We start from the raw sequence: 487,587 nt of genomic DNA on the forward strand, positions 1-487,587 counted from the left end.
TTTGTCTTATTATCTGTAACGCTCTGTCCAGGAGTGGATCCACGGGACCATGCACCGGACTCCCCCAGGGAGGACACTAGGAGCGAACCCCTATACAGGGACTGTCTGGCGACCACCCCAGAGGGCCTAGATGCACAGCAGCCGGAACACAGGTGGGATATGGAGAGTATCCTTGGAAAGATCGGGCACAGAATACGGGGGCCGATCCCACGGTGACTTTGGACCAGAGGGAATCTATTCGGATGACCAGAGGCGGGCGAAGATAGCAGGTGAAGTCCGGAACCAGTGATGAATGCAGGCTGGAGATGTCGGAGGTAATCCAGAGCCGGTGGCGGAGTGAAGCAGAGGGAAGATGGTGAGGTCCACTACTAACGGACACCGGTAAATCTCCAGGGAACCGGAAGAGCTGGGGCACACGCCGGGCGTCCGGATCTAAGGGCAGAGACAGGGTTAATCCAGGAACAGACCACAGAGGGCTTGAACACTAGCACAAGAGACTAAGCTGCAAGAACTCGTTGAACAAGCACCGCCCGTAAGCAAAAGGAAGTCTTATATATCCTGCAGCTGTAATTAGCCATAACCTGTTCCAGTGCTGCTGGCCCTTTAAGAAAAGGTGAATGAGCGTGCCCGCGTCCTAATGCGCATGCGCGAAGCTCGGGAGACGGAGACAAGCACAGGAGGCCGGGGACAGGATGCAGGGGAGCCGGGGGCAGAGTCTCAAGCCGCAGCAAGCCGCGGGACCGCCGAGCAAGGAGTACGAGAGACGCAGGGGAGCAGGAGCGGGAGCAGCAGCCGCGGTCAGGATGCACGTGGACCGGGTCAGTGGGTAAGAAGTGGTGCTGTGATCCTGGGACTGGGTCAGTGGGTATGGAGCGGCGCCGTTCTCCCGGGACCGGGTCAGTGGGTAAAGAGCGGCGCCGGGGCCCCAGGAGCGTGACATTATACTTTGTTACTTTGTACCGTCTTATTTATCCATAATGGTTTGGTTTTATTCTTGGACATTTTATTACCAGAGGGTATAAGTTTTTTGTAGGACTCTAGTAGTATATCCTTAAAACGTACCCCATTGGGGATCGGTACCTCAGTTACCATGACATGGACCTAGTCTACACAATTAAGCTCTTTCCTTAATTTGTTGAAACCAGCTTTCCTAAAGTTCCAGGCTTTTGCATTTCCCCTTTGAAATGTTCTATTGACTATTACATTGAAATTTATTATATTATGGTCACTGCTGTCATAGTGCTCTCAGAGATGCAGATCTAAAATTGTATCTGGTCTTTGACAGGACCATATCTAGTAAATTATCTCCACAGGTTGGTTCTTCTACCAACTGAATTGTGGCTTTAATGTTTTATTTGTTTTGTAGATGTTTAATGCCACTCTGGTTAGTTGCCTGGAGTTCAGAGTGCTGACCAAGTGGTCACAGTGATAGATTTCAGAATGGAGAAATCTACGTCATTAGTGATCTGTGCTGATCTCAGTCTAACCTAGAGACATTAAAAAGGATTTAGGTTTAATCTTTCTTTATTAAAGTAAACAAGATAATTTACAGGAAGAAAAAAAAGAAGATTCAAATACGTGTTTACTTCATGTCAACTTACAGAGAAGAGTATAAGCCACATCCTAACTAACACCTCTTTTCTTACGGCATAATTCATAAGGCATTTTCATAAGGCACGCATATGACATGTAACCACCTTTTATAATACAGACAATCTCCTTCCAATTGAGAACTACACCTCAAGCAAAGTGAGGCTACTGCCGAAAACAAAAAAGAAAAGGAAAAAATTTGAAGATTTAACGAGAACTAGAGAGAAAGGAAAGTAGCAAGGGGGAAAGATAAGGAAAACAAGAGAAGGAAAAGGGGGAGAGAAGAGCAACAGAAAGAGAGGGAGGGAAGGCATGGTAGGGATTACTTCCCCAGTACTCGGGCCGCTACATTGGACTAACGTAACACGCGTCATGCGTTACCAATAAGGTTCTGAAATGGTAGAGAATCAAGAGCCAGGGTCCAGGGGGTCCAGATCCTAAGAAATTTATCCACTGAGTCATTGTTTTCTGCCATTAGGGACTCCATCCTGTGGATGATGGCCATCTCCGCAAACCACTCCCTCACAGATGGCACCCCAGTTGATTTCCAGTATCTCGGGATCACCATGCGTGCTGCCGTAAGACAGTATCTCAGAAGGCCCGCTTTCTGTGATTTAAGCGATCCCGGGAGAATTGAAAGCAGCGCCATCTGAGGGGAACCCACCAAATGCTCTCCGCAAATCACAGCGTATGCTTTGAACACAGACCTCCAGAAAGGTTGTATCAATGGGCAGTCCCACCAGATATGCAGCATTGTCCCCCTTCCCCTTCCGCACCTCCAGCAGCTATCTGAGACCCTGGGAAATATTGCGTGTAGAGTATCCGGGCACCTGTACCAATGGGTCAGAATCTTATATTTTTTTTTCCTGTGCTGCACAGGCGATGGAAAATTTATGAGTGAGGATAAAGGACTTTTTCCAGTCCTCCTCAGGAATGAAAGTCCCCAAATCTCTATTCCACTTCTCGATATATTTAAGGTCTCCCATGTCCGCCTCTGTAATCAGGAAGGAGTAAACCAGAGACAAGAGATGCCTGGGAGAATCCCCCCGCAAAAACAATTGTTCAAATTTTGTGGGCTGAGCCGCAAAAAGCCCAAGTCTGTTGTCAACCATCAAGAAGGACCTAAGTTGAAGGTATTCCATCCAAGCCATTGGATGCCGACCCTCTGGGAGCAAAAGGGCCGAAAAGGGGGGTACTTCCAAACCGTGCAAAGTCTGGGCTATCTGTGTGTCCTCACCCCTCCTCCAACCTAAGAAACGCTCGACTCCCATCCCTGGGGGGAACTCCGGGTTAGAGAAAAGCGGTGAGAGTGGACCAGGACCCCTTGAGAGAGATCCCCGCCTGCACTCAACGTCCCAGACCCTCAGTAAAAAGGATTTATAAGGGTCTTTTTCAATTAATCATACCTGTGGGGAGTCATAGGTCCAAGCTTCTCATTTGCATGTAAACAAATGTGGAATAGATTTCTAGTTTCTTCTTGGAGTTTGTATTAGTGTGGTCTGACGTGTATCATGGCAGGCTGCTAGAAAATGACAAATCTCCAATTGGTTCCTGCAATAATTTTTGGTGTAGTGTAGACCTCTACTGATGTGATGAACATTTCTTAACTTGAGTGATGTACTTTTAATTGTGGCAGACCATACATCCATTATGGGACTCTTGGTCCTAGATGCAGATATAGTTGAAGTTGATGATAGTGGTATATCAGGAGCTGCCAGTTTCCTGTTAAACCATTGAGCCTGTGTGTCTAAATCTCAGTGGAGCAGGCATGGTGACATTAGTAGATCATGCCTGTGTAAGGAGCCTCAGTTCATACACTACACAAAGCAGTGCAAGAAGGGAACGGGGCTAGGTGAGAAATTATTTTTTTTTTATCTCTCAGCACTTGTAGAGAGCTGTGGGGGCCATCATACTGTATGGGTGGACTGTGGGGACATTATACAATATAGGTGGGCGCTATGAAGTTATTGCATCCAAGGAACATTCTGTGTGTATTTTTTGGGTAGCTGTAAGGACATAACACTGTGTGAGACTTGAGGCATAATACTGTGTTGGAGGTCACTTGGTGCCTCATAATGTGTGTGGAAGAACTGTGGGGGTGTCATACTGAGGGGTGTGATTCATTGCTGGGATCCAATTATGTGTGTGCAGTAACTATGGGGACATCATACTATGTGGAAGGAACTGTAGGGGCATCATATTTTGAGGAGACGCTCTAACACTATAGGGGAATAATACTGTGTTGCTTGTATTTTTTGTAAATCATAATCTTATGTGGGTGTCTGTGAGGGCATTATACCGTTGTAGGGGCAGTATGGTAGCATTTCACTCATTATAATTTTGGGAGGCATCATATTTTGCTTGAGGCCCAATTAGGACTTTTGCTATTGGGCCTCATGATTATTATGTTTGCCCATGGCTGTCTAGCAATTTTCTTGTTTGTTGTTTGACTTTCTAACCAAGAAGCTAACAACTCAAATTGTTTTGGGATAGTTAAAGTGTATATATATCTCGTGAAACAACAGGGATGCCATTCCTTATTAGAGGATACAAAATGAATTCAAAAAGTGGAAGGTAAAAAGGGGTATGGGGTCCCACAATGGGGTTACACTCACCCTATTATCGATCTATATCTCATTCCTTCCTAACAACGGAGGTATACCGCCTTAACGTACCTGGGCGCCCCCGTTCCACGGCGGCTATCTCTAACTCACCCTGATGAATTTCCTACCATATAAGGACAAATGCAGGACTGCCCATATAATTATGCTACTAAATATTGGTTGGCCTTATCATGTCCTCAATATATCTCCAGGGAGGAAAAAATGCATAAATAATGCAGAGGTCAATAAGCCTGTATCATATAATATAACCCTCCCAAGGACAAAAATACAAAGTTTATATACTGGTCCAAGACCATTAAACAAGTGCCAACCTGCATATGGCAGTCACAGTACCCTGGAACAATGCCAGCATACAGTTTCAATTACAATGACTGAATATCATATTCAAAAGAAAAAAGATGATAACTTCCCTTATTATAGCACTGCTACCATATAAGACACATCATCATAGAATGGTTCCCTTGTCTCCCTGGGCCTCCTGATGAACCAGACTAGGGGCGGAGAAACGTGTCGAGGCTGTGCAGATGCACTTTAATAAGGGAAGTTATCATCTTTTTTCTTTTGAATATGATATTCAGTCATTGTAATTGAAACTGTATGCTGGCATTGTTCCAGGGTACTGTGACTGCCATATGCAGGTTGGCACTTGTTTAATGGGCTTGGACCAGTATATAAACTTTGTATTCTTGTCCTTGGGAGGGTTATATTATATGATACAGGCTTATTGACCTCTGCATTATTTATGCATTTTTTCCTCCCTGGAGATATATTGAGGACATGATAAGGCCAACCAATATTTAGTAGCATATTTATATGGGCAGTCCTGCATTTGTCCTTATATGGTAGGAAATTCATCAGGGTGAGTTAGGGATAGCCGCCGTGGAACGGGGGCGCCCAGGTACGTTAAGGCGGTATACTTTCGTTGTTAGGAAGGAATGGGTTATAGATCGATAATAGGGTGAGTGTAACCCCATTGTGGGACCCCATACCCCTTTTTACCTTCCACTTTTTGAATTCCTTTTGTATCCTCTAATAAGGAATGGCATCCCTGTTGTATATCTATACCACCCTGTGATATTTTTCGCACAGGTGAATCACTTGGGAAAATAATTTTAATAAGTATTTAATAAAAAAGTAATTTTTAAGGGATTGTTGTTTGACTTTCTAACCAAACCAAAAGATCCAACACACAGGTAAAAAGAACTTTTATGAATATTTTCTCAGAGAGAGGCGGTTGTACTGTAAGTACGTGGGGCTGCTGATAAGTCTTTAGCTTTGTGTTCTTTTTTTGCTTCTGTTGTAACAAATGTTACATCACATAAAAGCCTTGTGTTTAATATGTTTTCAAAATGTTGTGTTTGTTGCTTATGGCAACAGTGTTCTTCACACACGGGAAAAAAAATGGTGGCGTCTAATGCGATATTCACAGCAACTGAGAGCAGAGGAGTGATAAAATTCTTGTTTCTGCAAGGAAAGTCCATGAAGGATAGTCATGGTGATATGTCACAGACATTGGAGGATCAATGTCCTTCATATTCCACAGTTAAGAACTGGGTTGACAAATTTAAAACAGGCCACTTCAGCACCAATGATGAAGAACGTCCTGGACGACCGAGAGTGGTTGTTGTTCCGGAGATTGTCGATGCTGTGCACAACCTCATACTGGAGAATCGTCAAATTTCAGCTAAAGCAATAGCACACATAATGGGGATTTTCCGTGAACGTGTTTGTGTCATTATCCATGAACATTTGGACATGAGGAAGCGATCTGCAAAGTGGGTCCCCAAAAGTTTGACAACAGATCAGAGAAGCATGTGAGTGAAAACTTCCCGGTCCATTTGTCAGCATTTCCGGGCTGATAAGAACTTCCTGGATCAACTAGTCACTATGGATGAGACCTGGATTTATTTGTATGACCCTGAAAACAAGGCACAGTCAAAAGAGTGGAGGAACAGTGGTTCTCCTCTTCCAAAGAAGTTCAGGATGCAAAAGTCAGCCACTAAGGTGAAGGCGTCTGTGTTCTGGGATAATGAGGGCATGCGGCTAATGGACTACCTTCAAAAGGGTTCCACCATTAATCAAAGGTATTACACTGAACTTTTGGACCAATTGAAGGCAGCTCTGAAGGTCAAAAGGCGCTGCAAGCTGTCCAAAGAATCTTGTTCCTGCGAAATAGCACCTCCGCTCACACTGCACAAGCGACCATGGCAAAGGTGGCAGAGCTGGGCTTCCAGCTGGTTGACCACCCACCTTATTCACCAGATCTAGCTCCTTTCAACTATCATCTGTTTCCAAACCTGAATAAACACCTCAAAGGTACCAAATTTCACACCATTTCTGATGGCATGGCTGCTACGGATGCCTGGTTTGAGGCACAACCAGCCTTTTTGCTAGGCTTACAGAACTTGGAATACCGATCTAAGAAGTGTGTTAACACCAGTGGAGAGAATCCGGAATTAATGTAAGGTTTCATCATCCTACCTCGTTTCTTTCTAGGTAAAGGCAAAGACTTATCAGCAGGCCCTCGTATATCCTGACACTGACTGATTGATAGCCAGCTCAGAACTGTATCAGTCATCAAGATCCACTGTTGACAGCTTCCTTTAAACTGTCGACCAATGATGTCCCAAATGTTTTAAATGGGAGGCAGATCGGGAACTGCTGCAGCTCATGCTAACATGTTTACCCCAGCCTTTCAACAAAGCTTATTAGCATACAAATGTGGCGCCCTGGACAAGCCAGGTCGTCACAAAACAACACCAACACACCCCACACAAAACGTTGTTTAAGAGTTTGTGAATGATAAGTAAAAATGATTATCTGAGAAGTTCACCTGATTAGCAACTTGATTGAACCGGTCGTTGCCGGCAACTGGTCCCAGTTGGAACCTCTTGAAACCAATGCGTAGAAACTGCTACGGACAAGCCCGAGAACTAGCAGGGCAACCACGAACTTGTGGTATGTAAATAAAAATGTTGGCTTGAAACTGTGACCGCCTCCGGAGAGGCAGATTTGGGAGGATGGGCCTGGAGGAAAGTGATGGCCCAGGCCCACCACTACCGGAACCGGTGGCGATCCTCCGGGGGGGGGTTCAGGGGTCCCCAAGGATGTGGGTCCCCTGAAAGGGACAGAACCTGCTCGGGCAACTTGGTGCTGGACTGGGGTGAAGGGGTGCTGCCCATTTGCTTAGGGGCAGCATCAGGGCCAGGTTGCTTGGGTGGGAGAGAGCGGAAGCCGTAACCGTTATTTATTAAAATGTTGGTAACGTTTAAGAAATGTGCCTCCCGTTATGGGAAGATTGAAAATGCTTGTTTTACCTGTTCTTATCTTTTTACAGTTAAAATAAAACCGGTGATGGACGGGCAGCCCGCGGACGGTCTGCATTTTACTAAGGGGGAATGTGGCACCCTGGACAAGCCAGGTCATCACAAAACAACACCAACACACCCCACACCCCGGTTAGGCACACCAAAGCCAAACACAAAATCCTTGTTGCCTTCCTCCAGGGGCTGATGTCCACACCAGGAGGTGGGCCAGGCGGTTGGTCCCGCCCACCGAGGAGTTCACAAGTCCTGGAGGCGGGAAAAGGAAGGAGTTGAGACGAGAGTTTGAAGTGAGAGGAGTGAAGTGGCAAGAGAGCAACTGTCTGACGGCGCCCAGGTGTGTGGCCCGGACGGTACAGCAAGGTTGGCAGACGTTGGTGACCGTCTGCAGGAGAGGCCGATTGGAGTGAACCGAAAGGACTGTGGACGGGCGGTGGCCCGGCGGTACCGGACCGGCGAGCAAAGAGAAGCCAGCACCATCCGGCAGGGCTTACGGACCCCGACAAGGCTAGGAGTCACCGTCCAATTTGTCAAATCCGTTAGCGAAGGGAACCTCCTGGGTTTCCCAGCAGTCAAGTCCTGATAGAAGGCGACAGCTCAAACCATGAAGGGAAACACAGTCACCGCCAAGGCTAAAGTTCCCAGGGCCAGAGCCTGCGGGCAAAAGGGGCTCCTTCAGCACCTATCCAAGCTGGGGAGCGTGTTACCGGTGGGAACCCATTGGAACCGTACACACTACACAGGTGCAGGGAAAGGCAGTCACCATCAACCTAACGGGAGCAGAAATCACCGCAGCCGTCAGTGGGCCCCATCCATCCAGCCGTGTGTTTTACCAAGGACTGTCTCTTCGTGATTTGCTGAGTGAGTACTACCGTGCCGTGTGGCACAGCGCTGCCCCCGTGACCCTGCACCTCGCCAGGCCCCGTAACCCGCCTGCCATCCATCCCTACCTCCTTCACCGGGTCCCGGGACAACCAACCCCCTGCCCACGGAGGGGAGAACCAACATCCAAGCTGCTCCCAGTCATCGCTCCCGGGATCTCCGTCCAGAGCAGCGGTGGTGTCACAACCTCACCCCAACCGTGAGTGGCGTCACGGACAATAAATCCCCAAAACCATTCCCCTTTTCACTCACGGGCGAGGACCACCGCTCGAGTCCCCGGGATCCGGCCCACCGCTCGAGCCACCACCGAGCAGCAGCAGTAGTAGCCAGACCCGAGCAGTGGGTGAGCGCAGCGTCCCCTCCTCCGCCCGCGACACAAACAGTACCCGAGCTCCGACCTAGGCAACAGACAGAGTCAGAGTTCAAGTTCAAGCCCTGGACGGTATGAACCCTTAACTTCATCGTTCAGGTTCAGCCATTTCATTTAGGCTTTAAAATAAGCAACAGCAAAGGAAAGAAATTAGCGTACTGTGTGTTTAATATTAAAAACTGGAGTGTTTTAGCATGAAAGAGATCCGTTGAAAATAGAAAGTCTCTAAAGCATTTGGTTTCCATAGGAACATTACAAGTATAAAGAACAGTATTTATAAATAATACGCATTAATTTTCCTCAAACCATGCAATATCACATTTGATCTTCAAAACTTACTGTAGCAAAGCACGAGAACTGGTATAAATAAAACGTCTCCTGTCATAAATACAGATTTTTATTAACAAAGTCCTTTCATGCATGTTTATTTCATGCAACTGGCATATACGATGGAATTATCATATTGATATGCTACATGGCTTTTTACTCTGTACACTGGCTACCCTCTGGTATGCTTCATGTACTAAGTAAACTTGCTTCAAATTAGTTGCATCAAAAAAAGGAAAATCAGCTGGATTTATTAATATTTAGGGTTCACTCGGACTAATGTAAAGCAATGATGCAGGTCAGATCAGCAATTTATTTCTCATGCCGATTCAACGTGAGAAAAAAAATCAGAGCATAACTACGATTGGCAGAATGGCTTTGATCATGCGCACCCATGGGGTGTTAAACATGGGACTGCACTTGCATGACATCCAAGTGCAGTCCGATGGATATAGAGACAGGAAATGGAGTCTTCCTCTCCATCTTCTTCTCACCTGTGCTTCAATTGTCTCATGCTAGAGAATCGGAGCACAGTAATGACATTCGGCTCACGCTCGCAGCAGAGATTGAGCCCAGTATCATTAGAACAATGCATCTGATTCTCTCTCATTTGATGCTATACGCTAGTGTGACCTCAGCCTTAAAGAAATTATCCAAAACCAAGTTGACAATTTATCACTATTCACTAGAATAAATCTTTAAATTGTCTCAAAAAAAATGAGAATTTTGGTAAATTATTCCAGTATTTTGGAAATAAGAGATGAGATTAGCCAGGAGAGGTTGTGACCAAGCATGGCCAACTAATTCAACATAATTTACATTCCATAAAATGGTGAAAATTATGACAAATGTACTCCTACGCTCAACTAGAGTCAATTCCTTATTGCTCAAAGATCTACCAAATTAATTTTGAAGCAAACACCTCTCTCTGAATTTTGAGAGTGTACTCCAGGGCACTCTACTTAAAAAACTGTTTATGTCTTAAAAATTGCTTATACACTTTTTATTGTCAAATCCCTTGATGTTCTATTCATTTCCTATTTATGTACTAGTGAAGATAAACTCACAAGCCCGAGGGCACAGTTGCATGGTCGGTTCCCCTTTTAAATGGTATTGGAGATACATGTCAATATTGGCTGAGATACATGCCAAATGGCAATGCAACTGCCAAGGTCTTGTAACCACAACTAGCAAGTAGTAAAAAATCAAATTGTATCTTTCTTGTCTTTCTACCTTGCAGGTTTAAATGGCACCCCTTCATGCTGCAATGTAGTAGCGTCGATCAATTTTTGGCCATGTGAGCTGTGTAGCAATCAAAATGCCGTGTATCCCAGCCAAATTTTCTTCTTATTGTGCCAGCTAAAAGAACAAGAGCACCTTGGATTGCATCTATTCAGAAGTACTGAAAACATTAGATAGATCTTGTGGGTAAGGAATCAAATGAACATGAGGGGCGTCATAACAACTAGCAACAATATCTATACAAAGGAGCTGTTTTCAATGATTAAAATTAAAACAGTTTGTATTACACACTCCTTAACATTGAAATTGCATTGCTAAGAAGGAAAAGTCACAATGGTCCTATTCCTGGGATCATGGTGTGGGGTGGCTTAATGTATGGTAGCGAGACTCCTCTAGTCAGGTACAATAACAGGTCGGCGTTACATTGATTTGGTCATGGAACCAGAGATACGTGTTCAAATTGTCCCAGGACCCATTTTTCAACATTACAATGTAAGGCCACATATTCCTTGTGTTACTGTGAGCACTAATATGGGGCAAACAAGCTGGCATGACCTGCAGCATTCCCCAATCTGCTTCCCATTGAGAACGTGGGGATGTCATTGGTCAACTATTGCAAAGGGAGCTGTCAACAGTGGACCTTGATGATTTACTTGCCCTAATGCATTCAGCGTGTCAGAAAATTTCTCAGACAACCATTAATTAAGTTGCATAAATCCATGCATTTTTGCACTTAAACATAATACTGAAAAACAATCAAGATGTTTTGAACATTTTTTTCCATTTTTCATCATTTGAATAGTATAAACATGTCTATCGATCCTGTGATTTCCATAACTTCATGACTTTTCCCTTCTCGGTGTTGAAATTTCAATGTTGTGGAATTTAATATGTAATTAGGGGACAGCCCCTTTAAAGGCCCCGTCACACTAAGCAACATCGCTAGCAACATCGCTGGTAACGAACAACTTTTGTGACGTTGCTAGCGATGTTGCTGTGTGTGACATCCAGCAACAACCTGGCCCCTGCTGTGAGGTCGTTGGTTGTTGCTGAATGTCCTGGGCCATTTTTTAGTTGTTGCTGTCCCGCTGTGAAGCACAGATCGCTGTGTGTGACAGCGAGACAGCAACAACTAATGTGCAGGCAGCAGGAGCCGGCTTTTGCGGAGGCTGGTATCCACAGTAAACATCGGGTAACCAAGAAGCCCTGTCCTTGGTTACCCGATATTTACCTTTGTTATCAGCCTCCGCTGCTCTCACTGTCAGTGCCGGCTCCTGCTCTGTGCACATGTAGCTGCAGGACACATCGGGTTAATTAACCCGATGTGTGCTGTAGCTTGGAGAGCATGGAGCCAGCGCTAAGCAGTGTGCGCTGCTCCCTGCTCTGTGCACATGTAGCTGCAGGACACATCGGGTTAATTAACCCGATGTGTGCTGTAGCTTGGAGAGCAGGGAGCCAGCGCTAAGCGGTGTGCGCTGCTCCCTGCTCTGTGCACATTTAGCTGCAGCACACATCGGGTAATTAACCCCATGTGTCCTGTAACTAGGAGAGCAAGGAGCCAGCGCTAAGCAGTGTGCGCTGCTCCCTGCTCTGTGCACATTTAGCTGCAGCACACATCGGGTAATTAACCCGATGTGTGCTGTAACTAGGAGAGCAGGGAGCCAGCGCTCAGTGTGCGCTGCTCCCTGCTCTCTGCACGTGTAGCTCCGTGCAGTGGTAACCAAGGTAAATATCGGGTTGGTTACCCGATATTTACCTTAGTTACCAAGCGCAGCATCTTCCACGCGGCGCTGGGGGCTGGTCACTGGTTGCTGGTGAGCTCACCAGCAACTCGTGTAGCCACGCTCCAGCGATCCCTGCCAGGTCAGGTTGCTGGTGGGATCGCTGGAGCGTCGCTAGTGTGACATCTCACCAGCAACCTCCTAGCAACTTACCAGCGATCCCTATCGTTGTTGGGATCGCTGGTAAGTTGCTTAGTGTGACGGTACCTTAGGGGTGCTTCACACACAGCGAGCTCGCTGCCGAGATCGCTGCTGAGTCACGCTTTTTGTGACGCAGCAGTGACCTCATTAGCGATCTCGCTGTGTGTGACACTGAGCAGCGATCTGGCCCCTGCTGCGAGATCGCTGCTCGTTACACACAGCCCTGGTTCGTTTTCTTCAAAGCCGCTCTCCTGCTGTGACACACAGATCGCTGTGTGTGACAGCAAGAGAGCGACAAATGAAGCGAGCAGGGAGCAGGAGCCGGCGTCTGACAGCTGAGGTAAGCTGTATCCAAGATAAACATCGGGTAACCAAGGTGGTTACCCGATATTTACCTTAGTTACCAGCCTCTGCAGCTCTCACGCTGCCTGTGCTGCCGGCTCCGGCTCTCTGCACATGTAGCTGCTGTACACATCGGGTTAATTAACCCGATGTGTACAGCAGCTAGGAGAGCAAGGAGCCAGCGCTTAGTGTGCGCGGCTCCCTGCTCCCTGCTCACACTGGTAACTAATGTAAACATCGGGTAACCATACCCGATGTTTACCTTAGTTACCAGTCTCCGCAGCTTCCAGACGGCGGCTCCGTGCAAGCGCAACGTCGCTTGCACGTCGCTGCTGGCTGGGGGCTGGTCACTGGTCGCTGGTGAGATCTGCCTGTTTGACAGCTCACCAGCGACCATGTAGCGATGCAGCAGCGATCCTGACCAGGTCAGATCGCTGGTCGGATCGCTGCTGCATCGCTAAGTGTGAAGGTACCCTTAAGGAGCAGGCTGATAATTATTAAGTGTATTTAGACTGTCTGGAGACAATTCTCTTGATTTACGATCAATAATCTACGGTATATGTCCTTAAATTAATCATACATTTTGCCATCGCTAAAATAAAAAGGCACTTGAGTTGCAAATACAGCAGTTCTTACTAATGATAATCACATTTCACTAAAAACAAACAAATAAACTATTCATTTTAAATGACTGTTTCTATTTGTCCTCCTTAATGCTATGCATGGCAGCACAAGTTAAGTCACTCAAGGGAGGGAAGATAACATTGTTAATCCTAGTCTTCTAAATTCATGCATATAAAATGAAGCCTGACATACACACTGACAGAGCAATGGGAGAGATGGTGCAAAGAAATCTCTGTGTATATCATATACCCATATAAATGTAGATTTAGCCGTATACAGGACTGTATTTTGCATTCATAATGCCCTAAGTAAGCACTTTAAATGATCATGACCCCCAATAGAAAGTCAGACTGAAAGCGTCCATACCCTTTACATCAGGGGTGCACAACATCTATTGTTGCAAGGATCACATTGCCGTACTGAACCCATACCAAGGGCTGCAAAAAATTTAAAGGGATATTTATATGCATGCACAGCACCAGAACCACCATCAGTACATAAAACATCAAAAGAACAACGTTTTGAGTATTTGAGGAGATTATGCTCAGTTTCTGCTCTCGAAAAATTAGTAAGAGCATATGCTAACCAAACTTCTCCAAATCTCAAAATTCTAAGTTTTGAGGAAATTTAAGTTTTAACATAGAAGTGAAGTACGTTTTGGATTGTTACACTTGTACAAGATTAGAATTATGGAAGCACATGAATGCAGCACCAGAACCACCATCTGTACAAAAATGCAGCATTAGAATCACCGTCAGTACATGAATGCAGCATCAGAACCACAGTCAGTACATGAATGCAGCATCAGAATCACCACAAGTATATGAATGTGTTGCGGGCGGGGGCCGCTGCTGCTTCTCTCTCGAGGGCCTGGTCGGATCCGGGTTATTGCTACGGCTTGAGTGGTGACCAGACCCGGGCTCGCACGGCCGCCCGTCCTCACATCCGTTGGAAAGGGGATATTTACAGGGGAGTTGTTGTGTCTGTGATGCCACCCGTGGGTTGAGGTGAGGGATGGTGGCACCGCCACTGCCTGGTGATGGGGCGCCCGGGGCTGATGGAGCGGGGCAGCAAGATGGGATCCCCTCCACGGGTAGGGGAGGTGTAGTCCTGGGCCCCTGGGATTGAACACGGGAGTGATAGCTGCTGGAGGTGGTGCGCCAGGCTGGACCGGGGGACAATGGTGTACTCACAGGTCAGTAATTTCACACAAGTCCAGTAGTAAACCAAGTTGCCAGTGGCCGGCTGCCTTTGGAGGGTGCATTTGGGTCCCACACCCAGGTTAATGAACAGGTATCCCTTCCTCCTGCAATTTGTGTTTGTCTTTCCTTTTTGGACGACTTTGCATGGAACGGAGAAGTCCACTCCCGGGTCTGTGTATGTTGGGAGCTGTGGCCCGTGAAAACTGACCCTTGGGATCTCAGTGGGTTCTTGCGGACACCCTATCCCCCGCGTTGGGCTTCCGTTTCGCTCTATCTGGGCATTTAATGGGACAACGTCTGGAACCTTGTCCCCGACTGGTTAATTGGAGAGGGGCTTGCAACCTTCCTCGCCCTAGGGTCCAGGCACCCTGACTGTGAACGGCCTCCGGACCGGATTCCTGCTGTTGGCACCGGTGGGCTACAACCCTGCCCCGGTCCACTTTAGGTCTCCCGCGACCGGATCTCCGTCGCCTGTGACCCTGCTCACTGTCTGCCACCTAGCCGAATAGTCCAAGGGCCACTATCCCGGACTACCGCTGCCACTGTCAGCTTCCTCTGATGGCACTTCACTCCTACTTCAACTTCAACTTCCACTTAACTCAGCCTCCAACTTAAAACTCCTGTGTTCCCACCTCTGACACCTCAGGACCTCTAGGTGGGCATTCTCATCCGCCTGATCCCGCCCACTGGTGTGTCCCTATTATCATGAGAAGGTGGCTAGGGTTTAATGGCTGTGTGTTATGCCTAAGTGTGGGTTTCTGGTGGTAACAAGGAGGATGTACACTTTTGTGACTACCTGGTTTTGCCAGGGCGTCAGAACTACCGCCAGTGTATGAATGCAGCGCCAGAACCACCGCCAGTATCTGAATGCAGTGCCAGAACCACTGAAAGTACATGAATGCAGCGCCAGAACCACTGAAATTACATGAATGCAGCCCCAGAACAACCCACAGTACATGAATAAATCTCCAAGCTTAGTACAGAGAGCAATTACAACATCAGGTCAGCCCCATTTACAATTGTATAACATTAACCTAAAATTTCTAGTATGCCTTTAACAATGGTAAGGAGATACTGAGAGTTGTCAACAGTCATCATCAGACTGCAGATTGTGCAGGAACCACAGTACTGATGAGATACAGGAAAAATTACAAATAAACATTTAAATCCAGGTACCTTATAGATGACATCTTCTCTGATTGGAGTTGTTCCCATGAATTTTGTATCCATGAGAATTCACGCCCATAGCTCGTCTCTGCAGGTTTCCCTTTTCTTCATCTTCAGCAGCCCTTCCTGACACAGAGCACTTATAAATAAAAGTAACTCCCCTAGTGTGCCTCTGAATAAATAATTTCTGTCCTTCCCACACTAAATATCCCCCACACGGCCCTTTTCCCATAATATTTCTCCACACTGCCCCTCTGTAAAATATCCCCACACACACACACACTGCCCTATTCCATAATACACCCTACATTCCCACTTTTCAAAATATACACATGCGGCGCCATGGCCTAGCCAGGTCGTCACAGATAACATACAAACCCCCCCTTCCCCACTAGACAGGGACAACAGCCAAACAAAAATCCTTGTTGCCTCCCTCCAGTGACTGATGTCCACACCAGGTGGGGAGGAGCTAAGCAGTTGGCTCCACCCACCGAGGAGTTCACAGGCCTAGAGGCGGGAAAAGTGTCAGGAGTTAGAGTTTGAAGTGTGAGGAGTGAACACTTGGGTGTCTGGGTTTGTGGCCCAGGCACTAACAGCAAGTTTGGCAGACGGTGGTGGCCGTCTGCAGGAGTGGTGGAGCAACGCGGAACCGTAGGACTGGGGACGGGTGACAATATTCAGATCCGAATGTGACTGGAACCCCAGGGGTTTCACAACAGCAAAAGTCCCGATTGAAGGCAACCGCCCAGACCGTGAGGGTATACAGGTACCGCCTAAGGCTAGAGACCCAATGGCCAGCGTCTGCGGGCAAACAGGCTCCTCCGGTACCCATACACCGGGGAGCGGACTACCGTTGGGGATCCACAGTAGTCAAAGGAGAACATCAAGGTGCAGGGAAAGACAGCCGCCATCACCTGTCCAGGGAGAGACACTGCGGGACCCGTCCATCCAGCCGTTTGGTTTACCGAGGACTTTGTACCTTTCTTGCTGAGTGAGTACACCCGTGCCATCCGGCACCGCGCCGCGCTGTCCCTGCAACCCTGCACCTCCCCAACCCTGCCTCCCCGTCACATCAATGGGCCCCGGGACCACCGACCCCTACCCATGGAGGGGGAAAACAACATCCCTGCTGCTCCCTACCATCGCTCCCGGGATCCCCGTCACCAGCAGCGGTGGTGCCCATCTTCACCATGACCCGTGGGTGGCGTCACAGACTAAATCCGCCAAACCAACCACCCCTTTCACTCACGGGCGAGGAGCGCCGCTCGAGTCCCCGGATCCGGCCCACCGCTCGAGCCACCGAGCAGCCGCAGCAGCGCCGGACCCGAGCGTTAGCGAGAGCACAGCAGCGACGGTGTCCTCCCCGCCCGCAACACACACACACACACACACATAATTTCCCACAAGCAGCACATACACACACAGTACCATGCACTTGCAACACGAACACAGTACCTCCACAGGCAACTATGTCTCCATTACGTGTCCTCACAGTAACATTGCGCTCCTGCCCCTATCTGTTGCTCTCGACGTATCCGCCATCTGAAAGACTCGAATATATTTGAGCGTAAAAAGCAGGGTGCAGCATCTGCCAGACAGGTCTGTGGGCTGCAGCAAACCCATTTGCGGACTGCATGCGGCCTGGGGCCGTATGTTGTGCAAGCCTGCTTTAGATACTTAGGGTCCCCATACACATTAGATTAACATTGACTAAACTAGCCCATGAACATCATGTTTGGTGGACAGTCTAATGTGTATAGGGTCCCTGACAGATGATTTTTGGCTAATAAAAATACAACATTTCAGACAGCAGATCCTTTTGTTCCCTAAAGGTGAAGCTGGAAGCTGGTGCAAACGATGTCTGGCAGTGTCTCTCTCATAAAGAACACAGGAGTGCTTGGCAGAGTGAATGCTCTTGTGTATGGGAGAGTTTTTCTAGATAGCAGATAGCTTCCGGCAGAACAATTGGCTGACTGATGGCTAATGTTTGGGCTGACAGCTATGTAAGTGTATGGGGGCTTTAGGCAAACACTTGTTTGACTGAAATATATTGCCTCGTTCAAATGGCTGTATTTCAAATTTTGTGTTGTACTTGTGAGCAAGTGACCATGATCTATTATACAGTCTAACAAATGAAGGATTACTACATTAAATTAGTATCTGATCAGAACCACTATCAGCACATGCTTGCAGAACCAGAAATACCATTTGTACAGGAATACATCCCCAGAACCACTATCAGTACATGATTATATCATCAATACCATAATGAGTACATGAATACAGCACTAGAAACATAAGTAGATTAATATAGCACCAAAACCACCATCACTACAGGAATACATCACAAGAAACACCATCAGTACATGAATAAAGACCTAGCACCATCATTATTACATGAATACAGTAGCAGAACCAACATCAGTATAGGAATACAGAATGAGAATCATCATTAATATAGGAATATTGCACCAGATCCACCATCAGTACGGATATACGGCGCAAAGTTTAGTACAGCAATCAAATAGAATGTCAGGTCAGGCCCCAGCGTATACAATCCTATTGTATAATCCTGGAATTGTGAGTATGTCCTTAACAATGAAAGGCGATGATAGAAGTTGTTGTTGTCACCTTCAGACCATACAGGAACCATAGTACGGATTACACACATGCAGTAGTACTTTTAAACATTTAATGAGTAACATACTGTACCTTTTGTGAGGCGTATTATATTTAATATGCTCTTTAATGCTGACCAAATTGGTGTGTGTCTGGATCTTGAAACCCCACAGATTGCTCTCTGCAGCTCAGGAGAAAGGAGTGCACAGAAAGTCTACTGCATCTGTAGTCCACTGTGTGTGTACATACCTTTAAATCATGAGGTGCTTACCTCTAAGAGGTTTTTTGAGCTATTGGCGGCGTCTCATGACACGAAACTCCACTGATCTTCCCAAAATTAAAAAGCCTAAAAGATAAAACATCTCCGATAAAGTTGAATTACTCTTTAGGTGTATCTACATTGGCTGATACTTAGAAACTGATCATCCTATCTAAACAAGCTGACAATCATCAGATGCATGAGCAAAATCTGTATCTTGTCGTTGTGTGAAACGATTTTTAAGCTTGCTTAAATATCATAATTCCTGGCAGCAGATTGCCTTGCGTAAACAGGACATGTGATACCAAGATCAATGTTATTTTATTTGCACAGCATAATCATGTTAATGATCGTTCAGTGCTGATGAAAGTGTGTTTGGTCTATGTAAACAGGCTATTACATGACTGCCAATTGGCTTAATATAACAAGTCGGCGGTTGCTTGAAGGCTGCAGTTTTCCAGTGTAAATGCAGTCTCAGGGTAATTTCACGCTTGCGTTTTTTTCCTTCCGTCACAATCCGCCCTTTTTGAAAACAGCGGAATCCGTTAACGTTCCGCTGTTTCCCATAGACTTGTATGGAGGACAGATTGTGCCAAAAGTACCTGCGTTGCTTCCACTGGCCGACGCTTCGTTGCTTCCGCCGGGTGACCGGGTGACCTGCCGCCACTACTGCCAGCACAGACCTACCATCGCCTCCAGCACTGACCCACCGCCGCCAGCACTTACCCATCGCCACTGCCAGCACAGATTCGCCACCGCTGCCAGCACAGCCTCTGCCTTCTGTGATCCCACTCCATCACGACTGCCGCCCCCATCCGGTAAGACAACACCGGAGTATAAGACGGACCCCATTTTTTTTTTTTTTACCTTTTTTATCTCTAAATTTGGGGTGCATCTTATAATCCGGTGCATCTTATAAAACTAAAAATATTGTGATTAGCAGGAAATTACCATTGGAGGTAGAGATGAGTAAACCCGTGCAAGTTTGGTTCAGCGAGTGCAGCCAAACTGTACCTCCATTGGTTCGGACTTGGCCTGAACCCAAATGGAAATCCTTGATTGGCAGTTCAAGTCTCTGCCACATACAGCCAGATATAAGCAGAATATTTCCAGGGGAGGGTGAGTGGGATTTTTCCTTTTTTTAAAATTTTTGGTTGCACACTACATCCAATCATGCTGTTCTTACCCCCAGTGCGAGCTGTTCAAACACTGCAAGCAGCTCGCACTGGGCTGACACTGAGTGTTCCTGTCCACAGTGATGCTCATGTGAGTGGTCGACATATATAAAGCACCCGAACTCGGAACCCCAACTCTGTTTTTTTAAAAAAAAGTTGATGTTCGGCCTAAAACCAAACACCGAACCTCTGGTTCACTCATCTCCAATTAGAGGACTACTTGGTGTGTTGCAAAATGTCCAGCAGATGCATGAGCTCTGTATAACCCTGATCTACATTCAAATAACTCCTAGATCTGCAGTAGAAAAAACATTGATTTTGGCAAAATGACAGCAAACAGCCCTGTAAGTGACACATCGCTATAATCAGAGTCTGTGTCTCTACATTATGCTACTCTCAGATCGGATAGCAAAAACCTGATGACAGATTACCTTTAAGATCGTGAACTGTTGACAATTTTGTGTCATCATCATAGACCTCTTGAGACAGTAATTGCCATTCCCCACCATCATCTTTTTCTGACCGTGACTGCTGAGACATTTGGGCACCACTGCACACAATCTCCTCATGTTTCTCTTGAAACATGAAAGGCGACAGGTTAGAATCAATACATAGAAATGTAAAGAGCTCCTTGGAGTGTCCTGGTTTGAAAAAATGTGTCTCCTGGGACTCGCCATAGTGGAGTAAAGAGGTTCAGAGTAAGGATTATGTGGTCCAGACTCTTGGCTAGTGAGACTGCACCATGTGGAAGATAGGGTGATGCTTGGAAACAGACTGGAAGCATTGTCTGTCACCCAACCGATCACCTGTTCACACTATTCTGGCTTCAACAATGGTGTCCCGAGCCCCCCTGCAAAGTGGGACAGGAAGATAGGTTTCTTGGAAAAGCATGTTTGTTGTACTCATGCAGTAGTCCCAGTTTCACCTGACCCATGGCCTCAGCCTCTGCGTGCACCATCAGCAACACATCCACTTCCCCGTCCCTTACTGCTTGTTATACGCATATTAAATTAGGTATGCAGGTAACAGCTGTATTAATAGGGACTAGAATAGAATGATGTAGGACTGAAAAAGAATTTTGGTTTTACGTTGCAGCAGCAAGGACTGTAAGGCAATAATCACTACCCCTATGACTTTAGTTGCAAACTAATACACTATCCCTTCTCCAGTAACTCTCCCTACACTAAATGCAGATACAAGCAGAATTATAGGGGGACGTGAATTTAATTGATGTAGAACTGAAAAGGACTTTTGGTTTTATGTTGGAGCAGCAAGGACTGTAAGGAAATAATCGATGTCTACATTGCTCAATTAAACTAATACTCTATCCCTTCTCCAACAGCTCTCACTACACTGTTTCCGGGAAAGAGTGTGCTTGGCTTATATAGATCCATTAACACAATGCAGTTAGCCAAACACAGTAATGCCAGTAGCTAACGTGGCTACGGCATTGCTGTGATTGACAGCAACAAAGGGCAATAGTGTTTATGTGTCACCTAGGGAATTGGGTACTCGGTCCAGGGCGGTTTACTACTGGGGAATGTCACTTTGGTGGCCGTTGCCCGGTCCCGTGTATTTACAGGGGAGATTAAAGTCATTGGTTTGACGCCACCTGCGGGTTGCGGTTAATATGGGGAAACCGCTGCTGCTGAGTTGGTTACTCCTAGGGCTGATGGTAATGGCAACTACGGTAGTAGGCCCTTCGCAGGTAGGGCTGAGCCCGGGGAGGTGTATGATGGAGACTTTCGCTGTTAATAAGGGAGGCCACACCGTGGGTTGTAATTAACAGTCTCTACTCACTCTTGACCCTTGGACGCCTGGTTCAGGTCCCTGTAGTTCCAGTGCCAGTTAATGACTCAGTTGCTCTGTCCCCGACACCCTCAGTGTGGTTCGGTCCCTGTAGCATGGAGCAGTTTGGGGCCCAACTGTCCCTTTTTGTGTCAGTCTCCTTGTCCGTACGGCGGGCAGTGTGGATCCTGTAGGGATGGTCTGTGTCCCGAACCCTGATCCTTGCTTTACTGCTGTTGCCCCCAGATCTGTGGGTCAGTGAGGTCTGTGAAGGTTCCCTCACTGTGCAGGTATTTACCAGACCGCATGAAACTGACGTCTGACCTAGGGCCCTGTGCCCCGTCGGTGCTCTGGTCCCAGCGGTACTTGGGTGGACCTGCCCTGGCAACCACTCTCCTGTGCCCCCGGGTCACCATTACATGACCCAGCTAGGCACGTCTTTACTTCTTCCTCTCTACTACTTGTCTTCTCCTGACTAACTGCTGTCCCCTCCCACCAGGTTGTCTAGTCCCCCGGTCTGGTGCCGCCCTCTAGGTAGCCATCCCGTTGTGTCCGACTAGCCAATTACCCCTGGTGTGGAGTGGGAACTTGGATTTTGGTGTGTGTGGGTGTTGCTGGTGTGCCACCCCCATGCCAGCAGCCGGGCTGCTCGGATCCGGATCTGCGGTGGCTCGAGGGGTCTCCGGACCCGGGGGTTGTGCGGCCACTCAGAAAAAGGGGGATATTTACAGGGGGATTGAAAGTTTGTGACACCACCCACTGTGTGTGATAATGTAGGAGAAGACCGCTGCTGTTGGGGGAGCCCAGTGGCGATGGTGTAGCAGCAGGATGTTTAACCCCTCCGTGGGTAGGGGGTTTGTGCCCCGAGGCCTGTTGGGTGTTGGTGTTTGGGGTGCCGTTGGGTAGAGGAAAAGGGGCTTTTCAGCGTACTCACTCAGTCCATGAATAATGACACCGACAGCTTGTAAACCAGAATTCTGAGCACCTCTGCACTCTGGAAGGAGCACGCTAGGATCCGTGCCCTTGATGTTGCTGTTAGCCTGTGGTCTTCTCCGTGGCACATTCTTACTAGTTGGACCCTAAAGCTTGAAACTTTTTGGGTCCCGCTCACCTGTATGGTTAACGGAGTGAGCTTTCTTTCAGAGTTCACGCGTAGGATTTCTTTGGACTGTATTTGGGAAAGTCCTATTCCATCAGTGCGCTAGTACCCCGATTTTGGAGCAGGTTGGGGATGAATCTTGAAGTCTTTACCCCATCGGGTAAATTAACGGGACGCGTGAAGCTACGTCCCGGCCCAGGGTCCACGTACCCAGTCGTGCCCTGGCCCCTGCCCGGTGATGGCTCAAGGCCGCCGGCTGCCCTCCTTGGCAGTCCGTGCCCTTTGACACGATCCCCTGCGACCGGGGTTCCAGCTCCTACCAGGCCCAGGCCGTCTGCCACCTAGTAACTCCAGGAGCCCTGCTCTGGACCAGTGACCTCTCTCTCTCAGAGAGTCACTTTTCACCTCCTCCTCCTTTCACTCCTATTTCACTTTTCTCTCACTTTCACACTTCTCCCTTCCAACTCCCCATATGGGCGGCCCTATTCCCTTCAGGCCCCCCAATGGTGTGTCTGGTGGGTTCGGTGTAAAGTGTTTCTAGTATTTTTACTGGCTAAGCTGTTAGCAACACCAAAGGACCAGGATCCATACGTAACCAAGGAGGAGTGGATACTGTGCAGAAAGGCAGATTGCACAATACCCTGTGATGACCTGATAGGTCAGGGCATCACACTGGCACTGGTGTTCCAGATCCCTGGGGGTAGGCCCTGCATCATGGTGAGGATGCAGTACCTAGTAGTGCCCTGAGTGGCTCAGGGGCACTATATTTACCTGTCTAGGCCACAGAATCAAATGCTCTAACAGGATGCAGCAAAACCTCTTAATAAAGATGGAGGCAACAGGTGCAAAACACTGATAGAGCAACCACTCACACACTATAAATATGTAGAGGGAGTGATTGTTTAGTATTAAAATTGCACACAAATGGCTTGTATGGAGCGCCGTTCACACATGTAGATGCACAGTGTCTGGCTTACAGCCTATTGATGAGGACTCGACGTTAGGTTGTGAGCATCCATATTTTGGCCAAAATATTAACTAATACCTCATATACAGTGGGTATGGAAAGTATTCAGACCCCCTTAAATTTTTCACTTTATTTCATTGCAGCCATTTGGTAAATTCAAAAAAGTTCATTTTTTTCTCATTAATGTACACACTGCACCTCAATTTGTCAGAAAAAAAACCCAGAAATGTAAACATTTTTTCAAATTTATTAAACAAGAAAAGCCAAAATATCACATGGTCATAAGTATTCAGACCCTTTGCTCAGACACTCATATTTAAGTCACATGCTGTCCATTTCCTTGTGATCCTCCTTGAGATGGTTCTACTCCTTCATTGGAGTCCAGCTGTGTTTAATTAAACTGATAGGACTTGATTTGGAAAGGCACACACCTGTCTATATAAGACACAGTGCATGTCAGACCAAATGAGAATCATGAGGCCAAAGGAACTGCCCAAGGAGCTCAGAGACAGAATTGTGGCAACGCACAGATCTGGCCAATACAAAATAATTTCTGCAGGAGTGACTCACAGAGACTGGAGCCAACTGATGTCAGGTCAACAGGAAGTTGACGTGACATCACTGGACATCAGAGGCCATGGAGCCCTGGGGGTCACGCCAAGGGGGTGAGTGGACTGCAATAGCACTGCTCAGAGACAGAATTGGCAACACAAGGTATTTGAGAGAAACCTTGTTTCTCAACATAATTTCCATATGGCCAATAATGAAAACGGGTGTACGGCCCCTATCAGTATGATCCTGGTTGGCATGGTGGCTCAGTGGTTAGCACTGCAGTCTTGCAGCGCTGGGGTCCTGGGTTCAAATCCCACGAAGGACACCATCTGTGAGGAGTTTGTATGTTCTCCCCGTGTTTGTGTGGGTTTCCTCCCACACTCCAAAGACAATTAGATTGTGCACCCCAATGGGGACAGTGTTGCCAATGTATGTAAAGCGCTGTTGAATTAATAGCGCTATATAAATTAATAAATATTATTATTATTATCATCCTGGGCACAGTGCATGTGTACAAGTATCTAGTGATGCCACTGTTGTTGCTAGTGTTCTTGCCTTCTTCAATGGATATTTTATGTTGCTTTGATTTTTAAGAAATATCCCACGAGGTTGATGTATTTGACAAGCAATTTTCATGCATTTTTTTAGTTTATATTTTGTAACAAAAATGCATTTTTTGGCTTTTGTCTCAAGGTTCCATAGAAAAACCTGTGGAAAGACTGTCAGAAAAAAATATATGGCCAGAGCGATGAAGAAAAAAAAGTGCTACAAATGCCAAAAACATGCTAAAATGTCAAAAATAAAATGCTGTGTATGTGTAAATTTTAGTAATTTTCTATAGACCTTAAAATAACCTCTGGCTGCAGCGTTTAGATCTAAAGAAATGAAATAAAAATCTCCACTCCCCCTAAAAAAAATCCTGCTAAACCCTGTGTATGAATCTGGTAAGTATTGGGATTTATGCCTTTGCTCTCTGCAGTTTCTCCATCTACAAAACATTTTCAGGAGAGGTGAAAGTCTTTGAAAGCACCAAAAAAAAAAATATTAGGCAATTTTAGCAGCGGACGGATTGCTACCTCCTGGGAAACCCTTTCATTCTTGACATCGTTAGTCTACCCCTACGACACACAATTACGCTCCGCAGCGCTTGCGAATGCCTCATCCTACAGCACCACTCCGCAGAGTGACATGTCATTGTCGTCGCCGGCACGGCGTCAGCTTACGAAGGGTTAACGAGTGCAGCAGGTTACTCCATGGCCAGAGAGGGACCATATGTGAGTGATGCTGGTGCATCCCTAAGAAAATCAATGAGAGTTCTAGAATAAAGCAGCCCAAAAAGTGACTGGATTTCTCTGTATAGGAACTAATGAGTGAGGTGGGAGCTGTGCTCCTAAATATTACAGCAAAATAGGAAACAATGTGCCTTAGGCAAACACAGCGCAGCTCAGGGATGCCCAGCTCTGCCCATACACTCCAGTGCCCACCCCCTGTCAATCATTAGAGGACACAACCTGTAAGCACCCTGCCAGCATGCAGTGTGCTCTGATCAGCTGCTGCAAGGACCAATTGTTCATACCCTGAGAGAAAAGGGACACATCATCCTGTCCCTGCTCCCCTCCTCCAAATCCCAGGAGTAGCAATTAGAGTGCCCTGCTTCATGTGGACTGATCCATTGTCTGTGCCAGGTTCAGGCTGACAGCAGTGCCTGCTGCTGATTCCGCTGTGGATGTGTGGGTGAGGGCACCTAGTGGGTTAAGCCAGCGGTCCTCCTCTCTGCTGGGTCTGCCTGCTCAGGAATGATGCGAGCTTTGGGGAATCCAAGTTGCTGGCTCATCTGCTGGCTCACTGTGTAATGTTAGGAGGGAGCATCTTCACTGAGATCTCAGACAGAAGACACTATGGACTGATTGCATGCCCATCACCATGGAGTTTGTAGTGGGCATCCTCTGCATTATTGTCTGCCTGCAGCCAGGTAAGAGGACCATTCCCTGATTCTGGGGAGCTGGGGAGGGGGATTGGACTCATTTCTGTCTATACAACAGTGCCATGTTAGCGCAGTGATGTGGGCATAAGGGAAGCACAAGTTTTAAACCCTGACAAAGTAGGTCAGTGACATGGCGTGTTTTCCCTTTTCTATAAAAAGCCTCTCCTAGCACATAGTGTGTGAGATTGCACAGTCTTCACATTCCCCATACAATGTATACAGTGTACTGTGTAGTTACATCTCTGGCTTTGTTGGGTCAGTTGCAGGGTTTGGTGTGGACCCCTCCCTACAGATTGACATCCTTGAGGAGCTCCAGCTGGGGGAGCCCACTCCTGGAGTACAGCAGGTCCAAGGACTCCACAACAGAAGCAAAGCCTTCCTTTTCAAAGGTATTTCCTAATGTGTAACACTGCAGTTGGGGCCTCTGTGTCCTTGTGCTCATGGCTTGAGCTGTCCTTTGTCTGTCCCCTCAGCACATACTAATGCCATGCTTTATTAATGCTCATTAAGCAGCAGGAGATGGGGTCCTCCTTTTTCTCAGGGTTATCCTTTCATCTGGCACAATACAACTAATACAATGTGCTTCTGGACAATATATGCAACATATGTGCTTATATCACAAATCAACTTGTATCATCAAAGTTGGGATAATGCTCAGAAAACAACAATTCTCGCCTCTGACACATAATATTGAGCAGTATGTATGATATATGGGTCTAACATGACCAAATACATTCAGCTGAAATACTTGGGACTTTTAAAAGAGGCATTCAACACAATTTCAATGTGATTTTATATATATATATATATATATAAAAATTTATATATATATATATATATATATACATGTGTGTGTATGCATGTGTGTCCATATACAATATATATATATATATATATATATACTGTATATATGCATACACACACACACATATATATATATATATATATATATATATATATATATATATATATATATATATATATTTTTATATATATATATATATATATATATATATATACTGTATATATGCATAAACACACACATATATATATATATATATATATATATATATATATATATTTTTATATATATATATATATATATATATATACATAAAAGGGTCCTCTCTCCTCCTATACCAATCTGTTTTGTACTGTTAATGATTGTTGTACGTATACTCTTTTTCACTTGTAAAGCGCCATGGAATAAATGGCGCTATAGTATTAAATAATAATATTATATATATATATATATATATATATATATATATATATATATATATATATATATATTGGCAATCTTATGGTACATGATCAATTATTTCCTCTGATGGTACACTGACATAGTTTAGGATGAACATTTATGCGTATCAATCGGATTTATTACTTTAGTTAATTTGATGAAGAATCTATTGAATGGTCTATCGCTTTTAGCACAAAATGGCCCTCTATGTCTATCCCAAATGATAGTAATACATTTCCATGTATTAAATTGTCCAGTAATGACAGCCCCATATCCTCCGACAACTGATTTCCAGCGACTCTCCAATTAGACGATGCGCGATTCTCTGCTGAGCTGTGCTGTACAGATCATCCGCCTTAACTACAAGCTTTTCCCACTCAAGTGTCAGTGCTCTTTTGCAACCGCTCGCTTTTTTACTGATTGATGGCCCCTTAATTAATGTACAGCAGGACCTAGTCTGGCAGATGGTTGATTTGAGTCTAGGGAAGCAATGAATAATAAGGCACACTAGCCTGATCAGGGAGATTAATGCTGCTGGGAACCTGTGACTTATGGTAAAAACAAAATTGGTTTGTGAAAGTTGGATGGCTCTATTTTATGTGCATGAGAGATGGGGCGCCCAGGGACCACTGCAGCTCCAGCTCCAGGATGGTCGACGATTCACGTTCCCAAAAAAAATCTAATTAACATCAAGCAGAAAGCAGCAGCAATGTGCATGAAATACTAAAAAAAGCGGTATTCTGGTGTTCTACAAAGGTCCATCCAAAAATAAGCCCTATTCTCATCATTTATATAGTTCCATTCTTCCAACGACACTCCTCATCGCTCATCGTCACCTGCCTGAATGCTGAAGAGAAAGTATATACATATACAGTATATATATATATATATATATATATATATATATATATATATATATATATATATATATATATATCTCAGTTTCACTGGTGTCTTCCTGACAGTGGTATATTAAACCTGAAAAACTGAGCTGTTTAGATATTATTACATCAGTTAAAATTCTAGCCATGGTCAATATCCATATCATTTATTGGTTAGGCTTCACGCTAAATTATAAGATGTGTATTGTTTCAGGGACAAGGTAAAACATGACATTTGCTATTACTATCCTGTCTTTGACAGTAAGAAAAATGTGCCATCACAAAATTACCTGTAGTAGGAAATTTAGGTTTTTTTGTTACATTTATTTATTTTTAGCTATATTTTCCCCCATATCACAATTTTTATTAAAAAAAAATAAAAATGAGAAATCTTGCAATTCTTACACTGGTCACTGGGGCTTTTTACACTCTAACTTCCTGTTATTTATGGAAATGCACATGTACATTAGCAGCAATAGCTTGAGTCTGACCTAATCTTTTATATTGAAGCATCTAATGAGTGTGTGCAAAGGTCATTCTGATACCACCTTTTGTAAAATATGGACCTAGCATTATCAGCTGTGTGTAGAGGTACTAGACCACGTGCACACGTTGAGTATTTTTTGAGGGTTTTTTTTTTACCTCAGTATTTGTAGCCAAAATCAGGAGTGGAACAATTAGGAAAAGTATAATAGAAACATGGGCTCCACTTCTGTATATTTTACTCATTCCTGATCTTGGTGTATAAATACTGAGATACAAAACTCACCAAATACTCAACATGTGCACATGGCCTTACATGTCACTACAATCCTGCGTCTGTTGATAAGGAGTGTGCTGCAAAATCTTCCTGAAAAGACAGGAAGTGTGAAAATTGCAATATTACTGTTTTTTTGTGTATAAAGATTGTGATAGGGGAAAAAATAACTGCCCTCCCCCTAAAATTGCATGTAAAACAAAAGCCTAATTTAAACAATAAGTCACATTCTGTTGACACATTACCTTTTAAATGGAATCTGTTAGCAGGTTTTTGCTATGTAATCTGAGGACAGCATGAGTTTGGGGCTGAGACACAGATTTCAGCCATGTGTCACTTACTATGCAGTGTACTGTTGTTTGCTTTATCTCCAGGAGGTAATCACTGCTGGGACTACAACTCATGTGTCTGCTAAACAGAAAACGTCCCCTTCTCTGATAAGTAGCTCACTGTCAATAGACAGTGTACATAGAAGGCTCTGATGTGGGTGGGGTTAACTACATGAGCTTTGCTACGTCTAGGAACTGTGATTGTGTGACAACTTCTCAACCCAGTAAACTAAGTGATACATCTTTGGAATTAGGGTCTCTTGCCTACATTATCCTGCTCACAGATGAGGTAGAAAAAACCTGACAATAGATTCCCTAGGTTTCAAATGGGATAGGCTTCAAAAAGTTATCACATTCTAAGACGTGATGTAAAGCATTTATTGGCTTAATTATCAAAGCTTATATACTTGGATGTAAACAGTCTTTATGAGACAATACAATTGTTGAATTGATTTTCTCTGTTTTGGAGCCACATCTACAAATTACTATAACAGATAATGTTCAGAATGTAGTTAACTCCATAAAAATGTGACATCAGTTGGGCACTATTTCTTAACCCCTTCAGCCCCCGGGCACTTTCCGTTTTTGCGTTTTTGTTTTTTGCTCCCCTTCTTCCGAGAGGCGTAACTTTTTTATTTTTCCATCAATCTTGCCATATGAGGGCTTGTTTTTTGCGGGACGAGTTGTACTTTTAAATGAAACCATAAGGTTTACCATATAGTGTACTGGAGAACAGCAGCAAAATTCCAAGTGTGGAAAAATTGCAAAAAAAGTGGGATTGTACAATAGTTTTTGGGATATTTTATTCACCGTGTTCACTATATGGTAAAACTGATGTGTGGGTATGATGCCTCAGGTCGGTGCGAGTTTATAGACACCAAACATGTATAGGTTTACTTGTATCTAAGGGGTTAAAAAAAATTCACAAGCTTGTCCGAAAAACGTGGCGCACGTTTTGCGCCATTTTCCAAAACCCGTAGCGTTCTCATTTTTCAGGATCTGAGGCTCAGTGATGGCTTATTTTTTGCGTCTCGACCTGACGTTCTTAACGGTACCATTTTTGCACAGATGCTACGTTTTGATCGCCTGTTATTGCATTTTGCGCAAAATTTGCGGCGACCAAAAAACGTAATTTTGGCGTTTGGATTTTTTTTGCCGCTACGCCGTTTACTGATCAGATTCATTGATTTTATATTTTGATAGATCGGGCATTTCTGAACGTGGCGATACCAAATGTGTGTATTTTTTATTTTTTTAACCCTTTAATTTTCAATGGGGTGAAAGGGGGGTGATTTGAACTTTTAGGTTTTTTTATTTTTTTTTAATTTTTTAAAACTTTTTTTTTTACTTTTTTTTTTTATTTTACTAGTCCCCCTAGGGGGCTATTGCGATCAGCAATCCGATCGCTCTGCACTATCTGCAGATCTCAGCTACAGAGCTGAGAACTGCAGATTTGCTGCTTCACTTTCAATGCCGGCTGTATTCCGGCATTGAGAGGAAGTGACTCATGTTAGCCACAGGCGTCATCACATGACCCTGTGCTACCATGGCAACCGCCAAAAGTCACGTGATCATGTCACGTGACTTCCGGCGGGGGCGGGGTAAGTCACTGTCATGGCGGCGCCCATATACATATCGCTGCCAAGACTTTGGCAACGAAATGTAAGGGGTTAATGGCCGCGGGTGGAAGCGATTCCACCCGCGGCTAGCAGGCACACATATCAGCTGTTGATAACAGCTGATATGTGCGCGTCTCGCCGCCGCCGACCGGCGGCAGGGGGCGGGGCTTACCGGCACACGATCCATGACGTATTCAGTACGTCATGGGTCGTTAAGGGGTTAAGGGTATTTTCACATGTTTATGAAATGCTTTGGAAAATTTTTGTAGCAATTTTGACAGAAGCCGCCGGTCATCTGCAGTGGAAAATCTGCACAAAACAAGATTGTTTTTTGCCAATTTTTGTGGCCATGGTACTTTTTATAGGGTAAAATAAAGATAAAATCTTTATTTACCATCGTTTCTGTAGCATGATTTCTTGGTTGCGTGCTTGTTTCTATACATCCTGATTTCCTTTGATGATTTCTCTTCCTATGTAACTATTGCAGGCTTTAATTGGCCATAGCGGTCATTTGGGGTGAGACATCATCACAGGTGGTAGCACCAAATTTTGCCCCAAATGGGTTTGTTGGTGAATTTAACTCCCTATTTAAAAGGAATCTGTCAACAGGTTTTTGCTACCTTATCTAAGTGCAGCATGACGTAGGCAAGAAGATTCTGAATCCAATGATGTATAACTTAGATTACTAGCCACAGCCGTTCTGACACAATCAGAATCTTTAGATTTAGCCACCTGACAGAGCGGAGAGCTGTCTCACCCACACCCGGCTGTGAAGAGATTGTACATTAACAGTGAATTATCAACCAGAGGAGGGGGCGTGCCAAAACGGACAGCCGTGAGATCGTAGTCTGAGCAATGAAAAGGGTCCTGCTGCTTAAACAAATGTGGCAAATAAACAGCAGATTGGACCTTGAAAAAACAGGCATCCCAGAATTCTCTGTGTTAACTCTTGCAACATGCTGTGTTGAAATTACATAGCAAAAATGGGCTGACAGATTCCCTTTAACTTGGGGGGACAAAACCTGAAGTAAATCTACAGCTAATCTATAGCATAAAATGAAATGTTGTATATTTAATATCCATACTGCATGGTCTCTGTTGCTTCTAGACACATTGTTTTCACTATTTGTGAATGTAATTTGTTAAATCTATATTGTTGCTACATGAATGTGGATTTTCCTCCTACAAATCAAAATTAGACCCCCTAAAGGATTTGTTCCTTGACATTTATTCAGGAGCACGCCTCTCCCATGCCTCCTGACTTCCTGTTTGCTGGGGGCGGTACTCCTGCTTGATAGACAGTTCAGACCCATGACATCATCACTGTATCCTTAGTGCAATCTGTGTGCACCCGATGCTCCTATGTAAAGCAACTTTCCCTCTGCAGTATCAGTGGAGTACAGTAGCACTGAATCTGGCTGGGATTGGGAGCTAATAATGTGCTGCAGTAAATCTGGCAACTTCACTGCATTACTTTATAAACTGCATTGCAAACACTATGAATGCTCAAGTACCACTGCTATACTGCAGTTCTGGCCAGTCTCATAGCGGTCTTTTTTTATTAACAAGTAGGTTACAACTTTTCAGGTTTTCACTGGCACTTTGCAATTTTGCTTATATGACTTTGGAAATAATAATAATAATAGTGATGAGCAAGCACTACCATGCTCGGGTGCTCGGGTCTTGTAACTAAGGATGAGGGAACCTGTGGAGGTTCGGTTCGTTGGCAGCAAACAAACCGGATCTCTACGTGACTGAACCTTGCCCAAGGAAGTTCGGAAACTATTATTTTCAGTTTGAGTCATTGCCTACCATAAACAGATCACTACTGGGGGAGGCATTTTTAATTTTTTTTGGGGGGTGATGCACACTACATCTAATCACACGTTTGTTACCCCCAGTGTGTGCCGTTCAAACACTAGAAGCGGCTCACACAGGGCTGGGCACCGAGCATACCTAGGCACAGCGTTGCTCATGTGAGTTAAGTTCACATGTAAAGCATCCGAACCCCGAACCCCCCTTTTTTTTTTTTTAGTTGGTGTTCGGTTCGAAAACTGAACCTCAGGTTCGCTCATCTCTACTTGTAACAAGCAGTTTGATGCTTGGACGGACTCGATCTTCCGGGAAAATGCTTGAGTTCCCTATTGAGTGCCATTATACTCGGTAAATGACTCGAGCCTGTCTGACCGCCAAACTGCTCGTTATGAGTACCGAACACCAAAGCATGGTAGACCTCACTCATCACTTGTGACAATATATTCCGCAGCACTGTACAAGTTAGAGGGGACAGGTACAGACAATATCAGACATTGCAGAATAACACAATCCAGCTGACACCAAGAGAAGTGAGGGTCCTGCTCCAAACTTACAGTCTGTGAGGAAATAGGGGAAATACAAACGGTATTTGCGTATGTGAAAATGATAGATTCCTAATGATATTGAGCTTTGTTCATTTTCTAACCAATAACAATGTGCCCAAAAGGGCCAATAACAGAATCCAATGTTAGATTGACCTTTACTCCAACTTAGAAGTTTCTGAGATTCAGGTTACGGCCAGTGACAGCAGAAGACATACAAAGGGACGTGATTCCCAGCAATCTCTAGGGGCTTCTCGTTATGTTCATATATTTATAGGCTTCGTGAACCATATATAATGTAGTTGTTTCTTACATGATAGCAAAATTCATTGCTGCATAATAAGTAAAAGATGCCCATTGTGTCCACTGAGTCACACCCCTCAGCAGCTCCTTTGTTCTTGCTTTCTGAATAAACTGACACACCTTATAGGATTTGTCAGGACTGAAGATATTAATATTATTAATATTACTTGCTATAAGGCTCATTCAGACGAGTGCTTAATATGTGTGCTGTGTGACAGCACACTGATCAATGTACATTGATCAAGTCTATGGGTGTGCACAATAAATATTGGATCCCACACAGAACATCTATGTGGCATCAGATTTTACGTTCCCATTATTACTCTAGGAAGCTGTATTTCTTGCACCTGTTTTATTCTGTTCCTTTTTTCCACTGAAGTAGATAGTATCTGAATTTTTTTTAGACATCGACTCTTTCAGTTAAAAATGGATGAAACCAGAATTGAAATAAGAAGTACAAAGTATGTCTTCTGTGTCTCATTCGGATCCCCATAGACTTCACATTGAACCTGTCACCAGGCTTTTGCTACCTCATCTGAGAGCATCTGAGAGCAGCATAATTTAGGAAAAGAGACCCTGATTGCAATGATGTATCACTTAGTTTACTGGGTGCAGCTGTTGTGTCACAATCAGAGATTCTAAATGTAACATGTAGTACAGCTCAGAAAGTTAACCCCTCCCACAGCACAGGTTTCTGTGTACATTGTCAATTGACAGTGAGCTGCTTATTAGAGAAAGAGCTGTGATCAGACTAGGGCTCACATGCTGCATAATCCAGGCAGTGATAATCTCCTGGTGATAAAACCTTTATTCTAGGGAAAAAAAAGCACTCCACCCAGTAAGTTTTTACATCTCTGAATTTTCTGGTTTAGCCCCTACATCATGCTTTCCTCAGATTACATACCAAAAACTTGCTGACATCTTCGCTTTAATTGTCAGGTCTGATCCACAAGATGACTGAGGATAAGACATGCACTGAGTCTACCAGAGTCGAGACACAAACTTGTTTTTAAAACTGATGTGTGTATAGAACAAGGAAACCGTATGGCTTTGTTCCCACGATGAGCATTTTGTGCATTTTTTAATGTTGCAGATTTTATAAAGTATTTCTACATCTATTAGTTAAAATACATTACTTGCGTTTTTTTAACTGCATTTTTGAGTCATGTTTAGAGTTGAGCGAGTACCTAACTATTCGTCTTCACTATACTCATAACGAGTACTGTCTAATACTTGCTTATTCATTCTGTATAGCATGTGCAATGCAAGTCAATTGGGAAAAACTTGCAAAGTAACGAGTAATCCGAATTCCACACGAATTGCTACTCGCATTAATAGTATGGCAATCGAGTTACTCGTTACTTTGCGGGTTTTTCCCAATTGACTTGCATTGCACATGCTATTCGGAATTAATACGCGAGTATTAGGCCTCTTTCACACGTCAGTGATTCTGGTACGTTTGTGCTTTTTTTTAAACGTACCAGAATCACTGACATACGCAGACCCATTATAATGAATGGGTCTGCTCACACATCAGTGATTTTTCACTGCACGTGTCTCCGTGCGGCGTACCCGCGTGTGCGTGATTGCCACACGGAGACATGTCCATTTTTTTTTCTGGCATCACTAATGTTCCATGGACCACGCAGTGGTGTGGTCCGTGAAACACGTGCCAGAAAAAAACGTGCTTTTAAAATAAAAAACATTTTAACTCACCCGGCGTCCAGCGATGTCCTCTGCAGCCCGTTCTCCCTGCTGCTTCTGAGCCGGCTCATTATTGTCGCGCATATTCATGATGCGCGACACAGCTGACCCGGAAGCAGCTGCTGCGGGGGTCAGCGCCGGCCGGATGCTGCACTGCGGGAGTGATCAGCACCATGGACAGCGGGAGCGGGCGCAGGTGAGTTGATTACTGAGTGCAATCACGGGCCACGGAGAACGGAGCCCGGATTGCACTTAGACAACCCACGTGTGCTGTGATTCACGGCACACGCAGGGACATGTGCGTGTTTTACACGCCAGTGAAAAACGTCTGTGTTTTTCACTGACGTGTGAAACGGGCCTTAGACAGTACTTGTTATGAGTATAGCGACTACGAATAGTTAGGTACTCGCTCAACTTTAGAAAGCTTCTTTGTTTATGTTACCTCCTGGTATTTAGCTTTGCACAAACCTTATTAATACAGTCATGTGCAGATTACAGGCATTTTTAGTTCTTTTTTTCAGAGGTAAATCTACACATAAAACCACACAGTGGTGAAAATCCACATATAAAACTCAGTATATTAACTAGTAAAATTAATGTATTGAGGATTACAAACACACATCGCAAGTCAGTTTATGCTATGAAAAAAACTAGGTGGGCATGAGATTTCTATAAATCCCAGCCACTTTGCTGTAACTGTAAAACGCTGTGTTTTTGGTGCAGCAAAAATACGCAGCATTAAAAAGTCACCAAAGACTTGTCGTGAGAAATTACCATACGGGTCAGTGTTCAGTCTCATGGAGAGCACTAGAAAATACCATACGGATGTGTGAATGTATCACGGCACAAGCAAGGTGGATTAACAGGACCCATGCTAGAACTTTTATATGGGCAGTATATTAAACAAACTAGTACATTTAGACAACTCTTCCACTTCATACGATTTCAGAGTAATATAAATGTATAGAATAGAGATGCAAGAATTTCAGCGTAAAAGAGATTTTGTCATCATATAAAAGGCGTGTTGTATTTTGAGATATTCTTCTCTAAGAAAAAGTACTGTATGAGTGGTGGGTAGTGTTGGTGTGAATCAATTCTTAGGACCTTGGTCCATGAGCCATGTCAGCAATCAGTAGTAGCTGGACTAGAGCCCTGAGAAGTGCCTCCTACCTCCTTGTATCTGCGGCTCTTTCCTTGATTAGCTGGCCTAAAGTGATGTCATATATCATCCAAGAATGTATGTAATTGCATGGAAAATAGTTGTATACATCTACCCGGACTTTCATTGTGAAAAAATCTTTATGGCAAATTACAATGTATATGAAAAAACATATTCAGATGTTTAAAAGTCAAACCTCCACATATTTAGCTGTTCACAGAAATCATTGGGACTCCCATCGAATTTGAGAATTGAAGTCCCAAAGTTCTGTATGAAGGAAGAATTAGCATGCATCAGCTATAAGCCTCATCCACACATCGGTATTTTTCATCAGTTTTTGGATACCAAAACCATGAGTGCCTCCGAAATACAGAAGAAGTGTCAGTCTTGTAATTATAGTTTTTCTCTGTAAGTTTCACTCCTGGGTTTGGTATACAAACACTGATGAAAATATATTGATGTGTGAATGAGGCCTTACTGTGGTTAATTGTTGGGTAATCCCTTTTAAGTAACCCATAAATGTTATTTTGGAGAGGAATTAATATTCCCCAAACACCAAGTTGATGGAATTCCTTCTCTCCTTACACAGCTTTCGCTTTAATGTTATCACTGTTCTATGTTACTAATGTTGGAATTGGGCATAGGAATCTGGTAGTGGGAGGTTCCTGTTCCAGATTTCCATTCAATAGCATAGAACGAAGATATTCTGCCAAGATGAGAGAAATAATAAGATGTGTGCTTCCATACCTTTTCTGTTATCTTGTTATATCCCAATTCGAGTGACCAGCTTTAAGAAAACAAAAATAAAAATGCTCTGTGCATCTCATCGGCATGGCTGCGTATAGATGGAGTGAATTGCTGGAGTCCATAGCTGAATTTGTGGAAAGGTTAGGACAAACGCTTCAGTTCTGCATAGTCATCTATTATTTTTTGCGTAATGATAGATTTCCTCTAAAGTGATATGCCAAGGTGTAAGCAGTTGTGGCATTTCATTTATGGCTGTCCTTAGCTGACCCCTGGCATTGCTTTCTTTCAACAACTGGTTGTTTGGTTAAGAACCCTTTTAAAGAATCTTCATAAAGTATGTTATTATGGCTGACTGTTAACGTGGAGCTGTTAGACGCTGTACTTGGAAACAAGCCAACAGATAATGCACCTAGTGAATACCTGACAAACTCCCGTCTGAGGCTTGACAAACGAGAATATGCTTTTTGAAACAGGGCTTATTGGCCATTAAGAAGGGAAAAAAAAGTGCGTTTCTTATGGCCACATGATCCCTCTGAAAAGTCATGATTATCTTATTGGCCATTAAGAGAAGAAAGGTGCGTTCCTTATGGTCACATGATCTCTCTGAGAAGTCATGATCATTTTATTGATCATTAAGAGAAAAAAAAGAAAGGTACCTTCCTTATGGTAACGTGATTCCTCTGCGAAGTGATGATCATCTTATTGGCCATTAAGAGAAAAAAGAAAGGTGCGTTCCTTATGGCCACATGATCTCTCTGAGAAGTGATGATCATCTTAGTGGCCTTTAAGAGGAAAAAAAGAAAGCTGCGTTTCTTATGGCTGCGTGATCCCTCTGAGAAGTCATGATCATTTACATATACCGTATGTTGGGAAGAATGGGCTCTAATAGGAAAAATTTAGCAAATGAAGTAAAATCTGTTGGCTTCTTTCCATTTTAACATCTAATGGGATTTAAAAAGTATGTTATTAACTTCTCAACATAAGAAGTGATAGCATATTGCTAGAATATTGGACAGCCTGGCCCACCAATAACCCTTAGAGAATGAAGAAGCAACACTACACTTTAAACACTGTAGTTCCTTCCCAGGTTTTTCCTACAAAGTACACTACAGCTCCATTGACTTGGAGTGGTAATTGCATTTCTCTAGGAGCACTAGACTGCATGACAAATTAGATGAAGGAAATAAGTGATCCAGCTTCCAAGTAGCTCTAGATCAAACTCCAATTTTTATTCAAAAATCTCTTTAAAACACGATCCAAGGTACAAAATGGATTATGATACAGCAGGTCCCCTGAATTGTGAGTACTCACCAAGTTTAAGAGCGTCCCACTTGAAATGCATCTGGTGGTGGTTACACAATTCATGGGACCTGCTGTATCATATTCACCAAGTCTAAGAGCGTCCTGCTCGAAACGTGTCTGGTGGTGGTCAACAAATGTATCATATTCCATTTTGTACCTTTGATCGTGTTTTAAAGGGATGTTTAAATAAAAATTGGAGTTTTATCTAAAGCTACCTGGAAGATGGATCACTTATTTCCTCCATCTGTATTCAATGCTGAGCAGAGGCGGGATCCCCTGCTTCCTACTACCGACAATTGGAGTGGTTTCCAGGGTGAGATGGACATATTTTCATTACTGCATGAGAAATTACAAGGGGGACATCTATCTCATTTTTCAGATATGCAGGGCTTTTAGCACTATGCCATAACATTCAATGACGTGAATACACTCTTAAGGCACTGATATAAAGCATTTCAAGGTATTTGGCAGCTACAATATCAAAGTACAGATGCTTAGTACTTCATGACTTGGTCAGTCATTAAATTTACCTTCCCAGCTACTTATTTTCCCTCTATCACCATCTCTTCTTTGACAGCTCTGGCTTCATAGAGTCAGAGAAGGGTGGCGAAAGATGGGAAAACAAGTAGGTGGAAGGTGTATTTACATGATTAGCTTCACCATGACGCACGAGTTCTGTACTTGGTTTGAACAGTCATTCTGTCCTGACAGACTCCCTTTAATGGGCTGGATAGATGTGAGAGACCAACGACAATGTTTATGAGAACTGGATTACCACTAGATGTTTCTTTATTAGTAAATTAGTAAATCGTCTTGATTTTTTGTGTGAACAAAATGGAGGATTAGATTTGGTAGTAGATTTGAGCAAACTGTTTCTCAAACACCGTTGTGGTTAGTCTCTTGCCCCTGCATACCAGCTCCTAACTGCAGCCCTCTACTGTTGGCATCCTATTAGGATTGCTAGCCGGTATGAGGAGGTTGGCAGGGTCCCTGGTTAGAGGGCCACAGATTACCAACGTGGCTGCTGGACCCAGGTACTGCAAACCTTTTTACTCCGTTCCTCTTGGTAGCAGTGTTCTGCTTTCAGTCCTCCTGATCCTAACAATAGCACATACAGTATAAGAAAGGAAATTGGATTTGTATCTTGTATTGCTGATTCAGTTCATTAAAAGCTTGGGAAGCAGCCAGTGCTTCATTTTTAACTCAGGGATGTATTTCTTTCATTTTGTGTCCTGGTGCTATTGTAAAGCATATATCAGAATACTGTACCACATCCATTAGTCTCATACATCAAAGTTGTATCAAGTACTCATGTATAGAATTTATTGATGGAGGCAGCATAGAGTTCATCTGCGCCTTCATTTGTTCTGAGCACAGGACACTAACCAGTTGGATTTTCTAGTGAACACCATACTACACATAAGTAGCCATGTCTTAAGGGTTTTGTCACTCATCATTAATTAATGTTATAACACCTCGATTCGTTTCCAAGCCTCATACATTTTAATAATGAAAGTAGTGCAGGTCTGTGACACTAATGGAATCAAGTATGCGCCATGTTACTTTGTAAATGCGTTACAGTATTACCTATGATTAAAGACAAACGTCTTATTTGTCAGTGACTTATACAATTAGTTTCTAGGGCATTTAGAACATTTTAATTTTGTTTTTGTGGCTCATAATGGCAACATAGTTATTTCCTTTTTTGGCTCAAATCATGATTTTGTCTAGAAAAAACATGAAGAAAAAAAACTGCATTGTGGGAGCAAAGCCTTCTGCTTGGTTTAGGTGACAATAATGCAATCATAAAGGAGATCTAATTTAATTTCAATTGATCCTAGAGAGGTGTGGGTATCTTGGCCAAACCATAGATGTTAAAGGGAACCTGTCATTAGATTTGGCGACTATAAGCTGCGACCACCACTAGTGAGCTCTTATATACAGCATTCCAGAATACTGTATATAAGAGCCAAGGTCACTCTGTATAACATAAAAAACACTTTTATAATACTGACCTAGGGAGGTCCAATAGGTATTGCTGCTTTCTGGTCCGGCGCTTTCTCTCTGCGGAGGTTGCTGTCCTCCTTCCACCCAGCCCACTGTAGATGACTTGTTCTACATCATCCACACTGGTCGGCATTGAGGTCCTCCGCAGGCGCACTTTGATCTGCCCTGCTGAGTACTGTAATGCGCAGGCGCGAGGAAAGGATAAAGAAAGGTTAAAGAACACCTGCGCATGCACACTACAAAACTTTGATCTGGTATATATAATAAAGGGTACAAAGAAAAGAAGTGTTTAGCTCAAAGGATTACCCATGAAAGGGATCCCCAATCAGCAGTGGCACGCTGCGGTCACCACCTTGTCACACATTTCATGTTTTAAAATTTTTCACTTCTTCAGGGAAGAAGAACAATGACGGAAAATGCTAAAATAAGTGTCCTGGCAATCAAAACACATTGAAAATTGCCCAGAAAGCAACAACCCCCCCCCTAGAAATCCAATAAAACTATCATTGTCATTTTCTGAAGCATCTTCCTCTAGGGTTCCTCCCTGTGTAAAATACTTTCTGTGCATCTTAAGGAGACAGAAAAGGAAGCATACTAACTGAGACCCCCGTAGACAAGGAGCTTGCAAGTCAACATCCATCTTATTCAGTAATAAGTAATTTTATTTTTTATTTAATAAATGAATAGTATACATGAAAATAAGAAAGGTTGTATTATATCTCATCAGAAAAATGTGCTTCTTTCTCCATCAGGACTGATCTTTCATTTTGGAAAATTCTCAATTTTGAGATGGAGTATGACAATTGCTATTTATAGGATTCATGTAGGTGAGAGGAGCTCTGCCTCTACGCCTCCCTCCTCCTCCTCATTCCCTTCTACATAGAATCTCATCAGTAACAACCCCAATATAAGTAATGGCAAAATCTGTCTTCTCTAAGCACAGATTTTACCTATGAATTGAGAATTTTACAATTGAATGCTCATTCCCGGCAGAGAAAGAAGCGGATTTCTCTGATCAGATATATTACAAAGCTGCTTATTTTCATGGTACTATTGATTTCTGAAATAAAAATTAAAATGTTGGTTATGCTTTAACATCTTGTCAGTTTATTTGCTATTGATATGTTTTCTGTTCTTCAGCTCTCACGTTTTGCCTCTCGTGGTTCATCAATGTTCAAAGTTTGGAACGTATAATAGGGGCCTGAAACATACATCACATTTCATAAGCCAGTCTTATTCCTAAAGTCTGCTATAGTTAAGAGCGTAGATTTCTGAAAGCCTTATGTTTCTTCTTTAATTTGACTCACATTTTGGGCTGTCCGTATACCTGAACAAGAAGTCTGCATTATACTCCTGTTTTCTGGCGTACAATCCTGAAAATTTGTTGTGTGGTGGTAGGTCATCTCCCTTTTGCCAAGCTCTGTCTACTTCTATGAAATACCTGTCTCATTCGAACCAGGGGGTGTCCAGTGCACGGCGCAACAGACGCTACAGGCTGACAACTGTCCAGCGCACAACGAAACTCACAGGGGACACCGGGGACACTTTAATAGTGGTGGGCCCTGCTACTAGGGAGAAGGAAGATGGACACCTCCTGCGCTCACCTGCTGCTGACCCTGCTCTCACTAGCCAGCCTTATATGGGTTCTTTCACCTTGTCGCCAAGCAGGATAGCTAAGGCTAATTTTACACACTTCATCTTTTGCTGCGTTTTTGAGGTCACAAAGATGCACCTAAATGCATGCATTTCCTTCCCTCAGCAAAGTCTATGAGATTTCTATTTTGCTATCCACACTGTGCAATCTTGTTTTGGTGTATCTTTGCTGCGTTTTTGAAGATGCAGCATGTCAATTCTTTGTGTTTTTCCAGCGTTTGAGCCCTTCCAGTCAATAGATTTGACTTAAAAAACACATTGAGCAAAATGCAGTAAAAATGTGTCAAATTGCGTTTTTAATACATTTTTGCTGCGGTGCATTTTTGGTGTATCTTTTGGGACAAAAACGCTGCATCTTTGTGGTAAAAAAAAAATGCCAGTTGTGATCATAGCTTAATGCCTTCGCAAAGCCCTGAGCCCTCACTAGTGAGATGGGCAGAGAGGAACACTAGTCCCACTGCTGCACTAAAACTATAAGAAAGGAAGAAAGACAAACTGGAATAAACAAACGATAAACTCCAACTTCTTGACTGCAGTCATACACCAGGACTGCAGCCTACAGCATTGCAGACAGCAAAGGTACTAGCAACTCCTTCCATCTCAAGGCCAAGTCTCAGACTGAGGATTCAGTATAACGGCACCCTCTACAGGGAGATGTGATTGTGATGCCCTGGACTATCAGATCGTCACAGGGTATTGTGCAATCTGTCCTTCTGCACAGTATCCAAATCCTCCTTGGTTACGGATCCCTGGCTTTCGGTGTTGCTAAGAGCAGAGCCAGTCAAAACCCTAGGAACACTCTGCACCACACCCACCAGACACACGATTGGGGGGCCTAAAGGGAATAGGGCCCATCACCGGGCCCCCGGGGCAAACCCCCTACTTACGGAAGGGTTAAACACCTTGCTGCCATACCACCACCACAGGGCGCTTCCAACAGCAGCGGTGGTACTCCAACTTACCACGCACCGTGGGTGACATCACAAACTTCTAACCCCCCTGTTCATATCCCCCCTTTTAAATTGGAGTGTCCGCACGACCCTCCCCTCTGGGTCTGGAGACCCTTCCAGCCACCGCGGTTCCGGATCCGAGCGGCTCGGCCGCTGACACGGGGGCGGTACATGATCATATATAGGGGATGGGAGTGGTCACAAATTATGCATCTGAAGAAAGGAATCAGAAGCTGCTGGGAAGGAAAACTGACATTAACCCTTTCCACACGTAAAAGAAAGAAAACACATTTCATTTCCAGAGTCTCACAAGGCAAAGTGAGACTTGGGGCATAAACGTGTCACAAGTCTCCAAACAACGGAAGACGTCCGTGAAAATACCACTTGTGGCAAATTTTTCAACTTTGATGCCAGAAAGCTGGTGGTAAGTTCCCTCTAAAACGTGCTGTATGTGGTAGCAATAGGAAAAATAAACCACTCAGACACTCATTGTTACAGCTACTGGGCTGTGGATTTGATCATGAAGAAGCAGGCCTTTCGGCTTTGAAATCCATTATAACTGGAAAAGACATTTCCAAATTCTATGAATATTATTTAGAATTGTGCTTAGTTCCAATGCATTTTGATTGTTTACTGTTGGCCCAGATTTTTTTACTTATTTTCTTAATTTTGATACTGCTTACTGAATTGTATGTCTCTTGGGTTAAATGCACTAGAATACAGTGCCTTGCAAAAGTATTCGGCGCCCTTGAATGTTTCAACCTTTTTCCACATTTCAGGCTTCATACATAAAGATAACAATTTTAATGTTATAGTGAAGAATCAAAAACAAGTGGGACATAATTGTGAAGCTGAACGAAATTTATTGCTTATTTTATACTTTTTTAAAAAATAATAAACTGAAAAGTGGGGTGTGCAATATTATTCGTCCCCTTTAAGTTAATACTTTGTAGCACCACCTTTTGCTGCGATTACAGCTGCAAGTCGCTTGGGGTGTGTCTCTATCAGTTTTGCACATCGAGAGACTGAAATTCCTGCCCATTTTTCCTTTGCAAACAGCTCGAGGTGAGTGAGGTTGGATGGAGAATGTTTGTGAACAGCAGTTTTCAGCTTTTTCCACAGATTCTCGATTGGATTCAGGTCTGGACTTTGACTTGGCCATTCTAACACCTGGATACGTTTATTTGTGAACCATTCCATTGTAGATTTTGCTTTATGTTTGGGATCATTGTCTTGTTGGAAAACAAATCTCCATCCCAGTCTCAGGTCTTTTGCAGACTCCAACAGGTTGTCTTCAAGAATGGTCCTGTATTTGGCTCCATCCATCTTCCCATCAATTTTAGCCATCTTCCATGTCACTGCTGAAGAAAAGCAGGCCCAAACCATGATGCTGCCACCACCATATTTGACAGTGGGGATGTTGTGTTCAGGGTGATGAGCTGTTATTCTTTTATGCCAAACATATCGTTTGGCATTGTGCCCAAAAAACATTTGATTTTTGTTTCATCTGACCAGAGCACCTTCTTCCACATGTTTGGTGTGTCTCCCAAGTGGCTTGTGGCAAACTTTAAACAACCCTTTTTATGGATATCTTTGAGAAATAGCTTTCTCCTTGCCACTCTTCCATAAAGGCCAGATTTGTGCAGTGTTCGACTGATTGTTGTCCTATGGACAGACTCTCCCACCACAGCTGTAGATCTCTGCAGTTCATCCAGAGTGATCATGAGCCTCTTGGCTGCATCTCTGATCAGTCTTCTCCTTGTTTGAGATGAAAGTTTGGATGGACGACCGAGTCTTGGCAGATTTGCAGTGGCATGATACTCCTTCCATTCCAATATGATCGCTTGCACAGTGCTCCTTGGGATGTTTAAAGTTTTGGAAATCTTTTGTAACCAAATCCAGCTTTAAACTTCTCCACAACAGTATCACGGACCTGCCTGTTGTGTTCCTTGGTCTTCATGATGCTCCCTCTGCTTTGAACAGAACACTGGGACTATCACAGAGCAGGTGCATTTATACGGAGACTTGGTTACACACAGGTGGCTTATATTAATCATCATCAGTCATTTAGGTCAACATTGGATCATTCAGAGATCCTCAATGAACTTTTAGAGTGAGTTTGCTGCACTGAAAGTAAAGAGGACGAATAATATTGCACGCCCCACTTTTCAGTTATTTATTTTTTTAAAAAGTTTTTAAAATAAGCAATAAATATTGTTCATGTTCACAATTGTGTCCCACTTGTTGTTGATTCTTCACAATGACATTTAAAATTTTTATCTTTATGTTTGAAGCCTGAAATGTGGGAAACGGTTGAAAAATTCAAGGGGGCCAAATACGTTCGCAAGGCACTGTATATGATCATTTGCACGTCACCTTTTATATTTTCTAAGCAGGTGCTATACTGTGAAAGAGCTCTGATGCTAACAAATAATTCATCTCTGAAATTATGTCCTAGGTCCTGACTATTTAATATCAGAAGTTTTTATATGTGATTTATTTGGATTCTGTATAGATATTTGAAACTTTACCACATAATAGCCTTATACTGAAGCTCCAGAAGCAAGGACTAGGGGAAACTATATGCAACTGGGTAAGGAATTTGCTAAAAGGTAGGAAACAAAAGTGGGCTTTACACGCAACAACATCGCTAACGAGATGTCGTTGGGGTCATGGAATTCGTGAAGCAAATCCGGCTTCGTTAGCGACGTCGTTGCGTGTGAAAAGCAGGAACGACCGTTAACGATCAAAATTACTTACCTAATCATTGATCGTTGACACGTCGTTTCTTTCCCGATTATCGTTGCTGTTGCAGGACGCGGGTTGTTCGTCGTTCCTGCGGCAGCACACATCGCTATGTAAGACAACGCAGGAACGAGGAACATCACCGTACCTGCGGCCTCCCGCAATGAGGAAGGAAGGAGGTGGGCGGGATGTTTGGCCCGCTCATCTCCGTCCCTCCGCTTCTATTGGGCGGCTGCTTAGTGACGCCGCTGTGACGCAGAACGAACTGCCCTCTTAGAAAGGAGGCGCTTCGCCAGCAACAGCGACGTCGCTAGGCAGGTAAGTACGTGTGACGGGTCCTAGCGATGTTGTGTGCCACGGGCAGTGATTTGCCTGTGACGCACAACCGACGGGGGAGGGTGCTTTCACCAGGGACATCGCTAGCGATGTCGCTGTGTGTAAAGTGGCCTAAAGAGTAGTCATAAATGGTATATTCTCCAAATGGGCTATAGTCAGCAGTGGGGTACCGCAGGGATCTGTGCTAGGACTCATTCTTTTTAATCTCCTTATTAATAACTTTGTGAATGGGATTGATAGTAAAGTGTCAGTATTTGCTGATGACACCAAACTATGTAGGATATTAAAAACTGACCTTGATAGTACACTATTACAAAACGATCAAAATAAGATGTCAGAATGGGCAGATACTTGGCAAATTAAATTTAATTATAAATGTAAAGTAATCCACCTAGGATGGAGTAATCCTATAGCTTATACATTAAAGGAAGTAAACTTGAAACTACAGAACAAGAGAAAGACTTGGGGATTCTGGTTACAAGTAAGTTGAGTAGCAGCACTCAATGTAACGCAGCAGCAGCAAAAGCAAACAAGATTTTAGGGTGTACAAAAAGAGAGATTAGATCCAGTGATCCCACCCTCTATAGATTACTTTTAAGGCCACATCTAGAATATGGGATCCAGCTTTGGGCTCCACATTTTAAAAAGGACATTCAGAAGTTAGAGTCAGTTCAAAGGTGGGTAACTAGACTGCTACAAGGAATGGAAGGCCTCCCATATGATGACAGGTTGAAAAAGTTAGATTTTTTTTTTATCTTAGAAAAAATACGTCTCAGAGAAGATCTCATTTATATGTACAAATACTAGGGCTGAGTGGAACCAGACTGTAAATGTCCGGATCCACGCGGTTTTAAAGATGACCGGGTGCCGATCCAGATTCAGCACTGAGACAATTAATGGAAAAATAAAGAAAACAAGAATTAAGCGAGCATTTCATACTTACGGAGACTCTGTGTCATGGCGGGTCTTCCAGGTCGCGCATTCACTTCCTGTACTGCGTAATAGGCTTATTGCATACACACAGCTTTTCCTGTCCACCGGCCGTCCTGTCGTCTATGATTGGTTGCAGTCAGGTGCACCTTCAGCCTGTGATAGCGTCTGCCTGCAGTCATCGCTCATTGCGACATTGTCTGCACTTACAGCCTGCGGTCGTTCTCTATGGCCGCTCGCTGTGAGATGTAGCAGAGCTGAAAGTGGCGTGGGACCTCGTGTGGATTACGCCGGAGCTGGAGGGGTGTGTTGGGGGTTAATAAAGTGGTGAAAGAGGGTGTGTTTTTCTATTTTTTTCCAAATAAAGAATTTTCCTCTGTGTTTGTACTTATTTACTTTCATTTACAGATCGTAATGCAGGTATCTCATAGACGCCTGTGCCATCACTAACCTAGGGTTTAGTAGCAGCTATGTGCTATTAACCCCTGCTATTACACTGATTGCCACCGCACCAGGGCAATTCGGGAAGAGCCAGTAAAGCACCGGGATTGTCACATCTAATGGATGCGGCAATACCAGGCGGCTGCAGGCTGAGAATAGCTGGCTTTATCTTGGCTGGGTATCAAAATTAGGGGGGACTGAACGTTGTTTTTTTTTTGTTTTTTTTTTTAAATTATATATTTAAATAATAAAAAAAAAAAGCTGCATGTGATTTCTCTTAGGCCGGAGACACACTTGCGAGGGACTCGCGCAAGTCTCGTGTCGCATCATCCGGCACAGCCGCATATTCTCCTAATAGGAGTGGGCCGCATGTGTTTCTATATACATGCACGATCATGTTCAGAGAGCGCAAGGCCGTGCCAAGTGCTTTCATGCCAGACTTGAACGAGTTTCGCATCGCATCACCTGGTGTCGCGGGTGGCGGGGCGCTGCGCTCGCTAACGCTCGGGTCCGGCGCTGCGGCTGCTGCTTGGTGGCTCGAGCGGTGGGCCCGGATCCAGGGACTCGAGCGGCGCTCCTCGCTCATGAGTGAAAGGGGATAATTTGGTTTGGGGATTTGGTCCGTGATGCCACCCATGGGTTGTGGTGAGGTTGGGCACCACCGCTGCTGGTGACGGGGATCCCGGGAGCGATGGTAGGGAGCAGCTGGGATGTCGTTTCCCCCTCTGTGGGTAGGGGTTGGTGGTCCCGGTGCCCGGTGAGGTGACGGGGAGGCAGGGTTGGCAAGGTGCAGGGTCGCCTGGACTGCGCAGCGCGGTGCCGGATGGCACGGTTGTACTCACTCAGCCACAAATGTACGCAAAGTCTCTGGTAAACCAAACAGCTGGATGGACGGGTCTCGCAGCCGGCTGCTATGGCTTCTCCCGGACGGTTGGTGGTGCCTGCCTTTCCCTGCACCTTTGTGTATGTTCGGTCCCGATGGCTTCCCACCGGTAACCCGCTCCCCAGCGTATTTAAGTGCCGGAGGAGCCCTTTTGCCCGCAGGCTCTGGCCCTTGGAACTCTAGCTGTGGCGGTAGCTGTATTTCCTTCTACTCTTCGGACGGTTGCCTTCTATCGGGTCTTGGCTGTTAGGAAACCCCTGGGGTTCCGGTTACTGACGGATTTGACCTCTTAACGGCGACTCCAAGCCTAGTCGGGGTCCGCAGGCCCTGCCTGTGTGTGCTGGCTTCACATCGCTCCCCGGTTCGGTACCGGCGGGCCACCGCCCGACCCCGGTCCTACGGTTCCGCGTTGATTTGCCTCTCCTGCAGACGGCCACCACCGTCTGCCAACCTTGCTCTTAGTGCCCGGGCCACGCACCCAGACATGGTCAGTTTACTCCTTCACCACTACTTCACTCCTCTCACTTGCACTTCCCTAACTGAACTGACTTCCTTTTCCCGCCTCCAGGATTGTGAACTCCTCAGTGGGTGGGGCCAACCGCCTGGCTCCACCCCACCTGGTGTGGACATCAGCCCCTGGAGGGAGGCAACAAGGATTTTGTGTCTGGCTGATGTGCCTGTCTCGGGGTGGGGGTGTGTTCTGCAGTACCTGTGATGACCTGGCTAGTCCAGGGCGCCACACTGGCACAGCCACACACTCTTCTGACAGGAGCGTGCATGTGTTTTTATGTACGTGCACGCTCATGTTCAGATAGCAGCAGGCCGTGCAGGCTGATGTCATGCCAGACTCGCATGAGTCTGACATCGCATCACCTGACACAGCCGCACAATCTTCTGACCAAAGCATGTTTCTATGTACATGCATTCTCACCATACCATACTGACCCGTAGACACTTGCACTGCTTTCCCCGCCACCGGCTGTCAACAATTACACTCACCTTACTTGTTATTTGATAAACGCTACACTCAGATAGCGCCACTTCTATCTCTTCTTTTATTGAGTTATTCAGTATTTACATCAATGTCGAAGAGAATATTACTAAATCTTTTCTGTGTGTCCCATTTGATCAACCATATTGCCCCTCCACCCCCTTCCTATCTTATTTATGGCAAGCATAGGTATTAAGAAGTCCTGTTGATGCAATTGCTAGCATTGGGCATTGTACAAACAGGACAAATGATAAATTACATTACTTTATAAGGTACTGTATAACAGGACCTCTGCCATGTTGGAGAACGTATGGGATTGTTGCTACGGTATAGTAGCACAAAGGGGAGCTTTACCACTTTTTGGGGGCACAAAGAGAGAGATTACTGTATAAAGAGCACAAAAAGGGGAATTATTCCTGTCTTAATATGTGCAACCTAAAAAGTAGGGGAGCTATTACTGGGTGAGTCATTAGTATCTGGTGCATTGCTACTATGGTATATGCAAACCAGCGGATGGCAGTTTTCTATAGAGAAAAGTATAAGGTGTGGCGTGTGCTAAAAAGTTAGTTATCATGTCTGGTGGCTGAGGAGATAAGCCGTGGCCTGTGAGAAGTGCTTATGACAGCCTTCGCTAAAAGGCAAAGAATAGGGGAAGTGAACGACTCTAATCAGAGAAGATATCAAATGTGAGTGTCTATATTTAAAGAGGTTGTCCACTATTAGGACAAGCCCTTCCCATTCCACATGTTTGCTGTTCATAGAGGTTTTTCTTAGTTACAGTGGTGGTATTATATGGTCATGGTGGGCTGACATTATTTGTGTATTGTGTAGTGGTACTATTGGTAATATTTACCTTGGTATACTGGGTTATGTTCAGTGATAGTATGATCTTGTTCCGTCTACGGCGGTAATACTTGGATACTCTATAGGTGTATTATTTAGGATTCGTGCACACCGCTGTTAAGAAATATTGGAACCTGCAACAATGTTTCCTAACATAAATAAAACGATTGCCAACCTAACAGAAAACCAGTAGAAACCATTATAGTCCGTTCAGCTGTTTGTGTTAGGCCAGATTCACACTTGCGAGTGCCTTGCGTGTTTCTCGCGCGAGTCTCTCATTGCATCACCCGTCACGGCCGCACACTCTCCGGACAGGAGCGTCTTAGCTGCATAGATGTACATGCAACCGACCCGCTCCTGTCCGGAGAGTGTGAGGCCGTGACGGGTGATGCAATGAGAGACTCGCACGAGAAACACGCAAGGCACTCGCAAGTGTGACTCTGGCCTAACTCATGTGACAATTTTGTTGCTGCCATAAACTTCTGCTTGCCTTCTCTTACCCCTCTACTAAAAGGTAAATGCCACTTGCATTTGTAAAAAAATTATGTTGTTCGATCAAAAGTTTCTTGGGTCAGCTTTTACAATAGTGCAATAGTAATGACTGATTTGATTAAAAAAAATATGGGTTATTTGTAACCAAAATATTAATTCTTTAAGGAAGTAGTCATAATAAACTTGAAACAACAGTGGACATCCAGCCATTGTGCCATTTTTTTTCCGTTGGCATGCAGCTACCATAGTTTTAGAAGTGATGGTAACATTTTTCTTTTAATGTGCTTTTTTTTCTTTATTATTTAAAGGGAACTTGTCACCAGATTTGGTGACTTTAAGCTGCGGCCACCACCACCGGGCTCTTATATACAGCATTCTAACATGCTGTGTATATAAGAGCCCAGGCTCCTGTGTAGAATGTAAAAATCACTTTATAATACTTACCTAAAGGGTCGGTGCAGAGCAGATGGGATAGATGGGTGCCTCCATTCTCCGGGTGCGGCGCTTCCTCTTTGGCCATCTTTGTCCTCCTTCTTCTGAAGCCTGGGTGTATGACGCGTCCTATGTCATCCACACAGGCGGGCATTGAGGCCCCGCTCATGCGCACTACAATACTTTGATTTGCCCTGCTCAGGACCCCAATACCCACCTGTGTACGGAGACACCGATCTGCACCGTACCAACCGTTTAGGTGAGTATTATAAAATCATTTTTACGTTCTACACACTGGCCTGGGCTCTATATACAGCATGTTAGAACGCTGTATATAAGAGCCCAGTGGTGATTGCCGCAGCTTATAGGCCCCAAATCTGGTGACAGGTTCCCTTTAAGTCGAAGTAATTTTGGAACATGATATATTTTGAAATCCAGTGTCCATTTTATAGCTGATAGGTTTACTATTGGAGACACAGTGGACGCACATCACTACAATCTATGGCACACTAGAGTAAATGTAGTCAGCAGTTCAATCATCTTGATGCTCTAGCACTAAGCTTGCTGAGTTTACATCCTGATGAGCCGACATCGATCACTCTGCTCAAGATTGCAAATTCTAGGCAGAGATAAAACATTCTAAACAATGTCAATGAAACATTAAGAATGTTCTCTGCGTATGTGGTTAATTGAAGGGGTTTTCCAGGACTTGATGCATTTCTTTCAATGTTGTGAAATCCTATTTGGTTTAGAAGTAAATATAATTCGGTCACTTTTTAATTGTTTTGATCTCTTTTTGGTACCCGATGCTCCTGACATATGGGCATTTTTTACATGCTGACAATCGGGGATCGTAAAAAAAAAAACACTATTTACTTGCTTTATGAGAAACTGTGCTTAAAGAGACTGTCACCAGGTTTTTGCCACTATTCTGAGAGCAGCATAACGTAGGTGTAGAGATCCTGATTCCAGCAATGTATCACTTACTGGGCTGCTTAGTGTAGTTTTGATAATCTCCTGCTGATTAATCAGTGATTTTATCATTAGAGGACTACTTGGCCTGTGCCAGGTAGTCCTGCATATTCATGAGCTCTGTATAACTGCTAGATCTTCAGCAGAGAAAACATTGCTTTTATCAAAATGACAACAAACAACTCAGTAAGTGACACATCGCTGGAATCGGGGTCTATGTCTCTACATTATGCTGCTCTCAGATAGGGTATCAAAAACCTGATGACAGATTCCCTTTAAGTCTTTGCCTATGTACTGTATATGGGATTGCAGTGCTTATGTCACAAATATTTTGGGAGAAATTAACCATTCTGTAACTAAGTGGTGGATGTACAGCACATGATCTTGCATGCCAAAGGTTAAGGGAAGATAAGGTAACCTTAGAAAAATAAAAATTACTGAATTAGTGAGTTTATTGGAAAAATTGTTTTATATAAATAAGCAGTATATTATTTCATAGCTACATTAAATAACTAAAAGTACTTTTTTAAGACAACTCAGTCATTTTATTTAAATTTGCAGATGTAGCTTTGATAGCAAACACACTTAAAGTAAGGGTACCGTCACACTTTAGCGACGCTCCAGCGATCCCACCAGCGATCTGACCTGGTCAGGATCGCTGGTGCGTCGCTACATGGTCGCTGGTGAGCTGTCAATCAGGCAGATCTCACCAGCAACCAGTGACCAGCCCCAGCTAGCAGCGACGCGTGGAAGCGATGCTGCGCTTGGTAACTAAGGTAAATATCGGGTAACCAGGTGCTTTGTTACCCCGATATTTACCTTGGTTACTGTCGCGGGCGGAGGAGGGGACGCTGTGCTCACCCACTGCTCGGGTCCGGCTGCTGCTTCTGCTGCTCGGTGGTGGCTCGAGCGGTGGGCCGGATCCCGGGGACTCGAGCGGTGTTCCTCGCCCGTGAGTGAAAGAGGGTGGTGTGTGGTTTTGGGGATATTGTCCGTGACGCCACCCACAGTTGTGGTGAAGTTGTGACACCACCGCTGCTCTGGACGGGGATCCCGGGAGCGATGACAGGGAGCAGCTTGGATGTTGGTTCTCCCCTCCGTGGGTAGGTGGTTGGTTGTCCTGGGGCCCCGGTGAGGGTTTTAGGGGTGGCAGGCGGGTTACGGGGCCTGGTGAGGTGCAGGGTCGCGGGGGCAGCGCTGTGCCGCACGTCACGGTGGTACTCATTCAGCCAGTAATTCACGCAGAGTCTCTGGTCAAACAAACGGCTGGATGGACGGGTCCCACAGGCGGCTGCGGTTGTTCTCCTCCCGGTAGGTTGATGGTGACTGCCTTTCCCTGCACCTGTGTTGGGTTTACGGTTCCAATGGCTTCCCACCAGTAACCCGCTCCCCAGCTTGGATGGATGCTGAGGGAGCCCCTTTTGCCCACAGGCTCTGGCCCTAGGAACTGTAGCCTTGGCGGTGACTGTGTTTCCCTCTACGGTGTGAGCTGTAGCCTTCAATCGGGTCTTGACTGCTGGGAAACCCCGGAGGTTCCCTTCGCTAACGGATTTGACCGGTTTTACGGCGACTCCTAGCCTGGTCGGGGTCCGTAGGCCCTGCCGAATGGTGCTGGCTTCTCTTCACTCCCCGATCCGGTACCGGGGGGCCACCGCCCGTTCCCGGTCCTTACGGTTCACTCCAATCAGCCTCTCCTGCAGACGGTCACCACCGTCTGCCAACCTTGCTGTGTGCCCGGGCCACGCACCCGGACACGGTCAGTCTCCTCTCCTACCACTTCCCTCTCCAAAACCGAACTCACTTCTTTTCCCGCCTCCAGGACTGTGAACTCCTTGGTGGGCGGGGCCAACCGCCTGGCCCACCCCCTGGTGTGGACATCAGCCCCTGGAGGAAGGCAACAAGGATTTGTGTTTGATGTGCCTAGCTGGGGTGTAGGGTGTGTTGGTGTAGTACCTGTGACGACCTGGCTTGTCCAGGGCGCCACATTACCAGCGCACACAGCTTAGCGCTGGCTCCCTGCACTCCTACCCAGAGTACACATCGGGTTAATAAGCAAACCGCTTTGCTTATTTACCCGATGTGTACTCCGGCTACTTGTGCAGGGAGCAGGGAGCTGACACTGACAGCGTAAGAGCGGCGGACGCTGGTAACCAAGGTAAATATCGGGTAACCAAGCGAAGGGCTTCGCTTGGTTACTCGATATTTACCTTGGTTACAGCTTACCGCAGGCTGTCAGACGCCGGCTCCCTACTCCCTGCACATTCAGATCGTTGCTCTCTTGCTGTCAAACACAGCAATGTGTTCTTCACAGCGGGAGAGCAACTTCCAAAAAATGAAACAGCACTGTGTGTAACGAGCAGCGATTTCACAGCAGGAGCCAGGTCGCTGCTGAGTGTCACACACAGCGAGATCGCTAATGAGGTCACTGGTGCGTCACAAAACCCATGACTCAGCAGCAATCTCTCTAGCGATCTTGCTATGTGAGAAGTACCCATAAATCTGTCAGCACATTTTTGCTATGTAAGCTGAAGTCAGCATGCTAAAAGAGTTAACAGAGTTCAGGCATGCCGGTCTTGTCAAGGTCCACTCTATTGCTTATTTACTGTGTTTGTTTAACCAGCAGTACTTCTCATTGCTCCACTACAATGTCATGCTCATATCAGCCTGGCACAACCCCTGCAGTGATTGACACCTCACTGTCAATGTACAATCTCTATAGAGAGCCTGGTCTAGGTGGGAAAGCTCTCACAGCCAAGCCAGCTTTCATAGGCCAAGCATAAAAATTCTGATTATGTCAGAACGGCTACAGCCAATAATCTAAGTGATGCATTGTTGGATTCAGAATCTCTTTGCCTACATCATGTTGCTCTCAGATGAGATAGCAAAAACCTGCTGACAGATTCCCTTTAAGGGTTCTTTTTCGATAGTTTATAAAACTGTAGCTGATGGATATCATGATACAGTATACATTTTTATGATAGTCACAGCTCTTTTTGTATGACAATGGTTTCCAAACCTTCTGCATAGACATGGCTTTAACCCTTTAAAGGGAAATTGTCAATAAGATTAACCCCTCCTCCACCACACCCTCAAAAAAAACTGGATATATGGGCATACAGGAGTTAGAAGGTGTAAATGTATTTAATTCATAAGCAAGTGATATTGTAAGGAAGTGGAATTGCTACCCAAATCGTTTGAAGAATCTGTGGTATTATATAATGCATTGGACTGTTTGAAATGTCTTTTTGAAATTTAAATGCACTTGTTTAGGTGCATACAGAGTTAATAGTTGGGACTAGCCCTGGATGGGAGGAGCAAAATAGGCGTACAGGATGTATTTTCCTGGTAATGACGCAGACCGAGTTAAGCTGTGAAACAAGATAGACTCATGTGCAAAGAGTAGACCTCTACACATTAGACGGTATGTCCTAAGGAACAGGAAGAGACGGTGGAAAAGTAGATTCCAGGTAGGAAGCCTAGAGAAGACTGAAGGGAAGGACAAGGTCCAGGGTGCAAGCCAAGGAGGCCATTGAAACGGTACAGAACTTTGCTCAGGGGAAACAAAAAAAATAGAAGGAAGAGAATTTTAGCAAACCATTGTCTATATTGTAGAGGAAACAAAATGGTTGATATATTGGGACTAGTTATGAGCGAGCATGCTTGTTACTACTCGGTACTCGCACGAGTATCACTGTACTCGGGCTACTCGGCGAGTACCGAGTAATTTTGCAATACTCGTGCTTTACTCGTGGTCTTCATCCCTGCATGTTGGCGCTCTTTTGAGAGCCAGCCCTCATGCAGGGATTGGCTGGCAGACCACTGCAATGCCACAGCCCTGTTAGTTGTGGAATTGCAGTGATTGGCTGGCCTGCACAGCGTGACCGAGCCTTTATACCGGCCGGCGCGCTGTGCTCTGTACACAGCCATCTCATATTCCCTGCTTTCCACGCCCACAGGCGCCTATGATTGGTTGCAGTGAGACACGCCCCCACGCTGAGTGACAGGTGTCACACTCCACCCAATCACAGCAGCCGGTGGGCGGGTCTATACTGTGCAGTAAAATAAATAAATAATTAAAAAAAACGGCGTGCGGTCCCCCCAATTTTAATACCAGCCAGATAAAGCCATACAGCTGAAGGCTGGTATTCTCAGGATGGGGAGCTCCACGTTATGGGGAGCCCCCCACCCTAACAATATCAGTCAGCAGCTGCCCAGAATTGCCGCATACATTATATGCGACAGTTCTGGGGCTGTACCCGGCTCTTCCCGATTTACCCTAGTGCGTTGGCAAATCGGGGTAATAAGGAGTTAATGGCAGCCCATAGCTGCCACTAAATCCTAGATTAATCATGTCAGGCGTCTCCCCGAGATTCCTTCCATGATTAATCTGTAAATTACAGTTAAAAAACACACACACCCGAAAAATCCTTTATTAGAAATAAAAAACACAAACAAAGTCCCTCATTACCAATTTATTAACCCCGACAAACCCTCCATGTCCGGCGTACTCCACGGACTCCGGCGTCGCGTCCAGCTCTGCTGCATGGAAGTGACAGGAGCTGCAGAAGACACCGCCACTCCGGTCACCTCCACGCAGCTAATGAAGGGAATAGCGCGATCAGCTGCTGTCAGTCAGGTAACTCCCGGCCACCGCTGGATCCAGCGGTGGCCGCGATTAACCTCAGTGACAGCAGCTGATCGCTATACTCACCTCAGTTGGTGCATGGAGCTGACTGGAGCGGCGGTGAGTAGCGCGATCAGCTGAGCTGTCACTGAGGTTACCCGCGGCCACCGCTGCATCCACCGCTGGATCCAGGTAACCTCAGTGACAGCTCAGCTGATCGCTATACTCATCTCATTAGCTGCGTGGAGGTGACCGGAGCGGCGGTGTATTCTGCAGCTCCTGTCACTTCCATGCAGCAGAGCTGGACGCGACGCTGGAGGACTGTGGAGTACGCCGGACATGGAGGGTTTGTCGGGGTTAATAAATTGGTAATGAGGGACTTTGTTAGTGTTTTTTATTTCTAATAAAGGATTTTTCGGGTGTGTGTGTTTTTTAACTGTAATTTACAGATTAATCATGGAAGGAATCTCGGGGAGACGCCTGACATGATTAATCTAGGATTTAGTGGCAGCTATGGGCTGCCATTAACTCCTTATTACCCCGATTTGCCAACGCACTAGGGTAAATCGGGAAGAGCCGGGTACAGCCCCAGAACTGTCGCATCTAATGTATGCGGCAATTCTGGGCGGCTGCTGACTGATATTGTTAGGGTGGGGGGCTCCCCATAACGTGGAGCTCCCCATCCTGAGAATACCAGCCTTCAGCCGTATGGCTTTATCTGGCTGGTATTAAAATTGGGGGGACCGCACGCCGTTTTTTTTAATTATTTAATTATTTATTTCACTGCACAGTATACACACACCGGCTGCTGTGATTGGGTGCAGTGAGACAGCTGTCACTCAGTGTGGGAGCGTGTCTCACTGCAACCAATCATAGGCGCCGAAAAGCAGGAAAGCAGGGAATAGGAGATTGATTAATGAGCGGCCGGCTTTTTCAAAAGAAGAAAAGCCACCGGAGTTTGAACAGCTGTGCAGCGCCGCGGCAGTGATCGGGGAACGGTAAGTAAGAGAGAGGGGGGGGGAACTGACCGACAGACTGTGAGAGGGGGACAGACAAGACAGAGAGAGACAGACCGACGGACTGAGGGAGATAGAATAAAAAAAAAAAATGACCGACATCGCTAGTAAAAAGCACAAAACGTGCGTTTTGGACATCGGAGTGCCACACAAGGTTTTCATGTAAAATCTTTCATGTATTAATCTCAAAAAGTAACATACACCAGCTCTATCTCACTATTGGGTATGTGCCCTTAACATTTCCGCCATGAAAATTCATTTTGGTGTCATTTTGGAAGGTTTTCTGGTGAGTCCGTAAAAATGGCGTAAAACTTGGACAAAATTGCTCACAGCTGTGACTTTTGAGTGATAAATGCTTCAAGGGGTCTTCCCCATGCTGATGCCATGTCATTTGAGCACTCTTCTGAGACTTTTGTGACATTTTTAGGGTTTCTACATGCTGCCGGGGGGTCATTTCACAAAAATACTCGGGTCTCCCATAGGATAACATTGGGCTCGGTGCTCGGGCCGAGTACACGAGTATCTTGGGAGGCTCGGCCCGAGCTTCGAGCACCCAAGCTTTTTAGTACTCGCTCATCACTAATTGGGACACAAGTTCTCCTAGGGGACACTGAGGGTCCATTACAGCCGGAAGTCTGTGATCCTCTAAGAATGGACTTTGTCAGAGGCAGTGAGGAGTTGTACCTTATACCTTATGCCTTATCCAGTGGGGGCTGTGCAATTCAGCTGGGAACCGAGAGTAGGTGTGAGGGTCTGTAGCATTACACCTCGACCCATGCGGTCCTCAAACTGGACGCTGGTATTTCCCACAATAGTGTGCTCGACTTTTGTGAAGTGCAAGGAAAGTCATTTGTCAATGAATGTATCTGGAACGTTTCTACATCTGTATTAAGCAAATTAAGCATTTCTGAAGTATTGTGCTTAATGATGTACATCATTCATGTTAAACTATTATTCAGTAAAGAAAAGTTTATTTTTTGACTTTGGTCTACCTCACTTATCTGGTACTGGCCTGCCATGTCCAACGGCAGCATACAGGCTGTGGAGGTGTATAGCCCAGGTAACCACAACACACATACCCAGCCAGGACCCCCATTTTCATTTAGCGTGGTGTGGAAGACGAGTACCTCGCTTAGGGCTACTGCCTCGCACCACATTACAACGTGGTATGTGCTGTGGGTTAGGGAAATTACCTCAAGAGGCAGGGGCTTGGGAAGTGCCCAGGGCATGTACAGTGCATCATTCACATAAGGATTAAAATCCTAACTATTTCGGAAAGCAGCAACAGATTAGAAATATAAAGGCGCTGATAGATTTACATTGCAAAGGCCTGTATGATCATATGTAGTTTGAAGGATTTTATTACGACTGATCTTTAGCACACCATACCGATCATACCTTTAGTTAAATCACCATATGCTATACATGTAAATCACGATAATCACACAGGTTCAAAAGCAATACCAATGTGGTCACTGAGCTAATTGCCCACCGAGTTATATAAAGTCCCTGCATTAAAGAAACCACTGATCACAGGTGTTAACATAGGAACCTTGCCACTTGGTTTCGCCCCATCTGCCCCCGTGACAGGCAGAGGATTTCAGTAGAATACTGTTTACAAGTGTAAATAAAAAGATCAACTTTTTACATGAAAAATTATTTCTTACCAATAAGAACAAACAGCAAAAAACGCTACATAATTTGTTCACGTGGCCATAAAGATCCAAACTATTGTTTTATTTATCATGCTATATATCCAGAAAAGTTACCAGAAAAATAAAAAATATTGGATTCTTCAGAATATGATGACTCAAAATAAAATCAATTTTATTGTGCAAAACTAATAAAACATAAATAGAATTAAATTGATAATGTCGTAATCATATTGACCAGCATAATAGAGATAATAAACAAGAGGCGGACGTATCATTAGTGCAGCCTATGCAGCCGCACAGGGGCCCAGGAGGTGAGGGGGCCACATCCACCTCCAAAACAAGTGGAGTTTTGCTTTATGATGAACTATTGGACTGGAAAGCGCCCATAAATTGTTATTGCTCTTCTGTCTGTGTCCGCTAGTGTAATAAACAGTAGTAATTGAAGGTTTGTGAAGTCTTCGAAATTTTTCATATTAATTAATTTCATATAATTTTCTGTATAAATTTTACCTTAAACCACACAAGTTTGAAAAGATGATTTTGAGAATCAAATCAAACAAAATATGTCAAAATAGGCTTGATCTTTTAGGTGAGCTTTTGATGCGTTTTTGTAGGTTTTCTGCACCAATTGTGTAAATTAGGTAAATTTCGTGTGTTTTTTACCATGCGTTTTTGTAATGTTTTTTGATGCTGCGGTGTTTGTCTTTTGTTGCTATGTCATTCTTTAAATAAAGCTGCTTTGTTTTTGATACTTCCTTTGAAAAAACTTTATTCATATACCTATGTGCAGAACGCATGCATTGTTGATGCGTTTCTGCAGCGGGAATGCACTAAACACATGCGTTTTTTTACCTGCGGATTTTCTGCATCAAATACAAGTCTATGTGGATAAATTTGTATTGAAAACTTGGTGTATCCGCAAGAGAAATTGACATGTTGCAGGTTTGAAACACACACTGTAGGTGAGATTACACTGAATTAAAAAGAAGCTCAGAGGGCAGGAGATTGCCATAAATCCCATCCACTGTGCTGGAACTGTATGACGCTGTGCTTTTGATGCAGCAACAAAAACTCACCAAAAAGCTCATTGTGGGAACATACCCTTAGGGTTTATAAACCTGCATTCACCACCAGTAGTGGGAGCTTGTGCGCAGTCTATTACCATGTCTGTATGTAAGCAGCACACACATCTCCTCTGCCCTAATACTAGTCTATTTATCAAGCACTGCAAATTATCTGTCATTTAAATCACATTTAGTTGAAAGTATAAATCCAGTTTAATGCATTATGAAATAGATCACGTCTTTAGGTATGTGAGTTGATAACCACAATGGAATGTTTACATACCAACAATTCCATATCAATCAAATAGTACTTACTTTTATTATTTTATTATTATTTTTATACCCATTTTATAAGGCCTTATTCAAATGTCCCTGATTTTTCACGTATGTAAAAAAAAAATGGCCTAACTTTCATCAGGGTTTTTAAGCTGATTTTGATCAGTATTTGGTCAGTGTGTCCATTTTTACCATGAGTGATTGATTACTGATTTTCTTACGTGAAAGCTTTCTTTATACCCTGTAATATTAATCACTGACAGTACATGGACTGCACATTGATGTCATCTGTGTGCTGTTTGTGATTTTCATGGGCCTTGTATGGGTGATTTTCTTGTTCGTCATGCTAATAAAAAAGGGACGTCTCCACGATTTTATAAATATATCAAAATGACTGACCCACACATCCAAGGTATGAGCAGGCAATAGTTGAAAACACAACATAACTACAAAACACATACAGCTGCACTCTAAAATGTTGACAATGAATAAGGGAACTCTGGTATTGTATTACTTCTATAGGAAAATTTAAAAAAAAAAAGATACTTAGCTTATGTATTGGCCAATGCATGTGAGCCAGGTACCAGCGACAAGGTGATCTCAGTATATCGGGAACCTAACTGAAATGCCTCGATCTGGGGTAAAAACCTACATGTCTGGGCTGCTAGGATCCTGCTTTAAAGGATCATGCTATAACACAGCCATGATTTTATATACTTTAATGGGTGTTCTATGCATGAAAACCATGGATAGAACACATACATGAAAAACAGATATCTTAATGAGGCCCAATACTGATTTTCAATACTTCTGGCAGACTTTTAGAAGTTTGTGCTTCAGAACAATTACCAGTACTAAACAACATTAGGCCTTGTTCACAGGGTCTGAAATTGCAGTAAAAGTGCTGCGCTCTTACTGCAAGTCTAGGAAAATCTTGGCAAAAAATGCAATGGTATTGAATAATGTGAACATGACCCTATAATGTTCCACTAAGTATAAATGCTCATTAAGCCTAAAACATCTGCTGCTAACAGAATATTCCTGGAGAAAATCCTGAATACCCTTTTGATATGTGAATATGAATATGTGACTTTGCCGATGGGATAATATCATGGTTCATCTCTATGCGTGGAGGGAGCAGTAGTGACACAATGCACAGACATTATTATTAAATATACCTAAGAGCTTTACCTTTTCCTATTCATTACTTTAACAATGCAGGAGTTTCCGTGCCTTGTTATATATAGACAATCTTAGGTTTGCATAATGAGTTGATTATAGTTCATTACTGAACCTGACTTAATTGGTGGGTGGGTGGAAATATAATGCCTTGTAGCATTTCTGGATACATTTTTTCTTATCTGCATTTGGTGGTGCAAAAAAAGGGCATATTTTTAATATGACTCTACATATTTACTTTTGATGCTTCCAAGCTAATATGAAGCATTAATGGTACATATAAAAGTTGCATTGTGATGAGCTCACTGTTATACATTTTGCCAAGGTGGGGGTGGGGGCATAAGTTACGCCAATTCTTGTGGAGAGGAGACGCCTGGCATAGCAGGGTCCCCCATCCTAATAATAGTTGGCTGAATTATAATTATACCCTTCACGCTGCCTACTTTAATGAATGTTAGGAGTTTGCATATAAATTGCATTGTAAGCTATATGAGATGTGCCCGCATTTGTCATAAACCAGCTGCACTTACACCAGTCATATAAAGCCTGCTGACCCATAGGAGCTATTTAAAACCCCTTATACATATATTCAAACTATTGCTTCTGATCCCGCAGTTTAAGGCAGAAAAGTGCTTCACAAATGTCAGTAATCCCTGAAACTAAATTGTGGCAGGTGCACCAATTACTAAAGCAAAATGATGGATTATGTGTCCCCCGAGAACAGATTGCAATGTGAAGATCTTTCTGTAGACAGCAGCGGCAAAGCTTAGGGGAAGTAGCTAATGAAAAAAAAAATTCTGTCATTCAAACATCAGAAATGTGTCTGAATGATGCAGAACAGGGGATTTCACTTATATTCTTCTATAAACCATTCATTAAACCACACGTGCTGTCATCACTAGTTGTGTATGGGTCACTGATAAGACTACCCAGATATGTCTATAATTACATAGGTGCTAAGGACATATAAGACAGTCCTGAAGAACCCAAACACTTGTCAGGAAAGAAATTCAGACAGCAGGGTGGAAGAACATGGAGTGAAATGATCAAATTGTATCCAGCTCATTATAATGTCTCCTGCAGGGAAAAGAAGTTATTAAGCATCACCCCCACAATCTAAGAATTATTACTAGCGGTATACTCATCATATTAAATAAATGCATGCACATCTTAGCTGGTTGTAAGGACACCACCAGTCTGTTTTTCCTCTCTAACTTCAGTTCTCTTTAAAATGATAAATTTGGATAAACTATCATTTGTGCAGGGTGTAACCTATTTTTTGTTACATTGAATAGATACCAAGTATTAAGCTTTATAATAGAATGCACTAATCAAGACTAAAAATATAGGGCCCGATTGATCAAGAATGGTTTTGTTCATGCCGGTCTTGACGAGAGGGGTTGGTGGAGTCAGACACTCCAGATTAATGAAGAGGTGCACCTCTTCATGAATCTAAAGCATTTGACCAATGCTGTGCACCTCTGTGCGCTACACCAGAAATCTCAATTTAGTCAATGACTGGAGTGAGCTTTCTGACATAGGGAACATCACAGCTTATCATGATTTAGGCACACTATCGGGACATGATCCACCACTGACCTTCCCACCCCAGTTCTGCCTATTTTTTTGTGCTGGAGAAACTGGCATGAAAACTCCAATATCTACGCAAACTATGTGAAATTTATGAAAACAGGTGCTTAAGGCTATGTGCGCACTAGGCGTTTTTGCCGCGTTTTTAGCGGCGTTTTTTACCGCGTTTTTGTGCTGAAAACGCAGTGACATTGCTTCCCCAGCAATGTCAATGGGTTTTCAGAAGTGCTGTCCTCACACAGCGTTTTTTTTTAGCTGCGTTTTTGTGGTGACCACAAAAACGCAGCATGTCAATTATTTCTGCGTTTTCCACTGCGTTTTTCACTCATTGAATTCAATGAGATGTTAAAAACGCAATGAATAACGCATATAGCCGCGTTTCTATGACTAAAAACGCAGCTATACACGCAAGGGGTGGGCACTACAGTGACGTGTACAGGAAGAGGATTCCTTCTGTTGGTAAACACAGAAGCATGAATCCTCCCGGTACCGTCACCGCTGCGTCCACCTCCCGTCCTGTGCATGTCAGCTCCGTGCGGCGCCATGTCTGGGCGGGAGGTGGAGGCAGCGGCGAAAAACAAAGTGAACAGTATAAAAAAAAAAATGTCATATACTCACCTGTCCGCAGGGTCCCGGTGCCATGCCCGCTCCCATCTCCTCCCGGTCCCGCCGCTCTGGCTGTGTGCAGTCTCCCCGGGGCAGGACCTTGCTTGCAGGACCTGGCGCTGATCACCTGATGCAGTCACCTGACGCATCAGCTGATCGCAGTCTCGCCGGCTTCTTCGCGCCCGGCCGGCTATCAGCTGATCCTGCCGTCAGGGGACTTCATCAGCTGATCACCGGCAGCTCTTGCAGCGATCGTATAGGATCAGACTCCTGTCCAATCAATCGCTCCAGGAGCTGCCGGTAATCAGCACATAAGTGAGTATGTATTTTTTTTTTTTTTTTTCTACTGATGCATCAGCTGATTGTATAATCGGCTTTTATACAATCAGCTGATGTGTGATGGGATTCAGGCACTTGATCCTGACACATCATCTGATCGCTCTGCCTTCCAGCAAACCGATCAGATGATATTAGATCCTGATTGGACGGCGCGGGACCCTGACCCAGGATTACTGCGGAGGGGGGTTTATTTCAATAAAGATGGAGTCACTAATTGTGTTGTGTTTTATTTCTAATAAAAATATTTTTCTCTGTGTTGTGTTTTTTTTTTATCATTACTAGAAATTCATGGTGGCCATGTCTAATATTGGCGTGACACCATGAATTTCGGGCTTAGGGCCAGCTATACAGCTAGCCCTAACCCCATTATTACCTAGCTCGCCACCCGTCACCAGGGCAGCTAGAAGAGTTGGATACAGCGCCAGAAGATGGCGCTTCTATGAAAGCGCCATTTTCTGGGGTGGCTGCGGACTGCAATTCGCAGTGGGGGTGCCCAGAAAGCATGGGCACCCTGCACTGTGGATTCCAATCCCCAGCTGCCTAGTTGTACCCGGCTGGACTCAAAAATTAGGCGAAGCCCACGTCATTTTTTTTTTTTAATTATTTCATGAAATAATTAAAAAAAAAAGGGCTTCTCTATATTTTTGGTTCCCAGCCGGGTACAAATAGGCAGCTGGGGGTTGGGGGCAGCCCGTACCTGCCTGCTGTACCCGGCTAGCATACAAAAATATGGCGAAGCCCATGTCATTTTTTTTTTCTTTTTGGGCAAAAAACTGCATACAGTCCTGGATGGAGGATGCTGAGACTTGTAGTTCTGCAGCTGCTGTCTGCTCTCCTGCATACACTAGTGAATGGAGGATGCTGAGACTTGTAGTTCTGCAGCTGCTGTCTGCTCTCCTGCATACACTAGTGAATGGAGGATGCTGAGACTTGTAGTTCTGCAGCTGCTGTCTGCTCTCCTGCATACACTAGTGAATGGAGGATGCTGAGACTTGTAGTTCTGCAGCTGCTGTCTGCTCTCCTGCTTACACTAGTGAATGGAGGATGCTGAGACTTGTAGTTCTGCAGCTGCTGTCTGCTCTCCTGCATACACTAGTTCTGCAGCTGTCTGCTCTCCTGCATACAATGAACATTTTGAAGAAGGAAATGACATCAGACCTTTTTTTTTTTTTTTTTTTTCATCAACAATCTTTAATGGCATTGTGCACTGATTAAAAACGCAGTGAGCAAAAACGCAGCAAAAAACGCACCAAATCGCGGCAAAAACGCATGCGTTTTTGCCGCGTTTTTTTAGCCGCGGGTGCGTTTTTTAGACAAAAACGCACATAAAAACGCAGCGTGAAAAAAACGCCTAGTGCGCACATAGCCTAACACTAGAAGTCCCACAGAGGGGTCATTTAACATTTCTACCTTTTGGAAGCCAGAGAATGACCTGAAGGATTTTAGCTAACATCCTATAATCACCATCTTTTGTTCTGTAATTAAGGCCGTTACTGTCGCACCACAGGAGGTTGTTGTTTTCCATTGAGTTTAGCCATTTAGTTTCTAGTTAGTTCTATTCAGTTTATTGTATTTCATTTGACCCTCTTTCGGGACTTCAGGGGGAGCTCGAAATTTCTGGGACTTCTAGTGTTAATATGGCATTCTTGAACCAAAAGCACAATGTAGTTAGATATACCTAATCACTACTGGGCAACCCCATTTTAACAGCTAAAGTGCGCAACAATACACTACTCCCATAAAGTTAGGAATACTTGGCTTTCGGGTGAAATGTCAAGATGATCCTAAAATGCCCTCTAATATTTTTAGATGAACCTAATATGACCTTCTTTACACTTCTGATTGCTCTTGTCCAATGTTTCAGTATATTTTGAACAATTTGCTTTTCTCTAGCAAGGAGCTTAATGGCAAAATTAACAATAGGTGTTCGATTTACGAATCGCCCAATAATTTTCGGGGTTCAATTAGAATAGGTATTTAAGCATCCCTCATCATCACACTGTTTACATTTTGACATCATGAGACCAAGACGACACCTAAGAATTGATCAACAGTACCACGCCATTGCGAGGCTTCAAGCAGGATGTTCTTAGACGGAAGTGGCCACTGAGCTTCGAGTGTCATGAGCAGATTGGAACAGAGAGACTGGAAGAAAGTTATGGAAGTGGTCGTCCTTTGGCCACATCCCACACTGATGACCGCTTCATTGTGAACTTTGCCCTGTTGAATGCCACACAACTCTAGGCATGTTTAAGGGAGGTGAGAGGCATCCAATGTCACATCAGACTATTTGAAACTATATACATCAGCGTGGCTTGCATGCTAGATGACCTGGAAGAGTACACCACCAGGCACAGGCCTCATTGTCTTGCTGGATAAGGTACCAGTGGGTCTTAGTGCTGTTCATGAAAGTCGATTCACGCTGACCATAAATCATGACTAGCAATGATCACCCAAAAGCCAAATATCCCTACATTTTTGTGAGAAGTATATCATGAAAAAAAATATGCATCTTTAAAATGTCGCAAAACTTTGGCACAACGTGAGACTGCTCTAAAATTTTGGAATTTATGATGTTCTCATGCCATTTTTGTCTAGCTCCGACAAAGTGGGTGAAGCTGGAGTGGGATGAGGCGTGGCAACACTCACACGTCAAATTCATTATGAGTGTCAGCATTCCATAGGCCACATATCATACTGCAATATTACTGGATTAAGAGTTATGACAAGGCATACGTACAGGCACAAACCAATTGTCAGACACTCATGATTCATGAAGTGGCATGCATCTCAGGAGCATCTGAGTCTGGCATATCTTCTCATAATGACCGGCGTGAACGCCAGTCTCGATGAATCTGGGACATGGGCTATAATAGAGCCTCTCATTGCATTATGCCTATGGTATTCACTGTTCCCTTGTCTTTACACCAAATGTAACCATAAGGTATAATAAGAGCATGACCTTATATGCAGTATAATAAAAGTTAATGTTGAACAAGATAGACTGGATATTTATAATTGGATGTGGATTTCTCTGAAAAAAAAAAAAAAGTTTTCCAATGCATGATCTTGACTAGAGATGAGCGGACCCATGAAAGTCCAGTTTGGTAGGTGCAGCCAGACTTTTGAAAAAGTTCAATTTGGGACCTGGACTTGTCCTGATCTCCAATGGAGGTCCCTAATTGGGCAGTCCGGGTCTCCTCTCAAATACAGCCAGCCATAAACAGATCACTTCCATTTTTCCATTTTTTTTTTTGGGGGAGTGCACACTACATCCGATAATGCTGTTGTTACCCGCCCAGTGCAAGCCGATCAAACACTATAAGCAGCTCGCACTGGGTTGAGCATTGAGTGTACCTAAGCACAGTGATGCTCGCATGAGTAGTTTGCATACGTAAAGCACCTGATCTCCGACTGCAAACTCTGCATTTAGTTTTTTTTTTTTTGTAAAGTCTGTGTTTGGTACAAACTCCTAACCTCGGGTTCTTTCATCTCTAATCTTGAATGATTATTGTCCATTAACCATGTACTTGTGTTTAGCGTTAACATCACATACATGGGCAGGTCCAAGCTTGTTTCTTGCACAACACTGCATGGTATGCATAGTACGTATAGTGCATATATGCTATAAAGAGCATCATTAAAGTAAAAAAAACAAAAAAAAAAAACAGTGACAAGAGCCATGTACATTATGACAATAGCATGTTCAGTGCATAGTTTTAAGGTGTGCTGGAGTATTAATATTCCAGCTATGAAGGTTAATGGCCAGGTACACCTTGCAGCTTGTAAGTGTACTAGTTGGCCAACATTTAGGCTATGTGTCCACGGGAGAATGTGGCTGCGGATTTTTCTGCATCAAAATCCGCAGCTTTCCCGCAAAATCCGCACCTTTTCAAAGGTGCGCATTTGCCGCGGAATTGCCGCGGATTTGATGCGGATTTTGGTGCAGATTTTTTTTTTCTTCCCAGTTTTAAAGCCAAAATCCGGATGAAAATCCGCAACAATAATTGACATGTTCCAGATTTTTCCGGATCAAAAATCCGCACGAAATCCGCTGCGGAAAAATCCGCAGCGTGGGCACAGCATTTCTAAAATGCCATAAAAATGGCTGGGAAGTGCCTGAGCTGCAGATTTTCGGGAAATCCGTGGCTTTTCCGCGAGAAATCCGCGGCAAAATCCGCGCATTTTCCGCAGCGTGGGCACATAGCCTAAGACCTTCCAGATGTAGAGAATAGCTCTAATTCACCTATTAATAAGAAGCTCATCCAACAGTGTGGACCAGGAGGATCAGGTCACAAAAAAGGAGCAAACACATCTGTTCTGAGTAATTTATCTTTATTTCACTGGTTCAAAGGTTTTCGTAGCTTGGAAAGGATTTCTCAACTCCCAGAAAATTCCTGTAAGGAAATCCATATGATTTATCTTAGTTCCAATCAAATGGTGATTGGATGGATCAATAGAAAGCATTCTTATTAGGGTGATCAATAGTGATGGATGTGGTGTGATACTATGAGTTTGTTTGATACTTATGTCCTTTTTATACTCCTATTTTATACTCCTATTCTAAAGTGGTTTGGGTACGAAGAATGGACCTGTCTCCGAAAAAAGTGATACATACTAGCCTTACTGTATAAATAATTCTTCTAACCAGTTCTTTGAACTTATTTTGCTCCCTGGAATACATGGTCATTATTTATCATTTCTCCTTTTATGCTGCTAGTGGCTCTTGACCCAGAACACTCTTTTATCTCACTTCCTTTTATTTCTGCTTGTGTACCTTATCTAACATGTATAACCCTTAACATTCCTGTGTTGACCTTTTTGGGCTAGAATAGAAATAGTTTCATTAATATTTGCATAAATTTCATTGCTGGTAATTATTTCCCATTAACAATGTACTAAAGCTAAATGCAGATACATGACTCCACAATGTGTTTAATGAAAGAGATAACTAAGAATAATTGAACACAGGTAGAAAAACCACTGAGCAGCTTAAGATTGCGATAAAGTAAAAGCTAAAGAAAGCAAATATTAACTGAAAGAGTTTTTCAATGTGTTATATATAATAATACACATAAATAAATTATATATTTTTTTTATATATATATATATATATATATATATATATATATATATATATATATATATATATATATATATATATATATATATATAAAACACATTGGAAAACTCTCAGTTAATATTGCCACTTTCTTTAGCTTTTACTTTATCACAATCTTTTATATATATATATATATATATATGTATATGTATGTGTGTGTGTGTATATATATATATATATATATATATATATGTATATATCTCGAAGTCCACTAAAGAAAAGGATCTTTAGTGGGTTTTGTTTTTTTCATCACCACAGAAGCTATTGTCTTGCCCTCCTTTCAGCACATACGGATTTCATGGAGGGGCATTCTTGCTCATCCCAATTTCAATCAGAGCGGGGAGCTAAGTTATTGCAGCCCTCATTTTTAATGACCCAAAACCATCCATATATAATATTTTTGGCCACATATTTGAGTATAAAAAAAGTTTCCTTCTACTTGGCACGTGCAGTGATAATGTACGGCTATCCCAAAAGTCCTCAAGAGACAGCAGCTAAATGCTGTGGGTCATACAGTCTATGAGTGGCAATAAATTGATCTTGGTGGCAGAAATTTCTATCTTTACAACCCCTTTTAAATTGAGTTCAAAGTAATTTGTGAATTTAACAAACAATTTCTAAGCAAAATTTGTTGAAGAATTTGAGAAGGGATTATGAAAAAAAAATTGCATGGCTTGTGATATTGACCCATTTGTGACAATCTCTATAAAAATGCTGTAGAATTTATTGCCACTATATAAACAACAGGAAAGAAATAAAATAATTAATCTGCTTAATTAATATTAAAGAGAACCTGTCATCAGGATTATGCATAGTAAACTAAAAAGTGTGGCCATCTAATGATGATTTAACAAAAAGCAGGCTCCAGATTTCTTCACTGATCTATTAAATCAGTATAACAGTGCCATTATGGCCTTACCTTTATTTCACCATGCATGATCCTGATGACACTTTCTCTTTGAGAGGGAAAAGCAATACACTTTTCCAGACCAATTAATCAGATCAGCACTTAAGTTTTTTAACCCACACTTGCTGAAGTCTGAGTGACTGCTCTGCACTTTCTCTTCAAGAACCTGAATTATCCAAGAACAACCATTGTGTAAATGCTGTCCATTGGATACTGGATATCATACCTCAACCTATTTGATGTCCTGTCCTAAGGATATGCCATCCATATTAAAGACCCAGACAATTCCTTTAAAGTTTTGAGTTAACAGTTTGGAACTATTTCTATATACATCAATGCAGTGGCATGTAAAAGTTTGGGCACCCCTGGTAAAACTATTGTTATTGTGAGTAGTCAAGCAAGTTAAAGTTGAAATAATCTCTAAAAGGCATAAAGTTAAAGATGACACATTTCCTTTGCATTTTAGGCAAAAACATATATATTCATCTTTTATATTTTAAAAATTGCAAGTATCACAGCTTGTAAACACTTTTTGTAGCCACACAAGAATCTTGCAATTCTTGTTTGAGGGATTTTCATCCATTTTTCCTAAGAAACGTTCTGTAAAATTCCTGGGTCGTCTTGCATGCACTGGTCTTTTGAGGTCTAGCCACAGCTTTTCAATGATGTTTAGATCAGGGGACTATGAGGGCCATTGTAAAACCTTCAGATTGTGCCTTTTGAGGTAGTTTATTGTGGATTTTGACTTGGGTTTAGGATCATTATCCATTCTGCTCGTGAAATGTTTCCCATGCCATTGATTGCAACACAACCCCAAAGCATGATTGATCCACCCCCATGCTTAATAGTTGGCAGGATATTCTTTTCTTAAAATGCTGTGCCCTTCTTTCGCCACACATAACTTTTGATCATTGTGGCCAAAGAATTCTATTTTAACCTCATCGGTCCACAGGACTTGTTTCCAAAATGCATCAGGCTTATTTAGAAATTCTTTTGTATACTTCTGATGCTGATTTTTATGGTGAGGACACAGGAGAGGTTTTCTTCTGATGACTCTTCTATGTAGGTCATATTTGTACAGGTGCCTCTGAACAGTAGAACAATGTACCACAACTCCAGAGTCTGCTAAATCTTCCTGAAGATCTTTTGCAGTCAAATAATTTCTCTTTTTGAGGGGTTCTGATTTGCCTCACTAGTAATCCCACTAACAGCTCTCACAGAAATTTTGCTTGGTCTTCCAGACCTTATCTTGACCTCCACTGCTTCTGATAACTGCCATTTCTTAATTATATTTTGAACCGAGGAAAGGGCAACTTGAAAATGCTTTGCTATCTACTTATAGTCTTCTAATTTGTGGGCCTCCTCCATTTTCAGAGTGCTAGGCAGCTGCTTAGAAAAAACCATGGTTGCTGTTTTTTTGGGACAAGGTTAGGAGGTTTTATAAAGCTGTGGCCTTTCTTAAGGATGATCGTGAACAAGAAATAACTCTAATAGGGCAATTAAGGTTTGAAATGTTGGGAAAAGTTATCTGAACACACAGATCTCCAAGGGTGCCCAAACTTTTTCTTTGGCCCATCTTCCTTTTTGTAATTTTTTAAATGTAAAAGATGAAAAATATTTTTTTTTTTAGTCTAAAATACAAAGGAAAAGGATCGCTACTTCCAATAGGTGGCGCTGCGCTAGAGTTTGTCTCCTGTCCTGGAGAGAAAATTTGAATATTTTGCAGAGGGGCGTGGCAGCTATAAGTCCCCTTACTTGAAAGCAGCCAGACTGGCTTGCAAAGTCTCCATAAGGAGAATAGTGTTCCCCCGTGGTCCCACAAAGCGTCTCATAGCCAGATCAGACACCCCATACTTTGCACTGACGAGGGGCAAGCACCCTGAAACACCGTGTCTGCAAATTGGGATTCTGATCTGGCATATATATCCTAAGTTATATGTAAAGGATTGTTAGAAATCCACATTTAACTTTTAGGATCGCTACTTCCAATAGGTGGCCCTGCGCTAGAGTTTGTCTCCTGTCCTGGAGAGAAAATTTGAAAGGAAATATGTGTCATTTTTAACTTTATGCCTCTTACAGATCAATTCATTTTCAACTTGCTTACCTGTTCACAATAACAGTAATTATGACCAGTGGTGCCCAAACTTTTACATGACACTGTATGTTACAAATCACAAAGAAAGGTTAAATGGTTGTCAGAATTAAATGACATTTATCTAACCCTGGGCATGTGTTTCAAGCTAGCATTTTACAAAATGCGCTACTCATTCTTAGTAGAGTTTTGTGCATATGAATGAGCGATCATTTATTTTCTATGTGACATATGACATTTAGATGTGAAAGAATGATTTCATATTATAAATTCTGACATAGATCAATGAGACTGTTGCAGTTGCCATTCTTGTTATTTTGATTTAGCACCATGATCAATATACATTTAGGATATTCTGAACATTTATTTGCAGGTACATTTTGTTAGATAGGACCTTTTATTTTAAGATGCAAAAGGAGTTGAAAAGTGCAATCAGTTTAGTACATTTGATGATCTTGACAGTATCAGTATCATCAAAGGCTATAATGATTTAAATTACAAAAATGAAGGATTTTTACATTTAGTAAAGCTTAAGTTAATTTGCTCAAAATTGAATATGGCATAAGATTATTTATTTTTCAATATGTCTCTGACTTCAAGTTTATTTCTTGAACTGATAAAGAAGACTGCTATTGAATCTGTATAAAATGTAGATTTAAAGAACTTCAAGTTGAGTTCCATTTTTGTTGAAATATCTCCTGTATTTGTCAACTTTTCTAATCACAGGGGTTATTCAGCCTTTTCAGTGGCATAACTAGAGTCCCATGGACCCCACTGCAAAATTTGGACCTGCTCCCCTTTATGTTGCTCAGATATATTGGCCCTTATAGGGTTTTAGCTCCTTTTAAAGACATATATGTTGCCCCCGCTCACTATGAAGTAATGTCCCATGTACTGGTAGATATGTCCCCATCCTGGTATATATGTCCCTATCCTGGTATATATGTCTCCCATTCTGGGCCCTTCCTGGTATATATCTCATCTATCCTGGTATATACAGTTAGGTCCAGAAATATTTGGACAGTGACACAATTTTCGCGAGTTGGGCTCTGCATGCCACCACATTGGATTTGAAATGAAACCTCTACAACAGAATTCAAGTGCAGATTGTAACGTTTAATTTGAAGGTTTGAATAAAAATATCTGATAGAAATTGTAGGAATTGTACACATTTCTTTACAAACACTCCACATTTTAGGAGGTCAAAAGTAATTGGACAAATAAAACAAACCCAAACAAAATATTTTTTATTTTCAATATTTTGTTGCGAATCCTTTGGAGGCAATCACTGCCTTAAGTCTGGAACCCATGGACATCACCAAACGCTGGGTTTCCTCCTTCTTAATGCTTTGCCAGGCCTTTACAGCCGCAGCCTTCAGGTCTTGATTGTTTGTGGGTCTTTCCGTCTTAAGTCTGGATTTGAGCAAGTGAAATGCATGCTCAATTGGTGATTGACTTGGCCATTGCAGAATGTTCCACTTTTTTGCACTCATGAACTCCTGGGTAGCTTTGGCTGTATGCTTGGGGTCATTGTCCATCTGTACTATGAAGCGCCGTCCGATCAACTTTGCGGCATTTGGCTGAATCTGGGCTGAAAGTATATCCCGGTACACTTCAGAATTCATCCGGCTACTCTTGTCTGCTGTTATGTCATCAATAAACACAAGTGACCCAGTGCCATTGAAAGCCATGCATGCCCATGCCATCACGTTGCCTCCACCATGTTTTACAGAGGATGTGGTGTGCATTGGATCATGTGGCATTCCCTTTCTTCTCCAAACTTTTTTCTTCCCATCATTCTGGTACAGGTTGATCTTGGTCTCATCTGTCCATAGAATACTTTTCCAGAACTGAGCTGGCTTCATGAGGTGTTTTTCAGCAAATTTAACTCTGGCCTGTCTATTTTTGGAATTGATGAATGGTTTGCATCTAGATGTGAACCCTTTGTATTTACTTTCATGGAGTCTTCTCTTTACTGTTGACTTAGAGACAGATACACGTACTTCACTGAGAGTGTTCTGGACTTCAGTTGATGTTGTGAACGGGTTCTTCTTCACCAAAGAAAGTATGCGGCGATCATCCACCACTGTTGTCATCCGTGGACGCCCAGGCCTTTTTGAGTTCCCAAGCTCACCAGTCAATTCCTTTTTTCTCAGAATGTACCCGACTGTTGATTTTGCTACTCCAAGCATGTCTGCTATCTCTCTGATTGATTTTTTCTTTTTTTTCAGCCTCAGGATGTTCTGCTTCACCTCAATTGAGAGTTCCTTAGACCGCATGTTGTCTGGTCACAGCAACAGCTTCCAAATGCAAAACCACATACCTGTAATCAACCCCAGACCTTTTAACTACTTCATTGATTACAGGTTAACGAGGGAGATGCCTTCAGAGTTAATTGCAGCCCTTAGAGTCCCTTGTCCAATTACTTTTGGTCCCTTGAAAAAGAGGAGGCTATGCATTACAGAGCTATGATTCCTAAACCCTTTCTCCGATTTGGATGTGAAAACTCTCATATTGCAGCTGGGAGTGTGCACTTTCTGCCCATATTATATATATAATTGTATTTCTGAACATGTTTTTGTAAACAGCTAAAATAACAAAACTTGTGTCACTGTCCAAATATTTCTGGACCTAACTGTATGTCCCCCAACACGGACGCCTTCCCGGTATATATCTCTCCCATTCTGGTATATATTTCCCTGATCTTGGGTCCCTTCTTGGTATATATGTACCCATCCCGGTATATATCTCCCCATCCTGCTTTATATCTCCCCTATCCTGGGCCCATTCCTGATATATATGTTTCAGTCCTGCCTCTAAAAAAATATTCTACTCAACTTCCTCTGCTTCCACGACATGCGGTGTACTCTTCTATACCCAGCGCAGTGGCCAGTAGCTGACATCAGCATGCCTGCTATGGCGACACATGATATCACCACCATGCAACAACAATGCTGGGTACAGCAACGTCAGCTGCCAGCTTCAGATTCTCCGGCGGCATGTATTGAAATAGGCACAGGGTTCGGCGCCCTCCCCAACTTGGGAATCCAGTCATGGTTGCACCCTTTTCGATCTCGATCGTTAGGCCCCTGAGCATTTCAAAACTGATGCACCTGAGCCTTTCAAAACTAATGTTCTATCCTTGGGTACCAATTCATGGACATCTTCTAGATGCAACTTTGGTATTGTATTATAATCTGTTATTTACATGTTTAAATGCACTATTTAAGGTAACATCTGGTTATTCTATTGTGCTAGATAAATACTCTGCAAAACATCTCATCTGTATACTAGTGAAACAGACTGTAATTAAAAACTAAATTACAGACCCACCTTCATTCACACTCACAATATCTTTAGACACTGTATTATACTGGCCCCATCGAGCTATGGAATGGACTGTCAGTCATGGTAAGAATATGTCATATACTATTCAGTTTTCTCACTTCTAAAATTGCCCCATTTTGTAAAATTTGGTTAAAAAGAATCTAAGTTATACATCTGTCCAGTGTCCACTGCATTAAGTAACTTACCCTAATGTCTAAGCCTGTACTTAGAAGCCAATGTAAACACAAATCAAAACCAGAATAAAAACAAACATCTAGGAGATAATGACCTTAAATTAACACAATTGTCCTTGCACAACATTCAAAAGAACTCTAGGTGAGGCCAGCCTCAGACATCCTCATATAATATGTATCCTCGTACAGACCACGATTTCCTGAATGACCTTAGGTCCCCTGATGCAAACTGTCTATGATGCTGTTGGGTTGAGTCAGGAGATCCACGGTGAGTTCATAAATTGTTGCCCACAACAAAATGCAGACGCATTGATTTGCAATGACCAAGGGAAGTCCAGAGTCCGAGTTTATTCTGAGTTCCCCTTGCTTCCCAGCAATGACTTACATGATGTTCAGCAGAAAAGTTGTCAAAGAGCTCAAGGAAAATCCTATGCATGTAAAGGGGGGAGCTGGATGATGGCCGTCAGTGCTCCACTTACCTTCTTCAACCTGGGAATGTTCAGGTGTTCCACCAAGTCGCTGGTTACTGTCATAGACGTAGTTTGGCAACACATCACAGAAACTATTTCCTTTAAATTCAAACTTTAACTTTTTAATTCAACATTCAATCTTCAAAAGAGACATCTTCGCAAAAAAACATCCTAAGATAGACATGTCACTTTCCTTATGCGTTACTGTTCTGCTCCATGGAGTAACCTTCTTTCTAGCCCTCACTCTGAGTATTATCCCTCAAGTAGCTGAGTCTGATTCCTGTGTTCCCCGTCTCTTGAAGCCGTGTATCTTGGACACAATAGAGGAATCCTCGAGAGGCCTGGGCAAACCCTGATACAGAGCTCATTCTCCCAGGACCACCTGTGCAAAGCTCTACTATCCACTCTACTAATTTTTTCCTGGCTTGGCTGCCCAACTCCCTTTTTTACTCCACCCAATGTGACCTGTCTTTTAGGCTACCACTGTATCCATAACTGGTCTGCTAACATCTGCACTTAGCATTTCCTATTCTAACACACTAACTACCACTTAACCCTCTCCTGTCTGCTTGGTCCCTACGTTGCACTAAACCTTACCTAAAATATTTTATATTCTTATTCCTATGGCTGGTGTTTGTTTATACTTACTGCATATTATCCTACTTAACATTCTTATACTTTACACATGGTTAATACAATATATCCTGTAATAAAACACTACATAAAACACATGTAAGGGGCAATCTGCACACCTCCTACATATGCACGACTGTGCTTAGTCTGGCATGTGGCCAGTGTAGGTTAGTGATATCATTTTCAGTAATTAATTTCACGTTTGTGAACATTATTTTAGTGCTGAGGCTTTTGGTCCAAATCTATGAGGCATATGTCACCAAGAGCCTCCTACTGCAGCTAATAAACTAATTTCATGGGAGTAAGGCCAGATTCACACGTCCGAAAAACATGGAATAAACTCAGATAGGAAGACATAGCCTGACTGATGGGTTTCTCGACCAGAACTACCTGCTTCACATATGCTTAAGTTAGCTCAGGTCAGAAGATCCTACAGTTGCGCTTACCAGGTCTTCCTATCTAAGCACAGTTCATTTTATATGGACTTGTGAAACCGTCCTTACAGTCATTAAATCCGTTTATGAGCTGTAGCAGAAGAAACTTACTGCACCAACAAAACTAAGTGGCCCAGCTCTTGGCTCAGGGCTTCTGACATAACTTATTGCTTAATTTAGATAAGGTCAAGTGTTAGATTCCCTCTGTTATTTTTCATTTGGTCTTTTGTTGCTCTTTTTTATATGATGAAATAGGGAATGAGATGAGTTAGGCTGTTTTCACACATCCGTTTTTTGCAGTGCGGCTCAATCCGGCTCAAAAACCTATGCAACGGATGCGGCGGAAAAAAACGGATCCGTTGCATAAGTTTTTCCATGCGGCCCGTCCGTTTTTTGACGGATGCGGCTTGATACTGAGCATGCGCAGTGCAAAAAAACACATCCGGCGGCCGGATGCGTTTTTTGCCGCAGGACACCGCATCCGGCGTCCATAGGCTTGCATCGTAAATCGTGCCGCATCGCGCCGGATCTGGCGCGATGCGTTTTTTTCGCGCACAAAAAAGGTGCCAGGCAACATTCCATCCGGCCGCCGCATGGGCTAAATATTCCGCATCCGGCAAAAAACAGATGCAACGCAAGGCCATGCGGCACAATACGGTGCTAATGCAAGTCTATGCGGGAAAAAACACAACCAGCGGCAAAAAAACAATTGCGTTTTTTCTGTAAAGCGCTGTATTGTGCCGCTCAGCAAAAACCGGATGCGTGAAAGCAGCCTTAGTCACTCTCCATTGGGACATATAATTATTTAACACTGTGCAGATACTTAGGTAAAAAAAACACTTGCCCATCAAATTTTGCCTTACTCAGATCCTTAAGGTGGTGTCACACACAGCGACGACGACAACGACGTCGCTGCTACGTCACCATTTTCTGTGACGTTGCAGCGACGTCCCGTCGCTGTCGCTGTGTGTGACATCCAGCAACGAGCTGGCCCCTGCTGTGAAGTCGTTGCTCGTTGCTAAATGTCCTGCTTCATTTTTTCGTCGTCGCTCTCCCGCTGTGAAGCACAGATCGCTGTGTGTGACAGTGAGAGAGTGACGAAATGAAGCGAGCAGGGAGCAGGAGCCGGCGTCTGGCAGCTGCGGAAAGCTGTAACCACTGTAAACATCGGGTAACCAAGGGAAAACCTTTCCCTGGTTACCCGATATTTACCTTCGTTACCAGCCTCCGCCGCTCTTGCTGCTAGTGCCGGCTCCTGCTCTGTGCACATGTAGCTGCAGTACGCATCGGGTAATTAACCCGATGTGTACTGTAGCAAGGAGAGCAAGGAGCCAGCGCTAAGCAGTGTGCGCGGCTCCCTGCTCTCTGCACTGTGACATGTAGCTGCAGTACACATCGGGTTAATTAACCCGATGTGTACTGTAGCTAGGAGTGCAGGGAGCCAGCGCTAAGCAGTGTGCGCGGCTCCCTGCTCTCTGCACATGTAGCGACGTTATGATCGCTGCTGCGTCGCTGTGTGTGACAGCTAAGCAGCGATCATAACAGCGACTTACAAGGTCGCTGTTACGTCACAGAAAATCGTGACATAACAGCGATGTCGTTGTCGCTGTCACTATGTGTGACACCAGCTTTAATATATTGATAATAAATTAATCATATTTATCAATGGTATTTGTCACTTGATGTGCAAACTAGAGTTTAAAAACAATAGATGGATTTTCTAACTCGTATAAAACACACAAGGCTCAAATTACTACTGTGTAAAACGAATAGGACTGGAATAAAACTGATTTTCTTGGAGAGATTCATGCCACTGAAAAAGTGCTGCGTAATATGTTGGCGCTATATAAATAAAATGTATTATTATATAATTATATTATCCATATGTCGCGGGCGGAGGAGGGGACGCCGCGCTCTCCCTACTGCTCGAGTCCGGCTGGCACTGCGGATGCTGCGGCCTGCCGCTGCTCGGTGGCTCGAGCGATGGGCCGGATCCCGGGGACTCGAGCGGCGCTCCTCGCCCGTGAGTGAAAAGGGTGGTTTTTGGGTGTGGGGATTGTTTATTATTGTCCGTGACGCCACCCACGGTTGTGGTGATTTGTTGACACCACCGCTGCTCTGTATGGGGATCCCGGGAAGGATGGTATGGAGCAGCCAGTTGTTGTGTTGCCCCTCCGTGGGTAGGGGTTGGTGATCCCGGGGCCCAGTGATGAGGTGTGTGGTGCAGGGCTTGGTGGGCGCAGGGACGCGGGGGCAGCGCTGTGCCTTGCGGCACTGTGGTACTCACTCAGCCTGAGACGATGACACAGTTCTCGGTGAAACACACGGCTGGCAAGACGGTTCCCACGGACGGCTGCACTTGCTTTCCCCAGTAGGTGACGGTGACGGTCCCTCTGTCCTGCACCTATGTTGATATTGGTTGCGATGGGTTCCCACCGGTAACCCACTCCCCGGCTTGGATATGGGCCGGAGGAGCCCTACTTAGCCCGCAGGCGCTGGCCCTGAGAAACTGGTGCCTTGGCGGTGGCGGTGTCTCTCTGTTACGGTTGGACTGTTGCCTTCAATCGGGACTTGGTTGTTAGGAGATAGACGTCCCCTTCACTGACGGATTTGGCAAATTATGGCGACTCCTAGCCTTGCCTGGATCCGAGAGGCCCCTGCCCTGGTGCTGACTGTCCTTTGTATACTGCTCCAGACCGCCGGGCCACTAACCGTCCGCGGTCCTTCCAGCAACCTTCGAGCAGTCCCCCTCCGGACTATCTCCGCCGTCTGCTGACCTTGCTGACACTGTCCAGGCACACAGCCACGGACCAACTTCAGGCTTTCTTAACTCTTTCTTGTTACTTCTTTACTCCACTTACAAGCTCCTCTCCTTTGCTCCACTACCACTTCACTTCCTTCTACTTTCACTTGCAAACTCTAACTTCACTCCTCCTCAGACTCTAGTCTGGCTTCAACTCCACTCCAGCTTGAACTCTCTTCTCCTCCTAAACTCAACTGCCTGGTTCTTCCCGCCTCCAGGGCTGTGTACTTCTCGGTGGGCGGAGCCAACCGCCTGGCCCACCCCCTGGTGTGAACATCAGCCCCTGGAGGAAGGCAACAAGGATTTTGGGTTAGCTTAGATGTTCCTAACTGGGGTGTAGGGTGTGGTGGTGTTGTGACCTGTGACCCCTGGCTTGCCCAGGGCGTCACATTCCCCCTTAGCAAAATGCAGACTGTCCGCGGGCTGCCCGTCCAACACCGGTTTTATTTTTCTGTAAAAGGTAAACGGTAACATACAAATTATGGCATCATCCCACAGCGGGAGGTTCAGTGCTTAAACGTTTTTAACGGTTTTACGGGTACGGTTTCTGCTCTCTCCCACCCAAGCAACCTGGCCCTGATGCTGCCCCTAAAACCCAGGCAGCACCCCTTTACCCAAGTCCAGCACAAGTCACCCGAGCGGGATCTGTCTTTCCCCTCCAGAGGGTAGCCACCGGTTCCTGTGGTGGGTGGGCCCCAGCCTGCTCTGCTGAGGGCCCTCCCTCCAACCTGCCTCTCCGGAGGCGGCATTGCGGAAACGGTACGGTAAACCAACTATTTACATGCCACTAACGTTTGTGGTTGCCCTGCAAGTTCACGGGCTTGTCCATGAGCAGTTCCTCATGCAAACTTTTTGAACGGTCCCCACGGGGACAACGGCGCCGGCTACGGCCGGTTTTCTCTCAATCACGGTAGATCAGATGACTGTTCGGTTTCATTGGCTTATCATCATTTTCAACTCTTAAACTCTCAAACAAACACAACTCAGTGGTGGTCCCAACGGGGACTGGACAACGGTGCTCCGCTGCCCTACTCAGATCCTTCTGCTGAGGCGGACCCATCCTCTGCCACCAGCATCTCAAACATGCACTGACATGCCTGCTATGACAGGGATACCCGGTACCCATTTCCACCGGTACGCGGGGTATGAAAAACCACGGGGTCTCCTACATAGCAGGAATGCTCCCTTGTCTCTTCAAACTCAGCAGCAAACCCGGGGCTGGGGCAGGAGTCGTCATCTCTTGTTCCTGCGTCAGGCGGGTTACCGCCAGCTGCCGCAGCCTCCTGGCCTCCAGCATCTAGCACATTAGATCCCTCTCTAGCAGCACGGGGCAGCAGGTCAGGCGAGATTACACTGAGGCGCCCCAGGAGTAATGGCAAGGATGATGCATAGGTCGAGACTAGGCCAGGCCCCTCAGCCGCAGCGGCCGGTCCTGGTAGGACATAGGGACGTGGGTCACCAGTCTGTTCTGCTACATCTGTTCCCCCTCCGTACACCGGGGCAGTTGCAATCAGCATCTCCACCTCGTTGGTCCACTGCTCCATCATCCTGAAGATCTGATCCTGCTGACATTGGTGGAATTGAATCACCCAGGCTTTCATCCAGGCCACGGCCCCGGGCTCGGGGTCTGGCACAATCAGCGCCGGAGCCTCCAACACATCTTCATCAAGGGGGCTCGGCTCCGGGGGCTTCTGGGGAAGCAGTGCAGGGCTGCCCCATGCGTCTGCAGCCGGTCGGTCCGCTTGGGCGGACGGGCAGGGTACCACTACCGGTTGGGCAGGTAGCGGGCCTAGTGGCGGGGCGGCAGCAACTAACGCGGGTAGCGGGGGAGGCAGCAGGGTGAGCTAGTGTAAGCTGGGCCCCTCAGCCACGATGGCCGATCCCTCCGGAATACAGGGACGTGGGTCTCTTACCCGCTCCTCCAAATCTTCCTCCACCTCGCATCTCCGCATAGCAGCCACCACGTCCGCCATGTCGGCGTCCCACTCCTCCAGGAGGAGCTGCATCCGGGCCTGCAGACGATGACTCAGCGGGGTAGCCCAGTTCTCTATCCACGCCGCTGTACCGGGCGCGGGGGTCTCGCTGTTGTTGGCTGGAGCGGACATCTCAGTGGTCGGGCTTTCCAGGAACTGGCAACAAGATGGCCACAGGGTCCTGGCGTCCCTGCTTTTATAGCCACCTCACACGCGACCAGTCGCCATTTCATCCCCTTTAGCTTCTTTCCGGCCCCTCCTCTATTGGGGCGGAGTTTTGGCCTTCGCGCCTCTGCTACTCGAGAAGACGCTCGAGCGGGAACTTTTCGCGCCAAAGATGGCGACTTCTGAAATTTTTCAGCCGGATACCTCCGGCGGTCACAAGGTGCACCTCTACCCAACGGCAGAGCGGTAAGATCCTGTTCGTGACGCCAAGTTGTCGCAGGCGGAGGAGGGGACGCCGCGCTCTCCCTACTGCTCGGGTCCGGCTGGCACTGCGGCTGCTGCGGCCTGCCGCTGCTCGGTGGCTCGAGCGATGGGCCGGATCCCGGGGACTCGAGCCACTCCAGCTTGAACTCTCTTCTCCTCCTAAACTCAACTGCCTGGTTCTTCCCGCCTCCAGGGCTGTGTACTCCTCGGTGGGCGGAGCCAACCGCCTGGCCCACCCCCTGGTGTGAACATCAGCACCTGGAGGAAGGCAACAAGGATTTTGGGTTTGCTTAGATGTTCCTAACTGGGGTGTAGGGTGTGGTGGTGTTGTGACCTGTGACCCCTGGCTTGCCCAGGGCGTCACACATAAAAATCAGATGCTACTTGGATTTTCCATGTGGGTTCAGTTTGTTTATTTTGCACACTTGTAGACTTGAATAGATGAGTCTCATCTGACGCTCGGAAGTAACTAGCAAACCTGAAGTTCAGTATTCAATATGACCTCAGATTTTTCCAAGAAATATAGTTTGTGTGCTTTACGAATGCAAACACCTCGCGTGAGCATCGCTGTATTCGGGTACAAATGATGCTCAGCCCAGTGTGAGCTCCTTGCACTGGGGGTAACAACAGCATGTAGTGTAATGTAGTGTGTACAAAAAATGGAAAAACTCCGCTTCCCCGGAAGTGATCTGTTTATGGCTGGCTGCATGACCTGAACATGGGCTTCCACTGGTCCGCTCATCTCTAGTAACTAGTACATGCTGCAATTTTGTTTCTCCCGGACTGTCTGACTGAGAAAAAAATAATTACCGTAATCCAAACAGCACTGCTGAATAACAGGGATCAGGGTGCTGTCCATGTGCTATCTGATAAGTATTGGATAGCACAAGTCTGATTTATATGCCCATCTGCATGAGCCCCAAGGCTACGTTCGTACAAGTATATAAAAAAATGTATCCGGGTTTCATCTAGAAAACGCGGACGATTTTTTTCCTATTAGTCATCCATATGCAATCTACACGCAAACTGGTTTCCTATATTAATGCAATTCCATTTATTTATACAAATATGGTGCTATACAGTGGCCCTGTATAGAATCCGATTTTTTTTTTTTTTTTTTTGCGCACCATATACTTGAATGTCATTTGACATATGGAAGAAACTAGTGCATGCTGCAATTATTTAGATTACATTCTGTCCGTGAAAAAGAATGCCTCATATACACTGCCCCACTGAATGACATTTACTGTCCGTTTTTCCAAGGATAGCATGCTTATCGAAAATATGTGCGTTGTGTAAACTTGGCCTTAGAGAACACTTTAAGAAGGGGAAATATCTGCAATGGAAATCAGTGCATACAATGCTGCGGCATTTCCACACATTTTGTTATCTGGGAAATTTTTATACACAATAAAACTATAGTGTGAAATGTTCTCATGCAATTCCCTAAAGGGAAATCTGCTGTATATACAGTTCATGGGAATGTGCCCATGAGATATCTCCTAAAGGGAGTTATATATGTAGTGGATATACATGTTAAAAATTATCCCCACAGTGAGTAAGATTTCACAAAACCTCACCTGCTGCAGAGAAAATGCCCATGGTACATTGATCAGCTCCACAAAACTGAAATCCACGGAATAGTAATACAGTCAGGGCCAGAAATATTTGGACAGTGACACAAGTTTTGTTATTTTAGCTGTTTACAAAAACATGTTCAGAAATACAATTATATATATAATATGGGCTGAAAGTGCACACTCCCAGCTGCAATATGAGAGTTTTCACATCCAAATCGGAGAAAGGGTTTAGGAATCATAGCTCTGTAATGCATAGCCTCAACTTTTTCAAGGGACCAAAAGTAATTGGACAAGGGACTCTAAGGGCTGCAATTAACTCTGAAGGCGTCTCCCTCGTTAACCTGTAATCAATGAAGTAGTTAAAAGGTCTGGGGTTGATTACAGGTGTGTGGTTTTGCATTTGGAAGCTGTTGCTGTGACCAGACAACATGCGGTCTAAGGAACTCTCAATTGAGGTGAAGCAGAACATCCTGAGGCTGAAAAAAAAGAAAAAATCCATCAGAGAGATAGCAGACATGCTTGGAGTAGCAAAATCAACAGTCGGGTACATTCTGAGAAAAAAGGAATTGACTGGTGAGCTTGGGAACTCAAAAAGGCCTGGGCGTCCACGGATGACAACAGTGGTGGATGATCGCCGAATACTTTCTTTGGTGAAGAAGAACCCGTTCACAACATCAACTGAAGTCCAGAACACTCTCAGTGAAGTACGTGTATCTGTCTCTAAGTCAACAGTAAAGAGAAGACTCCATGAAAGTAAATACAAAGGGTTCACATCTAGATGCAAACCATTCATCAATTCCAAAAATAGACAGGCCAGAGTTAAATTTGCTGAAAAACACCTCATGAAGCCAGCTCAGTTCTGGAAAAGTATTCTATGGACAGATGAGACAAAGATCAACCTATACCAGAATGATGGGAAGAAAAAAGTTTGGAGAAGAAAGGGAACGGCACATGATCCAAGGCACACCACATCCTCTGTAAAACATGGTGGAGGCAACGTGATGGCATGGGCATGCATGGCTTTCAATGGCACTGGGTCACTTGTGTTTATTGATGACATAACAGCAGACAAGAGTAGCCGGATGAATTCTGAAGTGTACCGGGATATACTTTCAGCCCAGATTCAGCCAAATGCCGCAAAGTTGATCGGACGGCGCTTCATAGTACAGATGGACAATGACCCCAAGCATACAGCCAAAGCTACCCAGGAGTTCATGAGTGCAAAAAAGTGGAACATTCTGCAATGGCCAAGTCAATCACCAGATCTTAACCCAATTGAGCATGCATTTCACTTGCTCAAATCCAGACTTAAGACGGAAAGACCCACAAACAAGCAAGACCTGAAGGCTGCGGCTGTAAAGGCCTGGCAAAGCATTAAGAAGGAGGAAACCCAGCGTTTGGTGATGTCCATGGGTTCCAGACTTAAGGCAGTGATTGCCTCCAAAGGATTCGCAACAAAATATTGAAAATAAAAATATTTTTTTGGGTTTGGTTTATTTGTCCAATTACTTTTGACCTCCTAAAATGTGGAGTGTTTGTAAAGAAATGTGTACAATTCCTACAATTTCTATCAGATATTTTTGTTCAAACCTTCAATTAAACGTTACAATCTGCACTTGAATTCTGTTGTAGAGATTTCATTTCAAATCCAATGTGGTGGCATGCAGAGCCCAACTCGCGAAAATTGTGTCACTGTCCAAATATTTCTGGACCTAACTGTATATAGTATGCTGCGGATGCCACCATGGAAGGCACCCAAGCAATGCAAAAGACCAAATATACGACAATAATAAGTAATAATGTAAAGCTTCCCTAAACTCCTAATATAAGTGTGTGTCGCCCAGGGTTATGGGGTACTCAGTCCCGGGCAGTGTATAACTGGGGAATGTCACTTACCCTGGGTGCTTTTTTAAAAGGGGTAATATTTACAGGGGATTTTTGAATAACGTTCACACGTGGCACTGTAAGGGGTAGACGGACCCCTTACAAGGAGGCGCAGTTTTTCCCCCTGAAGATACCCCCGCTGGGGTAGACAAAGCCGTTAATATTAATGTTTATGATTAACTGTATTTTTATTGTATAGATGGGTTTCCCCTAGTGGCCGGGTGGGACGGCTGTCCCCATAGAAACAGTGCAGGAGAGAGGAGGAGCCGGCAGCTTTAGGGGGAGGGTGAAAAAGTGCTGTAGAGAAGAAAGTTTGAGTTTGAGGCAGTTGATTCTGGGACGGGGGAGAAGGAGCAACGGGGACAGAGTGTGGGAGCTATGGTGGCAGATAGCAAAAGAAGGAAGAAAGAAAGTGTCCTAGACGGTGAAACAGAGTTGTGTGGGTCAAGTCTGTGATAGCCGGAGCGGGAGCCCAGGTGAAGAAGATTAGAGTAGCCGGGCAAGGTCCCCTGAGAAGAGAAGACAGGAACAGTTTTCCCCAGCAGGAGTTGTGAATCGACATTACAAGATTTGTGCCTCTGTTGTGAAGATACGTGCAATAAAAATGTCTTTTGATTCAACTGATGCCTGCCTGCGGAATTTTCCTGCGTCTGTCAGCGTGCTCCCTTCATCCACACTCTGCCCCACCAAACAATCCCCTGTCCCAATAGTGACGGCTGTGCCGGGGGTTAGCCGGATACCAGAAGCGGCCATTACAGCGACTACAGAGGCACCCCTGGCATCCCGTTACATGTGGCGTAGTCGGCAGGATCCGGATTATCTGTGGGGGGTCCCGATCCAGGAATGTGAAGAGCAAGTGGTGCCTAAGGCATTGGACCAGGCACGGGACGGTACTAAGATTGCCGCCATCTTCACGAACACCGTGAGCGCGCGAAGAATTGGCGCCAAACGAAGAACCCTGAGCTGGTCAGCGAAGAAAAAGAAGTGCGGAGTGCGCCGCCCAAAGAGGGGAGGTGCCGGCCCCAAGATGCTGCTGAAGACTGGAGACGCAGGCGGCGCTACAGAGAAAAAGAGGCGTCGCCTATGCTGGGTTGACCTGATGAGCGAGGCTAGGGGTGGAGTGTATACAAGAGCGGGAAAAGAAGGCCCACCTCCACCTTCCCCAGCGCCATTGCAGGAGACGCCAACTCAGCAGCTAGCGTTACATAAAATGGAGACACAGATGAAAAAGCGAGTTGCCGCGGGCGCGCTGGTACCAACCAGCCTGGGAAGAGGACGCCCAAGGCAGAGTGTAGCCGAGGAGGCACTTACCATAAAACTACCGGCTGTGCCAGGAGGTCCGGAGCGGCCCGCAAAAGTTACATGGGTCACTTCGTGGGATGCCGTGACCGGAGAAACATCCACTGAAGTCCGGGCCACCTACAAGACGCAACTGCAGCCGGGAAGCGAAACCCTGGGAACACCCCTCCAGAGTCCGGAGATGGTTGCGCCCGTCAAGGTAGGACCTCCAGCCCCCACCGAAGTTCCGACCCCGGGAGAGCAATACGCCCCGGAGCTTGAAGAAGACGAGTGGGGATTTTTCTGGGAGCCGGTAAAGCCGGCACCCCTAACCCAACGACAGTCCCCGCCGCCTGAGATAGATCCGGTGCAAGAGAGACTACTGGCCGAGACCGTGGCCCGGGAGATGATGGCCGGTCCCCTGGGTGAGGAATTTAATCGGCAATGTAGCATTGGCACCGTGGTCAAGTTCAACCAGGCCGAAGGCTATGGGTTCATAGAAGACGATGAGACCGGGGATCACTTCTTTTATAACCGGGTCAATCTGGACATTGAAGGGTTACCTCAACGCCTCCATACCCTGTATCCGGGGGAAAAAGTGAAATTCCGGAGAGAAGTAGGATGCCGGGGCCCATTTGCCGTGGGAGTGACCCGGATGCCCACTGCTCAGGAGGCCGCACAGTGGCAACAAGAGATCGAGTGGGAAGAATGTCAGTACCGGAGACGTATGCAACAGAGACCGGTGCTGGCTGAGACTTACCGGCCCAGAAACACGCTGGCGGTGTCGCCAGAAGTCATTACAGGACCGGTAGCTGAGCCGGAAAAGGGAACGCCAGCGGTACTAGCGATTCACCAGAGTATGGTGACACACCCGGTGGTCGTTGTTGGGAGTCCGCAGCCGTCCCGTCCAGCTACCCCGTCACCTCCGCCGGGCACCGAGGGGCCAAGACCGGAAACAGAGGAACCGGAGACACTGGCTAATTATGAACCGTTCCGGAGGCTGCGCCGCTTGCCAGGCCAGTCCCTCTCCGAGTACGTGAAGGCCCAGCGGGCTGAATGGCTGCGTGCCTACCACCCCGTGTGAACCCCAACGATTTGAGGTGATGGACATAACTGTGTTGAGAACTGGTATTGTTGGAAGAACCGGTGAAGATTTGTCGTTGCAGCAATGTTTAAGCTACCGAGCCTGGAAAGAGCCGATGCCGGACTGTGCAAGGACTCCCTCCGTGATTGTGACGGAGATTTTATGGTCTGTTGTTTTTACCTACAAAGACCGGGAGTGCTGTGAGAGCCTCCGGGCAGAAGACCAGCAAAGACCGGGAGCGCCTGTTAAGGGCCTCCGGGCAAACTGCCTACAAAGACCGGGAGCTCCCTTGGAGGGACTCCGGGCGCCGGACTTGTGCGCCCATTGATTGTGTTTTTACATGAAAGTTTTATAAAGAGTTGCCGTACTGGTTAAGATGTTGTTTTACAGGTGCGAGCCTTGCCGGGAGGCTAAGGCAGAAAGAGGGGAGGAATGTAAGGGGTGGACGGACCCCTTACAAGGAGGCGCAGTTATTCCCCCTGAAGATACCCCCGCTGGGGTAGACAAAGCCATTAATATTAATGTTTATGATTAACTGTATTTTTTACTGTATAGATGGGTTTCCCCTAGTGGCCGGGTGGGACGGCTGTCCCCATAGAAACAGTGCAGGAGAGAGGAGGAGCCGGCAGCTTTAGGGGGAGGGTGAAAAAGTGCTGTAGAGAAGAAAGTTTGAGTTTGAGGCAGTTGATTCCGGGACGGGGGAGAAGGAGCAACGGGGACAGAGTGTGGGAGCTATGGTGGCAGATAGCAAAAGAAGGAAGAAAGAAAGTGTCCTAGACGGTGAAACAGAGTTGTGTGGGTCAAGTCTGTGATAGCCGGAGCGGGAGCCCAGGTGAAGAAGATTAGAGTAGCCGGGCAAGGTCCCCTGAGAAGAGAAGACAGGAACAGTTTTCCCCAGCAGGAGTTGTGAATCGACATTACAAGATTTGTGCCTCTGTTGTGAAGATACGTGCAATAAAAATGTCTTTTGATTCAACTGATGCATGCCTGCGGAATTTTCCTGCGTCTGTCAGCGTGCTCCCTTCATCCACACTCTGCCCCACCAAACAATCCCCTGTCCCAATAGTGATGGCTGTGCCGGGGGTTAGCCGGATACCAGAAGCGGCCATTACAGCGACTACAGAGGCACCCCTGGCACCCCATTACAGCACCACTTGCAGTTTTGCAGCTTTGCGACTATGGGGATGGAGCCTCCGCTGCACAGTTTTCACTACTGGGGCCGGTGTTAGTGGCAGCTTGGATCTTAGACCCTCCGCAAGCAGGGCCAGGCCCCAGAGTATAGGTGCTGTAGATGGGTGTTGAAAGAAGGTAGGCCACACAAGCGGTTGCAGTGTAACTGCTTCCATTACTCACAGTAAGGTGGAAACTGGTCACCCGAGTCCGGCTGGTCTCAACTGCAGGTCCCCTTCATCCCAGTGCCGGTTTAGTAACCTAGTGGCTTCTATCCCCTGCACCTGTCTTTGGTTGGTGGGTCCACGTGGCTTGGAGCGGCTGGGGTCCCCTCCTGGTTCTCTCTTACAGCAGTTGGTATGACGGTAGCGTGAACCCTGTGGGGTTGAAGTCTCTGGTCCTGTCCCCGGTTCTCCCATAGCTACTGTGTCCCGAACTTCAAGGTCAGTGAGGTCCTTGATGGTCCCCTCACTGTGCAGATTTTATCAGGTCTGACTGGAGCGTTTGCTTGACTTAGGATTCTGTACCCCATTGGTGTTTTAGTTCCAGGAGCACTCCACCGTACTCCACCGACAACTAACTGCCTGGGCCCTTAGGTCATCGTTACACTCTTGACAGTCCTTCCTCTCTCTTTGCAACTGCAAACTGACTATTGTCTCTCTTTCTGTCCACTGTCTGCCCCTCCAACCTAGTCATCTAGTGGACTGGATTGGCTCCACCTCTAGGCGGGCATCCATTGGTCTGACCCTAGCCTGGTACCATTCTATGGGGTTTTTTGGGGAAAACAGGGATTATCTGGAGTGTTTGGTTGTTATTATTGGCACTGGTCTTCTAGGTCCCTAGGGGGTAGGCCCTGCATCCTCGTGGGGATGCAGTACCTTGTAGCTCCCTGATGGCTTCAGGGGCGCTACATTCCCCCATGCTCGGGCTGCAAAGTGACACAGGTTAACACTTTTATTTTTGCATCATAACATAAACATCTTCCCTCACAGGGGAGGTTCAGACTTTAGCGTTTCAACCTGGAGTACCCTTTTCCTTCACCTACCACCCAAAGGTCCTGGTTCCAAAACACTCTAGGAGGCAGGTCACCGGTTGCTCTGGTGATCAGGTCTCGGCCGCCTCTGCCCAGACCTTTCCTGCACCTGACCTCTCCTTGGTGGTGGTGTTAAACATGGTCCACTGTGGCTCCCGTTGATGTTATCGCCTGGGCTGCCATCACTGGGTCAGGTGCTGGAGCTTGCTCCTTCTCCAGTGGAGAAGGTGATGTGACCACTTCTGGTTTGGCAGGGGAAGCTGGTACCACTGTGCCCTTCTCCAGCGGAGAAGGTCATGCGACCGCTTCTGGTCTCTCTGTCTCTGGGGGTGACAAGGCCTGGTGAGGACGGATCCCGGTAGCTGGATCGGTGCAGCCAGGTCAAGCGGCGCTCTACTCTCTTGAGCCCGCATGGCTGCCATCACCTCCATCATCTCCGCCTTCCACTCCTCAACTCGCTGCAAGTGCTCCACTCGCAGAGTCCAACACAGCCGCTGGACCTCCGCCTCTATCCTCTCTGTGGTCCAGGTCCCTGGTTCAACTGGGACACTGGCACGATCCCCTGGTGAAGACATTTTGCTTGTCGCAGTCCTGGAGGCATTCTGGTACAAGGCCTCCAGGTACCCTGCTTCCGATTTCATTTTACATTCTGGATAGTCCCAGGAGGCAGGGCTTTCTTTTCGCGCTTTTTAGTCTGTTGTGGCGCAGTTATTTTTCACAACAAAATGGCGGCGGTTTTTCAAACAATAAAGTTAAGACCATAAAGTACAGTTTTTAAGGCACACGTCACCCGGTTTGACCGGGTCCAGTTCAATCCTGTTTGTGACACCAGGAAAAAGGGTTGTAGCACTCAGAGATATGGGGTACTTGGTTCCGGGCAGTGCACGTCTTGGGAATGTCACGATGGTGTCCGTTACCCGGTTCCATGCCCTGGGCCCTTTTTGTAATGGGGATATTTACAGGGGATTGGTGAGTAAAGTTTATTCATGACACCACTTGAGGTGTTGCGGCTATATGTAGGGAGCCGCCACTGGAAAATGTCTCTACTGGGGCTGATCGTATTGGCAGCTAGTATGGTAGTCCCTCCACAAGTAGGATATTGCCCCAGTGGGTGTATGATGCAGTGGGTGTCAGAAGAAGGAGTCCAGAATGGTATTCAGTGCAACTGGTTTACTCACTTGGATGTTAACTGGTTTCCCGAGGCCGACTGGTTTCGCCTCCAGGTTCCCGTCGTCCCAGTGCCAGTCTAGTTCTCTGGTACCTTCTTCCCCTGCACCTGTCTCTGGTAAGTAGTTCCACGTGGTATAGAACACTGGAAGTCCCTGGTCTGTGGTTTGTCCACTTCTGTCCGCATGACGGTAGCGTGAACCCTGTGGGGATGGAGTCTCTGGTCCTGTCCCTGGCTCTCCGTTTGCTACTGAGTCTTCGGATTCTTTAGGGTGAGCAAGGTCCTTGATGGTCCCCTTTGCTGTGCAGGTGTTAACAGGTCGGCTTGAAGCTCTTTCCTGTCCTAGGGTCCTGTACCCCATGGGTGCGTAGTTCTGGGAGCACTCCACCGTACTCCACTGTCAACTACCTCTCCTGGGTACCAGGTCACCGTCAACCCAAGTCAGGGAGTCACTTCACTTTCATCTAAACACTTCTGCTGTCAAGTCTCAACTCCCTTAGCTGACTTCCTGTGTTCCCGACTACTTTCCACAGTCTGCCCCTCCCACCTGGTCAACTAGTGGACTGCAGTGGCTCCACCTCTAGGTGGCCATCCATGTTCCCACCCTAGCTAAGTCCCATTGTATTTTGGATTGTTGTGGAAAACTGGGATTACTTGGGTTTTTGTTGGTACCGGCACTGGGGTTCTGGGTAACTGAGGGGGTAGGCCCTGCATCCTGGTGGGGATGCAGGACCTTGTAGCACCCTGTGGGTCTCAGGGGCGCTACATTAGCACACCCACAAGGGCAGCTAACATACTGTTCAATGCTCACTGCCCAGTATCATCGGTGGTGACGCACATATCTGTGTCCTTTGTCACCACCACAGAATGCCGGGTTTAGAGTCATTGCACATGATCAGAGGTCAACGCACTTCTGGTAATGCGCACTATGAAGCCAGGTGTATGCGTCCCGGCTTCAGAGAGGTCTAGTACGTATGACCAGAACAGTTAGGCAGGGGGATTAGAAATATACACCCAGAACTGCTCGTGATTCTATTACACCTGTCAGGTTCCCTTTAATACATTCATTTAATTTTGTATCCTGTAGAGTTTATTCTATCTACAATTGTATAACAAAATGTATGTTTGTTTTTTGTATCCCTCATTGACCTTTGCTTTCCTTTATTTATTTTTTTTAAAAGCATGTATTTATTCCAGGAATTATCTGTAGTAAGGATTACTGGCATGGATTATGTATGTTTGTTGCCTGCATTGATTAAAGCCACCGGAGCATGTCCAGATTCTTAACCTCCCAAAACAGCTGATATTGTCGGATGAAGGTGATGTCAGTTGTATATTTTCCATCATCAAGCACAACAGGGAAATTGATGGGATGCTATTGAAATGTACATTAATCAAACGCTCATGTATGTGGATCAAATTCTGTTAACTTATACAGTATTACTGTGCTGTATACAAGAACGGATAGTATATTTACTAGAACATTGCATATTAGGATGCAGTTAACATATATTGTGTTTGCTCATTTCTATTGATAGAAAGTTTGTAAATATTGAGTGAAAACTCTGAATTGTGTCACCTTTCTTTTCATCTTATCTGTGTTGCGATGCAGCATTTCAGATATGTCAGATGCATTGATCAATGCCGCTTTTTATAGGACGGTCTGTCCTTCAGAATTGTATATCTGCACCATATGTTGTATTAATATTTTTGCAGGGAGGCATTCTTTGTTTCTGTGAAATGTTCCAAGAATGAATGAACAATTTAAACCGTGCTGTCAGTTTTGTTACCTTAGTTGACAGTATATAGAGTCTTCAAATCAATGTATTGTACTGAAAAGGCTTCAAGAAAACTTTAATCCTATGTAAATTTAAGCAAAAAGTGCATTACACTGAAAAGGGAACACGATTTTATTATGATTTATTCTAAACTATGGAAGACAATTTATGTGCTATATTCTAATACATCATGTGGTTTCTTACAAAACGGCATACGATTATGCTGTGCAAAAAAATTATTATCTAAATCTAGGTATAGCACAATTCAGGACTATTGAGAACTGGGATACAGTCCATCTGGTAATGCTACAATATTAAGTATTAAAGAGGTTTCTCATCATAGACGTCCCATTGATCCATATATTAAGGCTGAAAGCATATCTGCTGATCATGGCAGGTTCAGCTCCCAGAAAGCCATAGGCGGCCAGACATTTCCCTGAAGTCGCAACTGTTTTGGAAAAGAATTATATGGCCAGGGTCGGACTGGGGTGTATGTGGTTCACAGGGGGAATTAACTCTAGGGGCCCATTCTACAGCTATATGCAAATACATGTTAGCCGCTATCCCCGTTATAGTGGAGCACCGACTCTAAAATACAGGCAGCTGCTGCATATTTACTGTGCGCACACCATAATGGGCATACCAGGAAAAAACTAAGAACTGACAAGTAGAGTTGAGCGCGGTTCGTGGTTCGAGGTTCTCCAGTTCGGGGCTCGAGTGATTTTGGGGACTGTTCGAGATCGAACTAGAACTCGAGCTTTTTGCAAAAGCTCGATAGTTCTAGATATGTTCGAGAACGGTTCTAGCAGCAAAAAGCAGGGCTTTTTACAGCTACAGTGTGCAGGAGCCATCGCTGGCAGCCTGCCAGAAGCTGGTAACCAAGATAAACATCGGGTATCCAAGCAAAGCGCTTTGGTTAGTAACCCGATGTTTATCTTAGTTACGTGCAGGAAGCCCACACTTCCCCGCTCAGCTCGCTCCGCCCCCTCCTGCCCGTGGCATGTACACATACACACACACACACACACACACACACACACACACACACACCCCCCCCCCCCCCCCGCTCGGCTTACCTGCGGTGATGAAGTCCCGCCATCCCGACCTCAGCGCTGTCACTGTCCTCCATGGCCGCCGCTTGTCACATCACCTCTCGCTTCCGACCCGAGACTGACTAGCGGTGACGTCACGGACCTCTCGCGATACTTGGTGTGAAGCCGGTCATTGAGCTCAGTGACAGGGGCTGTCAGCAGTGCAGGAGATCAGCGCAGGTAATGTACCTCGCTGACAGCAGCACTTGTCATCCCCTGCAGTGACCTGGGCTGACCCATTGATGTTAGCTCAGGTCACTGCACTGCTCTCCCAGCCAATGGGGAACATCCTGCTCTTCATTGACTGGGACAGTGTGGATCGTCATGGCAACCCCTTGGATTACACCAGACCTGGATTTGTTTTTCATTCTAATAAATTGGTTAAAGAGGGAATGTTTTGGGGAGTGTTTTTTCAAATAAAAATGTGTTTGTCGTCTATTTTTTTTTATTACTGACTGGGTTGGTGATGTCGGGTATCTGATAGACGCCTGACCTCACCAACCCCAGGGCTTGATGCCAGGTGACTTACACATCTGGTATTAACCCCATATATTACCCCGTTTGCCACCGCACCAGGGCGCGGGATGAGCTGGGGCGAAGCACCAGGATTGGCGCATCTAATGTATGCGCCACTTCTGGGGCGGCTGCGGCCTGCTATTTTTAGGCTGGGGAGAGTCCAATAACCATGGACCTCCCTAGTCTGAGAATATCAGGCCCCAGCTGTCTGCTTTACCTTGGCTGGTGATCCAATTTTGGGGGACCCCTACGTGTTTTTTTTTTAAATTATTTATTTAATTTAAAATAACAGCGTGGGGTGCCCTCAGTTTTGGATTACCAGCCAAGGTGAGGTTGCCAGCTGTGGTCTGCAGGCTGCAGCCGTCTGCTTTACCCTAGCTGGCTACAAAACTAGGGGGAACCCTACGTCATTTTTTTTTTTCATTTTTTTGGCTAAATACAAAGCTAAGCACCCCTTAGTGCCACATGAAAGGCACCAAAGGGTGCTCCACTTTTTCTCCACTTTTTCTCCACTTTTTCTCCACTTTTTCTCTACTTTTTTTCTCCACTTTTTTCTCCACTTTTTTCTCCACTTTTTCTCCACTTTTTTCTCCACTTTTTCTCCACTTTTTCTCCACTTAAGGCTACTTTACACACTGCGATATCGGCCCCGATATCGCTAGTGTGGGTACCCGCCCCCATCTGTTGCGCGACACGGGCATATCGCTGCCCGTGCCGCACAACATCGCCCAGAGCCGTCACACATACTTACCTGTCCGGCGACGTCGCTGTGACCGGCGAACCGCCTCCTTTCTAAGGGGGCGGTCCGTGCGGCGTCACAGCGACGTCACTGAAACGTCACTGAACCGCCGCCCAATAGCAGCGGAGGGGCGGAGATGAGCGGGACGTAACATCCCGCCCACCTCCTTCCTTCCTCATAGCGGCCGGGAGGCTGGTAGGGAGAGCTTCCTCGCTCCTGCGGCGTCACACGCAGCGATGTGTGCTGCCGCAGGAGCGACGAACAACCTCGTTACTGCTGCAGTAACGATAATTGGGAATGGACCCCCGTGTCGCCGATTAGCGATTTTGCACTGTTTTGCAACGATGCAAAATCGCTTATCGATGTCACACGCAACGGCATCGCTAATGTGGCCGGATGTGCGTCACAAAATCCGTGACCCCAACGACTCCGCATTAGCGATGTCGTAGCGTGTAAAGCCCGCTTTATTCTCCACTTTTTTCTCCACTTTTTTTCCACTTTTTTTCCACTGTTTCTCCACTTTTTTCTCCACTTTTTTCTCCACTTTTTTCTCCACTTTTTTCTCCACTTTTTCTCCACTTTTTTCTCCACTTTTTCTCCACTTTTTCTCCACTTTTTCTCCACTTTTTCTCCACTTTTTCTCCACTTATTCTCCACTTATTCTCCGTTCTTTTTCTATGGTCGGTCTACCCATTAGCTCTGCCATGCACACTGTAGCTCTACACCTACTGCACATGTTACTTTATGATTGACATCTCTTTCGTACCAGAGCTGTCTAAGCCTACTCTGACCCCATATTTGTCATTACTATATTGTCCTTGTACTGTATTATGACATTTGTATCATGTGTTTCATTTCTTGCTGTGTTGCAATTTTTTTGCTGCATCCCAATTGTACCTCTACATTGTTCGAGTTTATGTTATTGTTCTCTCACTCTTATGTGATACTGATTATTGTCATTTTTCATAATTACATGCAGATAAGTCCAATCTGACGAAGGCTCAGGCCGAAACGTCATTTGTAACTTGTTTTGGACAAAAACATATATGCTTATGAAAAAATGTTTTTTCTTAATACGGACCAATAAAGAGTGATTTTGCATTACTATCCGTTGTGACTTACTGACTTAGTCTGGGAGATTTAGAGTGCCGAGGTTACTCACTAATTTTATCTATTATTACCTCTGAGCACCTATATACCAGTGAGCAGAGCTTCCTCTACAGTAGTTCTCCTGATTAGGCATGCCCTTACCTCATGAGCAGGGCATTGCAGCTTTGGTAGCAACCATTACGACATGGACTCTGCTGCTGTGGACCCGAGAAGAGTGAATGCAGATTCATTGCACCCACACTCCTCACATGAAGGGTCCGCACTCCTAGAAAATGGGGGATACGTTCCCTGAGTGTCTCCCCCCCATATTCTAGACGGTCCAGAGTCGTCGTGGGACCCCTTTATTTTTTTTCTTACAATAAATTGGTGAAAGAGGAAATGTTTTGGGGACTGTTTTTTCAAATAAATTTCTTTTGTCGATTTTTTTTTTTTTTTTTTGTTAGTACTGACAGTTTATGATGTTGAGTATCTAATAGACGCCATGACATCACAAACTGCTGGGCTTGATCTCAGGTTACTTTACAGCTAGTATCAACCCGATTTATTACCCCGTTTACCACTGCACCAGGGCACGGGATGAGCTGGGGTGAAGCGCCAGGATTGGCGCATCTAGTGGATGCGCCACGTCTGGGGTGCCTGCGGCCTGCTATTTTTAGGCTGTGAAGGCCCAATAACTATGGACCTTCCCACCCTGAGAATACCAGACCACAGCTGTCCGCTTTACCTTGGCTGGTGATCCAATTTGGGGGGGACCCTACTTTTATTGTGTAATTATTAATATTTATACAATAATTATAAAAAAGAGCCTGAGGGGACCTCCACATTGGATCCCCAACCACGGTAAAGCTGCCAGCTGTGGTTTTCAGGCTACAGCCGTCTGCTTTACCCTAGCTGGCTATCAAAAATGGGGGGACCCAACGTCATTTTTTTTTTAACTATTTTTTAAATAGAAAAAATTAATGGGCTTCCCTGTATTTTGATTGCCAACCAAGGTAACGGCAGGCAGATGGGGGTGGCAACCCATAGCTGTCTGCTTTATCTGCGCTGAGAATCAAAAATACCGCGGAGCGCTACGTCATTTTTTTAAAGATTTATTTTTACAGCACTGTGATGTCCAGCAATCAAAATACAGGGAAGCCCATTTTATTTTTAGTTATTTAAATAAATAATTAAAAAAAATATATATGGGCTCCCGCTGCATTTTTTGTATTGCTAGCTAAGGGTAATCTAAGCAGCTACTGGCTGCTAACCCCCACTGCTTGGTGTTACCTTCACTGGCAATGGAAAATCCAGGGAAGCATTTTTTATTTTTTTTGCCAAAAAACTACAAAAAAAGGACGTGAGCTTCGCCATATTTTTGTATGCTAGCCAGGTATAGCAGGCAGGTGCTGGAAGAGTTGGATACAGCGCCAGAATATGGCGCTTCTATGAAAATGCCATTTTCTGAGGCGGCTGCAGACTGCAATTCGCAGCAGTGGGGCCCAGAAAGCTCAGGCCAACCTGTGCTGCGGATTCCAATCCCCAGCTGCCTAGTTGTACCTGGCTGGACACAAAAATGGGGCGAAGCCTACGTCATTTGTTTTCTAATTATTTCATGAAATTCATGAAATAATAAAAAAAGGTCTTCCCTTTATTTTTGGTTCCCAGCCGGGTACAAATAGACAACTGGGGGTTGGGGGCAGCCGTACCTGCCTGCTGTACCTGGCTAGCATACAAAAATATGGCAAAGCCCACAATTTTTTCAGGGGGCAAAAAACTTCTGCATACAGTCCTGGATGGAGTATGCTGAGCCTTGTAGTTCTGCAGCTGCTGTCTATCTGTATGGAGAAGAGCAGACAGCAGCTGCAGAACTACAAGGCTCAGCATACTCCATCCAGGACTGTATGCAGAATTTTTTTGCCCACCAAAAAAATGACGTGGGCTTCGCCATATTTTTGTATGCTAGCCAGGTACAGCAGGCAGCCACGGGCTGCCTCCAACCCCCAGTTGCCTATTTGTACCCGGCTGGGAACCAAAAATATAGGGAAGCCCGTTTTTTTTAATTATTTCACTTATTTCATGAAATAATTAAAAAACAAATGACGTGGGCTTCGCCCCATTTTTGTGTCCAGCCGGGTACAACTAGGCAGCTGGGGATTGGAATCCGCAGCACAGGTTAGCCCGAGGTTTCTGGGCGCCTCTGCTGCGAATTGCAGTCCGCAGCCGCCCCCAGAAAATGGCGCTCTCATAGAAGCGCCATCATCTGGCGCTGTATCCAACTCTTCCAACAGCCCTGGAGCCGGGTGGCTTGTTGGGTAATCATGAGTTAATACTGGCTTTGTTTTACTAGCCAGTATTAAGCCAGAGATTCTTAATGTCAGGCACGTTTGACCCGGCCATTAAGAATCTCCAATAAAGGGTTAAAAAAAAAGACACCACACAGAGAAAAAATACTTTAATAGAAATAAATACACAGACACATTAGAGACTCCATCTTTATTACCCCCTGTCAGCCCTCCACGATCCTGCTCTTCTGTCTTCTTTCTTTCTAGTGTAGTAGTAGTGACGATTGTAGTGAGGATGAGGTTCACCAGCTCATCACTTGGGGCTGGGGCATCTCATCCTCACTACAATCCTCACTAGTGTAGTAGTAGTGACGATTGTAGTGAGGAAGGATGAGATTCACCAGCTCATCACTTGGGGCTGGGGCATCTCATCCTCACTACAATCCTCACTAGTGTAGTAGTAGTGACGATTGTAGTGAGGAAGGATGAGATTCACCAGCTCATCACTTGGGGCTGGGGAACCTCATCCTCACTACAATCCTCACTACAATCGGGAAGCAGCGTGCAGCCTTCACTCCATGAGTGATCAGTGCTGGCTGTCAGCGGTAACAGCGGTAACGCTGACAGACGCGTTACCATAGCAACGGTGCTCTCGGAGCCGCGGTTAGCGGTGACGTCACCGCTAACTGCGTTGCTATGGCAAGGGTGATCTCCGTTAATGACCGGCTGTGTCAGCCGGTCCCTAACGGAACGGGGAGTCGACCGTGTGCTAGAGCATGTCGCCGGTACACGGCGATACACATATGTGCACCGTGTACCGGAGAGATGCACTCGCAGGTCCTACATGACGTGTCATAGTCATGTGACCAGTCTGTAGCCAATGAGATAATAGCCACGTGACTGGTCACATGGCTATTTTGACGTCACAATAGGTCCTGCATCTCTGCTGGCAGTGCAGGTCACCGGGAGGATTAAGCGATCATCGGATGGAATAGCGGCAGGAGACAGAGTGCAGAAGGGATCGCAGGGACCGGTCAGTGTTATGGCAATGTTTATTAACTGTTTGTGTACATTTATAATGCATTTTTATGTGTTTGTGATTGCCTCCCATTATAGCCTATACGTTCGAGTTCGGTTCGTCGAACGTTCGACGAGCCGAATTCGAACGGGACCCCCGTTCGGCGAACCGGCCTCGAGCCGAACCGGGACCGGTTCGCTCATCTCTACTGACAAGCGAGCCCAGAGTCTCAAGAAAGTAGTAACAATTTTTTTTAATCAATAATACAATACCAGATGTTTAACCTTTTTCCAACATTGGACCTACTGGGTACGTCCTAGATAATGTCGGTGTAATCACCGCCGGCTGCTGTGGTTAGCATCGGCAGTCCATGACGCGATCACAGGAACCCGATGGTTGCCATGATAACACAGGATCATGTGATGACTCCTGTCGCTATCATGACTTACTTCCTGTTACAGCCGGCAGAGGGCTGGCTATAGCAGGAGACCAGCATTTCTGCTGATCAGAGCTGAACAGCGAACAAATGAACAAGTGATCAGACTGCTGATCCTTATAGTCCCCTAGGGGAACTAATAAATTAAAACAAGTAAAAAAAAGTTTAAAAAAAACCCCTAAAAGTTTAAATCGCCTCATTAAGAATTAAAATGTTAAAAAATAAAAACTATACACGTATTTGGTATTGCTGCTTTCAGAAATACCTGCTCTAACAAAATATAAGATCAATTAATCTGATCAGTAAATGGCATAGCAGCAAAAAAAATCCAAACGCCAAAGTTACGTTTTTTGGTCGTTGCAAATTTTACACAAAATGCAATAACAAGCGATCAAAATATAGCATCAGCGCAAAAATTGTACCATTAAAAACAACAGCTTGAGACACAAAAAATAAGCTATCACTGACCCCCATATCCTGAAAAATCAGATCTCAGAAAACAGCGCAAAAAGTGAACCACTTTTATTGGGCAAATTTATGAATTTTTTTTAACCCCTTAGATAAAAGTAAACCTTTCCATGTTTGGTATCTACGAACTCATACCGACCTGAGGCATCACACCAACACATCAGTTTTACCATATAGTGAAAATGGTGAATAAAATACCCCCAAGACAATCGTACAATCGCACTTTTTTTGCAATTTTCCACACTTGGAATTTTTTTGCCGTTTTGAAGTACACAATATGGTAAAACGTACAGATTCATTTAATACCACAACTTGTCCTGCAAAAAAAAAAAGCCTTCATATGGCAAGATTGACAGAAAAATAAAAAAGTTACGGCTCTCGGAAGAAGGGGAGCAAAAAAAACAAAAACGAAAAAAAAAAAAAATTGTCTTGAAGTTAAGGGGTTAAATTGAAACCATGGACCACAGAAAATGTATATATGCATATGGATTGTACTAGTAAAGATAGGTATAATACATGTGTGCAATGAAAACCGCAATCAGAATAAATATTAAGAAACCAAATTGACTACTGTTAATATCCAGTAAGAAACATTATATGTAATCAGTCATGCTATGGAGTATTCCATAACGGTATTCAATAAGGTGCACAAAGTATTCAATAAGGTGCACATGGAAGCGTTAAGATTATGTATGCCTCCAACACATATAAAAGTAATCTTTAACATGTGGAATTCCTGCACATCATATAATCTGGAAAGTGATTCTCACAAAGGAAAAATGTTTTCTCAGTAAACTGCTGCCCCCAAACAAATTTAAAAATAGACTATTGTATTTAAATAGGGAGGGACTAAAGGCCCCGTCACACTAAGCAACATCGCTAGCAACATCGCTGCTAACGAACAACTTTTGTGACGTTGCTAGCGATGTCGCTGTGTGTGACATCCAGCAAGAACCTGGCCCCTGCTGTGAGGTCGTTGATTGTTGCTGAATGTCCTGGGCCATTTTTTAGTTGTTGCTGTCCTGCTGTGAAGCACAGATCGCTGTGTGTGACAGCGAGACAGCAACAACTAAATGTGCAGGCAGCAGGAGCCGGCTTCTGCGGAGGCTGGTAACCACAGTAAACATCGGGTAACCAAGAAGCCCTGTCCTTGGTTACCCGATATTTACCTTTGTTACCAGCCTCTGCCGCTCTCAGCTGTCAGTGCCGGCTCCTGCTCTGTGCACATGTAGCTGCAGCACACATCGGGTTAATTAACCCGATGTGTGCTGGAACTAGGAGAGCAAGGAGCCAGCGCTAAGCATTGTGCGCTGCTCCCTGCTCTGTGCACATTTAGCTGCAGCACACATCGGGTAATTAACCCGATGTGTGCTGTAACTAGGAGAGCAAGGAGCCAGCGCTCAGTGTGCGCTGCTCCCTGCTCTCTGCACGTGTAGCTCCGTGCGGTGGTAACCAAGGTAAATATCGGGTTGGTTACCCGATATTTACCTTAGTTACCAAGCGCAGCATCTTCCATGCGGCGCTGGGGGCTGGTCACTGGTTGCTGGTGAGCTCACCAGCAACTTGTGTAGCAACGCTCCAGCGATCCCTGCCAGGTCAGGTTGCTGGTGGGATCGCTGGAGCGTCGCAGTGTGACATCTCACTAGCAACCTCTTAGCAACTTACCAGCGATCCCTATCGTTGTTGGGATCGCTGGTAAGTTGCTTAGTGTGACTGGACCTTTACTCTAGTGAGTCTACATGGGGTCCAGTGGCATGTCTCCTCGACGCGCGTTTTGGTGGGTACGCCTTTGCCAAGACTCATAGTAGGTTCCAATTCGATGACTTTTTTTCTGTGACATCCACATACCCTAATTGGACCTATAGAAAGGGGTTGCCTCCATAAGACACGCCTCTTTGGCTCCCCACCTGGTGCTCAGTACTGCTGATGTTGCAGTTTACAGTTAATGAAGAAAGATACACCAGAATTAGACCGTGATATAACATTAGAAAAATACATTTGCTGTCCATAAATGGAAGTGGGATTTGATCAATCTTAAATTGTACTTATGCTGTTACCTACTGCTCACAAAGGTGTCATAGTTGCCATGTTTACAGGACTGCTGATTGATATGTTGGACTTTAGTCACCCATAATAGGATCCATTGAATTTTAATTTGTTTTTTTTTTTTGCTTCAATATTCTGCCTCTGGGACAACTGAGTCCATATGGAACAAAGTAATATCACTGGTGTGTGCAAAGCCTTTTTTTACCAAATAAACTACATGGTATAGCGAAGCCAATGTGGTAAGGGTTAACCTCTCGCTCTTCTGTTATGCAGTGAAGCCTGTGTTGTCAGTGTTAAATCCTAACTCTGCTGTTATGTAATTAAGCCAGTGTGATAATGGTTAAATCCGAACAGTGGTATATACCATAGCTGAAAAGGTGAGGGTTATACTTGCTTTGCACGTATTGATTGGAAATGTTTTGTATAGAACCAGGCATGTGTTCACTGTGAGGGAGCTGCAGGTGGCAGCTAAAGACAGAGCTCTGTCTGATAAAGTCTCAAGGAGAGGGAGCCTCTGAGGGAGCTGCATGCAGCGGCTGAGAGAGTCCGAGGGGTCTGCAAGAGACAGCTTGGGAGCTGAAACAGTCTGCTGGTGACCAAAGGGAAAAAGTCCATTTAATGGTGGACGGTTAGTCCAGAGTGTTGGAGCAGGAAAGAAACCAGCAAATGTGGAGCACACTGGACGTTTTTGTGGATCCTCACCTGCTGATTGAGAGAAAACCTGACACTGGTGATCCTGAAATGAGAGCTGGACATTCATCTGCTGGACACTTATCTGCTGTAAATGTATCTGCAGTGGTGAACCTGCTCTGTGAATCCGTATCTGCTATAGTTTTTATTTTTTACCTTTGTGCCAAGAGGAGGCTGTTTTCTCTGTTTGCTGTAGATTTATGCACCATTATAAACCTTCGTGCCTACCTCAGGCGCTGCCATAGTGAGAGAATCCCTGCAATGGGCAAAATCATTTGACACACATCTAATTTGTAAAGACAGCCAAATGTCTAAAATCAAGTGTGCAGTCATGCAGTTTTATTGGCAAACCTTAGCAGTAGAGATGCTGATACTAAAAGCCTAATTGCTCTTAAAGAGCACCTTTCACCAAATATTACAGGATGATCTGGACACACAATGTAATATATTTCAGTGTCCTATTAATTGCAAGCATAGATTATAAGAGTGCACAGCACATAGGGCAAAGTTTGGATACAATGGAAAAAACATAGACCTCAATCCATACTCCACACTGTGAGAAATTGGTTGGAGTCTCAAGACCCGGATACTTACTGTTTTGCTTGAAATTATAATCTATACAGTTTTATTGTTTTTCAAAAAGTGTAACAAAGTTTTATCACAATTAAAATATCCCTCCCAAATACCGTATTATATGCTTAACCAGCAGACAAAAAAACATCTGGTATAGAATACCAGGCAAGGATTAACATGTCATATACATGGTCATACATTCAAAAAGAACGAGTTATGACAGGTGGGGTCGGTGGGGGATTCTCAGGAGCTGCATGGGCCCATTTAATCCATCATCAATTAAGCAGCTAGAAGGTCTGGAGCTGATTCCAGGCATGGCGTTTGCATGAACACACAACGTGCGTTCAAATGAACTCTCAATGGAAGCAAAACAGACCATCATTAGGCTGAAAAAAAGAAGAAATCCATCAGGGAGATCACAAAAATGTTTGTAATAGCCAAATCAGCAGCTCGATGCTTTCTCCCAAAAAAAGAGCATACTGGTGAGCTTGGGAACTCAAAAAAGCCTGGATGTTCATGGAAAACAACAGCGGTGGATGATCATAGAATCCTTTCTATGGTGAAAAAAAACCCCTATCAACATCCACCCAAGTAAAGAACACACTCTAGGAAGTAGGTTTTTCAGTATCTAAGTGTACTAGGTGCCATGAAGCATGCATTTTAAGGCAAAAAGACCCACAAAGAAGCAAGAAAGAAGGAGAACTTGTATTTGGTAACATCCATGGCTTAAAAACTACAGGCAGTCGTTGACTGCAAATAATTCTCTACAAAGTGGTAATGAACATTTTATTTATAGTAAAGTTAAATTGTCCAGTTACATTTGAGCCCCTGAAATGAGGAAGCTTTGAAGAAAAATGGTTGCAGTTCCTAAACATTTTACCGGATTTTTTTTTCAGCCCCTTTAATTAAATCTACAATCCAATTGTATCCCAGTTGTTCAATTTAAAATCAGAAATAATATTATGCAGAGCCCTTATCACGAAGATTCAGTCACTGTCCAAATATATATTGATATATGTATGTATGTGTATAAATATATAAATATATATATATATATATATATATATATATATATATATATATATATATAATTATATATTCATATAGTATATCACAAGTGAGTACACCCTTTTAATTTTTGTAAACATTTTATTATATTTTTTCATGAAGCAACACTGAAGATATGACACTTTGATACACTGTAAACTAGTCAGTGTAGAGCTTGTATAACATTGTAAATTTGGTGTGCCCTCTAAATAACTCAACAAACAACCATTAATGTCTAAACCGTGCAATTGTGCCTAAAGTGTCATTACTCTGTGTGTCCACCAATATGTTCAGGCACTGTCTTAACTCTCCTGGACATGAAGTTCACTAGAGCTTCACAAGAGCCACTGTGATCCTCTTCTACTCTTCCAGGATGACATCACGGAGGTGGTGAATGTAGAGACCTTGTGCTCCTCCACCTTCCATTTGAAGATGCCCCACAGATGCTCAATAGGGTTTAGGTCTGGGGACATACTTGGTTGGAATAACAGCAATGATACCAATTTGATTCAGTGTGCGGCGTATGGTCTTGGCACTGAAGGGCTGACACCTCCCTACCCCTGTAACTTCTTTAGCAAAGCTGGCAGCACTCATCAGTTTATTTTAAAAAGACAATCTCTGGATATGACGCTGAGCACATGCACTCAACTTCTTTGGCTGAACCTGGCAAGGCCTGTTCTTAGTGGAATCTGTGTTAATAAACCACAGTATTGTCTTGGCCTCTGTGCTGCAGCACAGTTTCAGGGTGTTGCAAATCTTCTTATAGCTCAGTCAATTTTTATGTACAGCAAGAATTTTTTTTTTCAGATCCTCAGGGAACTCTTTGCAATAAGGTGCCATATTGACCTTCCAATGACCAGTATGAGAGAATGTGTGAGAGTGTTAACACCAAATTTAACACATCTGCTTCCCATTCGCACCTGTGACCTTGTAACACTAATGAGTCACATGACACCAAAGAGGGAAAATGGCTAATTGGGTGGAGCATGCTCACTTTTGCCAGCTGTTTAGATATTAATGACTGTGTGTTGAGTTATTTAGAGGGCACACCAAATATACACTGTTATACAAGCTGTACACTTTACATTGTATCAAACTGTCATATCTTCAGTGTTGTCCCATGAAAAGATAGAATAAAATAATTACAAAAATATGAGGGGGATGTACTCACTTCTCTGGTATACTGTATATGAGTATGTGTCTTACAATAAATAGTTTATGGCATTCTTAATATGAAAGTTACTGATTTTGAAGACTTTCTAGGCTTGGATCATATTTGTGTTGCCATTTACAGTTTTCTGTTCTATCATAGAAAAAAATTACAAAATGACAATCAATACCACCCAATAGACCCTCATTAACTTATAATATAGTTTGTTGTGTTCCAACATTTCACTGTAATAAATATCACTGCATGTTGAAGTATTTTGTTTGTCAAATGTGATGGAAGGTGCGATGAAGACTTCAAACTGACGTTCATGTGAACCGACAAATGACAGTTGTGAGCCGGGACTTGCTCGCTTGCAGTGCTCAACTTCACTAATGTTCTCATAGTTGGCTGTGTATAGATAGTAAGAACATTTTGTCACATTCTATTGGGAATTCTTCGAAGAACAGTGTATGTTATTGTAACTTTTAATATAAACAATTTTCACTCTCGTGCTATTTGACTTGTTCCTGCCATATAGTCTTTTGACAGAATTATGTGTGAATGCTATGTTATAATTATAGGTATATGAAATCAGGTGCCCCAAACTGCCCCACCATGAATAGCATCCATAACTTTTTTTTGTGGTGTATAATTTTCTTAGAAAAGGTACTTTACATGCAGCGATATCGCTATCGATATCGCTAGCGAGCGTACCTGCCCCTGTCGGTTGTGCGTCACGGGCAAATCGCTGCCCATGGCGCACAACATTGCTTACACCCGTCACACGGACTTACCTGCCTAATGACGTCGCTGTGGCCAGCGAACCGCCTCCTTTCTAAGGGGGCGGTTCGTGCAGCGTCACAGCGGCGTCACTAAGCGGCCGCCCAATAGAAGTGGAGGGGCGGAGATGAGCGGGACGAACATCCCGCCCACCTCCTTCCTTCCTCATTGCCGGTGTATGCAGGTATGGTGATGTTCCTCGTTCCTGCGATGTCACACGTAGCGATGTGTGCTGCCGCAGGAACGACGAACAACATCGTACCTGCAACAGCAACGATAATGGGGAAAGGAACAACGCATCAACGATTAGGTATGTAATTTTGATCGTTAACGGTCGTTCGTGCGTTTCACATGCAACAACGTCACTAACGAGGCCGGATGTGCATCACGAATTCCGTGACCCTAATGACATCTCGTTAGCGATGTCGTTGTGTGTAAATCAGTCTGTATTCTGCAACCCTACACGCTACTTTTTCAGTCAGATAATTTCGCAAAAAACAAACGTACCGACAAATGTCATTTGCCAAAGGAATAAGAAAAACCTGTTTTGACTTTATTATAATGCCTATTTTTAGACTAAGACATCTGAGATTCCAAGAAATGTATGACACTGCATTCAGCCAACTGCGTACAAGTGAATCATTAGAATTAATGTGACTTTTACTCTCATCATCACTAAATTGTCAGTCATTCTATTATAATATACCTGCAAAGTGTGGTATTAATTGATACAATGAATTTAAATAATTTTACATAATGGCTTGAAAGGATTACAGCTTATTGTTACATTCTCAGACAATTTGTTAAACTGCATGTTTCCAATAAATATTTTTTAAGCTGGGATTTGCGCAGTTTTCTTATGTAGGTCAGAGATTTTAGGACCTTATTCATCTTTGTTCACAGATGAACAAAAGCAGTGGAATTTAGGTCCACAGTTCAGCTCACCTGCATGTGATACGGTCTAGTAAGCTTTTGAAGTTATTGGTGTATTCTACTCTGTTAATGTATAGATTTTAACTTGAATATTTCAATTAGTAGATCATCAAACCATCTTGGTAAAAGAAATATATGCATCGGAGTATTACATTTCCATTACGTATGGAATCTCTGTGTTGTTCACCTTATCCAATCTTTTCATCTTGCCTCTTCTCCATTTATATTGCTACAAGGAGAATATAAAGCTGTGTTCACACACAGCAGCCATACAGCTGCAAAGACGTAAAAAAAAACCGCAACAGCCCTGAAATACTGCATTGTTTCAACAGTTTTTCCCAGCAAAATTAGATGACCACAGCCTAAGAGACCCCATACACAGCAGAAACCTGTAGGCTAAAAGACGGTTTGACAAAAAAGAGACAGCTGCACTCTGATTTTTAATGCTAAAGCATGAAAACGATGAATGTAAGAAAATTGACATGCTTTACTGCTAAAGGAAATCTAGGTCAAAATTGAGATACTAGCATACAAAAATGGCCATTTTTTTATCTGCCCAGTAGCCACGTCACGGTATATCTCCTTACTGGGTACCTACTCTATACTAAAGCCTCTCTCTGGGTAAAAGACATCCTGTGTATGGGCAAGTAGGAACCTGCTATAGAGAATAAAATCACCTGTGGCTAATGAAGGAAGGGGTGCACTGTCAGAAGGCATTATAAAATGCATACAGCTGCACACTGAAAAGCCAAAAATGTACAACGGAAAATATGTCATTGCATTACTGCAAAAGAGATATTTAATTTATGTATTCACCAATGCATGTAAGCCCGGAAACCAACGGCAAGGTATATCTCTGTAATCTGGGAACCTAACTTAAATGCCCCTATCTAGGTTAAAAACATCCCTGCATGGGCAAAATGCCAATATTTGGACTAAAAACCTCCTCGTATGGGCAGCTAGGCTCCTGCTATAATGGTTATGAACACAGCCAGGTCTTAGGGCAGAGTGCTCAGTCAGAAAGAGACTCACTACAAATATCAAAAAAACTGACCCGCACAGCCAACAAATGTGAACAGGTGCTAGCCGAAAAAACATAGTAACTATAAATGCATACAGCTGCACACTGATAAGCCAAAAATGTACAAGGGAAAATATGGCACTGCATTAGTGCAAAAGAGAGATATTTAGTTTATGTATTGGCCAATGCATGTAAGCCCGGAAACCAACGGCAAAGTGTATCTCTGTAATCCGGGAATCTAAGTTAAATAGTGGCATTTTGCCCAGACACGGATGTTTTTAACCTAGATAGTGGCATTTAGGTTAGGTTCCCGGATTACAGAGATACACCTTGCCGTTGGTTTCCGTGCTTACATGCATTGGCCAATACATAAACTACATATCGTAGCGTGTAAAGCCCCCTTAAGTCTTTGTGTGCACACTGCTTTTTTGCTGCTTTTTTGGTGCAGTGTTGGGTGCAGTTTGTGCTCCTAAACTGCATGTATGACCTTCCTCAGCAAAGTCTTTGAGAAATCTGAAAGTCTGTGTGCACGTTTGGCTGCAGTTTTTGTTACAGAAAAAAAGAAGCAGCACTTCATTTCTTTTCTGCTTTCCTTGCGTTTTGCCATTGACAATGTTAAAAAAAAAAAAAACAGGGGCAAAAACGTGGCAAAAAAGCACCGAAAACAAGGCAAAAATGCATGCGTTTTTTGATGCACTTTTTTGGCCAGAGAAGTGTTTTTCTGCCAGAGGGTGTGCGTTTTTCGCTGGAGAAGCAAAACTGCTGAGTGCGCACATTCCCTAAGAAAGGGTCTTTTAGTGTAGACAGCTGTTGGCCATTTTAATTATACATTTTGTAACTTTCTAAACAAAACAAATATGATATACTAATTAAAGGTACTCAAGAATCTATTCTTAATGATATTTCAATTATTTTCTATTCCTGGATTAGCCCTTTAAATCTGTATCCTTTGGCTGCCTACTAGAGTTGAGCGGGTAGTGAATACCTAACTATTCGTACTCACTATACTCATATCTACTTCTCGCAAAGTAATGAGTAACCTGAATGCCGTACTATTTGCTACTCGCATGAATAGTACAGCATTCAGGTTACTCGTTACTTTGCGAGTTTTTCACCATTGACTTGCATTGCACGCGCTATTCGGAACAAATACGCAAATATTAGACAGTATTCGTTATGAGTATAATGAGTACGAATAGTTAGGTACTGGCTCAACTCTACTGCCTACTCAATAAAGTGCTTTTCAGGATGATATGTTTTGCTAGTAATCTATGTCTATGGCATGAAAATGTCTTACTTGAGGAAAATCAGAAGATTGTATTGGCAAATCAGTGGAGATTGGTTAGTTCTGGAGTGGCCCATTTAGGTTACATCTGAAAGAGGCTTTTCGGTCCTTGTTTGATTTTGATATTTGACTCTTCTTTCATAGTGTATATGCGCATTAGGTATGTGCATAAAGCCTATGAAGTACATATATGTTGATCATGGGGAGTTCAGCACACCTTATGTAAATGGTCTATGTAGGTTATACAGTGGAGAAAAAAGTATTTAGTCAGCCACCAATTGTGCAAGTTCTCCAACTTAAAAAGATGAGAGGCCTGTAACTGACATCACAGGTAGACCACAACTATGTGGGAACATAATGAGTAAAAAAATCCAGAAAATCACCTTGTCTGATTTTGGCTTTTTGGCTTTTTGATTTTTTTTTTTGCACATTATGGTGGAAATAAGTTTTAAGTCACTTAAAAACATGCAAGATTTCTGGCTCTCACAGACCTGTAACGTCTTCTTTCCTCTGTCCTCCACTCCTTACCTGTTGTAATGGCACCTGTTTGAACTTGTTATCAGTATAAAAGACACCTGTTCACAACCTAAAACAGTCACACTCCAAATTCCACAATGGTGAAGACCAATGAGCTGTTGAAGGACACCAGAAACAAAGTTGTAGCCCTGCACAGGCTGGGAAAACTGAATCTGCAATAGGCAAGCAGCTTGGTGGGATGAAATCAACTGTGGGAGCAATAATAAGAAAATGGAAGACATACAAGACCACTGATAATCTCCCTCGATCTGGGGCTCCACGCAAAATCTCACCCCGTGGGGTTAAAATGATCACAAGAATGGTGAGCAAAAATCCCAGAACCACATGGGGGGACCTAGTGATTGACCTGTATAGAGCTGGGACCATCATAACAAAGGCTACCATCAGGGACTCAGGTACTGCATTGCCAGACGTGTTCCCTGCTTAAGCCAGTACATGTCCGGGCCCATCTGAAGTTTGCTAGAGAGAATTTGGATTATCCAGAAGAGTATTGGGAGAATGTCATTTAGTCTGATGAAACCAAAGTAGAATTGTTTGGTAGAAACACAACTTATCATGTTTGGAGGAGACAGAATACTGAGTTGCATCTAAAGAAGACCATACCTACTGTGAAGCATGGGGGTAGCAAGATCATGCTTTGGGGCTGTTTCTCTGAAAAGGGACCAGGACAACTGATCCGTGTACATGAAAGAATGAATGGGGCCATGTATCGTGAGATTTTGATTGCAAACCTCCTACCAGAAGCACGGGCATTGGAGATGAAACGTGGCTGGGTTTTTCAGCATGATAATAATCCCAAACACACCACAAGGGCAACAAAGGAGTGGCTTCGTAAGAAGCAAATGAAGGTCCTTGAGTGGCTTAGCCAGTCTCCAGATGTCAACCCCATTTAAAACCTTTTGAAGGGAGTTGAAAGTCCATGTTCTCCAGCAACAGGCCCAAAACTGGATTTGTTTTCTCATTTTGTCTCTCATAGTTGTAGTTTACTTATGATGTCAGTTACAGACCTCTATCATTTTTTTAAGTGAGAGAACTTGTACAATTGGTGGCTGACTAAATACTTTTTTCCCCACTGTACATGCTGATGACAGACTCACTAGGATAAATTTCACAGGAAGAAATAACAGTTTTCTAATTACTTTTTCTCTACATATTCTCTTTTAAGTGTTACTTATTTGGCAGCCCAATAACAGTTTTTAACATCTTCAAATCTTGTATTGTCTGAAATTGTGACATATACAGACATTCGGCTGTAATAAATCTAAGGAAATGAAATCTTAATGCATGAAAGAAGCAACTTGGTGAGTGCAACTGAGGCCACATGTATTATTTACACTCATCCCATCAAGGATACTTGCACCTATTGTTGGAGGTCATTCTATATCAGGCTTCTGACTTGTTTAAAGCATACTTGTCATTTTAAATTTTATTCCATAAATCAATAGTACACATGATAATAGGCAACTTTGTAATATATTTTATCAGACAAATCTGATTCTTTCTCTGCTAGAAATGATCAGTCATTATCACACTACACACTCAATGAAGACTTTTCCATTTCAGAGCTATTGCTATGGATACAATTCTATGTAGACAGGAGAAAGTAGAAGCTAGAGACAGAGGGAGGGGCTAGAGGGAGGAGCTAGGTGCAGAGCTCCCCCCCTTCTTCCTCTTCTATTTACATAGAATCTCATCAGTAATTTCTGCCATCTCAGTAATGGGAAAGTCCTCACTGAATACAGATTTTACCTCAGAAGTGAGTAGTGTGATAATGACTGATCAATTCTAGCAGAGAAAGAATCAGATTTGTCTGATAAGATATGTTACAAAGTTGCTTATTATCATGTGTATTTTTGATTTAAGAAATAAAATTTTAAACAACGGTTACTTTTTAAGGTCTTCGAGATGGAGCCAATTTTGCCCTTTATGACCAGGCTTCATCTTTTAATTAAATTTTAATTTACTATTAGAGGAGACTTTTAATATTCTCCAGACTTCCAGATGACATAGAGTTTCATTAAGTGATCCTTATTTATCCATGAATATTTTGCAGAGTCCCCTATCGTCCCAGATGTAGTGACATTTGCGGATGCGATTTGACTACTTGCTCACTCTCACTTGATTATTTGAAATAAAAAGTAACATCTATTGGAACATCTAGTTTGATACTTGAGACTGGATTGAACTAGCAGTAAAGCATGTAATGTGTGATATTAACACATACTTCTCCTGAGCATCACATATTAATACTTACCCATATAGACCATGAAAAAAACCCCTAAGTGGTCGAAACGTTGATAATTATTTTTCACACATGCCTATATATGTAACAGTAAATTGAACAAGAATTAATCAACATACCTCCTTTTATCAATTTTGGTGTGCCCAAGCTTTTACTACGGGTATAATTTATTTTGCTTCTTGTCACCTGATTAAATAATAGTTGAGCCAGGTTTTACGTAATCTCATCTTTTAATTCTGACATGTCACTTTATGGGGTAATAAACCAACCAACCCATCCAATCCACACAAGCAAAAAAAATCAAACCATAAATGGCCATAAATTAAGTTTCATGTATTAATGAGAAATTGACACAGGGAAAAAGTATGGAACAGATGAAGAAAGAGAGATTTAAAAAGCCATGAAAAGTAATGACACTTGCTGAAATCTATGAGTAATTAGAAAGCAATCCGGCCATTTATTGAAAAATAATTTCAGCTGGTTAAACTGATGGCCTATAAAAAGGTGTCTCATTACCAATGTTTCACACAAAAAACATCTCAAGATGGGTAAAACCAGTGAGATATTTCAAGACCTTCGCAACCTTATTGTTGCAAAACATACTGATGGCATTGGTTAATGAAGATTGTCTAAACTACTGAAGGTTCCAGTGGGCCATAATCTGGAAGTGGATAGAACATAATTTCACCATACACCACCCACGACCATGTACTCCCCACAAGATTTCAGACAAAGGAATGAAAAGAATTATTAGAAGAGCTGTCCAAGAACTACGGTACCTTTGGAGAGCTACAGAAAGACCTGGAACTAGCAGGTACAATTTCATGCCCTGAAACTTCCATGGCCTTTATGCACATTCACCACGCAATACTTTATTGCTGAACAAAAAGCATTAGCGACAGAATACCCTTTCAAAATTCTTTGCATGGCCATAACTGGGTCAGATCATAGGGTCATTCCACATCAAGTGGAACAGTTTTAAAAATCGTCCCCACTCGACCTTCTCCGATTTTGCTGAAAATTTATAAGGATGTACATGTATGTTTGAAAAGAGATTCTGTAAATTTTTAGGGCCAGATCTCAAATACATTGGGCACTGTTGACCTTTCACTGGAGGTTCCACCAAGCCTGCGGCTTCAGCTAAGAGGATTTTGCAAACTTTGGCACATAGCCATTAGAGTTCTATACTGGCTATGATGCTGAAATTTGGCATACTAGCTCAACTTTTGCTGCTAAACACGATAAAATTATTACCGGCTATGACAAAACATTTTGGTCGCAATTTTGTGTCAAAGTAGCTTGTAAAACGCCTCGCATAAAATGTATGCCTAACTTTGCCCATATATAACTCAAGACCAAAAACCAATAGTAACTGGTGCTTTGCCCTGTACACCAAACATCTACATGACTTTGCATTGCTGCAATATCACGGTCAAAGCATATGTATTTGTGGAAATATTCACACCCACATATGATGAAAAACTTAAAAAAAATGAATTTTACCTATTTTTTGGTCAAATTTCTCAATAAGGGTACCCCTAAAATATATTAATTCTGATATCATTAGAAAGAGCACATTTTTCTCTACAAGGATCATTGTTTTTTTTTTTTTTTGGAGTCTCTCAGTTTAAGAAAAGAAAAATGCCACTGAACATGGTGTTATACTATGAATGGTAACTGCACTATTCAAACCCTTGCGTTGGTCCATGGTGGTTATACCACAACCAATTCTCTAAGAATTGGTATTATAATCCTATTAAGAATTGTAATAATGCTGTCTTTCGAGAATTGGCAGCCCCATCGCCTAGGAACCATGGCCGATAGCCGTGCAAGGCCAGCCGCGGGCGGTCTCTTTATCGCAGGTTCCGAAGCCTGAGGGTGGGTGTCTTTGCCTAGGATCCCAAGCCTAATATTGGGTATCTTTTGTTGGTTCCCAAGTCATAATGTTCAGTCTAAGTGGTCTGGAATTGTTGCTGAATTTGCAACATAATGGGTTCAGAGAAGCTGTATTGTCGGCCCATTGCTGTTGCAGCTGGTGCTGGAATTATTGCAATGATTGACTGCTCGGGAATCCAGCATGTATCATTTCTCACAGGCCAGTGAAAGAAGCTAGCTGGTCCATGAGGATGCATAAAATTTATTAATGCATCATGGTCGTCAACTGAAATTTCAGAAATATTTCCAATCCACCAGTTCCTATCGTAAATGCAGGCAATGTATTGCCCTAGTTGGACGTTTGCAATTGGCACAAAAGGCATTTCTGATCTGACAGATCTATCTACATGGGCAATGAATATGATGGGTCATTTCACACCCTTGAAATGCAAATCTTTTTGTCATCAATTGGCACAAACTGGTGATTTTCTCTTGTTCCAGCAATTGTATGTCCATCTTTGAACCTTTCCTCTTGAACTACCCCTATTTCGTCAATTTTTTTCTTTTGGAACAAAAAAAAACTTGATTCCATGCAATTGCTCGTTGCAAAAGTTGAATAAATCCACCGGGGTCAGTATTTTGTTTTCAGTTGGGCGTTGAAGACTGGCACGAGCTCTTTGCTGTCCCTCCAATCCCATCACAGGGCGACTTTCCATGACTGGTACCAAAAAAATTCCATTCAGCGCTGATATTGAAATCAGCATTGTGGTGGCACAAGTTGAGAAAATTTTTGAAATTTTTGTACTGGGCTGCAGATCCATCACTGAAGTAGTGGATATGATGAATCCCATAGATGAGTCTTGAGATACTCCACAATTACTGTTAAGAAAGTGTGGACTGCAACTGTGTCATGTCGTGAGCAATCACTGATTACTTATTATTAGTCAATAACTTTTCATAAATAAAAAGGTTTATAGGTTTTTGATTATAATAGACATTGCTAGCAACAATACAACTCTGTAACATGTGATAAGAATCTGAAAATCAAACACAAAATCAATGCATTACGCGCATAAATAACACCATGTTCAGTGGCATTTTTCTTTTCTTAAACTGAGAGACTCCAAAAAAAAACAACAATGATCCTTGTAAAGAAAAATGTGCTCTAATGATATCAGAATTAATATATTTTAGGGGTACCCTTTTTGAGAAATTTGACCTAAAAATAGGTAAAATTCGGGTTTTTTAAGTTTGTCATCATATGTGGGAGTGAATATTTCACCAAATACATATGCTTTGACTGTGATATTGCAGCAATGCAAAGTCATGAAGATGTTTGTTGTACAGGGCAAAGCACCAGTTACTATTGGCTTTTGGTCTTTAGTTATATATGGGCAAAGTTAGGCATAAATTTTATGCGAGGCGTTTTACAAGCTACTTTGACACAAAATTGCGACCGAAATATTGTTTTGTCATAGCCGGTAATAATGTTATCGTGTTTAGCAGCAAAAGTTGAGCTAGTATGCCAAATTTCAGCATCATAGCCAGTATAGAACTCTAATGGCTATGTGCCAAAGTTTGCAAAATCCTCTTAGCTGAAGCCGCAGGCTTGGTGGAACCTCCAGTGAAAGGTCAACAGTGCCCAATGTATTTGAGATCTGGCCCTAAAAATTTCCAGAACCTCTTTTCAATCATACATGTACATCCTTATAAATTTTCAGCAAAATCGGAGAAGGTCGAGTGGGGACCACTGGTCCATTTAACATCGAATGACCCCATAACACAACAACACAATTATAGTTTAAGGCCTAAAATTAATCTTTATTACAATTTTTGAAAACATCTACACTAGTTACACACAGGTGAAGGGATGCGTGGGACTGATCATATGTATATTAATTAATCACATAAGTAATTAGATCATAATTTACAACGGTTGCAATACAGGTAAAAAATACTGTGGGAATTACATAATAGGGTATGTGCGCAACATGGGACAGCAATCTGTCAGGATTGAGAGAAGGAGTTGATATCTCCTCAATTTCTTGTATACTACAAAAGAGGGGGGATAATATCCCTGTTAAGTGATTAATAGTGAATGTTCATTGATATTATAAGCTAATCATGCACATAGCACCAGAATCACCCACACACTATATTGGTCAATTGATTCCAATCGATAACAACAGAAATGTTCCGAGTACAGATCAAGACCATGGAACTTATATATATATGGATGGTCAGTCTCGCCACGCTCCTACCGCCTCGACGTATGTTTCGTACGTTTTCTTCCTTATACCCTTAAATCAGATAGTCATACAAAAAAAGTAAAAAAGAGCATTAAATATATATCTATTTCATGTCACAATCATGTTTCAAACCCATAAAAAAAAATACCAAAATCTACAAAACGTAATTTGTTACTTGACCTGTACAGTATTCAAGGGACTTTAAAGGGCTTATACTGCAGATGATTTAAGAAGGTAAGGGAAAACTGCTACATATTGAGAAAGCTTTTGCAAATAGAAGTGTAAATTGTTAATGCAAAAGGAATAAGCAAAAGAGAAATCTACATTTATTTCGGTATTTGGTGTGACCCCCCTTTGCCTTCAAGACCGCATCAAAGCATCAATTTTTCTAGGTACACTTGCAGGTTTTGAAGAAATTCACAAGGTAGGTTGTTCCAAACATCTTGAAGAATTAACAACAGGTCTTCGAAGTATGTAGACTTGTATAAATACTTCTGTCTCTTCATGTAATTTTAGACAGACTAGATGTTGGGATCAGGGCTGTGGAAGTGCCATATTATTACTTCCAGGATTCATTGTTCTTCTTTATGCTGAAGATAGATCTGAATGACATTGCTTGGATGTTTGCAGTTGTTATACTGATGCAGAATAAATTTAGAGCCAATCAGAAACTTCCCAGATGGTACTGCATAATGGATAAATATCTGCCTGTATTTCTGAGCAGTGACGTTGGGACCTTGATAATGTAGTACGACTACCTTATGTAATGTTGATGTGTTCAATCCTGACATGGTGTATTACTTGTGAAATTAAACCTCACATTTGTAGCAGAGGATGGCTGTTCTTTACTTGGTTGTAAGCCTCCTACATAGGTCTTTGTGTTTCAGTTAATGATTATTCCAACCTACTATGAAATTGATGATCATTAGTGATGAGCGAGCACTACCATGCTCGGGTGCTCGGTATTTGTAACAAGAGGTTGGACGCTCGGATGGGTGGAACTCGAGTACTAGAGTGTAATGGAAGTTAATGGAGATTTAAGCATTTTTTTGGGAAATCTTCAGGAAAAATCCTAGAGGTCACCATTGACTTCCATTATACTTGTAACCAGCAGTTGATGCTTGGATGGGCACAACTCGTGTACCGAGTACCAAGCACTCGAGCATGGTAGTGCTCGCTCATCACTAACGGTCATTCAAGATGAGCAGATCTAATGAAATGCAAATTTACGAAATGAATCCAGTTTTGCCATGAAATCTTTTCCATGAAGAGCATAATAAATTTAAAGCGTAAAAAAAACACTTAATACCGCCCTGGTAACCTGTGCCGACACACCTGATGTCCTCTGTCTGTCTGTTCTGAGCCAAGGGCTTCTTCATTCCGCAGTCATGTACTGATGTCTTTAAAACTGGACTTCCGGCCGTGACCAGCTTGAGTTGTCACAACGCACCGTGATCGCTGAGGCCTGGTTACAACACATTATAGGACGCTTTTATTAAAACTTTCAAATATAAAAACTATCTTTGTTACCATTTAGAAATTAAAGCTGAGCTTGAATTGGTCCCAACAGGTAACAATTGTTATTTTAGACAATTTTATATGTAAATAAAAATTTTGGATGCAGATCTACAAAACTTTTACATTTTTTGACAATATAAACTTATACTATACAGTCTGAAAATGCCCCAAATTTATTACAGAGTATGATAAATTTTGGTGCATCTTTTAGGCCGCCTTGTCTAAATTTGAGATACATTAGTTGGCTTAACACCAGAAACTTGCACCCAAAGCCACACATCTTTTCTATAAAAACACTGACTTTCCTACTAAGCACAAAACACATAATAAATGTGGTACAATGTATGTGTGGCAATTTTTAGTTCAAATTGGAGCATCATTTTGGCTCATTTTGCATTGTTAATCTCCCCGAATTTGTTCTAAACTGTACATTTATCAATTTATGTCAGTAAAGTTATAAATAAACTGAAAAATCAAAAAGGGCTTTTTAATAAAATTGTAGTAGTGTTTTAATTAACAATCTTTCAAATTTTCTTGAAGTTTTATACTAAAAACTACATGTATGTGTGACGCCCTGGGCAAGCCAGGGGTCACAGGTCACAACATCACATGCACCCCACATTCCCTGCAGGTACACACAAGGTCAAAACTAAAATCCTTGTTGCCTTCCTCCAGGGGCTGGTGTCCCCACCAGGGGGTGGGCCAGGCGGTTGGCTCCGCCCACCGATGAGTTCACAGTCCTGGAGGCGGGAGAACCAGGCAGTTAAGCAAGGGAAGTGAAGGAGTAAACAGTGGGGTTAAGAAAAGTAAGGGAACGTAGAAGGAGGTGAAGTGGTAGTGGAGCTAAAGAGAAAAGCTGAAGTGACAGAAAAGTGAGAGTAGTAAAGCCTGAAACTGGTCCGGGTGTGTGCCCCGGACTGAGACAGCAAGGTTGGCAGACGGCGGTGACTGTCTGCAGGCGAGACTGATTGGAGGTTGCCGAAAGGACCGTGGACGGGTGGTGACCCGGCGGTACCGGAGCGGTATATGAAGATTAGTCAGCACCAGGGCAGGGGCCTTTCGGATCCCGGCAAGGCTAGGAGTCGCCGAATTTGCCAAATCCGTCAGTGAAGGGGACGACTGTCTCCCAACAACCAAGTCCCGCTGAAGGCAACAGTCCAACTGTTAAGGGGAGACACCGCCACCGCCAAGGCACCAGTTTCCCAGGGCCAGCGCCTGTGGGCAAGAGTGGAGCTCCTCCGGCTCATATCCAAGCTGGGGAGCGGGTTACCGGTGGGAACCCATCGCTACCAAACAACAATACATAGGTGCAGGGAAGAGACCATCACCGCTAACTGCAGGGAACCACAGCACAGTAACCGTCCGAGGGACCCGTCCAACCAGCCGTTTGTTTACCGAGAACTGTGTCGTGTTTACTGGCTGAGTGAGTACCTCCGTGCCGTGCGGCACAGCGCTGCCCCTGCGCCCCTGCACCTCCACAGGCCCCATACCCGCCTGTCCACCATTCCAATCCCATCACCGGGCCCCGGGAGCACCACAACCCCTACCCACGGAGGGGTACATCAACAACTGGCTGCTCCATACCATCACTCCCGGGCTCCCCATACAGAGCAGCGGTGGATTTAACAAATCACCACAACCGTGGGTGGCGTCACGGACAATAAACTATCCCAAAGCACCAATTCCCCTTTTCACTCACGGGCGAGGAGCGCCGCTCGAGTCCCCGGGATCCGGCCCATCGCTCGAGCCACCGAGCAGCGGCAGGCCGCAGCAGCCGCAGTGCCAGCCGGACCCGAGCAGCAGTGGGGGAGCGCGGCGTCCCCTCCTCCGCCCGCGACATATGTCATGTAATTTGCGCGTTATGTTTTTACACATAGCTTTACATTCAGCATTTTCCCTAATAAATTCAACAAGGTATGTGGTGACAAAATTTGCACCATTAAATATACGAGTGTTAAGTAATAGAAATTTATATTTTTCAATGATTTGCAACTTGACTACTTTTAAACAACATACCAAGAATGAATCTACACTTTGATTTACATGAGTGCCTACAGCATTTTAGGGATTACCTGGCTGTAAATCATAAATATATTAAAGCCTATTACTTCTTTAGTGTCCCAATAGTCAATGACCATGAATACTATTTAATTAGAAAGATACTTTGAGAACATAGTTGACATATAAAGTGTAACATGTAGACAGTAGTTTACTGGTGAATTAGAATAGCTGTGGATTCATGCCCCCATCCCGCCCAGCTTCGCCTAGTTTTGCGGAGCTTGGCAAAACTGGCATCCAAACACCAAAAGTCACAACATTTTTACTCAACTCTGAGTTGTATAAATTGATGGAATTTATTAGAGATTTACACCAGAATTCTTGTGATGAATTTAGGCCACAGTGAATAGGTTTAGTTATCCAAATACACACCAGAATGACGAAGCAATGTAATTGAAATTATGTTAATTGTGTATTGTTGCTAAATTTCATGGTGTGATCTGAGATTTTCATGCACATCAGTCCAAAAGTTTTACATAAAGAAACATCATTGATCTTATATGATTCACAAAATAACATAAATGTATAATAGAGTTTGGCTAGGGGCACAAGACAAGGCTGTCCTCGCTCTCCATTATTGCTCTTAGTGGCAATCGAACTATTGGCAGCTATGCTCCACACCTCTATTAGTGTGAGGGGTTTGATATTGGTGGCTTGGAGCATAAGGCATCCCTACATGCAGACGATCTGTTATTGTATCTTAGAGAGGTGGGTATGTCAATAGGTCCAGCAGTTAACATTATTAAGGAATTTGGGAAATGATCTGGGCTCCTAATAAATTGGGGAAAGTCAGCTTTACTCCCTATAGATCAGCTCCCACCTAACTTTGCTACTCTAGGGTTGCCAATCCTCATGGTAGATAAATTTAAATATCTTGGGATAGTGGTTAGTGCCTGACCACAGGATTATTATACTCTAAATTTAGAGCCTATGTTGCTTCAGTTTAGAAACAAGATAGATGCTTGGTGCCGACTCCCGCTGTCCCTTACTGGCCGAGTAAACCCACTTAAAATGATGCTGATACCTAAACTTCTGTATTTCCTCCACAATGCCCCGATATGGATACACAGGAAATTGTTTCTTAAAATTAACACCTTGTTTCGGGAACTCTTGTGTAAAAAATAACAAGCCAGAATTCGTCTTGAGACTTTGCAGAGAGGGAAGGAGGAGGGAAGTCTTGTAGTCCCTAGCCCGTGGATCTACTATATTGCAGAGCAATTGCAGCATTTTAGGGGCGGGGAAAGGACGACACATATGACATTGGGAGAAAATTTGTAAAGAGCCTTACAAGATGGAGACACCCAGCGGCCTTTTTGGAAGCGGGATACGTTCCCAAAAATAGACCATTACATCTGACGTTAGCTCTGTTATTCAAGGTGTGGGATAGAGGGAAGGCATTGCTGGGAATATTAGGAACAACGGAATAGTGGCCCCTATGGCATAATCACGGACTATTATAGTTACAGAAACTTTCGGGCTGGAGGATGTGGGTGGATAGGGGTGTATATTTGGTTTCCCAGATACTATAAAACAACGCACTTAAGAGTTTTTACCAGCTTCAGGTAGAATTTGGCATACTGCACAGTTCCTTCTATCAGTACCTACAACTCCAACACGCCTATGAGACACAAACACACCATGCGGGTATTAGTATAGAATGGAATCACACCCTTACGAACCTGCTGACATCTGAGCGCTCCTACGGTGTTATCTCTAGGCTATATACAGTGATGTTACCTAGATACCTTGACAAATCCCCTGTGCAAGCCAGAGAAAATTGGGAGAGGGACTTAAGGTGGTGTCACACACAGCGACGACGACAACGACGTCGCTGCTACGTCACCATTTTCTGTGACGTTGCAGCGACGTCCCGTCGCTGTCGCTGTGTGTGACATCCAGCAACGAGCTGGCCCCTGCTGTGAGGTCGTTGCTCGTTGCTGAATGTCCTGCTTCATTTTTTCGTCGTCGCTCTCCCGCTGTGAAGCACACATCGCTGTGTGTGACAGCGAGAGAGCGACGAAATGAAGCGAGCAGGGAGCAGGAGCCGGCATCTGGCAGCTGCGGAAAGCTGTAACCACTGTAAACATCGGGTAACCAAGGGAAGACCTTTCCCTGGTTAACCGATATTTACCTTCGTTACCAGCCTCCGCCGCTCTTGCTTTGCTGCTAGTGCTGGCTCCTGCTCTGTGCACATGTAGCTGCACTCAGTTAATTAACCCGATGTGTACTGTAGCTAGGAGAGCAAGGAGCCAACGCTAAGAGGTGCGCGGCTCCCTGCTCTCTGCCCATGTAGCGACGTTATGATCGCTGCTGCGTCGCTGTGTTTGACAGCTAAGCAGCGATCATAACAGCGACTTACAAGGTCGCTGTTACGTCACAGAAAATGGTGACGTAACAGCGACGTCGTTGTCGCTGTCGCTTAGTGTGAACCCAGCTTTAGGCCCTATGACAGATGAACAATGGGATGAGGTCCTGTCTCAGACTCCGAGCCTGGCTGTATCTTAAAGTCAACGACTGTCACAGCTATTTCTACTGCATAGAGTTTACAGGACACCTAGTCTATTGCATAAGATAAGGATTCGGACAGATGACCTTTGTCCTAGGTATGGGAGGGAAAATGCCAATCTGCTGCATATGATGTGGTCCTGTGAGAATATCAAGGACTACTGCAAGGCAGTATTAGCCCTCATTGAGCAAGTGTTCAGTATACAATTGCAGCCAAGGCTTGTCACATGTATCCTTGGTTGTCTGGAGGGGGTATTGGACTTTAGCTCACCAGCGACGGTCGGTATCACATGACTCCTATATCAGGCCTTGAAACTGTTGGCCTACCACTGGCTGGACCTGGCTCCTCTGGCCATTGGAGACCTTAGGGAAAGGGTGAACACTATACTTTGGTTGGAGGGGGGGTGTACCTTAAAACAAATGCGCTGAAAACATTCTATAAGATTTGGGGGACATGGTTGGATACTCCAGGTCTTCCCTCCCTGGCACTATTGCAAGATAGTATGGGGGACCAGGTCCTTCTCATTGTAACTGGTTAATGATTTACTGGACTAGGGTGGTCTTATGTATTTCCGAAACACATGTAGTGGCTGGGGATGATGTGGCATATATAGGTCATGGGTAGTATACCAAAATGAAACATCTACCTTGTAGCATGTATTGATGATGGGTGTGGACTGCAGGTCCACTATTTATTTTATTGTATAATATAAATGTTTTTCTGATAGAAGACTGTCTTATTACTTTCTCTGTACTGTACTTGTAGGCAAAGGGACTGTTACCTGTGTTACGTGTTTTTGGTGGTTAATAAAAATGAACCTGATAAAAAAAAGAATCTATAATATGAATAGTGTAAACCAATCCCTTTTATATCTGAGCTATTCAGCTATACAGCTGTCACAGCGGGGGCATTCACCTGCTAGAAAAGCCCTATATAAAACAGAGCAGGGAGAAAATTAATTGTAGAGGAATTCAAAAGCTGTACCCAAGGCAACCAGGTGGATTCATTTTAAAAGTTACTGTCTTTATTTCCCAAGGGGTTGTCTTCTTCATGAGGTGCCATGAAGACATCAGTAAAACTCATTTCACAATGTTTGTGTCTTGAGTGTGTCATGGCCTGATGTGATCTCAGGGGAATCTGGGATCAGAAGGTCACAGAGTATAGTTGAGAGCAGATCCTCTTTAGTGCCCGCTTGTCGTTTACCCTGAGTTGGAGCTCATTTAATTTCATCCTGTGCTGAAGGGGTTAAAGTTCCTTTCCATCCTACTGTAATCTAACAGGTAGTTGTAACCTCAGCTGCAGCTACTCCCTTCTGCTATAAATATGCTTTCCCCACTGCTCCCTATGCAGGCTTTAGTTCATATTCGACTGCCCACTTGCCTTGGGAGAAGCTCAGGTGTTTGCTTCTGTTGCAGCTGAGAAATTTCCTGCTGGAGAATCCATGGAGTCTTATTTGTTTTGTCTTGCCGAACCTGTTTGTCTTACCTTCCTTGTGTTGTTTTTTGTAGCAGTGAGACCAGCATCTCACTGGCTTTCACAAGTCAGGGTGATTTCAGGGCTTAGGCCCGTGATGGCGCACGGGGGAAAGGACCCGTCTAGAGACATTAAGGAGTGCAGGGATTAGATTAGGTGAGTGTTAGGAGGTGACCCTGCTCTCCTCTCCCTAGCAACTGTGCCTTTATATTGCTTCCCTGGATTTCCCTTTTGTGTGGCGTCACTCCCCAGGAGTCCTCTCACTCCTGGTGTGACATTATAGCCAACTCAATTTTTTTTAACCATCAACCCATGTGAGTAAAAATCACTGTGATTTATACTATGAGTCTAATGCTCATTGTATCTACGGTGTCTATAATTATAGAAAAATGCTCATGTATCCACGGCCAGTTAATCAAGGAAACAGTGCTAGTATAAGCCTGTATGATAGTGTGAGTGAGTCCCAATGTGCGTTTCCACCTTTCTTTTTCATAGGATGTCAGAGCATACACAAGCATTTTTCTTTGATTATAGCAGCCGTAGATACACACACATGGGTTGGTGGTTAATATAGTAGTCATCAGCGGATTAATTCACCTACATGTGTTTGGTAGTTTCTAGTGCATAATGGAGGGTCTTGGACTCGTGTAATTTTTGTCGCACAGGCACTGCTCTTTAATATTGTGCAATACAGACTAATTGGTGGTTGAAATGGATTTATATGCAATTAATACAATGTATAAATACATATAAAAGTCAGCATAGTGGTCATAGTTTTTTAAAACCTTTTTATATAGCTAGATTCACTGCAGTATCTGCTATGTAACAACCTGAGATTATTATAACCAGGTATACAAAAATAATTATAATGCATGATTAATTGTAATTATTTTGTAATTAAGGGGTGTATTATCCCAGGCATTGATATGTATTAATATGTTTTAACCATTCATCACAAATGTGAAATATAATGAGTATGGGTGACTAATATATATATCCTTCCTCCAATAATAATTGTTATTGTACAAATTGTATAATTATGCGTTCTCTCATCAATTTATACTACCGGCAGATTATTGTGTGAATTGTCTTTGATTGAGGACTCTTTGCCAATTTTGTATCCAATTTGTTACTTTTAATTAACTATTAATAAAAATATATATCTTTTAGGAATTTTGGGAGTTTTGTGCATCTTATTCCCAGTACTGGGCTAGTTGTTGCTGCTCTCAGATGAGGTAGCAAAATCCTTCTGAAATATTTAGTATTGTACATCAAAGGGAATCTGTTAGCACAATCCACCCCTGTAACTGTTTATGTGGCATTGTTGAACTCTGATAGGTAATGTCATCTTCAATTTTACTAATGCAATCTGTTTTTCGCTGACTTAAAAAAATCCTTCAGTTTTTGTAGTTCTTGTGCAAATGAAGCTTAGGTGCTCTATGAGTGTAAAATCACTTTCCAAGCCTCTACCGCCCTGGCCCAATAACCACCCTATACCCCCTTTCCTGTGTTTGGTTGACAGCTGTCAGCAAAAGGTGGGTCTGGACATGGAATAGAGCCATGGAGGAAGACACTTGGGAAGTGCTTTGTCACTCCCAGAGCACTTAAGTCTTGGAATTAAAAGAGTGATTTTTTTTTTTTCTATCATGGAGCAACAGCTTAAGCAACAAGAGCATTGATGACATCTTTTAGATCGTAACATGACCATTTAAGGCTATGTGCGCACTTACCGGATTTTTCGCGGATTTTGCCGCGGATTTGCTGCATGTTTCGCTGCAGAAAATGTTGATAACATCTCTGCAGTGAATCACCAGCAAAGCCTATGGAGAAAAAAAATCCTGTGCGCACTGGGCGGAATTTGACAGCTGCGTGTTTTGCTGCGGAAATCCCGCAGCAAAAACAAGTGCATGTCACTTCTTTTCCGCACATCGCTGCGGGATTTCCCTCCATTGACTCAATGTTAATCATGAAATCCCGCAGGGAATAACGCAGGCAGCAAATTCTGTGCGGTTCACTGCGTTTTCCTGCGTTATTCCCTGCGGTATTTCGCGGTTTACCTCCGGTAATGTGCATCACTTGCTTGCGGTTTTGCAAGGAAGTGATGTCATTACAGGAAGAGGAAGCCGTGCAGAGTAAACACACACACATCACAGACACACAGACATCACAGACATAGAACACATAGACACAGACACATAGAACATACATAGAAAGAAAACGGAAATATAGGAAAAAAAGAACGTGGGCTCCGCTGCATATTTACCTTCCAGCCGAGGTAAGCACACAGCGGCGGCCCGGTATTCTCAGGCTGGGGAGGGAGAGGGGCAGGGGTAATGTCCCCCGCCTCACTCCCCCTCCCGCAGCCGAGAATATCAGCCGCAGCTGCCCCGGCACTGTCGCATGCAATATGCGGCACTGCCGGCGTGTCCTCGGCTCTTCTTGCCACCGTGTAGCAGTGGTGACAAGGTAATACAAGGGGTTAATGATGGTGGGGGACCACCGCCATTAACCCCAGGCTTGATCATGGCAGCGTCTATGTGACAGCTGACATGATCAACCCGTAAGTAAAGTGAATAAAACACAGACACCGAAAAATCCTTTATTTTAAATAAAACAAACAAGCCTCGTTCACCATTTTATTAACCCCTCCCGCACCAAAGCTCCGGCGTAATCCAGGTCCGACGTCCAGCGCTGCTTCCATCCAGCCGCGACTGTCACAGACAGGCTGAATGAAAGCAGCAGAGGTAATTACCGGTCATTTCCCACGGTCGGTAATGTGAACTCACTGCCGACCGTGGGAAATGCAGCGATCTGTCCTCTATCTCTCTATCTATCTATCCCTCTGTCTGTCTATCTATCCCTCTATCTATTCTTCTGTCTATCTACTCTCAGAATTAAATGACTTTTTTTTTTTTTTTTTTTTTTTTTCTTCAATGTGCTTTATTGCATTGAATGCAATAAAGCACATCCCAACCCGCACGCGGCAAAACTGCGGCAATACCGCGAATAATACCGCGGTAAAACCGCAGCAAACCGCGGCAAACCGCATGCGGTTTTCGGGTGCGGTTTCCGGCGGTTTTTTACCGCGGGTGCGGTAATCTTTGAGGGCATGCGGAATTTTCTCAAGAAAATTCCACTTCCCAGTGCGCACAGAGCCTAAACAGTTTTGGGAGTGTGAAGCAGTCTGACAGATTCCCTATAACTTATCTATGTCCAAAGACCATTCAGTGATAATAAGAGTGAGAAAGATACAGGAATATGAGTGCATTGTTAGCTATTGGGATAAAAATCCACGAGATTTCTTTAATTCGAATAGCTGACTATGCACTCATATTCCCATATCTTTCTATACTTTATTATTAGATGCAATATAGTAAAATCCATCATTCATGGGCTTCCTGTTCAGGATATACTGTAGTATGTTTTTTAACAGTATACGTTTTATGACTGGCTCTGTATAAAGTGTCTTTTGCAATATTCCAAGTATTAAAAAATAGAGAAATTCCAAGAGAGAGCAGCCAGGCGGAGGCAAAAAAAAAAATGCTCTTTTGACCTTTGTTAGGCAAATCAGTACCAAAGGATCATATTTAATGTATGCATCAGGGCTTACTTAACCAAGCATTACAAAGGTATATAAACAGGAGCATCTAAATGTGGCAGCACATCATACTCAAAATGGAAGGCATAACATTAGAAGACCAAGCTAACATTATGTCTAGAAATCGGCTAGGAAAGCTGATCGTTTAGTACCACTCATGATAGAAGTAGAATTTTTCTGTGGACCATATGAATCTGCGAATTTACCCTGAATAGGATAAATGCTGCCATTTAGAAAGAAACATAAAAAAATATATAGGTAAAAAAAAGTATAAAAGGCACATTTATAATCCAGGTGCTTAAATTAAAAGGGTTGTCCACTACTTTGACATTGATGACCTATCCCTGGGATAGGTTATCAATGTCTTATCAACCGGGGGACGACACCCGGCACCCCCGCCAATCAGCTGTTCTTGGTCCTGGCGGTGGCAGCAGGTAGCTGCAAATTCTCAATTCCGGCGCTGCTCCGTCTTCTGATAGTGGGCCCAAGGCCATGTACTGCACATTTGCCCCCTATTGATTAGAATGGGAGGCGGATGTGCAGTAGCCAGCCACGACCACAATCATAAGACTGAGCTACTCCGGAACAAAGCATTTCCGGCTGCCTACTGCCGACACTGGGACTGTGAACAGCAATCACCGAGGGTGCAGGGTGTTGGACCATGGCCAATCAAATATTGAAGACCTATCCTAAGGATAGTCCATCAGTGTCAAAGTAGTGGACAACCCCTTTAATGTAACCTTGCATTAGGATAATCTAATCTACTTCCAAGTCCAAACCCAACATACGAGTGCTCGTATGCTAGTAATTAACTTGTCTGTAAAACTTGTCAAATTCATCTTCCCTTTTTGTTTTTTCACATTGACTTTGAATGTCAAAGAGTCACAATTACAAAGAATCATGGCATTACCTTAACAGATTTATGTGCCACCTAAATTTAGTCTGGTAGTAAAGTTTTTTCAAAGATAGTAAACTCCATGTCCAATGCTGAGCCGGCATGTGATTTTCTGAAATTATTTTGCCTTTCTTGAAATCTAAAACTTAGGTGCATTTGTGGTTATGTGTTATCACATTCCCAATACTTTGTATTGTAATCCTTACCAACAGTGTATTTATAATGTCCTTCAGTGATCAATATTAGGCCTTTGGCTAATCATTCAGCTATTAGTAATAGTCTTAAATATTTGACAGCGCTCGATCAATTGAAATCAAGTAAGGATTGTTTTTCACTGTCCTAAATATTGTCTAGCTGTCTTTTTTTTACTATATGAAAAGAGTCATTGATCAGCATAGTTCAGTGATCAGTATTGACCATCTTGACCTTTTAACTGACAGTGTTTGCACCCGAGGGAGACATCATCACTGACATGACATTCTAATGCTACTGTCTTGAATAGGCAGGAGGATGATCATCCGCTGACCTAAGTCGCTTATCTAATAGCAATTCCTCCTATTAAAATAAACATAGAAGTAGTACTTCATACTTAAAGGAGTTATCCCATGAACAAAGTACATTTTAATTTAAAGTTCTTGGAATAAAATGAAATTCCACAATTGGATGTGTTTACGGTTGATAAGATTATCTCAAAAACTGATTCAAGAATAAGACAAGTGTGAACAGATGCAAGCTGAGACAACTACTCCGTATAACCAGAAAAACCCCTAATTTTATAACATACACTGAACAAAAAATAAAGGCAACACTTTTGTTTTTGTTCCCATTTTTCATGAATTTTTCTCTGAATCCAAAGATCTAAGACTTTTCTATCTACACAAAATGCCTTTTTCTCTTAGATATCGTTCACAAATTTATCCAAATCTGAGTTATTGATCACTTCTCCTTTGCCGAGATAATCCATCCACCTTACAGCTGTCTAATCAGCATCTTGATACACCACACCGGTGAGGTGGATGGATTATCTCGGGAAAGGAGAACTGCCCACTAATACAGATTTAGACAAATTTGTGAACAATGTTAATAAAAAAATTGTTTTTATCTCTACTGGCTAACACTGTACAAAGATATACAGTTAGGTCCAGAAATATTTGGACAGTGACACAAGTTTTGTTATTTTAGCTGTTTAGAAAAACATGTTCAGAAATACAATTATATATATAATATGGGCTGAAAGTGCACACTCCCAGCTGCAATATGAGAGTTTTCACATCCAAATCGGAGAAAGGGTTTAGGAATCATAGCTCTGTAATGCATAGCCTCCTCTTTTTCAAGGGACCAAAAGTAATTGGACAAGGGACTCTAAGGGCTGCAATTAACTCTGAAGGCGTCTCCCTCGTTAACCTGTAATCAATGAAGTAGTTTAAAGGTCTGGGGTTGATTACAGGTGTGTGGTTTTGCATTTGGAAGTTGTTGCTGTGACCAGACAACATGCGGTCTAAGGAACTCTCAATTGAGGTGAAGCAGAACATCCTGAGGCTGAAAAAAAAGAAAAAATCTATCAGAGAGATAGCAGACATGCTTGGAGTAGCAAAATCAACAGTCAGGTACATTCTGAGAAAAAAGGAATTGACTGGTGAGCTTGGGAACTCAAAGGCCTGGGCGTCCACGGATGACAACAGTGGTGGATGATCGCCGCATACTTTCTTTGGTGAAGAAGAACCCGTTCACAACATCAACTGAAGTCCAGAACACTCTCAGTGAAGTAGGTGTATCTGTCTCTAAGTCAACAGTAAAGAGAAGACTCCATGAAAGTAAATACAAAGGGTTCACATCTAGATGCAAACCATTCATCAATTCCAAAAATAGACAGGCCAGAGTTAAATTTGCTGAAAAACACCTCATGAAGCCAGCTCAGTTCTGGAAAAGTATTCTATGGACAGATGAGACCAAGATCAACCTGTACCAGAATGATGGGAAGAAAAAAGTTTGGAGAAGAAAGGGAACGGCACATGATCCAAGGCACAGCACATCCTCTGTAAAACATGGTGGAGGCAACGTGATGGCATGGGCATGCATGGCTTTCAATGGCACTGGGTCACTTGTGTTTATTGATGACATAACAGCAGACAAGAGTAGCCGGATGAATTCTGAAGTGTACCGGGATATACTTTCAGCCCAGATTCAGCCAAATGCCGCAAAGTTGATCGGACGGCGCTTCATAGTACAGATGGACAATGACCCCAAGCATACAGCCAAAGCTACCCAGGAGTTCATGAGTGCAAAAAAGTGGAACATTCTGCAATGGCCAAGTCAATCACCAGATCTTAACCCAATTGAGCATGCATTTCACTTGCTCAAATCCAGACTTAAGACGGAAAGACCCACAAACAAGCAAGACCTGAAAGCTGCGGCTGTAAAGGCCTGGCAAAGCATTAAGAAGGAGGAAACCCAGCGTTTGGTGATGTCCATGGGTTCCAGACTTAAGGCAGTGATTGCCTCCAAAGGATTCGCAACAAAATATTGAAAATAAAAATTTTTTTTTGGGTTTGGTTTATTTGTCCAATTACTTTTGACCTCCTAAAATGTGGAGTGTTTGTAAAGAAATGTGTACAATTCCTACAATTTCTATCAGATATTTTTGTTCAAACCTTCAAATTAAACGTTACAATCTGCACTTGAATTCTGTTGTAGAGGTTTCATTTCAAATCCAATGTGGTGGCATGCAGAGCCCAACTCGCGAAAATTGTGTCACTGTCCAAATATTTCTGGACCTAACTGTATTTTACTTGAACAATGTTGGAGAGAAAAGGCCTTTTGTGTGCATAGAAAAAATCTTAGATCTTTGCGTTCAGCTCATGATAAATGGGAACAAAAACAAAAGTGTTGGGTTTATATTTTTGTTCAGTGTAGTTTTTATAGCAGCAATATAAGTCCAATTTCATATATTCATTGTTTACAAAATATAGCATTTCAGAGTGCTGCTTTATTTTTATTGGTTATAAAATAATTTTTTTGATTACTGTATTTTTCAGATTATAAGATGCACTTTTGCTCCCAAAAAATTGGGAGGAAAATGAAGTGTGCGTCTTCTAATCCGAATGCACCTTACCCGGAGGTGGTGGAGAGCGGTCGCAGGAGGCAGGTGCTGTGGTGGAGCCTGTAGTGCGAGCTGTCCAGTGAGCTGAGAGGCATGGGCATCTTGAAAATGTCGGCGGTGCAGGGTTCAAATAATGGCGCCCAGAGGCGGCGCGTGCACAGACGGATCTCTTGGCTCAAGATCTCATCTGCAGATGCGCCGTCTCCAGTCCATTGATCTCCCAGCAGCGGACTTAAGGAAAATGGCGCCCGGAAGTGGTGTGTGCGCAGATGAGATCTCAGCTTGTCATTGAGCCGATTAGCTCAATCTGTGCACCCACCAACTCTGGGCGTGATTTCTTTGCCATACTGCCTACAGTTTCTGGAGGCTGTCTACCTCACAACATCAGGGACATCTGCCAGCCGCACCACCTGCAGCATCAACCTGCTCCACCACTGCTGCCATCCCCCCTTGGTAAGAGACCACCATTGTAAGACGGACCTCTTTTTATTTTTTATTTTTCTTTCCTTTTTTTTTCTCTAAATTTGGGGTGCGTTTTATAAACCAAAAAATACGGTATATGATCATCTCAGCACAGGAGCATTTTTTTAACATATTTCATTGTGAAAATTAATTTAAGTCCAAGATCTATTGATTAAAATGTACTTTGTACGAAAACCCCTTTAACCTTTACATGAAATAAATTACAACATTATTACTGATAAGAAAGATTATACATTTCTATCCTATATATTATGACACAGGCTGTAATGCCATATTATGGAAACTACAGATGTCTCTTGTTGCAGCTTTAATGACTGTCCATTAGCTGATTTTAAGAAATATTTGTATTTTAGAGGGTTCATTTCTGTTAAAAATAGTGTTCTAATTTATTTTAATATATTATCTGTTATTGTTCATGTTTATTGTTTTTGTTATTTTATATACTGTATATATAGTAAATGTATCCTTAAAAGCAAATGTACCTGTTACTAGAATATTGTGATAAACTGTTTTTAGATAATGTTTGCATTGTTTGGGGCACGTCTTTTGTTATTTCTTTCTCTTTTTTTTTTTTTTTTACAGCAGATCAATTTCTTCAATATGTTTTGTTCTGGGCACCCCTACGGGTATAAAATAATGAGAAATTGGCATTCTTTCAGCTGTTAAAATTCAACTGAAATCAATTGAATTCTTTGAGCTATCTTTTCTTTTATGTTTTATAATTAAAAACTGTTTGGGCCAAGATGCTAATGTTAATGAGCCCTTATCAATCTATTTAGACACAGTAGCCACCTGGGCACATTATTATTTGCACTGTTTATTGTTGTAACAAAAACCTTCTCTAGTGATTTCACCAGTCAATAGCGGACAGTAAGATCCTTCACTGCTGATCTGGTGCACTATTAATTAAACTTTTTATTTTGTTACCTATTTTCCAACAAAACATAGTTACTTTTAAAGATCTAACATAAAAAGCTTTTTATGTCTACTTATCTCTATATCTATTTCGGAAAAGTATTGATATTTGAAGAATTATCAGAGTTTCATACTTTATGGTATATTTATGGACATAGCCTAGACAGACTTTGTTATTGTGTCGTGTGCACACTGCGGATTTGTTTTTCCAGCGAAAAATGCACCTTCTGGCAGAAAAAAGCACCTACCTGCGAAAAAAACACACCAAAACGCTTGCGATTTTACCGCAGTTTGGTGCGTTTTTTGGGTGTGTTTTTGTTCTAAAAACTGCATGAATTTCCTTCCCCAGCAAAGTCTGAGAGTTCATTTTTGCTGTCCGTACAGTTCAGTTTTTTTTAGCTGCGTTTTTGTGGGGACCACAAAGATGCAGCATTTCAATCCTTTTGGCATTTTGTTCCTGCGTTTCGGAGGGCTGATATTTGGCTAGATACTTCTCCCCATATAAAGTCTATGGGGAATAAAATCGGGCGCAAAGGGGTGGGTGCAAGTGCTACATACTCACCGATCACTAGACGGCTGTCACACTGCTGCCGCGGCAGCTCTTTCATCTTCTGGAGCCGGCCGCTCATTAGGCTCATAACATATTCACTCCTTCTCTGCTCACCGGTGGCTGTGATTGGTTGCAGGCAAACCCACCCCCACGCTGAGTGACAGCTGTCTCACTGCAACCAATCACAGCCGCCAGTGGGCGGGTCTATATCATGCAGTAAAATAAATAGTTTAAAAAAACGGCATGCCTTCCCCCCCAATTTTGATATCAGCCAAGGTAAAGCCACACAGCTGAGGGCTGGTATTCTCAGGATGGGGAGCCCCACGTTGTGGGGAGCTCCCCAGCCTAAAAATATCAGCCAGCAGCTAATATTGTGACAGTGACAGTCCTGGGACTCTACCCGGCTCATCCCGATTACCCTGGTGTGGTGGCAATCGGGGTAATAAGGAGTTAATGGCAGCCATAGCTGCCTCTAAGTCCTACCTTAGTGATTGCAGGCATGTATGAGACACCCCCTCAACACTAAGCTGTAAGTGAAAGTTAATAAACACAATCACCCAAAAAAACCTTTATTTAAAATAAAACACAACCCACCCCCTTCTTTCACCACTTTATTAACCGACCAAACACCCCTCCAGGTCTGACGTAATCCACATGAGGTCCCACGACACATCCAGCTCTGCCACATCTGACAATCACAGCGAGCGGCCATAGAACATGACTGCTCTCTGTGAGGGTCAGGCCGCAAGTGAAGTGAGTTGTGCGGGATCAGTGGTGACTTTAGCACACATCACCTGACTGACGTCACCGCTGATCTCGTGCTCACTTAAGTCGCGGCCAGATTTGGGGTAACAAGTGGAGGACTTCACTATCACCGCACATCACCTGACTGGAGTCCTCCACCTGTTACCGCAAATCAGGCTGCGGCTGAAGTGAGCGCGAGATCAGCAGTGACTTCAGTCAGGTGATTTGCGTTCTCACCGCACATCACCTGAGTGACGTCAGCGCCAATCCGGCGGCTCACTTCAGTAGAAGCCTGACAGGTGGAGGACTCCTGAGTTTTCTAAAGCCAAAACGCTGCTCAAAGTAGTCACCACAAAGATAAAAACGCTGCATCCTTGTGGTAAAAAAAACGCAGCGTGCGCACATAGCCTTGCTGCGTTTTTATCTGCAGTTTTGTCCCTGCATTTTTTTTAACATTGAACATAGGGAAAAATGCAGAAAAGAAGTGACATGATACTTCTGTTTACTACAGAAATTCTGCAGCAAAATCTGTAAGGAAAAAAAATGCAACGTGCACACAGCATTTTGGATTTCTCATAGATTTTGCTGGAGAAGGACTGCAGGAAGGTTATGGACATAAACTGAACCATTTTTGCAGCAAATCTGCGGCAAAAAACACAGTGTGCCTCTGGACAATAAGGCCCTGTGTGCACACTGCGGTTTCTGCTGCAGAATCCGTGTGGTTTTTATTCATAAAGTTCATGCAGTCCTTACCCAGCAAAATCTGAGAGAAATCCAAAATGCTGTCCGCACACTGCGTTTTTTTCCCCTAAAGGTTTTGCTGCAAAATTTCTGTAGCAAAAAGAAGCATGTCACTTCTTTTCCACAGGTACCTGAGGTTTTGCCATTGATAAATGGTTAAAAAATGCAGGGACAAAATCGCGGCAAATCCGCAACAAAACCGCATCAAACCACGGTAAAACCGCATGCGGATTTTGCGTCCGTTTTTCTGCCACAGGTTCGGAATTCTGCTAGAGGGTGCGTATTTTGTTTAAGAAATTGATATAAAAGTAAAAGCGCACCCAAAATCCGCATGCGGTTTTACTGCGGTTTGTTGCGGTTTTGTCGTGGATTTGTTCCTGCGGTTTATAACCATTATCAATGGCAAAACACAGGGTAAAATCGCAGGTACCTGTAGAAAAGAAGTGAAATGCTGCTTTTTTTTGCTGCAGAAATTCTTCAGCAAAACCTGTAGAGAAAAAAAACGCAGTGTGCGCACAGAATTTTGGATTTCTCATAGACTTTGCTGGGGAAGGACTGCAGGAAGGCTATGGACAAACACTTCACCAATTCTGCAGCAAAACATGCAAATTCACGGCAAAAAACGCAGTGTGCACACAGGGCCTTAGTGCCATCATGTGTAAACTACTATAGGTAGCATACACTTGACCAGGATTTGCTCAAGTTTATTTTCGTTTTTCAGACATGTCTTAATCTTTAATGTGTTGGACTTAAGATCGTAATACTCATACACATTACACTGTGTGCAGAAATATTAGCTAAATGAGTTTTTTGATCACATGATAATTTTTATACATGTCCTACTCCAAGCTGTATAGGCTGAGAGCCAACTGCCAATTAAGTAAATCAGGTAATGTGCATCTCTGTAATGAGGACGGATGTGGTGTAATGACATCAACACCCAATATAAGGTGTGCTTAATTATTAGACAACTTCCTTTCCTTTGGCAAAATGGGTCAGAAGAGAGATTTGACAGGCTCTGAAAAGTCCAAAATTGTGAGATGTCTTGCAAAGGGATGCAGCAGTCTTGAAATTGCCAAACTTTTGAAGTGTGATCACCGAACAATAAAGCGTTTCATGGCAAATAGCCAACAGGGTCGCAAGAAGCGTGTTGGGCAAAAAAGGCACAAAATAACTGCCAATTAATTGAGGAAAATCAAGTGTGAAGCTGCCAAGATGCCATTTGCCACCAGTTTGGCCATATTACAGAGCTGCAACATTACTGGAGTATCAAAAAGCACAAGGTGTGCCATACTCAGGGACATGGCCAAAGTAAGGAAGGCTGAAAAACGACCACCTTTGAACAAGAAACATAAGATAAAACGTCAAGACTGGGCCAAGAAATATCTTAAGACTAATTTTTCAAAGGTTTTATGGACTGATGAAATGAGAGTGACTCTTGATGGGCCAGATGGATGGGCAAGAGGCTGGATCAGTAAAGCGCAGAGAGCTCCACTCTCATTCAGACGCCAGCAAGGTGGAGGTGGGGTACGGGTATGGGCTGGTATCATCAAAGATGAACTTGTGGGACCTTTTTGGGTTGAGGATGGAGTGAAGCTCAACTCCCAGACCTACTGCCAGTTTCTGGAAGAAGTCTGTATGTTCAAGAAAAACATGATTTTCATGCAGGACAATGCTCCATCACATGCATCCAACTACTCCACAGTGTGGCTGGCCAGTAAAGGTCTAAAAGATGAAAAAATAATGACATGGCCCCCTTGTTCACCTGATCTGAACCCCATAGAGAACCTGTGGTCCCTCATAAATGTAAGATCTACAGGGAGGGATAACAGTACACCTCTCTAAACAGTGTCTGGGAGGCTGTGGTGGCTGCTGCACGCAATGTTGATTGTAAATAGATCAAGCAACTGACAGAATCTATGGATGGTAGGCTGTTGAGTGTCATCATAAAGAAAGGTGGCTATATTGGTCACTCATTTTTTTGGGTTTTGTTTTTGCATGTCAGAAATGTTTATTTCTAAATTTTGTGCAGATATATTGGTTTACCTGGTGAAAATAAACAAGTGAGATGGGAATATATTTGTTTTTTATTAAGTTGTCTAATAATTCTGCACAGTAATAGTTACCTGCACAAACAGATATCCTTCTAAGATAGCCAAATCTAAAAAAAACCCCTCCAACTTCCAAAAATATTAAGCTTTGATATTTATGAGTCTTTTGGGTTGATTGAGAACATAGTAGTTGATCAATAATAAAACAAATCCTCTAAAATACAACTTGCCTAATATTTCTGCACACAGTGTAGATTAAAGGGAACTAGTCACCAGATTTGTCCCCTATAAGCTGCGGCCACCACCAGTAAGCCCTTCTATACAGCATTCCAGAATACTGTATATAAGAGCCCAGGCCGCTCTGTCGAACGTTAAAAAAGAACTTTTATTATACTCACCTGCGGGGCGGTCCGTTCCAATGGGCGTCACTGCTCTCAGTCAGAGGCATCATATTGTCTTGCGATCGCCATCCTCCTTCTTGCTTCTTGTGGATGACACACCTTACGTCATCCACACAGAGGCCTCCATTGCTCTCCTTCGCATGCTTACTTCTCTTTGCCCTGCTATAGGCAGAGCAAAGTTCTGTAATGCACAGGCACTGAGAAAGGTCAAAGAATGGCTGTGCATGCGCACTACAATACTTTGAGCTACTCTCAGCAGGGCAGAGAGAAATGTGCAAGTAGCAGAATGGAGGGTTCTGTGTGGATGATGTAGGACACGTCATCCATGCAGAGCAGGGAATGAGTACGGTGATTGCAAAAAGATATGAGGCACCAGACTGAGACCAGCAACACCCATCAGACCCAACAGCCCAGCAGGTGAGTATAACAAAAGGCGTTTTTTATGTTCTAAAGATCTTCCTGGGCACCTATATACAGTACTCTAGAATTCTGTATATAAGGGCTTACTCGTGGTGGCTGCAGCTTATGGGCGACAAATCTGGTGACAGGTTCCCTTTAAGGCCAGCCAAACCTTACGATACTGGTGTAATTGGCCAGCCATCTAATATGTATGGTGATCTTGCAAGTCTCCATTAAAGTGGTTGTCTGCTACTTGGACAACCCTATCTCAATCCCTATGTTTCCGCTCAACAGAATAACAACTAGTATACTCAATTCTGGTGCCTGCACCATTTCAGAAGTGTCCACTTTAGCCCTCCTGGGGCTTGAGTAACATTAGCTTCTCTCTCCTCTTCTTTGGACAACTCAAAACATCAAGAGGAAGTGAGAGCTGCCGCTGTCTTCTCTTTACTTCCCGATTTCTAATTACATCTGTAGGAGAGGAGAGTGAAATCAGTGCTGGTTGACTACAGGGATTGCGTGACATAACAATGTCACATGAACCCCAGGAGAGCCAATGCCAACATCGTTGGAACTGGATCTGAGATAAGTACAGGTGATGTTATTTTGTTGGGGGCAAACATAGGGATGGAGAAAAAGTTGTCTAAGTAGGTGACAACCCTTATAACTAATAGTGTCAGGGGAGACAAGCACTGGGCAATTTGTATTCAACTGCACAATCCATTTGTTCTCCAACTAGATAAGTCGCTATTAGAGATATTTGGCAGTTGCTCGACCTCTTCTCCTCTTAGAGAGCACATGAACACTTGGTCAAGTAGAGTGTTCATGTGTATGGAATAATGGGGAGAAATATTTGTCATCAGCACAAATTTTTGGCAAAAATCTCGCACCCTCAGAGGTTGTGCCTCTTGAGTATTGTTTTAATGGATGATATCTCTGTGTAGTAATGGTAATCATAGAAGAACAATATGTATGACTTTAATGTTATTTTGATATTTTTTTAACAATGTAAGCTTAAATTGTTTCTGTATTTCATATATGTCTAGTCTTTCCAATAACCATCCTCTTTCCCTTTTTCCCGTCAATTTTTCTATTATACAGTGTGAACCAAAAGTAGGTGGACAGAAATTGATTAATTAGAATTTTGAGATTCTTATCGCATGTGATAAAACTTGGCCCTAAAACACCAGAACTTGAAATACCCCCCGAACAGTGACACCAGGCTGGTTTAGTTGTTGCTCTAATGATATATGTACATTTACACTACACCAGTAAATACAATTATGCCTCTTAATATGACCGGACAATTTGGAAGAAGCTTCATCAGTCCACATAATGTTAACTAAAATTATTGGATCGTTCAGCATGATCTTACTAGATTGCATCCGCCTGCCAGAAAGTCATGAATTAATACTACCCCTATAACAAACCCTATCCCACCTATTTTTGGTTCACCCTGTATAACACTCTTTAATATGATTGTGAGATAAGTAATCTGGAAGTATTATACATTGATAAAAATAAAAATGTAATGTAAAAATATAGGCAAAAACAGTCCTATGAACGGTGTGTGAGCCTTAATGGTGCCCTAGCTAGGACCTATGAATCTTTTATCAAATAAATGTGTGATGGCTAAAAGCAGGTCATCAATATTTTAAGCAAATCTTTCAAGTTTAACTCTGAGAGCGGCTAACATTGTAGTTGTGTGACTGTGTTCTATCAATACAACCGTGGTCAATGAGAATTTCATGGATTAAATACCTTACAGGACTGTAAACTTCGAGGTTATTGATTCTGTTAGATTGTTGTGAAACATCAAAATGAAAACGATATGTTTCTTCTGTCTTCTAGATTCTTCAAGAAATTTAAAAGCTTCTTCCGCTTCAGCAGAACAACTTTTTCAGAAACTGAGGAATAAGCATGAATTCACTGTGTTGGTGACTTTGAAGCAGAGTGTTCTAAATTCAGGTGTTATTCTTTCTATCCATCAATCTGATCACAGGTAATTATCCTATGGACAGTTTTGTTGTAGATTTAAATGCTTATCTTTAAATTCCAAATTTCCTTGCAAATCGGTCGGAAGCATATAGGCACCAGTTTTATGTTTGTGAGAACGCACATTGTCATATAGATGCAGAATAGTAACTTTATTGTTGTTATGAAATGTAATTCATCATCTGGAATTGTAAATTAAACCTCTTTTACTTGCACAAAAACTTTCAGAATAAGGGCTCGTGCGCACATTGCGTAATTCCATGCATTTACGCTGTGTATTGCTCTGCAGTGTAAATGCATGCATCCTATGTCCCCTGCACAATCTATGTAGATTTTGCATGATACATGCTCACGTTGCTTTTATGAACGCAGCGATTTGGGTGCTAAAATTTTGACTTAAATCTGTGCGTTCATACAATGAGCATGTCAATTATTCCGTGCGTTCTGGATGCAGCTCCCACTCTGTCTATGGTGGGGGCAGCAGCCAGGCCAGAGCACATGAAATCGGCTTTTTTGTACAAATAAAACTGCATCCATTATGCAGTATTTCTGCAGCGATTTGAAACGCACATGTGCTGTCAAATCGCTGCAGAATATTCAGCAGTTACGTGCGCATGAGCCCTTAAGTTGTATCCAGCAAGTATCGTAAGCCACCAGCTTAAAAAGTAAAAAACACTTTTATTATACGCACCAAATGAGCGGTCTGGTCCGATGGGTGTCGCTGCTCTTCGGTTTGGCTCCTCCTCTCTGCTACAATCTTTGTGCTTCTTGTACCCAGCCCAGTATGGATGACATGTCCTTTGTCATCCACACAAGCTGACATTGCGGCACTTCGCAGGCGCAGATCACAGTGTACCTGCGCAGGACCGCAATACCGGCTAGTATGCATGACATAGGATGCATCATGCACACATACCTCAGAAGAAGGAGGACAGCGATTGCCGCAGAGAGGAGGCGCCAGATCGGAGACCAGCAATACACATCAGGCTGGACTGCCCCTTAGGTGCATATAATAAAAGTGTTTTTTACATTCTACACAGCAGCCTGGGCTCTTATATACAGTCTCCTGGTACCTACCTGCACGCAACCTCAGATCCTCACAAGATCTCCTTCTCTGCTCCTCTCTTATCTCCTCTTCCCACAATCGCGTACAAGATTTCTCCCGTGCATCCCCCATACTCTGGAACGCTCTACCTCAGCACATCAGACTCTCCCCTACCGTGGAGAGCTTCAAGAGGAACCTGAAGACCCATCTCTTCCAACAAGCCTACAACCTACAATAGCCCTCAGTCCAGTACACCACTGCGCAACCAGCTCTGTCCTCACCTATTGTACCATCACCCATTCCCTGTAGACTGTGAGCCCTCGCGGGCAGGGTCCTGTCTCCTCCTATACCAGTCTGTTTTGTACTGTTAATGATTGTTGTTCTAGTTTTTATGTATATCCTTTTCACTTGTAAAGCGCCATGGAATTAATGGGGCTATAATAATAAATAATAATAATAATTCCAGAACACATAAGAGCCCACTGGTGGTGGACACGGCTTATAGTCGCCAAATCTGGCAACCGGTTCCCTTTAAACCCCTCAGTGCTATTTTTAACCACAAAACCAAAATCCTGAAACCATGGCTTATGTGTCACAAAAAGTGGTACTTTTTTTTTTTTTACTTTTTTCAAAAAGCCAAAAGAAAAATCACCATAATCCTGAAATTTAAACACAGCCTTGTGTTTCTCAAAGCTAGTCCTCAAGGACCCTGAACAGATCAAGTTTTCAGGATTTCCTTTAGTATTGATTAGGTGGAGTGATCACCTATTCAATATAAATGAAATCTTGAATACATGATCTGTTGTTTGATTTCAGGACTGTTGTAAAATATATATATATATATATATATATATATATAAATATCTATATCTATCTTTCTATCTATCTATCTATGTGTGTGTATATATATATATATATATATATATATATATAATTGCCTTATTTTGTCTGTCTGTCTTGCTCCAAAATGACGTCATTACAGTGACAACCGTCGCATTGGCCGCTTTGCTCAGCCCGGCCACGCCCCCCGCACGCATTGGCCGCTCAGCTTGACCCGACCACGCCCCCCGCAAACTTTGCCCGCTCGGCCATGCCCCCCGCACACTTTGCCCGCTCGGCCACGCCCCCACACACTTTGCCCACTTGGCTCGGCCCGGCCACGCCCCCGCACACTTTGCCCACTCGGCCACGCCCCCCGCACACTTTGCCCACCCGGCCACGCCCCCACACATTTTGCCCACTCAGCCACGGCCCCCACACACTTTGCCCACTCGGCCACGCCCCCCACACACTTTGCCCACACCCCCCGCACACTGCCCACTCGGCCACACCCCCCGCACACTTTTCCCACACCCCCCGCACACTGCCCACTCGGCAACACCCCCCGCACACTTTGGCCACTCGGCCATGCCCCCTGCACACATTGTGCACCTATACACCTCCCCCCAGGACTACTCCACCTATTAGACACCTCCCGCCCAGGACTGCTCTACCTATTATACTCCTCACCTCCAGGACTACTCCTCCTATTATACTCCTCTCCCCCCAGGACTACTCCTCCTATTAGACACCTCCCCCCAGGACTACTCCTTCTATTAGACTCCTCCCCTTCAAAGACTACTCCACCTATTAGACACCTTCCCCAGGACTACTCCACCTATTAGACACCTCCCCCCAGGACTACTCCTATTATACTCCTCACCTCCAGGACTACTCCTCCTATTAGACTCCTCCCCCCAGGACTACTACTCCTATTAGACTCCGATATAACAATATCGCCATGATACTTATAACTCCATGGAGGCCACAAATGGGGACCCCCTAGGGCAAGAGCCTACTCCAAATAGCATACAAGATAGGAGGACAAAGGAGATCGGGCAACGTTGCCCGATCTCCTTTGTCCTCCTATCTCCTATTAGACTCCTCCCCCAGGACTACTACTCCTATTAGACTCTTCTTTCCTCAGGACTACTCCTCCTATTATCCTCCTGTCTCCCCAGGACTACTCCTCCTATTATCCTCCTCTCTCCCCAGGACTATTCCTCCTATTATCCTCCTCTCTCTCCACAACTACTCCACCTATTAGACACCTCCCCCAGCACTACTCCTCCTATTATATTCCTCACCTCCAGTACTACTCCTCCTATTAGACTCCTCTCCCCCAGGACTACTCCTCCTATTAGACTCCTCTCCCCAGGACAACTCCTCCTATTATCCTCCTGTCTCCCCAGGACTACTCCTCCTATTATCCTCCTCTCTCCCCAGGACTACTCCTCCTATTATCCTCCTCTCTCCCCACAACTACTCCACCTATTAGACACCTCCCCCAGCACTACTCCTCCTATTATACTCCTCACCTCCAGTACTACTCCTCCTATTAGACTCCTCTCCCCCAGGACTTCTCCTCCTATTATCCTCCTCTCCCCCCAGGACTACTACTCCTATTATACTCCTCTCCCCCCAGGACTACTCCTCCTATTATCCTCCTCTCCCCCCAGGACTACTCCTTTTATTATCCTCCTCTCCCCCCAGGACTACTCCTTCTATTATCCTCCTCTCCCCCCAGGACTACGCCTCATATTATACTCCTCTCCCCCCAGGACTACTCCTATTATCCTCCTCTCCCCCCAGGACTACTACTCCTATTATCCTCCCCTCCCCCCAGGACTACTCCTCCTATTATACTCCTCTCTCCCGAGGACTACTCCTCCAACACACGCACTGCACAAAACATACCTCCCCCCAAAACACACACACGCACCCCACACACAGACACCCACACAAACCGTGCAACACACACAGCACCACACACACACAACGCTGCAGACACACAGCGCTCCACAAACAACGCAACACACAAACAACACCACTCTCACCCCCCCACCCAGACAACACCCAGAACATTTACAGCGCCCTACACAAACACTTGGCAACTACACACAACAACATCTATATATATAACAAAAATAATACATTAACTACACAATCAGTTCTAGAATACCCGATGCGTTAGAATCGGGCCACCTTCTAGTATATATATATATGTATGTATGTATGTATGTATATATATATAATAAGAATTGTTTTGCACACACTTTTATTGTTGTAATCCAATATTTGACCCATACACACCACCCAAATGCCACTTTTGGTTACGTACCACTGGATATCCTCCATTTTTCCCTATCCAGATATATTGAGGATAATTTGTCATTAATAAGCTTGTGTTTGCATTAAAGAGCTAAAAAGGGGTTCGCTGCCCTCCTATAGTGTATATACACATTTTCCGGTCAAGGAGATGCTTTTCGATATTGTGATTTGTGGCAAATTTATTTGTTTTGTTTTTTGGGGGGGAAATTCCATGAAGCTGGTCAATTTGAAGTTCAAACGCCTTCCCCTGGTAATACTGTAATAGATGATCATTTCCTAGATGGGATTGCATTCGGAAAGGAGGTTGCACTGTTGAGGCAAACCTTTTAAAGCACACAAAAGAAATAACCCAATGACATGCTTTTAGCTGTGCACAAAGCTATGGGATATATCCATGAAACAACATTTTGGTCTGATCCATGTTCTCTGTACGTCTCTTTATGCATTTGGCTCTTGTGTTCTTCTTGCATGCTTTGGTATTTCCCTCAGCGCTGCTCACAGAACCTGGTAATAAAATAAAATGTTGATTGATTGGAAGGTTGGTGCACTTGGGAATAGTGCTTTACAATATGCAGATTCAGAATGCCATAAAGAAGGTTTATGTGCTCCTCCATGAGCAGAGGAAATTGGTTCTACAGGTGACCTTGTATTATTGTCTTGGTATTTATGCCCAGAATTCTTAACATCCATTTGCTAATGGCTGTGTATTGCTAGCAGTGGTGGCCCATGATGCTCTAACTGCAAACGTGCATCATCATTTATATAGATAGTAGGAATTCATCTTGTGGCTACTGATTATCCATTTGAAAAGTCAGAACAACAGTAGATGTCTGAAGTGTCAGCCCCATAGAGACATTGATAAAAAACAAACAAAAAAAAACAAAAAACAAAGACATACATGAAACATACAAGCTTCATGCAGATGTTGCCCTTTTTTGTATTTTAACTCAAGATCCAAGTAGTAACCACTGAGCAGCTGTGCTGCCCCATGATTTAAAGTCTCCATTCACATTAATTAGCTGTCAGCAGAACAACTGGCAGTCATCTCTTTTGACTTTCCCATACACAGACATGCTCAGTTTGGTCCAGCACTTGTGTGTTTTCTGTGATAGGAACTCCTTTGGTGGTGCTTTATCTTCCTGCCAAGCAAAAATATAAGCAGAAGGATCGGCACTTACAAAAAAATTCTTTATAGTTGCAGAATTTATTCTATATCTTTCAATCCATTTTCATTCCATTTTCTTTCAAAAATTAAATGCAAGATGACGCACGTTTCGGTCTAGAAATGCAGACCTTTTTCAAATCATATACCTACATATAAATACATATATAAACGTCTGCATCTCTAGACCGAAATGTGCGTCATCTTGCATTTAATTTTTGAAAGAAAATGGATTGAAAGATATGGAATAAATTCTGCAACTATAAAGAATTTTCTGTGAATACCGACCTTCTGCTTATATTATTGTTTGGAGCCCATCCTGGATTTCGTGCACCACAGCTGACACATGTCCACCTAGTTTTGTGTATAATATTGACCTGCCAAGCCAAAGAGAGAGCCAATGAAATTCCAAAAGCTGAATCCCTTGAAAATACAACATTGAACTAATATTACATACATCAATATGTAATAGATGCAATATCTGTTTGTACTCAGGTGCCCTAAATCACGACGCTTGTTTCGGCGTGCCACCTTTTACCAAGGGAGGTTGTTTCCATGTGTGACTGGGCTGTGGGTAGAGTTTCATCGCCCACCACAGCCCATCATCTCGCGCACTTTCTCCTTCTCTTTCAAACATGAGCGATGCTGGGCTGTGATGTGTGGTGAAACTCCGCCCACAACTCAGTCACTCATGAAGACTGGGTCCCACCTTGCTGATGCCAGGTCAACTTCCAATTTGGAAGTTGACGTGACATCACCAGACATCAGAGGTCACTGCAGCCCAAGATCACGTCATGGGGGATGAGCGGACAGCGATAACGCCGCTCACGGGCAGGATGAACAGAAAATTAAGAAAAAGCCTTCTGTCACAACTTTACACCAATGTGGCCACTATGCTTTGAAGTGAATCAAACTTTTAGGCTATGTGCGCATGTCACTTCTTAGAACGCAGCGATTCGGGCAGCAGCCGAATTGCTGCGTTCTAATATGCCACGTGTGCACGGCTCCTGCACAATCTCCATAGACTGTGCAGGGGACGCAGGACGCATGCAGTTACGCTGCGGTGCAGAACGCAGCGTAACTGCATGCAATACGCACACGTGCGCACATACCCTTAATCCCTTAACAACCTATGTTAGATAGCCTGCATCTGCCTGCAAGTGCAGCAGTCAGCGCTTGCTCTGATCGTCACTATTTAATAATTTAAATGTGTTGTCAATCTCTGACAGTGTTTTTTTTTTTTTTTTTACTGTCAAACTTCTAACAGTATCTGGCTTACAAGGTATTTCGAGCCATTATGACATGTATCGATATGACCACAGGTAGAGACCTTGTTAAAATTGGAATAAAATCTGTGAAGCATTGATGAGAGTGAGTAATATTTTTTTTTTTTTCATTTTTGTGCCAGTCTGAGTCCTGAGTCCATCAAGTATTCTTCATCTGCTGGACAACCCATTTAACTTCTTAATGATCTATGACATGTTTTTTGTTATAGGTTGCAGCAGATGCTTGGCTGGGTTATACAGTACAGCCAGCATCTACATGTAACAGTAGCAACTGGAGCTTCCTCACATCATAGCAATTTAATCTTGTAAAAGATTGACAGACGCAATTAAATTACTGTATTTTTCATTTTATAAGACGCATCAGATTATAAGAAATTTGAAGACGGAAAACAGGAAAAAAATAATTTTTACTGTTAAAATGAGGGTCCATCTTATAATTCTAGTGTCTCCTATATTAGCTCACCAGGGGGGAAGCGGCGGTGGTGGAGCGGCTCAGGAAGGTCACAGGAGGCAGAGTAGGCTATGCTGCGGGCTCGGAGGAGGGAGTGTTGTGGCTCAGGAGGGTCAGCGATACTGCGGGCTCCTGGGGTGTCATGGCGGAGAGCGCCATTGATTTGCCGGCGGGCTTGAAGGAGGGGGTGTCGTGGCTCAAGAGGGTCAGGCTGTGGCAGCGTAGGGTTGGCGATATTGCGGGCTCATCGTGTCAAGGCGGCGAGCGCCATCGATATACTGGCGGACTTCAGGCTCCATTGAATCACCAGCCGTTGACATGGTGGATTTCAAGATTGGCCTCTGCGGCCATTTTCTTGAAGTCCATTGCATTAACCACCGGCGATTCAAAGCAGCCTGTACAATAGTCATAGTTCATAGTAGCCAAGGGCCAGGCTGAGATGGGTAACACACCCACGATTTGTCTACATACCGCAATACCATTTCATGGAAGCTAAAAATAAAAATAAATAAATAGAAATATAAAAATTTGAATCTCTTCTCTTTTTCTCATAATAAAAAAGGAAATGAAAAATAAATTTAAAAAAAAATAAACGTTTTTGGTATTGTCATGTACTTTTTGGTTGCTATAATTCCCACAAAAAATGCAATATAAAGCCAAAATGGTATCAATAGAAATATCATAGATCGTAAAGCAAACAAGCTCTCACTCAGCTCAATGGCTGGAAAATAAGCTACATTTTTTATTACAAATAGCAGAATTGTTTTCACTAATAAAATAACAGAAAATCTGGAAAAGTTTTGTATTGCCGTAATCGTGTTTATTTAGAGAATAATGTCAGGTCATGTTTACCATTCAATGAGCTCTGTAAGAACAAATCCTCCAAAAGAAGTGGCATACTTTCAATGTTGTTTTTAAGTACATTCTATGGTAAAATGAATAGTGAGATTCAAAACTACAACTTGTCTTACCAATAAACAAACCTACATACAGTATACATATGTCAATTAGCTTCCCCTTAAACATCAGTTGCAAAAACGCACGTGTTGCACTGTCCATTTTGTTGATCTCTGTATCATCCATGTTTCATCTGTGTGCCTTCCCTGTGATATCCATGTGACAGGCAACGTAAAAAACGTATGACACTGAAGTACATGACTTTTTTTTATGTGTTAAAGATGCATGAATGGATAGGTGGATAGATATTTAGCTACATTGCATATACAGCTATTTAGCCACATAAACAAAGGGAAAAAAATTATGTGGATTTCCCCTATTTTTGATAACCAGCCAAGGTAAAGCAAACAGCTGGGGGCTAGTGTTGTCAGGGTTGAAATGGCCATGGTTATTTGGCCTTTCCCAGACTAAAAATAGCAGCCACCGCCCCATAAGTGGCATCCATTAAATACGCCAATTCTGGCGCTGTGCCTGATTCTTCCCGACTGCCCTGGTGCAGTGTCAATAGGGGCACTACTTTTGGGGTTGATGTCAGCTGTGAATCGATAGCTGGCATCAACTTCAGGGGTTAGGAATTGAGAGATGTCTATCAGACAAACCCATTGTTAATGCAATAGGTGTAAAGAGACAAAAACACCCCCAAATATATTTAATTGTAAAAAACACTCCCTGACTCTACACCTTGTTAACCAATTTATTATTAAAAAGCTCCAACGTAATTCAACGAATCCGAAATAGTCCATAAAAGTGAACCTAAAAGACATAAAAGAGATAGTTGAAGAAATAAAGACAGGACAGTCCCTAGTTCACCAATTTATTCCCAAAGGAATTCCCACACAACCCTGACATAGTCCACATGGAGGTCCCACAACGTTCCCGTACTCAGTCACCCAGCGTATGGAGCCTTGATCAGATACTGAGCCCCATAGGCTGTAACAGTAGCCACTGCCTTGTCTCACACTGTAATCCACGAGAGCTGCGTTACTGACGAGCGGTGATGTCATAAGTTTACTGTAGTTCACATCGGCCAATTCTCGCGCTACCCTCTATGTGACCCCGCTGCTGTGAACTGCAGTAACCTTTTGACATCCCTGCTAATCACTGTCGCTGGCTCTCTCAAAGCACAGCCTTAGGCCTTTCATTGGCTGCTATTACAGCCTATGGGGCTTGCTCACTGATTGAGGCTCCATACAATGGCCGACTGAGTTGGGGAAAGTCGTGGGACCTCCATGTGGACTATGTCAGTGCTGTGGGGGAGTCCTTTCGGGAATACATTGGGGAACGAGGGACTGTGTCCTCTCTTTATTTCATTAATTCTCTTTTTATGTCTCAGCTGAGGAAAAAAATCGTAGCATTATATGTATGGTTGCGTAAAACGCCCAACACTCGCCAATGCAAGTCAATGGGTGTGATAAAAAAATGCACTGCATACGGACCATCTGTATGCTGCCACTTTTATATGGCTACATTACTATTCTGTAGCATAGAACACTATAAATGGTCCTGTAAATGATTGTAGGATAATAGTTGCTGAGAAAAAAAAATGCATTGCATACGGATGACATAAGCATGTCATACAGATGCTAAGCAAGAAAAAAATCGAACACTCACACAGCACTCGCATGACATATGGAATACCAAACAGATTTTTCTCAGCCTTCTTTTCATAATCAAACTCTGTGCAATTTTTCTATACACAGAGCAAACCCCAAGAGTGCAATAGAATTATACTTTTTTTGTGCCATGCTATCCCAGTAGTTTATATGAGTCAAGATAACATCTGCTAGAACTGAACCTACAGTGTATCACAAAAGGGAGTACAGCCCTCATGTTTGTAAATATTTTATTATATCTTTTTATTGGACAACACTGAATATATGACACTCTGATACAATGTAAAGTAGTCAGTGTACAGCTTGTATAACAGTGTAAATTTGGTGTGTGTTCTAAATAACTCAACACACAGCTATTAATGTGAAAACCAGTGTCAATAAAAATGAGTACACCTCTAAGTGAAAATGTCCAAATTGTGCCCAAAGTGTCAATATTATGTGTGGCCACCATTATTTTCAAGCACTGCCTTAACTCTCCTGGGCACGGAGTTCATTAAAGCTTCACAAGAGCAACTGGAATCTTCTTTCCCTCCTCTATGACAACATCATGGAGCTGGGGAATGTTAGAGACCCTGCACTCGCCCACCTTCCATTTTAGCATGTCCCACAGATGCTCAATAGGATTTAGGTCTGGAGACATGCTTGGCCAGTCCCGCATCTTTACCCTCAGTTTCTTTATTAAGGTAGTGGTCATCTTAGAGGTGTGTTTGGGGTCATTATCATGTTGGAATATTGCCCCGCAAACCAGTTTAATTACCGAAGGGAGGATATCATTCTCTTCTTCTTTAGTATGTCATGGTACATGTTGCTGTTCATTGTTCATTCAGAGAACTGTAGTTCCTGACAGCTGGCAACACTCATGCAGCCCAAAATCATGACACTCTCACCACCATGCTTGGCTGTAGACCCTCCTATTTGTACCCCTCACCTGGTTTTCACCACACTTACTTGACACCATCTGAACTAAATAAGTTTATCTTCGTCTTATCAGACCACAGGACATGGTTCCAGTAAAGGCCCAGTCACACTAAACAACTTACCAGCGATCCCAACAACGAAACAACTTACCAGCGATCCCAACAATGATACAACCTGATAGGGATCGCTAGTAAGCTGCTAGGAGGTCGCTGGTGAGATGTCACACTAAGCGACGCTCCAGCGATCCCACCAGCAACCTGACCTGGCAGGGATCGCTGGAGCATTGCTACACGTGGAAGCATGCTGCGCTTGATAACTAAGGTAAATATCGGGTAACCAACCCGATATTTACCTTGGTTACCAGCATACACCGCTTAGTGCTGGCTCCCTGCACACCTAGCCACAGTACACATCGGGTTAATTACCCGATGTGTACTCTGCTACGTGTGCAGGCAGCAGGAGCCGGCTTCTGCGGACGCTGGTAACCACGGTATACAGCAGGTAACCAAAAAGCCCTTACCTTGGTTACCCGATATTTACCTTTGCTACCAGCGTCCGCCGCTCTCAGCTGTCAGTGCCGACTCCTGCTCCCTACACTCCTAGCCACAGTACACATTGGGTTAATTATCCGATGTGTAGTCTGGCTATGTGTGCAAGGAGCAGGAGCCGGCACTGACAGCTGAGAGCGGCGGACGCTGGTAACAAAGGTAAATATCGGGTAACCAAGGTAAGGGCTTCTTGGTTACCTGCTGTTTACCGTGGTTACCAGCGTCCGCAAAAGCCGGCTCCTGCTCACTGCACATTCAGTTGTTGCACTCTCGCTCTCACACACAGCGATCTGTGCTTCACAGCGGGACAGCAACAACTAAAAAATGGTCCAGGACATTCAGCAACAACCAACTACCTCACAGCAGGGGCCAGATTGTTGCTGGATGTCACACACAGCGACATCGCTAGCAAGTTGTGCCTCAGCAGCGATGTTGCTTAGTGTGACGGTACCTTAATCTATGTCTTTAGTCTGCTTGCCTCCAGCAAACTATTTGCAGGCTTTCTTGTGCATCATCGTTAGAGTCTTTCTTCTGGGATGACAGCCATGCAGACCAATTTGATGCAGTGTGCGGTGCATAGTCTGAGCAGTGACAGGCTGACCCTCCACCCCCTTTAACCTTTTCAATGCTGACAGCACTCAAACACTTATTTTGAAAAGAAATCCTCTGGATATGACACTGAGCCAGAGCCCTCATTGTTTTTGATTGACCATTGCGAGGCCTGTTCTACATGGAATCTATCTTGTTAAGCCGCAGTATGGTTTTGGCCACTGTGCTGCACCTCAGTTTCAGAGTTTCAGCAGTCAATTTTTTTTCAGGTTTTTCAGGTATGAGAGAGTGTGTGAGAGATAACACCAAATTTAACACTCCTGTCCCAAAATCACACATGAGACCTTGTATTACTAGAGATTCACAAGACATCAGGGAAGGAAAAAGTCTTATTGAGCACAATTTGGCCTTTTTCACTTAGGGGTGTACTAACTTTTGTTGTCAGCAGTTTTGATATTAATGGCTGTTTGTTGAGCTTTTTAAATGGCAAAACAAATCTACACTGTTATACAAGCTGTACACTAACTACTTTACACTGTATCAAAGTGTCATATCTTCAGTATTGTCCCTGAAAAGCTCTAATAAAATATTTACAACAGTGCATGTCATAAGTGTTGTGTGTGAAGGTAGCTGACCGACTTACTTGGTTTATTAGCTAAGACAGACTCTTTTATCTTCTCATTTAGAATTGTGTGTCATCAACATAGGCATCACGTCAGCATATTGACACAAGAAGAGTCATGAGGGACATGGTAGAAATTGCAGCAAAAAATTATTGTACTATTGCTAAGCAATATTCGAAGCATATTCGAAATACCTTATTTGCAGCTGCAAGGTTTGCAAATCTAACTTTGCCTTTGGGAGATTTCCAGTGGGGTTAGATGGTCCTTTAAACAAGAGTGACATAATATTTAGTGACCAGTGGACGGTGGTGGGTGGACAAAGAGTGAGAAAATTTGGAGTGCTGTAAATGCAGTGCCAAACCCTCTGCATTTGTGGCTCATTTACATCAAAATTGGAAAAGTGATTACTTGGGAATGGAATAAAGGATTGAAAAAACAAATCTTCAAAATTAATCTGCCTTACAGTGACCTAAAACAGATTAGATCAATTGAGGATTCTGAATCCTGTTGACAGGTTCCCTCTAAAGCCCCTTTCACACATAGCGATGCAGCAGCGATCATGACCAGCAATCTGGCCTTATCAGGATCGCTGCTGCGTCGTTACATGGTCGCTGGTGAGCTGTCACACAGGCAGATCTCACCAGCGACCAGTGACCAGCCCCCAGCCAGCAGCGACGCATGGAAGCGATGCTGCGCTTGGTAACTAAGGTAAATATCGGGTAACCATTACCCGATATTTAGCTTGGTTACCAGCGCACACCGCTTAGCGCTGGCTCCCTGCACTCCTAGCCAGAGTACACATTGGGTTAATAAGCAAACCTTTGCTTATTTACCCAATGTGTAGTCCGGCTACGTGTGAAGGGAGCAGGGAGCCGGCACTGACAGCGTGAGAGCGGCGGATGCTAGTAACTAATGTAAATATTGGGTAACCAAGAAAAGGGCTTCCCTTGGTTACCCAATGTTTACCTTGGTTACAGCTTACCGCAGGCTGCCAGATGCCGGCTCCCTGCTCCCTGCTTGCTTCAGTTCATCGCTCTCTCGCTGTCACACACAGCGATGTGTGCTTCACAGCGGGAGAGCGACGAGCAAAAAATGAAGCAGGACATTCAGCAACGAGCGGTGACCTCACAGCAGGGGCCAGGTCGTTGATGGATGTTATACACAGCGACAGCGACGGGACGTCGCTGCTACGTCACAGAAAATGACTTAGCAGCGACGTCGTTGTCGCTGTGTGTGACACCACCTTAACTCCTAACATCATAGTCAGCTCTCTCAAGCCCATTGATTGCTCTCCTGCAGTTAGTGGCTCACGTCCCTCCCCTTCCATTTAAGTTTCTGATGAGCCAGGTATCAATCCTGCATAATCACATTCCACTGGTACCCAGGATCTGCAGCTTCCAGAGCAGTTCTCCTAATCATGGCTCTCACTTTCCTGAGTTGTGTGTCTGTTCAAAGTCACTGTTATCTTTCTATGTAAATATAGTGATAACATTGTAGAGTCAGAACCCAAACTGCCAGACTATTAAGGCCACTTCACACATAACGAGATCGCTAACGACATTATTGCTATGTCACAGTTTCTGTGACAAAACAAAGACTTCACCAGGGATCTCATTATGTTTGACACTTACCAACGATCTGCCCCCTGCTGTAAGATCGTTAGTCATTGCTGAATGTCCTGGGCCATTTTTGGAGTCTAGCTGGGCAGGATGGATCTGTATGTTTGACACCTACCAACGATCTCGTTAACGACCTAGATGAGAACTTAAAGTGTGACATGTAGGCGTGTAGTTGCGTCACCTTTTCCGCGCCCCCTCTGCACCGATTGGTTGGCGCTGAGAACAGTAAGCAAATACTCGGGAACGAAGGAGGGATGAATCCGGGTGCAGATGCAGCTTTGATCCGAAAAGGAAGCAAGCAACCGTGAATAAAGTACGAATGAATGCGGGTGGAGTCGCAGGTTCTATCCTCAAAGCAAGGCTCAGAAAGGGACCAAGGATGAAGTGATACAAAGTTGCCTTATAGGCCGGCCGCCTAATCAGAATGCAGTTTTGGCCACTAATTGGAGCGGAGGGGTGTGGAAAAGGCGACGCATATGCACGCCTACGTGGCTTACAGTGTCAAACACTATGCCCCTATTCGAGGTCGGAATTGTTCATAGCTGCTGTGTGACAGGGTCCCAATGACCAACGAGATCGTTATACAGGTCGCTGCATCGTTACTAAAGTCGTTGGGAAAATGACTGTGTGACATCTCACCAATGATCTCACCAACGATTTAACAATGATCCGGAAACTGTGACGTAGTAACGATCTCGTTAACGATCTCGTTATGTGTGACTGGACCTTTTAATGTGTAGTTGCAGAATTAAGCTACTCATAAGCATTATCACTCAAGGAGGAGCAGCCGCCCCCAAGCAACCAGGAAGTAAAGAGACTATGAGCTGCCTAAGAGACAACTTAACAAAATACATTGATTTCTGATTCCTAAAAAGAAAAATCTGATTCCAAAATAAAAATAAAAAATATCAACAGGAGATACACATTAAGTGACTCTTGTGTCCCCTTTTTAAAGTCATACATCATCTCATGCCTTTGTGTTTTTACATGGCTATGCCATTCATAGAGGTATATGAATTAAATTCTGTTCTTTTGTATTCTTTATTGTAATTCAATTCAAGCAATACATTTAGCACAGTTTGTCATTTTGCTTCTGAATAATAATCTTAGTACTTCATGTGTCTTGTGTTTACCGTATACAGAAGATTAGTGCATGCCGTCAGAAAACTGTTGCTATTATTACTTCTTATACTTATATTTATCCTACTAAACATAATTGCATGTTATATTCCTTGAGGAAATGGAATTTGTTTAGTGCTACTGGAGTTCTAGCTACAGTTGGTCTTCAGGCTTGTGACTTGTGTTTACATTGCAGATATACTAATAGAAACTGAAAGATGGAACAGCGTCATTCATGGTAAACATGAGCACATACTTATAAAAATGTATATATTTTAGAAATCAGATGTAATCTGTATAGAGGGTTCCCACATTGTGAAACATTCATGTTTTATTATGTATTGAGTGAACATAAAGGCTATCTTTGACAATCCACTGCTAAGGATGATTGAATCTTTTGAAGTTCGAATTTACCCGATTAGGTGAATTTTTGCCAAAAGTTAAATTCAAGTCAAATAATTTGCCACAAATTCCAGATACTCCAATTGCTCTGAAAAGACATCTATAAGACTCTGAAGTATGAGAGAACTGTATCCAACACCTTTCAAGTTCTTTAGCGCAATCACAGCCTAAGTAATGTCAAAGTGATCGTCATGTCTTCAAATGTATAGCTATGACTAAATGGATGGTAACTGTTCTTTACTGTTGTTTTGTCACACTCACTGTACAGTATGCGAGGGGCTGCTGATAAGTCTTTGGCATTACCCAGAAAGAAACGAGAGAGGATGATGAAACTTTACATTTATTCCACATACTCTTCACTGAAGTCAACACACTTCCTGCATCGGTATTCCAAGTTTTGTAAACCTAGCAAAAAGTAGGATTTTGGTTATGCCTTAAACCAGGCATCCGTAGCAGCCATGGCATCCGAAATGGTGTGAAATTTGATACCCTTGAGGTGTTTCCTCAGGTTTGCAAACAGATGATAGTCAGTGGGAGCTAGATCTAGTGAATAAGGAGGGTGGTCAACCAGCTGGAAGCCCAACTCTGCCAGTTTAGCCGTAGTCACTTGTGCAGTGTGAGCAGATGCGTTATCTTGCAGGAACAAGATTCCTTTGGACAGCTTGCTGCACCTTTTGGCCTTCAGAGCAGCCTTTCATTGGTCCAAAAGTTCAATGTAATACCTTGCATTGATGGTGGAACCCTTTTGAAGGTAGTATGCTCTCCTTATCCCGGAACACAGATGCCATCACCTTAATGGCTGTTTTTTGGACCGTGAACTTCTTTGGATGAGAAGAACCACTGTGCCTCCACTCTTCTGACTGCTCCTTGTTTTCAGGGTCATACAAATAAATCCAGGTTTCATCCATACTATCCAAAGGCAGGGGGAAGGGAGGAAACTCACCAGGTTCTCTGCAAACCCCACCGATGAACAAACATGGCTGACCACCACATACGTAGATGCAGAAGAAGGAAGCTAACTTAATTTTTTGAGAAGTGTATATTTGAATTTGACTGGCAATTTTCACTAACATCAATTCATTTTATACACATGTTCAGATCATTTTGGTTTCTACTTGTTTTGCAATCTATATTGAATCCTTGTCTACACATATAAGGGCTGTTATTTGTTTATATCATCTATGTGGTATAATTATACTTATGTATAATTTGTTTGTATGTATGCTAACAATGTATGCTGTCGCATTCGTTTTATTTATTGTACTTATATGCCTTTATGTATGGACCTTTTCAATTTATTGGGAAATTCTTCCTGAAATGATGAGTTAATTGACTAATTGTTAAGGCCCAGTCACACACAACGACTTACCAGCAATCCCGAAAACGATGCGACCTGATAGGAATCGCAGGTAAGTCGCTGGGAGGTCGCAGGTGAGATGTCACACAATCAGATCTTACCAGCGATGCAGTAGCGACCTGTATAACGATCTCAGCAGTCACTGTGACCCTGTCACACAGTGTCAAACACAGCGATGTGTCCTGCCCAGCAGGACATCACCTTTGAAGAAAATGACCTGGACCATTCAGCAACGACTAGAGATCTCACAGCAGGGGCCTGATCGCTGGTAGATGTCACACATAACGAGATCGCTAACGGGATCGCTACTGCATCACCAAACCGGTGACTCAGCTGCGATCTCGCTAGTGATCTCATTATGTGTGACAGTACCTTTATGCTCATGTGTGTGGGATGGGGTTTGCTATAAATGTGGGTGTCTGTTTATTTTCTATATGCCTATGACTAAGGAGACATCCGAAACGTGTAAGCGGGAGCTCTGCGTGGCTCGTATCATGGGATCATGTTTTGTAAATTTTTGCACACAAGATTTTTGAATAAATTTGGATACCACCTTTTAAGAAAGAATTTGATGCTGGACTTCCTTCTTCTTCGTCTCATCCATAGTGACCAGTCGATCCAGGAGATATGGATCGGGAAGTTTTCAGTCGCATGCTTCTCTGATCTGTTGTCAGACATTTGGGGACCCACTTTGGAGATAGCTTCCTCATGTCCAAATATTTATGGATAATTACACAAACACATTCACAGGAAATCCCCATGATGTCTATTATTGCTTTAGCTGAAATTTGTCAATTCTCCAGTATGAGGTTGTGCACAGCAGCAACGATCACCAGAACAACAACCACTCTCGTTCATCCAGGACGTTCCTTATCATTGGTGCTGAAGTGACACGTTTTAAATTTGGCAACCCAGTTCTTAACTGTGGAATATGAAGGGCATTGATTCTCCAATGTCTGTGACATATCACCATGACTATCCTTATCGGACTTTCCTTGCAGAAACAAGAATTTAATCACTTCTCTGCTCTCAATTTCTGTGAATTAGACTTTGCCATTTTGATTTCCCATGTGTGTAGAATATTAGACACATAAGGATTTTTGTGATGTAACATTCGTTACCATATAAATAAAAAAGATCACAAAGCCAAAGACTTATCAGCAGCTCCTCGTATTGAGAGTTTGGGGGCCTTTTTTCGCTAATTCTTTTGCAAAACTGTGATCTGTGACAACATCACAAACAGACAAACAAACAGATTCTCCTCAAAATGGTTGCTGTGCTGCATTCCCTGCCTTAGCTTTTCTACAAACTGTTATAGGGCTATACCATTCAATGCGATACTATGTTAGATCAAAGAAAAACTGGAAGCGCTGAAGCCCATAGAAAAATTACAATTTTATTCTTACATAATTTAAGCGAACCTGAGTTTTAAACCGAAACTAGCACCTTAAGCAGCGCCTGTGCAGCATTCTATAAATGTGCATGTTATCCCCTAACTCCCCACTGTAGACTCTACAAATACAGTACCTTTTGTAAAATCTCCCTCCATGTATGTAATTCCTTGGGTCTGGTCAAATGGGTGTCCTAGGTTGCGGCTCCTGTCCCTTCTTTTAGCGCTGATCGTAGTCCTCCTTTGATGATTGATGTGGATGACGCATACAGTGCCATCCACATAGCCGGTCAAAATCTCGCGCCTGTGCAGAGAACTCACCAGTTTGCGTAGGCACATCTATGTTTTCGGTTCTGCCCGCGAGCTGGCATGTCTCTGGGAAGGCGCAAGATTTTGTGGATGGCACCGTTGGCTAATGAGTGAAATGAATTGCAAATCATTCAGATTTGTCAGGTCCAACAAATTTCCTTAAAATTCTACATGAAGTCAACTGGCATAAAATCGATTTTACTCATGTTAACCCACTGCGAATTCCAACTTCTATGTAGCTGTGAATAGAATAGTTAAGTATTCACTCACTAATGTGGCTACATGTATGACATTGGAATATTTTTTTTCTTGCCTGGTTTGTGGACATGGTCTTACTGATAGAGATGAGCAAACCTGAGGTTCGAGTATTGAACTGACCAACAACTTCAAAAATCAAGGTTCAGATTCAGATGCTTTATGAGCGAACATCACTCGCGTGAGCAACGCTGTGCTCAGCCCTGTGCAAGCCGCTTACAGTGTTTAAACAGCGCACACTGGGGTTAGCATCAGCACGATTATATGTAGTGTGCAACCCAAAAAATTGTTGGAAAAAGCCCGTCTACCCTCCCCCGGAAGTAATCTGCTTATGGCTGGCTGTTTCGGGGTGGAGACTCAAACTGCCAATCAGTTACTTGCTTTGGGGTTCAAATCAAGCTTGAGCCAGTGGAGTTTCGGCTTCTTGGCTGCCGGCGAACCGAGCCTCCAAGGAACTGCTCATCCCTACTTACTGATGTGACACCACAATTCTTAACCAATGAAATGTCTTGCTACTTCTCTTGTATCTATTCACTCATGCATAAAGAAAGACAGATACTGCAGATGCACATGCCCTTCCTCCAGATATTCACTGCAATACTCTAGACCAAGTCCTTGTGGGCTGGAAAGGTTTCTAAACATTTACAGAGAGGATGCAGGTTCGAAAGGATGAACTTCAAGTTGTCAAGTTGAGGCCAATACCTGATGCAAGATAACTGTTAAAATCAACATGTCATAATATTGCAGGCATAGCACAAACCGGCAGGGAGACACAAAGGCCAATGAGAGAAGAAAGTATATTTTGTAGTTTATATTTCAATATGGACTAGTGATGGGTGAATAGTAACTATTCATGTTTTGATTTGTTCGTATCGAATCCCAACATACGATTCCAATATTCGTCATGAAGTCAATGAGGAACCTGAGCATTTTTCTTGTCGTAACAAATACTGGAATAGTACTCATTTTTTGGTAATGAGTAATGACTATCCGAACACGAATAGTTATTATTCACCCATCTCCAATAAGGAACAGTTTTGTGAGATTTTCCTGTTGTCAGAGAGCCCTTTTAAAAATAATGACATACATAAATATTGTACCACATGTAAGACATTGTAGAATCCTATCCAAGTTAGAAGCATCTGATTCTTATCAAAGGGATGCAGGTTTTACAGAATATGATGCCTAAGCCACTGACACAATCATGGTGATTTACTAATAGTGAACATTACAGCATTTATTTGCCCTGGAAATGGCAATGTAGGTGAGACGATACTGATAAGGAAGGCTAAAGCTGACCACACACATTAAATAGTTGTGTAGCGATTAGAGTTGAGCGCGGTTCGTGGTTCGTGATTCTCCAGTTCTAGGCTCGAGTGATTTTGGGGCATGTTCTAGATCGAACAAGAACTCGAGCTTTTTGCAAAAGCTCGATAGTTCTAGAAACGTTCGAGAACGGTTCTAGCAGCCAAAAAACAGCTAAATCATAGCTTGGTTTCTGCTGTAATAGTGTAAGTCACTCTGTGACTCACACTATTATCACATTTCAGTGTATAGTGTGCGTGAACAGCGCCTTCAGATCACTGCTGTTTCTATAATGGCGATCGCCATTTTTTTTTTTTTTTCTTGTCTTCCTTCCCTAAGCGCGCGCGTCTTGTGGGGCGGGCCAGCATGTCAGCCAATCACAGACACACACACAGCTAAGTGGACTTTGAGCCAGAGAAGCAACGGCATGTGTGATAGGATCTGCATGTCACATGTCCCTGCATTATAAAACCGGACATTTTCTTCACGGACGCCATTATCTGCCTTCTGCGTCTTTGGTGTCAGACATCACTGTCGCAGCTCCGTCATCCTGAGTCCTATAGCCGATACAGCTGTATGCGCTGCATACACAGCGTTAGACAGCATAGGGAGAGCACATTCTAGCAGTCCTTTTAAGGGCTCAAACCAGCAGGGTCAGAGTTAAGGTGACAGGTCCTGAAAACAGCGCCAGCGTCTGTGCAGCCAAGGTCAGGGATTTCCTCCCTGCATTTCACCATTAGGAGGGAATAGAAAGGCAGGCTTCCATTCCTCTACCCAGAGCACCACAATCCTGCCACTGTACCCTCTTGTCCTCTGCACACTCCAACTCATAACTAAGCCATTATACTAGCAAACACTCAGTGTACCTAGTGGCATCCTATACGTGGCTATTGGACTTTGCTTTAGTCCCACTAGTGCCAAGACATTTGCAGAGCGCATCTGCCTGCATTGCACACTCCAACTAATTATAACGAAGCCATTATACTAGCAAACACTCAGTGTATCTAGTGGCATCCTATACGTGGCTATTGGACTTTGCTATAGTCCCACTAGTGCCAAGACATTTGCAGAGCGCATCTGCCTGCGTTGCACACTCCAACTAATTATAACTAAGCCATTATACTAGCAAACACTCAGTGTACCTAGTGGCATCCTATACGTGGCTATTGGACTTTGCTATAGTCCCACTAGTGCCAAGACATTTGCAGAGCGCATCTGCCTGCGTTGCACACTCCAACTAATTATAACTAAGCCATTATACTAGCAAACACTCAGTGTACCTAGTGGCATCCTATACGTGGCTATTGGACTTTGCTATAGTCCCACTAGTGCCAAGACATTTGCAGAGCGCATCTGCCTGCGTTGCACACTCCAACTAATTATAACTAAGCCATTATACTAGCAAACACTCAGTGTACCTAGTGGCATCCTATACGTGGCTATTGGACTTTGCTATAGTCCCACTAGTGCCAAGACATTTGCAGAGCGCATCTGCCTGCGTTGCACACTCCAACTAATTATAACTAAGCCATTATACTAGCAAACACTCAGTGTACCTAGTGGCATCCTATACGTGGCTATTGGACTTTACTATAGTCCCACTAGTGCCAAGACATTTGCAGCACGTCTGCCTGCGTTGCACACTCCAACTAATTATAACTAAGCCATTATACTAGCAAACACTCAGTGTACCTAGTGGCATCCTATACGTGGCTATTGGACTTTGCTATAGTCCCACTAGTGCCAAGACATTTGCAGAGCGCATCTGCCTGCGTTGCACACTCCAACTAATTATAACTAAGCCATTATACTAGCAAACACTCATTGTACCTAGTGGCATCCTATACGTGGCTATTGGACTTTGCTATAGTCCCACTAGTGCCAAGACATTTGCAGAGCGCATCTGCCTGCGTTGCACACTCCAACTAATTATAACTAAGCCATTATACTAGCAAACACTCAGTGTACCTAGTGGCATCCTATACGTGGCTATTGGACTTTGCTATAGTCCCACTAGTGCCAAGACATTTGCAGCACGTCTGCCTGCGTTGCACACTCCAACTAATTATAACTAAGCCATTATACTAGCAAACACTCAGTGTACCTAGTGGCATCCTATACGTGGCTATTGGACTTTGCTATAGTCCCACTAGTGCCAAGACATTTGCAGAGCGCATCTGCCTGCGTTGCACACTACAACTAATTATAACTAAGCCATTATACTAGCAAACACTCAGTGTACCTAGTGGCATCCTATACGTGGCTATTGGACTTTGCTATAGTCCCACTAGTGCCAAGACATTTGCAGAGCGCATCTGCCTGCGTTGCACACTCCAACTAATTATAACTAAGCCATTATACTAGCAAACACTCAGTGTACCTAGTGGCATCCTATACGTGGCTATTGGACTTTGCTATAGTCCCACTAGTGCCAAGACATTTGCAGAGCGCATCTGCCTGCGTTGCACACTCCAACTAATTATAACTAAGCCATTATACTAGCAAACACTCAGTGTACCTAGTGGCATCCTATACGTGGCTATTGGACTTTGCTATAGTCCCACTAGTGCCAAGACATTTGCAGAGCGCATCTGCCTGCGTTGCACACTCCAACTAATTATAACTAAGCCATTATACTAGCAAACACTCAGTGTACCTAGTGGCATCCTATACGTGGCTATTGGACTTTGCTATAGTCCCACTAGTGCCAAGACATTTGCAGAGCGCATCTGCCTGCGTTGCACACTCCAACTAATTATAACTAAGCCATTATACTAGCAAACACTCAGTGTACCTAGTGGCATCCTATACGTGGCTATTGGACTTTGCTATAGTCCCACTAGTGCCAAGACATTTGCAGCACGTCTGCCTGCGTTGCACACTCCAACTAATTATAACTAAGCCATTATACTAGCAAACACTCAGTGTACCTAGTGGCATCCTATACGTGGCTATTGGACTTTGCTATAGTCCCACTAGTGCCAAGACATTTGCAGAGCGCATCTGCCTGCGTTGCACACTCCAACTAATTATAACTAAGCCATTATATTAGCAAACACTCATTGTACCTAGTGGCATCCTATACGTGGCTATTGGACTTTGCTATAGTCCCACTAGTGCCAAGACATTTGCAGAGCGCATCTGCCTGCGTTGCACACTCCAACTAATTATAACTAAGCCATTATACTAGCAAACACTCAGTGTACCTAGTGGCATCCTATACGTGGCTATTGGACTTTGCTATAGTCCCACTAGTGCCAAGACATTTGCAGCACGTCTGCCTGCGTTGCACACTCCAACTAATTATAACTAAGCCATTATACTAGCAAACACTCAGTGTACCTAGTGGCATCCTATACGTGGCTATTGGACTTTGCTATAGTCCCACTAGTGCCAAGACATTTGCAGAGCGCATCTGCCTGCGTTGCACACTCCAACTAATTATAACTAAGCCATTATACTAGCAAACACTCAGTGTACCTAGTGGCATCCTATACGTGGCTATTGGACTTTGCTATAGTCCCACTAGTGCCAAGCCATTTGCAGAGCGCATCTGCCTGCGTTGCACACTCCAACTAATTATAACTAAGCCATTATACTAGCAAACACTCAGTGTACCTAGTGGCATCCTATACGTGGCTATTGGACTTTGCTATAGTCCCACTAGTGCCAAGACATTTGCAGAGCGCATCTGCCTGCGTTGCACACTCCAACTAATTATAACTAAGTTGCATTGTCAGGGATATTTATTCTTTATTATTCTGCTGTTAATAAAGCTAGACCACCACTGCAATCTTCACCACCTCTCAATTTTTACTACCACATTTTCAGTCCACAATCTTGTCGCAATCAACATGAGTGGCAAAATGACAGATGCTGGTGGAAAGGGGAAGAGGCGTGGTGGAAAAGGCAAAAAAGGTTTTGTCCGTGGGGAAGGTGGCAAAGCTCCATTATCATCTGCTGAAGATAGACCATCTACCAGCAAAAGTAAGATGTCTACTACTTACCGTGGACAATCCGATGTGCTCCCTTTTTTACGGACACGAACAACAGGAAGAAAGGTAGATGATGGGCAAAAAAGGAAAATGCTTGAATGGATCTCAAGTGGTCCAACAAGTGCCCTCTCAGCCACTTCAAGTACCGCATCCAAAAAACACCAGTCCTCTGAGTTGTCATCCCAATCACACTTGATTTCTCCTAGCTCTGAAGTCTCCATCAGCCCTGCACAGTATGGTGGAACTGAGATGGTTGAGTCTGCAGAGCTGTTCAGTCACACTATAGCCTGGGAATCAGAGGTCTGCTCCCAAGCTACAGTGAGTACAGAACAGGAAATGGTCTGCAGTGATGCCCAGAACCTTTGTGACTCTGATTCAGGCCGTGAGGACCAAGTTTCTGAGCATAATGTTGACCCTTTGTCACAAACTGTAACACCTGTGGTTATAGACAATGAGGAACATACTGATGAAGATGAGACGCAGATACCCGATTGGGATGACAACTTAAATATTCGGTCAGGGCAAGAAGAGGCTCGGTCTGAGGGGGAGGGGAGTGCAAACACAACAATTGATGATGACGTTCTAGATCCCACCTACTGTCAACCCCCAGTCAGGCACTCGAGGAGGTCAACAGAGGCGGTGGAGGAGGATGCAACCGACGACGAAGTTACCTTGCGCCTTCCTGGACAGAGTCGGAGCACTGGTAGCACGTCTAAAACTGCATCCTCAGCCACCACTCTGCCTATGAGCATTATTCGGGGTGGATCAACAGGTCGCATGGCCTCTAAGCCTTGCCTAGCCTGGTCCTTTTTTGACATCGAAAAAGATCGCCCAAATCATGTGATATGTAACATTTGTCATGATTCTCTTAGTAGAGGTCAAAACCTCAGCAGTTTGACAACTTCTTCCATGAATCGTCACATGACTAAATATCATAAGTCCCGGTGGGAAGCTCACCGTGCTGCAATGCGGCCTAGCGGAGCGAACCATCCACCGCCTGCCCCTTCCAGTGCATCCGCGCGCTCTTCATCTTCTAGGACTGTGGGGACAGCTGTCACACCTGTTTTTCCACGCAAAACTTCCACCACTGTAACCGCAACAGGCAGTTTGCTTGTAAGGTCGTCCGTTGGTTTGGAAGGGGAAACAAGTGAGTGTGTACAGCTCTCTCAGACATCGATAGCACCAACGTTGGATCAAGGCAACATCATGTCTCCGCCTGCACTTTCCTCACAAACCTGCATTTTTCCAGGGACACCCTACTCAACACCGTCTACACACAGCAGCCAGATCTCTGTCCCTCAGATGTGGTCAAATAAAAGGCCACTTCCTCAGACCCATGACAAAGCTAAGAGGTTGACTCTATCCCTCTGTAAGCTGTTGGCTACCGAAATGCTGCCTTTCCGCCTAGCGGACACACAGGATTTTAGAGACCTTATGTCTGTCGCTGTGCCCCAGTACCAGATGCCTAGTCGCCACTACTTCTCTAAGAAAGGTGTGCCCGCGCTACACCAGCATGTCGCACACAACATCACCGCTTCCTTGAGAAACTCTGTATGTGAACGGGTGCATTTCACCACCGATACTTGGACCAGTAAGCATGGACAGGGACGTTACATGTCGCTGACTGGGCACTGGGTAACTATGGTGATAGATGGTGAAGGGTCTGCTGCACAAGTCTTGCCGTCCCCACGACTTGTGTGTCAATCCTATGTCTGTCCAAGTTCCGCCACAGCTTCTGCATCCTCCACCTCATCTGGGTCCTCCACCTCCGCCCAAAGCCTGCCTGGTCAGGCCACCAGCGTTCTCACTGCGCAGAAGGAATCACGCACCCCTCATTACTATGCTGGCAGCAGAGCGCAACGGCATCAGGCGGTCTTTAGCTTGACATGTCTTGGGAATAAGAGTCACACAGCTGAGGAGTTGTGGTCAGCTCTGCGGTCCGAGTTTAATAAATGGTTGTCTCCACTCAACCTGCAGCCTGGTAAGGCCGTGTGCGACAATGCTGCAAACCTGGGTGCGGCACTTCGCCTGGGCAAGGTGACACACGTACCTTGTATGGCTCACGTGTTGAACCTTGTCGTCCAGCAATTTTTAACACACTATCCCGGCCTAGATGGCCTTCTGAACAGGGCACGAAAACTGTCAGCTCACTTCCGCCGTTCAAGCGCCGCAGCAGAGCGACTTGCATCGCTCCAGAAGTCTTTCGGCCTGCCGGTTCATCGCCTGAAATGCGATGTGGCGACACGCTGGAATTCAACTCTCCACATGTTACAGCGACTGTGGCAGCACCGCAGAGCCCTGGTGCAATACGTCATGACGTATAGCCTGGGCCAACGAGATGCAGAGGTGGGGCAGATCACCCTGATGGAGTGGTCTCAGATCAAGGACCTATGCACCCTTCTGCACAGTTTCGACATGGCGACGAATATGTTTAGCTCTGACAATGCCATTATCAGCATGACGATTCCAGTCATTTACATGCTGGAGCACACGCTAAACACTATTCGGAGTCAGGGGGTGGGACAACATGAAGGGGAGGAACTACAGGAGGATTCATATGCGCAAGGGACAACAACATCACCAAGGTCCAGACGTTCATCATCACCAACGCAGCAGGCATGGGACCATGGGGGACAGGGATCGACAAGGGCGCATAGTAGCAGGCGAAATGTTGAGCAAGGTGCAGGAGAACATGAAGAAATGGAGGACGAACTGTCCATGGACATGGAAGACTCAGCGGATGAGGGAGACCTTGGTCAAATTTCAGTTGAAAGAGGTTGGGGGGAGATGTCAGAGGAAGAAAGAACGGGTAGCACCTCTATGCCACAAACACAGCGTGGACTTGGTCCGCATGGCTGCGCAAGACACATGAGTGCCTTTTTGTTGCACTACCTCCAACATGACAGTCGTATTGTCAAAATTAGAAGTGATGATGACTACTGGATTGCCACACTATTAGATCCCCGGTACAAGTCCAAATTTTGTGACATAATTCCAGCCATAGAAAGGGACGCACGTATGCAGGAGTATCAGCAGAAGCTGTTACTCGATCTTAGCTCGGCTTTTCCACCAAACAACCGTGCAGGTGCAGGGAGGGAATCTCCCAGTTGTAACTTGACAAACATGGGACGGTCTCGTCATCTTCAACAGTCTACCCGTACCAGTAGGACCGTATCTGGTGCCGGTAACAGCAATTTTATGGAATCTTTTCATAATTTTTTTAGACCCTCTTTTGCAAGGCCACCAGAGACAACAAGTCTGACACATAGTCAACGGCTGGAGAGGATGATACAGGAGTATCTCCAAATGAACATCGATGCCATGACTGTGCAACTGGAGCCTTGCTCCTTTTGGGCTTCAAACCTAGAAAAATGGCCAGAGCTCGCAACTTACGCCTTGGAGATTTTGTCGTGTCCAGCTGCCAGCGTTGTCTCTGAACGTGTATTCAGTGCTGCTGGGTGTGTGCTGACAGATAAGCGCACGCGTCTGTCCAGTGACAATGTGGACAGACTGACGTTCATCAAAATGAACAAGTCATGGATCCAGAAGGAATTTACTACCCCTGTGTCATCCTGGGGAGAGTAAATGCTTGTTGATTTGGAATGTGCTTGATGCAAATCAAAACATCCTGTTTGCAACTAGGGCACAAGTGCTGCCAATGATAAGGTGTCTGTGTGGGGCCCAATTTTTGGAAAAAAGGGAGACTCCGCTTGGAGTAACCCTTGCTTGCTGTGTTTTTAAAGGAAGCCAAGATGAACAGAGCTGGGATCAGGAAAGACTTTGCTACCTACCCCGGTGTCATCCTGGGGACGGATAAGAATGGCGTATTTTTGAATGTGCTTGATGCAAATCAAAACATCCTGTTTGCAACTAGGGCCCAAGTGCTGCCACTGATGGGGTGGGTGTCTGTGTGGCCCAATTTTTGGAAAAAAGGGAGACTCCGCTTGGAGTAACCCTTGCTTGCTGTGTTTTTAAAAGAAGCCAAGATGAACAGAGCTGGGATCAGGAAAGACTTTGCTACCTACCCCGGTGTCATGCTGGGGACGGTTAATTATGGCGTATTTTGGAATGTGCTTGATGCAAATCTAGCTGTGAAGTGTACAACAAGGGCACAAGTGCTGCCACTGAATGGGTGGGTGTGTGTGGGGCCCAATTTTTGGAAAAAAAGGGAGACTCCGCTTGGAGTAACCCTTGCTTGCTGTGTTTTTAAAAGAAGCCAAGATGAACAGAGCTGGGATCAGGAAAGACTTTGCTACCTACCCCGGTGTCATCCTGGGGACGGATAAGAATGGCGTATTTTGGAATGTGCTTGATGCAAATGTAGCTGTGAAGTGTACAACTAGGGCACAAGTGCTGCCACTGAATGGGTGGGTGTGTGTGGGGCCCAATTTTTGGAAAAAAAGGGAGACTCCGCTTGGAGTAACCCTTGCTTACATTGTTTTTAAAAGAAGCCAAGATGAACAAGTCATGGGTCAGCAAAGACTTTATCTACCTACCCCGGTGTCATCCCGGGGACGGATAAGAATGGCGTATTTTGGAATGTGCTTGATGCAAATCTAGCTGTGAAGTGTACAACTAGGGCACAAGTGCTGCCACTGAATGGGTGGGTGTGTGTGGGGCCCAATTTTTGGAAAAAAAGGGAGACTCCGCTTGGAGTAACCCTTGCTTGCTGTGTTTTTAAAAGAAGCCAAGATGAACAGAGCTGGGATCAGGAAAGACTTTGCTACCTACCCCGGTGTCATCCTGGGGACGGATAAGAATGGCGTATTTTTGAATGTGCTTGATGCAAATCAAAACATCCTGTTTGCAACTAGGGCCCAAGTGCTGCCACTGATGGGGTGGGTGTCTGTGTGGCCCAATTTTTGGAAAAAAGGGAGACTCCGCTTGGAGTAACCCTTGCTTGCTGTGTTTTTAAAAGAAGCCAAGATGAACAGAGCTGGGATCAGGAAAGACTTTGCTACCTACCCCGGTGTCATGCTGGGGACGGTTAATTATGGCGTATTTTGGAATGTGCTTGATGCAAATCTAGCTGTGAAGTGTAAAACTAGGGCACAAGTGCTGCCACTGAATGGGTGGGTGTGTGTGGGGCCCAATTTTTGTAAAAAAAGGGAGACTCCGCTTGGAGTAACCCTTGCTTACATTGTTTTTAAAAGAAGCCAAGATGAACAGAGCTGGGATCAGGAAAGACTTTGCTACCTACCCCGGTGTCATCCTGGGGACGGATAAGAATGGCGTATTTTTGAATGTGCTTGATGCAAATCAAAACATCCTGTTTGCAACTAGGGCCCAAGTGCTGCCACTGATGGGGTGGGTGTCTGTGTGGCCCAATTTTTGGAAAAAAGGGAGACTCCGCTTAGAGTAACCCTTGCTTGCTGTGTTTTTAAAAGAAGCCAAGATGAACAGAGCTGGGATCAGGAAAGACTTTGCTACCTACCCCGGTGTCATGCTGGGGACGGTTAATTATGGCGTATTTTGGAATGTGCTTGATGCAAATCTAGCTGTGAAGTGTACAACAAGGGCACAAGTGCTGCCACTGAATGGGTGGGTGTGTGTGGGGCCCAATTTTTGGAAAAAAAGGGAGACTCCGCTTGGAGTAACCCTTGCTTACATTGTTTTTAAAAGAAGCCAAGATGAACAAGTCATGGGTCAGCAAAGACTTTATCTACCTACCCCGGTGTCATCCTGGGGACGGATAAGAATGGCGTATTTTTGAATGTGCTTGATGCAAATCTAGCTGTGAAGTGTACAACTAGGGCACAAGTGCTGCCACTGAATGGGTGGGTGTGTGTGGGGCCCAATTTTTGGAAAAAAAGGGAGACTCCGCTTGGAGTAACCCTTGCTTACATTGTTTTTAAAAGAAGCCAAGATGAACAGAGCTGGGATCAGGAAAGACTTTGCTACCTACCCCGGTGTCATCCTGGGGACGGGTAAGAATGGCGTATTTTTGAATGTGCTTGATGCAAATCAAAACATCCTGTTTGCAACTAGGGCCCAAGTGCTGCCACTGATGGGGTGGGTGTCTGTGTGGCCCAATTTTTGGAAAAAAGGGAGACTCCGCTTGGAGTAACCCTTGCTTGCTGTGTTTTTAAAAGAAGCCAAGATGAACAGAGCTGGGATCAGGAAAGACTTTGCTACCTACCCCGGTGTCATGCTGGGGACGGTTAATTATGGCGTATTTTGGAATGTGCTTGATGCAAATCTAGCTGTGAAGTGTACAACAAGGACACAAGTGCTGCCACTGAATGGGTGGGTGTGTGTGGGGCCCAATTTTTGGAAAAAAAGGGAGACTCCGCTTGGAGTAACCCTTGCTTGCTGTGTTTTTAAAAGAAGCCAAGATGAACAGAGCTGGGATCAGGAAAGACTTTGCTACCTACCCCGGTGTCATCCTGGGGACGGATAAGAATGGCGTATTTTGGAATGTGCTTGATGCAAATGTAGCTGTGAAGTGTACAACTAGGGCACAAGTGCTGCCACTGAATGGGTGGGTGTGTGTGGGGCACAATTTTTGGAAAAAAAGGGAGACTCCGCTTGGAGTAACCCTTGCTTGCTGTGTTTTTAAAAGAAGCCAAGATGAACAGAGCTGGGATCAGGAAAGACTTTGCTACCTACCCCGGTGTCATGCTGGGGACGGTTAATTATGGCGTATTTTGGAATGTGCTTGATGCAAATCTAGCTGTGAAGTGTACAACAAGGGCACAAGTGCTGCCACTGAATGGGTGGGTGTGTGTGGGGCCCAATTTTTGGAAAAAAAGGGAGACTCCGCTTGGAGTAACCCTTGCTTGCTGTGTTTTTAAAAGAAGCCAAGATGAACAGAGCTGGGATCAGGAAAGACTTTGCTACCTACCCCGGTGTCATCCTGGGGACGGATAAGAATGGCGTATTTTGGAATGTGCTTGATGCAAATGTAGCTGTGAAGTGTACAACTAGGGCACAAGTGCTGCCACTGAATGGGTGGGTGTGTGTGGGGCACAATTTTTGGAAAAAAAGGGAGACTCCGCTTGGAGTAACCCTTGCTTACATTGTTTTTAAAAGAAGCCAAGATGAACAAGTCATGGGTCAGCAAAGACTTTATCTACCTACCCCGGTGTCATCCTGGGGACGGATAAGAATGGCGTATTTTTGAATGTGCTTGATGCAAATCTAGCTGTGAAGTGTACAACTAGGGCACAAGTGCTGCCACTGAATGGGTGGGTGTGTGTGGGGCCCAATTTTTGGAAAAAAAGGGAGACTCCGCTTGGAGTAACCCTTGCTTGCTGTGTTTTTAAAAGAAGCCAAGATGAACAGAGCTGGGATCAGGAAAGACTTTGCTACCTACCCCGGTGTCATCCTGGGGACGGATAAGAATGGCGTATTTTTGAATGTGCTTGCTGCAAATCTAGCTGTGAATTGTACAACTGGGGCCCAACTGCTGCCACTGAATGGGTGGGTGGGTGTGGGGCCCAATTTTTGGAAAAAAAGGGAGACTATGCTTGGAGTCACCTTGCGGTGTTTTACATGATTTTAGAATGGCGTGCCATGCCTTTATCTGTGTGTCCTCCTCTTTTTCCTTGTCCAGCTGTTTTGTTTTCGCATGAGTATATGTCCTTGTCACTTTCCAATGTGTTTGAGTTGTTTGTCACCTTTTGGACACCTTTGAGGGTGTTTTCTAGGTGTTTTACTGTGTTTGTGATTGCCTGCCATTGTTTCCTATTGGCTCGAGTTCGGTTCGTCAAACGTTCGACGAGCCGAACTCGAACGGGAGGTCCGTTCGGCGAACCGACCTCGAGCCGAACCGGGACCGGTTCGCTCATCTCTAGTAGCGATCAATGCCAAACGTAGTCTCCCCACTGAACAAAATCGATTAGATGCTGAAATTCCAAAGCCCGGATCGTTGGAATACCCTAATGTGTAGGGGAGACTTAGGCTATGTGCCCACGCTGCGGATTTACCGCGGATTTTGCCGCGGATTTGCCGCGGATTTGCCGCGGATTTGCCGAAAATCTGCAGCAGCGGCACTTCCAAGCCATTTCAATGGCATTTTGGAAATGCTGTGCCCATGCTGCGGATTTTTCCGCGGCGGATTTGCCACGGATTTTGATCCGGAAAAATCTGCAGCATGTCAATTATTGTTGCGGATTTTGTTGCGGATTTTTCCCATGCAAGTCAATGCAAGGTGTAAAATCCGCAAGAAATCCGCAGGTCTGTTCCCACAGGCTCTTTTTCCTGCGGATTTGGTGCGGATTTCGCAAACAAATCCACAGGAAGTGATGTAGGATAGTTCAGGAAGAGGAAGTTTCACCATTTTGTAGTGTAGAGTAGTGGCAGTGTAGTAGTGTTGTGTCCGGACTCTGGATTGCCAGCTAAAAGCAGCTAGTTACAGGCTGCTTGCTTTTAGCTGGCAAAACAGGATCCCAGGTCTTTTTTCACAATTCTTTTTAAAAATAAAAAAAAAAATGTGCTCCACTGTATTTTCACTGTCCAGCCCGATGCAAGCAAGCAACTGAGGGCTGTGCTTCTCAGCGGGATAAGGCTGAAGCATTCTCTGCCCCTCCCGCTGAGAAAAACAGTCCTCAGCTGCCCCTGAAAATGGCGGCTCCGTTGTGAAGCGCCATTCACAGGTGCTGTACCGAGGCTCATCCAGCTGCCCTGATGCATTTGGCTGGCTGGGTAATACGGGGTTAATGCCAGTTTTCTGCAAACTGGCACTAAGCCCGAGGTTCATAATGTCATGCCTGTGTAGACACAGCCATTATGAACCTCCGTTTGGTAATAAAGAAAAGAAAACACTTTTTTTAAAAATTTTATTTGAAAGAAAAACACACACATCCCTGATTGCCATCTTTATTACTCCCTGAATCCCCCGACGATAATCCATGACAGCTCCGATGTGCACCCGGCTGACCCGGGCACTGACGTCAGCCGGTGACAGCAGCCCTCAGTGTATTATTAAATGCTGCACAGCTCTTTTCCGGCAGCTGAGAACGTCTGATATCAGAGCCCTGGTCAGCTGACTTAATTCGCGAGCGCAGGCGGGTCAGCTGACTGCACACCGACAGCTGACGATGTGCAGTCATGTGACCCGGGCACGGACGTCAGCCGGTCCCAGCAGCCGTCAGTGTACGAGATGCTGCAAAGCTCTCTTCCGTCTGCTGGGACCGGCTGACTTCTGTGCCCGGGTCAGCTGGTGCTGTGAAGTCAGCTGACCCGAGCTCAGCTATGAACTGAGCTGACCCGCCCAGTGAGTTCTGCCGCTCCCAGCAGCCGGCAGAGAGCTGTCCTGTGATATTGTCCTGGATTAACCTCTGAGGCTTGGGAGTAATAAAGATGGCAATCAGGGATGTGTGTGTGTTTTTCTTTCAAATAAAATTTTTAATAAAGGTGTTGTGTTTTCTTTTTTCCCAAATGGAGGTTCATAATGGCCGTGTCTACACAGGCATGACATTATGAACCTCGGGCTTAGTGCCAGTTTGCAGAAAACTGGCATTAACCCCGTATTACCCAGCCAGCCAAATGCATCAGGGCAGCTGGATGAGCCTCGGTACAGCACCTGAGAATGGCGCTTCACAACGGACCCGCCATTTTAAGGGGCAGCTGAGGACTGTTTTTCTCAGCGGGAGGGGCAGAGAATGCTTCAGCCTTATCCCGCTGAGAAGCACAGCCCTCAGTTGCTCGCTTGCATCGGGCTGGACAGTGAAAATACAGCGGAGCACATTTTTTTTTTTTTTTAAATAACAGTGAAAGGGAACATGGGACCACATTTTTTGGCTATAAGCTGCGGCCACCACCACTGGGTTATGTAAGAGCCAAGTGGTGTTGGCAGAGCCCAGTGGTGTTGGCCGCAGCTTTTCTGTATAAGCACACTGTGAGACTGCTAACAAAATGGATAATGGAGAAGAAAGGAGGGTTGGGACAGGAAATGACATAAAGAGACTTTTTTTTGCCTTCAAAACAGTCAAAGCTTTATTCAGAAACACATTAGAGTACAATGGACAATATCCGCATCAAAATCCGCAACGAAATCCGCGTCAAATCCGCGTCAAATCCGCAGCTATGCTAAGGTGCGGATTCTGGGGGAAAGCTGCGGATTTTGAGGCAGAAAAATCCGCAGGTAAATTCTACCGTGGACACATAGCCTTAAAGTTATAGTTTGTGCCCAGAGACTACAGGTAAATCCTTTAAAAGCATCACTCCAGCATTTTTTTTTCATTTCACCGCTGGAGTGGGGCTTTAAATTTAAGTTCCCTGACCCTACACATATACTTACCTGCCACTGTCTTCATCTTCTACCACCAAGGCACCAGTTGGCCTCTTGTGATTTGTGGCCTGCTGGCAGCTCCAGTGTTTCATGGAGCATGTCAGAGGTCACTTTACAATGCAAATCTATAAGAGCATCATTCTGGCTCTCCTAGATTTGCGTTGAACACTTGTGATGTAACTTCTGCAGGACCGCAGCTGTGTCGGTAAAAGGTGAAGCTGCCAGGGGTTAGTATTAGAGTAGTGACAGGGACCTTAGATTAAAGAGCCAATCCAGCGCTGAAAAGAAAAATTGCTGGAGTGGGGCTTCAATTACATGTACCATACTTATCGTTTTAAAAAAACGCACTGGATTTTAAGACGTACCCCAAATTTAGAGGGGGAAAAAAATATGAGGTCTGTCTTACAATCCGGTTTTGTTTTAATGGAGGGGGGGCGGCGGTGGTGGGGCAGGGTCACAGTAGGCAGGGGTGGTGCTGCAGTAGGGCAATGTTGCGGGCGGTGCAGAGGGTGTTTCAGATGTTCGCTGCGGGCACTGTGAAGCAGGAGGAACATCCAGAAACTGATGGCAGTTCGGGCTTCATAGAAATGGTGCCCGGAGTTGGTGAGTGTGCAGAAGGAGCTCTTGGCTCAATAACAAGCAGAGATCTCATATGTGCATGCGCCACCTACTGGCACCATTTTCCTTAAGTCTGCTGCAGGGAGATGATTGGGCTGAAGGTAGAGTGTGTGCAGATTAGATCATGAGCTCCTTAGTGCATGCTCTGACTCCGGTCACCATTATTTGAAGCCTGCACTACTGACATTTTCAAAATGGCAGCTCCTCCCTCACAGTTCACAGCACAGCCTGCAGCACATCCACCTCATCGCTTGCAGTAAGCCTGCAGCACAGTGCACCTCGCCACCCGCAGTAAGCCTGCAGCACAGTGCACCTCGCCGCCTGCAGTAAGCCTGCAGCACAGTGCACCTCGCCGCGTGCAGTAAGCCTGTAGCACAGTGCAACTCGCCGCCTGCAGCACAGTGCACCTCACCACCCGAAGTAAGCCTGCAGCACAGTGCACCTCGCCGCCCGCAGTAAGCCTGCAGCACAGTGCACCTCGCCACTCGCAGTAAGCCTGCAGCACAGTGCAGTTCGCCGCCTGCAGTAAGCCTGCAGCACAGTGCACCTCGCCACTCGCAGTAAGCCTGCAGCACAGTGCACCTCGCCACTCGCAGTAAGCCTGCAGCACAATGCACCTCGCCACTCGCAGTAAGCCTGCAGCACAGTGCACCTCGCCACCCACAGTAAGCCTGCAGCACAGTGCACATCGCCACTCGCAGTAAGCCTGCAGCACAGTGCACCTTGCCGCCTGCAGTAAGACTGCAGCACAGTGCACCTCGCCACTCGCAGTAAGGCTGCAGCACAGTGCACCTTGCCGCCTGCAGTAAGCCTGCAGCACAGTGCACATCGCCACTCGCAGTAAGGCTGCAGCACAGTGCACCTCACCGACTGCAGTAAGCCTGCAGCACAGTGCACATCGCCACTCGCAGTAAGCCTGCAGCACAGTGCACCTCGCCACTCGCAGTAAGCTTGCAGCACAGTGCACCTCGCCACTCGCAGTAAGCCTGTAGCACAGTGCACCTCGCCGCCTGCAGTAAGACTGCAGCACAGTGCACCTCGCCACTCGCAGTAAGGCTGCAGCACAATGCACCTCACCGCCTGCAGTAAGCCTGCAGCACAGTGCACCTCGCCACTCGCAGTAAGCCTGCAGCACAGTGCACCTGGCCACTCGCAGTAAGCCTGCAGCACAGTGCACCTCGCCGCCCGCAGTAAGCCTGCAGCACAGTGCACCTCGCCACTCGCAGTAAGCTTGCAGCACAGTGCACCTCGCCACTCGCAGTAAGCCTGCAGCACAGTGCACCTCGCCACTCGCAGTAAGCCTGCAGCACAGTGCACCTCGCCACTTGCAGTAAGCCTGCAGCACAGTGCACCTCGCCGCCTGCAGTAAGCCTGCAGCACAGTGCACCTCGCCACTCGCAGTAAGCCTGCAGCACTGTGCACCTCGCCGCCCGCAGTAGGCCTGCAGCACAGTGCACCTTGCCACTCGCAGTAAGCCTGCAGCATAGTGCACCTCGCCGCCTGCAGCACAGTGCACCTCGCCACTCGCAGTAAGCCTGCAGCACAGTGCACCTCGCCGCCTGCAGTAAGACTGCAGCACAGTGCACCTTGCCACTCGCAGTAAGGCTGCAGCACAGTGCACCTCACCGCCTGCAGTAAGCCTGCAGCACAGTGCACCTCGCCACTCGCAGTAAGCCTGCAGCACAGTGCACCACGCCGCCTGCAGTAAGCCTGCAGCACAGTGCACCTCGCCACTCGCAGTAAGACTGCAGCACAGTGCACCTCGCCACTCGCAGTAAGCCTGCAGCACAGTGCACCTCGCCACTCGCAGTAAGCCTGCAGCACAGTGCACCTTGCCACTCGCAGTAAGCCTGCAGCACAGTGCACCTTGCCACTCGCAGTAAGCCTGCAGCACAGTGCACCTCGCCACTCGCAGTAAGCCTGCAGCACAGTGCACCTCGCCACTCGCAGTAAGCCTGCAGCACAGTGCACCTCGCCACTCGCAGTAAGCCTGCAGCACTGTGCACCTCGCCGCCCGCAGTAAGCCTGCAGCACAGTGCACCTCGTCACTCGCAGTAAGCCTGCAGCACAGTGCACCTCGCCCCTCGCAGTAAGCCTGCAGCACAGTGCACCTCGCCAATCGCAGTAAGCCTGCAGCACAGTGCACCTCGCCACTCGCAGTAAGCCTGCAGCACAGTGCACCTCGCCACTCGCAGTAAGCCTGCAGCACAGTGCACCTCGCCACTCGCAGTAAGCCTGCAGCACAGTGCACCTCGCCACTCGCAGAAAGCCTGCAGCACAGTGCACCTCGCCCCTCGCAGTAAGCCTTCAGCACAGTGCACCTCGCCACTCGCAGTAAGCCTGCAGCACAGTGCACCTCGCCACTCGCAGTAAGCCTGCAGCACAGTGCACCTCGCCACTCGCAGAAAGCCTGCAGCACAGTGCACCTCGCCACTCACAGTAAGCCTGCAGCACAGTGCACCTCGCCACTCGCAGAAAGCCTGCAGCACAGTGCACCTCGCCGCCTGCAGCACAGTGCACCTCGCCGCCCACAGTAAGCCTGCAGCACAGTGCACCTCGCCGCCTGCAGCACAGTGCACCTCGCCGCCTGCAGCACAGTGCACCTCGCCGCCCACAGTAAGCCTGCAGCACAGTGCACCTCGCCGCCTGCAGCACAGTGCACCTCGCCGCCCGCAGTAAGCCTGCAGCACAGTGCACCTCGCCGCCCGCAGTAAGCCTGCAGCACAGTGCACCTCGCCGCCCGCAGTAAGCCTGCAGCACAGTGCACCTCGCCGCCCGCAGTAAGCTTGCAGCACAGTGCACCTCGCCGCCCGCAGAAAGCTTGCAGCACAGTGCACCTCGCCGCCCGCAGTAAGCCTGCAGCACAGTGCACCTCGCCGCCTGCAGTAAGACTGCAGCACAGTGCACCTCGCCGCCCACAGTAAGCCTGCAGCACAGTGCACCTCGCCGCCTGCAGCACAGTGCACCTTGCCGCCCGCAGTAAGCCTGCAGCACAGTGCACCTCGCCGCCCGCAGTAAGCCTGCAGCACAGTGCACCTCGCCGCCCGCAGTAAGCCTGCAGCACAGTGCACCTCGCCGCCCGCAGTAAGCTTGCAGCACAGTGCACCTCGCCGCCCGCAGTAAGCTTGCAGCACAGTGCACCTCGCCGCCCGCAGTAAGCCTGCAGCACAGTGCACCTCGCCGCCCGCAGTAAGCCTGCAGCACAGTGCACCTCGCCGCCCGCAGTAAGCCTGCAGCACAGTGCACCTCGCCGCCCGCAGTAAGCCTGCAGCACAGTGCACCTCGCCGCCCGCAGTAAGCCTGCAGCACAGTGCACCTCGCCGCCCGCAGTAAGCTTGCAGCACAGTGCACCTCGCCGCCCGCAGTAAGCCTGCAGCACAGTGCACCTCGCCGCCCGCAGTAAGCCTGCAGCACAGTGCACCTCGCCGCCCGCAGTAAGCCTGCAGCACAGTGCCTGCAGCATATCCTGTGACCCCCTCTCCTCCTCCCCTGGTAAGCTACATTCGGATTATGAGACGCACCCCTCATTTTCCACCCAAATGTTTGAGAGGAAAAGGCATACTGACTGTAAATGAAATTATTTTTACAACAAACTGGAATTTATACTTTGGCAATCTTCTGTAATCATATTTCAAGGGTGTGCTTCATATTCAATTTTTGAGGGGATTTTTGGTATGCTTTCATAGAAAATGCAGCTTTGTGCATACAAAATAGAATAAATGCATATTCTTTCCTGGTATCCCCTTGAAGGTGTTTAGTAAGATTTCCTATTTAAAAGACTTTCATGTTCAAAATATCTTTAGAAAAAGTTGCCATTAATTGCAGTAGCCCACAGCATCGATGTACATCATGTTTTCCAATTACTGAATGTTTTTCATCTCGGCTTCTGTGGGAGGATAGCTCGCTTACGCGCAGGATGTTAGGAGGAGGCAGAAGACTTACATTTTGGCAGTTTATATAGTAAGGAGACAGACACAGGAAATGAATTAAGTATAGGTTGTTTTCATGATGGAAAATATCCATCATTTATATAGTCCCGGACCTCAGTGCTTGCCAATGTGCCGTAGATTGATACCATTTGCTAACTATGGGTGCGTGGATCATACATATCACCTGGCAGCAGATTGTGCAATTTAATCACTTTAGTTTGTTAGGTCTTTTTAAAAATGTAATAGAACTTATCGCTTCTATTAGTTGTATTTACTAACAGTGTGGCCAAAGGCCCTGAAGACACAGGGGGTGTATAACATCCTTCCGGGGGAGGCAGACCATTCATGGAAGCAGTTCAGTTGCATCAAGAAAGTCAACTGTTACGTTAGAGGGAATATGTCTCCAGGTTTTGGCTCACTTGAAGATAATAGGCCCCAATGTAAAACGCCAATGGGACCCCCAATTATTGAAAGTCTTATAATGTAATAGCATTGTTTTTTTTATATAGGCCAAAAGCATTTTTGTTACACCCTAAGCTCCAGGGCTCAGGTACGATTGCAATCCCAGCACCAATTGTAGCTATGCCCCTATTTGTTACCCTATCTGGGAGCAACATGTGATAGGGGCAGAGAGCCTGATTCTAGTGATGTGTCATTTACTGGGCTATGTGTTGTAGTTTCTTAAATTAAAAACACTGTTGTATAACCTCGCCTACACCACTGATTATGAAAAACCATGCCTGACATCTGACAGGAGAGGAGGACCCTCATCCACAGCCTTACACCTTGATAATCAGCTGAAGGGGACTTTTATGGTTATTTAAACACCCCATCCCCCTTTTATCTTGTCAACATAAGAAGCAGATTTATATCTGATGAAAAATGCAGTCACAGGAGTGAATTTTTTAAAAAAAAGAACTGTTTGATTATTGAAAAATTCCCAGACCTGTTGTAGGCTAAGAGCCCCCTGATGTGATATATTTAATCAGAGTGAGGCTGTATTCATGGAAAAGAGGTTCTACTGATGAATTCCATCTCATTGTAAAAATATCTTTATTTGAGGAATGAGAATCTAATCCGATATATTATATCGTGTGGTGTACTATGGAACATATGTAATGTTTATGTCGTGAGCGGAGGAGGGGACGCTGCGCTCTCCCACTGCTCAGGACCGGCTGTTGCGGCTGCCGCTGCTCGGTGGTGGCTCGAGCGGTGGGCCGGATCCCGGGGACTCGAGTGGCGTTCCTCGCCCGTGAGTGAAAAGGGAGAATGGTTTTGGGGATTGATTGTCCGTGACGCCACCCACGGTTCTGGTGAGGTTGTGACACCACCGCTGCTCTGGACGGGGATCCCGGGAGCGGTGACAGGGAGCAGCCTGGATGTTATTTCTCCCCTCCGTGGGTAGGGGGTTGGTTGTCCCGGAGCCCGGTGATGGGGTAGGGATGGATGGCAGGCGGGTTACGGGGCCTGGTGAGGTGCAGGGTCGCGGGGGCAGCGCTGTGCCGCACGGCACGGTGGTTCTCACTCAGCCAATGATGAGGACACAGTTCTCGGTAAAACACACGGCTGGATGGACGGGTCCCACAGACGGCTGCGGTGTTGTTTCTCCCGGCAGGTTGATGGTGACTGCCTTTCCCTTCACCTATGTACTGTAAACGGTTCCAATGGGTTCCCACCGGTAACCCGCTCCCCAGCTTGGATATGGGCTGGAGGAGCCCCTTTTGCCCGCAGGCGCTGGCCCTGGGAACTTTAGCCTTGGCAGTGACTGTGTTTCCCTCTCTCGGTTGGACTGTTGCCTTCTGTCAGGACTTGGCTGCTGGGAAACCCAGGAGGTTCCCTTCGCTAACAAATTTGGCAAATTCACGGCGACTCCTAGCCTTGCCGGGGTCCGTAAGCCCCTGCCAGATGGTGCTGGCTTCTCTTTGCGTACCAGTCCGGTACCGCCGGGCCACTGCCCGTCCACGGTCTTTACGGTAAACTCCGATAGGCCACTCCTGCAGACTGTCACCACCGTCTGCCAACCTTGCTGATCCGTCTGGGCCACACACCCGGACCAACTTTAGTCTGCTCAGCTGCCACTTCCATTCCTTCAACTTTCACTTACCTAGCTGAAACTCTCTACTTTTCCTGCCTCCAGGACTGTGAACTCCTTGGTGGGTGGGGCCAACCGCCTGGCCCACCCCCTGGTGTGGACATCAGCCCCTAGAGGAAGGCAACAAGGGTTTTTGTCTGACTTCGGTGTGCCTGACCGGGAGTGTGGGGTGTGTTGGTGTTGTTCTCTGTGGCCCCTGGCTTGTCCAGGGTGCCACATTTATACTCCTGATGAACCTCCACCCAAGGAGGCGAACCACGTTGAGTAATATTTCTTGGGGCTAAATTGTTTGTTTTTTGACATAAAAAGAATACTGTATGTTTAATTTATACCACTACAGTACTCTATATATACTGTTTTCATATGGTCCTATAAATAACACATATAGTTCTCATTTTTTGTATTTGGGAGATATATGACAAATTTATGTATAGATCTTCAAGCTGTATACATCTCTTTTTCAATGCATGGATAATTGTTGGATCTAGATAAAATAATTGTGTAGTGAAAATGTTTCTACAACGAATGTTAAATAATTGATATACCACCATTTGTAAAGTTGACTGGTGAAGCGATATAAGTATTCCCCACTATTTGTCGGGATATACCGCTGGCTGGTCCACTAGACTGTATTTTATATTGTATTTTAGACCCTTAGGGTATTTTAAATTTAACAACTCTCCCCTTTTTTCACGTTTCAATATATTGATAATTAATAAAAGTTTAACAAAAAATTAGGAGTATTTTTCTGTGATCTAAACCACTGATTATCAGCTTTCTGTGTATACTGTGCATAGGCAGAAAGTGGTGGGCGGCGTTATATAAAACTCATAAATATGGAGGACTACATAGCAGCAGGCTTACTAGTCCACTAGTGATAATCTCGTAATGATAAAACAGTGCTTTTATCAAACCTATAGCAAGCAGCCTAGTAAGTGACACATTGCTGGAATCAGGGTCTCTGTCTCTACATTATGTTGCTGTAAAATTAAGTGACAAAAATTTGGTGACAGATTCCCTTTAGGAATTCCTTCTGTCTTTTAGATTACATGTAAGAGACTCAGTTTATTAATTTTTTGGTCACAATTTCTGGTGGATTGTAAAAAGACTGAGATTCTGTTACCAGAATTTAGAGATAAGCTTTACAAGAGCCACATGGACAGGAGTTGACTCATTTACCTCTCTCTATTAAAGTGTTCTTGGCATGCTCAAGGGTGAGGAGGAAGTGAGCTGTGACTGTCACCTTCTTTGGAATAGCATGATCATGTGTTACTTATAGATTCTATTGTAATCATGCCTCTGATGATAAGATAACTACTGAAAAGTGATCATTAGTATTCAGTGAAAATTGAAAGAACTTTTTTCTAATACACACTGTAGTTAGGAATTTGTTTTCTTTCATAATTTTTCGGGGTTTTTTTTACATAAAGACATAACATTTAAACAATAGATCATTGACAGTGGATATGCACTGAAAGGTATTTGTAAAATGATTTTGTTTCAGCAGTAGTGAAAACTCTATGGAAAATTGACTGTAACTGTAACATGTGATCAGTGCTGTGTACTTAGAATAACACTGCTAATGTACAAGATGTTCAACTAAAATATCGTCTTAGCTCTGATATCTCCAAGGATACTTGTCACAGAATTATTACTCGTTACTATGCTAATACCATATGGACACTTCTACACCCACGTCCACCACACTATTACAAAACATGTTTTGTCCTTGCTTATTATTTCTTCAGTGAAGGAACGCTGCCATTACAATGAGCCAGAATGGAAATTATTATTTGCATTCAAGTTAACATGTTTTGTTCCTTTTCATGACTTTGTTAGTTCTTTCTTGGCTTTACTACTAACAAGATGTTCAGTGCAAATCTTGATCAAATAGAGCCCAATTTTGACTCAAATTTATAGGCTGTCACATTTCCCTACAACCCTACAGTGACTCCCTTTCTCTGCAAATGAATACATACGGTCATGGCCGAAAGTGTTGGCATCCTTGAAGTTGTTACATAAAATGAAGTATTTCTCCCAGAAAAGTATTGCAATTACACATGCTTTATTATACACATGTTTATTTCATTTGTGTGCATTGGAACAACACAAAAAATCAGAGGAAAAAAAAGGCAAATTGGACATAATTTCACACAAAACCCCACAAATAAAGGAAAAAAGGCAAGACAAAATTGTTGGCATCTTTCAAAAATTGTGGGAACTTTGTTTCAAGCATGTGATGCTCGGTCAGAGTCATCTGTGGCAATTAGCAGGTGTGGGCAATATGAAAATCACACCTGAAACCAGATAGAAAGGGGAGAAATTGACTCAATCTTTGCATTGTGTGCCTGTTTGTGTCACACTCAGTATCTAGAGCAGAGACAGGAAAAGAGCACTGTCTGACAACTTGAGAAACAAATTTTTTGAAAAATAACAATCTCAAGGTTACAAGTCTATTCTCAGAGATCTTGATGTTCCTTTGTCCAGGCTGTGCAACATAATCAAGAAGTTTACAGCGCATGGCACTGAAATAATCTACCTGGATGTGGAAGACAGAGAAAAACTGGATGAAAAGTTGCACAATGCAGGACATTCCAGATGGTGAATAAGCAGCCTTGAATCAAGTTACAAAGAAATTCTATCTGTCCTGAAGGCTCAAGGTGCATCAGTGTCAGTGCAAACTTTCCATTTACATTTGAATTAAGTGAAACGCTATAGTAGGAGACCCAAGCAAACCCCGCTGCTGACACAGAGACATAATAAAACTTAGATTACAGTTTGTCAAAATGTACATGAGTAATCAGAATTCTTGTGGGAAAGTGTCTTTTGGGATAGATAAGACCGAGATGGAGCTTTTTGGTGAAGCACATCATTCTATTGTTTACCAAAAATGGAATGAGGCCAACAAAGAAAAGAACACCGTACCTACACTCAAATACGGTGGAGGTTCATAGATGTTTTGTGGTTGTTTTGCTGCTTCAGGCACTGGGTGCCTTGACTGTGTGCAAGACCGCATGAAATCTGAAGATTACCAAAGGATTTTAGGATGTAATGTAGTGCTCAGTGTCAGAAAACTGGGTTGCGTCCTAGGTCCTGGTTCTTCTAGCAGGACAATGACCCCAAACACACGTCAAGAAGCACCCAGAAATAGATGAAAACAAAGCGATGGAGAGTTCTGAAGTGGCCAGCAATGAGTTTAGATTGAAATTCCATTAAACACCTGTGGTGAGATCTTAAGATTGGTGTGTGTGGGAGCATAGTTGATTCCATTTAGTGCTGAAGGTGTTATAGTTTATTTCCTATCCTGCTGAGACTGACTTGTAGCTGCTACCCTCAGCTGCAACCATGCCCTTCTATATAAACCCACTCCTTACTCTCACCTACCCTGGCTGTTGTTAATTTCTGTGCTGATCTGTGAAGGAGTTGTCTCTGGAGAAAGCTGTGTGAATTGGACTTTCTGTTGTGGTTTCTGTTTTTCCTTGTTTGTTTCCCTTTCTCATGTTGCCTTTATATTAGTAGTAAGACTATTGTTTTGCTGGCTTTGGCATTAGTTAGGGCAAGTCCAGAGTCAGCCAGGACCTAGGTACTTGATCTCACAAATGGGAAAGACCAAACTAGGGACTTTAGGGAGCTCATGGATCAGCCACATTTGAGTTAAGTGGTGACCCCTCTCCCTAGCGTCAGGGCCTGCCTTTACATCTTTCCTGGCATACCCTCCTCTTGCACTGCACTCCGGGTGTTCACTGACCCTGGTATGACAACAGGATGCCAACACTTTCGGCCATGATAGCATATATGCAGTATACTGCATGCCTATACAACGGATTAAATGAATATTGAACACATCACAAATTTTCTATGTAACTATAGTTCTAAAGGTGCAATTGACATGAATTTCTCACCAGATGTTGGTAAAAACCCACACTGGCTAAGAAATGAAAGCATAAATGTCCATACATTTAGTGATGTGTAATAAGAAGAAATTACATAGGGAAAAAGTGTTGAACACTCTTACTGAAATGTATTTAATACTTCGTACAAAAGCCTTTGTTGCTGATGACAGAGTCAAGATACCTCCTGTATGGATAAACTAGTTGCTTGCATTGCTCAAGTCTGATTTTGGTCCATTTTTCCACACAAACACTCTTCAAATCCTAAAGGCTCCTTCTATGATCTGAGATTTAGTTCCTTCCATAGTTCGTCTATTGAATTCAGGTCAGGAATTAGCTTTGCCATTCTAGTAGCCTTATTTTTTTTCTCTGAAACCAATTGAGAGTTTCCTTGGGTGTGTGTGTTGAGATCATTTTCCTGTTTTAATGTCCACACTCATTTCGTCTTCATCATTCTGGTAGATGGCAGCAGATTTATATCAAGAATGTCTTGGTACATTTGTCCATTCATCCTTCCTTCAATTATATGAAGTTTGCTAGCGCGGTATGCTAAAAAACAGCCCCACACCATGATGATCCCACCTCCAAACTTCACTGTTGGTGTGGTGTTTTTGTGGTGATGTGCAGTGCCTTTTGTCCTTCCAGACATGGTGTGTATTATAGCATCCAAAGAGTTAAATTTTGGTCTTATCTGACCAGACTATATTCTCCCAGTATTTCACAGGCTTGTCTAAATGTTGTTGAGGAAATTTTAAATGCGCGTCGACATGCTTTTTCTATAGCAATGAAGTCTTGCATGGTGAGTCTGCATATTTGTGATGGAGGTTGAGAGCATTACTTATTGTTTTCTTTGAAACTATTGTATCTGGTGATTCCAGGTCTTTCTATAACTCTCCGCAGGTGGTCCTTGCCTATGGGACAACTCTTCTGATAATTCTTTTCACTCCACTGTCTGAAATTTTGCAGGGAGCACCTGGTTGTGACTGGTTTATAGTGAAATTATGTTCTTTCCACTACAGGATTATGGCCCCAATAGTGCTCATTGGAACCTCACTGCAATCTTCAGTAGTTTAGAAATTCTACTGTAATCAATGCCACCAATATGTTTTGCAGTATTAAAGTTGCAAAGGTTTTGAGACAGCTCATTGGTTTTCCCCATCATGAGATGTTTCTTGTGTGACACCTTGGTAATGAGACACCTTTTTATAAGCCATCAGTTGAACCAGGTGATATTATTTTTCACAAAGTGGCAGGATTGCTTTCTAATTACAGATAGATTTACAGATTTCAGATGGTGTTATGACTATCCATGGCTTTTTTGCATTTTTTCTTCTTCATGTTTTGAATACGTTTACCCTTTACCATTTTTCTTTCTTACACATAATTTATGAATATCTATGGTCTATTTGTTTGCCTCTGTGGATTGGATGGGTTGTTATGAACATCGGGTTAGAAATTCATGTCAATAGCATCTTTAGACATATACAGTATATGTATGTATAAGAGAGAGAGGTAGCACTCCAAAGATAGAAAGTGAAAACTGTGTGTGTAAATATATATTTATTTATAAATATAATATAATGTACACTAATGAGCAAAACTGTAACAATGTTTTAAACTTTTGACTTTCAGGCTCCATATCAAACCATCCACTACAGCTTTGAAAGTAAGACTGCCTTCATTTTATAGACAATGATCTTGGCTATCTCATACATAAATTTGAATTCCAACTATTTAGCATATGATTAGTTGTGCAGATTCTTGTCATGTCACTACGTTGTTACAATTTTGCACCTGATGGTGGAAATATGTTTTTCTTCCTACTACAAATTACAACCTGTTCTAATATTCTCTAATAGTAAAGGTAAAGTGAAGATGATGTATTGGCCCCCATAGTCCCCAGTCCTCAACCCAATGGAAAACATGTGGCTAGAGTGGGTAGAGTTGAAGAAAAAGCTATATACATACCCAAGTGAGTCGACCAGTATGCACTAACATTGGGAATGTGTAGAAGAAACCTAGGATTAGATTTTGGTTGAAATATGCTTGAATCTGATCGAGAGCATGCCCAGAAGGATCCTAGCAGTGTTGAAAGCAAAAGGTGGATTTACAAACTACTAACAAAATAATAAAAATAAAAAATTATATTTTTAGGAGCAAAACAGTAACCATACAGTTACATGACAAGAATCTGCATAACTAATCATGTGCTAAATAGTTGCACGTCAAATTTACGTATGATACAGCCAAGATGAATTACTATAAAATTATGATAGTCTCACTTTGAAAACTGTAGTGGAGGGTGAGATATGAAGCCTGAAAGTAAAACGTTCAAGACATTGTTACCCTTTTGCTCATCAGTGTGTATATATTTTTTTATAGTACACCCACAAACTTAGATGTACTTTATTGGGATTTTATGTTATATACCAACACAAAATAGCAAGTATTTGTGAATTATAAAGGAAATTATATAGAAATGTTTTAAATATTTTAAAAATATAAATCTGAAAACTGGGACGTACATTAGTATTCAGCCCCTATAGTCTCATAATGCTAAAAAAAAAAATAGACAGACCACTTGCCTCCAGAAAACATCTAACAATAAATTGAGACCAACTATGTGTAGATTATTCTTATTATAACTACAGCTCTTTTGTGAAAGGATCAGGAGTTTGTAAGAGTACATTAGGGATAAAACCGCAACATGAAACCCAAAAAACATACCAGACAGGTTAAGGATAAGATTGTGGAGAGAGTAAAACAAAATTAGGTTATAAAATATAGCCTAAGCACTTAACTTCTTACAGAGTACTATTCAATTTATCATCCAAAAATGGAAGGGGTATGGGACAAATGCAAAGCTACCAAGACATGGCAGTCTACCTTATCTGACGTTCTAAGCAAGGAGAGCACTAATTAGAGAAGCAGTCATGACGCTCATGGTCACTCAGTCTGGAGGAGTTGAGGAGTTGCAAAGATCCACAGCTCAATTGAGAGAATGTGTCTACAATAACAAGTATTAGCCACATAATTCACAAATCTGGCCTTTGTTGAAGAGTGGCAAGAAGAAAACCATTTTTGAAAGCAAGTCATAAGAAGTTCCATTTACAATTTGCAAAGTAATATGTAGTTGACACATCTAGCATGTGAAAGAAGGTGCTCTGGTCAGATGAGACCAAAGTAGAGCTTATTAGACTAAATGCACAACACTATGGGTGGTGTTACACGGTACGATATATCGGGCGATATGTTGTCGGGGTCACGGATTCCGTGATGCACATCCGGCATCGTTTGAGATATCGTAGCGTGTGACAGCTACGAGCGACTGTTAATCAGCAAAAAAACTCCCCTTATCATTGCTCGTTGACACGTCGTTCATTTTCATAAAATCGTTCCTCCTTCTGCGCGCAGGTGGTTTGTCATTCCCGAGGCAGCACACATCGCTCCGTGTGACACCCTGGGAACAACGAACACAGCTAACCTGCATCCCGCCGGCAATGTGGAAGGAAGGAGGTGGGCGGGATGTTACGTCCCGCTCATCTCCGCCCCTCCGCTTCTATTTGGCGGCCGCTTTGTGACGTCGCTGGGACGCCGAACGTCCCTCCCCCTTTCAGGAAGAGGATGTTCGCCGCCCACAGCGAGGTCATTTGGGAGGTAAGTACGTGTGACAGTGGTAAACGACTTTGTGCGCCACGGGCAACAAATTGCCCGTGAGGCACAAATGACGGGGGCGGGTGTGATCGCTCATGCGATCGTACAATATATCATCCCGTGTAACGCTGCCTTATGTGTGGCGGAAAACTAACACTGCACATTAGCCTGAACACCATCCCCACCATCAATCATGAGGGTGGCAGTATCATGTTGTGAGGATGCTTTTCTTCAGCAGGGACAGGGAAGCTGGTCAGACTTGATAGAAAGATGAATGAAGCTTACAGGGCAATCCTGGAGAAAACCTGTTATAGACTGCAAAATACTTGGGGGTAGGTTCACCTTCCAGAAGGACAATGACCCTAGACATACTGCTAGAGGTACAATGGACTGGTTTAGATGACAACATATTCAATGTGTTTGAATGGCCCCGTCAAAGTCCAGACATAATTGTCATTGAGAAACTGCAGCAAGAGTTGAAAATTGCTTTTCTTGACAGATGGTCTTCATCCAATCTCACTTAGCTACCGCTAGTTTGCAAAGAATGGGAAAAATTTCAGAGATTAGATGTGCATGTGAAAGTACTGACCAGGGGGCTGAATACAAATGGATGTATCAATTTTTAGATTTATATTTTCAAAATATTTAGAAAACCATGTATCATTTCCTTTTATACGTCACTAATACTTGTTACTTTGTGTTGGTAGCTCACATAAAATATATTTACATTTGAGTTTGCAATGTGAAAAAATATGGAAAAGTTCACAGTGGAGAACTATTTTATCAAGGCAGTGTGTATAATATATATTTTTATCTTTGACTAGCTAGTAGCCATAAGATGTGATTTCATTTGATTACCTTCCTGTTCTATTTTGTTGTCACTTCTCATCACACAGGTATCTTGAGCTCGAAAGCAGTGGGCATCGAAATGAAGTCAGATTACATTACCGCTCAGGGAGTCATCGATCGCAGACAGAAGTATTTCCGTATATTTTGGCAGATGACAAATGGCATAGATTTTCCTTGGCAATAAGCGCTTCTCACCTGGTTTTACATGTGGATTGTAACAAGTAAGGAACCTTACAGCAGTATCTCATTTATATTATTACACACATGGGGCAGGCAATTATAGATTGTGAGGAAATTGAAATGAAGTGCTATATTCGAAACTGAAATATGTGACCGACCAAAATCCCGCATATATACTGAGAACACATTGTCCGAACCCCGATGAAGACAGTTTCTTGACTATGACCAGCTATACCAGCACACATACCACATGTAGCCATACCTACAGTTCCACAGATGGCTTTAATCTCAAACTATACTTCTAATGGTTTCTGTCATTCAGAGGGTCCATATTATAAAATGTATGTTTTGGTTAACAGGATTTATGAAAGAATTGTGGAAAAGCCTTACATGGATATTCCATCAGGGACTACCTTATGGGTTGGACAAAGAAACAATGCACATGGTTATTTTAAGGTATGTGGTTTGCGGTATGTTTTGGCTTGTCAATGGAAGTCCCACCCTACATCCATGTTTTATCATAGACCTTTCAGTATTAAAAGATCTGTTTAAAAGGGTTGTCCCCTTCCAAGACACTTTTGATCATTTTCTGCTGCCCCGCTTTATGTTGATTGGCTGCAGTAGTGACATCATGACAGCATTAGAAGCAATCACTGAGCTCAGCCGCCCGTGTATGTAAACGGCTTGAATTGGCAGCATGGTCAATGAGTAGTCACCGCTGCAGCCAAACAATGCCCAGGTATTGTTTGGCCCAGGCCAGAGTATACTCTGGGGATTAACTGAACCAGGCTACACTATACCCCGGGGTGTAAAATAGCGTAGGCCAAACTGTACCTCTCCAGGCCAGAATATAGACATCTAACGTGGAACCTGGGTATAATCTGCCCAGGCCAGAGTATACCCTAGGGATTACCTGTCCTAGGCCAAATTGTATCCCTCCAGGCCAGAATATACTCATCTAACGTGGAACCCGGGTATAGTCTGGTCCAAGCCAGACTATAACTCGGGGATTAACTGCCCAAAGGCAACACGATACCTCTGTGTCTAAAATAGCCTAGGCCAAACTGTACCCCTCCAGGCCAGAATATACCCATCTAACGCTGAACCTGGGTATAATCTGGCCAAAGCCACAGTATACCCAGGGGATAAATGCTAAACCTAGGGGTGTAAAATAGTACAGTGCTTACATTGAACTGACAGTAGATGGCACTGACCTATCAGTGCATAATTAAAGGGAACCATTCACCAGGATTTTTGCAAATAAACTTAAGCCAGTGCTATACTGCCACTATCAGACTGATTCTATTCATACCTGTAGTGGTCAGCTCGGATGTTAAGGTTTTGAAATCCAAGAAAGTAAAGTATATAAAATCATCAGCTTCTTGAGTGACAGCAGCTGAGGATCAGATAATATCTGGGGGGGGGATTCATAGTTATCCCTCCCCCTGCTATAATTAGCATAAGCATTATACAATTGATTTACTTTTACTTGCAGGACCTGTGGTGAGGACATACCAATGTGACCAGCTGGTATCAGCTTTGTTGGCTGACGCCCCGCCCCTTCTGGTCACATGGGTATGACCTCACACAGGTCCTAAAAGTAAATCAGTGGTATAATACTTATGCTAATTCTAACATAGGGGGGCATAACTTTGCATACCCCCCCAGATATTATCTGATCCTCAGCTGCTGTCACTCAAGAATCTGCCGATTCTACACTGCAGCACAAAAAAGTACCCTTTGGGGATCTAAAATCTATCTCAAGAGAAATGTGTATATTACTCAATACTACTGATGGGGGTATAATATGGCCAGAGGGGTATATTTTGGCCAATTTATACCCAGCATACGATCTAGCCTATAACCCCAGGTATAGTCTGGACTGTGGGTATATTCTGGCTTGTTACATCGGGAAGGGCAAGTAAAGCTCATATTGGTTTGGGGGTTTTTTTACAAGTAACTGAATGTAGGATGAAAAGTTTCTTGACAATTTTTAAGTGGACATCCTCTTTAATGAGTATCAAACTAAAGTTGAACATTTACATTAAAAAGTTTTAGGGAAATGTCTTTCATCTCATTGTTATTTGTATTACATCACCAATAATATGGGCCAAGTCTATTTGATGTTCCTGGAGGAAGGAGAAATGTGTGGATTTTTGACATCTTCATCTCTGGAGACAGAATGCGATTGGCATCATCTTTATATTGTAAATAGCTTAAACTGAAGTGATTGACAGCAGACTGTACATTTTCTTATCTAGTTGAAATAGCGTATTTTGTGTGTCGCTCCGGATAATAAGACGCACCCCAAATTTGGAGATAAAAAAGGTTAAAAAAAAAAAGGGAGGGGGGGTTCCGTCTTATACTTCGGTGATGTCTTACCAGAGGGGGGCGGCAGCGGTGGCGGAGCATGGTCACAGGAGGCAGTGCGATGGTGGCTGCTCTGCTGACTCCTGTGCTGTCTGAGGTGGGGGTGGCTGTGCTGACAGTGGTGGGGGTGGCTATGCTGGCTGAGGAGTTTGTGCTGGCTGTGTGGTTTAGGGCGGTGTGGCAGGTGTCCCAGACGCTCTGTTGGCGGTGCGGGCTTGAAAATAGTGGTGCCCGCAATAGGCGCGTGTGCAGATTGAGCTCTCAGCTCAATGACAAGACGAGAACTAATTTGCACATACGCCAACTCCGGGCGCCATTTTCCTTAAGTCCTATGCTGGGAGATCAATGGGCCAGAGGCGGCGCGTGCGCATATGAGATCTTCAGCCAAGAGCTCCATCTGCGCACGTGCAGACTCCAGGCACCATTGTTTGAAGCTCTCACTGCCCGCAGCTGCAGCCCCTGCACAGCGGCAACAGCCCCTATACAGACACCGCAGACCCTGCACAGCGGACACAGCAGGTGCACTGCTGCCGCAGACCCTGCACAGCCGCCACAGACCCTGCACAGCCGCTGCAGACCCTGCACAGCCACCACAGCATTGCCTTTGCCTCCTGCTACCCATCTCCACCACTTCCAGTAAGCTACATGCGGATTATAAGACGTACCCCTTACTTTCCTCTCAAATTTTTGGGAGGAAAAGTGCGTCTTATAATCCAAAAAATACAGTAAGTTACGTTGTAGCTTTTGAGTAATTATTAAAAATCCATCTGTGTTTTCCTATTATTTACAACAGGGGTATCCATTAATTCAATAATATTATTGTAGTTCTTTGAGACCAAGAAAATGTTGCAATGAATGTCGTGCTCTATTATTCAGTTTGTGCCCTCTGTATTACCTCTTTCATTACTCCAGAGAAAGGCAAACAGAAATAAGTGATTCCTTTACCTGGTGTGTTTAGAGGGAAGAAATAAGATCTTCCATGCTATCCATTAATGTCAATCCTATCTCTATCAAGTCAACCTGCTTCGCTTGTCAAGCATAGCTGGCATATCACTGAATTTATTATTGTTTTATCGGAAATACTGCTGGTTTATCTCTATTTTTCATTTTTCACCCATAATTGACCTTTTTGCAGCTGATTGCTGATAACAATCCATTTATGGTTTTTTAAACTTGGCCAAATTGAGTTTCACGTAAGCTTTTGAATATGAGGTTTTTGTCATTTCAGTGTTTTTACTACTTTTATTTTAATTGAAATATGATTGTATGTCTTTAGATTAGTTAGTACAATGTGAGAGATGTAACGTGGCTGTATACGGCCTAGTTAGGCACCTGTATACAATGCTAGGTAGGGTAGCAGTGAAAATAACAATGTCTGTATGTTCAGTTTATGTATAAGTGCCCATACATATTATATGAAAGTCCGATGAACCGGAAAACATTTTGGGCGCTCGCTGATCTTAAAGGTGTTTTATGACCGTAAGATTTTTTAACGATATTGATTGACGAGCGAATATTTATCGCGTCATACAAGCTCATTATTACACAAGCAAATGTTTGCTTGAAAGATCGCTGGAGGGGTCGATGGAAAGTCTCTGGTCGTTCATAAAAGCATGTATGGCATTTACAGCTTTTAGCGACTTATTACACGGTGAAATTTTATGCCGACAAGTGATAGTTTTTAAGCAAGTTTAAAGATCTGGCATTGCAAGAATCAAACGATATTACAAACGCTACCAGCTATTACACACTGAATATCACTGTCTTTAGAACAATATTGCGACTTTGCTCACCATTTTTGCCCCGATTAACTTACTATTTAAAAGTCATTTAGGTTTTTTCTATTATTGTCTGGAAAACTCTTAATTTGGATGAAATTAAATATAGTAATTATAATATGACTTCCTTTGATAAGACTGACTAAATCCATATTTTGTACCTTGAATGAAAGAATTACATTTACGACATACCTAAACTTTCCCTAGAAACAATCACGGGACTCGGCAGTATAGCTGTTTTTCTAAATCAATCCATTAGTGGATTTTTGTATTACTTCATAGGAGGGACTATCTGAAATCTGTGCTGATGGATACACTAAACCAAGAAGCATCCTTCTCCTAATGCTAGTGTACCATCTTCATTGTGGGAGCAAGAGCCATTGGATTTTATAGCGCTCGCTGCCACACTGAAGACAGTAGCTAAGAGTATTGAGTAGGATTCTGTCTCATTTATGGTATTGTTACACAGTGACTACCGGAGTTCCGGTACACGGGAAGCCCCGGCGAGCGCCACAACATACAGGGTACACGATACAACGTTGGGCCCTGGCGCTAGGGAAAGGGGAGTAGGGTGACCTTTTAAACTCACCTGAGGCTGATCATTGCACTCCCTAACGATGGGCACTTTCTCCGCGTTGCTGATCACGTGCCTATCCTTGTCTTTCCCTGGATTCTGCCCTGTATAGTGCGTAAGGCAGCGAGAACGCTAGTGTTGCTCTAGATTAAAAATACAGAGAGGGTTACACAGACAGGGGTAAAATAAACAGCAATCATACAAAGCACTCCAAACAACAAGAAGTAATAATGAGGAATGGACCAAAGGGGAAAAACCTAAAAGGACAAAGGAAGGGAAAAACTCAACATAGCACAGCAAATGTTCTCTGAATGGCTTCCTGGTCCAGAGGTCACAGGTTCCCTTTAGAGACAAGCTAAGCAAAAACTAAGCTAAGCACCAGCGATTACCTGGGTTAGGCCGGGTTCAAACTTGCATGTGACTCATGCGCGTATCGGATCGCACTGCCCGGACCGGCCGCGGCTCTCCTGACAGGAGCGGGTCAGCATCATAGAAATGCATACAGCTGAGCCTCTCCAGGCAGAAGAGAAGCCAGCCGGTCCGGGCAGTGCGATCTGATCCTCGCATGAGTCACATGTAAGTGTTACCCCGGCCTTAGGAGGGAAGCCCTTATAGCAGAGCTAATTAGCAATAAAGAACACCTGGCTATTGCTTTCATTCAAAGTTCAGGAGACCAGAGGATCTACTTATCCCTAGCAGCGCTGGATAAAGGAGAATCTGCATAGTCAGCAGTATTAACCTGAGAAAGTGTGTATGAAGCCCTGCGCTGTGATCTCCTGACACCAAATAAAGGAGTGTCCACTCTCCGTCATGGTACCCTCATGATAGGTATCCGGCAGCACAGACTTTGGGTGGTCCATGTTATGGACAATATCGTAGCAGACGTCTGCTGCAGTTAATCGGGGTAAGATCAGCTGTTCTCCAGTCCTGTTGTGACCGCGCGCGCTCCCGCGGTCACAACGAGATCTGAAGAAGTGAGGGCGCATGTGCCACCCTCTCATGCATAATACTAGGTACTGCGGGCTTCAGAAACATGGCGCTGGAGATGAGCACTATGCGCAGGAGCTAACTCCAACGCCGAGTTTCTGAATAGAAAAATTTACATACAGCCAGAGAGAGGGAGGAATAGATGGCGGGGTGGGGGTGGGGGGCATAACCCACCCGGACATTGTCAGCAGAGGTGCACACGTCAATCAAAAACATGATGAATTTTCAAACTTTATAAACATTGATTTCATAGCCTAAACACCCGAGCTGCACACTAATGGTATGTACACACTGTGTCTGATAGTGCCAGTACTGCACTGGCTGCACCTTATACACAAAAATCCTGATGTTTGGTTCCCTTTAATAGTGGGATTTAGAAAATTGATTTTACAGTACTGTACCCATTGGGGCTCACAATCTAAATTCACTATCAGTATGTCTTTGGAGTGTGATAGGAAACTGGAAAACACTGACTAAACTCATGAAAACACGGGGAGAACATCCAAACTCCTTGCTGATGCTGTCCTTGGTGGGATATGAACCCAGGACCACAGCGCTGCAAAATAACAGTGCTAACCACTGAGCCAAATACTGTTCTAATGTGATACATTGTACTAATATAGACAAAATATTTAGCTGCTATGTAAAATCCTTTGCAGATATATGCAGAAAATACACCTAATTAGTCCTCCTTTTCTTCAATTGTACATTTACTATTGTTACATGTAATGTATATTTTCTACGGATATACTAATTAATTTCCATCAATTCTTCTGGCATGAATTAATTAAAAAGGGAAAATCAATACATACCCTTCAGGGAAAGGCAAATCATGTTATTTAACTTATAGGCTGCTTTGCGTTATGTGCTACTCATATCTTAATTGGATACAGTTACATGGCTGGAAATTGATTTTATGGGAAAAAATATTGTATTAGCACATGGCAGCTTGCTTTGTACAAAGTAGCATAATATGTGACAAAATGTTTACACTCCGTGTCATTGTCTGCAGGGGATCATGCAAGATCTACAGATCGTTATCATGCCTCAAGGCTTCATTTCCCAGTGTCCTGATCTGAATCGCAGTATGTATAGAAACATTTCTTCCTTGCATTTTCTAAAAGCATGAGATCTGGTTCTAGAAATGACATGGTCATGTTTATTATTACAGCATGTCCAACATGCAATGACTTCCATGGACTAGTGCAGAAAATCATGGAATTACAGGATATTTTGGCAAAAACATCAGCAAAGGTACAATTTTAATATTTTTGAATTTTTTATTTTTTTTTAAACAAAAGGATTTATGTTGCTTAAAATTGATCTTTCTTCTGCTGCGAAGACTCAAGAATGATTTTCCTTCAACATTTACAGAGGGATAGAACATCTTACAATAGGCTTTCCAAGTGCTTGCAATCCCTGCTTCAGATCATAGTTGGAGGATGAAATGTCAAATAAAACTGTTGCACTTTCATTTCTAGCAACGCACTTGAAATGATGAATTTCGTGCAAGAGAGAATATTTTAGGTTATTGCACAGCAGAAGACTCATTTACTGTCAACTATATACACATTATGCTGGATTCTGACTTGTTTTAGCAAAAAAATGTCTTATTGCTAGACAAGAAGCAAAAATGCAAATATTTCACTAAAAATTGATTATTTTTCAGTTTATATATACAGATTATATTTAGTCTAGGACTAGGTGTCGTGCGTGGCTGAAATCCTAGTAATACATTGCAACATTCTATGTAATGATTTCCTATGGCATCCTGTTGCAAAATGTGATAATATCACGGGTATGAAATGACAGGACAGGGGTTTCTAAGCAGGCCCTCAGACATGAGACTCTGCTCTGTCCCTTATCTCAGAGGTAGACTTTATGGTAGCCAGGTCTGAGCCCCAGCGTGACCCTGACTCCTGTCTGAGCCCTGAACTTACTCCCCCTCTCTCTCACCCTTGAGGCGGGTCAGAAAGACAGAAACAAAATCCTACAGAAACGACATTGGCAACAGAGAACGAAAACGTGTGCACCCTACACTCAAAAACAAAGGAGAAGACAATACATGTAAAGGTGAATAAAGAAAAAGGAATTAAGTAAACCCATGACACGGTAACTTCCACACCACTCAAAATAGCAACTACAGATCACCATGGACTGGATCCACACAAAGACAGGAATCGCTGGAGCTATGCTGGAGCTATTATCGACTCTGAGTAGCAAGGTCCAGACTCTTATATAGGAAGGAGATGGCAGTGATTGCTAATTAGCAACCTGAGCTCCTAGCACAGTTCCCCAGGTCACCAGGAATTAACTCCTGCAGGACTGAGGAACAGTATATGAAACAGTCGACGCCCAGCTCAGGCTGAACAACTAGGAACAACTAGGAAACCTCAGGTTGCCTGTCAGGCTCCGCAGTGTGAACAGAACCTGATGCCACCATGACACCTAATGAGTCTGGAAGCGAACATCGCATAACAGACATACTGTGACTGGACACACTTGCCATAGACTCCAATGCAACACACTTGCAAAATGAAACTTGATTCTAACTTGGCTGTTTTACTTACAGCAAAATCAGCTCCTAAATAGTCACGTGACAGCAAGTCACAGACAAGTAGAGAGCTGCTGTCACGCGACTCATCACCGTGTACCCCAAGCCTTATGCTAATACTGTTAAAGATTATATAAAAACTAGAGAATATAAGACAATGGGCCGATTCATTAAGATCAGGGTTGTTAGTGCGGGTCTTGATGAGGTGCTCGCCTCTTCATAAAGATGTAGCATCTGACGAGCGGCATGCACCTCCGTGTATTTTGCCAGAAATCTCACTCCAGTCAGGTAATGGAGTCTGATTTCTGGTGTCATGACTTGGACGAGCTGTGGCGTCCCGCCTCCGCCACACCCCATCCTGCTCCAGCACTGCCCTATTTGTCAGATCTGTTAGAAACTGACATAAAAACTCCAAAAGGTACAAAATTTAGGCACAACTCCGAGTTGTGCCTCCACTTATGGCTCTTTGAAGCTTTGATGAATCGGACCCAATGTAATAAATGATAACATAGAGTTGATTATTGATTATCTATAAATTTGCGTGTGGCAATATCACATATTTATCTAACCCTACTTGACATGTAGCATCGATCTCTGCAGAAAAGGAGGCTCAGTAAGGAAAGTAAGTAAGTAAGGGTAAGATACTTGCTGCTGCAGATTCTGCTAGATATTACATAAAATGTTACCTGCCACTAGATACAATAGTCATTATGCCTGAAGCTTTTGACATAACAGTACATCACCTCTGCTCATTTTATAGCAATGTTTTCTCCAGTTGATATTTTGGCACAGGACTATGTACAGAAGTTTGTGACAAGAGCCAAGTATAGTATTGTATGCACAAGGTGACAAAGCTCATGAATTCAGTGTAATAGAGGAATACGCAGCTGTCAGTCAGCCAGTCCTGCAGCCATCCGCACTCATGCATCACATCGTCCAATCTCCAAAAACTGGATGATATACTGTTATGAGACAGTAATGTATTCATTGTAGAATGTAAAGGGAGAGGAGGAAAGTGACCGACAAACTAATATAACAGTATTTAGGAGGCATTTTGGTACATCATGCTAATGGGTTATACAGCATTTAACATCTTCATCATTAACTTCTTCGTTTAGTAAGAATAATCTCTAACAATAGAAAAAAAAATCAATTGTGATCACTATTTATAAGATGGGTAAAGTGACCTGCTAGTTCAGATGTATATTATTGACCACTGACTACTTTGTATGGTATTTATAGGGGTATTCCCATGTTTTTATATTGCTTTAGTTAGTTAGACAGTATGAAAATAAGCAATTTGCACTTGACAAACTTTTTCTATTTGCTTTCATTCTCCTGCCGTGAAAGCTTTTATTTTACAAAGTGTACAGCTTGTTTCCATGGAGCTCGGCCACAAGAATGTGTGCAGTAGCTACATTGCAGGAGAAGAAAAGGAACCGCTCACATATCCAAATGTTGTTAATCTGCAGGTTAATAGAGTACTAAAGTCATGCGGCCTCTGCACTGAAAATCTGGAAGAAATGTATTTATTTTTCCTGGCAGTCTCCAGCTTTCACTTATATAGGTATGACCAGCACAGGTTCAATACATATAAGCAGGGGCACTAACTGACAGCCCCTGCACTAACTGACAGCTGGCCCTGTACTGATGCATTCTTGGAGCCAACTGAAAGCCAGAGGCTGATGGGAGCAATAAAATTCATTTCCTCCCGATAGCCAGGCTGCATGATTTTAGAAAGCTATTAACCTATAGCTTAGTCTCATAGCTCCAAGTTAATAGCGTTTGGGGATGTGTCAGGTTTCCATTAACGCCTAACATCCCAGTCAGTTCTCTCCAGCCCATTGATTTCTATACAGCAGTTAGCTTCTTACTTCCCTTCCCTTCCTCTTCCTCTCAGCTTGTGACAGCGCTCTTATCAGTCCTGTATAATCACAATTCTGGACACAAGCAGGATTGGCAGTTTCCAGAGCACTGCTGTGTCTTTCCTAAAGGTACCATCACACTTAGCGACCCTCCAGCGATCCCACCAGTGATCTGACCTGGCAGTGATCGCTAGAGTGTCGCTACATGCTCTCTGGTGAGCTGTCAATCAGGCAGATCTCCACAGTGATCAGAGATCAGCCACCAGCCACCAGCGATTCGTGTAACGACACTGTGCTTGGTAACCATAGTACACATCGGGTTAGTAAGCAAAGTGCTTTGCTTATAGTTACCCGATGTGTACCTTGTCTACATGTGCAGGGAGCAGGGAGCCGGCTTCTAGAAGCTGCAGACGCTGGTAACCAAGGTAAATATCGGGTAACCAAGCAAAGCGCTTTGCTTGGTTACCCGATGTGTACCTTTGTTACCAGCGTCCGCAGAAGCCGGCTCCCTGTTCCCTGCACATTCAGATCGTTGCTCTCTTGCTGTCAAACACAGCGATGTGTGCTTCACAGCAGGAGAGCAACGACCAAAAAATGGTCCAGGACATTCAGCAACGACCGGCGACCAGGTCGTTGCTGGATGTCACACACAGCGACATCGCTAGCAAGATGATTGCGTCACAAAAACCGTGACTCAGCAGCGATGTCGCCAGCGATGTCGCTTAGTGAGACGTGGCCTTTAGTTATATGCTTGTTCAAATGTCCTTTTATTGCTATAGGTAAACATAGTGATAGTGATAACAGTGTGGACTCAGAACAAACACTGACAGATTGATATGTTGTAGCGAGAGGACTCTCCATACCAGAACTGTCACTCAAGCAGGAGCCACCTTCTGCCCAAGAAACGAGGAAGTAAAGAAACTGCACAGATGGGAACTGCTCAAGAGACAATATGAGAGTATTCCAATAATATATTTTAGCCACATGTACAGTATGTTGTTATCATATTCCTATACATCTTTTAAAAATAATTTAAAAGTTAGACACATTTTGAAGCATTAAATGGGTCCAACAGATCACAAATATTATTAAAAGAGTTCAGACAATATAAAAGAAGTAATCCTCACCCTCTCACCAGTCTACCACATTCTAGTTCGAATCAGGTGCACATTTCCATGGGACAAGGGTTAAAGGGAACCTGTCAGGTAATTTGTGTTCTAACCTAGTAGCAGTGTGATGTGTGTGCTAGTAACCCCTTCCTACCCATCCCTGTGTTGTAATATTGTGTAATGTGCATGTATAAAAATATGTTTTATTACTTATGTGTACCCTATATAAATAAGCAGGGGCTCTAGCCCCATGGGCGTCGCATAGCCCTGTGGGCGTTTGCATGTTTTCTGTGGTATGACGCCCCTGTGGGCGTGATACCATGAATTTACATGAGTGACGTCCTGTCGCTCCTTGATATCCCGCGCATGCACGCTTACCGTTCCCGCAGCCTTGTTATCTGGGTGCTTGCCTCTCGTCTTCAGACGCGCACTGCGCATGCTCAGAAGACTCCCGCGGTTCCGGTCATGCGCAGTGTGCGTCTGAAGAAGAGAAGCAAGCATCCAAAGAACAAGGCTGTGGGAATAGTAAGTGCGCATGCGCGAGATGTCAAGGAGCGACGGGACGTTGCTCATGTATTTCCATGGTATCACGCCCACAGGGGCGTGACACCACGGAAAACATGCAAAAGCCCACAGGGCGATGCGACTCCCATGGTGCTAGAGACATGCTCATTTACATAGCGTACACATAAGTAATAAAACATATTTTTATACATGCACATTACATAATATTACAACACCGAGTTGGATAGGAAGGGATTACTAGGCCACACATCACACTACTACTAGGATAGAATACATAAATTACCTGACATGTTCCCTTTAAGTTTCCGATCACTGGGAACTGCTGGGGCTCCAACAGATCCGATTGACTGAGATACCGCACTCCCATAGGAATGATTGGAGGGACAGTGCCCAAGATCAACCACTGCTCCATTCATATGGGCCTCTCCAGAACCCTAGTTCTTGGAATCTGTGGGGGTCCCAGCACTCAGACTCCCAGTAATCGGGATGTTTTCCCCCTATACTATGAGCTGCATTTCCAGACTCAACTTGTCGACATATGTGATGCTGTTTCAGGAAACACATTAACAACTATACTTCATCTCCAGGTTAAATGACCAATATTTGTGCATTGTGTTGCTGGTGTAATAACCATTTGTTACATAGAACCTGCCTTTTGCTTTGTGTATTACAGCTGGCTTTTACCTTTTGTGTATTATTATGGAATTATGGAAAATATTGTATGTGTCATACATCTTTTTGTTTGCTTGAAATCTCTTTGCAGCTGTCAAGAGCGGAGCAGAGAATGAATAGGTTAGATCAATGCTACTGTGAAAGATCTTGCACTGTAAAGGGCAATGTCTACAGAGAGCTGGAGTCCTGGACAGACGGCTGTAAAAAGTGTACATGCATGGTATGATGATCTGACATACATTTATTAAAGTTTGACATATTATTATTAGAGGATTTTATGACCCATTTTTCTAGTTTTATGTATATTAAGAGTTTAGATGGTTGTCTCTTTATATAAATACATTTTCACGCTGTACAAAGAGCTAGAAAGACGTAGTACAGCATGTACCCCACTAGGTGGCAGCAGAGTAGTGAAGGAGAGTCAAGGTAACACTGTAATAGAAAGGCAGCTGAAGTACAGCAGAGTAAGTCCAGCAGGCAACTGACAGGCGAACCACCAGGGGGCAATAATGTAGACAAACAGTCAGGATCTAGCCGGGAAAGTCAAGTCAGTGCAGAGCAAGGATCAAAATCAAGTCAGAAAACAGAACTGAGTCAGAAGCCGGGAGATCAGTAATGCAGAGGAAAATACAAACAACAGACAGGAGTGGGAAGTCAGGGACTGGAACAGACGGACGAATGGGGGAGTGTACAGGTCAGGGCACGGTAACAAGTAGTCAGAACAAACAAGAAATCTCACCAGAGCCAGTCACATGCTGCAGAGCAAAACTATAACCAGCACAGGAATGCCAGTGCTGAGACCAGATCTAGTGTCTTCTGAAACCAGAATGAGGCTGATGCGTGTTAAGCCCTGAAATGACCAGGCCGGGTCTGTGAAACTCTGGAGCGGAGAATACCGGTCCTGGATCATGACATAAATAAATCAAAGTTACTCAGTGCTTTTTGACCTCCTTGAAGACCCCCTACTCCACTTTTCAAGGATATGTCTTTAAAGGTTTGTTTAAATTAATGGTACTATATGAACAAGTAAAATATATAAATAAAAAAAATATTTGTAACCATTTTTTTAGAGTAAAAGAGCATTTACACTGCGCGATGCTCCCGGTTAAACGACCGCCAATCAGTAACTATGTTGAGCAATAGCCTATTTACACAGGCCAACCTTCTTCAGATGCAGAAAAAAACAAGTGGTCAGCTATTCCTCATTGACGCTTAGTCGTCACACACAAGCTCTCCCTCTGCACTGGCTGCCTGTGAGATGGAGATTAAAGAAGTGTCAGTCATAGTCATTTTCTCTTGTAACTAAAAATGGAGGATACCAGAATGTACCGCACAACTATGGAACTCAAAAATCTTCTGAAGACACTGGCACAACTGGACAGTCTTAGTCAGGCACACTCTGCTGCTGAGCAGACAGCAGAAGGGGAGAGGTTGCAGATATTTTGTAATGAGACAAAACTAAGCTCTGCTATGCTGTGTTGGTTATATTCACACACAGCTCTGCTGTGAGAACAGGATAGAAAAGTGTCCATCATTTCATGTCTTACATGGGTAATGCCCCGTTTCATTTAAAATTAGGTCTGGAGGCAAATTTTCGGGGAGATCTGTGTCCGGCCCATAGAACTTAACAGCTTATTTACATATTAGGAAAAACATTGATTTCCCTGGAATAAGACATCAGATTGAAGACATCTAGGTATAATTTTAGTAATTTTTGTCATCTTTCTACGACCTGCATGCCCATTAAGACAGCTTAGAAGGCTTGATCTTACTGACAAATTCCTTTTAACTATATACATGCATGTGTATATATATATATATATATAAAATTTTGTCCAGCATGAAACATTATGAAAGTTTGCAATAGGTTCCACAATTTAACTTATTTCCTTTAAAAAAAAACATGACCAAGACTGCCTCCAAACCTTACACTTTCTCCATGCTTTTCCTACTGTTGGGTAACATCCGTACTCCTTGCTTATGTAGTTGGAGTATGATTGTGGCAGAAAAATGCTACACTGTTGCAAGGGGTGAATGCACCTTTACCACACTGGGGATCATACTGCTGGGTAGGCTTCTCTCATTCATAGTGCCATGCTAGAATGTATGAGGACATCATTACCATGCTTGCATGCTTACCGAGCATGCTATTGAGGTGACCCCTTCTGCAGAGATAATCCGTACCCCAATTATATAGACATAGAGTATGGATGTTGCACAACAATAAGAAAAATCACCACATTATAATGGAACTATTGAGAAATTTATACAACCTCTTCAAATATTGTTGCTTCTTCAATATGAAGAAGACAAGCCTTCAGGACACAATATTAGGGATGATCTTTCAACTGGCTCCTTCTGTAAGGTGTAGCTCAAACTGTTCTTTACACTGTGTGCAGAATTATTAGGCAAGTTTTATTTTAGAGCATTTTTTTATTATTGATCAATTACTATGTTCTTAATCAATCTAAAGACTCATAAACATCAAAGCTTAATATTGTTGGAAGTTGGAGTGCTTTTTTTTTAGATTTGGCTATCTTAGGAGGATATCTGTTTGTGCAGGTAACTATTACTGTGCAGAATTATTAGGCAACTAAATAAAAACCAAATATATTCCCATCTCACTTGTTTATTTTCACCAGGTAAACCAATACAACTGCACAAAATTTTGAAATAAATATTTCTGACATGCAAAAACAAAACCCCAAAAAATTAGTGACCAATATAGCCACCTTTCTATATGGTGACACTCAACAGCCTACCATCCATAGATTCTGTCAGTTGCTTGATCTGTTTACAATCAGCATTGCGTGCAGCAGCCACCACAGCCTCCTAGACAATATTCCGAGAGGTGTACTGTTTTCCCTCCCTGTAGATCTCACATTTTATGAGGGACCACAGGTTATGGGGTTCAGATCAGGTGAACAAGGGGGTCATATCATTATTTTTTCATCTTTTAGACCTTTACTGGCCAGCCATGCTGTGGAGTAGTTGGATGCATGTGATGGAGCATTGTCCTGCATGAAAATCATGTTTTTCTTGAACGATACCGACTTCTTCCTGTACCACTGCTTGAAGAAGTTGTCTTCCAGACTCTGGCAGTAGTTCTAGGAGTTGAGCTTCACTCCATCCTCAACCCGAAAAGGTCCCACAAGTTCATCTTTGATGATACCAGCCCATACCAGTACCCACTTCCACCTTGCTGGTGTCTGAGTCGGAGTGGAGCTCTCTGCCCTTTACTGATCCAGCCTCTGGCCCATCGATCTTGCCCATCAAGAGTCACTCTCATCTCATCAGTCCATAAAACCTTTGAAAAATCAGTCTCAGGATATTTCTTGGCCCAGTCTTGACATTTTATCTTATGTTTTTTGGTCAAAGGTGGTCGTTTTTCAGCCTTCCTTACATTGGCCATGCCCCTGAGTATGGCACAACTTGTGCTTTTTGATACTCCATTTACGTTGCAGGTCTGAAATATGGCCAAACTGGTGGTAAATGTCATCTTGGCAGCTTCATGCTTGATTTTCCTCAATTCATGGGCAGTTATTTTGCACCTTTTTTGTCCAACACACTTCTTGCAACCCTGTTGGCTATTTGCCATGAAATACTTGATTGTTCAGTGATCATGCTTCAAAAGTTTGGCAATTTCAAGACTGATGCATCCCTCTGCAAGGCATCTCACAATTTTGGAATTTTCAGAGGCCGTCAAATCTCTCTTCTGACCCATTTTGCCAAAGGAAAGGAAGTTGCCTAATAATTAAGCACACCTTATATAGGGTGTTGATGTCATTACACCGCACCCCTCCTCATTGCAGAGATGCACATCACCTGATTTACTTAATTAGTAGTTGGCTCTCAAGCCTATAGAGCTTGGAATAGGACAATATTGTGGAGACACGGGGCTCAGTGGGTGCTCTTGTCCACTGACCCAGCCGCCTTTAGAAAGACAGCGTGGCTCAGGGCTCATCCCAACTGAACGCACGACCTCCTTAACCGTGGGCGGAACACTACTCAGACAACACAGGGTGAGGGAATCACAATATTAAGACTTTATTGGATCCCCAAAATATTAACGGCACATAACACATAACCAGCAAAACACACAAATGTAACAGGCAACAGAGTCTCACCCTTCCGCTGTCTCACCAGGGATTTGAATGTCCGTGCTTCAGAGCTTCCAGGGGTACTTACTCCAATCCAGCAGCACCCCGCTTTTGGCGGGCACCCACCGAGACTGGAATAACGCCATATTTAGGAAGCTGGCTGATGTCCGCAAAGTCTGTAGCTGGGTTTCCTTCTTAAGTAGTCTCTAGTATGATGTTATAATCCTGGCAGCCGGAGTCAAAATCCCTAGACTGCGGTTATGATCTCCAATCGGAATCGAAGTCCCTAGATTGAAGCCATGTAGCCAAGTGATCCTCTAGTCAAAGCCAAAGTCCCTAGACTAAGTCCACAAGGCATCCTGGTTATGATCCCCTAGCCAGCTCCTAAGAGCTTAGACTGGATCCATCAGCATCCATCAACCACTGGTGACTTAAAGAAATCCCTTTTTATATCCATAGCCTTCCCTTCAGATACACTGTGCCCTCATTGGATTGGTTGTACAAGGTTGCTTCTCTTATTGGATGAATTTCAATGTGCATGGATAATGTTCATTTAAATGATGTGGATAGAAAGACTGAGGATATCTACATGGAGTCTGCAAGTCACAGACTAGACAATGGCTACTAAGGTAATTTACATTAGATTAGCAATACACAATTACATTACAATGAATGCTCAGAGGGTCTGGTCCCAAACAATAGTTTAGCAAACATGAGTTAGCACACAGAAGAACAATATGTCCACCTGAATTTTAAGAAACTTTAACCCATGCTAGGCATTGGGTGTCCATGTCGTCACAAATATGTATAAAAATTATCATGTGATCAAAATACTCATTTGCCTAATAATACTGCACACAGTGTAGATATTTTATCTGGTTCCTCTGTTAGGATTTTTTCCTTATAATGACAATTACACATTAATGACATATCAAATATAGGTATGGATGATACCGTTTTCTTGTCATACAGTTCCTGACAGAAGTTCTGTCGCTTATCCATGTTATGTAAATAAAAGCATATAACCTGACTTTAAATTCATCCATTGGTTTCATAAATTACTCTTTTGAAAGCTTAAACCCTCCCAAATTTGGTTTAGGTTATGAAAATAAAGTTGCTGCAAAGCTGAAATATTTATCATTTAATGAACACAGAAAAGTCAGATTTTGGCAAGACAAAAGTTTTGTCGCCCACAGAAAGTAATGTGAAATTCAAACAAATAATTAACTTCTAATACAAAGATATGTTGCATAACATTGGTGAATGACGTTGTGGTGCTATTAGACCCATATTTAATATTTTGTGTGACTTCCCTGAGCTTGAAGGACTGCATCCATACGGTTCAACAATGATTCATACAATTTATCTATGAAGTCATCAGGAATAGCAAAGAATTCTGTCTTACATGCCTCCCAGAGTTCATCTAGATTCTTTGGTTTTGTCTTCCAAGGTTCCTCTTCCATCCTACCCCAAACATGCTCAATGATGTTCATGTCTGGTGACTGGGCTGGCCAGTTCTTGAGCACCTTGATCTTCTTTGCAAGGAGGAACTTTGTTGTAGAGATGGATGTGTGAGATGGAGCACCATCCTGCTGCAGAATTTGATCCCTTTTAGGATTGGGAATGTAAGAGGCAGCTAATACTTCTTGATATTTTAGGCTTATGATATTGCCTTCCACCTTGCAAATGTTTCGCACACCCTATACTTAATGTAACCCCAGACCATGATCTTTCCACCACCAAACTTAACTGTTTTCTGGATCCATACGGGCTCCAGTAGGTCTCCTGCAGTATTTGCGGTGGCTGTAGTGTAATTCCACTGAAGATTCATTAGAGAAATGCACCTTCTGCCACTTTTCCAGCATCCATCTGTTTAGCAGGCTGTGGAACTTGGCAAATGCCATGGAGGCCATTTTGAGACAGAATTCTACAAACTGTTCTGGCTGACACAGGCACTTGAGGTGACCAGGCCTTTTGGAGCTCTGCTGCAGTGGAAGAGGGTCTGGCTTTGGATTTTTTAACCAACAAACGTTCCTCCTGAGAAGTTGTCTTGCGGGGTGTGCCGGACCTGGGCTTGTCAAAAACATCTCCAGTCTCTTCAAATCTTTTTTTTAATTCCTTGTACTTGACGCTGAGACACATTAAAGGTGCCAGCCACCTCTGCAGTGCATCTGGTCTTCAGCCACTTGATAATCAAGGCTTTAGTCGCAGGGTGTATTTTTGGCATATTGTCAGAGGTCAAGTTGCAGTTGAACTGAAGGTCTGGGGTGCTGGGTTTCTTTTTATACACACCCACTAATTAACTGATCATTTAGTGAGCACAGGTGAGGATGTAAACTAGGATTGGGTGCATTATATGACAAGGTGACAAAACTTTTGTCTTGTCTAAATCTGACCTTTCTGTGTTCATTAAATGATCAATATTTCAGCTTTGCAGCAACTTTTATTTTCATAACCTAAACCAAATTTGGGAGGGTTTCAGCTTTCAAAAGAGTAATTTATTAAACCAATGGATGAATTTAAAGTCAGGTTATAAGCTTTTATTTACATAACATGGATAAGCGACAGAACTTCTGTCAGTGACTGTACAATGTGCATATACATTATCAATTTTAATACAAAATGTTGCCTAAAAAATTACATCACCCTTTGAATGCCCATAAGGAGATATGGGATGATGAGAACATGTCTCCTCAATGTTTCCAGGGACAGATATGAAGCCTTCCCTTGGGTGGTATTATTTTACATTTCGTACAGTATTAGCTTATTGAAATGATTCTGCAGGAGGCTTCTATTAGCAGCATGAGGCTGGTAATGTAATATGTAACATAGGGTTTAGTGTTGATACTATTATTTTGTACAGCTACTTAGAATAATTTCCTTGTTTGTTCTTCACAGAATGGGACTGTTCAGTGTGAAACATTAATCTGTCAGGAACCATCGTGTCCAGCGTATTCTGCACCTGCATTTGCTCCTGGCAAATGTTGTAAAGAATGCCAACGTAAGTGTATTTTTTAATACAATAATACCAATCATTTGACTTTTCATTTGCATATTCCACCATGATCATCCCTATAATAACGAATAGTGATTATAGTAATATTTCCATTTAAAATCCAAAATAGTTTTAAAATCATTTACAGACAAAGAACAGAGGGTGGCAAATGGCATCACATAAAATTGCTTAAAACTGGAGAGAATAATGTACCTCCTGCTGTCAGATATATGTATATTAGCCTTTTTCATATAGCTGGAGTGATAAAAAAAAAATTGTGACAACATAACAGAATAAGTCTTGACACTTTCTCAGGTTCCAGACTTTTATGGTAACTCTGAATTTTCCTTTTTACTTTACTTAAACAGCTTGCATTATTCTACATGTTTACATTGTAGGTATTTTTAGAAAGGATATTCTTTAATACATACAGTATATCTTACCTGCATTGCTAAATCTCAAAGGGTTGTCTGGAATATTACAACACTGGGATAATGACAGGAAATGGTGTAAAATAATAAAAATAAGAATGCTGTGCCTTTGTGAAAGTATTCACCCCTCTTGGCATTTTTCATGTTTTGCTACTTCACAGCCTTGACTTTCACAGGTTTTTTTTTGAGGGTTTGCATCAGTTCATGTAAAGAACATGCCTACAACTGAAAATTTTGTTTTCTTTTTATTGTGAAGCAAACACCTAAATGAATAAAATAACTGAAAACTTTAGTTTGCATAACAACTCGCCCCCTAAATTCAGTACTTTTTAGAGCCGTTTTTGCTGCATTACAGTTTTAAGTCACTTTTTGAGAAGTCTTTATGAACTTTCCTCATCTTGCCACTGGAATATTTGCCCATTCCTAAAAGCAAAACTGCTCCAACTCCTTCAAGTTGGATGGTTTCCTCTGGTGAACAGAAATCTTCAAATCTGGCCACAGATTCTCAATTGAATTTATGTCTGGGCATTGACTAGGCCACTCCAATACATTTACACATTTACACTTAAACCACTTGAGTATTGCTTTAGCAGTATGCTTAGGGTCATTGTCTTGTTAGAAGGTAAACCTCCATTCGAGTCTGAAATCACTGACAGACTGAAACTGGTTCTGTTCAAGAATATCCCTATATTTCACACTTTCCATCTTTCACTCGACTCGGACCCTTTTCCCTATCCCTGCTGCCAAAAAACATCCCCACAGTATGATGCTACTACCACCATATTTCACTGTGGGGATGGTGTTCTTGGGGTGATGAGATGTTCTGGTTTGGTGCCAGGCATAGCGTTTCACTTGGTGGCCAAAAAATTAAATTTTGGTCTCATCTGATTACAGCACCTTCTGCCATACATTTGGGGAATCTCCCACATACATGTCTTTTAGCAAACTCAAAATGAGGCTTCCAATTTTTGGCTGTAAGTAATAACTTTTTTCCAGGCACTTTTCCATAAAGGCCATCTCTATGGAGTGTACAGCTTATTGTGGCTGTGTTAAAAGATACTCCAGTCTCTGCTTAGAAACTCTGCAGCTTCTCCAGTGTTACATTTGGTCTCTGTGCTAGCACTCTGATTAATTGCGAATTGAAACTCCATGTGTTGAAATTTGTGAGGAATTTTATTTTATTTCTTCACTACTATATTACTTTAATCCAGTTCAAAATTTACCCTAAAACTTCTATTTAATGAATATTCATTTTCTGGGGGTGCATGTTTTTAAATTTATATTCTGTACATTACTATCTTGGTAGTCAATTTGTCTGAGCTACTTTTTACAGCATTCAGATATATACATGGAACATAGACCGCAATAGACATATTCGCATCCATTACTTTCTAGGCATGCTATTGTGACAGGTGTAAAGGTAATTTCACAAGTAGTGTGAAGAGATGAGCTGTGACAATCCCCTATTGTCAATGGTGGATCCACTGTTCTCTGGGTCTAGATCTAAAATCTAAGGGGTACTTTCCATTATAATTCTGAGATGAATACTGAAATGGGAGCTCAACAGAAAAGATAGGGTTAGCGCGTTATAGATAATATAAAAAAAGCTGAAATCATTTTTAGCTCAGTAGTCAAGAAGATAGTTCTAATTTGTGATCTCTGTGTGTACCTTTATGCAGGGAACACTGTCAATCACTGATTACGACCAACCCCTTGACTGCTAAGTTCAGAATGAGCATGGTGTTCAGTAAATAAAATCCAAGTGATATAATAAGTAATCTCTCAGTAAAATCATCCCTCCTGTATCACTTATATGGCCATGCAGAAAATTGAAATTCTGTCTTCACTTTATATCTATTTGTTGCTGTATTCTGTAGAAAACCACATATTAATTCACATACAAACTAATTGTTAAGTGTTCTTGGCATGACAGAGCTCTTCCCAAGCCTCTTCTCTAGATTTATAATCTAATATATAAAGCTGAGTTTGTGTGTGTCTGTGTGTGTCTGTGTGTGTGTGTGTCTGTGTGTGTGTGTGTGTCTGTGTGTGTCTGTGTTGTGTCTGTGTTGTGTGTGTTATGTGTGTGTTATGTGTGTGTTATGTGTGTGTTATGTGTGTGTGTGTCTGTGTGTGTCTGTGTTGTGTGTGTGTGTGTTATGTGTGTGTGTGTGTATGTACAGTCATGGCCAAAAGGTTTGAGAATGACACCAAAATTATATTTTCACATGATCTGTTGCCCTCTGGTTTTTAATTGTGTTTGTCTGATGTTTACATCACATACAGAAATATAATTGCAATCATATTATGAGTACCAAAAGGTTATATTGACAGTTAGAATGAGTTAATGCAGCAAGTCAATATTTGCAGTATTGACCCTTCTTCTTCAGGACCTCTGCAATTCTCCCTGGCATGCTCTCAATCATCTTCTGGACCAAATCCTGACTGATAGCTGTCCATTCTTGCATAAGCAATGCTTGCATTTTGCCAGAATTTGTTCGTTTTTGTTTGTCCACCCGTCTCTTGATGATTGCCCACAAGTTCTCAATGGGATTAAGATCTGGGGAGTTTCCAGGCCATGGACCCAAAATCTTTATGTTTTGTTCCATGAGCAATTTAGTGATCACCTTTGCTTTTTGGCAAGGTGCTCCATCATGCTGGAAAAGGCATTGTTGAGCACCAAACTGCTCTTGGACAGTTGGGAGAAGTTGCTCTTGGAGGACATTCTGGTACCATTCTTTATTCATGGCTGTGTTTTTAGGCAAGACTGTGAGTGAGCCGATTCCCTTGGCTGAGAAGCAACCCCACACATGAATCATTTCAGGATGCTTAACAGTTGGCATGAGACAAGACTGGTGGTAGCGCTCACCTCTTCTTCTCCTAATAAACTGTTTTCCAGATGTACCAAACAATCAAAAAGGGGATTCATCTGAGAAAATGACTTTACCCCAGTCCTCAGCAGTCCACTCCCTGTACCTTTTGCAGAATATCAGTCGGTCCCTGATGTTTTTTCTGGAGAGAAGTGGCTTCTTTGCTGCCCTCCTTGAAACCAGGCCTTGCTCAAAGAGTCTGCGCCTCACAGTGCGTGCAAAAGCACTCACACCAGCCTGCTGTAATTGCTGAGCTAGAGCGCCATTGCTGGTAGTCCGATCCCGCAGCTGAAACAGTTTTAAGATACGGTCCTGACGTTTGTTGGTCCTTCTTGGGCGCCCTGGAGCCTTTTTGGCAACAAGGGAAGCTCTATCCTTGAAGTTCTTGATGATGCGATAGATTGTTGACTGAGGTGCAATCTTTGTAGCTGCGATATTCTTCCCTGTTAGGCCATTTTTGTGCAGAGCAATGATGGTTGCACGTGTTTCTTTAGAGATAACCATGGTTAACTGAAGAGAAACAATGATACCAAGCACCAGCCTCCTTTTAAAGTGTCCAGTGGTGTCATTCTTTCTTAATCATGACTGATTGATCGCCAACCCTGTCCTCATCAACACCCACACCTGTGTTAATGGAACAATCACTAAAACAATCTTAGCTGCTCCTTTTCAGGCAGGAATGCAATGATGTTGAAATGTGTTTTGGGGTTAAAGTTCATTTTCTTAGCCAATATTGACTTTGCAAGTAATTGCTGTTAAGCTGATCACTCTTTATGACATTCTGGAGTATATGCAAATTGCCATTAGAAAAACTTAAGCAGTAAACTTTGTAAAAATTAATATTTGTAGCATTCTCAAAACTTTTGGCCATGACTGTATGTCTAAAGGAATCCGCACCATCGCATTTACAATCACAAAATTTTGCACAGCCACCTCATGTGATTCAGGGAATGTCGTAGACTATGTTTTGAGGGTAAAATTTAAATCCGCGCTATACAGTTATTTGCCAAAAAAACTGTTTACATTAAAGTCAATGGAGCTGGGAGCTACAGGTCATTAATAGGAGCTGTGATTGGTTGCTATAGGCAATGAAGGAAATTCTTACTATAAAAAGCTTATGTGTAAGGTAATATGATTTTGATGGAGAGACGGATAGAGAGAGAGACTGAGGCAAACAGGGAGAGAGACAGAGAGAAACAGAAAGACAGAGACAGACAGGGAGAAAGACAGAGAGAGCGAGAGAGACAGACAGAGACTGACAGAAAGAGAGACTGCTAGAGAGACGGCTAGAAAGAGATGGATAGAGAGAGACACACACACACACAGAGATAAACAGAGAGATGAAGAGAGAGAGAGAAAGACAGACAAAGAGGCAGGCAGGGAGAGAGACAGAGTGAGAAAGAGAGATGGATAGAGAGACCGAGACATCGAGAGAGACAAAGAGAGAAACAGAGAGAGACAGACAGACAGACAGACCGAGACAGAGAGAGGTAGAGACAGACAGAGAAAAAGGGACAAATAGACAGCTAGAGAGAGCTGAATAGAGATACTCAGAGAGAGAAACAAACATAGAGATAGAGATGGAGAGCAAGAGAGAAACAGAGACAGAGAGATAGAGACAAGGAGAGAAACAGAGAAAGACAAAGAGACAGAGAGATGGATAGAGAGACAGAGAGACAGAGAAAGACAGAGATGAGACAGAGAGAGGTAAAGAGACAGACAAAGAGAAAGACAGCTAGAGAGAGACGGATAGAGAGACAGAGAGAGAGAGAGACAGAGCGAGAAGCAGAGAAAGAGAGGCAGACAGGGAGAGAGAGACGAATAGCGAGAGACAGACCGACTGAGACAGACCGACCTAGAGAGATAGACAGAGAGAGACAGACAGACCGAGAGAGACAGACAGACAGAGAAACAAACATAGAGAGATGGAGAGCAAGAGAGAAACAGACAGAGAGATAGAGACAGGGAAAGAAACAGAGAAAGACAAAGAGACAGAGAGATGGATAGAGAGACAGACAGAGACAGAGAGACATCGAGAGAGAGAGATACAGAGAGATAGAGACAGAGAGAGGTACAGAAAAAGACAGAGAATAAGACAGCTAGAGAGAGATGGATAGAGAGACAGAGAGAGACACAGAGAGAGAAGCAGAGAGAGAGAGGCAGACAGGGAGAGAGAAAGAGACGAATAGCGAGAGACCGACCGAGAGAGACAGACAGACCGAGAGAGAGACAGACAGAGAGGGAGAGTGTGAGAGAGACAGAGACACTTAGTTACTATCCCAGGTAACGCTAGGTACTACAGCTAGTTAGATTATAAATATATATGTCCATGTAAATAGGATAAACCAGAAGTTGGCTATGTGGTACAAAGGAGAACAGAGGATAATACAATAGACAAAAATTAATTACTTAAAGGTCCATGAATTGATGAGTCAGAAAGAAACTAAACACTTCATAGACCTAAACCAGTAATCAAAATTCTTATGCAGAACCAAGAACTAGAATCAAACATTCAAAGTAGTTTGAAGGATCTTAGTGGGAAAATTTTGTTGGTGTGGAAGATAACAACTTGTGGTTGGCAACCGTGTTTGGGATGTGTATATAGATTATTTTTTCTGTGTTCATTAGAACCTGTTTTGTTTTTTTTTTTGTCCAGGTATTTCATCATTATTAGTATTTGACTACTAAATTACAAAAAATGCCCAGTGTATGGAAAAATAGAAAGCAGGACATACTGTCTTAAAAGAAACTAACTGAACTGGAGTGTTGGCCACTATTAACATGCAGTTTTGTAAAGACAAATAAGATATACCCGTCTACTTAGTACTGAACGCTCCATAAATGTGTGCTGGTCAAACTAAAAGCATCTTTTTGCTAAGTTTAAAACATGGTTTCTGGGACTACAAAAGCATATCTGATTGAACACTTCAGACAAATCTCATACAGTTTGTTATGCCTAGCACATGGAGAATGGCTGTACCATTATTTACTCCCTCATGTCTTCCACTATGCCGAATGTTGTGTATGTTATGTTCCTTTATCTGTAGGAATAGATAGTATAACCCCTTAAGAAATGGGATTTTTTTTTCTTTTTTGTTATCATCCTTCCAGGAGCCATAATTAAAATGTGTGGTGAAATAGTGAGGGGAAAAAAACACAATTCCACCATTATTTGGGGGGCAGGTGGTTGATATTATGGTATTTTTTATGCAGTAATAATGACCTGGCAACACGATTTTTCAGGTCACAATTATTTATGATGATACCATTTTTAAATATTTTTTTTTTACTTATTTTAGTGGTTTAAAAAAATATTCAGAACTTTGCAAAGATGTACATAATAAGTTTTCCATGCAGAAAGAATGCTAGCAGTGTTAGATACAATTGCATTGTCATATGACAAGCATTATATTTCACTCATCAATATGTCAAATTTAGTTTACAGAACCTTCAATTATTATCTCCTGTGTGTAGAAACAATAACCAGAAAAAAAGGGAAAAATACATTAACAACATTAAGTGCTATTTTGCAATGAATATTATTGAAGAGAAGAAAAATGGATTCTAGGATTCCTAATTTTTCCAAAAACAGGGAATATATGGTGTTGGAAATTGTACATGTTTACATCAATGTCCGTCATGTTCATTACTTGGAGCACCTTTAGTACGTGTGGTTGTTCTAGCATTTTCCAATAAACCGTAGAGATTCGTTCTTAAGCAATTATGAACAGGACCATGGAAGGGGTGATGGAGATCTGTAATTTGGTTGGAATATGGATAGCGTTTTCCCAGGCCACAATCCCATGAATGTGACCCAATTTTCTGTAGATAGACCTTGCTTTTTGCATGTCAAGATGTAGTTTTTACTGATACCATTTTGGGATGCACACAATGTTCTCATAGCTTTTTATTGCATTTTTTGAAGTGTGAAACCAAAAAAAGCACTTTGTTATTTTGTTTGTTTGGTTTTTGTTGTGTTTTTTTTTTTTAACAATTTTAGCACAATTATGAATTTGGCAAAACTAAAAAATATTTTTTTTTATTTTTTTGGGGTTTTTTTTTTTTTTTGACATGTTGCTATTTTACCTCCTGAATGTAGAAATAATAACCAGAAACAAAAGTCAGCGAAAAAGTTAAGTGCTACTTTGTAATTGCACAATTAATAGAAGAAAAAGGCCCCTTTCACATTATGTTCAGCTCTCAAACTGGTCCTGTTGGAACTTACATCCGAACCCCCCACAAAATGGCTTTTGGACTTGTGCGCCAACAGGGCCACTGATTATAATGGTACAGACTGAGTCACTGTGTGCTGTATTGTGCACCATTTTCTGGTGGCGGGCACCTAGATGTAGTAGACTGCATTTGAATGTCCGCCTCCAGAAAGTGTATACTCCCGAAAATGGCGCATGACAGAGCACACGGGGACTCCGTCTGCACAATTATAGTCTATGGCACCGTTGGCGCATATGTCCGAATTCCGTTTACGGGTGGAAGCCGCGACGGGATGACTGAACGGAGATCAGAATGCAATGTGGAAGCACTCTAATGAACTTGTAGTCCAGGTTTCTCTTTTTTTTTTCTTTTTTTTGCAACAATGTGTGAACTCTCATGTTTATTACTAGGAGCACCTCTTGTATGTGTGGTTGGTCTAGCTTTTTCCAATAAACTGGTTTAGAAAAATTCTCCACAATTAGGAGTAAGAAAAAAAAAATAATTCCACAATTTAGTTTTTTTCAATTTCTGCATGTCCCCCTAAAGAATAAAAAAAGATCAATATGTCATATGTACCCAAAAAGGGTATAAGTAAATACATCATCTCGGTGCACAAAATCATATCCTTATACAGCTTCATGGACGAAAAAATAAAGAAGTCACAGGTCTCAAAAAAATGGTGACACAAAGCTTTTTTTTTTTTTGCAGTATAAAAAACGATACCGGTTTGCTATTACCTTAATGATACTGACCTGCAGTCATGTTACCAAGTCATTTACGCCGTAAAATAATGGCAGAAATGCAGTTTTTTCACAATTTAATTCCATTTTTTCAGTAATTCATATGGGAAAATGAATAGTGTCATACTGTTATTCAAACCTACAACTTGTCCTGAAAAAATGAAGCTTGCCTGTCTGTATGTCCATGGGAAAATAATAAGTCATGACTTTTGGAAGACAAAAAGGAAAAAAAAATAACTGTAAAATGAAAGCACAGCCAGTCACGAAAGGGTTAATATGCTGTCTACCTCGATGTGTGTCCCACAAACACAAATTTCTCATTTTCCTAATAATAATATCACTCTGGGGTTTTTCTGTGTGAAATACAGGTCACATTGCTCTGCTGTAATTAACCTAGAAGTGTTCTTCTAAGATATCTATCATAGAAGCTTGAGCGTTAAGCCATGCTGGCAATGAAACAAAAAGGCTTCTCTCAGAAGCAAAGGAAATAAATTATTTACACCGCTGGTAGATTCTATTTTTATCCTTTTTCAAAAACGAATGACGTAGAACGCGCAGCCTTGGAGAAAGCTTGTGGGGGAAAAAGAGCTGCTTCAGTCTCATCGGGGATTAGACTGGTAAAGGATGCAAATGCAGAAGGGGTTAATAAATGCTCATCTAAAGTCATTTTACTCTATGTAATGGGTAAGTGTATATGGTAGTGTTACTAGTTGAGAACCCATGACTGTGTTATTGCTCATGGATTGCTAGACATTGTGTTTGTCTGGAGAACCGTAACCGCAGAGTCCTCCATGCAGCTAAAATCCAGAAGACGCATGCTGCTTTATAGCCCACACAGTACTACATTGTCCCAAGTGTCTTGGCTAAATAAAATATATCTTTGTACCGTGTTAGCCAGTAGAGATAAAAAAATTGTTTAAAAGAACAGAGAGTCCTCAGTGGTTGATACCTTTTAATGGCTAACTGAAAAGATGGTAATAATTGCAAGCTTTCGAGACTACTCTACCATGCCTGATGAAGAGACCTGAGTAGTCTCGAAAGCTCACTCTTGGCTAAATAAGTATTTTAACCTCAAGAAGAAAAAAAAATGTAACCATAAATTAAATTGATACAGTAATACAAATGAAAATGACTTAAAGGGAACCAACCATCAAGATTTTCCTATATAAAGTAAAGTCAGTGCTATACTGGCTCTAGGATGCTGAATGTAAGCATAGCTTTTGTTCTGAGATTGGAGGTTTTATTTCAGAAATATGTGCAAGTAAAGATCCAGCAATGCACTGCTATTTGATTGACAGGTGCAACAAGGGCAAGAATATGTGGGTTGGGTCTTGCTATGTATTCCCACCTCTGTCTGCTGCCTCTCCTTCCTACCCCTATCACAGTCATACATGTTAATTTTGGCGCCTGCACTCTATTATTTGGAAGTATTGCATAAACGTTTTCTTTAAGATGGTATCAATGTCAGTACCTTTGCATAGCACTGTCTCCAGCTCCATCATTGTGAACACTGTCTTCTTTTGGCGGACTACCGTATAATGGCGCTAGGATGCTGATTAAAATGCTGATTAAAATGGTACCTTTAGTTTAGAAATTTGAGGCTTGTTTTCTGAAAAATCCTCCATCAAACCTTCAGAAGTGACGTCATTGGTGCAGTGACTTGAGATTTCGGGGCAGGACTTTGTGGGTCGGATTCTCAGAAATGCTTCCTTCTCCTACCTTGCCTCCTCTCCTTTATTTAAATGTTGCACCACAACCACCACTGCCACTATTGGCGGCACACGCACATTGCTAGTTTGATGGTATTTTCTTTAAAATGGCGCCGGAATTGGCGCATGCGTATACCACAATCTCCTGTGCCATTTTATTGAATACACTGTGAAGACAAATAAGAGCGGCTGCGGCACAGATTGAATTTGTTTTTTTTTCATCAGCACATGCAGTGCCGCCACCTTTAGTTATCTCCACGGTGTCCTAAGTAAAATGGCGCTGGAGATTGTGGTAAGCTAATCCCAGCTCCATTTTATTGAGGACACCATCACACTAGCAATGTGCATGCACCGTGGTGGCGCGAAATTTAAGTAAAGAAGAGGAGGCAAGGCAGGAGGAGGAAGCATTCCTGAGTACCCGACCCACAAAGTCCCGCCCCGTTGCCCAAGCCACTGCATAAATAACGTCATTTCTGAAGGTTTCATAAATGATTTTTCAGCAATCAAGCATCCAATCTGTAAAGGTATTTTTGATTCACCATCCTAGCGCCAGTATGGCAGTGCCTGTATTTTATATGTGAAACAGTGACTCTTTTAAGGTATTTTAAATTGTGCAGAGTGCTCCTTTATTCTTGTCCCTAAAACGTTAACCAAAGCAGAAAATTGCTTCAAAGAACTTTTCTTTCTCTGGAGGACTATTCTCTAATAGATGAGGTGCAAACTGTTGCGAATTTTAGAAAAGAAAGAGTTTTCGGAATATGTTCTCCAAGTAAAGCAACGCTGCTTTTATATTGGGTCTTTATAGTTCAAGTGACTGGTATTCTATAGAAACAGTTTTTGGAACATTTTTTGAAAAGTGTTTATTTTCTAACATTCAGCAGAACACAAAACTGCCGACATTGTTTCCATTGTGGTGTTGGTTCTGTTCTCTGCCTGATGTGAGTACACCCTTCATGTAGGATTTTCAGGGATAAATTCAGTTCCCAACAGTATAATTTGCTATTCACTTATATTATATGAAATAGAAGAGATATTTACAGTGGTTGTTGTGGAGTTTTATATAGTCTCAGTAAATGTAAAATGATACACTAATGCATTGGACGGTATATCACACATAATTGATAATGATCATTTTGCAACGTTTTTACGAGTACTAAGAAAATTAAGGGTTTCTTGAAACAAGTGATTATCTCCTTAGTTAGTCAGCGCTGTGATTTAATTTACCATTCTTGAATAGACAAGAAGAACCTCCGTGATTATAGCGTATTCATGCTACATACTGTATGTGGAGTGTTTCTGCTTGGGATTTCAAGCTTTAAATGCTGTAATATTTTCTTAAAAATTATTTTTTAAGTTAATAGGTGTCAAAGTAGTGCAATAAAAATACAGCACCCCCGGACGATTTTCTGTTTTTTATTTTAGTTTTTTCCTCCCCTTCATCCAAGAGCCATAACTTTTTTTATTTTTTCGTCAATATAGCCATATGAGGGCTTGTTTTTTGCAGGACGAGTTGTACTTTTGAATAAAACCATTAGTTTTACTAAATAGTGTATTGGAAAATGGGAAAAAAAATCCCAAGTGCAGTGAAATTGCGCAGGAATGAGGATTAGATCGGGTATAAGGATGACGCAGTGACGCCATGCACGGCGCCGATCATAATCTCGCGCCTGCGCAAATAGCTCACCGGCACACGTTAAGGCAGCTATGTTTTCTGCTCTGCCCACGATATGGCCTATGATATGTCAGAGCAAACTGCGCCTGCGCAAGCGGACATGACTGCATAGGTGCTAGATTTGAAAGAGCAACATAGATGATGACAGAGGCGTCACCCACGTCAATCAAGAAAGGAGGACGGCGAATAGCGGCAGAAGGGGAGACGGGAGCCGAAAAATGAGCCAGCCCATCTGAGCCACACAGGTCATTAGCATACGTAACGGTCATGTTTTATAAAGTTATTTCTGGGGTCTGCAAGGGGAGTCAGGGAACAAGGTGCACCTTCATAGAATGCAGCCAGGAGCTGCAGAAGGTGATACTTTTAGTTTCATAGTGAAAAAACTGGTGACAGGTTCCCTTTAAAAAAAATTCAAAGTTTGTCCAAATAAAGAATTGTGCTTTTGGCGCCATTTTCCAAGACCAATAGTGTTCTCATTTTTTGGGATCTGGGGATCAGTGATGGCTTATTTTTTGTGTCTTGAACTGACATTTTTAATTATACCATTTTTGTGCAGATGCTACATTTTGATCACCTGTGATTGCATTTTTAAAACTTTTTGCTGCAACCAAAAACCATAATTTTGGTGTTTGGAATGTTTTACTCGCCATGCCGTGTACGGATCAGATTAATTGATTTTATACAGTATTGTGATAGGGCATTTATGAACTCTTTATTTTTTTCATTGTTTTATTTTCAATGGGGCGAATTGGGGGTGATTTGAAACTTTAGGGGTTTTTGTTTAGATTTTTTTAAAAAAATTTTTTTACAGTAGTTACTTATTTTACTAGTCCACCTAGGGAACTGTATCACTGCACAGTCATGGCCTGTGCATTTCTGCTGATCAGAGCAGCATTCCTCTGATCAGCAGAAATGCAGTGCTCCTGTGAGAGCCGGCGCTCTGTCGGCTCTCACAGGGAATTTATCATGCTAGCGTCAGGGGTCATAGTTGACCCTGCGCTACCATGGCAACTCATTGACACCCCATGATTGAGTCATGGGGCCGCAGATAACGCGATCCCCATTGTAGCCATTTAAATCGTGCTATCAAATACTGACAGTGTGATCTAAATGCTAAGCAGGTGGGGGTCGATCGTGGATCCACCTGCACCTGTTAGCTGCACATCTTTGCTGATCAGATCAGCAGACATGTGCAGGGATTACCTTGGGCTCGCCGCCGAAGCCGCGGTTACCAGGTGGATACAACCTAGACTGTGTGTAATATATATATACGTCCAAAGTCGTGAAGGGGTTAATGAGCATTAATCCTAGAAAGGCCTGATAATAGTATAGTAGACGGGAGATAGGCTAATAATCAGGCTGTAAGATTCCCGAAACAATATTGTAGAAATCTTATGTATAAGATTAAGAAAGGTTAGTTCAGTGGTGATCCCTTTTAGTTTTTGGCTGATGCAAGCCTTAATGCATAACCATTGTTTTAATTTTTATTTCAGAAATCAATAGTACACAGGAAAATAAGCAACTTTATAATATATCTTATCAGACAAATCTGCTTCTATATTCTAAAAACCTGCCTTCAGTGAATACAGACTTTTAGGCCGGTTTCACACATCCGGCTTTTTGCCGGATCCGGCGCTCTCCCATACAGTGACTACAGTACAGTGACAGCGCAACAAGTGCCGGTCACGTGCTGTCATGTGACCGGCGCATGTGACCCGAAGTTACAGCGCTGTCACTGTACTGTATTGTCTGTACGGGAGAGCGCCGGAACCGGCAAACCGGCGAAAAGCCGAATGTGTGAAACCGGCCTTATGAGATAAGAGATAGCAGTTGCTACTGACAAGATTTTCTTGTATAAGCTCCTCCCTCCCCGGATTCACTCCTATCTGAATAGAATCTTATAAAAACCAACTGCCATCTCATGTCTTCATAATATAAAAATCTGTCTTCACTGAATACAGATTTTACTCAGGAACTGAGCATTTTGAACATTAAGGATCAGTTCAGGAGCAGAAACAAGCAAATTTGTCTGATAAGATATATTACAAAGTTGCTTATTTTAATGTGTGCTATTGATTTATGAAATAAAAATTAAATGACGGTCATGCTTTAAAGGGAATCTGTTACCCACCCCAATCCAAATACAGTATATGGACATGCAGTTATGTAAAATGTAAATCCATCTACACCTTTGTATCTTTTTTTCTGTTATAGTATTCTCAAGTGGTTAGCATTTTAATTCATATGCAAATGAGGATCTCTGGGCATCACAGAGCACTTAAGGAGACTCTGCAGTTGTTTCCCCACTCATAACTAGACTGTTACCTGGGTTGATAACTCACTATGTGTGTGACATCAGGCACCAGACAAAGAAAACAGCCAGTGAGCTATTAATCAAACTAAAAAGGCTGGCATTAGGTTGGAAAATGAGCTCTGGATACAGCAACAGTAGAAGATATAAAATTGTTGATGGATTTACATTGCAAGACCTACATTTCTATTTGTACCATTAGAAAGGGGAGCAGATTAATTATACTAACAAATACCCTTTGGCCATGTGCACACGTTGAGTATTTGTTGAGAGTTTTAACTCAGTATTTGTAAGCCAAAACCAGGAATGGAACGGTCACGAGTGTCTCCCATCATTTGGAGACTTGTGACAGGTTTGGGTCCGGAGTCTCCAATTGCCTTGTGAGACTCTGGATTTTAAATGCGATTTGCTCTCTTTTGGTGCAGTAAGGGTTAATGTAATTTTCCTTTTTAGCAGCTACTGGTTAATTCACCTCAGGTGCAGCCAGTATGACGCCTCCCATCTCCTTTAAATAGTCACATGATCCATCAGTTGATTCCGGTAATAGAATTATTCTGTTCCTGACCACCTTGGAGGGCGGAAGTTCTGCTGGTGATCCACTGCTGGAGCCTTTGCAGAACTACTGCTGGAGCAGTGTTGCCTGAAGCTTTGATGTCTGGCTGCAACTGGAAGTTCATTGGTATATATATGTCCTCCTGTCTGTCCCCCTTCCCCTGTGTGTTGTTACTGTAGTGGTGGCGTCAAGTGTACTCACTGGCCTTGTCACTATACAGGGTAAGTGGAAGGACAGTAAGGGGCACTTTGCACACTACGACATCGCAGGTGCGATGTCGGTGGGGTCAAATCAAAAGTGACGCACATCCGGCGTCGCTGTCGACATCGTAGTGTGTAAAGCATTTTTGATACGATTAACGAGCACAAAAGCGTCGTAATCGTATCATCGGAGTAGCGTCGGTCATTCCCATGATTTGGGAAAGACCGATGTTACGATGTTGTTCATCATTCCTGCGGCAGCACACATCGCTGTGTGTGAAGCCACATGAGTGAGGAACATCTCCTACCTGCGTCCGAGCCGGCTATGCGGAAGGAAGGAGGTGGGCGGGATGTTTACGTCCCGCTCATCTCCGCCCTTCCGCTTCTATTGGCCGCCTGCCGTGTGACATCGCTTTGACGCCGCACGACCTGCCCCCTTAGGAAGGAGGCGGTTCGCCGGCCAGAGCGACGTTGCAGGGCAGTTGAGTGCATGTGAAGCTGCCGTAGCGATAATGTTTGCTACAGCAGCTATCACCATGATATCGCAACTGCGACGGGGGCGGGTACTATCGCGCTCGGCATCGCAGCATCGGCTTGAGATGTCATAGTGTGCAAAGGGCCCCTAAGGGTCTAGGCCCAAGACTGTGACAAGGGGAAGGACTCGTATAGGGAAGTTGAGGAAGCTTATGGAAAAGACACAGGTTTGTGTCAGCAGGTATCCCATCCCATCTTTCTATTGTTAGGGTTCTCCTCTCTCATACCATCCCCCGTGAAACCCATGTATTTTGCTGTGTGCCAGACAGTTGTTGGTCTTTGCGTATCTGTCACACTCTATGTTGGACAGTCGCCAGTCCGAATGTGGCAATCAGAGGAAAAGTATGATAGAAACACGTGCACCAGTTCTGCGTTTTTATTCACTCTTGGTTTTGGCTTACAAATGCATAGGTAAAAAACTCCTCAAATACTCAACTTGTGCATGTGGCATTGAAGAGTCTTTTATATTGGGTTTTTACCAAGTGGACAATCATATGTGCATATGTTCATTCCCAATCACTGTTTTTTTGTAAACCAGTTTACACTGTGAAAGTGATCAAATGATAAAACATTTATTTAAGTGCATTTTTCATGCATAAATAAAACATTTTATTTGCTGGCAGGACATCACATGTACATAGACAATGTGCTGCCAAGAATATTGTAAAGAGATTCATAGTAACTATAGTTGCAGCAGGTGGATGTTCTCAAACGAACACTAATTAACTTGTTATATTTTTGATAGTTGCTTGTGACTGTTCATTTATCTGTCCATGATTGTGAGAAAATAAGATGGGAAAAATGATTGATCGCTACGGGCATAAGGAGAAGCTTTTGTTTTATATTTCTCAGTTTAATTTATATCTGAGATACATTTTGATTTTATTAGTGTGATGCTGAGTCACTTCTCACTGATAAGTCACGGAACAAAAGGGTCAAGGAGTCCAGGGTCAATACCAGGAGAGCGCATCAAAGGCAAAAGGGTAAGGCTAAAGAATGATCAAAGGGCAAAGTTCAGGGTCATGCAGCAAAGGTTAGAGTAAAAAGGTAAGGGAGCAATAGAAACAAATAGCCAAAAGCAAAGTCTGAGGTCAGGCAACAAAGATCATTATAGCAGAATACTAAGCAATAAGTACACACACCACTGAGCAAAGCTACGACTGACAATGATCTGATCCTAGCTAAATAGCCAAGTAATCATCCTGAATGGGCAACACTCTGAGGAAACCCAGCAGACCTGGACAGATTGGCAGCTGGGCTGTCACTCACAATGCTGACAGCCCAGCACACCCCTGCCTCTAATTGGGCGGCTGAGCTGTCATTAATAATACTGACAGCCCAGCATGCCCCCGATTCTATAGGATCCCCGAGCTGTCACTGCGACCCCAGCACATCGTGAGTGGTGAAAGCGTTAAAATTAGTGTAACTAGGATGGTTAAAAGTAATGAATGAATAAAAGTAGAATGGCCAAACAAGATTTATACAAACGAAAACACAATCGGAATAAGCAGTTATGCAAAATCATGCCTCTATTTAAAAAGTTCTTTAGATGCTCATCCCTTCCACAGCTGAGAGTGGTACGTTGTCTGGCCTTACCCCAAATATAGCACTGTAATATGCCCCTACCAGGTAATTGCACAAGCTGGTAGCTCTGACTGGTGGCACAGACAGAGTCCTTATGTCGTTATATTGGTGACTTCTCCTTTTTGACCAGTATTTTGCTCTGGTGGATAAATCCTGATTCCTCATACAGCTCTCTCGGGTACGCCATCTTGTCATTAATCTCTGCCCTCTACATAGTCTTTACCTTTTCTACAGACCTAACGTCTTCCACATTAGGAGACTCCATGCTCCAAACCACTGGGGCTCTTAATGCTGGGAACATTTTCCTCCAGGCAGCTCATGCTAGATATAAATCGTGTTTCTCAGTTGCCATGGTAGTTGGATTACTGTGCTAGGTGTGGTTACTAGCAGCTCAAAGGGATAGTGATGGGAAATCTAGGTCATTTTGGTGATTAGTTCACCATGAACTAGTTCACTGAGAAGATTAGTTCAAAAGATTAGTTCATTTAGTTCATTTAGTTCAGTATTTCCCTCCACCCTATCCTGTGAGGAGCTGATAGGAAATGCATCATGTGACCTGTGAACTAAATGAACTATATGAACTGCTGAACTAAATGTTCTATTGAGAATGAATCAGGACAGCCTAGTTCAATCTGATGCCTCTCACTGAGCCCAGCAGCGCCCCCTGTGGTAGTGTAGAGTACTGACATAATGACTGTGTATGAGGGAGCTGAGAAGCAGTTCAGCAGCCACCATTTTGAGAATAGAACAGGAGCCAGTGGTAAAGATTTTAGCAAGACTGATCTTCTAAGCTACAGGAGGCTGATCCTCTACAGGAGGCTGATCCTCTACAGGAGGCTGATCTTATCACACAAACAGGTGAGGGGCATGAACCACACACAGAAACACTCTCTCTCTCTCTCATACACACATATGAGCTGTGTCTGTCTACTGTGCAATTTCAGTTTTTATTAATATTATTATTATATTTGTATTTGATGTGTGGTCTAGTGTTTTGCTACCTTCTTTTCCAGCATCAGGAGATGTAAAGAGCCAGTGTGAGAGCAGGAGCCTCCTGGAGCTGTAGAGGATCACTCTCTGTCTCCTCACATTTGCTGTTTAGTTCATAATGAACTAATCTCTGTCAGGATGGTGACTAGATGAACTAGTTCACTCTGAAGATTAGTTCATTTTGAACTACTCACTCACAAACTACCCATCACTACAAAGGGAGACTCTAATCAACAAAGGGGTCATATCATATCAACTGCTGTTACGACTTGGAGCCAACAGCTACTCCCTTTAAAGGGACTACTCAGCCACTCTTCTCATAGACGCCTTCTTTTTTTCACCTGTCACCACCATGGCCAATTCTGAAGCAAGCACAATCTCTCCATCCACGACCTTTCTCGCCCAGTACCTGAATGCAATAGTATTGAAGCCCTGTACAGCATCTTCTCCCCAAACACCTCCTCTACCTTCTGCAACTTTTTTTCCCTTTTCTGCCCTGGTCTTAAACTGCAGCTTTTAGAGTATCCAAGCAGGATCCTGTGATACATGGGCCTCTGCTCCAACTATCAGTTTTGACCCAAGCCCCACTTTCATGTCAGCTCCTTCTCTTGGAGTACTGTAGTGCATAGTTCTAGTTTCTACACCTACCGTATAATGGCTGCCATCAGTCACTATCTATTTAAAGGGACATCATCTGTCTGCGGTCCTCCAATTGGGTCTCAGGGGACACTCCAATTTCTCTATGCTGCATGCTAGTTCAAATCACTGAACCGATTCATCTCCTTTAACATGAGTTAAACAATTTAATAATTTAGCCTATTTTGCCTATAAAAAATAGACATTCTAAGATTAGAATTTCCCAATCTGATAAAGCAAACATGAATTTACACTTTTTAACCATGACAAGCAAGGAAGTTGTTTTTTGTTTCTACCTTCCTGATTATAAAAAAAATACATAATTACACATGAAATCAAATAAAAAGTGTACACTTTGCCTCAAAGGGTAATCTCTCCTGATATTTTTATATTTGAGATACATACATATATATATATATATATATATATATATATATATATATATATATATATATATGTATATCTACCGTATATATATATATATATCTACCGTATATATATATATATATATATATATATCTACCGTATATATATATATATATATATATATATAACTTAAGCAAGCATTGTTGACCTTAGGGAGATCAACATATCCACTGCGGAGACACCATCACGTGTTTCTCAACGCAGTGATTCTAGAGCAAAGCCCCCTGGGAAGTATGCAAATGAGAAAGCCGCGGAGACACCATCACATGTTTCTCAACGCTGGCAGGAAACTAGCCAGGTCTTTCACCGGGAAGGAACAACCACGGGAAGGGCAGTCTCCAGTCAAGGAGACCACCTATACCAAACATGGTATCCATCCACAGACAGCCGTTTCGGGGTATTTGCCCCTCATCAGTGTGGAGTAGGAATCTGGCTAGTGGGGGCAATGCCTAGTAAAAGACTAGGTGATGGTGTCTCCGCAGTGGATATGTTGATCTCCCTAAGTTCAACAATGCTTGCTTAAGTAGTCTTTTACTAGGCATTGCCCCCACTAGCCAGATTCCTACTCCACACTGATGAGGGGCAAATACCCCGAAACGGCTGTCTGTGGATGGATACCATGTTTGGTATAGGTGGTCTCCTTGACTGGAGACTGCCCTTCCCGTGGTTGTTCCTTCCCGGTGAAAGACCTGGCTAGTTTCCTGCCAGCGTTGAGAAACATGTGATGGTGTCTCCGCGGCTTTCTCATTTGCATACTTCCCAGGGGGCTTTGCTCTAGAATCACTGCGTTGAGAAACACGTGATGGTGTCTCCGCAGTGGATATGTTGATCTCCCTAAGGTCAACAATGCTTGCTTAAGTAGTCTTTTACTAGGCATTGCCCCCACTAGCCAGATTCCTACTCCATACTGATGAGGGGCAAATACCCCGAAACGGCTGTCTGTGGATGGATACCATGTTTGGTATAGGTGGTCTCCTTGACTGGAGACTGCCCTTCCCGTGGTTGTTCCTTCCCGGTGAAAGACCTGGCTAGTTTACTGCCAGCGTTGAGAAACATGTGATGGTGTCTCCCCGGCTTTCTCATTTGCATATATATATATATATATATACACGGTGGGTACGGAAAGTATTCACTGCACCCTATCTTGACAGATAAGAACAGAAATGTAGAGATTTTTGCAAATTTATTAAACTAGAAACACTGAAGTATCGCATGGTCATAAGTATTCAGACCCTTTGCTCAGTATTGAGTAGAATCATCCTTATCAGCTAGTGCTGTCTTCTTGGGAATGATGCAACAAGTTTTTCACACCTGGATTTTGGCATTCTCTGCCATTCCTCCTTGCAGATCCTCTCCAGTTCCATCAGGTGGGATGGTGAACGTTGATGGACAGCCATTTTCAGGTCTCTCCAGAGATGCTCAATTGGGTTTAGGTCAGGGCTCTGGCTGAGACAGTCAAGAATAGTCAGAGAGTTCTTCTGAAGCCACTCATTTGTTATTTTTGCTGCATGCTTAGGGTCATTGTCTTGTTGGAAGGTGAACCTTCAGCCAAGTCTGAGGTCCACAGCAATCTGGAAGAGGTTTTCTTCCAGGATATCTCTGAGGAGATCAGTGAGGAGAGGCTTCCATTGGGCCACTCTGCCATAAACGCCTGACTGGTGGAGGGCTGCAGTGATAGTTGACTTTGTTCAACTTTCTCCCATCTCCCTACTGCATCTCTAGAGCTCAGCCACAGTAGTCTTGGGGTTCTTCTTTACCTCTCTCACTAAGGCTGTTCTCCCACCATTGCTCAGTTAGGCTGGAATGCCAGGTCTAGGAAAGGTTCTGGTGGTGCCAAACATCTTCCATTTAAGGATTATGGAGGCCACTGTGCTCTTAGGAACCTTGAGTACTACAGAAATTCTTTTGTAACCTTGGCCAGATCTGTGCCTTGCCACAATACTGTCTTTGAGCTCCTTGGGCAGTTCCTTTGACCTCATGATTCTCATTTGGTCTGACATGCACTTTAAGCTCTGAGGTCTAATATAGACAGGTGTGTGCCTTTCCAAATCAAGTCCTATCAGTTTAATTAAACACAGGTGGACTTCAATGAAGGAGAAGAACCATCTCAAGGAGAATCACAAGGAAATGGACAACATGTGACTTAAATATGAGTGTCTGAGCAAAGGGTCTGAATACTTATGATCATGTGATATTTCAGTTTTCCTTGTTTAACCCTAGAACGCGCAACCATAAAAATAAACCATAGAAAACAAGTAACCTAGCAGGCCTGCGAGGCCCCAGGTATGCGTTCTAGGGTTAATACATTTTAAAAAATTTCTACATTTCTGTTTTTTTTTCTGTCCAGATGGGGTACAGAGTGTACATTAATGAGAAAAAAAAGAACTATTTTGAATATGTATATATAAATACTTGTATTTCCCATAGAATAACATCTTTTTTTCATTGTGCTGTTCCTTTTTTATGTCTGCAACTATTTAAATCGACAATAAATTGACAGCTGTATGTTACCATTTCCTTTGTGAATCGGGTTCATCCCTTCACGCTATGATGCTAGCAGTACTAATTGGACAGTGTCATATTGTGTAGGGACAATGTTAACAACCATTGCCGAAGCATTTCAGGAAAAAGTGAGCTTTGAAAAAAGCCGGCGTCGAGAAGAACTGTCTTCTGGGCATCTTCTCTCTGCGGTCTTCATGCCAGACTATGCTCAATCGGCCCTCATTTTTTGCATTAATATTGTCACTGAAGTGTAAAAAGCACCTCAAGTAAATATTTGCCAGTCTCTCTGACAACCTTCTGCTTTCTTATGTACAGATAAAATGTCTGCATATGTCCACTTGTTGACTAACTCATTACAGTTAATGCATAATTAATAATTATTGATGCTCGGGTAACCACTGTGTAGAAGAAGCTGACACTCTGTGACGCTGTGTAAGATTTTTTGCAAATATTCCAGCAGTAGTGCCAAAGCATGGAGCTGAGATCTGCTAAAATTAGTACCTGCGTAAGAGGCCCAGGAAAGCAGCCCCACAACATATATTTTTAATTGGGAAAACAAGGTTGCTTCCGTACAGTAACCCTTTTTATGCCCTTTAGCTGTAGATGAAACAATTCCCATAGCAATTGCATTCATTACATTAGCTTGTCATTTTAATTAATGTCCAATACATTTCATAGACAGATAATTAGCAGGAGAACTGAATGTTAGTGTTCACTGTATGTGGAAGCCTGGCAGCTCTTAATAGGGCTTCTATAGACAAGCTTTACTCAAGTCACTCTGCTTAGCAGGTCCCAGGGGAACCCTGATGTTTCCCTTTTTAACATGGATCTGAACTTATACAGGGCCTCCTGAGTTTCGTCCATGGAGTAGCTGCTGGTCGGTGGAGCAAGCTGGCAGAGAGTAGTCAACATGTCAGTTGAAAACCAGAGAGGGCTCAGTCAAAACAGAATCATAATATAGATGGAAAGTCAAAATGTGTATAAATACACTTTGCATCAGCACCATGAAATTAATGAGTACATGAACTGCACTATTGATATACATGTAAAAAATGTAACTTTGCTAACATTTTTTGATGAAAAAGTTCAAAAGTCATCTGATCATCTAAGGTTTTACAGTTGTTGTATATATTTGTATGTAAGCCACAACATAGTTGTGCTCCTGTACATTAATTTATTACTAAAAGGTGTGGGATCTTTTTTTTTATTTGTAGTGTACACTGGGGGGTGTTTCCCCATCCAGGGCTGAGCACCCTTGTAGCGCCAGCATCCCTACATCGCTTGCCCTCCTCCCCACAGGGACGTTGACTCACCGCCATGGCTGTCCCACACTGCCTTACCTGGCTTCCCTGCAGTCCTCTACGTGGTCTTGCCTGCTTCCTTTTCCAGGGCCTGTGCACGCTGCACAGGTCCTCCGGGAGTGCTCCTAAGACCTCGGTTCCACTTACATATTGCAGGGACAAGTGCAATTCAATAAAACATCGAATTGCACTCACACGAGGGCAATACTATTGGGCAGTGTCCATCTGTAATTGATTTCTCGTGCTATATCGGCATGAGAAATGAATCGTAGCATGCTGCATTTGACAGCAAGTCTTGGCTCACACACCCCCATACAAGTCTATGGGTGCGTGTGAAACATCGCACTGCACTTGCATGTCATCCGACCGCAGTGAGATGTATGCAGAGACAGGCCGCAGAGAAGAGGGAGAAAGTGCTGCCTCCCTCTTCTCCGCAGCTGTGATCCGATCTCAAGAACGGATCATAGTCTAATGACCTTCTGCTCACACTCACAGCAAAGGGTCATTAGCGTATTGCTTCCCATGCTCTTGCATCGGAAGCTTATGCGCAAATGGAACCTAGGCCTAAGGCAAGCACGATCACAGCTGTCCTTCTCTTGGAGGGCCAGGAAATCCAATTTCTGGAAATTCCGCTCAGCCTATCGCTGAGAGATACAGGGTACTTAAGGCACTCTCCCTCCAGGGGAGGTGACTAAGCAAAGTGGTTAGTTAGTGGACCCCTTGTCTACTGTGTGTCCCACTTTTAGTGTACATTAACTTTCTTTGTCTCTGAAACCCGGCCATAACCATGGCACTGGACGGTTCCTGTTGTGTCATCTGTCCCAGCCGTCCTGGCTGCACCCACTACACTAGTGACTCTGTCCATCCAGTCTGGCCGTACCATTTGCCCCAGACGTCTTGGCTGCACCTGCTGCACTAGTGACTCTCTTTCTAGCCTGGCTGTGCCATCTGCCCAAGCCATCCTGGCTGCACCCGCTACACTAGTGACTATGTCCGTCCAGTCTGACCGTACCATCTACCCCAGCCATTTCAGCTGCACCTGCTACACTAGTGACTCTTATCTGTCCAGCCTGCCATACCATCTGCCTCAGCGGTCCCCACTGCACTTGCGACACTACTTACTCTGTCTATCCTGGCCTTACTATCTGTTTCAGCCATCCTAGTGATTCCTGTTCAACACTAGAGACTCTGTCTGTCTGCACCTGTGTCCATCCTTGCATTGGGGCTCATCTGCCTCAGTCCCAGTCTCTGCCCTGGGAGTGGCACCTGGCATCTGCCTTGCGTCAGGTGTTTAGTCAAGCCCTCTCTTTAAAGGGTAAATCCGGGTCTCCCTTGTGGTTCAGTGTGGCTTCTGCTTGCTGCCTTACCATCTCTAGTAGCGAGCGTTACCCTTATCCACCCCTTTTTCTCAAACAAAGATAAAATTATGAGCTATGCCTGCTTTCCTTTCATTTTCCAAGTTCAGGTAAGACTTGGCTTGGCACACATATAGGTGACATACAAGTGATAGGTACCATTTATATAAAAGGCACACCTTAACATTATTAGATGGCTTTTCCACTTTTTCATGAAAAATGTTGACAAATTACCTTACAATTTTTACCTGTGTAGATAATATTCAAGCTCATATATTCATCAAAGGGAATCTGTCAGCATGTTTTTCTACCTCATCTGTGAGCAGCATGATGTAGGCAAAGAGACTCTAAATCCAATGATGTATCACTTAGTTTACTGAGTGCAGGGGTTCTGTCACAATCAGAGTTTTAGATTTAGCATGTGACGGAGCTCAGAAAGCTGCCACCACCCACACCAGGCTTTCTATATGCAAAGTCTATAGACAGGTGCTTATCACAGCAGGTGGCATGCTGAACTAGCTGAAAGCTAGCTGACCTATTTCAGCAATGTTCAAACTGTGGTTAACAAATGGAAAATCAGGGGCTCTGTAAAAACCAAACCACAATCAGGTAGACCAACAAAAATTTCTGCCACAACTGCCAGGAAAATAGTTTGGGATGCAAAGAAAAACCCACAAATAACATCAGCTGTAATACTGGACTCACTAAAAACTAGTCGTGTCGCTGTTTCAAGATGCACAATAAGGAGGCACTTGAAGAAAAATGGGCTGCATGGTCGAGTCACCAGAAGAAAGCTATTACTGTGCAAATGCCACAAATTATCTTCCCTACAATACGCCAAGCAGCACAGAGTCAAGCCTCTAAACTTCTGGAACAAGGTAATTTGGAGTGATCAGACCAAAATCAAACTTTTTGGCCACAACCATAAACGTTATATTTGGAGAGGTGTCAACAAGGCCTATGATGAAAGGAACACCATGTAAAACATGGAGGTGGATCGCTGATGATGTGGGGATGTGTGAGCTACAAAGGCACAAGAAACTTAGTCAAAGTTGAAGGAAAGTTGAATGCAGCATGCTATCAGCAAATACTGGAGGCATATATGAACTTATCAGCCTAGAAGCTGCGCATGGGATGTACTTGGACGTTCCAATATGACGATCCAAAACACAAGGCCAAGTCGACCTGTCATTGGCTACAGCAGAACAAAGTGGAGGTTCTGGAGTGTCCATCTCAGTCTCCTGACCTCAATATCATTGAGCCACTCTGGGGAGAAGTCAAGCTCGCAGTTCATGCAAGAAAGCCAGGAATATACTGGAGACTTGTGCCAAGAAGAATGGGCAGCTTTACCATCTGAGAAAATAAAGAGCCTCATCTACAACTACCACAAAAGACTTCAAGCTGTCATTGATTTTAGAGGGGGCAATACACGGTATTAAGAACTGGGGTATGGTAATTTTTGATCATTTTGATCAGGGTCATTTGGATGTTTTTGGTTTGTTTTATGACTTAAAATGAGAAAACACAGTAGTTTGACAATAAATGGCTTCACCCAACCACTAACCACTAACGATGAGAGGGAAAAAAGATTTTGTGCTATCATTCATATTCTCTGAAAAAAGGCGAAGAAAGCAAAAAATCTGCGGGGGTATGTAAACGTTTGAGCACAACTGTATACTTGCATAAAATTAACTATACGGATTAAAACACACTTTAGAGCATTCCTAACAAGTCATCAGTGGGTACTGTAGTTAATATATTATCATTAATTTATTGGAGGATGAATAATATGTAACAAAGCTGTGTTTGTCATATACAAACATGTCATGCAATTCATGAATAAACAAAATAATTTAATGTCAGAACCATTAGAAGTTGAATTCTGGCATAAGATTTCAGGAACACTATACAGTGCAAGACTTTGGAACCTAGAGATGTCTTATGTTTCAGGAATTAAATCCATTCACTTTTATGGGGAGCTCAAATCAAAATTGATTTTCAAAGTACATTTTTTATTGCATTAACTAACTTGCTATAAAATGCCATATATTGTTAACAGAGACTAATAAAATGAAGAAATGTCCCCAAGGTAACATAAGTGAAAAGATTATGATAAAATAGACATACACATTGCGTAAACATGGATAGAATATGGTAGAAGTAATTGCGCTAATAAATTGTGGACTGTAAATTATTATAGAGGCTAAGGTTAGGTTCAGAAATATTGATATAGCTAGATTAATGTCAAACCCATAAAGAATGTATTTACTTCTTATTTTATGCTGAACATTTCTCAGAAAGTACTAATTGTGATCATAGGCTGATTATAATGAGACAATCTGATCTACCACCAAAATACCAGAGCTCCAGGGGATTCATGGCCAGATTGTCCTCATTATATTCTTTTATGTGGCAACACATACTCCCCTTCCTTCCATTCCCCTAGCACAGATCTTCGGGCAGGAGGCTTTCCTGGAACTACGCTGCCGGCATTACAGAACGGCAGTGTATCTCCAGGGGAGCTCCCGTCACTGGCATGATGATGACATCAGTCAGCATGTACACGACGGCATCAAGAAGAAGTGGACCTCCGGGAAAACAGAAGCGAGGTGAGCATGTGTTTGTTTTTTTCTTTTTATATGTGTATGAGATGTGTGGGGGTGCATACCGTATGCAAGAGGCTATGTGGGGGCTCATGCTGTATATAGGAGGCTTTGTGGGCACTCATGCTGCATAAGGGAGGCTATGCCGGGGCTCATGCTGTAAATAGGAGGTTATGTGAGGGCTTATGCTGTATATAGAAGGATGTGTGGGTATTCCTGCTGTATATAAGAGGCTCATACTGTATATGCAAGAATGTGTAAGGGCTCATACTATATAGTAGGCTATGTGGGGCTCATGCTTTATATAGGAGGCTATGTGAGGGATCATGCTGTATATAGAAGAATATGTAAGGATCATGCATAGGGGTTATATTGGGTCTCATGTTGTATATAGGAGGCTATGTGGGGGCTCATGCTGCATATAGGGGTAGGGGGACTGTGTGTGGCCTTATACTCTACATAAGAACTACATAGGGGCCCATACTGTAATTGGGGGCTATCTAGGTTTTTTCCTGTATATATGAGGGCTGTGTGTGGGCTCATACTATATACAACAGAGTGCCAGCATACTTAATTCTGCTCAATATTAAGTGATAAATTAATATTATTATAAAATATTTATAATGAATATGGTAACACTAATACTGAGCATAATTAATTTAAGCCTTTTAGTTCACCTCCACAATAGTCACGTGGCCCTTTGGGAAAATTAATTTCCCACCCCTGCTCTATTATGTATAGTGCTATGTTATGTATAGTCACATTCTGAAGGGGAAAAAATTGCATCTGCCTTTCTCATTTTATGCATGCTGGTGTGCACCTGTGCATTAATCACGTAACATATCACATGATCTGTCAAGGGGTTCTTGTGCACATGATACACGGGGCTAGGGGGGACCAATTTTCTAAACTGCCCAGGGCCCTGGTTACTCTTAATTCGCCCCGAATGGTGATTAGTAACTAACACTATAAAGTGTTATCTTTTACCTCAACTAAAGCTATAATCTTTTCCCAGCTATGACAGTACCTATCACAATACTGACACAAAAAAATCAATCTCTTCTCCAACTCTAAAACATACTAAAGTAATTTCATTACAATTATGTCACTTTTAAAGGGTTTGTCCACTACTTGGGAAACCCCTTCTTATTTCCCATGTATGGTCTCATCAAAATGAAAAAGCTTATACTCCCTTTCCCAGTGTTGGCGCTGACATACAGTACCTGGGACTCACATGAGGTTGTGACGTCATGCGAGCCCCGCTGCCAATCCCCGGCAGCTTTTCACTCCCCGCCTATGGACATATGATCAGTCAACCCGAAGAGAGAGCTGTGGCCTCCTCATCTATCTATCTATCTATCTATCTATCTATCTGTCGCAGGCGGAGGAGGGGACGCTGCGCTCTCCCTACTGCTCGGGTCCGGCCGCCGCTGCGGCCTGCTGCTGATCGGTGGCTCGAGCGATGGGCCGGATCCCGGGGACTCGAGCGGCGCTCCTCGCCCGTGAGAGAAAGGGGATTGGTTTTTGGGATTGTTTATTGTCAGTGACGCCACCCACGGTTGTGGTGATTGTGCGGACACCACCGCTGCTCTGTATGGGGACCCCGGGAGCGGTGACAGGGAGCAGCAAAGTTGTTAGTTCTCCCCTCCGTGGGTAGGGGGTGGTTGTCCCGGGGCCCAGTGATGAGGTGGAGGATGAGGAATGGCAGGGCCAGTGCAGGGCCTGGTGAGGTGCAGGGTCGCAGGGGCAGCGCTGTGCCTTACGGCACGGTGGTACTCACTCAGCCTGAGACGGACACAGTTCTCGGTAAAACACACGGCTGGAAAGACGGTTCCCACGGACAGCTGCTGTTGCTATTCCCCGGTAGTTAGCGGTGACTGTCACTTTTCCTGCACCTAAGTTCACTGTTGTATAAAAAAGCAAAAAAGAAAATATCATTACTTACAGCAAGATGGAATTGCAGCTGTATATTACTCAGGCCAAAAGACTACTACTACTCCAGCAGGATACAGCTAAACCCCCACTAGGTGGAGGCAACACAGGTGCAGGTGGAGCCATTCACACGCACTTCCAAATATGGAGGAGGTGATGGCTGGATGGTAAAACTGCACACTGGTGGCTTGCATAGAGCACTGTTCACACTAGCAGACGCACAGTCACAAACCCGCAGCCTATTAGGTGACGCCCATACTATTAGATCAGGCGGGCTGCCAAGCCATACCCCCACTGCGCGCTACGTAGGGACAGAAACTCTGATAGCAAGGCCTAACAAAAAGGGGCCTGGCTGTATCCTGTACAAAAAAGTTTTTGAGGTTTTTTTGTTAGCGTTATGGCCATAAGACGTAAGCCTACAACCCTCGTCACGGGAACCTCATGCTTGTAGGTCCCTACACTACATATAATATAAAAAAGCAAAAGTCTTTTCAAAAGTAGTAGTCTTTTGGCCTGAGTAATATATAGCTGCAATTCCATCTTGCTGTAAGTAATGATATTTTCTTTTTTGCTTTTTTATATTATATGTAGTGTAGGGACCTACAAGCATGAGGTTCCCGTGACGAGGGTTGTAGGCTTACGTCTTATGGCCATAACGCTAACAAAAAAACTCAAAACCTTTTTTGTACAGGATACAGCCAGGCCCCTTTTTGTTAGGCCTTGCTATCAGAGTTTCTGTCCCTACGTAGCGCGCAGTGGGGGTACGGCTTGGCAGCCCGCCTGATCTAATAGTATGGGCGTCACCTAATAGGCTGCGGGTTTGTGACTGTGCGTCTGCTAGTGTGAACAGTGCTCTATGCAAGCCATCAGTGTGCAGTTTTACCATCCAGCCATCACCTCCTCCATATTTGGAAGTGCGTGTGAATGGCTCCACCTGCACCTGTGTTGCCTCCACCTAGTGGGGGTTTAGCTGTATCCTGCTGGAGTAGTAGTAGTCTTTTGGCCTGAGTAATATACAGCAGCAATTCCATCTTGCTGTAAGTAATAAGTTCACTGTTGGTAGCGATGGATTCCCACCGGTAACCCGCTCCCCGGCTTGGATATGGGCCGGAGGAGCCCCTCTTTGCCCGCAGGCGCTGGCCCTGAGAAACTGGTGCCTTAGCGGTGGCGATGTCTCTCTCCTACGGTTGGACTGTTGCCTTCAATCGGGACTTAATTGTTGGGAGACCCAGGAGGTCCCCTTCACTGACGGATTTGGCAAATTCACGGCGACTCCTAGCCTTGCCGGGATCCGAAAGGCCCCTGCCAATGGTGCCGGCTTCTCTTCGTATACCGTTCCGGTACCGCCGGGCCACCACCCGTCCACGGTCCTTTCGGCAACCTCCGATCAGCCTCTCCTGCAGACGGTCACCGCTGTCTGCTGACCTTGCTGTCTCAGTCCGGGGCACACACCCGGACCGACTTCAGGCTTCCTCATCTGTCACTTTCTCTTCCACTTTTACTCCTCTCACTTGCTCCTCTACCACTTCCTCCTCCAGCTCTCACTAAACTCTCTCCTCAACTTGCTTCTCACTCAAGCTCTGCCTGAGCTAAACTGCCTGGTTTTCCCGCCTCCAGGACTGTGAACTACTCGGTGGGCGGAGCCCACCGCCTGGCCCACCCCCTGGTGTGAACATCATCCCATGGAGGAAGGCAACAAGGATCTCTGGTGTAGCTTCGGTGTACCTATCTGGGGTGTAGGGTGTGATGGTGTCATGACCTGTGACCCCTGGCTTGCCCAGGGCGTCACATATCTATCTATCTATCTATTAAAAGAATAAACAAATTATATGTCACTAAAGGCGTCATCTTGAAGAACATATTCAGATGACTATAAAAACCCATAAGAGCAAGTGACTCACCCCAGGGCTTTGGGGTACTCGGTCCCGGGCCTTGTATTCACTGGGACGTATCACGGGTGGTCATTGCCTAGTTCCGTGGCCCTGGAGGTCGCTTAAAAAGGGGATTTTGTACAAGGGAAAAATAAAAATAAATTGTTTTCCGTGATGCCACTTGTGGCTATATGGGGAAAGCTGCTGCTGCAAAGTCTCTCACTGCTGGGGCTGGTGGTTTTAGGCAGCTTAGGTGTTATAGCCCTCTGCAAGTAGTGCTAGTACCCAGGGGAGGATGATGGTTGTAGTGTGGTGCTGCAGATGTATAAGAAGAATTCAGACAACACAGGGGCTGCGGTTCAACTTGTGTTTTACTCACTGGTTTGGAGTTGCTGCAACCCGGCTGGTGCTGGTCTCTACCAATCCGATATTCCCTTTGTTCCAGTGCCAGTGTAGTGACCTGATAAGCTTTACTTCCTTGCACCTGTCTGTAGTTGGTGGGTCCCCGTGACCTGGATCGTTTTGGGGGTCCCCTCTTATTGTCACTGTCTTGGCCCATATGGCAGGCAGCTTGAACTTTTCTTGAGCCGGACCTCTGTCCCCATTCCCAGGTTCCCTCTTTGCTGCTGTGCCCCAGACACTAACGTTGGTGAGGTCCTTGATGGTCCCCTCACCGTGCAAGTATTTATCAGGTGAGCTTGTAGCGTCCTCCTGAACTAGGGCCCTGTGCCCCACTGGTGCTCGGTCCAGTGAGTACTTGCACCGTACTCTCCCTGGCAATCGTACTCCTTCTACTCAGTAAGTCATTTTACACTTTCCGTCTGTGTACTGACTTCTGACTGACTTTCTGTCTGACTTTTCACTATCTGACAAAATGTCCATCAACCATCCACTCCACTGACTAGCCCCTCCTCCTCCCAGGTTTCTTACTAGTGGATTGAATGAGTCCCAACCAATAGGTGGCCATCTTTCAGTTCCATCGCTAGCTTGTCACCCAGTCTGGGGAAAAGGGCGTGGATGTGTGTGTTTGTGGTGTTTTACCAATCCTGGTCTTCCAGGAATCCGGGGTTAGATGTAGTACCCTGTGGCACCTAACACTCAGGGGCGCCACACAAGGAGGGTGATATACCTGGATCAGAAAATGTGTACTAACAAAAAACCAACAATTTCAGATTCACAAGAGCAGCAACATTTAGACAAGGCATAAAATTACATATTTATGGTATGGGACAGGTCTTCTTTAAGGGACTGCCAGGTTGGTTTAATATCACCAACACATAGTCAACAAATGCATATATGTTATGAATGCTGTAATTGCAAGGATCACTGTAAAATAGAAAACATCAAACACAATACAAGCCAGGAGACATTGATCACATAAAAATACAGAGGGGCCAATTAAAGCTGAAAACTGGCATAAAACGCTTTGAAGAGTCACAAACTTTATGCGAAACACAAAATTTAGCAAGAATTTTTACACCATTTGACATTTTCACAACAGTTTAAAACTGTTTTGCTAAAATAGGCAGAACTTGAGAGGGGGTGGTGCAGGGCATGGTTACATCCACCCATCAAATTCAGCAAAATTGCCCGTGTTTCTTACTACAGAAATGCTACTCCAGTCTCCAAGGCGCACAAATATGTATGCGTCAGTCTTAATCAATTGGCCCCTATATATTCATTATACGTAATTAAACTTAACAAGTATATCCTTTGGCTGATGTACCCCCTGTATTTTATTGAGGACAGAGCTGTGCCCTGTGAATCTATTTAAATGTTGGATCATTAGCTAGGAAGGGGTTTTGTGTTCACTGTATAGGTCTATATAGAATTTTTCATATATATTTTGTGTGCATCCGTTATTGTAGACTCATATTTGTTACTTAATTTGATAGTAACCTATTAGAGGTGCTATCTTACTTTCATATACCCTACCATCAAATTCTGAGATAATAGAGTGGGTTCCTTTGTTTGGAAATCTCATTTTTTTTGTCCAGAGTGGAGATTACAGCTGATTGTTAAAGGACCCAGCAGGAAAACACTTTTTGGGTATTGTGAAGCCCGACTATGAGAGGGGGTTTCACTTGAAATAGAATATATCCCATAGTAAAGCTGGGAACAAGCATGATTCTCAGCTGTGGAAAATCTTTTGAGTCTTCAGACCTTTATGGACTCTTAATATTAGTGGGCACTGTATGATGCAGTTGCCCTTACACAACAGTTTTTGTTTTCTGGGGAATGGATCAGGATTAGGACATTTATTGAGTTATAACATTAATGTGACGCTAGTGACTACACAGATGAATTAAGAGACAGGACAGGGAAACAATCCTGGGTCGGATACCAGGAAATTAAAGGAGTAGGCAGTAGCGGATAGAGCTAAAAAGACAAAAGGATGGTCAAACAAAGTCAGAGGTGTGGCAGCAAACAATCAATCCACAGAGTGCAGATAACTGAGACCAATAAGTACCACTGAACAGAAGGCTAAAGGCCCCTTTACACACTGAGACTTTCTAGCGATCCCACCAGCGATCCCAACCTGGCCGGGATCGCTACAAAGTCTCTGGTGAGCTGTCAAACAGGCAAACCTGGCCAACGACGCAGCAGCGATCCGGACCTGCAGAACGACCTAGCTAGTCATTGGGGACGTTGAAAAGCAGCTTTTTGAAAGGGAAGTCGCTAACGAAGTCGCTGTAAAGTCCCCTTTACACACTGAGACTTTCTAGCGATCATGCTGCACAGCGGGAAACAAAGGACCAAAGAATGGTCCTGAACGATTTGTAGCGATCAGCAATTTCACAGCAGGGGCCAGGTCGCTGATGTGTTTCACACACTGCAATGTCGCTGGGGAGGTCGCTATTGCGTCACAAAACCGGTGACGTTACAGCGATGTTGTTTGCGATGTTGCAGTGTGTAAAGCCACCTTAAGACTGGCAGTGTTCTGGCACTGACTGCTCAGGTTAATAGCTAGGCAACCAGACCAAGCAGGGCACACCTGGAAAACCCAGAACCTCCCAGTCTCAGACTGGATGGCTGGGCCGTCACTGAAAACATCAAAAGCTCAGCACGCCCCAGGTTGGACAATTGGCATACCGACAGTTCAGCACACCCGGAATCCATGGTGCAGCAAACTGTCACCTATTGCATCCAAATCGCACAGGAGAAATCATGACAATTGCACCATTAATAATAAAATATTCATCTCCTTAAAATCTATTTTTAACTCTTACTTTCTGACATGGCAGTTGGAGTAATTTTTCCTAAAAAATATATTATTATAACTGTCCAAAAAGAATAATAACAATAGAGTTAATTTAGCGAGAATTAATGAAAAAAAAAAGAAAATGCTTAATGTAGAAGACCCAATACAGGCTGGGCATTAAGGGGTTAAAGATGAGGTCAGGCTATACTTTGAACACATATAACACAAAGTGTTATCAGTCATTGGTTGTCTTTATGCCTGGAAGTCGCCATTCATTACAGCATGCACTTACAATTAATGATTAATTAGTAAATTAATTTTACAGTGCTAAAATGCTTACATTAAATTTATGACATGCTTAATCTCTATCGAATTGTTCCATTATGTAAGCTATCACTGAATTAATAGCTATTAGCACAAGCAATTACTTCACAGCTTAGTGAGAGTAGCGATGTATTCATAATGGCAAATATAAAATAATTGTAACCGATTCCATAACATTAAGATGATTTTCTGCACATTGGTCAAACTGGTTATACAAATATACTATGTAATGCTCTAATGTATGAAGCTATGGACATTGCTGAAGAAGTGTTTGGTTTAATGCTAAGATTGATATCTGAATCATTTTACACCCTACATGTTGCATTGAGGCAGTTCTTGATTACCTATCGATTAAGGCATAGCATGTGCGGGTGTGTGTGTGTGTGTGTGTGTGTGTGTGTGTGTATGTATGTATGTATGTATGTATGTATATATAATATATATATTAATCACAAATCTCCTTCGATTATAGTCATTCTGAGAATCATTATAATTCTAAAAACTTCCTATAGGACAATATAATCCAGAAGCAAAAAAAATGACTTAGAAAACCAATTCACTTTCGTTAGAAATATTTTTTTTGTTTTTAAATAATCTTTATTGACAATATTAATTACATTAAAACAATATACACTTTGTGCTGACTTTTTAGGCAAATAAGTATTTTGATCACATGATACTTTTTATACATGTAGTCTTACTCCAAGCTGTATAGGCTGAGAGCCAACTACCAATTAAGTAAATCATGTGATGTGCATCTCTGTAATGAGGAGGGGTGTGGTGTAATGACATCAACACCCTATGTAAGGTGTGCTTCATTATTAGGCAACTTCCTTTCCTTTGGCAAAATGGGTCAGAAGATAGATTTGACGGGCTCTGAAAAGTCCAAGATTGTGAGATGTCTTACACATTACATTAAAACAATATATAGAATTACAGAGCCTCCAATGCAAACAACAATACACAAATGAGGGTGCTGGAAAGGTATGCAAATGAATAACCCTAAGATACTCCTGAATATGTCCACAATACAAAGAGCAAAACTAGCTACTTGCAATCTCTAGTAATATATGGGAGACTAGAATGTCAATACACCGTTAGTTAAATTGATGTGGAATATAACTACATAAAGCAATTACCCAGCTAGAGACGCTGCATACTAATAGTCTGTTTGTATCCTGATTACTTAAATGCTAATAACAATTGTGCCACAGTTAATAAGTAAGACAAAATTGCATACCTAAAGGTAAACAGATGTAAATATACACTCACAGCAAGCCTCAAAAGCCCAACGCCCATTTCGTACACATTACTTCCTCAGGGATGTGTGGAAGTCATGTGTACAAAATGGGCATTGAGCTTTGGAGGCTTAATGGGAGCATTTATTTACATCTGTTTACCTTTAGGTATGCAATTTTGTCTCACTTATTAACTGTGACACTATTGTTATTACCATTTAAGTAATCAAGATACAAAGACTATTAGTATGCAGCATCTCTACCTGGGTAATTGCTTTGTGTATTTATATTCCTCATCAATTTAACTAACGGTGTATTGACACCCTAGTCTCCCATATATTACTAGAGATTGTAAGTAGCTAGTTTTGCTCTTTGTATTGTGGACATATTGTGGACATATTCAGGAGTGTCTTAGGGTTATTCACTTGCATACCTTTCCAGCAGCCTCATTTGTGTGTGGTGTTGTTTGCATTGGAGGCTCTGAAATTCTGTACACCGTGTGCAGAATTATTAGGCAAGTTGTATTTTAGAGGATTTTTTTTATTATTGATCAACAACTATGTTCTCAATCAACCCAAAAGACGTACCCAGTACGTCATGGTGAAATTGTGGCCCTGGTGGCTCCGATCGGTTCACACAAACCTTAGATTCGGGGAGTAGGGGACCTCTGCCTGACCTCAGGAGGGGTGGTGCCTCCTACCCGGGCCTACCGAGGCTGTGATTGGCTGACGAATGCCGCTCAGCCAATCACAGCTACTGTAATGTTTCAGCCATTGAAAATGGCCTTTTGACCGATCCCTCCAATCATCGAGGATCTGAGGCCGGTGACCGCTCCCCTCAGCTTCACGCTGTCCATTGAAAGTGAGGAGAGTGATCCCTGCAAGTGCCCTGGTAAGCTCCTGCCCCCCGAATCGGACGCCCCTGCCCTCGATCCGCCGATCCACTGCCACTGATCTACTGCCGATCTCATCTATCTGCTGCAGCACCCTCCATCTGCCACCGCTCTCCCCCATCAGCCGCTGCCCCCCTCCATGAGCTGCTGCCCGCTCTCTCTCATCCTCATCTGCTGCCCCCTCCACTATCTCACCCTCCCCGATCTGCTGCCCGCTCTCTCCCATCTCACCCTCCCCGATCTGCTGCCCGCACCACCATTTCTCACCCTCTCCGATCTGCTGCCCGCCCTCTCCCATTTCACCCTCCCCGATCTGCTGCCCGCACCACCATCTCTCACCCTCTTTGATATGCTGCCCACTCTCTCCCATCTCACCCTCCCTGATCTGCTGCCCGCTCTCATCCTGATCTGCTGCCTCCTCCATCATCTCACCCTCCCCGATCTGCTGCCCGCTCTCTCCCATGTCACCCTCCCCGATCTGCTGCCTGCACCACCATCTCTCACCCTCTCCGATCTGCTGCACGCCCTCTCCCATCTCACCCTCCCCGATCTGCTGCCCACACCACTATCTCTCACCCTCTCCGATCTGCTGCCCGCCCTCTCCCATCTCACCCTCTTTGATCTGCTGCCCGCACCACCATCTCTCATCCTCTCCGATATGTTGCCCACTCTCTCCCATCTCACCCTCCCTGATCTGCTGCCCGCTCTCTCCCATCTCACCCTCCCTGATCTGCTGCCCGCTCTCTCCCATCTCTCACCCTCCCCGATCTGCTGCCCGCGCTCTCCCATCTCTCACCCTCCCCGATCTGCTGCCCGCTCTTTCCCATCTCTCAACCTCCCTGATCTGCTGCCTGCTCTCCCTCATCAGCTGCTGCCCCCTCCCTGATCTGCTGCCCCCTCTCTCACCCTCCCCGATCTGCTGCCCGCTCTCTCCCATCTCACCCTCCCCGATCTGCTGCCCGCGCTCTCCCATCTCTCACTCTCCCCGATCTGCTGCCCGCTCTTTCCCATCTCTCACCCTTCCTGATCTGCTGCCTGCTCTCCCTCATCAGCTGCTGCCCCCCTCCCTGATCTGCTGCCCCCTCTCTCACCCTCCCTGATTGGCTGCCTGTTCTCTCCCATCCTCTTCATCTGCTGCCCCCTCCCCCACCTCTCACCTTCCCCGATCTGCTGCCCGCTCTCTCCCATCTCACCCTCCCCGACCTGCTGCCCGTGCTCTCCCATCTCTCACCCTCCCCGATATGCTGCCCACCATCCATCCCACCTTGTCCCCCTTCCTTTTAGCAGCACATCCGTGCATGCGTCCTGATTTTTTTTCTGTAAAGTAAGAAAGAAATACAAATAAACTTAGTTTACGGCCAGTAAAATGATACTGTAGTAATCGTCAACTACAGTATTTTTTTCTGAATATTGTAAGGGTCAGCCCAGTGCCACACATAAAAGCGATGCACAAGTCTCACATCGCATCATCCGTCACAGTCGCTCTTTTCCAGACAGGAGTGTGCGGCTGTACCGGATGATGGAATGCGAGATTCATGCAACGCTCTCACGTGTGGCACTGTGTCAGTTGCAGGCGCTCATATTTTTTTTTTTTTTTACTAACGTCCGTATTTTATATTTTGCCAAACTAATTTTTTTTGTATGGGGGGTGTAGTTTCCAAAATAGGGTCACATGTGGGGGAGCTCCATTGTTTAGGCACCTCAGGGAGTCTCCAAACGCAACATGGCGTATGCTAATAATTCCAACCAATTTTGCTGCGAAATGGTGCTCCTTCTCTTCTGAACCCCGCCGTGCGCCCAAACAATTACTTTCCACCACATATGAGGTATCTGTACTCAGGAGAAATTGCACAATATGTTTTATGGTGCATTTTTTCCTGATACCCTTGTGAAAAAAAGCTAACTGGTTGAAATAACAATTTCGTGGTAAAAAAAAATATCTATTTTCACGGCTGAATATCATAAACTTTTGTGAAGCCTCCAGGGGTTTAAAGTGCTCAAAAAACAGCTAGATAAATTCTATGAGGGGTCTAGTTTCCAAAATTGGGTCACTTGTGGGGGAGTTCCATTGTTTAGGCAGCTTAGGGGGTCCCCAAATGCAACATCGCATCCGCTAATGATTCCAGACAATTTTGCTTTCAAAAAATCAAATGATGCTCCTTCCCTTCCGAGCCTTGCCGTGTGCCCAAACAATTGATTTCCACCACATATGAGATATCGGTGTACTCAGGAGAAATTGCACAATTAATTTTATGGTGCATTTTTTCCTGATACTCTTGTGAAAATGCTAAATTTTATGGCTAAAGTAACATTTTTGTGTAAAAAAGTAATATTTTAATTTTTTTCCTTCTACATTGCTTTGGTTGCTGTGAAGCTCTTAAAGGGTTAATAAACTTCTTGGATGTGGTTTTGAGCAGAGTGCAGATTTTAGAATGGGGTCACTTTTGGGTATTTTCTGTGGCCTAGGTTTCTCAAATCACTCTAAATGTGATGTGGTCCCTAAAATTTTTTTTTTTGTAAATTTTGTTGGAAAAATGAGAAATTGCTGATGAACGTTGAACCCTTCTAACTTCCTAACGAAAAAAAATTTGGTTTAGAAAATTGCACTGGTGTAAAGCAGACATATGGGAAATGTTATTTAGTAACTATTTTGTGTGACATATCTCTCAGATTAATGGGCATAAAATTTCAAATTTTGAAAATTGCGAAATGTTCGCCAAATTTCCCAAATTTTCACAAATAAACACAAAAAATATCGGCCTAAATTTACCACTGACATGAAGTACAATATGTCATGAAAAAACAATTTCAGAATCGCTAGGATCCGTTTAAGAGTTCCAGAGTTATAACCTCATAAATTGACTCTGGTCAAAATTGCAAAAAATGGCCAGGTTTTTACGCTGAAAACAGACTGGGGGCTGAAGTGGTTAATATTTTTGGAAGTTGGAGTTTTTTTTTAGATTTGGCTATCTTAGGAGGATATTTGTGCAGGTAACTATTACTGTGCAGAATTATTAGGCAACTTAATAAAAACCAAGTATATTTCCATCTCACTTGTTTATTTTTACCAGGTAAACAAATATAACTGCACAAAATTTAGAAATACACATTTCTGACATGCACAAACAAAACCCCCAAAAATTAGTGACCAATATAGCCACCTTTCTTTATGATGACACTCAACAGCCTATCATCAACATCCATAGATTCTGTCAGTTGCTTGACCTGTTTGCGGTCAACAATGCGTGCAGCAGCCAACACAGCCTTCCAGACACTGTTCCGAGAGGTGTACTGTTTTCCCTCCCTGTAGATCTTACATTTTATGAGGGACCACAGGTTCTCTATGGGGTTCAGATCATGTGAACAAGGGGGCCATGTCATTATTTTTTCATCTTTTAGATCTTTACCGGCCAGCCTCGCTGTGGAGTAGTTGGATGCATGTGATGGAGCATTGTCCTGCATGAAAATCATGTTTTTATTGAACGATACTGACTTCTTCCTGTACCACTACTTGAAGAAGTTGTCTTCCAGAAACTGTCAGTAGGTCTGGTTGTTTAGCCTCACTCCATCCTCAACCCGAAAAGGTCCCACAAGTTCATCTTTGATGATACCAGCCATATAGTATATAGTATATAGATGTTGTTGTCTGTAGTTACCAAGTGTTTGTGTAGGCGCTGTACATGTTCTGGGTGTTGTCTGGGTGTGGCGGGGGGTGAGAGCGGTGTTGTTTGTGTGTTGCGTGTGTTGCGTTATTTGTGGAGCGCTGTGTGTCTGTAGCGTTGTGTGTGTGTTGCGCGGTTTGTGTGGGTGTGGGGTGTGTGTGTGTGTGTTTTGGGGGGAGGTATGTTTTGTGCAATGTGTGTGTTGTGCGGTATGTGCGTATATTTGTGTGTGCCGCGGTGTTTGTGTGTTGGGTGTTGTGTGTGTGCGGCGTTGTCTGTGTGTGTGGGTGTCTGTGTAGGGCGGTGTTTGTGGTTCCCAGTGTGTGTGTGGTGTGTTGTGCAGTGTGTGTGTGGCAGTGTGTGTGTGTGTGTGTGTTATGGGGGGAGGTGTGCACCCCCCATCGTGCTCCATCCCCCATGCTGCGCACCCCCCATTGTGCTCCATCCCCACTCACCATTGTGCTCCATCCCCCATGCTGCGTACTCCCCATCGTGCTCCATCTCCCATGCTGCGCATTTTCCATCATGCTCCATCCCCCATGCTGCGCACTCCCAAACGTGCTCCATCCCCCATGCTGCGCACTCCCAAACGTGCTCCATCCCCCATGCTGCGCACTCCCCATCGTGCTCTATCCCCCATGCTGCACACTCCCAAACGTGCTCCATCCCCCATGTTGCACACTCCCCATTGTGCTCCATCCCCCATGCTGCGCACCCCCCATCGTGCTCCATCCCCCATGCTGCGCACCCCCCATCGTGCTCCATCCCCCATGCTGCGCACCCCCCATCGTGCTCCATCCCCCATGTTGCACACTCCCCATTGTGCTCCATCCCCCATGCTGCGCACCCCCCATCATGCTCCATCCCCCATGCTGCGCACCCCCCATCGTGCTCCATACCCCATGCTGCGCACTCCCCATTGTGCTCTATCCCCCATGCTGCGCATTCCCCATCGTGCTCCATCCCCCATGCTGCGCACTTCCAAATGTGCTCCATCCCCCATGCTGCGCACTCCCCATCGTGCTCCATCCCCCATGCTGCGCACTCCTCATCGTGCTCCATCCCCCATGCTGCGCACTCCCCATCGTGCTCTATACCCCATGCTGCGCACTCCCCATCGTGCTCCATTCCCCATGCTGCACACTCCCCATCGTGCTCCATCCCCCATGCTGTGCACCCCCCATCGTGCTCCACAGTCACACATCAGACAGTATACATGCACACATCTGATCGCATACACTCACACACACACCCCACTTCTCCCTGTGCCCACCGGTGGGCGGTCCCAGCAGCTGTGCTGCACGCCGTGCTCCTCTGCCGACACTCACAGATCCGATCGCATACACTCACACACACACACTCACACATCAGAACACACTCACACACATCCGATCGTATACACTCACACACACACTGACGATATCGCACATACGCGCTCACAAAATCACAACATCTGGAGATACCACATGCTTCTGGCCATGTGATCCTCCGGCAGGTCCTGGAAGGTCACTGCACAGTATCGCCACCGAGAAGCAAGCGATATCACGGGATGTTGTGAGTATGTGGATGCGATCTGATGTGTGTGTGAGAGTGAGTGAGTGTGATCTGATGTGTGTGTGTGTGTGTTTTTTCTCACCTGGGAGTCGGGTCTCCGTATCGGTTTGTGGAATGCGTGCGGGGGGCGGAGCCAGAGCGAGCGTTCAATGCGTGAGGGGGGCGTGGCGTGGCCGAGTTGCCAATGCGTGCAGGGGGCCGGGGCGAGAGGCCAATCCGTGTGGGGGCGGAGCCTGGGCGAGCGGCCAATCCGTGCGGGGGGGCGGAGCCGAGGCGAGGCGAACGGTCAATCCGCTGTTTGTCACCGTAAGGACACAATTTTGGAGCAAGACAGACAGACAGAATAAGGCAATTATATATATATATATAGATATGAGTATATATATGAATATATATATATATATATATATATATATATACATACTGTGCACAGTCCTGTAAAGGACTTGTAAACTATACATCTGTTAGTACTATTCCATTACTGATGATGCAAGTGCTTTACCTCTATATAGGTGGTTTCAAGTGCAGCACTTCTGTTCTCTAATGTGCAGTTCAGAGTTATGGGGCATAAATATACACTGAACATCAAATATAAAGCAACATTTTTGTTTTTGCTCCCATTTTTCTTGAGCTGAACTCAAAGATATAAGACTTTTTCTATGTACACAAAATGCCTTTTTCTCTTAAATATTGTAAATAAATTTGTCCAAATCTCTGTTAGGTAGCACTTTTCGTTTCCTGAGATAATCCATGCACCTCACAAGTGTGGCATATCAAGATGCTGATTAAACAGCATGATTATTGAACAGATGTGCCTTAGGGGTGCTTCACACATAGCGAGATCGCTGCTGAGATCGCTGCTGAGTCACGGTTTTTGTGACGCAGCAGTGACCTCATTAGCGATCTCGCTGTGTGTGACACGGAGCAGCGATCTGGCCCCTGCTGTGAGATCGCTGCTCGTTACACACAGCCCTGGTTCGTTTTTTTATTGTTACTCTCCCACTGTGACGCACAGATCGCTGTGTGTGACAGCGAGAGAGTGACGAAATGAAGCGAGCAGGGAGCAGGAGCCGGCATCTGGCAGCTGCGGTAAGCTGTAACCAGGGTAAACATCGGGTAACCAAGGTGGTTACCCGATATTTACCTTCGTTACCAGCCTCCGCCGCTCTCACGCTGCCAGTGCCGGCTCCTGCTCTCTGCACATGTAGCTGCAGTACACATCAAGTTAATTAACCCGATGTGTACTGTAGCTAGGAGAGCAGGGAGCCAGCGCTAAGCAGTGTGCGCAGCTCCCTGCTCTCTGCACATGTAGCGACGTTATGATCGCTGCTGCGTCGCTGTGTTTGACAGCTAAGCAGCGATCATAACAGCGACATAGAAGGTCGCTGTTGCGTCACAGAAAATGGTGACGTAACAGCGATGTCGTTGTTGCTGACGCTATGTGTTAACCCAGCTTTAGGGTAGCCACAATAAAAGGCAACTGTAAAATGTGCAGTTTTATGAGGGGATCCGGATAGATATAAAAAAACAGTTAGTATCTGATGTGACCACTATTTCTCTCATGCAGTGCAACATTTTGGTGGGATGAGTGGCAGTTGGCCCCAGCCAACCAGTCCCATATAGAGCTACCAAGCTTAGATTGTAATTCCACATTATAACTTTTGGTTAAAGTACAATCTGTTTCTTCTGAAATAAGTGCACGTTTAGTCAATTTGGCACGGAAAGGTTAATTTTATTTATTGTGCAATTCACTATGCCAAAGACTCCTGGAGCAAGATGTGGATTGTATGTTTGATTCTTGGAGCATTCGATTGAAGCAATCATGTTACGACTGCCAGCATGCTATAATGTACTGCCCACTCGGTCAAATTATTTTAATTAGGCAATTTCACACTGCGTTCTTCTCCCCGTTCAGTAGTCCTGTTAGGGCTTCCGTCTGAACCCTCCACAAAACGGGATTTAGACGTATTCGCCAATAGGGACACTGAATATAATGGTGCAGATGGAGTCACCATGTGCTCTGTCTTGCACTATTTTGGGGGGAATACGCCTATTGGAGGGTGACACCTTGACATAGTAGACTGTGTTTAGGTGTCCGCGTCAAGTAAGTGTATACTCTCAAAAATGGTGCACGACAGAGCACACGGTGATTCCGTCTGCACCATTATTGTCAGTGGCCCTGTTGGCGCATACATCTAAATCCCGTTTTGTGAAGGGTTCGGATAGAATCCACGAGTGGCCACAGAATGGTGAGTGGAACACAGTGTAAAAGCGGCCTTATCAGGAGGAGGACATATATAAATGTCCTGTCAAAATGCAATATTTGTAAGTGAAAGGCAGTCATGATTTTCTTTTCTTAGGCTATGTGCGCACTGGAAAATTTAATTTTCTCAAGAAAATTCCGCAGGCACTGAAAGATTACCGCACCCGCGGTAAAAAACCGCGGCAAACCGCACCCGAAAACCGCATGCGGTTTGCCGCAGTTTTACCGCGGTATTGTTCGCTGTATTGCCGCGGTTTTGCCGCGTGCGGGTTGGCAAATGTGCTTTATTGCATTCAATGCAATAAAGCACATTGGAAAAAAAAAATCATTTCCTTCTTTTAGATAGATAAAAAGACAGAAGAATAGATAGAGGGATAGATAGATAGACAGATAGATAGACAGATAGATAGACAGATAGATAGATAGAGGGATAGATAGAGGGACAGATAGAGGGATAGATAGAGGGATAGATAGATAGATAGACAGATAGATAGAGGACAGATCGCTGCATTTCCCACGGTCGGCAGTGAGTTCACATTACCGGCCGTGGGAAATGACCGGTAATTACCTCTGCTGTCTCGCTGCGAGGCTGCATACATTCAGCGCTGTGTGTCAGTCGCGTCTGGATGTAAGCAGCGCAGGACATCGAAGCTGTGGATTACGCCGGAGCTTTGGTGCGGGAGGGGTTAATAAAATGGTGAACGAGGCTTGTTTGTTTTATTTAAAATAAAGGATTTTTCGGTGTGTGTGTTTTATTCACTTTACTTACGGGTTGATCATGTCAGCTGTCACATAGACGCTGCCTATGATCAAGCCTGGAGTTAACGGCGGCGATCCGCCACCATTAAAACTCCTTGTATTACCCTGATTGCCACTGCTACACGGCGGCAGGATGAGCCGGGGACACGCCCATACTGCCGCATAATGCATGCGACAGTCCCGGGGCAGCTGCGGCTGATATTCTCGGCTGCGGGAGGGGGAGTGAGGCGGGGGACATTAACCCTGCCCCTCTCCCTCCCCAGCCTGAGAATACCGGGCCGCCGCTGTGTGCTTACCTCGGCTGGACGGTAAATATACAGCGGAGCCCACGTGTTTTTTTTTCTATATTTCCGTTTGATTTCTATGTGTGTTCTATATGTCTGTGTCTGTGTGTGAGTGTGTGTGTGTGTGTCTTTGTCTGTGTCTGTGTTCTATGTCTGTGTGTGAGTGTGATCTGTGTGTTTGTTTACTCTCTGCTCCGCTTCCTCTTCCTGTAATGACATCACTTCCCTGAAAAACTGCAGACAGGCGATGTACATTACCGGAGGTAAACCGCAAAATACCGCAGGGAATAACGCAGGAAAACGCAGTGAACCGCACAGAATTTGCTGCCTGCGTTATTCCCTGCGGGATTTCACGATTACATTGGAGTCAATGGAGTGAAATCCCACAGCAGGAAAGAATTGACATGCAATTGTTTTTGCTGCGGGAATCCCGCAGCAAAACATGCAGCTGTCAAATTCCGCTTAGTGCGCACAGGATTTTTTTTTCCCATAGGATTTGCTGGTGATTCACTGCAGAGATGTTATGAACATTTTCTGCAGCGAAACATGCAGCAAAACCGCAAAAAATCTGCGGCAAAATCCGGTAAGTGCGCACAGGGCCTTACTCTTTATATGGTTTTATAGAATAAAAGTACAAGCATATTATAGCGTTTTGCCATGTCCTAGCCCTACGGTCTTGTTGAAGGTGTTAATATTATAAGGTGCTTCTCCTAAAGACCATTATTACAAGATAAGACGTTAAAATCTTTTTTTAAAATGTGTGAAATAGACATGTATTTAATACTAATATTAGTAGTGATATTAAAAATAGTGGTCTGTTTTATCATGATTCACCATAGTTCTATCTGTAAATCTATTAAGTTGTACTCAGTGGGGCAAATTTATCAGCACTAATTCTTAGAAAGTGAAAACTTTAGCTTAACATGCCTACTTTTTCATGCTGCTCAATAAAGCAAATTTTAAATCAAAAAGTTTAGACCACTTTTTAGGTTAGGTTCCTATGATGAGCTTTTGGTGAGTTTTTGATGCTGCTTAGTTTTTCTGGGGCAAAATTGCAGTGTCTTACAGTTTCAGCAATGTGGATGGGATTTACAGAAATCTCCTGCCTTCTGAGCTTCTTCTTTACTCAGCATAAACTAACCTGTGATGCGTATTTAAAATCCACAACATCAGTTTCTCTTACAAGTACGCTAAGTTTTTTGTGCAAATTTTTATCAGAGACTTATATTAGATGTGGAAAATAAGCACGTAATAATACACCTGTATTTTTAGTGTGTGTCCGCTGCAGAAACGCATCATAAATGTATGTCCGCACCTTAGTATATCAATAAGTTTTGTCAAAACCAAATAATAGGAAGTATAAAACAACAAAGCAGTTTTATTTAAAGCCCGACACACCAAAAAGAGACAAATATCACAAAGGCAAAAACATATATAAAAAAACACAATGAAGAATGCAAGTAACTTAATTTAACTAATAGGTGGAGAAATGATGCAGAAATTCTATAACATCAAAAACTCTTCATGGGAACATAGCATTAGTTCGCTTACTCTATGTCAGAAATAAGCCCCACAGTTCTTCCCTATTTTTTGGGGAGGACACTGGCCACCTCCCTTTTATGGTAAGTTACAGCTCTTTTCAAAAAGATCATGCCAATTGTCGGCCAAGATGTAAAAAGTGTCTAAAAAATCTGAGCATGTAAGTCATGAAAGAAAGACAGTTTTTTGGCTCAGTTTTTTTTGGCACCAGAATTCCGGCACATCGAGCTTCATAAATATCACCTACTATTTTAATGGCATTATATGGTAAAGAATATTCTGCTTTTTCTAGGGTTTAAAATGTGTAAAGTTAGTTACACTTCTCTTTACTTAGGATGAAATGTAATTAAGAAAATCAATCTTTTCCTAGTGTTCACCTTCACACATGATTTGATTTCCAGTAGTGCAGCATAGTGTTAATGTCTATGTAATATGGAAAGTTTATTCCACTGATAATAATGGTGCACTATTTTTGGGTCAGCCGTTTATAGCCTTCTTAATTGCATCTTGGAATTTGGATGGCGTACGGAGGCATAGTATGGGCTCCGTTATTTTATGGATGTATTGCATTATTTTAATATAAACTATAAATTATTAATACCAGTATCTGTTCCTGTAAAAAAAAAACGGATAGCACACAGATGTCAATTGAGGAAAAAATAATTCGAGTTTTCTGGATGAAACGGAGGCGATTCTTTATATGCTTGCAAACCTGGTATTATTCTACCCATTGTTGTACTAGCCCACCAGAATACCAGAGGATCCAGGCTCAAATTAAATAATAGGTCTTAGGGGTACTTTGCACGCTGCGACATCGCTAGCCGATGATAGCGATGCCGAGCGCGATAGTCCCCGTCCCCGTTGCACATGCGATATCTTGTGATAGCTGCCGTAGCGAACATTATCGCTACGGCAGCTTCACACGCACTTACCTGCCCTGCGACGTCGCTCTGGCCGGCGACACGCCTCCTTCCTAAGGGAGCGGGTCGTACGGCGTCACAGCGGCGTCACACGGCAGGCGGCCAATAGAAGCGGAGGGGCGGAGATGAGCGGGACGTAAACATCCCGCCCACCTCCTTCCTTCCGCATAGCCGCTGGAGGCAGGTAAGGAGATGTTCCTCGCTCCTGCGGCTTCATACACAGCGATGTGTGCTGCCGGAGGAACGAGGAACAACATTGTACCTGTCGCTGCAGCGAAATTATGAAAATGACCGACACTACACCGATCACCGATTTACGACGCTTTTGGGATCGTTAGTCGGTGCATCTAGGCTTTACACTTTGCGACATCGATACCGGCACCGGATGTGCGTCACTATCGATTTGACCCCGACGATATCGCAGTAGCGATGTCGCAACGTGCAAAGTACCCCTTAGACTTTCTATGGGCAGTAGTTGAAGTTAGCCTCTATTACGGTATGTGCACACTTTGTCTTTTAGATGATAGATTTCTACAGAAAAACACCTATGTTATATAGTTCCTGAAGCATTTTCTTTGATGTCTTTTTGGTCGTTTTTGTGGTGGCTTTGCCTCATCCAGCTTTATTTTAAAAAACTTATATGTATTGTAGGGAATTAGCTCATGTAGGCAATGGCAGAGATGCAGTTATAATAATAATAATAATATTTACTCAGTTATATAGTGCTATTAATTCCACAGCGCTTTACATACATAAGCAACACTGTCCCTATTGGGGCTCACAATCTAAATTCTCTATCACTATGTCTTTAAAGGCTATGTGCACACACTGCGTTTTTTTGACGCTGCGTTTTTGTGCGTTTTTTAAAGCTAAAAACGCACAAATGCAGTGTCTTTAAAAACCGCATGCGTTTTTGCCGCGTTTTGGTGCGTTTTTGGCTGCGTTTTGCTGCGTTTTTGCTCACTGCGTTTTTCTGCGGGTTTTTTTTATCAGTGAACATTGCCATTAAAGATTGTTGAAAAAAAAAAGGTCTGATGTCATTTCCTTCTTCCATATGTTCTTCATTCTCCACTAGTGTATGCAGGAGAGCAGACAGCTGCAGAACTACAAGGCTCAGCATGTTCCATCCAGGACTGTGTGCTGGAGGGAGAGTCAGGGGGAGCAGACCTACAAGGCTCAGCATACTCCATCCACTAGTGGATGCAGGAGAGCAGACAGCAGCTGCAGAACTACAAGGCTCAGCATCCTCCATCCAATAGTGTATGCAGGAGAGCAGACAGCAGCTGTCGAACTACAAGGCTCAGCATCCTCCTTCCAGGACTGTATGCAGGATTTCTTTGCCCCCCCAAACAAAAAAATGACGTGGGCTTCGCCATATTTTTTGTATGCTAGCCAGGCACAGGCTGCCCCCAACCCCCAGCTGCCTATTTGTACCCGGCTGGGAACCAAAAATATAGGGAAGCCTTTTTTTTTTTTTATTTCATGAATTTCATGAAATAGTAAAAAAAATGACGTGGTCTTCACCCAATTTTTGAGTCCAGCCAGGTACAACTAGGCAGCTGGGGATTGGAATCCACAGTGCAGGGTGCCCATGCTTTCTGGGCACCCCCGCTGCAAATTGCAGTCCGCAGCCACCCCAGAAAATGGCGCTTTCATAGAAGCGCCATCTTCTGGCGCTGTATCCAACTCTTCCAGCTGCCCTGGTGACAGGTGGCTCGCTGGGTAATAATGGGGTTAGGGCTACCTGTATATTATCAGCTGGCCTTAAGGCCGAAATTCATGGTGTCACGCCAATATTAGACATGGCCACCATGAATTTCTAGTAAAGATAAAAAAAAAACACAACACACAGAAAAATATTTTTATTAGAAATAAAACACAATACAATTAGTGACTCCATCTTTATTGAAATAAAGAACCCCCCTCTGCAGTAATCCTGGGTCAAGGGTCCCGCGCCGTCCAATCCGGATCCAATATCATCTGATCGGTTTGCTGGAAGGCAAAGCGATCAGATGATGTGTCAGGTTCTAGGATGTGAATCACATCACACATCAGCTGATTGTATAAAAGCCGTTTATGCAATCAGATGATGCATCAGTGCAAAAAAAAAATAAAAATACTCACTTATGTGCTGATTACTGGCAGCTCCTGGAGCGGAGTTTGATCCCGTCCGATCGCTGCAGGAGCTGCCGGTAATCAGGGATGAAGTCTCCTGACGGCATCCGCTGACAGGTTAAGCCGGCCAGGCGCCGGCGTCACCGCGAGACTTATGATCAGCTGATGCGTCAGGTGACCGCATCAGGTGATCACCGCCAGGTCCTGCAGCTATCTGAGGTGTCCCGGCCGTCTGCACACAGCCGGAGCGGCGGTACCGGGAGAGGAGCTGGGAGCGGACATGGCACCGGGAGTCTGCAGACAGGTGAGTATGACATTTTTTTTTCTACTGTTCACTTTTGTTTTCGCAGCTGCCTCTACCTCCCGCCCAGACATGGCGCTGCACGGGAGCTGACATGCACAGGACTGGAGGTGGACACAGCGGTGACGGTACCGGGAGGATTTACGCTTCTGTATTTACTGACAGAAGGAATCCTCTTCCTGTACATGTCACTTTACTGCCAACTAGTGATGAGCGAGTACTAAAAAGCTCGGGTGCTCGAAGCTCGGGCCGAGCCTCCCAAGATACTCGTGTACTCGGCCCGAGCACCGAGCCCAATGTTATCCTATGGGAGACCCGAGTATTTTTGTGAAATGACCCCCCGGCAGCATGTAGAAACCCTAAAAATGTCACAAAAGTCTCAGAAGAGTGCTCAAATGACATGGCATCAGCATGGGGAAGACCCCTTGAAGCATTTATCACTCAAAAGTCACAGCTGTGAACAATTTTGTCCAAGTTTTACGCCATTTTTACGGACTCACCAGAAAACCTTCCAAAATGACACCAAAATGAATTTTCATGGCGGAAATGTTAAGGGCACATACCCAATAGTGAGATAGAGCTGGTGTATGTTACTTTTTGAGATTATTACATGAAAGATTTTACATGAAAACCTTGTGTGGCACTCCGATGTCCAAAACGCACGTTTTGTGCTTTTTACTAGCGATGTCGGTCATTTTTTTTTTTTTATTCTATCTCCCTCAGTCCGTCGGTCTGTCTCTCTCTGTCTTGTCTGTCCCCCTCTCACAGTCTGTCGGTCAGTTCCCCCCCCTCTCTCTTACTTACCGTTCCCCGATCACTGCCGCGGCGCTGCACAGCTGTTCAAACTCCGGTGGCTTTTCCTCTTTTGAAAAAGCCAGCCGCTCATTAATCAATCTCCTATTCCCTGCTGTCCTGCTTTTCGGCGCCTATGATTGGTTGCAGTGAGACACGCTCCCACACTGAGTGACAGCTGTCTCACTGCACCCAATCACAGCAGCCGGTGTGTGTATACTGTGCAGTGAAATAAATAATTAAATAATTAAAAAAAACGGCGTGCGGTCCCCCCAATTTTAATACCAGCCAGATAAAGCCATACGGCTGAAGGCTGGTATTCTCAGGATGGGGAGCTCCACGTTATGGGGAGCCCCCCACCCTAACAATATCAGTCAGCAGCCGCCCAGAATTGCCGCATACATTAGATGCGACAGTTCTGGGGCTGTACCCGGCTCTTCCCGATTTACCCTGGTGCTTTGGCAAATCGGGGTAATAAGGAGTTAATGGCAGCCTGTAGCTGCCACTAAATCCTAGATTAATCATGTCAGGCGTCTATGAGATACCTTCCATGATTAATCTGTAAATTACAGTTAAAAAACACACACACCCGAAAAATCCTTTATTAGAAATAAAAAACACTAACAAAGTCCCTCATTACCAATTTATTAACCCCGACAAACCCTCCATGTCCGGCGTACTCCACAGTCCTCCAGCGTCGCGTCCAGCTCTGCTGCATGGAAGTGACAGGAGCTGCAGAATACACCGCCGCTCCGGTCACCTCCACGCAGCTAATGAGATGAGTATAGCGATCAGCTGAGCTGTCACTGAGGTTACCTGGATCCAGCGGTGGATGCAGCGGTGGCCGCGGGTAACCTCAGTGACAGCTCAGCTGATCGCGCTACTCACCGCCGCTCCAGTCAGCTCCATGCACCAACTGAGGTGAGTATAGCGATCAGCTGCTGTCACTGAGGTTAATCGCGGCCACCGCTGGATCCAGCGGTGGCCGGGAGTTACCTGACTGACAGCAGCTGATCGCGCTATTCCCTTCATTAGCTGCGTGGAGGTGACCGGAGCGGCGGTGTCTTCTGCAGCTCCTGTCACTTCCATGCAGCAGAGCTGGACGCGACGCTGGAGTCCGTGGAGTACGCCGGACATGGAGGGTTTGTCGGGGTTAATAAATTGGTAATGAGGGACTTTGTTAGTGTTTTTTATTTCTAATAAAGGATTTTTCGGGTGTGTGTGTTTTTTAACTGTAATTTACAGATTAATCATGGAAGGAATCTCGGGGAGACGCCTGACATGATTAATCTAGGATTAAGTGGCAGCTATGGGCTGCCATTAACTCCTTATTACCCCGATTTGCCAACGCACTAGGGTAAATCGGGAAGAGCCGGGTACAGCCCCAGAACTGTCGCATATAATGTATGCGGCAATTCTGGGCAGCTGCTGACTGATATTGTTAGGGTGGGGGGCTCCCCATAACGTGGAGCTCCCCATCCTGAGAATACCAGCCTTCAGCTGTATGGCTTTATCTGGCTGGTATTAAAATTGGGGGGGACCGCACACCGTTTTTTTTAATTATTTATTTATTTATTTTACTGCACAGTATAGACCCGCCCACCGGCTGCTGTGATTGGGTGCAGTGTGACACCTGTCACTCAGCGTGGGGGCGTGTCTCACTGCAACCAATCATAGGCGCCTGTGGGCGTGGAAAGCAGGGAATATGAGATGGCTGTGTACAGAGCACAGCGCGCCGGCCGGTATAAAGGCTCGGTCACGCTGTGCAGGCCGGCCAATCACTGCAATTCCACAACTAACAGGGCTGTGGCATTGCAGTGGTCTGCCAGCCAATCCCTGCATGAGGGCTGGCTCTCAAAAGAGCGCCAACATGCAGAAATGAAGACCACGAGTAAAGCACGAGTATTGCAAAATTACTCGGTACCCGCCGAGTAGCCCGAGTACAGTGATACTCGTGCGAGTACCGAGTAGTAACAAGCATACTCGCTCATCACTACTGCCAACCCCTTGCATTTATAGCTGCGTTTTTAGTCCTAGAAACACACTAAAATGCAGCTATATTTGCAATTTGCTGTTTTCATTGCGTTTTTGAACATCTCATTGAACTCAATGGGTGGAAAACGCAGTGAAAAACACAAATAATTGACATGCTGCGTTTTTGTGGGCACCACAAAAACGCAGCTAAAAAAAAACGCTGTGTGCAGACAGCAAAAATGAAAACTCATAGACTTTGCTGTGGAAGCAAAGTCATGCAGTTTTCTGAGCAAAAACGCACACGAAAAACGCACTGTGTGAACTAACCCAAAGTGTGGAAGGAAACTGGAGGAAACCCACGCAAACACTGGGAGATTATACAAAACTTCTTGCAGCTGGTGTCCTTGGTGGACTTTGAACTCAGAACCCCAGCGCTGCAAGACTGCACTGCTAACCACTGAGCCACCATGCCACCCAGTAAAGATGCACATGCAGGTTTTCAGTCCAAAACTCAGTGTATTATTCACACTGATATAAACAGAAAAAAATACAGTGTTAATTTAGACAGGCATGCAAAGGAAAAGTCCAACTTGTGAAACAGCATAGCATAGGTCTTGGATGTGCCAGTCCATTTAGCTATGTTATTACCACAGAACCTGCTTTAGGTTCCAAGCCCAACCACCCACTACAGTGAGAAGTTCTGGCTGCCTATTTATGCTATGCTAATCCTGTAGCTGTGCACCTGGGGCGTTGCCTCGAAAACCTGGACTAGCAGAGAAGGTCCATGCCAGATTTGACCTCCTTCACTGCTGCTCACCAGTGCAAAAGGCACTTTCTAGGAAGAATATATCTCCCATCTACCACTATACCATTTACTGTGTCACAGTATAAACTATTGATTGACTTCCAAGCATATAATGGACCAATTTACTTCATTTAACTGCTTCACGTTTATGGAAACCTGAAGTGGTTAAAGTATGTCAAAAAGGCTTAACATATGTACAGCTAGTCATTTTATATTGCAGTGCATATGTTCATTCTATTTTTATTTTTTAGTTCTTTTTCAGATGGGTTACAAGGCATACATGAAAAATACAGACATTGTGTGCACATAACCCATTGGGGATTTCCCATTTTGTATAATGTTGGACATGGGATACGCCATAAATGTGTAGAAGATGTGAATCCCACCAATGGGCCCTGCATCTATCTCATCTTTGATGTGCACCACTATAAGTGGAGAGGTTGTCAGTATTCCCATCCATTTGTATGGAAATTCCAACTACGTCTCTACTGTGTGCCACAAAGCTCATTTTCGACACATGCAGGTGCCATTTGTGGATCCACATCTCCTACACATATATGGCATATCCTGATTTAATGACAACATAACAATGTGGCCAGAAAAGGGGGAGGAAGGGTTTTCAGAATCTTTTCTTCTGGTTGGACAAGGAATCGTGATCCTGATTCATCCATAAACCGATGCTCACTCTTCTTCTATGGTAATGCTGCTTTACCTCGGTAAATCCAGAAGCAACAGTTAAAAGTTAGCATAGTAGTGTTACTAATGAAGACTTCACACTGCGCCGCAGCAGTTGTGCTGCCATAATTGACCTTGTCTGACAGCTGATCTACAGATATTCAACAAATAGAAATATCTGAAATGCAGACGCAGGACATGTGTGCCTCTGTTGGTAGCTGCTGCAGGGCAGAAGTTGTGACGGGCTATATTAATGTTTATTCTTTACTCTTGTATCTGTGTATGCTTTTCAGTTATCTCTTTTCTGAATGCATGATTTTTCTGACTCATTTCCTGCTCAATATTTGTTATTCTTTTTTCATTTATCGTTTTAATAGAGTTAAAATAAAAAAAGTAATCTCCCTGAGGTCTAAGGTTTAATAAATCTCTACGAATGATACTTTTTTCTTCCTATAAATGATATTTTTGGAAGTAATATGTAACAAGAAAATACAGACAAATGTTTATTTAGTTATTTATTTATTATTTTGCCTCCTTATCTGTTCTTTTTGTCTCTGGAAGATGACATGGAGATGAATTGTTCCAGAATGATCACTGATTCCTATTGAATAATAGAAAGCTTGTGCCCAATGATGCTTGCGGAATTTGGGGCAGGGAAAACAAATCTTTTTTTTTTTTACTTGAAATATCCTTTACAATAAGTGCTTAAATACTTCCCTAAGTGACTTGTTAGAATCACCGTGCTTATTTAGAACTTGTGATGTAGGCATGTTTTGTGATCAGATGCTTTACACATCTATACTTAAATTATGCATGGATTGTGTTTTGTATATTGCTTTTGAGCACATATCCAGTGAAGGAAATAATTAATTGATTCCTTGCTGATTTTGTAAGTTTGCCCACTGACAAAGACATGAACAGTCTATAATTTTAAGGGTAGGTTAATTTTAATAGTGAGTGATAGAATATCCAAAATAAAATCCATAAAATTACATTTGTATAAATTATATAAATTTATTTGCATTTTAAGAGAGAAAAAAGTATGTGATCCCCTACCAACTATTAAAAGTTCCGACTCCTACAGACACTTAAATGCTCCTAATCAACTCGTTACCTGCATTATAGACAGCTGTCTTAAATTGTCACCTGTATAAAAGATTTCTGTCCACAGACTCAATTAATCAGTCAGACTCTAACCTCTACAACATGGGCAAGACCAAAGAGCTGTCTAAGGATGTCAGTAACAAGATCATAGACCTGCACAAGGCTGGAATGGGATACAAACCATGAGTAAAACCCTGGGTGAGAAGGAGACAACTGTTAGTGCAATAACAAGAAAATGGAAGAAATACAAAATGAGTGTCAATCGACATCGATCTGGGACACCATGCAAAATCGAGGTAAGGGATCCAAGATCATGAGAAAGGTGAGAGATCAGCCTGAAACTACATGGGGGAACTTGTTAATGATCTCAAGGCAGCTGGGACCATTGTCTCCAAGAAAACCATTGGTAACACATTACGCCGTAATGACTTAAAATCCTGAAGTGCCGCAAAGTCCCACTGCTCAAGACGTCACATGTTCAGGCCCATCTGAAGTTTGCCAATGAACACCTGGCTGATTCTGAGAGTGATTGGGAGAAGATGCTGTGGTCAGATGAGATAAAAATTGAGCTCTTTGGCCTTAACTCAACTCTCCATGTAAGGAGGAAGAGAGATGCTGCCTATGACCCAAAGAACACCATCCCCACTGTCAAGCATGGAAGTGGAAACATTATGTTTTGGGGGTGTTTCTCTGCTAAGGGCACAGAACTACTTCACCGCATCAATGGGACAATGGATGGAGCCATGTACTGTACAATCCTGAGTAACAACCTCCTTCCCTCCCCAAAACATTAAAAATGGGTTGTGGCTGGGTCTTCCAGCATGACAATGACCCAAAACGTACAGCCAAGGCAAAAAAGGAGTGGCTCAAAAAGAAGCACATTAAGGTCATGGAGTGGCCTAGCCAGTCTCCAGACCTTAATCCCATTGAAATCGTATGAAGCTCTGAGTTGCCAAGCGACAGCCTCAAAATCTTAATGATTTAGAGATGATCTGCAAAGAGGAGTGGACCAAACTTTCTCCTGGCATGTGTGCAAACCTCATCATCAACTACATAAAATGTCTTACTGCTCTGCTTTTCAACAAGGGTTTTGCCACCAAGTATTAAGTCTTGTTTGCCATAGGGATCAAATACTTATTTCTCTGCAAAATGAAAATAAATTTATATCATTTATACAATGTGATTTTCTGGATTTTATTTTTGATATTCTCTCACTGTTAAAATTGACCTACCCTTAAAATTATAGACTGTTCATGTCTTTGTCAGTGGGCAATCTTACAAAATCAGCAAGGGATCAAATAATTATTTCCACTGTAGATATGAATATCCTCTATGACAAGGGTCACACAAGCATATGAAAAATTGGAGCAATTTTCATCCAGAAGAGTGTGTAATTTTTTTCTCGCCTAACTTCTAATGAACTAATGAAATGTGTATGCCTCACGAATGCAATGCGTTGTTTTTTTCTCATCAACTATTATTCTACACTCATTTACAGGACTATTTATAGTTTTGTATGCTACAGAATAGTAATGTATCTGTACAAAATGGATGGTCTGTGTGGAGTCCGTTTTTTTTTTTCTCTCACACTCATTGACTTGCAAGTGCAGTCCAGTATACGCAGAGACAGGCAATGGAGAAAATGGTGAACTGAATCTCTCCTTGTTTTTTGTGTAGGGTTGGTTGATTAGCGTTTGATCAGTTGTTAAAGTGACTACAGCGGTGTTTCATTTTCTTATTTTACCTCTTCTACTTGGCTTTTTTGGGGGAATGTGTAACTTTGTAAATGTTTTTTCTGCCATTGACAATCGAATGAAAGAAAATTAATGCTGTTTTCAGTCTCCTATCAATGGCCCCATTTTTGTTATGAGATCTATTCTACATAATTGATTTATTGTCATTTTTAAACCCATACCATACCTTATTACTAATTAAATAGTATTTACATAGTATTTATAAAAAAATATCTGACCTGAAAGAATCAATTTGAAATGTGTTCAGTTGAAAAGAAATGAATAATTTATGTCTTGTAAATCGTGTTTCAAATAATCAGAGCTTAAATCAAAGGATTATCCATACAATAACAAGTTATCCCTTATGCATAAGATAGAAGAGAACTAGCTGATCATTGGGGTCTGACCACTGACATACAAAACCATCCTAAGATTGGCAATAAGGAACCACAAAAATGGGCTCTGCAGAGCCTTGGCCTGAGTGAAGCATGGATTTACATTCTGGGCCACCGCTCTATTCACTGTCTATGTCATTGTACCGCACTTGGCTTTCTCCAGCAGTCCCATGGAGATAGAAAGAAATGGAGTGGCGGTCGAGCTTGAGCACATCTGTTCTATTCAAAACAGGGCTATCATGTCCCAATTTGGGAGTTCCAAAACTTCCATCTTGGAATCACTGCAATTTCCATTGGTCCGACTCCCAAGTGATCAGCAACTTATCCTTATGCATGGGTTAGGTATGAACTAGCTGATCGTTGGGGTCTGACCACTGGGACACACAAAGATCCTGAGATTGGGGCTTAGGAACCACAAGAGCTGGCTTTTTCAGAGCTTTGGCCTGAAGCATGAATGTACATTCTGGGCCATTGCTCTATTCACTGTCTAAGTCATTGTAGCGCACTTGGCTTTCTCGACCAGTTCCATGGACATAGAGTGGAGTGGCGGATGAGCTTGAGTACATCAACACTATTCAAAAGAGGACTACCCTGCCCAAATTTGGGGGTTCTAAAGCTCCCTTTTTGGAATCACTGCTGGTTCCACTGGTCTCACACCCAAGTGATCAGTAAGTTATCCTTCATGTGGAAAGATTCAATAACTTGTTTTTTAAATCAATCTATCTAGAACTTATTTTTAATAGACGTTCAGACAAAGTCTTGTATATTTTGCTTTGCATTCAAGGCTTATCTTTTGATATACAGGTAAAATATATCTTTGTACCGTGTTAGCCAGTAGAGATAACAAAATTGCTAAAAAGAATTGAGAGTCCTCAGTGGTTGATAACTTTTAATGGCTAACTGAAAAGATGGTAATAATAGCAAGCTTTCCAGACTACTCAGGTCTCTTCATCAGGCTAGTATAACTCAAAATTTACTGCCACTACTGATTGTCTCCTTGCCATACTGATAGTTCTGCTTCACATAACTTGTCTTATTTACTGCTCCATTCTATGTCCTGTTGTGTATAAATCTCTGACTCTTCAGATTTTGTGTTATACCATGCCTGATGAAGAGACCTAAGTAGTCTCGAAAGCTTGCTACTATTACCATCTTTTCAGTTAGCCATTAAAATGTATCAACCACTGAGGACTCTCAGGTCTTTTAAACATTTTTTTGGCTTATCTTTTGTGATTTTTATGCAATACATAAATATTAATAGATAAGCCTATTGGGATAAAATGCTACGTCTTCATAACTTTTCCAAGCCTATTTTTCTGGCAGTATATGTAGTAGTTTCTTTGTATCAACTCGTACCACACATCGGTGACATGAAAACTGTTGCTCTGACATTTTGAATATCTTGTTGGAAAGTAGTAAACTACTTTAATTGAACGGAAATATATATCTGATACAAATAAAATAGCTTACTACTTTCCTGCAAGATGTTCAAAATGTCGGAGCAATAGTTTAAATGCATAATTTAAATATTATGTGCGGTTTCGAATGTTGAGATTCTGCCATAATTTAAAAAAAAAAAACACAGCCAATCATGATTTGCATCATATTTATAATGTGTTTCAGACACTTTTCACAATTTGACAGATGAGAGGCTATGGGGTTGCTAAACAAGGCATGGATCATAAAAGGAACATGCCTGTGCGCAGCAAAATGCCAAAAGTGCACTAAAAGTGTGGCACACATTTCTGTTGCTAAGTAAGGCAGCTAATAAAAGGTGGACACTTAAATCTCTCTTATTTTAAGATTGACTGGTCTATCAAGCAGCATGAAGAGAGATAGTGGGGCAGATTTGTCAAAACTATGTCTTGGCTTTCCTGTCTATACAATTTACAGTCACTGTGGACTATGACAGCTGACCTGCAGTAGCCTCGTTATACTAAAGGGCATGGTCAACATGTGTGGAAAGTTGCCAAAGGCCGACCGTGTATTAGAATCAAATATGAAATGAACTGACTCCTCAGTTCATTTTCCATAGAGAACCTCTCAGGTCCAATTATGCCACTGGCTTTTAGTCATGCAGGTGTGACCAGAGCAATTAGGCACCGCTCACTATACTGAGTGCGGCGACGGTAAGCACATCCCAGCACTGACTGACAGCCAGCTCTGCACTGATGCACTGTAGAGCCAGCTGTCAGTCAGTGCCAGGTCATGCTTACAGTTGCTACATCCACTGTTGTGAGCAGTTACTCTAGCAGTGCTGGCTCGCCTGCATGACTGAAAGCTGGTGGCTCGTTTGAGAAATAAGGTTCATTTTCTCCCAAAAGCCAGACTTTCAGTACTATTTCTAGGCACCATTATAACACTATTAACCTGCAGATTAACCCTGTGTTTGCATTATCCATGTTATCGTACATACTAGGTTTTTAATTATGTTTCAGATGTTATTGTATGAAGTATATTTTATATTTATATAAATAATGTTGTCACACTTAAAGGGGTATTCCCTATCATTATGTAGACAGTTTTAATAATAATAATAATAATAATAATAATAATAATAATAATATATTCTAAATTCTAAATATAGTATAATTCTATTGATATAGCCATGTCTCTAACCACATGTGCAGGGCATTGCAACTAACCAACTAAGTGTCACTATATGACTGGACGTAACCATGGATACCTAAGCTGCAATGCCCTGCACATGCGGTAAGAGACATGTCTATATCAGGAGAGCTATACAACATTCCTAATTGGAGGTATTTGCCAATATTTTTTTTTTTATTATTATTATTATTATTATTACACCTACTACATATTGGGATAGGATCTTGGAGCTGGAAATAACCCTTTAACCTACAAACAATATATTTTAAAGTGAAAATATCGCCTTTTAAAAGGGAATCTGAAAGACAATGTCTCTATCATTTCAATGTTGTAGCCAGGTTAGTGTTACTCTGAAATGATGCAGCTTTTCAGAGAAACTATAAATATTAAAGCTGGGTGGGGACTAGATGGATGATTAGTCCCAAAGACTAGTCCTGCACCCCTTGAGTGATAAGTGTCTCCCTAAGTGTGTGTGGATCAGCTGTCAGGCTTCATTTAAGCATTTTTGCTCTATATGTCTGTGGTCTACAACGAGTGTGTAAAGCAATGACTGTTCTCTCTTTTATTTCTTTATAGCTGTTTGTGTGTATCAAGGCCAACTGTATTTTGAAGGCGATAATCAAGCTGTCTACTCCAGTTCTGGAGCCTGCACATTGCTCCAATGCAAGGTAAACAGATGTTTTTTTTTATACATGTAATAACTGTATATATATATATATAATATACGGTATATTTTTTTTTTATACAAGGTGACTAATGGTATCTTTTGTCATAATATTGTTCTCAGATAAATAAATATGCTTTCAGATTTAAAGCTGACCTGTCACCAGATTAAAAGCGATCAGTTTTTGCTCTTATTTTATTCTTCCTGTTCCTCTGAGTATTAACCTTTTTGCGACATTGGATATACTGGTACATGCTATTTCGGAAGCTGTTCCCACAAGTACTAGAATGGTGAGTAAGCGGGCAGTCATAGATGTGCCCAACATACCACCTACTCTATTGACCGTGTCATTTACAAGATTAGACAGCCAAGAAAGTTGCTGGCACCGATTAGGGGTGGGACTCAAATTTTTAACAACAGGTTCTCTGTAAACCCTGCCCATTGAAAAACCACACCCATTCTGTAAGCACACCCATTTTGTTAGCCACACCCATTTTCACGCACTTTCCTCAACCAAAAAATACAAGTAATTTAAAGTAAAATCTCTATCCCCTTCTTCCCCTCCTCTACCGTCACTCTCCTGTCCAGCACCAGTTGTTCCAGTCATTGTCAGTCATATTGCATTAAACGGTTTTTCTACAGTTTTTAAAAATTATTACTAAAAGAGCCCTGCAAACATTGGAACGGATGACCTTCCCCATACAGATCCGATCCCATGTGGCCTCTTTACCCTGCAGATCCCATCCCATGTGGTCTCTTGCCTCCTGCAGATTCCATCCCATGTGGTCTCTCCCCCCCTGCAGATCCCATCCCATGTGGCCTCTTTCCCCAGCAGATCCCATCCCATTATGGCCTCTTTCCCCCTGCAGATCCCATCCCATTATGGCCTCTTTCCCCCTGCAGATCCCATCCCATTATGGCCTCTTTTCCCCTGCAGGTCTCATCCCATTATGGCCCCTTTCCCCCTGCAGATCCCATCCCATTATGGCCCCTTTCTCCATGCAAATACCATCCTATTATGCCCTCCTCTTCTCATATAGCCACATATAGCTCCCCTCTTATGTAGCCCCTTTCCCCATATAGCCACATATAGCTCCCCTCTTATGTGGCCCCTCTCCCCATATAGCCACATATAGCGCTCCCCTCTTATGTGGCCCCTCTCCCCATATAGCCACATATAGCTCGCCTCTTATGTGGCCCCTCTCCCCATATAGCGCTCCCCTCTTATGTGGCTCCTCTCCTCATATAGCCATATATAGCTCCCCTCTTATGTGGCCCCTCTCCCCATATAGCGTTCCCCTCTTATGTGGCCCCTTTCCCCATATAGCGCTCCCCTCTTATGTGGCTCCTCTCCCCATATAGCGCTCCCCTCTTATGTGGCCCCTCTCCCCATATAGCGCTCCCCTCTTAGGTGGCCCCTCTCCCATATAGCCACATATAGTTCCCATCTTATGCGGCTCTTCTCCCCATATAGCTGCCATGTTATGTGGCCCCTCTCCCCATATAGTGCTCCCCTCTTATGTGGCTCCTCTCCCCATATAGCGCTCCCCTCTTATGTGGCCCCTCTCCCCATATAGCGCTCCCCTCTTATGTGGCCCCTCTCCCCATATAGTGCTCCCCTCTTATGTGACCCCTCTCCCCATGTAGCGCTCCCCTCTTAGGTGGCCCCTCTCCCCATATAGCCACATATAGTTCCCATCTTATGCGGCTCTTCTCCCCATATAGATGCCTTGTTATGTGGCCCCTCTCCCCATATAGCGCTCCCCTCTTATGCGGCCCCTCTCCCCATATAGCGCTCCCCTCTTATGTGGCTCCTCTCCCCATATAGTCACATATAGCTCCCCTCTTATGTGGCTCCTCTCCCCATATAGCCACATATAGCTCCCCTCTTATGTGGCCCCTCTCCCCATATAGCGCTCCCGTCTTATGTGGCCCCTCTCCCCATATAGCGCTCCCCTCTTATGTGGCCCCTCTCCCCATATAGCGCTCCCCTCTTAGGTGGCCCCTCTCCCCATATTGCCACATAGTTCCCATCTTATGCGGCTCTTCTCCCCATATAGCTGCCATGTTATGTGGCCCCTCTCCCCATATAGCGCTCCCCTCTTATGCGGCCCCTCTCCCCATATAGCGCTCCCCTCTTATGTGGCTCCTCTCCCCATATAGCCACATATAGCTCCCCTCTTATGTGGCCCCTCTCCCCATATAGCCACATATAGCTCCCCTCTTATGTGGCTCCTCTCCCCATATAGCCACATATAGCTCCCCTCTTATGTGGCCCCTCTCCCCATATAGCGCTCCCCTCTTATGTGGCTCCTCTCCCCATATAGCATTCCCCTCTTATGTGGCCCCTCTCCCCATATAGCGCTCCCCTCTTATGTGGCCCCTCTTCCCATATAGCGCTCCCCTCTTAGGTGGCCCCTCTCCCCATATAGCCACATATAGTTCCCATCTTATGCGGCTCTTCTCCCCATATAGCTGCCATGTTATGTGGCCCCTCTCCCCATATAGCGCTCCCCTCTTATGCGGCCCCTCTCCCCATATAGCGCTCCCCTCTTATGTGGCTCCTCTCCCCATATAGCCACATATAGCTCACTTCTTATGTGGCCCCTCTCCCCATATAGCGCTCCCCTCTTATATAGCGCTCCCCTCTTATGTGGCCCCTCTCCCCATATAGCGCTCCCCTCTTAGGTGGCCCCTCTCCCCATTTAGCCACATATAGTTCCCATCTTATGCGGCTCTTCTCCCCATATAGCTGCCATGTTATGTGGCCCCTCTCCCCATATAGCGCCCCTCTCCCTGCATCTTTGGCCCACTGAGTGCTTACCTGCATCGGCGGCCTCTCCTGTGTCTCCTGTCCTCCTCCGCGGCTCTATGCACGCTGACAGATGGCAGTAGGAGGAGCTACCTCCTCACACTGCCGTCACCTCTGCAGCGTCAGCACGTCACTGCACGCCGGGTCAGGGAGCCAACAGGCTCCTCTGAACCAGGAAGTGCGGCGCGGAGGGGCGGGGATTCATTTGTGCTAGTGTCTTAAAGAGACACTAGCACAAATGAATACAGAGAACCGGATCGCCGCAGCTGTTGCTTGCCGGTTCTGGGAAACGGCTGCTATTTTAACAACCGGTTCTCCAGAACCAGATAGAACCGGCTGAATCCCACCCCTGGCACCGATCCTGGCTGTTGTTGCAGTATCTCAGCTGTCAGTTAAGCCGAGCAGGAGCCTCCCAAAATACTTGGCATAGGGCCCTCCCGTATTATGATACCCAGCACAGATAAAGCCTATAGCTACAGGTTGAAGCACAAAGCTGTGCGCTTCTCTTGGCTGTGTATCAAAATAAGAGGAACTTCATGTGGCTTTATTAATTACTTAAATACTTAAATAATTAAAAAAAAAAAGGTGTGCGGTCCCCCCAATTTTGATGCCCAGCCAAGATAAAGCCCAACAGCTGGGGGCTGGTATTCTCAGACTGGGGAGGTCCATGCTTATTGGACCACTTTCCAGCCTACAAATAGCAGTCTGTAGTCCTCCAGGTTTGTCATATCCATTAGATGCAACAAGCCCGGCGCTTTACCTAGCTCTTCCAGATTGCCCTGGTGCGGTGGCAATTGGGGTAATAGCAGCGGTTAACAACAACCCAAAGCTGCCACTTAACCGTAGATTAGTAAGGTGAGGCATCTATAAGACACCCCCTTACTTATCTGTAATTGAAAGTAAATAAACACAAACACCAAAAAAACCCTTTATCTAATATAAAGCTGATAAGTTGTGTGTGTGTGTGCGTGTGTGTGTATGTCCACTAAAGGAATTCGCACTGTCGCATTTACAATCACGAAATTTTGCACAGCCACCTCATTTGACTTAGCAAATGTCATAGACTATGTTTTGAGGGGAAAATTTAAACCTGCAACTTATAGTTTTTCCCCGAAAAATCTGCTTACATTAAAGCCAATAGAGCTGGGAGCTACAGGTCATTAATAGGAGCTCTAATTGGTTGATATAGGCAATGAAGAACGTTATTAGCATAAGAGCTTATTTGTCAGCTAATATAATGTTGGTGGAGAGACAGACACACAGAGAGACACAGACACACAGGGACACACACAGAGACAGAGACACAGAGACGGAGACACACACAGATGGAGACACACACAGACACACACAGAGACGGAGACACACACAGAGACGGAGACACACTCAGAGACTGAGACACACACAGAGACGGAGACACACACAGAGACGGAGACACACACAGAGACGGAGACACACACAGAGACGGAGACACACACAGAGACGGAGACACACACAGAGACGGAGACACACTTAATGGACTAGTTCATAAGTTATCGTAGGGGTAATCAAATTTACAGGTTGCCAAAGGCAACTAAACCCCTATACTAAAGACTATTAAATAAAACTCAACTTTTAATTCATATATTAAATAATTGAAGAACTAATTACGTTAAAAACGCATAGTATGTGACTATAATTGCTAATAGCACAACTTCATACCTTATCTTATCATTCCCTATGGATGAAACACCGGTAGTGTGTCTATACCATTCGCCATGGAGTTCAGTAGCTGTAGTCCCTATACTAGCTATTTAAAACCTAAGACTCAAGGCTCCCCAACATGTTTTACCTATACAGGTGTCATCAGGGGGAATGAGGCTCATATGAGTCAAACAGACAAAAAAATAGGAATTACTACTTACCGGTAATGATGTTTCCAGGAGCCAACATGACAGCACGGTAGGAGTTGCTCCTTTGACCTTTACAGGGACAGGAAACGCAAGAGTTTAAAAGCCCCTCCCCATCCCCCTTTCCTCAGTGATTTTTCAAGTACCACACCAGGATGGGAGATAACACCATTTTAGTAATGCAGAACGTACAACACACGGTACATAATCAGACGGGAGGGAAATAAGCGTGCTGTCATGTTGGATCCTGGAAACATCATTACCGGTAAGTAGTAATTCCTATTTTCCAGGACGCCACATGACAGCACGGTAGGAGAATGCCAAAGTAATCCCTATGAGGGGGGGACCACAGCCTGTAAAGCCCTTCTACTGAACAACATGTGCTGATCGTTGAGAAGGCCCAGTGTATAATGCGCACAAAACGAGTGGGGACCCAACCACGCTGTCGTATGACAAATCAGTTCCAAGGAACCCCCCGCCCTCTCCGCCCAAGAAGTGGACAGAGCCCTGGCGGAGTGGGCCCTAATGCGAGTTGAGAGGTCCCGACCCGCGGACTGGCAAATAGCTGAAATAGCGGACTTAACCCACCGAGACAGAGGTGTCTTAGACTCAGGCTTCCCTCGGTTCTTGCCCGCAAATTGCACCAAGAGGGCAGAATCTACGCGCCAGCTCTGGGCAGTCCCCAAAATGCCAGAATCGCACGTCCGACGACCAAAGAGGGAAGGTGCTTTTCATGTTGGGAAAGAGAATAAATGAGGGAGACCGCTTATACTACAGAGACCAGATATAGTGAGATATACCCGAATGGGTTAAATGAACATTCTGAACACCGCAACTATAGAATAGATGTTAAAGTCCTTAACAGCCTATCAAGGAATGAATAACCACAGCCCGATAGAATGACCACCGGCTAGATCAAGAATAACTTGTCGGAGCTTAATAAACCAGGTCAGCACTGTCATCAGCTCTCCTCGGTTCAAACGACTACCCCTGGTCACAGACCAGCCCACAGTACCACCAGAGTTTACATTCTGGCTCCAGAAGCCCAAGATGTCAAAGCAGAACTACTGGACCTCGAGGAATGAGAAGGACCATCAGAAACCCAAGACATGAAGGGTTGGAGCCCGGAAGGCACGGCTACCGATATGAGCAAGCCAAGTACATCATCCGACCTCGTGAAGAAAGCATTGTCCCCAAGATGCAGATGCCAAGGACAGCGGGGTATGGAATCCGGATGTGATGAAAGCGTCCCAGAATGTAGGTGGCCAACCTCATAGATACACTGTATACAGGATATATATTGGAATTTAAAGAATTGGTTGTCATACCCGTGGCTGCAAATACAGGAGCCCAGTGTTGCCCTGAGCTGGTGAAAAGAACCATTACCACCTGGGCAGACTACCCAACTAGAAATGCTACTGCTATCCTCCATTAGCATGCAATTACCACTATATCGGACACGAGCGTAAACATACCACACAGTCTTCCATAGTGACCAGGGAACATCTTCCAGAGGAGTGATAGTTCATTTGACAGTGGTGAGACCCTGGATTTTATCTTCGTGAGAGCAGTGAGCCTCTGAGGGAGACTATGGAGCTCCCTGCCACAAGATGTTGGAAAACCTCACAGGGTACGTACGAGATTCTGTATGTTGAACAATGGTCCAGAAAACCCAGTCCAAAAGCCATTAAAGGACCCGTCACAGTAAACGGGGATATTACCATGAGCGGCTGCATTCAGTTCTTTCCACCTTAGGACGAACTCGATAAACATTTCTCTTTAGCCATAATTTATAAATGAAAGACCAGAGCTAAGCAACCAAGCACTGCTGAATACTACGGATTAAAAGGGACCGTAGCTGAACTCAGATTCCAGTTCTGAAGCCATAATAAGGAGAAATACTAGGCCAACTCAAACATGGATGCCGATCATACTAAGCCAAGTGCAGTTCCAGAAGCGTGAGGCCCCTCTAACCAAAGCCGATGCTAGAGACCCAAGATGCGAAGTATGCAGCCCGAGGCGCAAGGGACGAGGCCACTGCAAGGCCCAAAGGCGCAGAGTCGCAAGGCCAAAGGCGCAGAGGCATAAGGCCCAAGGCGCAGAAGCGCAAGGCCCAAGGCGAAGAGGCGCAAGGCCCAAGGCGCAGAAGCGCAAGGCCCAAGGCGCAGAGGCGCAAGGCCCAAGGTGCAGAGGCGCAAGGCCCAAGGTGCAGAAGCGCAAGGCCAGACAAGGCACAATGCCAGAGGCACAATGTCAGAGGTACAAGGCATAATGCCAGAGGCACAAGGCGCAATGCCAGACACGCAAGGCCGGAAACATGAAGTGCAAGGCGCAAGCCCCGAGGCGCAAAGTACAATGCCAGAGGTGCAAGACACAATGCCAGAGGCGCAAGGCCAGTGGCGCAATGCCAGAGGCGCAAGGCTAGAGGCGCAATGCCAGAGACACAAGACCAGAGGCACAAGGCCAGAGGCACAAGGCGCAATGCCAGAGGTGCAAGGCCAGAGGCCCAAGGCGCAATGCCAGAGGCGCAAGGCCAGAGGCACAAGGCGCAATGCCAGAGGTGCAAGGCCAGAGGCACAAGGTGCAATGCCATAGGCGCAAGGCCAGAGGCACAAGGCGCAATGCCAGATGCACAAGGCCAGAAGCATGAGGCGTAATGCGCAAGCCTGGAGGCACAAGCCCGGAGGCACAAGGCACAATCCCAGAGGCACAAGGCGCAAGCCCAGAGGCACAAGGCACAAGCCCAGAGGCACAAGGCACAAGCCCAGAGGCACAAGGCACAAGCCCAGAGGCACAAGGCACAAGCCCAGAGGCACAAGCCTAGAGGCACAAGGCACAAGCCCCGAGGCACAAGGCACAAGCCCAGAGGCACAAGCCTGGAGGCACAAGGCACAAGCCCAGAGGCACAAGGCATAAGCCCGGATGCACAAGCTTAGAGACACAAGGCACAAGCCCAGAGGCACAAGGCATAACCCAGATGCCCAAGCTTAGAGACACAAGGTACAAGCCCAGAGGCACAAGCCCAGAGACACAAGGCACAAGCCCAGAGACACAAGGCACAAGCCCAGAGACACAAGGTACAAGCCCAGAGGCACAGGCCTAGAGACACAAGGCAGAAGCCCAGAGGCACAAGTCTAGAGACACAAGACACAAGCCCAGAGGCACAAGCCTAGAAACACAAGGCACAAGCCCAGAGGCACAAGCCTAGAGACACAGGCACAAGCCTAGAGACACAAGGCACAAGCCCAGAAGCTCAAGCCTAGAGGCACAAGGCACAAGGCCAGAGGCACAAGCCTAGAGGCCCAAGCCACAAGGCCAGAGGCACAAGCCTAGAGGCCCAAGCCACAAGCCCAGAGGCACAAGCACAAGTCCAGAGGCACAAGCCACAAACCCAGAGGCACAGGCCTAGAGGCACAAGGCCCAAGCCCGGAGGCCCAAGGCACAAGCCCAGAGGCCCAAGGCACAAGCCCAGAGGCCCAAGGCACAAGCCCAGAGGCCAAGAGCCAGTGAAGCCAAGCCATGAAGGGCAAGGCGGAGAAACAGTAAGACCAGAGACGTCAAGCAGTTAGGCCTTGACAGACCCAAGGTGCCAAGCCAACGTGTGGTCAGAGCTGTGTGGCGTGTGGGCCGAGGCCAAAGCCGTGAGGCGCGACGCCGGAGCCCCAAGTTGTGAGGTACGAGCCAGGAGGCGCGAGGCCGGAGCCTGGAGTCATGAGGCGCGAGGCTGGAGCCAGGAGGCCGGAGCCAGGAGGCCGGAGCAGTGCGTGAGCCAGAGTCATCACGAGGCCATAACCCCGATGCGCGAGGTCAGAGTTGTGAGGCCCCATCAGAGTTACCCCTAAGAGTGTAATTCCCCTGTGAACTTCAGGATACACCTACTGCATGAGTGGTATCCTAAATGCCAATTAGTCACACCTGAACCAATTAACTCATCTGGAGGTTCAGCTGGAGGGCAAGTTCCAAATGCAAGATAATGTGTTAAAATCCACAATTTTCCCTCCTATAGAAGGAGTAAATCAGGCAGAATCCGGTCTGGTGATATAACAGTGGAATCAATGTGTTATTAAACCACAACAGGAGGATCCACACAAGGGTCTATCAACAGGTAATTCTGAACTTAAACATGAGGTCTGCTGATTCCAGCAAAACATGAGGCAGCACCTCACCATGCAGCATTCCAAGGCCAAATTTCCAATTTTAGTGCAGGACTCTGACAGAGGTGAATGACAGACTGCACCCTTTTTTATTCTGGCCGACTTCCTTCGAACTTTTTTAGGGATAGTGTGTGGAAGAATCCTAAAAGGAAGGGGAGACCTTCGTATCATAGCCCTCATGTCTGTCAGCAGGGAAGTTTGTTCACTGGAGACCAAGTCTGCTATGCAAGGATCACATAGCTGTTTCGTGCAGGACTCTGACAGTTGTAAATGGCAGACTGCACATTTTTTTGTCCAGACAACTTTCCTCTGGGCTTTCCTAGGAATAGTGCTGGTGCGCGTGGCAGACTCCTAAAATTGAAGGGGGAGACTGAATCAGTGACCACCCCTAGCATCCCTGGTCCTGACCCAGGTACGCCTGCACTCACATGACCCTGGGATTCTGCCGGGGCTCCAGCATCTGACCGATCATCCTCCATGACAGGTGGAATACAGAGAATACAGAGCCGTCCCCCGGTACCCCGGATTTATTACCTGGTTCTGCGACGTCAGGGTCCATTCCCGCCTTCAGTGCTCTGTTCCGGAACACCTGCTGCCTCCCAGGTTACCGCCAAGTTCCGAACCCGGAAATGCGGTGATCTCCGCACGGCGCATGCGTCAGCGTGCGAGTCATGCTGGAACGCAAGGCCTGCGCAGACCCGGAAGTGCCCCATGGCCGGCAGCAACAGCGGTCTGCCGAGAGCCCTCACCTGAGGGAAGCGGCATGGATACCGGGAGATCTCGCTCCACCGGTCGGCTGAGGGACCTCTGCAACAGAAGTGTCGGCCAGGGGCTGCTTGACCGGCAGGAAGGAGAGAGCAAGCCCCCCCGATCCGCCTGGACCCCATACCTCCGACGGTAAGACTTGCGTCCGTCCTGTACAGGGACAGGAAAAACACTGAGGAAAGGGGGATGGGGAGGGGCTTTTAAACTCTTGCGTTTCCTGTCCCTGTAAAGGTCAAAGGAGCAACTCCTACCGTGCTGTCATGTGGCGTCCTGGAAAAATCCCTTTTTAAGCCCTCTGTTTGTGATGTCATACGGTCAATGGGGGATCTTTTTAAAATGTACTAATTAAAAGCATTTCAGACTAAAAAGGTAAACACCAATGGCATACAGACCTATCAGTCCATCCTTAAATCGTAACCTATGATTAGTCAGACTCCGCATCAATCACAGAACCACAGCCAGTCCTTTCTGATACCATCCAATAGATTACATATATTAAAGCCCAATTACTGAAAACCTTTCATGTTGTCATACCTTCACCGCCTATCAACGCAGGTCCTGCTTTCACCCAATAGGTTACATATATTAAAGCCCAATCACTGAAAACCTTTCATGTTGTCATACCTTCATTGCCTATCAGCACAGGTCCTGCTTTCACCCAGGCCTGCTTATTTGCTATCAGAGAAGGACCTGTGAACAGAGCTACTACGCATGTCAGCAGCCACTAGCAATCGCTACCAGAATCCTCATCTACCAGGCATAAACATCTGATCTTAGAGTTACATGCTAATGCACATGTCACTGGACTCCGTTTATTTGAGATCAGGATTCCAGAGAACTTACTCTCCACAGTTTTTACATCTCACTTCACATGACTGCGGACTTAGCTGAATTTGGCTGTATATCTCATCTACTCTAATTCCTGGGCTCTATATGTTAGTAATTCCAGACTGCTGTCATGCCAAACCTCACTTTACCCGAGTATGCCTCCCTTGCTCCTGCCGCCACAAATAATATGCACCCCACCTGCTTACTTTTGTTGACGGGGTCAGCCACAGCATTATTAACTTCTTATTTACCACTATAACGATCAACCATAAACCTGAGCCATTGAACTCCAAAACGGTGTGCCCCTCCGGTTCACGGAAGCCACGTTCATCCTCTGTCTCATAACTCCTCAATAACTTCCATAACTTTAACCCGCCAACTGTGGCTTGAACGTCCACACTAAAACAAGAAAAGCCATATCAGTATATAAAAGTGGTAACACACAGAAAAAGGGTGAGGGAGGGTGGGAAGCTCAGACAGTCGACACCAGAAAAGAGGCTACACTGCCAAAGGGGTCGCCCTATAAACTTGTGGGGCAAATCATCAGCACAAAAGTGGAATTTCAGAGGGGTCATTAACATAAGACAGGAAGGGGGAAGAGGCCTAGCCCAGGCTTCAGGATCAGCTGAAGGAGGCACCAACAATACAGTACGCCTCCACCAATGGCACGACCACAATATCCCAAATTAACCCCTAACACACAGAACCCACAAGGTAGGGCTGAGCACTATAACCTAGATCAGCCATCAGTCAGGGGCCTCTTGCCTAGATGATTTGCGGCCCTCCATTACAATTATGGAAAAACTTAATCCTCAATTCAGATTGCTAATCTCATACTATACCAGTCTGTAGACTTTTGGCAACAAATTTTATCTGAAAAGATTATAATTAAAAAATATATATATATAATATATATATATATATATATATATCATGACCCAATAGTTAATGCTACATATACAGATAGGCTTTTTCAATATAGTACTCATCCATAGAGACAGAGACACACAGAGAGACAAAGACACACAGAGACACAAAGACACACAGACAGACAGAAACACACACAAAGACACAGACACACAGAAAAGTAGATAAACAGAGAAGTAGACAGAAAGGGAGGCAGTCAGAGAGAGAGGGAGACAGACAGTCAGAGAGGGAGACAGACAGAGAGGGAGGGTGAGATAGTGGAAGAGAGGAAGAGTTAAGGCCCCATTACACGCTACGATTTATCTGACAATCTCGTTAGCGATGTGACACACCCAGATCGTAGTTATGATATGCCGAGATCGCACATAGGTCATTTAGTAGCGGTCACACATACACATCTCACAAACGAAGCAACATCGTTTTGCGATATATTGTTTGACCAAAGCGGTCATGTGGATGTTGTTCGTCGTTGGCAGGGTGTCAAATGTAGCAATATGTCTGCTGTGTTCCAACGACGAACAATATTTTGAAACTGAACGACGTGTCAACGATCAACGATTTTCAACCTATTTGCAATCGTTCGGAGTCGCACGTAGGTGTCACACACATCGATGTCGCTAATGATGACGGAAGTGCGTCACGGAAACCGTGACCCCGACAACATATCGTCAGATAAATTGTAGCATGTAACGGGGCCTTTAGAGAGGCAAAGAGACACTTAGGTACTATCACGGGCAACACCAGGTACAACAGCTAGTTTGAAGTAAAATACAAAAAAAATCACCCTCTTTCACCACTTTATTAACCCCCAAAACATCCCTGTAGGTCCGACCTAATCCACACAATTCAGCTCTGCTACAACTGAGTCACAGCGTGCAATCATGAAACATGTCCGCACGCTGTAACTGCAGGCAGAGAATGAGCTGCGATCAGCAGTGACATCAATCAGGTTAGTTGCAGTCATAGCAGAAGGAGGACCGTGGGAGCCTTTTTGCTGTGACCACGGCTAACCTGAGTGATGTCAGTTGATCACAGTTTATTTGTGGCAGGTCAGAAAAGGTATCAAATAGGTAAAACTTGTAACAGTTCATAAAGCTATCCTTAAAACTAATCTGAAGGATAAACCAATAAGACAAATAAAAAAGTATAAATATGCAGTGCTCCACGGCTCTACAGTGTAATTGGAACCTATCATTTGATTCATGCTGCCCAACCCAAGAGCACAATGATTAAGGGCCTGGATGAGCATTTCATAGAACAATTTACCTGGATACAATGGTGAAGGTTCAGATTCATGCTGGCCAACCCAAGAGCACAATTAATTATTTTATGGCTGAGCATTTCATAGAACAATATACCTGGATACAATGGTGCATGCTCCGATTCATGCTGCTGAACTCAAGAGCAGAATGAATTAGGGTCTGGGTGAGCATAGAACATTATACCTAGATATAATGGTGAATGTTCCGATTCATTCTGCCAAACCCAAGAGCAGCATGAATTAGGGCCTGGCTGAGCATTTTGTAGAACAATATACCTGGATACAATGGTGAAGGCTCAGATTCATGCTGCCCAACTGAAGCGCAGAATGAATTAGGGTCTGGCTGAGCATGTCATAGAACATTATAATGGTGAAGACTCTGATTCATGCTGCCCAACCCAAGAACAGAGTGAATTAGGATCTGGCTGAGGATTTCATAGAACAATATACCTGGATATAATGGTACATGCTCCTATTCATGCTAGCAATGATTTGGACACTGTGGATCAGATGAAAGGTTCCCTTTAAACAGCACACTGGTGGCTTATTTATTGATTGTTTGGTTAAAGTTTGAGGTACAAGGGCCAGATACCATGGTTTAGATGTAAAAGTTACCAGTTATATTAGCTTAAAACTTTACTTCTTTGAAACATGTTCTTTAGGTTCTTCTTTTTCAGCACCATAAAATCTATGTGCTGTCGAATAATAGCTGCATATAAGTCAATTCTGTGTGCAGTTGGGGGTTTAGTGTTAAATTAAAAGATCAAGTAAAATCCACTAGTCAACTCTTTTACGCGTAATTTCTGGCAGTTATCATACCATGGAGAGAGGAATACTGGAGAATTTATTCTAAATTAATATGTAGAATAATGAAGATATAAGTAGTGGGTTTTTGTAACTAATAATAATAATAATAATAAAAAAAAGCTTACAATAATAAAAAGCTGTAATAGAGTCAGGTGCACATGTTATCCTAAAATGGTGGCCGCTAGCTCTAGGCTGGCATTCTTAGGCTTCTCTTAGTCACCTTTTGTGTATTGGATTTTTTTTTTTAATATAATGTAATAGATTGGGTCTCCTTTAGTGCAGTACCATAAGTGTAGTATTATGATTAGAATGTTTTTATAGATGTGTATCATTTCTTTGTTTCTTTTTACCCACACAGCATCTGCTGAAGTAATTGCCATTGTAGTGCTTGTATGAATACATTCTGTGCCTTTGTTTCATGCCCAAGTCCTTTCTTAAAAAAAGAAAAATGTGACGCACATGAAGAACAGAGAATTTCTGTTCTTTAAACAAAGGTTTTTCACATGAACGCAAAATGTAAAGCCATTCAGTCATCATCTAATGTTCATGTTTAAACAGTTGACACAAGAAAGCTGTGTGCTAAATGACTATAATACAATCCCCGAATCTGGGTTTAAATCCACTAATGCAGGAAAATACAGATGGAGGAGTAATTTATTCGAAAGTACATTCAATTTTTACAAGCAGATGAAGTGGGTTTTTTATTTTTTTTTTCATTTATCTAATGGCAATAGCAAATCCCAGTTGGCAGCCCCATATGCTGGTATAAAAGCACACAAATACATCTGCATGCACTGTAACAAACATGATAAACACTTTAAGATGATTGCAAGCTACGTTGTCAGTAAAGATTTCTTAATCATTGCTGTCCAACAATGGCGATTTGGTTATAATGTCTCCATTTTCATTTCCTAAACCTCTTCATTTCTAGATGACAATAGCGCGTTTCAGTGCTGCATTATTAAATCTGAAATGGGGAGGTAGCATATTACTATAGTTAACTATTTAGATTAGATAAAATCAGAAAGAAATATTGATGTTTTTAAAACATTACCTAATGATATCTAAATAGAAATACATGAAGAATTTATTTCATGAAGCACAAAATATAAAGTAATATATATATGTTCCTAAAATGTGTGCTAACTGTCCTGTGTTACTACGGCAGGGGAGATTGTTATATGATTTTCAAAGCAATTTAATGACTGATATCTGTCATATTCGGCTGTCTTTACATCAAATCTGACACGTGTAGGGCATATAAAAGTAAAGGTAGTGGCATACAATCAATGGCAGCATTCTAAGTGGCCCCTATGGGCAGGGCCATATTTGGCCTTCATGCTGTGGTTGCGCCCCTTACTGACAGCATAAAACTATGCGTGTGTGCACACAACATCTGTTTAATGTGGATATACTCTATAAAACACTTGAAAAAGTGGTAAAATGCCAAAAGAATGAAGATCAGCACTTGCTGAACATACATTTAGGATTTTTTTTAGCTGTTTTCAACAGCTTCAGGTTTTCAAAGACACCAAGTGGTTAAAACAGGCAACCAAACCATTTTTTGGGCTGCTATAGTCAGGAAGTTGCTGACTAGTACATAATAAAATTTCAATTAAAAAAAAAACATGGCATGGTTTCCTTACTTGTCCTCCGCCTGAAAAACTCAAAGTATTTTCAGATGTGTAAAAGCCATGGTGTGCACACACCCTAACAGTTTAAATTCCCTTTATATAATAGTTAAGGCACTAGTACACAGACTACAGTTGGCAAAACCCAGAGATAGACAGGATTGGCCGACAGTCTGATTGTCAGGGAGATGAGGACTCAGCATATCCAATTTCGGACTGTGATCTATTTTTCTCTAAGAGATCAGCCACCGCCAGAGATGTCTAGTAGTGTCTGTCTCATCGAGAACACAAGAGCTGTCAACAAAGTGAGCGCTGCTGTGTATGGGAGACTCAGGGAGCCAGCCGTATGATGGGACACCTGTCTATAGTGTATGGGAGAGTCAGGGAGACAACTGCCATCCGTATGATTGGACACCTGTCTATAGTGTATGAGGGAGTCAGGGAGACAGCTGAATGATGGGACACCTGTCTATACTGTATTGAGGCTTTAGTTTTTCAGACGTATGGACTCATTGTGGTAGATATATATTTAGTCTGGCACACTAACCCTATCTACTATTAAGTCTAAAATTAAATATTATTGCTACATCTACATCACCAGAAACAACCTCAAATCACAATAACATTACCAGAACCAACCTCGGTTCACAGTTACATCACAAGAACCACCATATGCACACTGCTACATCACCAGAACCACCATATGAACATGATAACATCACCAGAGCCAAGCTAAAATAACAACTACATCACAAGAACCAACCTGAATTTAAGAATACATCAACAGAACCAAAGCCAGCCCAACATATATTGTCTGGCATGACACTGTAGCTCCTAGTATGTCTTTAACAATGGTAAGGAGATACCAGGAGTTGTTACCAGCCATCATCAGACTGCAGACCATACAGGAACCACAGTACTGATGGTGCAGGAAGTAGCACTATTAAACATTTAAAAAAAAATGCCTTAACTTTTGTGAGATATCGTCTATATTTTAGATCCATTAATTGGTGTGGGTCTGGATCCTGAGACCCCCACTGATTGCTCAAAAGACCTCTTAGAAGTGCACAGCTTAGGTGACAGGACTATGACTTTCTACAGGATCTGCTCTGTGCTGTGCATGCGCTTCTAAATGAACTTTAAAGCTGTGGTTGGGGATCTCCGGACCAGTATCCCCACCAATCTGCTCAGAATTATTGGGCATAAAACAAAAAATTCTCCCAAAAGTTTAGTTACTCATTTAAAATGCTGCCAATAATCAGAAACCGATTACTGATCTATCTAAACCGGCTGTCAGATCACCCGATGCACAAGCAAAAATATTCGTTTGACAGGTGAAATGGTTTTTCTGTTTACAAACAAACATTTATATATGGGACGATTCCCCTAGCTTAGCTTAAAGGGGTTCTCCAGTCTAAAACAACAAGTCTGCAGTTTCTCTATGTGTCATTCTATGACTGCAGACTTGTGAATTCTCCCAGCGCACTCATGGTGATCAGGTATGCGATTTGCAGACTCCAGTCAGAACTAGTGAGTGCAGCCTCACTTAATGCACTTGTATTGAGTGAGTCTGCACCCCCTAGACGGGTTCTAGCTGGGAGTCTGCATATCGTATACTTGATTTCGGTTCCCGGCGCAGACACCAGAGAATCCTTAAAAAAAGAAAATAATATAAACATATACCCTAATATACCTAAAATAAAAGCATAATGCATATAAATGACCATAGGGGACTTAGTAAACACTATTTTGATCAAAAAAGCGTAAAGCCATCCCACCACGACAAGGCGTACCCAATTGGGACACTATCTACACTCTCTAATATTAAACCTCACCATGTGTCAACAGACATCAATCTAAATAAGGGCAAAGAGTGTCTGGGTCCCAAGTGGACACACAGCCATGGGAAGCACTAGATGAAATGCCCGGTTCACTGAAAAGGGAGCCACACCCTATTTGTACTGAGTTCAATAGACTACAAAAAAACCCCCAAAAAACTGGAGAATCCTCGTAGCGCACAGTGAGGGCACTGTGAGGATTCACAAATCCACAGTCACACAGAGTGACACACAGGTCATTTTCTCCCCTAAACCTGTGTAAATGTTAGTGCAGTGTAATGTCTGTGATAATTCACTCTCCGATCGCTGGTTTCTGATGTGCCTGACTCCATAATGACGTCACATTCACAGCTCGTCTCTGCAGACTTCCCTCTTCTCAGACTTCCGTATTCTGCAGCACATCTCAATATGGTGCCCTGAATAACATTGTCATTATAATGTTCCTGAATAAAACAACAACTAATGCTGTGCATCTGAATAAAATAATTGCTCCTCACTGTGCTCCCTGTAAAAAAATATTACTCCACACTGTGCTTCTTCACGTACATGGCCTCCACGCTCTCCTCTCTTATAAAATATTCCCACCACACTGTCCTAACTTATATACTATGACTGCCACACCATCCGCCCTTGTGTACTATGACCATCACACTGTCTCCTAATAAACTAAAACGCCACTGTTCCCCCTTATATACTATGTCCGCGGCCCTTATAAATTATACCCACTACACCTTCCTCTATTATGAACTATGATCTGCACACTCTTCTCACTTCATGCTGCCCCTCTCCATACTGAGCACTCATGCTGCCCCTCTCCATACTGAACCTCCCATGCTGCCCCATCTCCATAATGAGCTCCCAATGCTGCCTGCCCCTTTTTCATAATGAGACCTCCATGCTGCCCCACTCATCATACTGAGACCACCACGCTACCTCATGCCTAATGCTGAGGGTCCCCACACACTATCCCACTTTTCATACTGAGTCCCCTCCACACTGAACCCACCCATGCAGCGCCCATTCCATACTGAGTCTTCACACTGCCCCACTCCATACTAAACCCCCAACATACGGAGTCCTTACACTTTTCCTCAGCAATTTTGTCCCTTGCACTATCCCTCACTCTGCAAGCCCCCTAAACCCCCCTGTCTACAGCAATAGACCCCCTAAACCCACCTTCTACAGCAATAGCCCCCTAAACTCCATCTTCTTTAATAGGCTCCCTAACTCTAAAATTACACTAATAGCTAGCCTAAACACTAGTTATTCAATTAGCCCCCCTAACCCCTGTCTAGAATCATAGACCCCCTAATTCCAGGTCTATAGCATTAGTCTCCCCCCACCCACACAATCTGCCTCATTAGTCTGTCTCCTCATCCCCTCACATGCCCAGTCTGCCTCATTAGTCTATCACCCCCTCCCCTCACATGCCCAGTCTGCCGCATTAGTCTGTCTCCCCCTCCCCCCCATGCCCAGTCTGCCCTAGTTTCCTGCCAGTGTTGAGAAACATGTGATGGTGTCTCCGCGGCATTCTTGTTTTGAATATTTTCCCAGGGGGCCTTGTTCTAGTGTCACTGCGTTGAGAAACACGTGATGGTGTCTCCGCAGTGTTGGATGTTGATCTCCCCAAGGTCAACCATCCTTACCTATGTAGTCTTCTACTAGGCATTGCTCCCACTAGCCAGTTTCCTACTCCACACTGATGAGGGGCAACTACCCTGAAACAGCTGTCTGTGGATGGATACCATGTTTGGCATAGGTGGTCTCCTTGACTGGAGACTGCCCTTCCCGTGGTTGTTCCTTCCCAGTGAAAGACCTGGCTAGTTTCCTGCCAGCGTTGAGAAACATGTGATGGTGTCTCCGTGGCATTCTTGTTTTGCCTCATTAGTCTGTCACCCCCCTCCCCTCACATGACTAGACTGCTCCATTAGTCTGTCACCCCCTTCCCTCACATGCCCAGTTTGCTCCATTAGTCTGTCACGCCTCACCTTACATGCCCAGTCTGCCTCATTAGTCTGCCTCCCCTCCACCACATGCTAAGTCTGCCTCATTAGTCTGTCACCCCCTCCCCTCACATGCCCAGTTTGCTCCATTAGTCTGTCATCCCTCCCCTCATATGCCCAGTCTGCTCCATTAGTCTGTCACCTCCTCCTGTCACATGCCCAGTCTGCCTCATTAGTCTGTCACCCCCTCACCTCACAAGCCCAGTCTGCCTCCCCTCCCCTCACATGCCCAGTCTGCTCCATTAGTCTGTCACCCCCTCCCCTCACATGCCCAGTCTGCTCCACTACTCTGCCTCCCTCCCATCACATGCCCAGTCTGCTCCATTAGTCTGTCACCCCCTCCCCTCACATGCCAAGTCTGCCTGATTAGTCTGTCACCCCCTCACCTCACCTGTCCAGTCTGCCCTATTAGTCTGTCAACCCCTCCCCCACATGCCCAGTCTGCTGCATTAGCAAAACCAACATCTTTCCTACGAATCTTCAGCTCTGCGAGCCCTTACCTGCTCTGGTGCCTGCCGCCCTCCTCCTGCTCCTTTGTAGGCCGCCCTTCTTCTGCTGCTCTGGTGCACGCCGCCATCCTCCTGCCCCGGTGAGTCTCCTCTCCTGGCTGTGGCTTCGGTCTTCTCCTCCTCCACGGTGTCTTGCTATAACGTCCGAAGCATTTGACGCTGCAGCACACAGCAGGGAGCCTATTGGCGTGCGCGTGCCTCTGATCCCGGAAGTGCAGGTGCTGCATGCAGTATGTCGCCCGCAGTTTATTTGTTGTCGCAGATACAAATAAATGGAGGTGCGCCCCCCCCCCCCCCCCTCCAAAAACACAGCGGATTTATTAGACTGTCTGATGGAGGGGCAGAGGATGTAAAAGAAAAAAGCCTTTTTTTTTATGCCACAAAATATGGGGTCCATGAGTACACTATGGGGTCCATGAGTCAGAGGGGTGCCCAGTGCCACTGACGGCACCAGGCCACACATCTCACATCGCATTTTCAATTGTATCTGCATTTATTCCAATACAGTTGAAAACAATTATGAAAGAGGGAGCATTCCGCTGTCCTCTTCCTCCTCCGTCATTCACCCTTTGTTCTTGCGCCATGATGTCTCAGTGCAGGGCAATGATGTCATTACTGTGCCACTGCTTTGCCGAGTTGTGCAGAGCATACATCACTGCAGAGACTGAAGCAGCGTGTGAAAGAGGAGAGGTATTATATATATATATATATATATATATATATATATATATATATATATAATTTTTTTGAGTATATATTTAGTGAGTACACTGTTGGACAATGGCTATAATAGTATATGGATAACTATGGGGTGCATTATATAATATGGAGGACTATGGGCTCTGCATATTTGGAGGATTATGGAGGTATATTATACTATTTGGAGGACTATGTGGGTGCACTATAATATATGGAGAACAATGGGGTGCATTATAATATGTCGAGGACTATGGGGTGCATTAAACTGTATGGAAGACTATGTGTGAATTATATATGGACAACTATGATGTGTGCATTATAATACATAGAAGACTATGGAGGTTCATTATACTATATGGAGAACTTTGAGGTATATTGTACTACATGGAAAACTATAAGGGGTGAATAATATTATATGGAGAATTATGGGGTGTTCGCTATACTATATGGAGGACTGTGGGGTGCATTATACTATATGGATGACTATGGTGGGTGCATAATATATGGAAGATTATGGGGTGTTCATTATACTATATGGAGGACAATGGGTTGTGCATTTTAACCGTAAGTGCATTATACTACCGTATATGGAGGACTATGGTTGGTGCATAATGTTATATGGAAAATTATGTGGGGCCAATTGTAATATATGGAAGGCTATGTGGGGGCCATTATACTATTTGGAGGGCCATGAAGAAGCCTTTATACTTTATGGAGGTTCATTTGAGGGCTATTATACTGTATGCAAACAATTATACAATGTGAAGGTTTGTATGGAGTCATCATACTGTGCAGTGGGGGCTATTATACAGTTTGGAGGGTTTGTTGGGGCCATTATACAGTGTGAAGAGGTGTGAGGGTCATTATACTGTATGTAAGCCCATTATACTGCATGGTGGGTTGTGTGTGGGTCACAGTTGGGAATCATACTGTCTTGGGGTCACCATACTTTGCAGGGGTAGTGGATGGGGGTACAGTAGGGTCATCATACTGTGTGGGTGCAGGGTACTGTGGAGGAATTCACTGTGGGGGTATCATACAGTGTTTGTGGGGCAGTTTTTTTGGCATCATACTTTATGGATGTAATAAAAGGGGAATGTAGGGCCTTCAATAGGCGGAAAATAACTTTATAAGGTCTGTAAAGTTATGAAATATGTTCTTAAATGACCCAGATGAATATTAATTAATGTATTAATTAATTTATTTATTTATGAGGGGAGGACAATTAGAATTTCTACTATGGAGTTCCATTATTTCCATGTATGCCCTTGGGTAAAGGTGACCATATACAGTGCCTTGAAATAAAGTATTCATACGCTGTGAACCTTTCCATATTTTTTATGTTATTCCCACAAATTTAAATGTATTTTATTGGAAATACCAACACAATGTAGTAAGTATTTGTGAAGTGTAAAGGAAATGATACATGGTTTTCTAAGTATTTTAAAAATCTAAATCTGAAAATTGTGATGTGCTTTTGTATTCAGCCCCCTTTAGTCTGATATTCCTAATAAAATCCTGTCATATTGCCTCCAGAAGTCACTTAATTAGCAAATTGAGTTCACCTTTGTGTAATTTATTCTCAGTATAACTACAGCTCTTCTGTGAAGGCCTCAGAGGTTTGTTTGAGAACATTAGAGATCAAATGGCATAATGAAAAACATAAGGAACACACAAGACAGTTGAGGGATAAAGCCATTGTAGAGATATTAGCTTGTAAAGTTTAGGATATAATTTATGATGAGTCCAAGAGGGCATTACCATAGATAGGATTGTCTCTGGAGGTGTGAACTCTTTTCCTCTGCATAAGGTTAACAAATCACAAGCAGAAGGCATGATTCAAAGGAAAAAAAGAACACAGATAAGATAAACTTAGAGCTGTTTTCTTAAGGTACCGTCACACATAACGAGATCGCTAGCGAGATCGCAGCTGAGTCATGGTTTCTGTGACGCAGTAGCGATCCCGTTAGCGATCTCATTATGTGTGACATCTACCAGCGATCAGGCCCGTGCTGTGAGATCTCTAGTCGTTGCAGAATGGTCCAGGCCATTTTCTTCAAAGGCGATGTCTTGCTGGGCAGGACACATCGCTGTGTTTGACACTGTGTGACAGGGTCACAGTGACGGCTGAGATCGTTATACAGGTCGCTACTGCGACCTGTATCGTTCCTGCATGATTGGTAAGATCTGACTGTGTGACATCTCACCAGCGACCTCCCAGCGACTTACCAGCGATCCCTATCAGGTCGCATCGTTTTCGGGATCGCTAGTAAGTCGTTGTGTGTGACTGGGCCTTTAGTATGTGAGAAATGTATTGACAATATCCTTCTCTCAGACCTAATCTCTGCACCTACTGTGTGGAATTTAGCAGAGCTAAGTGTCATTACAAACACTTCCATCTTTTAGCTCATGGCAATCAGTGTGGGGTTAGAGGGAGTACTGACTGCCATGAGATGAAAGATGAAAATGTTTTGTAATCGCACTCAGCTCTGCTATATTCTCTTTCACATATACAGACTAATGTGTGATGAAAAATGTATGTATTTATAATAACACATGTCCTCAGAGATGGATTCTTCTTAATAAATTATCATTTTTATATTCTAAAATTTACAAGCAAATATCTCCACAACAGAGATGAGAAACCAAAGTATAAAAGTTATTCAGCTCTGCAGTCACTATTCCATGGTGATACCAGTATAACATGCTAAAGATGCTGGAATGTCTTCTTTAAGACTTATACGTGAGAGAATTCTTCAATACTTCAACTAAAGCTGAATTTACATTCTACATTTTGCGTTTACTCCTAAACATGCAACCCACTAAGAGCATGCTGCAGGTTATATAATTCCATATGTCATTTTAATAGCTACCTATGTATTTGCTGCACACAGTTATTTACTTCTTTTAGCTTTTGAAGGGATTATTATTAGTGATTCATCAATTGATCGTCTGTTGGCAGTAATTATTCAATATGTGTCATCTTTTAAATGCAAATAAAAAGTAGCAGATTGGACTGATGCCTTATAAATACCGCAATCATATTCACTGCATGTAGGCACAATACTATGCGATGAAAATCACAAGACAAAACCAAAGCTGTGACCAAGTTTTATGTGACAAAACACTGTGGTTTGGTTAAAGCCAATTCCCAAACCAAAAGAAGCTATAGAAATCAATAAATCATTAAAATAATTTTTATTTCAAATATCAAAAAATATTAATACATACAATAATAAAATTTCCAAAGGAGTTCCACTTTAATACAACAAGGGACACGAGGGGTTAATAAGAAATATATATTAATTACAAATATAAATAGATTTTAATAAATTATTTAATAATATATATATCCTTGTCAGTGATCGATCTGTTCTGTGATAAATAATTTAGTATGCACACAGTTAATATATATATATATATAAACACAAATATTTCTGGTTAGACTGAATTTAATTGTATGAACTAATTAGTTTAAATAAATAAATAGATAGAAAAATATTAAAGGTGTTTATAAATAAATAAATAAACAGCACTACTTGTAGAGTGCTTAGTTTTAATACATATATTCACCAAGTTTATAAAGCAAGTGCAAAAAAAAAACAAACTTTTTTAATATGGTTCATATCATTAAGGAATTCCCAGAAATATTCATGCTCAATAGTTCTATATGGTCACTATACATATATTCTAGCAGAACAGCAACTGCGGTATCTAGATCACCCAGAGTTATAAGCTTATTGCTGATTAAGTGCGATGTGCGAGGTATATGCTACTCCCTGTTACAAGTGACGGACCCAGCCGTAATCACCATACAAATATAGAAGGCATAAAGACCCGCACAGTACTCACTTCAACTCCCTCCACGTCCCGCCACCCCAACATATGTTTCGCCTTTTCTTCTTCGGGGGGCGTGTCTTTTGCACTTGCTTTATAAACTTGGTGAATATATGTATTAAAACTAAGCACTCTACAAGTAGTGCTGTTTATTTATTTATTTATAAACACCTTTAATATTTTTCTATCTATTTATTTATTTAAACTAATTAGTTCATACAATTAAATTGAGTCTAACCAGAAATATTTGTGTTTATATATATATATATATATATATATATATATATATATATTAACTGTGTGCATACTAAATTATTTATCACAGAACAGATCGATCACTGACAAGGATATATATATTATTAAATAATTTATTAAAATCTATTTATATTTGTAATTAATATATATTTCTTATTAACCCCTCGTGTCCCTTGTTGTATTAAAGTGGAACTCCTTTGGAAATTTTATTATTGTATGTATTAATATTTTTTGATACTTGAAATAAAAGTTATTTTAATGATTTATTGATTTCTATAGCTTCTTTTAGTTTGGGAATTGGTTTTACTCTCTTTAACAAGACAAATATGAGAACTCTTGTATAACAGACACCTGGTCAAACTGTGACAATGCCATACAGGCTTTAGAAATTTATAAAAAGCTATAGCTATAACACATTCACAATCTAGAAACTGCCACTAAGAAACACATAAATATTGTATATTGTTATGTGCATTGATATGCATGCTGTTCTTTCTTTACATTATATAATGTGTCATATATATTGTCTTGTGTGTTGATTCACAGAGCAACAAAATGCAACGTGTGGACTTTTCAGAATGCATGCCGGTCAGCTGTCCACAATCGCAGCAAATAGTACTGAAGAACAGCTGCTGCAAAATCTGCAAAGGTAACCATAACATCTAACACGTTTTTCTGCTTAGAAACACTTATGGGACATTCACTGGACTTTAATCCAACCATTACTGAGAACTGGGGCCCTGGTAGTAGAGTTTGGCAGAGTAGGGGCAATGTAAACAGTTAGGGGTACTTTGCACGTTGCGACATCGCTAGCCGATGCTAGCGATGCCGAGCGTGATAGTACCCGCCCCCGTCGCACATGCGATATCTTGTGATAGCTGCCGTAGCGAACACTATCGCTACGGCAGCTTCACACGCACTTACCTGCCCTGTGACGTCGCTCTGGCCGGCGACCCGCCTCCTTCCTAAGGGGGCGGGTCGTGCGGCGTCACAGTGACGTCACACGGCAGGTGGCCAATAGAAGTGGAGGGGCGGAGATGAGCGGGACATAAACATTCCGCCCACCTTCTCCCTTCCGCATAGCCGGTGGAGGACGGTAAGGAGATGTTCCTCGCTCCTGCGGTGTCACACACAGCGATGTGTGCTGCCACAGGAATGAGGAACAACATCGCTAATGAGAGGTGAAGGATTTTTGGTTTTAGGATGACCTCTCCACGGCAAACGATTTTTGCCACTTGCTGTGGCAAATATGCCCGTATCGCACAAACGATGGGGGCGGGTATGCACGATAGCGATATCATTACCGATATCGCTACCGTGTAAAGCCCCCTTAAGACCACCAGTTCTTTAAAAATATATAGCTTTACTCCACAGGAGCTTAAGAACAACTATGTACATGAGATAGCGGGCACATGTGTTCTCTTACATTTCATTATCACATTGAATCTCTACATACATTTGAGAGCCAGAAATTTTGCATGTTTTTAGATGATTAAATACTTATTTTCCACCATAATTTGAAAAACAAATCTTGCCAAATGAGACAAGGTGATTTTCTGGATTTGTTTTTTCATTTTGTCTCTCACAGTTGTGGTCTACCTATGATGTCAATTACAGGCCTCTCTCTGATCTATTTAAGTGGGAGAACTTGCGCAATTGGTGGCTGACTAAATACTTTTTTTCCCCCACTGTATTCAACTTATAGCTATATAATGGACATAAAGTCCTGCCCTTTAGCTTTCATTTGAGAGTATCCACATATCGTATCCACATCCTTTACATGTGCCAACCTGGTTTTAAAGGGCCCAAAAGTAATTGGACAATTGACTGTCAGACTGTTTCATGGGCCGGTGTGGACAATTAATTTGCTATTTCATTCTCAGTTAAGAACATAAAAGGCCTGGTAGTTGAAGTGTGGTGCTTGCATTTTGAAGTATTTACTGTGTAGTAAACGTTCGGTCAAATGAGCTCTACATGCAGGTGAAACAAGACATCCTTCATCTGGGAATACAGGAAAAAAATATCAGAGAAATTTCTACAATATGAAGAGTTACTAAATCTATAGTTTCTACTTCTAATCTATAGTTTATACTTTCCTGAGAAAGAAAGAAAGCACTGGTGACCTTAACAATACAAAAAGACCTGGACGCCCACGGAAGACAACAGTGATGAATAAGCGCCGATTAATTACCATGGTGAAGAGAAATCCCTTCATAACATCCAGCCAAGTGAAGAACACTTTCCAGGATGTACGAGTATCAATATCCAAATCTACTATAAGGAGAAGACGGCATGAAGGAAAATACAGAGGGTTCACTGCACGGGGCAAGTCACTCATAAGCCTCAACAATAAGAAGGCTAGATTGGACTTTGCTAAAAATAAATCTTGAAAAAACCCAGTACATTTCTTGAAGAACATTCTTTGGACAGATGAAACCAAGATCAACCTCTACCAGAATGATGGAAAGAAAAACGTATGGCAAAGGCATGATACAGCTCCTAATCCAAGGCATACCATATCATCTGTAATACATGGTGAATAAAGTGTGATGGCCTGGGCTTGTATGGCTGCCAGTGACACTGCATCACTAGTGTTTAGTGATGATGTGATACAGGACAGAAGCAGTCGGATGAATTCTGGGGTTTTCAGAGACACTGGTGCTCAAATGCAGCCAAACTAAGTGGTCGGCGTTTGATAATACAGATGGACAGTGACAAAACATAAAGCTAAAGCAACCCAGAAGTTTTATAAAGCAAAGAAGTGGAAAATTCTTGAATAGCTGAGTCAGTGACCTGATCTCATCCCAATAGAGCCGCATTTCACTTGTTATAGACAAATCTACAGATAGAAAGACCACAAACAGCAGCTGAAAACCACTGCCGTAAAGGACTAGCAGAGCATTAAAAAGGAGGAAACACAGCGTCTGGACTTCAGGCAGTTATTGCTAACAAGGGGTTTTCAACAAAGTATTAGAAATTAATATTTTATTTCCAAATATTTAATTTGTCCAATTACTTTTGAGCCTCTGAAATGAAGGGGGTGAGTGTAAAAAAAAACAAAAAATTGTTTAACAGAACTGAAGTCCTCAGTGGTTGATACCTTTTAATGGCTATCTGAAAAGATGGTAATAATAGCAAGCTTTCCAGACTACCCAGGTCTCTTCATCAGGCATGGTATAACACAAAATCTGAAGTCACATAGACCTGAGTAGTCTGGAAAGCTTGCTATTATTACCATCTTTTCAGATAGCCATTAAAAGGTATCAACCACTGAGGATTTCAGTTCTTTTAAACAATTTAGATATATTTTACCTGTAAAAAAAACAAACGCTTTAGCTCCTCTCATTTTTATGCGATAATTTTGTTCAACCACTGAATTAAAGCTGAAAGGCTGAACTTCAACGGAATCTGAAGTGTTCTGTGCAAAATCCATTGTGGTAATGTACAGAACAAAAATGTGAGAAATGTTGTCTCTAATATAGATGGACCTCCCTGTGCATGGCTGAGTCAGCACCCTGAGCCACATACTACAGCTGGGCTGGCTGCGACCTCCGGCACTTCTGTTATCATCCGAGGTGAAATATTGGTACATTGTAATGGCAGCAGCTCCCGTGGAGTTTGGGGCTTGGACTTCTTTAGATTCATTAGTTCATTTTCCCTTGGGCTAAAACAATGCTTTTTTTCTGTATGTGTTTATACCAAAATATGCAATAGCTATCTGTTAGGCTTAGATATTTTTTAATTCTACTTTTTCCTTTTTTATGTGGTGTTTGGTGCTGATTTGAAGCAGAAACGCTGTCCCTTTGTACTTATAAAAACACAACTGCTGGATTTACATGTGGGTTTTTTTTGGGCTCCACATAGGAACCTATAGGGTAAAAAATGCAGAGTCTATAAGGAAGAATCCAGTGGTTATGCTATGTGGGTACATAGACTAGGGGACAGACTGATGCAAAGTGATGAGGACTCCAGACACATGCTGGAGAACATACAGCAATCAGTGGCGATGCCATCTGTGGACATTAGGTTTTTCCAACACAAACAAAAATATAATTAGTGCTGAAAAAAGTAATAAAGGACCTTCATATATAATAATATGCTGAGCGGTTGGGTTTTTTAATTGCAGGAACTCTAACTGCATTCATTCACGTCCCAGATAATTGCGAGGTGGAACTCAACTCAAACCTATTTTGGTCAAATAATGGCCTCTTAGCGACTACTGATGCCTCATATCTGTTTGATGCAGTTATAGCCACGTAGTATAGATCTGCGATTCACACATAAAAATCCGATTACTATCCCGCCATGTATTGCATTATTCTTTAGCTGCCCGCAGGTTTGCCGCTGATCCTATATGGATGGATATAGGACTCTCAGCAGTACACTGATTAGTAATCCCATGCTCTCTCCTGTGCAGAGCAGGGCAATATGCTATACAGTAATAGTAATCTGATATCTCTCTTCTCATAAAATAAAATGCATCTCACAGTCTTTGTCAGGATCCATTTATTGCCATGGTTACTGGGGACAGCAAATAGCGGTATCATAGTGGAAATATAATGTTCTTTTATTATTGATTGGGATATTATGGTATAGATACAAAAGACTACATCTATGTCATGTGCCGGCTTGTGCTGAATTTTAACACAGAAGAAACCTCTTTATACTGAAACCTTGAATTTTTTCCCTTTATTAAAATGATTTTATGTAATGCTGCTTGTGCGATTACAATCAATTTCCAGGTTTTAGTAGGTATGTTAGCCCTGATCAGAATTTATCTGGGATATTTCATTAAAAAACTATCAGGTTGACATATAATAATAATAATAATAATTAATAATAATAAATCTACCTACAAATACACATAATACATATACTGCATATTGGGTGTGAGATGTCTTTATATGTACTGAAATTAGAAGGGCTCACAGGAATTATTTTGTAAATCTAATTTAAAGAGAATCTGTCATGAGGTTTTTGTTACCCCATCTGAGAGTAGCATGATATAGTGGTAGTAGGGGTAGAGATCCTGACTGTAGCGTTGCATCGCTTACTGAGCTTTTGATAAAATCACTGTTTTCTCTGCTTCAGATCTACCAGTTTTCTGAATTCTGAGCTCTGTATAACCTCGCCCACACCACTGATTGGCAGCCTATTCACAGCGTACAGAGAAACTTGCCAATCAGTAGTGAGGGAGGAGTTATGAATATCAAGGACTACATGGAAGCAGGTTTAATAGTCCTTTAGTGAGAATCTCCTGCTGATAAAATAGTGATTTTATCAAAACTACAGAAAGCAACCCAGTAAATGACACATTGCATATATTATTGTTTCTCTCTCCACATCATGCTGCTCTCAGGTTAGGTGGTTAAGACTTGCTGGAAGATTCTCTTTAAGGATTGTAGCCCATATTTTTTATGCTTGTGTACAACATTATCTACAGATAGTTACCAAAAAATATAGAGATGTTAGAGGGGTTTTCCCGCTTTTTGAAAAGTGTACTCAAAAGGATTCTTATTGTGATGTATAGAGCATGAGCTGCAGATCTCAGTGATTGGCTGCAGCAGTGATGTGTAGAGATAAGCAAACCTGAGGTTCGATTTTTGAACTGAACACCAAATTTAAAAATCAAGGTTCGGGTTCGAGGATCGGATGCTGTACGTACGAACAAATCTCGTGTGAGCAAAGCTGTGTTCGGGTACGCTCGGTCCTCAGTTCAATGCGAGCCACTTCCGGCGCACACTGAGGGTAACAACAAAGTGATTGGATGTAGTGTGCAACCAAAAAAAAAAGTTTGAAAAGGCTCGCCTGCCCATTCTCCCCCGGAAGTATTCTGCTTATGGGTATGTGGACGGAGACTCCAACTGCCAATCAGTGACTTGATCCAGGGTTTGGGTCAAGCTTGTGGAGCTAGGCCCGTTTGTTGCCAGCGAACTGAATATACAAAAGTTTGCTCATCTTTAGTGATGTGCACTGTGTTCGTGAAACCAAAGTTGCAGCTAAAACACTGAGACTGGAACAGCAGGGAGCTGGTCCAGGAGAGGAAGAGGGTGAGTACCATCTGTCTGTTATTTTACATTACAGGAATCACTTGTGGTCAACTTATCTAACAGTGGAAAACCCATTTAGTAAAAGTACCTGCATGTGTAACAATGTAAGCTGAAATAATAACTGGTAAGCTGATTTTTAGCAGTATTGTTTCCTAAAAAGCAATAGAGAATTTGAATAAAAAAAAAACATGTAGAAATGAATGAAACAAAAAATAGGTGGTGGAGGGCTAAGCATCTACACCGTCCCTCTAGGGCCCTAATTCTTAGTAGCCCTTCCCTAAGCCACGGAGGTTGGAACAGTAAAAATAGGCATCCCCACTCAATGTGGGCTAACCACTGGCGCGTATTATTTTTGGCCTTTGAGGTTTTTAATCTGTGTCACTAAAGATATATCAATTTTTAAAAGGGTAATTTAACGGGAACATGTCACCCTTTTGCATTTTGTTTTGTTCTTTTTAATTATTTATATGGGTGTCGCGGGCGGGGAGGAGGGTGTCAGCACACCGCGCTCACCCCTTCTGCTCGGGTCCGGCAGCTGCTCAGTGGTGGCTCGAGCTGTGGGCCGGATCCCAGGGTTTCTCGAGCGACACTCCTCGCCCGTGAGTGAAAGGGGATTGTTGGTTGGGTGTGGGGGATTGTTATAGTTCGTGACGCCACCCACGGTTGTGGTGATTGCACCACCGCTGCTCTGGACGGGGATCCCGGGGATGGTGAAGGGGAGCAGCCAGGTGTTGTGTTGCCCCTCCGTGGGTAGGGGTTGGTGATCCCGGGGCCCGGTGATGGGTTGTGAGGTGCGGGGCCTGGTAGGCGCAGGGACGCGGGGGCAGCGCTGTGCCTTGCAGCACTGTGGTACTCACTCAGCCTGAGACACGGACACAGTTTGTACGGTAAACCAAACGGCTGGTAGGACGGTCCCACAGACGGCTGCACCTGCACTCCCGGTAGGTGACGGTGATGTCCCTCTTCCTTGCACCTATGTTTGACTGATGGTAGCGGTGGATTCCCTCCGGTTACCCGCTCCCCGACTGCAATCTGGGCCGGAGGAGCTCTACACTTTGCCCGCAGGCGCTGGCCCTGAGAAACTGGTGCCTTGGCGGTGGCGGTGTCTCTCTGCTTCAGGTTGAGCTGTTGCCTTCAATCGGGACTTGGTTGTTGGGGGATCTACGTCCCCTTCACTGACGGATTCGGCAAATTTGGCGACTCCTAGCCTTGCCAGGGTCCGAGAGGCCCCTGCCCTGGTGCTGACTGTCCTTCGGAACACTGCTCCAGACCACCGGGCACACAGCCAACGGGGTCCTTCCAGGAACTTCCAAACGGTCCCCCTCCAGACAGTCACCGCCGTCGCTGACCTTGCTGTTCTGGCCCTACACAAAGCTGGGCCCTCAGGCTTTGCACACTCTCTGCTCTGTCACCACTTCTTGCTCTCCTCCTTTTCCACTTTTCTTTCCTTCACTTTCCACTTGCTGTTTACTTTAGCCCTGCCTGGGCTACTCCTCCACTCCTTCCACTTCCTCCTCCCTGACTCATCTGCCTGGTACTTCCCGCCTCCAGAGCTGTGATCTCCTTGGTGGGCGGAGCCAACCGCCTGGCCCACCCCCTGGTGTGAATCATCAGCCTCTGGAGGAAGGCAACAAGGATTTGTGGTTAGCTGTGATATGCCTACCTGGAGTGTGGGGTGTGGTGGTGTTGTGACCTGTGACCCCTGGCTTGCCCAGGGCGACACATTCCCCCTTAGCAAAATGCAGACCGTCCGCGGGCTGCCGTCCTACACCGGTTTTATTTTTCTGAAAAAGGGGTAACAAGGTTAAGCAAACAAGAATAACATTTTTAATAACTCTTCCCAAGACGGGAGGCACATTTACTTTTAACGTTGCAACGGTTTACGGTTACGGTTTCCGCTCTCTCCCACCCAAGTAACCTGGCCCTGATGCTGCCCCTAAAACCCAGGCAGCACCCCTTGACCCACAGTCCAGCACACGGTACCCGAGCGGGATCTGTCCTTCCCTCCAGAGGGTAGCCACCGGTTCCTTTGGTGGCTGGGCCCTGGCCTGCTCTGCTCAGGGCCCTCTCTCCAACCTGCCTCTCCGGAGGCGGCATTGCGGAAAACGGTAACGGTAACCAATATATTTACAAGCCACTAACGTCTGTGGTTGCCCTGCAAGTTCACGGGCTTGTCCATGGATAGTTCCCATGCATTTTTAAACGGTCCCCACGGGGACAACGGTGCCGGCTCCAGCCGGTTGCAAATCACACAAAATCAGGTTAAGTACTCGGTAATTTTCATTTTTCTTATCATCAGAACTTTCAAAACTTTTCAACAACCAACAACTACAACCACTCCTGCACTTTGCGGACCCCTTCTACTCATAGAACGGTCTCCCTGTACCTAAGTGGGGGTCTACCTAGGTTGGACCGGGTGGACCTCCGGGGCCCAGTGTCAGTGTTGCTAGACAGTGGGGTAGAGGGAACATTCGGTTCCTCCTCCCTGCTATGGTGTGGAGCAGGCGGAGGTGTAGGGGGACTGGGTACAGGTTCGTCCCTGGGCACTGGCACTGGTTCTGGCTCACGGTTAACCGCTTCCACTACTTCTTCATCCACGGGTTGTGGGAACAGTATTACTGGAAGTATCACCGCGCCGTTCTGTGTAGGCCAGTTTGCTGGGAAGTCACCCATCACAGTGTGGATTACCTCTGCCGCCTTTTCCACTGGTGGAAGAACCGGTACTTCAGCCTCTGCTTTCAACGCTGGGGGGCATTTTTTTAGATGGTCCCGAGAAACGGTGGCCAGGGTGCCCCCTTGGTCACGACTGATCTGGTAGGTCTTCCCATCGTCCCACTCTGTGGGTTGTACGACGTAAGGGACTTGCTCCCACTGGTCATCCAGTTTGTGGGCTTTTCTCTTCCGTTTCAGCACCACATCTCCTGGCTGGAAAGGACCTGCGGGCGCCTTCTGATTGAACCGGTGCTCTTGCTGTTCTCGACTCCGACTGAGGTTTTTCTCCACATACTTCTGGATTTGTCGATACTGGGCCCTCCTCCGACTTTCCCACTCTGCTGTTTAAGGGAGTGCTTCCGGGGCCTCTAACCCCATCTCCAAATCCACCGGCAGGCGGCCAGGACGAGCCCTCATCAGATACGCTGGGGTGCACTTCGTCGAGCTGGACGGGATATTATTGTACATGTCGACCAAGTCGGGTAACTTTTCTGGCCACATGTTCCGTTCTTCCAGCGGTAGTGTCTTGAGGAGCCCCAGGACCAAGTGGTTCATTTTCTCGCACATGCCGTTGGTTTGGGCGTGGTACGGAGTGGTCCGGATCTTCTTGCAGCCGTACAACTGGCAGAATTCGTGAAACACTTCTGCTTCAAAAGCCGGGCCTTGGTCAGTCAGCACCTTCTCGGGGTACCCATGGGGTCGGCAAAAATAGGCCTGGAACGCTCGAGCAGCGGTTCGACCAGTCAGGTCCTTAACGGGGACTACCACCATAAATCTTGAGTAGTGATCTACCATGGTCAATGCGTAGGTGTACCCACTTCGGCTAGGGGTGAGTTTGACATGGTCTAGGGCGACCAGCTCCAGCGGCTGATGGGTGACTATGGGGTGTGACGGTGCCCTCTGGCTATGCTCGTCCTTTCTTCTCAGCGTACAAGGACCGCACTCTCGACACCAGGCTTCCACCGATTCACGCATCCCACTCCAATAGAACCGCTCCCTCAACAACATCTCCAGCTTCTTCCACCTGAAGTGGCCAGCACCATCATGGTATGCCTGTAGGACAGTAGCGACATCAGCTTGAGGAATGATTAACTGGCATATTTTCTCATGGGTCTTCGGGTTGATCAGCTCACGGTATAGCATCCCTTGGTGTATGTAAAGCCGTTTCCGTTCTTTCCACAAGCGTTGGGCTTCGGCTGGAGTGGCAGGGTCTATCCCCATAGCACCTTGTTCCACCAGGGTCTTGACAAGGTGGACAGCCGGCGCTTGATCCTGGGCGTCTTGCCACTCTTGACTGGGCCGCGGGTCCAGATCCACCTTTTGCTGACATACTTGTACCCTCTCAGTAGGCGGCTGGTGAAACGCGGGCAACTCAATCTCCTCGAGGTCGTCATCCTCGCACCCCTCTTCTGACAAATGGGGCATCCGGGAGAGTGCATCTGCATTGATGTTGACACGACCAGCTCGGTACTTTATGGTGAAATCATAGTTGGCTAACCGGGCTACCCACCGCTGCTCCAGCGCGCCCAACTTGGCCGTGTTCAGGTGAGTCAGCGGATTGTTGTCCGTGAATGCGGTGAATTTTGCTGCCGCCAAATAGTGACGGAACCGCTCCGTGATAGCCCACACCAACGCCAGTAGCTCAAGCTTGAAGGAGCTATAGTTCTCAGGGTTCCTTTCGGTCGGCCGGAGTTTTCGGCTGGCGTAGGCAATCACCTTCTCCCTTCCCTCCTGGACCTGGGATAGGACCGCTCCTAGCCTCACGTTACTGGCGTCCGTGTGGAGGATGAATGGGCGCCCATAGTCAGGGTACGCCAGGACCTCTTCTCCGGTCAGGGCCGCCTTCAACTGGCAAAAGGACTCTTCATGCTTGTCCTCCCACGACAGTGGGGCTCCGATGGGTCTACCACCTTTGGTCTGTCCCACGAGGAGATCTTGCATGGGGGCAGCCATCTTCGTGTACCCCTTTATAAAGCGCCGATAGTACCCCACCAGACCCAGAAACTGCCTTACCTCCTTCACTGTAGTTGGTCTCGGCCAGCTTTGGATGGCAGTGATCTTCTCAGGGTCGGGGGCGACACCATCCGCACTCACCACATGCCCTAGGTACTGCACCTTGGGTTTCAGCAGGTGGCATTTTGAGGGCTTCAACTTCATCCCGTACTTGGCAAGGGACGCGAACACCTCGGCCAGTTGCTCCAGATGGGCCTCATACGTCTGGGAATAAACAATCACATCATCCAAATACAGCAGGACGGTCTCGAAGTTTAAATGTCCCAAACAGCATTCCATCAACCGTTGAAAGGTCCCAGGGGCATTGCACAGCCCAAACGGCATGCTATTGAATTCGCAGAGTCCCATCGGGGTGGTGAAGGCGGTCTTCTCCCGGTCCTCTGGAGCCACGGCCACTTGCCAGTACCCGCTGGTGAGGTCAAGGGTCGAGAAGTAGTTTGCAGTCCTCAGTGCGGCCAAAGACTCTTCAATACGCGGTAATGGATAGGCATCTTTATGGGTTATCTGGTTGATCTTCCGGTAGTCCACACACATCCGCATGGTACCATCCTTTTTCTTGACCAGTACCAACGGAGCGGCCCAGGGACTACAACTGTCCCGAATAACCCCAGCCTCCTTCATATTCCTCAACATGTCCTTGGCACACTGGTAATGTGCAGGGGGAATAGGTCTCTACCTCTCTTTGACAGGGGGATGTTCACCTGTGGGAATGTGGTGTTGGACCCCCTTGATCTGCCCGAAGTCTAGGGGGTGCTTACTGAAAACCTGTTCGTACTCCTGCACCACCCTGTGTACCCCTGCCCTGTGATGTGTAGGGGTATCATCAGTGCCTACATGTAGCTGTTGGTGCCACTCGCTTATGTCCCCCTGGGGTGGGGAAGTGTTGGTGGCAGGTTGGAGTGTGGATGGGCTGGCTTCATGGATAGTGTGAGGGTCCAGGGTAAGCAGCTTGGCAATGGTGGCATACCGGGGAAGCCTGACTTCTTCCTCCCCACAGTTCAACACTCTCACAGGCACTCTCCCCTTCTTCACATCCACCACCCCTCGGGCGGCCATTACAGTGGGCCAGTGCTCGGAAGGCATGGGCTCCATCATTGCGGGGTAGTCACGCCCCTGAGGCCCTACTGCTGCCCTACACCAGATCATCATCTCACTCCTAGGGGGCACAGTCAATGGAGCAACATCCATCACTCTCACTCCACCAATCTCCCCTCCTGTTGAGCTTACATGCTGGCGGTACATCAGGGCACGGATTTCACGCTGCACAGCCCTCTGCCGGCTCCCCGCCGCTGTGGCGGCCAGCTGTTGCAATAGGGTCAACACATCAGCCATGCAGTGTTCCATCACATTGGTTCCCAGCACTATCTTCGGGTTATGATCACTAGGTTCATTCATGATCACAATCATACCCTGGTGTTGTAGTTCAGCTTGCCCCACTGTCATAGCCACTTGTTTATACCCCACCTGGGTCAATGGAAGTCCATTAGCGGCTATCAACGTTATGCTATTGTCTGGGGGCGCCAGGTCGTCTACAGCCCAATACCGCTGGTACAACTTGTACGGTATAGTAGTTACCTGTGATCCAGTGTCCAAGAGAGCCATCACTGGTATGCCGTCCACAGCCACGGGGATGATAGGGCGGGCCCCGATATATCGGTCTCGCCAGTCCGGGGGGCCACGATGTTCTACTCCTGAGGATTGGCCCGGGGCCCCAGGGGTTGCTCGTTTAACGGGCACTGTCGGTAGTAATGGCCCGGCTTACGGCACTTGTAGCAGATTGGAGGCCTGCTCCGCGGGTTGTTAGCACTTCTCTGCTGCATCCAGGGAACATCCTCGGGACTGTCGGCAAGCTGTATCTGCGCTGGAGGCTGAGATCTGGTCAAAGGTTGCAGTGCAGCAAGGATTTTGGCAAGGTCTCCGTCCATGCGACGGACCTGGGCTGCCAACTCTTCGACTGTGCTGCTCGGGGCTGCAGGCATTACAGAGGTTGGCTTGGCTGAGGCCGCCACAACAGGAGCTGTCTCGACGGGCCACGGGACGGGTTCCAGAACTTCAGCAGCTGGGGGCTGTAGTGCTTTGATAGCCCGCTCTTTTAACACAGCAAAGTCCACATCCGGATGTTCCAGGGCCCACAGTCGGAGTTGTTTACGATCCTCAGGGGACCTCATCCCCTGCGCAAATTGCTCCACCAGCATCTTGTTGCTATCCGCCTCATTAATAGAGTTCACCCGCTTCAGCGTGCGGAGGGCGGTCTGCAGACGTAAAGCATAGTCCCGAATGCTATCCCCGGCTCGTTGCCGGCACTGGTAAAACTGCATCCTCAGCTCAGCTTCAGTCCGGGTCTCGAAGGCAGTCTGTAGCTTCTCAAAGATGGTGGCTACAGAGAGCCGGTCCCCCTCGGCCCAGGTCTCCGCTTCCTGCTCCGCCGCACCGGTTAGCTGGCCTAGCACTATCGCCGCTCGTTGCTTATCAGTCAGGGGGTACAGCTCCAGCAATGGGTTAAGCTTTTTCCGGAAGGCCTGTAGGGCATCCAGCTTCCCATCATACTGCGGTAGCCAGGCAGCTCTGGGCGCATAGGGCAAGGAAAACGGCATGACCTGAGCGAGCGCGGGGGCCGCGGCACCTCCCGCCGGTACAACCGGGACTTGGGCAGGCCCATTCCCATCCGCGGGTGCCGCTGCGGCTGCGACCACCGCTCCTCCGGCGGCTCCGTCAGGCGCAGACATCTTGTTTTCGTCCCCCTTAGCTCTTTCCGGCCCCTCCTCTCTCGGGGCGGGGTTTTGGCCTTCGCGCCTCTACTGCTCGAGAAGACGCTCGAGCGGGAACTTTTCGCGCCAAAGATGGCGGCTTCTGCAATTTTTCTGCCGGATACCTCCGGCGGTAACAAGGCGCACCTCTACCAGACGGCAGAGCGGTAAGATCCTGTTCGTGACGCCAAGTTGTCGCGGGCGGGGAGGAGGGTGTCAGCACACCGCGCTCACCACTTCTGCTCGGGTCCGGCAGCTGCTCAGTGGTGGCTCGAGCTGTGGGCCGGATCCCAGGGTTTCTCGAGCGACACTCCTCGCCCGTGAGTGAAAGGGGATTGTTGGTTGGGTGTGGGGGATTGTTATAGTTCGTGACGCCACCCACGGTTGTGGTGATTGCACCACCGCTGCTCTGGACGGGGATCCCGGGGATGGTGAAGGGGAGCAGCCAGGTGTTGTGTTGCCCCTCCGTGGGTAGGGGTTGGTGATCCCGGGGCCCGGTGATGGGTTGTGAGGTGCGGGGCCTGATAGGCGCAGGGACGCGGGGGCAGCGCTGTGCCTTGCGGCACTGTGGTACTCACTCAGCCTGAGACACGGACACAGTTTGTACGGTAAACCAAACGGCTGGTAGGACGGTCCCACAGACGGCTGCACCTGCACTCCCGGTAGGTGACGGTGATGTCCCTCTTCCTTGCACCTATGTTTGACTGATGGTAGCGGTGGATTCCCTCCGGTTACCCGCTCCCCGACTGCAATCTGGGCCGGAGGAGCTCTACACTTTGCCCGCAGGCGCTGGCCCTGAGAAACTGGTGCCTTGGCGGTGGCGGTGTCTCTCTGCTTCAGGTTGGGCTGTTGCCTTCAATCGGGACTTGGTTGTTGGGGGATCTACGTCCCCTTCACTGACGGATTCGGCAAATTTGGCGACTCCTAGCCTTGCCAGGGTCCGAGAGGCCCCTGCCCTGGTGCTGACTGTCCTTCGGAACACTGCTCCAGACCACCGGGCACACAGCCAACGGGGTCCTTCCAGGAACTTCCAAACGGTCCCCCTCCAGACAGTCACCGCCGTCGCTGACCTTGCTGTTCTGGCCCTACACAAAGCTGGGCCCTCAGGCTTTGCACACTCTCTGCTCTGTCACCACTTCTTGCTCTCCTCCTTTTCCACTTTTCTTTCCTTCACTTTCCACTTGCTGTTTACTTTAGCCCTGCCTGGGCTACTCCTCCACTCCTTCCACTTCCTCCTCCCTGACTCATCTGCCTGGTACTTCCCGCCTCCAGAGCTGTGATCTCCTTGGTGGGCGGAGCCTACCGCCTGGCCCACCCCCTGGTGTGAATCATCAGCCTCTGGAGGAAGGCAACAAGGATTTCTGGTTAGCTGTGATGTGCCTACCTGGAGTGTGGGGTGTGGTGGTGTTGTGACCTGTGACCCCTGGCTTGCCCAGGGCGACACATGGGCATTCAGGTGGCATAAAGGGGGAATTAGCCATATCTGTATGCCTCCTGGATGATGGGTCATTTGGCAAAAATAATCTTTTATATCTTCTATATTCCAGGCTATGGGGTGTGAGCTGCCTGGAATTTAAGCCTGCTTTCCATCTTCATTATACAGAATTTTTCCTCCCCTTCTCTTTGGTATGCCTGTGAGTTTAGGTGTGCGTGTTGGAAATCTTGCGCCTGCGCATTCTGCCTGCCATCTCTCCCCTGTGCTTTGAAGCACTAGTGACTCCACGGTGCCTGTGCACAGCAAAATTGAAGCCTGTGCCCACAGAAGAGCGGAATAGTGCACGGTGGGACAGCAGGCATAATGCGCAGGCACAACATTTCTGGCTGCACACCTGATGTCAAAAAGACAGAAGGAAGAGAAGGGGAGGAAGAATCCTGTATAAAGAAGACCAGAGGCAGGCTTATCTTCTGGAAAGCACAGACCCCATAGCCTGGAAGATAGAAGATTTAAGACCGGATTTTTGACAAATGACCCCCCTCATCCAGGAGGCATACAGGTATGGCTACTATCACCTTTATGCCACCTGTATGCCCATATTAATAACGTAAAAATGCCAAAGATCCCAAAAAATGAGAACCCTATGGGTTGCAGAAAATGGCGCAAAATGTACGACACATTTTTGGACAAACTTCAATTTTTTTTAACCCCTTAAATAAAAGTAAACCTATACATGTTTGGTGTCTACAAACTCACACCAACCTGAGGCATTACAGCAACATATCAGCTGTACCATATAGTGAACACAGTGAATAAAATATCTCAAAAACAATTGTGCAATCACACTTTTTTCCACATTTTGATTTTTTTTGTCATTTCCAGTACACTGTATAGTAAAACTCTTGATTTTATTATTTAAAGGAACAACTCGCGCTGCAAAAAACAAGCCCTCACATGGCTATATTAATGGAAAAATAAAAAAGTTAGGGTTCTCAGAAAAAGGGTAGCGGAAAAAAACAGCGCAAAATCAGCCGGTCATGACGGGGTTAAATTCTCTATTACCTTTTATTCTCTTGAAAACCCTCATATTGTTTATCTGTTTTTTTTTGTGTGTGTGTGTGTGTGTTTGTATGGGGGGGGTGGGGGGGGGTGTTGAATATTTGCAGTATTGTTCCATAGGCATGTAGAAGCTCAAGGATAGATAGTAATAAGGGTCTCATTTGTGTATATTAAATTAATTCTACAACCTCAGGCTGGTGAGAAAATCATCTATTAAATAAGATTGATATAGATGATGGATGCTTGGTGGGTAATAGTTCCAGGTGGCTATACTTGTATGGCACCTCCATGTCAGTAGAGATGGAATAGTCTATTGCCTGTGCTTGTTTCTTGCTATACCTTTATGTATTATGTATAATACCTGTGAACATTTTATGGCATCACTCTCCTTAGTTCCTATGGATATTTACTGTATTCTGCACATCCAATATATGTTATATCAAATAACTCAAGCTTCTGTTCTCATTAAGGCTATGACTTCTGCTCGGAAGGACATAATTGCATGGAGTACTCAGTCTGCAAAAACCTCGATGACAAATCTGTTTGCATCTGTCGTGATGGATTCCGGGCTCTAAGAGAAGACAATGCATACTGTGAAGGTACGTGTACTTCATATACATACGAAAATGTCATTCTCAACCCCTTAGGTTGAGCCCTGCACTTGTCCTGTACAGTCTAATTTAATAGGTGCTCTTAAATTTAGTACCACGTTACCGTCAGTCACAAAAGACATTACTGCCACATCGCTGTCTAAAAACACCAATTCAGCCGTATGCACCAGTCTTCATACAGTATCATATCATGTTGAGCCACTACTACATTACATTTCTTTTCTTGCATTAATCCAATTCACTACCTTTATTTTAAATCAAAGCTGCATTCACAGTTCTTCAGAGCTGAAATCTTTTTTTTTCTCAATACCTGCACATGGTATTGAGTAAAATATACTATAGGTATACTATATATACAGTAGGTATACTAGTTCTGATAGGTCACGTTCTGTGTTAAGGCTACGTTCAAACAAAGCGGCACTACTCACAGTCATAAAAAACACCATGGGCGTGGGGCTGCACGGTGGCTCAGTGGTTAGCACTGCAGTCTTGCAGCGCTGGGGTCCTGGGTTCAAATCCCACCAAGGACACTATCTGCAAGGAGTTTGTATGTTCTCCCCATGTTTGCGTTGGTTTCCTCCCACACTCCAAAGACATACAGATAGGGACTCTAGATTGTGAGCCCCAATGGGGACAGTATTGCCAATGCATGTAAAGCGCTGTGGAATTAATAGCGCTCAATAAATTATTATTATTATTATTATTATTATTATTAATAATAATAATTAATTGTGGCCTCTGAACTGCTTGATGTAGAATTACTTAAAGGGAATCTGTCAGCAGGTTTTTGCTGTGTAATCTGAGGACAGCATGAGGTAGGGGCTAAAAACAAAAATCTAAATAGCAAGATGTGTGGACATTGTGCAACCGCACACTAAACATAAAATATAACTTTTAATGGGGCTCATTTAAAACGAGTAAACCTCATAAAAACGTGAGTATAAAATGAGAATACCCAAAGCAGTGGTCACCAAGCTCAAATGGACCCTGGTTTGGGTACAGCGCACAAAACACTATCTAGACTGGGTCACTATTATGTCACCTCAGCACTATATTAGAGGTCACATGTACAGGGAAGCGCCCTCCACTCTGTACCTCCAATATTATCTAATGTGTAGATAACTGGTGTAAACGACCGCCATTAAACATATACCATGCGGCGCATGTGAATTGAGAGAGGCTACTGACACAGAGTGTCCGGAATGGGCATTTTATTCTTCTGAAGAGGGCCACAATGATGATTATAAGGATGGCTATTTAATCTGGCAGATTTCCATGAGCATGGGCTCCCCTGATGATTTCTATGTGGTGATGAAACGCGTAGGGAGTGACCGGAGGCCTGCTGCTGCTAACATTTTTTGAGAGATAAACATGAAGAAGGTTTATCAGTGAATATCCTGTCCATGAGAATTTTGAAGCCCGCAAGTCCTTGGTGAGACCGTTCCAACTATTATAACCATATTATTTAAAGAAATGGTATATGTTTAATGGCGGTCGTTTACACCAGTTATCTACACATTAGATAATATTGGATGTACAGAGTGGAGGGCAGTTCCCTGTACATGTGACCTCTAATATAGTACTGAGGTGACATAATAGTGACCCAGTCTAGATAGTGTTTTGTGCGCTGTACCCAAACCAGGGTCCATTTGAGCTTGGTGACCACTGCTTTGGGTATTCTCATTTTATACTCACATTTTTATGAGGTTTACTCGTTTTAAATGAGCCCCATTAAAAGTTATATTTTATGTTTAGTGTGCGGTTGCACAATGTCCACACATCTTGCTATTTAAATTTGTCTTTTGGTAGTGTGAGTTGGTATCTTGCTATATAAGTCGTAAAAACAAAAATCAACTATGCCTTCTCTTATTAGGCTGTGTGCGGTTGTTTACTTAAACTAAAGGCTTTATCACTCGGTGACTATCATTGCTAGGTCTAGCTGGCACGTGCTGATTAATCCGACACGCCCCGTGCTGTGGTTGGCACCTCACTGTCAATGTACAATCTCTATAGAGAACCTGGTGTGGATGGGGACAGCTCTCAGCCATGCTGCTTTGCTAAATTGAAAACCTGATTATATCAGAACAACTGCAGCCAGTAATCTAAGTGATACATCTTTGTATTCAGGGTCTCTGTGCCAACATCATGCTGCTCTCAGATGAGGTAGCAAAAACATGCTGACAGATTCCCTTTAATATTGCAAGGAAACGGCTCTGTCATCCACCAAACCACACAGCCTATTGTAACAGGAAAAAATGTTCTTGAATGAGAAAGACAAGTTCAAGACCTGTAGAAAGTCATATTCGCTGCGTTTTTTGGCTGGCAATGCTTTTACTGCACAAGAAAACTATATATTTTTTGTAGTTGACTCTAAAATATGATCTGATTGCAGCAATTCAGTGGATACTTGGAAAGTAAATTATGCAATATATAATTACGTGGAAGAAATCATTAAAGCTTTGGTTACATTCATAAATGATATTGTGCAGTGGATCTATAAATCCTATACTACCACCTTTTTTATATGTTAGTCAAGATAATCTGTCAGCAATCTTTTGCTATGTAATCTGCTAGCAGAATTAGGTAGGACAGCGACCCTGGTACCAGGAATGTATCACTTAGTTTACTTAGGCGGGCTTTGCACACTACGACATTGCAGGTGCGATGTCGGTGGGGTCAAATTGAAAGTGACGCACATCCGGCATCGCAGGCGACATCGTAGTGTGTAAAGCCTAGATGATACGATTAACGAGCGCAAAAGCGTCGTAATCGTATCATCGGTATAGCGTCGGCGTAATCCATAATTACGCTGACGTGACAGTCCAATGTTGTTCCTCGTTCCTGCGGCAGCACACATCGCTGTGTGTGAAGCCGCAGGAGCGAGGAACATCTCCTACCGCGGCTCCCGTAGGATATGCGGAAGGAAGGAGGTGGGCGGGATGTTTACATCCCGCTCATCTCCGCCCCTCCGCTCCTATTGGCCGCCTGCCGTGTGACGTTGCAGTGACACCGTACGACCCGCCCCCTTAATAAGGAGGCGGGTCACCGGCCAGAGCGACGGTCGCAGGACAGGTGAGTCCATGTGAAGCTGCCGTAGCGATAATGTTCGCTACGGCAGCTATCACAAGGATATTGCAGCTGCGACGGGGGCGGGGACTATCGCGCTCGGCATCGCAGCATCGCCTTGCGATGTCGCAGCGTGCAAAGTACCCCTTAGTGCAGAAATTGTAGCAGTTTTCTCTGATCAGATGTAGCAGAGCTCTAAATGGTCAGCCCTGTATAACCCTGCCCATACTACAACTTTCTATGTACATTGTATGTTGACAAAAGCTGCTAATCAGTGTGGGGATATGGTTGGATCACGAGGCATGAGGGCAGCTTGTCCTGTAGGGATAACCTCCTGCTGATAAAACACTGATCGTATTGAAGCAGGAAAACACAGCCAAGTAAGTGACATATCGATGGAATCAGGGTCTCTGCTCCTACATTGTGCTGCTCTCAGATTACATAATAAAAACCTGCTGACAGACTCCCATAATGGGGAGAATTCTACACTTTCTCCCCATTATTTCCTGTTTTAAGGTTGTTCTCTCTGACACAATGTAGAGCCTCCACAATTCTGCGTCTTGAGAGAATGGCGACTACTGACAAAGCCTTTATTTGAAGGGTAAAATTACTTTTTCATGTTTTATAATGTAGCGCATGGTAAAATAATTGCAGACCGCAAAAATGTTCCTGCCACCTGCCGGGAACCAAACTGTTACTACACATTGTACTGAAATGTTATATCCATGTTTATTTGATTGATAAGTCTCTCGCTGCTAAAGGATGAGACTGACATTTATAATATCATCTGTGCTTGTACTTCAAATGTATTCCAGTAATATTTGAAAACAAGTATATGAGATTAAATGTAATGAAATATGACTTGACAGGCACACTCTAAGATGATTCACAGCTCATTCAATTGCTAAGTAATTTAACAGAGGTGACTGAAGAAAAATTACCATTAAAGGTAAAATACCGCATTATACTGTGCACGTTAGGTGACCCACACAGCTATTAGAACGGGTAGTGTGCATCTCCCACTGCGCCCACTGTGGCTGCACGGATTACTATTATTTAATGTCTGTAGGCTATAATTTGTGCTGTATTGCAGTGTTATGAGTACTGATAGCGAGGGGCTCTTTCTAATTGATCCACCTTTTGTGTATTCATTGTATTTGTTTCTGAATTCACAATGAGACCCAAACTTGTCAAGGTGAATTGAGAGTGATCAGAAGGGATTGTTTCTTATTTTATATAATAGTTTCTTATACCATATCTCAAGACTTTGTGCATGTATATATCTATATATAATAGAATTCTATAGAGAATCATTTTTCCACACCTGGACACTTTTGCACAGTTCTCTCTCAGCAAAGGTTATAGGCTGCCTCCCGCTCCTGACCACCGCTCATTATACTCACTGAATATTCAGCGCTCTGTGGAGCTGGAAGCGGGGACAGCGCTGGGGACTTCAGTGCCGGGGACTGCATTGCTGGGTGAGTATACAGCAGAGTGTGTGTGTGCGTGTATAGTGAGAACTTGGAAGCTGGAACATCGCGAGGACAGCAACGGGGATTCATCACAGTTCCCAATGAACTCTAGTGGACACGTGTCGCTGGGGGTCATCAGGATGTCATCAGAGTTCATTGGGAACTCTGATGACCTCCTGGATGTCACTGTGCTTGCAGAATACTCACCTGTCCTCAGCGGTTCTGTCCTCGGCTGTGCTGTGCCCGGCGCTGTCCCCCGTAATGCTCTGGCTACCAGGTCCTGAGTGCAGTGAATAATTGATGGCTATAATGAGCAGTGATCAGGAGCAGGAGGAAGCAGAGCCGAAGAAAGCAGGTAAATATGGAAAATCTTTTTATTTCACAGACCCGTGTTTTCTCCGGTACCTGTCACACGTGTGACACACGTATGAAACACTTGTGACCATAACCATGCGTGTGACTGGCCTAACAGTGAGCGCCTGACACTTGCCTCCTCTCTTTGAAATCTCACCATTTGCCTGTCCTTCAAACACAGAAGGCAGGTGGAGGGGCCGGGCGAAGACTCAGTGCACAATGTCGCCCCTGTACACCAAAATCTAATTAACAGAAAACTTTTAATTAACTTTAAAGAAGAACAATAACCCAAATTTCTTTGCCAATGTATCACTTTAATCTGTATTATAGCGCCATTACAGCCATGTCTCTACTTAACCCGTTAGCATGATTTTGTAATGTAAGTAATGACATGGCTGTAATGGCACAATAATACAGTACAATAATAAAAAGGAGAATGTGTCAACCTGGTTGAAATCTAAAATAACAGAATTTCCCCTGTGGCAATTGTTAGTTTCATTAACTGCCAAATTATGGGCGTTTTATACGTTAGATGTACCTAAGTTATATATTGCTAAAAATAAACAACAGCTTAGCAGTTGCGTCACAACATCTACAGTAAGTTTTATAACTACTGCCTTGGACATGAACCTTTCTAGATGTGGCTATATTGACATAAAACTTCAGGAATCTTGCTGGACATTCAGATTAGAAAGTTGAAGCCCCAAAGGGCTCAAAGAGGGCTCTACTTTTTTGTTGTTTTTATGATAGACTTGACTTCACAATATAGATCTAATAACTATCATACAACTATTGATAGGTTGGTTTAGTACGGCCTACCTTATTATCTCACTAGATACCTCCTCTGCTATGTTTTAGTCTCTTTTCACTGTAGAGTCAACCAATAAATGTATTGAATAAATAAAGGTTAGTGATGGGAAGACCCAGACTGTAAAAGTACGATCCACGCGGGTGCAAATGTACCTGTGCACTGACCCAGACCCCTAGTTCTTAGTGAACTCTGAGTACCTGTCCAGATCCAGCAAGTCAGGTAATTTAAAAAAATAAATAAATAAAGGAAAAATAAAGAAAAAAGGGAAAAGCTGACGCGCTATACTTAACAGTCTCCCGTGAGGCTGTAATACTACTTTTAGGGCTCTCATACTATGTCTGGAACCAGTCATTATCCTTCATAAATATGCACTGCTTCCCCAGCCCACTGGCAGTCCCAGTGTCTCTGGTTGCAATCAGGCAGTGCACCCAACATTGTGTAACTGCGTGTCTGACTGCAAGCAAGAGGCTATGTGCGTATCTATTTTGGTGTTAAAATAAATAATAAATAAATAGAATTGGCATAGGATCGCCACATATTATGATGCCCAGCACAGATAAAGCATACAGCTACAGGTTACATCTCAGAGCTGTGGGCTTATCTTGACTGCGTATCAAAATAAGAGGGGTTTTTTTTTTAAATTATTTAAATAATTTTTAAAAAACGGCATAAGATGGTACCAATTTTAATACCCAGCCATGATAAAGCCAATAACTGGGTGCTGGTATTCGCAAGCTGGGCATACACATGGTTATTGGGTAGCCAGCAGCCGCCCAGAATTGTTGTATCCATTTGAAGCAACAATCCCAGAACTTTACCCGGCTTATCCCGATCGCCCTGGTACAGTGGAAATTAGAGTACTAAGGGGTTAATGACAGCTCACAGCTGCCACTAAGTCCTAGATTAGTAATGGGAGGCATCTATGAGACTCCCCCATTTCTAATCTGTAAGTTACATAGTTACTTAGGTTGAAAAAAGACCTAGGTCCATCTAGTTCAACCTTCCTCCACCAGTTCTACATTTGGTCACTAAGTCATTTATAACCAACAATGTTGTGTGTGCTGAGGAAATCATCCAGCCCTTTTCTAAAAGCTGTTAAAGTATCTTCTATTACTACCTCTTGTGGTAGGGCATTCTACAGTCTGACTGCTCTAATTGTAAAGAACCCTTTCCTATTTAGCTGCCAGAATCGCTTTTCTTCCACTCATAGTGTATGCCCCCTGGTCCTTAGTATTGTCTTTGGAAGAAATAAGTCATGTGCCAGTCCTTTATATTGATCACACATGTATTTATACATATAAATGAGTTCTCTTCTGAGACGTCTTTTTTCTAAGCTAAACATAGCTAACTTTTTCAACCTGTCATCATATGGGAGGCCTTCCATTCCTTGTAGTAGTCTAGTTAGCTGCCTTTGAACTGACTCTAACTTCTGAATGTCCTTTTTAAAATGTGGAGCCCAAAACTGGATCCCATATTCCAGATGTGGCCTTACAAGTGATTTATAGAGGGGTAACTGTTACGAGGGGGACCCGGGGAAGCGTGCCAAGATGGGAAATGGACAGCTTCCGCCGGTCAAGGTCCACTGTGCGGTGTAAGGGACCGCTGCTATGGTCAGGAAAGAGTGAGCAGGTTGCTACTAGTGATCGTCTGGAATGTCACAGACGATCTATGTACACCGGTCCGCCCTAACCCGTGAGGGTTGTATGGCTCGGGGCTTCTCGATCGGTGTACCTGTTGCACGGGGACGCACAGAGGTGCCTACGCACGTGTGCCAGCGGGAGTCACAAGATATGGCACGAGGGTAGCACAGAGGTGCCCACGCACGTGTGCTTTCAATAACCAGGTGAGTCCGGTGGAGACTCGAGGAGCTCACCTGGGACAGGGACACGGCCTGTCGAAGGAGATACTGCCGGAGCAGCAAGGCAGGAACACGGCCTGCAAACGAGGTACTGCCTAAACAGCAAGGGCCAAGCCCACAGAAGACAGTAATGCCTGAGCAGGGGCGTGGCAGCATGCTGCCAGACATCCAAACATAGAAGGACGGTCGCGCGCCGCCATGATGGTAGGGGGAGCTTTTAAGGAGGTGTAGCTCCACCCAAGGGCGGGCGCGAGACGGGCGTGACCCAATCAGGATTCGTGACGTCCTGGCCCAGCCAGTCAGGATTCAGCACATCACCAGCCTCGTCATCGGGCCGTGTGATATCAGTGAGCGAATCAGAAGACGTCACGTGGAGCACATGCTCATCTTCCTGCCTCTGGGTCATAAAGGCGGGATCCCCGGTTTCACAATGTGCAGAGACATGGGAAGTCTTGCTGCTTCCCTGAGCATCTATTCTTTGCACACTGCGCAACCTCCCAGAGCCTCCGTGATGCTGAGCAGGAGAGCTCGTGGCAGGCAAGGGATAGGAGACCGCTCCATTCCTTGCAAGAGGAGAACCACTAGGTGTCACCTTTCTGCTGTGTCTCTGAGAAGGCAACTCCTGCAGTCTCCCAGACCTTTGGCGCTGCTGAGCAGGAGGGCTCGTGGCAGACAAGGAATGGGGGACCACCTCATTCCTTGCAATAAGAGAGCCACGACGTGTAACATTACCCCCCCGTCTAGGGCCCCCCCCTCGCCTTCGCCTGAAGGCCGCCACCAAACCAGGGGCGTGGACATGCCCCTCCAATTCCCAGGACCTATGCTCCGGGCCACGACCGACCCACTCCACGAGGAAGTACCTCTTGCCCTGTACAATTTTTGTTCTTACTAGCTTCGCTACTTCAGGGTCGTGGGACAAGAAGCCAACCTGGGACAGCAGAGACCCCGAGGTTTTAGGTCGTACGGGTTTCAGAAGAGATACATGAAACGTATTAGAAATAGCCCAGCGCGGAGGGAGCTGGAGTCGATATACTACCGCGGTTACCCGCTCTATTACTGTAAACGGGCCAAGGTACCTAGGAGCAAACTCGGCTGTCTGTACCGGAAGGTTAATATGTTTAGAAGACAGCCACACTAGGTCACCAGGTGCGAAAGATGGCACAGGATGTGGAAGACCCGCAGGCCTCCGCCTGAACGGTTTATTATACGCACACGACGTACGGACTCCCATATTATTCTGTACATCCTGGGCTACCGCCGGCCCCCAATAATGCCTGACCCCTACCAACTTTGGAGGCCTGATCCCATGACAGCACACCGTTCCATGAGTCAGAGGAAGTGAGGGTCTTACCAGGTGACACCTGGTCTTGGGAAGTGGAAATGACCCTCCTCACGCTGATTGAAGGTGAAACAAGACACTGACTTTCTTCCGAAGGTTTCAAACATCAGGTAGCTACATGTCCCTCCTGCCCACAGGCAAAGCAAATGGCCGACGGCCGAGAACCTGTGGTAGAGGAGACCACTTTGGAGACTTCCATTGGCTCCACAGAGTCATCAACAGAGCTGGCTGGGAGACCGGTCTGGTGGGGAAGGGGAGTCAGAGGCTCTATAGACCAGGTAGACGTGGGTGCCGAAGAGACCTCGAGCCTCCGCTCCGCGTGGCGGATGTCTATGCAAGAGGCAAGCCGAATCAAGGACTCTAAGGTGGTCGGCACATCACGCGTGGCCAGTGCGTCTTTGACGAACCCTGCCAGACCCTCCCAGAACACAGGGACCAGGACTTTATCTGGCCAGTCCAGCTCTGCGGCGAGTGTCCTGAATTGTACTGCAAAGTCCCCGACTGAAGTGGACCTTTGCCGAAGGCGTAGGAGCCGCAGCGCGGAGTCGTGGGTGACTTGAGGCCCGAGGAACACCTTTCTCATGGCCTCAAGATAAACTGGAAGGTGATTCACCACCCGATCTCCGCGCTCCCACAACGGGGTGGACCATTTTAGCGCTTTCCATGTGAGCAGGGACTGGACGAAGGCTACCTTCGCCTTCTCAGTAGCGTAATCAGTCGCGGACAACTCCAAGTAGGTGGTAACCTGGTTTATGAAACCACGGCACTCAGAGCTGTCTCCGCTGAAGCGCTCTGGGAGCGCAAGGCGAGGCGACCTTCCACACAATTCCACAGCCTGAGTAGCCGCCTGGGTGGCGACTGTTGCTAGAACAGCCTTATCGGGGGAAGACCGCTCCACTGCTGCCAATCGTGACTCCAACTGCTGCACATAACGCAGCAACTGCTGCTGCTCTTCCGCCATAGCCAGACCTTTGGCGCGACCGTAATGTTACGAGGGGGACCCGGGGAAGCGTGCCAAGATGGGAAATGGACAGCTGCCGCCGGTCAAGGTCCACTGTGCGGTGTAAGGGACCGCTGCTATGGTCAGGAAAGAGTGAGCAGGTTGCTACTAGTGATCGTCTGGAATGTCACAGACGATCTATGTACACCGGTCCGCCCTAACCCGTGAGGGTTGTATGGCTCGGGGCGGGGCTTCTCGATCGGTGTACCTGTTGCACGGGGACGCACAGAGGTGCCTACGCACGTGTGCCAGCGGGAGTCACAAGATATGGCACGAGGGTAGCACAGAGGTGCCCACGCACGTGTGCTTTCAATAACCAGGTGAGTCCGGTGGAGACTCGAGGAGCTCACCTGGGACAGGGACACGGCCTGTCGAAGGAGATACTGCCGGAGCAGCAAGGCAGGAACACGGCCTGCAAACGAGGTACTGCCTAAGCAGCAAGGGCCAAGCCCACAGAAGACAGTAATGCCTGAGCAGTGGCGTGGCAGCACGCTGCCAGACATCCAAACATAGAAGGACGGTCGCGCGCCGCCATGATGGCAGGGGGAGCTTTTAAGGAGGTGTAGCTCCACCCAAGGGCGGGCGCGAGACGGGCGTGACCCAATCAGGATTCGTGACATCCTGGCCCAGCCAGTCAGGATTCAGCACATCACCAGCCTCGTCATCGGGCCGTGTGATATCAGTGAGCGAATCAGAAGACGTCACGTGGAGCACATGCTCATCTTCCTGCCTCTGGGTCATAAAGGCGGGATCCCCGGTTTCACAATGTGCAGAGACATGGGAAGTCTTGCTGCTTCCCTGAGCATCTATTCTTTGCACACTGCGCAACCTCCCAGAGCCTCTGTGATGCTGAGCAGGAGAGCTCGTGGCAGGCAAGGGATGGGAGACCGCTCCATTCCTTGCAAGAGGAGAACCACTAGGTGTCACCCTTCTGCTGTATCTCTGAGAAGGCAACTCCTGCAGTCTCCCAGACCTTTGGCGCTGCTGAGCAGGAGGGCTCGTGGCAGACAAGGAATGGGGGACCACCTCATTCCTTGCAATAAGAGAGCCACGACGTGTAACAGGTAACAATACATTGGGATCACGGCATCTGATCTCTCTTTTTATACACCCTAGAATCTTGTTTGCTTTAGCAGATGCTGCTTGACATTGAGTACTGTTGCTCAGCTTATTTGAAATAAGAATACCCAAGTCCTTCTCCTGTTCTGTAGTCCCGAGTTTACTTCCATTTAATGTATACACAGTTATAGGATTACTCAGTCCTAGGTGCATTACTTTACATTTATCAACATTAAATCTCATTTGCCAAGTATCTGCCCATTCTGACATCTGACATCCAGATCATTTTGTAATATTGTACTATCAAGGTCAGTTTTTAATATCCTACATAGTTTGGTGTCATCAGCAAAGCTTGACACTTTACTATCAATCCCATCCACAAGGTCATTAATAAAGAGATTAAAAAGAATCGGTCCTAGCACAGATCTCTGTGGCACCCCACTGCTGACTAGAGTCCATTTAGAGAATATACCATTTATGACTACTCTTTGTTTCCTCTCTTTTAGCCAATTCCTTACCCAGTTGCATATAGTTTCCCCTAGTCCTTGCTTCTGGAGCTTTAGTATAAGGCTATCATGTGGTACAGTATCAAATGCCTTTTCAAAGTCCAAATAAATCACATCAGCTGCAATACCAATATCAAGGTTTGCACTTACCCCCTCATAGAACCCCAACAGGTTGGTTAGACATGACTTATCTTTCATGAATCCATGCTGTCAGTCAGTTATTATATTATTTTCTGCAATATATTTTTGCTTGTTATCCCTTAAAATGCCCTCAAAAACTTTGCATACTACTGATGTCAGGCTTACTGGACGGTAGTTGCCTGGATCTACCCTCTTACCTTTCTTAAATATCGGTACCACATCAGCAATCCTCCAATCCTGAGGCACCAACCATGTTACAAGTGAGTCTAAAAAGATGAGATACAGCGGTCTGTTGATTACGGAGCTCAATTCCCTCAAAATTCGTGGATGAATGCCATCTGGACCTGGGGATTTGTCAATGTTTAATTTACTCAGATGTAGGCGTACTTCTTCTTGTGTTAAATTACTTATATCGGGTGGTGAACTTTGATTTTTCACTTGTTGAATGATCCTTGGTACAGTCTGCTCCTTGGTGAACACAGATGAGAAATGTCTATTTAATATCTCAGTCTTTTGTTTGTCCTCTATAACTAACTTGTTATTATATTTTAAGGGACCAATACTATCCTTTGTTTTCCTTTTGGCATTATTGTATTTATAAAAGATTTTGGGATTTATTTTAATGTCCTTCCTGATTTTTGTTTTCAGTAGCTAATTTTGCTTGTTTGATTTCTTTTTTTACATTTCCTATTGATATCTTTATACTTCTGAAATGCTGTTTCTGTATTCTCAGCCTTTAAGATTTTAAACGCCCTTTGTTTTTGTTTTATTATACTTTGTACAGTCTTATTTATCCATAGTGGTTTCCTTTTATTACTGGACATTTTATTACCAGAGGGTATAAGTTTTTTTACAGGACTCTAGGAGTATATCCTTAAACTTACCCCATTTATGGTCGGTATCCCCAGTTACCATGACATTATCCCAATCTACACATTTAAGCTCTTCCCTTAATTTGTTGAAATCAGCTTTCCTAAAATTCCAGGTTTTAGCATTTCCCCTTTTAAATGTTCTATTGAATATTTCTTTGAAGCTTACCATATTATGATCGCTGGTGCCCAAGTGCTCCCGGACCTGTAGATCTGAAATTGTATCCGGTCTATTTGACAGGACGAAGTCTAGCAAATTATCTCCCCTCGTCGGTTCATCTACCAGTGAAAAGAAATAAAACACAAAACACATAAAAACCTTTTACTTGAAATAAAATACAAAAAAGCCACCCTCTTTCTCCCCTTTATTAACTGCAAAACACCCAGTTCCAATGTAATGTGCACGAGGTCCCACAATGATTCAGTTCTGCTACATACTGAAGTCACAACACGTGGACACAGATCATGTCTGCATGCTGTGGGCTTAAAGCAGAGAATGACTGAGCCACAGTGATGAGCAGTGACATCACTCAGTTTATTTGTGGTCACAGCTGGAGGTTCCCACTGTCCTCCACCTGTGACCGCAGGTAAGCTGAGCTCCGTTGACCTTGTTAAACTCTGTGACCTCATTTTAGGTGAGGTCACTGAGTTCAGACTTGCATCTCCTAGTAGAAAACTGCAGTTTTTTTGCCAAGTGATGCAGATTTGGTGCTGAAATATATACACCATGTTTCTGAACCAAAGCTGTATCTTTTGGCAAGAGAAAAAAAAAATCACATAAAAATGATGCGGTTTTGATGCGATAGTGATGTGATTTTTTTTTTGCCAGGAGATGCAGATTTGGTGCAGGAATATGGTGTAAAATGTTAAGCACCAAATCTGTATCTCTTAGCCAAAAAATGTACAAAAAATGGCTTTGACACTGTTTCTCTGCGGTTTTCTGCCGAGAGGTGCAAATTTGGTGTTAAATTGCTGGCACCAGATTTCCACACCAATTTTGTACCTCTTGGCAGAAAACCACATGGAAACTGTGTCAAAACCGTTTTTGTGCATTTTTGGCCAAGAGATTTAATGCTGAAATTTATACACCATTCCTGCACCAAATCTGCATCTCCCGGTGAATAAAATGCTTCAAAATCACATCATATGTGGTTTTGTTGCAATTTTTTGCCAGGAGATAAAAACTTGGTGCAGGAATATGGTGTTTAAATTTCAGCACCAAATCTGCATCTCTTGGAAAAAACACCCACAGTTTTCTGATGCAGGTCTGTGAACTCAGTGAACTCACCTGAGGAGAAATTACTGAGTTTAATGAGGTCACCTGAGGTCAGCTTACCTGCGGTCAAAGCTGGAGTAGTGTGGGAACTTCCAGCTGTGATCGCAAATGAACTGAGTGATGTCACCGCTCATCATAGTCGCTCAGTCACTCTCTGTCTGAAGCCCATATCGCGCTGACATCTTCTGTACCCGCACACTGTGACTTCAGTAATGTAGTAGAGCTGTAATCATCAACCTCATAAGCATTTCATTGATTCTGAGTCTAAGTTTTCACACATGCCATTATGAAATGTTCTAATGGCAGTTCTAATGGCAGTTCACACTTGCCTTTCAGTTTAATTGTCATGAGCTGGGCTCCAATATGAATATGTTTCTCTCTCTTGGAGTCTGAGTATTCGTATATGTGAATAAAAATTTTATATTGGTAGATCCGTCTTCTTTTTGAGTCTAAAGGCCACTTTACACACACAGATAAATCTGTGGCAGATCAGTGGTTGCAGTGAAATTGTGGACAATCAGTGCCAGGTTTGTGGCTGTGTACAAATGGAACAATATGTCCATGATTTCACTGCAACCACAGATCTGCCAAAGATTTATCTGTGTGTGTAAAGCACTCTTAAGGTTATATGCATGCGCTTAACACATTCCTTTCTAGTATGAACGCCTGTTTGTATCTCCGCGGCAATTTATCGACACCGCACTGACGCTAAGGTTATTCCATCAAAGAAAACATATGTGGGATGGACACATCACGATTGGATTAAAAATGAGAATAGGACACATGCATTGTAGAGTTACATCATTGGAAATTCTTTTGAGCATTGATTGACACATTGATTTGTCAATCAAATGTAATGGAGAAGGTACAGATAATTTGCGTGCCTATTGGCGAATAACTAACTCACCTTTAATGACACCCGTGTGAAGGAAACGCTGTCATTTGCCCTATTTCCTCTGATGACGCTGGTCTAAACGTTGACATTACTACACTGAGGTATGAGTCCTCAGTGCTGATAATTTGAGCCCATTTTTTGACCAGAAATAAAAAAATTGTTTAAAAGAACTGAGAGTCCTCAGTGGTTGATACCTTTTAATGGCTAACTGAAAAGATGGTAATAACTGCAAGCTGCAAGCTTTCGAGACTACTCAGGTCTCTTCATCAGGCATGGTATGCCTGATGAAGAGACCTGAGTAGTCTCGAAAGCTTGCAGTTATTACCATCTTTTCAGTACTTAATACGATCTTTTCTAAACAATTTTTTTTATCTCTACTGGCTAACACGGTACAAAGATATGTTTTACTTGACCATAAATAGTTATTTAATAAAAGTTTAGTTTTACTTGACTCCATTTTTCAGACAGTCGTGTGGTAAATAGGATTTTCATTTGCTAAGTTGCAAATTTATTAAGAATGTATGTTCCTTACCCCCCCCCCCCCCCCACACACATTTCTTGTCGTCACTTCCAGGACTAGATGATGGATCCCATTATAAGTCAATGCACCAATGATATCTGTTAGGTTTCCAATAGGATAGCAATCATTTTAAGGTAAAATAAGTGCAGTATGCTGTGGTAAAAATTGTATATTGTGAGAATAAAGGCACTAATGTAGATGTGAAATTAGTCTTACCATCAGAATAGTAATTTTAATAATAAAGGGATCATCTCAATGGATTCTGCATGTATTAATTGAGAAGATCTAGTCTATGGCAAAGCTGTTTCGAAAAGGTAAATGATTTTTTTTGGGGGGGCACCAATAAAATCTACAATGCCTTGCAAAAGTATTTGGCCCCCTTGAATTTTTCAACCTTTTCCCACATTTCAGGCTTCAAACATAAAGATAACAATTTTAAAGTTATGGTGAGGAACCAACAACAAGTGGGACACAATTGTGAAGTTGAACGAAATGTATTGCTTATTTTAAGCTTTTGTAAAAAAGAATAAACTGAAAATTGGGGAGTGTAATATTATTCGTCCCCTTTACTTTCAGTGCAGCAAACTCACTCCAGAAGTTCATTGAGGATCACTGAATGATCCAATGTTGTCCTAAATGACTGATGATGATAAATATAAGCCACCTGTGTGTAATCTAGTCTCTGTATAAATACACCTGCTCTGTGATAGTCTCATTGTTCTGTTTAAAGCGCAGATAGCATCATAAAGACCAAGGAACACAACAGGCAGGTCCGTGATACTGTTGTAGAGAAATTTAAAGCCGTATTTGGTTACAAAAATATTTCCAAAACTTTAAACATCCCAAGAAGCACTATGCAAGCGATCATATTGAAATGGAAGGAGTATCATACCACTACAAATCTACCAAGACCCGGCCGTCCATCCAAACTTTCATCTCAAATAAGGAGAAGAATGATCAGAGATGCAGCCAAGAGGCCCATGATCACTCTGGATGAACTGCAGAGATCTACAGCTGAAGTGGGAGAATCTGTCCATAAGACAACAATCAGTCGTACACTGCACAAATCTGGCCTTTATGGAAGAGTGGCAAGAAGAAAGCCATTTCTCAAAGATATCCATAAAAAGTGTTGTTTGAAGTTTGCCACAAGCCACCTAGGAGACACACCAAATGTGGAAGGAGGTGCTCTGGTCAGATGAAACCAAAATCAAACTTTTTGGGCACAATGCCAAACAATATGTTTGGCATAAAAGCAACACAGCTCATCACCCTGAACACACCATCCCCACTGTCAAACATGGTGGTGGCAGCATCATGGTTTGGGCCTGCTTTTCTTCAGCAGGGACAGGGAATACGGTTAAAATTAATGGGAAGATGGATGGAGCCAAATGCAGGACCATTCTTGAAGAAAACCTGTTGAAGTCTGCAAAAGATCTGAGACTGGGACGGAGATTTGTCTTCCAACAAGACAATGATCCCAAACATAAAGCAAAATCTACAATAGAATGATTCACAAATAAACGTATCCAGGTGTTAAAATGGCCAAGTCAAAGTCCAGACCTGAATCCAATCGAGAATCTGTGGAAAGAGCTAACAACTGCTGTTCACAAACGCTCTCCATCCAACCTCACTCAGCTCGAGCTGTTTGCAAAGGAAGAATGGGCAAGAATTTCAGTCTCTCGATGTGCAAAACTGATAGACACAAACCCCAAGCGACTTGCAGCTGTAATCGCAGCAAAAGGTGGTGCTACAAAGTATTAACTTAAAGGGGACGGATAATATTGCACGCCGCAATTTTTAGTTTATTATTTTTTATAAAAGTTTAAAATAAGCAATAAATTTCGTTCACCTTCACAATTGTGTCCCACTTGTTGTTGATTCTTCACCATAACATTAAAATTTGTATCTTTATGTTTGAAGCCTGAAATGTGGGAAAAGGTTGAAAAATTCAAAGGAGCCGAATATGTTCGCAAGGCACTGTAAATAAACTGACAATTATTTTTTCAGGTTTCAGTGGCCCTTAGCAGTAGTCTTGTATGTTTGTATCAGAACAATTAAAGGGAGAAGCATGAAAATAATAAGTAAGGTTTTACAGTCTGTGTACAGTGCTGTCCGGGATTCCAAAAGGTGCATATTCGGAAAGATATAGAGTAAAAGATTGATGGATAACTATAATAGCTACACGTTTTGAAGACTATCAGGTCGTTAGAAAGTTAGGAGAAAATTAAACTGAGCAGGTTGCAATTGCTCCAAGTTTGTCAAAATAGCACAGGCTGAAGAAAAAAATAAAACATCGAGCTAAATGTTAGACCCTTTGCCCTATTCCACCTAATGGCAAATACACTGTTCATTAAGGCAGGGGCTACACGGCTATGTGTTGTGGGTCACCACTTATCAGACCAAAAATATTTGTGCAACTTGCTGTATTTTTTAAGCTATAATTTTGCTGTAAATAAGCAAAATTTATAAGAAATTTGAAATCACTTGTAACTAGTATTAAAGACTATTGCAAGTACAATAAGTAACATGCATTTTGCAATCAACAACATTTTGAAACATTTTTGTTGTAGTCCCTATAGGTCATAATTTGTGATGAACTACCTGTGAATATTCAGGTTCTGCGAACCAGCACGGACTAAAAAAAAAATCGGGTTCGGCAGCCGAACTTGACCTCAGACAACGATCCCCATGCAAGTCAATGAGGAAGATAAGTTCTGGGCTGTAAAATGGCCATAGTATGCACTAGGGGGCTACAAATGGAAGTTAAATGGTAATAAGAGCAGGATAGTTATCCATACCATGTTTCCCAGAGGATCACACTGCAGTTGGACTCCCTACTGGGCCTGCTAGATAAGGTTCATCAATATTCACTGCTTCCCATGCCCACCCTCTGTGCCATTTTCTGTAATTGGTTGCAGACTGCTATAAACGCCCCCCCACCCTGTGTCCAGGTCCATGTCAGTTTGCTGTATGGTAGTGTAAAAATAAATCATTTTAAAATATGATGTAGGCTCCTGCCATATTTTGATACTCTGCCCAGGAAAACAGACAGTTGCAGCCCCCACCTATAAGCTCTACCGTGGCTGGCAATCAAAATAGAGGGATCCTATGGCATTTTTTAAAAATTATTTAAATAAACAATTTTAAAAAAAGGCGTAGGATCCCCCCACATTTTTGATAACCAGCCATGGTAAAACATACAGGTGTGGCTGGCATTATCAGGATGGGAGGATAGATGGATATAGGCCCCCCCAACCTACAAATACCAGCTCACAGCTGCCCATAATTGGCACATCAGATTAGATATGCCAATCCTTGTGCTTTACCCTGCTCATCTCAATTACTCTGCTGCGGTGGTAATGAGGGTAATATAAGGGGTAATGACAGCTGTGATTTGTTAAAATGACATCTGTCATCAAACCCTAAACCTAATGATTTCCTATGGTGTCACATTATGACTAGGGATGAGCAAACCCAAACTGCAAAGTTCAGGGTTCGTACTAGACACCTGGTCCCTGACCCAAACACAGACTTTTACCTGTATATCTGGTTCTTGTTTGGGTTTGTCATCCAAATAAAGCTTGTTGAAAGGTTGCAGAGCAGCCAAGCAGTAAGCTTTTCCTGTGTGGGCACTTCTGGCCCCATCACAGCTATGTTAAATAATGGCATGGCTGTGATTGGCCAGGGAAATCACTACTTGGTATAGCTTTAAAAGGAACCTGTCATCAGAAATTTGGCTTTCAACCTAAATGTTTCCCCCTCTGCAGCTCGTGGGCTGCATTCTAGTAAGGTTTCTATACTTTTTGTGCCCCCTTTTAAACCAAAATAAATACTTTATAAAACTGTACCTTTCGGTTTGAAAATCTTGTAAATTATCCATGGGGGCGGGCTGTGTGGCGTCCGTTGCTGTATCTTACGCCGTCCCCCATGCTCCAAATCATCCCTCAGGACGCCGCCCACTGCGCCCGAGGTCCCGTGCACGCCGGGACACCTAGTGATGTGGTCGCAGGCATGAGAGTATGGGTGGCGCTGTGATTGCATCGCATGTGCTCGCCCATACTCTCGTGCCCGCCCTTTCCCCACTGCCTGCAGCGTTCTGCGCCGGCCCGACGTCACCTCCTTCCCATTGTACCCTGCAGCAGGAAATAGATGGGAGGAGCGGAGCAGGCCACTACAGGAGAAGCAGAGGATGCACGCCGGGACACCTAGTGACGTGGTCGCAGGCATGAGAGTATGGGCGGCGCTGTGATTTCATCGCAAGTGCCCGCCCATACTCTCGTGGGCGCGCTCTCCCCTCTGTACGTCGCTCAGATCCTCCGCTTCTCCTGTAGTGGCCTGCTCCGCTCCTCCCATCTATTTCCTGCTGCAGGGTACGATGGGAAGGAGGTGACGTTGGGCCGGCGCAGAACGCTGCAGGCAGTGGGGAAAGGGCGGGCACGAGAGTATGGGTGGGCACTTGCGATGCAATCACAGCGCCACCCATACTCTCATGCCTGCGACCACGTCACTAGGTGTCCCGGCGTGCACGGGACCTCGGGCGCAGTGGGCGGCGTCCTGAGGGATGATTTGGAGCATGGGGGATGGCGTAAGATACAGCAACGGACGCCACACAGCCCGCCCCCATGGATAATTTACAAGATTTTCAAACCGAAAGGTACAGTTTTATAAAGTATTTATTTTGGTTTAAAAGGGGGCACAAAAAGTATAGAAACCTTACTAGAATGCAGCCCACGAGCTGCAGAGGGGGAAACATTTAGGTTGAAAGCCAAATTTCTGATGACAGGTTCCCTTTAATAAAGTCCTTGTATTCTCTGCTGTAGATGTAGGTGTGGTATGAATGTTAAGATGTGTATAATGCAGAACACACCACTGATTGACAGCTTACTTTGTATACTGGTGTCAGAAGGTCACAGCACCTTGCCACTGGCAGGTTTACTACTTTTATTTGATAACATCTTCTTGTTTGTGATGCTGTCATGGTTAAACACCTTGCCTGCATGGCTGCTGGCTGCAGCTTCCTACATCAGGTGTGGCTCTTTAGGATCGCTCTCCTTCCCTATTTAAGACATGTGAACTGATCACATGATGCTTGTGATAGAAACTACATCCCTCATTTCTATGTGGTCCACTTTGGAAGGAGCCTGCTCTGGAGGAAGTTAATCTTGTTGCGTGCAGCTGTGGTGTTTGCTGCACTGAAGCCACCTGCAGTGTTTTTCCTTTGCATGTCTATTTCCCCTATCTGTTTTCCTACCTTCTTGTTTCTGTATTGTAGTGGCAAGTCTAATGATCTCGTCAGCCTGCTCACTAGCCAGGGGGATTGTAGGGCTAGCTAAGGGCGGCTTGGCAGCAGGTTGCAAGAACCTGTTTAGGGATGTTATGGAGCTCAAGAATCAGCTTCAGGTAAGTTCAGGAGGTGTCCCCTCATCCCTCTCCCTACCGGCAGGAACTTCCATTGTATTGTGACCCCTGTGTTACCTGGCAAACACCAGGAAGCACTGTATGTACTGCATAACTATCCTGCTCTTACTACCATTTAAAGAGAACCAACCATCAGGATTTCATATATAAAGTAATTCCAGTGCTATACTGGCACGAGGATGCTAAATGTGCTCATAGCTTTTGTTCTGAGATTGAATGTTTTATTTCAGAAATATGTGCAAGAAAAGTTACAGAAATGCACTGCTATTTGATTGAATATCTAATATGTGAGTTGGGGTTTGCTATTTCGACCCCTGTCTGCTGCCTGGCCTCTGTAGATACTAGACTGTATTGGCTGCACTTCGAACACACCCCTATCACATGCCAGAAACGACTCCTGCCTGGAAGGAGCCCATACAGTCTAGCATTCACAGAGGTCAGGCAGCAGACAGGGGTGGGAATAGATAGCAAAACCCCACCCACATTTTACATATTCGGAGGCTGCTATCATTCAAATAGCAGTGCATTTCTGTAACTTCCACTTTTTTCTGAAAGAAAACCTCTAATCTCAGAACAAAAGCTATGCTTACATTCAACATCTTAGGGCCAGTATATCACTGGTATTACTTTCTATATGAAAATATTGCTGGTTGGTTCTCTTTAACTTCCATTTGCAGTCCATTAGCGCTTACTACAGCCATTTTACAACCCCGAACGTCTCGTCCCTGTTGACATGTATAGGATTCGTTGTTCGCTGTCAAGTTTGGCATCACATTCATTTGCCGTACCCGATTTTTCGTTGAGTTCATGTTGATTTGACCAACCCAAATATCCACAGGTTCGCTCATCACTACCTGTAATATATTTCGAGAGATCAGGCGATGTATGCGCCTGTTCCATGAGAGCATAAAATATATAGTAGAGGGTCTCAGACTATTTCACAGACTATAAACTAGATCCAAAACATGACAATAATATATATTCCACATTGGTCTATTATTGCACATGATGTGTTTACATTTTACAGTGACACGGACTTATAAATCTTTGTAGTAATTCTTCAGTGTTGGTCTATGCGAATTGTGAATTCTCATTTCTTTCAAGTATTTTAATCAGAAACCGGATTATGAATGTAATTGCACAAGAACTGTTTGTTCTTCTGAGCCACAATGCTGTACATGCAAACGGAATAGGATACACTTTAGGTTCTAGACTTGTATACCATTATCACATAAATTCACCAAGGTAGATAAATCCCAGGTGATATACAGAGCAACTGCTATTTTCATTTTTCCTGTTTGTCAGGTTTCGTGTTTTAATTAGAAACGTCTTCAGTCTGAATGGATGTGAGCACAGTGAGCCAGGGACAGTAGCATTAATAGTGTGCAGCCTATATAACTACGGGGAAAAATGACTTGGCTGAACATACATTTTCAATTGCACTGGAAAAAGACCTCCATGGCAACTGCCTAGAAGTTGGATAATGATGAGAAAAGGGAACATTGAAAATGAAGCATGACACATTTTCTTTCTGGCTGTAGAAGAATACAAGTGAGGATTGAATAGTCTGTCAAGTTATTATTTTTCAGTTCCACAATCTTCAATAAAACTAAAATAAAATGAGAATTGTAATAGAGGGGACATGCTGTGCAAGTCAGGATCATTTTGGTACTTGAGTATACACAATTAGTCAGAACATAAAACTATTTTACAGCAAACATTTAGACTATGAATAAGGCTGTTCTCCGAAACGCGTAGGTCTGTACCTACAGTATTCCTATCTGCAGTGCCAATTTTTGTCTTGAATCACTCATTTTTACTAATGAAATAAAAGCTATGTTTTATGTTACTGGAAACTGGATATTTCTTCACTAAATCATGTTCATCTTTCTTCCTCTCTCCTGGTGATGGTAACTCCTGCAGGATCTGTGCGAGACTCTCCAGTGGCGTTGATTTAAGTGACTTTTAGTGCGGTGATGTCATGATGTTACTGTAGGATAGTAAGTAGTAAGCTCCTATGCTGCCCTTCACACTGGAGCTCCCTAGGCTATCCGTAATCTCAGGGTTACCCCTAATGGCAGAGATGCTTGAGTCTTGTGCGTGACTATGCCCCTGACCAGAACTAATCTGACTCCCCCTCCCAGCAGTGAAGGAGGGGGCAGGAGTAAGATGTAAACACAGATAAAGACAGACAGGGGAAAACCAAAACTCTGACTCTGTAAACTCAAGGAAACACTTAATGAGAGACTCAGTAGAAAAACAAGAGCAGGGAAGTAGCAGCAAAAAGACAATGGTTAATGCCACAACTGCACTCAAACAAGTGCTTCAACCACCAGTTAGCCTGGATCACAATACCTCAGCAGACCAGGTTAAATAAACTATAGCTGGCATAGAAGGAAGGATCTATCAGTATGTACAAAAGGGGAGCAGATGTGATTGGCTTCTCTACAACATGTGATTAAATGAGACCAACAAGCAGACCAGCAGAGAATAAAGGGCACTTTACACGCTGTGATATCGGTATCAATATCGCTAGCGAGCGTACCCGCCCCCGTCGGTTGTGCGTCACGGGCAAAACGCTGACAATGGCGCACAACATCGTTAACACCTGTCACACGGACTTACCTTCCCTGCGACGTCGCTGTGGCCGGCGAACCGCCTCGTTTCTAAGGGGACGGTTCATGCGGCATCACAGCGACGTTACACGTCAGCCATCCAATAGAAGTGGAGGGGTGGAGATGAACGGGCGGAATATCCCGCCCACCTCCTTCCTTCCTCATTGCTGGCGGCCGCAGGTACGATGTAGTTCCTCGTTCCAGCGGTGTCACACATAGCGATGTGTGCTGCCGCAGGAACGACAAACAACCTGTATTGGCAATGTTTGTAAAAATCTCCTCGTGACAGGTAAGCTGACTATCCTTTTATTTACCCAAAAGGACTACATTACCTGGACTCACACATGTGATTTTGTTGCTTTTTTATATACAAGCAGAATTGGATACAAATGAGAAAAGTGTAAGAAGTTTAAGAATTTGTCACGTCAATTTAGTTTAGAAAACATTCAATACATCTGAATGGGATTTGTTCTGCAGCAAGTGAATGGATTTCTGCAAACCACATTCTGATGAATGATACTGTAGCTAAAATGTGCCGCAACAAATATGCCACATATGAGTATACTCTAAATCTTTTTGCTGCTGCATATTTTTTAATTATGCATAAAATAACTTAATGAACTTTCTGTATAAGCAGGAGAATGCCAGCTAACAGCGGAGAACATTACCATCACAACTGCCTTCTCCACTGACAAAATAGATGTTCTCCAAAAAACATCTATTTTTTGTCACTGCTTCAGACAGTGTAAAACTCTATCTACTTTCCTGTATTAGCTTCATCACCCTACTTTAAGCAAATCACCCTCATTTTAGGATAGTATGTAGCTTAAGAATAATTTTATAAATGTGCACAATTCACTTCATTGGAAAAGCTGAATTGTCGATTTATGAAATCAATAATTCATTAAAGAGGTTGTGCAGCGCCACTTTCTTTTGCCATTCTGACATCAGTGATATATAGATACTGATGCATACCTGACACCCAGCCATTATCAAGTCTGCGTCCTATTAAAAAGAATTCTTAAGAATTGGATACATGCATGATACTCTGTTGCCACAACAACTGCCTGCCTATAATGTAGGAGCAGCTCTCCGAGATCAATGTAATATCAGACACACTAGAGAGGCGTCACATGAAAACTTAAAGGGTAATCTGTCACCACTTTTGACCTATCTAACCTATTAATTAGACACATAGGTTATAGAATGCTGAAAAAGTCATGCCTGTATGTTTCATACCAGATGGCTTTTGTATGGACAAATAATCTTTTATCACTTAGTAACAGGTATATACATTTACTCATTTGCCTGCCCAATCACCTTTCAGGTATGGCTTCAAATATGATTCTCCTGCTGGTAATATTCTCATTTTCAAGTCTAGCCATATTATTGTTAGTTCCTATCAGTCAGTGCAATACCAGTTAGGATATTTCTCTCTGCTGTTCTCCACTCTGCACCTATCTTGTATTTGTTGTTTGTTTTACTCACTCTAAAATCACTTTCAACTTCAGTACACCATGCCTTCTGTAGGTAATTTGCACTCTGCTCTGCCCTCCAGTTTCTTAGGAAGAATGTGAAGTGCTCAATGGCCAATCAGACAGAGAAGTTGCCATCATATAGTTTGTCAACAGGGCTATTCCAACTCTAGCAGGAATCACTAGGGACTGCAATGTTTGGATCTCCAGTCTGTACAGGAACCGGCAGGGTCAGTTGTGGATTTTAGTGTGTTGCCTTAACCCCTTTGTGAATTGTTGTACGAACATAACACTCTTTGACCCCACTGCCTCTTCCTGCCAGTGGCGGTGCTGCTGATCTGACACCTCTGCACTGCTATTCTCATTCTGCATGGCACCTTGCCAAATTGGGCGAGTTAATTCATTGTCCACCACCTTGTCATCCACTTCAGCAATTTGGTACTCCTGACTAGTTGACTTAACAACATCGCTTGTTGGCAATTGTGTCTCATCATCATCATCGACTGCTTAAGACACTAATTGCTATTGCACACTATCATCTACTTCTAGCAACCTATCAACCAGCTATATTTGCATATGAACAGCACCAGAACTCCGAACTCACACACTTTTTGTTAAAGTCAGTGTTTGAGTTTGAGCCCCGGACACCTGCTGTCCAGTAGGAACCTTGAACTTTACAGTTTGGGTTCGCTCATCCTTAATTACAAAGCTTTTATTCTTTTCAGTGTTAAACATGTAAAGCACACGGATGGCACACTGATGCCAGAAAATGCAGACTTGTCTCCATGTGTTTTGCACAGACACATATTTTCGTGTAAAAACACATGTGAATAGCACCATAGATTAGAATGAGTACGTGTTCTATCTGTGAAAAAAAAATAGATACCGTATGAACTGGTTACACGGACTTCTGAATGAGGCCGAAGATGGAGTGGACTCCACCTGCATTTCATATGCCTCTTGCAGTGACATCGTGGGTGGGTTGTCATGCAACAAGTAGACCATTTTAGATATTTTCTAGTTCCCAATCTGCCGCTTTTTACAGTACAATTCTGTATGATCATTTTATTATAATTCTTTTCTTGTCCCGCATTAGATCATATAGCTGCTGCTTATATATTCTTAAAATTACAGTTCATGTAATATTCTATTAAAAGTAATCAAGGATATTAAAATTTACATTCCTTGGAATTTCAGTTTAAAGCTGCTTAAATAATTAAATTAAGGACTTCTAAATCTTTCCAATATATGGTATCTGAAAGAAGGGGACATATTTAATGTATACTATGATTAGTTTATATAAAAATTAAAATGAAAGCTTTGCCTTCAAACTAACTTGTTGGAATTATTCACTTTCTAAAATAATGTTGATAAAGCCAAAGATGTCAATCACACAACAATTCTGCAGTTTTCCATTAAATAAAATGAGGGGAATATATTCATAGTGTAATTACTTAACTGAGCATGTTCCCTCCAACTGTTGCAATTATACTAACGAATAAAATATTAGCAAGGCATTGCCGAGTATACAGGGACAGATTTACCAATGTTTTGCTGGGGGTTTGGTGCTTTTTAAAACCTGTCATTAATATAATTGATATCTGTGTCAGAATCCATAAAATTCCGCAAAGTTATTAATGAATGTCTTAAATACTAACACATTTTAAGTAGAGATGATTGAATCTTTTAAATTCAGTTTTGCTCGGCTCGACAATTTTTTCACAAAAATTTGATTTGGGACAAATCTGAATACTGCCAAGCTTCCATCTGCTGTGAAAAGATGTGTGTAACACTCTGAGGTCTCCTAGGACTGGTATCCAACTTCCTTCAAGCTCTTTAAGAGGAACACAATCTTAGTAATCTCAAGAGGACCTCACCATAGAAATGGATGGAAGTTTAGTAGTAACCAACAGCCCATTTAATAACGCAATAACTTTTCATGTTTGTTAAAGCCCCACTGCAGCATTTTTATTATTTCACTGCAAGAGTGGTGCTTTAAATATAAATCCCCTGTCCTTGCTCTTATACCAACCCTCTGCCAGCATCATCTGTTATCGGCGCTGCTCCAATAGGTCTTGGGCACTTTTTGACCCAGCAGTTACTCCAGTGTTTCATGAAGCATGCCAGAGGTCACTACTCAATAAAAGTCTATGGGAACCTCATTCTGGCTCCCATAGACTTGTATTGAGTGCTTGTGACATAATTTCTGACTTCCGGCCAGTCAAGATGGCATAGTGGGACCAGAGCGACACTGAAAAAAATAGGTGAAGACGCTGGAGGGTGACTATAAGACCATGGACAGGGGACTTAGATTTAAAGCACCACTTCAATGCTTAAAAAAACAATATTCTGCTTGACTGAGATAAGTGATGCTGAAGATATTCCATAATACCGTCACTTTGTTTCCACTTTCTTCATACCAGAATAGAGGGCAAATATCTCGCGTGTGTCTCTGGGGTGCGTCAGAAGTTCATCAGAGTTCATTGGCTACTCCGATGAACTCCTGACGTCACTGCACACACACTGCTGTATACTAACCTGTCCCCGGCGATGCTGTCCCCGATGCTGATGTCCCAGGCAATGCTGTTGCTTCCAGGTCCTCGGTGCAGTGCATATGCAATGAGCATAATGGGTGGGGGTCGTAAGCAAGTGACAGCAGCGCTGAAGACAGCAGCACCGGAGACAGGTGAGTATAGAAAATAATTTTATTTCATAGACATGTGTACGTGTTACACTGATGTCACATGGAACACATCAGTGTGCAATATGTGTGGCACCCATGCTGCCGGAGGAAAAACTGACATGTCTCCTTGTGTACGTGCGGGGCCACACAGTCTGTATGAAAGCACAGATGTGAGTAACGCCACAGAATAACATGGGTACATGTGGCATCCATGTTAGAAATGGATGTCACACATACCTGAAACATGGATGTCTGAAAAGGGTCTTCTATAACACCAACTAGTTAACAAATAACATAAGCACCATTTTTGAAACTTTTTATTTCATTAGGAAGACAAAACAATCACTGATCTCGGGGAGACCAGCCAGAGAAAACACTGCCGGCAGCCAACGAGGGCGCTCAACACAGTGAAATCCTAGGTGCATTGCCCCCTGGGAAATATGCAAATCAAAAAAGTCCGTGGAGCCACTGTTAGGAGTCTCGACACAGAAACTAGCCAGATACCTCTAGGAAGGACCTAGCCAAGGAGTGGCTCTTTTTAGGAGACCACCATAACCACCATATTTAGTGGCCCTTTTAGTCAATATCCAACTCTTTGACAAGTTTAAAGATATGACAAGGGAAATACCAAGGCCAGGTATCCATCCACAGACAGCTGTTTCGGGGTATTGCCCCTCATCAATGTGGAGAAGAATTCTGGCCAGGTGGGAGCAATGCCTAGTAGACCAACAAGACAAAACAATCACTAATCTCGGGGAGACCAGCCAGAGAAAACACTGCCGGCAGCCAACGAGGGCGCTCAACACAGTGAAATCCTAGGTGCAGTCTTCTCCCTCTCACAACCTTCTAAATGCCACAATCACCATTGATCGTGGCATCCAGAGTGTTAATTAGCCAGGGGCCCTATGCGCCTCAGCTCTAGCTGTTTGTGCTGGAGTTTGGCTTTGAGCTAAGCCGAGCTCCTGCTGTTTTCTCTTCCTATCTCTTATTTTGGGCTGTGAGCTCTGATATCACCTAAATCTCTTACATCACTCTAAAATGGCTACTGCATTCCCTGCCTTGGATTTCATAAAAACTATGATGGTCCTTCATTATGGGCAGCACTATATCATATGACATGATATATACAAGGCACTATCGGGAAGATTGTACGGTCACACGTACAGTTATGTATTTTTTCTCAAAAATCAAATCACAGATTGTATCAGCTGTGACCTGGAAATTTCATAACACTTGACACAAATTTGATTTACATGAAATCAATTCACTAATCCCTACTTTTAACACAAACTCTGTGACCTATTGTCATAGAGATATCTAAACAGAAAAAAAAAATCCAGCTCACCACTTTATGTGTCCAGAGGATATATCACGTTTATCCACTCCAGGACTCTCAGGCATGGGAAGGAAGAACTCCAAATAGCAAAAAATATAGAATCCAGCGGACCATAGGCAGAAAAGTATATAAAAAGCTTCTATATTTACCAGTTTAAAATCTTTGCGGTACAGGCTCGCACATAGCACAAGATAATATCTCCACCAACGCATTTTGACAAATGAATAGTTTCTACATCTTAATCATGGATAGAGACTACTCTGACACAGATTCCTAAAATGGTCTAGACATATCCCATTATGCAACAGTGCTACCACTCACTCAATAAAATACACCTGTTAAAGGTACCTGTGCATTCCTAGGGATATGGCAAGACTCTATCCCAGTATATAACAAAGTATACATAAAATATAAACACATGACTGTAAGGGGCACTTTGCACACTGCGACATCGCAGGCCGATGCTGCGATGCCGAGTGCGATAGTGCCCGCCCCCGTCGCAGCAGTGATATGTGGTGATAGCTGGCGTAGCGAACATTATCGCTACGCCAGCTTCACACACACACTCACCTGCCGTGCGACGTCCCTGTGGCCGGCGACCCGCCTCCTTGTTAAGGGGGCGGGTCGTGCGGCGTCACTGTGACGTCACACGGCAGGCGGCCAATCGGAGCGGAGGGGCGGAGATGAGCAGGATGTAAACATCCTGCCCATCTCCTTCCTTCCGCATATCCTACGGAAGCCGCAGTGACGCCGGTAGGAGATGTTCCTCGCTCCTGCGGCTTCACACACAGCGATGTGTGCTGCCGCAGGAGCGAGGAACAACATCGAACCATCACGTCGGCGTAATTATGAATTACGCCGACGCTGCACCGATGATGCGATTACGACGCTTTTGCGCTCGTTAATCGTATCATCTAGGCTTTACACACTGCGATGTCGCATGCGATGCCGGATGTGTGTCACTTTCAATTTGACCCCACCGACATCGCACCTGCGATGTCGCAGTGTGCAAAACCCGCCTAAGAGTTAAACCACATCTATCAACATTAATATATATATAGATTTTATAAAAATCTTGCTAAACATAGTTTTAATTATACTGTGCCTTACTGTGCAATATTTAATCCCTGTGGATTTCTTGTGCACAATTTAAAAATCCAAAATGATTCCTCCTCTATCAGATTTTATAACCTTCTCTATAGCCCTAAATTTCAAACCTGAAACATCTCCTCCATGCACCTGCGAGAAATGTTTGGAGACCGCTGAACAACCTCATAGTCATTTTACCAGAGTCCACAATGTGTCTTCCGATGCAGTTTTTCATCGGCTCCACCGTACATCCCACATATTGTATAGAACAGAGAACACAATCAATCAAATAAATAACTCCTTCACTATTACAATTTTTATGTCTATTAATTTGGTATTTTAAACCTGTCGCAAAAGAAGAAAAAATATTTCCCTTAACTACATGTGAGCATGCCTTACAAGGGAAATGTCCACACTTAAAAAAAACCCTTGTATGTGAGCCATGTTAAATCTGTTTTTTTATGTTGTCGCACATGGAGGCTAGGACACAATGCTTCTTAGTGTAGGAGCACGTTTAGACACAAAACTAATGGGATTTGTTTTCAATATTTCAGCTAATATGCTATTCTGATTTAGAATGGGTAAATATTTATTTATAATTCCAACTATTGTTTTAAATTGGGGACTGAACGTTGTTGAAAAAGTAATGGAAGTATTATCATTTCTATTTTTAGAATATACCTTGTTTTTTTATTTTCTATTAATATATCTCTATCCAGTTTACCTACATAATTCTTAGCTCTACTCAGAGACCACCTGGGGTAACCTCTAGCCAGAATCGGACTGGCTACCGGAGGAACCACCAGTAATACCAGGCCTGGCTGCGGTTACCTGCATTGCACTCCGGAGCTCTCACCTGAGCTCTGGAGTGCAGCCTGGACTGAACTCGGTGATTCAGTTCAGTTCATGTCACAGCTGTGGACAGGCCGGGCTGAACTCTGGAGCTCAGGTGAGAGCTCCGGAGTGCAATGCAGGTAACCGCAGCCAGGCCTGGTATTACTGTCGGTTTCTCCAGTGGCCAGTCTGACACTGCCTCTAGCCAACAGTCTTTCACAGGTTAAATCCCTGTCTTTAATATAATCCACATCTGACCTGCAGTTCCTTCTGGCCCTTATAAGTTCTCGTATAGGTAAATTTTTTTGTCACATGTGCCAGATGGCACGCTTGTGCATGTAAAATTGAATTACTATATGTTGGTTTTCTATACAATTGAACAGTGTGATTGAACAGTACTTATTGCACAGTATAATTTAAAACTATGTTTTGGAAGATATCTGCATATATAAATGTTGATAGATGTGGTTTAACTCTTAAGGCCCTGTCACACACAGAGATAAATCTGCGGCAGATCTGTGGTTGCAGTGAAATTGTGGACAATCGGTGCCAGGTTTGTGGCTGTGTACAAATGGAACAATATGTCCATGATTTCACTGCAACCACAGATCTGCCAAAGATTTATCTCTGTGTGTGACGGGGCCTTTACAGTCATGTATCATCATAGTTTTTAAGGTTGAAGGGAGACTCTAAGTCCATCTAGTTCAACCTGTAGCCTAACATGTTGATCCAGAGGAAGGCAAAAAAACCCCAATGTGGCAAACAAGTTCCAATGGGGAAAAAATTTCCTTCCTGACTCCACATCCGGCAATCAGACTAGTTCCCTGGATCAATACCCTGTCATAAAATCTAATATACATAACTGGTAATATTAAATTTTTCAAGAAAGGCGTCCAGGCTCTGCTTAAATGTTAGTAGTGAATCACTCATTATAACATCATGCGGCAGAGAGTTCCATAGTGTCACTGCTCGTACAGTAAAGAATCCTCGTCTGTGATTATGATTAAACCTTCTTTCCTCAAGACGTAGCGGATGCCCCCGTGTTCCAGTCGCAGGCCTAGGTGTAAAAAGATCTTTGGAAAGGTCTCTGTACTGTCCCCTCATATATTTATACATTGTGATTAGATCCCCCCTAAGCCTTCGTTTTTCCAAACTAAATAACCCCAAGTTTAATAACCTGTCTTGGTATTGCAGCCCCCCCATTCGTCTAATAATCTTGGTCGCTCTTCTCTGCACCCTCTCCAGTTCAGCTATGTCCTTCTTATATATCGGTGACCAGAATTGTACACAGTATTCTAAGTGCGGTCGCACTAGTGACTTGTACAGAGGTAGAACTATATTTTTTTCATGAACACTTATACCTCTTTTAATACATCCCATTATTTTATTAGCCCTGGCAGCATCTGCCTGACACTGTCCACTAAAGTGAAGTTTACCATCCACCCATACACCCAAGTCTTTTTCTGTGTCTGTTTTACCCAGTGTTCTACAATTAAGTACATAATCATAAATGTTATTTCCGCTACCCAAGTGGATGACCTTACATTTATCTACATTAAACTTCAATTGCCACTTCTCAGCCCAATCCTCCAATTTACATAAATCTCCCTGTAATATAAAATTATCCTCCTCTGTATTGATTACCCTGCAGAGTTTAGTATCATCTGCAAATATTGAAATTCTACTCCGCATGCCCCCAACAAGGTCATTTATAAATATGTTGAAAAGAAGCGGGCCCAATACTGACCCCTGTGGAACCCCACTATGAACTGAGACCCAGTCCGAGTACGTACCATTAATAACCACCCTTTGTTTCCTATCACTGAGCCAGTTTTTAACCCAGTTACACATATTTTTCCCTATCCACATTATTCTCATTTTATGTACCAACCTTTTGTGTGGCACCGTATCAAAAGCTTTTGAAAAGCCAATATACACAACATCCACTGCATTTCCCTGGTCCAAGCTTGAACTTACCTCTTCATAGAAGCTGATCAAATTAGTTTGACAGGATCGATCCCTCATAAACCCATGTTGATACTCTGTCATAAGGTTATTTTTCTTGAGATACTCCAGTATAGCATCTCTCAAGAAACCCTCAAGGATTTTACCAACCGTAGAGGTTAAACTTACCGGCCTATAATTTCCCGGCTCAGTTTTTGTCCCCTTTTTGAATATTGGCACCACATTTGCTATGCGCCAGTCCTGCGGTACCGACCCTGTTATTAAGGAATCTGAGAAGATTAAAAATAATGGTCTATCTATCACAGAACTCAATTCCTGTATTACTCTGGGGTGTATGTCATCCGGGCCCGGAGATTTGTCAACCTTAGTGATTTCGAGGCGGCGGCGTACTTCCTGCTGGGTTAAGCAGGTAATATTCAAGGGTGAATTTATGGTATCACTGGTCATGTCATCTGCCATGGCATTTTCTTGTATAAAAACCGTAGAAAAAAAGTCATTCAGCAGGTTGGCTTTACCCTCATCCCCTTCCACCATTTCACCAAGACTATTTTTGAGGGGGCCAACACTATCGCTTTTCAGTTTTTTACTGTTTATGTAGTTAAAGAATATTTTAGGATTATTTTAAATTTGAAATGTTTAAAATTTATGTGTTTAAATTTGATGTATAATTTGTTATATACTGTGATAGAGTCTCACCATATCCCTAGGAATGCACAGGTGTCTTGAATAGGTGTATTTTATTGAGTGAGCGGTAGCACTGTTGCATGATGGGATATGTCTAGACCTTTTTAGGAGTCTGTGTCAGAATCTATATATATAATTGCCTTATTCTGTCTGTCTGTCTGTCTGTCTTGCTCCAAAATTGTGTCCTTACGGTGACACAAAGCTGATTGGCCGCTGGGCTCGCCATGGCCCCGCCCCCCCGCACGGATTGGCCTCTCGCCCAGGCTGCGCCCCCACACGGATTGGCCGGCCGCTCGCCCAGGCTCCGCCCCCCCACAGATTGGCCTCTCGCCCCGGCACCCTGCAGGCATTGGCAACTCGGCCACGCCCCGCCCCCCTCACGCAATGCACGCTAGCTCTGGCCCCGCCCCCCCACGCATTCCCCGAACCGACACTGTCACGAAGCCACGACTACCAGGTGAGTACTGTACCCCTGGGAGCCCACATCAGCGTACGCCACCAAACCAGCCAACACATACCCTTGCATTGCTGGGGCTGGCCGGCGTATGCTGGTGTGGGCTCCCGTGCGAGCGGGGGACGAGATACGCTGGTAACCATGGTAGCATAGTTACCAGCGCATCAAGGTCCTGCAGCGGCGGAAAATACACACACGCACACACACACACACACATCAGATCACACTCACTCTCACACACACATCACATCGCATCCACATACTCACAACATCCTGGGATATCGCTTGCTTCTCGGCGGCGATATTGTGCTGTGAGCTTCCAGGACCTGCTGGAGGATCATATGGCCGGAAGCATGTGGTATCTCCGGATGTTGTGAGTATGAGCGCGTATGTGTAATATCGTCAATGTGTGTGTGCGTGAGTGTATGCGATCGGGTGTGTGTGAGTGTATGCGATCGGGTGTGTGTGAGTGTATGCGATCGGGTGTGTGTGGGTGTGTGTGAGTGTATGCGATCGGATCTGTGAGTGTAGGCAGAGGAGCACGGCGTGCTGGAGGAGGCTGGGATTAGAGAGGCTGATCCTGGGGAAGGCTGGGATGGGGAGGCTGAGAGAAGAGAGGCTGATGCTGGGGGAGGCTGAGGCTGGGGTAGGCTGGGAGGAGAGAGGCTGATGCTGGGGACCGAAAAGGCATCAGCTGGGGACAGAAAAGGCTGATGCTGGGAGGAGAGAGGCTGATGCTGGGATGAGAGAGGCTGATGCTGGGATGAGAGAGGCTGATGCTGGGGACAGAGAGGCTGATGCTGGGATGAGAGAGGCTGATGCTGGGGACAGAGAGGCTGATGCTGGGAGGAGAGAGGCTGATGCTGGGGACAGAGAGGCTGATGCTGGGAGGAGAGAGGCTGATGCTGGGGGAGGCTGATGCTGGGAGGAGAGAGGCTGATGCTGGGGGAGGCTGATGCTGGGAGGAGAGAGGCTGATGCTGGGAGGAGAGAGGCTGATGCTGGGAGGAGAGAGGCTGATGCTGGGGACAGAGAGGCTGATGCTGGGAGGAGAGAGGCTGATGCTGGGAGGAGAGAGGCTGATGCTGGGAGGAGAGAGGCTGATGCTGGGAGGAGAGAGGCTGATGCTGGGGACAGAGAGGCTGATGCTGGGAGGAGAGAGGCTGATGCTGGGAGGAGAGAGGCTGATGCTGGGATGAGATAGGCTGATGCTGGGATGAGAGAGGCTGATGCTGGGGACAGAGAGGCTGATGCTGGGGACAGAGAGGCTGATGCTGGGGACAGAGAGGCTGATGCTGGGATGAGAGAGGCTGATGCTGCGGGTAGAGAGGCTGATGCTGGGAGGAGAGAGGCTGATGCTGCGGGCAGAGAGGCTGATGCTGCGGGTAGAGAGGCTGATGCTGGTTCAGCATGGGGGATGGAGCACGATGGGGGGTGCGCAGCATGGGGGATGGAGCACGTTTGGGAGTGCGCAGCATGGCGCATGGAGCACGTTTGGGAGTGCGCAGCATGGCGGATGGAGCACGTTTGGGAGTACGCAGCATGGCGGATGGAGCACGTTTGGGAGTGCGCAGCATGGCGGATGGAGCACGTTTAAGAGTGCGCAGCATGGCGGATGGACCACGTTTGGGAGTGCGCAGCATGGCGGATGGAGCACGTTTGGGAGTGCGCAGCATGGCGGATGGAGCACGTTTGGGAGTGCGCAGCATGGCGGATGGTGCACGTTTGGGAGTGCGCAGCATGGCGGATGGAGCACGTTTGGGAGTGCGCAGCATGGGGGATGCAGCACGATGGGGAGTGCGCAGCATGGCGGATGGACCACGTTTGGGAGTGCGCAGCATGGCGGATGGAGCACGTTTGGGAGTGCGCAGCATGGGAGATGGAGCACGATGGGGGGTGCGCAGCATAGGGGATGGAGCAAGATGGGGAGTGCGCTGCATGGGGGATGGAGCACGATGGGGAGTGCGGAGTATGGCGGATGGAGCACGTTTGGGAGTGCGCAGCATGGCGGATGGAGCACGTTTGGGAGTGCGCAGCATGGGACATGGAGCACGATGGGGGGTGCGCAGCATAGGGGATGGAGCACGATGGGGAGTGCGCTGCATGGGGATGGAGCACGATGGGGAGTGCGCTGCATGGGGGATGGAGCACGATGGGAAGTGCACACCTCCCCCCAACACACACACACACACACGCGCGCGCACTGCACAACACACCACACACACACACTGGGAACCACAAACAACTGCCCTACACAGACACCCACACACACAGACAACGCTGCACACACAAATATACGCACATACCGCACAACACACACATTGCACAAAACATACCTCCCCCCAAAACACACCACACACACACAAACCGCGCAACACACACACAACGCTACAGACACACAGCGCTCCACAAACAATGCAACACACATACAACACCGCTCTCACCCCCCGTCACACCCAGACAACACCCAGAACATGTACAGCGCCCTACACAAACACTTGGTAACTACACACAACAACATCTATATATGTATATATATATATATATATATATATATATATATATAAAACAAAATCATACATGAACTACACAATACGTAAATTCTAGAATACCCGATGCGTAGAATCGGGCCACCTTCTAGTATTCTATATCCATGATTAAGATGTAGCGACTATTCATTTGTTGAACCGCATTGGTGGAGATATTATCTTGTTCTATGTGCGAGCCTGTATCACGAAGATTTTAAACTTTGGTAAATGAAGTTTTTTTATATACTTTTCTGCCTATGGTCCGCTGGATTCTATATTTTTTGCTATTGTCATAGAGAAGTTCCAGTTTGCTGTGCCGGAAAAGTCAAAGGACCACACATCAAAAATTCCACCAAAAATATTTTCACATTGTTTCATTTTATTGTGTGTTCAAATAATAAAGGGTGCTTTACACAAGACGACGGATCATGCGATGTACCGTCAGGGTCACGGTTTTTGTGATGCACATCCGGCAGCATACACGACGTCGTCTCGATGCAGTATCGCTCACAAATCGTGAGTTGTGTACTCGTCGCTCAGTTTCATAATATCGTTTATTTTTACTTGTGCCGGTTGTTCATCGGTCCCGTGGCAGCACACGTTGCTCCATGTGACACCACGGGAGCAATGAACTCTGCTTACCTGCGTCCCACGGCTCCCGCCGACTATGCGGAAGGAAGGAGGTGAGCGGGATGTTTACATCCCACTCATCTCCGCCCCTCCCCTTCTATTGGCCGGCGGCTGTGTGACGTCACTGTGATGCCGAACGTCCCTCCCCATTCAGGAAGTGGACGTTCGCTGCCCACAGCGAGGTCGCTCAGCAGGTAAGTACATGTGATAGGGGTTTCACGACTTTGTGCGGCACGGGCAGCGATTTGCCTGTGACGCACAAGTGAAGGGGGCAGGTACGATCGATTGTGAAATCACACGATCGGTCGTCCCGTGTAAAGCAGGCTTAACACTTAGGGGGATCCAACAATTTATCACCAGAGAATTGGTGTAGAAAATTTGTAAATTTGCAGAAAAAAATTGTACTGCTCTTGTTGCTTCACGCCATCTCTGCCAACTTTGAAAAATAGGTGTGGCTGAATGGATTCACTACATTTCATGCCATTGAAGTGTAAATTATAGCAGAAATCTACACTAGTCCGTGGGGTAAATTAATAAAACTGGCATTTTCTATGCCAGTCTTTAACCTGTAGATTCTGAGGTATGGCGCATTTGGGTTTGCCTCCTTAAGTGGATTAGTTAATTTGGCATATTTTACTTAAGCGTAACTGTCACTTTGATTTTATTTAATAAATGAATAGTACACATTATAATAAGCAACTTTGTAGTACATCTTATCAAACAAATCTACTTTCTCTGCTAGAATTGATCAGTCATTATCACACTACTCACTTCTGAGGTAAAATCTGTAATCAGTGAAGACTTTCCTATTACTGAGATAGGAGTTGAGAGCTTACTGATGAGATTCTATGTAGATAAAATAGAAGGCGGAGAGCTGTCTCTAGCTCATCCCTCTGCCACTAACTCCTCCCATCACTATAGAATCTCATCAGTAACATCTGCCATCTCCTATCTCAGTAATGGGAAAGTCCTCACTGATTACAGATTTTACCTCAGAAGTGAGAATTTTGATAATGACTGATCAATTCTGGGAGAAAAAGAAGCAGTTTTATCTAATAAGATATAGTACAAAGTTGTTTATTTTCCTGTGTATTATTGGGTTATGAAATAAAAATTAAAATGACGGTTACGCTTTAAACAAATTCTGGCTTAAGAGATGCAAACATAATGCCAGTTTTGATCAATTCTCCCCATATGAGACTTGATTTTTTAGTTCAAATTACGCTGCTATTCTTTGGTCAAAGCAAGGCCAGATGCAGTGCCCGAGTAAAAGTGCAAATAAGGGTGAGACCGCACTTTGCGGTCTCCTACTTGCAGTTCTAAACGCACGTTTTGGGCTTAATTGATTTGACCAAAGTTGCCTTTTTCAGTACTTTAGCGCTGAAAACGCATGCGTATTTACCGCTTTTTTGATGCGTTTTCAGTGCTTCTTAGGCTATGTTCGCACGTTGCGTTTTTTTCCACGTTTCTGCAGCGTTTTTAGCAGCAGCGTTTTTGCGCTAAAACGCATGCGTTTTTGATTGCCAGCAAAGTCTATGGGAAAAGCAGAAATCCTGTCTGCACTTTGCTTTTTTTTCAGCAGCGTTTAATTTGCATATTTGTGGTCAAAAACCATGCTGAAAAAGAAGCAGCATGTCAGTTGTTTTTGCCATTTCTGCAGCGTTTCCTTAACATTGGAGTCAATGAGAAATGGCAAAACGCAACCAAAATCACAATTCCTGCGTTTTTCATGCTTTTTACCTGCTTTTCCACTGCGTTTTTGGCTCCAAAAACGCATGCTTTTCTGGACAAAAATTAATGGGTTCTAATGTTCCTTTACACACACACAATAACCGAAAATTTAAATGTTATAAAATTATAAACTTCACCTATTTTTCTGATAAAATGTGCATAACCACTATTTTTTCATTGAAAATGATAATTTCCCATATAGTTTTAATAAAAGTTAATTTTTTTTACTTTTTTTTTCTTTTTTCATTCTTTTTGACTAATTCAACTTTATTTCTCAGTGTCTTGATCTCAAAAACGCATCTGCAGAAACGCAGGTGAAAACGCAGGTAAAAAGCGCTAAAAACGCACTAAAAACGCGGTAAAAACGCATGCGTTTTTAGCGCTAAAAATGGTCAAAAGCCATTTGGTCAAAAACCAAGGGAAGGAAAACGTGCAGAATAAACTGCAGGTACTCCGACGCAACGTGCGGACATAGCCTTACATGCTTTTTCACCTGCGTTTTGACAGATGAGTTTTGAACATCAAGACACTGCTAAATAAAGTTTAAACAGTCAAACATAATGAAAAAAAGAGAAAAAAAGGATCATATCTATATTAATGGGAAAAATAATGAAAATAGATATATTTCATCAAATTATAGCGGTAATATAGATTTTATCGCAAAAATAGCAATAAATGCATATTTTTCTTAAATTTAATTGTCGGATTATGTGTGTGTGTAAAGGGACATATCAAATCATTTTTTTGATGTCCAAAAAGCATGCGTTTTGGTACTACAAAACGCATATTTTCTGCACTGAAAAAGCAGGTAAAACGCAGGAATTTGCAGGAATCTTGGTTTTTGCTATTTCTCATTGACTCCCATGTTATCAAAACTGACCTAAAATGGCAAAAACAATTGACATGCTCCTTCTTTGAACGCATGGTTTTTGCCACAAAATATGCAAATTATACGCAGCGGTTAGAAACGCAAAGTGCGGTCAGAAAATCAACATTTTCCATTGACTGTGCTGGAAAATCAAAACGGATGCATTTTGGCAAAAAAAAAGGTGCTTCTCAAAACGGACCAAAAAACAGTGGAAATACAAAGTGCATTCTCACCCTAAGTCTAATTCTAAACATTGCTATTATACACTACAATTCAAACGTTTGGGGTCACCCAGACAATTTTATCTTTTCCATGACAAATCATACTTTTATTTATCAAATGAGTTGCATAATGAATAGAAAATATAGTCCAGACATTGACTATTGACTAGGTTAGAAATAATGATTTTTACGTGAAATAATAATTTTCTCCTTCAAGCTTTGCTTTCGTCACAGAATGCTCCTTTGCAGCAATTACAGCTTTGCAGACCTTTGGCATTCTAGCTGTTAATTTGCGGAGATAATCTGGAGATATTTCACCCCATGCTTCACTTTTTGCGTACCATACGGTCAAGCTGCTCCCACAACAGCTCTATAGGGTTGAGATCTGGTGACTAGGCTGGCCACTCCATTACAGATAGAATACCAGCTGCCTGCTTCTTCCCTAAATAGTTCATGCATAATTTGGAGGTGTGCTTTGGGTCATTGTCCTGTTGTAGGTTGAAATAGCTCCAATCAAGCGCTGTCCACAGGGTATGGCATGGCTTTGCAAAATGGAGTGATAGCCTTCCTTATTCAAAATCCCTTTTACCTTGTACAAATCTCACACTTTACTAGCACCAAAGCAACCTCAGACCATCACATTACCTCCACCTTGCTTGACAGATGGTGTCAGGCACTCTTCCAGCATCTTTTCAGTTGTTCTGCCTCTCACAAATGTTCTTCTGTATGATCCAAACACTTCAAACTTCAATTTGTCTGTCCATAACACTTTTTTCCAATCTTCCTCTGTCCAATGTCTGTGTTCTTTTGCCCATATTATTATTTTTCCTTTTATTAGCCAGTCTCAGATATGGCTTATTCTTTGCCACTCTGCCCTGAAGGCCAGCATTCCGGAGTCGCCTCTTCACTATAGACATTGACACAGGCATTTTGTGGATACTATTTAATGAAGCTGCCAGTTCAGGACCTGTGAGGTGTCGATTTCTCAAACTAGAGACTCTAATGTACTTGTCTTACTGCTCAGTTGTGCAGCGGGGCCTCTCACTTCTCTTTCTACTCTGGTTAGAGCCTGTTTCTGCTCTCTTCTGAAGGGAGTAGTACACACCGTTGAAGGAAATCTTCAATTTCTTGGCAATTTCCCATGTGGAATATCCTTCATTTCTAAGAACAAGAATAGATTGTCGAGTTTCACATGAAAGTTCTCTTTTTATGGTCATTTTGAAAGTTTAATGGAACCAACAAATGTAATACTCCAGATTCTTAACTAACTCAAGGGAATTTCAGTTTTATAGCTTCTCTAATCAGCAAAATATTTTACAGCTGTGCTGACATTGCTAAACATCCATTAGCTTTCTAACACAGTTAGCAAACACAATGTACCATTAGAACATTGGAGTGGTGGTTGTTGGAAATGGGCCTCTATACACCTATTCAGATATTGAATTAAAAGCCAGACATGTGCAGCTAGAATAGTCATTTACCCCATTAACAACGTGTAGAGTGTATTTCTGTTTAATTTAATGTTGGCTTCATTGAAAAAAATGTGCTTTTCTTTAAAAAATAAGGACATATCTAAGTGACCCTATACTTTTGAACTGTAGTGTATGTGGCTGGTCCCTTTTCCATGTTGTTAGAAAACCTAGTGATCCAGCCCAAAACATGTAGACAGGTCTGAATTTGAGCCAAAGACCAAATCTGCCAATTGAAGTCTATGTGACCATGAAAAAAATTGTCCAGTGCAGTCTGATTTTTATGTTTGTTTGATGAGATGCTTCTATAAGAAAAATAAACTGACACCCTGACCCTGACAGATTGATGAAAATTTGTTCCAATATACTGATGAAAATTAGTCCAATTTTTGTATATTAGAAAAATCACTGATTCCTGAATGAGCCCTTGACCTGGGAATCTTTATTACATTTTGACTTTGTAGGAGCACCATCATTTATCTTTTTGAGGATAAAATTAATTTTTCTTATGTTAGACAGTGATTGCAGAAGAGACCTCAAGAACTAAAGAAAGAGAACTAAATGAAAGTTTGTTTGCCAAAAGCTCAACAAAAACACACTCTGTGCTACCAATAAGTATTAATATATAATTATAACTATTATTATGTTTTTTAATATTTGGATGGGCATCAATATAGTACAGTCACTCCGTGGTCTTAGCACATGATATACTGGCATCAAAATCACCAGTTTACAAGCAAAGTGCACAGATGCTTGTCAAGTTACAACATTAATTCTTCTTGTCAGGATCCAATTAACTCGTAAATCATCATAACTAAATTAGACTGTATACAATCATTTGCAAAACCAGATGGTCATTGAATTGAAGCCTAGGCAGAACTCATATTGCACTGGCTATAGATGCACCAAAATGTGGCTATGATAGAATTGACTCTTAGGGGCCCTTCGCACACTACGACATCACAAGCTGATGCTATGATGCCGAGCGCGATAGTCCCCGCCCCCATCGCAGCTGCGATATCATGGTGATAGCTGCCATAGCGAACATTATCGCTACGGCAGCTTCACATGCACTCACTTGCCCTGCGATGTCGCTCTGGCCGGCGACCCGCCTCCTTCCTAAGGGGGCAGGTCGTGTGGCGTCACAGCGACGTCACACGGCAGGCGGCCAATAGAAGCGGAGGAGCGGAGATGAGCAGGACGTAAACATCCCGCCCACCTCCTTACTTCCTCATTGCAGCCGGGACGCAGGTAAGGTGAGGTTCCTTGCTCCTGCGGCTTTATACACAGCGATGTGTGCTGCCGCAGGAACGAGGAACAACATCGTACCGTCGCAGCAGCTAAAATAATGAAAATGACCGACACTACACCGATCATACGATACCGACGCTTTTGCGCTCGGTAATCATAGTTAAAATGATTTACACACTACGATGTCGAGAGTGACACCGGATGTGCGTCACTTTCAATTTGACCCCACCGACATCGCACCTGCGATGTCATAGTGTGCAAAGGGCCCCTAAGAAGAAAAGGGTCTGCAAGGCATTGAGTAAAAATATGTCACCTACTTTTAAGCAAAGTATACAATGACCGCATTCCCGGGGCATTTTTTGAATGTAGCATGAGTGTGTGGCTTGGTCTAATGGACAGATTTGATATGACTTATATGAAGGTGATTTCACTTGTGGATTATTGTGAATAAGGATAGTTTCACACTTGCGTTGGGTTGAATCCGCTGGGTCCATTGCTGCGTTGTTTTGACGCATCCATTATTTTTGTGTTGTGAATGGATGCAACGGGTCCATTATTTCACTTGAATCCGTTAGCTGATTCCTGTGAAATAACGGACCTGTTGCATCTGTTTGGCGTCCGTTAGGCGTCCGTCTAACGGAATGCGTCGGCTCCGTTTTTGTTTTTTTTTTCCATTTTTTTCATTTTGGGCATGCTCAGTAGAAATTAGCGGAATCCAGCGGCGGATTCCATTGTAAAGCACTTTGCAATGGAATCCGCCACCATAGGGATCCATTATAACTATTGACTGATGTAACGGAATCCACCGCTCAGCGTCATTTTAACGCAAGCAATTAATGTTACATACTGCGTTCCTTCCGCTCGGCGGAAGCAACGTAGCGTCGGCAGCGGAAGCAACACAGGTACTTTTGGCACAATCAGTCATCCATACAAGTCTATGGGAAACAGCGGAATCCGTTAATGGATTCCGCTGTTTTCCAAATTGGCGGATTGCAACTGAAGGAAAACAACGCAAGTGTGAAAGTACCCTTAGTATTCTTAGGAATGCTTGTTTACCATTAATCGGCAAATGTGAACAGCCTGACAATTGCACGACGAACGAGTGAAATAATTGTTCATTTTGTCATTGTAACCCCTTCACAACATATGACTATTTTATGTCATAAGCCATGTCCCTTCCTTTGATGTGGGCCCACACGCTGAGACCGCATCTTTCCATATGACAGCTCATTTATTCTAGCAGCCACAGATGGATTGTAGATCCATCCATGGCTGTTAATCAGTTAAATCCCACTGTCCATCTCTGACAGCGGGATTTAACACGTGCTGATGGGTAGCACGCCAATCCCTGCTCCCATCAGTGCACCTGTAAAGTGATCACAGGGTGCCGATGGGTTGTGACGACAGCCAGGGGCCAGCTGATGACCCCTGTATCTGTCCTTATGATCTTACTCTGATGGATGGCTGTGAGATGGCGTTCATAGATCATGATTTCATCTATACAGAGCTGTGCTGATTGAACCTACGCAGCTTCAAGTCCCCTTCGGGGACTAGCAAGTACAATAAAAAAATTTAAAATAGTTTTAAAAAATACAAAACAAAAGTTCCCCACCACAAAAGTTCAAATCACCCCCTTTTTACACTATTAAAAATAAAACAATAAAAAATACACATATTTGGTATCACTCTGTTCAGAAATGTCTGATCTATCAAAATATAAAATGTATTAATCTGATCGGTAAACAACATAACGGGAAAAAACGCCGCAACATATAAAAATCAATAAATCAATAAATACCAATAAAATGCAATAAGAGGCAATCAAAGCTTGAGAAAGTTATGGATCTTGGAAAATGATAACAAAAGCAACATTTTTTTTTCCCATAAATTTCTGAATTTTGTTTCATCACCTAAAGGAAAAAAACAAAACTATGCACATCTGTTTTCGTCCTTGTACTGACCTGAGGAGTCATGCTACCAGGTCAGTTTTACCATTTAGTAAACACTGTAAATAAAACTTAACAAAAAATAATTGTGGCATTGCACTTTTTAATTTTGGCAATTTCATCGCACTTGGAATTTATTTTACACAACAATGTGTGGCAGAATGAATGGTGTCATTGAAAAGTACAATTCATCCAGCAAAAAATTAGCCCTCATATGTATAAATTGATGGAACATTAGAAAACGTTAGGGTTCTTGGAATAAGGAGAGGAAAAGTTAAAAGCGCAAAAACGGAAAATAGCCATTGCGTGTAGGGGTAAAAAAAAAAATCATCATTCTCCGCAGCACATTGTCCTGTATAGACTGGGCAATGTGCTGCCGAGAACAACAGTCTATGCCATGCAACAATCTATATTATTGATAGTTTTCTATGCATAAGAATTGTGTTCTAAACAAGCTATTAAATATTTCAGCCACATATCCTCTGGTGTAAACCCAGCTTAGGCTCCGTGCGCACTGGGTAGATGTGTTTCTTCAGCCAAATACACACCCTCTGGCAGAATTCCGCACCTGCTGCAAAAAAACGCACCGAAAATCTGCATCCGGTTTTACCGCAGTTTGTTGCGGTTTTGTTGTGGTTTTGGTGCGGTTTTACTTTGGTTTTGTTCCTGTGGTTTTTAATCATTATCAATGGCAAAATACAGGGAAAACTGCAGGTACCTGCGGAAAAGAAGTAACATGCTGCTTCTTTTTGCTGCAGAAAATCTGCAGGGAAAAAAAACCGCAGTGTGCGCACAGTATTTTGGATTTCTCATAGACTTTGATGGGGAAGGACTACATGAACTTCATGAATAAAAACGCACCAATTCTGCAGCAAAAAACGTGGCATATCCGCGGCTAAAACACAGTTTACGCACAGGGCCTTATCTACATGGTAATCTGAAGCAATAGGGTTTTATTGCTGCACATCAGATAGAACTAGCTCCATTCCTAAAGTTTTAGCTGCTATGGTGAATGGGACATGGTCCTTTGATGAGAGAAGGACTAATTTTTAAAAGATTGCAACTTCTATGTGCGGTGTTATCTATGACAATAGAATAAAAAAAATGTTCTATAAAACTAAAACATTGCATTTGCATAACATGTCAAATAAGCAATATCTGGCAATAAGAGGTGGAATATCACACCAAGGAAGGCATATAACAATGTAGTGAACATCAGCTGACACTGTCTAAAAATGATTAAAAAATATATTCAAAAGACCATAAATGGGTTGTCCATTTTTGGGGACATTTTTTTCCTAAATGTATGTATTTTGGGCTAAAGCCCCTTGTTTGTAAGTGGATTTAATTAACCCCTTCACCCCCGGCCACTAAAACACCCTAATGACCGGGCCATTTTTTGCAATTCTGACCAGTGTCACTTTGACAGGTTATAACTCCGGAACGCTTCAACGGATCCTGGCGATTCTGACATTGGTTTTTTCGTGACATATTGTACTTTATGTCAGTGTTAAATTTAGGCCGATACTTTTTGCGTTTATTTGTGAAAATTTAGGAAATTGTGCGAAAATTTGGAAAATTTCGCAATTTTCAAACTTTGAAAATTTATGCCCATAAATCTGAGAGATATGTCACACAAAATAGTTACTAAATAACATTTCCCACTTGTGAACTTTACATCAGCGCAATTTTCGAAAGAAATTTTTTTTTCATTAGGAAGTTAGAAGGGGTCAAAGTTCATCACCAATTTCTAATTTTTCCAACAAAATTTACAAAATATTTTTTTTAGGGACCACATCACATTTGAAGTGACTTTGAGAGGCCGAGGTGACAGAAAATACCCAAAAGTGACCCCATTCTAAAAACTGCACCCCTCACACTGCTCAAAACCACATCCAAGAAGTTCATTAACCCTTTAGGTGCGTCACAGGAACCAAAGCAATGTGGAAGGAAAAAATGAAAATTTTACTTTTTAACACAAAAATGTTACTTTAGCCATAAAATTTTCATTTTTACAAGGGAGAAAAGAGAAAGTGCACCCTACAATTTATTGTGCATTTTCTCCTGAGTACGCTGATACCCCATATGGGGTAAAAATCAATTGTTTGGGTGCACGGCAGAGGTCGAAAGGCAAGGAGCGCCATTTGAATTTTTGAACACAAAATTAGCTGCACTCATTAGCGGACGCCATGTCGGGTTTGAAGACCCCCTAAGGTGCCTAAACAATGGAGCTCCCCCACAAGTGACCCCATTTTGGAAACTGGAGCTCTCAAATATTTTTTCTAGATGTTTGATGAGCACTTTGAACACCTGGGGGCTTCACAGAAGTTTATAACGTTGAGCCGTGAAAAGAAAAAAAAAATTTTTTACCACAAAACTGTTGCTTCAACTAGGTAGCTTTTTTTTCACAAGGGTATCGGGAAAAAATGCAACATAAAATGTATTATCCATTTTCTCCTGAGTACGCAGATATCTCATATGTGGTGGAAATCAAATGTTTGGACACACGGCAGTGCTCGGAAGGCAAGGAGCGCCATTTGAATTTTTGAATGCAAAATTAGCTGCACTAATTAGCGGACGCCATGTCGGGTTTGAAGACCCCCTGAGGTGCCTAAACAATGGAGCTCCCCCACAAGTGACCCCATTTTGGAAACTAGAGCCCTCAAATTTTTTTTCTAGATGTTTGATGAGCACTTTGAACACCCAGGGGCTTCACAGAAGTTTATAACGTTGAGCCGTGAAAAGAAATTTTTTTTTTTTTACCACAAAACTGTTGCTTCAACTAGGTAGCTTTTTTTTCACAAGGGTATCGGGAAAAAATGCAACATAAAAATGTATTGTCCATTTTCTCCTGAGTACGCAGATATCTCATATGTGGTGGAAATCAAATGTTTGGACACACGGCAGTGCTCGGAAGGCAAGGAGCGCCATTTGAATGCAAAATTAGCTGCACTCATTAGCGGACGCCATGTCAGGTTTGAAGACCCCCTGAGGTACCTAAACAATGGAGCTCCCCACAAGTGACCCCATTTTGGAAACTAGAGCCCTCAAATAATTTTTCTAGATGTTTGGTGAGCACTTTGAACACCTGGGGGCTTCACAGAAGTTTATAACGTTGAGCCGTGAAAAGAAAAAAAAAATGTTTTACCACAAAACTGTTGCTTCAACTAGGTAGCTTTTTTTTCACAAGGGTATCAGGAAAAAATGCACCATAAAACGTATTGTCCATTTTCTCCTGAGTACGCAGATACCTTACATGTGGTGGAAAGTAATTGTTGGGCGCATGGCGGGGCTCAGAAGAGAAGGAACGCCATTTGACTTTTCAAACGCACAGACGCGGTGCACTGATCGGCCGCTGCAGGAAGCACGGTCGGATGAGATACAAAAAGCGCTGGGGATACGGAAAAAAAAAAGTCACGCCAAAAATTGAGCAGGGATGTTGATCCGCGCTCAGCGGGACGCACGGACAGATGCGATACTTTTTTTTCCGTATCCCCGACGCTTTTTGTATTGCATCAGTCCGTGCGTCCCGCCGAGCGCTGATCAGGGATGCACATAACGGATCGGCATCCCTGCTCAATTTTTGGCGTGACTTTTTTTTCCGTATCCCCGATGCTTTTTGTCACGCCAAAAATTGAGCAGGGATGTCGATCCGTTATGTGCATCCCTGATCAGTGCTCGGCGGGACGCACGGACAGATGCGATACAAAAAGCGTCGAGAATACGGGAAAAAAAGTCCCGCCGAAAAATGACCACGGATGCAGATACGTTATCTGCATCCCTGATCAGCGCTCGGCGGGACGCACGGACGCATGAGGTGTAAAAATAGAAAGGGGATAGAGGAAAAAAAAGAAAAAAAAAAAAGTTATACTCACAGTACCCAGAGGATTAGCAGGAGGAACAGAAGGCAAGGAACAGCTTTACAGCAGCAGCCAGCAGGCAGGAAGTTAGGAAGTTGGACAGCTCAGCAGAAGACCCAGGAAGAAGGACCCAGCGATGGAGGCAGATGTGATCGGCCGGTGAAGACAGGTAAGAGGACGTCGGGGGGACAGCAGAGGGGGACGGGGACAGCAGAGGGGGACAGCAGAGGGGGAGGGGGAGAGCAGAGGGGGAGAGCAGAGGAGGGAGATACCGGAGGAGCTGCAGAATAGAGATCACGGGGGAGGCCGGCAGATTGGGATGTCGGGGGGCAGACTGGGATGTCGGGGGGCAGACCGGGATGTCGGGGGGCAGATCGGGATGTCTGGAGGCAGATCGGGATGTCTGTGGGCAGATCGGGATGTCTGGGGGCAGATCGGGATGTCTGGGGGCAGATCGGGATGTCGGGGGGGGCAGATCGGGATGTCGGGGGGGGCATATCGGGATGTCGGGGGGGCAGATCGGGATGTGCGGGGGCAGATCGGGATGTCGGGGGGGCAGATTGGGATGGCGGGGGGCAGATCACAGGGGGGCACGGGCAGGGGCCATTACGGGAGCGCACAGGAGGAAATCACAAGAGCGCGCAGGTGCTGCAAGAGAGCAGGGGAGGAGGGATACCGGAGGAGCTGCAGAATAGAGATGGCGGGGGGCAGATCGGGATGTCGGGGGGGCAGATCGGGATGTCGGGGGGGGGCAGATCGCAGGGGGGCACGAGCAGGGGCCATTACGGAAGCGCGCAGGGGCTGCAAGGTGAGCACAATACTCACCGCTCCTGCTCCGTGACGTGACGTGACAGCAGCGGCAGCAGCAGCGGTGGCTTGGTACCACTAGTATCAGCCAGTGCTGCACGCTGCAGACATGTTGGGGGAGGGTCCCCAGACCAGCACAGGCCTGGTGAGGGCGGCCACTGGCAGATTAGACCGCCCCACTGCACGCTGATTGGAGCGATTGCGCGTCATAGCACGATCGCTCCAATCAGTGCTGCAGGGGGGGGCCACGGTGTCTGCTTGCTTCCAGCCAATGATCGTAGCTGCTGCAGCCCCGGTCCTAGCTGGATTTTACAAGATCACACTATTTTTGGCATTTTTTTTTGCCGAAAACAGCGTGATCAATGTGATTGGCGGTTCCGATTTGAACAGCCAATCACATCGATTGCCTATGGGGGGTGGTGATGCCACCCCCCATGGGGTCAAGCAAAGGTCCCCTGCTGTAAGAAACAGCAGGGGACATCATTTGAAAGCCGTTGCTATGGCCACGGCAATCAAATGAAGTTTAGGCAGTAAAATTACGTCCCTGGTCGTTAAGTCACGTTAAAATAGGACGTAATTTTACTGCCCGCGGTCGTGAAGGGGTTAAAAAAAAGTTGTGCATTTGTGACTTCAATAGCCTCTGTGTTGCACTGCCTATTCCTCGCTGCTGAATGGGTTAACAGAAAATTATTCGTGAACTTGTTCTAATGGTCCAGTTGGAAAGTTTCCAACTCTTTTTCTGAGCTGCTTTCTGCTGATGTATGACAAGAAGCCACATCAAAGTTCAATGAAGAGGCTGTAAAGGCAAAATGGTGCAAAATTTTTAATGAACTTGAAATGCAAAAATAGTTTTTGGCCCCAAATATATGTATTTAAGCAAGACAAATGCCCCCTGAGGTGGACATCCCCTTTGAGTCGACGCTGTATATGATATTAAGCATATATGTAATTTAAAAACAAAAATTAAAGATGTGTAGACGTGAAAGACAGTAGGAAGGGCTGTCAGTGAATAGGTGCAGTTACTAGTGATGAACAAACACTAAAATGCTCAAATGCTTGGTACTCTCATCGAGCCGGTTGGAAGCCCGGACAGGCTCGACCCGAGTAACGAGTATATTAGATGTCAATGAGAAACTCAAACATTTTACCGGAAGCCCCTAACAGGAGGGCCGGGGATGAGCTCTGTCTCTCTCTTTGTCTCTCTCATCTTTCTCTCTCTCTCGTGCCCAGCTTCCGGAAAAACTAAAGAGAGATATTATGTCGGGCAGGAAGTCGATCATAATGAGAGCACCTGCATGATAGTCAATTGAGTACCGAGCATCTCGTTCCCTGATATTCGATGACTATGAAGCAGTGCTAATACTACCCCAGAGATATGGGACTCTTCATTTAACGCACCCTATTTTTATGGTCTTTACCAAGGGACGTTGCTCACTGGGTAATTGCACAAAACAGCAAAAGACACCCCCCCAGATAATCTGGTGAGCACACTCCCTTGTAAAGGTCATAAAAATGTGCATATTGACCACACTAAATAAAAAGTCCTATATCTCTGGGACCATATAGCGGTTTTAAAAAAAAATCTGAATTCTCCAGGGATCAGCAGGAATAAAATAAGGAGAAAATGTCCACTTTGGACCTGATGATAGCTCTTCTTGAAATCATTGCATACTGTGGCATTTGTCAGTTAGTAGGGGTAAGCTCCCGGCACAGGTTATTTGCCCAGGACTGATACCATTTATCTAGAAGATAAATGTTTGACTTTATGCAGTGCCACGGAAAGGGATGACTTTGTGCAAATAGCAATTTCCTATAAATTTATATACAAAAAATGCGGCTTTCTGATACAGTTCAGCATTCATGACTTTGATCTGAAAATGTGTGAAGCTGTTCTGTGCTGATGACTGCTGTGCATTCTGTATAAAAATGTGCAAGGACCATTTGTTCTGCCCCTTATCTCAGACAAATGAAATATTAATAACATTACAAATCCTGATATGAACTGGGAAGCAAAAACCTGTTAACTCTTGTGATATTTCTGGGTAGTCAATAATTGTTTTTCCTATGAAGAATAAAAAAAAACAAAGAAAAAAAAAACGCTGGTGCATCTTTGCTTAGAAATTGTGCTGTTCACTTATTTTTTCCTAGAAATTTATGGCTAATTTTACAACTGGGTTTTACTAATTAGGCACGTCTCCCTGTATACACTGACATTGTCCAATTAGTTCAGATTATATTGGACACGCCCCTTTGAGACATAGAATGGTATCACCCAGGTGTCGAAATATTCCTGAATCTCTAGAAGGAATAACAGAAGAACCACACAACACAAAGAAACCGATTCTCATCATTTGCGTTTTTTTTAATTGCTTTTATTTTTTTTTTACATTTTATGACATCTGTTGATATTTTCATACCCCAAATTCATCACAATGGTGCACAGGATTCATGAATTTTGCGTATAATAAAAAATTATATTTGACATTTTTTAACATTTGTTTTTTCGCTTTAAAAGTTACACATATTGCAAAATGTTGCATAATAAGCTAAAAAAAAAAATTTGGTTTACGTGAAATCACTCCTGGAGACCTGGAGTAAACTTGCAATAAGTTTTGACACGTTTTGAAAAGCTGAAAATGATGAATTGTGAGAAAACATCTGGAAACCCTAAACCACAAATGAAAAACGCATATAGAATTAACTTAAAATAAGGTGTAAATAGGAAAATAAGTTTGATGTAAACTAAATGAAGGTGCAAAACACCAAAGACTCAACAAAAAAATGGGCAAATGTAGTAATGAATCGGGCCCAAAGTGTAAATAAGAAGTTCTCCAGAATTGTTATTTCTTTGGGGACACAAGTGTTTACTACAACTGATATGATGCTCTTCTTTAAGATTCTGTGTATTGAATCTATTGCAGATTCCCCTTTGCTTTGTTATAGTATATAACTTGATACATTGACACAAGCTTTGATCATCACAATTATTATTAATAAATAAAATCCTAAGTTTGGAAACAATAACAAACTTAACTTTCTATTTATAATAAAGCTATCCAATACCTATGGTGGAAAAACATTTTAATGCTATTTGTTTTTCAAAATTATCAGATATTGATGAGTGTGCCGAAGGTCGCCATTACTGCCGGGAGAATACTATCTGTGTGAATACACCAGGATCGTTCATGTGCATTTGCCAAACAGGCTACATCAAAATTGATGACTATTCCTGTACAGGTATGGAAAAATTTAGGCATGTCTATAATTGTAATGTAACCCTAACTGTTTGTCAATCTATAAGATTTTCTGCATGTTTCTTAAACAGTCTAAAGTCTCATTCACTATATTAAAGTCTCATTCAGACATTCATGTAACATGTAGGAATAAATGAGGCTGTCAAATTTGGGTCAGGAGACCTGCAGCCAGTCTGTGCATCGTGGTCTATACACAGATTTGTGAATGAGACTTGCGTGTGACTTGCGCGACAATTGCATCAAACTGCCTCAACCGGTCAGCGATTCTCCTGACAGTGTATCAGCTACATAGAAATACATGCAGCTGACCCACCCCTGTCAGGAGAGCCGCCAGCTGGTCCGGGTGATGCGATCTGATCCTTGCACGAGTCAAACGTAAGTGTCACTCCAGCCTAAGAGTATGTTCACACTGAGTTGTTTTTTTCAGGAGTTTCTGACACTTAGGCTGGAGTCACACTAGCGTGTAATTCGCGAAAGGATCAGATCACATCGCTTGGACCGGCCGGCGGCTCTCCTGACAAGAGTGTGTCAGCTGCATGTATTTCTATTTAGATGACACACTCCCATCAGGATAGCCGCCGGCCGGTCCGGGCAGTGCGATGCGATCCAAGTGTGAATCCAGCCTTAAATGCTCCAAAAACCATGAGAAGTTTTGATTGGAGAGTTTCTGCTCCAAAAACACCTGAAAGAAATTCAATGTGAACACATCATAAGAGCTCATTCAGCTGTGCAATTGTTTCACATACAATAAAAATTGACCAGATTTTTTGTTATCAGACTTTGTCAGAATATGTTATTCAGAATGAACTTTTCCATTCTGACAGTACATGAAAATCAGACTGCACATGCATCTATTTTTTTTCATTGACCCATATACTTGCATTGCTGATTTTCTGCACATTTTATGGTCATCGAAAAATCTCTAACATGTGAATTATTCCATAGACTATCACATATAAAAGTGCTGTCCGTGAAAACCACAGGTAGCACTTATATGAAAAAATTGGATGCCTGAATGAGGCTTTAGGCTGGGTTTCCACATTCAGCTTTCTTTATGCATTGATGTTAAAACCAAAAATGCATCATAAGTGGAAGACTCCTCTAAAGAAAAGATTAAGACTTCATCTTTTCAATCCACTCCTGCATTTTGGCTTCAAAAACGACATCAAAAACTTGAATATTGCCTCATAGACACCCTGCAGAGGTTGCAGTGGTTTAATGTGGGATGAATAGTTCTAATTTTTTAAGGGTTTGTTCAATGCCAGTTCTGCATCAGGGGAGTGGAGTTGCTGGTTGGGACAGATGCTGAAACAACTGGCCGACACTTGGCAGGCTTCCGTTCTAATTAATAGTATCTGTGCACAATATCTGCCAGGATTTGGATGGCTTCCAAAACCTGGCAGGTAAGAAAATGAGAGGCGGCACACAACCCCTTTTAACTCTCAGCTTCACTGTATGGAAAGCAGGCAGGCAGACAATGCAGGCACCGTTAGTCAGTGCTGGCCTCAGAAGAGGTTGTTGGTCTAAAATTGTAAGTCTGCTTTGTAGAGCTGATTTATTGTCCATGGTTTTCGCACATTACTGCATTAATGATTAACTCTAAAGTGGAAAGAGTTCACATCCGGTGCAGACAAGATCTAAAGTTACTTTACATATTTGATCTAGCCAGCTATGAAATATACAGGCAACTAATTACTGAAAGGCAATTAAAAATATCTGCAGGCAATACTAACAGATCACTAGTAAGATGAATCCTTTGATCACTAAAGGCCCTTGGTGCTTTTGTGGTGTAGCGATTTGACAGAAATTGTAACACATGGCTAGTTCTGTTGGAAGCAAATGGAAAAGCTATTTCTCTTTCATGGAATATGTGCTTTTATCTGTGTACAGAAAGTACAGAAATGAATAGTACATTTCCTATAGTAATTTGAATAACAATATAAATGTAAAAATGATGTAAAAAGCTTGCAATCTTATTATATGCTGCATTAAAACATTTGCTGAGGAAATTTACTTAAGGTTTTTCTTCTCTGATTCAATTTTACCTTTGTATGATTCATTCGCTATATTAAATATTTTAAGACATTGTGCTGAAAAAAGGAAAGACTGTTTCTCTTTATTCAGATTTTCTCCGCAGGCATCCTTTTGGCTGATTTTATAGCTTATTACTGTAGGAAAAATTTGTAAAAGTTGTAAAAGAAAGTAAAATGAGTTAGGCCTTATTCAGACTTCCATTTTTCAGGTACATTTTCTATCTGTTTTTTGGACGAACAGCTCATGTATCCATTATGGTCTACGCGGATGTTTCCATGTCCCTGTTTTTTCTTTGTGTTTTAAAAAATACACCGACGTCCGTTTTTGATCGAAATCATGGAGGTAGCTTGCCCAGTCATATCACTAGGTCTATGAAAAAAAACGGAGAGCACTCTTCTAGATGTCTTCCAATCATTGTTTGTGTTTTACCTTTTATTGGGTCTGAGAAGCTTGGCAGTGTTTTAGTATTATTTTTTCATACAAGATGAAAAACAGATGCTGCACTTGTTGTAGAAATAGATACACAGACCAAAAATGAATGAAGAACAGATCTAAGGGTGGGCCATTTATGTGTTGGCTTGTCAATGCACCACCATATTATGGTTGTCAGGTCCGAGCATTCCTTCATGAGCACTGTTCTGGAAAGTGGATTGGTCATCATGGGCCAGTTGAATGGCCACCAAGGTCTCCCGATCTGAACCCCTTAGACTTTTATCTTTGGGGTCATCCGAAGGCAATTGACTATGCTGTGAAGATACAAGATGTGCTGCCTCTGAAACAATGGATACTGGAAGCCTATGCTAGCATTTCTTCTGCAATGTTGTGATCAGTGTGTCAAGAGTGGGACAAGGGGGTTGCATTGACAAATCAACACAATGGGAAGCACTTTGAACACATTTTAAAAGTGGTCATAAAATTGTAAATAACTAATAAATAAATAAAGTTACATTAAAAAAGCACACCATTGTTTTTCTTGTGAAATTCTCAATAAGTTTGATGTGTTACATGACCCTCTTCCCATTGGAAAAAATAAAGTTGGATCCAAAATGGATCAGTGATATCACCAACCATTCCCATTTTATTTAGATGTATCCATATAAATGGCCCACCCTGTAGTATATGCATGAAAAACTGTTTTTTTTTCATTTCCCCCCAAAAAGGAATGAAAAAAGGAAAAGTCTGAGGATGATCAGATTACTGTTTTGTAAAGGAAGTCCTGCATTTAACATAGTCAGATTCCTTCTCCTTTTTCCGAACAACACTGGAGCATTTGGAAGGACATTTATCAAAAGTGCTGCAAGAAATAAGATGGAGCATTCAGCTTTGCAACTAAAACAGCAGTATCTCGATTGGTCAGAGCTTAAAGGGTTTTTCCCACGAACAACGTTAATTTGAAAGTTGATTTTAATCAATAGATCTTATAATAATAATAATTTCTACAATAGTATGTATTTAAAAAAATGTTCCTGTGCAGAGATAATCTTATATATGTCCCTGCTATGTACTGTGTAATGTCTGTGTCTGACCGTGTGCGAAACACAGTCTGATCATACAACATTTCTTGGGCTGGGGAGGAAGTGAAAGAGTATACAGAGTAGACCTTACAGCAGGGAATCACAAATTATTCTTTCCATGAGGTAAAATATTTTTTAAAAAACAGGAAGGGAAATAATGTTTTACCTTACAAAAAGAATCAGATACGATCCCATACTGTACTATCTGTATACTCTTTTTTGAGTTCTCCCTTGCCCAGGAGCTGTGGTATGATCAGACCATGCCCCTGTACGGTCAGACACAGCGATTACACAGTACATAGCAGGGACACATATATAAGATTATGTCAGCACCAAAACATTTTTTTAAACACATCAAATTGTATAAATTATTATTATTGTAAGATCTATTTATTAAATTCAACTTTGAAAATTAACTTTGTTCGTGGGAAAACACCTTTAACAATGCTCCATATTTCCTTTGCTCACTTTTTATGAATCTCATTCATTGTTTTTAATAGTGGAAAACTGTAGTGTATGCAGGATTTCTCAATGATCATGCATGCACATAAATGTATCTATGCAGTCATAGACTTGCTAATCTGTAGAATCCCCCCCAAAAAGAATAGTGCCTCCTATTTATCACAAACATGGATTGCACCAGAATTGTACACATTTTTAAGCCCTTAAAGAGATCCTGTCAGCACGATTTTGTAATGTAAAGTAAAGACATGGCTGTACTGATGATGTAATGCAGATTACATTCATACCTTTGGTGAAAAAAATCCGCTTTGTGGTTCTTTTGTAATCAGCATATGAACTTTTCTACTAATTATTGAGACTTCTATAAATCCCATCCACTTTGCTTGAACTGTAACATATTGTATTTTTGACACAGTAAAAATTAGCAGCATCGAAAACTCACTAAAAACTCATTGTGCATTGACAGTGGTAAATTTAGGATGATATTTTTTATGTTTTTGTGAAAATATTGGAAATTTCCTGAATATTTTTCAATTTTTAAACTGAATTTTTATGCCCTTAATCCACAGAATTATGTCACAAAAAATACTGAATACATAACATTTCCCACATTTCTACTTTACACCAGAACCATTTTTTAAACATTATTCTTTATTTTGTTACGGAGTTAAAAGGGTTAAAATTTTAACAGCAACTTCTCATTTTTCTATCAAACAATTTTACAAATCAATTTTTAGGGACCACATCACATTTGAAGTGACTTTGAAAGGCCTACGTGACAGAAAATACCCAAAAGTAACACCATTCTAAAACCTGCACCCCTCACACTGCTCAAAACCACATCCAAGAAGTTAACCCTTCATGTACTTCACAGGAAATAAAGCAATGTCAAAGGAAGCATTAACATTTTACCTTTTCCCATAAAACTGTTACTTTAACGCCAAAATTTCCATTTTCACATGGGTAACAAGAGAAAATGCACCATAAAATTTGTTGTGCAATTTCTCCTGAGTACAACAATACCAAATATTTAGTGGAAGGAGCATCATTTAACTTTTGCAATGCAAATTTAGCTGGAATCATTAGCGAACACCATATCACTATTGCCGATCCCCGATGTGCCTAAACAGTGGAAACCCCCACAATGGACCCCATTTTGGAATCTAAACCCCTCAAAGAATTTATCTAGATGTGTGGTGAGCACTTTGAACCCCCAGGAGCCTCACATAAAGTTATAATACTGAGCTGTGAAAAAAAAATCACTTATTTCCCACAAAAATGTTTTACCTACTATTTTTTTGTTCACAAGGGTAACAGGAGAAAATGCACAATACAATTTGTTATGGAATTTCTCCTGAGTACAATAACCAATGTTTGGGCACATGGCAGGGCTCGGGATGGAAGGAGCGCCATTTTGGCTGGAATAGATTAAGGACAACATATCCCCCTAGCATGCCAAAAAGAAGAAATCCCACAACTGACCCCATACTGGATAATACACCTCACAAGGAATTTACCTATATGTGTAGTGTGCAATTTTAACCCTCAGGTGATTTACAAAATTGTATAATTTTGGGCTATGAGAATAAAAGATTGCCATTTTTCCAATATAATGTTGATTTGGCCCAAAGTTAACATTTTCAAAAAGGGTAATAGGAAAAAATGGACCATAACATTTGTTACAAAATTTGTCCTGAGTTGGCCAATACCCTATATGTGATCAAAAACTACTTTTGAGGCAGAGTGCAAAGCACAGAAGGGAAGGGGCACCATATTGGAGATCAGATTTAGTTAGTTGGAATAGCTTGGGGGCGCAATATCACATTGGCAACGCCCCCGACTAGCCTGAAAAGTAGACCTCCGATATTTGACACCACTTTACAAAGTCAACCACTCCGTGAATTCATCTAGGGGTGCAGTGATCATATTGACTCCACAGGTGTAACACAAAATGTTATACAGTTGGGTGTTGAAGAAAAAATAATTACATTTTTACTGTTAAAATTTTGTTTTAACCTCAAATTTACAGTTTTCACAGGTGGAGTTTGTAAAAAAAAAAGGTCCCATAGAGTGCTATACAATTTCTCTGGAACATGGCAATACCCCACATGTGACTGAACAGTACTGTTTTACCACACGGTGAGGCTTGGGAAGGAAGGAGTATAATTTGACTTTTGGAGCACACTTTTTCCTAAAATAGTTTGTGGACTCCATTTGCAGAGCTCCTAAGTGCCAGAACAGCAGAAGCCCCCTCAAGTAACTTCATTATGGAGATTACATCCCTCTGGAAATTCATCTACAGGTGTAGAGATGATTTTGTCACTTGAAAACATCCATGGAGTCAAATGCAGTAAATATGTCACTGAATGTGACGAGGTAACTTGGAATGGGGGTGTCTACACTGTCCCTCAGGCTAGGGTGGCCCTAGCTGTCCCTGTTCCCAAAGATACATCTAATGGTGACGCCTTCCGAACCCTAGCTTCTGAATAGCCCTGGTCTATACCCATTCACACCCAGAGAGGGCCAGGACAGGAGTGGTTTTATCCCACACAAATAGAGAGACAGGGAAAAAAAACAAAATTCAAACTCATAACACACACACACACACACACACACACACACCCACACACATACACATACACACACACACATACACACACACACACACACACACACACACACACACACACACACACACACACACACACATACACACACACACACACACACACACAGCTAAGACAATATGTGCTTAGGAGGAAATTAAGAATCAGGGAGGAAATAAAAAGATGAGGTTATTTCCACAATACACCAAATAACACACAGGAGAACACCAGAACAGATTCACCATAGTACAAGGACCGGTATTGCAAATGAATCTGTAATCAACATGGAAGAACAGGCTCCACCTTCTTTTAAAGAGTAGAGACGGCTATGCTAGGTCTCCAGTAACCTGTGACCCAAGCAGCAATCCACAGGAAAGCAGAAATTAACTCCTGCTAGACTGATTACTACAAAGCATACAACAGGTTGACGCTTGAGTCTGACTGAGGAAATCAAAAGCACCAGGTCGCGTGTCAGATTCTGCAGTGTGAACAGGGTTAGAAGTCGCCATGATACTTGGTGAGTTTAGAGCTGAGGCTAACAAATCAAATCGTTTCAGGATAGTCAAAAGTACATATAAAGTGAAAAAACAATCCCTTTAAAATTCTATTTTATTAAATACTTCTTAAAATTTCCCAAGTGATTCACCTGTACAGAAAATATCAAGGGTAGTATAAAAATACACCAGGGATGCCACCCCTAATCAAAGGAAATTATGATACAATAAAGAACAACAAATTGGAGTATGGGGTCCCAAGAGGGATTAAAGTGACCCTATTATGGACCTACCACCTCACTCCTTCCTACCGACGGATGTAATACCGCCTTAACGTAACTGGGCGCCCCCGTTCCTCGGTGGCTGTCCCCCACTTACCCTGATAATTTCCCTACCATATAAGGACAAATGAGAGTGCCTATGCAAAATACTAAAATTATTGGTTGGCCTTACAGAACCCTCAATAGATCTCAAAAAGAGGGCAAAGGTTAAGATATTATAATACCCTGTTACTCATATCCCTTTAATATGCTCCAATTCACATGGTCATTGATTTATATACAGGGGTTACAGATCCATAAACCAAACCAACCTAAACAATATTTTTAACTTGCATTCAGCAAATCCCAAACCCTGGAATAATACCAGTATATACACTCATTAAAAATGACTAAATATCATTATATTAGGCAAAATATTAACTTCCCTTTTTTAAGTGCATCTGCACTGCCTCGACGCGTTTCTCCGCCCTCTAATCCGGTTCATCAGGAGGCCCAGGGAGAAAAAGGGAACCATTCAATGGTGATACATGTCTCCTTATGGCAGTATATTTATACTACCCTTGATATTTTCTGTACAGGTCAATCACTTGGGAAATTTTAAGAAGTATTTAATAAAATAGAATTTTAAAGGGATTGTTTTTTCACTTTATATGAGTTTAGAGCTGAACACCGTGTGACAGAATGTTGCATAATTAAAAATGGCAAACAAGACCTTTCAGTGGAGTTGAAAGCTATCGGTGGCAATTTGGGGTACAGAACATTTTGGATCAGTTCATATTCATCCTGTGCTCTTTGCTGAGCATTTACATTAGGGTTTCTATCTACCAATAATGGATCCATTATAATTTTATATCGCTAGCTAGCTATAAAGATAGATAGATGTGCAACACATATATAATGCCCCACCCCCTGCATATTGTAAGCTTCCACCCTTTAGTGCTTTCTTGTAGCACTAAAGAGTATGTAGCCTTGTTTTTAGTCTCAAATTAAAGCATTAAGAAAGATGGGATGTCCCCCTTATTTTTGGTAGCCAGCTAAGGTAAAGCAGACAGCTGCCGCATGACGATCGCAGCTGGCTGGCTGGTAATCCAAAGCAGAGTCATCCCACACTGTTGCTTTAAATTATTTATTCAAAATTAAATAATTTAAAAACAAAAACACAGGGTCCCCCCATATTGGGTCACCAGCCAACGTAAAGCGAACTGCTGGGGTATGGTATTCTCAGCCTGGGAAGGCCCATGGTTATTGGGCCCTCCCCAGCCCAAAAATCGCAGGCTGCAGATGCCCCAGAAGTGGCATATCTATTAGATGGTGTAGTGGCAAATGGGATAATATATGGGGTTGATGCCATCTGTGAATTGCCAGCTGACATCAAGCCCTGGTATTAGTAATAGGTGGGCATCTATCAGACACTCCCATTACTAATCCAGTTGTTGAAAAAAGAAAACTAAATTTTATTTGGACAAACACCCCCAACTACAGCACTGATTAACCAATTTATTACAATATTAATTTATTTATTTTTTTAATGTTCATCGTAATCCATAGTGACATCCCACAACATTCCCCAAAAGCAAACCTGAAAGACCTAAAAATAGAAAATTATTAAAGAAATAGACAATAGACACCCTCATTCACCAATTTATTTCTCTGGCCAATTCCTAATCCGGGTCCAGCGCAGTTCAATAAGAGGGTCCCACGATGATCCTATACTCTCTGTCCCAGTCAATGAAGAACAGAATTTAATTAATCCCATTTTTTTCAAGGCTTTTCACAATTTCATCCCAGCTTTCCAGATAGCCTTGTATAATAATATCCTCTATCCCATATCCCCAGACACCTCACCTGTAGGTTGGATTCCCTCTATACTCCCCAATTTTGCTTTCTTTTAGTCATATACATTACATTCTTTCCTCTTCACTGACAACCCAATCATTGTTGTTTCAAACTGTCTCATGGCTGCTCTCACTTGACTCCTGCAACACGGTTATAATTAAGACACAACAGTTCAAATTCATATATTGTGTATATATTTTCATTTATTTTTTTTATTGTTCTTTTATAATTTCACTTGTAAGTGCTTTCCTCCGTGTGGATCATATTGTCACACAACTTGCTATCACTATATGGATATATTTTTACTTTCATTTGTAATACTGCATAGAACAAACGGCTGATGACATTGCGCCTTTTTTTTTTTTTTAATCCTTCCCACTATATATACTCCTCGTGTAGCGCTATATGTAGATGTATATCCTGATGGAGGTTACTCCAAAACGCGTTGATTAAAGTCACAAATTGAAGAGCCTGCATTCATCTTCTTTACATGGCATTGTAGTTTTTTAACCCTTCCATCCCCTATATTGAAGTACAGTCAGTATTGAGCTGCAGCAGCTGTGTTTCTCATTTTTTACCGGTGGTTGTGTCTGAAACAACCTTACCATGTGAGCATATCCTTTATCACAAGGTCTTTCCTGAGATCGCTGCTGAGTCAAGGTTTCTGTGACGCAGTAGCGATCCCGTTAGCAATCTCGCTATGTGTGACACCTACCAGCGATCAGGCCCCTGCTGTGAGATCTCTAGTCGTTGCAGAATGGTCCAGGCCATTTTCTTCAAAGGCGATGTCCTGCTGGGCAGGACCCATCGCTGTGTTTGACACTGTGTGACAGGGTCACAGTGACTGCTGAGATCGTTATACAGGTCGCTACTGTGACCTGTATTGTTCCTGCATCGTTGGTAAGGTCTGACTGTGTGACATCTCACCAGCGACCTCCCAGTGATCCCTATCAGGTCGCATCGTTTTCGGGATCGCTGGTAAGTCGTTGTGTGTGACTGGGCCTTAAGACCCTAGTTGCACTTTTTCCTTTCATTGGCTATTCATCATATCAGATTGCTTACATTGTATTTTTAACCAGAGCTTATCATTATATAAAAGAATATATAAACATTTTCAGTGACTTGATTATAGCACTAAGTTAATGGTAAGGTAAATGTAGAGTAAAGGAGTGATCTGAATTTAATATTGATTTTAATCCTAAATGGCTATCTATTACCTCTTTTATAATACCCTTTACTAAAATGTCCCAATCATTCCCTCTATACTCTAACGGCTTTATTCATGGGGCAGAGACTGTGGATTTAAATTGCACTCTGTTCAGGTGCAATAGTAGTGCATCATTGTGCTGTACACTGCTGGAAAGCATGAACCTGACATTAGAAGTAGTATACGGAGAGCTAGGCAATACATTGGCATATGTGTGTTGTTTTATGTGATGTGGCTTTTAAAGGGCTGGGGATTTTTTGGTGTTCATGAAAACTGATGAGCGAATAGTAAACTATTCGGGTTCAGATTATTCATACTAAATACCTAGTAATAGTCCAGTAGTTGTCACGAATAACGAACCTATTCCAAGTCAATGGGGATCCCGAGCTTTCTTCTGGGAATTCTTCAAGAAAAATGCTCGGGTTCCCCATTGACTTGCATTAGGTTTGTTATCCATGACAAATACTGGAATAGCACTAGATATTTGATACGAATAATCCAAACCTGAATATTTTACTATTCGCCTATCACTATTCATGAAAGCTATGACTTAATAGTTTTGAGGGTTACAGTAGCTAAAAGAACGACATAGGTGATGGCACTTTATGTACTTTACCCTATGTGCTCAGAACCTCTGTAATTTCCATACTAGATACATATTCTATAGTTCAGTTTACTTCCAGTTTCATTAGACCAAGAATGACAAACTCTTGTGCTGATGGGCTCTGCAGACCAGTTACCCATAATCACCAGGGAGAATTTATTGCAAGCAACAGTAATTACAGATGGTAATTGGTGTCATTTACTTTGTTATAGACCAATGGATGTGACGAACTTGGGACAAACCATCTGTCACACACTGTTAATTTTCAAGATATGGGATTTCAGCTCTGCACGAGGTGGCTGATGAAGAAATTAACAATATCACCAATGACATCAAGGCTTTATGAGCTTTGATTCTACATGTAGAGGGCTGCTGTCATATTTACATCTTATTAAAACCTGTATTTTAATAGAAAATAGAGATGATTTCTTCATATGACATATGATAAATAGTGGATGAGGGATCTCAAAATAGCCACACTCTAAATAAAGTCATTTTGAGTGTAAGGGCACTGTGGAGATGCGGGCTAGACCACAGAATCCTGTACTGATCAGACACAATCAAGGGTATAATACATAGAATATCTAAGCCATAACAGTCAGGTCTCCAAAGATAGGTACCCACATATAAAGAAATAAAGAGGTATGCCCCTGAAGAGCTAAACTGCCAGAGAGTGTCTCCATACACAGGTAGTACCTTCATAAACAGAGATACAGAGGTATGCCCCTGAGAAGCTAAACTTCCCATGGGGGTCTCCGTACACAGGTAGTTCCCTCAAATACAGAGATACAGAAGTATGCCCCTGAGGAGCTAAAGTGCCAGAGAGTGTCTCCATACACAGGTACCCTCATATACAGAGGTATGCCCCTGAGAAGCTAAAGTGCCAGAGAGTGTCTCCAAACAAAGGTGCCCTCATATACTGAGATACGGAGGTATGCCCCTGAGGAGCTAAAGTGCCAGAGAGTGTCTCCATTGACAGGTACCCTCCTATACAGAGATAGAGAGGTATGCCTCTGAGGAGCTAAAGTGCCAGAAAGTGTCTCCATACACAGGTGCCCTTATATACAGAGATACAGTGGTATGCCTCTGAGGAGCTAAAGTGCCAGAGAGTGTCTCCATTGACAGGTACCCATACAGAGGTGTGCCTCTGAGGAGCTGAACTGCCACAGAGTTTCTCCACACACAGGTAGTACCCTCATAAACAGAGATACAAAGGTATGCCCCTGAGAAGCTAAACTGCCCAGTGTGTCTCCGTACACAGGTATTATCTTCAAATACGGAGATACAGAAGTATGCCCCTGAGGAGCTAAAGTGCCAGAGAGTGTCTCCATACACAGATACCTTCATATATAGAGGTATACCCCTAAGGAGCTAAAGTGCCAGAGCGTGTCTCCATACATAGGTACCCTCATATAAAGAGATACAGAGGTATGTCTCTGAGGAATTAAAGTGCCAGAGTATCTCCATACACAGGTAGTACCCTCATATACAGAGATACAGACGTATGCTCCTGAGGAGCTAAACTATCAGAGTCACGCAATAGAAAACTTTAAGGGTATGTGCCCGCGACCTGCAGGGGCGTGAGTCTCCTCCGCAGGAGACTGCAGCTGCGTGTGCCCACAATCAGGGTAGTTGCAGTCTCTCTCTTCTGCATCTCCGCAACAAACAATTGGCAAACTTGAGGCTTGGAAAGCCGCACCGCAGGTCAGTTTACGCTGCGGACAGTACACGCACAGTGGGCATGGGACTTCTATAAATCCCATCCACTGTGCTTGTATTGTACATTGCAGTGTTTTGGACGCAGCTGAAAAATGCTGTTTCCAAAACTATGTGAACACTGATCGTGGGTACATCCCCTAAGGCTATGTGTGCACAGTGCGTTTTTCGCGGCGTTTTTGGCCTCAAAACTACATGACTTTGCTTCCCCAGCAAAGTCTATGAGTTTTCAATTTTGCTGTCCGCACACAACTTTTTTTTTTAAGCTGCGTTTTTGAGCTTGAAAAAAAAAAAATGGACATGTCAATTCTTTCCTGCGTTTCTCTGCGTTTTCCGCCCATGCAATGCATTGGAAAAACGCAGCAAAACGCAGAGATCAAAAACGCAGCAAAACGCAGCCAAAAACGCACCAAATCGCAGTAAAAACGCATGCATTTTTTGACGCGTTTACTCGACGCGGGTGCGCTTTTGTGCGTTTTTATCGGCCAAAAACGCACAAAAACGCAGCGTCAAAAAAACTCAGCGTGCGCACATAGCCTAATAGTGCATACCAGATACAACCTCCGAATACTGTCGCTATTAGAAACTGCTACTCAAAACAGAGTACATATCATATGCCATTCTTGCCAGAAAGCATCCCATAAAGAGTGCATGCTAAATTGCTCCAAGTTACCATGCTGGCATATTGCCTGAACCCACATCCTTCCACATCGAGCCAGTTAGGGATGCACAACCACGTCTTATAGGCACACTATCAAGAAGGAGATTGCATCTTTAAACTAACACACAAGAAAGATATCATAATACAGAAAGTTATCTCTTAACACAGCCAAAGCCATTGAAATTGTATATTTAGGAGTCGAGTTACACTGTTCTGCACTGAGATATCTTTCCGTATCATGATATCTTTGTCGTTTTTAGAATGCCTAATGGGTGAGCAGCATATAGCGGGTCACTTTTCCACCTAGAGGATGCTGCAATTTATTGCTGACTTCTGCAGACAGTACTCAATTGTGTCTGTATCCTGCCGAAGATAGAAATTGATTTTGGTTTGGCAGTAAGAGCCCGGGGCTCTGGGTGCGAGCTGCCAGCAGCAACATTGCAAGAGACAATGAATGGTGCAGTATTACTGTTTAGTCACCTACTCCAATGACTAGTTTCAAGTGGAAGTGAAGACAGAATCTTCAAACTTAAACCTAAACATTAAAATTCACAGCACACGAATGTGAGGAATCTTGTTCCTCAGCTCCAGGTTTAGGATATTAAAATTGCATTTAGATTTCTAGCAATTTGCTTTTTTTTGTATTTCATCTCCTTTTAGCAAAGTCTCGCATTGTAGTAGCTGAAAGACCCACAGTGAATAAAAGACCTACAGAATCATAATAAAAGATATTACAGGAACAAAATGCTTTCACTGATAGCCAACTGCGATAAAGCTGCTTTAAAGCTGCAGATTATTAAAGAAAATATTATTAGTGATTATGTAAAGTACAAGGTACTAATACCCCTGCAGATGAAAGGTCTGCAATAAAGAGGATAAGCTACAAGATGATTTAGAACTGGGGCTTTCAAAAATGCTTAATGGCATATACGGCAGTGTGGACTTGTCTGCTGCATGTTCTGTCTGTATCTACACACACACACACACACACACACACACACACACACACACACACACACACACACACACACACACACACACACACACACACACACGCCACACGCCACACGCCACACACACACAAACACACACACATACACAAACACACACCATATACTGTACAGTGCCTTGCGAAAGTATTCGTCCCCCTTGAATTTTTCAACGTTTTCCCACATTTCAGGCTTCAAACATAAAGATAAAAATTTTAAATTTTATAGTGAAGAATCAACAACAAGTGGGACACAGTTGTGAAGTTGAACGAAATGTATTGCTTATTTTAAACTTTTGTAAAAAATAAACTGAAAAGTGGGGCGTGCAATATCATTCGTCCCCTTTCAGTTAATACTTTGTAGCGCCACCTTTTGCTGTGATTACATCTGCAAGTCGCTTGGGGTATGTTTCTATCAGTTTTGCACATTGAGAGACTGAAATTCTTGCCCATTCTTCCTTTGCAAACAGCTCGAGGTGAGTGAGGTTGGATGGAGAGTGTTTGTGAACAGCAGTTTTCAGCTTTCAGCTCTTTCCACAGATTCTCGATTGGATTCAGGTCTGGACTTTGACTTGGCCATTCTAACACCTGGATACATTTATTTGTGAACCATTCCATTGTAGATTTTGCTTTATGTTTTGGATCATTGTCTTGTTCAAAGACAAATCTCCATCCCAGTCTCAGGTCTTTTGCAGACTCCAACAGGTTTTCTTCAAGAATAATCCTGTGTTTGGCTCCATCCATCTTCCCATCAATTTAAGCCATCTTCCCTGTCCCTGCTGAAGAAAAGCAGGCCCAAACCATGATGCTTCTACCACCATATTTGACAGTGGGATGGTGTGTTCAGGGTGATGACCTGTTGGCATTGTGCCCAAAAGTTTGATTTTGGTTTTATCTGACCAGAGCACCTTCTTCCACATGTTCGTTGTGTCTCCCAGGTGGCTTGTGGCAAACTTTAAACAACACTTTTTATGAATATCTTTGAGAAATGGCTTTCTTCTTGCCACTCTTCCATAAAGGCCAGATTTTTGCAGTGCATGACTGATTGTTGTCCTATGTACAGACTCTCCCACCTCAAGTGTAGATCTCTGCAGTTCATCCAGAGTGATCATCGGCCTCTTGGCTACATCTCTGATCAGTCTTCTCCTTGTTTGAGATGAAAGTTTGGATGGATGGCCAGGTCTTGGTAGATTTGCAGTGGTATGATACTCCTTCCATTTCAATATAATCGCTTGCACAGTGCTTCTTGGGATGTTCAAAGTTGTGGAAATCTTTTTGTAACCAAATCCTGCTTTAAACTTCTCGACAACAGTATCACGGACCTGACTGTTGTGATCCTTGGTCTTCATGATGCTCTCTGTGCTTTAAACAGAACACTGAGACTATCACAGAGCAGGTGCATTTATACGGAGACTTGATCACATACAGGTGTATTATATTTATCATCATCAGTCATTTAGGACAACATTGGATCATTCAGAGATCCTCAAGGAACTTCTGGAGTGAGTTTGCTGCACTAAAAGTAAAGGGGATGAATAATATTGCACGCCCCAATTTTCAGTTTATTATTTTTTTGCAAAAGTTTAAAATAAGCAATAAATTTCATTCAACTTCACAATTGTGTCTCACTTGTTGATTTCTTCACCATAAAATTTAACAGTTTTATCTGTATGTTTGAAGCCTGAAATGTAGGAAAACGTTGAAAAATTCAAGGGGGCTGAATTCTTTTGCAAGGCACTGTATATACAGTACAGACCAAAAGTTTGGACACACCTTCTCATTCAAAGAGTTTTCTTTATTTTCATGACTCTGAAAATTGTAGATTCACATTGAAGGCATCAAAACTATGAATTAACACATGTGGAATGAAATACTTAACAAAAAAGTGTGAAACAACTGAAAATATGTCTTATATTCTAGGTTCTTCAAAGTAGCCACCTTTTGCTTTGATTACGGCTTTGCACACTCTTGGCATTCTCTTGATGAGCTTCATGAGGTAGTCACCAGAAATGGTTTTCACTTCACAGGTGTGCCCTGTCAGGTTTAATAAGTGGGATTTCTTGAATTATAAATGGGTTTGGGACCGTCAGTTGTGTTGTGCAGATGTCTGGTGGATACACAGCTGATAGTCCTACTGAATAGACTGTTAGCTGCTATTTTCTTGCCATAATACAAATTGTAAGTAAAGAAAAACGAGTGCCCATCATTACTTTAAGAAATGAAGGTCAGTCAGTCCGAAAAATTGGGAAAACTTTGAAAGCGTCCCCAAGTGCAGTGACATAAACCATCAAACACTACAAAGAAACTGGCTCACATGAGGACCGCCCTAGGAAAGGAAGAACAAGAGTCACCTCTGCTGTGGAGGATAAGTTTATCCGAGTCACCAGCCTCAGAAATCGCAGGTTAACAGCAGCTCAGATTAGAGACCTGGTTAATGCCACACAGAGTTCTAGCAGCAGACACATCTCTAGAATAACTGTTAAGAGGAGACTTTGTACAGCAGGCCTTCATGGTAAAATAGCTGCTAGGAAACCACTACTAAGGACCCGCAACAAGCAGAAGAGACTTGTTTGGGCTAAAGAACACAAGGAATGGACATTAGACCAGTGGAAATCTGTGCTTTGGTCTGATGAGTCCAAATTTAAGATCTTTGGATCCAACCACTGAGTCTTTGTGCGACACAGAAAAGGTGAACGGATGGACTCTACATGCCTGGTTCCCACCGTGAAGCATGGAGGAGGAGGTGTGATGGTGTGGGGGTGCTTTGTTGGTGACACTGTTGGAGATTTATTCAAAATTGAAAGCATACTGAACCAGCATGGCTACCACAGCATCTTGCAGCGGCATGCTATTCTATCTGGTTTGTGTTTAGTTGGACCATCATTTATTTTTCAACAGGACAATGACCCCAAACACACCTTCAGGCTGTGTAAAGTCTGCTTTACACCTTACAATTAAGCATACAATATCGTATGCGATGTGATACGCCTCCATCGTATGTGCGGCACGTTCAATTTGTTGACCGTGTCGCACAATTGATTAATTGTCGTCACACATACTTACCTACCATACGACCTCGATGTGGGCGGCGAACAACCACTTCCTGGAGTGGGAGGGACGTTCGGCGTCACAGCGATGTCACACGGCAGCCGGCCAAAAGAAGCGGAGGGGCGGAGATGAGCGGGACGTAAAACATCCCGCCCACCTCCTTCCTTTCGCATAGCCGGCGGGAGCCGCGAGACGCAGGTAAGCTGCAGTTTACCGTTCCCGGGGTGTCACACACTGCGATGTGTGCAGCCTCGGGAACATTGAACAACCCGACGTTCAATTTTTAGGTTTTGAACGACGTGTATGCGATCAACATTTATTCGTTCAATCGCACACTACAATATCACTAACGATGCCAGATGTGCGTCACTTACGACGTGACCATGCCAACACATCGTTAGATATATTGTAGCGTGTAAAGCCCGCTTAAGGGCTATTTGACTAAGAAGGAGAGTAATGGGGTGCTATGTCAGATGACCAGGCCTCCACAGTTACCAGAACTGAACCCAATCGAGATGGTTTGGGGTGAGCTGGACTGCAGAGTGAAGACAAAAGGGTCAACAAGTGCTAAGCATCTCTGGGAACTCCTTCAAGACTGTTGGAAGACCATTTCCGGTGACTACCTCTTGAAGCTCAGCAAGAGAATGCCAAGAGTGTGCAAAGCAGTAATTAAAGCAAAAGGTGGTTACTTTGAGGAACCTAGAATATAAGACATATTTTCAGTTGTTTCACACTTTTTTGTTAAGTATTTCATTCCACATGTGTTAGTTCATAGTTTTGATGCCTTCAATGTGAATCTACAATTTTCAGAGTCATGAAAATAAAGAAAACTCTTTGAATGAGATGTGTCCAAACTTTTGGTCTGTACTGTATATGAACAGCAGGTGAAATAAGTAAATTTCTAAAGGTGCAATTTACATTAATTTCTCAACCGATATCAGTAACAACCCATCTAAACCACGCAGGTAAAGAAATCAAACCATAGATGTGTAATAATGAGAAATGACACAGAGAAAAAGGATTAAACACATGAAGAAAGAGCTGTGCAAAAAGCCATGGAAAGTCATGATGCCAGCTGAAATCTATCAGTACTTTGAAAGCAATCCTGTAACTTACTGAAAAATAACATCAGCTGGTTCAACTGAAAGGCCTATAAAAAGTAAAAATAGTTTTTCAGCCAGAAAAGTGTTTTATTACCAAGTTACCACACAAGAAACATCTCATGATGGATAAAATTAGTGCGCTATCTCTAGACCTTCACAACCTTATTGTTGCAAAACATACTAATTGTATTGGCTATAGAGGAATTTTGAAACTACTGAAGGTTCCAGTGAGTACTATTGGCAGCATATTTCAGAAGTGAAAAAAACATAATTTCACCATGAACTGGCCACAACCACGTTTTCAGACAGAAAAGTAAGAAGAGTGAAAAGCATAATGAGAAGCGTTTTCCAAGAGTCAAGAACCACCTGTGGAGAGCTATAGAAAAACCTGGAATCAACAGGTACAAATGTTCCAAAAGAAACAATAAGTATTAAACTCAACCTCCATTGCCTGTATGCACACTCACTACACAAGATTCCATTGTTGAACAGAAAGCTTGTTCAAGCGAGTTTAAAGTTTGCTCAACAACATTTAAACAAGCCTGTGAAATACTGGGAGAATATAGTCTGGTCACATAAGAACAAAATGTAATGCTTTGGATGTCATAATACACAGCATGTTTGGAGGCCAAAAGGCCCTGCATATCACTCCAAAAACACTTTACCAGTAGTAAGTTTGGAGTTGGGAACATCATGGAATGGGGCTGATTTTCAGCATGCAGCACTGGCAAACTTCATATTATTGAAGAAAGGATGAATGGACCAATGTACTAAGACAATCTTGATAAAAATCTGCTGCCATCTACCAGGATGATTAAGATCAAATGAGGGTGGACATTTGAGCAAGGCAATTGGTTTCAGAGAAAGAAAGTAAAGCTGCTAAAAGGGCCCAGCCAATCACCTGACCTGAATCCAATAGAAAATTTATGGAAGGAACTAAATCTCAGAGTTCATTGAAGGAGCCCACAGAACTTTCAGGATTTGAAAAGTATTTGTGTGGAAAAATGGGCCAAAATCACACTTGAGTAGAGATGAGCGAACCTGAAATTCGGTACAAACTCGGACTTTTCCAAAAAAACAAACTTCTGGTTCAAAGTTTGGGTGCTTTACGAATTCAAACCACTTGCATGAGCATTGCTGTGTTTGAGTATGCACTTTGCTTGGCCCAGTGCGAGCCACTTGCAGTGTTTGATTGGCTTGCACTAGAAGTAACAACAGCATGATTAGATGTAGTGTGCACCCAAAATAAAAAATGGAATAAAACCCTTGCACCATCCTCCCCCATATGTGTTCTATTTATGGCTGGCTGCAGGTGGGCGAAGACCCGAACTGCCAATCAGTGACTTCAAATGAAGTTTAGGACAATTCATGGTCCAAAACCAAACTTTAAAACAGTTCAGCTGGACCAGCAGAACCCAACTTCCACGGGTCCGCTCACCTCTACACCTGAGCAATGCATGTGAGTAGTTTCTCCATACAGTAAGCATCTTGAAGCTGTCATCTCTAACAAAGGCCTTTGTATTAAGTATTCAATAAATTTCAGTAAACATGTTCAATACTTTTTCCCTGTGTCAGTTCTCATTATTACACATCACTAAAATTATGGCTATCTATGGTTTGATATCTTTGCCTGTGTGGATTGGATGGGTTGTTACCGGCATCTGGTGAGAAATTCATGTCAATAGCACCAAGAGAAATATTTCTACTTAGAAAATTGGTGACGTGTTCGATACTTATTTTATGTATATAAAATTTTTAGTAGAAAAAGAATTAAACATCAGCAGATGTTCTAAAAATACCTAATAATATACATTAGTAAAAAAAAACTGTAGTAAAAAAAACTACAATAATGTACATGAGGAATTTAAACTCAGGTGAATCCACCAACTTTTTCAAATAGAAGACATTGCAGGAAACTTTAGCCTTTTTTTTTTTTTTACCTGAAGCATTTTTTGTGCTTTATTTTAGTAGTTTCTTGAGTATTTTTGTGACTGGTTTGTCCGCCAGCTTTTTTAAGTGTTTTCCCTTGAGTTTTGTGATATCTTTGTACTTGTTCTTTTCCAGTCGTTTTTCTCACAGCATTTAAATATTGAAGAACAAACATTTTTTTTTAAGGCAAAAATCATGTCAGAATTAGAGTTGAGCGCGGTTCGTGGTTCGTGGTTCTCCAGTTCGCGGCTCGAGTGATTTTGGGGCATGTTCTAGATCGAACTAGAACTCGAGCTTTTTGCAAAAGCTCGATAGTTCTAGAAACGTTCGAGAACGGTTCTAGCAGCCAAAAAACAGCTAAATCCTAGCTTGGTTTCTGCTGTAATAGTGTAAGTCACTCTGTGAATCAAACTATTATCACATTTCAGTGTATAGTGTGCGTGAACAGCGCCTTCAGATCACTGCTGTTTCTATAATGGCGATCGCCATTTTTTTTTTTTTTTTTCTTGTCTTCCTTCCCTAAGCGCGCGCGTCTTGTGGGGCGGGCCAGCATGTCAGCCAATCACAGACACACACACACCTAAGTGGACTTTGAGCCAGAGAAGCAACGGCATGTGTGATAGGATCTGCATGTCACATGTCCCTGCATTATAAAACCGGACATTTTCTTCACGATCGCCATTATCTGCCTTCTGCGTCTTTGGTGTCAGACATCAGTGTCGCAGCTCCGTCCTCCTGAGTCCTATAGCCGATACAGCTGTATGCGCTGCATACACAGCGTTAGACAGCTTAGGGAGAGCACATTCTAGCAGTCCTTTTAAGGGCTCAAAGCGGCAGGGTCAGAGAGCCATAAGTGACAGGTCCTGCAAACAGCAACAGCGTCTGTGTAGCCCAGGTCAGGGATTTCCTCCCTGCATTTCACCATTAGGAGGGAATAGAAAGGCAGGCTTCCATTCCTCTACCCAGAGCACCACAATCCTGCCACTGTACCCTCTTGTCCTCTGCACACTCCAACTCATTCTAACTAAGCCATTATACTAGCAAACATTCAGTGTACCTAGTGGCATCCTATACGTGGCTATTGGACTTTGCTATAGTCCCACTAGTGCAAAGACATTAGCAGAGCACATCTGCCTGCATTGCACACTCCAAGTTTTTTAAACTAAGCAATTTTACTAGCAAACACTCAGTGTACCTAGTGGCATCCTATACGTGGCTATTGGACTTTGCTATAGTCCCACTAGTGCAAAGACATTTGCAGAGCACGTCTGCCTGCATTGCACACTACAACTTTTTTAAACTAAGCAATTTTACTAGCAAACACTCAGTGTACCTAGTGGCATCCTATACGTGGCTATTGGACTTTGCTATAGTCCCACTAGTGCCAAGACATTTGCAGAGCGCATCTGCCTGCGTTGCACACTCCAACTAATTATAACTAAGCCATTATACTTGCACACACTAAGTGTTTTTTAGTGGCATCCTATACGTGGCTATTGGACTTTGCTATAGTCCCACTAGTGCCAAGACATTTGCAGCACGTCTGCCTGCGTTGCACACTCCAACTAATTATAACTAAGCCATTATACTAGCACACACTCAGTGTACCTAGTGGCATCCTATACGTGGCTATTGGACTTTGCTATAGTCCCACTAGTGCCAAGACATTTGCAGCACGTCTGCCTGCGTTGCACACTCCAACTAATTATAACTAAGCCATTATACTAGCACACACTAAGTGTTTTTTAGTGGCATCCTATACGTGGCTATTGGACTTTGCTATTGTCCCACTAGTGCCAAGACATTTGCAGCACGTCTGCCTGCGTTGCACACTCCAACTAATTATAACTAAGCCATTATACTAGCACACACTCAGTGTACCTAGTGGCATCCTATACGTGGCTATTGGACTTTGCTATAGTCCTACTAGTGCCAAGACATTTGCAGAGCGCATCTGCCTGCGTTGCACACTCCAACTAATTATAACTAAGCCATTATACTAGCACACACTCAGTGAACCTAGTGGCATCCTATACGTGGATATTGGACTTTGCTATAGTCCCACTAGTGCCAAGACATTTGCAGCACGTCTGCCTGCGTTGCACACTCCAACTAATTATAACTAAGCCATTATACTAGCACACACTCAGTGTACCTAGTGGCATCCTATACGTGGCTATTGGACTTTGCTATAGTCCCACTAGTGCCAAGACATTTGCAGCACGTCTGCCTGCGTTGCACACTCCAACTAATTATAACTAAGCCATTATACTAGCACACACTCAGTGTACCTAGTGGCATCCTATACGTGGCTATTGGACTTTGCTATAGTCCCACTAGTGCCAAGACATTTGCAGCACGTCTGCCTGCGTTGCACACTCCAACTAATTATAACTAAGCCATTATACTAGCACACACTCAGTGTACCTAGTGGCATCCTATACGTGGCTATTGGACTTTGCTATAGTCCCACTAGTGCCAAGACATTTGCAGCACGTCTGCCTGCGTTGCACACTCCAACTAATTATAACTAAGCCATTATACTAGCACACACTCAGTGTACCTAGTGGCATCCTATACGTGGCTATTGGACTTTGCTATAGTCCCACTAGTGCCAAGACATTTGCAGCACGTCTGCCTGCGTTGCACACTCAAACTAATTATAACTAAGCCATTATACTAGCACACACTCAGTGTACCTAGTGGCATCCTATACGTGGCTATTGGACTTTGCTATAGTCCCACTAGTGCCAAGACATTTGCAGCACGTCTGCCTGCGTTGCACACTCCAACTAATTATAACTAAGCCATTATACTAGCACACACTCAGTGTACCTAGTGGCATCCTATACGTGGCTATTGGACTTTGCTATAGTCCCACTAGTGCCAAGACATTTGCAGCACGTCTGCCTGCGTTGCACACTCCAACTAATTATAACTAAGCCATTATACTAGCACACACTCAGTGAACCTAGTGGCATCCTATACGTGGATATTGGACTTTGCTATAGTCCCACTAGTGCCAAGACATTTGCAGCACGTCTGCCTGCGTTGCACACTCCAACTAATTATAACTAAGCCATTATACTAGCACACACTCAGTGTACCTAGTGGCATCCTATACGTGGCTATTGGACTTTGCTATAGTCCCACTAGTGCCAAGACATTTGCAGCACGTCTGCCTGCGTTGCACACTCCAACTAATTATAACTAAGCCATTATACTAGCACACACTCAGTGTACCTAGTGGCATCCTATACGTGGCTATTGGACTTTGCTATAGTCCCACTAGTGCCAAGACATTTGCAGCACGTCTGCCTGCGTTGCACACTCCAACTAATTATAACTAAGCCATTATACTAGCACACACTCAGTGTACCTAGTGGCATCCTATACGTGGCTATTGGACTTTGCTATAGTCCCACTAGTGCCAAGACATTTGCAGCACGTCTGCCTGCGTTGCACACTCCAACTAATTATAACTAAGCCATTATACTAGCACACACTCAGTGTACCTAGTGGCATCCTATACGTGGCTATTGGACTTTGCTATAGTCCCACTAGTGCCAAGACATTTGCAGCACGTCTGCCTGCGTTGCACACTCCAACTAATTATAACTAAGCCATTATACTAGCACACACTCAGTGTACCTAGTGGCATCCTATACGTGGCTATTGGACTTTGCTATAGTCCCACTAGTGCCAAGACATTTGCAGCACGTCTGCCTGCGTTGCACACTCCAACTAATTATAACTAAGCCATTATACTAGCACACACTCGGTGTACCTAGTGGCATCCTATACGTGGCTATTGGACTTTGCTATAGTCCCACTAGTGCCAAGACATTTGCAGCACGTCTGCCTGCGTTGCACACTCCAACTAATTATAACTAAGCCATTATACTAGCACACACTCAGTGTACCTAGTGGCATCCTATACGTGGCTATTGGACTTTGCTATAGTCCCACTAGTGCCAAGACATTTGCAGCACGTCTGCCTGCGTTGCACACTCCAACTAATTATAACTAAGCCATTATACTAGCACACACTCAGTGTACCTAGTGGCATCCTATACGTGGCTATTGGACTTTGCTATAGTCCCACTAGTGCCAAGACATTTGCAGCACGTCTGCCTGAGTTGCACACTCCAACTAATTATAACTAAGCCATTATACTAGCACACACTCAGTGTACCTAGTGGCATCCTATACGTGGCTATTGGACTTTGCTATAGTCCCACTAGTGCCAAGACATTTGCAGCACGTCTGCCTGCGTTGCACACTCCAACTAATTATAACTAAGCCATTATACTAGCACACACTCAGTGAACCTAGTGGCATCCTATACGTGGATATTGGACTTTGCTATAGTCCCACTAGTGCCAAGACATTTGCAGCACGTCTGCCTGCGTTGCGCACTCCAACTAATTATAACTAAGCCATTATACTAGCACACACTCAGTGTACCTAGTGGCATCCTATACGTGGCTATTGGACTTTGCTATAGTCCCACTAGTGCCAAGACATTTGCAGCACGTCTGCCTGCGTTGCACACTCCAACTAATTATAACTAAGTTACATTGTCAGGGATATTTATTCTTTATTATTCTGCTGTTAATAAAGCTAGACCACCACTGCAATCTTCACCACCTCTCAATTTTTACTACCACATTTTCAGTCCACAATCTTGTCGCAATCAACATGAGTGGCAAAATGACAGATGCTGGTGGAAAGGGGAAGAGGCGTGGTGGAAAAGGCAAAAAAGGTTTTGTCAGTGGGGAAGGTGCCAAAGCTCCATTATCATCTGCTGAAGATAGACCATCTACTAGCAAAAGTAAGATGTCTACTACTTATTGTGGACAATCCGATGTGCTCCCTTTTTTACGGACACGAACAAGAGGAACAAAGGTAGATGATGGGCAAAAAAGGAAAATGCTTGAATGGATCTCAAGTGGTCCAACAAGTGCCCTCTCAGCCACTTCAAGTACCGCATCCAAAAAACACCATTCCTCTGAGTTGTCATCCCAATCACACTTGATTTCTCCCAGCTCTGAAGTCTCCATCAGCCCTGCACAGTATGGTGGAACTGAGATGGCTGAGTCTGCAGAGCTGTTCAGTCACACTATAGCCTGGGAATCAGAGGTCTGCTCCCAAGCTACAGTGAGTACAGAACAGGAAATGGTCTGCAGTGATGCCCAGAACCTTTGTGACTCAGATTCAGGCCGTGAGGACCAAGTTTCTGAGCATAATGTTGACCCTTTGTCACAAACTGTAACACCTGTGGTTATAGACAATGAGGAACATACTGATGAAGATGAGACGCAGATACCCGATTGGGATGACAACTTAAATATTCGGTCAGGGCAAGAAGAGGCTCGGTCTGAGGGGGAGGGGAGTGCGAACACAACAATTGATGATGACGTTCTAGATCCCACCTACTGTCAACCCCCAGTCAGGCACTCGAGGAGGTCAACAGAGGCGGTGGAGGAGGATGCAACCGACGACGAAGTTACCTTGCGCCTTCCTGGACAGAGTCGGAGCACTGGTAGCACGTCTACAACTGCATCCTCAGCCACCACTCTGCCTATGAGCATTATTCGGGGTGGATCAACAGGTCGCATGGCCTCTAAGCCTTGCCTAGCCTGGGCCTTTTTTCACATCGAAAAAGATCGCCCAACTCATGTGATATGTAACATTTGTCATGATTCTGTTAGTAGAGGTCAAAACCTCAGCAGTTTGACAACTTCTTCCATGAATCGTCACATGAATAAATATCATAAGTCCCGGTGGGAAGCTCACCGTGCTGCAATGCCGGCTAGCGGAGCGAACCATCAACCGCCCGCCCCTTCCAGTGCATCCGCGCGCTCTTCATCTTCTAGGACTGTGGGGACAGCTGTCACACCTGTTTTTCCACGCAAAACTTCCACCACTGTAACCGCAACAGGCAGTTTGCTTGTAAGGTCGTCAGTTGGTTTGGAAGGGGAAACAAGTGAGTGTGTACAGCTCTCTCAGACATCGATAGCACCAACGTTGGATGAAGGCAACATCATGTCTCCGACTGCACTTTCCTCACAAACCTGCATTTTTCCAGGGACACCCTACTCAACACCGTCTACACACAGCAGCCAGATCTCTGTCCCTCAGATGTGGTCAAATAAAAGGCCACTTCCTCCGACCCATGACAAAGCTAAGAGGTTGACTCTATCCCTCTGTAAGCTGTTGGCTACCGAAATGCTGCCTTTCCGCCTAGTGGACACACAGGATTTTAGAGACCTTATGTCTGTCGCTGTGCCCCAGTACCAGATGCCTAGTCGCCACTACTTCTCTAAGAAAGGTGTGCCCGCGCTACACCAGCATGTCGCACACAACATCACCGCTTCCTTGAGAAACTCTGTGTGTGAACGGGTGCATTTCACCACCGATACTTGGACCAGTAAGCATGGACAGGGACGTTACATGTCGCTGACTGGGCACTGGGTAACTATGGTGATAGATGGTGAAGGGTCTGCTGCACAAGTCTTGCCGTCCCCACGACTTGTGTGTCAATCCTCTGTCTGTCCAAGTTCCGCCACAGCTTCTGCATCCTCCACCTCATCTGGGTCCTCCACCTCCGCCCCAAGCCTGCCTGGTCAGGCCACCAGCGTTCTCACTGCGCAGAAGGAATCACGCACGCCTCATTACTATGCTGGCAGCCGAGCGCAACGGCATCAGGCGGTCTTTAGCTTGACATGTCTTGGTAATAAGAGTCACACAGCTGAGGAGTTGTGGTCAGCTCTGCGGTCCGAGTTTAATAAATGGTTGTCTCCACTCAACCTGCAGCCTGGTAAGGCCGTGTGCGACAATGCTGCAAACCTGGGTGCGGCCCTTCGCCTGGGCAAGGTGACACACGTACCTTGTATGGCTCACGTGTTGAACCTTGTCGTGCAGCAATTTTTAACACACTATCCCGGCCTAGATGGCCTTCTGAACAGGGCACGAAAACTGTCTGCTCACTTCCGGCGTTCAAGCGCCGCAGCTGAGCGACTTGCATCGCTACAGAAGTCTTTCGGCCTGCCGGTTCATCGCCTGAAATGCGATGTGGCGACACGCTGGAATTCAACTCTCCACATGTTACAGCGACTGTGGCAGCACCGCAATACGTCATGACGTATAGCCTGGGCCAACGAGATGCAGAGGTGGGGCAGATCACCCTGATGGAGTGGTCTCAGATCAAGGACCTATGCACCCTTCTGCACAGTTTCGACATGGCGACGAATATGTTTAGCTCTGACAATGCCATTATCAGCATGACGATTCCAGTCATTTACATGCTGGAGCACACGCTAAACACTATTCGGAGTCAGGGGGTGGGACAACATGAAGGGGAGGAACTACAGGAGGATTCATATGTGCAAGGGACAACAACATCACCAAGGTCCAGACGTTCATCATCACCAATGCAGCAGGCATGGGACCATGGGGAACAGGGATCGACAAGGGCGCATAGTAGCAGGCGAAATGTTGAGCAAGGTGCAGGAGAACATGAAGAAATGGAGGACGAACTGTCCATGGACATGGAAGACTCAGCGGATGAGGGAGACCTTGGTCAAATTTCAGTTGAAAGAGGTTGGGGGGAGATGTCAGAGGAAGAAAGAACGGGTAGCACCTCTATGCCACAAACACAGCGTGGACTTGGTCCGCATGGCTGCGCAAGACACATGAGTGCCTTTTTGTTGCACTACCTCCAACATGACAGTCGTATTGTCAAAATTAGAAGTGATGATGACTACTGGATTGCCACACTATTAGATCCCCGGTACAAGTCCAAATTTTGTGACATAATTCCAGCCATAGAAAGGGACGCACGTATGCAGGAGTATCAGCAGAAGCTGTTACTCGATCTTAGCTCGGCTTTTCCACCAAACAACCGTGCAGGTGCAGGGAGGGAATCTCCCAGTTGTAACTTGACAAACATGGGACGGTCTTGTCATCTTCACCAGTCTACCCGTACCAGTAGGACCGTATCTGGTGCCGGTAACAGCAATTTTATGGAATCTTTTCATAATTTTTTTAGACCCTCTTTTGCAAGGCCACCAGAGACAACAAGTCTGACACATACTCAACGGCTGGAGAGGATGATACAGGAGTATCTCCAAATGAACATCGATGCCATGACTGTGCAACTGGAGCCTTGCTCCTTTTGGGCTTCAAACATAGAAAAATGGCCAGAGCTCTCCAGTTACGCCTTGGAGATTTTGTCGTGTCCAGCTGCCAGCGTTGTCTCTGAACGTGTATTCAGTGCTGCTGGGTATGTGCTGACAGATAAGTGCACGCGTCTGTCCAGTGACAATGTGGACAGACTGACGTTCATCAAAATGAACAAGTCATGGATCCAGAAGGAATTTACTACCCCTGTGTCATCCTGGGGAGAGTAAATGCTTGTGGATTTGGAATGTGCTTGATGCAAATCAAAACATCCTGTTTGCAACTAGGGCCCAAGTGCTGCCACTGATGGGGTGGGTGTCTGTGTGGCCCAATTTTTGGAAAAAAGGGAGACTCCGCTTGGAGTAACCCTTGCTTACATTGTTTTTAAAAGAAGCCAAGATGAACAAGTCATGGGTCAGCAAAGACTTTGCTACCTACCCCGGTGTCATCCTGGGGACGGTTAATTATGGGGTATTTTTGAATGTGATTGATGCAAATGTAGCTGTGAAGTGTACAACTAGGGCCCAAGTGCTGCCACTGATGGGGTGGGTGTCTGTGTGGCCCAATTTTTGGAAAAAAGGGAGACTCCGCTTGGAGTAACCCTTGCTTGATGTGTTTTTAAAAGAAGCCAAGATGAACAGAGCTGGGATCAGCAAAGACTTTGCTACCTACCCCGGTGTCATCCTGGGGACGGATAAGAATGGCGTATTTTTGAATGTGCTTGATGCAAATCAAAACATCCTGTTTGCAACTAGGGCCCAAGTGCTGCCACTGATGGGGTGGGTGTCTGTGTGGCCCAATTTTTGGAAAAAAAGGGAGACTCCGCTTGGAGTAACCCTTGCTTGATGTGTTTTTAAAAGAAGCCAAGATGAACAGAGCTGGGATCAGCAAAGACTTTGCTACCTACCCCGGTGTCATCCTGGGGACGGATAAGAATGGCATATTTTTGAATGTGCTTGATGCAAATCAAAACATCCTGTTTGCAACTAGGGCCCAAGTGCTGCCACTGATGGGGTGGGTGTCTGTGTGGCCCAATTTTTGGAAAAAAGGGAGACTCCGCTTGGAGTAACCCTTGCTTGATGTGTTTTTAAAAGAAGCCAAGATGAACAGAGCTGGGATCAGGAAATACTTTGCTACCTACCCCGGTGTCATCCTGGGGACGGATAAGAATGGCGTATTTTTGAATGTGCTTGATGCAAATCAAAACATCCTGTTTGCAACTAGGGCCCAAGTGCTGCCACTGATGGGGTGGGTGTCTGTGTGGCCCAATTTTTGGAAAAAAAGGGAGACTCCGCTTGGAGTAACCCTTGCTTACATTGTTTTTAAAAGAAGCCAAGATGAACAAGTCATGGGTCAGCAAAGACTTTGCTACCTACCCCGGTGTCATCCTGGGGACGGTTAATTATGGGGTATTTTTGAATGTGATTGATGCAAATGTAGCTGTGAAGTGTACAACTAGGGCCCAAGTGCTGCCACTGATGGGGTGGGTGTCTGTGTGGCCCAATTTTTGGAAAAAAAGGGAGACTCCGCTTGGAGTAACCCTTGCTTGATGTGTTTTTAAAAGAAGCCAAGATGAACAGAGCTGGGATCAGCAAAGACTTTGCTACCTACCCCGGTGTCATCCTGGGGACGGATAAGAATGGCGTATTTTTGAATGTGCTTGATGCAAATCAAAACATCCTGTTTGCAACTAGGGCCCAAGTGCTGCCACTGATGGGGTGGGTGTCTGTGTGGCCCAATTTTTGGAAAAAAAGGGAGACTCCGCTGGGAGTAACCCTTGCTTGATGTGTTTTTAAAAGAAGCCAAGATGAACAGAGCTGGGATCAGCAAAGACTTTGCTACCTACCCCGGTGTCATCCTGGGGACGGATAAGAATGGCGTATTTTTGAATGTGCTTGATGCAAATCAAAACATCCTGTTTGCAACTAGGGCCCAAGTGCTGCCACTGATGGGGTGGGTGTCTGTGTGGCCCAATTTTTGGAAAAAAGGGAGACTCCGCTTGGAGTAACCCTTGCTTGATGTGTTTTTAAAAGAAGCCAAGATGAACAGAGCTGGGATCAGGAAATACTTTGCTACCTACCCCGGTGTCATCCTGGGGACGGATAAGAATGGCGTATTTTTGAATGTGCTTGATGCAAATCAAAACATCCTGTTTGCAACTAGGGCCCAAGTGCTGCCACTGATGGGGTGGGTGTCTGTGTGGCCCAATTTTTGGAAAAAAGGGAGACTCCGCTTGGAGTAACCCTTGCTTGATGTGTTTTTAAAAGAAGCCAAGATGAACAGAGCTGGGATCAGGAAATACTTTGCTACCTACCCCGGTGTCATCCTGGGGACGGATAAGAATGGCGTATTTTTGAATGTGCTTGATGCAAATCAAAACATCCTGTTTGCAACTAGGGCCCAAGTGCTGCCACTGATGGGGTGGGTGTCTGTGTGGCCCAATTTTTGGAAAAAAAGGGAGACTCCGCTTGGAGTAACCCTTGCTTGATGTGTTTTTAAAAGAAGCCAAGATGAACAGAGCTGGGATCAGGAAAGACTTTGCTACCTACCCCGGTGTCATCCTGGGGACGGATAAGAATGGCGTATTTTTGAATGTGCTTGATGCAAATCAAAACATCCTGTTTGCAACTAGGGCCCAAGTGCTGCCACTGATGGGGTGGGTGTCTGTGTGGCCCAATTTTTGGAAAAAAAGGGAGACTCCGCTTGGAGTAACCCTTGCTTGATGTGTTTTTAAAAGAAGCCAAGATGAACAGAGCTGGGATCAGCAAAGACTTTGCTACCTACCCCGGTGTCATCCTGGGGACGGATAAGAATGGCGTATTTTTGAATGTGCTTGATGCAAATCAAAACATCCTGTTTGCAACTAGGGCCCAAGTGCTGCCACTGATGGGGTGGGTGTCTGTGTGGCCCAATTTTTGGAAAAAAAGGGAGACTCCGCTTGGAGTAACCCTTGCTTGATGTGTTTTTAAAAGAAGCCAAGATGAACAGAGCTGGGATCAGCAAAGACTTTGCTACCTACCCCGGTGTCATCCTGGGGACGGATAAGAATGGCGTATTTTTGAATGTGCTTGATGCAAATCAAAACATCCTGTTTGCAACTAGGGCCCAAGTGCTGCCACTGATGGGGTGGGTGTCTGTGTGGCCCAATTTTTGGAAAAAAGGGAGACTCCGCTTGGAGTAACCCTTGCTTGATGTGTTTTTAAAAGAAGCCAAGATGAACAGAGCTGGGATCAGGAAATACTTTGCTACCTACCCCGGTGTCATCCTGGGGACGGATAAGAATGGCGTATTTTTGAATGTGCTTGATGCAAATCAAAACATCCTGTTTGCAACTAGGGCCCAAGTGCTGCCACTGATGGGGTGGGTGTCTGTGTGGCCCAATTTTTGGAAAAAAAGGGAGACTCCGCTTGGAGTAACCCTTGCTTGATGTGTTTTTAAAAGAAGCCAAGATGAACAGAGCTGGGATCAGCAAAGACTTTGCTACCTACCCCGGTGTCATCCTGGGGACGGATAAGAATGGCGTATTTTTGAATGTGCTTGATGCAAATCAAAACATCCTGTTTGCAACTAGGGCCCAAGTGCTGCCACTGATGGGGTGGGTGTCTGTGTGGCCCAATTTTTGGAAAAAAAGGGAGACTCCGCTTGGAGTAACCCTTGCTTGATGTGTTTTTAAAAGAAGCCAAGATGAACAGAGCTGGGATCAGCAAAGACTTTGCTACCTACCCCGGTGTCATCCTGGGGACGGATAAGAATGGCGTATTTTTGAATGTGCTTGATGCAAATCAAAACATCCTGTTTGCAACTAGGGCCCAAGTGCTGCCACTGATGGGGTGGGTGTCTGTGTGGCCCAATTTTTGGAAAAAAGGGAGACTCCGCTTGGAGTAACCCTTGCTTGATGTGTTTTTAAAAGAAGCCAAGATGAACAGAGCTGGGATCAGGAAATACTTTGCTACCTACCCCGGTGTCATCCTGGGGACGGATAAGAATGGCGTATTTTTGAATGTGCTTGATGCAAATCAAAACATCCTGTTTGCAACTAGGGCCCAAGTGCTGCCACTGATGGGGTGGGTGTCTGTGTGGCCCAATTTTTGGAAAAAAAGGGAGACTCCGCTTGGAGTAACCCTTGCTTGATGTGTTTTTAAAAGAAGCCAAGATGAACAGAGCTGGGATCAGCAAAGACTTTGCTACCTACCCCGGTGTCATCCTGGGGACGGATAAGAATGGCGTATTTTTGAATGTGCTTGATGCAAATCAAAACATCCTGTTTGCAACTAGGGCCCAAGTGCTGCCACTGATGGGGTGGGTGTCTGTGTGGCCCAATTTTTGGAAAAAAGGGAGACTCCGCTTGGAGTAACCCTTGCTTGATGTGTTTTTAAAAGAAGCCAAGATGAACAGAGCTGGGATCAGGAAATACTTTGCTACCTACCCCGGTGTCATCCTGGGGACGGATAAGAATGGCGTATTTTTGAATGTGCTTGATGCAAATCAAAACATCCTGTTTGCAACTAGGGCCCAAGTGCTGCCACTGATGGGGTGGGTGTCTGTGTGGCCCAATTTTTGGAAAAAAAGGGAGACTCCACTTGGAGTAACCCTTGCTTGATGTGTTTTTAAAAGAAGCCAAGATGAACAGAGCTGGGATCAGCAAAGACTTTGCTACCTACCCCGGTGTCATCCTGGGGACGGATAAGAATGGCGTATTTTTGAATGTGCTTGATGCAAATCAAAACATCCTGTTTGCAACTAGGGCCCAAGTGCTGCCACTGATGGGGTGGGTGTCTGTGTGGCCCAATTTTTGGAAAAAAGGGAGACTCCGCTTGGAGTAACCCTTGCTTGATGTGTTTTTAAAAGAAGCCAAGATGAACAGAGCTGGGATCAGGAAATACTTTGCTACCTACCCCGGTGTCATCCTGGGGACGGATAAGAATGGCGTATTTTTGAATGTGCTTGATGCAAATCAAAACATCCTGTTTGCAACTAGGGCCCAAGTGCTGCCACTGATGGGGTGGGTGTCTGTGTGGCCCAATTTTTGGAAAAAAAGGGAGACTCCGCTTGGAGTAACCCTTGCTTGATGTGTTTTTAAAAGAAGCCAAGATGAACAGAGCTGGGATCAGCAAAGACTTTGCTACCTACCCCGGTGTCATCCTGGGGACGGATAAGAATGGCGTATTTTTGAATGTGCTTGATGCAAATCAAAACATCCTGTTTGCAACTAGGGCCCAAGTGCTGCCACTGATGGGGTGGGTGTCTGTGTGGCCCAATTTTTGGAAAAAAGGGAGACTCCGCTTGGAGTAACCCTTGCTTGATGTGTTTTTAAAAGAAGCCAAGATGAACAGAGCTGGGATCAGGAAATACTTTGCTACCTACCCCGGTGTCATCCTGGGGACGGATAAGAATGGCGTATTTTTGAATGTGCTTGATGCAAATCAAAACATCCTGTTTGCAACTAGGGCCCAAGTGCTGCCACTGATGGGGTGGGTGTCTGTGTGGCCCAATTTTTGGAAAAAAGGGAGACTCCGCTTGGAGTAACCCTTGCTTGATGTGTTTTTAAAAGAAGCCAAGATGAACAGAGCTGGGATCAGGAAATACTTTGCTACCTACCCCGGTGTCATCCTGGGGACGGATAAGAATGGCGTATTTTTGAATGTGCTTGATGCAAATCAAAACATCCTGTTTGCAACTAGGGCCCAAGTGCTGCCACTGATGGGGTGGGTGTCTGTGTGGCCCAATTTTTGGAAAAAAAGGGAGACTCCGCTTGGAGTAACCCTTGCTTGATGTGTTTTTAAAAGAAGCCAAGATGAACAGAGCTGGGATCAGCAAAGACTTTGCTACCTACCCCGGTGTCATCCTGGGGACGGATAAGAATGGCGTATTTTTGAATGTGCTTGATGCAAATCAAAACATCCTGTTTGCAACTAGGGCCCAAGTGCTGCCACTGATGGGGTGGGTGTCTGTGTGGCCCAATTTTTGGAAAAAAGGGAGACTCCGCTTGGAGTAACCCTTGCTTGATGTGTTTTTAAAAGAAGCCAAGATGAACAGAGCTGGGATCAGGAAATACTTTGCTACCTACCCCGGTGTCATCCTGGGGACGGATAAGAATGGCATATTTTTGAATGTGCTTGATGCAAATCAAAACATCCTGTTTGCAACTAGGGCCCAAGTGCTGCCACTGATGGGGTGGGTGTCTGTGTGGCCCAATTTTTGGAAAAAAAGGGAGACTCCGCTTGGAGTAACCCTTGCTTGATGTGTTTTTAAAAGAAGCCAAGATGAACAGAGCTGGGATCAGGAAAGACTTTGCTACCTACCCCGGTGTCATCCTGGGGACGGATAAGAATGGCGTATTTTTGAATGTGCTTGATGCAAATCAAAACATCCTGTTTGCAACTAGGGCCCAAGTGCTGCCACTGATGGGGTGGGTGTCTGTGTGGCCCAATTTTTGGAAAAAAAGGGAGACTCCGCTTGGAGTAACCCTTGCTTGATGTGTTTTTAAAAGAAGCCAAGATGAACAGAGCTGGGATCAGCAAAGACTTTGCTACCTACCCCGGTGTCATCCTGGGGACGGATAAGAATGGCGTATTTTTGAATGTGCTTGATGCAAATCAAAACATCCTGTTTGCAACTAGGGCCCAAGTGCTGCCACTGATGGGGTGGGTGTCTGTGTGGCCCAATTTTTGGAAAAAAAGGGAGACTCCGCTTGGAGTAACCCTTGCTTGATGTGTTTTTAAAAGAAGCCAAGATGAACAGAGCTGGGATCAGCAAAGACTTTGCTACCTACCCCGGTGTCATCCTGGGGACGGATAAGAATGGCGTATTTTTGAATGTGCTTGATGCAAATCAAAACATCCTGTTTGCAACTAGGGCCCAAGTGCTGCCACTGATGGGGTGGGTGTCTGTGTGGCCCAATTTTTGGAAAAAAGGGAGACTCCGCTTGGAGTAACCCTTGCTTGATGTGTTTTTAAAAGAAGCCAAGATGAATAGAGCTGGGATCAGGAAATACTTTGCTACCTACCCCGGTGTCATCCTGGGGACGGATAAGAATGGCGTATTTTTGAATGTGCTTGATGCAAATCAAAACATCCTGTTTGCAACTAGGGCCCAAGTGCTGCCACTGATGGGGTGGGTGTCTGTGTGGCCCAATTTTTGGAAAAAAAGGGAGACTCCGCTTGGAGTAACCCTTGCTTGATGTGTTTTTAAAAGAAGCCAAGATGAACAGAGCTGGGATCAGCAAAGACTTTGCTACCTACCCCGGTGTCATCCTGGGGACGGATAAGAATGGCGTATTTTTGAATGTGCTTGATGCAAATCAAAACATCCTGTTTGCAACTAGGGCCCAAGTGCTGCCACTGATGGGGTGGGTGTCTGTGTGGCCCAATTTTTGGAAAAAAAGGGAGACTCCGCTTGGAGTAACCCTTGCTTGATGTGTTTTTAAAAGAAGCCAAGATGAACAGAGCTGGGATCAGCAAAGACTTTGCTACCTACCCCGGTGTCATCCTGGGGACGGATAAGAATGGCGTATTTTTGAATGTGCTTGATGCAAATCAAAACATCCTGTTTGCAACTAGGGCCCAAGTGCTGCCACTGATGGGGTGGGTGTCTGTGTGGCCCAATTTTTGGAAAAAAGGGAGACTCCGCTTGGAGTAACCCTTGCTTGATGTGTTTTTAAAAGAAGCCAAGATGAACAGAGCTGGGATCAGGAAATACTTTGCTACCTACCCCGGTGTCATCCTGGGGACGGATAAGAATGGCGTATTTTTGAATGTGCTTGATGCAAATCAAAACATCCTGTTTGCAACTAGGGCCCAAGTGTTGCCACTGATGGGGTGGGTGTCTGTGTGGCCCAATTTTTGGAAAAAAAGGGAGACTCCGCTTGGAGTAACCCTTGCTTGATGTGTTTTTAAAAGAAGCCAAGATGAACAGAGCTGGGATCAGGAAAGACTTTGCTACCTACCCCGGTGTCATCCTGGGGACGGATAAGAATGGCGTATTTTTGAATGTGCTTGATGCAAATCAAAACATCCTGTTTGCAACTAGGGCCCAAGTGCTGCCACTGATGGGGTGGGTGTCTGTGTGGCCCAATTTTTGGAAAAAAAGGGAGACTCCGCTTGGAGTAACCCTTGCTTGATGTGTTTTTAAAAGAAGCCAAGATGAACAGAGCTGGGATCAGCAAAGACTTTGCTACCTACCCCGGTGTCATCCTGGGGACGGATAAGAATGGCGTATTTTTGAATGTGCTTGATGCAAATCAAAACTTCCTGTTTGCAACTAGGGCCCAAGTGCTGCCACTGATGGGGTGGGTGTCTGTGTGGCCCAATTTTTGGAAAAAAAGGGAGACTCCGCTTGGAGTAACCCTTGCTTGATGTGTTTTTAAAAGAAGCCAAGATGAACAGAGCTGGGATCAGGAAAGACTTTGCTACCTACCCCGGTGTCATCCTGGGGACGGATAAGAATGGCGTATTTTTGAATGTGCTTGATGCAAATCAAAACATCCTGTTTGCAACTAGGGCCCAAGTGCTGCCACTGATGGGGTGGGTGTCTGTGTGGCCCAATTTTTGGAAAAAAGGGAGACTCCGCTTGGAGTAACCCTTGCTTACATTGTTTTTAAAAGAAGCCAAGATGAACAAGTCATGGGTCAGCAAAGACTTTGCTACCTACCCCGGTGTCATCCTGGGGATGGATAAGAATGGCGTATTTTTGAATGTGCTTGATGCAAATGTAGCTGTGAAGTGTACAACTGGGGCACAACTGCTGCCACTGAAGGGGTGGGTGTGTGTGTGGCCCAATTTTTGGAAAAAATGGAGACTCCGCTTGGAGTCACCTTGCGGTGTTTTACATGATTTTAGAAGGGCGTGCCATGCCTATATCTGTGTGTCCTCCTCTTTTTCCTTGTCCAGCTGTTTTGTTTTCGCATGAGTATATGTCCTTGTCACTTTCCAATGTGTTTGAGTTGTTTGTCACCTTTAGGACACCTTTGAGGGTGTTTTCTAGGTGTTTTTCTGTGTTTGTGATTGCCTGCCATTGTTTCCTATGCAGTTCGAGTTCGGTTCGTCGAACGTTCGACGAACCGAACTCGAACGGGAGGTCCGTTCGGCGAACCAACCTCGAGCCGAACCGCGACCGGTTCGCTCATCTCTAGTCAGAATGCTCCAAAAGGCATCCCATTGAAAGTACAGAGCATATTCCGGATGGAAAAAATGGACATGTCGCTTATTTTAACTACATGGCGTTTTTTTTAGAAATCTGAGGTGGTTAAAAGAGTTAAGCAAGAACACATACACAGCAAGTCATTTTTACATAGAAATGCATTGATTCTTTTGAGCTTTTTCTGATACGATTTTCATATAGTTCCCATTATAAGATCTACCTTAATAAGGCGCCATCATGTGCACATACTCTAAAAGTAAACTATAGAAAAATAACATTATATAAAATATACTGAACTAACAAAATAAACTGGGCATGTACCAATGTATAACTAATTCTAATTATGTGTATTAGTTATTGTTCAATGTATAATTAAAAAAGAAACTATAAAATAAAAAACTATAGTCAATTTACACTCTGGAAAAATTACCATATATAAAATATACTAAATTAAACAGTAAAATAAATTAACCTCTATATAACTGGCACAAAGCTGATTCTAAATTAAATATTTTTATTTATTAGTAAAAAAAAAAGGGTGTAAAAAAAATATCACTGAAAAGAAAATCAGCCATAGTTATAATACCATGTATAGACACAAATGCACAATATTGTGCACTGGCCCCATAAATGCAGGGGCAGGGCAGGTGCAAAATAATAATGAAACAATCACTTACTAACCACAAAACATCAGTGGGGTGACTGCCTAGTATTCAGGCATCCATAGGGTGCTATTCACACCATTACATGAGATGCACCTCTGTCCATATAGCAGCCTATTACCAACCCCCCAACTATTACATCAGGCAGGCAGCAAATATCATATGTATACCCACAGGACAGATACCCCATATTAGCCCACCCGATATAATAGTAGGGGCGCTGGTAATAGCTAATAGTCTTCTATACCATCACAGATGTATCTCACATAATGGTGTAAATGGCACCCTATGCAGACATTTGTGCATTTTCATTAGTTGGCAGCCGTCCCACAGATGTTTGGTGGGTTAATAAGTGGTTGTTTCATTAGTATTTTGCACATGTGCAACCCCCATCCATCTATATGAGTGAGGGCCTGCTGCACCCTGTTATGCATTTGTGTCTACACATGGAATTGTAAGTATGGCTGTTTTTCTTTTCAGTGATTTTTTTTTTATTATTATTGTCCTTTTTTGCAGTAGATTATTGTAACTCTTTACTAATTGTTCTCCCTGTTACTAAACTCTCCCCTCTCCAATCCATTCTGAATTCTGCAGCCAGGATCATTTTCCTCTGCAACCGCTTCACTGATGCCTCTGCTCTGTGCCAGTCATTGCACTGTTTGCCTATCCGCTACAGAATCCAACATAAACTTATCACTCTCACTCACAAAGCTCTCCACGGTACTGCACCACCCTCCATCTCCTCCCTCATCTATGTCTATCACCCCACTCGTGCCCTCCGCTCTGCTAATGACTTAACACTGACATCCTCAACAATTCGAACCTCTCACTCCCGCCCTTCAAGATTTCTCACGAGCTGCGCCTATGCTCTGGAACACACTACCAAGAGCAATCCGATTAATTCCCAACATCCACACCTTTAAGCGGGCCCTAAAAATGCATTTCTTTAGACTAGCCTATCACCTCACTGGCCTGATCTAATCCAGTCCCTTTCTGCCCTTCCCAAAAATTTACTTCCAATTCTTGTCCCCTGTACCTGTATAAATTCTGGCCGATGACGGGTTCATGCAGCTGGTTTTGAATCCCCTATTAAATCGATGGCTGGACCATATATGACAAGCTTTTCTCCCCCCATTCACCTTTTGTGTCTCCCCTATTCCCTCATAGACTGTAAGCTTACGAGCAGGGCCCTCACTCCTCCAGGTATCTTAATTTTGTTATTTTGTATTGTCTCATATTGTCTTCTGCAGCTCCTGTCACCTCCATGCAGCAGAGCTGGAAGCGACGCTGGACCATCCTGGATGACGCCAGACATGGAGGGCTTTTTCGGGCTGATTAAATTGTTGAACCAGGGTATATGTGTGTGTTTTTTATTTCTAATAAAGGATTTTTTCTGGTGTGTGTGTGTGTTTATTTACTGTAATTTACAGATTAATCATGGAAGGTATCTCGGGGAGATGCTTGACATGATTAATCTAGGATTTAGTGGCAGCTATGGGCTGCCATTAACTCCTTATTACCCCGATTTGCCAAAGCACCAGGGTAAATAGGGAAGAGCCGGGTACAGCCCCAGAACTATCGCATATAATGTATGCGGCAATTCTGGGCGGCTGCTGACTGATATTGTTAGGGTGGGGGGCTCCCCATAACGTGGAGCTCCCTATCCCATTTTACTGCACAGTATAGACACGCCCACCGGCTGCTGTGATTGGGTGCAGTGAGGCACCTGCCACTCAGTGTGGGGGCGTGTCTCACTGCAACCAATCATAGGCGCCGGTGGGCGGGGAAAGCAGGGAATAGGAGATTGTTTAATGAGCGTCCGGCTTTTTCAAAATAGTAAAAGCCGCCGCAGCAGTGTGAATGCCGTGCAGCGCCGTGCCGGTGATCGGGGAATGGTAAGTATGAGAGAGGGGGGGAAACTGACCGACAGACTGTGAGAGAGGGACAGAGAGACTGACAGAGAGACCGACCGACGGACTCAGGGAGATTGACCGACATACACAGAAATAGAAAGAATAGCCGACATCACTAGAAATAAAAACACCAAACGGACACGGACTATAGGTATATGCATACGTGTTTACTAACGTGTGTGCACATACCCATAGACTTTCATTGTGTCCACGTGTGCGTGCTCCGTGCAGATAACGGACATGCATCCGTGCAAAACGCAAACACATACGGATCACGGACACGCACACACGGACATAATGAAATAACGCACGTGTGACCACAATCCTAGATAAACATTGGTGCACGTTTGGCCGTGTCTCCGGTATATACGGAAACGGACCAAACACGCACGTGTATCACGGACGTGTGAAGGGGGCCTTAGGCTGTGTGCGCACGTTTGCATCGAGTTCCTGCAGAAATTTCTGCAGGGATTTGACAGCACATGTGCGCGTCAATTCGCTGCAGAAGCACTGCATAATGAATGCAGTGTTTCTGCAGAAAAAAAGCCTATTTCATGCGCTCTGGATGCAGCCTCTCCCATAAACAGAGCGGGATCTGCATCCAAAACGCACGAAAGAAGTGACATGTTGCTTTTTAGAACGCAGCGATTTGGAACAAAATTTTGGCATCCAAATCGCTGCACTCTCAACGCAACGTGCGCATGGATCATGCACAATCTTCATAGATTGTGCAATACTCTGCATAAATGCATGAAATTCGTCAACGTGCGTATGAGCCCTTAAGGCCGCTTTACACGCTGCGATATCGGTACCGATATCGCTAGCGTGGGTACCCGCCCCAATCTGTTGTGCGACACGGGCAAATCGCTGCCCGTGCCGCACAACATCGCCCAGACCCGTCACACTACTTACCTGCCCAGCGACGTCGCTGTGACCGGCAGACCGCCTCCTTTCTAAGGGGGCGGTTTGTTCAGCGTCACAGCGACGTCACAGCTGCGTCACTGAACCGCCGCCCAATAGAAGCGGAGGGGCAGAGATGAGCGGGACGTAACATCCCGCCCACCTTCTTCCTTCCGCATAGCGGCCGGGAGGCAGGTAAGGAGAGGTTCCTCGTTCCTGCGGTGTCACACGGAGCGATGTGTGCTGCCGCAGGAACGAGGAACAACCTCGTTACTGCTGCAGTAACGATTTTTGAGAATGGACCCCCATGTCACCGATGAGCGATTTTGCACGTTTTTGCAACGATGCAAAATCGCTTATAGGTGTCACACGCAACGGCATTGCTACAGCAGCCGGATGTGCGTCACAATTTCCGTGTCCCCAGCGAGTTTGCATTAGCGATGTCGTAGCATGTAAAGCCCCCTTTAGTCTAGGTTTTTAACCTGACGGGACTAAGTATCTCGCCTAGAAGCTGTACAAGTGTAATACATGTGCTTGATGAAAGGTTAGACTATGAGGAAAATAATATGCTGTAGTTCTAAAAAGCTCCCAGGAATGCTAGAGGACACATTGTTTTACATCTGCCATCTGTGCTTGTTAACAAATTAATTAATACAATGTTATTCCAACTCTGCAATTATGTGAACATTATATAATACACTGTTACAAATGTCAAGTCATTAACATTGTTTTGAAACGTATTTGGAAGCAGAGTAGTTGGGTGATGTCATTTGGCTAAGTTCACTCATTGCAAAATTTTCTGGTGCAGAATGAAATAAAAATCCACAATACAGGACTAAAAGAATAGGGTTTCGGACTTGTGATGAGGAAGCACTACCATGCTCGGGTGCTTGGTATTCGTAATGAGCAGTCGGAGAAACTCAAGTACCCAAGTATAAGGGAAGTCAATGGGGAACTCAAGCATTTTTCCAGGAAAATCTTCCAGAAAACTGCTCGAGTTCCCCTTTGACTATCAATATACTCAGTACACGAGTCGCACCCTTCCAAGCACCCAACTGCTCATTACCAATACCAAGCACCCGAGCGTTGTAGTGATTCCTCATCGCTATTTAAGACATTTACATGTAAAGTCAAAATCTCCAAGTATTCTGTCTATTCTTTGTCATGATTCCCTCTGGATATTGGGGTGATCGGTTCTAAAACCTACATGTAAATCTGCACATTTTGGAAAATTCATGCCCTAGTAATTGTAGCGTTTCTTTGTAGCAGTACGATGTTATAAGTAACTATTGCTAGACTGAATTCATAAGGACTTTTTGCCCAACATTTAGTATATACTACATGAAACCATCCAATATGTGCGCTAAACAAGTTCATAAAATGACAATGGCCTGATGTAATCTATTAGAGTGTTTGTAAGGTCTCAACCAGACAGGTAAAAAGTATCCCACAAAAAGACACATATAAAAGATTCTATAAAAACCAATCCATCAAACAAATACCATGAAAGTCTTTGGAAGATGGATGAAACTGTATGGCATCTATCCCAGGCATATGTCGATGTGTCTCTAACACATACCAGAAAACATTTCTAAGCGTATATATTGAATGGAAGCATTTAATACAATGTAAATGTGGCCTTTTTAGTATATATCTGCTATTTTAATAAATAGTTCTTCTTTTCTAGGATTTTTGTAGTTACATATTTCTTTTTCTGTTAAGTGTGCTATGAATTTGTAGTCTACTACCATGTTTTTCCAAAAAATAGGACACTGTCATACTTTTATTTGTGCTGAAAAAAGCGCTAGGACTTATTTTCGGGTATGTCTTGTTTTTTGGAAACATGGTTGGGGGTAAGTTTACCCTCTAAAAAAAGCAGCCCTCCCCTTTCCAGGAGACTCATACTTGTGTGACTCCCAGGTCCTCTTGCAATCCTCGGCGGGCGTTGCCAGCAGGTATGCTGCACACCGTCCTCCCGTGCTTCTGGCCGACACACTCACATCCATCAGATCGCACACACACTCATACAAACACACATCGGATAACACACAATCACACATCAGATTGCTTACACAATCGTGAGTATGATCACGGGGTCTTCTCTCTTCTTTCTTTTTTCTTTTGGGGGTGTCTGCTTTCTATAATGAAGTGTCCTACACTTTTTTTTTATTTTTTGCCTCATGGACACTTCATTATTAAACCACGAATAGGGCTTATTTTCGGGGTAGGGCATATATTTAAGCCTTTCTCCAAAAATAAATTCCTGCTAAGGCTTATTTTTGGGGGAAGGGCTTATTTTTGGAAAAACATGGTATGTTGGTTTTGCAAACACCCCTATGTAAGAGAGCTTCAGATTGTCTGTTACTTGTCACAAGCTGTTTCAAGCTGCCTTAGGCCTTCTTCACTTTTACCGATGCCATCGGTGTTTAGGATCATTGTCATCAGTGTGGCTTTAGTGTGTCCTTTATTACCAGCAGTCATGGATGGATTGACTCCTGGAGAAGCATCGCTAATGCAAAACGTGCATTGGGTGTGTCGGACGCCATTACCTTTTTTCTGCTGACTCCCTTATAGATATATTGCAGGTTACTATAACACCTTTATTTACAGATACAGTCATATGAAAAAGTTTGAGCACCCCTATTAATGTTAACCTTTTTTCTTTACAACAATTTGGGTTTGTGTAACAGCTATTTCAGTTTCATATATCTAATAACTGATGGACTCAGTAATATTTATGGATTGAAATGAGGTTTATTGTACTAACAGAAAATGTGCAATCCGCATTTAAACAAAATTTGACCGGTGCAAAAGTATGGGCACCTCAACATAAAAGTGATATTAATATTTTGTAGATCCTCCTTTTGCAAAAATAACAGCCTCTAGTCACTTCCTGTAGCTTTTAATGAGTTCCTGGATGAAGGTATATTTGACCATTCCTGTTCACAAAACAATTCCAGTTCAGTTAAGTTTGATGGTCGCCGAGCATGGACAGCACGCTTCAAATCATCCCACAGATTTTCAATGATATTCAGGTCTGGGGACTGGGATGGCCATTCCAGAACATTGTAATTGTTCCTCTGCATGAATGCCTGAGTAGATTTGGAGCAGTGTTTTGGATCATTGTCTTGCTGAAATATCCATCCCCTGCGTAACTTCAACTTCGTCACTGTTTCTTGCACATTATTGTCAAGAATCTGCTGATACTGGGTTGAATCCATGCGACCCTCAACTTTAACAAGATTCCTGGTGCCGGCATAAGCCACACAGCCCCAAAGCATGATGGAACCTCCACCAAATTTTACTGTGGGTAGCAAGTTCTTTTCTTGGAATGCCGTGTTTTTTTTCTCCATGCATAACGCCTTTTTGTATGACCAAACAACTCAATCTTTGTTTCATCAGTCCACCCGACCTTCTTCCAAAATATAACTGGTTTGTCCAAATGTGCTTTTGCATACCTCAGGCGACTGTTTGTGCCATGCTTGCAGAAACGGCTTCTTTCGCATCACTCTCCCATACAGCTTCTCCTTGTGCAAAGTGCGCTGTATTGTTGACCGATGCACATTGACACCATCTGCAGCAAGATGATGCTGCAGGTCTTTGGAGGTGGTCTGTGGATTGTCCTTGACTGTTCTCACTATTCTTCTTCTCTGCCTTTCTGATATTTTTATTGGCCTGCCACTTCTGGGCTTAACAAGAACTGTACCTGTCTTCTTCCATTTCCTTACTATGTTCCTCACAGTGGAGACTGATAGTTTAAATCTCTGAGAGAACTTTTTGTATCCTTCCCCTGAACAACTATGTTGAATAATCTTTGTTTTCAGATCATTCGAGAGTTGTTTTGAGGAGCCCATGATGCCACTCTTCATAGGAGATTCAAATAGGAGAACAACTTGCAAGTGGCCACCTTAAATACCTTTTCTCATGATTGGATACCACTGCCTATGAAGTTCAAAGCTCAATGAGGTTACACAACCAATTTAGTGCTTTAGAAAGTCAGTAAAAAGTAGTTAGGAGTGTTCAAATCAAGAAATTGATAAGGGTGCCCATACTTTTGCATCAGTCGAATTTTGTTTAAATGCGGATTGCACATTTTCTGTTAGTACAATAAACCTCATTTCAATCCAGAAATATTACTGAGTCCATCAGTTATTAGATATATGAAACTGAAATAGCTGTTGCAGAAACCCAAATTGTTATAAAGAAAAAAGGTTAACATTAATAGGGTGCCCAAACGTTTTCATATGACGGTGTGTAATTATAATGGGACTTTTGTTTGACACTTTTAGACACACTTGTGTTTCTACTTTGTGACTTTATTAAACACTAGCTGTAGTACCTGGGCGTTGCCCGGGATAGTAACTGTCTCTCTGTATCTCTCCCAGTCTCTGTCTGTGTGTCGCTGTCTGTCTGTCTCTCTGTCTGTCTCTTTCCTTGTCTGTCTGTTTCTATCTCTCTGTCTGTATTTGTATTGGTCCATCTGTCTCCATCTCTGTATCTGTCTGTCTCTATCTCTGTGTCTGTCTGTGTGTGTCTTTCTGTCCCTCTCTTTCCCCGTCTGTCTCTTTGCCCATCTCTTTCTTTGCCCATCTGTCTCTTTCCAGGGCTGTCTCTTTGCCCATCTGTTTCTTTCCAGGACTGTCTCTTTCCAGGGATGTCTCTTCCCCTGTCTGTCTCTATCCCAGTCTGTCTCTATCCAGTCTGTCTCTATCCCAGTCTGTCTCTTTGCCCGTCTGTCTCTTTCCAGGGCTGTCTCTTTGTAGGTCTGTCTTTTTGCCCGTCTGTCTCTTTCAAGGGCTGTCTCTTTGCTTGCCTGTCTCTTTGCCCGTCTGTGTCTGTCTATCTCTATCTATCTGTCTCTTTCCCTATCTCTCTCTGTCTGTGTCTGTCTCTGTCTTTTTCTGTCTTTCTCTATCCGTCTCCCCACGACATCGTATTACCTCACACATAAATTTCTTATACTAACAGTTTATTTTGTTCCTATAGCAACCACTGACAGTTGCTATTAATAACCTGTAGCTCCCACCTCCACTCAGTTTAATGGAGGCAGGATTTTTAGAGAGTAACTGTAAAGCGTGGGGTTAAATTTTCCCACCCAAACATAGTCTATGACGTTCCCTGTGTCACATGGAGTGTCTGTGCAAAATTTCGTGATTGTAAATGCGACGGTGCTGATTCCTTTAGCGGACATACACACACACACACACATATACATACATACACTCAGCTTTATATATTAGATGTCGTTACATGCATTATATGTTTGTATGATTATATGGTTTTTATTATTGGCTTGTCCGGCTTTAGTCATTATTAATACTATATAGGGGGGTTTTGGCTAAGTGTTCTCAGATATTATATCTACCCTTTGGGTGGTCTGTTTTGGAGACATTCTTTTGTATTTTCTACATTTTTATCTATCCAGAAAAGATGTAATTGTTTTATGCGATTGCATATGTGGTTGGTGTCTTATGCTAAGTTTGTTATCTTCCCACTTTTTTTGATTGTGTTATTGGTGTTGTTGCTTTATTACCAGCAGTCACGGTGGATAAATACATAAATTACTAAGCTTGTCCTTGTCTCTCCAGTAAAGGAGACAAACTCTAGCACAGCGCCACCTATTGGAAGTAGCGATCCTAAAAGTCACAAGTGGATTTTCAACAATCCTTTGCAATATGACTCAGGATATATAAGCCAGATCAGAATCCCAATTTGCAGACACGGTGTTTCGGGGTGCTTGCCCCTCGTCAGTGCAAAGTATGGGGGTGTCTGATCTGGCTCATGAGAAAGCTATGTGGGGACCACGGGGGAACACTATTCTCCTTAAGGAGACTTTGCAAGCCAGTCTGGCTGCCAGGTAAGGGGACTTATAGCTGCCACGCCCCTCTAGGAAATATTCAAATTGTCTCTCCAGTAAAGGAGACAAACTCTAGCACAGCGCCACCTATTGGAAGTAGCGATCCTAAAAGTCACAAGTGGATTTTCAACAATCCTTTGCAATATGACTCAGGATATATAAGCCAGATCAGAATCCCAATTTGCAGACACGGTGTTTCAGGGTGCTTGCCCCTCGTCAGTAAGCTTCTCCTATACTGTGTTAATGTTAAATACAGACAGCACACAGATACCATCCATGTGCTCTGTGTTATTCACAAACCAATTGACTTGCATTGGCTTTTTCGTCCATGATACAGGAAAAAAACTTGTCCCTGTGAGTTTTGCAAAAAAACTCGGTCTGCGAAAAAATATGAACATGTGAATAACACCATAGCTAATAATGGGGACATGTTGTATCAGTTAAAAAAAGGGATCACACACATATATGAGACTCTGGGATCTGAATAAGGCCTTAAAGAGATTGTCCAGAATGAGAGGAAAAATGATTTATGTTTAACAAATAGCACTTCATAGATGCATAGGTTTCTCCATTGCCGGCCCAGCCAAACGCTGCTGTTTGTGGGAAAACTGTCTGACCTTTTCTTCAAATCCTGGAAATCACTTTCAGCATTATAACATAAGCCCCAAACTCTTCTAACATTTAGCTGGATTTCTGGAAAGCTTCCTATGTCATGCTGACTGTGACATAGTGAGTCTTTTCTCCACATCAAGGATGGTGCTTTCTTTATGCATCTTTTTGATAATAATTTGATACATAATATCAGTAGCCTTTTCAACTATTATGCAATTATGTATAAATAAATTGAAATAGAAACCCTATACTCAGTCTCTTCATAGCTTTACATGACCAAGGTTGGTAAGGAAATATTGGCCATAATATTTTGATGAAGGGATTCTATCAACATTCATAGAGTCTTATGTCATTGTTTCCTCATTGTGGATCTACTACAGTCTAATATCATTATTTCTATAGTTAATGAGGGTGTAGCTGTATGAACTAATTATTCTGGACACTAAATTCATCAATATTCTTTATCTTTCAGAACACAATGAATGTGCTACAAACCAACACAGCTGTGATGAGAACGCATTGTGTTTTAACACTGTGGGTGGACACAACTGTGTATGCCAGCCAGGATACACTGGTAATGGAACTATCTGTAAAGGTACAGTTTTCATATGTTTAATCTTATTGTCCATTGTTGTATAATTCTAATATAATACAAATAAAAAATTCATATATACAGATATTTCACACACTATTTAATATAAAGACGTATGCGCTGCATGTTAAAGGGAATCTGTCAATTGATAAATCTTCCTAAGCCATCTATATGGGCATGAAAGTCATAGAAAGTTGAATAAAATGCCTTGATATCTGTTATCTAATGGCTTATTTCAGAGAAATCCGTTTTCTTATATGTAAATGATGGGCCAGACACATATCTACCTGAGAATCAACCTCCAGAGCTTATTTTAATAAAAGGGGAAGTTACCAGTGTAAGACATGCAATGACTTACACTTTTTTCTCATAATCACACACAGCTCTGCAGGAAGATGAGAACTAACAGTACTGCAGAGCTAACACAGTGCATCAGAGCTAACACAGTACATCAGAGCTAACACAGTACATCAGAGCTAACACAGTACATCAGAGCTAACACAGTACTGCAGAGCTAACACAGTACTGCAGAGCTAACACAGTGCATCAGAGCTAACACAGTGCATCAGAGCTAACACAGTGCATCAGAGATAACACAGTACAGCAGAGCTAACACAGTGCATCAGAGCTAACACAGTGCATCAGAGCTAACACAGTACATCAGAGCTAACACAGTACATCAGAGCTAACACAGTACTGCAGAGCTAACACAGTACTGCAGAGCTAACACAGTACATCAGAGCTAACACAGTACATCAGATCTAACACAGTGCATCAGAGATAACACAGTACAGCAGAGCTAACACAGTGCATCAGAGCTAACACAGTGCATCAGAGCTAACACAGTACTGCAGAGCTAACACAGTACATCAGAGCTAACACAGTACATCAAAGCTAACACAGTACATCAGAGATAACACAGTGCATCAGAGCTAACACAGTACATCAGAGCTAACACAGTACATCAAAGCTAACACAGTACATCAGAGATAACACAGTGCATCAGAGCTAACACAGTACATCAGAGCTAACACAGTGCATCAGAGCTAACACAGTACAACAGAGCTAACACAGTGCATCAGAGCTAATACAGTGCATCAGAGCTAACACAGTGCATCAGAGCTAACACAGTACAACAGAGCTAACACAGTACAACAGAGCTAACACAGTGCATCAGAGCTAACACAGTACAACAGAGCTAACACAGTACATCAGAGATAACACAGTGCATCAGAGCTAACACAGTACATCAGAGCTAACACAGTACATCAGAGATAACACAGTGCATCAGAGCTAACACAGTACATCGGAGCTAACACAGTGCATCGGAGCTAACACAGTACAACAGAGCTAACACAGTGCATCAGAGCTAATACAGTGCATCAGAGCTAACACAGTGCATCAGAGCTAACACAGTGCATCAGAGCTAACACAGTACAACAGAGCTAACACAGTACAACAGAGCTAACACAGTGCATCAGAGCTAACACAGTGCATCAGAGCTAACACAGTGCATCAGAGCTAACACAGTGCATCAGAGCTAACACAGTACAACAGAGCTAACACAGTACAACAGAGCTAACACAGTACAACAGAGCTAACACAGTGCATCAGAGCTAACACAGTACAACAGAGCTAACACAGTACATCACAGCTAATACAGTACAGCAGAGCTTACACAGAACATAAGAGCTAACATAGTACAGCAAAGCTAATACAGTATAGCATAGCTAATACAGTGCAGCAGAGCTAACACAGTACATCATAGCTGAAACAGTACAGCAGAGCTAACACAGTACAGCAGAGTTAACACACAACATAAGAGCTAACACAGTACAACCAAGCTAAAACAGTACATCACAGCTAACACAATAGAGCAGAGGTGAACTTTGTCTCATTACAAACATTTGCTGGTTTTTTAAAATATACTATAAAATGTTCAATAAAATGAGTGCAAAGTATTCATCAAATTCAGTGTTTTGGACTTTAAAGCAGACCTGTCACTTGCTGAAAATTTTGTTAAATAACTTGTAAAATTCTTAAGTTCCCATGACTGTGCCGCTGTTTTTTTTCACTTTGCATTCCATTACTTGTAGAGATATTCACATTTGTTTCTTCTGGAGTGCAGTATATGAAATCTCTGATTTCCAGTCCAACTGGTCGTTTTATTCAGTCTCCTCTGGGGACGTGCTCTTTCACCCTGCCCCCCTCAGATGCTGCCAATCTCAGCCCTGCAGCCTCCGAGGCTGTTAGATCAGCTGCTGATCTGTGATTGGCAGTGTCTGATAGTGAGCGATGAAAGCTAACACCCCCAGAGAAGACTCTGAAGAAACACACAGTTGGTCTAAAAGCAAAGATTTCACATACTGCACTCCAGAAGAAAGTAATGTGAATATCTCTGCAATAAAATGATGCAGCGGAAAATGGAAAACATCAGTAAAATCAGGGGAGTTTGGGGATTTTTACAAGGGACTTTTGAGCAAGTGATGTCTCCTCTTTAAGTTTGAATGTAAATATAATACAATGGGAGACCAATTGTTTCTTACCTTCTAATATTCATATTTTGTTTTTGAAGCTTTTTGCAAGGATGGCTGTAGAAATGGAGGAACCTGCATTGCACCTAATATGTGTGCTTGCCCGCAGGGTTTTACTGGACCAAGTTGTGAAACAGGTGAGAAATATATTCTTATTTTCTTTTAAATTCTCTTTTATAAGTTTTGCAAAGAAGAATAAATGTAAAACATTGTAGAACATGGTGTAAATTCAAGAAATACAATATTTAGCTTGAAGTGTTAACATAAAACATCTCTATCTAGAAAGTGATGTAACCAAACAACGACTGAAGTAGTAAGAAATATTCTCAGTACTCGACTGATCTCCTGCCATGGCAATACAGCATAGGCCTTATAATGTGTTCACGGATTATTGATATTTGTTTCATCATACATAATGCTGAATACACATAAAGAGATCCTACCAAAGACAACACTTGAACTTTTTACCTTGGGCTTAAATTTGTGATCACATATAAGATTAGTTTGATTTGAACCTGGCAGGTTGTTATCCCAAATGATGATATAATCAATAGGGAAGATTATTATTAAGTATGTAGTAAATTTGGCACTTTTATAAGCAGATTAAAAAAGACATAACCTGTGTTTTCATTCTTGGTTTATATAGGTCCCAATGCACAATACCACTAAACACTTAATTGAAGTTTTAAGCTTATTTAGGGCAAATTTACCATGATGTTAAAATTAAACTATATCTATAAACTACACCTAGAGAGGCAATTAAGTAAGTAGTTGTCAGAATAAAATCATGTTTCCTTATTAATTCCTTATCCATCAGTTAAAACTAGTGATGAGTGAATAGTAACTATTTGTGTTTGGATTATTCGTATTGAAACCCAAAGTGCTATTCTGGTATTCCTCATGAATAACGAACCTAATGCAAGTCAATGGAAAGCCTGAACATTTTTATGGAAAATCTTTGTGAAAATTGCTCGGTTTCCCCAGTGACTTGCCTAAAGCCTGCTTTACATGTTGCAATTTCGCATACAATATCATATGCGATTTGCAACGCCCCCATCGTATGTGTGGCACGTTCAATTTGTTGAACGTGCCACACAGACGATTAACCCCCATCACACGTACTTGCCTATCATACAACCTCGATGTGGGCGGCGAACATCCACTTCCTGGAGTGGGAGGGACGTTCGGCGTCACATCGACGTCACGCGGCAGCTGGCCAATAGAAGTGGAGGGGCGGAGATTAGCGGGACGTAAACATCCCGCCCACCTCCTTCCTTCCGCATTGCCGGTAAGCTGTCGTTTAATGTTCCCGGGGTGTCACACACTGCGATGTGTGCTGCCTCGGGAACATTGCACAACCTCACTTTCATTTTTTGAGGAATGAACGACGTGCATGCGATGAACGGATTTTCGTTCAATCGCAATTGCACGGAGGTTTTACACACTACAATGTAACTTACGATGCCGGATGTGCGTCACTTACGATGTGACCCCGCCGACACATTGTAAGATTTATTGTAGCGTGTAAAGCGGGCTTTAGGTTTGATTATTGTAACGAATACCGGAATAGCACTTTGGGATTCGTTACAAATAATCCGAACACAAATAGTTACTATTCACCCATCACTAGTCAAAACCTTTAATAAATGTATATGGTATAAAGCGTGTGGCATAAAATTAATAAAAAGTAAAAAAAAAAAGAAATGGATCATAGCTAGGCATTGTTGTCTTGTGTGTTGTATTCAACACTATTACTAGTAAAATATCCATGCTATGGGCACATAATATACCTCAAGATGTCTTTCTCTGATGTTATACTTTTTATTAAACAATGCATGGCATGCTCCATTGCATACCATATTACAGAGGTACTCTTCTCTAGAAGGATTTCTTCCATGTCAGTGCACATTGACGGGCTAGTGTGCCATGGTGAAGCCGAGAATATTATTGCAAATAGCACTGGCAATCTCTGTCGATCCTGTGCATGTTTACTTTTAAATTCCTCCTAAACTAATGCTGTTATTATTGTGCATTCATGTCATATAAATAAATTCTAATTGGTGTTAAGAGCCCATAACATTTGTCCCCAACAGCAAGAGGTCAGCTCCAAATATAATTTAAATATGGCTACTTCTGGCTAGAACCTTTGGGATTTTTATTAAATAAATGCGTGGGCCCACCAGAATATTCACTGGAATTATGGTAGCCTTACATAAATGAAGGAAAAGATGATAAAGCTTACATAAATACAACATCACTAAATGTATGAGTCCTATCATAGAGTGGAAGGGGGCTGTCCACTAATTAGATGTTGATGACTTGTTTTTAGGATAAAAAACATAGCAAAAATTCTGCTATCAGTTTTTGCAATGTTTTTGATGAAAAAAAACCCACAGGTAAAGCAGGATTTAAACCCATTTATTTTCCCATGTATAAACCATAAAGTCTTGGTTTTCTAACATGACGATGTATGTTTCTCCTGACTCTGTAGGGTTTAAGTAAGTGATAATCAAATTAGTGAGGAAATGCCAGAAAAATGTGTGAAAGTAAACAATGGTCTACTAACTGTATGTCCTACCAATGTGTAAAGGAAGCAATGCTCTACTAACTGAATATCTTACCAATGTGTAAAACTAAACAATGCTCTACTAACTGAATGTCCTACCAATGTGTAAAAGTAAACAATACCCTACTAACAATATCCTACCAATATGTAAAAGTAAACAATGCCCTACAAACTAAATGTTCTATCAAACTGTTAAAGTAAATAATGCCCTACCAATTCAATCCCCCATTGTCTTTTTTAAACTCCTATAACCTTAGTTTGCAAAAATGCAGTAAGAAAAGCAGCAAAAAAAGTCAGAATAACCTGTGTTTTGGCTGCAGCTTTTGTACTGTTTTGGCTGCAGAAAAAAAAGCAGCAACAAAGTGATATGTGAACATAGCCTAATTAGCTCTGTGATGTGTGTCTTCTACACATATATATGGGCTGTTGACATGTATCACTGCTAATCATAATGATTTGTTATGGTTTTTTAACTTGTACGTAAAAAAAATTTACTTTCCGTATTTTTTTTAAAAGCTGTCCAGTAAAAATAAGAAGTCAAATTGGCAGCCCTGTCCTGTGCCCAACAGATCCATGGATCAGATGATACCAGCTATGTAAACACCCAGATGTAAACTGTGTACCAAGCAGAACACTACAATTCTATCACGCTGTTTAGTGGCCACTCCTAGGGAGTGCGCTACTGAAAACTAAAATGTTTAGAGTGTGGTATACGTTTCTTTTTTTTTTTTTTTTTTTTTCTTAAGACACTATAAATGGTGTATACAACCTCCTGCCTGCATACAGGTATATATTATAGCTTAGTAAATAGATTCACACTGACTTGCTCCCAAGCCGGTCAAGTCCTTCATCATGGAAGTCTTCATTTCTATGGCCAGGCATCCGTGGTTATTTTTGTGCCTAGTAGGCCCCACAGTGTCTTGCGGTTGCAGTATACCTAGTCACTAGGCTTAATGCAATATTTTGGCATGGATAGTGTTATTACATCACAGGCCTAGTAAATGTGAGAAGTGCCTGGGATGTCAACCTTAGTATGCCAGGCGTAGAAGTGAAGACTGGATTTGTCCTACTAGCATGGAAAACCACTCTGGCCTCTGGGCCAGGGCAATGCTAATCAATTTCCTCAACTCTAGTATACATTAAGGTCTTTCCCTAGGATGTATCCATCAGAATAAATTCCTGCTGAATACCACCAATAAACCTAACACTGGTGAAGCCATTTAATTTTAGTTTATGGAGCTTGACTTTAATAGGAAGGAATATATTAAAGGATGGACGTATTTCATATACTGTACAGTATTAAACATTCATGGCAATTCTGCACACATTTCACATAATCTGCATAAACATCACTGTGAGTATGCAAATAAAATAGATGAATATGTACAAAGCGAATTGCAAGCCATTTGTGCTTCTGTGGTATGGATAGGAAATCAATATTTCTCTAGACCATTTCTTTCATTTGTTATGAGCCAAGGTTAATTTATGCCTTCTGGCATGCCCATGAATTTTATCACAAAGAGTAATTTGCAGTGGACGTGATGGATGCTATAAACAACATCTAAATATTTATGTTGGAAAAATTGGTGCGTGCAAAATAAACATATATTAAACTTCCTCAACCCTTCAATGAGCTATGGCTGGTGATAAGAATGGAATAGGAATAGCATATATGATTTCAGATAGATATGAAGAATTAATTATACATTCATGCATTAACGTTTAGGTTATACTTTCTTTGTGTCTTTTTTATGGTTCATCAAAAAATGTTCCACTTTTAAATATATACTCAAGTGAAACAAATAATGTACTTCATCTTTGAAAGGAGAAGAACAAACAAGGAAGAGAGTATATAAAAATGTAGCAGAACAGAGTTATCTAGTAATAAGAATTCAATTTCTATTTATAGTTTAAAGGGGATGTCTAATATTTAATAGCATATGATTAATCAATTTTTTTAAAAATTGATACTCATCTACCAGATCAATGCTGCACCACCATACTCTACACAGTGTCCCATGCTGGTCTCCTAGCTGCTTCTTCCAACGGGAAGCGACAGGTGACCACTGCAACTTATGGCTCGCGAGCCAGATATGGCTCTTTTGATGGCTGCATCTGGCTTGCAGACACATCTTCAATAAACAAAATAATGTATTTTCTGTTTTGTAAGAAGAACTTTTTTCCCCTAAAACTGGGGATAAAATGGGGGTGTGTCTTACAAACCGCATATGGCTTACCAGGACGGCAGTGGTGCCGCAGGGCTGGCAATACTGCAAGCTCGTGGGGTGTTGTTGCGGCAAGCACTATTGATCTGCCAGCGGACTGCAGGCTGCTTTGAATCTCCCGCAGTCGGTAAGATCGAGTTCAAGAAAATGGCCGTGGAGGCAGCGCGTGCGCAGATAGGACTCCACAGCCATTTTCTTGAAGTCCATCATGACAATCTTCGCACGTGCCACGGCCATTTTCTTGAAGTCAATCTCATCAACTGCGGGAGATTCAAAGCAGCTAACTGGCAGATCAATGGTCCTTGCCGCCGCGACACCCCATGAGCCTGCAGTATCGCTGACCCTCTGCTGCCACACACTGAGCGATGACATCCCCTCTTCCGAGATTGCCAGCAGATCAATGGCGCCCACCACCATGACACTCCACGAGCCCGCAGCACTATTGCTGACCCTCCGCACACTGATCCTTTTGAGCCATGACATCCTCTCCTCCATGCCCGCAGCATCGCCAACCCTTACTCCTCGGACCTTATGAGCCGTTTCACCACTGCCGCTCCCCATGGTAAGTATGGCTCTCACAGAATTTTAAAATATGTGGCTTTCATGGCTCTCTCAGCCAAAGAGGTTCCCGACCCCTGTACTTTAGTACAGAGATGTGGCGCAGATCTCATAGGTCAGGATCAGGTGTTTGTTTGGGGTTTTTTTTTTGTTTTTAAATGGGGGGTGTGGTTTTGTTTGTTTTGTTTTTTTACACTAAAGTAGTAAACATTCCATTTAAACTATGTATTCTAAAAACGAAAAGTCAGTTATTTTTCCAACATTGGAAAACTGCCACATTTTGCTGTCCTTTCAACAAACTTTGTAAAACTCAGTATTGCAATAGAACCTAAGAAATTTTGCAATATATCTTATCAAAAAAATATTATTTCTGACTTGAGCTACCATATTGAATTCATCATTTACTCTAATAAATAGCTCAAATCTGTTTTGCTTTAAACAATAGGGACTACCAACACCTTGAAATATCAGATTACAGCTGCCTGTTGAATTCTATGGAGAGGGTCCAAACGGAGGAGGGGAAGGAGCACATTGTGTGTTTCCCTGATTACATCTAAGAGATTGTGGTGCAGTTTGTTGCAGAGGTTTTTAAGCTTCTCCCAGTGTCCGATTCACAACTACACTGCTCAATAGTGCTTTATAATATCTTCAATGCTGCGATGTATTGTTCTCCTCAGTGCTGCTTTCTGTTTTTCGACGGTACTTTATAGTGAAACCGCAGCATGTGTTTACTGTGTATGGAAGACATCATAGCAGGTAGTCCCTATCCATTATATCATAAACAACTAATACTTAGAAAGATAGCAGAAGTGGTCAATAATGCAGGATACAAGTGATATAATGGCCAGAATTAATCTTATGCATTGTGTACACACACATCTTAATCTGGAAAGTTACCTGAACAGCTTAACAAACGAAAAAGGTTGAGTCACATAGAAAAATCCTATCCACACACCCTAAAATAGTTACTGGGCTCTGATACCGCTCAACTAGCTAGAGCAGAGAATGGCAAAGTGACTGTCTCAAAGGCCATGGTCACACCACCTTGTAAATCAGATGAGCGCTAGCCAATATTTTCATTGGATAGCACTCATATCAATGTTCTTTAACAGAGCAATGCTGATGACCATTTTTTTTGCACTGAGAGGTTTTGTGAGTGGAAAAAATTGCAACATGGTGTGGCTTCACACTGAAATCAGATAAGACTCATTCATTCAAATCTAGTGGAGTGCAGTCCAATTTACATGGTCTTATACAATTTAGAAGATAGAGAAGTGTTGTTCTTAATCTTCTTCTGAGAGTGTGCTATAGTGCTCGGATCACACTGTGCTAACACTCAGATCAAAGTCTGATCAGAGTGTCATTCGCATAATCTGCCCAATTCTTTTGGGTGAAAAAATGTATGACCATCTGAACCTAGACTAACAGACTCTTATTGGTCATGTATTGCATAGAAGCATAATGATTTACAGAGGGGAAAAAAAGTATTACGTCAGCCACCAATTGTGCAAGTTCTCCCACTTAACAAGATGAAAGTTAACTGTACCTGACATCACAGGTAGACCACAACTATGAGAGACAAAAGGAGAAAATCACCTTTTCTGATTTGGCAAAATTTTTTTTTTTGCAAACTATGGTAGAAAATGTTTGAACTTGATAAGTATTTAGTCATCTAAAAACATGCAAGATTTCTGGCTCTCACAGACCTGTAACCTCTTCTTTAAGAGGCTCATCTGTCCTTCACTCATTACCTGTAGTAATGGCACCTGTTTCAACTTGTTATCAGTATAAAAGATACCTGTCCACAACGTCAAACAGTCACACTCCAAACTCCACTACAGGGAAGAACAAAGAGCTGTCAAAGGACACCAGAAACACCAGAAACAAAATTGTAGCCCTGCACCAGACTGGGAAGACTGAATCTGCAAACATCTTGGTGTGCTGAAATCAACTGTGGGAGCAATAATAAGTAAATGGAAGACATACAAGACCACTGATAATCTCCCTCGATCTGGGGCTCCATGCAAGATCTCACCCCGTGGAGTCAAAATAATCACAAGAATGGTGAGCAAGAATCCCAAACCACACGGGGGGACCTAGTGGATGATCTGCATAGAGATGGGACCACTGTAACAAAGGCTACCATCAGTAACACAGTATGCCACCTGGACACAGATCCTGCAGTGCCAAACGTGTTCCCCTGATTAAGCCAGTACATGTCTGGGCCCATCTGAAGTTTGCTAGAGAGCATTTGGATTATCCAGAACAGTATTGGGAGAATGTTATATGGTCTGATGAAACCAAAACCAAAGTAGAATTGTTTGGTAGAAATACAACTTGTCAAGTTTGGAGGAAACAGAATGCTCAGTTGCATCCAAAGAACACCATGCCTACTGTGAAGCATGGAAGTTGCAGCATCATGCTTTGGGGCTGTTTCTCTGCAAAGTGACCAGGATGACTGATCCGTGTACATGAAAGAATGAATGGGACCATGTATCGTGAGATCTTGAGTGCAAACGTCCTTCCATCAGCAAGAGCATTGAAGATGAAACATAGCTAGGTTTTTCAGCATGATAATGACCTCACGCACACCGCTAGGGCCACAAAGGAGTAGCTTCATAAGAAGCATATGAAGGTCCCTGAGTGGCCTAGCCAATCTCCAGATCTCAACCTCATAGAAAACCTTTGGAGGGAGTTGAAAGTACGTTTTGTCTAGCAACAGGCCCAAAACATCACTGCTCTAGAGAAGGTCTGCATGGAGGAATGGACCAACATACCACCAACAGTGTGTGCCAACCTTACAAAGACTTACAGAAATCATTTAACGTCTGTCATTGCCAACAAAGGATATATAACAAAATATTGAGATGAACTTTTGTTATTGACCAAATACTTATTTTCCACCATAATTTGCAAAAAAAAATCTTGCCAAATCAGAAAAAGTGATTTTCTGGATTTGTGTTCTCATTCTGTCTCTCATAGTTTTGGTCTACCTATAAATGTCAACTACAGACCTCTATCATCTTTGTAAGTGGGAGAACTTGCACAATTGGTGGCTGACTAAATACTTTATTTCCCCACTGTATATGGTTGTCAAATAATGCTATTGTTTTCCTAAAAAGGCTACTACAGAGAAATTGTGTGGTTGGGCTAACCCTTCCTCATCAGCATCAGTTGATTGTCAAGACTTTTAGGAGCCCAATTGCTGCAATAATCTGATTGCTGGAATGTCTTTCTTCAGAATTGTAAAAACCTTTCAAGAATAACAAAATATGAATGAAGCATAAAGAAACATATATGTAATTGTGTTGGATTGTAGGATGTTCTCATAACACAAAACTCTAGTTCCATCCTATGTATAATCAATGGACACTTTTATTCCCTATATTGGTATAATTTTACCTGTAAATCAGTAGTAGGAAGCAGTGAAGAGAACATTAGACTTTTCTCAAATAACTTAAAAGGTTACTCTCAAGCACTTTGTTCAGGCCGCTGACATGAATGTGCACACTTACATTGTAAAAGCCCTGATAATTGCCCAGCAGCTGAACTGTGGCAGGTGAGCAGTGCTATAGAACTGCTCCTGGGCTACTTAGCATCCACACTCCACAGGAGTCTTTATATATCAGTCTGTGCTGTGATTGAGAGAGGTGGCTTGGATTAGTCAGTCTGGGATGGAGAGCGGTGACTGGGTTTAGTCAGTCTGGGATGGAAAGTGGTGACTGGGATTAGTCAGTCTGGGATGGAGAGCGGTGACTGGGCTTAGTCAGTCTGGGATGGAGAGTGGTGACTGGGATTAGTTAGTCTGGGATGGAGAGTGGTGACTGGGATTAGTCAGTCTGGGATGGAGAGCGGTGACTGGGCTTAGTCAGTCTGGGATGGAGAGCGGTGACTGGGATTAGTCAGTCTGGGATGGAGAGTGGTGACTGGGATTAGTCAGTCTGGGATGGAGAGTGGTGACTGGGATTAGTCAGTCTGGGATGGAGAGAGGTAGTTGGGATTAATCAATCTAGGATGGAGAAAGGTAGCTGGGATTAGTCAGTCAATTCAGGGTTGGTAAGAGCTGCGCAGGTTCGCCCATTGATCTTAGCCCTCAGTAATGGCCATTTGCTTGGCAATAAACTATAAATAATAAAATTATAAAAAAAAAAACAGATAAAGGTGATAAACAGGGGCTACATTTTAACACGATGCAGCCATCACTAGAATGAACTAAGAAACTTATACTAATATACACGGTACTTAGATTCCTACTAATTATGCTTTAAAGACTATAATACTGTATGCAGTTAGTCCCCTTATTTCTAGGCAGAATATTTAGCAATTTACCCGGTATACAACTCCATTAAGAAATTATTCAGCACAGAATTTTGTACATGATTCTATGTAACAAAAATGGTGATGACCATTGATTTGTAAATGCTATTTGACCAAATAGAAGTAGGCTAGGATCTCATCTACTTCACGTCTTAGCCTATTTTGTAGGTTCAATTGGAAACTACAATTATATGTCAATAGAGCTCTTTATAGGCATTCTTTTTATTATAAGTTCTTCCAGTGTTTTATGAATCAGCTCCTCGGGCAGCAGGCAATTCACTTTTATATTGTAAATCGATAAGCAGACTACATGTCCAAAGAGTATAAAACAATAGCCGTTTTATTCTTGCATTTTATTAGGCTGAAATGGATGATGCCAGAAATGAGATTTCCTTTGCCTATTATCAGATCCTGGCTCCATCATGAAGCATATATTAATGAGACGTGTTCTTTATTTCCTTATTATATTCATTTTTTTTTCGCTTCCGCTTAACTTACATTGAAGTTTAGCTCCATTGTACTTTTCTTTTACTTTGTTTAATATTCCTTCAGCATCCACGTGATGTACGGAAAACATTGGGAAGCCCTTACGAATTCTTTAGTATGAAGTGGAGAATGTTTTTCAATAAGTGTATTCGTATTGTACAATGGCAGCGAATAAATAGAAATGCCAATCAAATGTTCTGTACATTGCAGACAATTATTGGAGATCATGTATAGTAGCACAGATGAATATATCCAGAGATTACAAAAGACTGAAATTCCGGTATGGTAAGACAGTAAGAAAGGAGCTATACTGATTGTTTTAGATATTGGACGATAAAGAGTGACGTAAATACAGTGAATAATTCACAAGAGCAACTTAAGATTATAAGTAGGTCATGAAGTATTGCAGTCTAGAATGGCTGATACAGTGAGATCCTTTTAGTGCTCTCTTGGCATCAACGAAGAAACGTGACAAGAGCTTTTAATTTTTCACGAAGGAATAGACATTAAAGTTGCTCAGTCAGATTTTGTCCGGTAATGTCTTAATAAATCAAGAAATTCAGCCTGAGAACTGTATGGATGAAGTCAGGTCAACATTGATTCATGAGCACAGTGACAGGATGACAGTTTCAGTACAGAAAACAAATGTACTGTAATTAAATTTCATTTTATCCAACGCATTCTGATCTGATATGACCCTGTATCCGGGATCAAGATGTGAATATCTATGGGGAGGAAACGGCGTAGATTTAAAGTACAAAAGGTTATTTGCGTAGTATATGGTTTATGATGTGCTTTCTGTGATACCAATATGTTTCAACAAAAAAACAATATGTTAAGTGCTTTAGTAAACCTCTCCCGTGTAATGGGCAGAGCATGCAATCTTTGGAAAAAGCCTAGCTGAATCGCCACCAATTTCACATTTATGGATGAACCTCTTGATGTTTCTTCAGTGTCTGGTCTTAAAGCTGGGTTCACACATAGCGACAGTGACATCGACGTCGCTGCTACGTCACCATTTTCTGTGACGCAACAGCGACCTAGTAAGTCGCTATTATGATCGCTGCTTAGCTGTCAAACACAGCAGACGCAGCAGCGATCATAACGACACGCGTCGCTGTGGAAGCCATGCTGCACTTGGTAACTAAGGTAAATATCGGGTAAGCATTACCCGATATTTACCTTGGTTACCAGCGCACACACTTAGCGCTAGCTCCCTGCTCTCCTAGCCAGGGTACGCATCGGGTTAATTACCCGATGTGTCCTCCGGCTACGTGTGCAGGGAGCCAGCACTAAGCGGTGTGCTCTCACGCTGCCAGTGCCGGCTCCCTGCTCACGTAGCTGGAGTATACATCGGGTAATTAACCCGATGTGTACTCTGGCTAGGAGAGCAGGGAGCCGGCACTGGCAGCGTGAGAGCGTGTTGCTAGTAACTAATGTAAATATCGGGTAACCAAGGAAAGGGCTTCTTGGTTACCCGATGTTTACCGTGGTTACAGCTTACCGCAGGCTGCCAAACGCCGGCTCCTGCTCCCTGCTCACTTCAGTTCGTTGCTCTGTCGCTGTCACACACAGCGATGTGTGCTTCACAGCGGGAGAGCGACGAGCAAAAAATGAAGCAGGACATTCAGCAACGACCGGCAACCTCACAGCAGGGGCCAGCTCGTTGCTGGATGCCACACACAGCCACAGCGACAGGACGTCGCTGCTACGTCACAGAAAATGGTGACGTAGCAGCGACGTCGTTGTCGCTGTCGCTGTGTGTGACACCACCTTAAGGCTTATTATCTGAGTAACATTAAAAGCTGTTCATGGCCATCATCAAATTATTACTTCACTTTATCAGATTTCTGAATTACAAATACAATTAGGTCCAAAAATATTTGGACAGTGAGACAAGTTTTGACATTTTAACTTTTTACCAAAACATTTTCAAGATACAGTAATATAATCAATATGGGCTTAAAGTGCAGACTTTCAGCTGAATATGAGGATATTCACATCCTAATTGGAGAAATGGTTTAAAAATTACAGCTCTTTAATATGTAGTTGCCTTTTTTTCCAGGGACCAAAAGTAATTGCCAATTAATTAAAAAAAACTTTAATGCACTGCATTGTTAATCCTTCATCGATTAAGCAGTTAAAAGGTCTGGAACTGATTCCAGGTGTGGTAATTTCCATCTGTTGCTGTGAACCCACAACATGCGGTCAAAGGAGCACTTAATGGAAGAAAAACAGATAATTATTTGGCTGAAAATAAGGAAATCCAATCATATAGATAGCAGAAATGTTAGGACTGACCAAATCAACAGTTTGATACATTCTGACAAAAAAAGAGTTCACTGGTGAGCTTGGGAACTCAAAAAGGCCTGGACCTCCGGAATACAACAGTGGTGAATGATCACAGAATCCTTTCCATGGTGAAGAAAAACCCATTCACAATGTCCAACCAATTAAAGAAGACTCTCCAGGAAATAGGTGTTTCAGTATATAAGTATCATAAAGAAAAGACTTTGATGCGATCTGTAGTGGGGGAAACAAGGGCGCAATAGGGTCTTACCCGATATTTAGGGTATGAGAATAAAGATGGATGCACTCACCTGGTCCGGTTGTGACAGTCACAACCCCTATGATACAATAGGGTCTTACCCGATATTTAGGGTATGAGAATAAAGATGGATGCACTCACCTGGTCCGGTTGTGACAGTCACAACCCCTATGATACAATAGGGTTTCAAAGAAAAGACTTTATGAGGGCAAATACAGAGGGTTCACCACAAGTTGCAAATCATTAATCAGCTTTAAAAATAAAAAGCCAGATTAAACTTTGCCAAAAAATATCTAAAGAAGCCAGCCCGATTCTGGAAAAACATTCTTTGGACAGATGAAACTACAGCCAACCTGAATGAGAATGATGGGAAAGCAGAAAGTATGGAGAAAGCTTGGAACAGATCATGATCCAAAGCACACCACATCCTCTGTAACACATGGGGGAGGAAGTGTGATGGCCGGGCATGTATGGCTTCCAATGTCACTGGGTCAATAGTGGTTATTGATGATGTGACTGAAGACAGAAGCAGCCAGATTAATTTTGAGGTGTACAGGGCTATATTTTCTGATCAGATTCAACAAAAATGCAGCAACGTAGATTGGACGTCGCTTCACAGTACAGATGGACAATGGCCCAAAACATATTGCAACAGTAACCCAGGAGTATTTTTTAATGTAAAGGTGGAAAATTCTGCAATGGCCCAGTCAATCACCATCTATAAGACAAAAGGCAGAAAGATGCACAAACAAGTAACAACTGAAGTCAGCACAGTAAAGGCCCGAAAAACATCATAAATGGGGAAACCCAGCGTTTGGTGACATCCATGACTCCCAGACTTCAGACAGTCATTGCCTGCAAAGGATTCTCTGCAAAGTATTAAAAATGAATATTTTATTTATGGTAAAGTAAATTTGTCCTAAATAAGCCCCTGAATCATTGACTTCCATTATACTTGTTACTGAAGTCGAGCCCGTTAGTTCAAGTCCCTATTGAGTTTTATGGGGTTTGGGGTCCGGGAACAAGTTTAGGTCAAGTCTGAATTTGAAACTAACTTTTAACTAAGGACTGGCCGAACCTGGCGAACCTGAACTTCTACAGGTCCGCTCATCTCTATTCATGAAGTTTATTCCTTTAGTCCATTACCTCTTCAACATATAAAAGATGTATTTTGTGGGGTTAGACCTCAGATGCCCTCTTAAATAAGCTCAATAAAGTGGCCACTATGCTCCTTTTCTCATTAAGGAGCATGATATTCACTTAATTAGGAACCAAGTGTATATAGCTAATCTGCTACACAACAGAACTAGTCTTAGATAACAATACAATACGCAGAGATTTAACTGGGCCCCTAAGTAAAATTTGTTGCATCTATCATTTGAAATTTTTATAGTCTTTTTATGTAGCAGAGGGGCATTTGGGACCTTTAAGGTATCATCAGGGTGTGACTGCTATTGCAACTTCTGCACCGCTACGCCTCAGACTATATAGAGTTTATGAAAATAATTACATATTACTAAATTATTCATTATTTAATTATGTAAATCTTTTCTTTCTAAATTGAGCTTTGTCATGTATTAAAGGATAGAAGCTTTCCATTTCTGCTGTCAGTTCCGAAGCTAGTTTTCAGTTACAAGTGAACCAAAGTCTGGACTGCAAATTATTATTGGCAGTAAATGATCAATTAGTGACAGAAACGAAATGTAAATCAATATGGTATTCTGTCATAAAACATTGATTCTTTTTTTTTCTTTCTAAAGCTTCTCCTATACATTACAATGTTAAAATAATCACAGACTGCACACTGATGTCATCCATGTGTTGTTCGTAATTTTCATGGCCCCTTAGACTTGTATGGGTAATTTTGTTCTGTGAGAAAAAGTGGTCATCTCTCCATGAATATTTGAGTCCATAAAAAAACGGATTTGTGAACAGCTCCGTAGATTATAATGTGTATTTGTTCTGTCTATGCTAAACAAGGATAGAACATGTCTGAGAAAAATGTACTTTTGGTTGAGGCCTCTTGGAGAGAACAAAATGCTGCAAGTCTGGTTTTGTGTAACTGAAAACTCAACAATTGGCAAATAAAACAAGCCTTTGCTTTTCTATGAAAAGTTTTGATTTTAGTATACAATGTATTTTCTTATATTCTTCCTAACTGGTATTGATAATTCTCGCACACATGCTTGTGTATGCAGATCTGGAATTGGTTATTAGGATCAGTAGTGTGATATGATCACTGGTAAAGTGCAAGAGGGGAGGTATGTGTCACTGAGACTACTAAAATCAGTGATGTGAACCCGGATGTAATGCTCCAGCATACTAGGTGCTGAGAGGGTTAAATTGCTTTTAACTGGGCCGGGCTTTTGTGAACAGCTAAAGAGGTAGGAGGGACGGTTGTTCACCATATCTCCACCTCGGGGTGTAGTCCAAGAGGTAAAAGCCAGACCTCTGGACACACTCACTGTTCTATTTTCTGTGTTGGAAGAAGCAGTTCCTCCTCTCTGTGAACGTGGTGGAACCCCAAACTTTAGCGGGATGAACTCGCAGTGTATGGACTTTATACATGAGGTGTTGTTTTCTTTTATGCTGATAAGGCTGCTTTGTTTTATTTTGTTCAGGCTGGTTTATGGAGCTAATAAACCAGCTGAAATTTAAACCGAGAAGCCTTCCTGTGTCTACCTCATACTGCAGCTGAGTGAGTGGATCCACCACAGTAGTTAATTATTTTTCATTCCCTAAAAGTTAATTTTATACAATTAAAATCAATACATATACAATATATATATAATATATTGATGATGGGAGGAATGTCATGTGTGTCCGCAGGTCCTGTTGCGGTAGGTCCTGGCGCTCCACTGGACAGCCTCTCAGGATTCTGCCGAGGTGTGTGTGATCGATGTTTATGTGTGTGATCCTATGTGTGCGATTTGATTATGTGTGTGATCTGATTGTGTGTGTGAGAGCTGATGTGTGTGGGTGTGCTATCACTGTAGGTCCTCTGCTCGGCATCTGTGAGTATGATTTCAGGGTGCCCACTGTGTATAATGAAGTGCCCTGTAGTATCTGTAACTTTTTTAGCTGCACGGACACTTCATGATTGATCCGAGACTAGAGCTTATTTTTGGGGGAGGGCTTATTTTTGGAAAAAAAGGTAGTATTTCTTCTTATTATGCTCCATAGTGTGACGCCCTGACAAAATCAGGGTGTCACAGATGACTGCACTCCTCTTCTAGGTGCAGGAGTCCCTCCTCTCTGGTTCTCCATCACAAACCCCATCCTGGTGCACAACATCAGCCAGCAAAACCTAGTCACCCCACAATCACAATAGGAACACACCAGTGGGCGGGGCCAAGCGGATGGTGACTCCCACCTAGGGATTCTGAGGTGTGACGGGAGTGGCCAGTCAGACAGAGAGGAGTCAGAAAGTGACAAGAGTGGAGAGAGGAGTGGGAAGTGAAGTAGTATAGTGTGAAGTAGTCAGGGGTTGAAGCTCCTGGACTACCGGACTACTGACAAACTGACTAGGTGGCAGTCGGCAGACAGGACCACAGGCGACGGAGATTCGGTCGCGGGAGACCTTAAGTGGACCGGGGTAGGGTTTTAGCCCGCCAGTATCGACAGCGGGAATCCGGTCCGGAGACCATGCCTGACAGGGTACCTGGACCCTAGAGCAAGGACAGCTTTACGCACCTTACTAACGAACCAGCCGGGGACAAGATTCCAGGTCTTCTTCCACAGGAGACCCAGATAGAGCGAGACAGAAGCCCAACGAGGGGGATAGGGCTCCGCAATTGCCTGCTAAGATTCCATGGGTCAGTTTTCGTGGGCCACAGCTCCCACGGAAAAACACACCGGGAGTGGACTTCCCCATTCCAAGCGGAGTAGTTAACAAAAAGGACACAAACAGTAAGTGCAGGAGGAAGGGACCCCTGTTTGCTGTACCACGGTGCGGGATCCGAACACACCTGCCAGAGGTCACCGGTCACTGGCAATTTGGTTTACTATCTGGACTCTGAGTGAATTGATTCAGGAATCGTGAGTACACCAACACCACTCGGTCCAACTCTGCAGATTGCGCGCCGCAGCACCATCCCACCTGTATTGGGGCCCCAGGACAACACCACCCCTACCCGTGGAGGGGATAACTACCAGCTGCCCCACTCCATCGGCCCCGGGCATCACCTCCAGCGGCGGTGTCACCAACAATCACTGCACACCATGGGTGGCATCACTGACAAAACCTCCCCTGTATATATAAATCCCCTTTTTCACTTGCGGGTGACAGACGGGTGCTCAGGCCCGGGTCCGGCTACCCCTCGAGCCACCGCAATGATCCCGGATCCAAGCATCTCGAGCAGCCCCCTCTCCCAGTCACAGTCTGTCCCTCCCTGCCCGCAACAATAGTCCTGCTGCATTAGCTAAACTGTTACCACGTTACATAACACAAATCTCCTCCAGCCTATGTAGAGCTCCGCATACCTATTGTATGCAGGACAATACATTGCATTATTACTGTTGTAACCTATTTGTCAATGAATTATTTGGAAAGGAGACCATTTAATATGGTTTGACTATTATTTATTTTACAACTGATTATATATGTATATTGGGGAAACGTTCTCAGTGGGACTGCTATTATTTAGTAGCAGTGTCCATGTTACTTGAGAGAATGCCTGCAGCTAAATTTAGTTATGTATTAATAATTTAGTAGCATCCCTGCCGTGTGAGACGCTTAACTATGCTGTGTTTATTGTCTGGAAAAGTGTGGTTTATACTAAACTGGTAAAAATGTCTTTAGAAATGTTACAGGTTCAGCCTTGCTAAAAATGTTCCTTAGTCATTTTACAGAAGAAAAATGCAAATATTAAAATGTGTCTAAGAAATGAGGCTTTACACGGAATACCCTGCTTATGGTTCATTAACAGTTGCTTTTTGTTAATTACTGAACATCATCTTTAAGTACACTTGAGCTTAAAAGAAATTCACTGAAAAGGACATGAAATCCAAAAAATATCACAGAAAAAAGGCTGCCATGCTTACCAAAGCCTGATCGCAATACTAATGCACTACGCGATGCAGCAGGCCCCCATGATAAAAGGCAGGGGCAGCACAGGTGAAAAATACTGATGAACAACCATTCACACCTGCCATTCATGGAGGTAGTGGTTGCCTAGTATTGTAGACGCACATGGATATGTCTTGTGTAAGGCACCAGTCACATAGTTATGTGCAATGCACCATACTGCTTATATCTTATTGCTCGCGCCGGTAATATTAGATCAGGCCGGCTGCCCAGCACTCTACAATTGCAACCCACAGGGAAAGACACCCCAATACCCTGCACTTGAGATTAAATACAGTGCCTACAAGTAGTATTCAACCCCCTGCAGATTTAGCAGGTTTACACATTCGGAATTAACTTGGCATTGTGACATTTGGACAGTAGATCAGCCTGGAAGTGTGAAATGCACTGCAGCAAAAAAGAATGTTATTTCTTTTTTATTAAATTGTGAAAAGTTTATTCAGAGGGTCATTTATTATTCAACCCCTCAAACCACCAGAATTCTGTTTGGTTCACCTAAAGTATTAAGAAGTATTTCAGGCACAAAGAACAATGAGCTTCACATGTTTGGATTAATGATCTCTTTTTCCAGCCTTTTCTGACTAATTAAGACCCTCCCCAAACTTGTGAACAGCACTCATACTTGGTCAACATGGGAAAGACAAAGGAGCATTCCAAGGCCATCAGAGACAAGATCGTGGAGGGTTACAAGGCTGGCAAGGGGTACAAAACCCTTTCCAAGGAGTTGGGCCTACCTGTCTCAACTGTTGGGAGCTTCATCCGGAAGTGGAAGGCTTATGGAACTACTGTTAGCCTTCCACGGCCTGGACAGCCTTTGAACGTTTCCACCCGTGCCGAGGCCAGGCTTGTCCGAAGAGTCAAGGCTAACCCAAGGACAACAAGGAAGGAGCTCCGGGAAGATCTCATGGCAGTGGGGACATTGGTTTCAGTCAATACCATAAGTAACGTACTCCAAATCAATGGTCTCCGTTCCAGACGAGCCCGTAAGGTACCTTTACTTTCAAAGCGTCATGTCAAGGCTTGTCTACAGTTTGCTCATGATCACTTGGAGGACTCTGAGACAGACTGGTTCAAGGTTCTCTGGTCTGATGAGACCAAGATCGAGATCTTTGGTGCCAACCACACACGTGACGTTTGGAGACTGGATGGCACTGCATACGACCCCAAGAATACCATCCCTAAAGTCAAGCATGGTGGTGGCAGCATCATGCTGTGGGGCTGTTTCTCAGCCAAGGGGCCTGGCCATCTGGTCCGCATCCATGGGATGATGGATAGCACGGCCTACCTGGAGATTTTGGCCAAGAACCTCCGCTCCTCCATCAAGGATCTTAAGATGGGTCGTCATTTCATCTTCCAACAAGACAACGACCCAAAGCACACAGCCAAGAAAACCAAGGCCTGGTTCAAGAGGGAAAAAATCAAGGTGTTGCAGTGGCCTAGTCAGTCTACTGACCTTAACCCAATTGAAAACTTGTGGAAGGAGCTCAAGATTAAAGTCCACATGAGACACCCAAAGAACCTAGATAACTTGGAGAAGATCTGCATGGAGGAGTAGGCCAAGATAACTCCAGAGACCTGTGCTGGCCTGATCAGGTCTTATAAAAGACGATTATTAGCTGTAATTGCAAACAAGGGTTATTCCACAAAATATTAAACCTAGGGGTTGAATAATAATTGACCCACACTTTTATGTTGAAAATTTATTAAAATTTAACTGAGCAACATAACTTGTTGGTTTGTAAGATTTATGCATCTGTTAATAAATCCTGCTCTTGTTTGAAGTTTGCAGGCTCTAACTTATTTGCATCTTATCAAACCTGCTAAATCTGCAGGGGGTTGAATACTACTTGTAGGCACTGTATTTCTACTATGTAAACCATAAATGAGTTTTGCTCATACCCATAAATAACCACACTCCTTATACTATGAGTAGTATCATATTGACCCCTGGGTGGACACAGACTGCAGAGGGCCCCTGTTGAAGGAATGTGTCTGGGTGCCCCCCCCATACAACAACAAAGTTATCTAAACATATTTTACATGTTAAAACTAGTTGAAAACACAAGTATCAAACATGATCAATAAACTTTTAGATTTAAAGGGTATATTCAGGACTTTAAAGAAGAAAAAAAATGTTCCCAAGGGCTACCAGGCAGGCTGTTGCTACCAACAAGTCTGCTGAGCCCAGCACCGTTGTTCACCGGGGCAGAACAGTCAGAGACAGCTCCTGCCAGTGATTCAACTGCTTCATCAACAGAACTGAAGCTTCTTTTCTGTTCTGCTTTGTAGACAGGGTGGGACTTCTGACTTCATGCTAATTGACAGCTGTCTCCCTGCTGCCTAACTGGTGAGCCGGCTGTCAGTCAGCATGACGTCAGCAGTCCCGCCCCATGTACAGAACAGAGCAGATGAGAGGATGCTGCTTTGTTAACGCAATGTCAGCTGAATTGCCGGCAGCGGTCTGTCACAATGGCGCCAGGCACAACATTCAGGTAGGTAGCAACTTTTTGCCTGTTTATGCCTAAGCACTTTTTTTTTTTTTTTTTTTTAAGTCTGAGGCAAACAGAACCCGACCAGTCCACATACAATAATTCCTCCTCAACTCTCAAAAAAGGAAGACTTGTGGTGACATAATTATCACATGCAATTATATACATAACACACTTTATACATAATATTACATACTCTATGTACAATATTCACACTGTTATTGTATACACTATATATAAATTATATGCCCACTTCTAGTCACTAGATATACACTATATAAAAGGCACACACTATTATGTACACTATATACTACATAAATATCTATATACACTATATTTTGTATACAGACTATTAGAGTTACTTGCCTATGCTAAAGTCTGTCAGTGTCAGAAACAGTGGGGCCTTCACACACCTACCTACCTCCATCCCAGGGCAGCAGCCAGGACCAGTGCAGGTCACTGGTTTCTATAAAAAAAAAAAAAGACAGTACAGAGCAGACGAGAGCTGAGCTTCTCCCTGTCACAGGCTTAGCAGATAGCAAAGCTGCCATGTCCTCCTGCTCCCTCTGAGATAAGATATAATATATGGCAATGTTATATGATGTTTATGTAGATGGAGGGATAAGTTTACCCACGAACAGACTGCAGGGACAGAAACAGTTGACAGTTGTTGTTAGTCCATAGGGGAAGAGCACTCCTAGGGCGAGAGACAGTTTCTGTTAGAACGACAGATAGGACCCAGCCTGTGACAGAGACAGACTTCAGGTATAAGTTGTAGCTAAGCCACATTACGTGGATGTCCTGAAGAGAGGGAGTCCATTACAGAGGATAGTGTGACTGAGAAAAAGAGGGAACAACTAAGGAAGAGAAGGAGTTGACCATGAAATGTAGTGATCAAGTGGAGCTGGGTCAGCGCATTGATCAAAGGAACGAGTGACCAAGAAAGATGGGTCCTGGTGTAAGACATTGCAGAACAAGGAACGAAGTGAGTTTCTTGAGCGAGTGTCCTTTATGTGTCTTCAGTAGCTTATAGCTCGTTCTGGCCATATTGGCAACATCGCTCTAAGAGGGAAAAGACGTGGAACTGTTTGAGGAGGAGAATGACTCCAAGGACTGTGATGTAGTACTAGATGGGGTAGTATTTGGCAGAAAAGGACTTATAGATATTAGAACAACTGAAGTGATGCTCTGTGACAATGAAGCATAAGAGAAGTTTTGTGCCCGCTATCCAATGTACATAGTTGTATTCAAGTTTAAGTGGTCTTTTTCAATGAACTGTATACCATTTGGTCTTGGCCAGCTGAAACCTTTGACAATATGCAGCCTGAAAAGACATTTCACCTCCATATCGCAACACCGCCCACCCAGTCAGGACCTCTATCTTCATGTAGCTTGTGACTACCTGGTCCATGACTATTATCTCATGTCACTCGATATTTGGTATAATGGGCAGTATCGAGCCTTGTCTTAAGAAGACCTGGATGATGCGGGGAAGGCTTGAGTGACATGAAAGATGGCAACCATTACATGGTAAAAGATGGTGCCGAAACTGGGCTGTAAAATAGCAAACAGTGGCGCAGCTCCAAAAGAGATTTCCACCTATCGTGGGCATTGGAGAAGATTCATACAGCCCTCCAGAGGTTATAGGGAGTTCCATGCCTGGAAAAGTTGGTCCATAGTAAGAAGTGCCTGCCCTCAGACAGTGAGGTTGAGAAGGAAGACCAGCCTGTTTCAGAGTGACAGTGGAAAAGAGATGGAGACCTGAAAGAAACAGGATGGTCAGCCAGAAAAGATCACACCCGAGGCAAGGTGGAGCTGTGATGCAGTATGCCGAGGGTTGAGTGGACCAGCACTGTTTTTGAAAGTGTTCAAGATAATAATCTTACTGAAAAGACAGAAAAGGCGCACATAGGGTCTTATCCTCATATGATGGATAAGAAGAGTAATCCGTATTGCTCCCCTGGAGGTGTTGTGAGAAAGTCTGAACCACTATAAAGGCTTTCAGAAAATGGATACTGCAGTCCCCTTGGATTATATATTGTAGACAGAGAGATGAAGGGGTTCACACAACACGCAGTCGTAGCAATGGACCAGACAGTATAGGGTGAAAAGTGATATTTATTATCTATATATTTATCTACAGGATAAAAATCACAGATATACATCAAGCCCATGTGATGTGGACATGTATATAGGAAACAAACATTTGAATTTCAAAAACCGGCGCACAGGTACCGAACCAGTCACCTGAAAGGCCTCCAGGTGTAACAACAGTGAAACAATAAACAACAAAAATACATATTAATAAATAAATATATATACAGTTAGGTCCAGAAATATTTGGACAGTGACACAATTTTCGCGAGTTGGGCTCTGCATGCCACCACATTGGATTTGAAATGAAACCTCTACAACAGAATTCAAGTGCAGATTGTAACGTTTAATTTGAAGTTTTGAACAAAAATATCTGATAGAAATTGTAGGAATTGTACACATTTCTTTACAAACACTCCACATTTTAGGAGGTCAAAAGTAATTGGACAAATAAACCAAACCCAAACAAAATATTTTTATTTTCAATATTTTGTTGCGAATCCTTTGGAGGCAATCACTGCCTTAAGTCTGGAACCCATGGACATCACCAAACGCTGGGTTTCCTCCTTCTTAATGCTTTGCCAGGCCTTTACAGCCGCAGCCTTCAGGTCTTGCTTGTTTTTGGGTCTTTCCGTCTTAAGTCTGGATTTGAGCAAGTGAAATGCATGCTCAATTGGGTTAAGATCTGGTGATTGACTTGGCCATTGCAGAATGTTCCACTTTTCTGCACTCATGAACTCCTGGGTAGCTTTGGCTGTATGCTTGGGGTCATTGTCCATCTGTACTATGAAGCGCCGTCCGATCAACTTTGCGGCATTTGGCTGAATCTGGGCTGAAAGTATATCCCTGTACACTTCAGAATTCATCCGGCTACTCTTGTCTGCTGTTATGTCATCAATAAACACAAGTGACCCAGTGCCATTGAAAGCCATGCATGCCCATGCCATCACGTTGCCTCCACCATGTTTTACAGAGGATGTGGTGTGCCTTGGATCATGTGCCATTCCCTTTCTTCTCCAAACTTTTTTCTTCCCATCATTCTGGTACAGGTTGATCTTTGTCTCATCTGTCCATAGAATACTTTTCCAGAACTGAGCTGGCTTCATGAGGTGTTTTTCAGCAAATTTAACTCTGGCCTGTCTATTTTTGGAATTGATGAATGGTTTGCATCTAGATGTGAACCCTTTGTATTTACTTTCATGGAGTCTTCTCTTTACTGTTGACTTAGAGACAGAAACACCTACTTCACTGAGAGTGTTCTGGACTTCAGTTGATGTTGTGAACGGGTTCTTCTTCACCAAAGAAAGTATGCAGCGATCATCCACCACTGTTGTCATCCGTGGACGCCCAGGCCTTTTTGAGTTCCCAAGCTCACCAGTCAATTCCTTTTTTCTCAGAATGTACCCGACTGTTGATTTTGCTACTCCAAGCATGTCTGCTATCTCTCTGATGGATTTTTTCTTTTTTTTCAGCCTCAGGATGTTCTGCTTCACCTCAATTGAGAGTTCCTTAGACCGCATGTTGTCTGGTCACAGCAACAGCTTCCAAATGCAAAACCACACACCTGTAATCAACCCCAGACCTTTTAACTACTTCATTGATTACAGGTTAACGAGGGAGACGCCTTCAGAGTTAATTGCAGCCCTTAGAGTCCCTTGTCCAATTACTTTTGGTCCCTTGAAAAAGAGGAGGCTATGCATTACAGAGCTATGATTCCTAAACCCTTTCTCCGATTTGGATGTGAAAACTCTCATATTGTAGCTGGGAGTGTGCACTTTCAGCCCATATTATATATATAATTGTATTTCTGAACATGTTTTTGTAAACAGCTAAAATAACAAAACTTGTGTCACTGTCCAAATATTTCTGGACCTAACTGTATATATATATATATATATATATATATATATATATATATATATAAAATAAAGAAAAGCTCTATGTAAAATCATGACTTTTGGACATGTGAAAATTGTATTATATGTGTAAGGCCTAGAACACACGGCGAGAAAAACAATGCGAGTGGAATGCAATAAAAAATCGCATTCCACTCGGACCAATATTACTCTATGTTCCCGCTCCCATGAGCGATTATTTTCTCGGTCCTAATTGGACTGAGAAAACAGTTGCAGCATGCTGCAAGTGTAATGCTGCGAGTCCTGTCCAACTCGCACCCATGTAAGTCTATGGAGCAAGAGAAACATCGCACTGCTCTCACGTTACACCGGTGTAACGCGAGAGCAGTGCGATTCTCACATCAGCCCACAACGGAGGAGAGAGGGAGATAAATCCCTCCCCTCCCTCCCCTCCCAGTCACATGACCCTCGCATGATACTTGGCTCCCGCTGTGCTGCGAGCGTAAGCCGAGTGCCATGCGAGGATCGCATATAACCCCATGTGGCCTCGGCCTAAGAATAAGATTATAATGTGAAAAAAGGGGATTAGAACTTGAGACTCGGGGGGGGGGGGGATTTGTTTAAGACTGAGCATGCATGATTGTTGTGAGCCAACAGTGCAATAGGGAAAAGCATAGAAAAGAAAATACATAAGTCAAAAACCAGGATCCACAAAAAAGGAAAAAACATAGGGGTTTTGAACCCGTGTATATAAGTGACCATAAACATGATGAGTAAATAGAGCTAACTCAATTTACAGAAAAAGAAGCAAAATTTCAGGAGTAAAGGCCACTTTACATACAGCGACATCGCTAGCGATGTCGCTGGTGGAAGCACCCGCACCCGTCGATTGTGCGCAAATCGCTGCCCGTGGCGCACTACATTGCTAACACCCATTACACATACCTGCCTAGCAATGTCGCTGTGGCCGGCGAACCGCCTCCTTTCTAAGGGGGTGGTTCGTTCGACGTCACAACGGCGTTACGAAGCGGCCGCCCAATAGAAGTGGAGTGGCGGAAATGAGCGGGCCAAACATCCCACCCACCTCCTTCCTTCCTCATTGCGGGCGGCCGCAGGTATGGTGATGTTCCTCGTTCTTGCAGTGTCACACATAGCGATGTGTGCTGCCGCAGGAACGATGAACAACCTGCGTCCTGCAACAGCAACGACATTTGGGATTAGAACGACGTGTCAACGGTCAACGATTAGGTGAGTAATTTTGATCGTTAACGGTCGTTCGTGCGTTTCACATGCAACGACATCGCTAATGAGGCTGGATGTGCATCACGAATTCCGTGACCCCCAACGACATCTCGTTAGCGATGTCGTTGCGTGTAAAGCCCCCTTAAGTATTACCAACCCAATACATGTTTAGAAATGTAATGAGTAAAATGACAACAAAATCTTTAATATAAACAGGTGATGATGATATAAAAGTATTCTGTGACGTGGAACATAAATATAGAATGTTCGCCTCAAAATTATGTGTGATTTAAAGAATCGAAGTTGAGCAATAGGTCTGTATGAAGGTAGAGACAGCGGTGCATACTTTAAGAGGTCACCCTTGGTCAGCACCATGGGAAAACAAAACAGGCAGGTGCATAGGTAACTTCAGGACAGAGCGTGGGAAAAAAATTAGTGCGCAGAACTGAATATCAGAGGATGTCGCATGGAACCACCAAGATGGATGTACCACCCATGCTATAGAGAATTGTCCATGGAGAGATGATAGACAGTGTGAATAAGACTGCAATTAATGAATTGTTATACTATTAGATTATTAAATAGGGGCCTATATTGTATAAATGCATAAAATACATGGAATTTATAAACTTATTAATAAAACTACATAAATATTCTAATAAAACAAATCACTTACAACATTAAGACCTTGGGGTTTGAGCGTCCTCAATTTATATACCCTGTAGGCCTATTTTATTTATTCAGATCTGTAATATGGTTTAGGACTCCAAAAGGGACATGATCATGATTATTGGAATAATACTAAAGGACATCAGGATTTTTATTGTGAAACAGAGTTCAGTGTTTAAACAACCCATGAAGAAGGAAGCTTTTTCTAGTTTTATAGCAATGAGAGTTAAGTCTATTGTGAAGAGTCTGCGTGGGACGTCCAATGTATTGTTTGCTACAATTGCATTGAATGAGGTATATGGCAAAATCAGACTGGCAATTTAGAAAATATTTGATGGGAGAGAAAATTGAATTTTTGGAAAAAAAATAAAAACGGTTTGTAGAATTTTGCAATATAGGCATTTGGGTGACTCCTATTTTAAAGCTCCTTATGTTTTTTTGATGGTATAAGTGCAAAGTCAATGGCAAAGGATGTGCAACCCTCTTGCAATGCCCTGCACATGAGGCAAGAGCCATGGCTATATCAGGAGAACTATATTACATTTTTAATTGGAGGTATTTGCTATTATTACATTTACTACATATTGGTATAGGATCTTGGAGATGGGAATACCCCTTTAATGCAGTTGCTTCTATGACAAATTTTACTTTCAGCCCAGAATCTTCTTGTCCCGTCCCCAGACACATAAACCAGCAACTCTGTGAATGCTGAGTAAATAAAGTTTTAATTTGTATTGATTCTGCACTCTTCCCCTCTTTAAGTGCATGGAAATAAATTACAAAGGCTTTTCGCATTGGCCAAGCCAGAAAGTGCTGATACATTTGCTTTTTAAGTATGCAGATAACAATCTAGCCATATTAGCGTCATTGTACTGTAGTATATTTTAATTCCTTCATTTTGAACACATTTTTACATCAGGGCCACAGTGTTTTATAAGCTTTAATTCCACAATCTGAAAATGAAAGCTATTTTGGTAATTTTCATAATGATGTATTAAAGGCTTAGTATTAGAATATTCTTCTACTTACGGTAATCAGATGGTTTCACGGAAATTAAGATTTTAAAAGTGGAATTTTATGGCCCTGGCAGCAGATTAAGGATATTAAAATACATATATGCATGGTTTATAACAAAATATCAGTGATCTAGCTGCTGTCTTCTTTGATTCAGCCCTTCATTTGTGCCAGTCGAAATAAGCAGGTTACTTGGTAGAGAAATGTCTCTTGCTGTTAAACTGAGGTATTTTGATCAGAGCTCGGGTGATAGGTCTGCAAAGTGAATCTGACTTTATCTTTCACCTGAGCGGTGTAAAAATGACATCTGCTATGATGATACAAGGCAGTAGCCCTCCTTGATTTTAGCATGGATATATTATTGCTATAATGAAGGTAATGCTCCTCTGGAGTATATGATAAATCTGTGGACCCACTTGGAAACAGTATTTGGTGTAATGTTGAAAACAATTTCGTTTTGTACATAATACATTGACAATATACATATTCCCGTTTCACAACAAAAAGGATTGAAATGTTGCTGACTAGTCGTTGGCTATAGATACAGGGGTATCATGGTCGCAGAAGGTGCGACAGTGAATGGGTCCATGTGGAATAATACACAGTCAGCTGACATATAGTGAAAGAAATAAGTATTTGATCCCTTACTGATTTTGTAACTTTGTCCACTGACAAAGACATGAACAGTCTGCAATTTTAAGGGTAGGTTTATTTTAAAAGGGAGACATAGAATATCCAAAATAAAATCCAGAAAATGACATTGTATAAATTAAATGTATTTGCATTTTGCAGAGAGAAATAACTATTTGATCCCCTACCAACCATTAAGGTGGGCTTTGCACACTACGACATCGCAGGTGCGATGTCGGTGGGGTCAAATTGAAAGTGACGCACATCCGGCATCGCATGCAACATCGTAGTGTGTAAAGCCTAGATGATATGATTAACGAGTGCAAAAGCGTCGTAATCGTATCATCGGTGCAGCGTCGGCGTAATCCATAATTACGCTGACGCGACGGTCCGATGTTGTTCCTTGCTCCTGCGGCAGCACACATCACTGTGTGTGAGGCTGCAGGAGCGAGGAACATCTCCTACCGGCGTCACCGCGGCTTCCGTAGGATATGTGGAAGGAAGGAGGTCGGCGGGATGTTTACATCCCGCTCATCTCCGCCCCTCCGCTCCTATTGGCCGCCTGCCCTGTGACGTCACAGTGACGCCGCACGACCCGCCCCCTTAGGAAGGAGGCGGGTCGCCGGCCAGAGCGACGGTCGCAGGGCAGGTGAGTGCATGTGAAGCTGGTGTAGAGATAATGTTCGCTACGCCAGCTATCACAAGGATATCGTACCTGCGACGGGGGCGGGGACTATCGCACTCGACATCGCAGCATCGGCTTGCGATATCGTAGTGTGCAAAGCCGCCCTAAGAGTTCTGGCTCCTACAGACCACTCAGATGCTCCTAATCAACTCCTTACAGCATTAATGAGAGCTGTCTTAAATTGTGACCTGAATAAAAGACTCCTGTCCACAGACTCAATCAATCAGTCAGACTCTAACCTCTACAGCATGGACAAGACCAAAGAGCTTTCTTAAGGATGTCATGGACAAGATCACTGACCTACACAAGGCTGGAATGGGCTAGAAAACCATAAGTAAAACGCTGTGGGAAAAGGAGACAACTGTTGGTGCAATAGTAAGAAAATGGAAGCAATTCTAAATGACTGTCAATCGACATTGATCTGGGGCACCTTGCAAAATCTCACCTCATGGGGTATCCAGGATCATGAGGAAGGTGAGAGATCAGCCTAAATGGGGTAACTTGTTAATGATCTCAAGGCAGCTGGGACCACTGTCACAAAGAAAGCCATTGGTAACATATTACGCCATAAAGGCTTAAAATCCTGCACTGCCTGCAAAGTCCCACTGCTCAAGAAGTCACATGTGCAGGCCCATGTGAAGTTTGCCAATGAACACCTGGATGATTCTAGGAGTGATTGGGAGAAGGTGCTATGATCAGATGAGGCAAAAATTGAGCTGTTTGGCCTTAACTCAACTTGTCGTTTTTGGAGGAAGAGAAATGCTAGCTATGAGCCAAAGAATACCATCCCCACGGTCAAGCATGGAGGTGGAAACATTATGTTTTGGGGGTGTTTTTCTGCTAAGGGTACAGGACTAATTCACCGTATCATTGGTACAATGGTTGGAGCCATGTACCGTAAAATCCTGAGTGACAACCTCCTTCCCTCTGCTTTAATTCCATAGAAAATGTATGGAGAGAGCTGATGCTCCAAGTTGCAAAGCAACAGCCTCAAAATCTTAATGATTTAGAGATGATCTGCAAAGACGAGTGGACCAAAATTCCTCTTGACATGTGTGCAAACCTCATCATCAACTACAAAAAATGTCTGACTGCTGTGCTGCCAACAAGGGTTTTGCCACCAAATATTAAGTCTTGTTTGCCAGAGGGATCAAATAATTATTTCTCTCTGCAAAATGCAAATACATTTATATAATTTATACAATGTGATTTTCTGGATTTTATTTAGGATATTCTATATCTCACTCTTAACATTACTACGCTTAAAATTATAGACTGTTCATGTCTTTGTCAGTGGGCAAACTTACTAAATCAGCAAGGGATCAAATACTTATTTCCTTCACTGTACACTATGGTGCAGAGACCCACCCTGCACTGCAATACACGTTGCTGGCCAATCAAAGGTCGGCAGCTGAAGTTGGCATGCATGTCACTGGCGCCATATGGCAGTGACGTCATGCGCTGCCCATCGCTTACATGCAGATGTCAGCTGCTAGCTTCTGCACCGGCTATGGAAGCCGTCACTGCACGTCATGGGCGTGAAGGATAGTGAGTAGTATAGGTATTTTTTAGATTTACTGGAGAAGAGTCACAGAACAAAGAAAATAGTACTTAAAATAGCCCAGGATGGGGCATATTTTATGGAAGTAGCCCAGGATGAGGGACATTATACCAGGAAAGGTGCTCAGGATGGGGGATATTATTACAGGGTGGAAGACATTATTGGATGAGAGGGTGAACACAAATATCTTCACGGGATCTGGAATACTACAAGGGCCCATACAACTGATAAACATGCAAGTGGGGTCCCAGGTCCAAATTCTGCATTACTTATTCCACTGTATAGGTATATATATCTTCTGCTAAAATAAATGAGAATGCTACACTAGGTTAAGGCTTGTACACAAATAACCAATGAGACATTAATGATTAATGAGTTATGTTTGTGCAGTGATAACACTAAAGATTACTGTGCACTAAAAGTAAATGTGTATTTTCTGAAGGTGAATCCCAATCTGACACTTTTTTTTTTTACTTAAAGCAATAACAAACAAGCAAATTGCATGGTTGTAAGCCTATTTTAAATGAAAGAGGTCATTACCAGTGTGAAACATGTAAGACTGACAGTCATAGTTACATAGTTACATAGTTACTTAGGTTGAAAAAAGACCTAGGTCCATCTAGTTCAACCTTCCTCCACCAGTTCTACATTTAGTCACTAAGTCATTTATAACCAACAATGTTATGTGTACTCTCCTGCTCTCAGTCTGCTCTACTGATCTACATGTCTCACACTGGTAACTCCCCCTTTCATTTACTATTAAGCTTTGGAGGCGGATTCTCAGGGAGATCTGTGTCCAGCCCATAGATCTTAACAGCTCATTTACATATTAAGAAAATCATGGATTTCTCTAGAATAAGACATCGTCTGATTTAACTCTCTCTGAACTACATGCCCTTATAGATGGCTTTGGAGGGTTGATTCTACTGGCAAATTCCCTTTAACATAATACAAGTTGATGACCATAGTCATAAATGATATTTGTATATTTGTATATTTGTAGGTCATGGCAGAAAGATAAATTTAGTTTGTGGAAAATATGACAGTTTATAGTTGATATAAAAATGGTTTAAAATAACTGAGAGTCCTCAGTGGCTGACACCTTTTAATGGCTAACTGAATAGATTGTAATAATAGCAAGCTTTCCAGACTACTCAGGTCTCTTCATCAGGCTCAGTATAACACAAAATCTGAAGAATCACATATTTATACACAACAGGACATAGAATGGAGCAGTAAATAAGACAAGCTATGTGAAGCAGAACTATCACTATGGTAAGAGGACAAACTGTTGTGGCCATAAATATTGCAGCAGTTCATAGATAAGCAGTGTGAAAGTTTTATTGTCCTCTGATTGGGGTCTGGTCCAGAGCTAGGATGCCCCCAGATGGTCTGAGGAGCACATCTCTTAATTGATGTAAAAAGACATAAATCCATGTGACACATTCATTCCTGCCCTGAATGTGGCAAAGGTCATCATAAGTTTGTATTCCCAAAGCCTCCTGTCTCGCTGGGACTTGACAATTCCTTTCAATACAGTTGAATAGCCTAATAATAATACTTTTTATGAAATAAAGAAAACTCTTTGAATGAGAAGGTGTGTCCAAACGTTTGGTCTGTACTGTGTATATATATATATATATATATATATATATATATATATATATAATGTATAATTCTGCTGCACTGCTGTTTAAGTAGATATCCAATGGAGAATTCCTTCATCAGGAGACGGTTTGTTATTACTTAGTGAATGAATACAGTTACACAGTATTCCATTTCTGTTCTTTAAGTATTGTATGATTTCCATAAAAACATGAGCGATAAAGGGATTTTCTTGTAAATAGATGCAATAGATGTGCCAATATGTGTTCACACCTGTAGACAATACAATGTATTTGGAGATGATGTAACTCTGTTCATGGACTAAGCTGATTTACTTTTTTGTGTTCACTCATTAGACATTGATGAATGTGCCGAAGGATTTGTTCAGTGTGACAGCCGTGCTAACTGCATTAACCTACCGGGCTGGTACCACTGTGAATGCCGAGACGGCTACCATGACAATGGGATGTTCTCTCTGGGGGGAGAGTCATGTGAAGGTCAGTACTCACGTTCCCAGAGCTTCAAAGGACTTTGTGAGATAAAGTATAAGGCATGAAACATCACAACACAATAACAGCTTTATGTTAAGGATCGCTTTCTGTAAATCTGAAACAATTTTCAGTTCCGCACAAGATGGAATCAGACTTTGCAGAGTTTAGAAAGAGAGATGAACATTTCTGTTTATAGTCAGGCCGCTCCTATAATACTTCGAATATGATGAAGAAAGGCTCCGTAGTTTCCGCTCCATCTATTCATGCAGCAAAGAGGGAGCGGATTAGTGAAAATGCATTTATTTCATGTCCCGAATCTCTCCTCTGCTCTGTAAAACCACATAAATAAAAGGCTAAGTAACACTATGCGGTGCTTCCATCTGAAGTACAAATTATATTCTTTCTGGTGACTGAATAGGCCTCTAGGAGAAATAAAATCAATTACAATGGCCATACAACTAAATGCAGCACTAGCCTTTAAAGTCAGGTGCAGTACATGGATTAAATGTTAAAAAAGAAATAAAAAAAAATATATAAAAACCCACACGCTGTTTGAAAACTGTTCTCCTTTGCAATGTTTATAATAACATAGATGTAACACACAATATACACTGTAATTTTGGATAAATGGAAATGTGGAGATGCATATTAATTAATTCCGAAGATTCTCTCTTCTATTAAGCATGATGCATTTTAATGACTTTCTTTCTCAAGCTTTCAAGAGGCAGAAATCCATGTGCGCGCATAGCTTTCATTTCAAGTAGAAATTAGAAATTGAACCTCTTGGGTTCTGTCTAGATTTAGCCCTTCCAATATGGCTAAGTAATAACCATCAATTTGGTATTTTTTATTTATTGCTTTAATAGTATAATATTTTGGGCTAATTTTATTCTGATGTTCAGGAAAATGGGTCCCTTTTATCCTAACTCAAGCATATTTTAAAGAAAAAAATGTTCTCAAGTGGCAAATCCCTGCTATCTGTTCCCATTAATACGCCTGACAGCTGTACACAGAATAAAGCTGCATTGCAGAAACACATTTTTATCACATAAAGATACAGCATGATTGAAAGGCCAATATTAACATTAAGTCCAATAAAAAATTAAGGACCAGTCCTGTATAGGAAAGAGGCTCCTCTACTATAATAATAGAAACATCTTATTAAAGTCACGAATACACTAAAAGACATAAAGGAGATGAACACATGATCCAGGATAAGGTGTGGTGGCATACCGCAATGTTATATAAAGTTCATTGCTGTGGGAGTACATTTGTATAAACAGTGATAGGTAGGAGGAAATCCAGAATAATATGCATCCAGATAGTACTGCTAGGCCTATGCCAATGAAAATGCAAGTGCCGCAAAGGGAAAAGGCCTTTACAATGTCAAAAGGAAAATATGATGCAACAATTCCACACCAAACCTAAACATTGTTTACAAAGGTTTTATTTTAATTTTTTTCATCAGTAAAAATGCTGCCGAATGAGATTTTAAAAATCTTGTGCACACGCTTGTTTTTTTTCCCCCGCATTTTTTGAGCTACTGGGCGGTTATTTGCAGATTTTCTGTACACAAAGCTGCATGTTTTGGCAATGCAGCAGAAAAAAACGCACATTTTTTATCACATTTTTGCATTTTTTTATGCCCTTTTTTTTGAGTTTTTACATCATGGTACCCCCGCGATCGCCACCAGGTCTCCAGCTAATGTTAAAGCTGAGACCCGGCTCTCACTGCCAGAAGCAATGCCCGCACTGCTCCTGGCAGTTTAACCCCTTAAATGCTGCGATCAATCATGATCGCAGGAGGCAGGGAGAGGGATCGCTTACCTTTCCCCAGGGTTCAGTTCCCTGTAATGCTATCACGGGGACCCAATCACTGCCATGGCAACCCAGGGTTGTCAACATGAAGGCCCCGGCTTACTCAGCTACGGAACACCTCACGGACCATACCGTATGCATGGTGTGTGAGGCGAAGTGGCAGTGCTACAAGTACAGCACTAACAGATCTAATCCACTGCAATAATTGAGCTCGAGCACTGCAGTATATTATATCAGACGCAGGAAAAAAGCAGAAACAATTGACATGCTGCTTCTTTTTTCTGCACCAAAATCTGCAAGGAAAAAAATCTGCAACATGTGCATAGCAAGTCAGGATTCTCATAGACTTTGCAGGGATGCATTTTTCCTTGCAATATTGATTAAAATCTGCAAGAAAAAACACATGAAATGATGCAGTATGGCTACACAGCTTTACAGTGTTTTTTGCCCTTTTAAAATGTGAAAAAAGCACAAGTCAAAATGTATAAAAAATATGCTTTTATTTATTAAGCAGTTTTCATGCCAATACTGTTTTTTGCTGCATAAAAATGCCACATATGAACATACACTAAAGGAATAGAAAAGTACTGCATAATACCAAAAGGGTATTGTACCTACATACCAAAAATCATCCATGACACTCATTTCACACCTGCTCTTTTAGAATGGGCTTGATTTAAAGGGATTGTTCACTTTATTTTAACAAATTAAAGTATTGAGACACAACTTTGTGGCTTTGTGTCTTCACTAATATAAAATTATTAAAGACTCTCTTGCAGTTTGCACATGGCTCCGTTTTCAAAATCACTGCTGATGGAGGAGCATGTGACTGGACTTGTCCATCAGCCTCTTCCACTTCAAAAACTGCTTTATTATGTGCAGTGTTTTTCAGTTGGAGGCTGATGAAGAGGTCCCGTGACATTCTAGCATTGTTACCGAAAAGGAGAATTGTTCAGGAATTCTGCAAGTATTGAGCACATAAAGAAAAAGAGATGCAAAAAGGCATGTAAAATCATGACACCAGCTGAAATCTGTCAGTAATTAGAAACTATCGCTCCACACAGTGAAAAATAATATCCGCTGGTTCAACTGATGGACTATAAAAATGTGTCTCATTACCAAGGTGCCACACAAGAAACATCTCATGAAGGGTAAAACCCACGAGATGTCTCAAGATTTTCATAACTTTATTGTTGCAAAACATACTGATGGCACTGGTTACAGAAGAATTTCTAAACTACTGAAGGTTTCAGTTACCGTATATACTGGCGTATAAGATGACTTTTTACCCCCTTAAAATAATGGCTACAGTGGGGGGTCGTCTTATACGCCAGATATACAGCGGTGACTACAATATGTTACCAAAAACCGCAGATTCGGGGAGGAGGGGACCTGTTCCTGACCTTAGGAGGGGTGGTGCCTCCTCCCCGGACCTACGGAGGCTGTGATTGGCTGACGAACGCCGCTCAACCAATCACAGCCACTGTAATGTTCCAGCCATTTAAAATGACTGAAACATTAAAATCCAGCCCTGGACAGTGCAGCTGTAGCACTGGCCATTGGCTGGAGCTGGGTGACCTCACTGGATCACCCTCCCCCAGCTCCAATGCTCTGATTGGAGAGATCGGCCTTGTGACCGATTTCTCCAATCACAGTGGACCTGTTGCCGGTGACCGCCCCCGTCATCGTCCCTGCAGCACGCCAGCACACACAGTGAGTGTACACAGTGCACTTCAGCCCAGATCGAGCATCAGCTAGATCATGCACAGCGCATAAAATCATTACAGAATCAGTGTAATCAATGACATTCCAGAATCTGATGCACACACTGCGTTATTTGTGATCATACAGGTGGTAACTCAGGATCAGTAATGTATTCTACTCCAGAGCTACACTCACTATTCTGCTGGTGCAGTCACTGTGTACATACATTACTGATCCTGAGTTACCACCTGTATTATACTCCAGAGCTGCACTCACTATTCTGCTGGTGCAGTCACTGTGTACATACATTACATGACATCCTGTATTATACCACAGTGCAATGGCAGGGCGACAAGCTCCGGTCCCATGCTGTTATGAGACCGGAGCATGGGACCCGGAAGTTGCCGCGCTGCCATTGCACTGTACGAAAAGCATCCCGATCCTCCGCCGCCGCTGCCCTCCGCGATCTGCCACCTGTCTCCCCGATCTCCTGCCCGCACCCTCACCCCCACACCTCCCGATCCGCTGCCGCCCTCCATCTGCCACAGTGCCACCGCTCCCCCCAATCTGCTGCCCGGCCCCTCACCTCCGTGCAGCAGATCGGAGGGAGCGGTGGCACTATGACAGATGGACAGTGAGTATATCCCAAATTCTATATTTTTAGGGCAGAAGTTGGGGGTCGTCTTATACGCCCAGTCGTCTTATACGCCGGCATATACGGTACTGTTGAGGCTATAATCCTGAAGTTGTAAAAATATCATTTCAACATAAACTGGCCTTGTCTAGGTGCTCTCTGCAAGATTTCAGCCAGAGGAGTGAACACAAATATCAGAAGAGTTGCAAAGAGCCAAGAACCACCTATAAAGAGCTACAGGAAGACTAGAAATCAGCAGGTATAACTTTCAAAGAAAACAATATGTAATGTACTCAATCTCCATGTCCTGTATGTATGCTCACAACGCAAGACTCCACTGCTAAATAAAAAAGCATGTTCAAATGTTTTTAAAGTTTGCTCAACAACATTTAGACAAACCTGTGAAATACTGGGAGCATATAGTCTGGTCAGATAAGATTAATATTGAACTCTTTGGATGCCATAATACACACCATGTTTGAAAGCCAAAGACATTGCATTTCACCCCTAAAACATCATAGCAACATTGACATTTGGAGATAGGAACATCATGGTGTGAGGCTCTTTTTCACTGGCAAACTTTATATAATTGAAGGATGGATGAATGGACAATTTTACCAAGACCTTCTTGATAAAAATCTGCTGCCATCATCTACCAGAATGATGAAAATGAAATGACGGAGGACATTTCAGCAAGACAATGATCCTAAACACACAGCCAAGAGAACTCTAAACTGGTCAATTGGTTTCAGAGAAAGAAAATAGAGCTGCTACAATGGCCCAGCCAATCTCCTGGCCTGAATGAAATTGATGGAATGAACTAAAGCTTAGAGTTCATAGCCTTAAGGAGCCCACAGAACCTTCAGGATTTGAAGAGTGTTTGTGTGCTAGAATGGACCAAACTCGCACCTGAGCAATCCATGCCATTAGTTTCTCCATACTGAAGTTGTCTTGAAGTTGTTATCTCCAACAAAGGCTTTTGTATCAAGTACTAAATACATTTCAGTACGTACTAAATAAATTTCAGTAAGAGTGTTCAATACTTTTTCCCTGTGTCATTTCTCATTACTACACATCACTTAATTTATGGACATGTATGGTTTCTTTGCTTGTGTGGATTGGATGGGTTATTACTGACGTCTCGTGAGAAATTAATGTAAATAGCACCGTTACAAATATACTGTATATACTTACAAAATTGGTGACAAACCACCCCTTTAGGCTTCTATGGAGAAACCCTTTGCAGTAGTGTTTTGTTTTTTTTGCTTTTATACATAAAACCGAATAAATAATATTTTAATCAAAAGATTGCAACAAATCTGGCCACTGCTTTTACTTTAACCTGCACTAAAAAAATAAAACCTGAAATCTGATTTCCTGCTAAAGGAGACCTTTATGATGCCGAAGGTAAATGATGTCCAAAAAAATGCTACAGGAAAAACACTACTAGTCCACGACAGCTTCTCCCCCGCCCTATTCCCCTTGGGTATCTCCCTATACCGACTTTTAGGGATAAACTGTCAGGAGCCAGCCTCCTTGGACGAGTCTTCTTAGTGCCATGTAAATGTATGTTTTTTCTGAAATGTTGCAGAGTTCCAAAGTAAAACATATGTCCAAAAAAATAGAAAGATCTGCACTCAGAAGTCCATAAAAAACCCAAAGACTTTATTCATAAAAATAAGGTGAGTAGGCTAAAAGGTACACAGGCAAAGAGAGAGCAAAAAGGATTTCTTTACATTTTTAAGGACTTTTGATTGCCAATTTTTCTCTTTTTTTGGACATTTACTTACTCACTTACTGATTATGTCTTTTTCACTTCTATAGAGTAAAACATACTTGTCTGAAATGATGCCGCTGGACTCTGATTCATGCTGCCTGTGGTTTGGGCAGGATGAATCAGCTGTCAGGTTTCCTTTGCAGATTTGTTGCAGTCATTTTTGTGTTGTGTGTCCAATTAATTTGAAAACCAAAAATGGGAAAGTGTATGCCCCAGCTGCAGAAACATCCTCATTCAGGTACATGGAACTGATTTTAAGTTGTAAAATTATATCCTTGCCAACCGTTGTTCTATCTTACATTAAACTCAAGACTTACAGTCCTATGCAGTCACGGTTTCTATTTTGCTATAAGAATTTTTGGAAATGCTAATAAGTCTATTTCTAATTTGGAACATTTTTAAAGGGAACTGGCACCAGTTTTTCTATATAAGCTAATACCACCACATTACTCATCATCTGTGCTGCATTCTAACATGTTGTATATTGTTTCCTGAACCCCCCTGTATAGCCCCAAAAAAACGTTTTGAATAGCTCTCGTGCTGTATGCAAATCTAACCGGTCTGGTGCATCATTGCAGTGGCTCATGTCCTCTCCGCAGCTAACTGCGATCCTGGGGCTATACAGGGGCGTCAGGACACAATATTCAACATGTTAGAATGTAGCATAGGTGCTGAGTAAGGTGGTTTTATTAGCTCATAATCAAAAAAAACTGGTGACAATAGTCATGTGTCTTAACATCTGATGTCAGTTATATTCTCATATGTAAGCTGTCCATTTTTGAAGGAGCCAGTCTTTAGAAGAAGCTGAAATTTTGTAACAATTGCAGCTGTGGTATTAACTGCATTGGAGCTGCTTGTAGTGTTTTCTTTTTTGTGTTTATTTCTCTCTGTCTGTCTTCCTATCCTTGTATTGAATTATTGCAGTGTTGAGACTAGTGCTCTCACAGGCCTTCTCACTAGCCAGGGTGCGTTAAGGTTAGGGCCTACGGGTGAACGAACCCATATAGGGACGTTAGGGAGCAAAGTGATCAGCCTCAGGTCAGTGCAGGAGGTGTCCCCGCTCCCCTCTTCCTATTGCCAGGGCCCACTTTTGTGTTCTCGGAGTACCCTGTTTGTTGTGACACTCGCTGGTGGTTCGCTTATTCCTGGTAGAGCCCCTGTAATCATTGCGTGACACTGAGTTCATTCTTTATACTCACTTTCTGGTGATCTTCTAACCAAAGATGAATTGAAGGCAAGCAGTACTCTACATTTCTACTGTATTATTTTTTAAAATTAATTACAATAGTTTAATATTTAATAATTATGGTTTAATAGGAAAATGGGTAGAGTCTGTCCACCTCTAATCATAATTTTAAGTGTATCTTTCATCCCAGTTTCAAGGAGAGGTGATTTCTTTTGTAATAAAGTTACGGAAATGAAAACCTGCAGAATAAGAGCTATCACATGCATTTAATTAATTTCCATTTATTCTGATGGAGAGGAACTAGGAAAATATCTAAAAGTGGTCAGTTTTGTGCTGTGACTGTCATCTGAATGTCCACATGAAAAATCATTTGGACTGAGTAAATTTAATACTACAAATGTTTTTAATGTCTCAATAGCATAAATCATTAATCAGAGTCCAAAAATACTAGTTAACACTGTTTCCTTAGTTGCTCACCACCAAAGATTATATTAGAATATACTAAAATTAATAAATAGTAAGCTCTAGCTTTAGTAAAAAGTAACCTATAGATATAGTCTTTTAATATAAAGTGTTTTTATACAGTGTTCTGTTTCTTGTTACAGAAAGGTTTGGGGTAAGGACACACAGGGAGTAAAATAGAGCAAGTGGAATGCGATAAAAAAATTGCATTCCACTCGGACCAATGTTACTCTATGGGGTCGCTCCCTTGGGTGATTTTTTTTTCAGCTCTAATCGGACCAAGAAAACAATCACAGCATGCCGTGGGTGGAATCCGATTAGTTTTCACTCTCACCCATACAAGTCTATGGGTGCGAGAGAAAAATCGCACTGCACTCGCACTAGGTGAACCTTGTGGAGGCTAGGACCGAGTTAGACCTTGGAATGGCACATGTGCTACCAACGCAAAGGATTTTTGGCCCTAGTTCTATCAGGGTTTCTTCCACTTCCTACACCATATATGTAGCACGTGTAGGTGTGGACCCACTGTGCCACATGCTAGCCTTACCCTTGAGGTGCATGACTAATTGCCTACTCGGTATTCACCAGAGCTTCTGATGATGAGGTTGGACTTGGCTGCCAGTAGACACCAGGTACTACTCTAGTGCAGTCCCCGGACTGCATCAGCGACGCAGGTACAGACACAGAGCATCAGGCAGGGCATTATCACGATCACAGGCAGGGTAAATACTGGTGCTAATTGTGATGGAATGGCTGGCACAGATTGAACAGGTTTGGGTACAGGTGCAGACAGGACAGTTTCTGATTCAGGCAGGATAGGTTTGAGTTCAGCAGGATATATTTGGGTTCAGGTAGGACAGGTTCAAGTTCAGGCAAATTCAAGGTCACAGGGACCTAAGAACACACTAGCAGGTGCAAAACACACTAGATACGGAAGTTGTTCAGGCACCTCCCTATAGGGGAGTATGCCTTAAATAGCTAGTACCTTGCAGCCATAGGCTGGAAAACTTCAGGAGTATGCAATATGCCTCTTTAAGAAGTGGGGAGTGTGGAGGCGCATGCCCTAGGTGTGTGAACAGTAGATCTGCATAATGTATGCAAGTCTTGGAACCTGCAGTGGTGACCAGAGCAGGAGCTGGAAGAACACGTGGGTGGCCGTAACAGTGAGTACTTTGGTGTCCCTGCTAGGAAGGAGATGCGGGGCAATGCAGGTACACTGGCATTACAATATCAAAAGTATCATCCTGTGTCCCTCTATCCAGATTTTTACAGGGTCATCAGAGCACCCTTTCTCCAAATTTTTAGAGGGTCATCAGGGTGTTCTTGCTGTTCATTTTTCCATAGTGTGTATGATGATGATCTTTATAATATTTTCATGGTGTGTATAAGACATACCTTTACAATTCTTTTACATATCTAGATATATACCCCCAGGGGTAAATGTTTTTCATCCCTTGCACCCAGTGTATAGGCTCTACCAGTCTTGGGGGTCCCATCCCTTAAAAATGGGGAAAAATATTTCTGAGGCCTTCCTCTACGTGTCCTACAGGGTGTATTGCAGTACCTCAGTCTAGACTCATAAAGCATATGCACTAAGTGCAAGTCCTTCTACGTAACAATTTTAACAGAATGTGAATGAGGCCCTCCTTTATGTATAATTCAGAGTTTATCGGAGTCCTTCTTTCTTCTAACTTTTGGCAGTCCTTGTATTGTCCATATAGGCATTGTGAGTTTGAGTCCCTTTTTTATAAATTAAACAGGATTTGTCTGACTATGTCACACACACCACATGCCCAGATAAGGTAAAAAAATGTTAAAATTACATTTACCGGTGACTACCATTGGGTGTAGTTTTATTTCCCCCTCTACTCTGTCATCTACTGTAGTCATAGGTAATGGGAAAATATTCTGAGAGATGGATTGGCTATTAAGAGGAGGGGGAGTTTGTTTTTTCTCTTTAATTTTGCCATACATACAAGTCATTATACAGGAAAGAATGTTTCCTAGCATTTTTTTCTGTAAAATCTATTTTATCTTCAGTTTTTAACGTGTTATTGTCAATTCGTAAAAGTAGAGTAAGGCAGTAAACCTTGCCTACATGCCTGTAATTCAAAACTATGCCTCCTCCACAATCTATCACTACACTGAATGCAGGTAACAGAGGTTTTATTAGAATAAAAAACAGTATGTAGCCCTGAAAAGGACTTTTTTTTAGATTGCAGCAGCAGTATAAGTATAGATAGACTGTAAGCCAGTGTTTCCCAAACTCCAGTCCTCATGGCTCCCAACAAGTCATGTTTTCAGGATTTCCTTACTATTGAACAGGTGATAGAATCATTATCAAGGCATCACCTGTGCTATATTGAGGAAATCCTAAAAACATGACCTGTTGGGGGTCGAGAGGACTGGAGTTTGGGAACCATTGCTGTAAGCCAATAAACCCTGCCTATTTGCCTTCAATCCTAAATTATCCCTCCTCTAGCAGCTACTCCTATATTGAGTGCAGGTAACAGCAGTTTTACTAAATAATGGACACTATGTAGCCCTCAAGAAGACTTTTGATTTTAGGTTCCAGCTGCAGTATGTATAGATAGATTGTAAGCCAATAAACCTTGCCTATATGCCTCTAACCTTAAACTATCCCTCCTTCACCAGTTGTCCCTAAACTTAATGCAGGTAACAGAGGTTTTACTAAATAAAGGACAGTATGTAACCCAGAAAAGTACTTTTGTTTTTAGGTTGCTGCAGTAGTACAAGTTTAGGAGGACTGTAAGGCAATAAATACTGCATATATGCCTCATCTAATCCTAAATTATACCTCCTCCACCAGCTATCCCTACACTCAATGCAGGTAACAGCAATTTTACTAGAATAAAGGTGAGAAATTAACCCTAAAAAGTACTTGTGGCTTTAGGTTGCATCAGCAGTATAGGTATAGAAGGACTGTAAGTCAACAAACTCTGCCTATATTCCTGCTCTAATCTCAGCTCCACCTCCTAGATCAGCTCTCGCTGAACTGCAGTGTGATGAGCATCATCCCAGCGGCTTTTCTATAAGACCTGATGACGCAATGTGTTTGACCAATCACTGTAATGCCAGTAGCCAGCATGGCTATGGCATTACTGTATATGGCAGGTAATCCCCGCATGTTGAGTGGCTGTTTAACAGCTGCTAAACATTTGGAGTGAGGGTTCGAGCATTTGAGCACCCACTATACTCGATTGAGTGACGAGTGTGCCTAAGCACCCCGATGTCCAATCAAGTATGGAACAGGGGCGAGTACGCTTGGGCATCACTATTCATTAGACTTAAATTCAAGTTTCCATTTGGTGATGGCTACTATCACTGTGACTAACTGTGCTCATGAACTCCTATCTATGCATTTTACATTTACACACTCGGGTATTACAATACTTTTATTGTAAGACTTGTCCATATGAAAAAAAATCATATGTATTCTAGAGAATATTATATATATTCAAATTGTAATACTTTACAAGCTGTTAACTCAGCATGCGCTGTAAATTACAGTTTGTGGTCTGCTCTGCTGTTAAGTTATTGTGCTTCCAGCATAATGAAAAGTTATACAATTTTATCATGCAGTGTAATTTTCTTTATATACTTTATTTGCTTTTTTAGGTATTCTCTTCTAGTCTTTAACTGGGAGCCTATATAGTTTTTCCAGGGTTATTTGATGATTTGAATAGGTACATGACTGACTACATTTCAATTAGTAGACATGTCTTCAGTCACCATACACATTAGACTAATATTGGCCGCACATGCCAATATCTATGTGTTTGGCTGACAGCTTAATTTGTATGGGAAACCTAGACAATTGATTTTCCGGAGATTTAAGGATCTGACATGTCTGATTTTTTTAATTCTGATCCTTTTGTTCTACTGCAGATAAGCTTGAGTGAATAAGCACTGCTGTGCATGAGGGAGCCCCCCAAATGATCCATAGTTAGACTGGACACCAACTAATGTACATTGACAATCAATGTTTTGAACTTTTGATTTTCATGCTCCATATCTAACTATCCACTACAGCTTCGAATGTGAAGCTACCTTAATTTTATAGACAGTAATTTTGGCTATCTCATACATAAATTTGACTTTCAACTATTTAGAATATGATTAGTTATGCAGATTCCTTTGATTTTAATGCATTGTTCCTGTTTTACTCCTGGTAGTTGAAAAATCTTTTTCTTCCTGTATACTACAAATTACAACCTGTTCTCACATTCCCTATTAACACAGTGGTTTATTAGTTTGATTCGAAAGCAAAAGGTCACCGATTCAAATCAAGAAGCAGGCATGAAGATTTCCCAAGAAAAGAGAAACAGGATCATCCAGCTCATCGATAGTGGTCTCTCAGCCAAGAAAATTACCAAACTGCATCTTGTGAGTGCCATGACAGTTGGAAGAAAATTAAATGAAGTCCGTCCATTAATTCAAAAGCCAAGAGGTGGAATCCAGGCAAAATATCGGAGTCATCAAGATAGCTTATCACACAGCAGTGGAGGTGGCTCGTATGCTTCGTAATAGTGGGACCACAGATCTTCATGCAAGCACTGTGCTACACAGATTACATGAGTCTGGAATGATGGTCCATAAAGGATGAAGAAGCTTTGACTACAATATCATCATAAGACATGTTGGCTCAGGTTTGAACAATGTGCGAAAAGTGGACAGTACAAGATTAGAAACTAGTGATTTGGAACAAAGAGATTAAAGTCACTAGACTAGGCTCTCGTGGGTACAAATGGTTCTGGAGGAAACGAGGAAAAATGGTGCTAATACATTGAAAAATTGAACGAACTGTGAAATTCGGTGTGGGAGCCTAATGATATAGAGTTGTTTCACAGCCAAATGTGTTGAATTCTTGACCTGGATCGATAGTGGTTTCAATATGGGAAAATCCTACTAGATGAGTTACTTTGTACACTCGAGTACTATGGGCATGAAAAGGACAACATAGTGTTCTTGCAGGACAACGACTCAAAGCATATGTCGAGATTGCCGAAGAAATGGTTCAGTGACAATGAAGTAGAAGTGCTGAATTTACCCCACTGTCTCCAGACCTCAACACAATTGAATACATGTGGGTAGAGTTAAAAAAAAAAATGATGTACACATGCCCAAGTGAGTCGACCAGTTGTCATGAGTGTATCCCACCCGGGAAAGACCTCCGGTGAGTCTAGTATCCAAAGGTCACTGTGCCTTGTGGCTGGCAGATCCACTGCTGTTACTTGATTACATCTTCTTTCTAAAAGTGCTGTAAGGGTTAAGCATCCTTTCATGCCTAGCTGCTGGCTGTAGCTTTTAATCTCAGGTGGTGCTCTTTCTGATCACTCCCCTTCACTATTTAAGTGATAGGATCTGAACACATGATGGCAGTGATAGAAACTGAATCCTCATTTCTATGTGGTCCACTTTGGAAGGAGCCTGCTGTGGAAGAAGTTTGTCTTGTTGTGTACAGCTGTGGTGTTAGGTTCACTGAAGCTGCTTGGAGTGTTTTTTCTTTTCCTGTCTATTTCCCTTGTCTGTTTTCCAACACTTGTGTTTCTGTATTGTAATGGTGAGTCTAGTGATGTCATCGGCCTGCTCACTTGCCAGGGTGAGTTTTAGGGCTTGCAAGGGCTTAAGAACATTGTCGGCAACAATTTGAAAGAACCTGTATAGGGTCGCTAGGGCGCTCAGGTAACAGCTTGAGGTGCGTTCAGGAGCTGTCCCCTCACCCCACTACCTAGCGGCAGGGACCTCCGTTGTATCGTGACCCCTGTGTATCCAGTGTGTTGGGTCACCTGCTGGGGTTTTTCCTGGCTTCAGGCTAAACCCTCTCAGTCACCGTGTGACACCAGTATGCACCAACATTGGGAACGTGCAGAAGACACCTGGAATCAGATTTCGGTCAAGATATGCTTGAATCTGATCGAGCGCATGCCCAGAAGGATTCAGCTAGTGTTGAAAGCCAAAGCTGGATTTACAAACTACTAACAAAATAATAAAAATTAGAGTTTTGATTTTTAGAAGAAAAACAGTACCAATGCAGTAACATGACAAGAATCTGCATAACTAGTCATATGCTAAATAGTTGCATGTCAAATTTATGTATGAGATAGCCAAAATGATTGTCTATACAATGATGGTAGTCTCACAATCAAAGCTGTAGTGGATGGTGAGATATTAAGCCTGAAAGTCAAAAGTGCAAAACATTGTTACCCTTTTGCGCTTCAGTGTATATGGTTTGCACAACTATGCATTATTGTTCACTAGTCTATACATTTCAATTTGTGAGGTACTAGAAGCTTGCTTCTACAGGCATATCTGTAGTACCATACAGTAATAATTAAATCTAACTAAAGTCATGACCATAGTAAATATTTTTACTGAAAATATATGATAAGCCAAGTGTCAGAGATTGCATGCATTAAAGCTTCGTATTGATCTTCTGATCTAGTAGCTGGACTGGAAATTCAATTTTCTCTATATGGCTTTTAGCCTACTCCAGCAATCCATAGGAAATCTAATTCTAAAATGTAAATAAAAACCTCTGCATTTGATATATGTATGCCTCCGTAATTCTTGATGGCGGTTCAGAGCTCTACTTTATGACTGCCATGTGACCTTCTGCTCATTTACCTCCAGTGTATATCTTGAATTTTCTGACTTATCTAATCAGTTGATGCATTTTATGTGCCTTGCAGAGACTTTATTTACTGTGCAGTGTAAACCTTCAATGAAATACATGTACTGATTTTCCCTTATGTAAATGTTGCTGCAATCATTTGTATTGATTGAGCCCTAAACTTTTACTTTATAGTTCTGTTTTACACTAGCTTGTCCTGTCTATATATTAAGGTATAGGATATATGGCAATCATTTTCATTAAATGTTGTTTCCATAATTAAATTAGTTGCAGAATTAAGCCATCTATAGGACATTGGGAAACATCTAACTTTCCTTCATTGGGTTCTCCAAATCTAATATGGGAAAATCTAGGATCATTCATAATTTCATTTTCAATCAATTGTTCTTAGCTGTTACATTCTGTTGCTTCGTGGAAACTTCAATTTTCTGTGCTCAGTTGTCCAAATTGTATTATGGCTGAGATGAAGAAATGTAAAACGTGGAGCCATGTAGTCCTATAACAAAGACAAATTGATAATCTAGATTGGTACCGACCCACATCAGACCAGCTCCACCTTGAGGGGTCGACCTTGGGAGTCAGTAACTGCTGTGAAACTGTGCAATGTTAAAAATCCGGATAAGCTATAATAATAGAGAGCGCAATAGGGTCTTAACTGGTTAAAAAGTGAGGTACATATGAGAAGACACTCACCTGGCAGGGTTGTGGAAGGCACAACCCCTAGGTATGCATAAAAGATAATGGCGGCTGCCACAGTCCCACGTGGATAATCTTGAGTAGTGAAGAGAAGAATGGGTGTTGATTTCTTTGGTCCTGAGGAAGGGGACTTGATCCCAGAAACGCGTTGACATAAACAATAAAACTCACTATATCATCAACAAATTTTTCGTATTGGTGGCAGTGTGGTATTGCACCCATTCTTCTCTTCACTACTCAAAAATCCGGATAAAACAATCCAAAGGAAGTATAGAGGATACTGCTGCGCTATGGGCACTGCATGTTAGAGAAGTCACAGCAGTAATGCAAGGAGGATCAAACAGAATGTATAATCAATGAATGTCTTATTAAATTATTATTCAGAAATATATGGATAAAGCAGTAAATGCTGTAATGGCATCTAAGCACACAGTTTTGAGCAGTTGTATTTGTGTTATATGTTATATTTTGAAGAAGAATATGAGAGATAGCACTCACTTCAATGTTATACTATGGGGCAGGGCTAACCAGCGCTTTTTTTTCTCATGCCAATCCGCATGAGAAAAAAAATCACTGCATGCTGCGGCAGCTTATATTGGACAATGTGCACCCAAACAAGTCTAAGGCGGGCTTTGCACACTACGACATCGCAGGTGCGATGTCGGTGGGGTCAAATTGAAAATGACGCACTTCCGGCATCGCATGCGACATCGTAGTGTGTAAAGGCTCGATGATACGATTAACGAGCGCAAAAGCGTCGTAATCGTATCATCGGTGCAGCGTCGGCGTAATCCATAATTACGCTGACGCGACAGTCCGATGTTGTTCCTCGCTCCTGTGGCAGCACACATCGCTGTGTGTGAAGCCGCAGGAGCGAGGAACATCTCTTACCGGCGTCACTGCGGCTTCCGTAGGATATGCGGAAGGAAGGAGGTGGGTGGGATGTTTACATCCTGCTCATCTCCGCCCCTCCGCTCCTATTGGCCGTCTGCCGTGTGACATCGCAGTGACGCCGCATGACCCGCCCCCTTAACAAGGAGGCGGGTCGCCGGCCAGAGCGACGGTCGCAGGACAGGTGAAGCTGCCGTAGCGATATTGTTCGCTAAGGCAGCTATCACAAGGATATCGCTGCTGCGACGGGGGCGGGGACTATCGCGCTCGGCATCGCAGCATCGGCCTGCGATGTTGCAGCGTGCAAAGTACTCCTAAGGCTGCGTGCAAAACATCGGACTGAACAGAGTATAGCCCAGTATACACCGATACAGACATTCAAAAAGATAAAAATATTAATTTCTCCATCTTCTCCTCACCTGTGCTTCTATTGGAATTGGATCCCAGTAGAATGATACTCAGCTCACGCTTCCAGTAGAGTTTGAGCCTAGTATTGTTTATATATAGCATCCAATTCTCTTGCATGAGAACATACCCCAGTGTGAGTGAGACCTAAAATATATTAGAGCAATAATATTGTCTCTTAATTGGCACCTACTGTAATTATGTCTTCTAAATGCCACCATGAACTAATATATGTCCTCTATTCTAGGCCCCCTTATTTAATAATGTTCAATATCCTGTAATAATGTTAAAGGGGTTGTCTTGTCCATAATGAAAACTCTGCAGTCAATCTGTGCGACTATGGACTCCCAGCGCATGCCCTGTACACTGCGAGGATTCGTCAGTGTCCTGGCTGGGAATGACAGACAAGTATTTGATATGCATACTCCTGGCTGGCCAATCCAACTAGTGACTCTGTCTTGCTCAATGCAAGTTCTATCCCATATAGACAGTATTAGCCATCACATAGCCCCTTATATAGAGTATGATCCCACACATAGCATCCTATAAACAGCATAGGCCCCCACATAGCCCCAATATTTACAGTATGAGCCCCCACACAGCCGCTAAATACAGTATGAGCCTCCACATAGCTCCAATATTTACAGTATGAGGCCCCACTATATTCAGTATGATCCCACATATAGCATCCCGCACTTTTGCTGCCGGGAGCTTAGCAGAAGTTATAGCCGAGCTTCGGCTGTCACAGCCTGGGTCAGTCCCCAAACCACCCGTGGCTGCTTAACCCCCTAAATGGCATTTATTAATAGTGATCGCAGCATTTAGGAGACCAACAGAGATAGTGAGCCCCATCTCCCAAATGATCAGGATCCCTATGACATAATCAAGGGGGCCCCGATCATTGCCATGGCAACCTGAAGTCATTATGATAACCTCTGGTTGAGCCAGCTACAGAAAGCATGTTAGAGCATGTCAGGAGCATGGTCTAAAGTGGGCTTTACACGCTACGAGATCGCTACAGCGATCTCGTTGGGGTCACGGATTTTGTGACGCACATCCGGCCGCTGTAACAATCTCTTTGTGTGTGACTCCTAGGAGCGATTTTGGATTGTTACAAAAGTGTCCAAAATCGCTCCTCGTTGACATGGGGGTTCTCTCCCAATTATCGCTGCTGTCACTTGGGCAAAGTTGATCCTCGTCCCTGCGACAGCACACATCGCTACGTGTGACGCCGCAGGAACGAGGAACCTCTCCTTACCTGCCACACGCCAGCAATGAGGAAGGAAGAAGGTGGGCGGGATGTTCGTCCCGCTCATCTCCGCTACGCCACTTCGATTGGGCGGCCTCTTAGTGACGTTGCTGTGACGCCGAGCGAACCGCCCCCTTAGAAAGGAGGTGGTTCGTCGGTCACAGCGACGTCGCCGAGCAGGTAAGTGCGTGTGATGCTGCCGTAGCGATAATGTTCGCTACGGCAGCGATCTTCACATATCGGCATAACGATAGGGGCTGGTGCTCTCACGCTCGCCATCGCTAGCATCGGCTAGCGATGTCGCAGCGTGTAAAGCCACCCTTAGAGGCTTCTGTCAATGTGACACTGACAAGTATAATGTATTGTAATGCTTGTGCATGTCAATATATTATATCAGCACTCAGACTAATAAAAGTTAATGCCCCATATATAAACCAAGTATAAAAAGTTAAAACAAAAAGTTAAAAAAATTGTAAACATTTTTCTTAAAAATCTCAAAATAATGAATCCAAAAATAAAAAAAAAAAATACCAATAAATTAATATATTTATGTAAACACAAAAGATAAACAAAAAAGTATACACAATTGATATTGCCACGTCTGGAACAACTAATCTAAAAAACGGTCACACTAGCCAAAATACAACGCGTTCCGCACCATAGCCATTTAAATTGCACTGTCACGTTTTGACAGTGCGATCTCAGGGGTAAATAGGCATGGGTGGATCGCAGACCCACCTGCGCCTGTAAGCCACACATGCCTGCTGTTCAAATTAGCAGACATGTGTAGGGAACACCGCCGGCTCACTGCAGCAGCCAGTGTTAATTACATCGACATGACCAAGGATGTACAGTTACGTCCTTGGTCATAAAAGGGTTAAAATGTTGTCACTTTTTGGTATTTTCTGTCTCATAAAAAAATAGATTTGGTAAATTTTGATGGAAAAAATTAGAAATTGCTGATAAACTTTGAACCCTTCTAACTTCCCTCCAAAAATGTATGTTTCAAAAATATTGCTTATGTAAAGTAGACATGGTAATTGTTATTTATTAACTATTTTGTGGGATATAACTAACTGATTTTAAGGCATAAAAATTAAAAGTTTGAAAATTGCAAAATGTTCACAATTTTTGTCAATTTTTTTATATTTCATTGCCAAAATGCAAATCATATTGACCAAAATTAAAAAACTCAAAGACGATATCACTGGGAACTCCATTATACCATCACCATCATGGGAGTATCACACGCCAAGGTTCTCAGATGGTTAATATCTTCAGCAGAAAGGCAGAAAAAAATAACACAGCTACCGCGGTGCTTTTTCAAAGCAAACACTCGTTCATATTGAAAAATAGAAAGATGGAAAGGCACTCACCGGTAAAGCTGTAAAAGAATCCTTTATTGAAAGAACTGGTTACAGATCAAGGCATCAGGGGAGAAAAAAACACACAAACATGCCGGATAACGGCCGTTTCTCGCTCTCTTGGGGTGGACCCCTAGAAGCACCCTGAGAGGGCGCGAAGCAGCCGTTGTTCGGCATGTTTGTGTGTTTCTCCCTCCCCTGATGCCCTGATCCGTAATCCGTTTTTTCAATAAAGGATTCTTGTACAGCTTTACCGGTGAGTGCCTTTCCATCTTTCTATTTTTCAATACCGATCAATATTTACCATTGGCATAAAGTACAATGTGTCGTGAAAAAATCTGGAGGTTTTAAGGTTTTTATTGAAAGTGGTGGGGATACTATAAAAAATGGCAATGTCTCAATAACTTGCCATGTGGCAGTGATCATCAATTACAGCTTGACAATGATGTCTCGTGTTGTTCACAGTCGAGATGTGGTTGTCTGCAGAGGCATGGCGGCTCACTCTTCTTGAAGGGCGGCTCTCAGGTCATTGAGGTTCTGTGGTACAGAGTTATGAGCTTCTACACCTGAAAAGGTTAGGGTGCATTTTAGGATCATCCTGTAATTTCACCCAAAAGTCAAATATCCCTAACTTTTTGTGAGTGTGTCTGTGTGTATATATATATAATCTGTATATTCAAGTAAACAGGATTAATGACCTAACGTCCTAAAATTATTATGGTAGAAGTAAGTAGAATAAAGAAAACAATACTTTCAAATTTTGAAAACAAAAAAAGAATGAAATGTAAAAACTGCTCCGTTGTAAATGTTCTTGATGAGAAACAAAATGAATTCCAGTCTAATGTAAATACTGTGTTGTGTTTTATTATAGACATTGATGAATGTGCTACAGGAAGACACAGCTGCAGTAATGATACTGTTTGCTTCAATTTGGATGGTGGATATGATTGCAGATGTCCACATGGTAAAAACTGTTCAGGAGACTGCATACATGAGGGAAAAATCAAGCATAATGGCCAGATATGGGTGTTGGAAAATGATCGATGCTCCGTATGTTCATGCCAGGTTAGTTAAACTCATCGCTCTGATATTGGAACGTTTTCTTTTTCCTACTTTATATATAATTAGTATAATGAAATAAAATTATTTTTTATGCATTGCACAGGTGGGGTTGGTAATGTGTCGTCGCATGGTCTGTGATTGTGAAAACCCAACAGTTGACTTGTTTTGCTGTCCTGAATGTGATCCGCGACTCAGCAGTCAATGTCTGCATCAAAGTGGAGACATTACATACAAAAGTGGGGACACCTGGGTACAAAACTGTCAGCAGTGCAGATGCTTGGTAAGTGCAGGAGAAAATGCAAGTTTCTGTGATATTTCATCATTCAATTCAGTGGCAAACCTATTGAAGTAGTGAATAGAAAATAATAATATGTGAAGTGCACCTTGGTTCTGCTGGAAATTAATCTCACAGGAGGACGGAGAAGTCCTGACATACTCTAGTTTTCTCCTAATCTTCCTGAAAACCATCATCTTCTCAGCTGGTTTTACTTTTTTTTTTTTTTTCCAAAAACAGTACCACTTTCATTTATGGTCTGTTATTACAGCACCACTGCAGCATATTTTTAAATTTCCCTACCGGAGAGGTGCTTTTAATGAACGCCATCTCCTCTGTCTTGTACTCATCTGCCAACATCTCCGGATAGGCTTCAGCAATTTGTGACCTGTTGGCAGCTCCAGTGTTTAAAGGGAACACACTGGAGCTCACAACTCAATGCATCTCTATGAGAGCCTCGTTCATCCTTTCATAGAGATACATTGAGAACGTGCAATGTAACTTTTGACTTGTGGACAGTCAGAAGTTACAGACACAAGATGGTGCTGTGGAACGGGAGCAGCACCAGAAAAGGATGAAGTCAGTGTCAGGTTAGTATAATATTGGGGGCAGGGGGCTTACATTTAAAGCACCACCCCAACACTGAAGAAAAAACACTAGAGTGGTGCTTTAAAACATTTCCACAATTAAGACTTCACTCTTCTCCAAACCTAACTAGAATTCTTGTAACTTTCCTCAGTCATAATAAACTTTGCGGTTTCATTTTTTTCAATAGAAAGTAAATGAAGCCTAAAATCCATTGAATGTCTCATGGAAAGAATAGCGAGCCTTGAAGTTTTTCTTTTTTCTTCAATGTGTAGCTTCATGGCATTTTAAGTAGGACTTTATAAAAACTTGGCAGCGGAGCCAAAGTGCTGAAGTATACATATGTAAAATTAGTTGCAACCATTTTATGTAACTCTACAGGGTGTTTAGATAGTAAGTAAACCCATAAAAAAAAATTGAATATTTTAGACTCAAGCTGCTAGGGTAAGGGAAATCCTGTGCCATATCCCCATCATAGTAGATAATCTCAATGACACATCAAACTGGTGGAGAATTTCACAAGAAAAACAATTGTGTGCATCATGTTATCATTTCTTTATCTGTTTTTATTGTAAAACAGTGATTTTCTTTTGGACAGGTCAGGAGAAAGATATCAAATAATATAATATCAAAACATCACCTGCTTAGAGATTAGATAACAGTGCAAGTACTGATAGGCTCAGAACACTAACCACTTAATGCTATAAGTACATGTGCTGTTGGAGAGACCACAATGCCCTGTGCTCCGACACGCGTTTCGTACATATCTTTGTCAGGAGGCACTGGAGAAGTGTTGTGGTAGTTATTTATGTGGCACAAATCAAAAGAACACCATTTCACCTGATACTTGTGGCGCACGTTATCTGCTGGTCTCACCATCACAAGCTGCGCCCAGCGTCCTGAGCCCCAACTGTGCAGGCCTTCCATTACCCACAGTACAGTTGCAAAACGTCTTGCCAAATTCCAAGAAGCAAGTTTTGTCACCAATAAACCGAAAGCTAGACAACTAAAAAACACTACGAATGTATCAACTACATCCAGTGCACCAGCCTCACTCATCAAGAGTCCACAATATAGCACTCATATGTAATCTCTGAAATGTAGGGTTAGTCATACCTCAACTGAGCAAATAGTGCTCACCCATTAATGGGATGGGAGGAAACCCATTCAAACAGGGGGAAAATGTACAAACTCCTTATAGCTGTTGTCCTTGGTGGGATTTTAATTCAGGACCCTAGAGCTGCAAGGCCCCAGTTTGATATGTCACACTCCTTCCTTGAATCTATGATGGTGGCATTCAAGATGTTTGCCATGTTGGTGACACAGCCTAACAGTTTTCTCCTTTCTCGCAAAGCTTTGTGTTTAAAATGCGATAACTGTTTGCCAAACCATTTTTTATTTTATATATCTGTTGCCTTACTTTTGGGATACACTGTATATATTTGGTTATTTACTGTTTGCACTGTATTGTATCTTGAACTAAATAGATGAATATTACATCGATAATAATAAACTATTTATGATTCTTTAATTTTACTTTTTTATTTTATTTTGTAGCAAGGAGAGGTAGATTGCTGGCCTTTGCCTTGCCCAGAAGTTGACTGTGAATTTAGCGTGGTTCCAGAGAGTGAGTGTTGTCCTCGTTGCATCAATGACCCCTGCCAAGCCGACATAATACGCAACGACATCACAAAGACTTGTGTTGACGAAACAAATGTAGTTCGCTTTACAGGCTCTTCATGGATTAAGCATGGCACAGAATGTACTCTTTGTCAATGCAAGGTAAAATTACCTATTTAATATGTATTCACATATATTTGTGTTGTTGTTTACTTACAATGATTGTTTTACCTCCAGGAGATTTTCATTGCTCGAATTACAGCAGCACATGCCTGGTAGTCTGACACGCCCCCTCATGTGATAAGCAGCTCAGTGTCTATAGAGATTGTACATAGAGAGCTGTGATGTGAGTGGGGGCAGCTTTCTCAATTCTTCTGCATGCTAAATCTAAAAACTGTTTGAGTCAGAACCGCTGCAACCAGTAAACTAAGTGATACATCATTGGATTGAGAGTCACTTTGCATACATCATGCTGCTCTCAGATGAGGTAACAAAAACCTGCTGACAGATTCTCTTACTTGAATAAGAATATGGTAATGACGAAAGTGAAAGTTAAAGTGACAAGTAAATGAGTATCATACAACGTGCGTGGTGAGTGTGCTCTGACCAACCAAGGTCTGACACACAACAAAAAACACACCTTAAAAACACCACAGACAAAAGGGGAACACAATAACAGTGGGCCCTGGGACTAGTGAGAGGGAAGATGGACACCTCCTAACCTCGCCTGAGCTGTTCCTACTCTCCTAGCCAGTCCCTATACAGTCTCCACAACTGTCTCTGAGCACCACTCTGGGTCCTTGAGAAACCCTATAGAGGCCCTGACTAGTGAGAGGCGGATGAGGTTCACTATACGCACCGCTGCACTACAGAGACAAAAGGAAACAAGGCATAAATAACAAAAATGGCTAGAATACGACTCCTGGAGACTCCACAGCAGCTTCCTTACAACTAGCTTTGTATAGTCAAATATGTCATATGTCTACAAAGCAGTTGCCGCTGACCTAAACTGCAGGATAGTTGCTAACAGAAAAACTGACATTTTAACTACTAAAGTGGCAAAGGAAATAAAACAACATTTAAATGCAGAGTCCCAGATAGGAATAAGGGGCTCCAGTCCTCAAGCTGCTACTAGTCTCCGAAAACAAGGAGACAATTGTGACAGTACGTCCCCCTTTAACAAGAGACCTCTTAACTCTCATGACTGGTAATATCGCCCACCTCAAATACAAACAGGTCTCTCAGGTTACCAGTAGGAGGCAACACACATTTCCGAAGCAAGGACCTGTGGACTACGTCATGGGTGTTAAGTGCTGGGGGTAGCTCCAGCTGTACGGCCATAGGATTAAGAATGTAAGTTACCCTAAAGGGACTGACATTCCTCGAGCCTACAGCCCCAGACACATCTTCCACACCACACCTGGTATTTATAGTGAACACCCACACATAGTCATTCTTAGACGGGTCTGGACCTCAACATTTATTTTCACACGTGCACCTGATAATAGAGCAAACACTCCGGACCGAACCGACAACAGAGGAGTCTCTCCATCCATTCACCACCTTTCGCTCCGGTAAGTCACACATAGTGGAAACTACAACACTCCCACAATCACCTTTACCAGGACCACAGTGAGGTCTACTCCTCTTCCCTTGAGGTGGGGGTAGCACACCATCTCTTTTCCTGGATACCTTGGTCGTCACTACTGGCCAACAGAGTTAGGATGAGTACCGGAGAGATAGTAGCACACAGTCTCCTAGTTTTAAAGAAACTGCCCCAGTTGACCACTTCCCCTGACTGCCAGTAAATCACAGGGTTATGCCTCTTCAGCCAAGGAAGGCCCAACACGATGTGAGTGGACAGACCCTCCAAGGCATAACAGGACAGACATTCATTATGAACTGAGCCCACCCGCAGGATAATATTAGGCACAGTATGTGTGAACTTTCTTTGGCTGAGCGGAGCTGAGTCAATAGCTTGGATGGGAATGGATGCACTACGCATCAGACCCATAGTCTGAGCAAAGCAAAAATCCACCAAATTGGCACCAGCTCTGCTGTCCACCAGCACAGAGATCATCTCAGTTTTTCCACCTATAACGACCTCTGCTGTAATGGTGAACTGAGACGTGAAGATGGAAGAGATGTATATAGCCTGGTCGTTTTGCTTCACCCGACCTGGAGGATGCGGCTTGTTGCCAGATGGACTTGGCTTATTGCCTGATTGACTAGGCTTAGGTCTTAAAGGAGAAACCCCAATGTCCCCACAGTAAAAGCAAGACCCAGAGCCACGACAAACCGCAAGCGACTCAGTCTGAGGGCAGGTTCCCCCCAAGTACATGGGTTTGTCGGCTTGCACCAGTGGGAACACCTTCCTGGGGAGAATGACTGTTGTCAGGGTCCTAGAGGGTGTCTCACTGAGGCGTCAATCCACTCAAATTACAAGGGTCATGGCGGCCTCCAGCGCAGAGTATTGCACCAGAAAATTCCTAAGTCTAGCTGACAACCCTTCACAGAAATGATTCCTAAGGGCTGGGTCATTCCACTGGGTGTCAGTCGCCCACCTCCAGAACTCCGAGCAATATTCCTCCACTGGCCACACCCCCTGCTGGAGCTTTTGGAGTTTAGACTCCGCAAGCGTGACACCATCAGGGTCTCCATACACCCAGGCCAAAGCCACAAAAAACAAATCCACCGACTGTAATGATGGAAAGTCCGTCAGCAAAGAGAAGGCCCAGGACTAGGGATCTCCCTGCAACAATCCCTACACTCTGTTCCTCACTCCCAGAAGTGCCAGGGCGAAGCCTGAAGTATAACTTACAGGCCTCCTTGAAAGTAGTAAACGTATCCCTCCCACCAGAAAATGTATCCTTGAGGGCTATTTTGGGTTCAGGTTGTGCCTGAGCGTGCGCCAAGACTAGAAACCGAGCAATATTTTGCAGCTGCTGCACAAGCTCAGAGTGCATCTCCAAAACCTCCTGAGAGATGGATTGCATCAGGTGTGCAAGCGCTGCAGCCTGAGCCATAGTGACACTGGAAAAACAGTAGGGCTGACTATGTCACACAATGCGCGTGGCGAGTGTATTCCAACCAACCGAGGTCTGACGTACGGCAAAAAACACACCTAGAAAACACCACAGACAAGAGAGGAACACCAGGAACACAATAACGGTGAGCACTGGGACTAGTGAAAGGGAGACTGACACCTCCTAACCTCACCTGAACTCTCTCTACTCTCCTAGCCAGTCCCTAAACAGTCTCTGCAACTGTCACCGAGCATCACCCTGGGTCCCTACGAAAACACTATAGAGATTATAGAAATATAGAGGCCCTGACTAGTGAGAGGCAGGTGAGGTTCACAAGACCCACCAATGAACTAAATAGACAAGAGGGTAGGGGAGACAAACAGGGGATAAATAACCAAAATGGATAGGATACGACTCTTGTAGACTCCACAGCAGCTCCTTCCACCAAGGTGGCTTCCTTACAAATAGTTTTGTATAGTCAGCAAAGTTTGCTGAGAGATCTAACTATTTAAGCACAGTGGGGTGATTCTACAAAGCAGCTGCAGCTGACCTAACTGCAGGAGAGCTGCAACCAGAAAAACTGACATTTAACTACTACAGTGCCAAAGGAAATGAAACAACTCTTAAATGCAGAGTCCCATATAGTGATAAGGGGCTCCAGCCCTCAAGCTGCAACTAGTCTCCAAAAACAAGGAAACAATTGTGACAATGAGAAAAGTAAAAAGAAAGAGATGACTAGAATAGGTAGACGTGATGAAGAAAAAAATACACTCAGGCACAAATTGCTAAAGTTATGCTATAATGGAAAGAAAATTAGTATTTTTTCTCCTAAAATGATTGAAGTAGAAAAAAAAAAAATTTACACATGAGAGCCAGTCAGGTTTATAGGGGCACAAACAAAAGGGTTAACTGACAAGCTTGTATCATAGAAGTTATGATAACCCCAAGGTAATGGTCTCCGCCGGTCTAATGTTTTCCTTTAATCTTTAAAGTCTCGTTTATGCAGGATTTTTGTGCTCACATTTTACTTTCAATATTCTTGATGTAACAACTTCATCCTTCCTGTTGAAGTACTGAAACAAAGTTATAGCACCATAGGGATCAATGCGTTATATCAGAAATGTACTAAATGAGGTTTAAATCTCTTCCTTAGTAGCTTTTCTGTGATTGCATAAAATGAATCGGAATGAAATATATGCAAAGCTTATTACTAGAGGTGATCAAATCTGCCAAGAATTGGATTTGCCAAACCGTGCGGATGTTACAGGGAAACTCGATTCGTAGTGAAGGGTATTGGCTGCTAAGTGAATATTCCTTATTATACTCTGGCTTCTCTACAGAGGTAAACATGGAATATAATAAAAAAGTAATACCTCACAGACCACATCCAGTCCTCTAAACCTTTTTTTTTTCCCATTCACATGCATTCTCTTTGGCATCTCTTCCCCAGGTCATAGTTTCTGGCTCAACTGTGGAGAGTAGTATTATTATTTTTTTCTATCCATTTATGCCTGGTCCTCTACGGTTTGGCAAAATGATGCAGGTGGACACCTTTTTGTTAAATTCACGCAAAGCAAATTGGAAAAACAAATATCTGTATTCTGGATACTACAAACTTATGTAAAATTCCAGAATTTAAATTCACTCGAATAAACTTGCTCATCTTAACTTATTAGGTTTTAGTTATGCTAACCCCACTAAATCCTAAAATAAGATTAAAAAATTTTACATTTTTCACATAGTGACAGATTTTCTTTTAGATAGTGTATATATAAATTAATTATATAATTTTCCTTAATGTTGTTACATTTGTGAAGATACAATATGTATTTCTTTAATCCCGAAATAACCACCGATACGCATTAAAATGACATTCATTAAAGGGGTTGCCCGGTCTAAAATGATGTCTGCAGTCACTCTATATGACTACAGACCTATGAATCCTCCCAGCACATACACTGTGCGCTGTGAGGATTCTCCAGTATCTGAGCCAGGAACGGAGGTTGCGAGCCTGCAATTGTGCAATATGCATGCTGCCAGCCAGAATCCGACTAGTGGATGTAGCCTCATGCCATAAAAGTGTATGGAATGGATGAGTCTGACTAGTAGGCGTGACCATCTATTGGGCATGGCCTTATTCTACACACTTATAGATCGGTCAGCATGTATCAGCTGTTAGGTTCCCTATAAATCCATACATTACTTGTAATATTTTGATTGGAAATTGTACGGCAGTACAGCCCTGAAGTTTTAATGTGCAAGTGCAGAAGACAAACCCTGTACTTCTACCTCTCCTACCACTCTCCTATTCTCTTTCCATTCTCTGATGGACAGATCACTCTTCTGTCCTGCCTGCCTCTCCTGCCCAAGACTCTGCTCAGTAAGCTCCTCATGATATTGCAAAATGTGGATTATCGATATGCTTGTGTGCCACCCCTCTGAGATGAACCCAGGCATCTTTCTAGGATACACACAATTGGGATTTAAGGAGGGGGATAGGGGGATTTCCACTACTAGCATAGATCATCAGTATCACATCAGTGGAGGCCAAATACCCTGAATTCCACCAATCAGCTGTCATCTCCTCCAACCCTGGCCAGATCTAAACAATGTACAGAGTAGAACACCACGCCTCACTTACAATGTTTAGTGGCAGCTGCCAGCTTCTACAGATTAGCTCCTATTCAGGACCAATAATTTAATTGTTTATTTTTACTAATTCTGTCTGAATGCATTTCTGAAATTTCAGAAATACAAAAATGTACAACCTTACAGTAAATTAATGAACAAACATAGAGATGTATTTTTGCTGACATAATGATACTACTAACCTACCGCAAGGTGCTAAAAAAAAAACTAAAAACATTTTACCCTTTCTGCTAAATACTAAGGTTTTAAAGGAAACTTGTAACTAGATTCTTGCTGTTCAACTACTTGCTAGGATAGATCATCAATGTCTGATTGGCTCTGCACTCCCACCGATTAACAGCTCCAGGTGACGGTTGCAGTAGGTAGCTGGCAATGCTCAGTTCCGGAGCTGGCCTATAATCTATTAGCGGCCAGGTCCTGCACAAACACCTCAAAGTGATTTGAATGGGAGGCGGCTATGCAGTACCTGGTAGCGGCCGCTATCAGTTGACAGGGAGGCTCTAGAACTCAGCATTTCCGGCTGCCTGCTGCTGCCGCCGTCACCTAGATCAGCTGGTCAGTGGGAGTGCCGGGTGTCAAACCTCGTCTGATCAGATGTTGGCCATCAATGTAAAAGTAGTGAACAACCGCTTTAATCTTGTGGCAGGTCCCTTTCGTTTACTACTTCATGCCAGGCTGCTTCAGCCTACTTTATAAATACCATTCAGAAGGCCTATGATCCTCCAACTAGCACAATGGACACCTTTGTACTGTAAAGGGAAAGGTGTTTGGACATTTAAGATAATGTAAAAGCCCTGTGGCAATATGTTTATTCTGGAAGTTACTGCTCTCTTCAGAATAGGATGACTCATTAGATGATTGTTAGGAGAGTGTTGTATGTAACGAGCGCGGCGTACAGGAGTGAGTGCTCTTGTTTCTCCAGGCTGGGACCGTACAAATTGTCAATCTGAATATATCTTCGACATGATGTGTCTCTTGCTGACTGGTAGAATTTAGAGATGCCAGTTAGTTATGTCTAAACATGGCTTTAGGAAATCTCAATGCACAGCTCCTTTGCTGAATAATATAGTGAATGTGATTGTGAACATCAAGGTTTAAATAGAAAAGTCTACAGAGAAGAAGACAATCTAAAAGCCACAATTACCATCTTTATTGTTTCCCGCCTATTTAAACTACCGGTGTGCACAAATATGAACCTAAACAGCATTGTCAATAATTGAGCCATTCCGCCAGATTGTAATGATGCATGGCAGAGGATTTATTTTATCCTATACACACCTGAAGGTACTGAAGTATTAACAAAGAAGCTCAGAAATACATTAGGAACTGTACATAAAGCAGATCTAAAGAATGTATGGTGTTTATACATATGTATACATGACTGTATCTACATTTTGTGCCCAATTTCTTTCTTTTGAACATTTCCCCATCTGGCAACTAATTATTTTTATGGAAAAAAAAAAGTTCATCTTAAAAGAAATAAAAAAAAATAAATAAGAGATGTGGATATTGTGCCTGGATGACTCAGGGTTAGCGCCATTTAATCTAGTTATTGGCGGTATATTACTCTACTAAGATTCCAAGGGATTACATTGGAGATGGTTTTTACATATTCACAAGAAACCTCTAAAAACAATATATATATTAAATTCCTTAAAATGTATCACTATGGCAACACAATGCATACAAATAGGACATATAAAGACAAACAGAATAGTATTAGTGCATGTGAGCACACTAATACCTTAGCAATGAAAATAGGGATAGATTGGATCTAATCTAGATCTCACATAGTCAGGATGGGGGTGGTGCCTAAAGATAAATGTGCTCTATTACACCCTTCCTGATAACGGAGAGAACCTTAATTTTTTGGATACCCTCCGCTCCATGAGGGCTGACCCTAAATGACCCTATCTCAACTAAGGTATTCACCACAACCTGCAAATCGTATGTGCTTATAGTGATACAACAACACTACAGACGAATGACATACTAGGTGAATGGACCATTTATGGCCCTCATTCACACAGTATTAGCCAGCCTTAATGCCTTATCCTCGTTTAGGTGGATAAATATATCCAATAGTAGCTGAAACCAATTACTGGGGCAAAAAGTTGAAAAATTAATAATATAATAGCTTCTGTCTAATACTGCAGTTGTTAGTTAGGTTTAGAGATGAGCGAACCGGCCGTGGTTCGGCTCGAGTTCGGTTCGTCGCACGGAGGACTCGTTCGAGTTCAGTTCGGCAAACGTTTGACGAACCGAACTCGAACCAACAGGAAATAATGGGAGGCAATCACAAACACACAAAAATGCATTATAAATGTACACATACAGTTAATAAACATTGCCATAACACTTACCGGTGCCCGCGATGCATCCTGCACTCTGTCTCCTGTCACTATTCCTTCCGATGATCGCTGCATCCTCCCGATAACCAGCACTGACAGGTCCTTCCGTGACGTTGTCAAAATAGCCATGTGACCAGTCACGTGGCTATTATCTCATTGGCTACAGACTGGTCACATGGCTTTGACGTCATGTCCTGTCCTAGGTCCTGTCATTGCACTCTCAGGTACATGGTGCACATTTGTGTATCGCCGTGTACCGGCGACATGCTCTAGCACATGGTCGACTCCCCATTCCGTTAGGGACCGGCTGAAACAGCCGGTCATTAACTGAGATCACCGTTGCCATAGCAACGCAGTTAGCGGTGACGTCACCGCTAACCGCGGCTCCGGGAATCACATGATCGGAGCACCGTTGCTATGGTAACGCGTCTGTCAGCGTTACCGCTGTTACCGCTAACAGCCAGCAGCACTGATCACTCACGGAGTGAAGGCTGCACGCTGCTTCCCGTGCAGCCTTCACGGAGTGAAGGCTGCACGGGCAGCAGCGTCTTCCCCCATGCAGCAGTGATGGAGCAGAGCTGCATTTGTTGAACGAGAAAGACAGAAGACCATGGATCGTGGAGGGCTGACAGGGGGTAATAAAGATGGAGTCTCTAATGTGTCTGTGTATTTATTTCTATTAAAGTATTTTTTCTCTGTGTGGTGTCTTTTTTTTAACCCTTTATTGGAGATTCTTAATGGCCGGGTCAAACGTGCCTGACATTAAGAATCTCTGGCTTAATACTAGCTAGTAAAACAAAGCTAGTATTAACTCATTATTACCCAGCAAGCCACCCGGCTTCAGGGCTGTTGGAAGAGTTGGATACAGCGCCAGATGATGGCGCTTCTATGAAAGTGCCATTTTCTGGGGCGGCTGCGGACTGCAATTCGCAGCAGAGGCGCCCAGAAACCTCGGGCTAACCTGTGCTGCGGATTCCAATCCCCAGCTGCCTAGTTGTACCTGGCTGGACACAAAAATGGGGCGAAGCCCACGTCATTTGTTTTTTAATTTCATGAAATAAGTGAAATAATTAAAAAAAACGGGCTTCCCTATATTTTTGGTTCCCAGCCAGGTACAAATAGGCAACTGGGGGTTGGAGGCAGCCCATGGCTGCCTGCTGAACCTGGCTAGCATACAAAAATATGGCGAAGCCCACATCATTTTTTTGGTGGGCAAAAAACTTCTGCATACAGTCCTGGATGGCGTATGCTGAGCCTTGTAGTTATGCAGCTGCTGTCTGCTCTTCTCCATACAGACAGACAGCAGCCTGAGCTTTCTGGGCCCCACTGCTGCGAATTGCAGTCTGCAGCCGCCTCAGAAAATGGCACTTTCATAGAAGCGCCATCTTCTGGCGCTGTATCCAACTTTTCCAGCACCTGCCTGCTATACCTGGCTAGCATACAAAAATATGGCGAAGCTCAAGTTTTTTGGCAAAAAAAATAAAGAATGCTTCCCTGGATTTTCCATTGCCAGTGAAGGTAACACCAAGCAGTGGGGGTTAGCAGCCAGTAGCTGCTTGGATTACCCTTAGCTAGCAATACAAAAAATGCAGTGGGAACCCATATATATATTTTTTAATTATTTATTTAAATAACTAAAAACAAAATGGGCTTCCCTGTATTTTGATTGCTGGACATCACAGTGCTGTAAAAATAAATCTTTAAAAAAAAATGACGTAGCGCTCTGCGGTATTTTTGATTCTCAGCGCAGATAAAGCAGACAGCTATTGGTTGCCACCCCCATCTGCCTGCCGTTACCTTGGTTGGCAATCAAAATACAGGGAAGCCCATTAATTTTTTCTATTTTAAAAAATAGTTAAAAAAAAAATGACGTTGGGTCCCCCCATTTTTGATAGCCAGCTAGGGTAAAGCAGACGGCTGTAGCCTGAAAACCACAGCTGGCAGCTTTACCGTGGTTGGGGATCCAATGTGGAGGTCCCCCCAGGTTCTTTTTTTTATAATTATTTTATAAATATTAATAATTACACAAAAAAGTAGGGTCCCCCCCAAATTGGATCACCAGCCAAGGTAAAGCGAACAGCTGTGGTCTGGTATTCTCAGGGTGGGAAGGTCCATAGTTATTGGGCCTTCACAGCCTAAAAATAGCAGGCCGCAGGCACCCCAGATGTGGCGCATCCACTAGATGCGCCAATCCTGGCGATTCACCCCAGCTCATCCCGTGCCCTGTTGCAGTGGCAAACGGGGTAATAAATCGGGTTGATACTAGCTGTAAAGTCACCTGAGATCAAGCCCAGCAGTTTGTGATGTCATGGCGTCTATTAGATACCCAACATCATAAACTGTCAGTACTAACAAAAAAAATCGACAAAAGAAATTTATTTGAAAAAACAGTTCCCAAAACATTCCCTCTTTCACCAATTTATTGTAAGACAAAAAATAAAGGGGTCCCACGACGACTCTGGACCGTCTAGAATATGGGGGGAGACCCTCAGGGAACATATCCCCCATTTTCTAGGAGTGCAGACCCTTCATGTGAGGAGTGTGGGTGCAATGAATCTACACTCACTCTCCCCGGGTCCACAGCACCAGAGTCCATGTCGTAATGGTTGCTACCAAAGCTGCAATGCCCTGCTCATGAGGTAAGGGCAAATATTGGTATTTGCTGATATTATTGCTATTCCACCTACTATATATTGGGGATAGGATCTTGGATATGGAATACCCCTTTAAGTCCAGTTATCCAGCTGAATGAATACTTAACAACAGAGCTCGCTATTTAGATGTGTTTTCTTGTGGCGTATAACGGACTCTCATGTTTGGTAGTCGTTCAGCAGGGAAACTATAAAAGCAAATCCTTCCATTTGGAAATGTAGTATATAGCTCTCCTGATCAATTATGTTCCTTACCTCATGAGCAGGGCATTGCAGTAATAATGATTTATTCATTTATATAGCGTTATTAATTCCATAGCGCTGTATGTCTTTGGAGTGTGGGAGGAAACCAGAGTACCCAGAGGAAACCCATGCAAACACGGGGAGAACATACAAACTCCTTGCAGATGGTGTCCTTGGTGGGAATTGAACCCATGACCTCAGCGCTGCAAGACTGCAGTGCTAACCACTGAGCCACCGTGCCGCCCATTTAGCTTACAGAGGCATAACCACCACTCACTGTGTCTGAACACAGGAAGCTGAGCTGACAGCCGCTCTGTGCATGCGGCAGCGTCTATTGTGAAGGAGAGGGCCGCGGGGAATCAACGCTGCACAGGTACCGTGGGACACCAGGGAACACCGGTGGGGTTATAGGGGGTGACCTGGCAGGGCATGGGGAGGAGTTTTCTGTTGCATGTGTCATGGCACATGCGACAGAAATCAGAAGAGTAGGGTGAATGCGGCCGGCGCGCTGCTGTGCGCGCGGCCATCTTGTATTTCTGGGAGGGCATCAGGGGGGGCACTTTGGCGACACCGGGGGACCGGAGGAGACCAGGTAGGAGATTTATGATGTTTGTTTATGCCAGATGGGAGATAAATAATTTTTTACCGACACTGTCATTTACTGTAACGTGATCATTGGTGTACGATGTATACCGGTGATCACGTGAGCGGGGACCGGAAAAAACGTCCTGAATCATGATCTCCACGGTCTCAGCTAGCCCTGAAACCCCGGAGATTTTCTGACGCTGGAGGGCGTTATTCACTTATTTCTGCCTGCTGTTTATAAACGGCAGATCAGAATAAGGATACATTAACACGACCGATCCATTTTTGCGGTCTGCAAAAAACAGTCCGTTTTTTTCACGGGTGCATCCGTGTGGCATCCGTTTCCGTTCCGTAGACGGTCCGTATGTCATCTGTTTGTCATCCGTGTGCCTTCCGTTTTTTTTGCGTACTGCAAAAAAACTGAAAGAGGGAAAATACATAAATTTACCCAGGATCCATAGCTTCAACCTACATGAGACGGTCACATGTTCACTCCAGTGCCATTTTTTACTGCTTTTCACAGCGTAGAGCGCTCTGGTGATTTTCTTGTGCTTGTACACTTCATATCAGTCTTTTCTGTCATTATAATGGCAGAAAGACACATAATGTCCCACTCTCCTGCATTTTGTAATTTTGCACCCTTTGGTGCCTTTCATGTGGCACTAAGGGGTGCTTAGCTTTGTATTAAGCCAAAAAAATGGAAAAAAAAATGACGTAGGGTTCCCCCTATTTTTGTAGCCAGCTAGGGTAAAGCAGATGGCTGCACCCTGCAGACCACAGCTGGCAGCTTCACCTTGGCTGGTAATCCAAAACTGAGGCACCCCACGCTGTTATTTTAAATTAAATATATAATTTAAAAAAAAACCCACGTAGGGGTCCCCCCAAAATTGGATCACCAGCCAAGGTAAAGCAGACAGCTGGGGTCTGATATTCTCAGACTAGGGAGGTCCATGGTTATTGGACTCTCCCCAGCCTAAAAATAGCAGGCCGCAGCCGCCCCAGAAGTGGCGCATCCATTAGATGCGCCAATCCTGGTGCTTCGCCCCAGCTCATCCCGTTCCCTGGTGCGGTGGCAAACGGGGTAATATATGATAATATATATAATATATATACAGATGTGTAATGTCACCTGGCACCAAGCTCTGGGGTTGGTGAGGTCAGGCGTCTATCAGATACCCGACATCACCAACCCAGTCAGTAATAAAAAAAAATAGACGACAAACACATTTTTATTTGAAAAAACACTCCCCAATACATTCTCTCTTTAAACAATTTATTAGAAAGAAAAACAAATCCAGGTCTGATGTAATCCAAGGGGTTCCCATGATGATCCACACTGTCCCAGTCAATGAAGAGCAGGATGTTCCCCATTGGCTGGGAGAGCAGTGCAGTGACCTGAGCTAACATCAATGGGTCAGCCCAGGTCACTGCAGGGCATGAAAAGTGCTGCTGTCAGCGAGGTACATTACCTGCGCTGATCTCCTGCACACTGACTTCAATCACACTTCAACACAGCCAAGTATCGCAAGCGGCCCGTGACATCACCGCTAGTCAGTCTCAGGTCGGAAGCGAGAGAAGGTGATGTGACAAGCGGCCATGGAGGACAGTGACAGCGCTGAGGTCGGGACTTCATCACCGCAGGTAAGCCGAGCGGGATGATGTGTGCAGAGTGACAGGTGGGCGGAGCCTAGCGGGACCATGTGTGCAGAGTGCCAGGTGGGCGGAGCCTAGCGGGACGATGTGTGCAGAGTGCCAGGTGGGCGGAGCCTAGCGGGACCATGTGTGCAGAGTGCCAGGTGGGCGGAGCCTAGCGGGGCAATGTGTGCAGAGTGCCAGGTGGGCAGAGCCTAGCGGGGCCATGTGTGCAGAGTGCCAGGTGGGCGGAGCCTAGCGGGACCATGTGTGCAGAGTGACAGGTGGGCGGAGCCTAGCGGGACCATGTGTGCAGAGTGCCAGGTGGGCGGAGCCTAGCGGGGTAATGTGTGCAGAGTGCCAGGTGGGCGGAGCCTAGCGGGGCAATGTGTGCAGAGTGCCAGGTGGGCAGAGCCTAGCGGGACCATGTGTGCAGAGTGCCAGGTGGGCGGAGCCATGTGTGCTGGCGGCAGAGTGCGACGTGGGTGGAGCCTAGTGGGGTCATGTGGCGCTGAGGACATCAGTGTCATGGACTGCTTGGCTGGGGACAGGTGAGTGTGAGAGTGTGTGTGTATACATGCCGCGTGCAGGAGGGGGCGGAGTGAGCTAAGCGGGGAAGTGTGGGCTTCCTGCACGTAACTAGGATAAATATCGGGTTACTAACCAAAGCGCTTTGCTTGGATACCCGATGTTTATCTTGGTTACCAGCTTTTGGCAGGCTGCCAGCAATGGCTCCTGCACACTGTAGCTGTAAAAAGCCCTGCTTTTTGCTGTTAGAACCGTTCTCGAACATAACTAGAACTATCGAACTTTAGCAAAAAGCTCGAGTTCTAGTTTGATCTAGAACACCCCCAAAATCACTCGAACCGCGAACTGGAGAACCTTGAACCGCGAACCGCGCTCAACTCTAGTTAGGTTACAGCTGAAAGCTTTACTTAGCTTCAAATTACTCTTGGCTATCACAACACATTTCACCTCCTCCTAACACAATAAGTGGGGGTTCATCAGTTCATCAGAGAGTTTCTTAATAACAGACTAAATACATGACACAGGAGAAATGATGCCACACAATATTCTCCAGGTATAGAAACCCTTGGTTGTAATCAGCAATCTCCTCTGTACTTGGGCCATTACGGTACATTTGTAAGAATAAATACCTTATTTCCAAGTAATCCAAGGTGCCATATACAAGGGGATTATAGGGACAGGTGAACCTCCCGACACCCCACCACCAATCTCCCTATTACCTTAGGATGCTGTGAACCATGCCTGCCTCAGTTCTAAGCTCAACCCGCAGGGATCCTGATCCTGTAGAATGTCCTCCGATGTACAGCAAGGGGTTTTCTGTGCCTCGTCTATCTTATGATAAATGAGGCACAGAAAACCCCTTGCTGCACAACGGAGGACATGCTACAGGACACATAAACCAGTCTCCTGCTCCCTGCTTTCTTCACATATTTACACTGGGGACATTGATTTAGGATCCTTGTGGGTTGAGCTTAGAAGGAAGCCATTCTGGATTATCTCAGGAAAGGATAAGTGCACAGTAATACAGATTTAGACAAATTTGTGAGCAATGTTTGAGAGAAAAAGGCATTTTCTGTGCATAGAAAAAAAATTCTTAGATCTTTGAGTTCAACTCATGACAAATAGGAGCAAAAACCAAAGTGTTGCGTTTATATTTTTGTTCATTTTATATGTAGAAGCTATTTTCAGGAAGACTGGACTTGCCAAAAAAGAAAAATAAAAAAGCAAAAACAACTTACTTTCACATGATTTTATTAAGCAAAAGTTGTAAAGCATTTTATAAATTTGGTATTATTGTAATCATACCCCAAGAATTAGGGAATTGCTGTATTTTGTTTTGCATCCTCCCCAAATATGTTTTTTTTTTTTTACATAAGCTAATCAAGTAGTTATATGAGCTCCAAAATAGTGACATTTAAATCACTAATTGTCCGGCAATATACAAATCATTATACAGAAAAATAAAAATGTTCTAATTCTTGGATTAGAAGGATATAAAATGGAGAAATTGCTATGTCGTTATGGGGTTGTTCATTACTTTGGTTGGTTAAAAAAAACAAACTGCTAAGTGCTGTGTAAAAATAAAAAGATGGCATATATACTCTTTATTTAAGGCTCAAAATTGGTTAGTCCTTAAAGGGGTTAAATTGAGGCCTTCTAGTTATACAGTGTTCTGGAGCACTGACCCAAATTTATGGCTCTCAAGTTAATAATAAATTAATTTAAAATAATATTTCTTTGCCAGAGTATTATCAAAATAAAAAATAAAGAAATAGTTAATCTGTGTTTTGAATTGATACCAACCTTTTTGGTAGGTTCTGTACATTTGCCTTTCCGGCCCCATATAGCGGTGCTTTGCTCCTTTTATAATGACATATATTAGCTTAATGTCAGAATTGAACATGAACGTTGCACATATGTCAGATGTAATATCTAATGGATTCTACTGCAGTATAGCGCAGAGCATTTCCTAACCGCTCCTTTTAATATGCAGAAAATAATTCACTCATACCAGTAATGCCAAGTATCCAGAGAAATTGATTCAAGTGAAGGTATCAGCAGAGATGACATTTTATTCCTTCATGTTTTATACATTACCTTTGATAGCATTTTAATGAATACACCATACTGGATATTAAAACATCAGTATCATCTAATAAATGACTCACTTTCATCCATATTATTTTCTTTTGTGCATACTGAGCTTTTTCAGTAGATTACGTTTAATGGTATTTGGACATCTCATTATACTCTTTGTCTGTACTTTATTCTTGTGGAAGGCGACACATTATTAGAGAGCAGCCCGTGTGCTACAGAGCACAGCAGAACATGTAATTTAAGGGAATCTGTCAGCAGGTTTTTGTTATGTAATCGGAGGACAGCAGGAAGTAGGGGTTAAGACACAGAATTCAGCGATGTGTCACAAGTCACCTCCTGGATGACCGCTGGTAGGCAGGTAGAAGATTTTCTGACGAGTCGAGACAGGTAATAGGATGACTGGCGACTGCTGGTAGGCAGGTAGCCAAGCCATTGACGAGTCGAGACAGGTAACCGGATGACTGGATACCGCTGTCAGGTAGCAGAGATACTGGCGAATCGAGACAGATGACTGCTGGTAGGAAAGTAGCAGAGGTTACTGACGAGTCGATACAGGTAATGGGATGACTGGAGACTGCTGGCAGGCAGGTAGCAGAGCTGTTGACGAGTCGAGACAGGTAACTGGATGGCTGGAAACTTCTTGCAGGTAGCAGAGATACTGACGAGTCGAGACAGGTAACAGGATGACTGAAGATTGCTGGTAGGCATGTATAGCAGTGTTACTGACCATAGGCAGAAGACAGATGAATCCTTATGCGTAACATGAAAGTCTGACAACCTCGGGAGCTGCACCAAACCAAAAGGGAAAGGGAGACAGAGGGTCCAAGGACCCAGGGCAGGTCACAGACAGGTCTCCAGAGTTCATCAGAAGCTAAAATGCAGCATAAAAAACTGACTGCAGCTCAGTTCCTCAAAACTCACTCAAACAGGGTTAGTCTCCATTAATACCCAGGCCCAGGTGTGAGTCCAAGAAGCCCTTAAAATGGCCAAGGCAGTTCATCAAATTGAAATGTGCCAGCTACTTGCACAGCCTGATGTGGAATGGTGCCTAAACCAGTGACAGAAGCGTAACAATCAATTCCAAGCAGTCTGGAATACCACATCTGTGTAGGAAGCAATTAGGGGGAAAAACACCCTGGTTTGATATTTTTAAGACTTTTTCTTAACAGAGCTAGTGGACTAATTTCACCCATGATTGATCCTATCACAACAGTCTACAAAAACTATAGCATTGTCATTGTCAGCTTGATGTTCTGTATTTGTCTGGCGCTCCTGAGCCTCAGTTTCATCAGTCATGCAGAGAGGTTTATGAAGTACTTCAGCAATTATACTATTCACATGTGAAGCTGTATGAAGAAAAGATAATTCCTTATTAGTATAGGGGGGAAAGACCTATCAAACCATATTATCGCTATTAGCAGTTGTCAAATCCCTTATGCTTTAAACTATCACTAATCTACAATGACAAGCTACTATATCACCAATGAGCAATTAGAACTTTATTGTATCATGTAAGATTTTAACCTTTGTTTCTTTTCCATCCACAGAATGGCCATATGTGTTGCTCAGTAGATCCACAGTGCCTTCAGGAGCTGTGAGGATGACCAACGGACTCCTACAGAAGGTTCTTGGATTAAGAATGTTTTACTCATAAAAGACCTGACACCAAATAAAAATGACATAATTTGAACTGATGTATTATAGTGTGCAGACAAATCTCCTGGTTCAAGAAGAAGTGATGACAGCCGGTATATGGAAGGTTTTACCTTTGATTTTGTTATACTTGAGGCCAAATATAGAACAGTTGCCACTGACCTTTTTGTGGAGGATATCCTTTGGGAATCTAGTACATGACCATGTTTTTTAAATGAAAGGATCAACCAAACATTTCATGTATTAAAACCAATGGAACTGTTCATGTATAAAGATGAATCTAAGCACCTTTTCATAAGATTTTATGCCAGCCATTGCTTGAAAATCATGGATTACCGGGAAAATAGTATTACACACATCTATTCTCATGTTTCGAAAAATCAAAAAAATAGAATGTGCCACCGCTCTGTGCACCAAGTCCTTGAACATGAACTTCAATGGCATATCTAATTGATCTTTGAAAGTTTCATCACTTTTCATCAACTGCACATAATTTTCTCACTGAAATATTTTATTACATATTGTAGAAAGTGTTTTTGCAAATGATAAAAAAGATTTAAGATATATCGTGTTATGGGCACCTCATACTACTCGGTAAACAAATATTTATGTACTGGCATGGTAAACAAATGTGTTTTGAAGGGAAATTTACCATCCATGTTTTCTTTTTCTTTATTTTTTGCACTTCTTATTTCTTGATTGGATTGGTTTAGTATACTCGTGTTCTTGTGAAGATTTAAATAAATGTTTCTCTTACATACGATTTTGGATTTTACTGTTTTATGTTTTTCTTTTATTCCTTACTTAACTATATTCAATCAAGATCAGAACGGTAGCTTCTCAACAACTATGTCATGTTACATAGTTTCACAAAAAAGACACATCCATCAAGTTCATACTTTGTTTGACCTAGAAGTCATCAAAACTTAAATCTATTGATAGATTTTGCTAGTTTAAGGCCCTGTCACACACAGAGATAAATCTGTGGTTTGCAGTGAAATTGTGGACAATCAGTGCCAGGTTTGTGGCTGTGTACAAATGGAACAATATGTCCATGATTTCACTGCAAC

The 487,587-nt window shown here is 43.5% G+C and overlaps 1 protein-coding gene across 1 annotated transcript; it reads left to right on the forward strand.

Annotated features, from left to right (window-relative positions):
- The first annotated feature begins 25,591 nt into the window (after nucleotides 1-25,591).
- Nucleotides 25,592-487,280, forward strand: NELL2 (neural EGFL like 2). The gene is made up of 20 exons (XM_075344966.1): nucleotides 25,592-26,046; nucleotides 26,319-26,447; nucleotides 141,196-141,346; nucleotides 190,706-190,879; nucleotides 191,198-191,294; nucleotides 197,560-197,632; nucleotides 197,719-197,801; nucleotides 203,364-203,492; nucleotides 210,271-210,373; nucleotides 270,514-270,605; nucleotides 295,360-295,462; nucleotides 311,300-311,428; nucleotides 363,581-363,706; nucleotides 411,945-412,067; nucleotides 414,640-414,735; nucleotides 446,586-446,726; nucleotides 466,433-466,626; nucleotides 466,727-466,903; nucleotides 469,040-469,264; nucleotides 486,412-487,280. The coding sequence occupies exons 1-20, from the start codon at nucleotides 25,986-25,988 to the stop codon at nucleotides 486,460-486,462; spliced, it is 2,457 nt and encodes an 818-aa protein (XP_075201081.1). The 5' UTR covers nucleotides 25,592-25,985; the 3' UTR covers nucleotides 486,463-487,280.
- Nucleotides 487,281-487,587: the final 307 nt, after the last annotated feature.

Source organism: Anomaloglossus baeobatrachus, chromosome 4 (genome assembly GCF_048569485.1).
Source record: "Anomaloglossus baeobatrachus isolate aAnoBae1 chromosome 4, aAnoBae1.hap1, whole genome shotgun sequence".
NCBI lineage: Eukaryota > Metazoa > Chordata > Amphibia > Anura > Aromobatidae > Anomaloglossus > Anomaloglossus baeobatrachus.

Coding starts and splice junctions, on each gene's coding strand:
- NELL2 (XM_075344966.1), top strand. CDS start 25,986: ATGCCCATCACCATGGAGTTTGTAGTGGGCATCCTCTGCATTATTGTC. Junction 197,802..203,363: donor TGGCAAAAACATCAGCAAAG/GTACAATTTTAA, acceptor ATCTCTTTGCAG/CTGTCAAGAGCGGAGCAGAG. Junction 469,265..486,411: donor GTACTCTTTGTCAATGCAAG/GTAAAATTACCT, acceptor TTCCATCCACAG/AATGGCCATATGTGTTGCTC.